This window comes from Sciurus carolinensis, chromosome 3, assembly GCF_902686445.1.
Source record: "Sciurus carolinensis chromosome 3, mSciCar1.2, whole genome shotgun sequence".
NCBI lineage: Eukaryota > Metazoa > Chordata > Mammalia > Rodentia > Sciuridae > Sciurus > Sciurus carolinensis.
Genome location: NC_062215.1, coordinates 13,349,765 through 13,806,719, shown reverse-complemented (window position 1 = coordinate 13,806,719; position 456,955 = coordinate 13,349,765). Strand labels below are relative to the sequence as shown.

Here is a 456,955-nt window from a genome sequence, read left to right as displayed (position 1 = left end):
CAGCCTCAAAAATTAGACTAACAATCACAGATCATGCCAGCCCATTTCTCCGAGAAGATGCCCTACAACCACTCTGATACCAATTTGTCAGTAACAACCAAGGTTGTTAGCAACAGAAACCAGCACTGCCTGCTTCCATTCACAGAATCACTGAGAGTACCCAAGAACTAGGCTCTGAGGCTTTGCAGCCAGGAAGGGTTCAAAATCAGGCTACAGAATTGAACCCGGAAAACAGCAAGGCTGCTGCCACCTGGCACCAGGCCCAGCTTGCCCTGGTAACAGTGCCAAGGCTGCATGCTGGCCACTGATTCTTAGCAGCGCTCACTTCCAGTTAAAAGGTTGAGGTTGAGGCTGGGAGAGTAGCTCAGTGGTAGAGCATGTGCTTAGCGTGTATGAGGCCTTGGTTCAATGCCCAGCACCACAAAAATAAAAAGCATAAAAATAAAGGGCTGTGGCCTGTGTGCCTGAGTCCAGGGTCTAGCCGTGGGCAGTCCAGACCCAGCATCTCTGCTCCCTTAACTGGCTGCAGGCTTCACCTCCTAATGGGAGGAATGCCTTAAACCTGGGGGAAGGATCAGATTGGATGGAAAATTAGGAGGTGATTAGTACTGTAACCTTAAGTCATTGAATGCTGAGCCCTGGGATCCTCACAAATCAGGAAGCTGGATTAGAATGGTAGTTTCCAACACTTTTCACATTAAAGCACCCAATGAAAATTAGAGAAGCATATGGAATGTGGTTTTAAAAATACTTTATAGAATGTAATTATAATAAAAATTAAAATATAGCATGAGAAGATTTATATATATATATATATATATATATATATATATATATATATATATATATTTTAGTGGTAGATGGACACAATACCTTCATTTTATTTTATTTATTTTTATGTGGTGCTAAGGATAGAACCCAGGGCCTCACATGTGCTAGGCAAGCCTAGAGAAGATATTAAATGCTAAAAAGGTAGCACTTTGGGGTAGGGAGGGGACGGGGGAAGGAAAGATAATAGAATGAGACAAACGTCATTACCCTATGTACATGTACGATTACACGAATGGTGTGACTCTACTTTGTGTACAACCAGAGAAATGCAAGGTTGTACCCATTTGTATACAGTGAATCAAAAAATAAAAAATAAAAACAAAGCTCAATGCAAATGAGACCACGAGAAAGATTAGTTGCTAATGGCATTGTAAGTTGATAGACTTGTATTGTATAAAATTTAACAGTGTACATCAAAGGTGATAGGAATGGAAAATCTCTTCCCCTATTCCACAAATTCCTTAGGTTGAATTTTGGGGAAAATAATTTGATAGTAAAAGAACATGAGTTCATTAGAGGTGTTTTTATAATAAAATTTAACCAGACCCAAAAAAAAAAAAAAAAGTAACACTTTGCAAAAAGCTCTCCCTGCCACCACCCCCCAGTGGGGATTAACACCAGAGCTATGTCCCCAGCCCTTCTTATGTTTTTGTTTTATTTTGAGACAGGGTCTTGCTAAGTTGCCTCTGACTTGTGGTTATCTTGTTTCAGCCTCCTAATAACTGGGTTCCCGGGTGTGTGCCAGCATGCCTGGCCTGATCAAGATTTTTTTTTTTTTTTTTTTTTTTTTTTTTGTGGTGCTGGGGATTGAACCCAGGGCCTTGTGCTTGCAAGGCGAGCACTCTACCAACTGAGCTATCTCCCCAGCCCAAGATTCTTTTAACAGTGATTTCATTAAATAACAATTAACTATTTGCAACAGTAGATGATCAAGGAAAGAAAAAAAAAATCAAACTGACTTTTATAATTATTCACACATTTACAGCAGTAGGAATTATATTTAAGTTATGCTTAGACTGGGGAAGTGGTTCAGTGGTAGGGCACTTGCCTGGCATGCAGGATACTATGAGTTTGATTCTCAGAACAGAGAGAGAGAGAGAGAGAGGGATAAAGAGAGAGAAAGAAAGAAGAGAGAGAAAATAAAAGAAGGAAGGAAGGGAAGGAAAGGAGGAGGGAGAGAGAAAAACAGCTAGATTACTTGGTGCAATGGCACATGCCTATAATCCCAGTGACTTGGGAGGTTGAGACAAGAAGATCACAAATTTGAGGCCAGTCTCAGCAATTTAGTGAGACCCTATCTCAAAATAAAAATAAAATTAAAAAACTGAGCCAGGCAGGGTGGCACACACTTTTATTCCTAGTGACTCTGGAGGCTGAGACAGGAGGATCACAAATTCAAAGCCAGCCTCAGCAACTCAGCAAAGTCCTAGGCAATTTAGTGAGACCCTGTCTCAAAATAAAATATAAAAAGGGCTGGGGATGTGGTTCAGTGGTTAAGCACCCTTGGGTTCCATCCCTGGTACCATAAATAAATAAATAAATAACTCGGATGTAACTCAGTGGTAAAGTACCCTTGGGTTTTAATTCCCATTGCCCCCCACAAAATTATATTTAATCCTCCTTCATTGACAAACACACTTAGAAAATTTCTTGAGGATTTTAGATCCAATCACATTTTTTCCTAGCTAATATTTCAATATAATGATGAAACTCTCACTTATAGAACACAAATGCATTATCAGAAGTCACCTGCCTGCACTATTAGTGAGTGCTTCATAACCACAAACAAATTATCCAATATAAAAGTGTGCAAATAGAGTTTTTGAGTTGCCTGCCCCAGAACCCCCATCACACACGCCACTCACACCCACGCACACTTGTACCTTCCTGCACATTGCCTTGTGCCTCATATCCATTGGGCACCTGAGTCACAAACTCTTCCAGCATCTCCATGAGCCCCTTGTCCATGCAGGCAATGATGTGCTGTGCACCTGACTGCTGATGGCTGCCTCCTGCTTACCCAGTGACCCTACTCTGTGATTCTTCAGAGAATGAGGCTGTAATCAATAGAAGTGACTGATCTACATGGTCCAGGTGCTCTAAGGTCTCCACCTGTCCATTTCCCATCCACTGGGCACTGTGGGTGCTACACCTCCCTGGTCGGCAAGGTCTGGGTGAGATCGTCTCCAAGCTTCCTTCCAATGATTGCGATCCTGTGTGGCTCCTACTGAGATATACTGAATTTGGCTTATTGATAGGAGGTAAGGAGGAGGAAATGTCCTGAAGATGGTTTGAAATGTGGACTGGAGCTCTAGAAGGATTGAGACTGGAATGCAATTTGGGAATCAACCTCACTGAGATGAAAATGGCGGCCAGGCGGGATGTGGTGGTGCACTCCCATAATCCCAGCGATTTGCTAGGCTAAAACAGAAGGATTTTAAATTCAAGGCCAGCCTCTGCAATTGAGCAAGATTCTGGCTCAAAATAAAAAAAATGAAAGAGAGGTTGGGGATGTCGCTCAACTGTGAAGCACCCCTGGGTTAAATCCCCCGGACCAAAAAAGAAAATGGGGGCCAGGTGCATTAATGGAAGTATTAGAGAAGACAGTGCAGAGAGAGAAAGAGCATCTCATGTAAACCCTGTGGAATCACCTGCATTTGGGAGCTAGAAGAAGAGGAAGCGCGGTCTATTTGATGAGAGAGGGAATGATCATTCAGTATCAATACTGGCTTTGGGATAAGTCACTGCCAAATTGAAAATCAAGGACAGATTGTATAAACTGTGCCCCCAGACTTGCAAACCTCAAATCCTGGTTTTCCTCTGTCTTATGTCTTTGGCCACTCCCTCAGTTTTGTTTGTTTGTTTGTTTGTGGTGGGGTAGTGGACTTGTTTGCATCTACCTGTTGGTTCATTTAGGCTTCCCTCCCCCTTATAGTTCCCCTGGACCCTCTAGTCCCCTCTGATAGCTGCTGTAGTTGCCAATCAGTGCACTCATGGGTCCCAAACCAGCATCTCTTGTCTGGGCCTGTGCTCAGATCATTTGTTTCTCAAGCTATTTTTTCATGAGTTTTCTCACTTCTGTGGTACCAGGGATAAAAGTCCCACTATTCTGCTCGCTCCCATGTTCTGGGTAGTCCATCACTATCTGTTTGGGGAGGAATACAGCTTGACTCCAGCTGAGAAAACAAACCCGATGTACCTAAAGATGAGGCCACTCTGGAAGTACCCTGCACAGGGAAACAGTGACTTGTGACCAACTGAACCCACATTGCCAAGGACATCCCCAGTTTTAGCACTAAAATTCTTGCATCCCAGACAAACTGGGTGGTTGGGCACCCCACCTGAAGGTATCCTTTGTGAGGTATGGAAAGAGAAAAGGTTTGGCAAAAGGGTGACTGTGCCCATCAAGCACAGACATTTTAGGAATGCTTGGGAGGTCCCCAGGGACTTTGCAGAGATCTATGAGAGCAGGTGGGAGCAATGAGGCAGAGAAATTTGGGTAAAGGTTAAGTTGACTTCACTGAAACCCACAGACTGGAGAGGCCCAGGGTCTTTTTTGGATATATTTACATAACCAAGACCACACCAGAGACCACCAGACACACAATTTTCTCTAGTGTGTTTTGTATCTGTCACTTTTTCAAACTTTTTTTTTTTTTTTTTTTGTACCCAGGATTGAACCCATAGGAGCTTAACCACTGAGCCACACCCCCAGCCCTTTTTTGTATTTTATTTAGAGACGGGGTCTCCCTGAGTTGCTTAGGCCCTCGCTAAGTTGCTCAGGCTGGCTTTGAACTTGAGATCTTGCTGCCTCAGCCCCTGAACCACTGGAATTACAGGCATGTATGCACCTGGCACTATCACACATTCTTACAGCTTATCAGCTGCATAATATTCCTTCAAGATCCTTAATATGTTTCAGAAATTTTCCCATTATAAATACATCTTTGTGCTGTTATAAAATTACCAAAAAAAATTTACAGCAATTTAAAGATTTTAATTGACTTTAGGTATTTATTTAGTATACTGGGGATTTAATCCAGGGGCACTCTACCACTGAGCTACATCACCAGCCTTTTTAAGGTTTTGTAGAGATAGGACCTTGCTAAGTTGCTGAGGCTGGCCTTGAACTTGTGAACTTTCTGTCTCGCCCTCCAGAGTTGCAGGGATTACAGGAGTGCCCCACTGTGCCTGGCTTGAAATCAGCATCACTGTACACCTTTTAAAAGACATTGATGGTTAATTTGTATTAGTTCATGATCGCATCTTTTGCCTGACTTGCTCTACTGAGTGTCCTCTCAGAGAAGTATCTATGTATGTCTTTATTTTTGGTTACATGTGCTGCTCCGGTGACCATCCGTGTCTCTCATCTGTACCTCTCTTACTATGTTGGATTTGCTTGTTTACACATCCAGTCCACCTGAAAGTAAAGGTTGAACTTTATCTGGTCCATGTCCTTCCAGGCAGCTGTGTTCATGGTCAAGGTGCAAGAGAAGCTTGTTGAATGTACAAAAGGAGAACACAGCTCAGTGAGAGTGAAAGGAAGGATTATTTCAGGATCGAGCAGATTAGGACCACCTGACGGGTAAGGACAGACAGCCTTGAAGGTACTCAAAGAAGGTAGTATCCTCAGGAGTTGGGGAGGACTTGAGCCAGGAAAGCATGCCATTCTGGACTTCGCAAATAAAGGACTCATGAGATCCTTTTTCACTCACTCAAGCAATATTTTTGAATGCCTACTGGGTGCTGATAGGCATACAGTGCTGCTTTGGATAAGGTAGAGAGAGAGGATTTGTATGAGGTGACATTTGAGTCACAACCTAAACATTCAAGCGGTGGTCCATGTGAAGAGCTGGGGAAGAACATTCTAGACAGAATGGACCCAACATGCTTGGGAAACAATAAAAACATGAAATTAGTTGGGGGCAACTATGTGATCCTGGGCAGTTTTCTTAACCTCAGTCTTTTCATCCATAAAATAGGAATGACTCTCATACCTACCTTATAGGGTTGTTACAAAGAGTCAAAGAAATAATGCGTATAAAGAGCCTACTCTGGGGCGGAGGGTGTAGTTCAGTGATAGAGCACTTGCTTAGCAGCAGGGAAAAAAAAAAAAAAAAAAAAAAAAAAAAAAGCCTGTCATGGCGCCTGAAACCTAGTGAACACTAAATAAAGGTTGGTCATAATAGTAATTATCATGAGTTTATTGGTATTTACTATTTTATTAATAAAACACTGAGAATTCATGGACTGCAACATGATATCGTCCAATGTAATTACTCTGGCCCTCAGGTTTGGATTCATTCCCAGGACTATCAAATAATAGCATAGTTCTTTACTTCTCTAAGCATTAGTTTTTTTAGTTGTGAAATAAAGATAAAAATAGAACTTATTGCATAGGATTATTTTAAGGATCGAATGAAATAATACACATGGAATATTTAACAGAGGGCCTTGGTAATATGGGAAATTCACCATTCTGATCTTTGGGCTGGGGATTTAGCTCAGTACCAAAGTGCTTACCAAACACTAATTGTCTTTTAAGCTTGTGGAGGTTATTTATTTATTTGTTTGTTTGTTTGTTTGTTTACTGTGGGGTGGGGGAGGACTAGAGATTGAACCCAGAAGCTTGGACAAGCTTGGACGTTCTAGGCAAGCAGGGGATTACAGATGTGCACCACCATGACCAGCTTTGTGAAGGTTTTAAATCTGTACCATTCCTTCTTTCTCCTGAGAATACCATCAGTTAAGCCAGGCACGGTGGCACACCCCTATAATCCCAGCAATTTGGGAGATTGAGGCAGGAGGCTTCTAAGTCTGAGGACAGCTTCAGCAACTGAGCCAAACCGTCAGCAATTAGACCCTGAAGCAAAAAATTTAAAAGGCTGGGAATGTAGCTCAGTGGTAAAGTGCCCCTGGGTTCTAAAAAAGAAAAGAATACCATCAATCTTGCTAGCCTGAGCCCATCTCCCATTTACCCTTTAATGCTCTGTTAGCTATGTGAATAATTCTCCTATTTGCATTCATATGAACTTAGATGAGTTTTGGGCCTCACACACAAGCATGTTTTAGTAACACATTTCCTTTAAAGTTTATTAATTACATAAGAAAAGAATCACTGTATTCTTCTGATTTTAAAAATCAAAATGTTAAGATTACAATCTAAATCACAATAAGATGCCATTTCACATCCACTGTTAATTATTTTTTAAATGAAAAGAACAAGTATTGGAGTTAGGGCTGTGCTCAGTAGTAGAACACTTGGCCTGGCATGCCTGAGATACGGTTCTGTCTCCAGAGCTGCAAAAAAAGAAAAGAAAAAGAAAAAAGAAAGAAAGAAGAAGAAAATAAGAGTTGTTCGCAATGATCTGGGGAAACAGGCACCTTATATATTGTTGTTGAGAATGGAGAAAGTTACCAGCCACACTGTGAAAAACGTTTTGGCAGATCCTCAAAATATTAAACCTAAACCAGGTGCCATGTTGTGCACCTGTCCTCCCGGTTACTGTGAAGGCTGAGGCAGAACAATGGCAAATTTGAGGCCAGCCTCAGCAAGATAGGAAGATCCTGTTTCAAAATAAAAAAAATAAAAAGGCCTGGGGATGTAGTTCAGTGGTAGATCACCCCAGTTCAATCCTCAGTACTGAAAAAAAAAAAAAATTTAAGACAGTAAGTTTTATGTTCTATGTATAATACACACACACACACACACATACACATACACACATATACACACATATACATCTATATATATCTTTCTGCGATATTTTTTTAAAGTGTGCTTAAGTGAAAGAAGCCAGATATAAAAGGCTTCTTTTGTGGAATCACATACTGTATGATTCAGTTTATATGAAATGTCCAGAATAGGCAAATCCGTGGAGACAGGAAGTAGATAAATGGTTGCCATGGGCTGGAGAAGGGAAAATGGGGAGTGACCGTTACTGATTCCAGGGCTGCTTTTTGCAGTAATGAAAATGTTCTGGAATCAGATAGCAGTGATGTTTGCACAGCCTTGTGAATATACTAACCCACTGAACTGGGTACTTTTTGAAAAGGGTGAATTTTATGGTATATGAAATATATTTAAGTAGAAATTGATAAAAATAAATAAGTTTTATGAGAAATGAGGGGAGGTTACAGATTTGCCTTGTTTTCTTTAATTAGTATCCCTTAAATGGGGCGTGGTGGTACACTGCCTGAAATCCCCAAGACTCCAGAAACTGAGGCAGGAGGATTGTACCAGCCTTAGCTACTTATTGAGATCCTGTCTCAAAGTAAAATTTTAAAAGGGGGCAGGGATGTAGCTCAGTGGTAGAATGCCCCTCAGTTCAATTCCCAGTACCAAAAAAAAAAAAAAAAAATCAGTACTCCTTGCCTTGTGGCCACGAAGTTTCTGGTCTTTTTTGTAACATATATATTTATTTATTTTGGTGCTGGAGAATCGAACCCAGGGCCTTAGTGCTTGCCTTGCGAGCACTCTACCGACTGAGCTATCTCCCCAGCCCTTTTGTAACATATATAGACATAGATATCTTGATATTTCTGTATCTATATTTACATATCTCCAGAGAAAATATGCAAGATGTTTTGGCGATTTGTTTTTCTTTTTGATTTTTACACTTAAATTTTTTTTTTTTTTTTTTCATTGACTGAGTCTATGATTCCACAATCCTCCCTTCCCCCATGGACTTTATACCTCATTTGGACTCTGCTTAGATTGACCTAGTTTTCTCTTTAATCAAATCTTCAGGAACCATTTATTACCATTAAAAATGATCCAACAGGCTTTATTTTTATCACCGTCCAAAATCCCCTTTTCTGGATGATGCAGTTGCAAAATAAAGAATGTTATCATTTACCTAATCAGCAAAAGACCACATTTACGAATAAAATTTGAAAAGCGCACGCCAACAGGCTTACCTGATGCTAAAAATGACTGCAGCTGGAAGCTGCCAGTCCACCAGACAATGGTCTTAGATTTTCTGTGTGCCCCGAAAGCCTTGACAAATGTACCGCCCCGCCTCTTGATAAGGAAATCAATTACCACATTCTGAGTGAAGAGAATGGAATGATTAAGAATCAAAATGGAGAGTGAACCAAACTGGGAAGAGACATTCATCTCAAGCCAGTGTTGCTTTGCCTGAAATTAAAGTCTTTCTGTCTTCAGATAGTACTGACTCTTGTGCTGTCTTTCTTGAGCCCTCCGAAGCTCCTGGGAACACCCACTTAGAAGCAGCTGCCAGGCTGCGGCCACACCCGCTGTCGTTTTTCTCAGCTTGTCAGGACGGTTACTATACTACAGAGAGAGATGCCTCTGATCCTCCTTGCCACAGACATCCCATTCAAGAATCTGCAGCCCTGTTGGCCTGACGGTGGAAAACAAATTTCGTTTCCAGGGGGAAGTTACACACTATCTTTTTTTTTCTGAGCTGGATTTCCATCACCCTTGAGCTGCTTCTTTTGGCCCTCCCTGCTTTCTGAACAGGCCTGGCTGAGAGACAGGGAGGCAAGTACCGATTTTTCAAAGCCCCATTTAGTCTTCTTAATGGGTCATTCACACGGAGCAATGGAGGGACAGAATATTTTTATTTCCCGATCAACTAAAGCTGCCTGGAGTAATTTCAGCCATTTCGTTATCCTCTCACCCTCCCAAATGCTGCTTTCTCAGCCAGGAAGCTATAAAGTCAACATCTTAGGAGATTCAGAATTTTATTAAACATTTATTTGCATTACACAAAAGTGAATGTATGTTAGCTTGATCATCAAATGAATGACCTTTTTTTAGAAGAAGGAAAGTGATAAATTAAACACACTGAACATTTGCCAGCCAATGCTGAAGGCATAGAGGATTTTCTTTCTTCTCTCTATATATTTATTTTTTTTCCAGTACAGGGAATCCAGGGGCACTTAACCACTGACCTACATCCCCAGTCTTTTTTTATTTTTTATTTTGAGACAGGATCTTGCTAAATTGCTGAGGCTGGCCTTGAATTTATGATCCTCCTGCCTCAGCCTCCTGAGTTGCTGGGATTACAGGTGTGCGCCATTGCACCCTGGCAGGATTTTCTTTTCTCCTAAAATAAGTAAGAGGTTGGGGGAAAGTTCCCCACACCTTGGCTGCTGGGATAGTGTACCCATAAATTGAGACTGGAAGGAATGGGTTTGCTTTGCACTGCCCAGGGAATACACACACACACACACACACACACACACACACACACACACGTCCTCCAGACCAAGCATGACCAGGCTGACCTAATGTAAAGCAGTTTCCTCCCAGGACTGTGCCTCATTCTCCAGCTTCTCTTTTATTCAGAAAACTAGACCCGAATGCTAGAGGTAAAGACTGGCTGGTGGTCTTCCAGACATGCCTCAGCCTGTTTGCATCATCAAATCCTTGGTCAGAATAGTGGCTCAGAAATGAACAAATGGAATCCCTCAGATCACCTGTAGCTCTGCCACCTACCTGACCACTCTGTTAGGGAAGGCTCTCCATAACTGAGAAGGGGCCAGTCAGCCTGCAGGACACAGGGTGATGAAAGTCTTACCAACTCCTTGATCCAACCCTGCTTGCAATTATTTTATTAAAGGTGTCATACGCATCTTTGTCCTAGAAACACTCAGAGCGCATTGTGATCAGAAGAGCTTTTAGGCTGTGTCATGGAAGGATTCTGTGGTAAGGCTGGATTTGGAGTGCTTTATGAGAAAATTGGAGTGTAATATTTAAAACCCAGGTCCCTCTGAATCTGAGGACATGGGAGTTAAAAAGAAATTTAAGGACATGGGAGTGCTGTTAGGCCAGGCAAAGCCCCTGCTCTCCTCCAGGTCTGATGAGAGGGTCCAGCCCAACCTTCTGAGTTGTGGCATCCTCTTCTACTGGGTGACATCCTCATTCATGTGCAGAAGGACCTGAGCCTTGGTCCAGCATTTCCAGATTAACTGCAGGGGCGCCACCTCTAGGTCAGTCCTCCAAAGTGCAGTTTTGTGAACCAGAGTTGTTCCTGGCAGTGCATCCTCAAGATGAGGGATGAAGGATCTATGCTACTGAATTGAAGACACCCCCCAAAAAACCCACAACATTCTAGAATGGGTTCTTAGAGGTCAAGACTTTAAGTGGTCTATCCCCTGATTCTCCACCTTGTTTGCCCCAAGTGACCTCAGAAAAGAGATGTGATTCCTTTGGTAATGTCCTTAAGGGTTTTATTTCAGGAATGAACAATCTTTTTGTGGGGGTGGATACCGGGGATTGAACGCAGGGGCACTCGACTACTGAGCCACATCCCCAGCCCTATTTTGTATTTTATTTAGAGACAGGGTTTCACTGAATTGCTCAGTGCCTAGCTTTTGCTGAGGCTGGCTTTGAACTTGTGATCCTCTTGCCTCGGCCTCCTGAGTCACTGGGATTACAGGTGTGTGCCACTGCCCCTTTTTTAAAAAAGATTTAAGTCAAGGTTCAGTATGTTGCCCAGGTTGCAAATGATCCTTCCACCTTGATATCCCAAGTGCTGAGACTTCAGATGCATACCATTACACCAGCCTATCCTTAATCCTCAAGGCCAATCCTTCCAAATGATAACATTCGATTTCTTTTGATTACACTCTCACCCTTTCTATTTTCTAGAACTTCTGTATATTCTTTTCTTATCCCATTAACAGCCACATTCTACATCCCTCTGCATCCTCTTTGTCCTACATTAGAAACTGCAGACCTTATTGCAAACCTGTTTGTTTTACCGAAGATAATATTTGAACTCATTTTGTTTACTATGACAATTTTGTTATTGTCTCCATAGGGGCTATTTGGTCTAGGATTGCATAGTGTCTGATTTGGGCACTGCTAATATTGATCTCCCCTTAAAGAAAGGGTTTTGGAAACCTATTGGGCCACTATAAGCCTATAGGGGGAAATTTGCAATACCCCAGATCTGCACTGCTAGAGGGGAAGATACATGAACAACATGAAAAAACAAGGGAAGAAAATGATCCAAACAAATCTAGATTCTATATTAATAGAATCCAATGACAGTATGTTAGAAGAAATGTCAGAAAAGGACTTCAGATTATACATGATTAAGATAATTCACGAAGATATAAGAGAGCAAATGCAGGCAATGAATGATAATACCAATAAGCTGAAAGAGCACCTGCAGGAAGCAAAAGATCATTTCAACAAAGAGATAGAGATTCTAAAAAAAAAAAAAAAGGAAATCCTTGAAATGAAGGAGACAATAAACCAAATAAAAAACTCAATGGAAAGCATCACCAAAAGACTAGACCACTTGGAAGACAGAACCTCAGACAATGAAGACAAAATATTTAATCTTGAAAATAAAGTTGCCCAAACAGAGAAGATGGTAAGAAATCATGAACAGAATCTCCAAGAACTATGGGACATCGTGAAAAGACCAAATTTAAGAATTATTGGGATTGAGGAAGGCACAGAGATACAAACCAAAGGAATGAACAACCTATTCAATGAAATAATATCAGAAAATTTCCCAAACCTGAAGAATGAAATGGAAAATCAAATACAAGAGGCTTACAGAACACCAAATGCACAGAATCACAACAGATCTACACCAAGGCACATTATAATGAAAATACCTAACATTCAAAATAAAGATAGGATTTTGAAAGCTGTGAGAGAAAAGCATCAGATTACATATAGGGGGAGACCAATACAGATAGCAGCCGACTTCTCAACCCAGACTCTAAAAGCTAGAAGGGCCTGGATCAACATATTTCAATCTCTGAAAGAGCATGGTTGTCAACCAAGAATCCTATACCCAGCAAAACTAACCTTCAGATTTGAAGATGAAATAAAATCCTTCCATGATAAAAAAAAGTTAAAAGAATTTACAAATAGAAAGCCTGCACTATAGAATGTTCTCAACAAAATATTCCATGAGGAGGAAATGAAAAACAACAATGTAGGTCAGCAAAGGGAGGAACTACCGTAGAGAAAAACCACTCAAAGGAGAAACCAAGCCAACTTAAAAACCAAAAATAAGCCAAATGACTGGGAATACAAATCATATCTCAATAATAACCCTGAATGTTAATGGCCTAAACTCATCAATCAAAAGACATAGACTGGCAGAATGGATTAAAAAGAAAGACCCAACAATATGCTGCCTGCAAGAGACTCATCTCATAGAAAAAGACATCCACAGACTAAAGGTGAAAGGATGGGAAAAAACCTACCACGCACATGGACTCAGTAAAAAAGCGGGGGTTTCCATCCTTATGTCAGATAAAGTGGACTTCAAGCCAAAGTTAGTCAGAAGGGATAAAGAAGGACATTTCACACTGCTTAAGGGAACCATAAATCAGGAAAACATAATGATAGTAAATATTTATGCCCCAAACATTGGTGCATCCCTGTACATCAAACAAATCCTTCTCAATTTCAGGAATCACATAGACCACAACACAATAATTCTGGGCGACTTTAATGCACCACTGTCACCACTAGATAGATCTTCCAAACAAAATCCAACCAAAGAAACCAAAGAACTCAATAACACAATCAATAACCTAGACTTAATAGACATATATAGAATATTCCATCCATCAACGAGCGGATTCACTTTCTTCTCAGCAGCACATGGAACCTTCTTGAAAATAGACCATATGTTATGCCACAAAGCAGCCCTTAGGAAATGCAAAAAAATAGAGATACTGCCTTGTGTTCTATCAGATCATAATGGACTGAGAGTAGAAATCAATGACAAAATAAAAAAGAGAAATTACTCCAACAATTGGAAACTAAATAATATGCTATTGAATGAAACATGGATAACAAAAAACATCAGGGAGGAGATTAAAAAATTCTTAGAGGTCAATCAGAATGACGATACAACATATCAAAATCTCTGGGACACTATGAAAGCGGTATTAAGAGGAAAATTCATTGCATGGAGCGCATTCCAGAAAAGAATGAAAAGTCAACAACTAAATGACCTAACATTACAGCTCAAAGCCCTAGAAAAAGAAGAACAGAATAACAGCAAAAGTAGTAGAAGATAGGAAATAATTAAAATCAGAGCTGAAATCAATGAAATTGAAACAAAAGAAACTATTAAAAAAATTGACAAAACAAAAAGTTGGTTCTTTGAGAAAGTAAACAAAATAGACAAACCCTTAGCCACACTAACAAAGAGAAGGAGAGAGAAGACTCAAATTACTAAAATACATGATGCAAAAGGAAATATCACGACAGACACCACTGAGATACAGAACATAATGAGAAGCTACTTTGAAAATCTGTATTTCAACAAAATAGAAACTACCGAAGACATTGACAAATTTCTAGAGACATATGCTCCTCCCAAACTGAACCAGGAGGACATACACAATTTAAACAGATCAATATCAAGCAATGAATAGAAGAAGGCTTTAAAAATCTACCATCCAAGAAAAGCTCAGGACCAGACGGATTCTCAGCTGAGTTCTACAAGACCTTCAAAGAAGAACTCATTCCAATACTTCTCAAAGTATTCCAGGAAATAGAAAAGGAGGGTACCCTACCAAACTCATTCTATGAAGCTAATATCACCCTCATACCCAAACCAGGAAAAGACACATCAAGGAAAGAAAATTTTAGACCAATATCCTGGATGAATATAGATGCAAAGATCCTTAACAAAATATTGGCAAACTGTATCCAAAAACATATTAAGAAAATTGTGCACCATGATCAAGTGGGGTTCATCCCTGGAATGCAAGGATGGTTCAACATTCGTAAATCAATAAACATAATCCATCATGTCAATAGACTTAAGGATAAGAATCATATGGTTATTTCAATTGATGCAGAAAAAGCGTTTGACAAAATACAACACCCCTTCATGCTCAAAACACTAGAAAAAATAGGGATAGTAGGAACATACCTGAACATTGTAAAGGCTATTTATGCTAAGCCCATGGCCAACATCATTCTTTTTTTTTTTTTTTTTTTGTTTAGTTGTCAATGGACCTTTATTTTATTTACATGTGGTGCTGAGGATCGAACCCAGTGCCTCACACATGCTAGGCAAGTGCTCTACCACTGAGCCACAACCTCAGCCCCCCAACATCATTCTTAATGGAGAAAAACTGAAACCATTCCCTTTAAAAATGGGAACAAGACAGGGATGTCCTCTTTCACCACTTCTATTCAACATTGCCCTCGAAACTCTAGCCAGAGCAATTAGGCAGACCAAAGAAATTAAAGGGATACGAATAGGAAAAGAGGAACTTAAGCTGTCACTATTTGCAGATGACATGATTCTATATTTAGAGGATCCAAAAACCTCTTCCAGAAAACTTCTAGACCTCATCAATGAATTCAGCAAAATAGCAGGCTATAAAATGAACACGCATAAATCTAAAGCATTTTTATACGCAAGCGACGAAACAGCTGAAAGGGAAATGAGGAAAAAAACCCCATTTGCAATAGCCTCAAAAAAAATAAAATACTTGGGAATCAATCTAACCAAAGAGGTAAAAGATCTCTACAATGAAAACTACAAAACATTGAAGAAAGAAATTGAGGAAGACCTTAGAACATGGAAAGATCTCCCATGTTCTTGGATAGGCAGAATTAATATTGTCAAAATGGTCATACTACCAAAAGTGCTATACAGATTCAATGCAATTCCAATTAAAATCCCAATGATGTACCTTACAGAAATAGAGCAAGCAATCATGAAATTCATCTGGAAGAATAAGAAACCCAGAATAGCTAAAGCAATCCTTAGCAGGAAGAATGAAACAGGGGGTATCGCAATATCAGAACTTCAACTATACTACAAAGCAATAGTAACAAAAACGGCATGGTATTGGCACCAAAATAGACAGGTAGATCAATGGTACAGAATAGAGGACACAGACACAAACCCAAATAAATACAACTTTTCTCATACTAGACAAAGGTGCCAAAAATATGCAATGGAGAAAAGATAGCCTCTTCAACAAATGGTGCTGGGAAAAATGGAAATCCATATGCAACAGAATGAAACTAAACCCCTATCTCTCACCCTGCACAAAAATCAACTCACAATGGATCAAGGACCTTGAAATCAGACCAGAGACCCTGCATCTTATAGAAGAAAAAGTAAGTCCAAATCTTCACCTTGTTGACTTAGGATCAGACTTCCTTAACAGGACTCCCATAGCACAAGAAATAAAAGCAAGAATCAACAACTGGGATAGATTCAAACTAAATAGCTTTCTCTCAGCAAAGGAAACTATCAGCAATGTGAAGAGAGAGCCTACAGAGTGGGAGAATATCTTTGCCACTCATACTTCAGATAGAGCACTAATTTCCAGAATATATAAAGAACTCAAAAAACTCTACACGAAGAATACAGATAACCCAATCAACAAATGGGCTAAGGATATGAACAGACACTTCACAGATGAAGATCTACAAGCAATCAAGAAACATGAAAAAATGTTCACCATCTTTAGTAATAAGAGAAATGCAAATCAAAACTACACTAAGATTCCGTCTCACCCCAATTAGAATGACGATTATCAAGAATAGAAGCAACAATAGGTGTTGGAGAGGATGTGGGGAAAAAGGTACACTCATACATTGCTGGTGGGACTGCAAATTAGTGCAGCCACTCTGGAAAGCAGTGTGGAGATTCCTTAGAAAAACTTGGAATGGACCTACCATTTCACCCAGTTATCCCACTCCTTGGCCTATACCCAAAGGACTTAAAATCAGCATACTACAGTGATACAGCCACATCAATGTTCATAGCTGCTCAATTCACAATAGCCGGACTGTGGAACCAACCTAGATGCCCTTCAATTGATGAATGGATAAAGAAACTGTGGTATATATATACAATGGAATATTACTCAGCTATAAAGAATAATAAAATTATGGCATTTGCAGGCAAATGGATGAAATTGGAGAATATCATGTTAAGTGAGATAAGCCAATCTCAAAAATCCAAAAGACGAATGATCTCACTGATAAGCGGATGATGACACATAATGGGGGGTGGGAGGGGGGCAAGAATGGAGGAAGGAGGGACTGTATAGAGGGAAAAGAGAGTTGGGAGGGGTGGGGGGGAAGGAAAAAAATAACAGAATGAATTAAACCTCATTACCCTATGTAAATGTATGAATATGCAAATGGTATGCTGTTACTCCATGTACAAACAGAAACAACATGTATCCCTTTGTTTACAATAAAAATAAATTAAAAAAAAAAAAAAAAAACACATATGGAAACAGAAAAGTCCCTGAATAGCCAAAGTAATACTGAACAAAAAGAATGAAGGAGACATCAGAATACTTCATTCAAGACATATTACAGAGTATAGTAACAAAAGTATTGGCATAAGAAGACCTGTAAAGCTGGATGTGCTGGCTCATGCATGCCTGTGATCCCAGTGACTCAGGGGGCTGAGGCAGAAGGATCATAAGTTCAAAGTCAGCTTCAGCAAAAGCAAAGTGGTAAGCAACTCAGTAAGACCCCATTCTTTAAAAAATACAAAATATGACTGAAGATATGACTCAGTGGTCAAAAACCTCTGAATTCAATCCCCAGTACCCTGCTGAAAAAGAATTATTTCCAGTGTTTCTTCTTTGAAAAATTACTTTTTGCTCTATAATAACTAATAAGCATTTATGAGTATATATTTTATGAAAGTTAAAGCCTAATTTTATTTTACTGTGTTAATTCTTAAATTGGCAAAATTATATGTATTTATCATATCCTAAAAAAAAAAAAAAAAAAAAGTTAATTCAAGATGGATCTCAGACCTACGTATAAAAGGAAAATCTGTCACTTCAACTGGGGAGATAGCTCAGCTGGTAGAGTGCTTGCCTTGCAAGCCCAAGGCCCTGAGTTCGATCCCCAGTACCGCAAGAAAAAATAAAAAATAAATAAATAAATAAAAGGAAAATCTGTAAGACTTTGGAAGGAAACTGGATGACTTGGTTATGGACAAAGATTTCTTAGGATACCAATAGTAATAACCATAAAAATAAATTGATAAGTTAGGCATCAGAATTTGAAACATTGGCTCATCCAGAGATACATTACTTCTGCTGAGTAGCAATCCCAGCACGGACAGTTTCCTATTTCCAGGACGCGGATGGCTGTTCTAGTGCAGGAGGATCCTGTGCAGTTCTTTAATTGTGGATGGGCTGGGATCTTAACCACACCTAAAACATTATTTTCTTTGCTTAATAAAATAAATTGAGGGCTGGGGAGATAGCTCAGCTGGTAGAGCGCTTGCCTTGCAAGCACAAGGCCCTGAGTTCGATCCCCAGTACCGCAAAAAAAATAAATAAATAAATAAATAAATAAAATAAATAAATTGATATGCCAACAACTAAGTGAAAGTATTCTTGACATATTTATCTGACAAAAGAGGAGTATCTGAACTACATAAAGAACTCAACTCAAAAAGAAGATAAAGGAGGAGGAGGAGGAAGAGAAAAGAAAGAAGAAAAACTTTTAATTATAAAAACCATCCACTTTTAAAAACAGGCAAAGGACTTCAGAAGATAATTCAATAAATGGCCAATTAAGCACATCAAAAACTCTCACATCATTTAGTCATCAGGGGAAAATGCCTACTAAAACCACAAGGAAATACTTCTCCGCTCTCACTAGAAAGACTGGAAACACCCCATTGACAAGGATGTAAAATAAGCAGAACTCTCAAACATTTTTGGTGGGAGTTTTAAATGATACAACTACTGTGGGAAAATATCTGAGAGTTTCTGGTTAGATTAAACACACACCTTTCCTTAAGACCCAGCAAATCTACTCTTAAGAATTTATCCAGGGGCTGGGGAGATAGCTCAGTCGGTAGAGTGCTTGCCTTGCATGCACAAGGCCCTGGGTTCGATCCCCAGCACCACAAAAAAAAAAAAAAAAAAAGAATTTATCCAAAGAAGTGAAAACATGTGAACACACACACACACACACACACAATTGTACAACAATGTTTTTGAGCCGGGTGTGGAGATGCATCCCTGTAATTCCAACTTCTTGGAAGACTGAGGCAGAAGGATCACAAATTTAAGGGCAGCCTTGACAATTTAGCGAGACCCTGTCTCAAAATAAAAGGGCTAGGGGTGTGGCTCAGTGGTAGAGCACTTACTTAGTATGTCTACGGCCTTTGGATGCAATCTCCATTATTGCAAGAATGAAAATTTATGGAAGTTTTATTTGTAATAGCTCAAGACTTGAAATAGCCCTCTGTTCATCAACAGAAAAATGGTTAAATGAGCTGGTATTTCACACCATGGAATGTTACTCAGCAACACCAAGGGACAACAAATAGGAACAAATCCCAGAAACTATGCTGAGTGAAGGAAGCCAGATACAAAGGGATACATACTATATGACTCCATTTATGTAAAGTTCTAGAACAGGCAAATCTATGGTGGGTAAATTACCAGGACAGTGATTGCCTCTGGGGAGAAGGTGGAAAGATTGACTGGGAAAGAACACGGGATGATGTCCCATATTTCATGAGCACAGCATTTGTAGAACTCACCAAATAGCATGTCTAATATCTGTACATATCATTTTACATAATTTTTTTTTTTTTTTTTTGGCAGTGCTGGGGATCGAACCCAAGGCCTTGTGCATGCAAGGCAAGCACTCTACCGACTGAGCTATCTCCCCAGCCCTCATTTTACATGAATTTGATGCCTCAAAAAAATCAAAACCCGGGACTGGGGTTGTGGCTCAGTGGTAGAGCACTTGCCTAACACGTGTGAGGCACTGGGTTCGATCCTTAGCACCACATAAAAATAAAATAAAGATATTAAAAAAAAAAAAAAAAAATCAAAATCCATCAACAAACACTGGAAAAGTTAGTGATAAGAATGATAAAGTATATTGATGTTTGAAACTTACTTTTGAAATGCATAAAAAAATTAAATGAGCCAGGTTTGGTGACACACACCTATAATTGCAGCGATATAAAGGATGTTTGAAAGAATAAAAAGGAGCATGCAGATGAAGAAGGAGAGAGGGCCAGGTCCTGAAGGGTTCCAGAGCTCGGGAGTCTCATGGAGTTGAGAAGAACCACCCTCCCAGAACATGGATGCAATGCATTCACCAACCCAGAAATTCCCCAAACCCCTCAGACCGCAGTCACCAGCTTTTATGGAAGTCTCATCTCTTGGGAATGACTGATAATTACATCTCAATCTCTAGCTCCTCTCCTTCCAGTGGTGGGGCAGTGGGCTGTAAGTTCCAGGCTTCTTCTTTTTTTTTTTTTTTTTTTCCTTTCGGTGCTGGGGAATCGAACCCAGGGCCTTGTACTTGCAAGGCAAGCACTCAACCAACTGAGCCATCTCCCCAGCCCAAGTTCCAGGCTTCTAATCAAGGTATGGATATTTCTTCTTGGGTGTGTAGAATTCGGGATTGAACCCAGGGGCACTCTACCACTGAACTACACCCTCAGCCTTTTTTATTTTGAGAAATGGTCTTACTAAGTTATTGAGATTGGCCTCGAACTTGCCATCCTTCTGACTCCACCTCTAGAGTCACTAGGATCATAGGCATGGGCCACTGTGTCTGACTCAGGCATGGTATTTAAGAAAGGCTCAGCCCCACCCTAACCCTATCTTGAAGCCTTAGTCAAGTCATTAGGATAAACTCAGGTGCCATCAAAAAGGGGGTCCTTGGGCTGGGGAGATAGCTCAGTTGGTAGAGTGCTTGCCTTGCAAGCACAAGGCCCTGGGTTCGATCCCCAGCACTGCAAAAAAAAAAAGGGGGGGGGGCGGCTCCTTATTAATAACAGAGAACACTCCTGTCAGGAAGTTCCAATAGTTTCAGAAACTCTGTGTCAGGGACAGGGATGAAGATGAAACATATTTCATATCGTATGGTAAACCTTAATGCCATTTGCAACCTTGATCCTCCCTTGCTGCACAATGATACCTACGCAGGTTGTGGATGTCTTTGGGGAACCATTTTTCTTCTTCCTATGGGGTTCTTCTCTGCCATCACTGGTTCCCCAAGTAAGGAGAGGTACTGTGAATCCCTCCTGATATACATATATCACCTGACTTTGGGTTTTTTTTTTTTTTTTTTTCCCTCCTGTTCTGAGAATGGAATTCACTGCTTGGCACAAGCTAGGTAAGCCCTTTACTACTGAACTACATTCCAGCCCTTTTTATTTTGAGTCAGGGTCTTACTTAAGTTGCTAAGGCTGGCTTGGAACTTGGGATCCTTCTGTCTCAGCCTCCAAGTGACTGGGATAAGAGGCATGTGCCTCTGCACCTGGCTCATCACCCAGTCGTGATAAAAACGGACATTCTGCTTCTTGCAGGGCTGTGCTAAGGCCTTCCATTTATATGCACCTACACTCGTGTGACGTGGGGTGCAGGAGGTACTAAGCTCCCCTGAACTAGCCCCAGCATTGGCACTATTGAAATGGAATGGGCTGCTGGGTGGTGGCACTCACCTGTAATCCTAGCAACTTGGGAGGCTGAGGCAGGAGGATCACAAGTCCAAAACCAGCCTCAGCAACTTATCAAGGCCCTAAGCAACTTAGTGAGACCATGTCTCAAAATTTAAAAAATATATATACATGAAGGGCTGGGGATGTAGGTCAGTGGTTAAGGGCCCTGGGTTCAATCCCTGGTATTAAAGAAAAAAAGAAAGGAATCGGCTAATGAGTGGATTATTGGCTTCCATCTCCCCTTGTAGAAGCTGAAGAGTGAAGACCTTCCACCAGGTGAATGAAGGGATGCACCGCCCGCCCTGCCCAGGAGGACTTAGAAGGGCTTGGTGCCTGCCCCAGTTCTGGCTCTGTCTTGCCCAGACAAGTCACCCTCAAAACGCAGTCCTAAGTATCATTTGACAGCCCAAGCACCCTCTGACGCCCTCAGAGCACTTGGCCTCCTTTCCTCCCAGTTTGATCCCCACCTACCTGAACTCACAATCCTCCTGCCTCAGTCTCCCCAGCCGTGGAAATACAGGCATGAGCCACAATTCCCAGCTTTTCATTCTTACATCCCCAGCCCTGGAAGAGTGTTTTCTAGTGATACATTGTATTTACAGTTTTCTTCCTTCTGGCCTTTCTCAAGCAAGGGCAGTAATATCCTTCTAGGGGCCAATGGAAATGTCAGGGGGTGGTTTCTTTTTTCTCCAGTTGTCTCAGAAATTAGGGGCACAATTGGCACTTTGTGGGTGGAAGCCAGGGTGCTAAATATTTTGCCACAGTGAAGAAGAGTCTTCAAGAATGAAGAAGTTCCCTGTCCAAAGTGCTGATAGAGACCTTTTTTTTTTGGGGGGGGGGGCAGAGATTGAACTCAGGGGCACTGAACCATTGAGCCACATCCTCAGCCTTATTTTGTATTTTACTTAGAGACAGAGTCTTACTGAGTTGTTTAGGGCCTTGCTAAATTGCTGAGGCTGCCTTTGAACTCCCAATCCGCCTGCCTCAGCCTCCGGAACTGTTGGGATTACAGGAATGTGCCACCACGCCCAGCTGAAACCTTTTGAAAGCCCTGGAGTTTCCTGGCAGTTCCTAAATCCAATGAGGGTTGAGGGAAGGATGGGCTCAACCAGTTGAAGGCAGCAGAGAACACTGGGCTTGAACTGGGGCATATGGAAGAAAGGATCTTGGAATGCATGCAAATGCACAGGCAGTTTGAAAGGGCCACAATTTGTGGTGGTGCTTGGTCAGAGAACAGGGCCAAGACAAGTACACATTGAACTTACAGGGAAAATATTTATGGGCCTAGTAAACAAGACATTAGAAGTCCAAAATCAGGGCTGGATCTGTAGCTCAGTGGCAGACTGCCTATGGGTTTGAGCCTTAGCACTGCATAAAAATAAATAAATAAATAAATAAATATGATTACTTTTAAAAGTCCAAAATCAGGATCTGGGTAGTGGTGCATGCCAGTAGTCCCAGCAACTCAGGAGGCTGAGACAGGAAGATCGCAAGTTTGAGGCCAGCCTCAGCAACAGTGAGACCCTGTTTCAAAATTAAAAATTAAAAAATTTTTAAAAAGGGTCGGAGTGTAGTTTGATGGTAAAGCCCATGGGTTCAATTGCCAGTACTTCCTCCTCACCAAAAAAGAATATCTGCAGATAGGGTAAGCCTACAGGTTCCCAGGGGAGGTAGGCAGAAGCCAGAACTCCACGGTTGAATCCAGGTTAACCAATGCACTCTGGGTTCATATGGCAACAGCAGGAATGGATGTTGCATGGGCTGGGACAGGACCCCAGCAGTTTTTGACTATGCCGTCTTTCCTGAAGTTCCCGTAGGGCTGTCTATCAGGTGGATTCAGGTAAGATGAGTACAAAAACACGACAAGGCAGGCAGTGATGAGGAGGGTCAGAGATTGCAGGAACCACTACAACTGAAGAGCCACCACCATCACTGCTGCTCCATCACGTGGCTCTAACTGGGCAGGGCATAGTGACTAGATGGAATCCAGGGGAGCTACTGGCCCAGCTACTGGTGGGAAGTTGGAGAAGTCACAGAAAAGGCTTGGGTTTATACATGCAGTTCACCCTCCTCATCCACAGGTTCCACATCTCAGGACTCAACCATGGGATAAATTTTTTTTTTTTTTTTTTTTTGGTACTGGGGATTGAACCCAGGGGGCCTACCTAGAGATCCACATCCTCAATCCTTTTTATTTTTTATTTTTGAGACAGGGTTTCACTAAGTTGCTTAGGGCCTTGCTAAGTTGCTGAGGCTGGCTTTGAATTTGTAATCCTCCTGCCTCAGCCTCCGAGCTGCTGGATTACAGGTATGTGACACCAGGCCTGGCTTTCATGTCACAAAAAAAGGACATGAGAATCCATTGATTTGGGTATCCACAGGAGTCCTGGGACCAATCCCATGCAATACTGAGGAAGGACTACAATGAATACAGGGTGCCATTTATCACAAGGTGCATCCCAATTTCGGAGATGTTATGTGGAGGGAAAAAAAAAAAAGGAATGTCAGGGCTGGGCAGTAGCTCAGTGGTAGAGCGTTTGCCCAGAGGCATGAGTTCAAGCCCCAGTGCCAGAAAAAAAAAGAAGTTTGTAGACAAAACAAAACAGGAGTGTCTGAATCAATGAAATACTCAAATCTCTATACTCCATTCTCTCAATAGCCCTAGGAAATATAGGTAATATCACCTTCAAATTACCAACAAGGAAAATGGAGGCACAGAGAGAGTGGCTAACTTTTCCCAAACATAAGCCTTAAGTTCAGTAGATACATTTTTCTCTCTGCTCCTCTCCTGGAGCCAGTGATAGCCCTTAATTTCTAGGGGGGATTTGGGAGACACAGTGGGTTGGGAAGAGCTGAGAGCCAGCTTGTCTTTAAAACTCTCTGGGAAAGATTAGAATGTACTTGGGGTGACTTTGGGGGAACCAATGGAGATTACGGAGGGGTTCAAGTCCCCAGGTTCCTTCTTTGGTGCTGTCTCTGCTCAGAGCCATGAACAGCATTGCTGAGTCTTATCTGCCAGATGTGATTAGTAATGGTTGGGGACCCAATCCTTGTCTTTCCCTCCTATGATCCATGTTCTGCTCTGCCCCAAACCCCTAGATGACCCCAGCCTGTCTGATGCCATTGGTTCCTTCAGCTTTCCTGGAAGCAGGTTCCCAGATCCCTCAGTGCTGCCTCTGAAATGCTGAGGTTCTGTGAGGACTCTACAAAGGCCAGGTACCCCATCATTGCCTGGGGCCACTGAGACATTTCTCTACAAGACCACTGCAAGCACTCTGTCACTGAGTCCCACTTCCAGTTCCTAAAATGGATTTCAAAAACACTAAATAGTGGGACAGGTGTGGTAGCAAAAGTTTGTAATCCCAGTGGCTCTGTAGTCTGAGGCAGGAGGATTGCCTCAGCAACTTAGTGAGGCCCTAAGCAACTTAGGGAGACCCTGTCTCTAAATAAAATGTAAAAAGGGCTGGGGAGGCTCAGTGGCAGAGCATTTGCCTAGCACAAGTGTGGTACTGGGTTTGATCCTTAGTACCTCAGAAAAATGAACAAAGAAAGGCATTATGTCCACATACAACTATAATTTTTTTTTTTTTAAAAAGGGCTGGGGGTATGGCTCAGTGGTTAACTGCCCCTGGGTTCAAACCCTGGCACAAAAAATAAATAAATAGGGCTGGGGTTGCGGCTCAGTGGTAGAGCACTTCCCTAACACGCGTGAGGCCCTGGGTTTGATTCTCAGCACCACATAAAAATACAATAAAGGTATTGTGTCCACTGACAACTACAAAATATACCAAAAAAAAGCAGTCAAACTGTAAAAATAAATAAATAAATAAATAAATATATCACTAGCTCCTTTTTTTTCTCTTTTGGTACTTAGTGAATCCCGAAACAATTTAGTGAGACCCTATCTCAAAATAAAAAAATAAAAATGGCTAGAGATGTAGCTCATTGTAAATCCCCCCAAGTTCAATTCCCAGTATCAGAAAGGGAGGGAAAAAAAAAAAAAAAAAAGCTAGGGTATAACTCAGTGCATGGCACTTGCCCAGAGGCCCTGAAATCCATCGTTGCACCTGTGCACACACACGAAGAGAGCTAGAATTGCATTGTAATATTGAGGCGCCCTGATGTGACTGTTAAGAGATATTTTTATTTCATTAGCCATTTTTTTTCTTTTTCTTTCTTTCTTTCTTTTTTTTTTGGTACCAGGGATTGAACCCAGAGGCACTTAACCACTGAGCCATATCCCCTTTACATACACACACACGTGTGTGTGTAAGTGTATATATATATATATACACATACACATATATATACACATATATATATGTATATTTTATTAGAGACAGGGTCTGAATGAGTTGCTTAGGGCCTTGCTAAATTGCTGAGGCTGGGTTTGAACTCATGATCCTCCTGCCTCAGCCTCCTGTGTCACTGGGATTATAGATGTGTGCCACTGTGCCTGGTTTATAAGTCAATGTTTTAAGTGGCCTAAAATCTGCAGAATTACTTGTCTTCGTGATGATTTCTAAAAGGAAAAGTAAAATCACTGTTCTTTCCACGGGGAAGGGCAGGGTCTATGGCTTCTGCAAAGGGAAATATCCAGGGCACAGGGCAGAGAGTGTTCTGTATGGATAAGAATGTGAAAGTGTGGTTAAGATTAACTGCTCTGGGGCTGGGGCTGTGGCTCAGTGGTAAAGCACTCACCTAGAATGTGTGAGGCCTTGGGCTTGAACCTCAGCACCACAACAATAACATATAAAAATAAAAAAAATTAGCTGCTCCCTATTAAGAGGCTGGCTACTTTCAGGCACATGAAAGTTTAAAGACATCTGGTTACTATGGTTATGTAGGAAAAATAGATAATAGATATCCTCCATCCTTGTTTGTCAACAATGTAAAGAAGGACTTGGGGAAAAGCCAGGCTCAGTGTGCATGGATGTAATCCAAGTGACTGGGGAGGCTGAGGTAGGAGGATCACAAGTTCAAGGCCCCCCTCAGCAACTCAGCAAGGCTTTGTCTCAAAAATAATATAAATGAGACTGGGGAATATACCTCAGAGGTAGAGTGTCCCTGATTTCTATGGCTAGTACCCTCCCTGCTAAAAAAAGGAGTTAGGGGCAGCTTCATCTCCAAAACTGTTTTAATTTCCCTCGATCCATTACAGTGTTGGGTGAGCAGAGCCTTGGTCTTGGGGCAGGGCTGTCCAGGTGGTAGCAGAGATTGAACTCAGGGGCACTTAACCACTGAGCCACATCCCCAGCCCTTTTATTTTTTATTTAGAAACAGGGTCTAGCGGAGTTGCTTAGGGTTTCGCCAAGTTGTTGAGGCTGGCTTTGAACTCACAATCCTTCTGCCTCAGCCTCCTTCCTTCCTCCCTTTTCTGAGCCTTTTTACCCCTGTTCTTTGAGTCTTGTCAGTGTACACTATGTCCCAAGAAAGGGTGATTCAGTGAGAGTAGCAGTGTGGCTGGGTGGTCAGAGCGTGCCTGGGTGTGGACTCAGGTCAGGAAGACACTGGGAACGCCTGGCCCTGGGAATGTTGCCAGGCTAGATTATTTTTCTGTCTATGGTGAACCTCAATGTACATTCCTTTCCCCTATCCGAGCTGGAAATTCCACTATACAAGTATCTGTTTGTGGTTTTTCTGGTCCTGAGTTCCCAGCCCTCAACTCTTGGACCTTTTGGAAACTTGGATGCTGAGCAGAGGGAAGGGATCACCATTCCCCCTTGGTCTATCGTGGGCCACCTTGACAGGGCATAAATGGCACAATCACAACAATAGCACATCTAGATTGAGGGCATATGACTAGGGCCTGTCTCTTTCTATGCATCAGTTCATGTAATTCACACTGCAATCCCCCAGGCAGGTGGGAAAGGATGGGAGGGAAGAAAAGAACAGGAGGCTTAATGAAGCCAGGCAACTTGCTCAAAGTTAAGTAGGCTATCAACACAGATGGCCTAACCTTGGGCAAATCATTTGTCCTCCTTGAACCTGTTTCCCATCTGCAAAATGGAAATGTGAAGTAGCTAGTCAGTCATGAACAAGTGGATGGAGGAGGGTCAATGAAGGGTGGTAATTTACAAGGACATCAGACATATCCAGCAAAGAGAGGCCACAGTCCAGGACAGGGTATCACAGACAAACATCTGGAAAATGGAACAGATATACCAAACCTTCCCCAGCCATAGTTAAGTAGAACTCCTCAAGAGAACTGTTTTTTCAAAATCAGTTCACACCCACCCCTGCAGCCAGGTCCTCACAACACTCCCTTTGTGACTGGATCATTACAGACAGACTCTAACAAAGGAAATTTGCTGAGGGCTATACAAAGGGTAACAAACCACTTAAAAGGGGGATGAGCCTTAGCTTTTCCTCACTGTGACCAAAACACCTGGAAAAAACAACTTAGAGGAGGAAAAGTTTATTTTGCCTCACAGTTTCAGAGGTTCAGTCCATGGCTGGTTGACTCCATTGCTCTAGGCCGAAGGTAAGATAGAACATCATGGCGGAAAGCTTGGCAGAGGAGCACTGCTCACCTCGTGGCATCCAGGAAGCAGAGAGATGGGGGAAGGGACCACAGGGGAGATGTACCCTTGCAGGGTACACCCCCAGGACCCACCTTCTTCCACCACACCACACCTGCCCACAGTTACCACCTAGGTAATTCATTCTAATTAGGATGTACTGATTACGTTATGGCTCTCGTAATCCAATCATTAAACCTCCAGAAGTAACACAGGAGCTTTTGGGGGACACTCCATATCCAAAGCATAACAATGGCAAGAACGAATAAACTACAACACTTAAAAATCCAGACTCTGTATGAGCCACACCTCCTCTCTGGAGGAGTGGTCCACATGGCACCTACATTGTTCCTTATCCTCACTTCTCAGCTAATAAACGCCACTTGTTAATCTGTGAAACTCATTTGAAATTCTTCCTGCAGGATCACAAGAGCCTGTGACTGTGGACATACTGCATTCGCTTGGCTCCACCGGCAGCCTCTTTTGCAGAAGTAATAGTAATGCTTACTTGGAGAGGTTAATTAAAAAATTAGGAAAAAAAAAAAAAAAAAAGATGAACAAATTCATGGAAGATCACTTGATGAACTAAAGCCCTATCAAAAACAAGAAAGTTATTTGCTCAGGATAGATGTAAATGCCTTATTAGTAACAGTTTCTTTTTTTCTTTTTTTGGTGGTGGTACTGGGATTGAACCCATTGAGCTACATCCTCAGCCCTTTTTATCAGTTTAAATTTTGAGGCAGGATCAGCTTGCTGAATTGCCAAGTCTGGCCTGGAACTTGAGATCCTCCTGCCTTAACCTCCCATCTAGCCCATCTAGCTGGGATTATAAGTGTGTGCCTGGTAACAATTTCTTGGATGAATTTTTTTTGTGGTGCTGGGGATTAAACCTGGGACCTTGTGCATACTAGACAAGTGCCCTACCACTGAGCCACATCCCCAGTCCTGATGAAATTCTTTTATTCAATAAACTAGGTCATCTTATTGTAAGAATACCTGTCTTGTTGAGTTGGCAATGTAACTCAGTGGTGAAGCACTGGCCTAGCTCTTGTGACACTCTGGGTTTTTTTTTTTTTTTTTTTTTTTTTTTTGGGGTGCTGGGGATCGAACCCAGGGCCTTGTGCTTACAAGGCAAGCACTCTACCGACTGAGCCATCTCCCCAGCCCCACACTCTGGGTTTGATTCCCAGCACTGATGAAAAAGGAGAAGGAGGAAAAGGAGGAGGAGGAGAAGGAGGAGGAGAAGGAGGAGAAGGAGGAGGAGAAGGAGAAGAATAAGAAACACCCAGGCCACAGTGTACACATCTGTAATTTCAGCAACTTGGTAGGCTAAAGCAAGAGGGCTGCAAGCTGGAGGCTAGCCTTGGCGATTTAGGAAGACCCTGTCTCAAAATAAAAAACAAAAAAAGGGTTAGGTTTTGGCTCAGTGGTACAGCAACCCTGGTTCAATCATGAGTACTGAAAAAAAAAAAAAAATCAAGAATTAAAAAAAGAACAATAGGGCTGGGTTTGCGGCTCAGTGGGAGAGCGCTTGTTTGGCATGACACACTGGGTTCCATTCTCAGCACCGCATATAAATAAGTAAAATAAAGATTCATTGACAACTAAAAAATATTTTTTTAAAAAAGAACAACAATAAAAATATCTGTCTTTTCTTTCTTTGGAGGAACTGAGGATTGAACCTAAGGCCTCACATGCTAGGCAAGTGCTGTACCACTGAGCTACACCCCAGTTCCTATCTCCTTTCACAGGACAAAAATAAAGCTCATTTAATCTGACTAAGGGGGTAAAAATTAAATTTGCAAACATTTGTATTTTTCCTGAATTAACTCTTTTATTTTATTTATTGGTACTGGGGATTAAACCCAGAGGTGCTTTACCATTGAGTTACATCCCCAGCCCTTTTTAGTTTTTATTTTGACACAGGGTCTTGCTAAATTACTTAGGACCTTGCTAAATTGCGGACACTGGCCTTGAACTTGTGATCCTCCTGCCTCAGTCTCCCATGCTGCTGAGATTATAGGTGTAGGCCACTGGGCTTAGCTCTGAATTAACTCTTGTGCTAAAAGAGGTCTGCTTGCTATCAGAGAGACTGTCCATTCCTCAGAGGAAGGCCAGATTTGACAATGTGTGTCACCAGCAGCTCTGGGTCAAGTGCTGAGCATGAGTTAATGTTTGGCCCACCATCTGTTGACACACATTTTTTCCATCTCCTGGCCAAATACAGAAAATGGCCAATAGATTTAAGATGCCTTAATAAAAAAAAAAAAAAAAAAAAAAAAAAAAAGATGCCTTACATAGGAAGTGTATATATTTGTATATATTTTTCTCCAATTGAAAGTGCAAAGAAACTATTTAAGTCTGAGATGGGAAAATCACTCAAGAGAGGCCAGGGGTTGGGGCTGTAGCTCAGTGGCAGAGTATTTGCCTAGCATGTGTGAGGCACTGGGTTCAATCCTTAGCACTGCATAAAAATAAACAAGGGGCTGGGGAGATAGCTCAGTTGGTAAAGTGCTTGCCTTGCAAGCACAAGGCCCTGGGTTCGATCCCCACCACCACAAAAAAAAAAAAAAAAAAAAAAAAAAAAAAATAGGGCTGGGGATATAACTCGGTTGGTAGAGTGCTTGTCTTGCAAGCACAAGGCCAAAAAGGCATACTGTCCATATACAACTACAAAAAAGAATTTAAAAGAGAGAGAGAGGCCAAGAATTTGAGAACAGCAGCCTGGGCAACATGGTAAGCCTCCTTGTAAAACAATAAATAAATTAAAAAATAAATAAAATATGATTTTTTTTTTTTTTTTTTTTAAAGAAAATGTACTGCATTCTTAACTTTCCAAGTTTCATTCAACTATTCTACACAGAAATCTGTAAACTGTATATGTGGCATGGTCTGGATTCTAAGAATACAGAGCAGACTTGATCCCATCCTCACTTAGTCCACAGTCTAGCAGGAAGTGAGTGAGTAAGCAAGTACCATGATCACTGCTGGGAAGGAAGCAAAGAACTGAGGCAGAGAGGGGATGTTCAGGAGAAGCCTTTCCTAAATGGAAACCAAAATGCTAAGGAGGAGCCAGCCCTGTGGGGGGCTAGAGAGAGAACTTCCTGCAGAGGGAACAGCTTGAACAAAGCAGTGAAGGTGCCTTGGGACAGATAGTGCTGGGAAGAACTAGACGGGGTCAGATCAAGCATGCTTTGCCGGCTATAGGAAGGAATCTGGCTCCTATTTTAAAACGGGAAGTGAGAAGCCATTAAAGCTCACTTTTATTTTTTAAAATACAGTCATTTTCAGTCTGACTCTACATCATGTACAACCAGAGAAATGAAAAGTTGTACCCCATTTGTGTACAATGAATCAAAAAATAAAAAATAAAATAAAATAAACCAATCATTTTAATATTTCAAGCCCACTTTGAGAAATGTTTGGTAACATTCATGAAACATAAAATTCATCATTTTAAGATATACTATTCAGTGATATTTAGTACAATTACAGTGCCGGGCAACCATCCTCATTACCCAGTTCCAGAACATTTTCATCACCCCAAAAGGAAACACATGCCCTTGATCCAGTGTCACTTCACATTCTTCCTCTGCCTTCACCCTTAACTCTGTCCCCTGGCAACCACTAATCTACTTTCTGTCTCAGGATTTCCCCCTTCTGGACGTTTTAGATAAATGGTATTTTGTGACTGGCTTCTTTCATTAGTATCATGTTTTCCAAATCCATTTATTGTAGCATGCATTGATACAACCAAATTGTGTGTGTGTGTGTGTGTGTGTGTGTGTGTGTGTGTGTGTACAGGAGATTTAACCCAGGGGCACTTTGCCACTAAGCCACATTCCCAGCACTTCAGCACTTTTTATATCTTATTTTGAAACAGGGTCTCCCTAAATTGCTTAGGTCTTGCTAAATTGCTGAGGCTGGCCTCGAATTTGGCAATCTTCCTCCCTCAGCGTTCCAGGTGGCTGGGATTACAGGTGTGTGCCACCACAACCGGTGCATGAAAACTTTTTAAAGCCAGGCGTCATGGTGTGCGCCTGCAATCCCAGTGACTCTCGGGAGTCTGAAGTAGACAGATCATGAGTTCGAGGCCAGCCTGGCAATTTAGCAAGACCCTGTCTCAAAATAAAATATAAAGGTGTGGAAGTGAAGCTCAGTGGTAGAAAGCGCCCCTGGGTTCAATCCCCAGTACTGCAAAACAAACAAACAAACTGTTTAAAGGGCTAACATGAACTGATCACTCACCGCCATAAAGAGGATACCTGGTAGGAGAGAAGCCAGAGTGAAAGTGGGTAGATCAGTTGAGGACGGTTGAGTGGAGAGGGTTAGAGATGCCAGTGGAGATGGCTGCAGTGGAAATGGAGAGAGGGACATGTGGGAAATATGTGCCAACCAGGGGGGACAGGACCTGCTGATGGAGGAGCGGGAGAGGGAAACATGGACACAAGAACCTGGGGAGTCTGGGGCCCAGCAGGGAGCTGAAGGTGTAGGGGAATCAAGAACTCATTTTGGGCACCTAAGCTTGAGATATTTAATTGAAAATGTTATTTAGGAAGAGGAAATTTGATTCTAGGAATATAAAGATGGAGATACGAAGGTAAGGATCACCAGGCAGATTAAAAAAATTTAGAAATCTAAATCCAGAACAAGTATTGAATTATGTGCATTACAATAAAGGGACTTCCACCCTCAAGGGTGACCAGGAAGAAGAGGTCTGTGAACCTAGTAGCATACTTTTCTCAGGGCCAGGCAAAGTGCATCTGAATGAGTACTCAGCATTTACAAAGCCTGGAACCAGCTCCCCCAGGACTGTATTCAGAATTCCCAGGCGCTCGGCCCTCCTCTTTGTATCTCTGTTGCAATTAATGTCAGCCCACCCAGCAACAGGTAGTGCCCAGGGAGGGTGCAAGTCACAGCATTTGCCTTTCAATAAGGAAACTACCAGGGGCTGGGGTTGTAGGACGGTGGGAGAGCGCTTGCCTAGCACGTGTGAGGCACTGGATTCGATCCTCAGCACCACATTAAAAAAAAATAATAATAAAATATTGTGTCCATCTACAACTAAAAAAAAAAAAAAAAAAGTAAAGCTGACAAGGTGGGGTTAGGGACTTTTCTCTGGTTAAAAATGAATCCATTAAAATCAAAATTAATTAAAAATGAATGCTATGTTCCTGGAACTAACTTACATTAAAGAAATTAAGCTTTTTTTTTTTTTTTTTTGAGTACAGGGAATTGAACACTCAAGACACTTGACCCTGAGCCACATCCCCAGTTTTATTTTATTTTTTTTAATTTAGAGACAGGTTCTCACTGAGTTGCTTAGCGCCTCGCTGTTGCTGAGGCTGGCTTTGAACTCCCTATCCTCCTACCTCAACCTCCCAAGCTACAGGGATTATAGGCCTGTGCCACTGCACCCGGCTAACCTTTTTTTTTTTTTTTTTTTAGTTGCAGGTGGACATAATACCTTTATTTTACTTATTTTTATGTGGTGCTGAGAATCGAACCCAGGGCCTCACATATGCTCTTTGAGCACTCTGCCACTGAGTCACAATCCCAGCCTACCTTTTTTTTTTTTTTTTGGTACTGGGGATTGAACCCAGGGCCTTGTACTTGTGAGGCAAGCACTCTACCAACTGAGCTATATCCCCAGCCCTACCTTTTGTTTTAATAGAAGAAAAACATATAGTTGGGTGCAGTTAGAAATTATTATTTAAAGAACATTTTTAGATGTTAGTAGACCTTTAGTTTATTCATTTATTTGTATGTGGTGCTGAGAATTGAATGTAGGGCCTCACACATGCTAGGCAAGTGCTCTACCACTGAGCCCCAGCCCAGAAATTACTTTTTTGGTGTATGTGATATATGTATGTACACACACACTGTGTGAAGGGTTATGGAAAATAATATTCCTGTAAAGTAGCCCCCGAAGAAAAATGGAGAGAGGTGTGGCTCAGGAGGAGGGAGGGGAAACTAGCCAAGGAACAATGGGCCCTGGGGGAAAGGGGCGGATACTGAATGTTGGGCCCTAAACCATGACTTTCCCCCATGGCTAATTAGTCCTAAATGGAGGCACAGCAAATACCCCTGGGCAAGATTTGAGTACTCATCCCTGACATCTGGACTCTTATCTCCCCAGACAACAATGAGTTTCAACCTTTTTACAACTACCCTCCTAATTAAAGTTTTAACCTTTTCAACTAGCCCCTGACCTTCAAAGCTGCAGGAACACAGCTTCCAATGGTTATATCATTGTACCCTATGAAACCCAAATCCCTTCTGTAACTGACGGTCTTTTTCCCATTTGGAAAATGGATTTGAATGGTGTCTGAATCTGTGAAGGAATAAAGGCTTCTCTGAATCTGTGGAGGTCTGCTTCTGGCCGTTTATGCTGACACTATGGAATGGTTAAAACGAACTAACATATGAATCCCCTCAGATAATTACCCATTTCATTTATTTATTTATTTGGTACTAGGGATTGAACCCAGAGGCGCTTTACCACTGAGCCACATCTCCAGCCTTTTTTATTTATTTTTATTTTGAGACAGGGTCTTGCTAAGTTGCTTAGGGCTTCATTAAGTTGTTGAGGCTGGTCTTGAACTTTTGATCTTCTGTGTTGCTGGGATGACAGGTGTGTGCCACTGTGCTGGGCCTATATTTTTTTTTTTTTTTTTTTTTGCGGTGCTGGGGATTGAACCCAGGGCCTTGTGCTTGCAAGGCAAGCACTCTACCGACTGAGCTATCTCCCCAGCCCTACTTTTTTATTTGTGTGTGTGAAAGGGGAGAAATGAAGGAACTTAAAATAGTAAATTATGCCTATTTCACAACGTTATGCATATTTCACAACAATTTTTTAAAAGCAATGTTTAATCCATTATAAGATAAAGTGGCTCAGAAATCACTTAAAATTCATTTGGAGTGGGGATGGACTGTAAAAATTCCTAAGAAACAAAAGGGTAAATGAAAAGTTATACTATCAACTCATGCCTGTTTTCATGCCTGTTCTCCAAAGGCAATTACTGTGTCCTCCCATCAATCAACAAGTGTAAACATGTCCCACAGCTATTGAGTCACAACACATCCAGTATTTTGTACCTTGCTTATTTTCACTGATTTTATATATGTATACACACACACACACACACACACACACACACACACATATATTTTTTTGTGAGGTGCTGGGGCACTTGACCACTGAGCTACATCCCCAGTCCTCCTGAGTGGCTGGGTTACAGGAATGCACCATCGCATCGGTTTTAGCTGTTATATTCTTGAGATTGTTTCATATCAATACATGCTGAGCTGCTCTTTTTTCCGCACTCCAGTACTGGGGATCAAACCCAGGACTTCACATATGCTAGGCAACTGATCTACCACTGAGTTACATCCCCAGTGTTGTTTTAACTTTTATTTATTATTATTATTTTTTTTCAATTATTGTCTTTTTTTTTTTTTTTCCTTGGTGATGCTGGGGATTGAACCCAGGGCCTTGTGCATGCGAGGCATGCACTTTACCAACTGAGTTATATCCCCAGCCCTGTTTTTATTTTTTGAGACAGGGTCTCACTAAGTTGCTTAGACTGGTCTGAAACTTGCAATTCTTATCTCAGTCTCCTGAGTCCATGGAATACCAGCAAGTGTCACTGTGCCTGGCTCTCTTTTCTTTTTAATTCTGCTATATTAAACCATTCCATGAATAGGTCCTATTTATTTACACCAGTATTCTTTTGGGCATTTATTTTCAAATGTTTTCTATTGCAAAAAGACATAAATGAAGTCAGGTATGGTGGTGCATGCCTGTAAACCCAGTAACTCAGGAGGCTGAGGTGAGGATTGTGAGTTTGAGGCCAGCCTCAATAATTTAGTGAGGTCCTAAGCAACTTAGCAAGACCCTGTCTCAAAATAAAAAACAAAAAGGGCTGGGGATGTAACTCAGGGGTAAAACACCCCTGGGTTCGATGCCTGGAACCAAAAAGAAAAAAATAAAAAGATAGAAATGAATATACAAATATATACCTCTGTGGGCATATTTCTGCAGATAAATTTGTAGTAATACACCTGAATTGGACTGGGAGTGTAGTTCAGTGACTTAAACACTTATCTAACATTTGTCAGACCCTAGGCTTAATCTCTAGCACCACCAAGAGGAGAAAAAAGATATTTTAAGGGGCTAAGCATGTGTCTGCCACCTCAGATTTTCTAAATTTTCTGACAGTTGCTTTACCATGAACTGGGATTGTGTTGTGTGCTTAGTCTGGTAATGCTGATGCCTATATTGTGTTCTTTCAGCGATGTATGATGTTACCTCAGAACAAATACAGTGCATTTGCACCTAATTCAAGAACAAAACAAGTTCATATTCCACTATGCCTTAAAGGTGTGACAGTGGGGGCTGGGGAGATAGCTCAGTCGATAGAGTGCTTGCCTTGCAAGCACAAGGCCCTGAGTTCGATCCCCAGTACCACACACACACACCAAAAAAAAAAAAAAAAAAAAAAAAGAAAAAGGTGTGACAGTGGAATTTTAGAAGTTTTGAGAGAGGGATAGGCATGGCCCTGGAGCTCCTGTTGAATCCAAGTCTTTGTCCTGAGTAAAGCAACTCTGGAGCAGCAGCCCCATGGGTTGGAGCACAGGCAGTGAGCGCATGTTGCGGCCCCACAGAGTCCACCATGCCAGTGGGTTTCTGAGGCATGCCAGTGGGTTTCTGAGGCATGGTGAGCCAGGGCTGAGGCAAGCCAGGGCACCTGGGCCAGATGAGTGGCAGGAAAACAAGCGGGGGCATATCCGAAAGTTCGGACGCAAGGGTTAACCAATAGCATCAACACCTTCCAAGAACTGATTAGCAAAAATTTAGACCAGTAGGATTGGTACTTTTTCAAAACCTGATTAGCATAAATTTGGACCAGTAGCATTCCCCCAAGAGCTATATAAATCCCTAGCTCACTCAAGTAGCAACCAACAATTGGGTCCCCTCTTACCCTGTAAATTTCTCGTTTCGTTCCACTTGAATTAAAACTACTTCTTACACTATTGCCTTTCACTGGCCATGAATTTCATTGTTCAGATTTTCAAGGCAAGAACCTGGCAAGAAGTTGACAGTTGAACTGCTAGGGTTTGCTGTGACATTGGAGGGCACAGCCCACTATTGGGATGCAACATGCTACTTGACAGTAGTGGAGAGAATCCATCTTTGCTGGCTGAGACCCTCGGATCTGACGCTGGCAGGCATCCCCTGCCTTGGTCAGCTGCTAACACTGAAACAAGCTTCCAAGGTTGCAGAGGCTCTATCCTCCTGCAGGAGTGAAGAAACTCCAGTTTCACTGTCAAGTAAAATCTGCATCACTGCAACGTGTACTGTTGCATGTGGAGTGTGAAAAATGTGTCCTTGCACTTTCTCACACAGTGCTGAGTTCAAGGGTTCCTGCCACTTATCTCACCTTTGAAAATAATTGCAATTTGGGGGCCCTCAAGAACTCCTACAGGTTTCATAATTTACTAGGACTCAGAACTCTCGTGTTATGGCTTAGATATTAGGTATCCCCCAAAAGCTCAGGTGTCAAACAATGCAAGATTTAGAGGTGAAATGAATGGGTTATGAGAGCCTTAACCCAATCAGTGCATTAGTCCCCTGATAGGGATTAATGTGGTGGTAGTACATGGCTGAGGGAGGTGGGTCCCTGGGGTGTATATTTTGTCCTTGTTGAGTGGAGCTCTCTCTACTTCTTGATTGTTATGTCCTAAGCCACTTTCTTCCACCACACTTTTCAGCCATGATGTTCTGCCTCAGCGGGAGCTCCAAGGAATGGAGCCAGCTATCTGTAGACTGAGATCCTTGAAAAACACAAAGGAAGCTGGGCCATACCAGTAACATGAGAGGCCCCAAATAAACTTTTCCTCCCCAAATTTTTCATCAGTTCTTTTGGTCACGGCAGCTAAAAAGCTGAATAAAACATGGAAAGTTTTGATACTCAAGGTTACAGTTTATTATAGTACAAGGAAACAGGTTAAAATTAGCCTATGGATGAGTTCCATGGGACAGTCCAGAAAGTTCCAAGTTTGCAGAGGCCAGTGGTCTTGTCCTAGTAGTCATGAACAGCAACAACTTTTTCCGCTAGTGATAAAAGACAATACATGTGGAACACTGCCCATCAGATCAGGGAAACTCAACGGGGCTTTGGTGTCCAGTTTTTACTGGGGTTCACTCCTGTAGGCAGTGAGCAACCATGTGGTTATTATTCTTCACCCTCCCCAGAGGGTGACTCAAAGCCCTCACCTAAATCAGTTACTATCTGATGTGGTGCAAAGTTCCAGGTAAGCAAAGACACGAGTGAGGGCACTGCTGGGGCTTAAAGATCATCTCCTAGGAGCCAAGGGCAAAGGCCAGACCTGTCCTTGGGCGAGGTTAGCCTAATTTTTTGCTACACTCCCCATCCCAAACACTCAATTCTGCCACTGTAGTGTGAAGGTAGCCAAGGACAAAATTGAAACTTTTTTCAATCAGTGAAACTTTTTTTTTTCAGTTGTATATGGGCACAATGCCTTTACTTTATTTACCCCTATGTGGTGCTGAGAATTGAACCCAGTGCCTCACACATGCTAGGCAAGTGCTCTACCACTGAGCCACAACTCCAGCCCCTTCAGTGAAACTTTATTCATGGAGAATGAATGTGAACTTTTTTTATTTTGGTATCGGGGATTGAACTGAGGGACGCTTTGCCACTGAGCTACATCCCCAGTCCCTTTTATATTTTTTGAGACATAGTCTTGCTAAATTACGTAGGGCCTCACTAAGTTTCCAAGGCTGGCCTCAGCCTTCCAAGTCACTGGGATTACAGGCATGAGCCACCGTGCCTGGCTTCATACATAATTTTCATGTTTCATGAAATGCTCCTTCTGGATTTTTTCCCTTTTTGTGTGCGAGTGCTGGGGATTGAACCCAGGGCTTTGAGTTCTGCTAGTCATGTTCCTGCTCTACCATGAGCAACAACCAACAGTCCTTTCTCTAACCTTTTAAAATATAAATACCATTCTTAGCTTATGAGCCATATAAAAACTGTAGTCAGCTGGGTTTAGCCCACCATGGTGTGCTAAGCTCTGACGTCAGTGAAAATGTTGTCATGGCCTCCTATCTACGTGTGAAGTACATAATCAAAGAGTAAAATAGGACCTGAGTCATTGCATGCTTTTCAGTAATGTAGGTCGAACTAAACTCAAAGAAACCTGGGCCATACCAGTAACGTAAAATCTGATCCATCGTTTCAAATTACTGTTGCTGATTTCAATTTTACTTTGTAGTTTTGAATTTTTTTTTGTTTGTGGTACTAGGGATTGAACCTAGGGCTTTGTGTGTACCAGCCGAGCACTCTGCCACTGAGCTATGTCCCCAGTCCTTTATATTTTGAGACAGGTTCTTGCTAAGTTGGCTTTGAACTTGTGATCCTCCTGCCTCTAACTCCCAAGTAGCTGTTAGTATAGGCATGTGCCACCTGGCCTCACTATATTGAATATTTTTAATACTTACCTTTCTATCCATATAAATCTTCCCCATTCAAAGCCTAGCCCCCAATTCTTCTTGTTCTCTAACAATACTCTTAGACCTAGGCTCCAAATAGAAATAAAACGATTGTGACATAGAGTATCAGGACAGGTTTAAAGTTGAACTATGAAAAAGTAGGGGAGTTCTTTTTTTGGTGCTGGGGTTTGAATCCAGAGTCTCACCTGTGCTAGGTAAACATTCTATCACCGAGCTCATCCTGGTCCCAAGAGTTCTTCAAGGTTAATGAGCAAAAATAAAACCTTGCCAATCTCATGTCAGATCCCCATGTTTTGGAAATTTTGCTGGTTCATGAAGTCAGGTCTGGGAGGCACTCTTACAGACCTCTCCTTTACAGAGTTCCAGAAGCACAGACTGTCACTGATCTTTATTTGGTATACAAGGATAAATGTGTACTATGATTTGATTTTGCTATATGGTCTCTTCTAGATAATAATCACAAGGCAAGAATTTTTCTCCTACTTTTTTGTATAACCCTTAGCAGGCCTTCAATATATTCTTTTTTTTTTTTTTTTCATTGTAGATGGACATAATGCCTTTATTTTATTTATTCATTTTTATGTGGTGCTGAGGATTGAAACCCAGTGCTGCAGGCATGGCAGACAAACACTGTACCATTGAGCCACAACAATATAGTTTATATAGTTAATATAGTCTTAGGAGGAATAAGGAGAACCACTTTCCAACTTTCTTTCTTTCCTTTTTAAAAAATCTGCTTTTTATGTTCCCTAAAAAATTTCTATGGATTTGCAACACAGCCTGCTTGCTGATATGGAGAAAGTAGTTGGGTTGAACCACTGACTTTCCCAAGGGCAGGGTAGAGTGAAGAAGACTCTTTTCTTGTAAGTTCTCTCTTTTCAGATGTTGATCTTCTGCTTCTGGGACTGACCAACTCCTTGATTCTTCACTTATTCTTTGTGGAAACTCTTCCTCCATCTCATGTTTGTAATTGTTACTAGAGAGCACAGATCCCACCCAGGGAGGAAGAGGTTAGGCCATCATGTTCACTGCTCAAGAAATATTTGGAGTCAAACTGGGAGGAAAACAGGTTCTACTGAAATCCAGTTTTGAAGGAAGATGGAAGGAATTTCATTGTTTCAAAAGTTCCATCTCTGAAATACTTGAAGGTGAGCAGAACTTTTAAAGAAAAGGCTGGGAAATGAAATAAAAGACAGGTGATAGACATATGTGGAGTTAGTTGGTCAGGCTGAGCGCAGGCCCTTCTCCAGAGGTAGAGGCTTTCTTGCTCTCAGTTTCTTTGGCAGCTTGTCAGGGTGGGTATTAGCAGCCCTTTACCTTCCCTCCATTCTATTTCACAGATTTTGACTCCTTCTGAGTCTGGGAGACTTCCTTATCACATCGAAAGGAGTCAGGACATCCTGGGGCCAGATCTGCATCTTCCTACTTTCCAGTCTGTTTCACTTCCAATCTAAGCTATTTTCTCTAATCACTTGAAGATTGTTCAATGAGCACATCTTCTGTGCCATCTTCATGTTTTATCTCCTAAGAGCTCTCTGCCTCATCTCCTTGATCTCTTGCCTCTTCCTGAACCATACACCCTGATACAGGGGCTCAGCAAGGAGATCCTAAGCCCCTTGGTCAAACACCGTCCTGACTGACATTTTCTCTGGGTCACAGTATACTTGTTTCCTAAAAAAAGAAGCATTTGAATTCAAGAACAAACACCACTTGCAATAAGTAGCAAGGAAGAATGTGCAAATTTTCAGCTTCTCTCTACAGACAGTATGGGCTGAATTCAACAACGAGGCACTTCTAGCACTGTACTCAAACTGACAAACCTTATAATTCCAGCAACTCCAAAGGCGGAGGCAGAAGGATCACAAGGTCAAGGCCAGCCTCAGCAAGTAGTGAGACCCTGCCTCAAAATATAATTTTTAAAAAAGGGTAGGGTATGTAGTTCAGTGGTAGAGTGTCCCTGGGTTCAAACCCCAGTACCTCCAAAAACCAGTTAAATGAACACACAAATGGATGCTACATAAACATTTCCAGGCTTACTATGACTAGAAAGACGACTTTTATAAATACTAATTAAAACATCTCTTCTGATTGTAGTGCATGTATAGTGGTACACCTGTAATCCCAGCAATTTGAGACTGAGGCAGGAGCTTCACAAATTTGAGGTCAGTCTCAGCAACTTAGTGAGACCCTGTTTCAAAATAAAAAAGAAAAAGGGCTAGGAATATAGCTCAATGGTAAAGCATCCCTGAGTTTGATCCCCAGTACAAAATGAATAGAACAGAATATGGTGCATATTTCATTTTGCAGAGCTTACACTATTGCCCCATATTATATACAATTACACAATCTAGTAACAAAACAGGGATGATACGTGTTGTATGTGCAAATCCAAGAGTGTTTTTCTTCAAATACATTAAAGTCCAAGTTCATTTTAAAGCAAAATAAAACATTTAAACACTAACCATATCTTATCAAATGTTAAACAAACCAGAAGAAATAGATCTTATCAGTCCAGTGGTCTGAGCATATTATTATTAATTTTCTTTTTGTGGTACTAGCAATTGAACCCAGGGCACTCTACTGCTGAGTTATATCCCCAGCCCTTATCATATATTTTGAGACAAGGTCTCCCTAAGTTGTCCAGGCTGGCCTTGAACCTATGATCTTTCAGTTAGAAATCTCCAGAGTAGCTGGGGTTACAGGTGTGCACCACCAGGCCCATCAACCTAAGCATATTATAACAATGCATGACATATTTGACACTAGTAGTCTAAAAGATACAAATTCATTCGGACACAAAAAACAACCAAGGACAGAAGGATCACTTAAGTCCATGAGTTTGAGACCAGCATGAGCAACATACTGAGACACCATCTACAAAACAAATAAACAAAAAAGGAAGGCAAGGATAATTAGACTTAGATGAAATTAAATTTTAGATAAGAGTTTCATTTTGTTAATTTCTAAGAATTATACCAGTTTAGGAAACTGCAATCACCACTCACACAGGCCCTTCCTTTCCTGGTATTTGCATTTCTGGCAAAATAAATCAGTGTCAGTTGTTTGGCAAGAGAGGAACAATAATCCCCTCTCCAAAAAGAGAATTTCATTATGGCAACAATGTGCACCTGTCATAAAGACACCCTACTCTCTAAAGGGGCATGTTTTATGGTTTCTCACTTAATTGTCCATTATTTCTAACCTGTTCAACATAAATACTAGTAAAAATTTTTTTTTCTTTCCAGTGCAAATACTTTTGTCCTTAGACAAATTTCTATCAATTCCAGACTTTGGACCACTGTATTTTTTAGATGAAATATCCTAATCTTAATTCTATGCCTTGCACAATCACCAGATACCATACAATTTCAAGGAATCTTCTGTTTAATTAGACTGTTTGATATGTTATGGGATAATAATACTTCCTGCTAATTTGCATATTCATTCCATAGATATTAAGATCTATTAGATAATCTCTTTATTTTTTTGGTTCTGGGGATTAAACCCAGGGGTGCTCTATTGCTGAGTTAGAACCCTAGCCCTCTTTACTTTTTACTTTGAGACAGATTCTCACAAAGTTGCTGAGGCTGGCCTTGAACTTGCAATCCCCCTGCCTCAGCCTTCAGAGTCACTGGGATTATAGGCATCTGCCACTGTGCTCAACCAGTTTTCTATTTTAAAGTGAAATTTATGCCAAAAACAGTTTAATTATCTGTAGCCACAATCACCAAAATAATCAACTGATTCTGGTAAGAATTCAACAGATCAGGGTTGTGTCTCCTTTGGGAGATGGTCCATACTCTCCTTGAAATTATGCTCCTTTCTTTATCTCAAAATACTTTCACTCTCAAAATAGCCCACATTCTCTCTTGAATATGCCTTGCTTTCCTAAATAAACCTTTGTCTATGCCTCTGAATAGTATTGCTGAAATTCTTTTCTATCACATATGCCAAAAACCCTGAGTACTGAGTTAAGCTGCTGGCTCTTTGGAATACCTTAGATATCTCTTCTCCTGTGACATTTCTTTGTCGCTCACATAGGGGTCTCTGATGGCATAATTTCATGTTAAGGGGATAGAAAAGGAATAATTCCAACCCACCTCCACAACTGAGACCAGTGTCTATCTCCTTTAGATCAGTCCAGGATGAGACTTTTTATCTCAAATTAAAGCAGGATCATTGCCCCTTGCCAGTCTAAAGTTATAAAAGACAGATCTTCACCCCTAACCAACCCTTAAGATTAAGGGATCAGGTTTGGGGTTGTGGCTCAGTGCTAGAGCACTTGACTAGCACGTGTGAGGCACTGGGTTCAATCTTCAGCACCACATAAAAAAAATAAACAAATAAAATAAAATTATTGTGTCCATCTTCAACTAAAATTAAAAAAAAAAAAAAAGATTAAGGAATCAAAGTATCAGGGGAAGGGGAATGAGACAGGGTATACAAAAAAGAGAGATAGTGAGTCTCAAAATAAGTACCCATGACCCACTGAAAAGCAGAAAACACCCATGAATATTTGGCCTGCACCCAAGATCCATGCCCTTGCCTGCAAAAAAATAACATGAGGGTAATGTATAAGTACTGGGAAAACTGGTATGGAGTTTCATAATCCTGTCCCGAACACTACCTCTAATCCAACCCAACACCACACACAAACCGGTTGCTGTTTCTTCCTCTGTAAATATAGATTGAACCCAGGAATATTTCCCCCCTGAGCCACATTCACAGCTCTTTTTATTTCAAAGCAGGGTCACACTTAGTTGCTTAGTGCCTCCCTGATTTGTTAAGGTTGGCCTCAAACTTGTGATCCTCTTGCCTCAACCTTCTGAGTTGCTGAGACTATAGATGTGTGTCATTGTGCCCAGCTCTATAACATCATCAAAGAAGTTTAATGTGAATCTAATCAAGTGGTGACAACTAGACAAATCCAAATGAAGGAATAATCTGCAAAGTAACTGGCCTAAATTCTTCAGCAATGCAATAACTGGGAAATTATTCCAGTTTAAAAACAATCAACAAGAACAAGAATATTAAAAGCAGGGACTGGGGAAATAGTTGAATGCTCAGTGCTTGCTTGGCATGCAGGAGGTGCTGTATTCAATCTCTAGCACTGCAAAACACAACAACAACAAAACTAAAAGCAATGCATGATCCTTGAATGGATCTGAGAGGGGCAAAAAAGTCCAGCTGTAAATGGCATTATTGGGACTATTGTGGAAATATGAGTAAAGATAGTAATCATACTAGATAATAGCACTGCATAAATACTAGTATTCTGAATTTGTTCACTGCTTTGTAGTACTGTAGAAAAATGCTGGGGGCTGGGGAGATAGCTCAGCTGGTAGAGTGCTTACCTCGTAAGCACAAGGCCCTGAGGTCGATCCCCAGTACCGCAAAAAAAAAAAAAAAAAAAAAAGAAAAATGCTTCAACAAATGGTGCTGGGAGAATTGGAAATCCATATGCAACAGAATGAAACTAAACCCATATCTCTCACCATGCACGAAACTAAACACAAAATGGATTAAGGACCTCGGAATCAGACCAGAGACCTTGCATCTTATAGAAGAAAAAGTAGGTCCAGATCTTCAACATGTCGGCTTAGGACCAGACTTCCTCAACACGACTCCCATAGCACAAGAAATAAAAGCAAGAATCAATAACTGGGATAGATTCAAACTAAAAAGCTTTCTCTCAGCAAAGGAAACTATCAGCAATGCGAAGAAAGAGCCTACAGAGTGGGAGAAAATCTTTGCCAATCATACTTCAGATAGAGCACTAATCTCCAGAATCTATAAAGAACTCAAAAAACTCTACACCAAGACTGCAAATAATCCAATCGACAAATGGGCTAAGGAAATGAATAAACACTTCACAGAAGAAGATCTACAAGCAATCAACAAACATATGGAAAAATGTCCAACATCTCTAGCAATAAGAGAAATGCTTAATAAGAGAAATCAAAACCACCCTAAGATTCCATCTTACCCCAATTAGAATGGCGATTATCAAGAATACAAGGAACAACAGGTGTTGGAGAGGATGTGGGGAGAAAGGTACACTCATACATTGCTGGTGGGGCTGCAAATTAGTGCAGCCACTCTGGAAAGCAGTGTGGAGATTCCTTAGAAAACTTGGAATGGAACCACCATTTGACCCAGCTATCCCACTCCTTGGCCTATACCCAAAGGACTTAAAATCAGCATACTACAGAGATACAGCCACATCAATGTTCATAGCTGCTCAATTCACAATAGCCAGACTGTGGAACCAACCCAGATGTCCTTCAATTGATGAATGGATAAAGAAACTGTGGTATATATATACAATGGAATATTACTCAGCCACAAAGAATGATAAAATTATGGCATTTGCAGGCAAATGGATGAAATTGGAGAATATCATGCTAAGTGAGATAAGCCAATCTCAAAAAACCAAAGGACGAATGATAAGTGGATGATGACACATAAGGGGGGGTGGGAGGGGTTAGTGTTAGGGTTAGAGTTAGGGTTAGGGAGGGGGGCAAGAATGGAGGAAGGAAGGACTGTATAGAGGGAAAAGAGGGGTGAGAGGGGTTGGGGGGAAGAGACAAAATAACAGAATGAATCAAACAACATTACCCTATGTAAATTTATGATTACACAAATGGTATGCCTTTACGCCATGTACAAACAGAGAAACAACATGTATCCCATTTGTTCACAATAAAAAAAAAAAAGAAAAATGCTGGTGTTTTAGAGTATTAAGGTTAAGAATGTATGGGATTAAGCTGAAGTATCTGGATGTCTGCAAACAACTCTCAAATAGTTCAGGAACACAATTTAAAAAAAAAAAAAAGAAAGAAAAGAAAAGAAAAAAATGTATAGCATAGTACAGCAAACATGAAAACATGCAACCAGAAAGCAAATCTGAGCTGGGTGAGGTGGCGCATGCTTATAATTCCAGCGGCTTGGGAGGCTGAGGCAGGAGGATCAAAGCCAGCCTCAGCAACTTAGCGAAGCCCTAAGCAGCTCAGCAAGATTCAGTCTTCAATAAAATACAAAAAGGAGCTGGGAATGTTGCTCAGTGGTTAAGTGTCCCCAGGTTCAATTCCCGCTACAAAAACCAATCAATCAACCAAACAAAAAAAAATACAACAACAAATCTGGGTGAAGGATACTTGGGTGTTCCCCTTTTCTTTTTCTTTTCTTTTTTTTTTTTTTGAGATACTAGGGATTGAGCCCAGGAGTGGTTTACCACTGTTTTACATCCCCAGCCCTTTTTATTTCCAGAGGATTTTTTTTTTTTGTACCAAGGATTGAACCCAGGAATGCTTTACTAGTGAGCCACATCCCCAGTCCTTTTATTTCTTATCTTGAGACAGGTCTCTTGCTGAGCTGCTTAAGGCCCTGCTAAATTGCTAAGGCTGGCTTTGGACTTGTAATCTTCCTGCCTCAATCCCCTGAGCCTCTGGGATTAAAGGTGTGTGCCACTGAGTCTGACACAGTTGCCAAGGCTGGCCTTTAACATCAAATCGTCCTGCCTCAGCCTCCTGCGTCACTTGGATTATATGTATGCATCACTATACCTGGACCACTGTTTTTGCTTTTTTTTTTTTCCCCTTCCAACATTTTTAGAATTAAGCTGTTCAAAAAAAGAGGTGGAAAAAAATCTATCTTCACTTTGCAGTTCTACACATGACTCATAATGGACCTTACTATTGCTTGAGTCAGCAAACATTTACAAAAAGAAGGCTAAGGAAGCAAAAAGCAAACAAAATTACCTAAACTTAAAAAGCAATTAATGCTGTTAGCCCACATTTCCTTTAGAAAACAAATAAGGTTCACAGCAGGAAACTGTTTCCTAGAAGGAGAAGAACTTCAGTTTAAAGTACGACTATTTTATTATTATACAGATAACTATGTTAAGTCAGCTTTTATTGCTGTGACCAAAATACCTGGTAAGAACAACTTCATAGAGGAAAGAATTACATTGGTTCATGGTTTCAGAGGTTTAAGTCCATGGTGGGTTAACTCCAAAGCAGAAACATCATGGTGAAAGGGTGTGGTGGTTAAATCGTGTGGTGGAGGAAGGCTGTCAGTTCATGGTGGCTGGAAAGGAGGGAGAGGAAGATAGGAGGAAGGGACCAGCAACAAAATGCAGTTCCCAAGAGCATGCCAGTATTGTCCTACTTTCTTCAATCATGCCCTACCTGCTTAGTTTCCATATCCTCCCAGCAGTGCATTCAAATTATTAATCTGTCAAAAGGATTAATCTACTGATTAGATCAGATCCTTCATTCTCCAGTGATTTCCCAAAGCCAAACCTCTGGACACTGCTGTGTTGGGGACCAAGTCTTCAACATATGAGCTTTTTGGGGGGGATATTCCAAAACCAAGCAGAAACAAATCTTTGATACAATTTAGGGTTATTAGAAAAAAAAAAAAAAAAAAAAAAAAAAAAGTCCAGATCCAGGTGCAATGGTGCATGCTTGTACTCCCAGGGTCTTGGAAGGCTGAGGAAAGAGAATTGCAAGCTCGAGGGCAGCCTCAGCAACTTAGTGAGACTCTCTCAAAATAAAAATAAAAAGGACTGAGAATGTAGCTCAGTGTTAAAGCATTCCTGGGATTTTCGTAGTACCAAAAAACAAAACAAAATAAAGCAACAAAAACACAAAAAGAAGACATTGCCGTATGCACATGCAAATGATTTACTTTCCAGAACATGAAACTACTGAAAACCCTCAGAATTATTAGTCTTTAGTTAGAGATGATCTATTATTATTATTATTATTTTGAAATTTTTTAGTTGTAGATGGACACAATATCTTTATTTTATTTATTTTTATGTGGTGCTGAAGACTGAACCCTGGGCCTTATGTGTGCTAAGTGAGCATTCTGTCACTGAACCACAACCCCAGCCTGAGATGATTATTGAATAAACATTTACTACATACCTGTTGTACACCTATGGTTTTGTGTTAAGTGTGCAGAAAAGGGTAAAACCACAGTCCTTCCTGCCTGGAAGAATTCTACCTATCAATCACAGTCTCTGTATGTCATTATAAAATCTTAATTTCTAAGTTTAGTATTTTACATCACAGGCAACCTAGAAATAATTTGTAAACAGTATTTAAAGGTGATTAAAATTTTCTACTAATTTAGGGCTGGGTTGTGGCTCAGTGGTAGAGCACTTGCCTAGCATGTGTGAGGCACTGGGTTTGATTCTCAACACTACATATAAATAAATGAATAAAATAGAGGTAAATCAACAATAAAAAAAAAGCAAATACTATAAAAAAGTTTCTACTAAATTAAAATGGTAGTCATTCTGTGAGTTCTGTTTTTGGAGGGACAGAGTGGGGACTGAACTTGAGGGTGCTTTATCACTGAATTTTTTATCCCAGTCCTTTTTATTTATTTTCATTTTGAGATGGGTCTTGCTAAATTGCCAAGGCTGCCTCAAACTCCCTTAGCTGTCAAGTCACTGGGATGATAGGTGTGCGCCACCATGCCTGGCACTGACCTCTTATGCCAAAAGCACAGATGCGCTGGGGCAGCTTGGGACTTTCATCATAAAGCTAACCTTCCTAGAATCACTGCTTCAATGGTGATTTTTTATTCAAAGAAAAACTATTCAAAACACAAAATAAGAAAATAGACTTTTATCAATACACAAATAAGTTTACTTAAAATCAGGTAAGCCACATATTTAAAAAACTTTCAGACCTTCTCCCAGCACTGTCCACAATCTAGAGTAGGCTCATGTGAAACCTGTAGTCCTGCCAAGGAGCAATATGTGATCGTCCAGATACTCACTGACACCTTTCTCTTGACACTGAGAGATGGTCACAAACAAAACCTTTCTTGCCTGGATGAACAGGAAGAGTTCACATAAAACAGCTTCATAAAATGCCTATGAAGGAAAACTGCTAATATCAGAAGAGTTCCAACACTTCAATTGAATATAATCCTCTATTATTCTTCTCTTGATTTAATTTCTGTAGCTCTCGAAAACTTACTTCGATCTTGTTGAGTTCGGAATAAACACATATCTAAAAAAAGAATAATTCAAGAGTAATTTTTATAATAATTTCTAGATAAATAAGCAAGTTTTCCATGATTACTTATGAATTCTCCATGAGTAAAAAAGTTTGTGTTGGGGGGGTGCTGGGGATTGAATCCAGGACCTTGAACATGTTATCCACACTCTAAGCTACTCCATGAACACATTTTAAGAATAAATTGTAATATAAGTACAAACAGAATTAGTACATATTAAAAAGTCACAAACCTGGGATTTCACAAACTTATAAAGATTTATCAGGAGCCTTTTTGCTTCTGGTATCATTACCACAACAGTAAAATTAGCATCCAGAAGTAGACATATCCAATCCATGATCTGAAGATAAATAGAAAAAGGAAATTTAAGATTATAAATTAAATTTTTTTTTTTTTTGCGGTGCTGGGGATTGAACCCAGGGCCTTGTGCTTGCAATGCACGAACTCTACCAACTGAGCTATATCCCCAGTCCTACAAATTTAATTTTAATTCATGTATCAAATTCATAATTGTATCAGTTACAATAAAAATAAGTTCTTATAAAAGTCTGACCATTTTGATTTGCAGATGAAAGAATTTGTGAGAAACATAAAAGGGCTTTAATTTATGCATTTAAACTTGCTACTATGTTGCAAGCGTAACTGGATCTTTTTCACAGGACTGCTGAGATAGGGTCTCACTAAGTTGCTGAGGTTGGCCTTGAAACTGATTTTCCTGCCTCAGACTCCCGAGTTTCTGGGATTACAGGCCCACACCACCACACCCAGTTAAGAATATAATTTTTTTTTTTTTTCTTTTGCAGGGTAAGAGAGAAAATGAGAGGAAAAGAGAAAGGAAAGAGAAAGGGTGCACGCTAGAGAGAGTGGAAAGCGAGGAGGAGGAAAAGCAAGTGTGTAGGAGAGAGAAGCAAGGAATATAAATTTTTGATAGGAAAGTTAGATTGATATTTTTTCCAAGGGGGAGTTAACACTAATCTTTTTTTTTAACTTTTTTTTTTTTAGTTGTTGATGGACTTTTATTTTATTCATTATTTATACGTGGTGCCGAGAATTGAACCCAATGCCTCGCACATGCTAGGCAAGTACTCTGCCACTGAGCCACAATCCCAGCCCCTGATCTTTTTTATTAAAACAAATTTAAGTTCACTTTTTTTTTTTTTTTTTTTTTTGGCAGTACTGGGGATTAGACCCAGGGTCCTGTACATGCTACACAAGTAGACTACACTGGGCTACATTTCCAGGCTTTAAGTTTACTTTAAGTAATTATCTGTAGTTACAAAAAAAAAAGGACCCATTTATCTTCATTTCTTACTTGTTTGTATTTTGTGGTACTAGGGATCAAACCAAGGACTTTCACAAGATAGGCAAGCACTCTACCACTGAGTTGTAGCCCAAACCCCTCAATTTCTATTTTGAAAGACACATTATGCCCCAAGGATAGGGTATTGTATATCACAGGTGAGTTACAATGAACTAAAATAAAGTTATTAATATACAGTTATAAAAATATTCTGTGGGGCTGGGGAGATAGCTCAGTTGGTACAGTGCTTACCTTGCATGCACAAGGCCCTGGGTTCTATCCCCAGCACCGCAAAAAAAAAAAAAAAAAAAAAAAAATTCTGTGTAGTTCTACATCCTCAAATGGTATAGTTAACACACAGAAATCACTCTCATAAAAAAGCATTAAGGAAACTGGTTATTCACTTGTGGAGGGGAAGCTGATCCCTACAAAACTCTTTACGATAAAATAAATACTATGTCAGGCGCAGTGGTGCAATACCTACAATTCCAGCAACTTAGGAGACTAAGGCAGGAGGACTGCAAGTTCAAAGCCAGCCTCAGCGATTTAGCAAGGCCCTAAGGATATAGCTTATGAAAGAGTGCTTGCCTCCCAGGACCACAAAAAAAAAAAAAAAAAAAAAAAAAAAAAGGGCTGGGGATGTAGTTCAGTGGTTGAGCACCCCTCGGTTCAATGCCTACTACCAAATACAAACAAACAAAGAAATAAATTAATTAATTAACTAAAACCATGAATGTATTAAGGATGACTATAATCTTACTGTGGGAAGGGCCTTAAACATCACATGAGCCTTAAAGAAGCTATTAAAGGAGCAGGGGTTGTGGCTCAGTGGTAACACACTTGCCTAGCACCTGTGAGGCACTGGGTTCAATCCTTAGCACTACATTAAAAAAAAAAAAATAAAGGCATTATGTCCATCTATAACAAATATGTATATATATATTTTTGATTCCTTGTACACAAATGTGGTACAATTTTTCACTTCTCTGTACACGATGTAATCACACCATTTATGTAATCATACATGTAAAGGGTAATGATGTTTGTCTCATTCCATTTTCTCCCCCCCCCCGCCTCCTCCCCACCCATTTCCCTTTACACAATCCAACATTCCTCCATTTTTCCCTTACCCTCTCCCTGCTTAAATTTATTTTTTTTAAAAAAAGAAGCTATTAAAGGAAAATCTTAGAACTTTTTAAAAAAATTTTCATTAGTTGTTGATGAAACTTTATTTATTTATTTGTATGTGGTGCTGAGAATTGGACCCAGTGCCTTGCACATGCTAGGCAAGCGCTCTACCACTGAGTCACAATCCCAGCACAGCAGAGTACTTTTTTAACAACATAAAAATAAAATAAAAATAAAAATAAATAAAAAATAAAAACTTTTCTATGTCAAAAACTCTGCTGAAAAGAATAAAAAGATAAATGACAGAGAAAAGAGGCTTATAATGTATCTGACAGGAAAAGGCTAATTACTTTAATATACAAAGAAAAAAAAGATTGGAAATGCAATAGAAAAATGAACAAAAAAGCTGACTTAGCAGGTTGTTAAAAAAGATTTATATTTCATAAAAAGGAATATAAATGGATAATAGAAATAATAGTGTACCTCTTCCATTATCAAAGAAATGAAAATTAAAATAAGGTAACATTTTATTAACTTTATGATGGGCAAAGAATAAAAAGTTTGACATATTAGGTATCAGTAAGAATGTGGAAACCAAAGCCTGGAACCTTGATGGCAGGAGTAGCAATATCACACTCTGCAAAGATAACTGGGCACTGACAAAATGAGAGAAAGATGTCTGTGTCTATTCCAAACATAAGAGAAAGTTCTTGGGCCAGGTTGAAGTTCAGTGGTAAGGTACCTGCCCAGCAAGCACAAGGACCTAAGTTTAATCCCTAGCACTGCAAAAATACATAAACAAATAATCAGAAGTATTTTAAAAATTATTTCTAGACATGAAGGAAACTATATATTGGCAGGATTGAACTCAGTGAATGTATCCCCAGTCCTTTTTATTTTTTATTTTGAGATAGGGTTTCAATAAGGTGTTAAGACTATCTCAAACTTGTGATCTTGCTGACTCAGCCTCCTGAGTTGTTTGGATTACAGGTGTATACTACCATGACCAGCACTAAGAAAATTATTGGCAAGTCTCATAAGTAAGAATCAGGAACTTAAGATGAATTTAGGGCTGGGGATACAGCTCAGATGGTCAGGGTAGAATGCTTGCCTTGCATGCACTAGGCCCTGAGTTCAATCCCCAGCACCACTGGAAAAGTAAAAATAAATAAATAAATGAATGAATGAATGAATGAATGAATGAATGAATGAATGAAGTTGTGTAATATAGAATTGTGACCTAATCTATTTACTAAATTAAGAGTTCCTATTCCAACTCCAGTGATCTGTATATACGACGAGGGAGGAGATTCACATGATCTCCCCAATTTCGGAGGAGACAAGGAAAAATCAGTTACTGATTTCCAGATGCTAAGACTGCATAAAATACAACCTGTCTGAAAAAGTAAAAAGTTTTCTGACCTGGCTTAAGGTTGGTGGGTGTATTCCAGGAAGAGTCATAGTAGCATTTTCACTACACTTCAAATAAAGGAAATACAAATATTGTAGAAATAGCTGGGTGGAAAGAAAAAAAGGCAAGTTATCATCTTGATAAAACAAATTTTCTATAGACATACTGGAAGAAATTCTCAGAGGCTGTCCAATCAAATCATATATCACACAAATAAGCTAGCTATCTGGGGACAAAGAAATGAATAAAATGTCACTGCCATCACTGAGGAACTCACGTGGTTTAGGACCAGTGGGTGATAAATTTATTCTGTTTATAAATAACAGGCAGAGAAAAGAGAATTCTTCTTTAAGCAATTCTTAGTGTCTACTGATTTATAACTTGGATGGCTTAATGTGGGCTTTGAGCGTGGCACAAATAAAATGCCAAGGTCTATCACCCAAAAATCACTCTATTCCCTAGGCACAATTCCTTCACCATGAAAGAACTTGACAATCTTTAGAATGTCTTAATAGCTGGTCAATAGCTGGTCAAAGTTAAGCAGAACAACTTAAGTCACAATTATTTGTTTATATTCTATGGGACTTGTATGAATACTTACAGTGGTATGCTGTGCAGGGATGTCCTTCAAGTGAGGCAGAAGAAATATTTCACTATATGCTGAATGAAGAATTGCATTTCTACTCAGGACTAAAGGAAAAAAATCTTACTTCAACAAATAAAGTTTACTCTAATGAGAATATAAGCAATTCCCTTCCTAAATTTATATGAAAATGTTACCTATCTAGAAAGAATTCATCACCAAATATTATCCTAGTCGAGAGATCATCTGGAATACTTAATTAATATAAATACTAGTTTTTAGAACGGATAGCTTCTAACTCAGTATGGTTTCTCATTCTTTCTCCCCCTCACTCCTCTCTTTTTTGCATACTGAGGATTGAACCTCAGGAAGCTCTATCCCCAGTCCTTTGTAAAATTTTTTACTTTGAGGGAGAGTCTCACTAAGTTGCTTAGGTTAGCCTCAAAATTGTGATCCTCTTGCCTCAGCCTCCCGAGTATCTGGGATTATAGGCATGACCATCTTGCTAGGCACAGCATATCTTTTAAATTAAGAAAACAGATTTAAGTTATTCAAATATAGCATTTAATATAATCCATTTTCAAGGGCAGACTCAAAAAATAAGTTATCTTAAGTTATGTAATTACTCCTTAGTTACTGCTTAGCATACGACTGTATCCCTAGAAAGAGATCATGCAAGGGAAAATTGTTTCAAAGGATACAACAGAGCTGCTCTTTTTGGTGTCACAGGGCATGAGGCACTCTCCTCCATTGCATTCTGAGGCTTTTCATTTACCTCTTGATTACAGTTACCGCAGTTACCATTTTCAGGATTGAAGCCATTTTGAAGAATTTCAGTTTGCTCTTCCATTTTCTCATCTTGTTTGGTATCACTATAATCAAAAACTGACTCCATATTGATATTAATTTCTTGAAGACTGTCATCACCAATGCTATGATGTTAATTGAAAGCAAGAGGTTAATTCTTATCATTACTTGAACATTTGGATGCAAATTCATTTTTTTTTTTTTTTTTTGGTACTGGGGGTTGAACCCACAAGTGCATTGTGACTGAACTACATCCTCAGTCCTTTTTATTTTTAAATTTGAGTTACGGTCTTACTAAGTTGTTTAGGGCTTCAATAAGTTGTTGAGGGTGGCCTTAAACTTGTGATCCTCCTGCCTCAGTCTCCCAAATCACTGAGATTACAGGTGTATGTCACCACAATGAGTTTTATTTTTTATTTTGAAACAAGGTCTCTCTAAGCAGCTTATGGCCTCACTAACTTGCTGAGACTGGCCTTGAACTCATGATCTTCCTATCTCAGCCTGACAAGTTGCTGGGATTACAGACATGTGTCATGGCACCTGGCTAGCAAATTCATTTTCTAAGTATTCCAACACTTAGAAATCAAATAATTTAAGAGATCAAAAATGTAGTGAAGGAAAAGACCACTAGATTCTAACTTACCTCAAGAAAATTTTTAAGCAAGCGCAGGTGACTAACTCAGGAATATCAGGAAACTGTTGCAGACAAAGCTGTAACATCTGTACATCTGTTTTTTCTAAGGCAATTTCCATTAAGCCAGGGCATAAGCTAAGAAAAAAAAATTGAAATAATTTTTATGTATTAAGAAAAATATCAACTATAAAAAACAAGGTCAAAAGAGTTATGCACATAAAGTTAGGTGTATATAAACACCTACCTGTAGGAAAGTGTGTGTGTTTGGATAAGCTGCATGAGACAGTTCCTGGGATAAAATGATGGTTCTGCTTTACATCTTCCCAGAAGTCCTGTTACAATGTCCCCAACTAGTGTATGAAAGTCAGGTGTCCATTTGACAGCCAAAAATTTACGTAGTTCTACTTCAATGTGTTTTTCTGAATCTTTCTGAAAGGGCAGAATTAAAAAGTTTGGTCTGGCACATTAATAAATGTCACTCTGAACTTAAAATTTCCTAGCACAACATTTTTCCAAGTCACTAACAGTATTCATGCATTCCTGTGAAAAGAATTGACACTACAATTTACTACAAAAAGCTGTACAGTAAAAAAATTCAAGAGTTTAGAAAGCTAAATCTTTACAAGCAAGGCTAAATAATAAATGATCAATAAAAGTTCAATGAGATAATTATGAGGCCAATACCAGAACACTGACCTAAAAAGATGATAGTAAAGAAGCTGTCAACCTTAATACAAAATGTAGCTATAGCTATAAAAAATGTTCATTAAAAAAAGGTAGAATGAATGGGTATGGCTGAGGCAGAAGAACTGCCAAGTTCAAAGCCAGTCTTAGCAACTTAGAGAGACTCTGTCTCAAAATAAAAAAAAAAAGGGGGTGGGAATGTGGCTCAGTGTTTATCCCTAGGTTCAATACCAGGTACCAAGAACAAAAACAAAAACACTCAAACATATTAGTACAGGCACCAACTTCCATAACAAGACACCTAAAACTCAAGAAATAAAAACATGAATCAGTAAGTGAGACAGCATCAAGTTAAGAACCTTCTTTACAGCAAAGGAAATAAGAATGTAAAGACAGACCTACAGAATGGGAGAAAATCTTAGCAAGCTACTCCTTCAACAGGGGATTAGTATCCAGAATATATAAAGAACTCAAAAACTTACCCTAAACAAACAAAACAACAACAACAATAACCCATCAATAAGTTAGCAAAAAAACTACACAGACATTTCTCAAAAGAAATATAAATGGCTGGCGAGTGTTGCACACGTGTAATCCTAGTGACTTGGGAGGCCAAGGGGCAGGAGAATCACAATACCACACAAGCATAAACAAACAAACAAACAAACAAACAAATAAATAAATGGTAGAATAAAGAGTAGATGCAATTTATTTTTATCCATCTGGGTTGATTTTTCCTATTTCCAGTATTTTTTCTTTCTTTTTTTTTTTTGGGTGCTGGGGATCGAACCCAGGGCCTTGTGCTTACAAGGCAAGCACTCTACCAACTGAGCTATCTCCCCAGCCCCCAGTATTTTTTCTTTACCTTTATGACTGATAGAAGTTGTTCAGATGCTGGAACTTCTGGCTGTAAACTCACTTCAACTTTTTTTCTCCTTAACTGGAATTAAGTAAACTGATTAGGATCTCAATCACACAGTGTCAAAAGTAAACTGTTACAGGGAAAGATGGTTTTATTTCAGCTTTGAAATAAAGTATGTGAAGGTTTTTAAGGTTTTTGTCCATTTTCACAGCTGGGCCTTAGCACCACAGACACGACAATAAAAACTGGTAGTCCCCCCACGTCATTTTTGGATGAAGGCTATGAGGATACTGGGTTCAAGCATCAAAGTGCACTCTCAGATCAAAGCTGTAAGGGTTGTATAGTTGTGAATCATTAAAATAATTTAGCCTTTATCTGTTTCCCAACATTTGCTTAACATTTCTTTTTTAACGACTAAACTTACAATTCTCCTTGATGGCTCTGAGTTCTGTGATCCAAGTCCATATCCCTGAGATGTTTCCCAGTTAACAAAATGGGGTATGGTGTGAGTGCCTAAGAAAACATAAAATATAATATTTCTATAATATTTTGACCTACAATTATTTACCCAACCAAAGAACAATAAACAATAACCATTCATGCAATTTAAGAGAGGTTTTTAGTCAGGCACAGTCGCCTATAATCCCAGTGACTCAGGAGGCTGAGGTGAGAGGATCGGAAGTTCAAAGTTGGCCTCTGCAACTCTGCAAGGCTTTAAGCAACTCAGTGAGACCTTGTCTCAAAATAAAAAATAAAGAGCTGGGGAGATAGTTCAGTTGGTAGAGTGCTTGCCTTATAAGCACAAGGTCCTGAGTTCAACCCCCAGCACTGCAAGCAAGCAATAAATAAATAAATAAATAAATAAATAAATAAATAAATGACTGGGGGTGTGGTTCAGTGGTTAACAGTCACTGAATTGAATCCCTGGTGCCCCCCTCAAAAAAAAAAAAAAAAAAAAAAGAGGGCTGGGGAGATAGCTCAGCTGGTAGAGTGCTTGCCTTGCAAGCACAAGGCCCTGAGTTCAATCCCCAGTACCGCAAAAAAAATAAATAAATAAAAATAAAAAAAAAAAAAAAGAAAGAAAGAAAGAAAGAGGTTTTAAAGTCCATGTAATTCTACTAACAACCTCAAATCAGTGAATTATAGTATACTTAAAGGACAGATGCCCATACTCGCAACATTAAACTATCAGTTGAGGCTGACAGTAAACAAGGGAGTAATGGTAGTACTAATTTTGCTGTGAGGAATCTTTCAACTTCCCATAGCCTGTGAAAGTCAGAAAAACACTGGCATTAAAAAGTGTATCAGGATCATGAGTTCAAAGCCAGACTCAGAATTTAGCAAGGCCCTAGGCAACTTAGGGAGACGCCGTCTCTGAATAAAATATTAAAAAAAAAAAAAAAAAAAAAGGGTTGGGGATGTAGCTCAGTGGTTTAAGTGCTCCTGGGTTCATTCCCCAGTGCTGAAAGAATGTATCTCCAGTCTGTAGCAGCACTTGCAATGTGGACTATTCCCACAGTAGTTGCCTTGGTCAAGGAAGTTTCAAATTTCAACATTAAGAATAGGCAGGGGTCTGGGGATATAGCTCAGTTGGTAGAATGCTTATCTTCCAAACACAAGGCCCTGGGTTCAAACCCCAGCACTGAGAAACAGGAATAAAAAAAAAAAAGAACAGGCTATGTGGGCTGGGAATGGAGCTCAGTGGTGGAGCACTGGTCTAGTATGTTTGAGACCATGGGTTCAATAACCAGGTACCATCTACACATATAAAAAGAATAAACTAAGTCAATAAGAGGTTATGGGCATCTATATATGAAACTGAGAGTTTTAAAATACCTTTATTAATAAAATGTGTACACACACACACACACACACACACACACACACACACACATGTAAGTTTCTACCTGGATCTTGACTATGCTTGAGTTTTCCAAGAGCACCAGCTAATGATGACACTTCACACTTGTATGGAATCACAGTTAGAACTTTTCCATGCAGCATGAACAAATTTTCACCATAATACCACAGCTGCAAAAACAATAATCAAAACTATGTGCAAATTTCTCTCTAATATCTAACTCAATAAAGTCTTACATCTTATTACACTATCTTACTATATAAGCTATCTCAATATAACAATAAACAAGGCAAACTCAAGAAACTTTCAAAAAGAATATCCTATGTATACCTTATTAGTTGGAGTAAGGTCAAGGGTAAATAAAGCATAACTAAATGGCATTTTTAAATCAGAAAAATCTGACCAATATATACATTTAAAATAACTGGGCTGGGTATGAGGCTCTGTCTCTAAAATTCTAGCAACTTGGGAAGCTGAGGTAGCACTGCAAGTTGGAGACCACCCTCAGCAACTTAGTAAAACCATTTCAAAATAATAAGGGTTGGGGATATAGCTCGGAAGTAGAGTGCCCCAGGTTCAATCCCCTGTACTGGAAAATAAATAAATAATGGATTGTTCAAAATTAAGTCACTATTACATATTTACTAATATGATAATTTCCAAGGTTATTGTAACACAAAGTGTAATAATGTCATAAATGAAACATGCAGAATTGAACACTCTTTATATCTTATGACTTCAATTTTAAGATCATAAAAATAAGACAGGTACACGAACAAAAAGCTTATAGACAGAAATCAAACAAGTTTGTTAAGAGTGGTGAAATTGTGAGTAGTTAATTTTGTTGAAATCATTTGTTTACATACAAATTAATGCTGAGAAACCTAATTTCTTTTTTTAAATTTTTTTTTTAGTTGTCAATGGATCTTTTATTTTATTTATTTATATATATGTGGTGCTGAGGATTGAACCCAGGGCCTCACACATCCCAGGCAAGCACTCTACCACTGAGCCACAACTCCAGTCCCATAAGAAACCTAATTTCTTTGTCCTATAAAATTATCAATAACATCTTATTGCTCTGACATTTTGTTTGCATGTATAAACAATATTCATCAGTGTTGGTAGGTACAAAAAGCACAACCAAGTACAAAATAGACAAGGACTTTGTTTTAGGAAGTTTGGTCAACTGTAATTATTTAATTAGTTCCATGGTAATATTTACCATATAACCTAAAAGATGAATTTCTTAGGAAAATAATACCTTTGGGGTGTAGTTCAAAATAAACTAAAAAGACCAATTAAAGAGCAGCTAAAAACAGCAGTTATTTTATTAACTAGCTAATTCTTCTCCCTTGATTTAGTAGTAGCTACAATTGAGTCTTTTTTAAAAATGATGACACAGGGGCTGGGGATATAGCTCAGCTAGTAGAGTGCTTGCCTCACATGCACAAGGATGTGGGTTCAATCCCCAGCACCCAAAAAAAAAAAAAAAAAAAGAAAAAGATGAAACATACAGAAACTATTAAAACAATAGCCAAATAAAATGTACTCTTTCGGGTAAAAAAGAATTTAATTATATTTAGCTCTAAAGAGATTTCTTCCCTTCCAGAATATTTATCAGTTACAAAAATAAGTAAATTTGAAAAAGTCCTTGTGAAAAACTTACTTGACCACTGCTCCCTTGTGGTAACTCTTTTGAAGTCTGCAGTGTTTGAAATTTTATGTTCCATATGGAGAGGCAGTCTATAAAATAAGACACACAAGCTCAGATGTAGTCATAGTATAAATAGAGGATATACTGGGGTGGGGAAAGGAGTCATAGGTAAATATACAAGTTTGTTTTATTAAGTACAAAAATGGGTAATAAAGAAATGAGACGCATGGCAAGAAGTGGACCAGAAAGATGAGCTCTGAAGAAGGGAGGTCTTAATGGTTGGTTATAAATCTGTAATTAAAAAAAAAAAAAAAAAAAAAAACAGCCCGGAGTGGTAGTGTATGCCTGTAAACCCAGCAGCTTGGGAGGCTGAGGCAAGAGGCTTATGAGTTCAAAGCCAATCTCAGCAACTCAACAAAGCCCTAAACAAAAAAATAAAGGGTTGGGGATGTGGCTCAGTGGTTAAGTGCCCCTGGGTTCAATCTCTAGTACCAAAGAAACAAAATAAGCAAAAAATACACCCAACAAAGAGAAGACCAGGACCAGATGGCTTCACTGATGAATTTTATCAAACATATAAAGAATTACCACCAAACTCTCAAAATATAAAAGAGAAGGGAACACTTCCTCACTCATCACATGAAGCTTATATTACCCTGAAACCAAAGTGAGAAAAAGACACCACACACACAAAAAAATCTATAGATCAATATCCCTTATGAGTTCGGATACAAAAAATTTTCAACAAAATACCAACAATATGAATTTGAAAACATGTTAAAATTCATGACCAAGTGAGCTTTATTCTAGGGATGCAAGGTTTGTTCAACAAGAAAATCAACCAGGGTAGCATACCACATTAATAGAACAAAGAAAAAAAGTCATTCGATCATCTCAGCTGGCACAAAAAAAGCATTCGACAATTCAATACTCTTTCATGATAAAAACACTCAGAAAACTAGAAATATAAAGGGAGTTGCTCAATGAGAAAAAGGGTATCTGTGAAATATCTATGGCTATCATCATACTCAATGGTCAAAGACTGAAAACTTTTTTATTTATTTATTTATTTATTTTAAGACTTTCTAAGATATGGAACGAGACAAGGATTCCCATTTGCCTACGCTACTCAATACTGTACTGGAAGTTCCATGGATTAATCAGGCAAGGAAAGAAAAAAAATGTATCCAAATTTAAAATGAAGTAAACTTATTATTATTTATATTTACAGCTGATGTGACTCTGTATAGAGAAAATGCCAAAGACTATGCCCAGGTATATACAAAGACTATCATTAATAAATGCAGTTAGAAAATTTTAGGGTAGAAGATCAACACACAAAATTCAGTTGTGTTTCTACAGAAGAGAAGTAAAAAAATCTAAAAATGAAATTAACAAAAAAATTTCAAGGGGCTGGGAATGTAAAACACATGCTTAATTAGCTTAAAGTTTGAGTCATAGGGAAACCAAAAAAATAGAAAAGGATGAAAAACATTTCCATTGACATTAGCATCCAAAATAATAAATTTAGCTAAGGAGGTAAAAGCTAAGGAAAACACAGATGGACAGACATCCTGTGCTCATGAATTGGAAGACTTAATATTGCTAAGATAAGACTGCATGAAGCAATCACAGATTCAGTGCAATACCTATCAAAATTATAATTGTTTCTTTTTGCAGATATGGAAAAGCCAAGTCAGGTGTAATCCATAGTCCCAACGACTTGAGAAGTTGAGGAAGAATCACAAACTTGAGGCCAGCCTGGGCAACTTAGTGAGACAATTTCTCAAAATGAAAACAAAAAAGTCTGGGGATGTAGCTCAGCAGTACAGCATTAGCCTAGTGAGCATGAAATCATAGGTTCAATCCCAAGTATGGCAAAAGAGAAAGAAAGAAATGGGAAAGCCAATCCTCAAACTCATAAGGAACTGCAAGCCAAACAATCCTGAAAGGAAAAAGAAAAAGAAAAAGAAAAAAAAAAAAAAAAAAAGCCAAAATAATCCTAAAAAAGAATAAAGTTGGAGGACTCATATTTCCTGATCTTAAAATTTACTATAAAGTTGCATTGCATAATCTAAACAGTATGAAATAGAATAGTCACCTACGGCCAAATGATTTTTCAACAAGGATTTCAAGACCATTCAAAATGATGCTGGGACAACTGATTAACCTCATGCAAAGGAATGAGATTGGACTCTCAGTTCATACTGTACACAAAAATTAACTGAAAATGGATTAATAACCATAAGAGCTAAAATCATAAAACTCAGAAGAAAACATGGGATAAATCTTCATGACTCTGGATTTGGTAATGTAGAAATAACACCAAAATCCCATGGAACAAAAGAAAAATATAGATAAGTTGGACTTCAACAAAATTAAAAATCTTATCTTCAGAATGGGAAAAAAAGTATCTGGAAATCACATGTCTTGATAAGGGCCATAATATATAAAGAACTCTTACAAATGAACAAAAAGACAAATTACCTGATTAAGAAACAGAAAAAGGACTTAAATAGGCATTTCTCCAAAAAAGATATAAATGGCCAACAAGCATATGTGAAAAAAAATGGGAAATGCAGATCAAAACCATAAGGAAGTAGTACTGTATAACCACTATGATGATAACAGAAAATATGAAAAATAGCAAACACTGCTGAACATGTGGAGAAATTGGAAAGAACCCTTGTACAATATTAGTGGGAATGTAAAATAATTCAACCATTATGGAATTCAGTGGTTCTTCAAAAAGTTAAACACTGAATTACCATATGATCCAGCAATTCCATTGTTAGGTATATATCCCAAAGAATTAAAAATTGGTACTCAAACAAATATACATGTACATACATGTTCATTCTATTATCACAATAATCCAAAGGTGGAAATAGCTAAAATATCCATCAATGGATGAGTAAACAATGGTATACACATGCAACATAACATTGTTTTGCCAAAAAATGAAAGGAAGAAACGTCAAAAGAAAAAAAAAAAAAAAAAAAAAAGAGAGAGAGAGAAAAAAAAGAAATACTGATACATACAACAATGTAGATGACACTGGAAAACATAATGCTAAGTGAAAGATGTCAGACACAAAAGGTACTGAATGATCCTAGAATGGGGAGCAACTGCTTAATGGGTATATGTGTGTATGTGTGTTTTTTTGTTTTTTTGATTTTTTTTTTTTTTTTTTTTTTTTTTTTGCATGTACTAGGAATTAAATCCAGTGACACCAAGTTACATCTACAGCCCTTTTTACTTTTGGGAAAGGGTCTCTCTAATTGCCCAGGTTGGCTTCAAATTTGTGATCCTCCTGCCTCAATTTCCTGAGCAGCTCAGACTGCAGGCATGTAGCAATGTGCCTGCCAGTCAGGTTTCTTTTTAGGGTGATAAAAATTTCTTAAAACTAACAGAGATGGTAGTTGTACAACACGAGAAGAACCATAAAAGCAAAATCAGTCTACTAAATAACATTGAATTGTTCACTGCAAAATGGTTATTTTATATTATGTGACTTTTACCTCAACTACCATAAAAAAGGGTGAATGATTAATATGCAGCTAGAAGAATAAATGCACTGCAGAATATCCATTCAATTAAATATTATACAGCTGTTTAAGGAGGAGAAAAAAAGCAAGGAAGCTAAAATAAGTGGAGACATGGGGACCTACCTAGTAGGCGAATAAAGTATACGACAGTATATATGGCATGTTACCATTTGTCCAAAAAAGGAAAATAGTAGTATTAGCTTGTACATATACAAGAAAGAAAAGCAGCAGCAACAACAACAACAAAAAATCCCTCCAAACCTCTAGAAAGCGACACAGAAAACTAGTATTAATGACTGCTTTTTAGTATGGAGATTCCTCAGAAAGCTTGGAATGGAACCACCATTTGACCCAGCTATCTCACTCCTTGGCCTATACCCAAAGGACTTAAAATCAGCATACTACAGAGATACAGCCACATCAATGTTCATTGCTGCTCAATTCACCATAGCCAGATTGTGGAACCAACCTAGATGCCCTTCAGTTGATGAATGGATAAAGAAACTGGCATATATATACAATGGAATATTACTCCGCAATGAAGAATGATAAAATTATGGCATTTGCAGGCAAATGGATGAAATTGGAAAATATCATGCTAAATGAGATAAGCCAAACTCAAAAAACTAAAGGACGAATGATCTCGCTGATAAGCGGATGAGGACATATAATGGGGGGTGGGAGGAGTTAGCGTTAGGGTTAGGGTTAGGTTTAGGGTTAGGGATAAGGAGGGTGGTAAGAATGGAGGAAAGAAGGACTGTATAGAGGGAAAAGAGGGGTGGGAGGGGTGGGGGAGAAGGGAAAAAAATAATGAATCAAACATCATTGCCCTATGTAAATTTATGATTACACAAATGGTATGCCTTGACTCCATGTACAAATAGAGAAACAACATGTATCCCATTTGTATACAATAAAAAAAAAAATGCTTTTTGGAGGAGGAGGGTGGGGGAGGTGGGTAGAGCAAGATTAAGAAAGAAGAGGGAGAGCACAGAAAGAAACACAGATAAGCTGGTTAATATTCAGGACTTGAGTGGTAGGGAACATGGCATAACAGAATTAACTTGCTTGAGTTAAATCCTAGTTCTAGTACTTAGTTACTAAACACCTCAATTTCCTTATCTGTAACATTGATAACTACTTTCTCTCACAGGGTTTTTGGAGAAATAAATGATAAAAATAATGAGAGAGTACATACAAAATTTTCAGCAGATGATAGTTTTGCTATAACAAGTAGCTCCTATTAAATCAGTTTTATTTTTCATTCTTTTTTTGTTTTTGCAGTGCTGGGGATTGAACTCGAACAGGCTAGGCTCAACCACTAAGCTACACACCCAGTCCTGTAGCTCCCGTCTTAATAATAAAGGAAACACAAGAACAAAGTACACAGGTGAGGATGGCCTGAATATAGAAGAGTATTCTTGTCCAGAAATTACAAGACAAGGCAGGAAAAAGTACATAGGGTATACATTATGGAGAGACCCAAATTCTGAGTTTTAGAGTACAGGCTGGGAGTCCCCCAGGCTTGTACAGACAAGAAGCAACTGTGTTATTCATGATAGAGGGATAGAAGACTGGAGGGCGAAGAGGTGACAGCCCTGCTTAGAAGTCCCAGAGGTCAAAAGCATACCAGTAAACCCCAGATGTACACTGCCTAAGTCCAGTGGATTTCCATGCTGTGAAGTGTCACTAAGAATTCAATCTGCTAATGCAAAGCTTTCCAGGATTTCTAATGCTATAGGCTGATGGATCGTCATTTTACTTCTTTAAGACATCATAGACATAAGCAAGGGAGTAATACAAACAAGTGTTTTAGAAAGATTAATCAATGATGAATGAAATCAAAGGCTTATTCAAGAATTAGAAAGTTACACAAATAACTTGAGTGAGTATGGTGATAAAGAGAATGAATTAGGGTGGTAATAAAGAAATTTAAAAAGAACAGGAAGACTAAAAGCTATAATAAATTTGAAGGAAAAAGGTAAAGGACTTCTTAACTGATTGAAGTTTAGTTACCCTTAGAAGTTGGCATTGGAGGTCCCAGGACTGCTATGTGATCTTGATCCAGGACAGTGAGTGCGACACCAGTCCGAGAACTACCAGACACAACAGCTTTAAGCAACTGTGATCTAACTACCCTCTGATTTTTTTCTGTGTCACTTGGATATACTGGTATCAAGCTTTCATATATACATCCATCAGAGCCTGTTGGAAAAAAGTATTAGTGGTTCATTAGTGGGTAAAGGATGTTTCTTCATCTATTATAGTTAAATGTAGTGGGTTGTTTCTAACATTTTAACAATCTGATAAATAATCCAATCGGAAAAAGAAACAACAATCACATCACTCTGTGCTTTCCCTTAAAGAATATACTACAACTTCCAAATGGGGAGAGGGTTATAGTAATAAAAATCACAGTAAAAATGAAGAAATAAAAACTGAAAATATATGTAATAATTTAAACACATGTTATAATAATTGGGAGAGGTCTACCAGCACTAAAGGCAATCTACTCAATAGAGATATCCCTGATTAGAAAAAAAATTTTTTTTTGTTTTGTCCTAGGAAATAAACCCAGTGCTTCACCATCAAGAGATTAATTACACCAGGCACGGTGGCACATGCGTATAATCCCAGTGGCTCCGGAGGCTGAGGCAAGAGGATCACAAGTTCAAAGACAGCCTCAGCAAGTTACTGAGGCCCTAAGCTATTCAGTGAGACTTTGCCTCAAACCAAAAAGTAAAAAAGGCTGGGAATACGGCTCAATGGTGAAGCATTCCTGGTTTCAATCCCAGACACACACACACACACACACACACACACACACACACACATACACACACACACACACACATATTAATTTTAATATGGATGTTTCTGAAATATTGCTCTCCCCAGCACCATTACCTTTTCAAAACAACTTGAAAAGAAGCCATAAAGGACTTGAGGAGAGAATACCACAAAAGGTTTTTCTGTTTTTACCCTAGAGGCATAAAACTATGGTTATACGTCAAACCATTACATAGAGGTAAATTCCGAGGTATTAAAAAATCTTTAAAAAAGAAAAAAAAAAAAAAAAAATCGACAAAAAGCAAGAGACATAGGCCAAAGTTTCTCTGTTAAGTCTCCTTTTGATCCACCTGTCTCAGCCATTGTTCAAAGAAAGGCACACTGAATTTAATGGCTGGAAAAGAGTAATAGACCATTCAATGCCACACAGATTATATGGTCCCCTAATTTCTCTATCAAAGAACCTGGGCCTTATTGTAAGAATAAAAGGAGGCTTTCCTTTTATTATAGATATTATACCATTATACATTGCTTATGGTAAATTTTAAGGCATAAAAGTTACAGAAAAAATGTTTGAAAACTGCTCTACCTGAAGTATTTCAATACCCCCTCAGAACACAGCACCAACTGATCTAATGCATGGGCAAATTCAGCCACGTACAAAACAAAAAGACATAATGCTTTGAAGCATGAAAAGGAAAGTGCTATAAAAGAAAATTGCAAAATTGAAAACTATACACTAACCTATTCTGTCCTTCTATTTACAATTGTTGCAAGTTTAAGGAAAACTCACTTATTGACATCAAAGAGATGAATTTCCGATCCACGTATGCAGTAAAATTCGGTGTAATACATTTTTCTTCTTTTCCAAGTGAAAGTGTGTATTTGCTTAAGTTTTGTGAGTTGAACATTTGTACATAAGCAAAATAACTTCCATGCTGCAATGAAAGGGTAATTTTAATTTATAAATATTCCTATTTCAACCAACTATATTTAAATGTTAAAACTAGGATTTGTGGGCTGGGCTGTAGCTCAGTGGTAGAAGCGCTTGCTTTGTACATGTGAGGCACTTTTGGGTTAGATCCTCAGCACCACATTAAAAAAATAAAGATATTTTGTCCATCTACAACTAAAAAAAAATATACATATATATTAAAAAAAATAGAAGTTATTGCTCCATTTTTTGGGGTGGGGTACTGGAGATTGAACCCAGGGATGGTTCATCACTGAGTTGCATCCCCCCAGTCCTTTTTGGTTTTGAGACAGGGTCTCAATAAGTTGCTGAAGTTGGCTTTGAACTTTCAATAATCTTGCTTCAGCCTCCTGAGTTGCTGGAATTATAGGTGCTCACCACGATGTCTGGCTGTTGCTCCATTCTAATGACTTTAATGAGTACTTAAAAACTTCCTGTCCTGTTAAATTAATTATAGTAAGATAGTATAGTAAATAAGTATAGAAATAATTGTAACTAGTATACTTTTTTTTGGTACTGGAGATATAACCAAGCAGAGTTCTACCACTGAGCTCTATCCCCAGTACACTTTTTAGTGTTTTCACTGTAGTATGCTGATTTTAAGTCCTTTGGGTATAAATCGAGGAGTGGGATAGCTGGGTCAAATGGTGGGTCCATTCCAAGTTTTCTGAGGAATCTACATACTGGTTTCCAGAGTGGCTGCACCAATTTGCAACTCCACCAGCAATGTATGAGATAGAGGAACCAACCTAGATGCCCTTCGATTGACAAATAGATAAAGAAACTGTGGTATATATGCACAATGGAATATTACTCATCCATAAAGAAGAATAAAATTATGACATTTGCTGATAAATGGATGAAGTTGGAGAATATCATGCTAAGTGAAATTGGCCAAGCCCCAAAAACCAAAGGCCGAATGTTTTCTCTGATAAGTACATGACAATATATAGTGAGGGGGGTTGGGGGGGGAAGAGAACAATGAAGGAAATTTGGATGGTGAAGAGGAAATGGGGTGGGAGGGCGTGGGGGACAGAAAGATAATAGAATGAAATAGTATTATCCTATGTATATGTTTGATTACATAAATCGTGTGAATCTACATTGTGTACAACCATAGAAATGAAAAGTTGTACCCCATTTGTGTACAATGAATTGAAATGCAGTCTGTAAAAATAAAAAAGTTTTAATAAAAAAATAAATAAAATATTTAAGTCTTCTTAGAAAATCACTAACATATCATTTTAGTTTCAAAATACAGATGACTTTAAAAATTTCACACAATGGACAAGAAACTAAAGAGGTCACTTACTTTTTCAGTAATAAAAATTAAAGCAGGATGCCTAAATACCATGAAAAACTTTGTCCACCTAAAAAAAATTACAAAATGAAATAATCAGTTGAAACATATTATGCATAAAATTTAAGAAAATATCTATTATTAATTATCTTTGGAGCCAAAAAGGCACCAAAGAACACTTAATGCAATGTTTCAAAATATCACAGGCCATGAATAGGCATTTCTGTCAATTGCATCTCTGGTTTAAATGCAGGTTGAACTTCTCAGATGACAATCTTTTTTTTTGTACTGGGGATTATACCCAGGGCCACTCTGAGCTACATCCCCAGCCTCTTTAAAAAAATTTTTTTATGTTAAGACAGGGTCTCATCAAGTTGCTTAGGGACTCTTAAGTAGCTGAGGCTGGAACTTCAGATCCTCCTACTTCAGCCTCCTCAGTTGCTGGGTGATAGGTGTGATGCTACACCTAGCCCTCAGGTGACAATGTGAATTGTAAAGTTTCAAAAGAGAGATGACAGTATGCAGGGCTTCCCAAACCTAAATCAACTTCCCCCATCCCCTTTTCTTCAGAATTACTTTTGGGACTAGTGTTCTGAGGAAAACATTTGGATGTCATCTGCCTTCTTCAAGTAACAGAGGGAACTAAGTTGCAGGGAGGCTAAATATGGCTCATAACTAAAGCAGGCTAGGTAGTTTTTTGGCACCCAAAGATTTTCCCCAAATACAGATGCTCACACCTCAGAGGCATGCAGTCTAAAATCAAGCTAGTCATTGTCCACTTACTAAGAAAAAGTCTTTGCTTTGAGTAGAAATTTAGTTTCCACCAGGTGGACCTGGAAAGGCAGCAAGTCAACTGAACAGGAAATGTGATGAAATAATGAGGATCAGAGAGATGTGAAATCAAGAAATGTCCTTCTATCACTTGGGCGAGTCATATTTCCAGTTTTATTCCAGAATCTGGGAAAGCAGAGGTCTTAAAGCACTATCATGTGTGCATGTATGAATATGTAGCAACAAATTCCATCATTACATATAACAATAATGCACCAATAAAAAAATGAAAACTAAAAGATTCAAAAGAGAATAAATAAATGAATAAATAAAATTAAATTAAAAAAAAAAAAAAACAAAACAAAGAATACTATCATGACTTCACTTAACAAGCTGTACCTTCCTCCAGAGGAAAAGGTGGTTACCTGGCAGTCAGGGAATATGAAACAAAAAGATTTTGGTCTTTGGGATTATTCATTTCAAGTTCAAATAACTGACTATCCAAGTTCTCTGTCATTAGAACTGGAAGCATATGACTATGGTTTCCTCAATCATCTATATTACCCTAGAGGATTTTGGGGATTTTAGTTTAGTCAGTGTCTTACAAATGGTTTTTAATTAGGTTTTTGTTTTTTGGGTTTTTTTTTTGTGGTGCTAGGGACCAAACCCAGGGCTTAGTGCATACTAGGTAAATGCTCTACCAATGAGCTCTAACCACAGCCTTAGTTTACTTTTATTATGTATATAACCAAATATACTTTTTGAACATGGCAAAGAGTTAATAAAAAAATGCTTGGGCTGGGGCTGGGGCTCAGCGGTAGAGCACCTGCCTAGCATGTGTGAGGCGCTAGGTTCAACCCTCGCACCACATAAAAATAAACAAATAAAATAAAGTTAGTGTGTCCATTACAACTAAAAATATTTTTAAAAAATGCTTAGTACATTTTCGCTTTGGTAAAAAATTCACTTATAAATATTGTAACTTACTTAATCACTTCTTCATCAGAGATTACAGTTTCAATTTTCTGTTGGGGCTCTGCAAGCAAGGCCTCTAAACCACGAACGGCACCTTCTTTGAACTGCACTACTGGTTCTGTCCCTTGTATTGAGTGTATCCTATATACCTCAGCTGACAACTAGAAAAACATTAAGAATATTTCAATTTTTATTCTTAGACAATTTACACCTGATATACTAGGATAAAACATTATTTTTAAGCTACTGGTTTTCATTTTGATTTAATTTTGTTATATGAGTATGTATAATTCTAATATCAAGTCTACTCAAACATATAATCAGAACTTCTGTTCTTAATCTTTCTACCCTGTCCCCTTCTCTACTCCATATGTAACCATTTTTATTTGTTTTTGGCTTAACCACTGTGAATATGGGAGGTTGGGCTAAAATCTGAGCTCCTAAAACCACAGGTGAAAGGAGATACAAATAACACCACTAATACAGTTCTGGTGTTAAAGACTGATGCTCCAATTATGACTACAGCCTGAAACCCCAAGAAAAGAACTTAATACCCATATGTGGGGTTAAAAAAACCCACTGAGCAAAATTCAGGATTATTTTACTGCAAAGTAAACAGAAAAATTAGAGTCAAGTCAGAGGATAGCACAACTAGCAGGACAGAAGTTTTAAGGGTCTAGGCAACAAAAGCATTACATCTTAATTAGCCCTATTGAAAGTCACTCTAAAAATGTGTCAATCATATTTAGATTAAACATTTAGAACTGGAAGGAAGTTTTGAGATCAACCTCATTTGAGAGCCTCCTCATTTTATCAGTAAGAAATCTTAATTTAACATACTTTAAGTCATTGGTAGGTAAGATATATCTAGTCATGGTTTTTTTACATGTCACTCTTAAAGGTCTATTCTATATATTCTAAGAAAGGGCAAAGCAAGTATTTGTTCTCATGAAAGACATACCCAAATATCCAGACTCATGGATAATCATTCATGAATTAAATTTTCAATCTCATGGGATAATAAGGTTTATATTTTCTAGCCTATTAACATAAGAATTGGAGTATGTTATCAAGACATATTTTATAAGATAACTAAAATGAAAACTGATTATAACCTTAGGCTCACTTTCCCAGAGGCATTAATATAAATAACATATACTATATTATGAAGATTCAGTGTCACCAATAAGCTAAGTAAATATTTAGGAAAATCCAAAGACTTACTGTAGCTTTAAACACTTTATCCAGGTTTACATCTTCATTATTCCAAATTCTCAAAACCTTAAATAAAAGCATACAATTAAAAAGTATCCTATTCTCTTTTTACACATAATATAATAACCACAAATATTAATGTATCAATATTTGGCTTGTGTTGTATATATAATATGCAAGTTTTTAAACTCACCTTGTTATCATGTACAACAATATACTCTCCAGTTTGAAAGTTGCACACAGCAGGACATGTTATAATTTGACCTTGTTTCACTGACCAGCTCCCCAAGGGTTTCTGATCTGAAACCTAATGAAAGTAAGATAAAACACTATTCAAGAAGTTAATTTCCAGACATTAAAAGCAATTAGACTTACAATAAAAGAAGTCTTTTTTTTTTTTTGGGTGCTGGGGATCAAACCCAAGGCCTTGTGCTTGCAAGGCAAGCACTCTACCGACTGAGCTATCTCCCCAACCCCTAAAAGAAGTCATTGTAATGACAACATTTAACAAATTTCTTAAGATAAAAAAAATAAGAAGTCACAGACAAATACTGTAGGATTTCACTCATCTGAAGTATCTAATGTAGCCCAAATTGATAAAGACAGAGGAATGAAGGTTGCCAGGGGCTGGTGCAGTGGGGAGAGGAATAAAACTACTATTTATTATTTAATGGGTGCAGAGTTTCAGTTTTGTCTTTGTGGACTGAACCCAGGGACACTTTTTCCACTGAGCTACATCCCCAGTCCTTTTTATTTTTTATTTTGAGACAGGGTCTCACTTTGCTTAGGGCCTCACTCAATTGCTCAGGTTGACCCTGAACTTTCAATCCTCCTGTCTCAGCTTCCCAAATGGGGGAAAATTACAAGCCTGTGTCATTCTGCCCAGACAGATGATAAATTCTATATATATATATATATATATTTTTTTAAATAGTTGTTAATGGACCTGTATTTTATTTATTCATATGTGGTGCTGAGACTTGAACCCAGTGCCTCACACATGCTAGGCAAGTGCTCTGCCACTGAGCCACAACCCCAACCCCAATTTTAAGTCTTTTACCACAATTAAAAATTAAATGAAAACATAAAAACAACTACTTTACTAAAGTGAAAAATCAAGTACATTAACACTGTTAATTAACACTAGTACCTTTAAAAAATTGATTTCATTCTGGGTCTGAACAGGGACGTTAAATTTAGCAGGGATAACTAGAATCGAGTCCATTCAATTCCAACCAGTCAGTATTATTCCCATTACAAATCCACTGGACAGCCGAGGTAAAGACCAATAGAGTCACCAGATGAGTCTCAACCAACAGTACAGAGAATTGTTGGCACCTCGTCTCCCAAACTTTGTTTTTTTTTTTTTGTTTTTTTTTTTTTTTTTTTTTGGCGGTGCTGGGGATCGAACCCAGGGCCTTGTGCTTGAAGGCAAGCACTCTACCGACTGAGCTATCTCCCCAGCCCCCTCGTCTCCCAAACTTTGAAGTAGGTGGCTAAGTTTTAAATGACAGGGAAAACTATGTTCAGCAGCCTACATAAAAATAACTACTTTCGGGCTGGGGAGATAGCTCAGTTGGTAGAGTGCTTGCCTGACAAGCACAAGGCCCAGGGTTCAATCCCCAGCACCGCAAAAAAAAAAAAAAAAAAAAAAAAAGAAACACAAAAACTACTTTCTACGGACCACCAAAACCAAGGTTAAGAGTGCTGAGAATCAGGGGGAAAAAAGGTGGCGGGACGTGCGATTTCCTGGGACTCATCTCTAGGATTAGTAGCGTGAACCAGTTGCCCCCATACAAATGACGCGAAATCAAGTTTCTGACCAGGCTACCAAAAAACCTCGGCCTCTCCAATGGCCAAAAGAACCCCTCCTTCCCAACGAATGGGGGCTGAAGTGGACAGAGGACTAATCCATGTTCCCAGCCTGCCAATGTCCTGCTTTGAAGCCCAATCTCCACTGGACCCCTCTGCGGGCAGCAGGGTGACAGACTCCCCGGGAGAGACTCTTAGCAGGGACATCTCCGGGAGACTCCAAGGGAAAACAGGTTCCTTTTCCTTTCGCAGTGTCTCCCACGTGCATTGAGACGCTCTGCCACTCACAACTCGGAAATATGCCTTTCTCTACAAAAAAATAAACAATCCAGCCCGATTCTGACCTCGTTCAGCGTCCCAGACAGAGACCAAGACAGGCCTGGTCTCTGCTAAGGCGCCTCCCAATCTTTTTCTGAAGCTGAGAAACCCGAGTTTAAGGCTCCTTGCTCAGAAAGGGGAGAGACAGCAGCCGGGGCGCTCCTTCCGCCCTTACCTTATAGAGGATGACGGTCCTGCTGCTGTCCGTCACCAGAAACTGGTCTGTTTTGTCGCTCGGCTCCACACCTAGGACTCCGTCAGGCCCGGCGCCCAGGGCTACCGCAGACAACGTGAATTCTTCTTCCAGGGCTGCCATTTTGGCCAGACCTAAGAACAGCGGCGCATCTCTCCCGGCAGGCCTCGCGCTTTCTCTCGCGACAACGAAAGTGGCTAAAGGGGCGGGCGCTCGTCACGGCTCCCGCAGCCTGCGACCCCTAGCGGGCCAAACCCGCGCTCGGAGCCGAAGGACGCCGGTGGGCGGGGCCTGGGCTTCGTGCCAGGGCCACGCCCCCAGGGGCACGCCTCTTCGAGTCCCGGATGTGCTCTAGGCTCTCGTGGAGACCGGAAGTTTAGAAAGTGGCTGAATGTGAATAAACTAGATTAGGAAAGAAAACACCGAAGTGAACTCTCAATAACGTGCTGTTCCTGATTGCCTCAAGATTGTCCAGTCTTTGCGAGTTTATAGGCCTCTAGGTTGGCTGTGTCTCACCTTGTTTCCTTGACTGGGCGAGTTTACGAGCTTTAAAACTAATTTGAGGAAAAAAGTGAGATCGAAAGGCCCCTGGGCAAATTTTGTTGTTTGTTGGTATTTTTTTCGTTTTTATTGATGCATTATAATCTCCCATAATTCTGGAATTTGATTACATATTCATACATGCACACACTATATAATTTGATTCATTTCATTACCCAGTACCTACCTTTTCCCTCCCTCCCTCACCCTGGCCCCCTTCCTCTACTGGTCTTCCTTCTATTTTCGGGAGATCCCAGTTCCCCACCCACCTCGCCTTTCCTGCGAGAGAAAACCTATAACCCTTGACTCGCTGAGTTTGGCTTATTTTACTTAGCATGATGTTCTCCAGTTCCATCTGTTTACCAACAAATGACTTAATTTCATTCTTCTTTGTGGCTGAATTAAACACTATTGTGTATATATACCACATTTTCTTTTATCCATGCATCTGTTGGTGGACACCTAGGCTGATTCAATAATTTGGTTATGTGAACTCTGCCAATATAAACATAGGTCTGCATGTATTACTATAATATGCTGATGTTAATTCTTTAGAATAAATATAGCTCTGTCATATAGTGATTCCATTCCTAGTCTTTTGGGAAATCTTCATACCGATTTGCATAGTGGTCATACTAATTTTTAACCCCACCAACTGTCTTAAGTGTTCTGGTTTCCCTACATCCTCTCCAGCATTTACTTGTATACTTAATGGCTTCCATTCTAACTGGAGAAAGATGAAATCTTGGTGTAGATATTTTTAAAAAATATTTTTTAGTTATCAATGGATTTTTATTTATATATTTTTATTTATTTATATGTGGTGCTGAGAATCGAACCCAGTTCCTCACACCACTGAGCTACTACCCGAGCTCTCTTGGTGTAGTTTTGACTTGCATTTCCCTAATTGTTAAAGATTTGAACATTTTAATATAATGTTTTTGACTGTTTATTTCTTTTTTTGAGAAGTGTCTGTTTACTTCTTTTGCCTGTTTATTGATTGTTATTTGTTTTTTGTGGTGGTAAGTTTTTCAAGTGTTTTATGTATTCTGACTATTACTCCTCTGTAAGAAGAGTAGCTAGCAAATATTTTCTCTCATTCTGTAGGTTCTGTCTTCACACTCTTTGCTATGCTATGCAGTAGCTTTTTAATTTGATGCTCTGGGCAGTTTTTGGCCAGGAGAAATTTGTGTTTTTAAGATAAACTTCGATGTGTCCCAAAATAAAGAATCTTGCTAAGGTAAGCATGGGTAATTCAATCAATTATGTAAAAAATAAAAATAGAAAAAATAAATTGTGGCAGGGTATGGTGGTACACATCTATAATCCCAGCAACTCCAGATTATTTTGAGACAGAGTCTTATAAATTGCCCAGACTGGCCTCAAACTTGCACTTGCGATTCTCTTGCCTCAGCTTCCAGAGTTGCTGACATTTTAGAAGTGTTCCACTGAGCCCAGCTAAGTCATTTATTTTTTTAAAGAGACAAAGGAATTTGATGTTGAAATTTGTGGTCCCTTTGTTAGTGGGAAAAGCAATTCTATCTGCACTGAGGTTCAGCACAGACATCTCAATCTCTGTGAAATTTTCCTTTTCCTCCCAGCACAATCAGCCCCTCTATTGAACCTATTTGGTACATACTTCCCTTATTTGGGGGTTCAGTCTAGTAGCCTTCTCCTTTAGGAGTCTTCCTTGACTCTCTGAGACAATTTAATATCTGACTTTGGGAACCAGTGCTAATGTAACATGCATCATCTGGTACTGGTGCTAATGATAGTAAAAGCTTAGCCTTAAGGATTTGTGCTTTCCTTCTCCAGCTGGAAGACACTGAAAGAGGGGTTCTCAGATTTAGTGGTTCAGAACTTTTTTACAGTCTTTTTTTTCTTTTACTGAAGATTGAACCCAGAGGTACTTTACCACTGCACTACATCCCTAGTTCTTTTAATTTTTTATTTTGAGACAAGGTCTCATGAAGTTTCTGAGAGTCTCACTAAATTGCTGAGGCTGGCCTTGAACTTGAGATCCTCCTGCCTCAGTCTCTTGAGTTGCTGGAATTACAGGGTTGTGCCACCAAGCCCAGTTCTTAGAAATTATTGACTATTGCAAAGAGCTTTTGTTTTTATGATTTGTATCTCTAGATATTTACTGTATTACAAATCAAAGCTAAAACAAGTGTGTGTATTTAAAATAATAAACTCACTATATGTTAACATAAACACCATTTATTAATGAAAAAATACTTTAAAAAACAATGTAGGGTTAAAGGTGGCATTATTTTATGTTTTAAAAACTCTCTTCAATGTCTGACTTAAAAAAGATAACCAGATTCTCTCATCTGCTTGGGTGGTCAGTCCATTTTGCTATCATGTTGGTAGCTTCTGGACAGCTTCATGGCACATAAAGGTGAATTACATCTTTAAAAAAATATTTTTTAGTTGTAGATGGACTCAATATCTTTTTTTATTTTTATGTGGTGCTGAGGATCAAACCCAGCACCCTACACGTGTGAGGTAAGTGCTCTACCACTCAGCCCCAGTCCCAGCCCCAGACGACACCTTAATGTTATCATGAAAACAGTTTGTCTTCGTGGACCCTCCGAAAGCACCTCTGGACTCCCAGGGGTTCCTGTACAAGTGGAGAAGTGCTATGCAATTACGTGCTCTGAAGAGTAGTACAGGGATCAAAGTGCCTACCAGGAAAGGGAGGGTTCAAAGCTCCCTGGTTTGCAAAAGAGGCAAACAGCAACCTTTCTTGAGTCTCTGAACTGAGTCAGGTGCCAGGTCCCTGAAGGAGTCTAGTGGAAAGAAGTGGGAAGGCTCCTGCTCCAGAAGTGAAGGCTGAACCGGGACCTCTGATGCTTAGGAGATCTTAGGACAAGGAGCAGAAGAGCTGTGTGAAGCCCGCAACAGAACATCTTATGGTTGCTGAGAATTCTTGCAACTCTCGGTTAGTCTCTAGCCCTAGAAAAGGTTACAGGAGGTAAATCTAAACATTTTCCTTCTTTCTTTTCCTCATTCATATTCATATTCTCTCTCTCTTTCCCCCATTCATATTCATTCTCTCTCTCTCTCTCTCTCTCTCTCTCTCTCTCTCTCTCTCCCTCCCTCTTTCTCTCTCTCTTTGTCTCTCTCTCTCTTTTTCCCTCTTTCTCAATAGGTGTTATGAGCTGAATTGTCTCCCTCTCCTGAAAATTCTTATGTTGAGGTTCTAACCCCCAATAAAGTCAGGGCCATTAAAGAATGATTAAGGCAAATGAGGTCATTAGGTGAGCCCTAATGCAGTATGGCTGGTTTTGTTATAATGAGAGCTTTAGGATGCAGACACTCACAGAAAGGAGACCACGTGAAGATAGGAAGAAGGCACCCATGTACAAGCCAAGGAGAGAAACCTCAGAAGAAACCAATCCCGATGATGTCTCCATCTCAGACTTTTAGCCTTCAGAATTCGAGAAAATACATTTTTGTGTTCTAAGCCACCCAGTCTGTGGCACTTTGTTTTGGCACCTGGGCACACGAATACAATAGGTTACACATTCACAACATTCCCGACATGAAAAAGAGTGCACAACACCCTCCTACCCTACCTCTAGCCACCCTGTTCTCCCCGGAGAGGATCATTTTAAGTAGATTTTTCCACACGCACAAGTCATACACGTGTGTGTTTTCCCGGCACTCCCTTTAGGTAAATGGCAGCATAGCATATCCATTGTTCTACTCTCTGCTCTTTTTTCACTTTATGGACTAAAAGAGATATGAATGATATAGATCATCCCATCCAAACATGAAGAATTTTCTCATTCTTTTTTACTCGTGAATAATAGGAAATTGATTTTTGGTAGTTTTGGGATTTCATGAAATATTCAGATTAGATACTGATTAGGTGGTGGGTTCGGGAAGATGTGGGTTGTTATGCTTCATAACATAAGGAGGAAAAAAAATAAAGCTCAAAATGGAAAATAAAGTATGTATGTGTGAACAGGCAGTGTGTGTATATGCAAAATTGAATTAGGATGGCCAAGGTATCTTTTTTGTTCATACATGGTACTGGGGGTTGAACTCAGGGCTTGACACATGCTAGGCAAGCACTCCACCACTGAGCTACATCCCGAACCTGTTTGTTGAAAATCTGAGACAGGGGCTTGCTAAGTTGCTGAGGCTGGCCTTGAACTTGCAGACCTTCTGTCTCAGTCTCCTGAGTAGCTGAGATTACAGGTGTGCACCACCAGGCCCAGATGAGAGAATGTCTTTTGAGTAATGACATGAAGGAGGTGAGGGAGTTTATCATGTGGTTAGCTGGATCAAGAGCATCCTTAGCAACCAGCACAAATGCCTTGGGGTGCAAATAGATTTATTAGAAGGTTATTGAAGTTATTCAGGTAAAAGGTGATGAGGACACCATCCTTCTACCTTGTCTAAGTGAGTCTTGTCCATCATTCTTTTAACTTAGTCTACTTGTTTCTTTCACCATAGTTTGTTCACTCACATATCTAATCTCCCACTCTATGTCATAAGCTTCTTTTTGGGTAGGGGACCCCTGTCTGCCTTACATATCTGCACATCTCCATTACCTAGCCTTTACTACATACCCAGCAAAAATATATTCTGTGGATATGTGTGTGTGTTTCTGAGGATGGAACCTACGGCCTTGTACTTGCTAGATAAGTGCTCTATCACGGAGTTACATCTTCAGCTCCCCAAAAGTACTTTTCGATCTCAGGAATGACCTTACATTTTTGTATTCACGGCACCAGATTTTTTTGCCTGACCCAAACAAGGAATTGAATGTGTTTGTTGGATAAATCACCCTTCCCTTGCAAGCCGTGGTAATGGATCTGTTAGGGTACAGAGGACTTTCTGGTTGAGAAAGCTGGAACGGCATCTGCATATTCTTCTGTGAATTTGAGTCTAAGTTTGGTAAACTATTAAAGGAGATCATAATCTTTTCTGGAAAGGACACCAGCTGTAATAAGGGAACGGGGAGTTTTCTGAAAGCTAAATTAGGAACAGGTCAAAGTGTTCCATTTCCAGTGTGTGTCCATCAGGTTCAAAGAGCAAGAACAAGGCCTGACTATTCATCACTGGTGAAAGACAATTAAGGGCTAGTCTTCAAAGGCAGCTGGGACCCTGGACATTTAACTCCGTGCTGTGGATGTTCTGTCTCAATTATTTGTCATGTTTATGCTACGTGGCTGCCTAGCTGTGAAGACTGTGGGAAGGTACTCCCTTTCACATTCATTTCCTAGAATAGAATCAGGTGATAAATATACAATGAACAGACTAATTATATAATGGGTAGGAAGGGATCTGCCCATATTCAAGAGGGAGGATGTTGCCCGTTACAGATTTGTCGTGGAAGGTGGAGTGATGTTTACCATTGTGCGTGTGGGGTACAATAAGTGTTTTGTCAAAGGAGTATTTATAGAGGACCATTCTGCAAAGAAAGTGGAGGGTAGCTACGTGTATCTCATCAAGTCTTCCTATTATGTGAAAGTTGTCATGATTCTTAAAATAAGGTCTAAGATGCTCTGAGATATGGTTTTTAGTTTTAGAATCTCAAAACGGAATGTTCAGTCCACAGCAAGGAATGGAGCAAAATTATCAAAATTTAGGCAGACACCTCTGAGGGTGGTTTCTCTCTTACCAAAAGCTCAGTCCTTCTTCCCAGGGCCAATCCAAATAATGAGGGCAGGGTTTTTGAGAAGAAGGAAAAAGAAGTTTAATTGATTGACTAGCAAGTAAGGAGAATAGCAGAGGAGGGTCTCAAGAGCTACTGTTCCCCTTCGAAGGGGAACCAGGGGCTTTTATAGGGGAAATGTAGGACTGGGCTCTGGGTGTGCCTTTCAGAAGACTAGGTGCATGTTCAGATGGTGTGCTTGCGATGCCTGTTTCCTCAGACCTGCTGACCACAGCAAGGTCTGCTTTGCCTTGGGGACACAGATTCCTTCACTCTTGTGGTCAGTGAGTGAAGGGACATGATAACCTGGCATGGAATGGGGAGAAAATTAATCTTGTTTCCCCTGTGGTTGGGGAGGTGGGGAAGGAGATGAGGAAGAAAAAGAAGCGGTGGGGAGCACGGGTCAGTTTAAAAATAAACCGCCAGCAGAGGAGCAGTTGGGCTCACACTCAAAACATGAAGGGCCAGGCCGGGATGTAGCTCAGTTGGTAGAGTGCTGGCCTCACAGACACAAGGCCCTGGGTTCAATCCCAGCACCGCAAAAAAAAAAAAAAAAAAAAAAAAGAAGAAGAGAAAAAAAATAAAGGGAACCTTGTTAAATCTACACAGCAAAAATTAGAACCTAAGATCTTTTCTCATACTTTGGGGCACACATTTCAACCTAATGCTAGTGCCCTTCCAATCATGACAACCCCCAATAGCTGTATCTAGATTTTTTTTCCTTTCTGTATTGGGGATTGAACCCAGGACCTTGTGCATGCTAAGTTGCATCCCAGACCCTTTTAAAAAATTCTATTTTGACTCAGGGGTCTGGTGCACACCTGCAATTCCAGTGACTCAGGAGACTGAGGCAGGAGGATGACAAGTTCAAGGTCAGCTTAGGTAACTTAGTAAGAGACTGTCTCAAAATCAAAAGTAAAATTAAAAAATGACTGGGATGTGGCTCACTGGCAGAGTGCTCCTGTGTTAAGTCCCCAGTACCACAATAAAAGAAGAAAAATTTATTTTGAGACAAGCTCTTGCTAAGTTGCCCAGACTGGCCAACTTGTGATCCTCCTGCCTCAGCCTCTGGAGCAGCTGGGGTTACAGGTGTGCACCACTGATGCAGCTCATTTTAACGATTTTTACACATACATTAACTATATTTACATATTTGTACAATCATCACCACCATCCATCTCTAGAACTTTTTTTTTTTTTTTTTTGGTGGTGCTGGGGATTGAACCCAGGGCCTTGTGCATGTGAGGTAAGCACTTTACCGACGAGCTATATACCCAGTCCCAGAACTTTTCTTTTTAGAAAAACTTTTTTTCGTAGTTGTAGATGGACAGAATGCCTTTATTTTATTTGTTTATTTCTATGCGGTGCTGAGGATTAAACCCAGCGCCTCACACATGCTAGGCAAGCGCTCCGCCACTGAACCACAGGCCCAACCCCAGATTTCTTATTCCCAAACTGAACTCGTGAAATGATTACCTCTATTTCCTCCCCACCAGCCCCTGGCAAACCACCGTTCTATTTTGCTCTATAAACCTGACTCCTCTGTATACTCATGTAAGTAGACTCATAGGATGTTCATCCCTTGGTGAATGTCTTACTTCACTTACCAGGTCTTCAGGGTTCGTCTGTGTTGTGGTGTGTGTGAGAATTCATCCCTCTACACATGGTAGTGTCCACCTTTTGCCTCTTGTGTATGATGCTACAGGAAGCATGGACACACAGATATCTCCTTGAGACCATGCCTTCAAGTCCTCAGTTACCAAAGTGGAATAGCTGGATCAGACGGTAAGTCTGTGTTTCTTTTTCTTTTTTCTTTTTTTTTATTACCGGAAAATGAACCTAGGGCCACTTAACCACTGAGCCACATCCCCAACCCTTTTTATTTTGAATCTGGGTCTCACTAAGTTGCTCAGGGCCTCGCTAAATGGCTGAGGGTGGCTTTGAATTCCTGATCCTCCTGCCTCAGCCTCCTGAGCTGCTGGGATTACAGGCGTGTGCCTCCTCACCTGGCTGTGTTTCAGTTTCTGAGGAAATGCTGTACTGTTTTGCACAACAGTTGCACTATTTTATGTTCCTCTTGGTAGTGCACAAGGGTTCTGATATCTTCACATCCTTGCCAGCATTTGATATTTTCTGGTTAATTTTGTTTTGTATTTGCTTGATAACAGCCAACCTAATGGGTGTGGATTTGGAATTTGAAGTCAGGCAGATGTTTTGTTTTCACTGGAGGAAATCAAACCTGGGGCTTCGTGCATGCTAGCCAAGCACTTGACTTCTGAGCGGTGTCCCCAGCCCTCAAGATTTAATTGTAACAGGAGAGGTATGAGGGAGAAGACCCCTTGGCTGAAGAGTTGGGGGGGGAGGTGGGCAGAGTATTGTGCCTGTAAGAGCCCTGAGATCTTCAGGAACAATTTGGGCAACCTGTCATCTTGGGGGTGTCCAACCTGGATTTTGAAGGTCCCTGAGCAGTGATCAGAGCTCTGGAAAGGTGAGTGCTGGCAGGAGAAAGAGCAGCTTGCTCCAGAGAGCACTGGCTATGGGAAGTGTTCCCAGCCACGGGCTGAGGACCAGGGTGAAGTCAGCAGAAGGAGAAACCACTGGTACGTCCTCGCCTTAACTCCCAGGCCCCCACTGTACCAAAGCCCTCATTTCTTTCACAAATAATGATGAGTACTTCTGAGCCATGATCTCTGCAGAGGACACAGCCAGGTTCCTATTCCCAGAACGCTCTCAGTGGGGTGGGGGAGGTAGTGTGAGACCCAAGAATGAGACCTTTCCCCTGAGATTTGATGGACAAGGAGGAGGTAGGTAGAGGGCGGGGGAGAATGGAAGGTTACGTGCTGAGATGGGGAGGGACCTTGATCTTCCAGGAATCTCTACAAGACAGGGTGAGGAGTAGGCATTTTATTCTAAATGCAGTAAAAAGTCAATTGAAGGGTTTTTTGTTTTGTTTTGTTTTATTAAAATCTTTTTTATTTTTACAGACTGCATTTTGATTCATTGTACACAAATGGGGTACAACTTTTCATTTCTATGGTTGTACACAATGTAGATTCACACCGTTCATGTAATCATACATATATATAGATAATACTGTCTGTCTCATTCTACTATCTTTCCATCCCCGCCCCCTCCCACCCCATTTTCCTCTACACCTCCAAAGTTCCTTCATTCTTCTCTTCCCCCTGCCATACCCACTCATTATATATTGTCATGCACTTATCAGAGAAAACATTCGGCCTTTGGTTTTTTGTGCTTGGCCTATTTCTCTTAGCATGATATTCTCCAACTCTATCCATTTACCTGCAAATGCCATTATTTTATTCTTAAGGCTGAGTAATATTCCATTGTGTTTATATACCACAGTTTCTTTATCCATTCATCTACTGAAAGGCATCTAGGTTGGTTCCACAATCTAGCTCTTGTGAATTGAGCTGCTATGAGCATTGATGTGGCTGTATCTCTGTAGTATGCTGATTTAAAATCCTTTGGGTATAAACTGAGGAGTGGGATAGCTGGGTCAAATGGTGGGTCCATTCCAAGCTTTCTGAGGAATCTCCATACTGGTTTTCAGAGTGGCTGCACCAATTTGCAACTCCATCAGCAATGTGTGAGTGTGCCTTTTCCCCCACATTCACACCAACACTTATTGTTGCTTGTGTTCTTGATAATAGCCATTCTAATTGGGATGAGATGAAATCTTAGGGTGGTTTTAATTTGCATTTCTCTAATTACTAGGGAAGATGAGCACTTTTTCATATATTTGTTCATCACCTGTATATCTTCTTCTGTGAAGTATCTGCCCATTCTTTAGCCCATTTATTGATTGGGTTCTTTGTATTTTGGGTGTAAAGATTTTTGAGTTCTTTATAAACTTTGGAGATGAGTGCTCTGTCCAAAGTGTATGTGGAAAAGATTTTCTCCCACTCTATAGGCTCTCCTTAATTGAAGGGTTTTAACTACAGCTTTGAAAAGATGACCCTGGCTCCTGAGTGAAGGATGGTTCACAGAGGTGAACCAGGAAGGATGGTTCCTGGCAGATGACAATAGTGGGGGCGGGAAAAGGTGGACTGATTCAGGAAGTGATCTGGAAGTGATGTTAACAGGGTGGTGGATGGATCCAGTGTAGTGGTGAGAGTGGAATCAAGGACCAGTTCTGTGCTTTTGCCTTGAGTGAGCAGGTGGATCTGAGTGTTTAGTTTTTTTTTTTCTTTTTTTCTTTTTTTACTGAAATGAGAAGTCAGGGCAGGTGAGGAACGTTTGCAAAGAATGGTTTGGAGAGGTCAGCATCAGATTTCTGTTTTGGTTGTGTTAAGTTTGAAATATCAAAGCAATTGGTAGCCTATATGACTCTAGAATTTTATATATCCAGGCAGATGACATAGATCTGGGCATCACAGGCTAGCGGAAGGCATTTAAAATAGGAAAGCAGGATACTCTGTCTTCTAGGCCTAGTGCAGCCTATCTGCCTTTCTCCTTGGCTGGTATTCCAAGCCATTTCTCTTACTTAGACCATGGTAGGTGCTTCCTGATATCCCTGAACTGGTCTCCCTTCCTTGTCATCTGTGGCCTTTGTGATCCAGTGGAAGTTCTAATGAGATTAGGCCACTTCCTGCTTACAACCCTTTAATGCCTTGTTCTCAGGATGAGCAAAGTCAAATCCTTACCTTGATCCACAATAGGGTTGCCAGACAAATTACAGGCTGCCCAGTTAAATCTGAGTTTCAGATAACAAATAATTTTTTTTTTTTTTTTTTTTTTTACTTTCTAAGTAGGTTCCATGCAATTATACACTGTTTATCTGAAATTAAAGTGGAACTGGCATCCTGTATTTTTATTTGCTAAGTCACAAGACCTTGGGAAGATCCAGCCCCTATCACTCTTTTCTGGCTCATCTCTCAACATATCCCTTGTCTTCTGACTCAAGCTGTATTCTTCAGAGTGTGGAATAGGTTATGCCTCCTCTAGCCCCAGGGCCTTTGCACATGCCATGTCCTTTGCTAGGGATGCTTTTATTTCCTCCTGATTTGTCTAATTGTCACTTACCTTTCAGATCTGCTAAACAGTTCTCTTCTGGGCTGGGGATATAGCTCAGTTGGTAGAGTGCTTGCCTTGCAAGGCCAAGGTCCTGGGTTCAATCCCCAGCACTGCAAAAAACAAAACAAAAAAAAAACCAGTCCTCTTCTTTGTGTTACATGCTCTCCTAACATGATATAACTTTCTTTCGTTGACCCTGCCTCAAATTGTAATTACACATTTGTGTGACTGTATAAATACTATATATATTTTTTTTTTTCTGTCAGACTATAGGGTCAGATATCAGATTTATTTTTGCTTACTTTTGTACTGTTTTTCTTCTCCTAGTGTCTGGTATACATTAGGTACTTGGAAGGAAGGAGCAAAGGCAGGAAGAACAGGAGGAAGAAAAGAAAAAAGAGGAAAGAAATTTCTAGATTTTAGAATAAGTTTTATCAGGAGCAGAATGAGGAATGAGGGCTAAAGCAGAAATTGACCCTGTGAACCAATTCACAGGGAGGGCAGGGAGGAAATGCAGGTGAAGGCAAAGCACCAGGTCAGCTGAGAAGAGGGGCAGCTCATTTGTCTCAATATGTTGGGGCAGGGCTGAGGAAGAGGTCTGAGGCTGCTATTAGGTATGACAAGGGGTGTTGACAAGGGGCATTACCATAATGGTATTGCCTCTTGGTGGCATTGCTGCCTCCGGGAAACACCCAGTGTTGAGCGAGGCTCCCTGTTCACCTATGTGGAAATGGTTCTTATCTATTCTCAGATTCTCACTCTGTAAGTACAGCATGAGTAAGTATGAGGGTATGTGTGGATGAAGGACAAAATGCCCCCAAATCCCTCTTCCTCAACCAGCTTTGCAAATAAATCAGTCCTATTCTTAACTTGAACTTTGAGTTGACTATTTTTTTGTATAATTACAGATTTATAAATTGGTTAAATTTTGTCTTGGTGATTGAATAGGAAAGAAACAAGACATTAGGTGCCATTGATACAAATATTTTCATTTTTCTGTTAAAAATTTTTTTGAAGACAGTGCTGTCTTTATGGCAAATGTTGGCTACATCTAGATTTTTTAAATCCAAATGCTAATATTCAGAAATAAAGAGAAATGGCAAGTTTTGTTTTTTAGTGCTTTGCAATTTACATAGTGTTTTCATATCAAGAAATTATTTTTTCTGAAATTAGATTTGATTATGATAAAATTAAGTTTATTATTTTCCCTGAAACATATGGATGACTTCTTGCTTCAGGTACATCTAATTAGTAGCTATCAAGCAGACATTCAAGCCTGTACCCAAGTTTCAAAAGAGCTACGTTCCAGAAGGTTGTTTAAGAGTTGATTGTTTTGACCTCAGACCCTATTTCCTTAGGGTAACAGTGTTGTGCACAGAAGCCAGATTTGCACCTGTGTGACGAACCTGCCCTGTGCAGTGAGGTTGATCAATGTGGACTTTATGTTAGCATTTGAAACCCCAGTGGCCATGGCTCATCCAGAAGACATTTTTAGAGCCTCACCTTGAGATATTGGTGGAAAATCTTCCCTTGCTGGAAACTGGAAGAGAAGTGGGAGCTGCCGCTGTCTAGGGGAGGTGAGGATGCCTACCCAGGAGGGACGGTGGGAGCGGGGCTTCTGGGGTGTGGAGATGCGGGTTTGGGCGCAGGCACGGAGCCACAGAGGCGTCTGGGCCGGGGGAAGGAGCCGGTTTGCATACAGGTCATTAATAACTCCGATGTGTGCGTTGGAGACCACTTATCAGTGGAAAGCCAAAACACAAAGGCCAGAAATTGGGAGAAGAGAGAATTCCATGTGGAATCTCAGAAGTATAAACCAAGATATCATAAATGGGGTTAAATAAAACAAAAGCAAAGGCCATAGTACTTGAGTATAGAACCCATTTGCCAATCGGGAGACACAGGTACAGTAAGAAGTCAAGGGAAAGGATGGAGTTTTAAAGGGGAAAAAAGAGACGGGCGGGTGAGGGTGGTAAGGTGGTCATGACCAATTTTCAGCTGGCCTTGGTAGGTACACACGTTGGACCTGGACGTGTCCGTTCATGGGTGAAGCTGTATGTCGCTGTCACTAGGGAGCTATTCCAGAGGGCTGTCAGGAAAGCAAGTCAGCAGAAGTCCCTGAGGTAGGAAACTGTTAAAACTTGTCATCTTATTTGCAGGCAAATGGGTGAAATTGGAGAACATCATGCTAAGTGAGATAAGCCAATCTCAAAAAACCAAAGGACAAATGATCTTGCTGATAAGCGGATGATGACACATAATGGGAGGTAGGAGGGGGGCAAGAATGGAGGAAGGAGGGACTGTATAGAGGGAAAAGAGGGGTGGGAGGGGTGGGGGGGAAGGAAAAAATAACAGAATGAATCAAACCTCATTACTCTATGTGAATGTATGATTACACAAATGGTATGCTGTTACTCCATGTACAAACAGAAACAACATGTATCCCATTTGTTTACATAAAAAATAAATTAAAACAACAACAACAACAACAACAACAACAAAACCTGTCGTCTTGCAAGTCCACGCTTTCGGGACAGCCACCTTCCTCCGGAAGTTTAACACAGACTGTGTGTAATGGGATCTCAGGCTCATGGGAAACCCCCTGGGACGAAAGGTTCCCTGGTTGTCCCCTCTACATTTTAAACCATCTTTCCTTGGTTTTCATCTGAAGTACCCAGAAAGGTACAGTGGGGACGGGAAGGACAGAATCTCCCCCAAAACACTTAAAATAATTGATTTGTGTTTGGTTCCAAATTTGAAAAGGCTGGTTTTGAAGTCATGCATACCTCTCTGCGTACCTCTGGCTTAATTTTATGTAAAAAGGGATCCATGAAGAGTTTCAGCTGAGGCAAAGGTATTGCTCAGCAAATCCAATTAACAAAATGTTGGCCTTTCTAGTTTAACTTCTGCGTACTAATCAGATCTGTCTCAAAAGTCATTCCTCAAGCGTGGAGGGGTGTCTTATCACACTAAAAAGCTTTTTCATTTAGATGTAAATGAGACCCACTATATCAGAAAAAAAGCTTTTGACATTTTTATATTCTGACAATGGCGGGTCATGTTGCTCAGTGGGAGCTGAATGTAACACCCAGTTGACCCACCAGGGAGTTACGATGCACTAGGCTGGACCCAGGCCTCACACCGGCTGGGCAGGACCTCTACCACTGAGCCACATCCCTGGCCCTTTTTTTTTTTTCCTTTTGAGACAGTCTTCCTGCCTCAGCCTCGAGTAGTCGAGAGGACAGGTGTGCCCCATCGTGCCTGACCACTTTTTTCATTTTTAAATGATCTAAGCACCCTCATTGAATTTACAGGAGTAAAGCATAATTGTTTTGATAACTGGCACGCATGAAAATGAAGCGGGTTTCGCAGGTCTGACTTCCTCTCTGTAGCTACTTTCAAGTAGACACACACTGTACTTTATTCTTAAAGTATCTTTCTTTTCTTACTACTTGGGATTAAGGTTTTTTGAAATCCCAAAAAGTGCTCAAAAATTGTATTTCCTATGTTTTCTCTGCAGATGTGTTTCTAGAAAGGACATTTTAGTGTAATTCCTGACTACTATTGTTCAGATCTGGAATGCCTCCCAAGGCCCAAGTGTTACAGGCTTGGTCTTCCACCCAAGCTGCTATTGGGAGTTGTGGAATCTTTAAGAGGTGGGGCCTACTTGAAGGAAGTTAGGTCATGGGGTGAGGGGCATGCCTTTAAAGGAGACTTTGGGGCTGTGACCCCTTCCTCTATGTTTTCTGGCCACCATGAGGTGAGCAAGCTTCCTCCTCCCTGTACTCCCACCATGGTACACCTTGTCATCACAGGCCCAAAGCAACAGTGACCTTGGATTAAAATCTGTGAAAATAAACCTTTTTACCTTATGCATTGACTACCTCAGGTATTCTGTCACAGTAGCAGAAAGATGACTAATACATTATTTTTAGTTAGCTCCTGTGGTTGAAAGGGACAGAGATTTATTCAAAATAAGCCCCAAATAAAAGAAGTTTCATGTATTGGTGGTGTTTCAGGTAATGTCTTCCTCTCTGTCTTGTGAGTTACCTGCTGTGTACATGGACCTTCTGTTTTAATTGCTTGTGTGGGGGCTGGGGAGATAGCTCAGTTGGTAGAGTGCTTGCCTTGTGCTTACAAGGCTCTGGGTTCAATCCCCAGCACCCCCCCTCCCCCCAAAAAATTGCTTGTGTGCTCTGTCTCTGTTTTCCTCATAATTCTTCAGTAGCAGCTTCCACCATCAGCTGGCAATCTTATTTTTACATACTTACCATTCAGAATTTTTTATATGCTCTTTTTTATTTTTATTTTTTAGTTGTTGATGGACCTTTATTTATTTATTTATATGTGGTGCTGAGAATCAAACCCAGTGCCTCACATGTGCTGGCAAGTGCTCTACCACTGAGCCCCAACCCCAGCCCCCACCATTCAGATTTAATACATGCCACTTTTTATTATTGGCAGCATTGCTACACTTGAAGAAGGATCAGAAAGGTGAAATGACTTGTCCAATATCACATGACCTTATAAAATGTCTCTTTTCTAATAATTAGACAATGTCTGCTTGTTAATGCAGCACAGAGTAGATGTTTGTTGGCACATCAGATTTTCCCTTGTAAAATAAGTCTTTAAAATGTTGGATATCTGCTGTAGCGTGGGCGACCCTTAAAAACATTATGCTAAATGAAATAAGCCAGACACAGAAGGACTGATGTGTATGATTCCATGTATAGGACCTAAAATAGGCAAATTCTGCAGAAAGTAGAATGGCTGCTGTCAGGGCTGGCGGGGCGGGTGGAGCGAGTGTTTGTTCTGGGATTGTTTTTCACTGGTAACTTTCTGCCTGGGATCATGAAAAGGTTTTGGAAATGGATGGTGGCTCCAGTTGTCCAACACTGGGAATGTATTTAATGCTACTGACTTGTGCACTGAAATGGCTAATATGGTGAATTTTGTATTATGCACATTTCACTGCAATGAAAAATAGCCAAAAAGTTTTGAGAGAAGTCATGAGTATGTTGGAGCAGAAAAAACAATTGAGATAACTATTTGTCTCAGTGAATATTTTCTTTGATTTTTTTTGGGGGAGTGTGTACTGGGGATTGACTCGAGGGCACTTAGCCACAGAGTCACATCCCCAGCCTTTTTTTATATTTTATTTAGAGACTGGGTCTTACTAAATTGCTTAGGGCCTCACTAAGTAGCTGAGGCTGACTTTGAACTTGCGATCCTCCTGCCTCAGCCTCTCGAGATGCTGGGATTACAGGCCTACACCACCATGCTTGACTTCCTTTGATTTTGAAGGTGAAAGTTTTGGGGAGTTGGAATGTTTGGAAACATTCAGATTCCAAACTAACATGGGTAGATTTTATACCTCGAGCCTGTCATGCATGAGAAATGACCATAGCGCTTCCCTGTGGTGGGTTCTCTATTTCCAGGGGTGGCACTTGCATGGCTCTGGAGAGCAGGATATGCAGCCCGTTCTCTTCCATCTGGGGGCACATATACAATCTAGCTTTACATTCTTTCCAAGAAGTTAAATGGGAGCAGAACCCTGGCTGGGGCGTAGCTCAGTGGTAGAGCTCTGTCCTAGGATGCTGAGGCCCGGGGTGCAGTCCTCAGACTCAGGAAGAACTGTGCCTGGTCCTTACCAAGGTTCTGCTCCAATGAGGGGATCACATGGCCTACAATAACCGTGAGCTCCAGTTTGTACTCTGATTCTCTCTTGGTAGGGAGGACAATAAACCCCCTAGTTGGTGGTACTCAATATGGCGGGTTCCAGGAAATCCTCAAGTAAGGATGCATTCGATGCTTCTTTGCACTGAAAACGTGAAAGACAGATGACTTAGAATGAAAAGAAAATAACTTATTCAATGAAACGTAGTTCCTTATGCTCCAGTGAGGCTTTTGTGTCTGTCGTAGCTAGTCAGTTTCTACAGCTTAGGTAGCCGGAGAAGTCACTTACTGGTTGAAGGAACCAGAGCATTTCATTTTGCCTGGGCTCTGCGTAACATGAATACCAAAATACCCAATCAGGGTATTTGACCTATTGATACATTAAACCAGCAAAGGACTTACATGGGAATGGGAGGCTGGCAATTTGCTCAACAGGTGAAGGATGGGAACTTGTAAAAGTACATTTACTTGCTATATTATATGTTTTTTTGCTGTGCTGGGGATTCAACCCGGGTCCTGTCTCACAAATGCTAATTAAAAGAGGCACATGTTCTGGCTCATATGCTGTCGGTGGAATTGTAAATTAATTCAATTTTCTTTGGAGGAGATGTTGGTGTTAAGTACCCAAAGTCACAAAAGTATCCTTCGATCCAGTAACTTGATTTCTGGGAATATATCCAAAACAAATAACTAGAAAAAAGTCATAAACTATGTTAAAAGAGGTTCCTAGTAGCACTCCACATAATGATAAAATCCAGAAAACAACCTACATACTAAATAGTAAAGGAATGTTTAAGTAAATCATGGAGTTTTCAACGTTGTGGAATATTACGGAGCTACAAAAATGACTGTCATGTCATGTGCCAAATTCAAACAATTTAAAATCCTCAAAGCACTTTGTTGAAAGTTAAGTATCCATGAGTTATGCTCCCACAAAGAAAGAGCTAATTATTTTGAGGGGAGGTGTAGGAATTTTGAACCCAGGGCCTTGAGCATGCTAGGCAAGACTTCTCCCACTGAGCTCCATATCCAGTCTCAAAAGAGCAAATTCTAAAATTTTTAAGGATGATGAAACGTCACATCCTTGGGTTTGTATCACAGATTTTCACAAAACACAAGGAAACAGAACAAATCCAAGATGATGGTGGGAATATTCAAACTTATATAAGCCGTTCTATGTTTCCGAGTGGTGTTTTGAGAAGAGACAAAATATACTTTTAGCACAGAGGGGTGACCTCAAGCACATTCTGCACACAGGGAGCAGCCAGCTGTCTCTGGAACGCTCTGAGGAGAGCGGCTTGCGCTGAAAGGCATAAAAGGATTCTAAGGGTTGCCAAGGAGCAGTAGACTGCCTGCATCTTCCTTGCGATAACCCTTGGGAACAGGAAAATTATTTTGGAACAAGATTTAAAAATCATAAAAGTGCAAATTTGGCTGCCCTCAAACCCCCTCCACTGACAATGGTCAAAATGTCCTCTAAGTCAAAGGAGGCCCAGCATCTTAGTAAGGCTGTAGTGGTCAGTGTTGCCCTCTGAGCTTGGCCATGCCACCCAAGGACAACCAAAGACAGACAGACTCTGGAAAATTGGCCAAGAAAGACAAAAAGACTCAATGAACAAATTTTTGGGACAGACCAAAAAGGAATGTTCCAGAGGCAAAGTTTGGGGCAAGTTTAATAACTGAGTCTTGTTTGACAAAGCTACTTGTGACAAATGATCAGTTTCTTGAGAGAATGAAGATCTAAGGTTCCCTGGGATTGTCCTTAGTAAAGGATTTATCACACTGGTTTCCATGCACAGAGTTCAAGCTATTTACACCATGAATACCGAGGGGCAGATGCATAAAACAGGTCCAACTGACTTTACATTTGGAAAAATGAAACTTTATTAAGTTAAAGGAGGGGAAGGGATGATCCTGTCTTTTGTGTTTGCCTTAGAGCAGGTAGTGGGTACTAACAGTTTAAAGTGAATTATCCCTTGAATTCCAGGTGCTTAATGCAGCTGATTAATGTTGCTGCGCTGAATGGCTGGATGCAGGAGGTCCTCAGACCACATCTGGTTTCTCTGGCTACACATTAGCTCAATTCTTCCATGCTGGAAACAGACCAAGAGCATTAAGGCATAAGACCATCCTGTCCTCAACTTTCTCAGGAGCAGGGGAGTAGCTGTATACTTAGATTCGAATGGGGTATCATATTAGGTTCACACCATGGATGAGGGAGAGATTATGGGAGCGTAGAATGTCAGAGGGCCAGAGCGTTAAGCAGAGAGTCAATCTGCAAACCTGAGAACAGGATCTGCTTGGACCACCACACCGAGTCACACCCCTTACCTCAATGCACACCCGGGTTATTGTTGTTTCAAACGCATAAAAACTTTAGGTTCGACAGTGACATTTTCACATTCAGATACTTCAGAACAGGGTTTGGAAAAGAAACACAAAATGTAGTCTGAACTTGAGGCTAAGGTGTAGTTGGAGGTTGGAGGCAAGAAATGTGATGAAAGAAACAAGGAAATTTTAGAAAAGAATGTGGCCATTCAGAAATCTAAGCGCCATGCTCTGAGGAGGGAAAGCCTCGAGGAAAGCTTACCAGGAAAAGGGGGGTGTTGCAAACATCTACACATTTAACGTTAGGCATCCCAACGTTTAACAACCCCGGGTGGTTTGGCCACAGGAACAAACACCCTGCTGGATTGTACCAAGGATATCAGGCTGAAAGTCAGCCAGCAACTGTGTGGGAATTGGTGTGTTTTGAACAGAGAATTGGAAGGCAGGCTGGGGGTGTGATGGTGAAGTTGGAGCTACAGAAGCAAGACTGTTTTTGTTAATTGGGTCAATATCATAGGATTTGGGGAAATACTTCCATGGAGAAGGCTGACTGATCACACGGTTACAGGAGGCCGTGTGCCTGACCCCAGGCACGTGCGATACGGACTTGCTTTCAGCAGCGAGTCAGAGCCCGGTGTGAGGGTGGGCTGCTGCTGAGGCGCCACAGAGCCTACCAGGAGGGGCAGTAAAGCAAAACTGTTCTCCTACCACTGGGCTGGGAGGACACTTTTGTAAACAGGAGCTATTTGAGATGGAGAAACAGCATATGCCATATGATGCCCTCCGGGTGGCCTTCCCATAGATGCCCTTGGGGTATGTGGCTACGCATTGGCTGAGGGGGAATCAGGTGCTCCATAGATGGACGTGTGCGTTCCACTGGCCCCAGACTCACCTCAAGTACTTTTTGGCTGGACAATGCGGGCAGATACCCAGGCTTTTCCCACCCAGAGTCCATGCCCATCAGCAGGCAAAGCTCACACGAGGCTCTAAGGCTAGGCACAAGCAGCAGCCACAGGCTTGTCCCCTCTTCCTCCATATCTTCTTGCCCATCATTCAGCAAGTGAAGGGCCAACAATCCCTTGACATCAGCTGAGAAAGAAAGAGGGGAAGCTACACTTGGAAAGAAGATTGCTTTTTACTTTATTTACAAGAGAATGTAAGAAAAAGTAAGTTATTAACAATAATAAATAACTGGGGGCGGGGATGACACCATACAGCCATAAAACGATACAGGATGGCACATGTGAGTGTCAACTTCCGATTGCCTTGCTTGTCACCTGTAACACTTGGTCCTTCGGCAGTGGCAGTGGTATTTTGACTAATGTAACCAATCAGGATCCCAGCTCAAAATGTAAGCACTAAATATTACACTTGAAGTTACACAAGTGGCACAGGAGAACATAAACCCAGAGGGCCTCTTCTCAGAGATACAAAGAAACTGAAGGGAGTGTCCAGTGCAACAGACACAATTGAACCAAAACAGGCAGAGGCATTGAGGTTATCCCAAAGCATTAGTTAACTCACAACATTACAATTAACAATGGCATCTGAAAAACTCTCAACACACATTCTGTTACTGCACTAACCCCTACAAAGCTTAAACACGTTTCAAATGCAAACAGATGGTTTTGAAGGTAGAAGCCAGTATGTTCCGCCTCAGCATTGCCAACGCTGTGCGATTGTGTGATACTTGAGTTTCAGCAAGAACAGTTTGAAAGTTTAGTGATGATCAGGTTATAGTCACTGGACAGCAAATTTTCTTTTCTGTTTTTTTTTTTTTTTTTTTTTTTTTAAATTTCAAGAACTACGGCTCAGATGGCAGATTGTCACCTAGCCTGAGTCAGATGATCAGAAAAGTTCTAAAACCATTCAGACAATTCCTCTCTATTGAATTATCTGATTACACATTTTATTCAGAGTTAGTTATATTCTGGCTACTCTCAAGCATCAAATTCCTATTGTCCTAAGCCAATTCCTATTGACCTATTATTTTGTTGTCTCTAAGCCAGGGGGAGACACTAAAGAATTTTCTTATTTATTTATTTTTATGTAGTGCTGGGGATTGAACCTAGGGCCTTGCACTTGTTAGGCAAGTGCTCTCCCATTGAGCAGCATCCCCAGCCCAGCAAGAAAGTAGAATTAAAAATATTCAAAAATACAATCATTCTGAAACTTTCACTGAAAATGATTTATCAAGAGGTGTCAGCATCTATTTTCTTAGTTCACTGTTTTGCCTTGAAAGAAAATCACATAATTACTTTTAGGAGTACTGCTGGGTTGTTTAAGTGTCTTCATTATATATCCACGACTGTGGTACTTATTTTCACAACCAAAAACATGGCTAATACATACCTCCAAACTAATCAAAACCATTTCCCTCACACATAGATGCAAAACCTTAACAGAAGCATTCATAAATTGGTTCACCAATGAGCTCCTATTGTTTCAGGGATAATGGGCGCAAATAAAAATGTCACAGCCTCCTCATCGTTATCCATTTTCTTTGCTTTGTCTTTCTACAGTTCAAAATGAAATGATCTTCAGAGGTGATTTCTGACAGAGTTTATACAATAAAAACATGGAGACCTCTTTCTCCCAGGAAAGCACAGTCAATGCAAGAATGGTGTGCTACAGTCAACAAAAAGTACAGAGACGCTTCGTACTCAAACCTACTCAACGTAATGGAACTTATGGCCATTTTCATGGTCTGCACTAACTCAGAGATGAAGAGGAGTGAACATGTGTTATCCTATGGATTATTTGTTTTCATTTGGCTACCAGAGACTTAAAATTGGTGGTATGGAACTCACTACCCTATATTTATATATATACAGGTATAATACAATTTTGGTGAATAAAGTTGAAGGTTTCCACATTGCAGACAGAGGCACTGAGTTAAGATTCTAGTTTTCCTCAAACATGCTTAGCAAATTCAAGTTTCTGCTTTTTTTTCTTGTAAATTTCCATCATGCAGCCATTTAATTTCCATCTTTGTAAGAATTATTAATGTTCTATGTACACATTCATCGCAGGCTTGTATCCCACAATAACAAATCCGCATATGTATGGAGAAGGTGAAATGACACTTGGAAACCAAGAATGTAAAATACTGAAGTCATTTGTGCCATGTGGCAACTGGAATAAATATTCAAAGCGGCTAAAGGAATACCTGCACCCCCCATTTTGTACTGCACACAAATCATATGTAGACAGAAAAACTGAACATATTTTAAGAGCATACCCACTTTGTTACTTAAGAACCACACTATCATGGGTAGCTTTGCAATTGATGTCTGTGGTATCATACTGACTATAAAAGAAGGAAAATTCACAAAAGGAAATCAGAAATTAGCTTTCTAAAGTATATCGAATTATTGACTTTGACAGCAGAAGCTATTTTATAAAAAGGGAAAACAGCAATGGGATTAATGGACAAACTAGGTGCCAGATGTGTTAACAACCTGCACAGAATAAATTTGTTTTATGTGAAAATAATGATCCCACCCCTACTCTTATTTCAGCTCGAAAATGATAAGCAAATACATACACTATTTCCTTGTCTTCTGAAAGTAGACTTTTGCTTTCTAAAGCCAAACATTCTCATTAAGTACTACCGCATGGAGAGGGAGCCCCTGAAAAGTCCAAGGGGTCTGATAAAAGATTAAGTTTTCCCACAAGCAAAATTCATGCTTCCATACCATGCAAAGAGTTTTTCTTACTACGATACTATCATTCTTAAGGGAAAGATGCGCTGTTGATCTAAGCTATTTGCGACTGGTTTCCTTTGAGTACTGGGTCTACTTTTCCTTTAAGCTAAATGTCAGACTACAGATAAAGAAACAATGGTGCTGGGCTCATGGGTCCAGCGCCTGCACCTTGGGGGAAGAGTGTCAACCTGCAAGAGACTACCAGGAGTGCTGAGCACTGACAGAGGGAAGCAGGCACTGTCCCTGAGAGGCTGAGGGAAGGAGAATCTGCTCCTTGGTCTATGTTGTTCCTTTGGAATCTGTGTTTTAGGAAGGCCCCTTTGAGGTTGGAGGTTATGGTCAGGAAGGCTTGCTAGGGCGTGGGCTCTGGAGTTGCCTAGTTACCTTTTCTTCCTCCCTTGGAGGACAAATATCAATGCTGAGATTCTGCTTGCCCTCCCTTCTGTGTTTAAAGGCAGTGAGGTGCAACAGTGACAGATTTCTCTTTGGACCAAAGGAGAATTCTTTCTGCCACTTTGATGAATGATCTTGCCTCCTGTCAATCTCAGTTTGAATCGTGCATTCCCACTACTTGCAGAAATGGAAGTGAGACAAATGAACATTCATTATCATTCATTCTTTTTACAAATAGGAGCCAGCAATTCTGCTCATGCTCTCCTCTCCCTTGGCAGTATTTACTTGATTTCTGCAACATTCCTAATAACTGGATCTTTCTTTCTTTCTTTCTGCAGTGCTGGGGATCAAACCCAGGGCCCCCACATGCTAGGCAAGTGCTCTACCACTAAGCTACACCCCCAGGCTCCAAAATTTGGATTTCAAGGAAGGAGCAAGAGAATGATCTTTTCTAAGGGCTGGTGATGGGCGATCCATTCCAGGGATGCCTGGATGACTAAGAGTAAAACCAGGAGAGGAATGGGAGGCAATTTTCTTTTTCATGGTCTGCACACCAGACACTCTGTGTTAACGCCCAGATAGCTTACTCTACCCTTGGATGTCTTCAAATGGGCAAATAGTCAATGAATTCTATTCAGGTAATTGCAAATTCTGAGAATCTTAATGGATGATGGTAGCTGACAGGTCAAGGTTTGTTGGTACCTGTACAGAAAAAAAGATGCTTGTTTCACCTGGGTCTCTTGGTTCTTAAACTAAACCATTCCAAAATAAATTGATTACAGTCACATTTATTCATGCAATTCTGAAAGATTTCGGAGGCCACAAGGGCACAAAGGGGAGAGTTATTAAAAGACAGAAACAAGTGGAATCTTTATTATTAAATTCTGTGAAAGGTATAAATATGTTATCATCAATTGCACTTGGAGCCTCTATAAGTTGATAATGAAAATTTTCAAAAATTTAAGGAGTTAACTAGGCCCCAAATCCTGAGTCAGACTAATCAAAATCTCAGTAACTATTGGTATTCAAGTATTGGTGGTCAGCAGTTCAAAATTTAACAATTAGGTTTGTGATGCCTGAGAGTATTTTTTGAGAATTTCAGGTTTGATGGGAGGAAATCGACTTCACTATTTTACCACACTTGGCAACAAAGTGGTGTGAAGTTTTCATATATTTACCCTTGAAGTCCATGGCAGCCTCACCAAATGCCCAATACTAAAGTTTCCTCCCTGGCTTACAGCTGTGTCTATAGAAGATTCTGGTTTTTTAGAAAGTCTTACATTTTAAATCTACTATGATGCTGTGTGGCATACTTAGGATTCATATTATTTGTGAAATTACTTAACCCCATGCACACTCAGAGATAAAAGGAACATGTTTGAGTGACAAAGCAGTCTTTTCCTATATCAGAAGATTCTTAAAAACAACAACAACAACAACAACAAAATGAAAATATAAAACCCCATGAGATATTCATATGAAGTTACTCTGACTTGGGCCGACATGGCTTATCTGAAGAGTGCATGCCAGGTAAATTCAGGGTGGCTTTTTTCTCAGGGTCTGGAAGCGTGAGAGTTTCTGGAGCTGACTTTTTCCGGGGCCGATCTTTGGGGACTGACAGAAATTCTGGTGCGTCTGTGGAGAGAGGGGTGGATGGAGCGCTGGACGGGGCGCTGCGCACTGACGAAGGCAGCAGGGGAATGCTCGAGATAGAAATGGCAGGTGGGAAAGCGCCAATTTTCTTGTTGGTGGCTTCCTGAGTGGCTCGTTCAAATTCTCGGACTTCATCCATTGTCATGTCTTCAAAGGGAAAAAGAAAGAAAACTGAGTTGTCACTTAGAAGAGATGCAAACAGATTCATCATCACACCTGTCTTCAGAGGAACTGTGGAAACCCTACCGTTAAGAGGGCTCTTACTGATCACAAACCCAAATTGTCCTCGAAATACTAAATCCTCAGTTATTTTCCATTATACCAAGACATATCCCTGAAAACAATATTCCTTTATGAATACCCATCTAGGATTTCCAGAGCACTATTCAGCCAGTATTTTAAGTATTCTGGATAAAGACTTAACAGGAGAGCATACAACCAGACTGAGGAGGTGTGTGTGTGTGTGTGTTGTGGTTATGGTGTAGATATATGGAGCCATTATTAGATCTGGTCATCTCTTTCATAAAGAAATAGAAATTAAAACAATCAATGGCCCTGAAATGATACATATTATTGTAAATTTAAGATCACAAAACAAAAACAAAACCCTGATATATCTTTATAGGGTAAATTTAGGTAAATCATCAGAATTTCTCAACATGCTGTCTTCTTATTTAATAAATACTTATTTTTTTCTTGTTCTTTATTTTTCTTTGGGTATTCTGAAGGGGCACAGAAGTGCTGTTGTTCCTGGTTTTCTGGGTGTGTATCTACTCTGAGACTGTTTAGACACTATATTTTAATTCAGCTTAAAAAAACAAATAAGAAGACAACAATAAACCCTGAAAATTACCCCAAAGCCAAGAAAATAAAACCATTTCTCAAAGCAACTTGGAAGAAAAATAATAGAGAATGAAAAGAGAGGATCATTTAGTGAGCAAGGATTGTTTTTAAGAGGAAAAAAGCATTATTTGTAATTCAACAGTAAATCAGTAATGCTTCATTTAACAGGCATTGTCAGATGATATAGATTTTCCAAATACCTAAAATGTTCTTAAGTGAGAAACTAAAAGCAACATTTTAAAAGATAAATCTTTCCCTGATGTATTTAGTGTATACACACACACACACACACACACACACACACACACACATACTTACTACCTTTGAGACATAATATATCCCTGTACAACTTTCCAGGGATGATTTCCTTCTCTGGATCTGTTTGCTTTTTATAGCTTACTATCTCTTTTCTCATTTTCAGAAACTATTATCAGTGTTATTATTTATTTATTGCAGGGCTGGGGATAGAACCCAGGGCCTTGCACATGCCGAGCAAGCACTCTACCACTGGGCCACACACCCCCAGTCCTCTCAGTGTTGCTGTTAACTACTGCTAGTCTGGTATCCTTTGACATTTTATTTACCAGGAAGAGGGCAACAGGTAACTGGGCTTATTAGAACAGGCACCAAATGAAGGTCTAAGGGCTTGTCTCTGAGTAAAATGTGAAATCTGCTGCCCATGGATTTTCATCTATTTTGACTTTCCAGAGACCCATTTTTCATTCTCTCTTGTCCTCTGTCATGAACTTAGTAATTGAAACTTCTTTAGGTAATACTGAATGACTAAACTACTGTGAAACCACATAGCCACTCTAGAAATATTAAGTATGGAATGAACATTCATGATATACTATTAATCATTAGGTTTTATAACATCTGAGCAAACCAGAAACATTTTCCATAAAATGAAATCCTTAAGAGGGCTTCCCTCTGAGTAATTATTAAAATTTCCTGAAAGGGAAAAGTTTTTACAAAAATAAAAAATAACAACTGTGTTGATGTAATATAAATTTCACGATATAGCCTATTAACTTACCACTTTTTTTTTTTTTGGAGGTACTAGGGACTGAACCCAAGGGTGCTCTATGACTGAGCTACATCCCCAACCCTTTTTATTTCTTATTGAGACAGGATATCACTAAATTACTGAGGCTGGTCTCTAACTTGTGATCCTCCAGCCTCGGCCTCTGGAGTTGCTGGGATCGCAGGCATGCGCCACTATGCTTGGCAACTTACCACTGCTGAAAAATCCTAAGGCAATTAGCTAAGAAATGAGATTAGGGTTAAAAAAAGGAGTTATTTAATTTTAAGTCGAGACTCTCAGAAAAATTTTTAGTGAATTGGACTATGGTGTGTTTTTGCAAGAATAAATAAATAACATCTTTGAAAAATAAGATTTTCTAACCAGTGGCTGTGTACGATGCTCTACTTCATGCATCCACCAGGGGGCAGAAATCGTCCAAAGCACAAAATTTTAATTTTCCATTCTCAGTCTCTTTAAAGTTCCCTTCCCTGAAGGCTTTGAAAACCCTCAATTGAAAATGAGTCTGTTATTTCCTTATGCTGGCTTCATCGATGTTAATTTTGCATACTTTTAAACTAATTTATCCTTGCTCAGGTGGATGATTTAAATTTCATTTAGCACCCATGCAGGTTTTATTTGTAATGCACGGCAGCCTCTTGATTTTAACTTCTAAAAAAAAAAATTTTTTATTATCATAGTGAAGAGAGACTGTGGGAAAAATAAATGATCCCCAATTTCATGGAATTCTAAAAAATAAAGGAAAAGTCACAAGCTTTCAAAATAATCAACTTATCAAGGGGTAGGGCATCTCTCATGCTGAAGTCACAACTGATTTGCAGCCAGAGAATGTGTGGGACTTCTGGCTTACCACCTTCTACATAGTAAACTGACTTTAAAATACTCAGAGTAAAACTGAAAGAAAACCAAGCAAAGAGCCTTAAGCTGTAAACTTCAAGAACTGAGAAGGTGAAAAGCACTGGTTTGGTGCCCTTGAGACATCCCCAGTGACCCCCTTCCCTGTGGCTTCCTTTGTCAGGTCATATTTATAGTGATTGGCTTTCAGATCTGTTGAGAGGGAACTGGTATCTAACATTCCAAAAGGAAAAGGCAGTTGAAAGTGATGAAAATTCAAGAATAGTTTCCTTAAAGACATTTCTATCTTTAGAACAGGGAAAGAGGAGTGGGGAGTCTTATCAGAATGGGTCCATTTGTGGAGGGGAAACACTTCAGGTGAGAGTCTTGCCCCATCCGTTTTCTGCAAATCCAATCACTGCATGCAAAGCAGGGCAGGAAGAGTTGGGGGACCTTGCAGACTCAAGGGCAGTTACATGCAGCCAATGGCAGCCTGTAAGCTTTTCAGGGCTCATTCCAAAGACATGCTCTAAATCTTAACTAAAGTGCACAGAAGGTCTGTTTAACGATTCTAAAACATCCAGTTACAATGATGGCCTCCTTTGTTTTCTCTACTTTCTTAATTTTTTTTTTTTAAATCTAATATGTATTATTCCAGGCCCTGGGCTAACAGACAACTCAAGCTGGACCCCCAAAGAGATTCCAGCTCTTTGTATGGCTGAAGACCTATACAAATGGTTTGGTGATTACTTTTTTCTTTGTTAACTTTTTTTCCTTTCACTAGTATAAAGGATTGAGAGATGACTATATTTAAGATGCTTATATATACCATACACTCTCAATTTCCCATGTGCGACCTAAACATCAGGCTCTGAGGCTTTTGCTAAGCCCCAGGCTGGATCGTCTATGCAGCTCAGCACATTTCCCATCATCAGCCCTTCATTGCTCAGCCTGCGTATGCAGACTGCAGTTCCGTCTTGAGATTACCCTAAGTAAAAAAGAACTGATTGGGTAAAACAGCTATAAAGAGCCTTAGAAAGTATTTCAAAGCACATGTAAAGAAACCTAAAATAGCAGATGAGCCAGAAGCCTTCCTCTGAATGAACAAGTGTTAACTGTTTTGAAAAGTTACTGACATATCGTTCTAGTTTACATATGACACCCATTTTTACTCCTGTGCTCTTTTTATGTTTGGTGCAGGCCATTTCACTAGTACCATAATACGTTTCCACTTCCATGTTCTTGGCTTTATGACCAACACAACCCCCAAGTCAAGCAACTTTAAAGAATGGAAATGTCTGGAAGAGAGAGGTGACACTGCCACTTTAGACCCAGCTCAGCATCTTCACCAACAGCCTCTTGGGCAATGACATGATTTTGTGGAAGGTTGGGAAAAGAGCATTTGCAGTATTTCAAAGATCAATTTACGTGTTTGTTTCATACAGGGTGGGCAACATGTTTTAAAAATTCTACATACACTTGTTTGGGCATGGCTCTCTATGTCATCCACAGTGGAGGAATGCTGATTGCAAACTTTTATGTTGGTTTGTTCATGCATGTTTTTCTCGTATTCCCGAACATCATCCATTGTCATATCTGAAAGAGGTCAAGATGTTGGCAACTTCCGTTATTAAATGCAAACTTTCCATGGGGAGACTTTAGGGAAAGATGGTAGCTTAGCAGTAGCCAGATAGGTTTTAAAAAGCAGGGAACTGACTAACTTTATGAGGAATAAATCATAAAGTTAGCTAAACTAGCCAAAGGGGGAGTAAAGGGCAAGGAAGTTAAGTCAACATAGAACAGAGAAGAGTGGAAATTATTTAGGGGTGATTCTTGTGAAGTGAGCTTGGTGGTAGAAGTATTAGCATGTGGCCAGTGCATAGCCTGAGATCTCCTAAAGCTCTGTTAGAAGATCCCTTTTGGGACAGAGGGTCAGGATTATTTGGTTTAATACTTACCTTCCATATGCCTTTCCAAGTACACTGGGAGTCTTTCAATCAATGCATTCAACCACAGAAAGGCACTTTCACTGCTATCATAGGAGACGTAGAAGGCAGAGCAGTGACACTCCCAGGTACAAGAGAGGTTTGGTGCCATTCTCACACGGATGCATATTTATTTGCACAGATACATGGTGTCAGAGAGCGCAGGTCTACACTGAGCTTTGAGTCTAGCCTAACAGCTTGAAGATGGCTGGCACTACTTCCACCCACACTGATCTATAAATAAAATGGCACATGACATGATTTTTGGCCTGAGTCTGCAGTGTTTCAGGATAATGATCTCTTAATCTAGTAATTCTCAACAGGGGACAATTCTGTGACATTTTTTGGTTGTCATAACTGTGGAAGGGGTTCTACTGGCATCTATAAGAGAGGGTAGAGGCCAGGGATGTGGGGGAACATTTCACAATGCACAGGACCCCCCAGCCTCCAACAAAGAATGATCTGATCCAAAATGTCCACAGTGCTGAGGTTGAGAAATCCTGTCTTAATTCAACTGATAAAAAAACTTAGAGAAGGAACCCTTCCATCTTCAATACATGAAATGCACAAAATTGATAATTAGTCTCACTTTAAACATTTCCTTGATTTTATTCCCCACCTTCACCTCACTCCTCATTTTGTTTACATTTTATCAGCAGTTTCTCCAGTTAGGTATTCTGCTGTTGCTGCCTTAGCAGAATTTAATTTCGTACCTCTTAAACAATGAAGGTATGCCCGAGGATTGCTTCATCTACCACACCCCAATCACTAACTGGCTTGGTGGGAGATTTGTAGTGGATATTCACAGTTGGAATTTTTCCTTAAGTATTTCCTGTGTCATGTGGTTTAGTGTCTTTTTACATCAATCCAAGTGTCATGTGAAATTTCTCTTCATTTCCAAAGGGCAGACATGCAGAACTTATGATTTAATTCCTGTGGTCTAGGGCCAAGATGGAGCATGGCTCTAAATCCAGACCTGGGCTATTTTATTTAGCTGATAATCCCCCTCCTGCCCTGAAATCATTAATCAAAAATGCTGTCATTATGCAATGTAAGTATCAAGAATGCTAAGAAGCAGTCTGACCAGGCAAAGAGCATGCTTTTTTTTTTTTTTTTTTTTTTAGAAAATAGAGGTAACTGAGATGCAATAAGGAGAGGCGCTTCATGATTAGAACAAATGCACTTAGTTAACAACAACACATACTTCGATACAATCACAGTAATTTCAATAACTGATTTTTCAAAATATGTAATGAATATTAAGCTGTTGGTTTTACCTGAAAATTTAAAATTTAAATAAGTTTCTCTATACAAATGTCATTAGACACCTTTTTGGAAAACGAAAGCAAGTAAGTTTTAGTTTTATTTGCTCTAGGGAATCCCAAAAGAAATTGTTCTTTATCTCTAATTAGCTCAATGTTAAAAGAAGGGCCTAATGGTGTGACTATGCGCTTTCAAAGATATAACAGCTTTGCGAATGTGAAAAAGAATTTAACAACAAAGATGTTCATTACTGTATTTTTTTTTTTTTGTACTGAGGATTGAACCCAGGGACTATATCACTGAACTACATCCCCAGTTCTTTTTATTTTTTATTTTGAGAGTCTCACTAAGTTTTTTAGGATCTGGCTAAGTTGCTAAGGCTGGCCTTGAACTTGTGATCCTTCTGTCTCAGCTTCCTGAATTGCTGGAATTACAGGCATGCACTATAGTGGCCAGCTTTGCCTTGTTCTTTTTTTTTTTTTTTTTTCTTTTTGCAGTGCTGGGGATTGAACCCAGGGCCTTGTGCTTGCGAGGCAAGGAGGCAAGCACTCTACCAACTGAGCTATATCCCAGCCCTTACCTTTTTCTTAATAGTAAAAAACCAAAAACTATTACAGGGACTGATTGTACTACGCAATCATTAAAAATGAGGTAGAAGAATATTTAACACTAATATGTATAGATGGTCTTTTTTGTTTTGTTTTGTTTTTGGTACCAGGGATTGAACTCAGGGGCACTTAAACACTGGGTCATATCCCTAGCTCTTTTTTGAACTTTATTTAGAGACAGGGTCTCGTTGAATTGCTTAGGACCTCGCTAAGTTGCTGGGGCTGGCTTTGAACTTGTGAGCCTCCTGCTGTTGCTTCCCAAGTTGCTGGGATTACAGGTGTGTGCCACTCTGTCTGGTTTGTGGAAATACTCGAGTTATTGTTAAATAAAAAATACGAGGGAAAAACTGAATACATTATATAATTTTAGTATGAAAAGTGTCATCTACATTTTAAAACAATGAAAGCATACATTTCATAATGTTAACAGTGATTGAGTTGGAATTCCAGATAATTTTCATAGGCTTTCTTTTTTGTATCTATGTTTTCTAAATTGTCTACATTAACTATGCTTTAAATTATGCATTACATAAGAAAGAGCGTAACATTATTTAAAAATTGATTCTTTGGAAATCACTAGAAGATGAATTTCATCAATTTGGAACTGGTAAGAAGAACAAAATCCCTTGATTTTTTTAAAAAACAAAGAGTTAAGAAACACAATTTCAGTGTGTGACAGTAGAGGGCTTGCCTAACAGGTTTGAGGCTGTAGGTTCAATCCTAGCACTGTGAAAACAAGCAAATGAACAAACACCAACTACCAAAATTTCAGAAAATTCCATGTAAAAGAAAAAAAGAGTCAATTGCATTATGTAAGGACGAACACTTATAATAGTGTATTTCTCTAAAGGATGATGATAACTTGGTCCCTGCTACTGCCGAAGGAAAATACCTTTATCTAAGTCCTTAAATATCTCCACATACAATACATGTATATGTAAATATTTTCAGCATACCTTGGTAATTTATGGAAATCCTAATCAAGTGAAAATGTTCCAGGTTATTTGGCAAAGTGCATTTTTTTTTTTTTTGCTTTTGCAACATATATTACCTCAAGATCTATATCTGAATCAATTCTTTAGAAAATTCAATTACATATGCCTAAAGACAGATTATACTTTCAGAGATGATTCATCTTCATTATTGATTGATTTTCAATGATCAGAACAGCTTCTCACAATTTAGTTCCAGCATTTGCAGCAAACAAATGCTTATGTGCATCAGACAACCTCTTAATGAAAGGAACCCTATGTCAGTTATGCTGCAAATAAATTGGTAAATAACCACCCCTTATCTTAGATTTTGAAAGGTTATAATTTGCTTTTCCTAAGTAAGGTTTCTTAAACCAAGGCTTCTGAAACAAGTAACACTGGAGTTAATTGTCTGATTCAAAAGCATTGGAACCAGTACAGTATTTCTTCTGATAAGGCAAATGCATCTAGTATCTTCAGAGCTTTGCTACCAGAGTTTCACTGAAATGATCAGCACTAGGAAGTATTCCAGAGGTGTAAATTCTTTCACTGTACCTTAAGGGGACAAAATTTATTTTCCTTGCCCTCTGAAAAAGCCATTTCTTTCCTTATCAGCTCCTTCTTGTCCTGTGTTAGGTGAGGAGAGAGCAACCTGGGTTGCACTTCCCAGGATGTGAAGGCCACACAGCACGGGGCCCCAGTGGAATCCTCTCCTTTGACAGGTGACCCAGCTGAGGTCCTGGCAAAGAGTGCTCGGGTCCTGGGGATTTGTGAATTGAGGAATCTTCTTGTTTCCTAAACTGTCAACTAAAAGCTCACATTAAGCAGCAAAATAGACCTCAACTATGTGAGCCTTCCATGCTTCAACCATTTTTTTAAAATAAAATGTTTTAAGTTATTATGTATTTATTTGCTCACTCAAGAAACACATGAATTTTGTTCCTAAAGAAGATTTCAAAGAGTACTGGATTAAACAGAGAAAAGTATTTAATTCCTATTAATCTCTTCCAATCTTATTGCTTCTCCTCGAGAGACTGCTTCTCCTTAAGAGACTGAGGAATGTGTTGGAGGATATTTATTCTATGAAGTTACCTCTCTCTCTCTCTCTCTCATACACACACACACACACACACACACACACACACTTATTTACTTTTACGTATATGGAATCATACTGTAGTTACTATGTTTTTTTATATCATCAAGTAGTAGTTTTGATTTCCTCTTTCTACTTAATGGGAAATGTACATACTTCCATATTGGTACAACAGAACACTCTATTTTTCTTCTTTTTCTTTGTGCTGCTGAGAACCCCGGGTTCTGAACACCACAGGCAGCTGCTTCGTGACTCAACCATATCCTAGCCCTGACCTTATTCTTTTTAATGGTTTTGTGCAATATTCATAGTATGGGCAGGCCAGAATTCCTTTGCCCATAGTTCTGTTGATGGACTTTACATTGAGACTAATTTTTAACTATGATAAACATTATCACACAGAATGGCTTTGTACATATATTCAGGAACACAGGTATATTTCTTTTCTGTGTGTGTGTGTGTGTGTGTGTGTGTGTGTGTGTGTTTTGTGCTCTATCACTGAACTACACCCCAGCCTGCACATGTATATTTATTTATTTTCTAGGGTACTGGGTATTGGAACTCAGGGACACTTGACCACTGAACCACATCCCCCGCCCTATTTAGTGACAGGGGCTTATTGTGTTGTTTAGCACCTCATTTTTGCTGAGGCTGGCATTGAACTTGTGATCCTCCTGTCTCAGCCTTCCAAGCCACTGCAATTATAGGCATGTGCCACTGCACCCAGCTTGCACGTGTATATTTCTTTTTTTTTTTTTTTTTTTTGGTGCTGGGGATTGAACCCACGGCCTTGTACTTGCAAGGCAAGCACTTTACTGACTGAGCTATATACCCAGCCATATATTTCTTAAGAATAAAGTTCTCAGGCTAGGTGTGGTGCCACACACCTGTAATCCCAGTGGCTCAGGAGGCTGAGGCAGGAGGATTGCAAGTTCAAGGCCAGCCTCAACAACTTATCAAGGTCGTAAGCAGATTAGTGGGACCCTGTCTCTAATTAAAATACAAAAAAGGACTGGCACTGGCTCAGTGGTTGAGTGCCCCTGCATTCAATCCCCAGTGCCAAAAAAAGAAATTTCTTAAAGTGAAATGATTGGATCATAGGTTATTTATACTTACTATTTTTATAGTACATATTGTAATTTATCACTTTATATCCCGAACTGGATATTATCACTCTCTTAAACTTTTGCTACCAGATAGGCCAATGTAATATCTTCTTCTTGTTTTCTTACATTCCTTGTGATTGGTAGTGAGTTTTTTGGCCACTTGCATTTCTTCTGTGATTTACCTATTCATATTCTTTACTTTTTTTCTATTGAGGCATTATATTTCCAATTTATAGAACTTCTTTGTATACTATAGATATTAATCCTCTTTGGCTACATATGTTGCAAACATTTTCTCCTAGTCTTACAAATTTGTTTATGGTGGCAATTTTCTTTCAATTATTTTAATTATTTTTTGAGTGGAGCTGGGGTTTGGACCCATGAATGTGCGCATGCTAAGCACATGTTTTCTCACTGAGCTACAACCTTGGCACAATCATTAATTTTTTTTCCTATTCGGTACAGGGGATCGAACCCAGGGACATTCTACCTCTGGCCTACATCAACAATCCTTTGAATTTTATTTTTGAGACAGGGTATCACTAAGTGTCTTAGGCTGGCCTTGATCTTTTGATCCTCCTACTTCAGTCTCCTAAGTGGCTGGGATTACAGATGTGCGCCACTGTGCTGGCCACTCATATTTATTTATTTATTTATTTATTTATTTATTTATTTTTGGTGCTGGGGATCGAACCCAGGGCCTTGTGCTTACAAGGCAAGCACTCTACTGACTGAGCTATCTCTCCAGTCCCTCATTTTATTTTTAAAGAAGGGAGGTTGATTTGATAGGAAGAGGAGGTGAGATCATATATTTGAAAGGCCTTTAGGACACAAGTCTTTGAACATACAGAGATACTACAGATGCCCTGGAACAAAGTATCTGCAAGCATGAATTCTTCTCCATTGTACTAAATAGTTGCAGCAGGTAAAATTGAAAAAAGGAAAGTCTCGTACTTGAATTCAATGACCTGTTCAATGGCACATTATACTTCACTTTTTTCTACAAACATTATCTCTCCACTTCCAGGCTCCTCAGCTAAAATAGAGGTCTTTTGTCCCTCATGCTAGGTCAAAACTGAAGTCTTGAACAGGTAGTTGGGTTGGGGATGATCCAACAATCATGAATTAGATGGGATACTCCTTTGGCTCCAGTAAAATGATGGTCATGCTCTGGGAAGTGCCATTGTTTAATCCTTTAAAATGATTATAGAGTCAGTACATGCTTATTACAAAAAGTTTAGGGTGCCTCCACTTGCTTGTACTGAAAGGCCTGGTGCATAACCTTCCCAAATAATTCACACCACTAAGAACTGGAAGTATAAAGTTGTGATTTCCCCTGTAGCGTGTAACTAGGGGTGGAGAAGGGTTCAGTGATTTCCTCTAAAAAATCTGTTGGAAAGCTATGAGTTGTCTTATTAGCAAAATGAGTCTGAGCACACGCACCTGAATGTTGCATAAGAGCCATGGTGCTCAAGTTCATATTTCAGGGAACTTGGGGACATTGGAAAATGTTGGCTTAGGGAACTCAACCAGCTGATGCTAGCCTCTCTTAGGCTTCTGTCTCTGCCTTGAGTCTGCTGCACTCAGGAGGAGGCCTGCTCCAGGGACTCCAGGACTCACTTCCATGAGGGCTGTTTTATCTGTATCAGTCTAAACTTCTCACATATCCCTCCTACTTTTTGGGAAGAGTTTGGTTTTCAAAGACATTTGTTAGGTTTCAATCAGTCACAGGCTCCCTCTGGCAATCTTTAGTGTTCCTCTCTCAAAATACTGTCAGATTTGTGAAGCAAAAACATGCTCTTGTGAAGCTGGGCTGTCTATTTTTATCCACCTCTCCTCTCACCCCATCTCCTGAAATGCGTTGTTGTTGCTTCTCTGATTAGTGTTCTAGTCATGCAGAGAGACCCAAGGCTCATGGGTAAAGACCAATCAGGGCTCTGAAAGATGAACTCAACTCCTCCGACATGGAAACCGATACATCTCACAATGAACACGAGCAGAATAAAATCTGTTTAGGGAAATAGTTTCGTGACAGCCAAATGCTGGAATTCAGAAAAGATGCAAAATTAATCCTTGGGTGCGAAAAGATCACCATCCTCTACAATGTCTCTTTTCTTCGTTCTTAATTAAGCATTGGAGGTGGTGAGTCTAATTAGAGAGAGATAGCCAGGACTTCCGCTACGTAAGGGTGAATGGTGTGTGCACTATACCAACACACAGCTGAAGAGGTGAATGGGGCTGGTATTCAGTCTCAAACCCATGGAACCCACTGGGTCTGCCCAGAAGGGGCATCTTTTTCTAATTTATCTGTTTAAAAGGGGTGTTTTTTCCTAATTCTCACAAGGCACCAGAGTCTAGAAGTTGGCCCTGAAGACAGCTATGATTCTCCAGTTTAACCTATTTGGAACTGAACTAATTAAACTGTGTTTGCAATCCAATCTGGAGTACAGCCCATGCTATAGGTCAATAGTTTAGAATTATCTGGAGGGCCTGTTAAAACAGATTGCTGGGTTAGATCCCACCAAAGTTTCTGAATTGGCAGATTTGGCTGGGGGCAGGGGTCCTGAGAATATGTGTTTCTAACAAATATCCAGGGGATGATGATATTGCAGGCCCACGGACCTCACTTTGAGAACCAGTGCTACGAATTATACCTGTAGGTAAGGGATTCATTACTTTAGGCTTTTTGCATATTTATTAATGAGAGCCTCTGGACCAAAGGAAAAAAAAAAGCAACTTCTGGTACCCCAAACTGCAGGGTTAACCTGGCATGCACTTAGCCTTGGTAACAGACAAACACATTTACCTGAAATCCCAGAGTTTTCAGCATTTCTCGAATAAGCAACTGAGAAGACTGTGGGCACGGGCTGCTTCCATTCATTTGATTTCCCAAGTGTCTGCATCGGGTAATGAAGGAGTCACTGTACCTGTGGCTGGCAGCTCAGCTGGCTGCTGGTGCCTGTGGTAGTTGATGTGAAAATGATGGTGTGGTTCTTGGACCCCTTACTGAGTGAACAGGCTGCTTGTTTATGGTTGGGGCTGTGCATGTGGATATGGGGGGTAGAGACCTACTCTGGGGAGAAGAAGGGTCCCTGATCATCTATATCCACTGGTCTGTACTCCTTTTATTTTTTGCACTCAGGTACAGAAAGGACTTTTTGACTAATAAGGTTCCTTAAGCTGTTAACTGCCCTCACCTAACTCACCCTAAGTAGGCGGGCAGGTATTCTATTCCTGAAGGTCTCCAGGCTGGAGACCTCCCATTTCCCTTGATGTGCTGTTCTAGATTTGGGTTTCTGTAATAATCTGAGAATTTTCTGTTTCCCTTTCACTCTTCCCCCCCACACCTTCCCAATTTTGCAGTGCTGGGGATTCAAATTAGGTCCTTACGCATTCTAGGCAAGCCTCTCTCTCTTTCAACTAAATGCCTTTAAGTCTCTTCCATGCCCTAGGCACAGCTGAGAAAGGAAAGAATCAGCCTATTCTCTGTACTCAGCCATTTACTTACTATCCACCCATGATTTTTTTTTCCTGCTTATATCCTGTCTCTAATCAAACCCTTTTCCCTGTTTTAACAGCTTTGCTGTGTTTATTCGTTTTTTTTTTTTTTTTTTTTTTTTTTTTTCAGTGGTGAGGATTGAACCCAAGGCTTTAAGCATGCTAGACAAGCTATCACAGAGCTACACCCCTAGCCCTGTTTTGTCCTCTTGATCAGAGACGGGCTACTCTTTGTTGTGTGTGTGTTGCTGGGGATTGAACCCAGGGCCTTGTGCATGAAAGGCAAACACTCTACCAACTGAACTACATCCCCAGCCCAGCTACTCTTCTTAATGTTGCCTTTTCTGGAAAGTCCTCAGTGGCATTCTGGTGCCCTGTCTCTTGGTCTTCACAGTGGCAGATTTGGGGCCTTCAGGTTCTGTCCTCTTGCCAATCAGTTCAAGCCTATTATTCTTTGAATATTCTTTTTTTTTTTTTTTTTTTTTTGCAGTGCTGGGGATTGAACCCAGGGCCTTGTGCTTGCAAGGCAGGCACTCTACCAACTGAGCTATCTCCCCAGCCCTGAATATTCTTTTGATATTCCCTTGGAGCTTGTAACAAGGAAACCATGAGCTAGCTCCCAGGAGCACAAGTCAGGAGAGGCCAGAAGTTCCTAATCTTTGTTGATGTCTGTGCTCTGTCTGAGAATCTAAGAAAAGGTTCCCAGGAAAAAGAACACCCAGAAAGAGCTGTTTAAGGATCAGAGGAGACTCTCTGTCCACCTGCCTCAAAAAAGACAACAAACAGGTCTTCGGAAGAATCAGGACAACTTGCTGCAAAAAGTAGCATCCTAGAGATGTGTCAGGTGAGAGAGTAAATGATGATCTGCATTTGGACAAACCCAGGTAGATGCATTTCCTCTTCAACTGGTGTAGATCCAAGAAGATTAAAACAAAACAAAAGCCCACAGCTGCCAGAACCATGCCTTTTCAAATGTGGCTCAGAAACAGCTACCAACATTAATAACCGTCACTGTCTGCCCATTCTATCCTGCGATATATCCTCTTACTTTAAATCTGCTGCCTTGTGCTAAGAAAATGGAGGGAATTGGTGGAATAATGATGGAAAAGGACCAAAACACAATCTAGGTTACACTCAGAGCAAATGCAATGTGACTTAGGAAAAGGCCAAGGAGGAGGGCATTTCATTGGACGATCAATCTGAGAGTCAGATCTAACCTAAGTCATTGGGCATGTGCCTTTCTATTTATAGCCAGGGACAGAAGCCATCTGATGACTGATTCTGGGATGCAGAGGATTCTCGTGGACAAAAGGAGAGGGCTGAGGATTTGGGGAGGGTGGTCCATCCGTCTTGGAATGAAGCAAGTCTTCTTTTGATTTACTGGAAACGTGCAGCACTTGTTTAACCTTCCCACGTCATGAAAAAAAGCCAGAATGATTAGGATTAACAGGTACCTATGCCTTTGTCTGCCCTTGAATTCTTACAGAACCTGTATGTATCTGGTGAGGGATTGTTTCAAGTGTTCTCTGAATCAAAGGACTGCTTTTACTTGACATGATGCTTCAGAAAGCTTTGATCTTAAAGTCTGGGATAAATCAGGATGGGTCTGAAATCCGTCCAACAGAATAATAGAGCCCTGCATATCAACTATGTAAGCATCAAACATACCAAGGTCCTACTTAGTCAATATCTCTGTGGTTATTTTAGACCAAGCTTCTATAATTACATCTTTATTATGCTTGGTGGATGGTGTTTCAAGACAGGAAGCTGGAGCCTGCCTTTGTTGTCCTTTTAGGTAAGAGCTGAAGCCAGAGGGATTGAAAGTTCAAGTCAACATGTCATGAAATTGTTCTACAAATTATTTTGGGGAAAATGACTTACCGTACCACTCATCAACCCATGCAAAAGCCTGTCTATGTCCAATCAGCAGGATGTCTCGGACCACCTGGAAAGGAAAAGAAGGAGGTTGAAATAATACCAGGTTGGATCAAAACTGTCAGGAAAATAGGTTGCTCCCCAATTCTGGGAGTCTTGGCAATTATGGATTCTGCAATTCCTCTGTCCACAGGTGATGACAACTGCAGGCTGCCACGCAGGTGTGGTGCCCGCCTGTCCCAGCCCTTCCCAGGGCATGCATATACTTGCTGTGAATCAATTGCTTTGTGGCATTTGAGAATTGAGCCGGTGTTTGCACAAACTGACAACACATGGCAGTTGCACAGCAGTGACTCGAATGCATCTCTGGGAGCTGCGGCCTGAGGTTTTCCTTTTCATTTCTCTCTAACCAGAACAGTGTCTACTTTCCTACTTTTGTCTGTCTCTGGTGCCAGGAAGTTAAAGTTGGAAATCAAGAGCCCTTTTCTAGGTGGCAAGTGACCTGCCAGCAAGGCGTTCTTAACCTTCCCTCTTCTCTGATGAAACATGTTAAATAATGAGTCAATTTTTAGAAGTAAATCAAGGTGTGGCATACAAGGTAGGTAAATATCCTTCTAGGCTTGACTCTCATGTAATAGAAGGAAAAAACTCAGCTTAGTCAACTATTATTGAAAGAGATGAAATAAGAGCCTGAATTAGAAGATAACAGGAATGATAAGCGCCACTGGTGATAAAGGAATGGACCTGATTCTTGCGGGGACGCGTGTGGAATAGAAGGCTGAGGAAAATAATGTACACCCTTTCCGTATGTGTGCAACACTGTTCACATGCTTTTATTTCATGACACTCTTTTGCTTCCTGTATAAATATGCTTTTTTACATTTCTTGGATACCCACAGTCTCCTTCCAACATTCCTTTCTTCCAGTCAAACAAATCTGGTGATTGTCAAAAACCTCTCAAGGAAGGTTTAGGCATGTTTTAATAAATAAAGGATTTTAATTTGGTGAATTTGTAGAAACAAGGGAAGCATTTATAACGAAGTGTTTACTCCCCCAGGCCTCTGGAGATGTAGTTGGGCTTTTATGACTGGGAAATAGGAAACACGTAAGAACATAAGAAACAACACCCAGCCACGCACACACTGAGTGCTGAGTGGGTAGAATTCATGGAACTCAAAAGAACAGCATGGAGGCACCAGTAAATATACCCTATTACATTTAGCACAACACAGCTGTTGGATGGAAACAAGAATTCAATAATGTGCTAATGGTTCACTTTGAACATCCCCCCACCCTTAACTGTGAATAGAGTCTTGGAAAAAACAAAAACAAAAACAAAGGTGTTCAGAGAAAAGCATCCCTGGTGCTTTAAGCCCATGCAAATGCTACCCTCAGATTCTCATTAGCAACTCATGTGCCAGAGCAGGTGTGTTTTGGAGGTGTCCTAGACACTGCATTTTATTTGAAATGGGTAACGGAATGCCTGTGAATAAAGCAGCACTCTTATAGTTTTTTTTTTTCTTAAAAATAGTTTTAGTTGTAGATGGACACAATACCTTTATTTATTTATATGTGGTACTGAGGCTCAAACCCAGCGCCTCACACATGCTGGGCATATGCCCTGCCCCGAGCTACAGCCTCAGCCCCTCCTTATAGGTTTTTTTTTTTTTTTTTCTTATAGGTTTTTAATTTTTAAATTTTATTTGTTTGTTTTTGTGGGTACTAGGGATGGAACCCAGGGCCTCACACATGTGAGGGAAGTGCTCCCCACCTCCTCTTAGAGGATTTAAAAAATCTGATTCTCAAAACTGGCCACTCATCTCTGAGAAAAAAAAAATGCATGAGCCCTGCTACAATCTAAACACACACTGTGAAAAGAAATAAAATGCACTATGAAAACAGCTCTTTAGTAAGAGGAGATCATTTGGGGTTAAAAAAACTACCAGAGGCCAGGTGCAGTGTCACATGAGGGTAATCCCAGCAGCTTGGGAGGCTGAGGCAGGAGGATCACAAGTTTGAGGCCAGCCTCAGCAACTTAGTAATGTCTTGTCTCAAAAAAAACAAACAAAAAAAAAGGAGCTGGGGATGTAGTTCAGTGGCACAGTGCCACTGGATTCAATCCCCAGTACCACAAAACCAAAACCAAACTTCTCCCATCAATTGGCCCCTTACTCAGTAGAAAAATCCATCTAAGTAACAAGCTTGGTGCTTTTAGGAGAAATCCCGGTACCCGCAACAATTCTGTAAAGCTAGTGTTTATCAGTTTTCAAGTGGAAAAATAAATAGCCACCTATCTGGAATATAGAGACAACTTGGGGAGTATTTATTTTTATGAAAATGAGAGCAGCTACAAAGGGCAACGCTCAACACTACATTTTCCATTATTTTTTCCCAGACGGAAAAAACATCGTTAAAAACCAAGAGAAAACTGAAATCTCCAAGAGGGTTTCTGCTACAAAATTAATATGGTAAGCAAAAGTGAGCATAGAACTGAAATCCATGTTTTGAGGTTGCTAATAATTCTTCAGTAAGAGAATTATCAGGTCAGCAGCAGGCTGCGATGTGTCCTCCAACGGGACCACTGGGATGGCCCGATCTGCCTCTCGGGCTCTGTCTGCCTCAGGCACCTACAAGTGCAAGATCTTCTGAGGAGAACTATCCTCAGGCCTGCGCACACAGATAAGCCCTGCAGCCCCTTCCCAAGGGCCTCTTCTTGTAGGCTAGCCCAATGCCAAAGTGACAAGTACGTTCTGAAAGCCCCATTTCCCAAATAAACTCATCCAATGGATGTGGAAGACACGGACTGAGAGACAAAGTGTAGAATAGCTACGTCTGGTGATGGAGCAAAATCAAATCCATATATAAAACGCTGCGAAGGTGCTTGCCCTGCCTAGTCCTTGGCTGGGGTTGTGCGGTGCGCAACCCTGCCCACAGCCCAGGGACTGCTTGGGATCACTTACCTTGTGCACAAATTGTTCCACTCTGGTCTGAAGTCCCCAGACCTCGAACTTCACGGTCACCAGCTTGTAGGAGCACATGATGGGCTGATGACTATCTCTCCAGCCTTCCCTTAACTGTCCCCGACCTGTCTTTTCTGACTTGAAGTGTTTAGGATCCTAGAAAAAAAAAAAAAGTCAAAGAAATTGATATATTAAAAATTTAACCATCTATATGAAATGTCCAGAACGGGCAAATCCAGAGACAGAAAGTAGATTAGGGGTTGCCAGGGGAGAGGAAGGGATGTGGGGTGACTACTAAAGGAACTGGCATTTCCTATAGGGAAGATGAAAATGTGCTGAATTTGACAGAGGTGGCATTACACACCTGTGTGGACACACTAAAACACCAATGAATGGCACACTTACTTCAAAGGGTGAGGCTGAGGGGTAGCTCAGTGGTAGAGCATGTATGAGGCCCTAGGTTCCATCCCCAGTACTGGAGGGAAAAAGAGAGAGAGAGAGAGAGAGAGAGAGAGAGAGAGAGAGAGAGAGAGAGAAAGAGAAAAGAAAAGGAGGGAGGAAGGAAGAAAGGTGGATTACATGTTTTTTGTTTTTTTTTTTTTTGAGGTGCTGGGTGGGGATCGAACCCAGGGCCTTGTGTTTGCAAGGCAAGCACTCTACCGACTGAGCTATCTCCCCAGTCCTACATGGTTTTTTGATTAGAAAAAAGGGAGGGATTATAATATAATTAATTGGCAAAAATGTAGCTCAACTATTTAAATGTAAAAAAAAAAAAAAAAAAAAAAAATAAGTGTTATAAAGTTAGATTTGTGAGGCAGAAGAACCAGAAGTTCTAGCCCTGGGCAGCTTCATGAAGCACTCTCTCAAAAAAAAAAAAAAAAAAAAAAAAAAAAAAAAGGTTGGGGAAATAGCTCAGCGATAAGGCACCCCAGTACAGGTAGAAAAATAAAGTTAGATTTGAGGCATTGTATCATATATTTTCCTTGATTTTAGTGTCAATAAATTTTACCTTAAAAAAAAAAAAAAAAAGAGTCCAGGGCATTGATGGGAGTGAAAAATGGGTCCACAACGTTGGGTAATTGCTCAGTAACATTTACAAAGCCAAGCACATGCATATTTATGACCCAGTAATTTCATTTCTGAGAGTAATGAGTACAGATGGCCACCAAAGGACTATACTAGAATATTCATACCAGTTTAATATATAACAGGTAAAAATTGGAAACAGCCCAAGTGTTCACAACAGGAAACCAGGTGAATAAACCGTGGTATCTTCATACAACAAAATACTATACAGCAATGAAAAAGAACAAATGTTGGCAGATACCTGCAAGAACATCTATGACTCTCACAGATATGCTGAGCAAAAGTAGCCAGAGGCAACAGCATATCTACACTGTGTGATTCAAACTGAAGTCCACAAGAAAGCACAACTTATCTGTGGTGATGAAAGGTAGAAGAGAGGCAACCCCTTGATGCAGGGTTGGGATGATTATATGTTGATCTGGATGTAAAATGTAAAAACCCACTGAGTTGTACACAAAAGATTTGTGTTAAATTTCAGTTATAAGAATGAAACAAGAAAGGCAAAAAAGGTATTTGAAAAAATGTCTAACCACTTAATATTTGCTCAATGATTGCCATGTGGAAATTGGCTACTGATTATGTACTTAGAGGATTATATTTTCTGAGGTATTTCAAAAGGAACGTGTAAACTAATAAAGTACAAAAAATGCCAGTAATGATGTTTAAAATGTTTTTATAAGATTATTTTCATTATTGTAAAAAAGACTGGCAGCTGCGGTGGGGCTGCTGTACAGTCTTGGGCCTGGGCCCTACCACAACCCAACCCTGTCTACGTGACGTAGGCCCCAGGAGGCAAAGGGCCTCAAGCAGAGGCCACAGGGTGAAGCAGAAAATGACGGCTTCCCTTCCCAGGAGAGTAGAAAGGTAGACGGGCTGTGACGGCCCGGCCCTTGTAACTCAGGCCAGACCCTGCATCTGCGGGGGGTGAAGAGGCAAAAGCAGGCCTCTCGCAAAGACTTAGGTTCTCACTCAGGTCTGGCTGAGGCTCTGGGGCCACCTGGTACTAGCCTCTGAAGAGGGCTTTCTAGCTGCCCTTGACTCCCGCTGCGGTTAGCCTCGTCTGTGAGGACTTTGCACTGGTGACACAGGATAACCCCAGGAGTAATTCCCACAGTAGGCCAATGCCAGGCCTTCATCGAAGCTGAGGCAGAGCCTTATCCTCCCGCCCGTCTCAATCCCTCTATTCACCATTCCCCACTCCGCGGCCAAGCTGATCCCCCAGGAAAAACCGACGGTTTCACTCCCCGCTCAGAACCAATCTATGGCACCATGAGCTGAGGATAAAGTTAAAACACCTGGCATGAAGTGCTAGGCCCCTTATGTTATTGCTTACCTTTCCAACATCTTTTCTGGACCACCATCCCAATGCCACGCTGTCCCTCCAGCCTCTGGAAGCTCCCAGCAGCCCCATTCTCCAAATTCCCAGAACTCTTGAACGCCTAAGCAGGTGCTGGTCTCTCTTCCTGAACTTCCTTCTCCCAGTCAACCCTCCACTCTGCCTACCTGTCCTTTTCTTTCTTCTGGACTGAACTCAAGTGTCATCACCCCAAGAACCTTTCCTGTGTAGCTCCTCCCTTATAGTCCAAAGCCTCCCGTCCTAGTCCAGCAGGTGGATGATCTGTAATGGCATTTGCTCATCAACCTCCCCTGGAGCCAGGCTGACCCCCCAAGAAAAATCGACTGCATCGCTCCCTGCCTACTGTATTTCCCTATCTGCCTACTGATTTTTCCACAGTCCTGGCACACCACAGATGTTGAGTAAATGCCTGAGTTCTCTTTGAACCCATCATCCAGATGTGGGTGGTGCACTGGAATCTCAGTCAAAATTGAGTAGATATTTAAGTGAAAGACTAAGTAAAATACTATCTGCACAACAATAAGTGCTGGCAAAGATGGGCAGAGATTAGAACTCTCAAACATTGCCAATGGGATGTAAAGTAGTGTGACGACCTCGGAAAACATTTCAGGAGTTCTGCAATATGTCAAACATGGATCCATCAGTTCTACTCCCAGGTATCTACTGGAAAGAACCAAAGGCATATATCTCCAAAAAAACTTGTTCATGGACGTTCAAATTTGTAATAGACAAAACAAAACCTTAAAGCTCTATCAACTTACGACTGGATACCCAAAACATGGCATAGCCATTCAATGGAATATTATTTAGCTATAACAAAAAATGAAGTATGATACATGTTTCTTTCCCTATCTGCCTACTGATTTTTCCATGGCAGAGGCAAATAATCAGTATTATTAACTGTACATGGGTAGCCATCGTGAGGCCTAGAAGACATGGCTTCCCCTCTGGTTGGCCAGAATACAGATAGGCAAACCCTCTGGAACCTGAGTGGAGGTTGTTCTATGGAGGAAGTAAAGGATAGTCATTGAGTCAGCCAGCAGAGGAAAGCCGAAGGCCAAAACTCCCAGCAACCCAGAGTTGCAGGAGACAAAGGACCCAGTGAACTGAGCAAGATGGGCAGGTACCAGGGGCAGGGAAATGAAATTAAACCAGGTCCATGGCCTGAGGGGCCTTCCAATTCCTTGGATCCTGTCCCATGGTTGGGCAAGAGGCCTGCAACTGGCAGCACCTGGACCAGCTAACACTGCTCCACCCTTCCCGCCCTGTCGCAGGGACTGCCCTCGGCTGGTGTCTTCAGTCCACAACCTCTGAGTCTGCAATGGTACCAAATCCAGAATCTTCATGGTACATCCAAGGTCCACACCTTTCAAGAATAAAACAAGACTGCAACATGGAACCCAGATGGACTGCAGCTGAAACTGCAAGGCCTCACAGCAAACTTCAGTTCAGAAAAGATGGGACAAGTATTGTTGGCACAGTCCAAACTATGGAGATGCTTAAAGCAATGTGTGGTTCCTGACTGCATCACAAATTATAAAATTATATTAGACTAATTGCAGAATAAAGTTGTGGGAAAAGGCCAGGAGGAAATAAGAAGTACATTGTATTTTCAAGATTCAGAATAGCATTTAAAAAACTTTTTTTTTAAAAGTTGTAGATGGACACAATACCTTTATTTTATTAATTTATTTTTATGTGGTGCTGAGGACTAAACCCAGTGCTTTACAGGTGCTAGGCAAGCGCTCTTCCACTGAACTACAACCACAGGCCCAGAATAGAATTTTTAACCTGAAAGTGATAATTTGGTTTCACGTCCTCAATTTTGTGGACAGGGACACTAAGACCTGAGAGAAATAAAATATTTTGCACCCAAAAAGGCAAATAGGTGATAGGCAGCCTTCCCTAATTCTAGCCCCGTACTCGTTCCACGACTTACTTTTAGTATTGAACAGCAAAAGGGTGTTTTTGTCATAGCCAGATGCCAAAGAAGCAATTAACAATTGGGTTTTTTATGGCAACAGTGAGTCGATTTTTTGCAAGACTGGTGTCATATCTACAGCTGCTGATTTCATCTAGGAAATCTCAAACGGGGCCTATAATTAGAGATTCACTTTCAAAGAGCTAGAGGGAGGTGAGGGAGAAGGGTTTACCAAAGGACGCCTTTAATCAAAACTCTAGATCAGAAATGAACATCCCGCTGAAGGCGTCTGAATGGAAATGAGTTAAAAAAAAAAAAAAAAAAAAAAAAAGGCAGGGGCAGGGGGATGGAGCACGAGGCCTCATCTGAATCAAGTTGGTCACTGCAAACTTCTCTTTCCTCACTCTCCCGCGCCCTCTAGTCCCCTCCCTGCCACCTCCAAATGCCCATTCCTTTGTTCCTCTTGGAATCTTTCCCTCTTTTTTTCTCACTTGGTTTTGAAATTGCTCCATTTATCTTTCTTTCTTTTCTGTACTGGGGGTTTAATGCAGGGGCACTTTACCACTGAGCTACACCCCCAGCCCTTTTTTATTTTGAGATAGAATCTTGCTAAGTCGCTAAGGCTGGCCTAGAATTTGTGATCTTCCTGCCTTGGCCTCCCAAGTCGCTGGGATTACAGGCGTGCACCATTGTGCCCAGCTCTGTTCAACTTTCTTACAACTTTTTAGTTTGCTTTTTAAATATATTTCTGAGTTGTGTTTCTACAGCTTCTGGAGTATTCTGGTCCTGATTCAAACTCAATTATATCACTTGTATCAGTCTTTATAAAAGAACAGGACTATTTTACATTTTAAACGATCATTTCGGAGTTTCCTTATTTTAATAACAAGGTTTATAAATCTCAACCTTCACCTCTGATATCTGGGCCTTTCCATGTGTCAGGGTTTAGCCTATTATAAAAGGACACAAGCTTGCTTTCAGTGTAACCAAAATATTTTGTGTCTCAAAACTCCTGGTGGAGCCCAACTCAGAACAATACAGTGAAAGTTCTCTGCAGTGGGGTGAATGGTGATCCCCAAAAGCTATGCTCAGGTCATCATCTCTGGAACCTATGAATACTTGGGAACAAATATCTTTGTAGCTATAATTAAGGATCTCAATATGAGTTCTTCCTGGATTAAATGGATGGGCCTTAAATCCAATGACAAGTGTCTTTATGAGAGGAGACGACACAAAGAGAAGGTCACTTGAGGGCAGAGGAAGAGATTGGAATAACTCAGTCACAAACTAAGCAACTCCTGGAGCCACAGAAGATGGAAGAGGAAAGGAAGAATGGATTTCTGGAGCCTCACCTTGATCCTGAACTTTCAGCTTACAGAACTGTGAGAGGAACCTCTGCGGAGAAGGCATAAACAGCAAGGTCAAAGTCCCAGGGCTTGAATCCCATTGGACTTGGGTAGCGTCTGGAAACCTAGGTTTCCAAAAGCTTCCCTGATGATCTGTATGTACAGCCAAGATGTAACCACTGCTATTAGGTATGAATGTTATCTGTGTGCTAGGTGAGGAACCTGAAGTTCAGAAATGACTCATGACTTAGTCACAGTCCTCCCAGACCTGCACTCCTAGCCTGCTATGGTTTGAATATTTGTGCATGCCCAGTACCCAGATTCTATGTTCAGATTTAATCACAAATGTGACGGCATTAGGAGGTGGCCTACGGGAAGTGACTAGAGGCTGTGGAGAGCCCCTTATCCCTTCTGCCTTGTGAACACACAACGGGAAGGCGCATCTGAACCAGGAACCAGACACTGAATCTGCCAGAACCTCAATTTTGGATTTCCCAGCCTCTGGGACTGTGAGATAAATGTTTGTTGTTTATAATACTACCCAGTCAGTGGTATTTGGTTACAGAATTCTGAATTGACAGAGACATCCTTATAACATGAGGACAGGATGTGATCATCTGAAATTCTGGAACAATCCACCAGAGGAGAGAGCCTCAATGAGCCTCAATTTCCTCAACCTAAAATGGTGTTAATTAATCAGGAGCAGTGGCACATGCCTGTAATCCTAGTGACTGGGGAGGCTGAGGCAGGAGGACCATGAGTTGGACGACAGCCTCAATAACTTCAAGGCAAGACCCTTGACAACTTAATGAGACTAAATAAAAAGGGCTGGGGATGGCAACGTCCCCAGCCCAGCACGAATGCACAAGGTGCATAATGCACAGAAAACATACCAGATTGATACACACAGGAAACAAAAAAACGCTTAGAGAAGTTGTAATGTTCCCTCAACTCTCATTAATTTCTTCAGAAGAAAGTCACTAGGTACATCCCAGACGTTGTAGGATTATTCTGCATTATAATTGTTATTCCTGTGGTTGAATTGATGAGAAAATGCTGATAAGTTCTAATATGAATACGACCACCTGTCATCATGCAGGTGAAAGGCTGGGTAGGCATTTCCATTTTCTGGAAGCTCTGACCTGTCAGCGTCCATCAGTGCAGTGGACAAAAGAATTGCATGAGAAGAGTTCTTGCTAGTGGGACACGTCTTGGGCCAAGGACATGAGACAGTGTCTTCAGCACTCGGAAGCAATTTATTTCCCTTTCTCTTTGGTTTCATGGCAGGAACATCCTGTTCAAAGTTAACAAAAGTAGAAATCAAGGTAGACTGCATCTACTGTGGGCTATCCCTCTCCTGAAGTAGGGGACTTCACCTGGGTCTCAGGAACCACTCAGGCACAGAGCTTCCCTGGCATGGGGAACCCACTGGGCAGCCTCTTCCCAGAGCAGACGTGCTTTGAGCTTATTAAAGGTGACTTAGAAACTCTCTTTTGAAGTTGAGAGCCACTCCCAGACATGTGTTGGTCTTTCCTTTGGGCAACTGACCAGGCTGGAGGTGGTTCACCTACTTTCCCTAATGGCGAACTTGGAGATATTCAGCTTTGGTTGTCCCTTTTCTGGCTTCTGGAGGTTTGCTGGGCATCATTGGTGCTCTCTGACTTAGAGAAGTGTAACTCTGGAGGGATCACATGGCATTCTTCTTGTGTGTCTTCACATCGTCTTCCCTCTGTGCCAGTTGTGTCCAATTTTCCCCCCTTTAAAAGGACACCTGTCACATGAGATTAGGGTTCACCCTAATGACCTCACTTAATCTCGATTACCTGTGTAAAGACCTTTCTCATAAGTAGGAACTTCAACATATCATTTTGGATGGGCACGATTATACTGAGGACATGGGTTGGAGAGGTTTTCTCACAGAAAGTCTTCCTGGTACTTCCTCCACGGCTCGCTAGCTCAATATGGAGCACAATGCACGCCATGGTAGTACAGCTGGATCCACTGAATGACCCAGAAGTTCCCTGAGAGCAATGTTTTTGCCCTGAGGGGCCTGCACAGCTACTCTGGCCAGGGAGCAGGCTGGCTGGGAACATGGGGGGCTGTGTTCTGGCTGGGGGCTTCTCAATTCATCTGCAATGAGGTTTCTTGCTCTGGATGCTGCTGGTACTCCCTGAGCGTGGCTAATGCAATAGGACCCTTGTAGTTAAAACCCATTTGTTCGGAGGGGGCTAACCCCAGGTCAGAGAGGCAGCTAGCGAGCTCTCTCCTTTGGCACATCCTCTTTAGAGGACTTGCCCTCCACAGGGTCAGCTGTGCCTGTGGGCTTCCCCATCTTACACTAGGACAAGGTAGACCTGGGGTGATCTGAGGGCTGCTTCTTTAGTGCAGCCCACGTGAACCATGTCCCCATGTGGGTTACAATCAATCTCACACCTGGAAGGTGTGAAGAGAAGCCCACAGGAGCTCTTGGACCAGCTGGAGCAGAGTTTGCATCTCAGAGGCAATAGTATTAGCTGATGTTCACTGAGATATAGTTTCCAAGATTAATTACACTTTCAATTTGAACCACAAAGGACAATAACCAACAGGGGCTTGCCCTGTTAATTGAAATTAGAAATTTTTGATAAATGTTAAATGAAAAAGGGCTAAGCAAAAACCCCAGCCAGGAACTGCAACATTATGTAACCAAAGTGCTCAGCCCTAATATAGGGAGGAGCTGATAAGGCATACCACACATTAGATTTTTTTTCCTGCTTTCTGGAACTTTTCCTAAAGACTCCAAGATGTTGCAGATATTATTCTCACTTTGCTACAAAGAATGAACATTTAGTCCTGAGTTTAGTGTAGGATTTCTTTTCTTATCGGTACCAGGGACTGAATCTATAGGCACTCAACCACTGAGCCCCAGTCCCGGCCCCTTTTATTTTTTATTTTGAGACAGGGTCTTGCTAAGTTGCTTAGGCCCTCACTAAATCACTGAGGCTTGCTTTGAACTTGCAATCTTCCTGTCTCAGCCACCAGAGCTGCTGGGATTAAAGGTGTGCATCACTGCACCTGGCTAGTGTAGGATTTTTTGAAATTGAATTCTAAGAGGGATATACATAAAAACCAAGGGGCTTTCACAGAAGTCAGTTTCCAAAGACCACATATTAATAAGAGATCCTATATGTATGAAATATCCAGAACAGGGAAATCTACAGAGAGAAAGTAGACTAGCGCTCTTCTAGGGTTGGGGTAGAGGTGAGAGTAATGACAGGCAGGTGACAGCACAGCGTGTGGGGCTTTCTTTCTGGGGTGATGAAAATATTTAAAAGTTGATTTCAGGGATGACTGCATATACCTGTAAATATAACTGTACACTCAAGATGGGTGGTTTGAATGGTATGTGACCAATAGCTCAATTAAGTTGTTAAAAAACAAAAGCACAAACTCAGGAGCTTGCAGCATGTACCTGAGGACTGACCTAAAACTTTCTGTAAAAAGTCCATTATGATGCATCAGTATAAACAGGAAAAAAAAAAAAAAACACCTTAAATGCAAATCTTGGCCAGATGAGTCAATTCTTGCTTTGTTAGCAGTTAATACAGTTAATACACAAAGTGCTATTTTTAAAGCCTTTGCCCTTGGCACTAGAATGTCCTGCAAACAGTGATTTGTACTATTCCTCTGCAAAGTGACTATTAAAGGACTCTGGCTCCTAAGGTGCATGTGACACAGGAAGGCAGAGAAAAGGGTGGTCACGGCAGGGGTGTGATTCAGTGTGTGCACCATGCCCATCTTGGCTATAATTTAGGTACAGAAATACTATGAGAAGAGGAAGTATGAAAATGGGAAATTTGAGCACATGCTTTGGTTTCTAGCCCCAGAGGACCACTGAGGATGCCTTGTAGGGGCCAGGGCTGAAGGCACAGGGAATCCCAAAAGAGGTGTCAGAAGAAAGCCAAGGATGGGAGGCGGGAAAGCAACCCTATGAACGAATGCTTACTAAAGGTTTGCTCTCTACAGAGCTGGTGTCAGGCACTTTAGATCTACTTGCTTTTTTAGTCCTGTGGTGCAAAGAGAAGTATATTTGGTCTTTGTCCCTGGTTCTTGGAACAGAGCTCCTAAAGTTCTTGGATTTTCCTGAGACTAGAGTGACTTTGCTACTCACAAGGAGCCCCTTCCATCACACCTGAGCTATGCTCATGAGATGACTTGGGTGGAGCCCTTAAGATAGCCTCGGATGGGGCTTGTCATCAGAACAAGGAAATGATTAGAAGGTGGGAACTCTCAATCCAACCCACTGACCTCTGTGGAAAAGAGGGGAATATTGGTGATCGAGCTCCACAAAAACTTAGGAATAATAAGTTTAGTGATTTGGAGAGCTTCTGAGTTGACGAACACATTGACTTCCTGGGAGGGCAGGTATATCTTCAGCTTTCTGTTACTGTCATAAAATACCTGAGATAAACAATGTACAAGGAGGAAAGATTTATTTTGGCTTATGCTTTCAGTTTGTGGTGGCTTGGTCCTGTTACTTTGGGCCTGTGGCAGTAGGGGGAGCATGTGGCAGAAGAAGCCTGCTCACTTATTTTTTTTTTGTTTTTGGGGGATGGGTACCGGGGACTGAATGCAGGGGCACAGCCCTATTTTGTATTTTATTTTGAGATAGGGTCTCACTGAGTTTAGTGCCTCACTTTTGCTGAGGTTGGCTTTGAACTTGTGATCCTCCTGCTTCAGCTTCCTGAGCTGCTGAGATTACAGGCGTGTGCCACCACACCTGGATAAGCCTGCTCAATTTATGGTGCCCAGAAAGCAAAAAAAGAGAGAGGAAAGGGTCAGGGTCCCAACCTCCCCATCAAGGGCATGACCCTAATAACTCAATTTCCTCCCACTAGGCCTCTCCTCTTTAGGTTTCCACTGCCTCCCAACAGCGCCAAGTTGAGGATCAAGCCTTTCATATGTGGCTCTCTGGGTGACAATCCAGAGCTACAGATAGTAGTGGGGTACCCATAGAGGGCATGGAAGCCCCATAAGCTCCCCATCCCTCCAGGACCTCGCCCTACACATCACTTCCATCTTCCATTTGCCTATTCCTATACTGTATTCTCTAAAATTAACCAGTAAATATAAGTAAAATGTTCACCTGAGTTCTCTGAGCCTGTCTGGCAAATTATCGAACCCGAAGGACAAGTTGTGGGAAGCCTAATAATAGCTGGTCAGTTAGAAGTATAGGCAATCTTGTGTTGGGGAGGTCTGAGCTCTTTAACTTCTGGGATCCAATGTTAATTCCAGGTAGAAAATGTCAGAACTGAAGTGAATTATTAGACACGTAGCAGGTATTAAGGAACTGGAGAACTGGCTGGTATCAGAGGAACATCCCAGATTTCTTCTCATGACTGTTATCTTCACTGGGTATAATGCCCAAGGGGATGCCTACTCCAGGCTCACTGTCCCATATTTCCATCTCAGTCCGGTCATGGTCTCTTCCCATAGGCTTCCTCCTTTGGAAATCTCCAGATGGCCAGCAGGCTCTGTTTTAGTCTTCTTTTGCATTGCTGTTCCCAAAACACTTGATAAGAACAACTAAGAGGATGAAAAATTTATTTGGGGCTCACAATTTCAGAGGTCTCAGTGACAGATGGCTGACTCCATTGTGTGGGCCTAAGGGAGGCAGCACATCATGGAGGAAGGGCCCAGGAGAGGAAAGCTGCTCAGCTCATGGCAGGGTCAGGAAGCAGGGGTGGTGGGTGGAGGACAGGAAGAGGCCACAGGGAAGACGCAACCTTCCAGGGAATACCCCCAGAAACCCACCTCCTGCAATCATACCCTGCCTGCCCACAGTTACCAACCAGTCAGTGCATTCAAACTAGGATGGACCAATTAGGTTATAGATCTCATAATCTAGTCATTTCACTCTGCATATTCCTGTATTAACATGGAAGCTTTTGGGGTGTACCTCACATCCAAACCATAACACCAATCTCTGTGTTCTCCTATAAACTCCTGGAGACATTTGCCAGTCTACTCAGTCTTGTAAGATGGTGGCATCAAGGGAGGTCCTACATGTTCCTGTTCCACAAACAGTATTTGTGCAGATCCCCACCCATTTCTGTCTTTTTTTTTTTTTTTGTTTTTTTTTGTTTTTTTGGGTGCTGGGGATCGAACCCAGGGCCTTGTGCTTACAAGGCAAGCACTCTACCAACTGAGCTATCTCCCCAGCCCCTCCCATTTCTGTATTAGACAGTCTTAGAAGACTCTTACTGCATGGTTTTAGGGTTAGGCAATAAGTGTACAGGCAATGACTCTGGGAACTCACCTCCTTCATCTCCATATATAGCCTATGAAGGGGGAAGGGACCAATGGCCCAAGTGGAGATGAGAGGTCATCTCACAGACTCCAGGAAATACCTGGTCCCAGTGATTAGCAGCAGCCTAAAGAACATAGGGTCATAACTCCTCTTTGTTCCCAGCTTTGGGCCTGGTTCCCAATTCCAGTGTAATAGAAGGCGTCTCCCAAACTTCCTGTTACACAATGCTAACTGGTTCTTTTGGCACTAACAGATATCAAGATCACCTCTAATTGGAGTCAATAAGGTGAGTCAAGGGCACACTGGAAAGCAATCTGCCTTAATATAAGTGACAGTGAGAGGCCATGAAGCAGCACTCCTAAAGCCATTGAACCTAGCTCCTCCCATGAAAGAGCTTGGTGGGAGATGGCTCACTGTGTAGCCTGAGCTGGGAGCGACTCACCCACTCTGATTTTAGCAGTGTTCTTTGGACACAGGTTATAAAGTAGCCTTGATCCATACCAAGAATGGATGATTTGGCCCATAGATAGCTTAAGTTTATGAAATCAAAAGCTGATAATAGACTCACAAATATTCTTCATGAGTTGCAATAGGGCAACAGAGATCTGTACTGTATTAACTGTGCCTAGATCCAGCCAGATCTTCATGTACCGTATTATTCTGGGAAACTTGGACCTCCAACCTGTTGAACAGAAACTAAGATAGAAATGTTCAATAAACCAATCAATCTTTGTAATTTGAAGACAATAAAGAGTTTCCATTTTTACAACTGGATGAGATTGCAAACTTATTTTAGCTTTAGAGCTCATTTTGTTTGTCATATTGCTTAGAATCTCAAAATATAAGGCAGGTGAAGCAATGAGTGAATTCCAACCTTTCCTTTACAATCAAATTCATTTTTGACCATGCCTAGGAGCACCTCTGTGGGGTTCTAAGTTTTGGGAGCAGAATTGAAGAGGGAATGGAAAAAGCTTTGGAATGAGACACGCTGGGTTTGAATTTCTTTCTTTCTTTTTTCCTCCCTCTCCTTTTTCTGCGGAGGTAGGAACTGAAGATTGGTATTCTACCACTGAGTTACATTCCAGCTCTTTTTATTTATTTTGACACAGGGTCTTGAGGTTGGCCTAGAACTTATTGTCCTCCTACCTCGGCCTCCTAAGTCACTGGGATTATAAGTGTGTGCCACCATGCCTGGTTCTGGGTTTGAATTTCTGTTTTAGCAACAATTGTGTGAACCAAGGTAAGTTATTTAGCTCCAAAACTACTGTGGGGATGATAAAATGAGAGGAGTATTTCCCCAATGGGTCTGTGGATGTATTCTCTCGCTACTGTATCTATTTTTTTCTTTTTGGAATGAGTTCCTGTATTACTCAGTTGTTGGATGGCCAGTTTCTGTTTTTATCCAGACCCAAGTATGCTTTGCCCAATCTAATGCTTTCTGGAATGTTCATAGAGACCAAAAAATTTCCCCAGAGATAGGGAGTGGAGTTCCATCAGATCAGGTCATCAAGAGACAGCAAGGGCCTGTATTATCTGTCTTTCCCCAAGACCATACATTCCTATGGTCATGAGACTTGAGTTTAGCTAGAACGTTTAAAGAAGAAATGATCTTTTGGAGTGACTTTTCAAGGACAACAGTTGTTTGTTTCTCCAGTTTTACCTGAAAGAGCCAGCTAGGTATAGGGGAAATGGTTTTTGGGGTCAAATTGAGGTTTGAATCCAGGCTATCTGAAACTTCCAGTAAGCATACTTAGATTCTCTGAGCCTCAAAAAAGATTCTCTGAGCCTCAGATTCCCTATTATAAAATGGAGACAGTATTATTTTTTCATATACAACTGAAAAAAAATGACAACATTGACATTTATTTTTCTCAAAAGTTAGTTCCTGACCCTCTAAAGCTAGGTTTAGCAAGTTTGTGAGGAATTGTTGAAAAAACCTAAGACCCAAGTTAGTGAGCTAGTAATTGTACGTCTTTCTCTGGGCCCCTTAAAAATAAAAGTCTAAGACAAGTACCTTAATAGCATCTCTTCTTTCTTGGATATTTTTGGAATTAAGACTGGACAGTTGTACTTGGGAGTCTGAAGATACAATCACTGGTCAGGTCTTATAACTCAAAGGGAAAAATACCATTTCCAGTGTCACAGAGTCCTAGTTGTAGATTGGAGGAAATAAACTTAGATGACAGTCAATCTGAAACTACCCCAAATTCCAAAGAAACAGGAGAAAAAGTGCACAAATGTGTATCATGATTAATACTGGTAACTGGCAAGGAAGGTATTGGTTCTTACTCCATGAGGGTATCATATTCCCAACAGATGGAATGAAATTCAAAGTCACTGACCCCCGCCTTAGTGGAGGAATGGGCAGTCTTTGTCTTAAAAGCTACTGCCCTCTCCCAAACAAAGTATCAATAAAACCATTCAAAAACTTCAACACAGTAAATGGAATTCCCTTAGGCAAAGCTCCCTTCCCTGGAATGGATAACAGATAGGACAAGGCACTGTGCCCTTGGCCCTCAGGCAACCAGACTAAGCCTCTGAATCCCATGAGCTCCTCCCCAATGTCAATTAATACTGATCATTTTCTACATGGCATGAAAAATGTTGGGGACCTCTGGTCTGAGGCCATTTCCCAAACCTGATGCGTTTACACAGATTCTTGTGTCCCATCCTAGCGAGTTTGGTATGGCTGGCCTAAAGTGAAGCCTAGGTATCTCCATTTTTCAAAAAAGCTCCCTAGGTGATTCTGACCTGATTTGGAAACTCCTTGAAGGGCCTCGGAGTTCTGGTGCTTTAATTTAATAAGACTAAAAACAGCAGGGACCAATGCAGCTGGCCCAAGTCTGGAGTAACTTGTGAATTCACTGCTTGTTTTCTGGAAAGCACAGATGGAGGTTCTCTACTGGATAGACTTGAGGAAAAGCTTGGTGGCAAGTGTTCATTACCCTGAGAGTCTGTGGCCCTTTGGCTCCTGCTTCTTTTAAAGTTTTTAAAATGTTATTTTTTTCCCCTAAAATGTATCAGGCAAGAAGGTGCATAGCAGACTGATAGAAAACTGAATCTGTCTTGGGTGTTGCTGTGGTTCAAATGTCACTTCAAACACTGCCACTGTATGAGATGGAACCATTCAGAGGTAATTAATGTCATTATTGCAGGAGTAGGTTAGTGATGACAAGTGGGTCTGTTACAAATTCAGCCTCCTCTTGCCCCTTTTGTTTTACAATGGCTCTCTTGCCCTTCCATCATGTTATCCCACGGCATGGAGCCTGCACCAGGGGCCAGTGCCATGTTCCTGGATGTCCCAGCCTGCAGCACCATATAAATTTCTACAAATTATCCAGGCTGTGATATTGTGTTATAGCAGCAGACAAAGGACAGGTACTGTCCTGGGACTCCATTGGCACAGACTGCTCAAACTTGGCACAAGAGTGAATGTAACTTCTAAGGTTTCGTAGAGGTGAAGTATCAGACACAAGCCATTTGGAAATTTAGGTTAAACAACAACAGAAGTTTTAGCACATTTTTTTTGGTAAGTCTTAGCAACACAAACGGCTTTAGTTTCAGAAAGATCTTGCTGAGCCTGCAGAGGATTTTGAGAAGCTGAGGACGGGAGCTGTTAGCATCATACCTCTGCTGCTCCTCTGCACTCATGCTGTCAGGTGAAAAATAACATGCAAACCAGCTCCCAGAGTGCTTCTCATGGCAGCCAAAGGCACATGGCTACCACTGAGCCACTGTCCCTGCCACCCATTTGCATATCTCAATGGCATTCAAATCACAAATGCTTACTGTATACCAGGGACTGTGCATTTTATTGCCTTGGCTTGCCTTCAATGTCATCTCATCTTTTCTTCACCCAACCATTCTTTTGAAGGGAAGAAAGGATTCAAGATACTGAATTGATGACAATAAAATGCAATAACTATGATCACCTGGGAGCCCTCCCTGAGCCAGGGTTCCTCATGTTAGAGTGAGTCACCCAGACATGGAGCATGGGCTGGGAACCCTGATGCATAGGTTCTACAAGTTATCTTTGCAGAGACAACAAGTCCAATGGTCTCTCCGTCTCATAGATGTTTTGTTCCAATAATTCCTTCCCTCTCTGGTCTGTTCCTTCTGGGAGTCTGCTGGGGGTCAAACCCAGGGCTTTGTGCACACACTCTACCACTGAGTCAGACTCTATCCCCAAAGGTTCTTTCTAGTGATTCAATGACCCAATGCTATAGTCAGCAATTCCATTCCTGACTTAAGAGTCTCTGGTTTTCATTTGGCCTTTAGCAATTCATTTCCCTTTATTTTGTTTGACTTACTTGGTCTGGTATTTCACTACCAAATTCAACTGGTAAGATTTGCAACTGTTGTTCTGGGTACTGAGTTTGGGGGGAACTCATTCATGCAAATTACTATAGCAATTTAAACTATTTTGCTTTTCCTTTGAAAAATTATGAAGCAAAAACACTCCTCTAGGATAAAATTGGGCACTACCAATCCCCTGGCTCTGCTCAAAACATTGCTGTAGTTTTACATTATTAGTTCTATTTCTTCCCAAACAGGAGAAGTGGTTTTAAAACCCAGCACTAGGCAACTTCACCAAGTCTTGGGACCCAGCTTCCTCTCTTTTGGAAGGAATGAGGTCTGAAAAAGAACACCTATTTATTCTTTGAGGAAGTGAGCTGCTAATTATTCATCTAAACTACCAATTTAAAGCCCCTTTATTTCTAAATTGTTCTACTCATTAACAAAATATTATTGCTGTCAGGATGAGAGGGCAATTTGTTCATGGAAGAGAAAAGCAAGAGGGGGGACTAGGTTGATGGATTTGGAGGGTCCTAAGCTTTTGGTGGCCAGGAGCCTGCCTTCATGATCTGCAGGAGAGCCATCTCTCTGGAGAGGTCACAAATGCAATCATTTATATGGTTGCTGGTGACTCCTGCTTTGAAAGCCCTCTGCTACCTGCAGAATAAAGTCTAATCTCCTTGGCTTGGCATTCCAGGTTTTCTCCTTCTACTTCAGGCAAGTAAGTTTCCTCACTGACCCTTGAGTATATGCTGAGATTTCCTATCCTTGTCTCCATTTTGCTACACTGCCTATCAATCTCATTCATACAAGTGTGGGTCAGAGGGCAATCTGGCTCTTTATCTAGGAGGAATTAAACCTACTTACCCATTGACTCAACAATTTCACTATTAGAATGTCCTCTATGGATGCATTATGAATATCCAAAAGATATGTTTCTTGTAGTACCATAAGAGCAAAAGGATGGAAACACACCAAGTGTCCATCAAATGGGGAACGATACACATGGCATATTATATAACCACTTACCTGCTAGAGAGGTGTGTGCTGTCATAGAAAGATGGCATGCTTACGTAGTCAGTGTGTTAATGTGTGTTGTAGAGTGCATACCATGTGCTTACTTTAAGAAAATAATGCTACCTATGCATTACGTTTAGGTATAAATTCTACACCAACTCTAATGATAGCTCTCTCCATGATGAGAGCTAAGCATGGGTTCTATCACTGAGCTACACTCTTGCCCCTTATTTGTTCTTTTGATGTTTTCCAACATCTCTCTCTTTTTTTTTTATTGTAAACAAATGGGATACATGTTGTTTCTCTGTTTGTACATGGCATAAAGGCATACCATTTGTGTAATCATAAATTTACATAGGGTAATGTTGTTTGATTCATTCTGTTATTTTTTTCCCTTCCCCCTCCAACATCTCTTGATTTTTTTAAAATTAAGGATCATGATCCATTTATGAGCAAATAATAAAGACAAATCTTTATTTCCCAAAGGCCCACTCAGATTCCACCTCCCCAGTAGAGCCTGCCCTGCCAGCTTTCCCATTTCCAGAACTGCTTCCTCCCTAGAGTCTTATGTTGGTTGAGAGGTTTCAGGAGAGCAGAGCTCACCTGGCAGTGGGTATATATCTCTCTGCTGCCTTATGCCAAACTGTCATCTAGTCCTTTATCTTTCAACCAGATTATGAGCTGTCTTAAGGTGAGCCGTGTCTTTCCTGTCATTTTACCCCTGCGTTCTCCCAGCCAATGTCCTGCCCTGAGTCCTCAAGAAGGACCTGTTCTGGAAGATGAGAGAAATGGCAGTTTTCTTCCAACTTTCCTGGCCAGGCTGCTCAGATCCTGGCTTGCAAACACAGGCAGCCATTCAAACACACCCTAGTAGCTCTGAGACCCACTGCCTCTTAATGTTGTGGCCCTGGGTAGATGTACCAGAAGTCATCCAACTTGTAAAGGGGCAGAGGAGAGCAGAAAAAAAAAAAAACAAAGCCAGTTTCTTGAGAGATTACCCAGGCTCTCCCCACACACAGGGATGATGCTGTAGGTACCATGCTGTGCTGCCTTGGGCCACCAGAGAGTAGGCCCCTGGGGAGATGACATCTGCACTAGTGCTCCAGCTCCTGAGGATGCAAAACTTGAATGGAAATTGTTCCCCATGGTTGTCCCTAGGATTTTCTGCTCCTGGTCACTTCCAGAGGCACCAACCAAGGGTTTCCCCATTGACTTGTAAGAGCACCAGCATCTCCAGACCCTGCGAAAGGGAGGGTTCGGGGGCCACTTTGGATAGAGACTTCTCTCTTCTCCATGCCGAGGCTGTAGTGAGTCCTCTTGTTATCCAGGAGGCACCCAGACCCCAGTAAGTAGGAACCCATCACAAAACAGCTGTGTTCCTCTCAGAAAGAAACAGATGGACTGGGGGGGTGAGGGGAATGACAATAACGGCACAACAAATTGAACTTAACTATGTACCCCAGCATGCGGCAGCTGTGTCAAATCTGGCCATTTGGAGATAATTGAAAATCCTTACCACCCTAAACTGCCAAGATGCAGATCAAAATGAAAATATTTTTAATTTGAGGGTGATGAATTGTTTGGAGGAAGCACTTTTGTGCTGAAGGGTAGAGCTAAGGACGACAATATTTACTCATTTGGCTTCTCTGTTCCCTTTCTGGGGACCCACCGTCCTTAGCAAACAGCATTTAATCTCTCACCCTTGACAGTTATTGGAAAAGTTAGATGTATCTCTTTTTGTTTTGCTCTCTTTCCCTCAAGAGAGAATTCAATAGACATTTAGTGGAGTGACCAGTGAACTGGCTGCCAAGGATTTCTTGGCCCAGGAAGACGATAATCCAGGGACCTAGAGGCTCGCTCAGTTTCAAGAGATACTTCAGTCACCCAAGCCAAGGAGAAAGCTCTAAATCAAATTCTGTCCCCAAATCCCCTCTGCACTGTCAGACATTCAATTATGGGTCCTTTTCAATTTCGAGGACAGCCTCCTGTTAGTCTTTTTTTCTCAATTACTGCCCAAGTTCAAAATACTGTACAATTTCCCCAATGAAATTACTGTGCTCTGTTTACCACCTGTAAGACGAAGACCCCTTTACATCTGAGGGAGAGAAGTTTCCTTCATCTATAACGATTAGATCACATTCAAAAGGCAGCAGAGAATAATCTTTTCCAGGGCTGATACCATCTTGTTTTTGTACTCTCAGGGCCTGGCACAGAGCCTGGCACACAGTAAGTGCTTACTAAGTGCTAACTATAGAAATTCATTCGAGTTTTGCCACTGATAGGTCTTACTGAGTGTACTTTCCTTGGGTAGGTTAAAATCAGGGTTTCTTCTGATCTTGACAATTGGGGCTGGGTGACTGTGTTGTGGGTCTGTTCTGGGCCTTGTATGATGTGTGGTGGCATTCCTGACCTCAACCCACTAGCTGCATAGCCCCAGTTGTGACAATCAAAAATGCCTTCAGATACTGCCAGGTGTCCTTGGGGGTGCTGAACTATCCCCAGAGGAGAATCTCTGGCCTAGAGACTGCTTTACATTTATACAATCAATGAAGATTAAAAAACAAACAACAACAACAAAAAAAAAAAAAAAAAAAAAAAAAACCCAGCACATACCCACAAAATCCTCTACTTCTAAACTTTCTCCATTAGGGAATTACATTTCTTTTTTCTTTCCCCACCTTTGCCTAGAGGCAGGTCTGAAAATACAGAAGCTGTAAATTCCTACCAAGTGCTGTGTCTCTGGGAAAGAGCTGCAGGGGGTGCACCTCAGAGGCTAATGAAGACCCTGTTTTCTCTGGTCACACCCCATCCTATCATGGAAGGCAAAGCTCACACAGAACCATAGTAAACCAGGGGGCACCAGTCAATGGCCTCTAAGGAGATAACTCCGAGCTTGACTTTTGCAGGTTGTCTGGGGTGGACAAGTCCTGCAGGCTGGATGTGGAGATTTGTTCTTGCACCCCCCCAAACTGCCAACTCAGCTTTAGAGAAACAGTCTCTGCCTGTGCCCTCTGCAGGCGTGCTGTGACTTACTGTGCCAAGTTCCTGGTTCCTCCACTGGGATCTTCACCTTGAAATCTTGGCAAAGCATCAAAGAGTCGGATGGGAATCTTGGCAGAAGCAAGAAGCTACTTATCAACTGCATAACAAGTACAACCTGCTTGGCGTTCAGCTTCACTCTCTCTGTTGCTTTGGAGGTGCCGATGAGAACTGTCCCTGTGACTAGGTGCAAACATCCTTCTGACTTTCAGCGGGGGGACACAGGTCTTGGTGCCTAATGGAGGTGTTCTCCCTGCCTGAGAAATCACACTCTTTTTTTTTTTTTTTTTTAAACATTAGAACATGCCCTGCAGGGTTGTCTGCTGGATATGAGAATAAAACTTGAGGCTAAGAGGCTCCTGGGAGCTGAAACATAGCTCTTGATTTGGACAAAAAACAGCAGCACTGCAAAAATGAGAATATGGAGAGCTCTGGACTGGGCTATCAGCTGATCCGGAGTCCCCAGAGTGTCCTCTGAATCCCTGGTTAGTAGTGGCATGAGGACTGTGAGGCAGAGGGCAGCCGGTGGAAAATTCCCTGCTCTGGTCACCTTAATGAGACAGGCATTCTTGACTGTGTGGCTCAGGTTTCCAGGGAGAAATGGGAAGAAAAAAGAAAGGGCTTTGATCCCCTCCTTTGGCCTGGGTGGCAGTGTGTGTGGCTGTAGCTGGGTAGAGAGAAGTGCCCAGCTAACCTCGGTCTGGATTCATCAGCATCAAAATATCTTGGAACGGACTGTGCCCACCAGCTCGCTGGCTTTCCGCACAGAAAGTGTGTTGCTCTTTACCATGCCGACATAGTCAACTCACAAGAATGAATTGGAAGAAAAAGCCCATAAGGCAGTAAGCCTCAGATTAAACAAAAAGGAACTCTGATTCACAACTGCTAGCTTAATGGCAGCAAATTCATTTTCTTTGATAGCACTTGCTCTGAAATTGTCACTGCTGGAAGAAAAAAACAAAGCCCCTGGCCTTCATTCGTGCTCATTCACCAACTGTTGAGGAGCAGCATCTGCTAAGAGCTGGTGCTTCAGTAGTTGCTGAATACGGGAGGGAGGAGGACGCGGCTCTTGTCTTGGTGTTGCTCATGCTGTGGCTGAGCTAGCATGAGGTGGAATGATCTAGAAGCCACAGACCAGGGAAGGGCTAGGGGAGCAAGCTCAGGAAAGCTCCCTAAGGGGAAGTCGTGCTTGAGCAGAACTCTAAAGGTGGCCCAGTGAGGGGTTTTAAGCAGAGTGACAAGGTCAGATTTCCTATTAGAAGAAAACTTTTAGGGCGGGGAGGAGGGTGTTAATGATTTACAATGTGCTAAATAGAAATAAATTTGGAAATGTTTTGCCTACTGAACTGGTTGCTTCTCTTATTCTCTGTCCCTGTCACATTCACAGTATACACAACAACCAAAACAGTCTATAAAACACACTGTTGGTGAGTTCAGACTGTAGCCAGGGATTCTGAGAATCAGATGATGGTGGGATTGGGGTCACTGGGAGCCCCACACATTCTCTTCCTTAGAATTTATTGCAGGCTCTGGATTATGCCTGTAGCCCTTTGTGGTCTGACTGCCAACAGAGGAGGAATTTTCCCTGTGACGAAGGCAGCAGATCCTCTGGAAGCAAAACTGGGGAGTACACAGGACTGAGCCCCAGGAGGCCCATTTCTTCCACATTCATTAAGCCACCCTAAGACTCCTTTTTTTAAAAAAATATTGTAGTTGTAGGTGGACACAATATCTTTATTTTATTTTTTTTAACGTGATGCTGAGCATCGAACCCAGTGCCTCTCAGGTGCTAGGCAAACACTGCCTCTGAGCCACAACCCCAGCCCCAGCCTAAGACTCTTGGCAGGCAGCGCTGGTTCTGAGTGAGCGGGCTTGACCCAGAGTTCGTTCACCTGCAGTGACCTCTGCTCTAGAGCACACTGCCCTAGCCTTGGCACTACTGACATTTAGGGTCAGATAACTACTGTAAAGGGTGGTCCTTTGCTTTACAGGATAATTAGCAGCATCCCCAGCCTTGACTTACTAGATGCCAGCAGTGCTCCTCAAGTTGTGACAACCAAAAGGGTGGGGCAAGCACCCATGCAGGGCAGAATTTGTCCCCAGTTTGGAACTGTTCTGGGGAACAGTTTTCCACTCTTCTTTATTTCCGTTCTGTTTCTTGACACCCTCCCTGTGTTCTTCCTTATTTTCTGGTCAGTTCTTTGTAGATTCCAGGTGCCTCCTCATCCTCTTCCTGGTCTTCTTAAAGGCTCCATCCTGAACCTACTCCCATTATACTTTATGCCTTCCCTCTCTCATCCATTCCCAGGAGTCTAAATACTTTCTACTCACCAGACACTCTGATTGGTCTCCAGGCCAGATCTCTTACCTAAAGCTCCAGACTGATTTCTCTTCATTCTAGATGTCTCACTGGCATCAAAATCCACCCGGTTTTCTCAAAACTCATTCCTCGTCTCATCTTCCTATCTCAGTAAATGGAACCCCATCTATCTGCTGCCCACGCCAGCATCCTTTGGGCCATTTTGACTCCTCTTTCTCTCTCACCCCTGTATCCCATTCATGACTGATTCCTGTCAATTCTATCTTCAAAATTTATCTCAAAACCTCTGTCCTTATGCCTGCTGTTGGTCCTCCAGTTCAAGTCAGCATTTAACCTAAGTAATTAATAATGCAAACAACTCTACTGACCTCAGGGGTCTCTTGATCTCCATTCTGCCCTTTTCACTGTATTTTCCATCCAGAGCTATCTTTGGAAAGCATAAATCAGACCCTATGTGCTCTAGCTTCCATATCTTCAAAGGGATTAATTGCACTTGAATAAAATCTCAGTGTGTTAAATGGTCCCTTCCTCCATCATCCCATTCTTCCTCTTGTTTCTGCCATGGCCACCATGTTTGCCTTCTAAACACATCACCACCGGATCCTGTACATGCTCCGCCTTCCACTTGGAAGCAAATCTTTCATCATTGCTGTTATTTCTTCCAGAACATCTCTCCTGAGAATACTCTCTACTTACGTGTTTATGCAACTTTCCTTTACTGTTTGGCTCCTCTGCTACATTAGAAGTGTCATGAGGGAGGGCCACTGAGTCTCTTTTGCTCACTGTCTTAACTCAATAGTTATTAGATAAGTGACCCTCTCTCATTTCCTTGGTCAAACTACATCCAGGAAAGAATGCTTTATGGTCCATGAATGTGTCCGTGAGTGACTCCGTGAAGCATGACAACAGTAGTCCACCAGTGTGAATGGAAAGCAGCTTTCCGGTGGTGGTTCTTAGGAGCACAAAGCACAGGGAAGTGAGTCAGGCACCCGATGACCTTAAACAAGACCTGCTGATTTCTTCATTAATATTCCCTATTTGTCCCAAGACTTTCCACTAAATCACAAAAGTGCTCCCTGAGGAATAGGCAGGACCACACCAAAGTACTCTAGGAGGAAGGGCTGAAATTAGTTCAGTTTTCTGGCAACACTGCCTTCCTGGAAGGTCCAGAGCTGCCAGAGAGGACAAGCTGTCTAGAGGACAGTAGACCCTATACGAAGGAGCCACAGAAGTGATGAGGCAATGGCTTCTCCCAATGCTTTGTGTAACGTCATCAAAGCCCCATTATGAACCTTGGACTTGGTATGGAACCACAGAAGTATCTTTATAGAGGGAGACAATGGAAGGCTGATGGAGTTTTGCTTCATCCTTCTTCTCAGTAGGTCCATAGTTAAGCAGAGAATATTTAACTTACTTTTCTTAAAATGCACAGGTGTGGTTGGCTGTAGAGAGTAATACAAGCTGATGACATGAACATGCCCAGCCTTTGTGCTGATGTGTATGACAAGAATGATTCACATCAGCCCTTTAAGGGACAGCAGCTGGAGAGCCATGAGCCTACAATTAAGCAGCTACACATCTTCCAGGATCAGGTAAGACTTTTCTATCCAAATATATCCCAAAATGTGGAGGCAAACAAATCGGAACCACACCAGAGCCCAGTTTGTGTGTGACCTGGTGGAATTCTCTTTTAACAGGATTATTTATTACATCTTCTATGAGCCTTAATGAATCTGAGGGAAGAGTTTCAAGGTCCGTGTGTTACAGCTCAAGGACAAGCCTGGGGCCCTGATTCCAAACATATTGTGATTGGCTGCATGTTGCTAAACAACAAAAATAGCCCTGCATCTGTTGTCATTGCAGGGCCGGGACGTTATTTACAGGCGGGTCACTCAAGTTCCGTCAGCAGCCATTAATAAAATACTAAGAGGATATAAATGGTGACTTGCACCAACAGTAAAATAAAGAGGGAGAACTGGGCAAAGGAAGGATTCTGGCAGGGTGGAAACCAGAGGGAAAGTCTCTTAAATGTATTTTTGGTCAAGAAGAAAAGAGAAGGCCTTCTGAAGGTGCTTGCTATTTTGAGAGAAAGGTTCTGGGTCATCATGAGTGGTCAAAGTTTTGAGGATTGTTTGAGGATTTTTAAAAAATGTTAAAACTCAAAGCTACAAATACAATATAGTTCCTGCTCTGGCAGAGTATGTAGCTGGGGATTCAAGCTGTTGTTCTTCAGAGAGGCCATTGTGTTAGATGGCTCAGCCCTGTGAACATCAGTGTGGCACAAACTGATGGCAGAGCTGGGCAGAGAGGAAAGCTAATGGATTGGCAGGTAGGCCAGTGATGGGCCCTGAGGAGCAGGGACTTAATTGAGACCCACGTTAAAGAACCCAGCAAGATGGGAGAACAAACTGAAGCAACACAAAGAGGTATGGAAGGATCCCAGGAGAGGAGGCACTTGAATCCCTGTTGAATGAATGAACAAATGAGTGAATCTATCACTTACTTCGGATTCTTTGTAGTAGCGTTCTGGAATTTCATCACAGGCAATATCAATAAAGCAAACTTCTCTCTCTAGGTCTTTGGCTTCATTGTCAAAAATCTGAAAGGACAGAGCAAACATATCAAAGGTTAGCAATGCCAGTTGAAATCCCCCAAGGTGCCTGTGGGTCAGTTCAGCCATGCCTGAGGCAGAATAACACCCCACAAAGCATCTTCACATGGCTCAGTGTCCCTGGCTAGTGCTTTCGCCTGCCACAGAATGTGCAAGAATCATAAAAGGCTTTTATTCATCACTTAGGTTTTGTCACATCAGAGGCAGGTGTGGCATCCATCACTGCTTGGTGAGGGGTAAAAGAAAAAGTGGTCTGTTTTTAGAAGTTCAAGAGTGAGGAAATAAATCTCTTCCAAAAACCTCTTCCAAAACTGCAGTCTGCTGATTTTTTTGGCAGTTAATCTGAACAGGGAGAGTGAAGAGGCTGGGAAGGGGCTGGTTAGATTTGAGACAAAGAGCAGTGATATATCCAAATTTTTAGAGAAGAAAAATGTGCATATGTTTTCATTAAAATTTTTACATATAGCTAATTTTACAAATAATACATGCTTGTTTGCAGAAAATACAGATGAGCAAAAAGATAAAACACAATCCCACTGCCCAAGGATAAGTAAGTGTATTTTTCTTGATCATTAAGAGCATGATTTCCTTGGTACATGTAGGGGTGACATGGTGTAGCTTGGTAAGATACTAAGATGGCTCCCTGCCAGTCTAATTGGGTTCCAATTAATATCCATTAATTGGAGGAGGAGGAGGAGGGGGAGAAGAAGGGGGAGGAGGAGGAGGAGGAGAAGAAAAAAGACAATATACAGATAGAAATTTTGGCAGAAAGATTAAGTTCCTCCAGTTTTCCCCCTTGCTACTTTTCTAGTCTAAAGGGATGAGCATGCTTCTGAAGGACAGTAAACAGATTATGCATGGAAAACCACTTCATCCTTAGAGGAAGTTGTAACTGCACCCCCATCTCAATGCTGAGCTATCTCCTGCAGGGAACCATCGGTTAACACTAATTATATCAGACTCTTCAGAGGAGAATGGAATATTTGGGAAGAACAGGATGGTCGATGCCTAAGTGTACTATCTTGAAATTTGGTGCCTGTTAATCACATGATCTCCCACAAGACAGCACCTGAAGCTCCCTTCACTGCGATATTCTTCTTGGTTTGCTTAAGATAAAAGTATTGGTCCTTTCAGAAAGTTTTCTGAATAATATTTGTGTTGATAATTATTCCCCAACTCTGCTGTTTGCTCTCTCGCTTCTTTTATTCTAAAATGTTTGGAGGCTACTTGGACAAATCTCTTCAGACAACCCAGTCTGACCTGATATGAACACTGCCTTTTCTTTAAAGGCAGAGAAAGCTCATGTCTTACCAGCCCTGATTCCTTCCACTGCCACTTCAAGTCAAGTGTTTTGGGACACTCCTAAAGTGTTTGGGAGGGACAAGTGGATTGCTCGAAATGAAACAGGAAGCAAACAAGTTCAAGGTTGAGTACAGAAATAAGTTGTCCTAGATGTTTTTCTTTTTCCTCTCTCATTCTCTTTCATCTTTTCAAGGGTGATCCAAGAGAAGGAAGGCATGTGCCTCATTAAGAACAAAAAAACAGAACACCCCGAAGGGAATGAGTTCCTAGAGAGTAAATCACAAAAGAAGTTAAACAGGTTTGATATTTATGGGTAAAATGTATGGGATTCTGCTAGGTGTGGTAATGCACGCCTGTCATCCCAGCTACTCAGGAGGCTGAGGCAGGAGGATGGCAAGCTCGAGGCCAGTCTCAGCAACTTGGCGAGACCCTGTCTCAAAATAAAAAATAAAAAGGGATAGGGTGTGGCTCAGTGGTAGAGTAACCCTGAGTTCAGTCCTCAGTACTAGAAAAAAATAAAAACAAAAACTATGGGATTCAAAGAAAGGGAATAAGCAGATGTTAAGGGTGTTGATAGATTTTTACCTAATTTAATTCAAACTTTTGATCACACATTGTAATGGTGATCACATTACTGCCTCTCAGGGTCTAAACCCACCTTCAGTCTCTGCTCTGCCATAACCAGTTGGAATCTAATAATGCTCTCTCCCCTCTAGAGTGCACATTACCATAAGCCTTGTCAGTAGAGGGTGCTGGAGGGACACTGGAGGAAGAAAGGGACTCTTCAGGTTTGGATCCTGGAGGCCACGGAGTCTGTATGTAGGGATAATCAGTGATGCTCTGCCTCAGCTGTGTGCCTAGAGGGCAGAGTTAACCAGGGACCCTGCAGCCTGGCGTGGGTCTGAGAGCCACTTGACCATGGCCCTCCTGTCCAGGCCTCGCACTGGCTGTGTGTCCCAACTTCTTCTATACCCCTGTCCACCCATCTTAGCTTGCCTATGCCCGGGAAGGCTTTTTGCTGCCCGGTGAGTACGAACCAGTTCTGGTTCAGGTGACCTGGTGAACTTCCCCACCATCCTGTGGGCTACAACTACAACTTCTTCAGTGAAGCCCAAACCATGGAAAGGGGCCCCTTTCACCTCTGTCGTTCCTTGGGTATTCTCTCTTAGTTATAGGGTACTGGTTAGAGTTCTCTTGACATTTCCATAGCTGCTCCTATCAAAGGTTAATAATTACTTATATTCCTCCTGTTGAAATTATTGTGTGGCCTCTGTCTCCTGGTTGGGCCCAGATTGATATACTCATTGCATACAAGTGCCACCCTAGGCTTTAAGGACTAGAAAGACAGTGAGGGCTGAGTTCCTCTCCTTAAAAAGTTACCACCGTATGGGAGAGAAAGTCTAGGAGGCTATCACCAAAAATATAAGGCAGCCTGGATGCAGTGGCACATGCCTGTAATCCCAGTGACTAGGGAGGCTGGGCAGGAGCGTCACAAGTTCAAAACCAGCCTCAGCAACTTAGCGAGGTCCTAAGCAACTTAGAAAGGCCCTGTCTCAATTAAAATATAACAAGGGTTGGGGATGTGGCTCAGTGGTTAAGCATCCCTGGGTTCAATCCCTGGTTAAACAAAACAAAACAAAACAAAACAAAAGCAGAATAAAGTACATTCTGCAAAAGAAAAAGAATAAGCTGAAAAGCTAGGGAGATGAGCCAGTAGAGAAGCTCAGAATGGAGGGAAGTCTCCAGGCTCCAGGCTTCAGAACAAGGCTCCTCCCATAATAAAAGGCTGTATCTCGTATCCAACTGAAGAGACAATTATCGGTTCACTGTGCTTTTCCTGCTTCCTTCTAGAAAGATGAAATCTGAATCTGGTTTTCCTCCTGCTACTTATAAAATATATATTCTGGGCAGCTATTGCTTAGCATGGCCCTAAGACTTGGGGTTCTTCTGCTTTTGTTTCCTTCTTGAACAACTAAGGTTGCAGCTGACTCAACTTAGGCACTACATCTGCACAACCTGGTCTCCTTTGTTAATATGATCTTAAACTTGTGCCAAAGTCCATGAAACACCAGGCAAAGGAAAGTTGCATGAGTTAAACTCTGCAGAGCCCACTTTAGGATAGAGTTCCCACCACCTGAACAAAGCCCCCCCCACCACAATCACTTTGAGGACCTCAACATCCTCTTCAGGTGAGAGATTACAAAGGATCTAAATTTCCAATAAATTATGAATCTCCTAGTTAGCTATAGATTTTAGGAGATGCTCCTAGGTGCTTAATAAATAGTTGCTGAAGGGTGGTGGAAAGAATTTTTCTTCAGCTTCCCAAAGCAGGAATATTGCTTACAGATTGATCTTGGTTTCCTCTTATAAGTTTAAGCTCCATTTCCTTAGTTGTAAGCATTATAATTTTCCATAATTCCCAATACAGGGCTTAACACAGAGTGGAGCCCTGACAGTATTGGCTTATGGGTCATACATTGGGAATTGGGAGAGTAGAGTTTGAATTCAGTTTTCTTTTCTGTGTAATCTTGGCTAAGTCCCTGCATCATCTTTGAATTTTTATGTCCATGTCTGTCAAATAAAAAGCTTAGTCTATAGGCTGGGGACAGAGCACTTGACTGGCATGTGTGAGGTCCTGGGTTCAATCCCTAACTCCAGGAGTGGTGGGAGAAGCTAAGTTTAGCTGGATGGTTTTGAGGTGTATCTCTCTCTAGAGGATTCAACCACTTTCTTCTGATTCTCAAACAATCTGTGGCCCTAATGAAGTTGAAATCAAGTGACCCAGATGACTACTAAAATTTCTTCCAGTTAAGTCTATGATATTGAGTGACACCTGGGTCCTATGTCTTGCTCCAAGGCTTGTTCCCTTCCTGCTCCCTCAACTCACAAGCAGCCAACTTGGGTGATGGACAGAGGGGCTGCAGGGAGGAAATGGGAAGTGGGGGTGGTCATGGCGTGGTGTGACTGGAAGGCACAGCTGGGTGATACAGTCTAATCTTCATGCCCAGTTGAGGACAGGATCCAGAATGAAGCCAATACTGTCACAGAGGCTTAACCAGGCTTCAAAGGAAAACACTTAGCCAAAGTATTCATTTGAACTTCCCCAATGGTGAGAGCAGCAGCTGTCAGAGTTCTGGTCCACTACTAGCTCTTTGAGATGGAGTAAAAGATCTGCTGAGTTAGTTTTAGGACAAGAAGCACCTTGTTGGTTCATCAAACCAAAACTCTGGGTTGCACCTGAATGGGAGAGTTGTGCACCTCTATAGCCTTGTTGGCTTTGTGGGAAGAATTTGTCTTCCGAGATGGGACTTGATTTGATAGTTAATTGATGTACCTTTTCTATATCAATTGTAGTAACATTCCCATCTTTTGTGTATTTGTCACAGATATTCTTTTAGTATTTTTTTCATTGCTATAACGAAATATCTGATGCAGGTTAACTTTAAAAAGAAAAGTGGTTCCTTTAGCCACAGTTCTAGAGATTCAAGGTCATGGCTCTGGTGAGGACTTCATGGTAGATGTTAGGAATAGGTGTGAGAAGGAGAGATTACATTGTCAAACTAAATCAGAGGGAGAGACTGAAGTCTTTCAGGACATGGCCCCAGTTGACTTAAGGACCTCTTTTATAGGTTCCACCCTTTATCAACACTGCCACCCGGGGGTTAAGCTTCCAACAAGGGACACATTGAAGCCATCACTAAAGTATTTATTCCTCTTCCCTTCTTCTTTCTTCCCACACATCATCTGTAGTGGATTTTGATGCCCATCTGGTTGACTGCCCTGACCTCTATGCCCACCAGGGAGTGAATGCTCAAGAAGACAAACCCCTTTTAATGTGAACTGAGAAATACTACAATGAGAAAGCAAATCTGAGGAAATATTATCTTATAGACTTTTTAAAAAAGGGAGCAATTTTCCTTTTTTTGTAAAGCATTATGAACAGTAACTATCAAATACCTTTAAAAAATCTTCATATATTTTGGTCTAATAAGTTTGAGGATTTATTATAAGGAAAGAAACTTGAATAAAGGAAAGCCTTCATGCACAAAGATTTTCATTGTGATATTATTATAATGGCAAAGGGGAGGGGCAAGGGAAGGGAGGGAGAGAGAGAAAAGCTTAAACATCCCACTATGGGAAAATGGCCATGGAAATCAGGATAAATCCATCTGATGAACTATTATGTGCTATGTGATCATTAGGAGAAAAACACTGATAAATATGGAATGTGCTTTTAGATTTCTACTTGAACAGGGGTATCTTTGTAGATTTTGAAATCTCTTGTTTTATTTCTAGGTTGTTTTCTAGATTTTGTGATTTCTCTCATTACAGTCCGTCTATCTGGGATGGCTCTTGTAAGTCCACAATGCACAATTCTGACAATCACAGATTCTGCAGTCCCTTTCTCTACAACAGTTAACTTTCATGGTTTAAGATCCAATCTTAGATGAGAATTCTCTGTATGTTCACACAATTTCGCTCTGAACATAAAAGTGCTCTAAAAAATGCCATATGCCCAAGCAGATGAAGATGCAGGGTGGAGGTGACTGATTAGCAGGGATTTTGGGAAATACCTACCACTTTGTTTTATGCTTCAGATATGATAAAAGGACAAAGAAGCCTAGCTAAGCGGCTGTTCTCCTCTATGATAACTTTATTTTCAGTACTCAAGAAGCAATTAACTAAGACATACCAAGAAAGGACAGGGTCAGTAAGAAGACACACTGGCAGCAGAGTTGTTACTTTCGACACTGCTTTTGTTCTAATGCTCTGGACTTGCAAAGTGACCATTGGTTTGGTAGAGCAAAGGGGATGCTCGTACCTGGCTAATGTTTTAAACCTATAGGGCTAGAACTGGTTCATGGTTTATGGATTCTTCTCTAACAGTCACATATCCAGTTGGAAAGAGCCTGAAAAATACTTCAGCTATGGGAAAAAAAAAAAAAAAAAAAAAAAAAAAAAGAAAAGAAGAAAGAAAGAAAGAAAGAAAAAAGTCCAGGTTATCATTAACAAAAACCACTATCTCATGACCCTGTTACTACTGGCATTTTCATGGCTAAGCAATTCAATGGTTACTGTTCCCTAAGTATGCACACTCTAGGATCCAACCCGAGAACATTTCAACCTGCCTTCCATGTGGCCATTAAGCCAGGATGAAAAGGACAGTCATCCTTGACCTCTTCCAAAACATTTTCTGCTTTCTAGAACATTGAGTAATTGCTACTTGTTCTGAAGATCGAATTACTCAAGGACAGTGCTCTGAAGAAAGGAAGAAGCTGGGTGCCCTGCAATCAATAAGTTTGCAATTATGTATTAAGTACCTACTAAGGGTTCAACGCTGTGTGCCTCTTAAATGTGTAAGATAAAGTCTGCTCTCACAAGGGTTTAAGATTTTGTAAAGACTAGATTTAATATGAGATGTAACAACCAGGTGTGGGTCCAGCTACTCAGGAGGCAGGAGAATCAAGTTCAAGGCCAGCCTGAGCAACTAAGTCAAAAAAAAAAAAAAAAAAAAAAAAAAGGGAAAGAAAAGGAAAAGATATAAGTAACAACGCTATATAAAATAAAATATAATCTATGTTATTAAAGTAGCCCAGATAGCCCATGGGTTGGTTCCAGGACCCCCTTTGGCGCTTAAGTCCCTCATATAATATTTTTTAATACCTACTACAATGTAAATGCCACACAAATAGTTTTTATATTATATTGTTAGAGAATAATGACAAGAAAAAAAATCTGTACATGTTCAGGGCAGATGTAATTTTTTTCCAAATGTTTTCAACCTACAGTTGGTTTCTTGGCAGATAGAGAGCTCACAGACACAGAGGGTCGATGCACTAGCACTAAAAGGTGTGCTTCAGACAGAAGCGCTCTAGTGCAAATTCAGAGAGGCGGGAAAATCAACACAGGTCCACAGTGGCCTGGTCCCAGGATACTTCTGATTATTGGTGCTGGGAGTTTTGGGAGTACCTGGTAAGAAATGGCCCCAGACCCATTCTGGAATTGACCTTGGTTTTGGAGCAGAATGAGAGCCCCATCTGGCAATCCAGTGGGAGGTGAACTGCTTTTATTTAATCCTCATCAAATGTTCCACTCGCCAAAGGCTTTAGGGGTATTAAGGCTGAGTAAGGAAACTCATCCCCAGGGCTCTGCCGGATTGACTTGGAGGCTGGGTAAATGTTGGTGCCTCTCTGGAGAGTGCCCAGGTGGGCATCATCATTAGGCCTTTGGTACAGAAGGGAAAACTGGTTTCTAGATGCCAGCAGGGAGTGTCAAAGCAGACTGAGTCCTGAGAGTGTCAGAGAAAACCCTGCCTGAGGTGGTGGTGAGGAGCTGCAGGCCCAGCAGGGTGGGTGGCTACTGGGATCTGTGTTTTGCTTGTGCTGCCCCTGTCCTTCAAGGACAGCTCAATTACCTTCCAGTGGATTAGGTTTAAGGGACATTTTTATTTCCAATTTTTTATTTTACCTTTTTTTTTTTTTTTTTTTGGGTGGTGCTGTAGATCAAACCCAGGGCCTCCTGCATGCTAGGTAAGTGTTCTACCACTGGGCCACACCTGCAGTCCCGATTTTTAAAAATACATATTTTTAATTGACAGATAATGACTGTACTTGGTTATGGGGCACGGTGTGACATTTCAATACATGTATACATGTATACAGTGTGTAATGATCATATCAGGGTAACTGGCACATCCATCCTCTTTATCATTTCTTTGTGTTGGGGACATTCAAAACCTTCTATACTAGCTATTTTGAATTATTCGATTAATTGTTTTCAACCATAGCTACCCTACTGTGTACTACAGAACATGAGAAGTCATTCCTCCTATTCAACTTGGGGCTTGCATTTTAACAAGCTCTAAACAGACTGTGGGAGGAAGGGGCTTCGCAAGAGTCCTCTCTCCAGAGAGCTATCTTTAGGCCGAGGTTACCTTCTAGGCTGTTCCAGTAATGGGATTAGGGAAGGAGGCAGAGGCTGTGAGGGTAGGGTACAGTTCTTGGGGTATAAGCTGGTCAAATGAACACCCCTGAGGAGTCATAGAACCAGGCTGAACCAGGAAGTGGAATAATGGCCCAACAATCCCACCATACATGAGATCCCACTAGGGAGGATTGAGTTAGGGGAGTGGGAGGGGAGGGGAGTTAGAACTCTCCAGGGAAGGCTGGAGCCCCTGGCGGAGGGACAGGGTGGAAATCTGAGATGAGCATGGAGTAAGTGGCTACCCTTGGTGAGGCTGCGGGCATTCTAGGTGTCCTCTTCAGCTCTCTGACGTAATCAAGGCAGGCTCACACAGTCGGGATGGCCAGGGTTGCCCAGAGGGATGCTGAGTCCCAGGCGAGCAACTCACTGGCAGTGAAGTGAGGATATGGGGGTGGGGTGTCCTCGGGAGACCAAGAAGTAAGTGTAGAAAAGAACTCCCACATTTGAGTCACCAGGAGGAAGCAGATTTTAAAACTGGGGTAGTCACGGGCAGGAAAGGAGGCTTGCCTGACTGTTTTAACAGTCACTACTGCCGCCACTCTCTATCCATTTAAACTAATTTAACACCCGAATAGAACTCTGTGCCAGGAAGGCTTGGGGCACTCAGAAACCAGTACTAGGCCCCAAATCGCTCAGTCTGGCCACCTCTGGGTGAAACCGCACAGAAAGGACCTCCTAAAGTTCTTTCCCCTGCTTCCCTTTTTGAAAAAAAGTTTCTTGGGAACTAGATGTTTTTAACTTCAAAAAATACAGTCAAGTACAGGAAAGAAATTAGCAACCACCCATAATAGTTACATATATCATAACCCATTACTCCTTTGAGTGTGGGACAGATAAAATTATTAAAAAATGAACTGAATACAAAATCAAGTGCCATTCTGTCATTCACCAAATACAAATGACAACTCAACACCTTTAGTAAGATACGGTGATCTGTTCCTGCCCCAGAAACATTACTTTTTTAATTGATTTTTTTTGGATGTGTATGGATTCATGAATTTTAATGCATGTATGAATCCTGTAACCACTACTACAATGAGGATACAGAACTGTTCCATCACCCAAGAAACTCATTTGTAGTTATACCCTCCTCCCACCCCAGTCCCTGGCAACCACAGATCTGTTTTCCTAACCCAATGGTTTTGTCTTTTTTTTTTTTAACTTATTTTTATTGTAAACAAATGGGATACATGTTGTTTCTGTTTGTACATGGAGTAACAGTATATACCATTTGTGTAATCATACATTTACATAGGGTAATGATGTTTGAGTCATTCTGTTATTTTTTCCTCCCCCCCACCCCTCCCACCCCTCTTTCCCCTCTATACAGTCCCTCTGGTTTTGTCTTTTTAAGAATCTCAGGGGCTCGGGAGATAGCTCAGTTGGTAAAGCGCTTGCCTTGCAAGCACAAGGCCATGGGTTTGATTCCCAGCACCAAAAAAAAAAAAAAAAAAAAAAAAAAAAAAAAGAAGAAGAAAAAAAGAAAAAAAAAGAAAAAAACTTGAGCCAAATGCAATCATCCAGAATGTAGCTTTTGAAACAGGCTCTTCTCACCCAGTATAATGCCTTTAAGATCCATCCTGGGTGCTGGACAATGAGAAGGCATCAAAAAGTTCATTCCTTTTTAGTGCTAAGTGGTAGTCTATTGTGCAAGGTTAACCACTGAGTCATATCCCCAGCCCTTAAACATTTTTTTTTTTTAAATTTTGAGACAGGGTCTTGCTAACTTGCTTAGGGTCTCACTAAGTTGCAGAGGCTGATTTTGAATTCGCAATCCTGTCTCAGCCTCCTGAGCTGCTGGGATGTGTGGGTCACTGTGCCTGGTGATGCTTGGCAGTTTGTCTATCCATTACTAACAATTTATTTCTGGAAGCATTTATGGACAGGTTTTTCTGTGAACACCGGTTTCATTTCTCTAGGGTCAAAAATCAGGAGTATGATTTCTCGGTTGGATGGTGTGTGTTGATTCTTCCTTCAATACAGAGGTGTCAATCTTCCTCGAGTAGGTTGAATAGTGTCCCCTCCCCAACTCATGTCTTCCAGGAACCTCAAAAGTGACCTTTAGTAACAGGGTCATTGCAGATGTAGTAAGTTAAGGATCTTGGGCTGAAATCCTGGATAGGAGGTGGCCCCTTAAATCCAATAACAGGAGTCCTTACAAGAAGAGGAAACAGGGCTGGGGATATAGCTCAGTTGGTAGAGTGTTTGCCTTGCAAACACAAGGCCCTGGACCCAGCACCCAGCACCCAAAAAAAAAAAAAAAAAAAAGAGGAGACAAATGCAGACACAATGATGAAGAGACAAGGCATTTGGCACAGGGAGAAAAGGGTTGTGTAAAGACAGAGGCAGAGGTTGGAGTGATGCAGCCACAATCTGGGAAGTTCCTAGGGCCATCAAAAGGTGGGAGAGGAAAGGAAACTGCCACCCCACCCTGCTGATACCTCGAGTTCCACTTCTAGCCTCTAGCTATCGTTTTAGCCTCCTGGCTGGTGTCATTTGTCATGGTAGCTTAGGAAATGATGAGGACCCTTTCTTCATTCCCTGGGTCAAGATGGATCTCTCCAGGTTCTGAAGCCAGGGATGCTGCTTTACCCAGAAGAGGCCTCACCATCCTGGACATTCACCAGTAAAGAAAACTAGGTTTTTTGCTGTATAATTAAAGGTGTGCAGGCAGAAGACAGGGTTAGAGAACTCGAGAAGAACACATGAAATGTGGTGTTCAGAGGAACCAATGGTAGGTGTGTCCTTTCCCTTTCTCCACTCCCTCCTCTGCAAGGTCTCAAAAATTCAAAACAGACAAAAATCTGACAACAACAATATATCTGAGAGGACAGGAATAACTTAGGCCATGGCTCATGGGTGAAGTTAAAAAAAAAAAAAAAAAAAACTCCAATAGCGGTACCTGGGGGAGCATGGGGACAATAAGATAAAAGAGGAAAGAATGTCTGGGAAAGTGCCGAGGCAGAGACCCAAGGGTAAGAGAGGAGAACAGTGGGTCTGAAACCACAGCGTGGTTCCTTTGAGGGAAGGAACACTTCTGTTCCAGCGTCTGTGTCTAAAACGAGTTCCAGCAAACCAGGGGGAGGACTGAGAACTATTTCATGCCATGACCTGAAGCCCCACGCAGGGCACGGTGGTGATCTGGAGATCACTGAGCTGAGATGAAAAGGGGAGAAAGAAGGTTCCAGACAGTAATCAAAGTGACATAGTGACCGATGGGAAAAAGATTCTGTTTGGAAAAACAATGCTCTAATCAGGTGCTTTAGGTCATGGCAACTAATTATGAGGACAGAGAAGTACATTAAAGCAATATAGCAGGGTCACAAATGGTACGATTCCATTCATTTACTAAATAGGCTTTTAAAGGCGCAAAAAACACTTTTAAGTTTCGGTTCCCAGGGCAGCTGTGACAAGGCTCCTTTCAGAAGCTTGGTCTAATTTTGGTGCAGAGTTATCTCAATCCAAATTCCTCCTCTGGGCTGCAGCCTCCTTTGGACATGGACTCTCTCAGGAGATCCAGTCAACACCTCCCACATGTGGATGCAGATATTGGCACCAAAGCGGGTGCACAGTTTCCCCGCAGTAGGATCAATAATTCCTCCAAAAATAAGTCTCAGAAGCTGTGCTTAAAATAGTTCCAATTTCTCCCCGTTCTTTCTTATTTTGATTCACAAGGTGGTCTTTGGGAACCAGAACTACTGGTTTCCTCTACAGTTGACAGATCGATATTGAATCTGGAAGTGCTCTCAGGCCCATGTGGGGCCAGCCTTTAATGGTTCCATGTTTGGTGTCTGCCTCATCCAGGTGACTTTGATCCCCTCCTTCCAAAAACTTTATTTTGGAGCCTAAACAAGGAATCCTTTGCTCAAAGAGGTAGAATTCCTGACAGAAAAATTACATGATTTTCCCTACCTCAATTTGAGGGAGAAGGAGGAGAATAACATGGGGCAGATGGCTTGCTGAGGTCCGTGGGTAATGCAGCCACAGAGCTGAAGGGCAATGAGGTCAGTGGCCGGCTTGCTAGAAGCCAAAGGACTTCCTTCTCTTGTTTGCCAAACAACCATCCTGAGGTCTTTTGGGGCCCGAGTCTCCTTCCAGCTCATTCCTGGCGAACCTTTCCGGACAAAACAATGCAACAGGTGCTGGCCCAAAACCACTTAAGAACTACAAAAGATTGCATCTACTGTCAGAAAAAACAAATCAAGAAACAAATGATTACGCTTTCCTGGTAGGTTGTGTTTTGTTTGTTTTTTCCCTTCCATGTGCATGGGTTGTAAATACCTCTGGAGTCAAACTTGCGAACTATGAAAGACCTCTTGGCAGAGTTACACAATCCGCCCCCATCCTGGGTAACTGCGGAAGGTTCCAGAAGGAGCTTCCCAGCATGCGGAAGATAGACTTGGGTCAGCAGGTGGGAAGGTGGTTGAGCTCTTCCCAGGGTTGTGATATGGTGAGGCCCCAGGCTCCTGCCCTGGCCTGTCAATTTTGCCCCCCGACAAACCCTGTGTGTAGGACCCTGCCACAACTTCAGTGGGCCAGCTCTCAAATCTGCTTTTGTGAATCTACTTTGGGCTGTTTCCTATGTCATTCTTAAAGATTAGTTTTTCTTCTCTCTTTTTTCCTTATGAAAATCAAACCTCTATTATGGAAAAATAAAGTAAGAAAACTGTATAGAGCAAATAACAGTGTGGCAGTCACAAGTCTACAGACCTGGGTTTGAGAACAGCTCTGCCGTGTGGTTGGGTGACCTGGACACCCTACAGAGGTTACTTATTCTGACCTGTACAGTGAGAGCACGACTGGCTCCACCCTACATGGGCAGTAGTGCGGATTCAGTGACATAAAACAGGGAAAGTCCACTTCATTTTGGCCTGGACTCAGTAAGTGCCGGACAATGTTAGTGTCATAATGGGGAAAATCATCTACAAGTTCAGGACTCAATTTTGGGGTGGGGTGTGTGTACCAGGGATTGAACTCAGGGGTACTTAACCAGTGAGACACATCCCCAGCACTTTTTTGTATTTTTTATTTAGAGACAGAGTCTGAGTTGCTTAGGGCCTTGCTAAATTGCTGAGCCTGGCTTTGAACTTGCGATCCTCCTGCCTCAGCCTCCCAAGCTGCTAGGATTATAGGCATGTGCCACTGCACCTGGCCCCAGGACTCACTTTAAAGGTCTGAATTCCTTTTCACTATATTGTTCTAACAAAAATGAACCAATTTTCCCACTGTTTAAGATCTTTCTTTCTTTCCTGTTATGTTATTAATAATAGTACAGTGAACACCTGTAATAAAATGTTACTCTTTGGTTGCTAATGACCTACTAAAGCTCTTGAATATCTAGGACACTTTCCCTGAAGTCCAGGCCTGTTGATGTCAAATGACTACACCAATCTCTGGGTTTGACTCAAAATTAACACATTCAAAACTACATTTATCATCCCCATCTCAACCCTTTGACTATAAGATTTTAGGCTTTGCCTCCTTGTGGTCCTTTAATCCTACAAGGCAGAAACCTGGGCATCATCTTGTGCTCTTATTTCTTCCTCATTCTCCTATCTGGTCAAGCACTAAGTTCTATTTATTCCACTGCTTCTACATCTCACCAATCCATCTTCCTGACAGTCCTTTAATCTTCATCTCACCCGGACAACTGCAGACTTCTAACTTTCTTTCCCTTGAGACTTTCTCCATCCATCCATCTATTATCTACCTATCCATGCAATCCACACACCTGCTCATGAATTTTCTTTCCAATAAACTAGCCTAGTTTCTTCAATGCTCCTGGAACACATCAGTTTATGGCGGAAATCCTGGCTCCATGACCTAGGAGTTGTGTGACCCTAGAAACAACCTCTGGCTTCCATTTCATCATCTGAAAGTGGGCACTCTGTGTGTCCCATCTCCTCACTGAGCAGTCAGGACCTGATGAGATAATGGTGTGCAGGTGTTCTGCAAAGTCCCAGATACGACACAAATGCCTGGACTGAGTGTACCTGCCTCCATGCATCAACTCATCTAAAAGTTCTCCTTTCTCACTTCCTTGTTCTGGGTAGGCTTCCCTTCCCCTTCAGAGCCCCAAGCTGGATCACCATGCCCTGCTCACTGTTTCAACAGGCCCTGTGCCCTGGCTCTTGTTCCTCCTTTGCCCTATGCCTCTTCCCACCCCATCTGCCTGGAACACACCACCTCATCTGTCAAGATCACAATGACTTTCTGGATCACCTTTTATTAAAGCAATGATGTATACCACGAATTCACTTTGGTGGCAACATGTGGTTATAGTTTAATTCTTGGGTTCCCAAAGGACCCAATTCATATCTCCCTGATGGTAACACCAGGAGAAGGCAACTTCTGTTAGGAGGTTTGTCTCAACAGGTGCTACTCTTGTTAAATTAAGGGGTCATATATTATTAACATTCCAGGAAAGGTTGAACAATTAATCTGTCAACTACAAGTTTTTTATTGTTGTAGGATTTTTTGTGCTGGGGATTGAACCCAGGGCCTAATACCTAATAAGAATGGGCTGTACCCCTGGGCTACATATCCGGAGCTCCAATGCCAAGTTTTTAAATAAGGTCAAAGGTAGCAAGTAGTAACAGGTCCATTGTGAATTTTGTTTTAAAAAACACTCATCCTTCAACCTTGGGATCCCAAATAAATGTCATGGTTATATTGGTTTAGATAGGTGTCTGAACATGGGCGATGAAATAAATTTAATGGGTGTCAGCTAAAGTCTTTGATTTTGCTGAATTCTGCAAGTCTAGACAGCTAGCATCCCAGATTCCAGTAAGATGACAGTCACTGCCAAAGTGACATTAAGTGTCCACAAGCACACGTAACCTTGGGGTCCTAGGGAACATACTACACACCAGGTGTATCACTCATTTAGTATCTCACATGTAAATAAAAGCTTAACACTTACTTTTTGTTTATTATTTTTTGCTGATGTTGAACTGAACTGTTAAATACCATGAGCTTCAAATCTTAACACTGGCATTTGTTGGCTGGTATTTAATTCATTGTTATCTGCCAGCAGACGACATCTTGTGAGCCAACAAGTAGCAGCAGTCATCAAAGTTCAGAAAAAAAAATTGTGAAGGAAAAAAGTGAAGTTCAGATAAAGCTAATCCATTATATCTCAAAGTAAGGAAAAAAACAAAACAAAAAACTAGGAGTGGAACCACCATATAATCCAACTATCCCACTCCTCAGTATATATCCAAAAGATCTAAAACCAGCATTCTGTAGGGATGCAGCCACACTGATGTTTATAGAAGCACAATTCACAATAGCCAAGTTATGAAGCCAACCTAGGCATGCTTCAAGAGATGAATGGATAAAGAAAATGTGGTATATACACACAGGGGAGTATTACTCAGTCAAAAAGAAGAATGAAATTATGGCATTTGTTGATAAATGGATGGAACTGGAGACCATCATACTAAGTGAAATAAGCCAGACTCAGAAAACCAAAGGTCAAGTGTTTTCTCTGATTTGGTGAAGACAGTCCAAAATAAGGGGGGTGGGGATATAAAAAGAAAGTGAGAAAGGGAAAAGGGAGGGGATGCCATCAAAATAGAAGAAAGATTGGTGGACTAGATGAAGGGAACTGAGCAGGAGGAAGAAGGGATGGGATAAGGAAAGAATTGCAGAATGAATCTGACCTGATTCTCCTAAGTACCTATGTAAATATACCACAGTGAATCTCACCACCATGTATGTCTGCAAGACAATAACAATTAAAAAAAAAAAAAAAAAACTATAGTAGCAGAAAAATCAGTAGAGTAGAGGGAAAGGAACAGAGGGAGGGAGGAGGGAAGGGAAAGGCAAAACAATTGGGACTGAAACAGAGCAAATTATATTCCATGCTTTTATAATTATATCAAAATGAATCCTAATGTTATATATAACTAAAAAGAATCAATTAAAAACTCAAAAAACACTTCCAAATTGAATTTCAGTGGCTGAATCTATTGAATCAGAAGAGTTTGAGAATCACATCCTAACACCAAAGATCACAGAGTCCGAGGGGCAACTTAAGTTCCTCACAGAGGACAAGTCCTTCCAGCATGTTCTAAATAGTATGCCCCTGTTTATGTGCACACAAATTGCCTGGGGAATCTTGGCTCGCTTAAGTGCAGGTTCTAATTCAGTGGGTCTGAGGTAGAGTTCCCAAGTAATGCTGATGCTGAAGATTCTGGAAACATCCAATATTTCAGGAATATAGTTTGAGGCTAGGAAATGGAATAGTGGAAGGACAGAGGAAAGTGGTGCCAGATGACAAGGGTCTTTGCGACCAGGTTCTAGAATTTTATCCTGGCAATGGCAGCTACTGTGAAAGGGGTTGTTTTGTGGTCTAAATGGATGGCACAGCTCCTGGTAGCTGTGCAGGAGATGGGTTTACTGAGACTGTCCTAGAAAAGAGATGAGGGCCTTACACAGGGCCTCAGGGGGCTGGGGATGTGGCTCAGTGGTAGAGTGCTCGCCTAGCATGCTGGGTTTGATTCTCAGCACCACATATAAATAAGTGAATAAAGTTCATCAACCACAAATAAGAAAATATTTTTTAAAATAGGGTCTCAGTAGTTGAATGGAGAAGTAGGAATGATACACTATTTAAGAGGTCAAACCATCTGAAAGGAATGTCCAAACTTGGCTACATAAGGTAAACTTGGGGGGCTACAGTTATAGCTCAGTAGTAGAGCCTTGCCTATCATGTCTGAGGCACTGGGTTTGATCCTCAGTACCACGTAAAAATAAAGGTATAAAAAAACCCCACAAAAGTATTATTTAAAAAAGAGGTAAACTTGGAGCCAAGGAATATGGCCTGTTTTTACTAATCCAGTCAAATCCACATCTGTTCTGAATAACCCAGGAAGGCTTCATCAGGCACTCTGCAGGAGTTAACAGTGAACCCAGTTAGGAGTCCAGAGAGGCCCTGCTTCAGGATTCTTCCTGCTCTTCCTTTCCTTCTCCAGGGCTCTGAGGAACATGGCAGCCTGAGCCCCAGTTGACACTGATCCCTCCACCACTCCTCAATACCAGGTCCAGGATGAACACAGTGTGGAAAACTAAAGGAGGCCAAAGTCTTCTCAAAGTCCTGAAGATAAAATGAAGGGAAGCTACCATGTTGGAGAAAGGGCATTGGGGAAGTCCACAAAGACCCAATATTACTACTACAGAACTCCCACTGAGGATGCGCAGCCTGAATTTAATAATGAGAACACAATGAGGAAGACCTGAGAATGAAGGGCAGCCACAAAACAGAGTGCTTTTCACAATGTCAGGGTCAGGAAAGACAAAGAAAGGCTGAGAAACTGCTCCAGACTAAAGGACACTCAAGAAAGCGACAACCTAAATGCAATGAGCAAGCATGATTTGGAACATGAAAGGATCAGAAGGGTTTTACTGTTGGTTGCTCTAAAAAGACATTCCTGGGACAATTGGTGAAATGTCAACATGCCTCTGTATCAGGCAGCAATACTGTGTCAATGTTAAACTTGCAGAATTTCATCACTGCCCTATGATTACATAAGGAAAGTCCTTATTCCTAGGACATATGCACACTGCCATGTTCAAGGGCAGAGGGTCTTGATGTCTGTAACTTACAAAGATTCTGGGGAAAAGTAATGTGTAAATATTTATGGAGAGAAACAGACAAAGGAAATGAACAAAAACATTAATTACTGATGAATCTTGAATCTTGGTACTATTTGTGCAAACTTCTCAGAAGGTTTGACATTTTTCCAAAGAAAAAAGTTTAAAAGAAGGTCAGAACACATCTTGTGCTGGTTTGGAGACAGCAGGATCACCAGACACATCATCTAGTCCCTGAGACTTGCTTCCAACAGAGGAGTCCTTCCCAGGTTTGATAGTCAGGCTGTGGGCAGCTGGGCTGCATGCCCTGATGGAGGGGTCACGGGGATGGTCCCGGCGCTCTCTTGGAAAATGCCATCTTGGCTCTTTTGCATGATACAACTCTCAGGGCTGACTCCTCTCCAGGTTACACCCAGAAGGGAGCAGACTTTTAGAAAAGGATTGTTTTAAACATGTCTTGCTGTGTGCTAGAATGATGCAGTGCCAGTAAGGAGCAGGTGCCACAAGCGGGCAACCATTGCAGTTCTTCCTTGGAGCAGCATGGCACAAGAAGGGAGCAACCCAAACTTTTGCTCATATGAGGGCTCCTCCAACTGCAAGTGGAAAACGGGCCTTGCTAGTTGCAATTTCCCCGGTGCTGAAGGTAACACACTCCCTGTGCATTTGGGCCACCCAACGGCAGCAGAGTGGGGCAACTCAGAATGGTCTGTTATTGCAGAGACCATTTTAAGGTCAGGCAGCTGCCAACTTTTCAGACTGGCAGTGGTCCTTTTCCATGCTTGTCTGTATGTCCAAGGAGAATAGTCTGAGGGCTGCTAAACAAAAATTCTTTTGCACCTTTCCTTCTTTCTTTCTACCATTTTATTATTAATTTTTAATGAAAAGGGAAAAAAAATTCTTCTGGCCCTGAGCCTAAAATCTTGTGATGCTAATCTCTCCTCACTGGCTCTGTGCCATTGCTTTGGCTCTGTGCCAGTTTAATATCACGGTTGCTGATAGCAGGTTGCGGCAGGGTTTCCATTATGAAGCTCAGTTTTAAAAATGTTCCTGAGATGGAGACAAAGGCTTCCCAGGCAAAGGGGGCCTTGCCCAGGGCCTGGTCATCCAGGCGTGGGTCAGCAGTCTCCAGCCTGCATGTGCAGACCTCCTCTTAGTTGAATTTAATCATGGTTCTTAAAAGTTCTTTGGAAAAGCCAGTTGTCAGTGTGATGCTTCATGTTCTCAATCTCATGCTATCTCTCTGAAGGCACCTGAATCTGGTTGGGGCAAAATGGGTCACTTGATGGCTCAGGGTCTAGCTCAGTGGTAGAGTGCTTGATTAGCATGTGCCAGGTGCTGTGTTTGATCCCCAGCATACCACAAAATAAAAAAGGGTCAAGGAACAAGAACAACAAAGGTAAATGCTACAGTAGGTATTTGAGGAAGGGGTGGTTTTCTTTAAGGTTTAGTAAAGAAAATATCCTTTTTTTTTTTTAACCATCGGTTTTCATTTCTCTCAATCCCATCTTTTATGTGTGTGTGTGTATGAGAGAGAGAGAGAGAGAAAGAGCTAGAAAGATAGACAGATAGATAAACAGACAGAAGCAGGGATGTGTGTGAGATATGAACCCAGGGTTTCATGCATGCTAGGCAAGTCCTCTACCACTGAGCTACATCCCCAACCCCTGAAGATCTTTTAAACCAAACTACTGAATAACAGTCTCATTTATCACCCACTGCTCAGTGTTCCATCAACTCAGTCACCCAGAAAGCTTCCATTCCTGAGGATTCACCAAGGTCCACTCTGGCCACAGCATCTGCTTCTGGGCAGGTGAGGTTAAATGTGGAAAGGACACACAGTCAAAAAACTGAGAACCTTGGTTTTGTCAGTTATTAATTTTGTAGCCCTCAGCAATTTATTGAAAATTTTCTCAACAGCAGTGCCTTCATCTGCAAGCTCAACATTTCCCTTACGTGTTGTTATGAATGTTAACTGAGATATTACACAGTCCTATGAGTATTACATATTATCCTTTGGTGCTGTACCTACTGTGGGCTCTGTGAGTGCCCCTTGAATTCACTGGATTTCCTGACAACCATGCAGGAAGATTTTCTCTGTCTGGTACCACAGGAGTTTTCCAACCTGGTTTGAAAAGTGGTCTTCCTGTTCACTAGTTATTATTTTGTTGTTCATTATGATTCCCAGGAACAGTCCACAACAAATACAAGGACTTACAGTCCTGCCTTCCCTTACAACTAACATAATTTAGAAGACTGGCAGAAGTACATGAGTGGCTAATGCAATTTCCCCTACCTAAAATCTTCATTAAGAAAAGGTCGAGAGGTTTTCAGGATGAAGATGCAAAACCGAGGAATTCACAATGCAGCCGGTAAGCACTCAGGAGTTAGGGACAAGATCTGTTCCCAGGCGGGGCAGAAGCTGCCATTTGGTAGGCTGTATGTGTCCAAGGTCTTGCCCGGACTATGGAAAATCCATAAGTGGTTCAGGACAAAAGCCTTTTGCAGTGCTGTCCTTCTCCACATGGGGAGATATGCTGAGTAGAGTTGGCTGTGGGTATTTTGAGATGTCCTTTGGCACTTGATCTCAGCTGAGGGAGGCACATGGGGACTAAGAGGCAGGAAAAATAAATTGTTCAGACATCAGGCTCTAGGAATAGAGTTCTCTGTTCAGCTTTGCTCCTGCCAAGGAGCCCTTGGGTTTATCATTAGCTTTGTGTTATTTTTAACTTGTTTCCTTTGCCTTTGGGTCTCTGGGGCAGTCTTTCTCCTATCATGGTGTTCCCACCCAGATCCTCCTTCAATCTGCTCCTTTTCATGAGAAACATCCCCTTTCAAGTATAGGCAGCATCCTGCTACTAGCACACTGGCATAACCTTCTGTCTTAGTTTTGTAACTGTAATAAAATACCTGAAATCGGGTAAAGCTTAGAAAGAAAGGATTTTTACTTTGGTTCACTGTTCTGGGAAAACAAGGCTGAGGACCCACATTGGGTGATAGCCTTGCTGGCAGTCCCAAGATGGTGCAAGGCATCATATGGCAAGAGACAGGAGTGCATATATACATGTGTGTGGTGTCTCCTGGTCTTTCTCCTTATAAAGCCCTAGGATTTAATCATTGGGCCTCACCCTGGTGACCTTATCTAATCCTAGTCACCTCTGAGAGGCCCCACCTATAAACTCCATGGTTGGATTATTTCCATCCTCTTAATACCTCACAGTGAGGATAAAATCACAAAACACAAGCCCTTTGGGGGGACATAGTGAAACCCTAACCACATCACAGCACCTTCTAATCCTGGGGAATCCGACCTGAGTCAAGTTTCAGGTGACCTACCTCTGTCCTCCTTCCATGTTTGAAGATGTGCAAAAACCAAAGACATGGTTGGAAAGTCATTTTCCTGAATATTCCAGTTGATAAACACCCTTAATAAGGGTAGAGCATCTCTGAGAAAATTCTTAACAAAGAGTTACTGAAAACACATGATGATAAGGATATTATTACCAGCACAATTCTTTTCTGGAGTATTTGCTGTCCTCTAAGACTTGGGAGGAGAAAAAAATTTTTTTTTCTTTTGACGTATTTTTTTTTAAGATGGAAGGGAATTATTTCCCTTTCCTCACTATAAGCACTTAAACCTTCAACCAGGCTTTAAAAACTCAGGCAGCAGATCCCACATATGGTCTTATAATTTCATTTTTTGGAGCCAAATATAGCACATTCGTTACCTAAGAGCTGGTGCTCTGAGGCCACACTGACCCAGAATGGAGTCCAGTCTGCAAGCTGCTTGCTCTGATCTTATACAGACCACCGGTTCTCACTCGGCCCTGGTGTTAGCTGCAATGTGAGAATATTAATAGTTGTAAGGGTCTAATGAGACTAACTATAGACTGGTTAGCAGGCTGCTGGGTTCATGCTTGGTAAACATTATTGCCAATATCCATGTCACTGTCATCGTTATTACTGGGCCACATCTGTGGGGCCGCCATTGTGGTTACTTCTCCCTTGAAGAAGTTACTTCCTTGCTTGAGCTGCTGGTTTACCTTCTGTCCTCTGCATCTTCACACCACTGAGAAAGGGATGGTGGTGAGCCTGGCGGCTCCATCTGCACTTTGCAAAAGGGCCATTAGGTGGGGCCCTGTCATCATTGCCCAAGTTAGTAAGTGGCTCTGGCTTCGGACTTTGAAACCTGGGGAAAAGGTGTGAGAGGACTATTGAATTTTGTGATTACTGCTCCTGATCAAAGGAACCCACTAGCTGTGGTGTAAGAGGCAGCCCAGAGTCTGCAGTGGCACCTACCTGGTAATTCAGCAACACCACAGCCCTGGAGGGTGGACACTGTGGGCAGCAAGCAGGCCTCACAGAGGGAGTGGAGGACCATATGTCCTCCTTGGAACACTGAGCTCACTATTGAAAAGGCAGCGTGTTTGGAACTACAAATCCATTTCTAGAAAGTGATTTCAAAGACTCCTTGGGAGAAAACTTAAAAACACATTAAAATTCCTAGAGATTAGCAGCCAGTGGTAGAATAAGTGGCTGTTCTTCCTAAGGTCTCCTCCTCCTCCTAGGCTCAGGCATTCTAGCCACATGGCTCATTGATAAACCTTGTTGTTCACTGACCACCTCACCTGGCTCCACTAACCGCTACAGATCACACTCAGATTTGACTTTACCCATCCTGTGATTTCAGTGTCTATCGGGTAGTGCACCATGCTACAGGTCCAGCCTCTTGATTCCTTTTCCAGGTTTCCTCCAGGACTCTGATTTCCATTCCACTTCAGCTAACCACTCCCCAGCAAGCTCCGCTGTGGTCTTGAGTCTCCTGGAATTACTCCTCTTTTGAAATCTGAAAATGAATTACTTTTTCTCCAACCCCTTGGTCCCTCTCTTCCTTTTGGTCCCAGGCCACCTTCCCCCTCTCACCTCACTGAACTCTCCAATCCCCAAGAGCTTCTGCTGGACTCCAAGGCTCATTTTGACCTTTATTTGCTCAATTTTTCCATACCCTATAAAACCCACCCTGAAAATAAATCCTGAATCAACTCAATGACTTCCTGTGCTGCTGCATGCAGGCTGCAAAGCACAGCTGGGAAAGAGATGCTGCTATGTGGGCTGGTGGCACTACTTGATCAGAATTTCCCAAATTGCCAGGCTGCCAAGACTGCCAAGCAATCAGCTAGCTCTTCTCACCTATTTCTCACAAAGGTTTCTTTGACCTTCATTTACCCTCTTTCCTGTCTCTTTCCATCCCACTGGATGGCCTTTCTTCCCCGGTTACAGGAAGCTAGAGGCCAGTAGGTTCCTGCTCCACCCTCTGCTTCTTTCTCCTGCCTGGAGGCTCAGCAGGACCATTTCTCTCTGGTTCAGTCTAGAGTTAATATTACTTGATGGACCCCCACTTGCTCCTTAGGTCCCATGCTCTCCCTGGGTTTACTTTTAAAATCTATCCCTCCACTGACTTCTTCCAGCCATTGATACTAATGTAATAAGACCCAACCATGTCATGGCTTAAATGTTCCCACCCAAACTCATGCTGAAATTTAATCCCTTGTTGCAAGGCATTAAAAGAGTGAAAACTTAATCCAACTATGGTATTTGGAGATGGGACCTTTGGGAGATAATTAAGTTTAAATAAGGACTTAGAGGTGGGGCTCTAATCCAAAGGCTGATGGCTTCATAAGTGAAGGGGAAATCCAAGCTAGGTCAGTCTGTGTCAATAAGTGATGTCCTGCACTTCTCTGGGACCTGGCAGAATGTCCCCACCATCAAAAGGACTGCCCAGATGTGCCTCCCAATCTTGACATTTCCAGCCTTAGGAACAGCAAGCTTATAAACCTCTATTCTTTATAGATTACTCAGTTTATAGTATTCAGTTATAGCTACAGAAAATGGAGTTAGACATACCATTAGGTCTATTGCTTTGTACATGATTTCTTGAGAGTTAAAAAAAAAAAAAAAACTTTGATAATCTGCAGCTTTCATTACAATGTGTCCAGTCATGGATTTATTTTTTGCTTATCCCTTTAGCATTTAGAGCGAGATTAAAGGGTAGGCGGGTTGCTCGGGGTTAAATCCTACCACCCAGTTGGTTGACCTTGGGTAAGTTACACACATTCTCTCTCTTTTCGAGTTTACTGATGTGTAAAATGCACAGATCCCAGGGTTATAAGAGCATTAATGAGTTAATTCACAGGAAGAATACAGAATGGAATCTAGAAAATAAGTGCTCAATAAGTGTTATTATTATTATTGCTCTAAGTATACTTCGATCTAAGGATCTGTGTTCCTGATTCTAGAAAATTTTTAGTTTTTATTATTCCAAATATTGGTAGCTTTTCTGCCACTTTCTCCATTATATTTTTCTGCTCCTATAAGACAACTATGTAGCAACTCTATCTTCCCACCTAATTTAACTCCTTCTTTCCCTTCATTAGTGTGCTGAGGGGGACTGAACTCAGGACTCAGACATGCTAGGCAAGTGCTCTACCACTGAGCTACAGCCCCAGCTCTTAACTATTTATATATAAAAATAATTATTAGGGCTGTTAGTACAGCTCAGTGGTAGAGTACATGCTTGCTATGTGTGAGGCCCTGCATTCAATCCTCAGCAAACAAACAAGCCCAAACCCATACAAAAATCTTTCTATTTTTGTGCAGTGAAAGGGGTTTGTATTCCTCAATACTATCTTCCAGTTCACTAATTATCTCTTCAGTTGTATCTAGCCTCAGGTTTATCGTATCTACCGAGTCTCTCATTTCAATCACTCAATCTCCCAATTTCTAACTGATTCTTTTTCAAATCCTTCTTGTTTCTTTTTTTCTTCTTTATTTTGCATTCTTTAAAAATGGACATTTCTTATTTTTCCTTCAAGCCACCCAACATACTATTTCAACCAGATTCATCTACAAATTTTTTTTCTTTTCTAGCAAATTCATGTTCCAACCATTGGTCATCTTGGCTATATTTATTAATACTAGGCTTGCAGGGTCTTTTGTTTTTGTTGCTTCTGTCTGTATTTTCCATCTTCAGTCTTCTCACTCCTTATGCCGGTCTGCAGGTTTCACTGTTGCCCTCCATGAGCAAAATCCCAACTTTAAGCTATAGCTCAGGCTGTAACCCTAGGGGCTTATCACCTCCTTCCACCAGTGGGGAGCCCATCCCTGCCTCCTCATACAGCGAGCCTGGCTCTGCTCTCCCATTTTGCACAGTCACTTTTAATCCCATTACTTATAAGACTCACATCAATGCCTGCCACTGCCCATCCCCAGAGTCCTGTCACTCTACATCCACCTCTGCCCTCCTAGGCTTCTGACCTATGTAGCTCTATCAATCTGGCTTCCTCTTTTGATATTTTATTTGTAACTGCTGTTTGGAACACTGGAGATGCATTAGAACATAAGCCTGTTTCCAATTGAGACAGGATGTCCTGCAAAGGCTTCTCCCTTCCCTGAGTCCCTTTCTGATCCAATTCTTTTCCTTCCGTTCACAGCCAAACATCTGGGAATTCCTCTCTGGTACAGTGCAAGCTGGCTTCTGTCCCTACCATTTCACTTGTCATAAAGGTCACCAATGACCTTCTTATTGCTCAATCCCTCAGGACCTTTAAATTTTGTGTTCACTGGACTTGGTTGATGTTATCATTTGCTGACAATGTCTTCCTTGGTGTTCTCACTCTCCTGGGTCTTGGTGACCCTCAAGCATCCCAACTCTCCTGCTATCTCTCAGAGCACTCTTCTTACTCATCCTCATGCTCTTTTATTTCTCTCTTTAAATATTGGTCTTCCCACAGTTTCCATTCCATTCATGTGTTCTTGGGGAAATATCCTCCATTTCTATGATTTCAAAATTATCTTTATTTTTAACCCAAATTATATCTCTAGGTCTTGGCTTTACATTTCCTACTGGTTATTTTCACTAAAATTTCCATGAGTATTTCAAGTTCAACTGGACAAAAACTGAACTGCTCAAACTCTCTTGTCTTGGTCTTCTCTTGCTATAATAAAATACCCTAGACTGGTGGCTTATGAACAACAGAAATTTATTTCTTACAGTTCTAGAGGCTGGGAAGTCCAAAATCAAGGCGGTTTTGGTGTTTGGCAAAGGCATACTCTGTGGCTCATGGATGGTACTTTCTTGCTGAGTCCTTACATGGTAGAATGAGTAAGGATCTCTATAGCCTTTTTTATAAGGGCACTGATTGTTTTCATGAGGGCTCCACCCTTAAGGCTATCACCTCCCAAAGGCCCTGCCTCCTAATACCATCACTGTGTGTGTGTGTGTGTGGGGGGGGGCAGGATTTCAATAGGAAATTGGTGGGGGAAGGGGGAACACTAGCATTCAGACCACTGTATCTCCTAAGCCACTTGAAAATATTCCTTATTATAGTTGGTGACACCAATACCAATCCATGACAAAAACTTGAATTAAAACTAGCTGGGCATGATGGTGCATGCCTGTAATCCCAGCAGCTTGGGAGGCTGAGGCAGGAGGATCGCAAGTTCAAAGACAGCCTCAGCAATTTAGCAAGGCCCTAAGCAACTCAGCGAGACCCTGTCTCTAAATAAAATACAAAAAAGTGCTGGGGATGTGGCTCAGTGGTTAAGTGTCCCTGGGTTCAATCCCTAGTGCAAACAAACAAAATACCCAAAAAACTAAACAGTTGACTCTGGAGTCAGCTACTGTATCCCATTTTCTAATTAATCCTCTCCATTTCTACAGTCAATGTTTTAAATCTTGGGACAACCTCCCCCTCATCTGAGAAGCTGTCAAAGTCTCCTGTGTTCTCATTAACCTCTCCCTGTACCATAACCCTCCCTGTCCTTCCAATCTCAAACTCCTTCCTATGGACCAAATTAGGCTGCAACGAATAACATTTGCCTCCCTATCAGACTGACAACTCCTGGTGTCAAATAGAGGCTCCACAATGAATTAATGCACCATTGAAACAATTCTCTACTTTCAGTATAAAACAAAGGACAACTCAGATTCTCACCCTGAAATGAGGACAAGGTATGGAATATAATGGTTATTTAGTAAATATCTATGATCTGTCAGAAAGGACAAATGGCTTATATCCATTATTTGATTCAGAACATTCTTTGCCATTTAAAAAACTAACCCAAGGGAATAAGGAAAATTAAGGGGGAAGAGTCTTTAAGCCACAAGAATTTACTAGATCTCTACAGAATAAAGAACACCCAAGGGAACACTCTTCAAACCAGAACACTTTACAGTCTTGTCATTTCAGAACACTGAGTGGGAAAACCATGAGCCTATCTAGGTCTGTTGCAAACAGGTCTGGCTCCATCTCTCTAGCCAGTGTTGCCAGTCCTTGAGACACTGTAGGCCTCCTCAAGTACTTCAGCTGACCTCACAGCAGGAGAAACTGTTCAAGCACAGGAACGTTTTTGTCCAATAAAACCACTTCTAGGCTTCATTCAATGTAACTAAACATTCATTACCCGTAGGGACACTGGTGTGGTATAAGATAAAACAGGAAGAGTTGGAAAGTCCTTTACTCTGGGTATTCCTAGTTGCGCAAGGGTGTAATACGATTTCTACCTATTGTACATTCTGTTCCTTAACATCCCATAGTACAAATGTATAAAAGTGGGTTCCACAAGCTACAATCTTTAGGGAAGTTAGGGAATACATCTGGCAAAAAACATAGCTCTCAAAAATCTGTACTCAGAAGGAGTCATGTGTGCGGCTAGTATCCATTCCAAGACACCCAGATGGCTCTAAGCAAATTTAGTTGGGTGCTAAAAAGAAGGTTTCCCCCATAGATCAAAATTAAGTTACTAGAAAAAGTAAATCTTTCCAGTGTCCTTCATTTCCAAGGACCTTTCTCATTGTTTCATATTTCATTTCAATATTTCACTCTAGTTTTAACATGCTAACCAAGGTGAAGGTGAGTCCGTAACAAACTCATGAGAGGTTTCTGAACCTAGATATGATAATAAACCATTTCAGCACTGAGTGATCAATTATGTGGTTTCACCCAGGAGTATCTATTCTGTGATGGCATTTAGCTGTGCTTTTCAACATCTATTTGCTACTAATCTGATGGGCATAACTTGAGATAATTAAAATTACTCCAGATAATGGTTTTCCTATTCCAAAGGCATTTATGACCATCTCTTTAAAGGGCTGGGAACAACATAAAATATTTTCTGATGCAGTTCCATAAAGTTTATATTTAATAAGTTTATGTACCAAATCTCCATAAAATCTGATGGAATATAAATAGTCCTTCAATAGGTGTTAGTGGGGAAATATGATTTAAATACGATCTAATAGCTTAATATTGTTCAGATAGCACTGTTATCAGTCTCAGAAGATCAGGTACAGGATTTGGTGAGTAACAGCTGCCACGCTGGTTGGTTACCAAGCAGAGCCTGTGTGAAAGCAAAGGAGCAGATAGAAGTAGCACTTTCAGTGAATCAAAAATAAAAACTTGCTTTGAAAATGCATTCATTGGAAATCATTAACTTCTTTTCCCTAAATTCAGCTTTCACAATCCTCTGACCCCACATTTTTTAAGAGACTAAAATACTAGCCAAGACTTTGTCCTTGAAGGTGTGTTTATCAGATAGATGCCACCCAGGGATTTTGGAGAGCAATCTATCTTACAAAGATGATGGCTCTGAACCTACAAAGGAAAGACGATTCAAGGAAAGACATTCAACTAACTGTTCCCCTTTCAGACCTCTGTCAAGTCATTTGCATTACTAGGAAGCCTGGCAATGTCTTGGAAGAAGTTAACAAACAACCTTTCAGGACTGAACGATGGAACAGCTTATTCTTCAGTGATTTTTCTGTGGTAGAATCCAGATCAGTGTGCACATTTTGTACGCAAACACCCTGCAGTGCTTAAGTTCACTTATGACGGACATCTCAACATCCTGGGCAGGAGGCGGTATCATGCTGAATTAATTCATTATGTCACTGAATCTAAGATGCCACCAGTTATACCACCACCACCATAAAAAAAATAAAAAAGTGCCATCACGTATGCATGGTAAGATGCCATCAACTCTAATGTGCTCCACTTTCAGGGTTGCTAAAACATGAAAATGAAGGGCGGCATTAGAATTTGTGAAATATGGAAACACCAGTCATGGCAAATGTTGAACACCTGCTATGGGTACCAAATAGGGTTCTGTGTACTTTTCATGATTCACATAGCTAATCCTTGTAAGTATCTTATGAGTAGGAATCGACATGATACCTGTCACACAGAGATGAAGGAATATGTCTGAACCAGCTGCTAAGTGGCTGATCTGGGAATGAAATTCCACTGGTCAGCCTCCTTTATCCATCATGCCTTTATCCTATTGATTACTAACTTGACTGACAGGACAGGGTGCTCTCACCTCTTGAGGTAGAGCTGTGCCATGCAGGATCCCCTCCAGGAGACTTAGACTCAAGGAAGGACGGTCTCTGAAACCCAAACTCCCAATCTCCAGGTAAGAGGCCACTAAGCAAAGAGTCTGGTGCTTGGTCTAGTAGCCACTCCCCTTCTCCACCTTGGAAAAGAACAAGAGCCTTCAGGGACATGTGACTTATCAACTCAAGTCTCATGATGCCTATGGATGGTGGAAAAATAAGTAGGAATTGTGGACTTCAGCCAAGGATCATATTAAAAGCAGCCACTCACCTCAACTCAAGTACATATGCAAACATTTGGTCATTTTCATTCCAATTCTGCCCCCTTTCTAAAAAAAGAAAGTTTCACACCTGACAGTTGAAAGCCCTTCTTTCACTCCAGACTGACATTTATTGTGAATTAGTGAATTTGGTTTACATTTTTTGGAAACTTTATATTTATAAATATGTAAATATACCCATCAACAATATAGACTTAAATTATTTAAATGGTTTCCATACTTAGGTTTGTAAACTCCTTTTAAAGTTTATCCTTGAATATAGGGTGATATAGGTAGGGATCTATTATTTTATTTTTCCATATGAAATGTCAATTAAAACAATGTTACTTTAGAAATCCACTGATTTGAGACACCTTATTTATTATTATCAAACTCCCATTATTGGCTGAGGTTTACTTCTGTCTTTGTGCTTATAGCACTCTCTTTTATGATTTTGTTATCTACTAAGATGAATCTCCCTTCTTTGTTCAAAATTTATCCTGGTTATTTTATTCATCTACTTGATTTTATAATCGATTTATGACAATCCTGCAGAGATTCTGCTTGGAATTGTGTTTCATTTGGAGATTAATTTAGGAAATAATTTATTTTTAACTTATTTTTCAATAATATTAGTCTTCCTATCCATGAGAATGAGGTATTTACATTTACTCAGTTCTTTGTTATTCCCTCTAATAAGAATTTTGTTTAGAGTCATCTTCTTTTCACATTGCCACCATAGTTACCTTTTTTTTTCTGGTTATGGGGATTGAACCAGAGGTACTTAACCACTGAGCCACATCCCCAGCCCTTTTTATATTTTGTTTTGAGACAGGGTCTCACTAAGTTGCTTGGGCCTCACCAAGTTGCTGAGGCTGGCTCTGAACTCAAAATCCTCCTGCCTCAGCCTCCAGAGCTGCTTGGATTACAGGCATGCACCACCATGCCTGGCAAGAATTAATATTTTGTAATTAATTATTACTCGCATCTGGAATAACAGTGATATTTATAAGTATCTGTTATCTAGCACCCTGCTGAACTCATTTTAAATTATTTAATATTTTAACAAATAAAGAGAATTTGTAAATTCTCTTAGGTTTTCAATTTAGACACACCATCTACAAATGAGAAAAATTTTAATCTTTAGTTATATTCTTTATGTCATTTGTTTCAATTTTAATAATTCATTGTAATTTTAAATTTTAATATAATTTCAAATTTAGCGAAAAATTTTGAGGATTGTAAAAAGCAAAAGAAAACCCTGAACACTCTTTACTCTGATTCTTGAATTGTTAATATTTGTCTTCTTCACACTGGAGAGTATGTTGCAGATATCATGTCCCTTTACTCCTAAATATTTCAGGATAAACTTCCTAACAAAAGGTAATTTTCTTACGTTACTACAGTACAATAATCAAAATGAGGGAGTTTAGAACTGGTGAGATAGCTCAGTCAGTAGAGTGCTTGCCTTGTAAGCACAAGGCCCTGAGTTTGAACCCCAGCACCGCTGAAAAAAAAAAAAAAAGGGAGTTTAACACTGACATAATACTAATACTATCATCTTTTTTTTTTTTTTTTGGTGCTGGGGATCGAACCCACGGCCTTGTGCATGCAAGGCAAGCACTCTGTCGACTGAGCTATCTCCCCAGCCCCTAATACTATCATCTAAGCCACAGTCCACATTCAAATTTTGCCAATGGCCCAGTAACCTCCAGTTCAGGGACCAGTCCAAGATCAGATGTTGCATTTAGCTGCCTGGTCTTTCTAGTCTTCTTACCTAAAATGATTCATCAGCCTTTGTCTTTAAGATGTGGACTGGTGAAGCATTGGCCAGTTATTTCATAAAATCCTATCAGTTTGTCTGTGTGAAATTTTCTTATGATTTGATTTCAGTTATGCATTTTGAAGCAAAAACACCACAGAAGTAATAGTGTGTGTTTTTTATTACATCATTCCTGATACTGACTGATAATGTTATGGACACTTGGTTGAAATTTAACTTCCTATTTTTAATTTTAAGTTTTACTTCTTGTGGTGGTGGTGCTGGGGATAGAACCCAGGGGTACTCAACCATTGAGCTACATTTGTGGCACATTTTTTTGTTTGTTTCGTTTTGTTTTAATTTTGAAAACAGGTTTTGCTATGTATCTAAGGCTGGCCTTGAACTCGGGGGATTCTCCTGCCTTTACCTCTCAAGTAGCTGGTATTATAGGCATTATACCAGGCTTCTCTTTTGTAAAATTACTTATATTTCTCATCCCATAAATAATTTGCAGAGAAATACTTTAAGATTACATAAAAAAACTTGTTTCTTATCAAAATTTTGTGCAAGTTTCAGCATCCAATGATGTTTACTGCATAAATCAATTACAATGTTTGCAAATGGTGATTTTCTTCTCTATTTTTCATTTTTCTTCTACATTTGTTTATTTCCTCAAATTTACATTACACAGAAAATAGCTTCAGTATTGTTAGCCCATACTATGGTAAGAAACAAACTTATGATTAGGAATTCAATATTTATTTACAATTCTTATTGTACTTAGAGTGAGGATACAGAGTCAACATTCTGTGTAATTAAGGACTACTTAGAGTAGATATTTCCCCCTCCCCTTCATTGCGGTTATTTTATTAATTTAAAATATATTTAGATTCACGTATTTCTGTTTATATTCTATTTTAGAGTGTCTCTCCACCCCCTTTCCCATCCTTGTTGATTTGATTTTATTATTTTCAGTGTGGGAGACATTAACATGACTTCAAAAGTTGACCTATTCAAAAAGGCACATGCCCCCAGACTAGTGCTTCCCTCTCTCTCCTCCGTTCCCACCCACCCACTGCAAGTGGCCAATCTCATTAGTTTTCATTTCCTTTTCTAAAACCAGTGGATAATGTGCACTTTTTCTTTTCTTCCAAAAAGGAAAACCATGAAGTTTCCACAAATTTGTATGCCATTATCATGCAGGGACTTTATTTTCTCTGCATCATACCAGTTTTAGAACATGTACCATCAAAGCAGATATTCTTTTTCTTTTCATATTGTTTATCTAGTTTCTTTCTAAAATGTTGAATAGTAGGGGTAATAGCAAGCATCCTTGTCTTGTTCCTGACTTGGTTTAATGACTTATGTTCCAATACGAACTTATTTGAGCATCCACCACATACCAGGTATTCTGGATAAAACCGGGCACAAGAAAGATGTGGTGTCTGCCCTCACAGAACTATAACTTAGTTGGAAAGAGAGTTAAATAAGCAACTCAATACAGCCTAAGTACTGTGGTTGGGGAGGTACTAATTTGTTGTTGTAGAAATACAGAGGTGAGGTACCTACCCATACTCTAGCCCTTAGTACAGTTATATACTTAAAAGTCTAGTCTAAAACATCCCAGATGGCTGCAAAACTCTAGGGCACAGCTGGGAGTGCAAAATTAGTAAAAACCTAGGGTTCTTAAATTCAAAAAACCCTCCTCTTCATAAATACATTTTGGGTAAATAGAAAACAGTGATGATCAGGCTTTTTTTTCTGTTTCATTAATGAAATATGGACATATCAAATGACAGGCTTTATTATGACAACGTGTCCCATTATTAGTGATGCTAAATTTGCTTCCTGAGGTATCCACTAGATTTCTCCATGTTTATTATTAGTATACAATGTCTGTAATGGTACTTTGAAACAGTATGAATGTCCTATTCTCTAATACTTGTTTCATTCAGTGGTTTAGGGTCCATTAATGACTCAATTATTACTATGGTAGTTGGAAAATGGTCATCCAGACCTGGACACTTGGTCTTTCTTTTCTAGCTCTGATCTCTAGTTTCCCAACCATAATTCTGCCCCATCTCTTTGATTATGCTGCCTCTGACCAGCCAGGTTAAGTGTCTTCTTAACCTTTGGTACTAACATGTTAACATATGTGGGGCTTTCTGAATTTATCACAGCCTGGGTGAAGCAGGCCCAGAAAGAAAGCAAATACCTCTTTAAGCTGTATCTGTTCATAATAATGGGTACTAGCAACAATTCTAGGTCCTCTGAATGTCCAGGTAAGCTGCATTGTGATGATGTCTCTGAGCATCAGAAAGTCAATCAGCATGCTGGACAGAAATTCCTTTTGCTTATGTTTTTTTTAGCGTCCAGCTCTCAGATCACAAATTGTACCACAAATAGCAATGGCCAGATCTTAAGGAATCAAACATGATCTGTTTTCTATTGTCCTCAAAATGATACCATTAGACACAGATTGAGTAACGACATTGACTTTCCACTTCACAGGCCAAAGTGGATAATAATCCTTCCAAACTCAAATGGGGGTGGTTTTGTGCAGCCTTCTTTTTGCCGTGCACTGACATTAGAGAAAATTGCAGATTTTGTAGGTGGCTGGTTATAATAATCTAAGGTTAAAAACAGAACCATAAAAGTTGAAGACATCAGAGATCAGAGATGTCTAAAAATAAAGTAAATGCTTTCTTCTTTCTATAATTCTCAATTAGAAGCCATTTAAGGAAAAGATAATCAACTCCAGAGACTTGTAAATATGATTCTACAGTTCTCTCTGGCATGACTGCTTCACAAATTAATTTTAGTACATTTGGAGATGTGTTAATAAATTATTTTACCCTACTTCTATCCATGTTGCCCTCTGGATGTCACAAATGCTAATAATGAAGCAAACTTCATGATGACTAGTGGAGTAGTAAATCCTTGATCAATACGGCTCTCCTAAAATGATGGTGACATTCCCTTTTTGTCAGCTAGTAACTTCCAGGGGAAGATATTGGAGTCAGTGGGAGAACATTTCTGGTCAGTTCTCCAAGGCAATGCAAATTGAGACCTGTCAACTCATTCAGATGTTTACGCAGTTCATTTAAAAGAATCTCTATTTTTTTCTGGTAAACTTCTGTAGTCACTAAATGAAAGAGTCTCACTTCCTAAAACCAAGAACAATTCCATGATTGAAAATGAGTCTTAACCAAGCTAATAATCAGAAACTGGATTTGAAAGCCATGGGAAGATCATTCTCAGGACCAGAGAGCTTGCCAAAGTGGAACATCTGGAATCTTCTATTTTTTTGTCACTTACTCCATGGATAATCTAGTCCATTTCTATCCACAAATCATGACTTATGTGTTCTCTGAATTCCAGGTTCAAGTATCCAACCGCCTACCTGCCATTTCTCTTGAAAGTCTCACTGGAAACTCAAACATTAGGTCTAAGATGGTGCTCCTGGTTTTCCTCTCACATCTGCTTCTTCTGCACTGTTCCCAGGAGGGCAAGGGTACCACCACCCAGTCAACAGACTAAGTTAAAAATCCTGAGGCCTTCCTAATTTTGTCCACCTCTCATGGCCTCCAACAATTACACCAGAAAGTCAGTCTGCTTCCAAAATCTATCCAACCCTTCCTTTTACATCCGCTGCCATCTCTCCAGCCCAATCTATCATTTAGGTCTGGATTATTGCAGCAGCCTGTCAGCTAGACTCCTGCAAGCTTCCATTCTTACTCACTGTCTATAGAACGGTAAGGAAAACCACCACCCCCACAAATGTAAAAGCACATATCACCCAATATAACATAGGATCCTAATCTGGATTCTGGAATGGAAGAAAGAGGATGTTGGGCATCAGTGGGAAAACTGGTAAAATCCCAATAGTCTTTTGCTTTGATAAGGCCATCATGGTTAGGGAAAATGTTGACATTGGGGGAAGCCGGGGAGAGGGTATGCAGGAACTTGATGCATGCATCATTTTCACAACCTTAGTGTAAATTAAAGATTATTCCAAAATAAAAAGTTTATTTAGAAACTTCATACACAATATCATGTCACTCTTCTGTTTAAAATCCTTTAATTACTCCCACTGCATCAAAATCCAAACTTTTTGCCATGGTCCCAGAGGTCTCTGACCATCTAGCTTCCACTATGTTTTCAACATCATCTGCTTTCTCTCACTCTAAATGTTCTGGTCAGTGGTTTTCTATCAATTTCTGGAAATGTTAGGCCGTGTCAGAGGTCAGGACCTCTGGCCTTCCAGTCTCTGTGTTTGTTTGTAGGTTTGGCTGCCCTAACCTACCCAACAGAATTTAATGGTTTCACAGCTCTGGAGGCTGGCCGAGGTTAAGGTGTTAGCTGGATTGGTTTCTACTGAGGACATTCTCCTAGGCTTGAAGATGGACAGTTCCTTGTTGTGTCCTCACATGTTCTTTCCTGTGTGTGTGTGTGCACCCTTAGTGCCAATTTTTTTGGGTTACCAGGATTGAACCCAGGAATATTTAGCCAACTGAGTCACATCCCCACCCCTTTTTTAAAATATTTTATTTAGAGACAGAGTTTTGGTAAGTTGCTTAGAGCCTCATTAAATTGCTGAGGCTGGCTTTGAACATGCAATCCTCCTGTCTCAGCCTCCAGAGTTGCTGGGATTACAGGTGTGCACCACCCATCCAGCTACCCTAGTGCCTCTTTGTGTGTCCAAATTTTTCTCTCTTTATAATGACATCAGTTAAGTTGGTTTAGGGCCCACCCTAATGGCCTTATTTTAACTTAATCTAAGTCTATCTCCAAACATAATCACATTGAGAGGTAACATGACTTTGGTGTGTGCATGTGTGGAGTTGTGTCTCAAACCATAACTGTCCTCTTGGCCTGGAAAGTCCTTCAAATGGCTGGCTCTGTCCTGCACTCAGGTCCCACATGAACTCCTCATCTTTTCTGAGAGGACTTCCTGATCACATGGCTTTAAGCTGATTTCTCCCTATTCTTTTTATTGCCTTATTAGTATTTAACTACCACTGTAACTTTTTTTTCTTTAACTTATGATCTGCTTCCTCGACTCCATAAGCAATGGAAGAGTGGTCTCTTATTGCTGTATCCTCGATACCTCTCCTAGTGCCCAGCAGAGTTGGTGTTCAGAACTTGTCAAACAAAAAATGGCTTATTGATAATTCAGACAAAATCTGAGCCTCATTAGGAAAAGATAATTACACAGTTAACCCAAGGTACTGCCATCACAGTAGCAATATCTAATATCTGTATAGTTCCTTACAGCTTGTATATAAATCAACCTCTAGGAATCTGCCACACTCTGATGCAAGCATTATTTATTCTGTTTTCTTGATAAAGAAATAAAGACTGATTGGTTAAGGGAATTGCTTAAGGTCATATAGCTGGAACTTCAATACTGATCTTTTATATAGATGAACTAGAAACTAAATAGTAATTCTGAATCTTTCTTTCAGGCAACCTCCAGGGAGAGCTCTGTGAAAGACAGAACTTAGTTTCCAGGAACTGGAAAAGAACTAGACATTCTTTCCATCTCATCAGAGGAGTTTCCTAGCTGTGGAATAATGTCCTTGACAATATGTGGCTAACCAGAATATATGTGTTACCCTAGGGCTATGGGGTGAGGTGATGGTTACAGAGTTTTTCTAAACTGTTTTCAGGTGTATGAAGACATTTGCAGAACCTGGTTTCCTAATTGTTTATTCCTTATATCTGTTTCTCAGTCTTCTTGTCCCTTAGATTCACCTGGGGGTGCTTTAAAAAAAATCCCATTGCCTGGATCCTTCCCCAGATGAATGAACAGAACCATGGGGGTAGGACGGTGTGGCATCCATGACTGCCACGGGTTCCAGATGATTTTAATATGCAGTCATGATGGAGAACCACTTGTCCAGCTCCCCACAGTGGGTGAACAGAGTTGCCATGTCCTGTATCCTGCCAAGGGAACATAATCAGGCTCCACCAGAGGGTAGACTAAAACCACACTCACTCCCATTTAGAGAATTCAGCTTTCTGGAAGGGAGTGTTACATCCTTCATGTGTGTTGGCTGGTTTTCTACAGTCTGCACCCGGGACCTAGTAAATCAAAATCCCAGTAGGATAGGACCCAGACACTAGCCATTAAAACTTCTCAGGTGAGTCCAGCCTGCAGACAAGGCTCAGATCCACTGCTTTAAATGGTGCCTATTTTGTTTGGAAGCAGAAGCAAAGGCCAGACTGCCCCCATTAACCTCATGGAATACCAGTAACCTGGCAGCAGGTGTCCCAGGAGCGGCCTCTCCTCCAGCTGAACCAGGCTGTGCTAAGCACTGACTCTCAGATCAAGATTTATGGCCTTGGATAAACAACAGAACCGTAGCTTGGCACGGTGCCATCCTCCCCAACACTAATTAAGGCTTAAATAATTCTCATCAGTATGTGCATAAAATAAGTGGGCCTCAATTTAAGACAACTTCCCCATTGTGTCCTGGCTAATGTAATCACAGTTTGCAGCTTTTCACAATCATAAATTTACTAATAATATTTTTAACAAGGATGAGAAGATATTTCCATCTAGTCATCCTGCCCCCTCCCACCTTTTTTTTAAACTAGAGTTTAGGTCATGTTAAAAAAATTACTTATATGATAATTGATAATAGGATAACAACATGAACTCTATTCAACCACTAATCAATATGATTATCACTAGCATCTTTCAATTATTGCTTCTTATCATCATCCATTTCATTACATTTTTGGCAGGTAAGGGAGGAAACAGGGTGCAGATAGTAGCATGAAAGATGGGAGCTGAATGATAAGACCAGACATTCAGAAAATGCCAAGAGATGAACTGAGTTTATTAAATAACTTGGCAACGAAGTGAGACAAGACCAATACCCACTATAGCACTGCTTTCTGAACTGATCCCACCCAAACCTCCACAATCAACCCTTAGCAGAAAAACTTGCAAGCACATGCCATTGGATTAGGGCTCGGTTTTGAAATCCTGGGCTGAACAAAGCTGTCTTTTCATAATTAAAGTGTTATTAGATAAATATTTATATTTCTTGTGTTCTGATTTGAAGCATCAGCAAGTATGAATGTAAACCTATGGAGTCCCCCTTTTCTGCCTCCCTGGGACCAACCTTGAACCAGCTGAATGATCAACTGCTGCTGCTGAATATGGAAATCAGAGGACAGTGACTTGGCAAAGAAGGCTAGTCCAGCAGGGGTGGGGTTGTCTGGTCTGATGGCCTGGGCACCAAGACCTGGAAATGGAGGATGCAGAACCAGGCAGAGGCCGGGACTCAGACACATGGGGGCCTCTTCAATGAAACAAGGCAGCAGGACATGGACTTGGAAAAGGTGAGCACCACGACAGAGAGTTAAGGAGCAGGCCCACAGGCAGGCTCAGGGTCAGGGTGTTGGGGAGAAGGTGGCAGCGAAGATAACAATAGCTGGCATTTTTCCCAGAGTCAGCCACTTAAGTCCTCAGGGTCTGCATACGAGTGCCCCGGGGGTTAGTGCTTCTCTTGCAGGCCAGTATGAGGCTCAAAGAGGTCCAGTCCTTGGCATGGGCAGGGGATGCTGACTCTAAGGTGGACAATTTGATATTTTAAAAATATTTAAAAGTCCTGGGGTGTCTTATGTCTATCATCCCAGTGACTTGGGAGGCTGAAGAAAAGAATTCTAAATTTGAGGCCAGCCTCAGCAACCAAGTGAGGCCCTATGCAATTTAGCAAAAACCTGTGTCAAAAGAAAAAATACAATGGAGGAAGGAGGGACTGTATAGAGGGAAAAGAGGGATTGAGGGGGGGAGGAAAAAATAACAGAATGAATCAAACACCATTACCCTATGTAAATGTATAATTACACAAATGGTATGCCTCTACTTCATGTACAGAGAAACAAGATGTATCCCATTTGTTTACTATAAAAATAAATTTTAAAAAAAGGGGGCTGGGGATGTGGACAGTGGTTAAGCAAGCTGGGTTCAATCTCTAGAACCCCCCAAATATTTAGAAGTTTTAATTGATACATAATTGTACATATTAATGGGGTGTGGTATGATATTTCGGTATGTGTATATAATGTGTTATGATCAGATCAGGTTAACTGGCACATCCATCACCTGAAATGTTTATCATTTCCTTGTGTTGGAAACATCTGAAAGGGTAACCTGCTATTTTAAAGTCCTAGAAAGGGAAAGTAAAACAGCTAAGTTCTAAGGGAGTAGGAAGAAGAACTTAGCACTTGCCAAAAGGGGATACAAGAAAATAAATGATAATTACGTGAGTTTTTTGGACTGCTTGAAATGAAGAGAGGATAAAGCAGAAGATTATAGGGGTCCTATCAACCTACAAAAGTCACCACGTCCTCCTCTCCACACCTCTACACCTAGAGAGATGATCTGGAGAGGTATAGAGAAAGAGAGAGAAAGCAGAGGAATTTGTTTAGAAAGACTAAAGATAATCTAAAGCAAAATTTCCCCTCATATTTTCTGATTGTGCCAGGAAAAGCAACTCAGGTGCCTGACCTGATTTTATCAACCTTTTCCTGATAGTGCACATTTATATCAGAATGGTTAGGACTACTTTGCTATCCAATGAGCAGAGTTCAGAGGCAGTGCAATCATTAAATATCATATGGGGAAGGGCACATCATGCCTTGTTAAAAACAGCATATTGTATGATTTGATTTTGGAGGAATTGATTAAAGAATAAATTCTCTAATAACCAGCAATGCAAACCAAAATGTTAACAGCAGTCATCTCTGAATTGTGGGATTACTACTCATTTTTCCTTCAAGTTTTTGCATTTTTTAAGTTTTAGTAACTGTATATTAATTTTCCAGACATTATTTTACAAAGGTTCAAGTTTAAACACTTAGTGATGCTGTTGTGGTTTTGAGGAGGTTGGCAAGGAAATTGCCTTTAATTTCAGGCTGCTGCTGAGTGGTCCTAAAAGTTTCTGTTTGGGTCACCATCTTGAGGAAATGCCAAATACAGGGTTCACAAATTTAGTGGGAGGGGAGTGCTCAAATCATCAATGTTCTTTCATCTGGAAAGTTCCCAAAATTCTAGATAAGGCATATGGCTGCAACAGCTGGCAGGGAGATGGATTAAGTGGTCCAGTTTTGAGATCTGGTGGATGCTTTTCTGATGTGAGTTTTTCTGAACCAGGAGTTGGTGATTTTTTTTTCTGGAAAGCACCAGGTAGGAAACATTTTAGGCTTTGCAGCCATATGATCTCTCTTGCAACTACTCAACCCTGCTGCTGAGAAGCAGCTGGGACAATATTACAGTGGATGAGCCTGGCTGTGTTCCAATAAAGCTTTATTTACAAAGAAAGCAGTATGTCAAACCCTGAAAAACTCAGTTTCCCCAGCACAGTTCAAGAAGTAAAGTGACCTGGTACAAGCTAGGTTGGTCCCTGTTAATAGGTGAGTCATTACAGAAGAACCCCTCCTCAAGGGCCTCCCATTCTAGAGGTTGACTAGAGATGACTTCACACAAAAGTAAGTTCATTATTGTACTTATGGTCTTGGTCATTTAATATGTTGGTCTTTGTCCCCTACATAAACTATGAGTATCAAAGTTTGGAAAATGAGTCTGCAGGTTTCCTAGTTTCTCAGTGACTGATTTGAAGTTGATGGAATGTGAGAACTTAGCTCTTGTTTGATGGTTCTTTGGTACCTCCACAACTCCTACCTCCTGTTTTGCCTCACCTCAGACAATGCACCAAAGAGGTCACCTTGTCAAGAAACTCTTTTCTTGCCCATTTTGACAGAGCTCCAATCTTTATCACTTCTACAAATGCAAAACATGTCAATGAGGTAGGAATGAATGGGTGAATTCCTGCAGCCTCTCGATCCAGACTCTTTCCCTGACAGGTCTTCGTGGAATCCACATCCCATCTCAGGAGAGCCTCCTGGCTACGTCAAAATGTTCACGCTCAAGAAGGGAATTTAGAATCATTTCACCCCAATCAAAAGAATAAAAACCAGGTTAGATGATGGATTTTTGCAATACTAATAAACAAAGTACTTCTAATTCAGAGTGTGACTACCTCCTGAGGTAAACATTTTGCAGAGGTTCACCCTAGTTTTCATGTGGGATATGTGTGTGAATGCACATACATGAGAACATAAGCACAGACCAGCCAACAGACACAGCACACACATATGTGCACATTTTTCTAAGTAAAAATTAATAGACATTGAGAAGATGTGTGCTAAATCTAATGGTTAGGAATCAGATCCTGGAGTTCTGAGTTCCCCATTGTCCTTTCCAGGTCACAAAGATTTATGCAGAAGCCCATGGAAGGAACATACAGATGGAAAGAAAGAAAAGCTAGGCCACAAAGTAGTTCTGGAAGAAATCCAAGGGAAATAACCCTCAGAGGTCTAAGGCCAGAATACTTCTGGGGTTCCAGTTCCAGATCCCGCTGCAGGCCCTGGCCGTATGAGGGACTCGCAGAGACCAAGAGGCAAGCATAGCACAGAATGAGGTGGCTACTCACGCTGTCATTGCTTCCTTTGTTGTCCTCGTACTTGGTTTCTATATGAATGGAGAATTTCGGCAGAAAGGAACACTATGGAGAAAAAGCAAATATATATTAAAGCAAGCTCTCTCTTCTGCACATGCTCAGTACAGCCTCTACTTTCTTCTCACCATTTGGTTGGGAGCATGGTTCTAGAGCAGAAGTGTTGAACTGCTATGACAATATCCATATTCACTTAGGAAAAGCCACCTTTGGGAGCATGAACACAATTTCTTCCAAAGTCAGGCCAAAGAGAGAACGCAACAGAAATACATTCTGTGGGTCCTGCCACCAGCTTTGGAAAAGAAAACTCTGGTCTGGAGAATTTACCTTGGGGAGTGACTGCCACTGCTGGATAAATGGGGACCTGCCTTACCTTGAATATAAATATTCACATAAAGTTAGGGAGGTAGTGCAGAACTTTAAAAGCAGAGATAACTGAAGTTAGACAGACCTGGTTTTTAACATGACTTTGGATAAGTCATTCAACTTCTCTGAATCCTAGCAGTATTAAAACAGGAATAATAATTATTACCTTAAGAGAGGCATTGTGAAGGTTAAATAAAATGATGTGCATAAATATAGAGTGCTAAGGGTCAGTGGAAGAGTGTGTGCTTAGCATGTGTAAAGCCCTGGGTTTAATTTTTGAAACAAAACAACAAAAATATCATACATATGTAAAAAATGCTGAGCACTGAGGAAGCAGCCAACAAACTTAGTGATCCCTATAAGGCTGCAGCTAAGCTTGAACAGAAAAGGTAGCCCCTCTTGCTGGCTGCATGAAGGACATCACAAACCCGGAATACAACTTGGTCCTAGTGTTCCAGACTTCTCATTCTGTATATCTGGTAGATCTTAAGAGTTAAGGCAGCTTGAGGAGAGGGTTTTGACAGATGATGGTGTAAACCACACTCCTACTGGCACTGAGGTAGCATTACTTTCTGGGCCTCCAGATAGGATTAAAAGCTAATGGGTAAAATGACCCAGGGACTCCACCGGGAGCTGCAGGTGTTGGGAAAGGAGACTTGGCTTGATCTGATCACAGTCCCAAGAGGCTAGGTCCTTTTAGTGTTTATCCACCACTCAGGAAATGTGCTTTCTGCATCAGCTTAGTCTGAATACTTTCAAGTTCTCTCTCACGTATTCTCTATTCTCTGCATCAACCCCAAGGGGTGGGTACTATTATCATCATCATTCCTGCTTTCAAGATGAGGAATGGAGGCACAGAAAAGTTAAGTAAAAGGCCCACAATCACAGTTAGTGCATCACAGAGTCAGGTCTGAAAGCAAGGTGGTTAGTCCCAGTGTCCATGCTCTTGACTACTACCTCAATGCTTCTCAAAGTGGGTAACTAGTCTAGCAACAGCAGCATCACTCTCGAACTAGTTAAAAATGCAAATTCTCGGGCCTCACCCCAGACCAATTTAATCAAAAACCCTAGAGTAGGGTCCAGCAATTTATATTTCATTTGTTCAAGTTGGAAAATCAGCTCACCCTCCTATGTATGGGAAGGAAACAGAGCATATTGTCTAAAATCCAAAAGTCCACAAATACCCTACTCTCACCTCTTGGGCTTCATCCCCACAATGATTATGCTCCCCTTTTCGCCCAGCTTAGAGCCCCAGGGGGCATCTGTACAAGAAGGCAGAGGCCTTGAACATGCCAGGGATAATTCTCCTGGCATCACATGCCTGTGTACATCCTGCATCCATCTGTCTGAATCTGAGTGAAATAAGCATTCTGAACTGTGACCAAGGAAACATGGAAACAATCAATTCCAGTGATTGCCTTTATGGAGAATAAGGCGCTGTGATTATTCATTAACACTTTCTCTGCTGTCTTTTCTTCAACCTCTCACCTGGGTAAGTGCTGCCCTCACGCTCTGTTCCACAGGGTTCCAGGAGGGGCTGCTTATTGAGACCCTGGCGGACTAAAGCCCCCTGCAGAGCTTTGAGAGACTCATGAACATGGGGAGATGCCCTGGCCTAGAGACCCTCTTAAAATAACAAGCTTTCAAGTGAATCAATTCTGTACTTGTAAACTCATAATTCATCTGAGACCAATCCAATGAGTGTAGGACAAGAGGGCCATGCAGGGTATGAGTAGCCTGGGGATGCCACGTAGAAAAACCACAAGAAGTTTGTATCAGTTGAACCTCTAAAACCACTTAACTAGGTCAAACAAATGAATTTTAGCATTTGGGGTATTAAACCCAGATATGAAATGCAAAACTCCTATGCAAATTAGCAGGTGCTGTTATTTTGGAGTCAAAGACTCAGGTTATTTTCATGTCAGAATAGCAACCCTGCCCTGAGGCTGGGAGCGCACCTGCCTGTGGCAGCAGGAGGATGGGGACTGGATGGGCCAACTCCATGATGGTCAGTGCTTTCTTTGTAGGCAGATAGACTGGGACTGCTAATCCCTTTGGGATACCTGACAGCTGGTTCTCAGAGTCATGGAGTGTGCAAATGTCTAAAGTTAAAATCAGAAGTCTGTGGCTCTAGGCATTTTCAGAATTGTCATTAACCTCTTTCCGGAAAGATATCCATCTTAAGATAAACTTCCTCCTGCCCCATGCAGGCTAGTGGCTGTAAAAATTCCAGTGCACAAATCCTAGCAATCTGTAAGTGTTAGGCAAGGTCTGTTATTTTTTCCTGTTGGTACCTCAACCACGAACTTACCCTAAACTCCTTCCCCTCTCCATCCCTAGCACTTGGCTTTGCCCTTCCTATCTCACAGATGATCATTTTGATTCAGGCTTTGATGAGAACATAGATGCTGTGACAGAAACACCTACAACTTCCCTTTCATCTACTGCAAATCTTCTGCTTATTATGTTATGCTCCTTGTTCTTGGTGAATCAGAGAAAGGTGTCACTGTCTTTTTCCCAATGCAAAATAATATAATGAAAGTCCTGACACATTTGAACCAATTGACTTGGGCTCAAATCCAAGACATACTGCCTTGGGCAAATTCTTTTAACAGCTCCAGCCTCAGTTTCTCCATTTATAGAATGAGGATGATCCTTCTGTTCTCTGTTGAGAAGATCAATAAGATCATGCAGGTAAGGCCCAGCATAGTACTTGGCACGTCACAGGTGCACAATAAACATTCCCAAGGCTTTTCTCTGGAACCTCTCTGATAATTCACATCTTTTCCCTGCCTAGTCTCCACAACCTAAAAATATATTCTTAAAAACAAATGGTCACAAAGTTTTTTGTTTCTTCCTCTAACTATAATTAACTCCGATTCTATCTTTACAATCAAATATTAAGAGTAGTCAGTGCTGGCCAGTTCTACTCTTTCAATCACTTACCTCTTCTCAGCCAATACAATATGGTATGGAGATGACTGATTCTCAAAGCATTTCTAAACCAGCACCTTTTTTTCAACTGCATCCTGGAGACCTCCACAGAAGTCAAAATGACCCAGCAACTCCTGTCCCTAAAGTAGTTCCTGCTCAACCCTCTTCAGCCTTCAATGGAAGTGATCCCTCCATCCTCTTCTTACTCCAAACCTTTGCCCCTAGTCATCTCATCTGCTTCTGATTTTCCCATGACCATTCCATTCCTTGTAGGTACTCTAATGGACATCTCTAATTCCAACCTCTTTTTACATTTCAGCTGCCCCAAGGCTATCCCCAAATGTCTCACAGTTATATCTGACCTGAAATGTCTATACTGAACTCAAATGTTCTCGCTCCCTGTATTAATTTCCTGGGGGGGGGGGGCAGGCAAATTACCACAAATTCAGTGCTTAAAACCAAAGACATGTGTTCTCTCATAGTTCTGGGGGTTAGAAATGGAAATCAAGATATCTGAAATGTTAGCTCCCTCTGAAGATTCTAGGGTCTAAAACATTTCCTTTTCTAGCTCCCAGCACGCTGTTTGCGGCTATACAGCTCTAGTCATTATCTTCAGCTTCCCATCACCAACCAGATGAGGAGCTCCAATCCTGTCACTATCTGACAGGAGGGTCCTCACCACATCCCATCACCATAGGAATGACTTATGTCAGTTCCCCCAGTTTTCAGCCCTCCAAGCATTCTTTGAATTAAAGTTTGCTCAAATAATACTTTTGCTACAACCAGGAATATACCATCTACCCTAGACATTCTCAAATATGCAGGGGGAGAAGGGAGACCCTCGACTTCCAATCCTGAACTTCCTCAAAATATATGCAATCCCCTAAAGATTCTGACATTTCCTTGAGTGAAAGGGATTCCATGCCACTGAGGGACCTGTCAGGAGTGTGGGAGTGGAAAAGGAAGTCGGGAACTCTGATATAACCACATTTGAAACTTCTCCAAGAGGGATAACAGGAGTGTCAGCCATTATCTAAAACTGGAAGATGGCAAAAGAATTTGGAATATTCTCATGTTCTGTGTCTCAGTCATCTGAAAACACAGGATGCTGTAAGTTCCATGAGCCCCACAGAATGCAATAGAGAGTTCTAAGATGACCCCAGAACCCTACCCCATGGTGCACACAAGCTATGAGGGGACACTGCACCCTGGATTGGTCCCTCAAGTCTTCAAAGGGAGTGCAGACTTTGCTACCAAGGAGATGAGATGTTCACTCCTGAGCGTCTGTCATAGTATCTATGACCTCTTTTTTAAAAAGCAGAGATTTCTTTTGTTGGCTTTTAAACTGTGAGGGAGCCAGGTGGCTAGGACCTGAGGAAGGCCTATGGGAGCCAAGGGGACAGCCAGCTGGAAAAGGAGACCTCTGTGCTACGGCCAGAAGGAAGTGCATCCTACCAGCAACCAGTGGGCTTGCTTGGAAGAGGACCCCAGGAGAGACTAGAGCCTTGGCTGAGACCTCAGTATCCACCTAGCCCAGGATTCAGTTAAACTGGGCCTAAACCCCTAACCTATGGAGACTTTGAGATAATAAATTTGTGTCATTTTAAGTTGCTAAGTTTGTGAGAAATTTGTTACATGGCAATAGAAAACCAAACACACTCAACTTGCCTACTGTTTCCCTTCTGAATCACCCCTCTGGCCTTCATCTGATTAAGCATCACTTACTGTGAGCTCTGAACAGTCCAGGGCATTGGGAATTCATACTCTTTCTAACTTAGTCATTTCACCTATGATATTATCTGCTCTGTCATTAGCCATTGCTTATTGCCCAGGGAGATATTTATGAGTAACTGATGCCAGTAAGCTCATCATTAGCTGGTATCCACATATAGCAGTGTGCCCCTGACCCACGGAGAGGAAGTGTGGTGGATCAGGAGCAAAAAACAGGTTTTGCAGTGAAACATACTTTATTTCAAATCCCAGCTTCATTTCTCACAAACTCTGTGATTTGGGGCAAATTCCCCAACCCTCCTGAGCTTTGATCTCCTAATCTATAAAACGGAGACAAAGCCAAACTCACAGCTGGGAATGAGGGATTAATGAGACGATGAATGTTCAAAGTTAGACAGTATCTGGCAGAAGAGGGACTGGAGAAAGGCTGGCCCACTCCATGGCACCCCTCTCCTGAAACTCCCACAGTGATGGAAGAGCGAACAGAGTTGGGTTGTGGGCTTGCTGGAGTGGTGCCCACAGATAGGTCACCTGACTGGTTTTCCCATGGTGTGGGTGGTGGCTGAGCCATGGAGAAGATCTAGGCTCCTCTTGCCTCACTCTGACCCTTTAGTCTGCTCTGCTGCCCAGGGCATGTGGCACGTCGTCCCATCTTCCAGGATCTGTCCTCGGTGGCTCCTTCTGGGCAGAAGCTCTTTCCCTTCCCCCCTTCTCTTAGTTGCTTTCGACCTCCTACCAGCTTCATGCTGAGAAAGAAGAACCCTACTAGGACTTTAGTTCACTCAGCTAAATTACAAAGACTGAGACTCAAGAAATTAAGAAATAGCATAAAAAAAGCAGAAGTCAGGAGCTCTAGGGTTCACAATGAGTGATGGCTTACAGAAACAAGAAAGGGCAGTGACTCTTAAGCTCCTGTCCCAGAGCCTGGGAGCCATCAGGGAAGCATGTCTGCTCCTCCCAACGTGTCCTTCTTCCCCAGGCTCACTCCAGATCTGGAATCCTCTTTCTCATGAAGCGTGTTTCTTCTCTCTTCTGGACTAGAGGTATAGCTTGGAAGAGAGAATAAAGAAGAGAAACACAGAAAATGTTCCCTAGTCAGGTGCAGTGGTGCACACCTGTACCTGCAGCTCAGGAAGTTGAGGCAGGAGGACCACAATTTCAAAGCCAGCCTCAGCAATTTAGTGAGGGACTAAGTAACTATCTCAAAAGAAAAAAGAAAAAGTTCCCGTAATTATGGCCAGCGTTTGTTTTGCTTCCAACCCCCTTAAAACAGCAGTAGAGTCATGAAGAGATCAGTGCAGCAGGGCAGAAGCTCTACTGTCACCTCCATCTTTGATTTTCTAGCTTGGATTCTCCCAGGTCAGAAAAATCTACTAATGTCACTGTCCTCTGCTTGCTGCCCTCACCGGCTTCCTGTATATCTGGTATCTGCATCTTTCATTGGCCTTCCAAACCCAGTAGAATCCATCAAGATGAAGCTCTCATTGAGAAAGGATCCTCAGGTACCCACAGAATCTCCAGCACCTAAAACTGAATGTGCAGAGAGGGGATGTTGAATATTTAAATGTGTCTATTTGGTGCTTTTAGACCTGAAGGGGGCATCTGTGGGCAGGAAGAAGAATGCCAGGAAAGATTCAAGCTGTCTGGGCCTCCCCAAGAATAATTTCCAGACAGTTCTCCCAGGTTCAGTGTCGGGAAATGAAAGTGGCGTATTCAAAACACAAGGCAAAGCTGCATCCCCAATCCACTACAGATCGGGGAAAAATGATAGAGCTATTTTTGGTCCTGTGATTGATTAGGGTTGCTATGGCAGTAAGAAACAGTTATGAGAACAAAACTAACTGTAAGCAAACCAAAGTCTTAAAGAGAAAGGGTCAGATGCGTGGGGAGTTTCAGTCAGTTTCTGGGTGGCACTGGAAACCCTAGCTGTTTCCACACTTGCTCAGGGAGAGGGGATTGGTGGCTGCTGAGAAAGAGGGCCATGGGGTATGAGTCTGAGGCTTGCCAGGGCCCAGGCCCGCAGAAGCAGAGTGTCGAAACTAGGAGAATCTGCGCCATTCATTTTGAAGATTGTCGTCCAAGGATACTGTGCTCCCACAGGAAAAACTATAAGTGTGCAGGGCATGGTGGTGCACCCCTGTAAACCCATCAGCTTGGGAGGCTGAGGCAGGAGGATCACAAGTTTAAAGCCAGCCTCAGCAACAGTGAGGACATAAGGAAGACCTTGTCTCAAAATAAAAAATAAAAAGAACTGGGAATGTTGTGGATCAGTGGAAAAGTACCCTTGGGTTCAATCCCTAGTACAAAAACAAACAAAACAAAACAAAAACAAAAAAGAAAAAACTGTAAGTGACATCAGTTGGCAATATAAAACAAAAACAATATTCTCTTCAACAGTTCACTTCCAAGACCTACTTCATAATGGCTCATCTGTTGGGCTTGTTAAAATCAGGTATCAGGCCTCTGCAGATTCTTATGGTGAAGTCCCAGACTGCACCCCCAAATGCAGGAGTTGATTCCCCCTACCCTTCTTTAAAAATTGCTTTACTTAGAGGCTAGGGCTGTAGCTCAGTGGTAAAGCAAGTGCTCAGCATGTGAAAGGCCCTGGGTTCGATCCCCAGAACCAAAATAAATAAATACTTTTATTCACACAATTCGCCCATTTCAAGCATACAAGTTAATGGTTCTTAGTGTACTGACAGAGTTGTGTGCCCACTGCCATGGTCTAATTTTAGGACATTTCCATCACCCCCACTGGCTATCACGTCCCTGTTCCTGCCTCCCCTCAACACCACACTGTAAGCAACCACTACTCTCTGTCTCTATGACTTGTTTATTATAGACGTCTCACATGAATGAAATCATATACAAGTGGCCTTTTGTTTCTGGCTTCATTCATATAGCATGATGTTTTTAAGGTTTATCAATGTGATTACATGTTCTGGTACTTTGTTCCTTTTTTCTGAAAGAATAATACTGCATTGCATGGATGCATCACTTTTTATTCATCAGTTGATGGATATTTGTTTCTGCATTTTGGTTATTAGGAATTATGTTGTCATGGGCATTCTTGCACAAGTTTTGGTAGAGGCAATTCATTTCTTTTGGGTATATACATAGAGTAGAACTGCTGGATCCTGCAGTAACTAACCTTTTCAGGAACTGCCAGATGGCTATGGTATTCCAAAGCAGCTGCCACATTTTATGTGCCCACAAGCAGCATATGAGGGTTCCAATTTCTCTATATCCTTGATAACACTTGTTATTGCCCACGTTTCTTTATCCTTAGGAGTTCTAGAATTTCTCTGGCTCAAAACGATGATCCAAAGTAAAATTTTGTTCAACACGCCACATGCCCAGATGTGACCCAACACTGAGGCAACAATGACATTTTATTTCTACAGGACTACTATCATTAGGCATTTTTCAAGTGTTTGCTACATATGAATCCACCCATTAACTCATCAACCCTCATACAACTACACGAAGATCTACTATCAGTACGCCCATGTTACAGAGGAAGAAACCACGGCACCAAGAAGTCTAGCAGCTCGCCCAGAGTCACACGACAAATACACAAGGCTGTCTGGCTCTGGAGTTCAGACACCCTTTTAAGAATCAGGAAAGCATGCAAGGGTTTCCAGGAGAGCAGAGCTTGAAGCTCAGTGGAGCCGCAGGCTTTGCTTCTCAATATAGCCAGTGGCTACTAACAGCAGAAAAATTACGTGTGTGTAACTCTCACATGATAGACGTAGCCTGCTTCACACAAACTCAAAGGAGGAAAAACAAGAGTTATCGGTTTTCTCCAATATTCCTGACAGATATATTGGAGAAATAATTACTCATTTATTCCAAAATATCCTAGCACCTTTAAAATTTAATAAGTTCTAAAACTGAACTTAAGTATGATAGTTTAGGTTAATTTACATTGTGGAAGTGCTTTTAAAACCATGTCCAGAACTCCAGGGAGGGCACAATTATCAGATGAAAGAAAAAAGCTCATTAACTGCATTATTAGTCCTATAAAAAAATGTGAAGCCAGGCATGCGGGTACACCCCTGTAATTCAGCTACACAGGAGGCTGAGGCAGGAGGATCACAGGTTCAAGGCTAACCTCAGCACCGAATGGGACTCTGACTCAAAATAAAAAATAAAAAGGGGAATGTAAGTCAGTGGTAGGGCAACCCTGGGTTCAATCCCCATTAGTGCACAAAACAAAACACAGAATACACACCTGTAATTCCAGTGACTAGAAAAACTGCAGGCCAATTTAATGAGACCCTGGCTCAAAATGAAATTAAAAAGGGCTGAGGATGTAGCTCAGTGGTAAAGCACTTGACAGCATGCATCAGGTCCTATGTTCAATCCCTAGTACCATGATAAACTTTTTGATAATGGTTGGATTTTATAATAAACACCATCCTTTTCAATAAGCAGAAAATATTCAAATCCCATAAAAAGTAAACAAGCACACCAACAATATCCCCAATAACTACACTATTACTAAAGAAAGTCGCAAAATTACCCAAAAGTTCTTAAAGTTTTAGTTCACTATCTTGAAAAGTACGTTATAAAGAACACCATTAAGTAGATGAAGAAGAAGTAAATCCGCAAGTCTAGAAACTGCTATTTCTGGGGGTTCCTGCCTCACATACATCACACCTATTCATGAACTTTTAGAACAGGGCAGGATCAAGCAGTGCTACACTCAATAGTTTTCAAGCCACTTTTATATTTTATTTCTTAATTTACTGTGTGGTGCTGGGGATCACACCCAGGGTCTCGGGTGTGCATGGCAGTGCTCTAGCACTGAACTACAGCTCCAGCCCCAAACCACTCTCTAAGTGGCTTCAGAGTCCTTTCTGTAAATAAAATATTATGCAGGGACAAGGCAGCTACTGAGGCACATGCACGGACTGTTTCAGGTTAAGAGAAGGACAATTTGAAAACTACTCATTAAGAAGAACCCTCAGCCCAAATACTCAGTGCCTTATTCACCAACTCAAATTCTCTCATGTCTGAGATCAGCACTTTACAAGGGGATCTGGAGTCCAGAAAGTTAAATGGAATATTTGAGAAGCTGGTTTGGGGTTGATGAAGTACTTATAAACTTTTAAAAGATGATTTACTTTTAGCTTTCCTTCCTTCTGCTGTCTCTCTATGTTGTCAAGGCTGGTCTCAAATTAGTGAGCTCCAGTGATCCTCCTGCCTCAGCTCTTAAGTAGCTGGGACTAGAGGTATGTGTCACCACACCCAGATGCTCCTTCTAACTTTTACCTGGAAATGCACACATTCTTCTCTTGCCACCTTGTTCTGTCAGCACAAAGCACATGTTGCTGTCAGCGAACATGAAACTCCACACAAGGGCTGGGGATATGGCTCAGTTGGTAGAGTGCTTGCCTTGCAAGCACAAGGCCCTGGGTTTGGTCCCCAGTACCGCAAAAAAAAAAAAAAAAAAAGAAACTCCACACGGATTCTACCTTCTTTCCGGTGGAGTTCTCCTGAAGATGACTTGGCTCTCTGGCACTATAGTCCACATTATCATGTTAAATATCCTCCAAGACCCTATGGGGAACTTCAACTTGAGATGGAATCATTACTAAAATTGGATTTGAAAATGTTCCTACCTTTCACCAACAGGGGACTCACACCAAAATGTTCCACAAAGCTAGTGAGATCAGGTGGAAAGAGTTTAGGGTTTCTTGGATGCTGGGGCTGGAGTTACTACTAGAAAGTAAGTGAGAAAGGTCACTCTTCCTTGTAAAATAGGAGACTGGTGATGAATGAGTGTGACAGGATAATTTGTACCTAGATCTATTTTGGTTTTGTTTCTTTGGTATCTCAGTCTTTTGGGATGGGGAGTAGAGGGACAGAAGAACCTGGAGATTGAACTCAGATGCTCTATTAATGAACTACATCCCCAACCCTTTTTATTTTGAGACAGGGTCTCACTAAGTTGCTGAGGGTCTTGCTAAGTTGCCCAGACTGGCTTTGAACTTGTGATCCTCCTGCCTCAGACTCCTGAATAGTTGGGATTACAAGTATGTGCCATTGTGCCAGGCTGTTATTTAGATCTGAAAGTAACTTTCCACTTTCTTCATCTTAATCAGGAAATTTTTATCCTGCATCCACAGAAATGTTGCCCATACTTAGAAGGCAAAATTTAAACTCCTGTTGTGTGTATGGAACATCTTTAATATACACATCGATTTCAAGAAGGTGTGTCTGCCTGTTGCCCATTTGCTAATAATCTCAGTCATTATTCAGGCAAAGATGAAAAGGAAATAAGGGGGGGAAATTTTTTTGGGTCCTTATGCTGGTCTGGTTTTGTGTGATTTTATCCACAGATAGGATGAGTGGCAGTGTAGTTTGGGAAAAAAAATGCAAAGAAGGCAGTTCCAGAAATTGAGGAGAGGAAGTAAGTGGAGAAAAAAGTTAAGAATTTTAAAGCAAAGAGGAGAGGGAGGCAAGGAATTGCATGTAAATAAGGGAGATGAGGATGAATCAGAGTAACTCCCCAAATATATGCTATATAGGAAGAAGACTGTGGCCAAGAAGAATAGTGGGATCCAAAGGAGAAGTGGAGGAGGGTGAGAGGAAGGGAGTGTGTGGCAGGCAGAGCACTGAAACAGCCGGAAAACAGCTGCTGCCTCTCAGCCCACAGCAAGGAGAGGCAGCTCGGCCTCTCCATGTTTCCCAACAGCCCGAGCCCCACGTGGAGACTTCTGTGCATTCATTAGTTCAGCCATTGATGGAGCCTCGTCCTGTCCTCTGACATGCTGAGTCAACAACAACTCACTGGAGAAGCAAGGCCGGGAGAGAGACAGGGCGGAATACATGAATGAAAGCATATTTTCTGAATGGACGATGGTCTGCTACTGGCACTTCTAGGAAAACTGAGCAGGCACACAAAATACAGTCTCCTACAATCTAGGGCTGGACTTGTTGAGGCAGAAATAAACAGAGGATGTTCATGAATACTGATGGCTAAGCTCAATAAAGGCAAGGCACAGATGTAGAGAGACAGGCTGACCATATCAAATGTGAGTGAACTGCACATAAATAACAGGATGGGAATGAGTACGTGTGACTCCCCAGATATAGACAGTATATGGCCAGGTAGGAAACTTTCAAATGACAAGGTTTCTCAGCTAAAACCTGCAAGCATTACCTCCCCTTTTTGTAACTTTATTTAATTCATTTTTTTTAATGTAGTACTAAGGATCAAAGCCAGTGTCTGACACATGCTAGGCAAGCGCTCTGCCACTGAGCCACAACCCCAGGCCAAGAATCACTCCTTTTAATCAGCTGCGCAAATCTGTTGTTGTTACAATTGGAAGTGAAAACATAGTTACATTGTTTCAGCAACACTTATCCGGATAGCAAAGTTATATACTATCATGAAATTCAGAGTATCTTAGTGATTACAAAGGCCAACAGATACGGGGGCAATTTTACATTTGCTTTATTTAATCACTGAAATGCTCTATTTTAGTTTAACAACAGTCATTTGTATTTTATTTTATTGGTACCAGGGATTGAACCCAGATGCTTAACCACTTCCCCAGCCCTTTTTAATTTTTATTCTGAGACAGGGTCTTGCTAAGTTGCTTAGAGACTCACTAAGTTGCTAAGGCCGACTTTGAACTTGTGATCCTCCTGCCTCAGTCTCCCAAGCTGCTGGGATTACAGGCATGTTGCCACTGCACTGGGCTTGTATATATATATTTTTTTAACAGAAAGAAATCTTCCCTGCAAAATCTTTCCAATTGTGTCATTATGATCTCACCAACTTGAATTGAACACAACTCCATAGGTATTAGTAAATTTTGGGAAAGAAATCAAATTTTCTAGTAGAGTAAGTAGAAAATAAACAACAAAGAAAAGGAGAATTTCCTAGTACAACCTTCTATTGAACATCCCTACAAAAATTTTCTTTTCTATGCAATGTCATCCTGAATGGCAATTTTGCAATGTTATGTTAAAGAAGCACATCTTCTATTCTCTCCCCTCAAAATGGCTGGATTAGTTTTCTCTGAAGAACAAAGAAGTGCTTGGGAGCAGCCAGCACAATGGAAGTGGGGTAAACTGAACACACAAACTGGCTGTCCCAAGCTCCTGCTGCACCATGTGTTAATTTGCTGGGTTGCTAAGATGTGGAGACAAGCTCAAGGTCCACACACGGGCCCTAGAACATCTGTGAATAAGCTGTTTTGCAGGTCCACATGTTAAAACGATTGGTCCCCAAGGTGGGTCTATTGGGAGGTACTAGGACTTTTGGGGAGGCCTAGTGAGAGGACCCTAGCTCATTGGAGGGTGGAGTGCCCCCCAAGGAGAGAGTGGGCTCCAGGTTTCTTCCTCCCTCTTTCATATCCTGGCCATCGGGTTAGCAGGTTCCCTCAGCCCCCATGTACTCCAGCCACGATGTGCTGTCTCACCATGGGTCTAGTGACAGGACCAATCATCATGGACTGAAACCTCCAAAACTGTGAGCCAAAATAAACCTCCTCTCTTAAAAGTTAATCACCCCAGGTAATCTGTTACAGTGACAGAACACTGACTGACACAGGAACGTCACTGAATGCATCAAATCCCCACATCCCAGCATACTGCTGCCTTTGCTGTGTGGCTTAACAGAATTGACTAGGAATGAAAAGGAACTTACAGGTTCTGTGTCACCTGATTCTAAAACAAAAAACATTTTCATTACTATTGGGCATTCTTCAAAAAGCTTTGGTATTTGAACAATTACAACCTTCAGGCAACATATAACTAAAATTTAAAAAAGAATAGTATTTACTGAAAGAGAAGTTTATGGAACTTCCCCACTATTTTACTATTTGTTTTAGTAGTGCTGGGGATCAAACGTAGGGCCTTGTGCATGTGAGGCAAGCACTCTACCAACTAAGCTATACCCCTGGCCCTCTCCTACATTTTAAAAGACTGATTTTGCAAAGTCTATGCATATTTACTCAAAATCCATGGATAAATAAGTGTGGGAGGTATTGCACACCACAGCTCCCTTTGGAGATCCAGAATGTACATTAGACTAGTAAAGGCTTGAAGAAGCCCTGGAATAATAAAATCTGTTGATTCTCTATGTTCCTTCCCTTACTTAATTGGCTGTGTACCATCTTAAATGGTAGTTATAAATGGTTCTAGATTACTTCCATTCAAATTCTCTAGAACCCTGAGGATTTCTGAACTGGGTCATTTGACTTACTAATCAGGACACCCGTCTATGACTTATGTCTCCACCATCTTTTCCACGAGGGTCCTCTTCAGGTCTGTGTCTATTGCTTCCTTGCTCATCAGCGCCCTCAACTGGAGGACGGTTCCCTAACATGTCCCTGCTTACATGGCTCTGTTCCTTAGGAACGGAAACTTTCCCTTGTCTAAAAAATTATGTACAACATTGGATATGAAGGCTAGTTGTGATGGAGATGAAAGTTATCTCCTAATCAGCTACCTTGTGTCTACATGCCCCACAGAAGGGACGCTTGGAGATGGTCAAATGGTTCTCTAATTAGTCTGGGATGATAAATGTATTCTTCTCTGGACATGTCCCTGATTTCCTAGTTAATGTAGTTTAGTAGCTACTATTCCTCTTTGGGTGGAAGGTTGGGAGAGGAGGCTTAAGAAGAGTGAGAGGGCCGAAAAAGAACGGAGGTCATCAGTCTATATCAGGGTACCCATCTGCTACTGGATTACTGCGGAAGCTGATAAGGTCCAGATTGTGAGTGAAATTTCCACCCAAGACAGTTAGTTACTTCCTGAAAAATAACCCAATCTCCCTATTGCCACTCCTGGGAAGATAACCTGAGTTTATGTTGGGTGACTGATGACAGATTCTCAACTGTGAACAGCTTCTGCTGTCTTCCCCGAGCTTGTCTAAACCAGCCCTCAACACTGCATCTCTCACGGTGGCTCAATACTGTTTGAGGCTCTCATTAAAGTCATTTCACCCCCGCACTCGGGTCTCTTCCAACTTTTTTTCCTACCTCTTCAATCTAAATAATAAAAATGGTAGGTAACAGTGGACTGTCCCTCATGGCCTTTTCTCCCTGTGGAATAGTCACTGTTTTAACTAATAGAAAGGTGCATTCCATTTGTCCTCGCCTCTTCTATGGATTCTTTATTTTATTTTATTTTTTTTTTTTGGTACCAGGGATTGAATCCTCAGGGGTGCTTACCACTGAGTCACATTCCTAGCCCCCCTTTAAAAAATATTTTCTTTAGAGACAGGGTCTCCCTGAGTTGCTTAGGGCCTCATTAATTTGGTGAGACTAGCTTTGAATTCACAATCCTCTTGCCTCAGCCTACCAAACTGCTGGGATTACAGGCGTGCACCACAACACCTTCCATGGATTCTTTTTAAAAAACAAAGAAACAAACAAACAAAAAACAGGAATTGAACTCAGGGGCACTTGGCCACCGGACCACATCCCTAGCCCTATTTTTTTTTTTTTTTTTTTTTAATTTAGAGACAGGGTCTCCCTGAGTTGCTTAGTGCCTTGCTTTTGCTGAGGCTGGCTTTGAACTCTCAATCCTCCTGCCTCAGCCTCCTGATCTGCTGGGTTCTATGGATTCTTAATAAAGAATATAGTGATGGAGAGGTGTGTGGTCATGGCAGTAATGTATTTATACACATATATATATACTGTTATCAACTCACTATAACTGAGGTCTTCAAATTCCTACAAAAGAGAAAAAAAAATCCTTTCTCCTTTATTACTATTAAGGCCAAATTGATGCCACTGAGTTATGTTCATCTTCAAGGGAAGATTTTTAATATTATTATTATTATTATTTTAGCTCTAGTAAAAAACAAAGTCAATTATTTTGGAAGGTAGTCAATCTCCTTAGGCATCTTGCTTTGTGCCTTTTGAAACTTCAGAAGAGCCTGCACATTTTGACAAACTGGTTAAACATCAGCCTTCTGGAAAACTTGTCGTTGTGTTGTTCTTTGTTTACTGTATAATTAAGATTTTTCCCATAATCAGGTTAAAGATATTTTTTCCACTTCCTGGCCAAATGGCATTTCCACAGAATTCTAAACACACACAACCATTCACAGTAATGAAAAAGTTTTTCTGCATTGATGATGAGGATAATGTCAAGGTCCTAGATGACCCTAAGTACAAAGTTCTCTTGCCTGGGTTTTGTCACAAATGGGGTTAGTACCAGGTCTAAGTAACAGGCGGGATGGTCATACAGACCTAGTTATCCCAGGTACTGTTCTGGAAGAGACACTGATCAAGAGTTTCAGAGCCCTGGGGCTGCCTGTCTGAGAAAGGGAGGGCACAGTGACCCTACTTGGGAATCTGGCATTGGAGAAGTTTTCTTTTGGGTGGAGAGCAGGAAATAAGGAGATTGAGAAAGACATCAAAAAGAGGAACTTAGGATTAAAGGATTGAGGGATAAAGAGCTCAATTAAAATGCACTCAAAACAGGAAGGAAGATGAAGGCCATTGAAAGGATCTGTCATAAATCCTGGGCATAGACCTGCACTCAGAGCACAGGGTAGGCTCTTTAGCCCAAGCTCTTGTGGGCAGAGAGTGTGAGAACATGGCTGAGTCTGAGTCAGGGGGTGGCAGCTTCAAAATGTGCACTGTAAGCCTAAAGGAGTAAACCTGGGGCAGAGAGAAAAATCCAGATCCCTAGTCACTGGGGAGTTGGAAAGAAAAGCTGTCCTATATTTGGGCTGGAAAATAAAAGCAAACTAGTCAGCAACAAAGTGGAGTCCCTAAGGAGAACTGAATCCAGACCTTGACCTGACAATCCAAGCACAACGATCTGTCCTCCAGGTGGCCAGGATCCAGCACCTGTCCCCTAGGCTGGAGTGGGCATGCTATGGACTGAACTGTCATTATATGATGAGGCCCTAACCCCCAGTGTGACAGTGTCCAGAGAGGGAGCCTGGGGGAGCTAGTGAGGTTCAGATGAGGTCATGAGGGTGGAGTCCTCCTAAGGGGATTAGTACCCTTAAAAGAAGAAACCAAAAGCTTGCTTTCTCTCCTCACCATGTGAGAACAGAGATTCCTTGCCAGGAACGAATCAACCTGCACCTTGATTTGGGACTTCCAGCCTCCACAACTGTGGGAAATAAATGTCTCCTGTTTAAGTCTTCAGTCTACAGTACTTTGCTCAGCCCAAGGTGACAAAGGACAGCAGGAGTTTGCAGGGGGGCTTCACTGTCCCTCAGGTCAGCTGAAATGCCTCCTACTCCTAGGAACCTTACCATATTTCACTGGATGGCACTTCTCTCCTTTTTATATCTCTCTGTGCTTCAACCATAACACTGACATGTGGCACTGGTCTTCCTTGAAACACTGATAGTTCATCTGATCCTATTTAACTTCCCCAACTCTGCCCCACTAAGTCCATTTCCTGAACCAATGGTAATGTAGGTAGGAGGTCCCTCCTAATTGTTCCCACAGGGCATTTGACTTACTGTGCATGCCAACTGCAGGACTGTTTCCTGGCCTATATAATTCCTGTCCCTCCTCTTCCCTTGGCCCACTGGAATCCCCTGTTCTCATAACATGATTGCCATAGTTGGGTCTCTAAGACCAGTTCTGCCACACGGCTGCCTCTTACCCATAGGGTTGCCAGATACAATATAAGACAATAGTCTTTTAGTGTAACCATGTCCTATGCAATATTTGGGACATACTTACGCTGAAAAATGTTCATCTGAAAATTTAAATTTAACTAAATGTTTTCTACTTTTAAAATTTTTATTTGTTCTTTTTGTTATACATAATAGTAGCAGCCATTTTGATATATTTATACAAGCTTGGACTATACTTTATTCTAATTAGAATCCCAGTCTTGTGATATAAGACTCACTGTGGTGTATTCATATATGTACATAGGATATATGTCAGATTCATTACAGTGTCTTTTCTTTTCCTATCCTCCTTTCTTCCCTCTATTCCCCATTGTCTAACCCACTGAACTTCTATTCTTCCCCTACCCCTTATTTTGGATTAACTTTCAGAGAGAGAGCATTCAACTTTTGGCTTTTGGGCACTGGTTTATTTCACTTAGCATTATATTCTCCAGGTCCATTAATCTACTGGTCAATGTCATAAAGTCATTCTTCTTTATGGCTGAGTAATATTCCACTGTGTATATATACCACACTTTATCCATTCATCTGTTGAAGGGCACCTAGGTTGATCCATAGCTTAGCTATTGTGAATTGAGCTACTAATATGGTGTGTCACTGCAGTACTTTGATTTTAACTACTTTGGTATAAACTGAGGAGTGGGATAACCGGGTCAAATGGTTCCATTTGTAGTTTTTTTGAGGAATCACCATACTACTTTCCAGAGTGGTTATATTAATTTGCAGTTCCACCGACATTTTGTATTTCTGCTTACTAACTCTCCAAGCACCACTTGATTAGATAACAAGCCTAATACTGCTGCGTTCTGCCCTTGCCTGGCTCTGGCCCTGGGGACCAGAGCCCTGTGCCTGAAACCCAAAGTCCCAGTCCAGAGCCCAGGGCCTTGCTTTCACATTGCCCCTGCTTGTCTGGTAGGATTCCCCAGAACTACTCTTCTGCCCTCCAGTCAGGACCTCTGCTGGCAGCTCAGTCTGGAGTTTGTCCAGCCCAGTGGACAGGTCTTCTGCCAGCCTGCTCCCAGCTGAGTCCCCCTCTTGGCTCCCATAAACCCCAGGACTTGCTGATGATGCCCAGGCTTTGACTGGAATGTCCAGATTATGACCCCAAAGGGCAGGAAGACTTTCCTCAATGATGCCATGATGTTCTACATATCATGGGTACTTAATAAATGATGGCTAACCTCAGACTTAAATACACAGAGCATTGAACTGGGAAAGAGTTTGTAAAAATAGGGGCAGAATAATGAGAAAGCAGATAAAAGAGGCCAGGTAATATTTTGAGTCAATAGAAAAGAGAGTATGAGATAGTACAACTGGAACTAACTTCCTCTTTGTATGTTTTGATCCCAAATTTTCTCCAAAGGAATAAAAAATTTTATGTATCTTTAAAGTCTAATTATCTGGACCCCATGGCACATGCCTGTACTTCCAGCTACTGGAAAGGCTGAAGCAGGAGGATCACAAGTTTGAGGTCAGGCTCAGCAACTTAGTGAAATACCATCTCAAAATAAAGTAAGTAGGGCTGAGGATGTAGCTCAGTGGTAAAACACTTGCTAGCATGTGTGAGGCCCTGGGTTCAATCCCGAGTACTGCAAAATAATAATAAAGAAATGGAAGTCTTACTGGAGGTACAGGAATACCCTGGGGCAGAAGTTAGACAGAAGTAAAGGCCACAAGTCCCTGGGAAGTCCTCAAACGTGACCAAGGTTTATAGTAATGGAGCTGGCCCAGAGTACTGCCTTGGGACTGGGTGGCCCTGTAGGGATGGCACTATTCAGTGACATGTATTCAATCTGTTTCCAGAACCTCAGACCTTTATATAATATATTCTTACAAGGTATTTTGGTCACAGTGACAAAAAACTAACACCATGTACACTCCCGTAGAGCTTCCATTTTTAAGGATGGCGTGTGTTGAATATTTACCATGCATCAAGCACTAGGCTAGGTTTTCAAAGAATTATGTAATGTAACTTTACATCCCCTTTAGTTATTACATTTTCTCATGTACAAGTGAGGAAATGGAGGCTTAAAGGAAGGTGATCTACACAGCCCCTAATGGGCACTGGAGGCAGGATTCAACCCATTCCAAAGTCTGTCTCTTGACGACTGTGCAATGGCAACAAGCAGCAGATCTGGGGATGCTGGTGTAGGGAAGCATCAAGCTGCCTGTGGCCACAGAGAGTGCACTGACAGCCTTCCCTGCCTTAGATCTGGGGCTGGCCAACTTGCCTGAGGACCAAAGTTGGCCCAATGCCTGGGTGAGTTTACACGCAGACCATGCCAAGTGGTTTACACGCTGTCAATGGCTGCTTCTGCTGTGATAGGAACTGTAAGGCCCACAAAGCAGAAATTATTTACAATATGACCCTCGACAAAAAATATTTTCCAACCCTTAGGTCAGGTCACTGAAGCCTCTGTTAATCGCTCTAGAAAGGAAGGATTTTCCCAATTTTAGAAAAAACAGGAACAGAGAACAGTGGTCCCCTAATTTCTAAAATTGAAAATTTGTATTTTACTAAAAAATTGCTACTTTTTTTGAAGTTAGGGACATTGGGCAAAAAATGCTATATATATTACTATCATTTCATAAAAGAGAAGATTTTAATACTTAAGTATAAGGGGATATAATTACCAATAGTACTTTGGATGAAATAAATTTAAATGTGTGAAAAACTTTGATAGTATTTGTATATTTGTTTTTTAACTCCGCAGAGGATAGGAGAGAATGTAGCAATGGTCGGCATGAGTTCAACTCACTAGGGGCCACTTGCTGAGGACGTCCAGACAGTAAGTGGCAGAGCCAGAGGACACCCAGGCCTAGTTGACTCCAAAGTACCTGATAGTCCTCTGTACCTGTGCATCTATCATTCATTCACGCATTCACTCTGTCAGTCCATAATGATTTATTGAGCACCTACTATGTGCCAGGCACTATGCTCACACCAAAGGCATGATGAATCACTTCCCTCCATTTCTTTTACCTTCTCTCTTTCCTTGGGTTGTTTTGATTGAAATTAAAAAAAAAATCTTTTATCACAATTCAATTAACCATTTTCTTGTTATGCTAGCTTGATCATGCAGCACTAGAGAAAATGATCCAAATGAACATACCACAACACAATAATATGGGGTCTCTCTCTTTCTCTTTTAGTGTAAGTAATGACTCGAGAGCCTTAGGGCAGGAAGATATTTATCAAGCCACAGAGACTGTCCACTTCAGATCTTTGAGGATAATTGTTCGCACATGTATCTTTCCAGTTTCAAAGTTCTCCAACATAAAAGCTACACCTTCCAACAATTCCCCAAATCCCTTTATATCACATTGCTAGAAACTGTTCTTCTATGATAGTGAATGTATCACCAATAAAGCAGTTATTTGAAAATTATAAGCAAAGTTAATTATATAAAGTGACTATCCAGGTACTTCAAATTAACACTTACATTCTTGAACAAATGAGAACATTCAAATTGTTGCATTACATATAACTATGTAATAGTTTAAATATTCCTGATTTTGAATTATTCCTTTTTTAAAAAACTCATATTGATAAGACAAATATAAGGAATGTTCCAATTACTCCACTGATCATAGGATATTTTAAAAAATTTAATGATACTTACTGTGTATTCTGATTCAAGATGTTCATTTGGAGAAAAAGGAAAAAAAAAAAGAGATAAGGATGATTTAGACCATACTTATATGTAATATACACCCACAGAATTAACAAATATTGAGTTATAATTATAATTGTTAAAAAATGAGCTATAATTATTAAAAATGTAGTAAAGAAACCTTTCAAAAATTAGATTTTCATAAATACTAATGTCTCCATATTTGCTCTGAAATTCTTTTAATAGCTCTGTGGCTGGGCAGATAAGGACAAGAAAACGAGATTCAATTAGCCTATAGGTTTGTGGCTAATTAAAAACCCAAGAGTTGGCATTCTACAAGCAGAATTAAAGACTAATAATTCCAGTAAAGCATTTCATTAACCACAAAGCAAATCTTTTAAGTGGAAAAGTAGCTTTTATAACCAATATAAAGAGCTTGCTATGAGCATGTGCAAGCAGGATCCTGGATTTTAGTGTGTTCAAGTGCAGGAACCAAACCTAAATTTTGTGACCACAGTTTCTGATATAGTATTCAGTGCAGAAAATTTATGAGCATTGCTTTAGAGGGAAGGTGATCTTAAAGATTTTCATATTTTCCAATAACAAAAGGAAGGCATCTGGAGCAGAGAGACTCAACAGAAATCTTTACACAAATTATAATCAACTGGGGTGGGGCTGTAATTCAAACAAGCCGAAATAAACCACTTCACAGATGAATCATAGGGAGAAATAAAGGTAATAAAACCTCTAGAGATGTCACTAAGTCTTCACCTCCCTTTTCCATAGTTGTTCATTACAGTCACTCCTGGGAGGAAGATGAAATGGCTTAGATGAACCCCATCCTCTGCCAGTCCTGTATGGATTATCATTTCTAACTCAGTGAAATTCCACTACTACTGTGTCCTGGCATTTGCTATGTGTGGCACACTGGTTGTGCTAAGGCCTTACCTGTAATTGTGTAGGGATAGTAGTTCCAAGCCTTCTCTGTCACATAAAATATTTTGGGGACAACAGCTCTAGCCCAACTTGGCAGTTTGCTGAGAAAAGAAAAAAAAAAAAAAGATAAAAATTAGACATGTTACCGCATCTTTCTGGATAAATTGCTAGAGAAATACAGGGATCCTGAGGTATCTCTTCTCTTTATGTCGATCACTTCCCCATCCCTGCAGTCTTTCCTACAGTTGAGCATTTTCAGTGCATATTCACATCCTCTCAAAATGCATAAAGGCAGGAGGCTCTAGCCTCATTTGGGGGAGGAAGGCTCTGAGGGCTGTAAGCCTGGCCTCTTTAACTGGAGAATTTAGAGTCTGGGAGGTGACATGTTTGGAGAAACCAGTCAACCGGCCTTGGTCTCTTAGGGATAGTGTGGATGAAGTGGTATAAGGGGATGTTTAAGCCCAAGATGGGGGAAACAGGCAAATCTTAGCGACCACCTTCAACCTAGCAACCTGTATGTGTGACCTTTCAAAAATGGATGAAAGTAGTAGAGAGAAGAAACTTGGAGACATGAAGAGAAACAAAACGTGGTCCCTTGATGGCTACAGTGGGTTGAATGGTGTCCCTCAAAATGTCAAGTAAACTCATACTGTGACCATGATCTCATACGAAAGTGGGGTCTTTGCAGAGGCAATTAAGGATCTCAAGATGAAGTAATTTTGCATTTGGGTTGAGCTCTAACTCCCATGAGAAGCATCCATACAGGAAAGGAAGAGGGAAATTTGAGACTCAGTCACCAGAGGGGAAGGCCATGTGAAGATGGCAGCAGAAAGCAGAGAGGTGCAGCTATGGCCCAAGGAATGTCGAGGACTGCTGCAGACACCAGAAGCCAGCAGAAGGCATGGGACAGATGCCCTGCAGAGTGCCTGAAGGATCCGAAACTTCCATCACCTTGATTTCAGACTTCTGGTCCCCAGAACTCTGAGAGGATAAATTTATATTGTTGTAAGCCACTTGGTTTGTGGCAATTTGTTGTGTCAGCACTAGGAAATTTATCCAGCAACAGAGCCATTCCTCTGGAGTAAGGGCCTGGACCGTCATTTGCAAAAACACATTCTCAAAAGGCACAGGTCCTAAGGTCTTTTGTAAACCCAACACTAATTAACTTCTGTTGTGTTTTCCCTCAGAGGCAAGCCCTACAGCATAGCACAGGCCCAAAGAATTCCTTGAATATCCCTTATAATATTTCAGGAATACGTAAGGCAATCAAATCTTTAAAGTACACCTACATGATTCTACCCCCCTTCCCCCACAGCAATATACCAGGATTTTTCTGTCTTCCCAGAGGCCACTGTTCTGCTTCTTTCCTGTTCTGGCGCCTACAGCTATGTCTGGGATGCTAACATCTCTCAGTGGACCAAACCTAGGGAGATGACGTAGACACTCAGCCCTGAGGGCTGCATGTTGGCAGTAAAGAACATCAAGAAGCAGTTCTGAATTCCAAGCTGATAAAACCAGGAAAGGGAAGACATCAAACCAGTAGACCCCAAATCCCAAACCCCTCTCAGATGTGAAACCTAAATGACAACCAGGGACTGTCAAATACTGTGTACCTTGTGTGTCTTCTCAAATTGTTTCTCTTATTTCTGACAGTAGCCAGGCCCAGCTTTTGAAAAGACAAATATGTATTTTCAATGGTTGGCCGGACCTATCTCAAAGCTCTGGGCTGTTTATCAAGGGTTGAAACAGATGGGTGAGTGTCAGTCGACGGCCCTGGCTCTCGGGTGGGCTGCAAGAGATAGCTGAAGCTGCTTTAAAATTCACCTGATACTTCTTGCTGCTGTAATGCAGAATTTCTCACTCCTATAAAATCATCTCCACAGTAACTGCTCATTTATCTCACACTCACGCTTCTCAAAGGATTGGCTGCTCCCTGGCAGGGGTTTTTATAGCTTTTGCTGATGACTGATTCCATCAGTGACTTTGGAGGGCAACTGAGGTTGACATCGAGTGGGAAAATCCCACAGGCTTGCTTGCAGGAAATGGTCTTGAACAAAACTTCCCCTGGGGTCCTTCCTGTTTGTACCCACACCCCAGAGCGATGCGTCAATGAATAATGTAGGAAGACATGGATTTGAGTCTTGGGTGCATATGCTCTTACGCTTTTAATGGAGTGAAACGGGGTTGGAAATTCTTCTCAAAGTAAGCAAGGCATTGTTTAGCTTAGACAACATACATACATCTCTTTCAAGCCCAAATCCCACCTCCCAAAATCCTCTTGTGTGGAGAGGTTCCATCTCTGCTGCACACCTCCTCAAATGCAGCACTCCTATGCAGCACTCTGGAGCCCAGGTACCCTCTATCTCCACAATTCATTCCCTCTAGTATTTAAAAAGCCTCCAAGCAGAACCATATTCCTAAGTAAAAATCATTTTCTGGAAGGAAGATGAAACCATTGGCAGTTTTCCATTTGTAAACAGTTATAACTCCGGAATCTAGAAACTTCATTTTAGCTGTGCAACCACAACTCATGCAGGATAGGCAGCACTACTGTCAACCACCTTTTCCAATGAGATGCCCTAAAAAAAAACTAGCATCTAGCCAAGATGGCTGCTACAATTTTGTATATTTGGTATAAGACATTTACTGGGTCAAGTGCAGCAGGTTGGGCCTACTTCTTTGCAACAAGTTCTGTGATGTGCTTGCTATAGTCTGGATGTTATGTGACAGAGGAGCTATGTGTTAAAGGCTTGGTCCCCAGAGTGGTGCTACTGGGATGTGGTGGGACCTTTAGAATGTGGGGTCCTTAGATCATTAGGGACAGGCATTTTAAAAGGGACTGGGGGACCCCAGCCCTCTCCTCTTCCTCTTTTGCTTCCTGGCCATGAGGTGAGCAGTTCAGTCTGCCATGTGCTCCCCTTTCCCCCATTGTTACATGAAACCTCCAACAAAGGCCTAAAAGCAATTGATCTGCCCAGTCATGAACTGGGACTTTTAACAGTGTGAGCCAAAATAAACCTGATCTCTTTATAAGTACATTTTCTCAGGTATTTTGTTATACTGACAGAAAGCTGACTAACACAATGCTATTTCAGTATTTCTAAACCCACTAACAGACCTCCTTTCAGTTTCCCTTTCCCCAGAACACATCATTATTTGAATCATTTATGTCTGAGAAAGTAAAACTTATTTTTCCCTGTAGCAGTGATTTATCAGGACCTGCAAGGGAAAATGGAATTAAATTAGTCCCCACTGTTGCTGTCACTTTCATGATGTACATTGTCACACAGCCTACAATTCTAAGAAAAAGCCTGTCATTCAAACTCACTACAAGGTGTCAAACAAAAGCTTCTCTTCTAGAAAGACAGTGAGTTTGAATCAAGTCCTTAGTCCATGCTCAGGCCAGGATCAAATTTCCCAATGGGACATCTCTCCAACACTCAGGATTTAGAGACATTTAAATTCTAAAGCTTTTCTAAAATCTGAAAACATGCTACTGTGACATGATATTCAACTGTTTCATATTCCCCCAAAGATGTCTTTGTCAATGCCTCTCAGACTTCAAAATGTTGGTTTTCTTACTTTCTTTAGTATGAAAGAAACATAATCCAGCCAGGTGGCCAACTCATCCTGGTTTACCTGGGACTTTCCTGGTTTTAGCACTGAAATTCCCATATGCCAGAAAATCACTCAGCCCCAGGCAAATCGGGACACTTAGTTACCCTAGAGGACTGGTTCTCAATAGTGGGTATTTTTGTCTCCCTCCATAACAAATGGCTATCTGGTCCCCAAATTCAACAGACAGAAGGTTGAGGAACTTGGTACATCATCTCTCAACTCATGTAGTCCCAAGATTTCCTGTATCACAACTGACCAGATAAAAAGGCCTGGGCAAGGTGGGTTCTGAACTGGCCTAAAGTTCAAAGTGTTCAGCTGCTTCACAGAGCTTCTGGAAATGAAGCATAATAGTCCATTAGAAGCTTCTGTTGCTTTACGATCCAGATCGTCTCAGTTTCCTCTGGTATCTAATCTCACATTGCAGTATACGCTCATTTGGGACCTGATCCAGGAGGTAGTGAACATCATTAGGCTAAATGTGGTCTAAATGGAATCTAATTTCATTTTCTCAACAGGGGTCAGAACTGTGACAGTCTTAACTGGAAATCTGGAACTTAAACATTCCCAGCAGAAAAGATGGGCCTGAGATTTTCTCCTAAACTGACACCTAAATCCTGTATCTTTCTGCACTGAGATTATGCCCAAATGACAGGAGCTCATTTTAAATAGGACCCCACTACCCTGTCCCTCTGATCCAGGAGGAATATTCTGACCTATCATTTCCTCTTTGTGCTGAAATTGGTATTTGACAATGATTTGATAATAATCAATGGCCCCTATCCAGTTGTACGAACAGTGATTTCTGAGGTCTTTCTTCTTCAGTTATTCTAATTCATTCACTTACTCTTCTAAATGGTTGTTCTGGCTGGTCTTTCACTTGTACTCTTAATATAATTGTTTATATAGCAATTAGGAGATGTGCAGAGTTCCCGGACCAGAGCTATCACCTGCAGGAGGCGGAGTTGCTGCTGCTGCACCCACAGGAACTGTCCAGAAACCTTGGACACAGACCCCACCAACTTACACTCTGGGTTGGGTTTGGGGAAACGGGGCCTGTGTCGTGCAGGTTCTTTGAAGGCTCTGCTTGAATGGCACTAGGGTAACATGGTCAGCAGGCTGGGAGCTCCCAGGAAACAGTTGCTCATGTCAACATCATCTTTCAGGGGTGCAGCAGAGCCAAGGTGGAAAAACGCTCAGCTGGATGCCCTCTAAGACCCCAATTAGGCCAAAACTTTCTATCTCTATAACTTCCTGTGAGAATAGTTGAGGGAGCAGAAGGAAGAAGAGGGCCTGGTACTAGAAGAACTTCTGGAATGTTCTTAAGTATTGAGATGGTAACAGTACAGAATAGCTTAGGCAGAAAGGTATGTAAGGAGGAAACCCTTCACATGCTCTAGAACTTTTTCATAGCACTCTCACATTCACATGTATATCCTTACATGTTAATGATATGTAATAGAAATTTTGTAAAACCTAGAATGTTCTTCTCTGTTATGGCTGTAATGAACTCTTGGTCATTCCCACCGACAAGTACAAGTCCCACCAGGGCAAGGACCTGTGTTCTGTTTATTGTAGCATCCCCAGCATCTAGAATGATGCTCCATGAATATTTTTTGAAAGAATGAAGATGGTCTCTATATATCAAGAAGTCGGAAAGGACCATGAAGATTCTTTGAAAACAGCATGGAAACAAGCTATTAAGCCAGAATCTATGACTAGGACACTATCTCCACCACCTGGGTAGCAGGCTCTTCCAAAGCCACATGAGCTCTAAGCCTTAAGCTGACTCTGGGGACAATCTGGGAAATGGCAATGATTTTCTCAGCAGATCTGGTAGAATGTGCTGGTAGAATAGGAGGAGGAAATGGTACTGCTAGCACAGAGCCATGGCAGCAAAGCTCCACAACTATACTGTTAGGTAAAAGGACCAGCTGGTGACTTTGCATGCCCTGCCAAAAAAGGATCCATGACTTCCAGAAGCTTCATCTTCTCCTACTAATCCACCAGAGACCAAGAGAGTGCAATGGAAGGTGAGGTCACAGAGCGGGGAGAATGCTATTCTCTCTGTGCAAATCAATAAAGGCATTAGTTAGGATCACCATTAGAAGTTGGAGAGGCTCCCTGACTGGCAGTTGCCAGCACAGCCTAATAATCCAGGAGCCATGGTGGTAAGAGATATGATACTCATGAGTAAAAAACAAGTCTAAAAATAGGCTCCATCTTTTCTCCAATTCCCCCCTCTCCTTCCTCCCATGGGCCTCAGTGGGAAGGGACTAGAAAAGTGCAATGGATGGAGTGAAAATAAAAGGTGACAAAAGAAAAGTCCACCATCATGTGTTTCTTGGAGACAGTTTTATTTATAATTACTATTCCACATCTGATTAATGTCTTGCCTATTTTTTCTGAATGTCAATTGAAACCAAAAGTTTTAAAGACAAGGTAAGAAATACCACTTATTTGGTCAACTAAACTGGATCAAAGGACCAAGGACAACCATCAAATGTACTATAGTATTCGTGTCCATGTAAATGAACAATGTGTTAGTGCTAATATACTAAACATATTAGGCAACCACCAAAGCATATGGTGAACCCAATCGTGGATCAGATGCTGTGAGAAGTGCTGGAGGGCGCAGCAACTCCAGAGTCCCTGGGAAATGTGCAAGATGCATGGTGTTCTAAAGGGACATTTGATCCACTTAAAAATGGGCAAAGGATTTGAATGGACACCTCAAATGAAGACATGTAAATGGTCAATAAATAACACCAAGAGATGCTCAGCATTATTCATGATTAGAGAAATACAAATTAAAACAACCACCAGATACCACTTCACACCCAATGGGATGGCTATGATCAAAGAGACACACAATAGCCAGCTTCAACTACTATGTGGGAAGAGTGGATCCTTCAAGCATTGCTAGCAGAAATATAAATTGTCCAGCACCTTTGTAAAACAGTCTGGAAGTTCCTTTCCCTGCTCATTGGTATTCAGGGCTAGGTCTGGAAACCCACAGGATGCTTATATTTAAGATTTTGAAACAAGGAATAGGAAGAACAAGGGGGCAATTGGTGGTCCATCCACAGAACCCTGGTAGTGATGGCTGGAGGTGGCAGAGGTGGCAGAAGGAAGCAGTCTGGTTCTATTTGGAGATGATGGTCATCATTGTGCTCTTGGCCCTTTGGAGCCAGCTGATTCCTGCCCATTTTTTTCACCTTCAGATCATTCTGTGGGTTCCTACTATTATTCTGTGAAATACCCTTTCTGCTTATATGACAGACTCCATTTCTGCCTTTTCAGCTTGTCTCCCACTAATTGCCATAAGTAACTTATGCTCCAGCCAGAGAGAACCACTCACTGAAACACAGATGTTTGGGCTTTACTTGGTGATAATAATTATTGTTGAATCTAACTCCCCTTTGTGCAATTTTCTTCTTTCCACATTAACTGGAGAGTAGGTCGTGATTACACAGCCTTTGAATATTTCCAGTGCCTCTAATAGTTACCTTGGGTAACACAGCAGTTTCTGAATGTGATTTGACTTCTCACATAGATTGATGTAAGGAAGAGATTCCATTCACTTCACCAGCTCATGAATTCAGGTCCAGAGAAGATTATATTTAATAATGTGAATTATTAAGTGGGTACTGGGAACATCTTAGCTACTGCCAGAACATTCTTTAGGACCTGCTCCCCTGTGGACATTCACAAGATGGACAGGTAGACTCATGAATGTGGAAACCAAGCAGCCTTGGACCCTACCTCAATCAGAAGATAAGGAGCATGCCTAAATCATTAAGGGCTCCCCTCTAAAACCTGCATGATTTGTTGTACATTGTAAGTTTTAATAAAACTTTAGTGAATTATGATTACAGTGTTGTTTTGCCAACATGGCAGTCAAATGACTTCGCATGTAGGACAGGAGCTAGTTTGAGGAGGCACTAGATTGTGACTTCCAAGTAATAAGTTTGGTTTTCTTTTATGACTATGAAAATTCATCTTATTAATTCTTGGTTCTGCCACATATTAATTTTTCTTTCCCTATTGCTACACCACAATCTCCCTGGTTCTAAAACATATGCCTATTCTCTTCCAAATGAGTCAAAAGTCTTTCTGATTATAAAATGATGGACCCAACCAAAGGAAGAATGATCTCGCTGATAAGTGGATGATGATACGTAATGGGGCGTGGGAGGGGTTAGTTTTAGGGTTAGAGTTAGGGTTAGGGAGTGGGGGCAAGAATGGGGGAAGGAAAGACTGTATAGAGGGAAAAGAGGGTGGGAGGGGTGGGGGGAAGGGCAAAAATAACAGAATGAATCAACCAACATTACCCTATGTAAATTTATGATTACACAAATGGTATGCCTTTACTCTATGTACAGAGAAACAACATGTATCCCATTTGTTTACAATAAAAAAATAAATAAATAAAAATAAATAAATAAATAAAATGATGGACCCAGTTTAGACTTGTGTAAAGGAAACTAAAAATACTTTTTTCTTCTGCCTCTTTGGTTACTCATTATGCTGAGAGGCAGGATAATGTCTAATAAATACTTTGAATGTAGAAAAGGAGAGTTCTGAAGGATCTTCCAGATTGTCCACTGAACCAGCCACCTACTGTGTTTAAACACCTCTTTTGGTGTTTGAATCTGTGAGGGCACCCTATGAATGTCCTAATCATGCCTGGGTAACCCCACAACAGCATAATTGACTATAAGGCACCAATCACATCCTCAGATGACTTGTGTGTTTGAAAATGTCTTCTATAAATGGAGCCTAAATCTCTCTGCTGGCATTCCCACCCGCTGGTCTTGGTTCTATTAATCTTACAGTATAATAGATTCAATTCTCAAAGTACCATGATACATTCCACATCTGTCCTTTCCAGGTTAAGCCTCCTTGGTTTCATCAGTCAATGTTCATATGCCCTGAGTTCTTTCAACTCACCACTGTGTCTATATTCATGTTCAATGTGCCACCCAGGAACAGACAAATCTCCAGGTATGTCCTGACTAGTGTAAAATTAGGCAAGGTTATCAAACATATGGCTTTAGAAATCCTTCTGTTTGCTGGATGCAGCTGAATAATAATGTTGGTAGCTGTATGTTTATTACATACACATGTGTACATGTATATATACATACAAAAATTACTATGTATGTGTTTATACACATAAAATAGAATAATATTAAATTGTCAACTAAAAGAAGTATACTTCTTTCACACATGCCATTACAAGATTATAAATCCTTCATCCCGTACCTGTACAATTGGTATTTTGGGATCCAAAGAAAAGACCATATACTTGTCCCTACTTAATCTCATCTTCATAAAAAATGGTCCACGATTTCAAACTACATCCTTTTCAACCCCTAGTATTTTTAGAATTCATTTTTGCCAATCTGGTATGTTGTGAAAGGGGATGCTACTGCAGTTCCAATTTGCGTTTTCCTACCTTCTTATTTAGATGGGCACTTTTCATATATACATTGGCCATTTGTGTTTGCTCTTCTCTGAATTGTGTGTTCAATCTCTTTCCATTTTTTGACTGGGTTACTGGGTGTGTGTGTGTGTGTATGTGTGTTAATTATTTTTTTAAAAAATTGATTGATATATTTTTGTTTTTGTAGGGGGAGGGTTGTTTCTTTGTATTTTTAAATTTTAAATATCAGTACCTTGTCTATAGATAGTTATTTAAATTTTGGTGTTTTTTGCTATGCAAAATGTTTAAAATTTTTTTTTTAAGTATTGGTTTTTATTTTTTTCCTATACGGAAGTTCTTAATTTTAATGGAGTAAATGAGTCCATTTCTTTGTCTTAATTAATCAGTCCTACCTTGTTTTTCAAAAAATGTAAATATTAACCTATGCTTTTTTCCTATCTTTTTTGTTCACATTTAGGTCTCTAATCAATCTATAATTTATTTTTCTGTATGGTGTGATACTGAAAATATAACTGCTTTTCTATTAATTTCTATTAAATACCAGATACTAATAAAGGCTTGGATCTACTTGGGGGCTGTTTTGTTTAACTCTGCTGTAGTACCCGCTGCCTCCATTACTATAACTTTAACAAAAGTCAGAATACCTGATAGAGCAAGTCCCTTCTTTCTACTTACTCAACTTTTCAAAATTGTTCTTAAAAAATTTGAAATTATTTTTTTCTACTTCTATTTATTAAAAACCCTATTGAAATTTTAATCAGATTTATATTAAATTAATAGACTGATTTGGAAATTAATGCTATTTTTATAATAAAGCAATTATAATCCATAAACATGGTATACCTCACCACGTTTTGAAAATATTCTCTACAAATGTTTTGTATTTTTTTCTCCAAAAAGGTTTTGTTTAGCGTATAGATTACTGAGTACTTTTAAGTTTCTTTTTCTTTAGAAATGAAATGTGTAAAAATTATATTTGTGCAATTACTCTTTCTGCTATATAATAATGCTGGTGATTTTTGTATATGGATTTATCTTGCTAAATTCCTATATTGATGCTACCAGCTGTCTGGGATGTCTGAAATTTCCATTACTCAATAGTATCTGCAATTGGAAATTTGTTTCTTCCACTCCTCTTTATCTTTGTATTGCTTTGTTTGTGGGAGGGTGCTAGGAAATCAAACCCAGGGTCTTATACATGCTGAGCACCCCCTGAGCCACATCCCTAGCTCTTCCTTTCTGTTTTATTGCACTGGACAGGAACTTCACATTAGAAAGAAGTCGTGATAACATGGATCCTTATTTTGTTCCTGACTACTGTGGACAAATACATGAAAAGATTTATTAAATGTAAATTTATTAATTTTTTATTTTCATTTTTGGTACCTGGGATTAAACCTTAGGGCACTCAACCACTGCCCTTTTTTCATTCCAGCCCTTTTTTATTTTTTATTTTGAGACAGGATCTTGCTAAGTTGCTTAGGGCCTTGCTAAGTTATTGAGGTTGGCCTGGAACTTGTAATCCTCATGCTTCAGACTCCCAAGACACTTGGATTACAGGCATGCTCCACCACACCTGGCTAAATGTTAAATCAATTTCAGGGATAAATCTAAGTGGGTCATGATTTATTATTATTATTATTATTATTCTGACTTGCTAATATTTTACACAGGAATTTCATGTTTATGGTCTTAGCTGAGATTCATCTACAGATCTCCTTTTTGTCCTATTATTTTTCGGTTTTGTTATCAAGGTTCATATGGTAGGTACTATCAATTATTTTCCCAGAAGTCACCCTCCATTCCCTCTCCCTCTTCTTCATTTTCCTTCCTGAAGGCTGTATTATTATAAAATAATAAACAAAAGACTAACATGAAATCATTTAACCAACTAATCCTCTGTGTTAAAAGGAATTTATTTGGCCTTGGCATCAACTGGAAACAGCACTGCAAGAATTCAGAGGATCCTGCTCCCTTTCTCAAAATGTACATTTTCTGTTTAGCATACTTTTTTCTTTCTATTTTATGATGATGGAGATTGAACCCAGGGGCACATGCCTATAAGCCTAATGTTCTAACACTGGGCTACATCCACAGCTGGTTTCTCTTTTTCATTCCCCTACATTCTAAGGATTCATTGTGCTTTCTTTCAGAAGTTATTTATTGCTTCACTAGTCCCTCAGAGTTACCTTTACATTCTGAAAGTGTATACTTGCCTTAACAAAACCAGAATAAACATTTCTCTGCCATTCCTAAACATTATTAGCACCTTAGAGGGTTCTTGTTACTATAATTACTACCTTTTATCTTCTGTTATTACTGTCTATAGCTTAGATTTTACAAGTACACCCCCAATTTGTCACTGTTAGTATTTTAAAGACATTCTCTACTCATTCAGATTTGCTCAGATGTTTACCAGTTTATTTGCTTATTCTTACTTCTAGATAACCCTTTGCGTCCCGGATTCAGTTTCCTCTTATTTAAGTACATCCTTTAGTAGTTCTTTCAATGTGGATCTCTAGGTAGTAACCCCTCTCAGTTCTTGACTGTCAGAAACCATTTTTATGCTCAATCCTCAGTTCTAACTCCCCATTTGTGTGGTCCTGAGGTCACATTTCCTGCCCCCTTATGAGATGACACCCCTGGCCCCAGACATCATGACCTACACTGGATTCTGATGTCCCATGGCTTTCTAATCACTCACTGGTATGCCTCCCACTGTAGTTCAAGTCTCCCCTATTCTCTATTACCTGAGGATTTCCCCTTCTTTGTTTTGAGCTCAGCTTTATTGTTATATTTCATCCTGTGTTTGTCATAGGAAGTGGGGGAGGGTCTACATTAATCTGTTTAGTTACTATTACTGGAAGTCCCGCATATTCTATTTATAACAAATTTCCCTCTTACTGATGTTTATGACTCTCCTTTAAAATAAATACCATATATTTTGATAGAGAAAACAGACAATGACAGAGACAGCTGGATACTTCTTATTCTGTTTCAGCAAAAGTTACAAAGTTTCCAAAATTTTTCTTGATTTTGGTGCACAGAGAACATTCCCCAGGCAATAACTTAAGAGAATGTAATCGCCTGCCAAGAAATGGAATTTTCCATAGTTTCTATTTTCCTGCATCTCCCTCACTTCTTCTTGCTCTATAGAGGTGATCCCGAAGGGGAAAACTGTTCAATATTTGCTTCACGCCCTCCACACTGAGAATGCCAAAGCTCATATTAAGAAATATGTCTCTGTAAGAAAGTGTTCTTCGGACCAGACCCAGAGCTCAGAGACTCCTTGTAAATCAACAGCTGGCTGGAGGCTGAACTGGTTCCAAATCCTGGGAATTCACAGCTTCTAATAAATGAATGGGATTGATCTCATTTGCATTTCATTATGACTCAGGAATTCCCTGCTACTGCATCCCTGGGCAGATTAAAAGGCACTGGTTATATCAGCCCAAGAACTTCCTGGCCTGGAACTTCCACCCACCCTGGTGACAGGACCCAGATTCTCCCATCAAGGCAGAATGGCCTATGTAAGTCTGCCAGAGAGTAAAGCCAATGATGGAATGGTGAAATCCAAATATGGCTCCTCTGAGAATCACATGTACACATACAAGGCACCAAGAATGAATGAATGAATATTCGCAGGGTCAGTGAGTAAAGTGGGGGTACTGTTCAGTCAGTTAGTTGGAAATGCTTCTGAATAATCACAAATAGGTCAACTGGAGAGGCCGTGGTGGGCATAAAGACAGTCATGGAAAAGCTAATAACAGACTGGTTTACTGGGGCTGACAGGTAACTTCAATACAACGTATTTCACATGACCTAGAAAAGAAGTGAAGGATGTCTGGATGCGGGTATTGGGTGGGGAAAAAAACTCAAGAGAGGCCCTAATCATCAATCGTGCCACCAGTGATAAGACAACAGTAAAAGAGTAAAGAATACATTTTGCAAAACAAATGATATTTTTGCATTAGAAAAGGCTCATTTCTGATTCTTGAAGTTTTACCCTTCCAAATGCAGAGTGACAGCTTCCATTTGGGGAGGTTGGGTTCTCATGAGAAGTGGAAGAAGCCACCTTTGCCATTACTATCCCTCTGGTCACAGGTGCCTGTTCATTTTGTCATTTCTCTTTGTGGACACCTGATTAGCTCCTTGACAGTAAATAGAAATCTTCCTAAATCAAGACCACTGCCGCCCTCAGCTCTTCCCTACAATTTATAGGCATCTCTTTTCCTACAGTTGATGACAAACAATGATACAAGACTAAGTTGTTTGATTCTTTTTTTTTGTTTTGTTTTGGTTTTTTTTGCGGTGCTGGGGATCGAACCAAGGGCTTTGTGCTTGCAAGGCAAGCACTCTAACGACTGAGCTATCTCCCCAGCCCAGTTGTTTGATTCTTAAGGTCAGATTTCATCTTGTGTCATCCAAAGGGAGGGAAAGGGAAGATGTAAGTTCTAATGAAAATGCAGCTGAGGTCCATATCACAGAATGCAAAGGGGGTGGAGTCTTTTTTGGAAGCAATGAGACTGCTGGCTGCAATGAGAGTGGCTGGCTCTCTAAGTGACCTTTTCTCTCCCAGACATCCACACCCTTTACCTCGATGGTGCTGTGGGCTCAGGTGCAAGGGGCTCCTGTGTGTATCACCCACTGCCATGACTTACCTGTTGAGATACACCCGTTTCTCAGTGAACTGCCCGTTGCCATGGTGAGGGTCCTCGAAGGGCTCATTCTGGACGACCTCCACTCCTTCTCCTCGGTCGCTCTGTTCGTGGCTGTGCTTGCTGATCATGTACAGCTGTCCAATTTTGTACTACAAAGCACACAGAGACAGAGACAAAGAGGTCAGCCCCCCAGTTTGCCTCTGACGAATCCCCCTCCCGCCATGGCGCCAGAGCAACTAATGACATCAGCACCTTCTGCTGAGAAAAGAAAGCAGCCACTTGTGCCTAATGGGACTTTTCTCTGGGAGTTAGGAAGAGAACCAGTTGTGAGCAGAATGCAGAAACGGCCTGTTCCTGCGAATGTTCCACATCACCTTGGCAAATGCTCCCTGGGGTGGCTGGCAGTCTTTAAGGTTCAGTGCTGACCCACCCTTCCACAGCAGCAGGGAAAGGGAGTGCTGGAGTCTCACTTTCCATTCTGGCTCTAAGGGTTACATGGAGCTAATGTCTTTTTTAGCTTGGTCAAATGTTTCCTAGGGTGTGTTGTTTCTGTCCCTGCTTTCTGCCTAATTAGCAGGATTGCTGGATGTGGACAATTACGTGTCACCTGCCTCTACTAACCCTGGAGGTGCTCACCTCTACTGGAGGTCCTAGAATAGCAGATCTCACAGGCAGCTGGACATCACCCAGAAACTTTTTTTCCCAGTTCAGAATTAACCCCAGGGAAGCTTAACCACTGAGCCACATCCCAGCTCCTTTTTTATTTTTAGACAGGTTCTCTCTAAGTTGCTTTGGGCCTCACTAAATTACTAAAGCTGGCCTCAAATCTGTGATTCTTCTGCCTCAGCCTCCAGAGTTGTTGGGATTACAAATGTGTGCCACCATGTGTGGCTTCCTGGAAGTTTTTTTTTTTTTTTAGGTACTGTGTATTTAACCCAGGGGTGCTTAACCACTGAGCTACATCCCCAGCCCTTTTCACTTTGAGACAGGGTCTCGCTAACTTGCTGAGGCTGGCTTTCAACTTGTGATCCTCCTGCCTCAGCCTCCCCAGCCTCTGGGATCCTGGAAGTTTTTAAAAGCTCCAAATATCCAGGCCAACCATGGTTGAAACCAAGCTCCAGAAGAGGACATCACACCAAGAACCATACTCAGTATCTTTAACTCCTTTTCACTCAACTTCACTGTGGGTGTGGCCTCTCAGTTCCAGTCCCAGAAGTCACATGTCCTACCCTAAAAATGACAAAATGGAGCAACATACAATAGGAACATTTTCTGTTCTTCAGGATGTTTCACTCTCCTTTCTGCTTATCTGAAAATGCTGGGCAGCTGGCATTTCTTTCCCCAGTGCACTTTCAAAGTGACAAAATTAATTTGATGGGGAGAAGAGACTGGAAGCAGGAAAACAATGTTCGCATGAGAAACTAGTCTGCTTAGGGTCTAAGGCAGAATGATGTGACCCTGCTCAGTCCCTCCTGCAGATCACATGTGAGCCAACACAGAGAGAAGTCATTGCCACCAGGACTCTGGGACTGGGGAGAGTGACCTGAGTCTGCAGCAAGTTAATGACAATCCTAGTTTGTTCTTGAAAAGGCTCTGGCCAGCTGGGATGCAGGTCCCTGGTCTATGTGCGTAAGAGAGAGAAATGAACAAGACAGCAGTGCACACGGGTGGAAGGTCCCTCTCATGCTGAGGCAGGTGCAGGGAGGGGAGTGCGAAGAAGCTCCAAGCTGAGGGACCAGGCCCAGTAACCATGACAACAGCAGTGGGCTGGCGCTGGCTGGGTCTTTTCTAAGGATTATGCTTCTCATCTGGGCCACACCCCTCTTCAGAAAGGCCTGTATTTAAAAAAGCTTTCAGTGTGAGTGCATTTGAGCAGTTGCAGGGAGAAGAGAGCGCTGAGGATAAGAGCAGGAAGAGGAAGAAGAAACTGGAAGAGCAAATCCATTTTAAAGATGAATTAGGAAGCTGAAGCGGTGGCTCCTCTTGGAGGGCACTCACCTGGCATACGCAAAGATGAATTAGGATCAGGATCAGAAGCTTGGCCTGGTTTCCCAGAGGCCCAGTTCTGCTTTTACTTTTACTTCCAAAGACTATCATGCTCAGGGCTGGGGTGGTGGCTCAGTGGTAGAGTGCCTGCCTAGGTGGGTGAGGCACTGAGTTCAATTCCCTGCCTAGGTGGGTGAGGCACTGAGTTCAATTCCCAGCACCACATATAAATAAATAAAAATAAAGATCCCAAAATAAAAATAATAATAAGAAAAGACTATAATGCTATTTCAAAGTGGGGCAATAAGAACAAGTGGGGCAATAAGAACAAGTTCACAGATTGGAGATTAGGAAGCTATACCTTGAGATCAATGCTCCACCTTACGCTGACAGGGACAGGATCCTGGTACAGGGTGCAAGGCGTTCAGCTGCTCAGGGGTGTAGCTTTCACTGGCAGGTGCTTTGGACTTGATGTTGAAAAAAATGTTATGTTTGTTCGATGGAAAATTATTCAGCCATAAAAAAGAATGATGTACTGATATTGAAATTGCTTAGTGGGCATTGTGAATTGAAGCATGTCACCCAAAGTTCACATGGTTAAAAGTCTTAACCTCAAAAAAAAAAAAAAAAAAAAAAAAAAGTCTTAACCTCAGAATATGACCTTATTTGGAGATAGGGTCTATACAAAGGTAATTCAGTTAAAATGTTATAAGGACAGACCCTAATCCAATGTGACTGGTATCCTTATAAAAAGAGGAATTTGGACAGAGACAGAGGCCAGAGGAAGGTGATGTGAAGAAATGAAGGCCATGTACAAGGAACGTACTCTCCCTCACAACCTCCAGAAAGCAGCCCGACTAACACCTTGACTTTGGACTTCTGTCCTCCAGGATTGTGAGATAATACATGTCTTTGGTTGTTAGTCACTGAGCATGTGGTGCTTGTCATGCAGACTTAGAAAACTAGTACAATGGGTACAAGGGTTCTTTTTGGGGTGATAAGTGTTCTAGATGGTGATGGAGGTTGTATAACATTATGAAAGTTCTGGATGCTGCTGTTACATTATGTGACTTTCATCTTGACTTTTTACAAAGTGTAGACCTGATTCAGAAATAGACACCTAAAAACCCAAAGTCCTGTCTTCAGTGGGGTGGGGTCTGCAGAAGAGCTGGGCCAACACAAGACTATCTTCAAAAGCTCCAACCCCCTCAGATATAAAAAAATGTATAGGACCAAGGTCAATGCATGACACAAAAAAGCCATTAGCCAGAAGCGAGTCAGCCCTGGCTGGGCTCAGTTCAAGTGCTTCCTGCTCTGTGGGGACAAAAACAGAACAGGAAGGCAGCGCAGGCTGATTCACGGGTGGTCAGTGGAGGGCCCAGCCTCACTGATCATTCCAGCTTCTCCAACGCAGGGCAGCCGCCAGCCTTAGCTCACTGTGACAACATCAGTCTGGGGGTGACCCCACAGTTGCTGGGGATGGCAGGACACTCAAGTCCAGACACCCAGATGAGCAAGGCTGTTCTCTCCGTCCCTCCCAAGAAAATCAGGCTGGCTCTGTTGTTTGTGGTCACTGGAGCTGGGCCATCCAGAAGCAGTTTATGATGTTGTTTTGATTTTAAAGCACAAATTGATTTGCAGATACAAGCAGCAAACAATTTGGCCCTGAAACCACTTGTTTTCCACATCACTGAGGATCCTCCTAAAAATGCCAAATTCCAGGGCATTCCAGAACTACATTCAGCATTGGGTGTGTGTTTGAGCAAGAGGGGAATTCAGAGCTGACTCTCGAGGCGGAGTGTGGTGAGGGCATTCATTAGCACTTGCTCAGGACTAAGGGGTGCCAGGCTGGAGTGTCCCATCTTAAGGATAGCCTATTTTTTTTCTTTCCTTTTCTCCCTGTCCTCAAACCACTGGTACTGAGAAACAAACCCAGAGGAGCTTTACCACTGAGCCACAACCTCAGCTCTTTTTATTTATTTTTTTATTTTGAGACAGGGTGTCATGAAGTTGCTTAGGACCTTGCTAAGTTGCTGAGGCTCGCCTCAAAGTTGCCATTCTCCAGCCTCAACCTCTGAGTTGCTGGGATTTGGTCAGGAGGTCTTTTTTTTTTTTTGCCTCTTTCATACTAATGTCTTGCAAAGTTCCACCCCTAACTGAGCAAAAATACCACCTCTCTGATCACTACTGCAAACAAACTAGTATGCTGAATGAAGGCTACAAAATCCAAAGACCAGAGGGTTCTGAAGACCTCAGACTTGGTAACAGAATTGATGATGATGATGATGATGATGATAGTGATGATGGCATTGCATAACTTTACTGACTGCCCATTAGCAAGAAGTACTGATTGTTTTGTATTCATTTCAAATACAATGATTAAGCCAGGTAGATCTTGACAACTGAGGAAACTGAGTCTCAGAGAAGTCAAAGACTTTCTGTAGTTTCTAGACAACAGAGTTGGGATCTGAGCACACAGATACCACAGATTGGTATTCTTTCTACTCCACTATATTTTAGTCCTTATATCTTTAACAGGTGAACTGATTTAACAAATCTGGTTTAAATCACTATGATCTAAAAGGATGGGGTGGGGGAGGTGGCAGAAAGTCACACCTCTGAACTTTGCTATTTTGTAAGTTGAGTAACAGAAGTCTTACTGAAAGATCAAAGTTGCTTAATCTGTGATCACATATGGAATGCAGGAGCAATTAGGTTCTAACTTTGTAAAATCTATTGTTATAATTCCAGAGCTTGGGTAATAATCATTACAGGCAATCATGATTAGAGACAGCTCTGTGCTGCAGGCTGAGCTTCCATGTGAGCTATCCTCAGAATAGCTACCCCAAATAATTATCTCCATAGTCAAAAAACATCATGGGGATTCAGATCTTTCCCACTTGTGCACAGAGCTGTGTGCTTCAAAGTGCTGCAGAATTTGCACCAGGTAGAGTTACAGAATGTATCTGGAGAAGGAGAGCTGGTTCATCAGTTTTGTTCATCAGTTTGTGCTTTTGCAAACTATAGTGCTGAGCACCATCGAGTCACTTCACAATTCAGCCATAAACTTTGATTTAAAAAGGTGACTCCAAGCCCCAATTCTGAATATGGTAAGGGATTATGAACTGAGCACCAAAAATACCTTCAATCTCATCCTTGCCTGAAGAAGTACAGGACCCAAAGTCCTAGGTTCAACAGAATTCCAAGCTACAAATGAAGTTAATGCTTTTCCAACTGCTGGCCTTTGAAGTTCTGGCATGGCCCATCTCTCTTCTCCCCCACCCTAGAAAACCAATGGGTGTTATCTTCCTCCCAACCAACCCTTGTGTCCTCCCATCCTGTCTCCTTTCGCTTCCTCCATTAATCCCACATTCATTTCCAAACATTAGGATGTGACAAGTGTGAGCCACTGCTTTCTAGTAAACATGACCTTTTCGAGGAGGACTTACTCCCTGAGGATATAATTTGGGACAATGAGGCCCCAAGTCAGAAATCAGAATTTATATTCACTTAGACCTTTATAATCAATATGAATGAATGTCACATAACCTAACGGCAAAGAAACACCTGTGCCTCTGACTTAACATGAAATTATGTTATTTTTCCATCTGTGAAATGTGTCTGATTCTTGCCACTCTGTCTGGCTATGTGTCTAAAGGAAAAAGCAGAGGGTGATATAATTTGGCATTCTGGCAAGGTTCTCATATTACCCATATAATCCCTGTTGCATTTGTTGAAAACTTTCTTCTAGTTCTCTCCATCTCAATACATGAACCTCAAAGCACAGTGAAGCAATTGCTTCATGGTGTGCAAGGAATGCAACGAAGAGAACATTTGAAAGGTAGAATACACAGGGTTCAGATTCAGTGCCAACTTCACGCCAGGTGGTGTCAAAACTGTAATTACACACAGGGAAGAAGATGCAAAGGGCCCATGTTTTAATAACCTCATCTCGAAAAGCTAGAGGCTAGAGCAGTTTTCTGTAATCCCACAGCACAGCTAAAGTACCAGGACAAATGTTCTGCTTTAGTGGCTGGCAAACTACGTGCACTGGTGCCTGCTTTTAAATAAAGTTTTATTGGAACACAGTCATGCTCATTCAGTCTGTGGCTGCTTTCACACTCAGCAGCAGAGTAGAGAAGTTTTCACAGAGGATGTATGTATGGCTCACAAAGCTGTAACAATTTACTATCTGGCCCTTTACAGAAAAAGTTTGCTAAACCCTGTTCTATTCCATGGGTACTAGGTCCAGTCTGGACCAGACTCAGCTGTTCACCTGGTAGCTAACTGAAGTATAGTAGCTACTTGCTATATGTCACTAGTGAGCATCTGAAATGTGACCTGTGTAATGGAGGGACTTCATGTTAACTTTTCTTCAATTTTAATTTAAAGACAGATGCTTGACTCATTTATTTAAAAATCTTTATGTCTGAAACATCTTGGGTATGTGACTGTACTCTTTCAACAGGAAATTTTTTGAAATCTAAAGACGGTATCTCCATTGAAAATTTAGCATGTGACATGAGACTGCTATAAATGTGAAAAGCACTCTAGATTTTGAAGATTAAATACCAAAGGAAGAGTAGAAGAGACAAAATTAGCTTATTAATAATTTTACAGTGATTACATATTAAAATGGTAGCATTTTGGATATACCAGGCTAACTAGAATATATTCTTTTTGGGGGGGGGTGTTCTGGGGGTTGAAACCAGGAGCACTTTACCACCAAGTTACATTCCCAGTACTTTCTATTTATTATTTTGAGATATAGGGTCTCATTAAGTTGCTGAAGGTCTTGCTAAGTTGCCCAGACTGGCCTCAGCCTCCCAAGTCGATTACAGGTGTGCACCACCACGCCCAGTTACAGCATGTCCTTGACATTAACTTTACCTGTGTTTTTTTTGAAATGTTTTTAAAAGTGTGACTATTAAAAAGTTTAAAACTCCATACATAGCTGTTTATTTGCAACTCAAATTCCTACTGGGGGCTGAAGTTGTAGCTTAGTGGTGGAGTGCTTACCTTGCACATGTGAGACACTGGATTTGGTCCTCAGCACCACATAAAAATAAACAGAATAAAGATATTTTTAAAATATTTTTTAAAAATTTCTATTGGATGGTGCTGGCCTAGACCTTAATCTAGACCAGCTAGGATTTAATATGCCTCATCAAGACTCCACTCCGGAAGCTGGCTAGTCAGGAGTTAGAGCCAGGCCACAAGTTTCCAGCTTTTTCAAGCCAGCGAGGCGGTGATTAGGGATGTGCCTAGAGAAGCCCTCCCTTCCCTGCTATTTACTTGGGCCTCCAGAGAGGTGATAATTGTTCACAGTGTGCTACAGCAGAGAGCACTGGGGTTTTAGAAATGAAAACATGGAGCCAGTGTCCTGCCCCTGCCCTTGGCTTGGCTTTGTAACCTTAGAAAATTTACTTATCCAAACCACATTGTGTTAACATTAAAAATGGGACTAATAAAATACCCACAGGACATGGTGAGAATAAAGTGAGAAAATTCACAAATGCAACTGCTTCCTAAATTATCAAACTGTCTATAAACTGCCATCGCTATCATTCTTCCTATTTGGCACCGTATCTGGACTTGAAGATCTGTTCCATACACATCTCTCTTATGCTGTAGTTCCAAGAAGTGAAAGAAAGGGAGGCAACCGCCATCCGCCATGACTTATAATGCAGGAACCAAAGAAAACCTGAACTGAGCACTGTGGTGCATGTTTGTAGAACTAATTACTTGGGAGGCTGAGCTGGGAGATTTGCCTGAGCCCAGGAGTTTGGGACCAGCAAGGGCAACACAGTGAAACTCCATCCGAAAAAGAAATCAAAGGAAAACTATGACCATCTGCCCAAGACCATCTTTTCTTTCTGCAGAAGTTTTATTTGATGGTAGTGACATCAAACACTTTCAGAAACATTCTCAAGGGTGTTAGAACTTCACAGATATGAGACGCCTGGAGTTGTCAAATTCATAGAGATAGAAAGTTGAATGGTGTATAGTCAGGACCGGAAAAGCAGTGGACTAGGCAGTCCATATTTAATGGGTACAGAGTTTTGGTCTGTGCTGACTGATGTGTGGCAGCCAACGATCCTAGCAGAAGGGGGAAACACATTCTGATTCTTCTGACTTTAATGCCTGTCTACAAGGACATTTTCCTCATTGACCTTGACCTCCCCTTAGGTTGCTTCTCAGTCTTGGATTCACTCTGAGACTGCTACAGCAAGGGCAACTCCAATTCCTTTGGGGAAAGGGTGTGCTTTTTTACCTCCAGGAACTGATTTGGGCTCTGCCCAAGGTAAGGACATGATTAGCTAACCCCTCAGCTTCCAAGCTCTGTGATTAAACGTGCAGATTTCTCCGTGCAGACAGGGAAGTGGGGGGGAGGTGTAAAGTTCTTGGGTATTTCGTCAGATGTCACTCTGCCAGGTCAATAAACCACAAAAACCAATATCCGATCCCACAAAGAAATACAAACCTGCAGCTCATATTTCAGGATATCAGCACATCATCACATATTTCTTTTCTCCTGGATTTTTATAAGCAGCCCTCTGAGGTGTCTTGTTTACGTAATACCTGGGTCATTATGCCAGGGTGTAGGAATGAAAAAGCTGATAAAAGAATCTAAATAGGAGTTGGGTTATTGATATTGAATTTTTTTAAAAAATTCCCCCTTTGTGACAAACTAATAAAAACAACACTGTACAGTGATGCTTGACCTGTCCAAGGTTTCACTGAACTGAATAGAAATCAAGCAACTCACTTTAAGGGAAGGGCTCCAATATGCCTCATACAGGTACAAACACACCATTACCCCTTGATGGCTGCAAGACTGCAGATTATATGCTCAGTCCCCTAGGAGAAGCATCTACTCAAAAGCAGAGGAGAGTTACCTTGCGCTTTATAGCATGTTACAAATAAAAGCACACATTTATTCACATCTTCCAAAGCTGACTGCATTAGGGGGTGGTGGTCTTGCCTCAAGAATTCATTTGACTCAAACTGAAAAAACCAAAATGGTATCATGCAGCACTTACAGGGATTTTATAACATAAAATAGGCAGTAGGTGTGTGTCATGCTTTGTATTTATAAATGAGAAGCTGAACGAATTGGCCATTAGTGGGCAGCCTGAAGAATCATTAGGAGAACAAAGACAGGAACTTGTAGAACTCAACTCAAAGTCACTAGGGGAGTTGGCTCTAGGGGCAGGACATGGGATTTCTCCATACATTGGTCCTGAGACTGTCTTAAGGCTTGTGCATTCTGGATCATTGTTTCAACAAGCATGTCTTATACGCCAGGCCCCACAGACACTGGAAGAAGAGCTGTGAACAACAGACCTGGTGTCTGGCCAAGAAGAGGGTTTCGCCTGGAAGACAGAAGGCCGCCAGCTGCAGGAATCAGAGCTCTCTAACAATTTTGCCAGGAAAAGTGAAACTGAATGCAATTCAAGTAAATGGAGAGGTCTGGTGACCGGTCTGACCTCTGCAAGCAATCCAGACTCTGGCATTTACTGTGGAACATAAGTCCATAGCCAATACCAGACCCAAAAGCGGGAGAATGAAGACAAAAAACTTTGCTGGGACGCAGAACCTGCACCATCTACTTCCGACTTCTTTGTCAGTACCTTGGCCTCATGACAAGGTGTTCCCAGGACAGAGGTTCATCTATCAGAGTAGCAGGGTCTTTCCAGAATGAGAGAACTCCCTGTTTGGGTGCTGTTGACTTCATGTCAACCCTTCATGAAATCAATTATGAAAATGACCCAAAGTATCATGGGGAGCGAAAGTACAGGTTCAAAGGAGAAATCCACTGAGGAATGATAGTAGTCAGCTGCAGTGTCTTTGAGACCCTCCTGAGAGCAGAATGCAAAGCAGAGCACTTGCTGCTTTGAGTACAAGTGAGCAGTGGCCATCCTCAATGTTTTCAGAGTCATTCAAGTCACTTCAAGCCTAGCAAAACAAGATCTCAGGAGAATTTCAAACGGAAGGTCAACAAACTGCTTTGCTTGCTTTAGTGCTAGCTGGTACAGCAAGACATTTGGGGATAACTATCTAACAATGCTGGGAGAGAGGCAGAACCAAGTCATATCTATGGATGTAAGCTTGGAAGGTTCCAGCAGATTTCCTCACCCCACTTTGGGGGATGTGCAGGGGGTTCCACAGGTCTCTGCTTATAGCCAGAGAGTGTGTGGCTGGCTGTAGGGAAGCACTGTTCTTTTAAGGAAAGGCAGCCTAAGAGTCTCTTCCTTGTTAGAAAACAAACAGAAAAGCAGAATGAAGAGCAAACGATTGACAAGTCCTGCTCTCCAGAGACAGCTAACAAAGACAGGCAAAATAGAGTAAATTGGATATATTTCCAGGAATTGCTACATTTAAAAATCTGTCTTCTGAGCTTCTATTGGACTTTGGACTCATTCTAATGACCTGGAGAGATTCTATCAACGGTTAAGTTTGAGTGGTGGCCTGTCCTTCACTGCATCAACAGGGGGCAGTCACTCTGTCTCTGCATGTGCTCCTGAGGGAGGGTGTGAACAGGTCCCCTAGGCAACACCATGGTGAAATATATTTATCGTGGTTTCGAAGAGTTGGGAGGGAGAAAAAAAGCAGATGAACTGACCAACAGGAACTACTGTTTGTTTTTTTAATAGAACTCTTTTCTTCTTTCTTTGCAATGCAAATATGTATAACATGAAATTTACCTTTGGTTTTTTTTTTTTTTTTGGGGGGGGGAGGTGCTGGAGATTGAAACCAGGGGCTTGTACCACATGCTAAGCATGTACTCTACCTCTGAACTACATCCCCAGTCATTTTAACCTTTTTTTTTTTTTTTTTTAATGTACTAGGGATTGAGCCCAGGGGTGTTTAACCACTAAGTCATATCCCCAGCCCTTTTTATTTTTCATTTTGAGACAGGCTCTCACTAAGTTGCTTAGGGCCTCACGTGCTTGTTCTAAGTTGCTTGCTCCTGAGTCGCTGGGATTACAGCCATGTGCCACCACATTTAGCCATTTTAACCATTTTTGAGTATTCGATTTAGTGGCATTGGGTGCACTCACAAGGTTATAAAAGAATCTCACTGTCGATTCCTAGAACACTTAGATCAACTCGAACAGAAACCCTGTTAAACCATTAAACAACTCCCTATTTCTCCCACTCTCTAGTAGCCTGTTTCCTCTATCGGTTTGTCTATTTTAGAGACCTCATAAAGTAGAATCATACAATATGTGTTCTCTGGCATCTGGTGTATTTCACTGCGTAGCATGTTTTCAAATTTCAAGTTTCACAATGTTTATCTATGTTACATCATATGTCAGAATTTCACTCTTTTCTGAGGCTGAATGATATTCCATTGTATGGATAGACCACATGTGGTTATCCATTTATATGATTCTGCCTTTTGGCTTATGTGAATAATGATGCTAGGGGAATCAGCATACAAGAATCTGAGTTTCTGCTTCCAATTGTTTTGAACATAGACCTAGAAGTGGAATGGTTGGACCATTTGGTAATCCCACGTTTAATTTTTTTTCATGATACTGGGGATTGAACCCAGGGTCTCTCACTTACCAGGCAAATACTCTTACCACATAGTTACATCCCCAGTCCTTTAAAATGTTTACTTAACACAGGGTCCTGCTTAAGTTGCTGAGGGAACCTTGAACTTGCAATCCTCCTGCCTCAGCCTCCTGAGTGGTTAGGATTATAGGTGTGCACTATGGGCACTATATTTAGCTTTTTGAGGAACCACTAATCTGTTTCCCACAAGGGCACTGAGTTCTCTATAGCCTCACCAACACCCATTTCTCATTTTTTGGATAACGGCCATCCTAATGGATCAGTAGTGATCACAGGACATTTTAAGGTCAACTGTAGGTTTTCTCTGGGGTCTCCTATTCTTATAAAGCCCATTTGAGGCAAAGCTTGGGCATCAAATCTTCCAAATAAGTACCAAGACAGACCTGGGAGAGATTTCAACCCTAGTACTTATTTAAACCAGCAGGGCCAATCAGTAGACTCCTGATGAAACACCAATGAACTGAGATGGTTATTTTTCAAGGGGTTGGAGGGTGTTCCCTGGAAATGCTCTGGGTGCAAACTCAATGCATCAAATCCCTTTAAGGTCGAAAAGGCCCAAACACATTTGCAAACAGTTCAGACTCTCTTTGTAAGGGCACCACAAAGAGCAGTTGTGAATTATTACCATGAAGCCTGGGGGTGGTAGAGGTGGGCCTGACCTGAAAGGGCACTTCTATTTCTGTTACAGAAGCTGCTTTCAGTGTTATTTTGGTGGCCCAGCCAGTAGCACAGTAAATTAAAGAACTTCAATATAGAAAGCAGCAGAGTCCTACAGAACTCACTTATGAATCATGTGTATGTAACTTATACTCCAAGATTTGGGATAAAAAACCATACTTCTTTTTTTATCCCCTGCAGTGCTGGGGACAGAACCCAGGACCTGGCACAAACTATGGAAGCACTCTACCACCAAGCTACATCCCCAGCCCACAAAAATAATCTTGATAATTTGCATTTTTCATATGAATTAAGTCACTCTATTCTATTTTGGATAACAGCTACTCTTGAAAAAGACCTTAAACTTGCAGTAGACTATATGGATGTTGCTCAGACTTTCTCCCTCTCATTGGTTTTTAATACACACACAAAGCTATGCAACCATTTTCACTACCTAATTCCAGAACATTTTCATCAGACCAAATGAAGCCCTATACTCACGAAGGGTGACTCCCCTTTCTCCTTCCTCCCAGTCTCTGGCAACCACTAAGCTATTTCCTGTCTCTATGAATGTGCTTATAAGTGAAACATACAATAGATGGCCTTTTGTGACTGGTTTCTTTTCTTTTATTATTTATTTATTGGTTTGTTCATTTTTTTTGTAGTGCTGAGGATTGAACTAATGGTCTTATACATGCTACGTAAGCACTCTACCACTGAGCTACATCCCAGCCCTTATTTAAAATGTTTTCAAGGTTCGCCCATGTTGTCCAAAAATCAATGCTTCCTTTTTATCACCAAATAATATTCCCAAAATATGGATATGCCATATTTTGTTTATCCATTCACAGTTGATAGACATATGGGTTGTTAACACCTTTTGGTTATTATGGGTGAGCATTTGTGTATTGGTCTTTGTGGGGACATATGCTTTCATTTCTCTGGAAAGGAATGGCTGGATCGTAAGGTAACAATGTTTAACCTCTTGAAAAACTTAAACTTTTTTTTTTTTTTTTTTTTTTAAACAGAGTAGCTGTACCACTTTACCCACCTGCAATGTCTCATACCTACTTCAGGTTTTAAGTTACCTATATAAGTATAAAAGCCAAACAAGTGGCTTCAAAGGCCAACAGTAAGCTATGGGACAAGTCTGGCCTTGGTCACTCACATCATTATCTTAGGCTTGGGCAATCATCCATTGAACAAATAGCCCAGGCCATTCTCTGGCCTCAGGGCATCTTTACACTACTCTAGAGGAACCTCAAAGACATAAACTTCATGCTATGGACAAGCAGGCAATGTGCAGAGACAGCATAACAAAGTGTGCTAACCAGGCAGCAGACTGCAAGGAGATAGAGACAGAGTAGCACCAGCTACTGCTGTGGGGAAGGGGTATCACATAGATGGTGGGACTCGATCTCTGTACAGATAGGAAGTCATTCAACAAGAAGGAACTGGGAGATCACAGCCTGCAAGCGCATCCTGGAAATTTACTCACTAACAGCAAAAGTTTACTGCTTCACCTGGATCCCTGCAGATGCCTGACAGAAGTCATCATACAAGCTGCCACACAGAGCTGACTTCTCTAGGCTTAGCCTCGTTCTATAATTTTTTTTATTTTTTATTCTTGCTAGTTATACAGAACAGCAGAATGCATTTCAACTCATTCTACACAAATGGAGCACACCTTCTCATTTCTCTGGCTGTACTGATGCAATCACACCATTCATGCAATCATACATGTAATAATGACCATCTCATTCCACCGTCCTTTCCACCCTTAAAATTTTTACACTGTTCTTATTTAATCTTCACAATTATATAAGGTAGGTAGTGTTTTTATGCTTAGCTGGCAAATGAGGAAACTGATGCATAGAGAGGTTAGGTAACTTGCCCAAGGGTCACCAGCTAGTAAGTAGTAGTGCCGGGATGTGAACCCAAGCAGCCTGGCTCTAGGATCTGGTCAGGCATCAATTTCCCTGGCCACGTGCTTGACATCCAGAGAAAAGGTTTTTTATAATGCTGGGTGAGATTTTCCTGAGAAGTAAAGGGACCTTCTTCGCTCTGGCATGCTGCTGACAGTTTTAAGATGATGCCAGGAAGAGGGTATTTTTTTTTTTTTTTTTTAATGAGGTGGGAAAAGAGGGAAGAGGCCACAGGGGAAGTCGGTCACTAGAAGTAAGAGTCGAGGTCCTCGTTCCTGCTCCTGGAAAGTCATCCTCCCACATAAATTCCAACAGAGACATTAAAGGAAGCTTGCCCACCCATGGATGTCCTTGAGATTTGAAAATTAAAATTAAAATTAATGAGTCCACCTAATTTGGACTCACCAAATGTGTGGGTGGGACAGATTCCTGCAGCTGACAGCTGATGTGACAGTTATTGCATGAAAAAGAACAGCAGAACATCCTTGCCTTCGGGGGTTGAATGTTTCCAAATGTGATGCTAAACCCCAGCCTGAGACAATACACAGGACAAGAGCTGAATATAGATGCTCCGTGGGAGAAAAATCCCTTGGTTTATCCAGCCAACCTGATGTGCAGGAGAAAGAGGCAGAGGATCCCCATCATTTTATCCTTCTTCAAAGCCCACCCTATCAGGACAGCTGGCTCTGTTTCTGGCTCACACTTATCAGTTGGAAAATAGATTCCTAATGGCCTTTGGGGAGGCAGGAATCGCATGGTCAAAGTCTTCATTAAGCTATTTCAATTATCTGGATCTAAGTGTTTTGTGACCCACTGGAGAGATATATATACACATAAATACACATACATCGCCTTTTGCTCCCTCTACAAGAAGAAATGTGAAATCCAAGCTTGGCGTGTACACCCCTAATGATAGACCTTCAGGGCTGACCTTAAGGCAGCCCAAACTCCTCAGCGAGGAAAGCATGAATAGGTTCCAGAAATGAAGCATCACTTCGCCTCCCCTGGTTTGGGCTCTCTTCAGCAAGCCCTCTTCCCCATTCCCAGAGGAAGACATTTCCAGAATTGCTGACAGCCCCTGGAGGAGTAAGGCCTTTCCTGCTTTCTCCTCCTGGGCAGATGGTATTTGCATACTGACATATTGTAAATCTAGTCACCCAGGTAACAGGGCTCCGGTTAGCAACAGCGGAATGAAGGTCAGCCCAGTTCCTTCTAAAATTAGAAGTCAGACAAATCTGATTTTTAACTGTTCAAGGTAGGATGCCCAGTTAGATGGCAAATTCAATTCTGAAAATGAGTTTCCAGACAGGAGACTCAGCACTAGTTAATAAAAGCATGTTGGGGCATTTCGACATGATCGCTACATGGGTTTACATGACATGCTGAAGTTGTCAATCCATGGCTTTGCTGTTTCTGTAAATAATTCCACTATGGCTCCAGGCTCTGTTAGTAAAGTCATCCTTGGCCCCGGCACCTGCCTTGATTTTCACAGTCAATCAATTTCTAGGATCTGCTAATTCTACCTCAAGCATTTAAAGCATTCCACATGGCTTCCCCCAACTCAGCCCTGGTCCCTCCTCAAAAGATTTCTCCATCAGAGTCAAACTGATCAGCACCAACAGCCCCATCTCTTCCAGCTTTCTTTTGTCTTGGCCCATGTAGATCCCCCTCATGCCTGAAATTTCCTACCTTCTGTTCTTTCCCTGACCATGGAGGGGTGTCTTGGGTGGGCTTCAGGGGTACCTGAACTGTGCACCATCCTCCTCAACCACACATTTTCTAAAAGGTCCATGACCCCCCAAAAGGTAAAGAGCCTTCAACTATCTACTAATAAATGGTCTCTACCCAGAATGAGTGTAAGTGCAAGGAATGACAGTTCTATAGGAGGTTAAAGAGCTCCATCGTCAAGTAAGTGTGGAATGATTGAGCTCATCCCCCCTGCTAAATAACAAGCCCCTTCAGGATGTGAGCAACATTTCGAACTAACTTTCTTGTTAATTTTTTTTTGGTGGGGGTGGTATTTCTATAGCATCTAGAAAACAACTATTCTTACAGTAAAGGAGTTGGCAGGATTCTTAAAAATCAAATGCATTAGAAAATTGTTATTAAATACCAATTATGTCTCAGGCACCACAAATACGAGAACGATGGAGTACAGTCCTTTGAATCAAGAAGCTCAGATTCTAGTAACAGAAATAGACAAATAAAAAACAAATGATACTAAAATAATATAAAGACTCTAAAAGGAAGTGCAAAGTGCCTGAGAACACGGGATGGAGCACTGAACTCTGCTATGTTTAGAATCCAGGAAAGTCAGTGCCATCATGTTGAGATTTGATGGTGGGACCAGATACCAAGGCCTGAGCACCTCAACTGGCCACAAGGAACCATGCTGTTGGGGGGAAGTGGTCAAAAGACCACCCTAGTGAAGGCAGTGCTCACACTAGTGGAGCTTTGGCTGCAAACCCCAAGGTGGATGCAGAGCTCTGAAGAGGGGCTTCTGCTACCAAAACTGACAGGCCCAGTTGCCCAGGGAAAGCTGACTGAGGTCTCAGAGCCAGGCAAGAAGCATGCTTCCCTGTCTCCAAGTCCACGGTCAAAGTCTGATCCTCTAGGTTTTTGGATGGGGAGTCCAAGAAAAGAACACACCAGGGAGAATACTGGAAACATTTCTCTCCTAAGAATTACCAGCCCAGATGGTTTCATTCCTGGGTAGGTCAGCTCCAAGGCAGCAGAATTCCAGGACTCATCTCAATTTTTGTGTGAAAACCTGGAGATTCTAAGAAGCAACATGCCAATAATGATGCCCCTAGACACAAGTCCAATAAATATCCCTCTTCTTCACCCATTCAGAAAAGTTCTCTTGCTCTTTGGGGGTTGAATTTCTCAACCCAAGCTGCACAGAGGAGAGCTTTTTTTTTAAAAAAAAAAAACAAATAAACCCACCTAACACCCAAACATTACTTCATGCTAACTGAATCCTACCTCTGAGGTGAGGCCCAGGCAACAGTATATTCTAACCCATTATATCCCACCATTCTATAGGACATCTATGAAATTTGATACAACATCTATAAAATTGTTCAATTTAAATTTTTATTTGTGTCCTATGTGTATAAGATGGGTTCCTCCCCAGGCTAAGGTCCAGAACCCTTGGGATAAAGGAAGTAGAGAGGGCCCTGGAGGCAGAAGGGAGTGATTTATTCAAGGTGTCTCCGCTGGCTCCAGGGATTTGTCAGGTCAGGCCAATGAATGAAGTCAATGGCTAAAATTAACATACACACTTTCTTAGTCAATTAAATACATGGAGATATCTTTTACTTATCCAAATAAATATGGTCCTTTTACTTTATTTTTTGTCTTAGTTTCCCACTTTTAGTAGTGACATGGATACCAAGAAGTATAAGCCTAGCATAAACAATCAACAGGGCAAGTATGTCTCTGGGTTAAAAGTGGGGTCCAGATGAACATGACTGGGAGGAGAGTGGGGAGCAAGCAAGCCTGGAGAGCCCCTTTCAGAGCACGTAGCAGCAAACCAGTTCTATAGGACAACTGCCTATTTATTGTTTCTCCAGAAAAGCCAGACATCTAGATTTTTATGTTTAATGACTCAGTTTCTAAATATCAGCTCAAATAGAAAAAGGAGAAAGAGGAGGAGGAGGAGGAAGGGAAGGAGAAGAAGAATAAGAAACATACATAAAGTACCATGATACTCTGTAAACATGAGAAATCTGTGAGCTGCCCTTAGCCAGGCAGTTTGCAACCTACAATTACATATAAGTCAGTAATAATAGAGTGAACCAAAGTGTACTCTCAGAATAACACTGAAAAGTGATATATTCAAAGCCAGGTCACATCATTAATGCTCATGCACCATACGATCATGGGAACAGAGAAGATAAAAGAACACAGCTCCAGTTCCAGGTATTTGACTTGCCCCGTACCCTTGGCCATCTCAATACTGCTGTTACTCTGAAAGCAATATTGATACTGCTCAGAAAGTACCGTCTCAGGGTTGATAATGCACAGAAGGCAGAGGATGGAAAAGAACTTGTTATAGCTATAACAACAATAGCATTTCCTGAACATTTGTACCATGAGAGGCCTGACCCAAGTACTTCCTATAAAAATCATTCCATTTAATTCTGAAGACAACACTATGGGATAGGTAAAATTACCACCTCAGTGTTCAAGCAAGGAAACTGAGGACTAGAGAAATCAAAGGTCACAGTCTGTGGAGCAGCTAGGAGTAAACCTGGGTCCTTCCTAGCACAAATCCTGAGCTGGATGTCACTGCCCAGCCTTGAGGCAGGGTACAGTGATCTGCACAGAGTTCTGGAGACAGGAAATGGATTTTCCCTCCTGGCAGGCAAAAGCAATGAGGAATTCAAGTGCATCAGCAATAGCGGCCCAGTCAGGAACTTACATACATATACAAATGACCAATAAAAATTAGAAAGTCCAACCTCAAGTAATCAGTATCTCCCTGGAGCCATTCAAGAGAAGGACATATAAAAAACTGTTTTTCCTTTTAATTTAAACTACAAAATTTTTACCAGTTAGAGTCATTAAGATTAAGAAAGATAGCTAGTGTCAGAGTGACACAAAGAGAACCAACATACTGGTAGGATTGCAAAACTGTTAAAACATTTAGGGAAGATGACTTGGCAAGGTCTATGAAAATGTAAGATGTTTGTGGGCTGGATAAATAGCTCAGTGGTACAGCACTTGCCCAGCAAGCCTGAGACCCTGGGATCAATTCCCAGGACTGAAAATAAGATGCTCATACCATTTGCCCTAGCTTCTCTACCTAGGAATTTATCCTAAAGAAACCCTTTTGCAATTATGCAAAGATCTATCTGCTTAAGATTATTCATGGCTACATTATAGGCAATAGCCAAAAGTTGGAAAGAGTCCAGTAGTCCATCAAGGGGAACATTTAGATAAATCATGGTACATCCAAATAATGAAATACAATATAGCCATTAAATCATGAAATAGGGGGCTGGGGTTGTGGCTCAGTGGTAGAGCGCCTGCCTGGCACGTGTGAGGCACTGGGTTTGATCCTCAACACCACATAAAAATAAATAAAATAAAATAAAATAAAATAAAGGTACTGTGCTCACTTACAATGAAAAAAATATTTTTTAAAAAATCATAAAATAGGTGTCTAGTTGCCAAAATGCAAAGATGCCCCAGATGTATAGTTAAATTGGGGGGAAAAAAGGCAAGTTGCGAGACAGTAGGTAGAGCAGGAGTTTTGTTAAAATGCAACACTTGTACTCATATATGAGTAGAGAAAGAAAAATTTAAAAAAAAAAATAGAGTCCATCATTAATGGTGATCACCTAACAGAAGATTATGGGAAATGTGTTTCTATAAGGTTTGAAGTTTTTGATAGTTTTGTTTTTGTGGTTCTTGGGGGATGTTATTTTCCATATCCTTCAGTACTGGTAAATTGAACCCAAGGTCTCATGCATGCTAGGCAAGCACTCCACCACTGAGCTACACTCCCAGCCCATGTTTAAAGTTTTTATAAGGAGTTTATAATTTTTTATGCATAAGAAATAAGTCAGCAAGGAAAGTGAGCCCTTACTGAAATTTCAGGGAAGAGGACAGATAGAATGAGAAAAAAAACAGGAGTCTTCATTGACATGGGTGGTCCAAGGTTGTACATTGCACAAGGGCACCTTCTCAGGCTGTACAGGATTTGGGGCGTTAGACTGGCTCCTGCTTCAGAAGCCACACTGCCATTTCACTCACCTTATTCCCTGCACTTAGCCTGGAGTTTCAACATTCATAGATCTGGGATAGTGACAGAAAGTTAACCAAGAATCTGAGAGCAGAACTTCCCATCTTTCCCAAATAATTTACAATCCTCTGCAAAAAGAGAACAGATAGTATGTTTAGACTTGGCAAAGTTAATCAATCTCCAGTCTGGGGGAATGATATTCTAGAAGTTCCATTCCATGCTATAGTGTTTTAAAGTCCCAAGTCCACTCTCCCATAGAAACAACATCATGAGGTTGTTCCAGAGAAGACTAACTGACCAACCACTGTTTCCAATAATGCTTCCACAGGGCCCTCTGGGTCCTTCGAGTGAGTGCCTTTCACCTAGCAATGCTCAGTATTCTCAGTGTCCCTGGGTGTGCACCCCACTCCCGCCATGTTCAGTTTCCTCAAAGTCCTGTTTGTGAGGGGATGTTGGCTCATTCTTGTTCCTTCTGCACTGGGGCCTGCAGGTGAGCACCCCTTGCCCAGCAGTGCTCAGTCTCCTCTGGGTCCTGCGGGTGAGCGCCCCTGGTCCACCACTGCTCTGGATTCTCTGAGGCCTGTGGGTGAGCGTCCTTCACCCACCAGTCCTCAGTGTCTCTGGGTCTGGTGCTTGAGCTCCCCTCACCCTCCAGGGCTTAGTGTTCTCTGAGCCTGATGTCACCTGGCTCCTTTAATGACCTGAGTGGGTGAGTGCCTTTTCCTTCAAGGCAAGGACACCTTCTTGGGCCTTAGAAGACTGAGTTCCAGAAGGGGCAGAGCAGGTTTCCTCTTCCTTGCCCCAACACATGCAGGAATGCTCCCAAAGTGGGTCCCTTCGGTAGGATGTGAACATATCACACTTTCCAATCTTTTTTTTTTTTTTTTTTTTTTTTTTTGTATTTTGACCAGAGTTCCATGGTCAAACAAGTATGGGAGAAATTGGGAACTGGGGTCCAACCAAGGTGAACAGGTTTTCATTATAATGAAAATGATAATAATAAAAAATAATTTAGTATAATCATGAGGGAGTACGGGGATTAAACTCCAAGGCCTCCAAGGCACTTAACCCCAGGCACATCCCCAGTCCTTTTTATTCATTTTCAAATTTTGGGACAGGATCTTGCTTAGAACCTCATTAAGTTGTTGAGGCTGGCTTTGAACTTGTGATCCTACTGCCTCAGCCTTCATTCATTGAGCAACCATCACTAGAACTAAAATTCTATGCTTTGTAAATGTTCTTTCCCAGTTCCCCCTCTCCAAGCAGCCACATTTGCCTACTTTTAGGTACTTTGTATAAAGAGAACCACACAGTACTTGCATGTGTCTTTTGTGAGGACGTTCAAGTTTCTGGTTTGTGTAACTGATAGGGTGGGAAAATAAAGACTATCAAGGACAAGGTATAGAAAGAGAAACAGGTTTGGAAAGAAAGATAGAAATTTCTGTGAGGCTGAGAAGTCACAGGACAACTGGATGAAGGTGACCTGAACATCATTCACATACTTGAGTTTGAAACCCTGGAAGGAAGGAGATCTGGGCTGGAGCTCTGGACTGAAAACACAGCCTGCAGATGGTGGAGGAAGCTGTGGCCTGACCAGAATGGGAACAGGAGTCCCCTCTACGGAGGGGTGGAGGCACAAAGAAAAACCCAGAAGGCAACCGAGAAGGACCAACCAAAGAAAGAAGAAACCAGGAGTGGCGTCCCTCCTGTTTTTCTGTCTCTCATCTCCAGGATCCAACTTCTTCCTTATTACTCCTTCGAGAATCACCCATCTAAAACACAAATCTACCATTCCTAGGATTCTCTCACCTCAAATCTAAACCTTTCGTAACTTCCTCCAGTGTACGCGCAAAATCAGACTCCTCCCTGAATTCCCCACTCTTCCCCCAGCGCCCATGTACCACCTGCCCAGGCCCTGTATCTCAGTCCAGCCTCCCAGTCCATTTACTGGGTTCCTGCTCTGTTCTGCACATTTTCCCAGTGTGACTCTCCTTTCAGTGTGTCCGCCCTTCTTTTTGCCTGTTATCCCTTAACATTCCATTCTCCCTTTAAGGTCTGGCTTTGAGCCCACTTTTCCAAGAGGTTAAAATAGATCCATGAAATGGGGATTAATGTGCCCATTCCCTAATCCTAAAGAGCAGGGTTCTGTCCCTAAAAAACCACTATCGCCCTTATACTATCATCAGATCATAAAATCAACTTGTTTTCATTACAGAAAAATTAAAATATGGTAAAGTTTTTTTTAACTAATCCAGAAATAAACAATTTTAACATTTAGGAACATATTCTTTCTAGTTTTGAATTCTATTTTTGAATTTTTTAGATGAAATGGAAATTACACTGAATATATCACTTTGTAATGTGCTTTTTCTAACTGAATATATTATCAGCATTTTCCATATCCTTAAATATTCTTCAAAAATTTTCAATGATTTTGTAAAACATCTCTTAATGTGGATGTGATTTAATCAATTCCCAATTCTTGAATGAAAACTTAAAAATATTTTTTATCACCAGTATATTGCACATGATAAATATTCAGATGTTTGTTGAACTGAATTTTTGTCGGTATGAGAAAATAATGGTAGGTGTTGGTTCTGAATTTACCATTCACATAGTAAATAAATTATTTCAATGGGAAAAATAATTTATTTTCAGTTAGTGATATATATATATATATATATATATATATATATGCAGAATTTATAAATTTTGTCAATTAAATCTGAAGTACTAATGCTTCCCCTAGGCTATGAGAGCCACGTCTTCTAAAATTCATGACTGGGGCAATACTATGGTTTGAATATAGACTGTCCCCCAAAAGATCTTGTGTCTCAGTCATGTCCTAAGTTGGGGCTTTCAGGAAATGAGTGATTCCTGAGGGCTCTTACCTCATTGGTGGACTAATCCATTTGCTGGATTAATAAACTGCATGGATTACTAGGAGGTGGGGCCTCACTAGAGGAAGCAGGTGGGGGAGGGGGGAAGGCCAGAGGATTTATCTTGTCCTCCCTTCCTCTCCTTCCTGGTTGCCAGGAGCTGGGCAGCTTTCCTCCAACAGACTGTCCCACCATGATGTTCTGTTGCACCTCAGGCCCACAGCAAAGGAGGCAGTCCACTGTAAACTGCAACCTCTGAAACCAAATAAATCTTTTTTTCCTCTGCATCAGTTATTTTGGTCACAGGAAAAAAAAAATCAGACTAGAACAGGCAAACATTTGAACAAACAAACAAAAAAAAAAAAAAAGGAAAAAAGAAAAATCTAAACTAAAAACAATATCTTAAATTCACAGGGAGATTGTACACCAAAAAAAAAAAAAAAAAAAAATTAGTGTCACCTAATCTCAAAAGGTATATATAAAATCTTACTTCACTTTTTCTTGCTTGTCCTTTTCTTCCACATTTTCATTTCACATTAAATACACTAAAAACTTTTCAGATGGTATAAAACAGGCATAAACATGATTTATGTGCTTACCTAAAATAAACTGACCTTTCTGAATCACTAATTAATATCTACCTGGGACACGCTTTCATCTCTCAACCATGATGATTTGAGAGAAGAAGGACAGAAAAGGAAAGGGCCTGAAGAGGGCTAGATTTGCTGGTACTCCTGAAAACAAGAAAGGGACTTCAAGGCTGCAGAATGACAGAGTCAATAACGGGACAAAGACTACTTCTTACAAAGCATGCTGGCAAGCTCCAGGGCAATTTAGGTAAAGAGGAAGAAGTGAGTGTTGCCACCCATAACTCAAAAGAAATGTCATCTGAAGAATTCTGAGAAGAAAAGAGAGTTACTATGAAATTTTGCACATGGTCAAACTATTTTTTGCATGCAATGCAAGAACTGGAAAGCATGCCACTAGTCAGGTGTTCTCAAAAACAACTACAGACTGAAGATCTGCTCTAGATATCTGAGTATCAAAACAAAGAGCTTGAGATATGGAAAACCAAGGTAGGGAAGACTACAGTATGCATTGGCTCCAGCAAAAGAGCTCATGTCCAAATAATCATGGTAAATATGATGTAATACTGACTGAGCATCAAAATTTAAGCAAAATAAATGATGCAAAAGGAGTACTAATAGCATTCAGAGTTGCACACATTATCATAGAAGGTAAGGAGGCCAAAGAGCATAAAGGGGGAAAGGGAAGGTATCATTCCAAGTACTAATGACCTTGACCTTGATAATCAGAAAAGGCAAAGGCTGAGAATGCTTTCCCAGTACCTAAAGGTGACAGCAAGAATTTAAAATAGTATGTGAATTGTCACAGAACTAGAGAAGACACAGTGCACAAAGCAAACCACAGAAGTTGAAGGAAAAGTAAAGAAATTAAAAAATAAAGTAAAATGGCAGAAGTAAGATCATAGTCTAAGTTATAATAATGGAAAAAAATGAATTGTACTTTTCATATTTAAAGTACATATTTCATACTGGGTTGGAAAAAATTTAAATGTAGTGACATTTTGCTTGTGAAAGACACAACCATAACAAAATGACTTACAAATGGTCACAGTCAGAGGATGATCAAAGTCTTAGCAAACAAGAACAAACGAAAACTGCTGTCAGTTCACAATAACAAGCTATTCTTTCTTTATATGTGTTCTTGAAACATTAATAAAAATAGTCCATAATAAAAGCCTAACTAAATTCCATGAAGAAATTATAGAATTCATTGTCACCTCCTTACTGATAAAAAACTCATTAGGTGCATCAGAAGTCTAAATCCAAACCCCAACACTGGGAAATTTAAAAGAACTTTCTGTACAAACTTTTGGTCACAGTGGAAATAAAAACTACAGTCACAAACAATTTTTAAAAAGAAAGTAACAACAAAAGACAGGATACATATTAAGTCTTCCATGATATAAGCCAAACTGTAATCAGAAACAAAACTCTCACTGTTATATAATTCTTAGGCACAAAACAACTCCAAATGAATGCCACTTAAATATTATATCTCCATATAGACCCAAACACTTCAGGAGAAGGAAAGCATGTTCTCCAAAATATTAAAGAGTAGTTATCTTTGGGTTATAAAATTTCTATTTTCTTTTGAAGTTTCCAAATTGTCTCCATGAACATGTAGTACTTTTATAATCACAGTAGATTAAACAAAGCACAACAAAACATAATTTACAGTCATAAGAGGTTAGAAGGAAAAAAAAAACAAAACAAAATATCATCTTGCCAAAATGATAGAGGCAATTAAAATTCTCTCCTCTGCTTCGACTTGCAGACTCTAGTCTAGTGATGGTTATTACAAGCCTGTTGTCACTGAGTCTCCGCACTGTTCTGTCTTTCTGGCCTTATGCCAGAAGATCAGCCATGGTTTGCACTGGCTATCAACATATAAGCATCATTGTCTCCCTTTCTAGGGGGGAGGAAAAAAAAAAAAAAATCAAGCTTTGAAACAGGCGGGAAACCACAGATCACTACTATGGCACTGCTATAATGTTTTAATCTTAATGTTAACTTCATATAATAGTATTTATGTTACAGAACTAATGGGGAAAATCAAAAGGACTAAAGAGACTTTCCCTTTTTGCTGTTGTATGCTGTTTTGCTTTTTATTTAAAAAATAAACAAATAGGTAGGCAATAACATAAATGGCACTTCAAATATCACAAAGTAACCCTAGACACTAATTCCAATTCAAATGAAAACAAAAATAAAAACAAAATAGTGTCAATAACAGAATTAACTAGCTGGGACTATTTAGTTAACTAGCTTCATTCCTAAATGAAGCCCAGTTGTAATCTGCTTGCTTTGCATGAATAAGGCCTTGGGTACAATTCCCAGCACTGGGAAAAAAAAAAAAACAAAAAACATGCTGTAACAGAGGATATTTCCTTAATACAAAAGAAAACAGTAAAGGTAGAAGAGAGAGGAACAAAAAAAATAGGAGACATTAGAAAGCAAGAAGTAAAATGGCAGTTGTAAATCCAACCATAAAATAATAAAATTAAATTTAACAAAATGAAATCTAACTAATGAGTTGATTAAGCAATCCAATTAGAAAGCTGAGATTATTATTCAACTTTAAAAGCAAGATACAACTGGGCATGGTGGTGCATCCCTGTAATTCCAGTCACTCAGGAAGCTGAGGTAGGAGGATCACAAGTTTGAGACCAGCCTGGGCAACTTAGTGAGATCCCAAGCAACTTAGCAAGATCCTGTCTCAAAATAAAAAGGATTGGGTGTGTAATTCAGGGGTAAGGACCCCAAGTTCCCTCCCCAGTACAAAAATTAAAGCAAACAAAATAACAGGATCCAACAATATACTGTCTACAGGATACAATTTAGATTCTAAGTTATAAACAGGTTTGACATAAAAGGGTGGAAAAAATATCAGGCAAACAGTAAACATGGGAAAACTGGTTTAGCTATATTAATATCAGAGGAAGTAGATTTTAAAAGCAAAAAGTGTTGCAAGAGTTACAGAGGGCACTTCATAATGAAAGGGTCATTGTTTAGAAGAAACAATTATAAACATGTATGCATCCAACAGAGCCCTGAAATACATAAAGCAAAAACTGATAGAATTAATGGTAGAAATACACAATTAAATTATAAAAATAGTTGCAGATTTCCTTATCCCACTTTCAATAAAGGGATAGAACAACTAGGCAGAGGAGGCTGGAGTAACATTATAAACCACGTAGACCTAACACATTTATAGAACATGCCATTCAACACAGCAGAATCATAAACTCTTCTCAGTGTACTTGAAAGTTTTTAGAATACACTATATCCTAGACCACAAAACAAATCTCAATAAACTGAAAAGAACTGAATTCATATAAAACACATTACTCAACAACAATGGAATGAACTTAGAAATTTTAGAAAGTCAGATTATAGCCATACTACACTGAATGTGCCCAGTCTAGTCTGATCTCAGAAGCTAAGCAGGGTCAGGTTTGGTCTTTGAAGGGAAAAATTGGGGAAATTCATAAATACATTGAAATTAACACACTCAAACAGCCAATGAGTCAAAGAAAAAAAATCACAAGGAAAAGTGGAAAATACTTTGAGATGAATAAAAAGAAAGACACACATCCTAAAACATGGGGTGCAGGGAAAGCAGTGCCTTACTACAGAGACACGTACAGTGGTAAATACATGTATTAAAAAAAAGATCTCAAAACAACAACCTCATCTTCCACCAGAAGACACTAGAAAATGAAAAACTAAATCCAAAGCAAGCTGGAAAAAAGGAAATAATGTAGAGTGGAAATTAATGAACTAGAGAATAGAAAATCAATAAGACCAAAAGTTGGTTCTTTGAAATGATCAACAAAATGGACAAAACTTTAGCAAGACTGACCAAGCAAAGAGAAAACTCAAATTAGAAATATCATAAGAAAGGGGCTGGGGAGGTAGCTCAGTTGGTAGAGTGCTTGCCTTGTAAGCACAAGGCCCTGGGTTCCATCCCCAGCACCCAAAAAAAAAAAAAGAAAAAAGAAATATCATAAGAATTGCTATGTTAAACCGTTTCCCAGGACTTCCCTTTGCCTCAGGAAGGAATGGATTCCAGAAAGACTTTCACTATTTCCACATAGATTTTCAGCAGCAAGTGAAAAACTTCACTACGTTGCCCAGGTGACTGCCTGCTCCTGGAGGAGCAGAGCCTTGGTGGTCTCTGCACCTTTTCAGTTGCTTTAGATAAGAGCTGTTCCTACAGCTACCTGAGTGAACAGGATGATGAGAATAACAATATAGGTATTATACTGTTGTCAGGGTATTTTGTTTTGTTTTGTTTTTGTTTTTTACAGCACTTGGGAACTGAACCTGGGGCACTTTACCACATCCCCAGCACTTTTTGTTTTTTATTTTGAGACAGGGTCTCACTAAGTTGCTTAGGGCCTCACTAAGTTGCTGAAGCGGGCCTCAAACTTGCAATCCTCCTGCCTCAGCCTCCACAGTCACTGGAATTACAGGCATGTGCTGTCATGTTTTTTTACTTGCTCTAGATTCAAGGCAGAAACAAAACGAAAACATCTTATGTTCAATAGTGTGATAAAGTGGTTGCTTTGGGGGAAGGATGTTCCACAGGTTGCTGGAAGCTTGGAGAAAAAAGCTGGGGCTACAAAAAAGTTAACCAAAAGTGCGGTGCTGGGTGGACAACGCAGCCCACTTTTCCCTTCAGGACAGACCAGGCACCTGGACTCCACCACCAGTTCAGGGAGCCAGAGCAGGTCCCCTTTGCTACACTTGGGCAGACTTGTTTGTGAGACAAATGGTTCCAAGGTGTGTCCCAGTTCTTACCACTTTCCCCCAGCTCCACCCGAGGGAAGTCCGGGGCCATCCTCCTTGGGGCTTCCCTGTCCCCTGCACCCACCTGCGTGTCCCGTAGATTGTGTTCTCAGCAACTCACCTCCACTGGCTTGTCTCCATCCTACAGCTGCCCAGGTCTACGCCCACTTCCCTCTGGGCCCTGGAAGGCCTTCCAAGGCGGAGTGGCCAAATCCACTGGGTTCCCTTCTCCTCACTGTAAATCTGACTTTGGTGCTTCCAACACGAATCTCCTCAGCTGCTCTTGGAATAAAGCCCTCGTGCTCGGCATGGAGGCCCCCTGTGCTGGGGCACCAGCCTTCTCCTCCAGCTCTGGAACGTGGCCTCCTCTCCTTTAGGGATTTGTGCCTCAGACAGACCAACAGCCTTTAGCCTCAGAGCTCGGGCACTTCCGGTTCGCTCAACCTCCCCCTTCTCTTTACCCAAGCACTTCCGGTTCTCTCAGTGCCCCTACTTTGCCCAGGCACTTCCGGTCCTCTCAGTTCCCCCACATTGCCCAGGCACTTCCGGTTCTCTCAGTTCCCCCATTTTGCCCAGACACTTCTGGTTCTCCCCGGTTCTCTCAGCCCGCTTCTTTTGCCCAGGCACTTCCAGGTCTCAGCCCTCTTCTCTTTGCCAAGCACTTCTGCTCTCAGCCCCTTTTCCTTTGCTTAACTGCCCCATGGTACTCACCTTCCTCAAACTTCCCAGTCGGCCTGCCCGGAGTCCAACACTAGACCAAGAAGACTCGGAGCCAGGTCCTCTCACTAGCGCAGGGTTGTTTCCTTGATGAGAAGAGGCCAAGATGAGGCCAGGAAGCCGCGCTCCAACACCACAGCAGACACGGCTTTCTGACTGGCCCGGAGGCTGCTGTCCATCGATGAGACTGAGGCTTTCAGGCTTTTCTGCTTTTGTACTTGGGCCAGCCTCTTCCTCCAATCTTCACTATCCTGAATCCCCAACTTCTCTTTAAGCAGCTTGTATGGTTACTCTCCCAAATACTTCCACATATCTAAACTGAATTTGCATTATAATTTAAATCCCTTTCCTGGAAATGACTGCTCTACTTAAAATCTAGAGGGCTTAGAACAGCCTAGTGACCTTCTCTCCTAAAAAAGCACATAGTCACTGATTATGATTTATGAAAGCAGAAAAGAGTGCTAAGGAATTGTTCATAAACCTGCAGCACAACTCAGGTAAAAGGATTATTAACATCATCACACTGACTTTCGTCTTATTTACTGTTAATCCACGTGATGTTTTCAGAGTGTGGAACACTGTGGTCCATCTAATGTGCCTCAACTTGCAACATGGACGGTTGAAGTTTCCCATGTAAATTTAAGATGTACCAGAAGCTAAGAGTATGGCCCACCATAACTCACTTAATCCTCACTAATAACTCAGATGGGGAAACTGAGGCACCGATGGTACAGATGGCAAAGTGGAAAACGAAAATGAAGATCATTCTAGGCATGCTAAGATGCAGAAATCTTACTTCTGCCTTACTACATTCTTAATGCAGAATTTGCAAAACAGTTTACAAATTCAAAAGACTACAAAGAACAAAAATGAGGAAGGAAGAAAGAAAATGTTGAGTTAAGGCAGCAAAGGAGAGAGGACTGTGGCTGGAGGGTTGGAACAAGACGATGACAGACTGAGACAGGTGAAGTAGAAGGGGATAATGTCATCTAGGTGAAGAAAACGTGTTATGGTTTTGTTATGTTGCTGTTTTGTCCATATGGGAAAAAAGAAAGAAAGGAACAGCAGCTTTGGTTGATGGTACATAAGGAAAAAAGATTCATTTCAAAGTTGCTGCTTGAAATATTGGTCTTTGGAAGATCTGTGGACCTTGACATTGATTCTACAGAGAAGGCAAGAAGAACTGAGCACCTAGACCTGAGTGACATTGTTCAACTGGCAGGAATCACATCAGTGGGCCTTAACCAGTGTCCAACTTTTATAAACTGTCTAAAGATATTAGGATTAGAGAACAAAATGTTATTGTCAAGAATCTGTTTTAAAAATTGAGGTGTAATTTACAGTCCATAAAATTTGAAAGCACCTGGATACCACCCCAGACGCAGGAACTCACATAAGAGATTTTATTAAGTGGTCAGGCAGAGTGTCTCCCTGCAGGGTGAGAGAGAGAAAATGAGAGAAAGAGAGAGAGAGCGTGCGCAAGAGAGAGAGTGAAAGCCAGGAGGAGAGAGCATGAAAGAGGAGAAGAGAGAGAGAAAATGAAGGGGGAGCTATTCTTAAGCAGTGGAATTTCATGGGCTAATAACAACGGACCAATGGCTGGTGAAGAAGTTCTCGGGCTCACCATCTGGGTTGTAAAGTGGTGTGGGGGAGGGAGAATAATGGCAGCAGCAAAATAGCAAATCTGATGCCAACAAAATTCACCCTCACAAAGTGTAAGATTCAGTGGTTTTCAGGATAGTCTCAAGGTTACACAACCAATGCTATCTAATTTAAAAATGAGTTCATCGTCCCAAAAAGAAATCCAGTAGCCCCAAGCAGTTTGTCTCCATCCTCCCGCTTCTCCAGCAAGTCAGTGGGTTTAGCTCTCCTGCATGGTACACAGGAGCAAAACCGTGTGCCACCTGTCCTGTCTGGCTTCTCTCACTTGGCATGAAGTTTTCAAGGTTCATCCACGTCGGGGCTTGTATCAGCACTTCATAGTTTTTATTGCCAAATAACATCCCATTGTACAGACATGTCATGTTTGTTTATCCAGAACCTTGACGACATCAAAGTAAAAGTAAACAAGGAAGAACAATGGAAGGAAACAAAAGGCTTGGAATGGAAAGAGAATATTCCCTAAAATTGAAAGAAAAAAAAGATAGATAGAAAGAAAAAAACCAGAAATGTATTACTCAGAGTAACAAACGTCACCAAGAACTAAGATAATAATTTAAAATTATTAACTATTAGGAAGGGCTGGAGAATTGAGGAATAGCAAAAGAAAATTAAACCATCGGTAACTCTCTCACACATTAGTGGGGAGAAAATAGATAGGTCTAGATTGCTGAGTGGATAAACAGCATATAAGCATTTATTCAAAACTATGGAGGCCAGGGTTCAATCCCCAGCACTGAGGTTCCACACTGAACTATGCCCCCAGTCCAGCCATTTTAAAATATATACTATACTGCTGTTAACCATAGGTACAATGTTATACATCAGCTTTTTCATTCTGCTGACCACAATCATCAACCAAGGCCATCTCGCCATGTTTCCCTGTGTTCTCAGTCCCTGAAGGCCACCATTCTACTTTTGATTACTTCAGATACCTCACCTAAGTGAAATTATACTCTATTTGTCTTGTGGCGATTGACTTATTTATGTATGCCATTACTGAGCATAATGTTCTCAAGGTTCATCCATGCTATAGCATGTGCCAAGATTTCCCTCCTCTTCCCCCGACACCCCAGTGCTAGAAATTGAACCCACGGTCTCATGCAATGCAAAGCAAGCATTCTGCCATTGAGCTACATTCTTAGTCCCTGCATGAGGCCCTGGGTTCAGTCCAGGACTACAAAACAAACAAACAAAAAAACAATTGTTAAGAGGGTAAATTGATGTTGCTTTTTTTTTTTTAAATCACAATTTAAAAGAGTAAAGATGACATAAAAAGGCAGGAGGATGAAGTGGCCTTGGCTGCTAACTGTGGGAAATGAGCCTGGCAGGGATCAGGCCATGTGGGAGAGGGTTCACCTTTATGAGGAGAGCCTGGGATCTGGTTGGAAAACTCCGCAGGCAACAATAAGGTTTTCCCAGTAGACTTTCTCCATTCCAAAAAGTAAGTTCCTAGAGGGTAGGGTTCTTGTGTCTAAGATTAGGATTTAACAAATACATAGGGCACCCAGTTACATATGAATTCAGATCAACATTGAATAATGTTTTAGGACAACTAAGTCTCAAGTGGGACATCTTAAATTCAGATTTCACTGTGCATCCTGTATTTTATCTAGCAACTCTACTGACAACCAATGGCAGAAGAGAAGGAGATAAAAGGAAATGGAAAGAAACACACTCAGATTGGGAGATGAACCCACTCAACATTCCTTAGTAAGATCACAGTTCCCTTTACTGAACAACGCTGCTTCCTTGCTGGAAATATCTGCTATTAAACAGAATCAAGGGGAGCCATGGACAAGGCTCAGGTCAGCAGACACACAAAGCCAAGGTCCTGCTCCCCTACCCGCTGCCTCCATCATCGCCAGCCCAGCACCAACTACCCACCACCTGCCTCTGACCACAACACACAGGGTGGGCTGCTTAGGGACCGCTGGTATTCAGATTAGTGTGACAGTAAAACATCAGCAAAAAATATATTGTCCATTTGTTTGCTGAATGAATCTGGGCAAATCATCAGACTTTTCTGGAAAAGATCCCATCCACAGTAGCAACCAAAAGCACAAAATGCCTACAAATACATTTACAAAAAATGTGCCAGGCCTATATGAAGAGAGGAATAAAGTTTTACTGAAAGACATTAAAAAATAAAGGCCTGGGATAAATGGAAAAACTTGGGAATTATATCTTATTTAGAGTCAGAATCTAAAGTCACTATGTGAAAAAATAGAGGAAAATATCTTTATTGTCTTAGGATGTGGAAGGAATTTTGAAACAAAACATGAGCTGGACGTAGTGGCATATACCTGTGATCCCAGCAGCTGGGGGGGGGGGGGGCGGCAGGAGGATCACAAGTTCAAAACCAGCCTCAGGAACTTAGTGAGGCCCTAAGCAATTTAGCAAGACCCTGTCTCTAAATAAAGAAATAAGAGCTGGAGTAGAGTGCTCGCCTAGCATGTGTGAGGCACTGGGTTTCATTCTCAACACCACATATAAATAATAAAACAAAGGTTCATCAACAACTAAAAAAAAATTTTTTTTAATAAATAAAAAATAAAAAGGGGGTTGGGGATGTGACTCAGTGGTTAAGCATACCTGGGTTTCATCCCTGGCACCAAAACAAAAAAACATGAAATTCTGGAGACACAAAAATGAAAATTGACAGATTGACTATAAAACAACTTAAAATTCATCTACTATAAAAGACACTATAAAACACATGCACTTTCATACCACAACAGCAACAGTCCAGGATAAAATATTTATGATAAAATACCCAAGATTAATACTGTTACATGTAAAGAGTTCCTAAAATCAGTTAAAAAGATAAACAACCCCAAAGGAAACAGTGAGCAAGAGAAATTAGGAGACAATTTACACATGCCTAATGAACACAAGATACCTGACCTCAACTAGGAATCGGGGACATGCAAATTAAATCAACCCTGAGATTTTTCTAGTCGACAGGTTGGCAAAATTTAAAAAGACTAAAAGGTGGCATTGGAAAAGATGTGGAGAAACAGGTAACCACCCACTGTTGATAGAACTGTAAACTGATATACCTTAAGAAAGGTGAGCCAGCAATGTCTATCAAAATTAAGAACATGCCTAATTTTGACAAGCAATGCCACATAAGGAATCCAACCTGGGAAAAGATTCACACAAATGCACAAAAACATAAAGAAACAAAGATGAGTTTATGGAGGCAACGACTTACTTGCATGTCTATCATTAAGGGAATAAAGTTTTATTCATCTATTTAATGAGCTGCTGCTAAAAAGAATACAGTAGATGTAAGAATACCTGCACACAGAGACTTCTGTTCTAAATCAAGTGCATGATTTGGTCTGGTTTGGTTTAAAGTCAGGGTCATGCTTTTTTGCCCAGCTGGCCCATAACGCCTGGGTTCAAGCAATCCTACATCAACCTCCCTAGCAGCTGGGACCACAGACACATACTACCAAGTCCAGCTATAAATTAAGTTTTTAAAAAGGGAGTTTATAGTAAGGTGTTTTAATGTGACCATTTATATATTTTTAAAAAATACAAAAAAACTAGATAAGTCTTTCTGTCATGTTTGTAATTGCACAGAATAAGGTCTGAAAAAATAAACAGCACATTTTTTACTATGGTAAACTCGGCAGAGAGGGGCAAAACTAAAAAAGCTCAAAAAAGGACCTCTTACTCTAATATATTTGGAATAGTTGTGTATTACTTTAGAATTTAAAAATCTACTGTTCTGTGTTTAAAACCATCTCTTTGATTTTTTTGTGGTTCCGCGGATTGAACCCAGGGCCTAGAGCATGCTAGGCGAGCGCTCTGCCACTGAGCCACATCCCAGTCCACCCTCAACCTTCTTATCTCTATTCAAAACAGAAATAATGCTCTAACCTCCTGTGATCATAGTCTTTTGCATCACTACATTTGTGTCTGAGGTTGAAATCCTGAAGAGCTCTGACGCGCAAACCCATTCTTTCTAGAATGGTGGTGCTCAGGAGGCCTCCGCCAGCGTGAATCAGCGGGTGCCTCCACTTCCCAGTCAAGCGCAATCTGAACGGGAGCAGAATGTTGACTCAACTCTTCCATAGCAACCCTGGGAGACTGGGACTTGGGATCTGAGTGACACTCATCACAAATGGGCCCAACGCAATGTGGTTTTCACCAAGACGAGCAATAACCTTGAAATGACTCAACTCAAAGACAGCCACACAAGGGACTCAAAGGCCGCTTGGAACCAGTTTAAAAGCTGCATATTTGGTAATGAAGCTAGAGGACTAAAAATATTTTTCATATAATTTACAAGGGGGAATTATTGTACAAAAGAATTTGTACTTAAATAGTGGGAGGAAATAAGACGAAAAATAATGGGGAAAGGGAAGCTCTCCCTCACGCACACATTTGTTAGAGGGGTGATATTTTGAAAGTTGGCTCCTTTTTCCAGCAAGTTGTGCTCCCTGGCATTTTTTTCCTCTAAGGACAAGTACTACATGTGGCGCTCTTCCAGAAGTGCTCTCTATAATTCCAGCAACATTTGCTGCTCAGAATTCAATTCCCAGCAACACCAAAAACTCATTTATATTTTAACATTTCCAAAACTGTAAGCATAAGGAGTAGGAAATAATCAAATAAAAGACAGTCAAATACAGATAAACCATCCCACACTCAAGGACATTTCTATGTACCTCAAGTTCAAGGCCTGGACTTAATCTCTCTCCCTCCCCAAGCCAGAGACATGGGTGACTCCTTCATACCTTCTTCAATGAGTTTTTTTTTTTTTTGGTTTTGTTGTACTAAAAGCGGGCACTATGGTCTCTCACCCGATTTCCTTAGCTCTTCTGAACGTAGTTGGTTGTGTGAATAGTCACCTGGCTCAGTGTGTCTGTGGCGGAGAGATCACCTGGACAATCTTACTCAACCACCATCTTGCTCTGCCTCCCCTCTATAGTACCTTTTAAATGCCAATGATATGTGATGATATGTCTTGGGTTTAAACACACAAACAAAACCCCTCTCTATTAACACCAGTGTGATGACACAATAGAGCTAGCTAAATGTTTTCCACCCTTAAGATACTTTATATATTTCACAGGTAGCTCCATCAGACAGGACAGGCCACTTAATGCTCGGTAACCATGACCCCAAGGTTTCTGCTATGGGGTTTTGGTGTAGTTTGTCCTCTAAGGATCCAGGTGTTAAAGGGTTGGTCCCCAATGTGGCTATGTTGGGAGGTGGGGTTTTTAAGAGTTGAAGCCCAGTAGGAGATCCTGAGGTCACTGGGGCACTGACCTTGGAAGGGAGTATTAATAACTTGGAGTGAGTTCTACTGAGAGTGAGTTTCAAAAAAGCCTGAGCTTGACCCTGAGTTTTTGGTGGCCTCCTGTACCAAGATGCTATCACTTGGTCCCCCACAGGCTCTCACAATTACCATCCACCATGATGTGACACAGCTGGAAGGGCCCTACCCAGACTTCAGCTGATGAAGGCACCATACCCTTGAACCTCCAAATCTGTGAGCTAGAGAATTCTATTTTCTTTACAAAGTTAGCCACCTCAGTTATTTCATTACGACAACAACAACAACAACAAAAAAAAAAAAAAAAAAAAAAACTGTCTAGTACATCCTCCACAGTCAAAGCAGCCAAAGTGACTACTTGCAAATAAACAGGTATAATCTGATTCTCATAGGCACTCAGGAACCCAGGTTGACAGAGCAGTCACCATCTTGGACTTTGCTGGTCACCACCAACATGCAAAACCATTAGAGAAGCCGCGTGTGGTAGGTGGCACATGCCTGTAATCCCAGCAACTTGGCAGGCTGAGACAGGAGGATCACAAGTTCAAAGGCAGTCTCAGCAACTTAGGGAGACCCTCAGCAATTTAGTGAGACCCTGCCTCCAAAAAATAAAAGGGCCAGGGATATAGCTTAGTGGTAAAGCAACCCTGGGTCCCAAAAACAAAACAACACCCCACTAGGGATTTAGTTCTGACTTTGTTCACTGATAAATCTATAGAAGTTGTGTCAGACTATCAGTTGCAATGGAAAGAGGTGACGTGTTGTTTAGTGGAAGAAAGTAGTGGATAATAAGCATGTGCCATTAAGATCTCACTTTAGTACCATACTTATTGTATATGTAAGCTCCCCTTGGGAGGTCAGTACCAGGCAGGGGACAGTTGTGTCCCCTGTATTCATGCTATATCCCCAGGGAATGGCACATAATAGGCATCAAGGAATAGTTAACTGCAGACATAAAATGTTTGCACAGGAAGAAAGGTTGCATATGAATTGTATATGTGAATATATTCAATGATGTTAACTGAGGGTGTCAACTTGGTGGATATTTTCTGGGGGACCTGAGATTTTCCCAATCTGCAAAGAAGGTGCATTGCTTTTGTTTTTTAGGAAAACAAAGATTTATCTTTCACAATGAAGGCTAGATTGCTACCACCATCCACCCACCTCAGGTCTGTAGGGAAAACAATTCTTGCAGGTGAGATCACCACACCCATCTTCCTCCAACTCCATGAAGGTTTGGGGGCATCAGGCAAATCAGAAGCAGTTTCTCTTTAGACAGATGGGGACCCTGGATTTTAATCTAGTTCTCCATGCATCAGCACTATTTCCACACTCACCGAAGCAGGATATTTAGAAATGTTACAGATCATGTGGGTGCCTTCCAAGTTACAGAACATAAAACTTGAAAGCTGGAAAGGAGAATTAAAACTGGAGCTCCTAAAAGATGCAAATTTATTTCTGAGACTCGAGATGAAGGATACAACAGCTGTGCCATTCATCTTTCCAGTGATGGGTTAAGAATATTTAAAATTCACAATCAGCAGCCCAGACTATGATTCCCAGAGACTGGTGTGCTCTGCTTGCTCAGCCCTGTAATGGGCTTTTCCAAGACATGGAGTTCAGCAGCCCCCACCCTCATCTGTAGGGATTTGTTCCAAGAACCCAGGCAGATGCTTGAAATTGTGGTCAGTACTAAATCCTATATATGCTATGTTTTTTCTATATATACATTCATACTTATGATAAAAGTTTAATTTATAAATGAGGCATGGTAAGAGCATAACCATAATAGCTAATAATAAAAGAGAACAATTATAATAATAATACTCTAATGAAAGTTATTTAAAACTTACGAATTGTTTACTTCTGGAATTTTCCATGTCATATTTTCAGAAAACACTTGACTATGGGTAACTGAAACCACACATAAGGAGGGGTTACTGTATAGCGCAAGAAGATGATCAAACACACCTGAAGCCACAGATAAGGAGGAGCTATTGTATACAGCAAGAAGATGATCAAACACACCGTACTATAACACATCTCACTAAGTGCTGAGGGAGAGAAGTCCGACAGCCTGGGCGGGTACTGAATGCTTCCATCCAATCACACTCAAAGGGCATGAAACCTGGGCTGGGGCGGTAGCTCAGTTGGCCTGCCTCACAAGCACAAGGCCCTGGGTTCAATCCCCAGCACCGGGAGGAAAAAAAAAAAAAAAAAAAAGGCATAAAACCTGCCTGTGGGGTGGGAAGTCACCCCACTGGTTATCCTGGGCTGGTATAAATCAGGAATGGTTTTGAGGTGCGTCTCCCAGGTATTGGTTACATTCGGTATCTTGACCTGGGTGTATAAATTTCCATAGCAAATACCAATGGCCACAGTGGTGGGGAATTACACAACAGACATTTATCCTCTCACAGTTCTGAAAGTCTAAGTCAAGGTGTCAGCAGGATCACACTCCCTCCGAAGGCTCCAGGAGACAATCCGTTACTCTCCTCTTCCAGTTTCCGGTGGCTTCAGGAGTCAGTCCAGTCCCGCCTCGTCCTTCACACCGTCTTCTCCTCGGTGCGTCTATGTCTTCTCTTCTTCTGGCTCTTTTAAGGACATTTGGGATTAGATTTAGGGACTACTCCTGGCGATCTAGATAATCTCATCTTGAGGTTCTAAAGTGAATTAAGTCTGCAAACACCTTCTTCCAAATAAGATAATATTCACAACTTTGGGGGCCATCTCTTTTGAGGGAGAATCATTCAACCCACTACGGCTACCTGGGTGTGAAATTTACCCAGTAATGTATGCACACATTTTTCTGACTGTATGTTATGTGTTAATAAGGAGTTGACTTTTTAAATTTTTTTTTGGAGGGGCAGGTTCTGGGGCGGGAGGTGGGGTGGGGAATGAGAGGGAGACAGGGATTGAACACAGGGGCACTTATCCCAGTCCTTTTTATTTCTACTTTGAGACAGTGTCTCACTGAGTCGCTTAGGGTCTTGCTAAGTTGCCCAGGCTGGCCTTGATCTTGCCATCCTCCTGCCTCACCTTCCTGAGTAGCTGGGATTACAGGCGTTCACCACTGAGACCAACCCGGTAGGGAGTATTTTAAATGTCAGCTTACAACACTTGTTAGTCCCCATGAGGTATCTATACACATCTAACAAAGAGGACAATTCCTGGCATTTCACTGGCACAGTGCCAGAGAGGTTCTGCCTCCTCACAATTTCCCACCCCATTTCTGATCTCACTAGGTTGTATGGAAACCTCACAGCAACCTAACACATGTGTTTTTATTATCCGATTTCCCCCCGCTACCAAAAGAGGTGAAAGCCTTTAACAAATTACAAGCCAGAGACCATCAAGCGCCTGGGCTCTGCACCGTGTCAGCTCCGAGAACCAAACTCTAATTTTTGACAGATGTTAGTGAACCTGAGGATTCCTAGTGTGTGGAGGTGGTGCCTCCAAGCCCGGATGGCAAGGGAGGCAGACCATGCTTTGCGCCCAGATGACCCAGAAAACATTTCTTAATGAATCGCCGGGCATGACTCACGCTGGCTCCCACATCTGGCAGATCTGGGTTACATCACGGTCCTTAGTGTCCTGTGGGTTCCTGGGAACGGGCCGCCCAGAGTCAAGTGCAGCAGCTGCAGCAGCCGGCTACATTCACACGCTGCTCTGCGTCATCCTGACAGCTCCAAGCTACAGGGCTGGCTTGGGCTCCCAGATCCAGAGGCTGAGCTGAGAGGAGATCACCTCCCTCTCTCTTTCCCAGGGAAAAGAAATAAAATATGGAAATAAAATTTTGCACACAGGGCAAGTCTGTATTCTCTGGTTTTCTACACCAACATAGCTCCTGGCACAACAAATCGACCACATTAGCCTTGTTAATCTGGAGAGAAGAAACTCAAAAAACCAAAACAAAACCCTGAACCATTCACACACTCCTTGAAAAGGATCAGTGGAGGAAAGAAGTAAGTATAAAGTCTCAAAGAATCCTGGAAGAAATGTTGGTTTCAACAGTTCCTGGGGCACCATGAGGACAGTGGCCCAGTGGTGACAATATTCCTGGAAAAAAAGACCTGTGCCCTAGTGGAACCAAATTGTTGCTGTGTCCTCCCCATCACTTAAAGAAATCCCAACACTCTCCAACCGTCTCCCTGTTGTGACATTGACTACAGATCCTCCAAGATCTTTATTTCATATCTTTTTATTTACTGAAGAGAACAGCCCTACAGGCAGCTTCTGGGCATCAAAAACTTCCAGGTAGCACCCTTGGGGAGCCTCTTATCCAGGTGCTCAGTGGCACTAGAACATGATGACGTTCATACCATGGACTATCTTCAAGCCTCCCTCATTCCCCATCATCTCCACCTGTTCATTCACACAAGCATATTAGAGCTGGAGGGGACACTTTAAAAATGTCATTAATCTCATGGTCCTAACTGACTTTCTGATCTGTGTTGTAACATTAAAGCCACAGTTAAAAACAAAAACTGAGATCCTGTCAAGTAATTCATCATTTCTTGTTAGCTAATGACATACCCAAGAGCATGACTCAGGTTTCCTTGTTCTTGGTTTCAAATTATATCATGCAGCCTTGATAATTAGAACAAGAACCAAAAGAACAGGATTGAGGGTATATCTGAATGGTAGAGTGATTGCCTAGCATGCACGAGGCACTGGGTGCCATCCCAGTACTGCAAAAAAACAAAAACAGAAATTAAAACAACCAAAAGAGCTATTTCAAAGTCTTTAAAATTGAGCCTGAAAATTTTCAAATTTATAGATATGTTCTAAAGAAATAACCAAAAGAACAGAAAGAGAGGGAGAAAATCTTGTGGCTTGATCATTTACCTGAGTGTTATGGAACTCAGGTAAATACACATCAGGTAAATATAACCAGGGGGTCTTCAAAAATCCCCATGCCCAAGCCAGGCCACAAACCAATTAAATCAGAATGGCTAGAGGTGAGATTCAAACATCAGTGAACAACCAGGCGATTCCTGTATGCAGATCATGTGAAGCATCATTGATTTCAGAATTTAAACTACAGTAGCTGTGTAATCTAGACCCAGACTATGGTCTTCAAACGAGAAATAAGAAAAACAAAGAATAGAAAGAGCAGAGAGTTGCTTGCATGACATGATCTTCAGTTCACTCTGCCATCTTCTCTGTGCCTTCGTTGGAGTTGGGGGTGGGGGTGGGGTGTATGAGTGATAGAGGTTTACACCAGTGACTTCAACCTAAGAAGAGGTCACTCTTTCCCACCAAAACCTTGAGGGAGAAGGAAACAGAATAAGCAATCCGATCTTAGGGCAGTACCAGGCTCCTGCGATACTCTTCTTTCTTGGGGGGGTGTGGGTAGGAGCCCAATTACCATATGACCTAGCAATTCCAATAATGGACATATACCCCAAAGCATTGAAAGTGGGGGCTCAGACAACTATTTGCACATTCATGTTCACAGCAAGCATGACTGACAATAGCCAAAAGGAAGTAGCCCAAGTGTGTCCACTGAGGGATGAATGGATAAACAAAATGTGGCAGAGACATCCAACCGAATATTACTTAAAAAGGAACAAAATCCCCAAATCCCAAATAATTTTTGCCTCAATTTCAAAAATTAATTAAAAAGAAAGAGAGGGTTGTAGGGTTGTGGTTCAGTGGTAGAGCATTTGCCTAGCATGTGTGAGGCACTGGGTTCGATCCTCAGCTCCACAAATAAATAAATAAAGTTTTAAAAAGTTCATAGCCTTTAAGAAAAAGAAAAAGAAAAGAAATAGAGAGACGCTTAACTTCCCTCAGATTTGATGAAGATTACTGAGGACAAAGTCCCCCAAGGTATCTATAGATGTGTCATCAATAAAATTGTGAGGCCTGATTTCTGTGCCCAACATACCCCAGGCCAGTGGAATCTGTCTGGCAGGACTGGCTGACTTGAGAAAGACTTAAGAGAACCGCACAGCTCCGGGGGCACACTGAGGGTGGCTGGCAGGCCTCCGCCTCCCATTGCGTAACAACCGGGCTGCCAGTTTCCACAAGGTACATTCCAATGCAACCCATGCCTGGGACGTGCCAGCCTGTGCTTAGTTTCCAAAGAACCTGATTGTGGAGGCTTCTAATTCCCCGATGCAGTAAAGCCCCTTATTTGTGAGTTGAGAAATTTCTGTTTTTTTCTTGGACGGGCCCACTCAAACATATTTTTAAAGAGGGGCTTATCTTTCATCTTACCCTCCCTTTTTCCTCAGTATCCTCAGTGCAAAGAAAAACTTCAGCAAGGATGAAATCCTACCTGCAAAAGTTCTTGTGAGCTGTGGCTCAGTAATCCAAACCTTCTTTCTGAGCAAGCATTCTCCCTCCCTGATACCCCTGCGACAGATAGGGAAAAACCTGCAGCTTCGCTTTCCCCTGTCAGCAGTGTGTGAGGATCTGTAGTGGGATGAGAGGGGAAGAGGTTTCCTGGGGGTACCGCACAGGATACGGAGGCCCATGTGTCTGAGCTCTTGCCAGGCATCTAAATAAACTTGTCACGTTCCTCCACCCTAAGACGGTCAGCCCCAATCAGTGCTCACTCACACTTGGCCTAGAAAGTCTATCCTGATGATTCACCATAAAGTCCAAAGTTTGGCAGCTGGAAAAATTTAAACTTTCCCCTTTCTAGAGTTTGCAAATTAACAGTTCCATCAGAAGTAGATCTTTGGACAGGCGTTGAATAAAGCACCTCTCACTTAGGCATCCTGCTGAGCTCAGATGGACACAGAGAAATGTTTCATTCTTTCAGATTATTATGCGAAAGGAAAGAACTTTCTCAAAATCTGAACAATAACAAAAAATGGGAATGGTTCTTGTCTGTGGTGGTGGAGAGGGATCTAACTTAAATGGTGTGAGTTTTGTGTATGTGTGATAAAGGTCTAACCAGTACTCGTATCTTATGCCGTTGGTTTTCTTTCTCATATAGCGTTTTTGTTTTTTTTTTTTTTCTGGAGGGGTTGGAGGGGGTGCTGGGGATTGAACCCAAAGGCACTTTACCACTGAGCCACATCCCCAGCCCCTTTTATTTTTTTATTTTGAGACAGGGTCTTGCTAAGTTGCTGAAACTGGTTTTGAACTTGTGATCCTCGAGCCTCCTGCCTCAGCCTCCTGAGCCATTGAGGTTACAGGCATGCACTCTCGCATGGGCTCATATAACTTTTGACAATAATTTTTATAGTTGGGCATGGTGGTGCATGCATGGAATCCCAACTATTAAGGAAGCTGAGGCAGGAGGATCACAAGTTCAAGGCTATCCTAGGCAACTTAGCAAGACCATACTCAAAATAAAATAAAAGAGTTGGGGTTAGCTCAGTGATAGAGCACTTGCCTAGTATGTGCAAGGCCCTGGGTTCTATCCTCAGTACCCAAAAAAATATAATAATAATAATAATAAAACATACCACTTGTAGGACTCCAGAAGACTACCTGAGGAGCAAGAGGGAAGCAGGTTTCTGGAATGTTCCTAAATGCCTGCCCCCACCACGCTAAATGCTTAGACACTGTTCAGTCACCTATATTCCTCCTTGCCTCTCCCCACCCTCAAAGTTGTATCATCTGCTATCCTTATATAGAAGTGGTGCATGACTATAATCCCAGTGACTCAGTAGTATGGCAAGTTTGAGGCCAGCCTCAGCAACTTAGTGAGGACTAAGCAACTTAGAAAGACCCTGTCTCGAACAAACAAAAAAAAAGGCTGGTAATGTAGCTTAGTGGTTAAGTTGCCTTGGGTTCCATCCCTAGCACCAAAAAAAGAAGGGAAAGAGGGAAGGAGGGAAGGAGGGAAGGAAGGAAGGAAGGAAGGAAGGAAGGAGGGAAGGAAGGGGGGAAGGAGGGAGGGAGGGAGGGAAGGAGGGAAGGAAGGAAGGAGGGAGAGAGGGAAGGAAGGAAGGAGGGAGGGAGGAAAGGAGGAAGGAAAGAAGGGAGGGAGGGAGGGAGGGCTGGAGGGTATAGCTCAGTGGTAGAATACCTGCCTATGAAACATGAGGGCCTGAGTTTGATCCTCAGCACCAAAAGAAAAAAAGAAAGTAAGAACAAGACCTCTTTCTCATAATTACCTCCCACTTCATGATTTCACAGGCTCTCTGGAGTCCCTGGAATGTAAGGAGGCCCATAGAACAGGAGGCCGCAGAATCCCAGAGGAACATCTGCACCGTCTCAGATCAATGTCATTCTCTCGTTAGGACTTCGTGGACAGACACAAGCTTAGTAAAACTACAGACAGACTCTTCACGGGAGCAGAAGAAAAAAGTGTACTTTCCAACCATTATTCATGCAAGGCATGCTGGGCATCACATGTTGTACATCAGCCTGTTCTTTCCTTCACAAAAAGGGAGAAGACAGCTCATAAAACAAACCCCGCCATCAACATATACAGTGTTCATTATATAGATAGCCCAAGACTAAGGTAATATACTATATTCCAAAATCCTGCCAAGACTCTGAGAACATTTTTTGGCACATTTAAACAGCAACATGACCATAAATTACATAACAGGAGAATTTTCTTAGTACATTTCAGAAAAAAATACAATAAAAACTGCTACAAACAGAATTTAGTGCTTAATAACCTTCACATGGTGAAGTTTCCATTTAATCAATTGTGACTTTTGTTATTTTATTTGCTGCATCTACGAAGCATCACCAAAAGAATAATTTTAATATTGGGTCTAAATTCAATTAGAGTGGTTACATGTTTATGGCAGAGTAACATTTGCAGGGCTGTTCTTTACTACAAAGTTATTAAATCCCACAGTCCCTTAATCTACAATGCAGACTAATCTAATGCACTTAAACCGCCCTCAAGAAGCTAGCCTTCAGCTCACAGTACCATAGCATTTGCTATTGTATGTGTGTGTGTGATGTAAGAAGCCATTTATTTTTCTCTTGACATCTTAAGAGTCATCTTTAGTAATGTCTCTCTGTAGCTCCAATGTCCCTCACCTTCTGATGATCAAGACTGACTTGGCAGGTCACTCCTTCTCTCTTAGAAACGCCCACTACTACAGGGACCCGATGCCTCCCAGGCACACGATTCTAGCTCATGGCCTGGCAGAGACTGTAGGACTGAATCCACAAATCCAGATGAAACCGTAAGCATCTACAGTTTCCAGTGTGCTCCACACAGTTCCCACTGTGCTCATAAAAAATACTCCCAATGGTGTGGCCACTAGGAAATGACCACCTGCAAATGCATAATGGGCAGTCCAGTCAAGTGGTTGGGAGCCAGGACGCCAGGGCTGTACTACCTGGGCTCAAATACTGACCCTGCCACTCCCCTCCAGCCTCTCTGAGTTTTCTATTTCTCTATGTGTAAGATGGAAATACTAGATATAACCAGCTTTTTTGTCACAAGAGCCAAAAGAATGTCTAGCTGGGCCTGGTTGTACATGCCTGTAATCCAAGCAGCTCAGGAGGCTGGGGCAGGAGGATCTAGAGTTCAAAGCCAGCCTCAGCAACTTCACAAGGCCCTAGGCAACTCAGTGAGACCTGTCTCTAAATAAAATTTTTAAAAGGCCAGAGATGTTGCTCAGTGGTTCAGGCACCTGGGTTCAATCCCAGTACGTAAATAAATAAATAAATAAATAAATCTAGTATTTTAGGGAGGTATCTGAAGTTTACATAAAATCTATAGTCCTCCCCCACTTCCCTAGTTCTCCTATTTGTCTCCCCTATTTCTTAGGTTATTTGAACTAACATTTTCACAAGTCTAGGCTAATTGGTAAAGCCAGAGCCAGCATGTTCTAAATTAGGGCTCCACTGCCTCAAATATTTTTCAGTACAAGGTCAGATGTAAATTAACAATGATAAGCAGCCCCGGGAGAATTATGCCAGTTTATGTGGTGACTGAATGATTTGATGTCAAGACAGGATGGTCCCAATTTAGAACAATGAAAACATTTCAACAAAGGCTAATGTTTTTAATCTGGAGAAAAGTTGGCTATAAATGACCTCAAATTTTAACAGAAATCTAATTAGGCAAAGAGTGGGAATCATCCACAATTCTCAGAGCTGGGTATTATGCCCACCACACAGAAAGAGAATGGATGAGGACATGGCGACCACATGGCCACCAACAGGACTGGCTGCATCACAGACCTTCAACAGAGCTGACTGAAGTGACGGAGCTGTATTTTGAAAATTAAGATCTACGTGCCACAGTAGGAACCCCTGGGGACTTGACAGTCTGCCATCCTAGCTGTTGGTCCTTCTTCAGAGGAAACATCCCCTTCTGCACTCATGAGTAAGTGGATGATGGATAGACAGGCAGATGGATTTATAGTCTTTGGAAATCAATGAACCTGTAGGTCATGAAACATTAAAATAAAAATTTAAAAAACTGTTACAATTAAACCAGAGCCAAGCCCCCAAAGTGAATATTCATCTTAATGTTGATCAAAAAAGAGCAAGAAATTTTTTAAAAGATAGGATTGCTTTTCAGCCCTTTGACCACTTTATGAAAAGGAAATATTTTATTTTTGTTGTCATTGTGAGATACCAATTCTCAGCATTCTGAAGAACAGTTAGAAAAAAATTTTTTGGGCTACAAATCTTCCTTTACAAAATTGGCTGGAAGTCCAGAAATGGTGTTTTTTATTACTAATTTGAATCAAGAGATGTCCCTCATTATCTCTGCAGATGTTCTGCAAGCAAAGCATCCAGAAAGGAGCAGGGTCTCTCCCTCCAGGTTCTCCCTGGTCCAAAACCATCACACCTTCAGATGAGCAGCAGTGAGAGGAGATTCTACCTGAGGTTCCCTTCATTGGTAGAAAGGAGGCTATGTTATCACCAGAGCCATCACATAAAGAGAGGATCTCCAGGGTTGTGGGTGTGGGGACCAGAGAACTGAAGTCAGCACTATGGTCTTTAATTTTGCCACAAATGAACTCTGTGACCCCAAATGACTCGACCTCTTCATGTCTCAGGTCCTCATCTGCAAAATCAAGCAACTAGATCAATTTTTGAAGTTCTTCCCAGCTATAGAAATCTTTCTTCCTGGAATAAGCACAAGTTACAAATAGTAATTTTCAAATCTGGGCCTCATTTGCAATAATTCTTGACTTATAGAGCTCCCAAAACCTGATTTTCCAGAAAAGACTACCAAAGCACCACATGATTCTGCCTCCCTTCAAATATTTTGTTGCATGGCCTGGAATATCAGAGAAACAGCAATTTAGAGGGCATGTGTGTTCACTGTGTTTAAAGGGACCAGAATCAGGGTGAGTCCAGATTGTAATCTGCCATTTGACTTCGGGAGACTTTGTGCATAAAACCAGAGTATGTTCTAGTTTTATTAGTCTAAACTGCAGACTAAAAAATCTGATGGAAGGCTAAAGATATGCAAAGTTTGATCCTACTATGAAGAAGATAACATTTCATAGTATTCCTATAACTGTTTTTGGTTTGCCTTTGCAATAAATCTGGAAACATCTGACTTGAAATAACCTTATTAAAAACTTTTAAACCCATATTTATAAACTTACTTAAAAGATAGTTTTTACATAGAACAGTTTCCTTTAAAACATAACTTTTCTAAGATCTTTTATGTTAAAGATCATTTATGTTAAATTTTGTGTATTCAAACAAGAATTGCAATAGGGGCTAGGGATGTAGCTTACTGATTGAGAAAACACTTGCCCAGTCTGGGTGAAGCCCTGCGGTCCATCCCCAGTACTGGGGAAAAAAAAAAAAAAAAAAAAAAAAAAAAAAAAAAAAAAAAAAAAAAAAAAAAAAAAATTAAATGTGCAAAGTGTGTAAATAAGGATCCTTTAATATAAAAGTAGAGTTTGGTGCAGTAGTGCACGCCTGTAATCCCAGCCACTCAGGAGGCTGAAGCAGGAGGATTGCAAGTTCAAAGTCAACCTTAGCAACTTTGTGAGGCCTGAAGCAAGTTAGCAAGACCCTGTCTCAAAATAGAAAATAAAAAAAGGTCTGGGGATGTGATTCATTGGTTAAGAGCCTCTGGGTTCAATTCCCAGTGGTGGGGCAGGGAATATATATATTAATATAATATATATAATAAGAATTAGAATAAACAATAGTTATGAAGGACAATTAAGACCTTATTGCTAGGTCATTAGGCAAATACAACTCAGTTGCTCTATGGTGTAATAGGATGTCACACTACCCTAAAATGACACAAAACAGAGTTTTACTTCTTTCAAAGTCCACATAATCCTGGTAGATCAATGAAATAAAACTGCAAGCTTTTCAAATCTCAGCCTTATTTGGTGACCCTAGACCACTTTCTCCTCTGTACTCTGAACATTTTTCAGGCCCTTTGCATATGCCTCTTTTAATTTTTATTGGTCTGGTTTCTCAACCAGACTGCCACTCCCTGGAAAGATAGTGATCCAATTGCATACCTCTGTGTATAATTAATTCCTAAAGGAAATGCCCTCTGAAGTCATCTAATCCAAAACTCTATTTCCTTTAAATTTTCATATTAGTTCTTATTGCACAGGCAATACATTTAGCAGCAACTGAAAGCTGTCAGCAGAATTCATTTCCTCCTTCTTCCTTGACATAGTGTGCTGCAGATGGTCACACAGATGACCACGAGGGTTTTATTCCCAGCCTGCCTTGCAGCTGGTCATGGGGTACAGCCACAGGACTGTGTCCCTGCCAAAGGATGGCAGCAGGAGTGAAACAGATCACTTTGGGACCAGGACAAGAAGACAGCTTCTGCGTATCTCTTGCACCCATTCTTCCTCTTCATAACAGCCTTGGCCATTTAGGCCTTGGGGAATGGAAAAGTCACAGGTTGGAAGGAACCAAGGTCCATGTGTATCTGAATGGAACAGAGCCACCTGCCCCTGGAACTCTCCTACCTCATACTGTTAAAAGAGAGAAATTCCCTTCTGTAAATCACCATACTGGTAGATGTCTCCTTTCAGCAGCTTGACCTTTACAATGACTAATACATGCATATTTATAGCAGAGACAATGAGAAAATGTGAAGCAGAAGAAAAGTCACCCTGTCTCCTACTACTCGTAACTAACCACTATTAATATTTTGGGGTAATAGCCCCTTCTAGACTTTTCTCCATGCCTATGAAAAACCACATGCACATATTTTTCTACAGAAATGAAACCATATTGGTTTATAGCCTTTCTCACTTAATATCATCATCTACCTACTATGCTGATATTTTTCCAAATCAAAAATGAATATATATGCAGGGCATGGTGGCACATGCCTGTAATCCCAGTGGTTCGGGAGGCTGAGGCAGGAGGATCGTGAGTTCAAAGTCAGCCTCAGCAACATAGTGAGGTCCTAAGCAACTCAGTGAGACCCTGTCTCTAAATAAAATATTTAAATAATGGCTGGGGGTGTGGCTCAGTGGAAAAGCACCCCTGAATTCAATCCCTGGTACCCCCCCCAAAAAAAGAGTGCATGTATATATATATATATATATATATATATATATATATATATAGGCATTAAAGTTATATATGTGTGTGCACTTATATGTGTGTGTGTGTGTGCACACACATATATAACTTTAATGCCTATATAATATTCCATGGCTTAGATCTACCAGAATTTGTTTAACTAATGATTCATTGTTGGACTTTTTCTTTTTACAATGCTGTCATTAAACAACATTGCAGAGAACACTCTTACACATAAATTTGTAGACATCTGATAGATTGTTTCTCTATTCTAGGTCTCTAGCCTCTTCGCAGCAAGGATCAGGGGGAGTCCCTACTCTTAATATATACTTGCAAACAAAGATGCCTTCTCTTTCTGGGTACCTGTGTTAAGTCATTACGTCTGAGAGCTATCTGCAAGGCCACATTGGCTTTGTGTTTCTGGATGAGTTCCCTTTTTGTTTCATCATGCATAGGCAACCCGGAAGTCAAGCTCATCTGCATAAATGGCTCTCTGGGCAGGGGTACAACTCCCCTTCTCCAATGTAGTCCTGGCACAGAAGGGGAAGATGGAGGAGACCTCGCTGCCTGCTGACAAACCTTGATCTACATCTGTGTTGCCAATTACTTGTTCAACAAACCTGTTACTTTTTTGGAAATAATAAATAATTCAGGGAAAGTCATTTTGAATCCTCTGACATCTGTTGCTTGTATGACTCTGAATTATTCATCAGTGAGCATAAACAGTATTAATTAAAGAAAAGTACTGAGGCAAACCATTGAAATAAAAATGAACATTGCAGGAGAAAATGCCTTCGCTCAGCACACGCTTCACATGTCATTGACAAATATCTCAAAGGACATGCCGGTCCTTGGCATCTAAAGGAACTGTGCGTTTTGGAAATCAGGAGGCAGGATAGAATGGTGAGCATTATTTTTTGTTTCCAAATTTATGTTTTTCTTCTCCCCTTTTAAAAAAAAAGTTATCTTTGATTTGGTCTCTTTCTGTGTTCAGAGGAGTGTTATGGTATTCAAACAGAAAGTCTTCCAAATGAGGCTCTAAAGAATCACAAGAATGAGTTTCAGGAATCAGATCATGTGCTCATTTGCAGACTGAGATTCAGATATCTTAATGGAAGACTGAGCCAGTTCCACTCCCCCTGCTTAAAGATGGCTCAATTACTCTAGCTAATGATTTATCTCCATGACAACTTTGGCACTTCCTTTTTCTCTTATGGTAAAGGGCAAAAGAGAAAAACCTTACAGCCTGGCCGCCTAGTCCACACAGAGGACAGCCACGGGGGAATCATTCAGTCCTCCCTGTCGCCTGGCTGTCTCCATGGGAGCACTTCCCATGCAGTCACACCCTGCACCCTACTAAGAGGGGACCAGTGTGAACATAAGGGAATGTGTTAAAGAGTTTACAAAGCACTGTTGGTAAACAGACACCTCTAAAGGTGTGGCCAGGCAGAGTCTCAGCTTTGGCGGGGGCATGATGCCGAGCTACTGGCTATGCTAAAGGTGGTTTGATTCAGCAGACTTTCAGAAAAACCTGCTTCTTTGTGTGGCTCCAGTGAATAAAAACTCAGTAACCTTCCACTCTGAGGTAGCAGCTGCTGGGGTTGCTGTGGGCAACAGAAGAGAAGCGCCAGGGGTGGAGAGCAACAGAGAAGAGGAGATGGAAGAAATAAAAACATTTTTTCTTTTTTTAAAGAAGGTCACAAGTCCAGTTTGGGGCCCTTTCCAAACCTCTGAATTCAGAGGATTGACAGGCCCTGGCGAGGTCTAAGGATCTGTGGTGACTAATGAAGGGGGCTTCTGTGCACATAACTAGCACCCTGGGTCTCTCCAGGTCGGGTCCTCAGAGACCTCCCAAAGCTTCCAGAAGAAAAGGGGCCACAGAAACCATTTTTCAGTGACATCCTTTCAAGGGACTTCACCCATGGGGACAAGCCTGCCTTGTTCCTCCAAGTTTGGTTTGTTGTTTTCTTTGGGGGAGAAAGTTTGGAAGCAGTACAGGAGATCGGTGGAGGGAAGCCTGGAGAAAGGAAGAAACAGAAAAGGAAACTGCTCTGCCCCTCTCGGAAGGGTCTTCCATCAAAAGGGGCTTGTTGTCGAGAACAGCAGAGAAGGGGTAGAAAGGAAGCCAAGGCTCTGGGCTCCCCCAAAAGAGTTTGAACAGGGACCACTGTGTCTCTCTTAGGCACTACCCAAAAGGGAACCGCAGGTTTAGAAAAGATTTGACTGGCTCTCCTAGGGCACTGGATTTCAAGAAATGAACTTAAAAGATCTCTTTTAGAAGGACGGTGGTGGACTTTGCTGAGAAAGGGGGCTGTCCAGCAACAGGAGCCTGCAAATGGCACCAAGGCCAACTGGGACAGAGCTTGGGTACAATGCTCAATGTATCCCAGGTACCCACACAGATTGAAATTCACTCAAATCTTCAAAAACAAACATTTACTGAGGACCTTCTATTTAAAAAAGAAAAAAAAAAAAAAAAAACTACCTCCAATATCAGCAGAATCTGAGCTGGAGTGTCTTGGGAGCTGAATAAAATTTGAGCCCCTGGTGGTGGGTTAATCCAGCACTGGTGCACCATCTTTCACACCAGGAGGAACCTGGAGGCAGCCCACAGCCCTGGCTCAGTGACTACGCTGTGACGCACCCAGAAATGAGGGGACTGTGAAGCACTCGACTGCTAGTGATAACCAAGACCAAGGAGGAGGGGAGTCCCCAGGCTCTCTCGTGGCTTCAATCAGAGACACATGGAACTCAAAGGGCAGTGGGAAGCCCCAGGCCTTCGATGGGAGTCATCCAAAGCACACCTTGAATGACACATGGTAAAAATAAAACAATCGAAGACGACTTCAAAGAAGATGGGCAGCTCTGTAAGAGCACAAGAATCACCTGAGAACCTCACCACAGCGCGATTCCGCTGGTCCGCAGACCCCTTCTTCAGTGGCGATACTTAGACCCAGGCAGCTTAGAACCACCAAAGGTCCAAAAAGAGAACCCGGACCAGGGCCTGCTCAGCCCAATTAACTCAGTGCATCTGGCAGAGAGGTCAAGCACTGGGACTTTCGGAGTTTCCCAGGGGATTCTAATGTGCAGCCAATCTTGAGGACCCCCCGGATGGACTAATTCTGGTTCTCATCATCAACTAGATATATTGGACCTACAAAACTTAGTCTCTAGGAATCTCAGTGTTGTCATCAGAAACATGGGGATACACTGGCCTAAATGGATTTCCACAGAAACAAACACCCAGCATTTGCATTTTGAGAGAAGATAGAATGTAAGCTCTTTTGCAAGTGATTTTCTTAGTTTCATGGATGAGAGTGAGTTAGTTGCATCCCTCAATAATCGAATTTGACAAATAATGACTTCATGTGAACTCTGCAGATGACACCATGGTTTTTTTAGCTTAGAGAGATCTTTCTTGCTCTGTTAACTCCCCAAAGCACAATTCCTTAACTGACAATTGGCTCCTAAATGGATTTCAGGTCCCAAAGGCATCTCAGTCAGTACCTTGAAAAATCCTCCTAAAATTATTTCAGCTTTGGATTTCTGGCACCATCTGATTCCTGATACAGACCTGCAAAGCAAACCCGCATTCCCTCCCCTTCCACTCTCCCTAATCCTGCCAATCCTATGCCCCCAGGTGGAAAGAAGGTTCTCGGCTGCCAACTTTCAACTTTCTGTGCAATCAACAAAGCTCCATCACAGCAAAGGGCATCAGTTCTGCCAGCCGCCAACAGATGGCACCGGCAGCTGTGCAGGACACTCAGGCCTGAACCTTGGCCTTGTTCCTCAACCTCTATCACCTTTGCTAGGTTGGAAATAGTCAAAGTCTTGTTAAAAACTTATCAAAGGTTTAAAAAAAAAAAAGTCAGGGGGCTGGGGTTGAGCGCTTTCCTGGCAGGGGTGAGGCCCTAGGTTCGAGTCTCGGCACCACATATAAATAAACTAAATAAAGGTCTAATGACAACTAAAAAACAAAACAAAAAAAAATTTAAATGTTAGGCTAAAATGCAAGCATCTCTGGATAATAAGAGGTGTAAAGGGAGTCCCCAAAGTCCCCCAGCTGCCTTAGGAAAGAACTGGACTAGGAACCAATGCGCACCCAGCTCAGTAGGTATCTTGCTGGGTCCCGAACAAATGGGCTTTCAGGAACTAACCTGTGAGAAGAGCTTGTGTGTGTCCCCCCAACTGTCATAACAACCAAGCTGCTTCTCACGGCCCACACAGAAACCACAGGGAGAGCAAAACAACCCTCTACCACAAGGTGAGGCAGGGCTATGAACACCACAACCTTGCAGAACCATTTCAGAGGCTCTGCCAACCAGAACTCCATTTCCTCCTGCTTCAGGAGCTTGTGTACTAAGGACCATCAGCCATCCCCGAGAAGAGACGTGCCCTTCCCCACTGCTGCTGGCCAGGGTAGAGCTCGTCTGCAGGAAATAACAGGCAAAGACCATGGCCCTAGCCTTCAAAGGCGATGGTCGGGGATCTTGTGGATCACCAGGATTGTGGACATTATTTTGGATCAGTGGTTCTCAGCATGGGGTGACTTTGCTCCCCAGGGTAAACAGGACACTGGACGCTGCCTGGAGACGTTCTGGGGGGCACTGCTGGGCAAGCAGGAGAGGACATTCTCTGCATCTAGGAGGTAAAGGCCAGGGATGCTGTTGACTGTCCTCTGCTCTCACCACAGTCGATCTATCCCAGTGTCGACAGTGCTGATGGGAGAAAGGCTGCTCCAGGGACCAGGAGGGTTGGCCAGTGAAATTAAGATTCCAAAAGTCAGTTCCCCATCTCTTCACAGAAGACATCTTGACTGAGAAGACAAAAGCTAATTAACGTGCGCTCCTTCGGGTTCTCCCTCCTGACGTGGAAATCGGCCCTCCCAAGCTTCCTTTGTGTCTGCTTTGGAGGACCTCGTTTCTGCCACGGCCCCCCTTCTACAATTCAATCTTGCTGACCATTCTCTTCACCATGGACTCTCCCCTGAATCCATGTCTTCCTCACTCCCCATGATCCTCCCTGTGATTCAGAGAAGCTGGTTTTTTTTTTTTTTTTTTCTATTTTATAAACATCTCTCACCCAGAGAACAAAATAAATATTTCTGAGTCCATACTGATATAAATAAATGATGGGATAGAGAAATAAACAGAGAAGGGGAAAATTCCATGTAATAAACACAGAAGGATTGAGAGAAATAGAAAATCCTGAGTAGAACATTATTAATGATAGAGGAAGGCAGGATCCACTGATGAAAGTTAAAATTAGTGGGAAAACTTTAGGGCGTAAACAGGACACTGGCATAGGCCTGAAGCATCTCTCTAAAAATATGTATGCATGACTGGGGTGGTTTTAGCTACATCTACAAATTCTTCAATAGTCCTCCCTCTAGGAGGTAAAGCTTAATTACTCTCGCCTTAATGTTAGCTGGGTCGAGTGACTCACTTCTAATGAACAGAGTGTGGAAAGGGAAATTAGTGACTTTACAGTGGAAAACTGTGACAGACAGTGTGTAACCAAGCGATCAAGGTTAGCTTCAACAGCATCATGAAATTATGATCACCTACAGCCTGATATTATAGGTTGAGGACCGTGGGGGTATTCTTTCCCAAAACCCAGTCTCCAGTCCGATGATCAGAAAACATCAAATACAATTTGAGGGACAGTCTGCAAACATGCAACCAGTATGCTTCAACAATGTCAAGGTTATGAAAAAGAAGGAAAGACAAAGAAATTGTCAAAGTTTGGAGACACTACAGAGATGTGATGATAAAGTGCAATTTGATATAGTAATAAGACCCTGGAATAGAGAAAGGACACCATGGAAAAACTGATGGAATCTGAATAAAATTTGGAATTGATAATATTGTACTAATGTTAAGTTTCTTGGTTCTCATGCTTTTATCATAATTAGTCATGATATTAACATTAAAGGAAGCTAGATAAAGGGGTTTATAGGAGTACTCTATATAATCTTTGCAACTCCTCTATAAATCTAAAATTATTTTAAAATAAAAACTTAAAAGAAAAAATCTCGCATTTATGTCAACTGTTCTTATCATTACAAACTGGAAATAGTCCAAATGTCCATCCAGTGATAAATGAGTACACAGATTGTGGTATATCCATTCAGAGAAATACTATTGAGCAAAAAAAAAGGAACAAAGTACTCAGACATTCAGTAGCTGCTTAGATTAGTGACTGCTTAGAGCTAGGGGTAGGAGAGGGACCTGATGACACAAGGTCAAGGGGAAACTTTTTTTTTTTTAAGATTTTTAGTTGTAGACAGGCAAAATGCCTTTATTTATTTATTTATTTTTATGTGCTGCTGAGAATTGAACCCAGTGCCTCACACATGCTAGGCAAACACTCTGCCACTGAGCTACAATCCCAGTCCCATGGGGAAACTTTTTACAGTGATAAAATGTTCTAGATCTTGATGGCAGGGGTGGTCACATGACTATACTTTGTTGTACATTTCAAATTGGAAAATTCACTCAAAATCAGTGTAAATCGTATGGCAATGAGAACTGATTTAAAAAAAAAAAAAAAAAAAAAAAAACTCAGTCCTGCTGTTGCTTTGTCCTATCCTCCTTTTTCTTGATGGCCTTTTTCTACTTTATTTTTCTGAGGTTTCTTCTAAGTCCCTAAACATGGGTACAGATAGTGAGCCAGAGAAGAAAGGGGCAATGTGTTAATTCCATGGAGGAACCCCGGGTCCAGCCCTGAGCAGAATCTCTGACCAAGGTACCCAGAGAAGCGAGGTACCCAGCAGGCCCCAGCTGTCTGCCATGGTGCCCACCTTGACTTCAACTCCCACGGGTGGGAACGTCGCCAGAAGAATCTGGGGAGTCTGCCTGGGTGTGCCAGGGCCCCAGCCAGCCTTAGGATGCTGAGGAGGTAGTTGGTAATCAGATCAGTGCTTCTCACCCTTCCTTAGGCAGGGGAGCCCTGGATAGCTTGTTAAATGCAGAGCCTGATAACTTCAGGTTGGCAGGGTGGAGTCTGTGCTTCTGACAGGCCCTGGGTGGTGCGATGTGATGGCCAGAGGCCCACACTGCGAGTCCAGGATGGAGAGCACAGGTATGTGCAGTGTGTGCTGAAGCAGGAGGCTGCACACGTCATGCCAGCAGCTACATGTTACAGTGTTGATGAGGTGTCCCCTAGAGCTCACGTGAGACGATCAAGAAAGTACATTCGATGATGAGCGCCATCCAATCATTAATTAATCCCTGGAGAGCAATTAAATGGATGAAGGTAAATAAAGTGTGGTAGGTGAGGTGTGGCTGGAGGAGGTAGGTCACTGAGGGTGTGCTTTGGGGTTTATATTTTTGTCCCTGGTGAGTGCAGTGCTCCCTGTGCTTCCTGTGGTCACATCCTGAGCTGCTTTCCTCGGCCACACCCTTCTGCCATGATGTTCTGCCTCACCTCAGGCCCAGAGCAACGGAGTTGGCTGTCTATGGACTGAGACCTCTGAAACTGTGAGCACCGAATAAACTTTGCCTCCTCTAACGTTGTTCTTGTTAGATTTTTTTGGTCACAGAGACTAAAACACTTTCCTTGGGAAGGGAATTCTCAGAGACTGCAGACGGTTCCAGAGTCATCCTGGGGCACCTGCAGGGACCGGTGCAGTGGCAGTGCTGGAGGAACAAACTACTAACAGTGGTCTCCTCAGTTATTACAGCCTTATGGCCTGCAAGTGACAGGCCTGAAGGGAGGCTGGGCCCAGGCAGTCTCCCAGAGCCCAGCCTCTTGCCTCCTCTTGGTCCTCTCCAAAGGCTCTTAAGGAAGCCACCTCATCATTCCTGTGGCTTCACCATCACCTGCCCGAGCAGCTCCCAAAGCTGGCCTGATGCTGTGCCTCTGACCTCAGCATTTCTAACGGCTGGTAGGTAAATCCAGCATGACTACCAAACCTGCAAATGACCGTGACCAAAGCAAATCTGGTTTCTACAGTCTCTTCCCCAGCTGGAGGTTGTACCGGGACCATTTCTACAACTCTAAACCACCCTTCCCTAAGCATTACCTGACAACCTAGACCAAGTGACACGCCCCTCTCGCTGCCTTCTGTAGTTTCTCTTTTAATGGTTATTCCAAGTACAGTGAAATGTAGGTCGATGGGATTAGTTATCAATGTACATTTTCCTCACAGGATAACATATGGACAGAAGCCTCTCTGCCTAGTAGTGTTTGCCCCAGCACCGAGCCCACGCAGCATGACGTGCAATGTGTGCAATGACACAATAGGAATCAAGCTCATTTCTGACCCACTAGGAGTCTCTAAACATTACTAGTTAAGGACCATCTCAGCTGGGCATGGTGGTGCACATCCGTAATCCCAGACACTCCAGAGGTTGAGGCAGGAGGATGGCAAGTTCAAGGGCAGCCTCAGAAACTCAGTGAGACCCTGTCTCAAAATAAAAATGTTTGTTAAAAGGCCTGGGGGTGTAGCTCAGTGGTAGAGCACTTGACTAGCATGTGCGAGGCCTTGGGTTCAATCCCCAGAACTGGGGGAAGGGGGAGCAATCCCAGAGGTCTAAAATGCCCTTGTTTACTGATTTTTAATCACTGGCCTAGGGACAACTTTCTAGAAGATCAGGTTGACCCTTTGGAGGTTTTATTCTTAGCTCATGGAGATATTTTGACACAATATCCAAAGGTAGCATGTACCTGGTCGAGGCTGGCAGGTGACTTTGCTTTTCAGATATAGAGTGTGGTGTTTACCCTGAGTAAAGATAACCCGTAGAGCAAATCTTGCTGGGGGAACAAGCAAAGCAAAACACATTCGGTTCCTGAAGGGACAAGTTAGCAGAGCAAGAGAGTGACACCTGGGCCCCAAATTCAGAATTTCATAACAGCCACTCAGTCACCAAGCAGGCCCCTTTCAAAAGCCTGTGACAACTTCCATTAAGTTAATAATCAATCATCTAGGTCAGAATAAAGATGAAAAAGGTACAAATGAAATCTCTCACCAGTCACACCAACCCCCTCCAAACCTTGTAACTGGAAAGAATTTGAGTTCAGAAAAATATGTCCTAGGTCGCTCAGAGCCCTTTTCAGCTAACATGGAACAAAAGCAGGCTCAGGAAGGAATCAAGGCACAAGAAGGGCTGGTTATTATTTTGCAAAAAGCAAGGTCACAGCCTTGTTAATAGGAGGAACATACTTTTATAAAACCAAATTGGCTGCTGGATTGTTTGGGAGTGGTGAAGTTAATACTCGCTGCTGAGGCTTATTAGCCTCCAGTTGGCTCTGGAAGAAAGTGGTTAGAAGACAGACAGGGATTAAAGTGTTCGTCATCTCTCTCCTGCCAGCACCAGGGCCCACAGAGCCTCCAGTTACCCCGGGTGGGTGCACTAAAGCCACACACGCAGAAGACACAGGCGCCTGACTCTCCATTCCTGTGACCAGGGATAGAGCTTTTCAAGGGAGAGGGCTGACAACATTGAATGAGGAGGTAAGAGGGGCACTTTGAAGAGGGACCCCTGCAGGACAGGTGAGCTGTGTAAAATAGGATGTGCTGTGAAAAGATCAAGGCCTGGCCCTATTCTCTTTGTTGTCATGGGTGGTGCCAAAGGGCCTTGCCTGGATCCCTTTACGAGGCACAAGGCACAGGTTGCTCTGAGTGTCGGCTGCTGATGGGTGCCATCTGCCAATGGGAGCCACTCTGTGGCCCAAAACCAATTACTGGCTGATATGGGAGCAGGGCACTAAAGACTGCCCTTGTCCAGGTGCCCGGACACCAGTTCTGCATGCCAGTCATGCTTCCAAGTTCCCCAAGAACAACAGAGGTTTAGCTTTCCCCGCTCCTGCCACCCTTCCAACTCCACCTTCAACCCCATACACGTCAGCTCCAGGAGAACCCCTTAACTTCCAGGGGACCTGACCCAAGACACTGGGAGTTAAGCTTCCGTGAAGTTTTGGAGCATTTGGTAGATCCTGGGAAGAGAACTTCTAGTTTGAAGACCCCAGCTCTCCCTTGAGGACAAGGAGGAAGAGAGGAGAGGCCCCAACACCAGAGATGAGGCTCCTTTCCCTGTTCTGCCTCATACAGAGGTGGGGAAGGACAGCTCAAGGAGGGGTTCTGCCTTGCTGGGTGACAGACTGTCTTCTAAACAGATCCTGTTATAAATGGTTGATTTTGCTAGTTTCTGAACACCCAGGTCCCAAGTTGGGAGCATGTCAGCATCGGCAAGTCAAATCTTCCAGGCCACCGACAAGGTAGGAAGATTTATGTCAAACACCAAGTCTCTCTCAACCAGGGGCTAATAGGGCTTCACACTGGCACTCACGCCATCACTGGACACAGCCTTCCTTAGAACTTTTCAAGACCATCCTTCACAGCTGGAGGTGTAGCTCAGTGGTGGAGTACTTGCCTAGCAAGCACCAGGCCCTGAGTTCCATCCTTAGCACTGCCAAAAAATTTGTATATATAATTAATTAATTAATAATAATATAATATACATAATACATAAGATAGTCTCACAGTTAATAGTCCATTATGCAAAGCACACCTCTGTGACCTAACTAGCAGCAACTTGTTACTCAGAGTACTTGATTCTTGGGCAAAGTAACTTCCTTACCAACCAGAGAGTTGTAAAATAATGGTCAAAAACAGCACAAGAATTTTATTAAACTCATAACACCATGCTTCTTTTGTGCAGTTTTAAATTAGCTTTTTAAATGAGCTTTCATAAATCTTCACCAGGTCCATTGTGTTTCAGATGTTGAATTTAGGACAGCGTTCAAAGATTTTTATGGGGCCAGTTCTACGATTCCAATTCCAATTTACCATTTCTCCTTTTCTAACTTCCTTTTGGAGTTCACCAGCCTATGAGTCCTTAAGGACCAAAAAAAAAAAACCAATGAATTAATCAAAGGAAAAATGTTCTGTTTCCCCCATTTAGAAATTCGTTGAAATATAGATGAAGTCCATCATGAACAGCAGGACGTTCTGAGAAAGCCATCAGCCTAAATGCCTTCATGAATAACTATTATGTTAGAAGCTCAAAAGATCTTACATCTCAGCTAGATGAATGATCAAACAACCAAGGAACCCTGGGAAGCAAATGAATATAACACAGGTTTATATGTTTTTCTCTGTTTATGTGAACATATAGAATATTTTTTCATTTTTACCAGTACAGTCACACTCAAGCAGTCTCTCCTGATGTAGGTGATGATTCTTAACTCTAAGTTAAGAACTTTCTGGAAACTGAATTTGCTTCTTCAGAGCGCCAGCGTGCTATGTGACATACAAAATGATCATACCATAAAGTCAAAACCCTGCTTGACTTGTGAGAACCACTGGTTTCGGCTCAGAGAAAACTAAATCAATGTTGTCACAAATGCACATTATGGAAATATATTCCATGAATTCAACTAAGGGATCAATCAGTATTACAAATAAGAAGTTAAGGGCTGGAGATATAGCTCAGTTGGTAGAGTGCTTGCCTCACATGCACTAAGGCCCTGGGTTCAATCCCCAGCAACACCAAAAAAAAAAAAAAAAGTTAAAAAAGAAATTTAACGTTGGTCAAAACCAAGCTTTCAATCCCCGCACCTGCCAATCAGAGGTGCAAAGAAAGAAATAATATCCATATCTATCTCTCTTTAGCAACTATATTTTGATACTTGCTAAGCACCACTATTTCTATTTGAATTACTATAGGATGCTTACACTTTTACAGAATACAAATGCTAAATAGCATCAGTATAGTATATGTGCACAGATTATAAATACACACAATCTTTGTATTTGTCTATGATTATTTAGCAATCAAACTAAAAAGACTTCTTAAAAAATTTACCAATTATGAAATATCATTACTTCATGTAAATAATTTCTCCAGCTTCATCTCATTTACATGAAGGCAGTCTTTTTTCCTAGCACAAAATGTACTTGGAAAATGCCTAAAATGAGATGTTCTTGGGTAGATTATTATACTTGAAACACACAACAGAGAAAAGAAAAAAAAAAAAAAAATCATAGCTAAGTCTACTCCTCCTCAAATAAACAGAACTCCCTTCCTGACCAAAGGACCACGCAATGAAATACAAACCAAGAGAGTCACCAGCAGCGCGGTTTTCTTTAAATTCGAGGGGTAGGTTGTGAAAGAACATGGAACATTTGTTACCCAGGAGAGAAATGAAACAGAAGCCCTTCTGGACACAGTGCTGGGCAGGAACTGGAGAGACCCAGGTTGCCATGCGGCCTGTGGGACTGACTGGTTCTGTGACCCTGAGTCAGGGAATACCCTCAGCCTTCAGATTCCTCCAGTGTAAAGTCAGAACACTGGATTAAAAGATCTAAGTTCTCGCCAGTTCAAAATGCTAAGGCTTTGGTACCAGGAATTGAACCCACAGGTGCTTAACCCTGGTCCATTGTTTAATTTTTCATTTTGACCCAGGGTCTCCCTAAATTGCTTAGGGTCTTGAAAAAATGTTGAGGATGGCTTTAAACTGGTGATCCTCCCAAGCTTCTGGGATTGTAGGTGTGTGCCACAGCACCCAGCTAAAGACGATCTTTTCACTATCTGGATGTTGAAGAAGCTCAAAGGCCATGTGATATTTGCTGGAAAATTTTTGCTTCATCATTTTACAACACAATGGGATGAGTTGAGAGGAAAAAAAAAAAAAAAAAAACAGGAAAGACACATCCTGTGTGATAAGTGTGTGGTCCCCTGAAGTGACAGGAGACTCTCTCTTTCATAAGTTCCCACAGCATGCTCAGTATCTTTTATCTAACAGACCGGACCTACTCAGGTCCTATCCCCAGAGCTGCACTATTATTATCCTGTGCTATTCTCTTGGGACCCACTATCAATTTGAATCAAGTAAGAAGATTCTAGAGGCATTTTTCCAAACTTATAGAATACATCTTATTTCTCATTTGAGGCATTTGAAGTATCAGTGGAAAGTTCTGTTTTCATACACACAGCAGAAGACAAAAGGCAGGAGGAATTCTGGGCACTGGATTATGAATGGAGGTCTGAGAGTCTAGCAGGGAGAACACTCTGCCACCTTTCACTGCTTAGCACCTCCAACGAACAATGGCAACCCAGAATCTGGCAGGGAAGGTATGGAAAATCAATAAGCACTCACTTTGACAGACAATCCTGGGTGCAGAATACCTGCCACCAGTAATAAATCACTTCATTTAGGTTTATCTTTTTAGCAGAGCACGGTGGATTATACCCATACATCACTTCAACCTCTCTTTTCTGCCTTATTGACAAAGGACAAATTGAGAAGAATGGTGGGAAAGCTGAGGAAAAGAAGAGGGTGGGATGGGAAAAAAGAGGAGTTCTGCTACCAGGCCTGTGTGGTAGAAGAAACAATAATGATGAAGCAATTATTATTTTTGCTTTCTAGCTGTTATTTGAAAAATCTTACAGAACCATCTGAATTTACCAACCAAGTTACCATGGACTGGAAAATAAATGTGGCTTTCTTTTCAAACCCCTCAGAACATACATGCATCTATATATATGTATCTCCCACACTCTGCTCTTCCACTGATGGGTGAGCTTAATGGATTTCACTAATGACACAGCTTAGAAACTAGCCCTCTAAGAACCCTGAAGCCCAGAAGTCAATGTGGCAAGCATAACTTCTGGTTCTGGAATATGGCAGCAAACTAAGATGATGTGGAGGCAGTGAGGAGACCAAAATCCTCCCATCATTACAAACACCTAGGAATCCAAATCAAGTGTAACCTGAAGAAGAAAGGAGAAAATAGTGAAAGTGTGAATTGTGAAGGGGTCTGAGACTTTTTTTTTTTTTTTTTTTTTTGCGGTGCTGGGGATCGAACCCAGGGCCTTGTGCTTGCAAGGCAAGCACTCTACTGACTGAGCTATCTCCCCAGCCTTGAGACCTTTTTTTTTTTTTTTTTTTTTTAAACCAGAGATTGAACCCTGGGGCGCTTAACCACTGAACAACGTCCCCAGCCCTCTTTATTTTTGTATTTTGAGACAGTCTCACTAAGTTGCTCAGGACCTTGTTAAATTGCTGAGGCTGGCTTTAAACCTGTGATCCTCTTGACTCAGCCTTCAGAGCCACAGGGATTACAGGTGTGCGTCTCTGCGACCAATGTTCTGAGGCTGTCTGGTAACTTCCAGGCTTGCATTTTTAAATACAAGCAGACAAAGGAAGCAAAATGCTGAACCGCCCTGAGGTAGGGAGTTGGAACTAAAAACCTGAAGACACTTGTCCCTCTAAGAGTTGCTTCCTCCATGGAAAGAAAGACTAAAGGGGAAAGCTTATCTCCCAGAACAGAGGACAATTTTGTGTCCCTGGGCTCTATCTGGAAAAAACCCTCCCCTGGGAAATGGATCTGAGCCATAAGCAGGATCATTTAGGAAGATCCAAATTAAGACATTAGCAGAAACATTGGCTCCAAGCTAGTGGCACTCCTAGAATCTCTAGATGAAGCAATACAAATTGTCCTGGAAGAGTCCCACCATCAAACCTCATGAGATTCCCACAGAAAAAAATATCCCCACTAGCAATCAGTTCAGAAAATTTAAAATTAGAATGTACCATCAGCAGAAAACAGCAAACACAACAAACAAGATTCTTAAAGCAGAGAACTTGAGATAATAAAATAATTATTTGAAAAAGAACACAAAATATGTTCAAAACTATTAAAGACAAGGCTGGACACAGTGGCACATGCCTACAATCCCAGTGACTTGGGAGGCTGAGGCAGGAGGATCGCGAATTCAAAATCAGCCTCAGCAAGTTGGCGAGGCTCTAAGCAACTTAGGGAGATCATTTCAAAATAAAATATAAAAAGGACTGGGGATGTGGCTCAGTGGTAAAGTGCCCCTAGGTTCAATACCCAGTGACAAAAAACAAAAGACAGAAAAGGAGGAACTAAAATACTGCAAAAAAAAAAAAAAAGACAATAATAAATAACTGATATAAAAAATACATTATATATAATGAAAAATATAATATGTGAAAATAAGCCAAATAATACTCCTAGAAATAAATATTCATCACTGGAATTGCAAAGTTAATAGATAGGTTAAATACCAGATTAGACACAAATGAAGAGAAAATTGAGTAAAATGGAAGACAAATCTGAAGAAGTTACTCAAAGGGCATCAGACAGAAAAAAAGAAGTGAAATAGATAAATAATAGGGCTGGGGCTATAGCTCAGTGGCAGAGCATTTACCTAACGTGTGAGGCACTGGGTTTGATTCTCGGCACCACATAAGAATAAATAAAATAAAGGTACTGTGTCCATCTACAAAAAGAAATATTTTTAAAAAATAGATAAATGGTAGAAATAAAATAGATAAAAGAGAAATAAATTAAGGAATTAAAGAATAGTTAAGGGCATAGAGAGTATAATGAGAAGATCCATATACACAGTCCCAGAATCAAATGATATAAATGGGGATATTGTGTGAATTTGGGTTCTCCAAGAAGCAGATCCCAAGAGAAGATGTTGGGGAAACAGCTATGAAGGGAAAGGAGGAGGAAGCAGGGGAGACAGGGAGAGCCTTCAGATCACGTCGCAGGTAAGACAGAGAGAGGAAAGAAATAGCAAGTTGGAAGAGACTCGGTGAAATGTAATTGTAAGAGAAAGTTTTGGGGGCTGGGAGCATAGCTCAGCGGTGGAGCCCCTGCCTAGTATATCCAAGGCACTGGGTTCAATCCCCAGCATGGCAAAAGAAAAAAAGAAAGAATAAGTAAAAGCTTTGGCCATACTGATGGGGAATCCTTGCGTCAAAGTCAATTGTTAAAACAGTCCTGCATCCTGCACCCATGGACAAGCTCGGGCACCCGCGTCTGTTCAGACATCGGCACAGGGAAATTGTGCCTTTGGAGTGATCCCTGAAAGGTGGCATCTGGGGCCGTCAGTCAACTCTGCTTCCCAGAACAGGAGAGGTGAGCTGCACTGTTTAATGACTGTCACAAAGAAACAGCGGCAACATTTTAAAAGATAATAGTCGAGAAAGCCATGGGGACCCTCCATGGAAAGAATACTGAGTTCTGAGCGGAATTAATAAAAATAAATTCATACACACAGAGTGAGACTGCAGAATATTCAAGACAAAGAGTAACCCTTAAAGAACTGTCAGAGGGACATGAAAGATCACCCACAAAGGAAAGACAGACAGACTTCTCGGGAATAAAAGAGCACTCAGAAGACAAATGGAATACTGTGTTTTCAGAGAGTCAAGGGAAGACTCTCCCTACAGAGTCATTGAAAGATGGGGGCAGAGGAAGGTGCTTTCAAACAAGAGCTCAGAGTGACTACCATTCACAGGCACTTGCTGAAAAAGGCACTGAAAGATATATTTCTAGAAAATAAATTCTGTGCATATTAATTAGACTAATTAGAAGTGATGAGCAGAGACAGAGGGGAACAAGTAAAATACAAAGATACAATAAATACCCACAAAGGAAAGAAATTAGTACATTAAATTTAAAAAAAAACTGAGGTGAGTGTGATTGGAGTTCATTCTGGACTATCATTTAAGTACACACATTAAACATTTAAGGACAAAAAAAGCCAGTAGAAGAAAAGGAAAGGGGGTGGGGCAATTAATAAACCATAGTCTAAAGAAGAGAGAGAAGGAGAAAAAGAAAATGAAGGAAAAAAATAGGAAATAGCATGAAATAAGACAAATGATTTTAAAACACCAACAATTACTATAAACACGAACACTGAAAAAACGCTGGTTAAAAAAAAAAACAGACTTGGACCAGGTGCAGGGGTCCACACCTGTAATTCCAGCAGATTGGGAAGCTGAGGCAGGAGGGTCCCAAATTCCAGGCCAGCCTCAGTAACTGAGCCAGGTCCTAAGCAACTCAGTGAGACCCTGTCTCTAAATAAAATACAAAAAGAGCTGGGGACGTGGCTCAGTGTTTGAGTGCCTTTGAGTTCAATCCCGGGTACCAAAAACACCTCTTGGACTTGGGATTTTGTTTTCATTAAGCCATATGCTTCTTGCAAAAGGCACATCTAAAATACAACATAAAAAACTTAAAAGTAATGGCATTAGAAAATGAATAGCAGGCAAATGCTCACCAGAGGGGAAAAGACTCGAATGGCCATATTAATATCACCAAAATGATCAAAAGCATCCTTAGGATTGCCTACTTATCTGTTCTTACTAATTAAACAGGTAACGTAACCATTCCGAGTCAGTTTCCTCGTCTATAAAATGGGATGACAATAATAGACTTGTTTTTTAATTTATAACATGTTTTTCTTAAAACAACAGAAGGAAATAAGGCAAAATGTACACACCTGTTTAATCTTTCTCGTGGGCACATAATGCAAGTTCCATTTTTGTTGGTACATCTTAAAATACATGAGTTGTCAAAACAAGACTGTTTTGATTTTTTTTTTTTAAATTCATAAAATCAGTAATGAAGCAAAAATAAGACCAGGGTCAAGAACAGTGTTCATACACAGCAAATAGGAAGAGGATAAACTATTTGACTTCCCTGGAGGAAAAATCATAAGATCCACCAAACCATTAAAAAAATGTAGGTATTCTTTTTTGGTTCTCTCTCTCTCTCTTTTTTTTTTTTTTGGTACCATAGAGGGATTGAACCCAGGAACACTTAACCACTAAGTTGTATTCCCAGCCCTTTTTTAAATTTCATTTAGAGACAGGGTCTCAACGAGTTGCTTAGGGCCTCACTAAGTTACTGAGGCTGGCTTTGAACTCTCAACGCTCCTCCCTCAGCCTCCTAAGCCACTGAGATTACAGGTGTGCACCACCACGCCCAGCAAAAAACAAAAAATGTAGGTATTCTTTAACCCACTGATACAGTTTTATAATTTATCTCAAGGAATCAATCAGAGATGTGCACAAACATGTATGTACTAATTTATAGTTAAGTCTAATGGTGAAAAAAGCAAAACAATTTTAATTGGAAATTGCTTTAGTACATCTGAGTAACAGAATAGGATGCAGTCACTAAAATTTAGGGTATAGAAAAATATTAGCAACACTATGATTTATTAATAAGTGAAAAGAATACCAGGCAACATGCAGAACCTGGAGCTGGCAGGTTTATTTCAAAACAAATGTGTATTACAGATGATAAGCTGGAAGGATTCAGAGCAACATGCAAACGGGGAAGCATCTTGGGGAGGTAGAGATTCTGAATAACTTTTGTTTTATTGTGCTTTTCTGTGTTTTCCAAGTTTCCTGAGGTGAGCATATGGTGCTTTGCAATTAGGGAATAAAAGCAATTGTTGTTCCAAATGTAAGTGGCAATAATTCCAGTGTACACTCCAATGCAGGGATCCAAGACTATCTGCAGGGCAAATTCAGACTGCCACCCATTCTTAGGCTGCCTGTGAATTAAAAAAGGCTTTACACTTGTAAAAGGCTGAAAAAAATTAGAAGAATAAAACTCACCACATAACATTGTAAGTCTTTGTGTTCGATCTTTACAGGATCCTGTGAAATAGGTACTATTACTCTTTCATTTTGGAAGAAGGGTGATGGGAATTGAACCCAGGGGCGTTCTACCACTGAGCTCCATCCCCAGCCCTTTTAATTTTTGTATTTTGAGACTGGATCTTGGTAAGTTGCTTACGTCCTTACTCAGTTGCTGAGGCCGGCCTTGAAACTATGACCCTCCTGCCCCTCTTGAGTCGCTGGGATTGCAGGTGTGCATCACCTCACCCAGCGGTTATTCATTTTATAGATGAGGGAACAGAAGCTTCTAGATAGCTGGTGGAAATAATCAGAGCCAGGGACAGCGGCACACGCCTATGATCCCAGCAACTTGGGAGGCTGAGGCAAGAGAATGGTAATCTGGAGGTGAGCTGGAATTCAAACCCAAGGAGGGCCCCACAGCCTATACTCCTGACCTGCTTCCTCCTGTGAAAAGTTCTCCAACATTATAAAGGAAAATCCAGACAACACATGCTGGTGAATTCTCAGGAAGGCAGGTCCTCTGTTCCAGCGAGGCTCTGAAGGAGAATGGGCCTACATTTCTACCAAGATGATAGGAGACACTAACTTTGAACTTCCAATTACAAGAAATGTTATCTTCCCCAAAAGAATCCCACTCTTCTCATTAGTAGACCTGTATTACTGAAAACTGTACTCAATTATTATGATTATGTCTTGAATTTCAATAAAAGCATGGATGCTTGTTTTGTCTCTCATTACATAAACACCTACACGGTATCATTCATATTGTCTCTTGGCCCACAGAGTCTGAAATATTTACTCTCTGGCCCTTTACAGGAAATGTTAGTGGACCCCCTTCTGTCATGGATAGAGATGGGGGCTGGGACTAGAGAGGCAGCAGGAAGTCACAATGTGGGTGGAATCCCCCACACCTGGAACCACAGGGTAACCCAAAACCCACATGGCTCTATCCCGAGCTATTCCACAAGCACTTAGTCAGTGAGAGAGAGGTTCTTTCCACCTCCTGTTCTGTCTCTATTGTATTCATTTGCCTCTCACCATGTGCGAACAAAGCAAAGGGTGGGGGGGAAAGTAAAATTTAATTCTGTCAAGTTTATAACTTTGTGTGTGTGCGTGTGTGGTGCCAGGAATTGAACACAGGACCTCATGCACGTGGCAAGCACTCTACCACTGAGTTATATTCCCAGCCAAGTTTACAACTTCTGAGAAACTTTGGCAAAGAGTTTGTTCAGGAGAAATGATTAGACTTTTATATCATCTCTGGAATCACTTTATCAGTGTTTTCTGTTACCGAAAATATGTAAGGATTGGTCGCTCATTATTGTTTCAGTTTGCTTATTCTTTCAACAAACCCTAAATCCTTACCATATCCCCTACCCAATGGCACAGTGCTCCATCAGCTGCTTAGACCAACTCCCAGATTATCAGAAGATAAATAGATATCTCCACAGATTAAAAAAAAAAAAAAAAAAAGTACAATACATCTATAATTGAAAGCAGCCAGTCAGTCTTAAAGAGTACAGGAAATGAGGAACTTAAAACCACAGTGAGATGCAACCACACACTGTTAGAACAATCATCAGACAGAAAATACCAAGTACTGGCAAGGATGCGGAAAAGCCAAAGCTCTCATACAATGCTGGTCAGAATCTACAAATGCAACAGCTACTTTGGAAAATAGTTGTGGAAGTTTCTCTAAAAGTTAAATGTACATTTAACACAAGACCCAGCAATTCTAACCAAGAAAAGAAAAATATCCATCCACGCCAAGACTTGCAAAAGATCATAGAATCTCCATTCACAAGAGCCCCAAGCTGGAAACAACCCAAATAGCCATCAACAGATGATTGGGCAAACAAACTGTGGTATATCCATACAACAGAATACTACTTAGCTATAAAAAAGAACCCATTACTGATACATTTAGCAATGTGGGTGAATATAAAAACATTGTGTGGACTAAAGGAAGTCAGACTCAAATGACTGCTTATTAAATGATTTTTAAAAAAAGTTTTGTAGACCTTTATTTACTTATTTTTATGTGGTGCTGAAGATTGAACCCAGTGCCTCACATGTGCTAGGCTAGCACTCTACCACTGAGCCACAACCCCAGTCCAATTATATGATTTTTTAAAAAATAAAATTACTGAAAAAATAAAACTATAGATATAAAGAAGACCACTGGAGGCTTGGGGTTGGGGTGAGAACAGGAACTAGCTACAATGAGGGCTAATGAGATGTCCTAAAACTGGATTGTGATGATGGTTGCACATATATATGGATTTGTATGGATTTAATGAAACTCATCAGTACAGCTAAAATGGGTGAGTTCATGATATGCAAATTATCTTTCAATAAAGTTGTTTAAAACTACAGGGGGCTGGAGTTATGGCTTAGTGGTAGAGCGCTTGCCTAGCATGTGTGAAACCCTGGGTTCAATGCTCAGTACCACATAAAAATAAATGAATAAAATAAAGGTCTATCAACATCTAAAAGTATTTAAAAAAATTAAAAAAAATAAAAAAAAACTACAGGAGCCAAGGTCAGCCTGAGGTGGAGGAAAGGAAAGGGAAGGCTTCAGTAGAAAGAAAAATGGTGAGTCGAGGTGATAATATCTGGGACCTTTAGAGGAATCAATCAGAGATTTGACAGTGTAAGGGCAAGAAGGCATGAATATCCCTCCGTCCAGTGTATCCATGCTGTATATACCATCCACCTATTGGTCACTTGGCAACCTAAGACAGATCAGTCGTCCCGGTATTGCAATGCTTGTTTAGTAAACTTTATTTTACTTAATGGCTCCAAAGAACAAGAGAAGTGACACTGGCAATGTTATTACAGCAGAAGGTTATACCTGTTCTCTATTATTATTACATGTTGTTGTTTATCCCTTACTGTGCCTAATTTATAAATTAAACTTAATGATAGGTATGTGTGTACAGGAAAATATGTAGGATACATGGAATTCTGCACTACCTGTGGTTTCAGGCATGCACTGGGGATCTTGAAGAATACCACCTATGGATAAGGAGGGACAGTTGTACTTAGTTTCTAATTGGTGGTGGGAAAGGATAGGGTCAGAGCTTCTATTTTCTTCTGGTCTTAGCGACTCAGAAGACAGTGATGTCCTGAAGGGAGATAAGGGTCAAGCAGCAGGAGCAGGTTTGGGAGAGGAGGTTGCAATAAATTGTGGTTTTGGAGGACTTTAAGGTGCTGTAGGATATTCAAGTACAATTATCCTGAATACTGTTGAAGACTGGAAGGAGTCTAAGGCTGGAGCTATGATATGAGGGTATGATTTGCAAAAAGACAGTCATTGAAATGACTAAAGGGAATTCAGATTCTTTCAGACCCAGCTGGATGTGGGGGTGCACACCTGCCATCCCAGCAATTTGGTAGTCCGAGGCAGGAGGATTACAGATTCCAGGCCAGCTTCAGTCACTTAGTGAGAACCTGTCTCAAAACAAACAGCTAGGAACTTAGCTCAGTGGTAAGACTCCACTGTGTTCAATCCCCATTGGGAGTGGGTGGGAGGGGGATAGTAGATTCTTTTGGACTCAGATTCAAATAGAGTAAGAAATTAGGGCTCAAGATTGAAAAGGTAAAGAAGAGTCCGCCTCCATGGACATCAAAGGACATGTCTGCAAAGGCCGGGAGCAAATGCCTTTTCCTCTGTTGCTGCTCTTCTGTCGGTTTCTTCAAAGCAGACGATCACCAGATGTTACGAAGAGCTGGAGATTACCAAAACAAACATGCCACCGATGATGATCTAACTAGGGACAAATACACAGACTGGAGAGCAGAACGTAACAGAGGCAATTTAGGCTACAGAGACGGAGTATCTAGAAAGCAAGACGCATCCTTTAGCTGTCTTTGAAACTCTCGAGTGGCCAATATGGGCATTCGTCTGTTCTTTCAAGTTAAGGGGGAGCCAGATGCCTCATACTGTCTTCGGTGTGTCTACGACCCTCCAAATGCACATAGATTCTACCATTCTAGTCAATAATAAACCACACAAATCAGTCCCCTGTCCTGAGGACCTTCCCAGTGTCCCGTGGTGTCCAACACATGGAAAATTGCCAAGCAATTTTGTACAATATCATATACAGAGCAACAAGAAACACAGACAGAAGAGCAGCTGGCTAAATGTCAGGCGTTCAGATCCCACACTCTTCTTCCACCACAAGTTAATTATATTCTACCATTTCCCTGTATGTACAAATGGGAATATAACAGATTTTGAGAATTTAAGTACTATACTGTGGATGAGAATACTGCTTAAAAGTTGGCCCACATCACACACACGCGCCTGTGTGTTTATAGACGAATGAGTTAGGAAACTTGTGCTATGTGGTTTTGGGTGGAGAAGTCTTCTACAGTAAGCCCTGAGAAGAACTGACAGGAGGCGGTGTGGAGAGACGGCAGCACAGCTCCAGAGTCTTTCGGGTACACAGCCTTTTAAATTGAGTCACACTTGGACAGGCACTGTGTGTGTGTACTCCCGGCTACCTGGAAGGCTGAGGTGGGCCAGGAGTTGAAGGCCAGCTTGGATAACATAGCGAGACCCTCACTATCTTGAAAAAAAAAAAAAAAAAAAAAAATCCTGCACACACCTATTTCTAGCCTTTGAGGTAAGAGAACTTAGTACATGAGCAACTGCCTCCTTTCTCAGACTCCCCTGCCCACCTGCAGAGACGGGTCCTCCTGGGCCTTCTGCTTGGGTGACCACCCACCAAGCCAAGGTTGGTTGCCAATTTTCTTGTCTGTCGGCCCCACCAGAAGAGAAGTTCCCTGAAAGCTAGGTGAACTCATCCATCGCTGCATTCTTTTTTTTTTTTTTTTGCGATGCTGGGGATTGAACCCAGGGCCTTGTGCTTGCGAGGCAGGTGCTCTACCAACTGAGCTGGCACCACACAAGGGCTTCAGACTGGCTTCAGAACCAAAGAATAGCAGGAAATTAGAAAACAGACTTTTCGATGGCCAATTTTTTTTTCCCCTTTCAGTACTGGGGACTGGGATATACTAGGGCCTAGTATATCCTAAGGAAGAGCTCTATACCCCCCAGTCCCCTTAAAAATAAAATTTTTAAAGTCGCCTCTGCTCCAGGTGCAGTGCTACACACTTGTAATCCCAGCTACTCAGGAGGCTGAGGCAGGAGGATCAGATCGAAAGTTCAAGGCCAGCCTGGGCAGCTTGGTGAGGCCCTGTCTCAATAATTTTTTTTCTAAAAGGGTGGGAGGGAGAGGGGCATAGCTCAATGGCAAAGGGCTTCTGTAGCACGTGGGACCCTGGGTTCAACCCCCAGCACTGAAAAAATAGAAAACAGGTGTCTCCTGAGCATCTATCAGCAGATGAATGGATAAACGAAATGCAGTATATACATAAAAAGGAACATGATTCAAGCTTAAAAAGAAAATCCTGAACACACTCCCACATGGAGGAAAGTGGAAAGCACTGTGCTAAGTGGAGGAAGGTCAGCCAGTGGGGCACCTGGGTGATTCCACTAATGAGCTCCTGGGACCTGGGACCTGGGACCCGGAGAACTCCTGGGGAGAGGGGAGCAGAGGGGAGGGGCCCTGGGCCTGATCCTGGAGTGGGCACAGCTCTGTGCGGGACGAGGAGAAAGTGCTGAAAATGGATCAGGATGCCGGCGTGCAACATGGTGAAAGCCTTTAATGCCAGTAAATGGCGGACTTAAAAATGGCCTTCATGGTTCATGTTCATGTCGCGTGTGTTTTACCACAACTTTTTAGGAAGTCTCCAGACTGTAGAGCAGCCCATGGTAGAGCACTGGCCTAGCACCCGCGGAGCCCTGGGTTCCATCCCTAGCACCACCACAAATTTTTTTAAAAGTCTCCTTTGCAGCCTTTGGCCTGAGGAAGACAGGCATGGCGTGGCCTCCACCACCTCTCAGCTGGCTACTTCCTTCTTAAACACCTAATGGGCAGCAAAGGCAAGAAAACACATGCTCCTATTCAAACAGCTAAAGTAGCCAATTTAAAAAATATATATATACCACACAAATGAGGAAACAGATTCTAAATTTACTTCTCAGTCATGAAAGCAAATATGAGGTGTGATTTCCCCCTTTGCACCCCACTGCTGGGGATTGAACCAGGGATGCTTTACCACTGAGCCACATCCCTGGTCTCACTAAATTGCCAAGGCTGGCCTCAAACTTGTGATCCTTCTGCCTCAGCCTCCGGGGTAGCTGGGATTACAGGTGTGGGACAATGCACCCTGTTTGAAGTGCGACTTTAGTTGGGTGTGCTGGAGATGTGAGTGCCACTGTGTGTGACTTAATTTGTTTAGCTCTTAGCGATCCCCAACTACCACACTAATCTCATCTCTAGAAAGAGAAACAGGTAAGCAAAACCTGGGCCAACAGAGAATACAGTAGCTTATTGGTTGTTTTGTGACACAGATCCTTGTTTTTACGAAACAAGTGTTCTACCACTGCACTACACACACAGCCCAAAAGTTTGTTTTCTAACATCATTTTAGCACCAATTGTGAAAGACCTACCAAAGGATTAACCTTTCTTTTTATTTGGGATGGGGGGGGGGACCAGGGATTTTATTCAGGGGCACATGACCACTGAGCCATATCCCCAGCCCTATTTTGTATTTTATTTAGAGACAGTCTCACTGAGTTGCTTAACACTTCACTTTTGTTGAGGCTGGCTTTGAACTCCCTATCCTCCTGCCTCAGCCTCCCAAGCCACTGGGATTACAGGTGTGTGCCACCACCCCAGCAAAGGATTATTCTTTTAAAAAGAGATGCATTAGCTTTCCTATTTGATTATTTTAGCAACTAGTTGTACATAATTATTTTATTGTTCCTACTCCCCATCCCCAGAGAAAATTGTTGAGTTTTAATTCTCCCTGATGTCTAGATTATAGGATTGATGTTCTTGTACAACCAAATATCCACAACAAGGCTAGATGTCAAAGTAAAGACAGAAGGGTTTTTTTTGTTGTTTTTTTGCTATCTGCCAATAAAACATAGGGGAATGTGCATATTACATTTACATTTTTTTCCCCTTTAAAAGAAAGTGTTACACATTTTTTTTTTTTTTGGGCAGTACTGGGGATCGAACTCAGGGCCTTGCAAGGCAAGCATTCTACCAGCTGAGCTATCTCCGCAGCCCGTCTTATGCTCATTTTAATGGCAGTTTAACAAATAACCTCAACAAGGCTCCAAAATGAGTGATGAGAACATGACAAGCTGACAAATTCCAGGTTACATGGACAACGCCTGAGCTGAGGTTTTAAAGGGATGTGTGTATCAGCATCACCAAAAGCCCTTCCCTGGGTCACTTTTAACTTTTTCCAAAAGCAGAGACTTTCCAAAGTGGAGGAGAAAACACAAGACAAGGGACTTTGCTCTCTCACCCCTTGGAAAGCCCATGCAAATTAAATAAGTGCAACTGAATGGTCTTAATTGCTTGGGTGACAATGCACAGGTGACAGGGAGGAAGAGCAAAGAGACAAAATGTCAGGCACTGAATAGGGAACAGAGCAATAAGTGCTTTGAAGATTGACGCACCTGCCTGGGCAGCTTAGGCAACGTCTCTGGCTAGGTAGCTGCTTCTCCTACCTCCTGCCATTTGTAAGCAACCAAACAGCTCTAGCAGGCAGGAAGTTTTGTTCAATGGCCAAGGAATAGAGAAGGACGGCTCATGCGCTAAAGGCACCTTCTACCAGGCAGGCCTGGGGCCTGGGTTTTAGGACTGGGTGATAAGGCTGCATGGTAACAAGCTGTCATCAGAGTTCTTCAGAGAAAAGGGAGGTAGTCTCCAGGAATCAGGGTGCCATCTTTTCTTCCCTAATTTGGGCAGGGTCAGATCTGTCATGGCGTCAGTGGGTGTGTTTGTTATCATTATAATGACGCCGAGGTAATCCAGAGTGTCAGCAAGGCCTTGGAACCAGGGGGAGCCAGTCTGGAGTTCCCTTGGCGGGAAATAACAGGGTCGTCCACAACTGGAAGCTTGCGGTTATGGCACGTGAAGCAACCAGAGCTGATAGGACAACAGGCTTATCAATAATTTGGGGATTCAGGCTGGTGACAAAATATGATAAACTGGATGGAGACAAAAGACTTTGTGCCAGAAAATAGCTCTCAGGATGGACTAGAAGCACAGGGCCATGAAAAAGAGAGAATGGAATGGCCCAGTGGTTCTAGAAAGACCCAATGAGGGTAGAAATGCAGCTGAGATGAATGAGGGTGGAGAGCAGAGTAATGCATGCAGCACCACGAGGGCAGGTTCCCGAACCAGGCCCTCCGTGGGCTTCCCACACCCCAGGGCAGAGGTCACTACCCTCTCCTGCAAGTCAGGAAAGCTGCCCAGTTCTTTTTGTTTTCTTTTCTTTGGGTGCTGGGGATTGAACCCCAGGCCTTGTGCATGCTAGACTAGTGCTCTACCACGGAGCTGACCCACGGTCCTTTTTAAAAAAAAAAAAAAAAACTTCTTGGAAGCTGTTGCATTCTGAGAGCCAATTCCTTATGATAAAATCACCTTTCTCTGGGTAGAAGATCCACAGACATCCACATGCCCAGTGACACATGTAGACGAAGGGGACAAAAGCAAACGTAAAACCTGGATTAAGCTGCCAAATTCATTTTAAGTATGCCTTGACAGAAAAGCAATGTGCTAGCTAGGATCCCAGTTAAAAACCTCAGGAAAACAAAAACCTTTGCTGCAGGCTACAGATTGTGTGTGTCTGTATGTGTGTGTGTTTCAGTACTGGGGATATAACTCAGGGGTGTTATACAACCAAGCCACCTCCCCAGCCCCTTTCACTTTTTATTCTGAGACAGGATCTCACTAAGTTGCTGAGGCTGGCCTCTAACTTGTGATCCTTCTGCCTCAGCCTCCCAAGCTGCTGGGATTACAAGCATGCACCACCACACCCAGTTAGATCAAATATTTTTTAAAAATATAAATAAATTTTAATCAGAAACAAAGTTATTTCTTTACCATATCCCTAAGAACTCTATTTCTGTCGGTTATCCTGGCTGAGCTTGCATATATTTTCATTTTCCATTTCATTTCTTTAGGTACAAAGGAATTTCTTCCCTCTCCAAGCAGAAAAGTCTCCAGTTAAAGGGTTGGTTATGTCCTAGTTTTGGGAAGTGCTGAAGAGGCAGAAACTAAAACAATTTGGAGGGGGAAAAGGGAAGGAAAAAAAAACCAAAATCAGCCAAAGATACCTGGAGTCTGATTGGAACTTCGGAGCAACTTAAGCCTTATGCTCCAAATGCCCGAACAAAGGCCCTTATTTATGCACAGTTCAAAAGACCTTGTTGCATCAGAAGGCACCTTCTGAATAAGATTGCAGCTAATTCTCCCAGCAGCAGAAATCCACTCCCTGCCTAACAAAGCTCCTCTCTGTTATTCATAATAAGGATTAAGCCCAGTGGGAAGAAATGCCAGGTCACCCTGGTATAGCGCTGTGCATGGACAACTTGAGTTCTCATTTCTCCCCCACTAGAGCCTGGTAGCTGGAGCAGGGACCAGTTTCTTTAAATGTGCCTGTCACAATTTCTCCGGCTGTTCAAGGAGAAATTAGTTAACAAGGAAAGTGCTTGGAAAGCCAGAGCTGAAGGGCGTTACGTAAGTAGTACTACTGTCCTCAGCCCACATCACAATTGTGAATGCAACTCTTCAAAACACACGTTGTTACATAAAACTAAAAGGTTACCAGAGTCTCTCTTCACCCAAAAAGCCGCCCTACTGTTCCAGGCCCCGGTTTCCCTTCCCATTCGCTCTCCCTGCCCCACCCCCTTTCCCACTAAAACAATCTGCTGATAATCTGCTGACACACATGACTGCAGCTTCCCAGTTACAAACTTCTGCTGCCAAAATCCACATCTGTCTTCTGTGATTTGCTTCAAAGGGCTTCCCCATGATCTGAGTTCATGGTGACCTCTTCTTTGCACACGTATCGTGTTGAGTTTGCGATCAATTAAAATCGTCATGTTCTTATTGAACTAATAATAGATGAAGTGGTACCCGGTGCCTAGGATTTGCTTCAAAATAATCCAGGGGGCAAAAAGGGGGCAGGTTGTTTTTTTTGTTTGTTTGTTTTGGTTTGGTTTTTTGCTACTGGAGATTGAACCCTAGTGTACTTTACCACAGAGCTATAACCCCAGATCTTTTTACTTTTTGAGAAAGGGTCTCTCTAAATTGCTGAGGCTGGCCTCTAATTTGCCATCCTCCTGCCTCAACCCTCCAGAGTCTCTGGGATGACAGGTGTGCCCCCACACTTCTGGTAAGGGGAACAGTTTTACCAGAAACAAGATTGACCGGTGAGTTGACTGGTCTCTTTTGCTTTCATTTGAAGTTTCCACAGCAAAAAAAAATCTAAAAATAATGACATCGTCGCAAAGTCGGATCCTGACTGGACTAAAACTCGAACCGAGGATCTCCTGGCTGTAAGACCAGAGTCCTCTCGGCCATGCTTTTGTTTTTTAATGGGTTATTTTGTAGCTGCTGCTTTTTTTCACTATAGCAAACTGTATTCATTTGCCACGAAAAGCCCTGTTGCTCTCCTCCAGGAGCGGGCAGTGGAACTGAGGACAAAGGTAAACAGATAAATCACATTCAGCGAGCCAGCGAGCAAGCGAGCGCATTGACTGACAGGAGAAGTGAGTGGAAACAGTGTCCTCTGGGGAAACAGAGCAATTAAGGGTGACTGGGGGGAGCCCTGCCAGGAGCGGGTATCTGAATGGAACAAGAGCTTAGCAGGGCCACTTTGGTGAAGAGATTTGGGGACAGGCTACAATCCGGGCAGCAGTTACAGTGTGAGCCAGGTTGCACTTTTTTTTTTTTTTTTTTTTTTTTTTAGCTGTTGATGAACCTTTATTTTATTTATTTCTATGTGGTGCTAAGAATCGAACCCAGTGCCTCACACATGCTAGGCAAGCGCTCTACCACTGAGCCACAACCCAACCCCAACCCCAACCCCAGCCAGGGTTACACTCTTGAAGAGGCTGGGTGAGAAAGGAAAGGAAGGAACAGGACCAGACTGGGCAGATGCCCTCGTGAGTTGTTTAGGGACCAGTGGTGAAGAGACTGGAACACCAAGCCACAGGGCTGGGTTTTAGTTCTTGGGCAATCAGAAGCCACCCAGGAGACAGGATCATTAGTAATCTATTAGAAAGGCGACCTGCGATGGCCTTTTGTAATAGACAAGAGACAGGATTAGGGAGAAAGATGGAAATACTCACCTCGGGTGCAAAATTTAAGGAGACACCAAAAATCTCAGACCTTTAGACAAATATCATTTTAGTGCAATATTTTTATTTATTTATTTTGGTGCTGGGGATGGAAGCCAGAGACTTGCACATGCTAGGCAAAAGCTCTACCACTGAGCTACACCCCAGTCCTAATGCAATAAATTTTTAAAAATCAAATGAATGGGGGGGGGGGGATCCACAATAGGGAAAAATAAATTGTAAACAAAGACAAGCTGCTGCTGTTTGTTCTGGGGGCCCATCTTTATCTTTTGCTACCGTCCGTGGAATGCCCACTCAATACTCTACCCGCCACATGAGGTGGTTCATGAAGATTAGCAATGACACGGATCGGACTGGGCCACATATGGCTTTACACGTAGTCATTGTTTTTTATTTTATTATTTATTTATTTATTTTTGGTACTGGGGATTGAACCCAGGGGCGCTTCACCACTGAGCCACAACCCCAGCCCTTTTTAATATTTTTCCTTAGAGACAGGGTCTCACTGAGTTGCTCAGGGTCTCACTAATTTGCTGAGGCTGGCTTTGAACTCCAGATCCTCCAGCCGCTCCCTCCCAAGCAGCTGGGATTACAGGTGTGCGCCCTGCACCTGCTGGGCCTCAGAGGTTCTTAACCCAGGAGAAGCCAGCCATATTGCTGGGACAGAAATAGGAGAACACGGAAAAACAGCAGAAGCGGGAAACTAAGGCTCCTCTCGGGATCCCCGCAATTCTACCCAACTAAACCATCAACGCTTCGGAGACAAAAATCCCATTCTCCTGTTCTTCAGTACCATTTCGCACCCAGTTCAATAAGTTCCTGTGGACTGATTAAGTGGCCAAGCAGAGCTTAACTCCAAAGAGCGCTCATGGATGCAGCCAGATGTGCCAAGCCCCCCGCAGCTCACAACCCCCCTCTCTGAGCAGCGGGTTCCTGATGAATATTCAGACACTAACGAAGATCGATGATGACTAAGACTCCCAAAGTCTAATAAGTTATCTTAGCGACGGTCTTCTGTCATTTCCCCCATCTCATTTCACATTCACAGAACCAGGGAGAAGAAGAATTGAAGCGAGGGCTCAGCTTTCTGGTCTCCATAGCTCTGATCCGATTAGAAGAAAAGCAGCCTAAACTACTGCTTCCATCTGCCTGGGACAGCTTTAGAGAACAAATGAGATGCTTTCCAGTTTTCTGTATCCAAGACTAGCTGGGTACCCATGTCCCCCTCCTGTGATTTCCACTCTGCCTGTCTTAGCTTCAGTCTTTCGTGATAGGAGCATGAACCCATCTCCACGGAGCATGGGAGGCTGCAGACAGTGTCAATGACGATGAGGTGACATGCCGTCCATCTGAAGCAGTGCCTTAAAGAAACTCAGAATGACTGGGGCAACTTGCTGCCAGCCCAGAGCGAGGCGGAGGCAAGGAGCTATGACTAAACAGGAAGTGGGTTACTTAGCTGTTGAGCGGATGTACGAGTGTTCAAAGCCCAGGCAGAAGAGCTGTACTCTGATACAACCTGTGAACTTGCAACGAAGCCCTGTTAACTCTGACCGATGCGTGATGCACTTAGGTTGGACCTGGTTATATCTCCTGAGGATCTTAATTTGCTGTGAATAATCATGAACTATTTAAACCTGTTGTTTATTGGGTGTCGCTAAGCACCCAGTGCCTCACAAGGCATCATTTTCAAATCACCCAAAAGCTCTGAAAGCAAAAGCATTTTCTGTTTTACAAAAGGAAGTTCAGAGAGGTGAAGCTGTTTGCCTGAGGTCACAGAGAAGGTTATAATGGAGTTTGAATTCAAGCCCAAAGCAAATCCAGGTTTAGAGGAACTAGCAATTTTTCCTTTTGAGATCCTCACGAACTTACTCTTGGTTACTCAAGGTCATGACTGAGGATTAGAGGGAAGCAAGTGAGGTTGAGATGGCCAGTGCAGGGTCAGGTCCTATCTTCAATATCTCGATATTTGTTCATTAGGAGGATTTTGTATTAATCTGATATTTTAAAATATTATGTGAGTTTTGGTGTGTCCTCTTGAATTTTTCACACCGGGGGCACGTCTCACCAATCTCACCCTCCTTCCGGCTGAGAAGGTCTCATCTCAGCAGACTTTTTTCTCTTCCTGCCTGCCTCATACGTTTTATATACAAAATTACTTCCTACGGGGAAAGATTGTTTGGTATTGCTAACTTGTTCATTTGTGTCTTTTTTGTGCTGTTTCGTTGTTTTTTATTTTTTCTTCTCTTTTCTTTTTCCCCTTTATCATCTTTCTTTCTTTCTTTTTTTAATATTGCAAGTCCTCACGGTGGGGTATTGGGAAAAGTTTTCAATTAGCAATAATCACGCCTCAGATAAACCTCATTGGCTACGATACTGCCACTGCACAAAACTTTTTATCATCTTTCTTTATTCATCACCAGCTAGATTCTGTACAAGCAAGGAGTGTGGCAAAAGATGCTAAATCAGAAAACAGGGTGTCTAAATTCCCCGCAATCCATGAATGCACCCAAGCATGTTTAAGAAAATATGTCTGTCTCATCTAAGATGGATATGATAATTAGCTTCATTTACTTGTTCTCCCAGGTGGGCTGGAGGTGTGGGTTAGGCGCTTTCATGAGGACTTTGGTTTGATCCCCAGCACCACAAAGAACAAAACAGTTAATTAATTTTGTTTTAAATCATGCCATAATATGTATGTATAAAAATACCCAGTAGAACCGTACGTGGTGGTGCATACCTATAAGTGGGTCAGGAGGCTGAGACATGGGGATGGTGAGTTCAAAGCCAGCCTTAGCAAAAGTGAGGTGCTAAGCAACTTAGTGAGACTCTGTCCCTAATTAAAAATACAAAATAGGACTGGGGATGTGGCTCAATGGTCCAGTGCCCCTGAGTTCAATCCCCAGTACCACCCAAAAACACCATGTAGTACATCATAAATATATATGATGTTTCATTTGTCAATAGATGAATCAATGAAATGTCCAAGAGTAATGTTATATACCCCTGCCCAAGCTGGAGAATATATTTATTTCTATGAGAAATAAGCTTCCATAATTATCAAACCTTCAAACATCTGCTTTACAGAATAGGTTCTCACCAGTAGCTGGAGGGAAAAAAGTCATCCTATTATTTCTAAACTTTTGTTCCTGTGAATGTGGTGCTATAATGGTCATGCCAACAGCAAATACAGCTGCTTTGACTCTTATTCTGTACTTCCTTTATTAACAATATAAAGTGCTCGATTAAAAAAAAAAAATCAACATTAGGCGGCAGATCAATTACGAGAAAAAATATGACATAGAAATTGATACCTTTTATGTATCAGTTTAAAAAATAAATTTAAACTTAAATCAATGACAATAGCTAACAGGAAATATCAGATCAAAGAGGGTTGAGTCAAGAAACAATGATTTGGGCTGGGGATGTAGCTCAGTGGTATAGTACTTGCCTAGCATGACCAGGACCCTAGGTCTGATGCCCAACACAAAGAAAGAAAAAGAAAAGAAAGAAACAATGGGTTAGGAGAGTCGAATGGTTGCACTGGTGAAGCGCAAGGTTTGAAATACTTTGGTGTAATATTAAGCTGGTGATTGGATAGAGGGGATCAGTGGATCACTTAAGGATAAATGCTCATATAGCTCAAAAAAGTAGAAAAACACAAATCTGGGTAATTATGTAGGAATGATACCCAGAGAGAGAATTCTCATTTTGGAGCAAATCAGAATTAGACCAGGAATCAAGAAATACAGAAAGAGAGGTAAGAAATCCATACCCTTGAGTACTTGGACATTGGCCTAACCACTCACTGTCTACCCATGGATGACCTTTCTAAGGCGTTTCAAAGTGGTTAAGCTGCTTCCCAGATTACTCCTTTATTATGCAGCAGATCTAAAATTCAAACTCCCTTCTGTTTGGCTCCAAGTAGAATATTCTTTCCCCTACACAGTGACTAAAAAGGGTGAGAGTGGAGGTGGGGTGGGGAGAATAGGAAGACAGTATGTGGAGCAGGGTTTGGGTAGCATTAGAAAGCAAAGAACATTTAGATATAAGTGGAGACTCTGGATATAAGCAGAGACTCTTTTTAGGAAGAAAAAGCAGGATGATATGGAAATACTGCAAGCTTCCAGCAATAAAATGGCAAGAAAAAATAAAATTAAAAAAAGAAGAAGAAAGAAAGAAACTGATACCATCCAGGTAATAAACACCTGATCAATTTCCTAGGAAAATCAGATTCTTTTTGAACCTACGGTCAAACAAACTAGAGATGCTCTTGGGCTGACAAGGGGGTTACATCCTGATAACCCCATCAAAGCCAAAAACATTGTAAGTGGGATGTTCTCATCATCTGGTGGTCCTGTGGCTGGTTGGAAGCTGCCTGCCGCTGCCCAGCATCTTAAGACAATACCTGACTATATATTGCTGGCCCAGGAAAAATCAAAATTCAAAGTCCCACACCATTGTAAAGTAGAAAAATCATAAGTCAAAAAACATGCTCGGTCTTGGACAATGTGTATTGCCATTTTGATCCTGATTGCAGTTACAGAAACATTCAGCTCCTACTGTGTGTCCAAACCCAACCAGGTGCTATGTCACCAAGACAAAGGGCTGGGTTTCCTGGGAGAGACCCAGGCTCCACAGAGCCCTGCCATTTGGACCTGGGTTTTATGGAGAGTGCAGTTCATTAATCTAATTGGAAAAAAGTGCTCCATCACTGTCCCTGTGCTCTCTGCACAGGACGGGCCAGAAGAAATTTATAGGAACACAGTGGGTGGGCCTCTGGCAGCATTATGATACAATTAAATATCAGTGGCCTCTTGTTTCCTCTCCCGTCTCAGCACTTTCAACTATGAACAAAAGAGAACAGTGCCCACAGGCCTGTTCTCTGCTGCTGGGGCCCAGAGTGAGGCTCCTGGGCTGTAGCTCCGGTTCTTCTAACTGGACAGATGAACATCTGAAAGGAGGAAGGAACCATCACTTCTGAGCCTAGAAAAAAAAAAAAAAATCAACGGTACAAAGTCCTTATTCTAAAACCTGCACCTTCTATGCATCAGGTCCCTTGCTCAGGAAACTTGTCCTCCTTACAGAAATCGTAACAAAGATCTTAATCTGGTTTCTCAGTCCAGAGGGTCTTAGAAGGCACACAGCAGAGGGGTGGTGACCCTGTCCACGCTCAGCACGTGGCCAATCACAGTTATGGCTGAGGTTCCAGAGTGACCCAGAGGCCAGGTTCAGCCCAGGCTCAGGAGCATCTGTTCATTCAGCAGGCATTCAGTAGGGGCCTCCTCTGGACTCCCGGTGCTTCTGCGAGTTCCTGGTATGATCAGCTTCCAGGGCCAAAGGGAGGTCTACAGAGTGGCCATTGATCCTGCTCAGACCACCTCCTGTGTTCCCCCAACCCAGTGCAAATTTTCTGTTTCCTGAGGGCACAGTAACAAAAGCACCACAAACTGGATACTTAAAGCAACATAAATGTATCCCCATAGTTCTGGGGTAGGGCTAAGGAAAAAGCAAGGTGTCCGTCCGCAGGGTCGAACTCCTTCCAGAGGTTGTAGGGAAGGGACCTTTCTTGCCACTTCCAGCTTCTGGTGTCCCCAGATGCTTCTTGGCTTACGGCTGCATCATTCCCGCCTCCACTCTATCTCCATGTGGCCTCTCCGTGTCTCTGTGCCTTCCCCTTATGAGGACGTCAGTCACTAGGTGTGGGACCCACCCTAAATCCAGGATGATCTCATCTTGAGGTGCTTATTACATCTACAGAGACCTTATTTCCAAATAAGATCTGATTGTGAGGTTCTAGATGGACATGAATTGGGGGGACACTATTCAACCCGTGACAGAAGGCCATCATTAAAACTGAAAACTGATTACCACCTTCCCAGCAAAGGCCATCAGGATGCATCTGTCTCCTGGTCTTTTACCCCTGCTTCCAAATCTTGCAAAGTTCACCACACTGCAAAGACTCATACATCGGAATATATCCCTCCTGGGCTGATAACTCTCTACGGCTCCCATTGCAAGAGGGACAGATTCCAAACTCCCAGCCAGGCCCCACGGCTCTGCTCAGCCTGCCCAGTGCATTCCCGGTCCTCTCCTGCCCAGTGCATTCCCGGATGGTCCTCCTTCCCCTCCCTTGCCTCCCGCCTTCTGCTCTCCTCCTGGCTCCCTCAGCTTACCTTACTCCATCGAACACACCAAGGTCACTCCAGCACTTGCTGCTTTCTCGCTGGAGTACTCTCCCCCAGACTGCCACTTGAGTCTGACCATTATTCATACGTGAAACCCTTGCCAAAGCCTTCTCTGTCTGAGGATCTTCCACACATACACACACATCTTAGGTCAGTGGATCACGTTACCCCAACTCATTTTTTCTTTATAGCTCTTATCGCTATCTGAAATTGAATTATTTATATCTGTGTTCACTAGCTTACAGTCTGTCTCCACGGCAGAATGTCAGCCCCCAAAAGGGCAGCAACTTGGCTGTGTCCGTGTCCTTAGCGGCTGCAACCCCTGCAGGGCCTGGAAGTAGGCATTACTAAGTGTTTGTTGAATGAATATATGAATCCATGTGTCAACCCTGGGACTACAAAACTGTGGACTGCTTGGAGAACTGGCAGTTCAGTGAGGGAAACCAACATATTAAAACCGCAACGTCAGACGCAGGCCTGTGATCCCAGCTGCTTGGGAGCCTGAGGTAGGAGGATTGCGAGTTCAAAGTCAGCCTTGGCAACTTAGCAAGGCACTAAGCAACTCAGTGAGACCCTGTCTTTAATAAAATACAAAAAAAGGCTGGGGATGTGGCTCAGTGGTAGGTGCCTCTGAGTTCAATTCCTGCTACAAAAAAAAAAAAAAAAACCAGCAATGCTTCTGGGGCCAGAGACTTTTATCTTCACAAGAATCCTAGGCGATAGGGTACTACAATAAATTACATTTTACAGATGAGTTACCGAGGATGCTTAACTTGCCCAAAGAGATTCAGGGTCAAACTAGACAGTCTGACTCTAGATCCTGAGCTCAGGCTTCTAACCCTTGGCCAGCCTCCCTAACAAACTCCAGCACTGAGCACGAGGCTCAATGATGATAGCATGGAACAGGACCCTGGGAGCCGGCAGAGGAAACTGCCTGCTGGGGAGTGAAGACATTTCTCTTGGCAGCTGGGTTCCCAGGCAGAAGAACCACATGCAAACGGTCAGACTTTACCAGGCGGAAAGACAGAGGCACGCTTCATTCACTGTACTGCAGAGTGGCTTCTGAAAATGCTCTATGGGCATAGGACAGGTAGCCACAGAGCCCTGCGGCTCCCTGGCTAAGGCATCAGCATCAAGTCCCAAGCTAGACTCTCCCTCCCAGTAGGCTCTTGCCTCCTTAATCATTCGTCAGCAAGGCTCTCTCTTAAGCCACCGCCTCTGATTCTGAGCCCCAGCCTGGCTCTGCTCCATCTCCCTGGAGAGCAGGTCCTTTTCTAAACTCCAGGAGCAGCATCCTCTGTGGTCTCAGCCCCTTGATCCTGCCTGATCACCCTCCGATCCAGCCTGGACCTCTGCTTATGCCAATACCAGCAACTCTTGGCTATACCCCCTGCAAAGGGCAGGATGCTCCCATCGCGCAGGTGACTGGCCCCAGTGCACCTGCCCATAAACACGCAGGCACGAGACTCCTGATGCAGGTCTCCCCGCGTCCACACTTGCTCCCACAGCCTGCAGCTAAGACCTCTGCTATCTCTACTCCCCATCTGTAGCTCCACCTCCCTTCCAGCTCTGACTTCCCTGGATCTGGCTCAGCGAAGTCCCTATCTGAGGTTGACAGCAAGGAGGAGACAGGGAAACTACTTTTTAAAAACCAGAGAGGGGAGAACCATTTAGAGCAGGAGCAAAAGACTTTTTTGCCAAATGCTACAAACACTGCTGCTGCCGTGCAGTCAGGTCTCAGCTTGAATGGTGGTGCATCAAAGACCTTGCCCACCACTTGCCCATCTTTACTCTCAGGTCCTTCTTCCTGCCTTAACTCTGACATTATTGGTTTTCTGTATTCATATGTCATCGTCAGAGTTCTCCTACAACCCCCAGAATATAAGCACCATGAGCACATGGAGATTTTTAGAGTCATTGCTATGTGTCTGTGTCCAGACAACTGTCTGGCACATAATAATCACTCAATAAATAGGGGTAAGATGAATGAGTACAACAGCTTTCAGTACAACCTGAAATCCATACAAAAAAGCCTCTGGCAGTTACAAAGATCTCAGAAGAAGCCAAACTAGGGAAGGTGTTTTGTTTCTTACGGTTTTTTTTTTTTTTTTTTTTTTTTAAGAATTAAATGAAATCATGTTCTTCAAGCTTGTAACAAAATTTCTAGAACATGGCAAGCCCACAAAAATGTTAGCTATTATTATAGAAAACATCTTACAGCTTAAAGATCGTCCTCTTCGGGAACACCCAGCTCAGTTTTCCGAAAGCTGAAGAGGGCTGGGTTCTCCTGGGGGCGAATCTACTGGGGAAATAGGAGGTGGGGTGGGTGAGGTCAGGGAAGAGCAGAAGCTGATGGGGTCTGAGGGTGCTCAGGAGACTTTAAACGTCCTGCAGAAATGCACTTACGGCTGTCAGGAAAGCCATGGCTTAAGACAAAGAAAGGGAAGTTTTTCAGAGTGATTCATCTTGCAGAATGACAAATCTTCCTCGGAGATAGCAAATGTGTGGAGATGTGGGAATCCGGCCTTTCTACACGTTTATGATTCTAACATAAGTTGTAGTCAGGGAGAAGTGGATGTTAGCATTCAAGGCGACAGAAAATTCTTTTAGGGGCTGGGGATGTGGCTCAGTGGTGGAGTGCCCAGCTAGCACGTGTGAGGCCCTGGGCTCCCCACCCGGTTTTACAGATTACCATGTAACCCCATAGAAGTACACAAGATCTATTTTAAGCATATCCTTTTCTTATTCTTAGTATTCTGCTCAGTGTCCAAGTCTTTATTAATAACTCTAGCCAAAACCACAACTCAGAAACAGCAAGCTCACCCCTGCAAACTCATTGTACTACTATCAAGGAATATTTTCAGTTTAACTGTACCCTAAAGCCAAAGTGCCAGGCGAGCTAGGCCCCTGTCCTGAAGAGGGCAGCACAGAGGCCAAAGGGACATTATAAGATGGGGGTGAATTGAAGCTTGAGGTAAGACCAGGGATGTGTTCATGTGAGAATACCCCCGAATCACAAAATTCATAGAAACAAATTGGTAACATGACAAATGAATAAAAGAACAATGATGAGAGAAATGACTACTTTGGAAGTCTTAAAATATCCTGACTTTACCATATAAATAGTGGATAGTCTTATATCAAGTCCCAGTTTTGTTTTGTTTTTTTTAAATTTCATTGACTCATGAAATATAAGACTAGCAATCAATGCACTAAAATCAGTCTTTTTTGTCCAGGCTGGTTGGCACACACCTGTAATCCCTGTTACTCAGGAGGCTGGGGCAAGAGTCACAAGTTCAAGTCCCATCTTGGCAACTTAGTGAGACCATGTCCAAAAATAAAATAAAAAGGGCTGGGGATATAGCTCAGTGGTAGAGCATTTGCCTAGCATGTGTGAGGCCCTGGGTTCAATCCCCAGTATGGTTAAAAAAAAAAAAATGTTTTCAACAGTTCATGAAATCATTTCAGTTGACTAATACCTGAATTCTGAATTCTGTCCTTCCTTTTTTCCCTCCTTCCTTTCTTTCTCTTCAATAAAATAGGATTTAAAAAGTAAGAAACATCAAGGATAAGTACAAAAAGGTTAACTAATATTTCATGAAACTCTTGTCTTAATTTTATAAATACATAAAGGCATGTGTGTTCTGGGTCAGGATTTAACATATACTTAGGTTACTGTCAAAAAACTTTGAAAGCTTTTGCATTGTTTCTTTTTTTAATTTTTTAAATTTTCTTATGTTTTGAAAACTTTAAAAAAAAATTTTCAGTTGTAGATGGACACAATACCTTTATTTTATTTATTTTTATGTAGTGCTGAGGATTGAACCTAGTGCCTCACACCTGCTAGGCAAGTGCTCTACCACTGAGCTACAACCTCAGCCCCCTGTTTTCTTAAAGTACTATATATTCATTATTGAACTTACGTACATGTTTGTTTGTTTATTTATTTATGTATTTATTTCCAGTGCTGGGGACCTAACTCAGGACCTCTAGGGTACATGCTAGGCAAGTGCTGTACCACTATAATCCCATCTCTCAGGGGTAACTATCACTAATATCTGCATATCCTAGGCAGTATGTTTTCATACTACACAGAAGCTAGCTGCAAACACTAAATATTCCTAAATCCTTAAAGGACCTTCACAGTTTAAGTAGAAGACGGATCCTCAATGACAGTGTGCCACAAATGGGGGGAAATGCCCATGCCAAGATGAACTACTGTCATTTCAGATGCATACACATCTACCGACCTCTCTGATTACAGTCCTTTTTGGGTGGAACTGATTTCTACCCATCCACCTTATCACAGGAAGGAAGGAATCAATCTTTCATCTTCAAGGTAAGGATTTGATTTCACCATTAACATTTTCGACAAAGACTCAATCAAATCAGATTATATATTTGCCTGGAATTTTGCTTCCAAGTGTTAAATATGGTTTATTTTTAGCTGTGGGAGTGATGGAATTTGCGTTAACAGGCCCTGGTGAGAATCATCAGTTCACAGCCAAGTTCGAGGTGCAGCCAATATTCGTGTGTAATGAAGGATGACTTTGAAAAGAGACAAATCCAGATCCCACTTTCGTGAGGAGGAGGTTTTAGTAATGAGAAAGTGCCCGATGTATCAAAGGTATAAAGTAGTCAGAGTCTGGCAATGCCCAGAGCCCTGAGATTAGCCTGGGCTCATCCCAAGCAACCAGACTTCTCCCAGGTGAATCATGGACTGTCCATCATGATTAGGAGAGGGCACTTCTGAGCCATTAAGGACTCATAGGGACCTCAGAGCTTCCTGTTGCTACAAAGAGATGGGTGTGCACAACTGGCGCTGGGAACTCACCACATATAAAAAGAAACTTCAAAGTGAATACAAATTCAGTTACCAATCAATGAATTTGTTTTATCTTAAACACAGGTACCCTTACTAAGCCTTTAGGAAGAACCCACTTTTCAGGAAATAAATGTGCGACATTTATATACGAATAAAATATATTTTAGATTTTAGGAAAATGTTGTCATATGTAAATATGGAATCTTGTTTTTTTCTGAAATATACATCATTTCTATTCAAATGAACTTCTTACTCCAAATGATGGTTTTCATACTCAAAAAGGTCTAGGAAGCTTATGATGGTCCATGAAGGGGTGAGCAAACCAGGGACGGTAGGCTGTTGGCCTATTTGTTAGGTTTTTAATCAACGCGGTCACACGCGTTCCTCCACCACCTAGTCTCTGAAGTCACTTTTGAACAACTATTCACTGGCATTCAGCAGGGTCAAGTGATCACAATATAAATGGCAAAGTTAAAAGCATTTACTGTCTGACACTTTGAGAAAACGTTTGCATGCCCAAGGTCCTGGGGCCCATCCCTAACACCTGCAGAAGGAAAGACGGAGGGCAGGAAGGGAGGAGAAGGAAAAGTTTGCCACCTGCAACCTCCAGCAAGGATTTGAGGGTGGGGAGAAAACAATGGGCCCCCTGAACCAGTGGCATACCTTGAATATACTGTGACCCTTTCTGAGGGTCTCATGGTCCCATACCATCAACCAGTCATTCTCTTCTCTAGAAAGTTTACTTTTCGAGGGGCACATGAAGACCTGTAAAATGTAACAGGAACGCCAAAAGGCTTAGGATTGGTGTTAAACCAATTTTAGGGAAGTGTGGCTTTCATGGCTGCAAGAAATCCACTCAACGTCTCTTCTGTGAAATGGTTCCAGATGCTTCTGCACTGAATCAAATTGAGGATGAAGAGGCTGCAGAAGGAGCACCATTACTGCCCGCACGAGGGATGTGGGCAACATTTTCCTGACTGAAGGACAGAAATCTGGAACTCACCGGGTGCAGTGGTACACACCTGTAATCCCAGGAGCTTGGGAGGCTGAGGCAGGAGGATTGCGAGTTTAAAGTCAGCCTCAGCAACTTAGCAAGGTCCTAAGCAACTCAGTGAGACCCTGTCTCTAAATAAAATACAAAAAAAGGGCTGGGGAGGTGGCTCAGTGGTTGAGTGCCCCTGGGTTCAATTCCTGGTACAAAAAAAAAAAAAAAAAAAAAAAAAATTGGAATTCACTTTGCAAGAAGCCACAGAAATACTATTCTTTTTTTGTTGTTGTTTGGAATTGGGGGTTGAACCCAGGGTTTTGCCACGGAGCTACATCCCAGTCCATGAAATACTATTCTTAGGCACCCTTCTCCTGTGTGTCTCCCCATGAACCTTTGCACAGAAACCCACAGACCCACCTGGCTACCTACCCTCACTCAAACACCGACAGACCTTGTAAGTTGGAAATACTGGTAACAGATTTTGTGAAACCCAAGTCCTCATCTTTGGAAAAGAAAGCTCTACATGCAAGGTGAGGTCACAAGATGCTCAGAGCAAATATCACAACCCCAGGGGCCAGGACTCACTACCACAGGCCGGCTAGCTGCAGATTGTATCTGCAGATTCAACCAATCACGAATAGAAAATACTCTTAGATTAAATGATTTAAAAATCAAACCCAACTCTTCAATGCCATCCTGACAATATTTCTATTAAATGAAATCCTCTATTTTGTCGGGAGCTTTTAAAATCAATCTGGCACAAAAAGCTCTGAGCAAGTTAATAACGCAGACGGGCTGACTTGGCTCAGTAACACACGTTCCTCCGCAAAGATCAATGGACTTCATTCAACACGGCAAAACAGTGAGCAGCTCGGCAATAATATAATTAAAACACAGCTCTTCCTCACCTGATTCTGTCTCATATTAAAAAAAAAAAAATAAAGCTAGGTCAGGTGCAGTGGCACACGCCTGTGATCCCAGCAGCTCAGGAGGTTGAGGCAAGAGGATCGCCAGCCTCAGCAACTTAGTGAGGCCCTAAGCAACTTAGTGAGATCCTGTCTCAAAATACAACATAGAAAGGGCTGGGGATGTGGCTCAGTGGTTAAGTGCCCTGGGTTCGATCCCCAGTATAAAAAAATTTTTAAAATACAAAACAAAAAACAAAGCGAGCACACTGAAGTCTCAGGAGTAAGAGAATCAAGACATGCTGGGTTCAGATCTCAGCTAGGTCCAGATCTCAGCTGGGTCCCTACCAGCAGAGCTAACATTTCCTGAGTGCTTAGAGTGGCATATGCACACATCCACCCTGCAAAGTAGGTAGTGTTTTTGATTTTCCTCCAGTACTGGGGATTGAACCCAGGGGTGCTTTACCACTGAGCCACATCTGCAGTCTTTTTTTTTTTTTTTTTTTCTGGTTTGCTTTAGTATATTGAACATCTTTCTAATATAAACTTTGTCTTGAGATAGGGTCTAGCTAGGTTGCTGAGGTTGGCCTCGAACTCAAGATCCTCCTTCCTCAGACGCCTGAGTGGCTGGGATTACAGGCATGCTCGGCTCGGAGGAGACAGTTTGAGCAAGCTGAAGCTGAGAGAGGTGAAGTGACTTGTCTAAGTTAAATGCCTAATAAATGGCAAAACTGGAATTCAAACTCAGTTTCTCTCCAAATCCCTGCTCCGCCCCACTTCCACCTGCCTCTTCCAGGGCTCTGCATGGGCATCAGGCCTCCCCTCTCCCTGGGACAGGCGCCGGATGTGCTGCTGTGTTTTCCTCGCTGCCTCTCCTTTTTTCTTTGGCAGCCTGTGCTGGCACACCTTTCTTCAGATAATGTGGTTTACGCCTTCTCGGTGACAGTCACCACTGAGTCATACTTCCTGAGAGTTCCACCAGCTCACCTTGCCTGGTTCTAAGTGTTCACAGGTTCTTGGCTTCATCTGTCACACTGTGAATCTTAACTTCAACTTGAGGTCATTTCCTGTTGGCCTCATGTATCACCGACATGTGGAATTAGCTTCTCAATATTATTTCTAGAAGGTCTCTAATTGCCTTGGCCCTGTTAGACTGTGAGCCCCAGTCAGGGAAGGATCCGCTGGCTCATTCAACACTGTCTTCCCAGAAGTCGATAAATAATTACTAGACGAGTGGACACTGTGTCTTTGCCACAGTTCAAGGAGGCAAAGAAACTAAGGCATGGGAAAATGAAGGTAACTTCCCTGACACCGATGAAGAGCGGAACTCCGTACAAAGCAACTTAACAGCCATGATCTGAGCAGAGGTGCCCAGCTGGTATAGCAACCTGACTTTTCCTAGCATCACAGAGTAAAAAGAGATTTGGAACAACAAAGAAGGTTTCCAAAAGTTACTGTTCTTCATTCCCAAGTCTTTGGCATGGAGGGAAAAGCTGTATGAGTAGAGGAATCCAAACGGGTGAAAAACGAACAGAGCTTGCCTCTCCTGCCAAGTTCTCACTAGCACCAGACGGAAGAACGCCTTCTCCAAGCCTACCTGCTATGAGGGGTGTGCACAGGTCTCCTGAAGTGTTACCTTCCCTTCTGCACATAGAAAGACTCTCCAGAGCCCCAAAAGGGACTGGAGCCCAGTATCTTCTAGTTAACAACATGGATAATGCATTATTCATGGCTGATGCAATTCTTAGTGGCTTCTTAATCAATTAGGCACCCACATTAGGCATTTCTGATTTCCCTTCCATCACATAGCGACCATATAAGTAGAGAGTTATTGATTTGACCAGAGGAAATACTGGAAAATAACTCTGAGTGCCAAGACACTAAGTGCTTCTAGGAGGAGAAGACATTAAAAGTAAGGAAATAAAAAAACACAAGTAGAAAATCAAAGTGACTAATTTCTATGCATCCCCAAGAATTTAGCCACATGTTGAGACTCACTTCTGGTCTGATGTGTGACTTAGTAATTCCTGAGAATGTTCTGCTGAAGGTTTTCAAATCATATTTAATACAAAGCAGGTCATAAAAAAGATTTCCTAATCATTGATCAATAAAATATATTCCCTTCCATGGAATGCCTTTTTTTAGTTCTGATCTGAAAAGCGTTGCTATTTCTGCCACCTCTAGGGGATCAAAGATGGACTCTTGTCAGGCCCAGAGAGCTCAAGCAAAATGAGGACATGATTTGTCTCCTGATAACTCTGTGCCTTATGGATCGCCAGATGTGGGTGGTTCTGGAGCAAAAGGTTGTTTGTTTTAATGAGTCGATGTACCATCTCCTTCAGGGAAAGGAGGGTCTTCCCTTTCTCAGAAATTTCCTGACTACCACATTGAAGGTCAGAACTAGAAACTGTACAAAAGATTGGCTGGATCTAAAGCACAACACTGAGGCCAAGACAGAGAAGGATCCAGGCGCCTGGCACAGCCATCCGAGATGATAGTTGCTGGCTATAAATCTGTCTTCGTACGAGATGCACCACGTCTGTGCTCCATCCCAGAAATAGGAAATGTCTAGATTCTGTGCTGGTGAGCCGGAACAGAGGGAACCATCTAGAGCTTCCACTCTTCCACTCTGGGCTCCTTTCTCCTGTCCTTTCCAATCTCCTACTGTCTTCTTTTCTGCCTTTCTTCTTCTCCCCCTAAGCATGCTTTTTCTTACAGAACCACAGTCTTTCTGAGTATCACTGAACGACCAATCTAATGGTAACCTGCACCAAGAGGCTGCTGTCCTCTGTCCCTTACCTGGTAAGCTTGCATAAAATTACCTAAACTAATATACTAACCCAGTGCCACACAAATTGCTCACAGGATTGGGAGATCCCTGGACACGACTCATGGCATCCCCAGCCCCTGATGTCTCTGGTCAAGGGCACTGGTTTTCATCATGGCTCTGTTAGGAAAAAGTCCTCCGTTGACACCTTCCCCAGTTGCTGATTTCTTCCTTTTTTGCTTCCTTCCCTCCAGCAAGTTTCCAGAAACATGAAGAAATCTGCCTACCTGCTCAAAGAATTGGGAAAAAAAAAAAATGCAATTCTCTTGTGATAGGAACTTTTTGCATGAAATTCCATTTTCCTGCAGTGTAATTTTTTAGGTCACTACTTAGTAAGCAAAGTTAGAATGTGCTGCTTAAATTAAATGTCTTCTCCCATGGCAGGCGAGCAATGCGGTCATAAACAGACCAACTGAACAAGTTAGAAATTCTGCCTTCAGTACAAAGTGTGTTGGATCCAGGCACAGCAGTGCACACCTGTAATCCCAGCTACCCCAACCTGAGGCAGAAGAAGGAAAATGCAGGCCCAGGCTGGGCAACTTAGCAAGACCCCACTTGGTGGTACAGTGCTTGTGCAAAGGTCCTGCATTTGATCCCTAGTAGCAAAGAGAGAGGAGAGAGAGAGAGAGAGAGAGAGACTAAATGATTTAGAATTTAGATCTTTAAATACTTAGGTTTGTAGGACAATAAGCTTTAGGAGATCCGAGGCTGGCAAATAAGAAATTATGTGTAGATCAAATCAGTTCTGTCTCTGCTTTCCTTACTGACATCACACTGGGCTCAAGAACCAGGAGTGTACTGAATGCCGTGACAATTTCCTTTTAAGGACATAGATCACTGATGTAAGTTGTTCTTGAATGGTGATGTAGGTGTCAAGCTGAAAAGAGGAGGACGGTATAGCAAAAATTAAACTTCTCAGACATGACGGGATTAAACAAAGTGCATCTGCATCCTGGAAACCAGGACAAGAGGAAGAAGCAGAGGAGCCTCAGCAGAAACACACCTCATGGGCCCTAGCCCCGCATGACCACCTTGCTCTTCTTAGGTTTATGTATACTTAGCTAAATAGACAGGATCACCATCTAATCTCACAGAGGCAATATTCTGCAAAAATAACTGTAAATAAAATAATGGTACATGCTGTCTGTTTTCTGTTGCTGTAACAAAGTACCCAAGGCTGAGAACTTTATAAAGAATAGAAGCTGATTTGGCTGATGATTCTGGAGGCTGGGAAGCCCAAGAGCATGGTGCTGCATCTGCGGAGGGCCTTTGTGCTACATCATAATATGGTGGAGGGCACCACATGTGGACAGAGCAAGTGTGCCAGTTCCAGTCCCTCTTCCTCTTCTTATAAAGCCACTAATGCCATCAAGAGGGCCTCACTTCAATTCTGCAATTATTTTCCAACAGATGAGCAATAAAGAATGGCAGTATATTTTTAGGCATATAATAAATACAAAGGATATTCAAATTTGACTTTAAAAAAATCATGCTTGCCTGAATAACCATGTTTCCATCCTGAAAGACATGACTCTTGCATATCTGAGGTGTCTACACTGGGACTTTATCACTCTTGACCAAAATTTTCTGCAAATCATCCTGAAGAAAGAAGAGTACAACATGATCTTCGAAAAACGTTATAAAACATGAGACAGAACAATGTTGGAATGAATTTCTGGGTTCAACAGATGTAACACTGTAGATCTCATTTATTAAGGGCATCATGGAGCCGTTATATAACCATGTCCGTGTAATTGTAATAGCCAACATTTCATTAGCACTGATTTTTGAGAGAGCTAAGGCAATAAAATGAAGAGATATTAAAAGTTAACTACATAGTACATTTGGGGAACTGTAATTAGTTTGATTTGGCCAAAGCAGAAGATACAGCAAAAAGCAGAGTATACTGATGGGCAAAGTCAGCCCAGGGGGACTTCATTTAATTTTTTAATTTTTTTTTTTGCAGTCCTGGAAACTGAACCCAGAGCCTCGCACATGCTAGGCAACGGGGGGGACTTTAAATGTCACACAAGAGGGCTTAGATTCATGTTGTAAATGAGGCTGTGCTGACCCCAGGAATTTGGATCTTATTATTAGGAAACTCCTAATCTAATGGGAGTAACCGTAGAAGAAGTGCTGGAATAAAGTGTGGTCAGGGAGGTGAGAAACCACTTAGTGACTAACGGGCAGGTAGCACATACAGCATGGTCACACAGCAAAGGAACGATTCACACCCCAAGAGGGATGGAATGGGACCGCGTGAGACTTCATTGCACTACTCAGAACAGCCTGCAGTTTAAAACTTATGAATTGTGCATTTCCGGATATTTCTATTTAATATTTTCAGACCACAGTTGATTGCAGCTAACTGCAACCTCAGAAAGCAAAACAGTGAAAAAGGGGAGACTTCCATTTTACTATCTGTAAAAACCTCCATGACCTCAACTAGTCAAAGATCTATTTAAGCCATACACTCATGTTTATATTGTTTATTGAAGTCAGGGGTGCTTTACCGCTGAGCTACATCCCCAGAATTTTCGATTGATTAATTGAGACAGGGTCTTGCTAAGTTGCTTCAGGCCTCACAAGTTGCTGAGGCTGGTCTCAAACTTGAGATCCTCCCACCTCAGTCTCCCAAGTCGCTGGGATTATAGGCATGCAGTACCACGCCAGGCTCACACACTACTATTTTAAAATTTAAAGAGATATTAATTAGATACTAGGTTCTTTAGCTATTGGCCTTTTGCTTGTTTAACATAATTCTTACTAATAAGCTATCAGAAGCCTAACAGGCAAATTATTTGCAAATACCACTTCTTTCTTCTTAGTAATGACTTTTTTCACAGAGACACAAAACAAACAGAATGCTTAAAACTTAAGTTTTCCCAAATGTAATTTAACACATTGCCGATAGCAGCATAAATATTGCAATCACTTCGGAAAGCGTGTGCATACTCTGTGCTCTTCAGCATACCCTAGAGAGCATCTCACACACAAGTAGTAAAAGACACATTCAAGTAGGCTCACAGCAACAGGGTTCACGAGAGCAACCCATGGGAACAACCCAATGTACACGAACAAAGAACAGATAAGTACATCATGGTACTTTCAAATATAGGATGAAACATAATCATAAAAAAAGGAATGGGCTGGGGAGATAGCTCAGCTGGGAGAGTGCTTGTCTCACAAGCACAAGGCCCTGAGTTCGATCTCCAGTACCGCAAAAAAAAACAAAAACAAAAAAGGAATGATTTGTGGTTTATGTATCACTCTTAGATCAAAATGCTGAGTGAAATGAAGAAGCTTTTCACTTGGAGGGAAATAGTCTTTTTAGCAAATGGTGCTTGGAGAGCTGGGGATGTAGCTCAGTGGTACAGGGCTTGCCTTGCATGCGGAAGGCCCTGAGTTCAAGAGGTGCTTAGACAAATGGCCACAACCCCATACTGCACACAAAAATTAACTCAGAAGAGGTCAAAGACCAATGTGGAACGGCTAAAGCTATAAAACCCTTAGAAGAAAACAGGTATAAATTTTTGTGACCTTGGACTACAGAATGGTTTCTTAGCTGTCAAACCCAAAACCCAAGGAAGCAAAGTGAAAATATATACAACGGACTTCATCAAAATTTAAAACTTGTGCTTCTAAGATCACTAAGGAGAAAATGAGAAGACAACACACAGAATAGGAGGAAATATTTGGAAATCACATGTCTGACAAGGGCCTAGTGTCCAGAATACACAAAAACTCTTGTAACCATAAAAAAACATGTAACTGGACAAGGGATTTGAGTAGAAATTTCTTCAAAGAAGATATATAAATTGACAATAGGCATGTGGAAAATGTGCTCAACATTACTAGTCCATAGGGAAATATAAATCAAAACCACTTCACACCCTCTAGGACAGCTAGGATGAAAAAGGCAGAAAGTAACAAGAGTTGGCAAACAGGAATCCTCAGACACAATGGGTGGGGACATAAAATAGCACAATCAGTATGGAAGAGTCTGGCACTTCCTCAAAAAGTTAGACCTAGAATTTTTTACTGACCCAGCAATTTCACCCCTTGGTATATATCCAAAAGAATAGAAAACAAGTTTAAACAAAAGCTCATAAACGGGAGCTGGGGCTATAGCTCATTGGCAGAGCACTTGCCTAGTAGCCTGCATGAGGCACTAGGTTTGATCCTTAGCACTGCATAAAAATAAACAAATAAAATAAAAGGCATGCTGACCATCTACAACTGCAAAATTTTTCTTTTAATTTAGAAAAAGTTCATAAATGAATGTTATAGCACCATTGTTCACAGTATCCAAAAAATGGAAACCACCCAAAGGTCCATCAAACAAAAAATAAACAAAATATTATACATCAATACGATGAAACACTATGCAGCCATGAAAAGGAATGAACATAGCTTTATCCTTCATGCTCCAACATAGAGCTTGGAATTATTATGCTGAGCAAAAGAAGCCTAACACGAAAGGTCACATACTGCATGATTCCACTTATATGAAATGTTCAAAACAGGCAAATCCATAGAGATAGAAAGTACATTAGCAGCTGATAGCGTTGGGGAAAGAAGGAAATGGAAAGTGACTACTAGTGGGTACTGCATTCCTTTTAAAGGTGATGAAAATGTTCCGTAATTAGATAACGGTAATGGTTGCACAACCTCGGGAATATGCAAAAAACACAGCCTATCTACTTAAAAGTGCAAACGTTGTGGTATGGGGATTATATATCTCAATGAGGATAAATAAAACCTAGCCATCTATTGAAGACTGCATTTCCTATGCTCCATATGTATACAGGGTTTGGAATCAGGGAGGGGCATATAGAGAATGTTAAATGAACTTTGTCTTCCTACTTATTAAGCAGGGCAATGGGGTTTACGGATGTGTCACTTCATATTTATTTATTATGCAATTTTAAGAAACCAAAATTTTTAAAAGAGCAACACATTTTTCCCATTTTTCAAGCCACAATCGATACAAAATTAAGTCTGAGTTTTAATGGCCATACACTCTTAGTCAACCTGAACCAAGCAACCAGTAAGGGTAATGCTCTGTGAGTCACTGTGAGAAGATCAAAGAGGCGACAAGGGACGGGGGATGTGGCTCAGTGGTGGAGCACTTGCCCGGCAGGCACAGGGTCAGGTTCAAGCCCCAGCACTGCCCACCCCACATTAGAGGAACGGTCGACCGCCATCCTTCAAGGATCCCCAAATCTAAACCATGAGTAGCCACCCACCTGCTCCAGGAGGCCACAAACCAGCTTCCCCCTAGAATAATCTCAGCAAGGGTTCCACCATTCCCAGCACCAATTTGTTCACTGGATCCATTTCTTATACTTAAACAATTATTAACTACATTTTACCTTGAGCTTCAGTTGCCAATCTATTTCATGTCCCTTGGATCCATCTGCTGTGAGGCCTTGGGATACAGGTGGGGTGACAGGGCGCTTGACGAAGTGCAGAGAACCTGTTGAAGTCCTGTATTGGTGACGCTCTGGTTTCAATGCCATCCTCAGGTTACCACCCATTCCCACCTAGGCTCCATCACATCTGAGTTGGTGGCTACTTAGCATGGCATCTTGAACCACCTTTTTGCAAGATACGGTTTAGACAGTTTAGATGCTTTCTAAAAACAACCAAGGTTTCCTCTCAAGATTTAAAACAGCCTTACGGTAATCTGAAATTGTACCTGTTTTACCCGAGCATGGCAAGTTCAGAGTTTTGACTTGGATGGTTCCATCCCATTGAGGTCAATAGGCTTAATTTACATAATTTCCTCAGATGTATGACCCAGAAACCTATCATTCCAGCAAATGCTTCAGGAACATATATCTATTTTAGGATATTTAGTGTATGAATCCCATTTTTTGGTAGTGCTGGGAATCAAACCCAGAATCTCACGCATGCTAGGCAACAGCCCCAAGGCTAAGCTACATCCCCAGCCAATTCTTTTCCCTTGATAACCAACTAATGTCCACTTCCCTTTGACTATGGAAATCAATGGTGGTTTGGAGAAAGCAAATGGATTTATAACCAAAGACCCCTAGGTTTGAACCCAGCTCTACCACTGACTATCTGGGTGACTTTTGGCAAAAACCTCTACACATCCATATCCACCTCCATAAAAAGAAGACTGCAGGATCCATCTTGCAGACTGACTTCCAAGGAGAAAAGAGATGATCAACACTAGAATGTTCCTCAGACGTGGGCCCTCTGAGTTTTCCCTTCCCCTGAAAGCCAAGTCTTGCTAAGTTAATGTCCACAAAGATAAATATATCACTTTAATTAAATGTTTATACACTTAAAAATAAATTGGCTTCTTCTCTTTCTAAATTTTCTCCTCTGCATGTTAAATTATAATCTGAGTTAAACTGTTCCACAAAATATCTAATAAGAACCTCATTTTTAAAATTAAAACTAATGAGGAAGTAGGGAATAATCCAGTCTTAAGCTTATTAATATAATTGACGGTTTAATTTTCTACACCCAAATGCCTACTGGTTTCTATAACAAAGGTAAACAGTAATGACCTGCATCTTGTGATTTAGATGTTTCTGAATAGTCAGTGGCATACATACCTCATCTGCCACCGAGCAGCTAATACAACAGGTAACAGAAGCAAGAATCAAAACCAGTCAGTAAATTGGACACAATGGGGCATGCTTATAATCCCAGTCACTCGGGAGGCTGAGGCAGAAGGATGGCAAGTTCAAGGCCAGCCTCAGCAATTTAGGGAGGCCCTAAGCAACTTAGCAGGAAACTGTCTCAAAGAATAAAAAGGCCTGGGGATACTGGCCAAATCATATTGTTACATTGTGTGCTTATGTGGATATGTAACGACAAACTCCAACATTGTGTACGATTATAATGCACTAATTTTAAAAAATACAGGAGAGGGCTGGGGAGATAGCTCAGTTGGTAGAGTGCTTGCCTTGCAAGCACAGGGCCCTGGGTTCGATCCCCAGCACAGCAAAAAAAGACAAAAAAAAAAAAAAAAAAAAAAAAAAAAAAAAAAATACAGGAGAAAAACAAAGGGACTGGAGATGGAGCTCAGATGTCCTAGGACTCAATCCCCTAGTACTACAAAAAAAATTAAGTCCAAAAAAAGGGTCACAGTTGAAACCAATGGATGCCACTCACCAGGTTTAGATATCAAAGACCTGTGTTACGGCTGCTGGCAACGTGCTTGGTTGTGCTAACTCTCATACACACAGGACGGAGATACTGAGCTTCACTGGGAGATCCACGAAGTCCAAGTGCAGCTGCCTGCCCTGTCAAGAACGGTCAGCAATTTGAGGCAGCTTTGGACTATGACCACGCTCACACTGAAGCATCAACATAGAATAAATTGCTGAAGGTTAACGGCTCCAAAGAACTCAGCACCGTCCTCCAGCACCTCCTCTGGAGCAGGGGTCAGCCAACTCTGGCCCAGAGGCCAAACCGAGTCCACTACCTGTTTCTCTACAGCCCTTGAACCACAAATGGGTTTTGCATTTTTAAATAATTGAAAAAAAAAAATCAAAGACGAATACTATTGTGTGGCACATGAAAATTCCAGTGTCAGTAACTAAAATGTTTTTAGAACGCAGCCGTGCTTGTTTTTCTGAATTGCCTGTGCCTGCTCCTTATTACAAACCCAGAGCGGGGTAGTTACAACAGGGACATCACAGCCTGCAAGTCTAAGGGTTTTCTAGCCCTTTACAGAAAAAGTGGGCTGACCGCTACTCAAGAGCATTGTGGTCAGTATTTTTGAAAGGGCAGTAACAAAGAAGGGCCAAAAACAGTGAGGGAGACTCAAAGCCATTTCATAAAAAGAATCACTAAAGGAATGGTGGGTAGGAAGCCCGTGCAAGAGAGGATTGAAGGACGACATGATAGATTTCTTTAAATATTTAAAGAGCCAGGATGTGGAAGAGGCTTGTGTTTGTGTTAGCAGCAAAGTGGGGCAAAGGACCATGAGAGTTCTGGGGAGTCAGATGTCAACTCAACAGAGGGAAGTATCCGCGAACAAATCAGAGTGGACGATCTCATAGAAAAGGTTCTACCACACAAGAGCCAGCACCCACCACGTCCCCCATGTAAGCCAAAAGGCAACATGATCACCAAGAGCGTTAAAGACACAAGTCTTACAGTAGGAAGACTTAGGAAGTTGAATTGGCTTAACGCTCAGGTTCTCTTAAGGCCATTCGTTTGGCACTGGGGATTGAACCCAGGGACACTTAATCTCTGAACTACATCCTCAGCCCTTTTTATTTTTTATTTTATTTTATTTTATTTTTTGATACCAGGGATTGAATTCTGAGGCGCTTAACCACTGAGCCACATTCCCCAGTCCTTTTAATTTATTCATTTATCTAGAGACAGGGTCTCGCTAAGTTGCTTAGGGCCTCCCTAAGTTGCTGAGGCTGGCCTCCAACTTGCCATCCTCCTGCCTTGGCCTCCTGAGTTGCTGAGATTACAGGTATGCACACCATGCCCTGCTGTCACGTATATTTTATGGGTGTATTTTATCTATTGTATGTTTATGTAGAAAACAAATACATATCAATTAAAAGAGGCATGCTAAGAGGAGGTCTTCCGCTTTAAATAAAGAATACATCAGCTATAATGAGAATCACCTTAGGAAAAGAAGGGCTATTTTTAGAAGGAGGGCTCCAATTACGCAAAGTCAGGAAAGGAGATCTGCCGCTGAATGGAGGGAGCAGAAATCTTCTGGTGTTACTACAGAAAATTGGCATGGCACCGCTCGAAGGAGAAAAGAGTCTATAAATAAAACGGAAAGGCGGGAGGAATGTGTTAAAGGAAAAGAAAAAAAAAGAAAAAAGAAAAGGAAAACCCACGCTAAACTATAAAATGCAGTGAAGGCCACAGTTTGTGATTCCTTTGCCCTGGACTTCTTTACCAAATAGTTTTACAAACAAGTTCACAGGGCCCGGACACCTGTTAAGCCGTTATTTTGGCCTATCTATTTTCAATGGCCATCTTGACACCAAGCAACAGATACACTACCATGGCAACGTAAACATCAGGGCGCTGGAGTGCAAAGTTAAATTAGCAATGTATGGTCCTGCAGGCTGCGACGCGGAAGCTGAGGCATGATGACTGTGCCACACAGCAAACTCTGATCCTAGGGACACCTCCGTCTTCCCACAGGGCCACTTGGAAAACAGAGCCTACAAAATGGGGATTGACGAGGGCGCATGCCTGTAATCCAGCTACTCAGGAGGCTGAGACAATGAGTGTGAGGCCAACCTGGGCAATTTGGTAAGGCTGATTTGAAATCCCAACTTAGGGCCATTTATGGTTACTTTGGCTCAGGCAGACAAAACTCAAAGGTGATTAATTAAATAAAAGAATAGAGAAAAGTGGAAGAAACATCACATTTGAAAGTGATGCTCTCTCTTTCCAGAGATGCTACTTCCTGTGGGAAGCAGGGGCCATTGGCAGGACTTACAGTGTTAACCTCCTGAGGTGTGGCCAATTTGCAATCCAAAGAGATCCAATGAAAACAGAGAGATCTGTCCTGCTTGCAGACAGCCACACCCACAGGTGTGTCTTGGGGTGACTGGAGAAGCCCTCCAATCTGCATCAGGGTGGACAGATCTCCTCAGCCTGGGACTCTTGAGAGGTGCCCAGGGCGACAGATCCTGAGCCCTATGGCCTTCAGCACGGGTCTGGGCTCCAGCCCCCAAACCACAAACCATGAATCCTGGCTTACTTCCCTCATACATCTTCTTACTTTGTTCTTAACTCTTCTCCAAAAATAAAAAGAAGCCTGGAACGTGGGGGCAGTTCCTTCTCCAGGACTCCAGCAAAAGATGCAGGCCAGGCCGACCCTGAGGAAGGCCTTAGCATGAGTCTATGAGAAAACTACCCTCGGTCAGGTGATGTGGCTGCTTTGGATCTCAGAACCAGACCTGAACCCCCTCCTTTAAAAATAAGATGGTTCCTGACAGATAGAGCCAACGACATTTTAAAAAGAGAAAGAACACCTCGAAGAACGTAGGCAAGGGGCTGAGCACGTTGGTGAATAATGGCTAATTTTAAACACACTTGACCCTGCAGAAGTGCTTTCCTTGAAAAGGCTTAAGGGGATTATTCCATTTGGACAACTAATAGCCTAATTATTATTTTTAAAGAAAACAACACCCAAGCTCCTTTTCAGCCAGATCTTGGCAAGAGAGTGTGTCTAAATGCATCCCTATCTGCAGCACCGTAGTCATCCCGCCCCAAAACCATAATTACTCTCAGCCATGTCCAAGTTTCCGACAAGTACGATCCAGAAGAGGTGAGCAATTCAATCTTGAATCTAAAGATTTTTCATTTGGACACGTTGCTTCTTTCTGAGGGGCAAAAGCATCCCATCAAAAAATAAGCATTCATCACGGCCTTCAAGAGGCCAGGGTTGGAGTCTCCGGCCTGCCAGGTACAATGTGTACCCCAAAGACCAAATGCAATTCTAGCTACCACATTCTTTGCCCTTGGGGGTGGGAGGATTAAGTAACCCCTTTCATATCTTTAAACCTGTCTCATTAAATGAAAGAACCATCTATTTTCACAGCAATTTTTAAGGACTGAAAACCACTCTGGGTCACCGCAGAGTTTTTGTGGAGGATAAAATCATCCAGAATGGTGACGCATGTATGATGTCAAGGTCACATGAGGCTCTTCATCAGCATCAGATCAGGACAAACTCAGCGACATGCTCCTGATGGAGGGTTATGTCCCCAGAGCACTAACTATAGTGAATTTCGGATTTCTGAAGACATACCAGAAATGAGCTCAAGCACAAAATTCTTTACTGAGGACTCCTGTCTTCAAGAAAATCACCTGTCCAAGATGTAGCCTCAGCTACTCGGGAGTCTGAGGCAGGGGGATTGCCTGGTCCGGGAGTTCGAGACCAGGGAGGGGAAACAGCGAGACTAACTCAAAAAAAAAAAAAAAAGAAAGAAAGAAAGAAAAAAAAAAAATCTAATGAAATCTAGGCCATTAGCTAGTGAGTTTAGTGAACTGAAAGCTCTATTTGTAGACATCGCTAGGAGAATTGACAAGAACGAAAATGTTACAAAGTTAATTTATTAATAAGCCATCAGGCTGACTTAAATTCTTTTTTTCTCCTAGGTTAAACATTTATAAAATTCTAAGAAAATAAGCTAACATTTTAACTGTACTTCCTTCCTCAGAGAAAGAGTCCAATTAATGTCTTCTTCTACCTTGTACAGGAATAAAGCATTATCTTTCATCAAATATTCTGTCTTCTACTTCAGTAGAACATTTGTCTATGCCAACCATGCTCATATGAAATGCTTCTAAAAGGCATCAGTACTTTTTCCTGCTTTAGTAAATATTCTGAACAAAATGCGTTTGCTCTGTTAAATCACAGGATAGTAGTTCTTCTGAATTAAAATTGTCAATCACTTCAGCTATTGCAGCAGAGGTGTGGGTCACTCATTGATTCATTAATGCCACCCAAAACACATATATGGGCCCATCTTGTCATTTTCCTTCTTTTAAAGAAGGCAAAATTCGGGGGGGGGGAGGATCTAGTTAAATTCTTTCATTTAGGTTTTTTTAGTTTGTTTGGAGATGTATAAGTTTAACGATAAAATTATGGAGCCAATGCTTAAAAAAAAAACAGTGACCACCTACGTAGGAGTCTAACTCTTAACGACAGAAAGTGGATTAGTGGTTGCCAGAGGCATAGGAGACGGGAAATGAGGAGTCAATGTTTAATGCACAAGGAGTTTTAGTTTTGCAAGTAGAAAAATGTTCTGAAGGTGGGTGGTCCCGATGTTTCCCCCAAAGGCCCATATATATAAAGACTTAGTCACCAAACTAAGACACCATTGGGAGATGGTGGAACCTTTAAGAGGTGGGGCCTGTTGGGAGGAAGTTAGGTCCCTGGGAGAGTGCCCTGGAGGGATCTTGGGACCTGTGCCCTTCCTCTCTTTGCTTCCTAGCTGCCTCGAGGTAAACAGCTTCCTTGCCACATGCTCCCACCATGAAGTACTGCCCCCCGACAGGCCCAAAGCAACAAGTCAACTGACCAGGGATTGAAAAACCTCCCAATCTGTGAGACAAAATAAACCTTTCATCTTTTTAAGTTGGTTATCTCAGATACTTGGTTACAGTGACACAAAACAGACTAACACAATGGTGGCAATGGTTGCCCAACAATGTGAGTGCACTTAAGGACACTAAAATGTACACTTGTGGAGGATGCTAAAAACAACAGAAGAAACCCTTCCTCAGATTCCTCGGGGGAGAGTCACAGGTGTTACCAGCAATGGAAATAAACATATTGTAACCTAAACTATTGGAAGGGGACCACACTTAACTGTACATGTACATCCTTGCCACTTTCTGCTTGATTTTTTTTTTTTTAATTTATGAAAACTGTGGTCAAGGGCCGGACCTGGTGGCACACATCTGTAATCCCAGGAGCTTGGGAAGCTGAGGCAAGAGGATTTCGAGTTCAAAGCCAGCCTCGGCAACTTATCAAGGTCTTAAGCAACTCATCGAGACCCTGTCTCAAAATAAAAATAAAAAAGGACTGGAGATGTGGATCAGTGGTTAAGTGCCCCTGGATTTCAATCCCTAGTACCAAAAAAAAAAAAAAAAAAAAAAGAAAGAAAGAAAAGAAAATCGCAGTCAAATATATATGACATAAAATTTGCCAGCCTAACCATTATTAACATTCTCCATCATGGTAAATGTCTTTCCCGAGATTTCTCAAATTTTGAAAAAAGTCTTTTAGAGCTCCATTTTCAAAATATACATACATATATATTTTTAACTTTTAAAAATTTTCATTTTCATTTATTTATTTGTGGTGCTGGGGATTGAAGCCAGGGCCTTGAGCAAGCTGAGCAATGCCCTACCACTGAGCTACAGCTCCTCAAAATAACAGTCTTATCAAGAGAACGTTTATTTTTGTCCACACACAGTGTGACTGTGAGAGAATGATATTAACTTGTAAACTGGCTCAGGATGCCATGCTAGTAAATAAAGGTGAGCCGGAAACTTCCAAGGAGCATCATCTCAGCTGGAATGGTTAGCTACATGGCTGTGAGTGGTACATCTTGATCATTTTAATACCTCCCAATTTGCTTGCCTCCCCGTCAAGTTTTAAGTTTTCCACTAAACACACTGAAGCACGGTGCGCTTTTCTGCTCCCAGACACTAATTTGAAGTAACTCACAAGAGCTCATGAGCTAACGTCTCTGTGGATGAGGCCAAGGGTTTTTACTGCCATTAAAAGGAGTAATTTAAGAGTGTAGAGGTGGTTCTCTTTTTGAAGCATGAACTATCAAAGTTATTTTCAAAGAGGAATATGATTCATTAATTGAAATTGAACAGAGGAATGTCGCTTGGTTTAATACTTAGGTTAAACGCAATTTTTTTTTTCTATTTTTCCCCCCTTCTGGTGCTGGGGATCAAACAAACCCAGGTCCTCTCTGCCACAGCTGCATCCCAAATTGATCTTTTAATATGAGATTAAACTTATGAACCACTCTTTTCCTCTTGCTGTAACATAATTATTCCTTTGGTAATCCTGAACAAGTTACTTATTTATTCTCTATGAAATTGAGTTTTTTGATTGTGAAAGGATTAGATGATCTCAAAAGGTCCTTTGTACCTTTAGGAATCTCAGAAAGACATAACTACATAGAGCAGAGACCTGGGACATTTTTAGCTAAGGAGTTGGATGAGCTCAGTTATGTCAATCAAGGTCTACCATTGACTAGCCATGATCCCCATCCGTAAAATGGGTATGATAATATCTAACTCATAAGACTCTTCCGAGGTCCAAGGGAAACAGGAAGTCTCTCAACAAATGCAATTTCTTACTTTCCTCCCTTTGCATATGAAAAGTGACTCCTAACAGTCCAAGCACACAAAATGGAAACCAAATTTTTTTTCTTTCCTCTTTTTTTTTTTTTTTTTTTTTGTGCTGCTGGGAATTGAATTCAAGGTCCCGTGCATGCTTAGAAAACAAATTTAAGCCAGGCACATTGGCACATGCCCATAAACCCAGAGGCTCTGGAGACTGAGGCAGGAGGATCACAAATTAGCCTTGGCAACTTAGCAAGGTCCTGAGCAGCTTGGTCACATCCTGTCTCAAAATTAAAAATAAAAAGGGCTGGGGATGTGGTTCAGTGGTTAAGCACCCCTGGGTTTAATCCTGGTGCCAAAGGAAAAAAAAAAAAACACAAGTTTTAACACCCACAGTTTCCAAACACAACCTTTATAAGATGCACTGCCAAGGCATACAGAGTTATTTCATTACAAACACAAGAGCAAAACTGCTGCCAGGCCACACTTGACGAAGACTTGTGACACAGGACAACTGTCTAGCTTCTCACCATTGCAATCGAGAGCAAGGCAAGTGACTTTCACAATGTACATTACATAAGACACGGAGGCAAAGATGGCTCAGACGTGCAGGATGAGGTGTGCACCCCTCAGTTCTCCAGACACTCGAGTACTGCACAAGACTTTTCAGGAAATCCAGCACAAGACTCATGAGCAGGTCATATCACTACTGTCTCTGTAAACTGTCCATGCAGGTTGTAAGCATTTTTCTCTAGAGACAAGAGATAAATGAAACTTTAAGTTTAAATTTTAAGAATAAATAAATAGAGCTGGGGATGTAGCTCAGTGGTGGAACACTTGCCTAGCATGCACAAAGCCCTGCATTCAAAGGCCAGCACCTTAAAAGAAAGGAAAAGAATAAGTAAATAAGCTCTGTTACAACAGTTAAAACTAGAACATATGGGAGAGATGTTGAGAAATATGAAGAATCCAGCCTGGCACGCCCAGCAGCAGGGGTGAGGTGAGGCAAGAGGATCCAAGTTCAAAACCAGCCTCAGCAACTTAGCGAGGTTCTAAGCAACTTAATAAGAACCTGCCTCTCCCCCCTGCCAAAAAAAAATTCAGTAACGAGACATACTGTATTTGAAAGTTTAAACAACTTAATTATAGTAGCACCCAAGTTAATAGGGATTTCTCATTCCTCAGTTAATAATTTTTCTTTTAAATAAGCATTCAGAGTAGTGCTCAGAAACACTGGGATCTTAATAAGCAAATATAATCAGACCTGTGTGGGGTGGGTGTGTCTGTGTGTGTACGTGCATGTACATGTATGAATGACATGGGGTAGGGGAGCAATCTTGGGAGATTAGCTGCTAGATTAGGTACTTAAACAACATTATTATAGGTTGTCATCAAATTACATCAGTTTGGCCTCTCCTCTCTAGATGATTTGGTCTGGTAGAGAAACAATATCCTATAGATGGTTTGATAGCACACTAAAGGAATAAAAGATGACGATGAATTTTAGAAGGTCATGCTTCACCCAAACTTAAAAGGAACAAGTAAAAAAGAGAGAAAAGATCCAAAGTCATTAGATAAATGTGAGCAAGAACTTAGGTGGCTTCATGTGTAGATATATGAGTCAACTTCCATTCACGTCCAAATCGGGGTTTAAGAGCGGGCTCTTTAGATCAAAGTGCTGGGAAATGAAAGAATGAGTCACTTTAATACTTGATGTCAAAATCTTGGTGAGCTCCAATTTCAGTGTTTCTAAGTCAATAAACAGCCTTAGATGACGTTGCTCAGGCAGACAGCCAGGAAGTGGTGGGTGACCCCAGAATCCTTCCTCTGTCATCAATTTAAGACCAGTACCTATAACAGTGTGTCCCCTGCCATCCTGGAAGATCAGCCCAGCCTAACCTGGGTACTGAGAGACAATTTAAGTAGCCAATTGGCCACCTTTGGAATAAGTTCCACAATTGGAAGTCTGAAGGTCCTCCACCAGACATGAGTACAGCAGAAGACTCTCCTCCCCTGGAGAGGCATCTCTTCACTATGTATTCCAGGATTCATTCCGCCATCCCATCCAATGCACATGTGGAGCAGAGATGCCGCTGGAGTCATCCCAGGATGGTCCTGAGGTTCCAAGGGGTTGTTCCTCTTACTCAGGATGGACAGCAGCCTCTGTCCCCTTCTGACCGCTAGGGTGGGGGAGGGGTGCCCTGTCAAGGAAGGCCCCCTGGTGCCCCACAGTCCTGAAGTTGGCCATAAGGGCAGCTTTCAAGCTGTGATTATTTTTTTCCCCTAAGTATTATGTTCTGACCTAAATTGCGGTCATTCTGGTCCAAATCTGGCAGATATTTTTTCCCACACTGCTGTGGAAGAGGGCAAGCTCCTTTCAGAAGGCCCTTTAAATTCAGGACAACCAGAGCCATCTCCTTGAGGACAGGGATCATAACTTTTCAATTCACTCATATTCCAGCTCAGCACTTTCAGTCAATGACTTTGTGATCATAGGTGTCTATGCTGCTAAAACAAATTTATAAACATCTCTATTAAAAAAAAAAAGCTTTATTGAGATGTATTTTAAATACCAATTCAAAGTTTTTGATATAGATACCAAGTTGTGCAACTATCTCCAAAATCTATTTTTAAATAGCAACAATCTTCTCCAATGTCCTTTGGCTTGTGAGCTCCAGAAGGCCATCAGGTCCGCCTTCTTGCTATGCCATCCCTAGCGTAGCAGGCACCCAGCAGGAGTCTCAAGAAGGTATCTGTGGAATGAATACTTTCAGGATGCCAGAAGGGCCAACCTAGAACTTCCATATTCCTAAGTTTTCTAGGTTGAAGAAATAACTGCACTAGGGATATAGCTCAGTTGGTAGAGTGCTTGCCTCGCATGCACAAGGACCTGGGTTCAATCCCCAGCACCACCAAAAAAAAAAAAAAAAAAAAAGAAAAAACTACTTCTGTCCTTCAAGGAAAAAAAACGTTCCATTTCACTAATCTCCCTGTGGTGAATATCAGTTGTCCCCAGGATTCCTACTGCCTGGTGAGCACATCCTGCATATGCACAATCTCCCTCCCTTGAATATGGTGAGCCTAGCCTAACCAGGAGAGTTCTTGCAGAAAAAGAGACAAGAGATACAAAATTGCAGAAGCTCAACTATTGGCCTTGAAAGAAAAAACACCATGCGTGGAGGAGGCCACATAGCAGGAAATGGCAGGTGGCCTCTAGAAGCCAGTCTCTGATGGCCAGCACCTTAGTTCTACAACCACAAGGAACTGAATTCTGCCAACAACCACACAGGCTTGGAAGATGCTCCAAGCTCCAGAAAGAGAGGCAGCCGGAGAGGCACCTTGATTTGGCCTTGGGACCCTGAGCAGAGAACCCGGTCATGCCATACCCAGACAGAAACTGGGTGATGACAAACTGTGTGTTCTTTTAAACCACTGATCTGTTACATAGTAATAATAAAACAAACAAACAAACAAAAACTAACATATTCCTCTGGGAGTTAGAAGGAAAGAAGCCAGATTCCCTAACTCTTTGGAAAGACGGACTTCAAGTCTCTCACTGTCACTAAGGAATTGTTAAAGGAGGATGTTTTTAATATAAAAGAATCTCTAGTTGGTAAAATTTTAGGTGGTTGAAACTTTTTAAACAGAAAAATTTTAGACAGTATAAAGAAAGATATTTAAAGTCAGATTTCCTAAAGGGTTTCTGGCTTTCCCAGTTTCCTCCCATCCATCCATCCAGCAGTATTTACCATGGGCAGGACCCTCCACACGAAGCAGAACTGTGTTGTTCATTCTGACAACCACAGGACCACACGTGGAACCTGGGCCCTGCAAGTGACTAGTTCCGACTGAGATGTGCTGTGAGTGGAAAATGCACAGCAGGTTTCAAAGACTTAAGTACGGAAGAAAAATGAGTTAAAAGACTGTATCGGTATTCTTGCATGTGGATGACACGTTGAAAAGATAACAATGGAGACGAGTAACAAACAAAACAAGAAGGAGTTGTGGTCAATGCCAAGAAGGAAATAGCACATGTGGGAACAGAGATAGGAAATAACAGGGGACACTGTTTTACTTTATTCATTGATTTCAGAGTTGGGAATGGAACCCATATTTGCACGTGGTAAGCAAGTGCTCTATCCTGAGCTACATCCCCAGCCCAGGAGAGAATGATCTAGAAAGATGATTCTGAGATGACATTCCCCTTACAGTCTCACAAGCTTGCTTAGAGTGTCAAGCTGAAGTATATGACAGTGGCAGGGATTGGGCCAGTGGTGAGGCAGACAAGGACAGCTGGTCCATTACCAGGTTCCGTTCCTACTGGGTTCCACGCAAAGGGTGCCCCTGGAGGTGCACCCCTGTAACCCTGTTTGTATGACTCGTACCCTTGTGTAAACTGGAGTTTGTGTGGTACAAAAGTAATATTTCCAAGATCCTTTCTTCCAACAACTTTACATTCAAGACTGATTTTTGTCGTTGTAATATTTATCACATACTTGGTCTTCACTGGCTCCTAACCTAGGAAAACATCTCCACTTGGGAATCCCACAACATTCCTGATTTCCAGGACGAGATGGGGCGGGGCGGTTGGCAAGTCTGCACTCTGAAATCTGCCTTTTCCTCTCCAGGGATGGAATTTGCCAAAGATGCACACAACTTTCTCGACTTCTCTATAAATTGGCTGTTTTTCAGAACTCAGTCTTTTTCCCCTAACAGGGGCAGAAGTGTCGCCTAGTTTTCATAATAGTTTTCAGAGATGCCTGAGCCACGCAGACCTCTAAGCAACAGAAATCAGGCCAGAACCCCGCAGGCCTGCCAGGGCACCTGTGCCCTCACTCAGGTGACTACAGCAAAAAACCCGGACATGTTTTTTCCAGTAATTTCTGCTCCTGAAAAACACATCAACTGCCCCATCGCTGTGCACATACTTTCATATTTTTGAAAAACAAAAACAAGCACGGGAGACTGAGGCGGGAAGATCACAGGTTCAAAACCAACCTCTGCAACCTAAGCAACTGAGGGTCAAAACAAGAAACTAAAACACAAGAAATGAGGATGTAGCTCAGTGGAAAAGCGACCTTGGATTCAATCTCCAGTACCAAAACAAAACACTTTGTGATCCCTGCCCCATGCATACAGTTCCTGGGCACTCTAGGGTGCCAGGGAGAGACCCTAGGTGTATTGATTTTTTTTGCAGCTGTCTAGAGGAGCTGGGAGTGTAGCTCAGAGTTAGAGTTCAAGCCCTTGCTTAGCACACACAAGGCCCTGGGTTAGAGTCCCAGCACCAAAGTGGGGGAAAAAAAAAAAAAAGACTGCCTGCAAAAAAGTATTCTTCGGGCTGGGGAGATAGCTCAGCTGGTAGAGTGCTTGCCTCGCAAGCACAAAGCCCTGAGTTCAATCCCCGGTACCGCAAAAAAAAAAAAAAGTATTCTTCATTCAGTTGAAATAACAGCCTTCCTGAAATGAAAACTACTTGCTTTTCTCTGAGTATCAATAATATTCATTCAATCAGATGCAGGGTTTCTAATTTGACTTTTAAAAACCTTAGGGACTTGCTCACTGTCTTTGTAATCAAAAGCAAAAGTTAATTACTACCACTTTTAACTGGGGTTTCATTAAGGACAGTGTGGGTTTTTTTTTTTTTTCTCAAGGCCCAGAATCTGTTTCATGTGACAGTCATGCACACCCAAAGCGCAGGGAAAACACGGCGTCCTTCATGCACAAAGTCAACTTGGCCGACCCGCCGGCAGGACAGCATCTGTCCCTCGCTGTTCCATTAGTGGCGAAAGGTTTACACTCATCCATTAACCTGCCCTCCTTTCCCTCCCTGCCACTCACCACTAAGAACTGAGCCTTGCAATATAGCTGGGTGGCATGAGGAGTATTGTCCCCTGGCTGTGGAATAGGCCAAAAAGCTACCTGGGTCACCCAGAAATCAAAGGCATGATGCTGACATCAGTCCCTTTCAACTAAGCTAACAGGAAAAGAAAAAAAAAAAAAAAAAAAAAGGAAAAAGTCCAGTACTGCAAAAAAAAAAAAAAAAGGGGGGGAGGAGGTTCATGGCTGGGAATGTGGCTCATGCCTCACACGCGTGAGGCCCTGGGTTTGATCCCCAGCACCACAAAATAAATAAATAAATAAATAAAGTCAAAACAGTGCTCAGGCTTAAAAAAGCATTTTCCAAAATACGTTGATGAGGAGCCCTGAGCAAAGTCTGAAGACTTCATATTCCAGGGTACCTCTTTGTACAAGAAGCAAAGTCAGCGTCACTCTTGAACTTTAAAAAACCTCGTTCCTTCAAGAATTTCTGCTCCGATGACGTTTCCAGGTGCATTGCATAATAAATTGTTTAAACTGAGAAGAAGGAGCACTGTGAGCCTTCTGGCACCTCCATTCATGTCTCTCTGGAGGTGGCACCACCCCAAGCCCAAATCTGTTCTCAGAAACGTACGTAAGAAAACTCCCCAGGGGCCTGAAGGAGCCTGGGTAAAGTGCGCTGGCTCCCTGCCAGGGCAAAGAACAAAATAATATTCTGTATGAAAAAGTTGTTTTTCTTTTCTTCTTTCTCTTTCCTCTTGTCTTGAAGGGGAGAGGAAAGTTTCTGTTTTCCTTCATTGTGCATCAAATCCCTAAAGACCACAAATCCCTCAAAGTACACACATTAATTCTAATGCAATCACAATAGGAACTGTTAAAACAGTAAAGATAGAGAAGGAAAAGAAAGTATTAAAAATTGAAGGATTCCTGTCTTGGGTAGTTTTAAGGTGTGTTTAGCTCTTGGGAGGCACTTAACTTTTTTTTTTTTTTTTTTTTTTTTGGTACTGGGTATTGAACCCAGGGATGTTTAACCACTGACCCACACCCCCAGCCCTTTGTTATTTTGAGACAGGGTCTCACTAAGTTGCTTAGGGCCTCACTAAATTGCTGAGGCTGGCCTTGAACTGTGATCCTCCTGCCTCAGCCTCCCTAGCTGCTGGGATTACAGGTGTGCTCCACTCCATCAGTTGTGCCTGGTGGGAGGTACTTATCTTGCTAATAAGTACCCTTCTCAGGAAGGGGTGATCATCCATGGTGCTCCAGAGAGTCCTGAGGATGCTAAGTGGGATGCTGGGACCAGTGGCAACCCAAAGGAATGGCTGGGGCGGGGGGGTTGTGAAGAGGTCCCAAACTCCACTGTTACCTCTCCTCAAGCTACACATCCAAATGCTACCCCCAAAAAACATACCATCTAAGGACAACCAGTGGGCTTGTTATACAAAAGCAGTTCCAGATACAGCCCCTAGCCACCCTTCCAGTTCCAAGTACTGCTTGCTATATGTCCCTTAGGTAGACACAAGGTCCGAGTCCTCAAAGCACCTTCATCTAGGGACTGCCCAGCGTAGCTGCTGTACCCATCGGACTTAGGGATTAACACTGTCTTCCAACAAGGACTCCCGGGAGGAGAGAAGACTGCAGACACGGTGACCTAACACTTAAACAGCCTCCCATCAGAAATTGGAAGGCCCAGGTTCCAACCTGAGTTCTGTCCTTAGCCTTGAGATGGACAAGTGACGGTGCCTTCTATTGGCCTAGAATTCTCGGTGAAATGAAGTGGCTCAACTACAAACCACCTCTGCTAAACAGCTCTTCCCAGTCTAAAATTCTAGAATCTATGTCACCAAATGCTTCAAATGTAGACAATGACAACTTTCTCTTTATAGCAACCATTGGCCCCTAGGGATCTTCCTGTTCATAACTTTCCAAAAGGTTTATATTTAGTTCAGAGAAGACTACATTTAACATAAATGAGACTACCCCAATGAATTTTTTTATTAAAATTAATTGATGGAATGTTACATCTTGTAATTTTTTTTTTCTTTTCTTTTTTTTTGGGGGGGGGGGTTTACTGGGGATTGAACCCAGGGGCACTTAACCACTGAGCCACATACTCAGCCCCTTTTATTTTTTATTTTGAGATAAAGAGTCTTGCTAAGTTGCTTAGGATCTTGCTAAGTTGCTTGGGGCCTTGCTAAGTTGCTGAAGCTAGCCTTGAACTTGTGATCCTACTGCCTCAGTTTCCCAAGTCCCTGGGAATACAGGCATGTGCCACCATGCCCAGCTGTAATTCTTTATTCTAAAATTTATATATATATAAACAAATATGTATATTTGTTGTTGTTGTTGTGCTGGGGAGTGTACCCAGGGCCTTGTGCATGCTAAGCAAATGTTCTACTACTGAGCTACATCCCCAGCTCTGAAATTAATGTTTACACTCACATACACACCAACGCCTAATCAAGGCTGTGTTTCAGCTTTATTTTCTTTTATCTCTCATAGCTATTCTTTTTTCTTAGAACTGGAGGACATTTTTATGTGGTAAAATAAGGCTAGAGAAATAGTAGAAGTCAGTATGATCTATAACAATTCAAAGCCCTCTGATTTTTTATTTAGCTGAGCACACTGAAACTGTTTCCACGGAATGGTTTTTCCCTTTCCTGGATTCAATGCTACTGACAGGCAAAGAGCAGAGTAAGGAAAAATAAATAATGTGCTTTACCAGGGCTCTCCTGACTTGGCTGTTAACTAGTTATGTGGCTTGGAGCATATCACTTAGACTTTCTGAACCTCTATAAACTCATCTGCAAAATGTGAATAATCATACAGAAGCCCCCTAACTCCCAAGCACCAGCAGGGGGTTAAGTGAGCAAATGATAAAGCCAGAGACAAAGAACAGGCACTGACTGGACACTGCTACTAATTAACTGTGTTAGTTAAACAGAAGCAAGATCCAGAAGTTCCAGGTAGGCTGAATCAGGTCCAAGGCCAATCAGAATTGGAAGCACAGGTTAGGCCTCCCAAAGTCTACCTAAGCTGATGATGAAGGTCTTTAAAGGCACCTAAACTGCCTCCCAGTATCCAGGGGTAAGATCAGTGGGACATGGAGCCAGGAATGGTGGTGGAGACTGGGGGATCTGCTACCAGCTCAGGCTCTAGGGACCTGACCTGTAGCAAGCTAGGCCTACTTTCCTCATCCATGATCTGATTTGGTTAATCCGAATTCTTTCCCTCCTGTATAAATTGCCCCTTGCTTCTCTGACAAAGTAGAAAATGACATCAGAATGACCTCACAGAAACTGAATCATGCTTGTTTTAATCCAAATGAATTATACATTAAATAATTTATAATTATACATTATAGTTCAGGTGGAGTCTGATTTTGTGGGCCAATTAAGAAAGGGCCTCCACCTATATCACTCAAACGTGATTACTTCACTAGGTACTTGTGGAAGCACTCTGCCTGAAGGTTTTTAAGAAAGCCTGAGGAAAAACACCAGGCTAGCCGGGCGTGGTGGGCACGCCTGCAATCCCAGCCACTCAGAAGGCTGAGGCAGGAGAATGGCAACTTGGAAACCTGCCTCAGCAATGTGGCAAGACCCCATCTCAAAATAAAAAATTAAAAGGGTTGGAATGTAACTCAGTTGCAGAGTGCCCCTGGGTTTAATCCCTAGTACCACAAAAAAATAAATAAATAAATAAATAAATATGTAAATAAACCAGGATAAAGAGATTTTGTTGCTAAAAGAGAAGATTCTAGAACTGGTTCTTTTCTTGACTATCACCTGCAATTTTTGTGCAATTCATGCAGTCCCAACATTGTTCTAGATTCCAAACTCCTATCCATCCTCCGGAGACTGAGTACACATACACACCTCCACTCTAAAGGGTTCCCTGGAGGTGCGAAGAGCCCCACCTTTTCAGACACTTCCCCGGTCTTCTGTTCATTCATTTGCCTTCCTCATTCCCCACAAAGCTGTGCTGATTCCATTTACAAGATCAGATTCACGCCCCCCACCCCAAATAAAACCTCTGCCTACACACATGGCTTCCACCCTTCATGACCCTCCTCAAATGCCAGCCAACTCCAAAGCTTGGTTGGTCATGCTGGTGGGAGCTGGGCTCTCCCTCCTAGGCAGCCAGTGTCCCTGTGAGACGTTTTGTAAACTCCGGGCTACTTTGATCATGCCTTGGATTGTATTAGGACCTTGCATTAATATTTGTTCTAGATGACTAACGAAGAGAGTCCCTTCACAAAATGCACCTCTCCTTTCACAAAGTAGTGACTCAATGACATATTTGATCGCTTAAATGCATTGTATTTAAATACGAATACAGTTTGGGTCGCTAATTTCATTTGTGTTGCCACACCAAACCACACTTTTGAGTTTCAAATTGCTTCAAGCTCCCTTGCTGTCCCTGGACAGACGCTAAGCAGTTGTGAAATCACCAAAAAGGTGGGGAGGGAGAGGGGAATGAAAGGGAAGACCGGGCCAGAATAACCCTCACTTGAGTCACCATTTCCTGGATGATGGAGCTCACTGCTTTGGGGGATCTGAAGAATGGAACCCAAGCAGCGCTTGGAGGCCGAGTCCCCGCCCGGCAGCTGCAGGACCAGGAGCTGGGACCCTGGCCGGGCACCGCGTGCTCGAGCGCCCTCCTGTGGTAGCGCCGCAGCCCCCGCGGCTCCGGGTTCGCCCACAGACCACGCTCCCCGCGGCGGAAGAAACAAGAGACGCAGAAAGTTTCCTAGCCAGGCGGTTTGCAAAAGGACAAGCCAGATCCCCGAGGCTTGATGCGTGGTTATGGCGGGAGAGGCGCCCAGGCCAGAGTGACCACCAGAAGCCCAGACGGCCCCCAGAGCTCTGAGATGCCCCCTCAAGGGGTTGGGAGGCTGTAGATCCCGAGGGCACCACGCGCGCCGACCTTACAGCGGAAGGCGGGCAGGAGTGGCTGGGCCCACCTCCAGAGCAGGGGGCTCCCGACACCCCAGCTACGGAACGCGCTTGGGTTCTTGGGTTTGCTGTATTCGTTTTCTTAATTGGAGGGAGGGGGCGCACCATCTCCTTTTGGCGCATTGTGATCCCCAGCAATCTGGTTTCTGGGTGCCTCCAAAGAGCCCACCTGGAGTCCACCGCCCCACCCAACGCCGCCCTCCCCCGCTGGGGTGACAAGTGGAAACGGCAAATCCTCTGTCTCCTCCCCCTCCAGCCTTCTGGTTTGGGAGGTAGAGTTCCACCCGGGTTTCCCTGCCGCCCGCTGTGGACCTCCGGCCGAGAGGCGACAGCGGGAGACCCGCGCCCCGGGGCTGGGGGGTAGGGGGGCGGGAACGGGCGAGGCCCGGCGCGGCGCCTACCTCGTCCACGGTGAGCGGCATGCAGATCCGGTACTCCTTCAGCAGCATGGTCCTGCCGGCCGCGGACCTCCGGGGCGGGAAGCGGGGACGTCCCCCCAGACCAACAAGGCTGCTGCCCAGGCGCAAGGCAGGGCGCTCAGAACCCGCGGCTAAGCAACCTCCGCGGTGCGCTCAGCTCCTGGCTTCCTCCTGTCCTCTCGAGAGCATGTCAAGGTTTCAGTCCGGTGTTCGTGTCTCCCCCGCCTCCTTCCTCGCCGAGGTCGGTCCTCCCGGAACGCGGTGTTGCAAAGTCAGGAGTGAGGGAGGGAGACCCGCTGGAGGCGCTACGATCGGCAGCCTGGGGCGGTAGGAGCGGCCGCCGGATCAGGACATGCCCGGCAGCGAGCGAGGGAGGGAAAGAAAGAGATTTCCACAAATTAAAACAAATGCACCAAAGTCACTCACTCGATCCGCCTTCGAGAGCAGAGCAGACCCTGGCTACCTCCTCTTCCGACCGGTCTGCCCAGTGCTAATGTCACCAGGAACACATCGCAGCCGGATCCGGAGATGCAGACTTTCCAGACAAAGGCTCGAACGGCTCCTCTCCCCGGGCGGTAAACAAGATTTCCTGCTCTTTTTAGGGCCAGTCCCTGAGTCGCTCCAGGGCTCGGCTGGAGAAAAGGGAAGCAACCGCCGCCGCCGCCGCTCTGCTCTGCGGTGCTGGGGCCCGGGGTGCCTCCAACCTCGACTGGCTGCTGCTTGGGGCGGGCGAGAGGAAGCTGGCGCCTTCCGCGCGCGTCCCCTCCCTCTTGGCTCCCCGAGCGCGGTGCGTGCCCGCGAGTTTGCAGCCACCTCGCCGGGGCCGGAGAGTCCGCGCAGAGCTGCAGTGTGCCTGGGGCCGGGGAGGTGGGTGCGGGAGGAGCGAACGCGACGAGGCTGACATCAGCAGCGGCCGCGGCGGGGAGGGTAGCCCCATCCGGCCAATGGGGAAATGGCAAAGAATGTGGAGGATTTAAACAAAACAGCATGTCTCTCCCGGGCTGCTGCCAGACTGCAGGGCTGCCCCGGATCCGAGCCTGGCGGGCTCCGGGGAGCATCGGAAAAAGGGACTTTGAGTCTGTTTTCAAATGTACCCTGGGTGCCACAGTACCCTACCCAGCCACTTTGGGAAGCTTCTGGACCCACGGTACACAAGTGTCCCTTGACCTTAGGAAAGTCTTTACAAATACCCACCATTAACGTTTTCACGTTGATCCGGTAGGCAAGGCCAATGCTAGAGCAACGATGAGTTCCGGGAGCTCTTCCTGATGTCCTAACTGGTTCCAGAGACGGAATCCCAAGAAATTGGGAGTGCGGTGGTGTGAATGAAAATTAAGTACAAATAGAAAAAATAGGCATGAACCCGATGTCGCCTGGTCCTCTTCTGTCCTGGCTTTGCAATCTGACTGCAGGCTTTGGCGAGCAGAAAGAATAGGTTTTCGTGTCAGCACTCTTAAGTTCAGAAAGTCACAGTGAAATGTCAATGAAAATGCCTGGGGTGTTGGTATTTCATCCATATTAAGCAGATCCTTCATTTTAACCACAAGAAGCACATTCTTCCGTTACTCAGGAAGCAGCAAGTTGCTGCTGAAGTCTGTTTTTCATTTGTCTGGTATTCTGGAGCTTGTTTTTCTGAAAAGTTGCTAGATGAAAAATGCATCCGTTGCCTGTATGAGAATTACCGTAAGCATCATCTTTTCTCCAAAAAATATTCACGCTGTAAAAGTTCTGCAGCTACTCAAAGAAGTTGGATAGCATTACAGATGGCCTCAATAGTGTAATATTATAAATTATGATTAATAAGCCATTCACCAGTATAACCATGATGGGCTTGTGGCTAAGGTCATGAAATGACTACAGTGAATTTAGAACTTTGAACATCATACAAAGCCTGCTCGGAAAATGACACCCTGTATCCAGCTTATATTTAAGTGAAAACTATTTTCTAGATAAATGCTTCCCAGAGTTGGCTCAGAAATATTCACAGCAACTAATTAAAGCTAAACCAAATTCCTCGAGGTGGAAAAATCTAAATCTGACACTGTAGTGTTGAATAATAACACATTGAAAGTCTGTGATACGAAGCAGCTCAAGCTGTTTTTCTTTTTTCTACTTCTTACTTGAAAACAAATGTAGTGGCTTTTGCTCTGGGCACCTAATCATCTTTACAGACACAGTGAGGCAATGTGTTGGCTAGCCCCCATCCAGGTGCACACAGGACATCACAGCCAGGTGTGTGGGCTCTATTCCTGTCTTCCTAGGTGTTTGCTGACATTGATTCTGGAATGAAGTGTTCTGATGGAATGAAGGAACTACTTCTCTGAATTTCCCAAATTGTAAATGGTCACGTACACTTGTCCTTCTGTATCCATAGGAGGACTGGTTCCAGGACCCTCTTGGTTACCAAAATCCAAGAATGTTCAACTCCCTTTATAAAATAGCATATTTGCACACAGTCTACAAACATCCTCTTATATATTTTAAATTATCTCTAAATTATTTATAATACCTAATACAATCTACTATATAAATAGGTATTATACTATTGGGAAGAATGACAAGGGAAAACATCTATATGTGTTCACATTTTTTCCCAGTATTTAATTTATTTGTTTTTTTGGTGCTGGGATTGAACCCAGGGGCTCTTTACCACTAAGCTACAGCTACAGCCCTTTTTTATTTTTTATTTTGAGACAGGCTCCATATGCTGCCCATGCTGGCCTCAAACTTGTGATCCTCCTGCCTGGGTCTCCCCATTCACTGAGATTACAGGTGTGCACCACTGCACCAGCTTTTTTGCAAATATTTTCCATCTGCAATAGGTTGAATCTGCAGATAGGAAACCCACAAAGACTGCCGGCAGTATGATTCTTCTCCCAATCCTTCTGTTGTAAGGTGACTTCTTCTTTGGATTCTCTCCTCCTTTACCCATCCGCATGCCTGGTCACATTAATCTTGTGCAAGCACAGCTCTAACCCCACCACCTTCATAATCTTTTAGCGATTCTCTGTGGTCTACTTGGCAGAAGGCTGAAGGCACAGAATCCCTTTCCCACAATTAGCTCATTACCCTTCCTTATCCCTACTCCAGCCAAATAAGACAAATCTGGTGGCTGGAGAAAGCCTTACAGCCTCGGCTTTACCCTTCTGCTTCATCTCATTGCCTTCACAGAGAATCCCTCTCCCCAGCCCATCCCCCAACTGTGGACTATCTATATTTTTGAAAAAACGATTCTGATGGCAATGTGCTGGATTGGGTTAGGACAGGTAGCAGAGGCAGGAGGTCATTATGTTATTATAATACTACAGGAGACGTGGGGAGAACTAAACAAAGACTGAAGAGGATGAATTCAAAAGATCTGGACAGGAATTGGGACAGATTAGTATTCACTACAACCATGCCTGCAGGTGGAGGGCGTAGGGAGAGTATTCATTCACAACTCATTCACATTAAGGGAGAGAGCGCCACCTACTGGCCAATAGCGATCGTTTAAAAATGTGTAAATCGTCAACTGTGGCAGTAGAGTTGCATCTTTGTTTCTTTTCAACCGATGCTATCATACTTACCAAGGGCCTTGAAGGTGTTGCTGTCATCATATGGTTAGTAAGAAAGCTCTATTTCTATTAACAATGTGCAATTTGCGGTTAGTGATCATCACGTATAAAAACAATAAGGATGGGGCACAAAGAGCAAAAAAGAGGAACTAAGAGTAGTTACCAGAGAGGGATGCTATGACCAAAAGGAAAAGAATGGTATGCTGGGGGTGTTTGTGACAGCACCTAGTCTCAGATAAATGACAACCTCTGGAGGCAGGTGTACTCAGAAAACAGGGTGGGGGGAAGGTGCACATCAAAATCAAAGTCAGGAGGAGTTTTCCAACCTATTGTCTTCGAGTGCATTCTGATGAAGCCCTCCTTGTTGAAACCTCTTAGTTTGTGTGCAAAATAAACACTTTGAAGGGTTTAACTCACCTCTGCATAGTTCCTGAAAAAGAGTGTAGCTTTTGGAACACTACTCACGTTGTGTTTTATTCCTAGAATATCACTGGTACTTCCAAACAAAATGTTATGGCTCTTCTTCCCACCTTCCCTTTTTCCTACCCATAATGTCTACGGGTTAGTCAAGGCCCATGGCAAGTCCTATCTCTAAAGGACTCCAAAACATTTTGCGGGACTAGTCGTTTGATTCTTGTTTATATGCAAGTGCGGTCATCATATATACTGTTGTAACCTACTCTCTGGTGTTTGATCTGTTCTCCAACACCCAACATGGTGGTGGGCCTCTGAGGAGACAGATTTGCCTCCATCATCTGGAAAATGAAGCATGCTGCGAGGGACATTGTGGGCACTCAGGAAACATCTACTACATGTATGCACGTAATACTGCAGGGTTCTTAACATCAGTACTGTGGACATGCTGGGACAGGTAATTCTTTTGTTGTGGAGGTCACTGTAGGATGTTTGGCAGTATTCCTGCATTTCCCACTAAAGGTAACACCCCCAAAAGCGCGCGCTCGCGCACACACACACACACACACACACACACACATTGGGCCTGTTGGGGTGGGGGTGATGGGTGATTAGTGTAACATTTGTTAATCCTCTCTAATGTTTAGCTACACCAAGAGGAAGCTTTTGAGACCGCCTTTCAGATAGTCAAAATAAGGGCTAAGGAAAGAAGAAATAAAAATTGTTATGCCACAGTGATATAAAGATGTCTCTTTGTTCTTATTCGCATTTTCAGCTTTACATGACTAAAGTATCTAAGGGTCTGGATAAAGACCCTTTTGTTTTTGTTGTAACCTTATCTTTGATCACTTGGTTAAGGTAATATCTGCCAGGTTTTTCCACAGTAAAGTTACTATTTCCTTTTCATGCTCGATTCTGAGTCATTAAGTCCCACCCACACTAAGGGAGTGCAGTATGGTCCCACCTCCTTAAAGGGGAGAGTGTCTATACAGTTATAATGAGGAATTCTGCAAGATTCGTTTCTATTTATTTATTTATTCATTCACTTAATTGTGTGTGTGTGTGTGTGTGTGTGTGTGTGTGTGTAGGGCTGGGGATGGAACCAGGGGCCTTGCACATGCTAGGTAAATGCTCCACCACTGAGCTACACCCCAGCAATTATTTATTTAATTGGTATGGACCTATGCACATTTATTTCATATTTTGAGTTACAATCAATACAATACAATCAGTTATTAATTTTGTTGCTCAGATTGTATGACTTGGCCACTGGTAACTCTTTCAGGATGGCTACTAGGTCCTTTTGGCCTGCACCCCATTTTTATTGGGCAGGTCTAGAAAATCAAATGTTTTTCTTTGCAATTAATTTTTGTTTTATTCAATATTAATTGCTTAATTCCAACAAAGTATAACTGTGTGTGTTTAAATCCCTCTATTATCTATTCTTGTTTGGTTGATAAGCATATGTTAAAATACTTTCTTATTAACTATACAAAACAAGTCCCAAGGCAATTCTTACATGTAGACCCATTTATCAGGCCTCTATTAAATACAGAGAATGTCTTTGATGTGGAATTGCTTGTAGCTGTGTAGTAAATGCTCATAAAATAAAAATGAGGGGCTGGAGTTGTGGCTCAGTGGTAGAGCACTTGCCTAGCATGTGTGAGGCACTGGGTTCGATTCTCAGCACCACATAGGGGTAAATAAAGTAAAGGCATTGTGCCCATTTACAAAAAAAAAAAAAAATGAATTGACAATGATGTGGTAAAAATTGTTTCCCATAGAAAAAACCTGGAGATTCTACATTCAAAGGTGTAGGTGTTCTTTTTCTTCTTTTTAATAAATAAGTTGGTGAGAAATTCTTCAAAATTTGACTTTTTATTGAATTATCTGTTTTTTTCCCAGATACTGGCAAAACATTGGAATATTCTGATGAATAAAAACCTAAATTTCCTTTGTAAGTCTTTACCTACAGAACCACCTAGGAAAAATTCAGTGTTCAGACCATTGTACTTTTTTGTTATTAGTTCCTCATTTCACACATATGAAGAAAATCTAGCATTGTGACATTCTTTGGAGAGGAAAACCCAATCCAGGGGCTGGGGGTATAGCTGGAAGTTAGAATGTATATTAGCATGCTTGAGGCCCTGGGTTCAATCTTCAGCATCCTCTCCCATCAAAAAAAAAAAAAAAAAAAAAAAAAAAAAAAAAGAAAGAAAGAAAGAGAAAGAAAAAAAATCCAAAATATCCAATCCAGTATTCTGTTCACACCTATGAGGCAGTACATAACCTTAACCTACTGGAGAGAATTTTTTTTTTTTTCGTAGTTTTTTGTTGCTGAGGATTGAACCCAGAGCCTTATGCATGCAAGGCAAGCATTCTACCAACTGAGCTACATCCCCAGCCCTGGAGAAATTTTAATGATGAAAGAAGATATGATTTTGGTCTTGATTGTTCTTTAATAGAGGGGACTGTGCAATCATAACTTTTTTTTTTTTTTTTTTTTTTTTGGGTACTGGGGATCGAACTCAGGGCCTTGCGCTTGCGAGACAAGCGCTCTACCAGCTGAGCTATCTCCCCAGCCCCAACTTTTTTTTAATTTCAAAGTTTTTTGGGTTTTTTTCCAATCCTGGGGATTGAACCGAGGGCCTGACACAGGGTAGGCAAGCACTGTACCACTAAGCTACATTCTCCAACCCTTTTTAATATTTTTTTAAATTTTGAGACAGGGTCTCGCTAAGTTGCTGAGTCTGGCATTGAACGTGGGATCCTCCCACCTCGCTGCATTAAAGGTATGCACCATGCCTGGCTTAATGTCAAAGTGTATTTAACATGGTACCATTAATTGATGTCAGTACAGATCCAGAAATAATATTTTTTAACTACAGAGTGCCATAGAAACATCATGTAATTTCACTTTATGTGGAACATTTTAGATGCTGCCAGAGAAAAAAAGAGGGAATTATTTGCTATCAAGAGTATATAAGGGAGGTGAGGGTTGTGGCTCAGTGGTACAGCACTCGCCTCGCCTGTGTGAGGCACTGGGTTCAGATTCTCAGCACCACATAAAAAAAATAAATAAATAAATAAAGATATTGTGTCCATCTTTTTTGTATAAAAACATATACAAAAAAGAAAAGAGTATATAAGGGACTATAGTATAGCTCAGTGGTAAAGATCATCCCAACATGTGTGACACCCTGCATTCGATCCCCAGTACCAAAAAAAAAAAGTATATTATAATTTAAATCAATGTTCCAACTTAAAAATTGTTTAGGTAGCTGTAGTAAGCCAAAGAACAGATTCTTATCCCTGGAACCTAGGAATGTTGCTTTATATGGATAAAGGGACTTTGCAGATGTGAGGCAATTATGAAATTTGAGATGAGGTGATTATTCTGAGTTATCTGTGTGGGCTCTAAAAATAATGACAAGTGTCTCTGAAAGAGAGGGCTGGAGGGAGATCTGACACTCACAGGAAGAGGCAATGTGCTCATGAAGGCGAGATGCAGCTACAAACCAAGGGAGGCTGGCAGCCACCAGCAGCCAGGTAAGGAAAGGAATGGGTCGCCCCCTAGGGCTTCTGGAGGGCATGGTCGCGCCACACCTCAATCTTGCTCACTGATACTGATGTTGGACTTCTGGACTCCAGGTCACGAGAGAATAAATTTCTGTTGTTTTAAGGCACTGATTTGTTACAGCAACAATAGGAAACAAATATAGTAACTTTGACTTGTTATACAGATGCGCCTTGATTTCTGATGGGGTTATGTCCCAATCAACCCATAATCAGTTGAAAATATCTTAAGTTGAAAATGCATTTACACACCTAACTTCCCAAACATCATACGGTAGCAATACAGCCCACTCTAGACTATGGGTCTTCAGCCTTGTGATCTCAGGCCTGACTAGGAGCTGGGTTTCCCAGAATCACAAGAAAAGATAAAGGAAAAGATAGACTCAAAATTCGAAGTATGATTCGAATGCCTATTGCTTTCACATCACTGCAAAGTGAAGAAAAAAAAAATCAAGTTGAACCATCGTCAGTCTGGGACTCTAACTGCATCTGGCAGGAACTAATCCCAACATAGGACCAAGAGATTTACTCCAAAGATAAAATACACTGTAATTTTTCATAAAAATGATTCACAACAGTCTAGAAAACAGCAATTCCCCTAACTACCTTTAAAATAGGCAATTTATAAAAACATTTTATACACAACATCTCAGGAACATTTCTGTAATGTTAGCTTCATAGCTTTAGATACCATCCATACAGCAATGACTGCCAACTTCAAATCTCTAGTCCCTTAACTTGAAACTGAAATATAACTGCTTGCCTTTTTTGTTCTGTTCTGTTTTCAGTACTATGCCTTGAATTCCCTACCAGTGAATTACATCTCCAGCCCTTTCTTTTTTATTTTAGATCTCACTAAATTGCCCAGGCTGGCCCTGAACTTGCAATCCTCCTGGGTAAGTGGTATAACAGGCATGCACCACCTCACCTGGCTCTACGTGCTTTCTTAAAACAGTTACTTAAGGACACCTCAAACATATCCCAAACCGAGCTTTTTGTTTTTTCCTTCCAGCCTTGCTTCTCCCTCATCTGGTGCGTCATGGTAACTTCCAGATGCTAGGCCAAAATCTTGCAGACATGTTTAACCCTTCTCCTCTCATGTCTATCAGAAAATCCCATCCTGGCTCTATCTTCAGCTATATCCAGGATCCAGCCACTTCTTACCCTCCACTGCCTCCGCCCTAGTCCATACCACCGTCATTTCCCTTCTGGATTATTGTAATAACCTGGAGACTAGACTCCCAAGTTCTGGGCCAATCTAATCACCACACAGCAGCCAGATTGAGTCTTTGAATATGTTAAGTCAGCTCGGGTCTCTCCTTTGCCCCAAGACCCCACAGGCTTCTCTTCTCACTCAGACTGAAAACCAATTCCTTCTAATGGCGAAACCTCCTTGTGCAAGCGAGGCAAGCACTCCACCAACTGAGCTATATCCCCAGCTCTCTCAGGGTTCTTGCACCTGCTTGCTGTAGCCACTCTTGGCATCGTCATCTTCCAGATGTCTGCGAGACACGCCCCCTTACTTCCGGTCTTGGCTCACTGGCAAGGCTTTCCTCGACCACCTCCCAAATGCTTACCAAGTCCCCACGCAGCACATATTTACAGGTGTATTTTCTATCTTCCCATGGGAATGTGCACTTCCCAAAGGCAGGAACCTTGGGTCAGCCAATAAGCTGAATGTGCCTGAAATGTCAAGTACGAAAAAATACACCAAACATAGTCATTAATATATGGGCACATTATTTTTTTTAAAATGGACACAATATCTTTTTATTTTATTTTTATGTGGTGCTAAGAATCAAACCCAGTGCCTCATAAGCGGGAGGCATCATTTCATTGTTTTTTCCTGAATAAACTGCTTGTTTCAATCAGCACTTCCCCCTTGTCTTTTAGATACCTTATTCCTCCATTACCAATTTTTCTCTTCTGAAACCAACTCCTTCCTCACAAAGCCACAAATTTAATCAGACTCATTCAAATAAAGAATTCAATTCACAAAGCATCTATCATACAGTACTCTCAATTCTCTGACCATTGCTCAGATTTCTACTGAGCTCCCTCTTTATCTACTTAACTATTTCAACTTCTTGTTTTCTTAGATTTCAACTTGCTTTTATTTTCTGTTACCTCTAAGCTTAGGAAGGAAGAACTTTGGTTTGGGAGTCAACTAGTTTTCTCAATATCCTATTTGCCTCTTAGTCCTCCCACCCACTCTTATTTTTTGAGTTCTGGAAACCATAAATCTGCCAACTTCATCTCATCTTTGTTATTTTTTGACTTCTCAAAACTTTCACACAAAAATCATACTACTAGATCCTTTTGTCTACTTTAGTTCAAACCAATTTCACCCAGTAGTGGTGTTGTACACCTATGATCCCAGCTGTTCTGGAGATTGAGACAGGGGGTGGGAAGTTCAAGAACAGCCTGGGCAATTTAACAAGACCCAGTCTCAAAAATTATTTTTTTTTTTATTTTTAAAAAAGGGATGAGGTTAGGGAGGGGGGCAAGAATGGAGGAAGGACTGTATAGAGGGAAAAGAGGGGTGGGAGGGGTGGGGGGGAAGGGAAAAAATAACAGAATGAATCGAACAACATTACCCTATGTAAATTTATGATTACACAAATGGTATGCCTTTACGCCATGTACAAACAGAGAAACAACATGTATCCCATTTGTTTACAATTAAAAAAAAAAAAAAGGGATGAGGATGTAGCTCAGTGGTAGAGCACTTGCCCAGCATGTGCAAGGCTATGGGATTTGTTCTCAATACAGAAAAAAAGGAAAGAAAATCAACACAGAAAATCTAGGTAGCATCTTAGCCTCTCGTATGTCTCAACAACACAGGCCCCCAGAATGTGTTGTAGGGGAACGTGGAGGTGTCACAATCATTAGGAAGAAAAGGGAGATAGCATGTAACTGAGATGCTAGGCAGCCTGCAGTGCAACAAACCTACATAATAACATATTCTCCTTAGAGAGGCTCAGTGTTACATGCCTGTGATCCCAGCTACTTGGGAGGCTGAGGCAGGAGGATCGCAAGCTCAAGACCAGCTTGGGCAACTTAGCAAGAATCTGTCTCAAATTTTTAAAAAGGTCTGGGGAAGTACGCCCCTAGGTTCAATCCCCAGAACTACACACACACACACACACACACACACACACACACACTTAAAAAATATTGCCCTACACACTTAATAAAAATATTGTCCTACATTCCATCAGACTTTTAAATGTCTGGCCAGGCACTTAATGTCTAATTTGTTTTTTTTTTTTGTTGTTTTTTTGTTTGTTTTTTGGGTGCTGGGGTTCGAACCCAGGGCCTTGTGCTTACAAGGCAAGCACTCTACCGACTGAGCTATCTCCCCAGCCCCTCTAATTTGATGTTACACATGCTATGATATTTATTAATATGAACTAAGATTTCTTCTATGTGAAAAACAATGGAAGATTACCCTTTTTTATTCGATATAGTCAGAGTTTATGAAGAAGTTATTCAGCATTTTGGAAGAATCATATTTCCAACTGCAAGCCTTTATGATGCTTGAGGCACATATAAGCAACTTCTAAATGTATTGTTCTTGGGTAGAGGTCCAAGTAGATGACTACTTCTTTGAATTTTCTTTTCCTTTGTCTTTTTTGTTGTTCTGAGGACTGAACCCAGGGCCTTCTATATGCCAGGTAAGTACTCTACCAATGAGTTATATCCTCAGTTAGGGAGAAGCAAAGCCAGAGGGAAAGAAAAGCAGTTTTGGATGTATGTTTGAGGTGTCTCTTGGATATCCAAGTAACCACTTTAAGAAGGCAAGTTGAGACAGGTAAGGTGGCGCATGCCTGTAATCCCACTTACCAGCATTATTGTTTTGTTTTATTCTGCAGTGCTGGAGGTGGAACCCAGAGCCTTGGACATATTTTGGTACTTTAAAATTTGTTTCTCTTTATATCACTGCTACAGTATTATGTTGTTTTGTTTATAGGTGGGTCATATTATTCATGATTGTGATTGCAAGAGAGTAAATTGAGTTCTATTCAGAATATATAAAGGGATATTGGCACTAATTCAACTGAGAATCAGTTGTGTAAGAAAATATGGGCCAGGGTTGTGGCTCAGTGGTAGTAGGGTGCTTGCCTAGAATGCATGAAGCACTGGGTTCGATTCCCAGCCCTCCATATAAATAAATAAATAAATACCTATCAACAACTAAAAACACATTTTAAAAGATACTTTAAAAAAAATACCCCCAAATTTCTCGTTTGTTTCCCAGGCTACTGTTGACCATATGACCATAGCCTATACAACCTCATTAAAATTTTTTAGGATCCTAAGCTATTTTATATGGACCCTGGGAATGCAGCCGATAACAAAAAAAACTTGTACGGCCCTTAAGAACTGAAATGGACTAACGTTATCTGGTTTGATGTTCATAAGAGGGATAATAAATAAAACGGCTAATGATTCTTCTTACGTAGTGTGTTAAGAGTGAAAACGAAAACAAAAAGCACGTTGTAATATTACTGAGCCGCTGCCATATCCTCCCCTATGAGCAATCAGAAATCCCACAGATTAAGTCGCCAAGATTCTCAACCAGATACAACCTTAGCACTTTTTTTCCTCAGTGTTCATCTCAGGTTCCTCACGAAAAATGACAAAACCGAGATCAAAGAAAAGTTAAATGTCTTGCCCGCGCTTCTAAGAAATTTATAATTCGAAGCAGGGGTGTAAGAAAACCTGGGATGTGCCACTCTGCTACACTCGCTTTTCTAACCACGAATTTTAGATAAAAAGTTTGACATTACCAAGCACAAAATCAGACGTGGGCGATGGGGGCGAGCGGTGAGCCCCGCCCCCGCCCTACGCCCCGCCCCACGCCCCGCCCCACGCCCTAGGGCTGTCCGCGGTAGCGCCTGATTGGCGGTCGGCTCAAGGGGCCTCGCGGGGTCCTTCGCGAGGGCTTCCAGCGCACTGCCTGAGTGGGTGCGCGGGCGGCTTCCGGTGTGGGTGACGAGTGGTGGCCGAAGCAGGGGGACAGCAGGGGACGCTTAGGCTGGAACCATGGCGGACGGCGGCTCGGAGCGGGCTGATGGGCGCATCGTCAAGATGGAAGTGGACTACAGCGCTACGGTGGATCAGCGCCTGCCCGAGTGCGAGAAGCTGGCCAAGGTGAGGGGAGGCCGGCTGACTGTTGGCGGGCGCCAGGGGCTGAGTCACGGCGCGGAGCTTGCTTAGGCCTCAGGGGGCCTGCGGGCTGGAGTGCACATCCCCCATTGCCTGCCCAGCCCGGGTGAGGCCTGTATGGGTGGGAGACCCCAGGTCGACTTGGTAGCCGGAGGACGCTGATGCTTGCAGCTTCCCAGACTCTCCCCGACAGGTGGTCACTTCTTCCCTGTAGAAGTTGGGGCCGCGTTGTACTCTCTGCCTTTTCTTGGATGTTCTTTTTAAGTGACGTTTAGTTTAGAATTTTCCAGAGATGAAGGCCGCTTCAGCATTCAGACTGGATCCGAGAGTTTGGTTCTATTGCTGTTACCTAATGAATTTGTGTCGTTCAATCGTTTATGAATCCTGGTAGCGTGCCCGGTGTTTGACCGGAAGAAGGAAAGTGATAGTGCAAAAATAATTAACCCAAGACCCTGTTCTTTAGGCGATTTTATATGTAACTAATTAGTCAAGTCATGCATGGTGGTGAACTCTACAAATGTAAAGTGTCATTGGAACGCACAGAAGGAAGCTGTTCATTCTTACTAGGGAGAAACAGACATTTGTATGGAGCCTTAGTTAATAGTAAGATCGGGATAAGGAGGAGTCATTCTTAGGAAAGTATAGGAAGAAAAGTAGGGACTAAAGGGCTGGGGATGTAGCTCAGTGGTGGAGTACCCATTAGGGGAGGTAATGAACAATAGCTCACCTGCTTATCTACCACGGAATTACATGTTGGTTTTTGTGTGTTTTGCTGTACTGGGGATTGAACCCAGGGCCTTGCATATGCTAGGTCTCTGATCTGCACCTTGAGCCCCTCTACCATGGAATAGAAACTAAGTTGGCCCAAACATTTCGAGGTCCTGTGCAGCGTCATACAATTTTGTGTATCATTTTTCACATAAAGAAAGGAAGACTCAAAAGTTAGATGTCCAAGGTTAGTAATAGGCAGAATCTAGGATTCAGAACTAGGTGTGCCTCATTAGGGATTGGCTGCTGCAGAATCAACTCCATCAGGGGCTGTTGCTAAGACTTACACCCAGGCCTCATTAAATTCCATGATCAATTTAGCTGCAAACATGTATTATTATTCATCTGGGATGTGTTCACTAAGAATTGTTTTTGTTCCTTAAGGAACTTATTGTATAAGTATGTTATAGTGTAGTGAATTCATAGGCAAGAGGAGTGTCAAGAAATGCATTACGTTTAGTTCTTAGAGAAGACTTTTTTACTGGTTTTCTTAAAAAAAGGATTTTAATGGGACTTTTAAAAAGCAAGTGTGGAGAAAGATAATGAAGTTGATACACCTGTATTTCTTAGGTTTGGTGTGCTTGCTGATGGGTAGCCATAAATTCATCCCTAAGCTTTCCATCAGGTAAAGAAACATCAATTACGTAAGGGTGGAGAAATTCAGTGTCTACATTTTCAGGCAGATAGAAGTAGCCAGCAATAAGCAATTATTAGGTCCTTTCTGTAGTGCTGGTCACTACATGAACCCATTTGATCCTCACTTCAGTCCTATTTGATAGGTATTACTATTATTCTTATTTTACAGACAAGGAAACTGAGGCTAGGGAAAGTTGAGTCACATGCCCCAAGATCATACAGCTAGTAAAGTAGTGGGCCAGGATACAAACCCACAGACCAATTCTAAAGCTGTGCTCTTGCCTAGCTTTTTTCACCTATTGAGCCAAGTGTAACGGGAACCTAAACTAATGAGCACCTCCCAGGGAAGCAACTTTCCATCTCCAGTTAATGTTTGCCATTTGAGGATGAAGATGGAGCTTTACCAATGCTGGTAATTTGATGGAGAAACCAGGAATATGTGAAATATCTTAATATTTAAAACTGGATAGCTGAGTGGTGGCACATGCCTTTAATCCCAGCTACTCAGGAGACTGAGGCAAGAGGATTGAAAAGTTCCTGGCAAGTTAGTGAGACATTGTCTCAAATCAGCTCTTGCATCTCTGCTTGGAATTCATAGAATTATAGTGTCCATAAATAAGAAACAAATTATTTGCTTTAGGAGAAGTACAAGTATTCTTATAATTGAGACCTGGGAAGGGAAAAAATTCTCTTTAACAATTTCTTCTGGTAACAGCCTGCTCTATGCAATACCTAGCAGTATTAGACACTCTGGGAAGAATAAAGATTATTAGAGCTCTTGTCAGAGAGCTTTTAGACTGGTAAGAAAGAAAAAGCCTTCACTGTCACAGTTGTTCTAGTGATCATAGATGTAGCCTTCATTTAGGACATTGTTAGGTTCAAGACAGTGGAAAAGACTTGCACACTCAAATGCCAGATGCCTTTGGGGTGTTAGATGAGTAATGGAATCTTTTTTTAACGAAGGATGTTTGGCCCTATTACACTAGATACAATTAAAGGCATAAATTAAGTTTTACATGTTATCCATTTTATATTAATTTTTAATGATTCTGCCAAACTTTTAAAATTTTTATTTTATTTTTTTTTAACCAGGTGTGGGCATGCATTGTCTGTATTCTCAGCTACTGGGGAGGCTAAGGCAGGAGTATTGCAAATTCGAGGCCAGGGTCTCTAAAATAAAATAAAAAGAACTGGGAATGTAGCTCAGTGGTAGAGCACTTGCCTAACATGCATAGGGTCCTGGGTTCAGTCCCCGGTACTGCCAAAGTAAAGAAAGAAGGAAGGAAGGAAAGAAAGAAAAGTAATATTGCTTTTTACTCTGGAATGTGTGGAGCATTTTAACATACATTCTTTTTGTTTTTATTTAGAATCCATCAATAAAACTCTGAAGGAATTTTTTTTTTTTTTCCCACTTGTAAGAAAACAAGAGTTCAGTTTATGAGAGCTCAGGTCTCCTAGCAACAGGAATAGTGTTCTTTTTGCTACATTTCACACCTCTTTAAGGGATTATCAATTTGCACTTAATTTCCTTCAGACAGTTTTTCTTTTAATTGCGGAAGACATTTGAAGATAAAAATTGTTGGTTTAGCTTAATAAGAATATATAAGGTGAGAAAACTTTATATAGTGGAAGCCTTAAAAAAGCAAACTAAAGTTTAGACCTGAGTAGTAAAATTGCCAAATGTAGGCCATTTGATTCTAGTACAATTTTGTATCTATATACTGACCACCCACCTAGCAAATAACAATAACTGGTATTTATTGCTGTATAAGTTCTCTAAAAATGTTAGCTATGATATTGGTGTATATACTATGTTCCAGGCATATTTATAACTATTGATTTAATCCTTATACAGTCCTTTGGGGGGATAGTCTCATTTCTCTGAAGAGAAAAATTAAGGGTCAGGAGTTACAAATACAATGTAGTATTAGATAAGTGATTTAGACCAAAGCATTATTTTTAACAATTTCATTCTAGTGATTCTATGATTGGCATGTGAGGAACACTGTGTCAGGTTGATAAGATAATAAAAGTGATAGTAGGATCTGGGGTTGTGGCTCAGTGGTGGAGTACTTTCCTCCCATGGGTAAGGCACTGGGTTTGATCCTCACACCACATAAAATAAATAAATAAATAAAATAAAGGTACTGTATCTAACTACACTAAAAAAAAAAAAAAGTGATACTAGTTCTTGATGGTTCTCCCTTCACCTTATATTGAGGAGTTTAAAATTAAAGAGGGCCTTTTCTGTACTATAAAGTTTTGGCAGCTCTTTCTACACAAAGGGTTTTCTATTCTCTTTTTGATTATGGTATATTTCACATGGTTATCTGGGGACTACTTACATTCTTAAGTTGAATACTATATCCTTTGATTCTCCTTCCTCTTAATGCCTTATCATTTCTTTTGGTTACAGCTTCTCAAGGTTAATATTAACAATAAAGAGAAGGTGAAATATTAAACAGTTTACTAATTGTAGAAATAGGACATTTAGAAGCATTGGATTAACTTAAGTTTCAAGTATTTGTGGGAACTTGCTATTAGCCCTTTTATTGTTTAGGTTGTTTAACAAATCATTAACAGATTGGATTCATTTAGGAGTTAAGGAGGCAAACATACAACACTTACAGATACCCAACATGCATTGATGTTCAACAGACTATTAGTCATTTACCTAATTTACAAGGACTATTTTAGTGAGAAGAATGAGTCACAGAAGCAGCGTGTTCTAACAAGTTGGTGTTGGATGGTCTAACCTTTTTGTTCCCTGTGAGTTGAAAGGCAGCATCAAGGAAGTAGAATTTCAGGATCTTTGTGAATAGACAGGGAGGAGGAAGATGTTTAACCACAGGATTGAATAATGAAAATTGGAAGAAAAAAGTAGGATGATTTGAGAATTGGAAGTTGCATTTAAAGATATTGTTGGTGGTATCCCTCAAATATCACTAAATTAACAGCCACATAATTTGTTATATCCCCCTTTTTTTGATAGTAAAAATAAAAAGTTGTAAGCCATAAAGATCAACTGAATAGGGACTGGGGATATAGCTCAGCTGGTAGAGAGGTCCTGGGTTCAATCCCCAGCACTGCCAAGAAAAAAAAAAAAAAGAAAAGAAAAGAAAAAAGATCAACTGAATAGTTCAGGTCAGTGTCCATCATCCATCCAGTCAACCAACACATACTATATGCAAGTTGATGAGAGGGAAGCAATAATTTTTTTTTTTTTTTTAAAGAACATTTTTTAGATGTTGATGGACCTTTATTATATTCATTTATTTATACGTGGTGCTGAGAATCGAACCCAATGCCTCAAATATGCTAGGCAAGCACTCCACCACTGAGCCACAACCCCAGCCCCAGGAAGCAACAATTTAAGCAAGGATCCAGGCCTAATGAAACTTATAAACCACTAAGTTGGTAAGATATGTACATTAATAATTCTGCTAAGAGGTATAAAAGGTTGACCAGTGACTCGGGAGGCTGAGGCAGGAGGATCACAAATTTCAGGCCTGCCTTAGCAACTTAGTGAGACCTTGTCCCAAAATAAAATAAAAAATTAAAAAGGTCTGGGGATGTAGTTCAGTGGTTAGAGTATCCGTAAGTTCAGTCCCTTGTACTACCTGCCCCACCAAAAGTATAAAAGGATATACCACAGTATCTGCCGAAGCAACATTATGTGCTTGGTGTGTGATGCAGCAGCACTCTGAGTTGCAACAACAGTGTCTTGGTCACTGCTCTTAGAATTTACGTTCTAGTGAGAGTACTAAGATAGTAAACATTAAAATAGAGTATAATTTGGGGGTAATTGCAAAGCAGGATAGGGTTCGGTGTTAAAGGAGGTGCTAAATGACTGCTGATTTTACAGTCTTAGCCAGGAACACCTTTCTTTTTTTTTTTTTTTTTTTTTTTTTTTTTATTTATTTTTTTTACGTTTACATAGGGTAATGATGTTTATTATATTTTTCCCCTCCACCCCTCCCACCCCTCCCACCCCTCCCACCCCTCTTAGAACACCTTTCTGAATGATGACATTTAATTCCCTGTTGATGCTGCAGTCCATGCCTCTAAAGCAGTCTGACTCCCTCCCATGTAGGGTGCAGTTCTTTAATATGCATGCTTTTGTGTGTGTTTGAGGTACTGGGAATTGAACCCAAGACCTTGTGCATGCTAGGCAAGGGCTCTAGTGCTTAGTTACATCCCTGCTCCTTTTTATTTTTTAAATTTTGAGACAGGGTATCATTAAGTTGCTGAGGCCAGCCTCAGACTTGCAGTCCTCCTGTGCCTCCCAGGTAGCTGGGGTTACAGGCCTGTGCCAGGGGACCTGGCAGTACCCATGCTTCTGAATTAGAATACCATATAATAAAGTATACTCTTTATGTCATAGTCAAATAATCACAGCAGTTGTAAATATGACAGATGACTATCGCAGTAAACAAGCAGTCTTTTGCATTTGAACTTTTTACACTTTGTTTTCCAGATATCAACCATTTCCCTGTGGAGATTACTTTAATCAAAACAAAGAGCATGATTTCAACTAGTGTGTTAGGGGAGCACTGCAATGTAGTAGAGGGAACGTTGGACTGGGAGGGAAGAGCCTGGCAATCTGGTTCTGCTAATACACTTGTGGCTGAACCGACTCACTTAAACTGTTTGGTTCTCAGTCTTTTTAATTTCTGAAGTGAAGTGATGACATTAAGTAATCTCTAGCAGTCCTTCTAGTCCTTTCTTCTGATGAACAATTTGGCCAGTGTTTATTGTGTACATGAATCTTTAGGGCTTCCAGAATCTTTGCATAGGAAATATTGTTAAAATATGTTAATATGCATGTTTTGGATTTAATTAAAGTAAGTTCATACAGTGGCTGTGCTGTACATACTCTTTGCTGCATGGAAAATACAGTTTAGCCTGGCAGTGTGGCTCAGCAGGGCAGTGGAGTGTGCTTAGTGTGTACAAGGCCCGTGTTCCATTCCCCGCACCACTAAAAACAAGAAGAGAAAATACATAGTTTAAAACTTGTCAACAGTATTTTGGAAACATCATTTAGGCCCTTAATTCAAAAACTATTATTAGTTTCTTTCATCATTAAAGAAAGGATAGTACTCAGGTCCTTTATGAATGTCATTAAAAGTTTTTGGGGCTGGGAATATAGCTCAGTTGGTAGTGCTTGCCTCACAAGCCCAAATCCCTGGGTTCAATCTCCAGCCCCACAAAGTAGAAAAAAAAAAAAAAAAGTTTTTCATTTATCGTTTGAAAAAAAAAAAATTTTTAAGTCAAGAATTCTAAAAAACTTTTAACAGCTCTCCTCATTGTTTCCAGTTCATTGGCAGAGTTGTGTACATGATTGTTATTGATCTTAATCAATGCAGTTTTTGTGCTGTAGGTTTGTTTGTTTGTTTTAATCAAAATGTATGGTTCCTAATAGGATGATCTCTTTTAGTCGTGGCGTATATTATTTGAACTTTTAATTGCTGTCTCTTAAAGTAAGTCCCAGGGAAAATGTTCTGTTTTTGTATGGGGGGAGGTACGGAGAGGTTATTATCAGTTGACATAAAGAGGTGTATTCAGTTGTGTCAATATCTACTTGAGAGCATGACTTTCACTATAGCATGTATGGGTATTCTCAGGTGGTCTTTTTTTTTTTTTTTTTTTTCCTGTAAGCATGATTACTCATTTATTTTAAAAATCATTGAAGCCAGGCATGGTAGTGCATGCCTATAATTCCAGTGACTCGGAAGGCTGAGGCAGGAGGATCGTGAATTCCAGACCAGCCTGGCCAATTTTGTAAGACCTTGCCTCAAAATGAAAAGTAGAAAGGGCTGGGGATGTAGCTCAGTGGTAGAGTACCCCTTGGTTCAATCCCCAGTACTGCCAGTACTGGAGGGAAAATTCTTGAAAAATTAAGCCAGAGCTTCCTCTCTTTGTGGCACCAGTATAATTTTTTATTCTCATGGCTCCTATTGTAAACCATCTGTATGGTAAATTTGTAAAGAAAACAATTATTTTCCCATTTTTATTCTTCACAGTTGTTTGCAACTACCAGCTAAAGTCTCAATGCAAAATAAGATAAACAGGTGTTACCACTCTTGAGTTTGATAAATTAGAATCCAAAACAAAGACTTGGCATTTTTCTCAGGTGAGGCATCATTGTTGTTATATGTTCAGTTTTTTTAGGCTTCTCTACATATTAAGGAAAACTTTTGGGCCTCAAGTGGGGAACCACTGCCTTAAGGAATTCACTGGAGAAGCAAACATTATCTTGAAGTTGGGAAAAACACGAGTAATTATAGATTTCTTTTTCCCCCTCTAGAATAGGCCTTTGGGGGGTTTTTTTGGTTTTTTTTTTTTTTTTTTTTTTTCGTTTCTATTTCAGAAACATCTCTGTTTAGGTCAGATATTTGGTTTGTGTTGGTTGTGTCATCATTTTTCATTGTTATCTTCATGTTTTTCATTTTTATCTTTTGTTTTAGGAAGGAAGACTTCAAGAAGTCATTGAAACCCTTCTCTCTTTAGAAAAACAAACACGTACTGTGAGTAGATTATATTGAAAATCTCAGTTACCATTAGTGTCACTTATATTGTTCTGTTTACTTTTAATACATTTTCATTCTTACAGGCTTCTGATATGGTGTCTACATCCCGAATCTTAGTTGCAGTGGTGAAGATGTGCTATGAGGCTAAAGAATGGGATTTACTTAATGAAAATATTATGCTTCTGTCAAAAAGGCGGAGTCAGTTAAAACAAGTGAGTTCTTGATTGCTCAAAAAGCAAATATATTTGCATTTTAATAAGGACTTTTAGAAAACTATTCTGTGACTCTGTTGAAAATCTGTTAAGTCAACATTACAACATTCTAGAGAGTATTTTAAAATTCTAGCCATATTCTCATGACTTCTGTTTTTTCTTGTCTTTAGTTGAATATTTTTATGCAGTTTTACTTAAAGATGCAGCTTTGTTTTATTGGTTGCTTTTTATTTAATGTTGCTGTAATCTATCATTGATGTTCTAATTTATTATGTGTTTAACTGCTTGAATCTTTTGTTTGTTTTGCGGTACTGGGGATTGAACTCTTGAACACTTTGTTGCTGAGTTGCATCTCCATCCCTTTTTATTTGTTGACACAGGGTTTCACTAAGTTGTTGAGGCTGTCCTTGAACTTGTGATTCTCCTGCTTCAGCCTCCCGAGAAGCTGGGATTACAGGCGTGAGCCACTGTATCCTTACAGTGCTGTTGCCTTGAATAGCTTCTGGGTGTTTTGTTTTGTTTTGTTTTGTTTTGTTTTATTTTGTTTTTAAGAAATACGAAACTATTGACCTCCACCAGGATTTAAAGTAAAGAATATACAGTTGGATAATATTCTGATTACTACACAGTTATTTTCCTGGCTTGAGTTGAACCAATAATCCAGATACTGAAAAGATTGAGCCTACGTGTAAGGAATGAGTTGGGGTAAAGAAGAAACATGCAGGTCAATAATTGAGATTATAAAAATTTGCATGGCCATTTATGTCAATAGGTTGTAAATTGCCAATATTTTTAGCCATCTGATTAGGTTTCCATGAGCCAAATCTTAGGCATACCATGAATAATGACCTTTCAGTAAACAGATTTCAACTTCTTAAGAAAGGAATGGCTCACTAGAGGAACCCTTAAATGTCTACTTAACAAGTCTTGCTTAACAAATTACAACAAACTAGGATTTGTCTAGTTTCTCTGCATGTGGAAGTTTTTGGTAGTGGTAGCATTTTTCTTTTCAGGAATTTTGCAAATAAAACTCTTTCCTTGGGGCTGGGGAGATAGCTCAGTTGGTAGAGTGCTTGCCTTGTAAGCACAAGGTCCTGGGTTCGATCCCCAGCACCCAAAAAAAAAAAAAAAAAAACTGTTTCCTTTATGTAAAACTATAGATTTTATGTAGGTATAGATTTTAATGTGGCTATTTTTAATTATCCAGATTAAACAATGAGCAGAGTTTTAGTTTGAGAGGGTCCAGTGTATATGAATGTTAAATTCATTGAAATATACCTTTTGGTGCTCAGTTCTTTTGTTTAAGAGATAACCATTTTCCAGTTTTCTAGAAGACTTGACTTTCTGTGGGACAGTTTTGAAAGAGCTACTTAATTAGAAGAGTTAGAGCAACCAGGCTTAAAAGAAACAAAAACATATATTTATGTAGTTTTTGAGCAGTTCAAAACCTACATCCTAGCTGGGTGCAATGGTTCATGCCTATATTCGCAGCTACTGGGGAGGTTGAGGAGAAGTTTGCAAGTTGGAAACCAGCCTGGGCAACTGAGCAAGACCCTGTCTTCAAGATAAAAATAAAAAGAACTGGGGAGCTATATCCCTCGGTATTTATCCTAAAGAACTAAAGTAATTATACTACATGATACAGGCATACCCATGTTTATAGAACAATTCACAACAACCAAACTATGGAACCGCCTAGGTGTCCATCAGTGGATGAATGGATAAAGAAAATGTGGTATACATACACAATATAGTTTTATTCAGTCATAAATAAAAATGAAATTGTTATTTGCAGGAAAATGGATGGAACTAGAGACCATTATATTAAGCAAAATAGACAAACTCAGAAGGTCAAGGGGTGTGTTTTTTTATGTCATGTGGAAGCTAGAGAGGAAAAGGAAAAAGAAAGGTGGGATAGATCTCAAGGAAGTCAAAGGAAGACAGTAAAGTAAAGGAGCCAAGGGCTGAGAGGTGGGGAGTTAGGGGGGAAGTGTTGAGGGTGATACTATCCAAATCATATTGTTTATATGTGTACATGTTTGAATATGGAACAATAAATCCCATCATTATGTGCAACCATAAGGCACCGATAAAAAAATGTGGGGAGCGGGAGCTTTCCTCATCCCAGAACTCTTTGGAGATGGAACTTTGGAAACAATAGTTTGATCCGTCTTCCTTCAGAACTAGCTTTGAATGAAACCTATTTTCCTACCCAAAAAAAAGGGCCGTGCATGTACCTCACTGATTGATCATTTATCCACCATGCCAGAGACCCTGGGCTCAGTACACAGTACATACACAAAAGCTGTCCTAAAATACAGATTTAGTTTTATAGTGTCATATAATCTGAACTAATGGAGGTATTATTTACTTAACTTTTTGCTTTTTGGATGGAGAAATTAAGCTTTATGTTTAAGGCTCTTGGAATGTGATAACATGAAGAAACATGCAAGCTATTTGCTCTTGATCTCAAGTAGCCTGTAGTTTAGTGAGGACTCTAAGTCACAAGTATCAGTGTATACCTTTAGTATGTATCCTTAAGATTGATAAAACATTACACACATACGTGGGGCAGTATTTAATAAGTGACACAAATATATAATAAATGACCCAAGAGTAGTGGGCGGTATAACAGGCAAGGAGGGAGAGAAAATGTGTGGTTAGGTGTGTTAGGGAGGGCTTCCTGGAGAAAGGAATGGAGTCACTCTTACAGCTAGCTAATGACACCAGAACTGGAACTGGGCTGCTCTTTTCCCTGTGATGTGTTTGTATCTTCATAGATAGGGCAAGTGCTTAGGGACTCATCCTATAATTATTTTTTACCTAAAATTTTTCTTTTTTGCATAAGCAGTCTCAGAAAGTAACCTTTTCTACATTGCTCCTTTAAGGGTATCTTACTTGTAATCACCTGAACTCAGGGGTCACTCCAACCATAACTTCCCTAAAGACTTACTGACATAACTACATTTTTTCAGAAAGCTGCAGAATATTCACTTCAAATTAGAATATTGATAATAGTTTTATCTTTAACCCAATTGATTTTTTGTTGTCACTTTTTTCTTTTGTTTTTGCATTGTTGTTCAATGCAAATAAAACCTTAACTTTAGCTGGGCAAGTACTAGGTATGCTCCTATAGTCCCATCTAGTCAGGAGGCTAAGGCAGGAGGATCACCAGTCTAGGAATTCAAGGCCATGCTAGGCAACATAGTGAAACTCTTTTAAAACAAAAACAAAAACAAAACAACCTTAGCTTTCTGGAACCCCTGGTCTAATTTTTCAGATAGATAAAAGTATAACCTCAGCTACTTGAACATTGATTATTTTTCATGGAATTTTTTCCAAGATATACTGTTTATTTTTCTGCTGTCTTGCATGACACTTAATGTAATTTAACATTTTCTTGATGGCTTTAGTGTTCTAGTTACTAGCAGTGATTATGATGTGATATTTAAACTGTAGATTAGGGATTGACAGGCAATGAACCACAGACCAGATGCTTCCTGCCTCCTGTTTTTTTAAATAAACTTATTGGAACACAGCCACATCCATTTGTTGATATATTGTCTGTCAGCTTTGAGTTAAAAAGGCAGAGTTGAATATTTGCCACAGAGACTATATGGTCCACAAACAATTACTTGGTAAATATTCACATAAATTTACAGAAAATATTTACTAACCTTCGACCTAGGTCTTGGGGTATTAGAACTAGAGGGAATGTAGTCCAGTCCTCTCATACTACCTTTGAGGAAACCAGGGGCAGGAGATTCTGACCTTGAGTGCCATATTTTACTGAGGCGAGTATGGGTGACTGGCTCCTCTCCACCCAGAGGATGGAACTGTTTACCTTCTGCTCCTGCACTGACACTTGCCCTCCATCACAGCGTCTGCTGCTCATGGCTTCCAGCCACTGTGGAACTCTTCTTTTCTCATCCCTTTCCCCCCTTCAGTATGCTACCATGTTTTTCGTGCTTTCTGCCAGGCTGATCTTTGCATCTAAGGTTTTCTAAACTTTATGATTTGTTACTAGACATTCAGTTCTTCTTAGGTATAAGATTTTGATGTGATTTAATATTTTTTTATGGACATTTCAGTGTCTAGAGTTACCCCTTGGGAAGATGAAATTTGACCAAAGTTAGACATTTAGCCTTTCCATCATTAGAATACATTTATCTTCCTTGTATGAGGAATGAATTTCACTTATGAATAAATGTTAATATTTTAGGCTGTTGCAAAAATGGTTCAGCAGTGCTGTACTTATGTTGAAGAAATCACAGACCTCCCAGTCAAACTTCGATTAATTGATACTCTACGAATGGTTACAGAAGGAAAGGTGAGTTTTAAGTATCTATGTATGTGTGTATGTTTATTTTTATAAGAAATTGATTATGCTATCAGCTTGATACAGCTCTTATTATTTTTATACATTCCTTTCTAGTATCTTCCCATATGCGAATGAATGTATTTAAATAATATCAGTCTTGGTATGACCAGATTTTTCTAGGAATTAGTGAACTTATTCCAGATTTTATGTAGCTTTTTAAAATGAATAGAAATTCTGTAGGACCAGGGTGTGGGGAGAAGGGTATTTTATACATGGGGGAAATTATATACAAAGATACCTAAGTAAAGGCACATGGTATATTTCAGAAACTTTAAGTACTTCAGTGTTATTGAAAATTAAGATTTTTGGGGAGTAGGGTGTGGAAGGGATTGCTACAGAGTGTCAAAATTCATTCAGTTGACTCTTTAGGTGATAACTATTTTTAATGTTTATTTTCTTAAAAATTATAAGTGTACTAACATTAGTTATTTACAAAAAATGCTCACAACTTTAATACTTAGCAAGGTCAGATATTTTTAAAGTAGTCTTATATATAAAGATGAATTGGGCTGGAGGTGTAGCTCACATGGTGGTAGAGCACATGCTTAACTCGCATGATGTCCTGAGTTCAGTCCTCAGCACCAAAAAAAAAAAAAAAAGAAAAGAAAAAATAAATAGATAAATCAGACTTAGAGCATTGGTGACATTGTAGATATTGATCTTCATTTCTTCTTTATGAAGTATGTTATTTTTCAAATAACCAATTCTTTAAAGCCATTTTCCATTTTTTATGCCATTTTTATAGCTTGTCCTGTTATTTGTTAAAACATAGTGATTTCATATTTGGGTTCTGAAAGCAAAGCTGAAAAACAGTTTCATAGAGACATTTTCTTAAAATTGCATTTATGAAATGTAAAATCTCTCATTGCTTTATACCTGGCAGATAGAGTGCACAATAGCAGCAAGATAAGTACTCTTATACCTAGTTTAATAATGGTTCAATTCAACCTTTTATATTTTAACACATTTTGGCTGTGGGTATCTCTTTGTGGTAGAGCATTTACTTGGCACGTATGAGACCCTTGGTTCCATTCCCAGTGCTGCAAAAAATAAAAAGCAAAACTCGATAAATTTTAACATTTTTCTACAAAAATTTTGGTAATGTAAATTTCTTTTATTTGTAGATTTATGTTGAAATTGAACGTGCTCGACTGACTAAAACATTAGCAACTATAAAAGAGCAAAATGGTGACGTGAAAGAGGCAGCCTCCATTTTACAAGAATTACAGGTAAGATGCTGCATTTTGGAGTTTGTAAAGCGACTTGTTGAGTTGGTAGTGTCTTGTGCAAGTAGCTGACTTGGATGCCACATCACTTTTTGTTGACCCATCAAGAGTAAGAATGAATTGAACAGTGTGAGGTTATTCCGATCCCTTGAAACTATGTAATAACAGGCCAACTAAGTTTAACTTCTAAAACAGTTTTGAAGAAAAGTTAGGACTAACAGATTTACCTTGATTTTTGTGCCATTTTTTGAACATCTGAATTCTCTTTGGAATTTAAATAAAATAGATAATTTGCTGACATCCTGTCTAAAAATAAAAAGGTAAATTAAAAGGGATAGGGATGTGGCTTAGTGGTAAAGTGCCTCTGGGTTAAATTTCTAAGACAGAAAAAAATAGTTAATTCATGTACTGTTTACTTATGCCTTAGGAATATGGTATTAATTATTTTCTTTTTTGTTGTTGTTTTTTGTTTTTGGTATCAGGGCATAACCACTGAACCATGTCCCCAGTCCTTTTTACTTTTTGACAGGCTTACTAAGTTGTGTAGGGCCTCAATAAATTGCTGAGGTTGGTCTCAAACTTGGAATCTTCCTGCCTCAGCCTCCTGTGTCACTGGGATTGCAGGTGTGCACCACCACACCTGACTCATTATCTTCATCCTTAATGAGTGTTTGATATCTGATAAATTTCTAGACCAAATTGGTTTTGAGGTGTGTGTGTGTGTCCCCCTATGTCTGTACCAACCAAGGATGCTTTACCACTGAGTTACTATGTCCCTGGTCCTTTGTATTTTTTATTTTGAGATAGGGTCTCACCACTGGCAGGATCCTCTTGCCTCAGTCTCCCGAGTAGCTGGAATTATAGGCATGTGCCATGAACCAAATTAGTTTTAACAAAAAAAGAAAAATTACCAGGACTTGTGGGTATGACTCAGTAGTAGAGCACTTGCTACTCTGCAGAAAGCCCAGGGATCAGTCCTTAGCACACAAAAAAAGGAAATGAAAATCACTTTATAATTTGCCACATTTCAGAACAGTATTTTAAGAGAGGCCTTAAAAATGAGACAACAAAGAGCAAAAAAGTAATGAGAAAAGCTGTGGACTCTCTTAGTTGAAAAATGTATGTATACTGTGACCACATTTTTTTAAGTCATTTTAATGAATTCAGACTCTGTCTCCAGTATAATCTAGGACTCCCCAGATAAGAAACTTGTCTAGGGATGGGGTTGTGGCTCAATGGTAGAGCACTTGTGTTGCACAGGTGAGGCACTGGGTTCAATCCTATAAATAAATAAAATAAAGGCATTGTGTTCACCTACAACTAAAAAAAAAAAAAAAAAAATGTTTTTTTTTTAAAGAAAGAAAGAAAAGAAACTTGTCTAAAGTCATTGCCAAGAAGTGATAGAGCTTGGATTCATACTGGACCTGTTTGACTTCAAACTGTAGTTAGATTTTTATTAGTAGACTTTTAGAGTTTTAGGTTCACAGCAAAATTGAACAGAAAGTACAGACAGTTTCTGTGTATCTGCTGCCCCCCACCGGGTATTCAACCTCCTCCACTATTGTGCTCCCCCACCAGAGTGATACATTGGTTACAGTCAGTCAGCCTCCGTTGACTCATCATTATTACTCAAAGTCCATACGTTTGTTACGTTAGGGTTCACACTTGGTGTTGCATGTTCTGTGGGTTTTCAGAAATGTATGCCACATATCACCTGTGGTCGTATCATTCAGCATAGGTTCTTTGTCCTAAAAATCTGTGCTCTTCCTATTCATCCCTTCCTCCCCAAGACCTTGTGGGTATGACTCAGTAGTAGAGCACTTGCAAACAAATGAGTTCTGTTTTGTTTTTTAACATAGATGGACACAATGCATTTATTTTTATGTGGTGCTGAGGATCGAACCCAGTGCCTCATACGTGGTAGGCCAGTGCTCTACCACTGAGCCACAACCCCAGCCCAATGAGTTTTTTTTTTAACTGTCTCCTTTTGCCTTCCAGGTTCTATTTTTCAACTAGGAGGGTCATGTGACAACATGATGCAACATCCTCTCTGATGTTTTGTCTTGCCCACAAAAATCTCAAGCCTCCCCTAAAAGCTTCTAGGTTTAACTATCAGTTTACAGAATGAATATGGTAGGGACAGAGGAGCTTGTTAAATGATACCACAGGGATGCAGTCAACAATATCTAGACTCTAGAAAAGTATAAGATGATTGACCTGATTTCTTCATCAAGTAAATGACAAAGAAAAAAGGAGGAGTATAGCTACCAATTACAAATGTGAATCTGTCTGGATTCTAATCCACCCTTTAAAACATGAGACTCGGGACTGGGGTTGTGGCTCAGTGGTAGAGCACTTGCCTTCACGTGTGAGGCACTGGGTTTGATCCCCAACACCATGTTAAAAAAACAAACAAACAAACAAAAAAAAACTAAAAGGTATTGTGTCCATCTACAACTAAAAAATATTTAAAAATACATATATATGTATATGATACTTGGAGAATGACTAGATACTCGGTGATATAATGAATCTTTCTATATGGTCTTTATTTTCCCCAAAATTTATCTTCTAGAGATAAATACTGAAATGTTTGCATGTAATATGTTGAATGAGATGTGCTTCAAAGTAATTGACAAGTGGTGAGTGAGTAAAGATGTGTAAATGAAACATCAGTGGCAGGCTGGGGTTGTGGCTCAGCAGTAGAGCGCTTGCCTCGCACGTATGAGGCACTGGGTTTGATCCTCAGCACCATATAAATATAAATAAATAAAATAAAGGCATGCGTCCATCTAAAATCAATTTTTAAAAAAATCAGTGGTTCATTTTGTGTGTTTGTAATTTTCCTAAATAAAAAATTACAGGGCTGGGGATATAGCTCAGTTGGTAGAGCACTTGCCTTGCATGCACAAGGCCCTGAGTTAAATCCCCAGCACCACAAAAAAAAAAAAAAAAGCAAAGATGCTGAAAACATTTCAGACCAAAATAATAATAATAATAGCCTTCATTCTACGTTGTCAATGTGTCATCCTGTACTTTATAAATGCATATACCAATATTATATCCCAAACACTTTTCATAGTGTTTAGTGTTTTATTCTCTACATTGTATGGTGTAAATCATTTTTTCCCAGTACTGATGATTGATCCCAAGGGTGCTCTACCATTGAGCTATATCCCCAGCCCTTTTTATTTATTATTTTGAAAACAGGGCCTCTCTAACTTGCTGAGGCTGACCTCAAACTGGCCATCCTCCTGCCTCAACCTCCCAAATAGCTGACTTTACAGGCATGCACCTGGTTGTATATGTTTATATCTTATGTAAGTCTACATTTTACATCCATTTGCTGCATAAAGATTGATTAAATTGTAATTTCCCGAAGGTAATTAGCTTTTTATGAAATTGTCATTATTGTATGTTATTATTTGACAGACTATTTACTTTTGCAATTCATAAAAATTCCTAAATATAAACTTATTTGGGGAATTACTCTGCTAGGTGGAAACCTATGGGTCAATGGAAAAAAAAGAGCGAGTGGAATTTATTCTAGAGCAAATGAGGCTCTGCCTTGCCGTGAAGGATTATATTCGGACACAAATTATCAGCAAGAAAATTAACACCAAATTTTTCCAGGAGGAAAACACAGAGGTGAGCATATCTGTGACTATGTGTTTATTTTAGGAGAATTTGAATAAGACCCATGAGCACCAATTTATTTTGTCAAATTTTTTTCAGAAATTAAAGTTGAAATATTATAATTTAATGATTCAGCTGGATCAGCATGAGGGATCTTATTTGTCTATTTGTAAACACTACAGAGCAATATATGATACTCCCTGTATACAGGCAGAAAGTGAAAAGTGGCAGCAGGTAAGATATTCTAATAATTGACATTGACAATTAATTGTCATTAGTTAATTGACATTAGTTAGAAGATCTTGGATTTTTTTTTATTATTTTCAAGACATTGTAACTGTAGCTTATGTGCAGTTCTTTGGTGCTTCTTTCTATTCATTGTGTGATATTCAGTATATCTTTATTAGACTAAGTGGGCAATAATTTAAATCACATATCACTTTTGAAGAACTGTAGGCTTAATGTTTCTTTTTTTTGTTTTGTTTTGTTTTTGGAAGCACTGGGAATTGAACCCAGGGCCTCTGCCACTGAGGTGTATCCCCAGTCCTTATTTTTCATTTTAAGAGAGGCTCTCCTTACTTAGGCTTGCCCTTGGTACCCCAGCCTCCTGAGTTGCTGAGATTATAGGTGTGCACCATGGTATCCAGTTTAAAGTTTCTTATGTACAGCTGAACACTTACTAACAAAGGTCACAAATAACTTTCAGTATTACTTTGGAAATTTCTTTTACAAAGGCTGTTTTAAATAGCTTGTGTGTATATTCCATGTTTATGCTGCCAGTTTACTTTAAGAATTTTTCCTGTATACATTTGTCAAAAGTGAATGTTAAAAAAAATGTTAGTTGGGTTGGGGATATAGCTCAATTTGGTAGAGTGCTTGCCTTGCATGTACAAGGCCCTGGGTTCAATCCCCAGCACCACAAAAAAATAAAATAAAATAAAAAATAAAAAATGTTAGTTGAGGTAGTAATTTAAGTTAGCAAATATTTATTATAATGGATTTATAAAAATTAAATGTTACCGAAAGAAATGAAAAATGCAGCCTGGTAAGAATTTTTTCCTCTAGTACTTTTTGTGTTTGTGTGTATGTGAGGATTGAATTCCTTAGTTTTTAGCCACTGAGCCACATCAGCAGCCCTTTTTATTTTTTGAGACAACATTTGGCTAAGTCCTAGGCCTTGCTACGTTACTAAAGCTAACCTTGAATTTGAGATCCTCCTGCCTCAGCCTCCTGAGTCACTGAGATTATAGGCATGTGCTACCGGGCCCGGCTCCCCTTAGTACTTTTGGAGTGCAAAATTAAAAATTTATGTATAGTGATTCCATAATTTTTCAGTTCTTGCCAAAATTTCCATTACATTTTTAGTCTTGCGTATAACCTGTTGTGTTCAACATTTTTAGGCTCTGAAAAGTGTTGTTCTCTATGTTATCCTGGCTCCCTTTGACAATGAACAGTCAGATTTGGTTCACCGAATAAGTGGTGACAAGAAGTTAGAAGAAATTCCCAAGTACAAGTAAGTGCTTTTGTAATTAGCATAGTGTGTCTCATTAGAAACATCATTTTGAAAGAAAATTGTCTCACCTGAGTGTATATGTCTTAATTGGTTGCTGACAGATTGTACTAGAGCATTATGTTAAGCAAAGTAAGCCAAACTCACAAAGTTAATGGTTCTGTTTTCTCTCATGTGTGGAAGCTAGAGATAATTAAGTGATGGGATGTTTTTAGTATTGCATTAGAAATTAACATAATGAGATTATAACAGTTTATTCTGAACTACTTATTTAGAAGTTTTGTATCAAGCTGACTTGATCAGCTTTTGATTAAGTAAACTCCCCCCTTTTTTTTTTACACAATACCTTTTGTTTGCTTATGTGTATGTGGTGCTGAGGATTGAACCCAGTGACTCACACGTGCTAGGCAAGTGCTCTACCACTGAGCAACAACCCCAGCCCCTAATTAGCCCTTTTTATAAAGTTGTTATTAATAGTTCAGGACTTGTGTTTTTTGGAAGTACACATTTCTGATAATCTGTCAAATATAAAATAGGCTTCACAAGAAGCATGATGGGGGCTGGGGATATAGCTCAGTTGGTAGAGTGCTTGCCTTGCAAACATAAGGCCCTGGGTTCAATCCCCAGCACCGCAAAAAAAAAAAAAAAAAAAAAGCAGCAGCAGCATATGATGGCCTTTTACAGTTTAAAAGGTTTTTATATCTGTTTCATTGTTTTTGTTTACATTTTCTTCAGAGATTGATAGGCAAGAGCAGAATGTTAAGTAGGGGAATGCTCTGTTATCTGAAATGCTTCAGATCAGAAATGTTTCCAAGTTCAGCCTGTCACATACCTGTAATCCCAGAGACTCAGGAGGTTGAGGCAGTATTGTGAGTTCAAAGCCAGACTCTGCAACTTATTGAAAACTGCCTTAGAATAAAAAATAAAAAGGCCTGGGGGTGTAACTCAGTGAAAAAGTGTCCCTGGGTTCAGTCTCCAGGACCACAAAAAAACAAACAAACAAACAAAAAGTTTCTGATTTCAGAGTTTATTGCTTTTGAAATATCTGCCTATACATAATGTGATATCTTGGGGGATGGGACCTAAGTCTAAATACAAAATTTGCTTGTTTCATGTATGCCTCATAAATGTAGCCTGAAGGTAATTTCAGCAGTGCTTTTCCCCCTTATTTTCTATTATTTTTCTGTAATTATACATAATGGTGTCATTATTACATATTCATACGTGCACCTGTTATAACAGTATAATTTGGTCAGTGTCATTCCCTAGTATTTCCTTTCCCTCCCCTTCACCCTTTCTCTGGTCCCTTTACTCTGCTGTTTTCCCTTCCATTTTCATGAGTCCATACCACTGCCTTTTTTTTCCTTTTTCCTCTCTGTCTTCCACATATGAGAGAAAACAGAACCCTTGACTTTATTTGGCTTATTTTGCTTAACGTAATGCTTTTAAGCTCCATCCACTTTCCTCTAAATAACATAATTTTATTCTTTATGACTGAATGACATTCCATTATGTATATATCCACATTTTCTTTTTCCATTCCTCTGTTGATGGGCACCTCGGCTCCTAGGCTGGTTCCATAGTTTGGCTATTATGAATTGTGCTGCTATAAACATGGTATGCATGTGTCATTGTAGTATAATGACTTTCTTTAGGATAGATATTGAGGAGTGGTGTATCTGGGTCATATGGTGATTCCATTCCTAGTCTTTTGGGTTTGGTTTTGTTTTGGTGCTGAGATTGAACCCAGGGACACTTAACCACTGAGCCAAATTGCCAGCCCTCTTTTATATTTTATTTAGAGACAGGATCTCACTGAGTTGCTTAGCACTTCACTTTTGCTGAGGATGGCTTTGAACTCGTGATTCTCTTGCCTCAGCCTCCTAAGCCTCTGGGATTACAGGTGTGCAACATCATGCCTGGCTTTTATTTATTTATTTATTTTTAATACTGAGGATTGAACCTAGGGGCATTCTACTACTGAGCTACATCCCCAGCTTATTTTTTATTTTGAGACAGGATCTCACTGAGCTGCTGAGCCTGACCTTGAACTTGGCAGTCTCTTGTCTCAGCCTCACAAGCAGGTTAGGATTATAGGTGTGCATGTACCACACCTGGCTTCCGTTCCTGGTCTATTGAGGAAACCCCATACTGATTTCCATAGTGGTTGTACTATTTTACAGTCTCACCAACAGTGTAAGTGTTCCTTTTTTTCCCACATCCTCTCCAGTGTTTATTATTGTTCATATTCTTCCCCTCCCCCCTTTGGTACTAGAAATTGAACCTGGGGGTCCTCTATCACTGAGCTACGTCTCCAGGCCTTCTTAAATTTTAAGACAGGGTCTCATTAAATTGCCAAGACTGGCCTTGCGCTTGTGATACTCCTCTCCACCCTTCTGAGTAGCTGGGATTTATTGGCCTGTGCCACCACAGTGGGTTTATTGTTTGTATACTTGATGGCTGCCTTTCTAACTGGAGTGAGATGAAATCACAGTACAGTTTTGATTTGCATTTCCATGATTGCTAAAGATGTTGAGCATATTTTCATGTGTTTTTTGTCCATTTGTATTTCTTCCTTAGAGACGTGTCTGTTCAATTCATTTGCCCATTTACAAATTAGGTTATTTGGGTTTTTTGTTGAAAGTTTGAGTTCTTTATATATTCTGGATATTAATCCTGTTTTAGAAGAGTAGCTAACAAAGATTTTCTCCCATTCTGTAGGTTCTCATTTTACATTCTTGTTTCTTTTGCTGTGCTAAGCTTTTTAATTTGATGCCATACCATTTATTAATTCTTGATATTATTTTTGGAACTTTAGGGGTTCTATGAAGAAATCCTTGCCTGCACCTATATGTTGGAATGTTGACCCTCTGTTTTCTTTTCTTTTTTTTTTTGGTACTGGGGATTGAACAGGGCCTTGTGCTTGTGAGGCAAACACTCTACCAACTGAGCTATTTCCCCAGCCCAACCCTCTGTTTTCTTGAAGGAGTTGGAAAGATTCTGACTTAATTCCTAAATCTTCGATCCATTTTGAGTTAATTCTTTGTGCAAGATGTGAGAGAGGGATCAAGTCTCATTCTTTTCCATATGGATAACCAGTTTTCCCAGCACCATTTGTTAAACAGGCTTTTTTGCCAACATATATTTTTGGCACCTTTGTCAAGGATCACTGTATCTATGCATGTTTGTCTCTGTGTCTGTTTTATGCCAGTAAAGTTTACTACACCTCTGTAGTTTAATTTGAAATAAGGTGTAATGTGATGCCTCCAATATTGTTTTGCTTAGAGTTGCTTCGGCTATTCTGGGTCTTTTATTCTTCAATGAATTTTAGGACTTTTTTTTTTTTTTTTTTTCCTAGTTCTGTAAAGAATGTCATTGATACATTGTTGGATATTGCATTGAATCTGTATTTTTGGTATTATGGCTATTTTAATAATCTTTAATAATCTTATATGCCTGTCCATAAACATGGGAGTTCTTTCCATCTTCTATTGTGTTCTTCAATTTCTTCAGTGTTCTAAAGTTTTTATTATAGATGTCTTTCATCTCCTTGGTTAAATTTATTCCTAGGTTATTGTTGCTTTTTTTGTTTTGTTTTGAGGCTATTGTGAACGGTGTTTTCCTGATTTCATTCTCAACAGATTCATGATTGGTGTATAGGATAGCTATTGATTTTTGTGTGTGGATTTTTGTATCCTGCTATTTTGTTGAATTTATTATTTAACTCTAGCAGTCTTCTGGTAGAGCTTTTTGGATCTTCTCAGTATAAGATCCCCTGTATCATCTATGATAATTTGACTTCTTCCTTTCTTGTTTTTATCCTTTTTATTTTCTTCTCTTGTCTAATTGCTTTGGCTAGAATTTTTTTTTTTTTTTTTTTTTTTTTTGGATACTGAATCTCACTAAGTTACTAAGGCTTATGATCCTCCTGCCTCAACTTCCTGGTCACTGGGATTACAGGTGTGCACTGACTCTGGCTAGAATTTCTAGTATTATATTGAATAGGAGTGGTAACAGTGAACGTCCTGTCTTCTTGCAGTTTTAGAGGAAATACTTTCAGTTTTCCCCATTCACTGTGATGTTGGCTTTCAGTTTGTCATATGATATTGAGGTAGAGTCCTTCTCTCCCTAGTTTTTATCATGAGTAGGTGGTGAATTTTGTTGAAGTCTTTCTTTGTATCTATTCAAATGATTATGTCATTTTTCTTAATTTTTCTAAATGATGAATTACATTTATTGATTTGAATATGTTAAACTCATAATTTTTAAGGGAGTTACTGGAGATTGAAATGAGGGACACTTTACCACTGAGCTAAATCCCTAGCTCTTTTTCTTTCTTTCTTATTTTTTTTTTTTTTTTTTTTTTTTTTTTGCAGTACTGGGGATCAAACTCAGGGCCTTGTGCTTGCAAGGCAAGCACTCTACCAGCTGAGCTATCTCCCCAGCCCTGTTTTTTTTCTTTTGAGACAGGGTTTAGCTAAGTTGCTAAGGCTGGCCTTGAACTTGTGACCTTCCTGACCCAGCCTCCTGAGTCACGGACATTACAGGTGTATGCCACCATGCCCGGCTCATATAATATTTTTAATAATTTTGTACATGAGACAAAGTTTATGTATATTGAACCATCAGAAAGCAAAAGTAGGGCTGGGATTGTAGTTCAGTGGTAGAGCACTTGGCTAGCGTATTTGATGCACAGGGTTTGATTCGTAGCACAGCATATAAATAAAATAAAGGTCCACTGACAACTAAAAAAAATAAATAAATAAAAAAAGCAAAAGTGTCACTATTACATCATTATTCCTGTGACTTTCTGTGCTACCAAAAATCAAGTCATTTTCTTACACTTATTTACACCTAAGTTCAGCATTTTAAAATTAATCACAGTCTACCTTCAAATTTATGAAATCCAATGTAGAATTTCTAATTGGCATCACGTCAGCTCTCAGAAGATTTCAGACTTTGGAGCATTTTGGATTTTGGATTTTTGGATTAGGGATGATAAACCTGTGTTAGATGATACTTCATTTTGATAGATTTGGAATATTAAATTATATGTAATTTACAGGGATCTTTTAAAGCTTTTTACTACAATGGAGTTGATGCGATGGTCCACACTTGTTGAAGACTATGGGATGGAATTAAGGAAAGGTTCCCTTGAGAGTCCGGCAACTGATGTTTTTGGTTCTACAGAAGAAGGTGAAAAAAGGTGGAAAGACTTGAAGAACAGAGTTGTCGAACATGTAAGAATCTGCATGATAGAGATGCCAGTTTTTATTTTAACCTTTAACTAATGAATTTACGTTTCTGTATCATCTTAGAATTAAATGTTGGTAAATTCAAGCTTTTTTTTTTTTTGATACCAGAGTGTGCCAGGGATAAAACTCAAGGACACTCGACCACTGAGCCACATCCCCAGCCCTATTTTGTATTTTATTTAGAGATAGGGTCTCACTGAGTTGCTTAGTGCCTCACTTTTGCTGAGGCTGGCTTTGAACTCGAGATCCTCCTGCCTCAGCCTCCCAAGCTGTTGAGATAACAGGTGTGCATCATCACACCCAGCTAAACTATTGTTTTTTAAACTTGGTAATCAAATGATTCTTTAGGATGTTATTTTTTTATTCTAATTAGTAGGATAGTATATTTTTAATTCTTCACCTTAAGATTTGCTTCCCCTTTATACCGTAGGTAGTAGTAATGTAAAGTCTTGTTGAAATGTGTGCTCTGTATTTCCCATAGTGTTCAGAGCTTAACTCATCTATCTTGTCTTTTTTTTCCTCTTAATTTTGACTTTTCAGAAAAGATAACTATATTTTAGAATATTTTATTTGGGGAAGACCTCTCAAGAATACAAAATATTGTAGTGTATAAACTACAAAGAGAGCTGGGTGTGATGGACCACACCTATAATCCTAGTTACTCAGGATACTGGAGCAGGAGGGTCAAAGGTTCGAGCCCAGCCCAGGCAGCATAGCAAGACCCTGTCTCAAAAATCAAACACCAGAAGGCTTTTCCTAAGAAGGGAAGAAGATATGTTTTCACTCTAATACTTACTTGCTCATCTTGAAAATGGGTAATATGTCTTAAACTTGAACTTTGATCTTCACAGTATTACTACACTGAATTGTGTCAATATTGATTCATTCACATAAGAAATATTTCTTGTGAACTGTCTGTGTAGCAGATGCTATATAAAGTGTTGGGGCACATAGGAGAATAAGAGACCATCCCCTACATCAAGAAGCTTGAAAGTCAACTGGACATGGTAGTTCATGACTGTAACCCCAGCATCTCAGGAGGCTGAGGCAGGAGAATCTCAGGTTTGAGGCCAGTCTCCACAACTTAGCAAGTTTCTCTCACAAAATAAAATTTAAAAAAGTTTAAATGTGAGGCTCAGTGGTAGAGATACCTAGTACTGGGAGGTGGGATGGGAAGAAGCTTCTTAAAAATCTTAAGTAAACCATTTGTGTACAGTGTGTCAAAATGTATTCTACTGTCATGTATAACTAGAACAAATTTTGAAAAAAATCTTAAGATGTGTTTATAAGTAAAAATATGATATTATGGTACAAGTATGTAGGAAGTAGATTGGGGCATAAGGAGAGAATTGACTGGTTCTACCTGGAGGAAAGGTCACACTAGATAAAGTGCAAATTGATGACTGTGATAAGATTCGCAAAAGGAAGTAGTGGTCATAAAACAAGGGAGAGCAGCCATTTAAGCAGATGCAGTAGTCTGAGCAAAAGTATGGGGGCATCAGGGCATTTAGAAGGAAGGAAGGAGGCATGGGAAGGGTCTGGATCATGCACATTTTGTGCATCTACTAGTGAAAACTTTTGACTAAGAATATAATGTCCAGGCTTATATTTTACAGGTCCCTCTGTGCATATGGAGAGTAGATTTAAAGATACAAAACTAGAAATTGGGCACCATGACACAAACCTGTAATCCCAGCTACTCAGGAGGCTAAGTCAGGAGTATTGAAAAGTTTGAGGCCAGTCTGGGCAACCTAGTGAGACATTATCTCAAAGTATAAAATAAAAAAGGTTGGGGATGTGGCTCAGTGGTAGAGCACCCCCAGTACAATCCTACAATCCCCAGTTCCAAAATAAAGATAGAATACAGAAGATGAGAAGATTAGTTAAATCAAGGGCTATATGGATGTGAATAAAGGAGGTAGCCAAGTGATTCCAAGGGGACGTGTGCAGTGGAATTGTTTGAAGGAAGAGAATGAATAGAATGTGGCCACTGGTGCAATTTAAAGGGTGATGAGAAAGATGGAGCCTAGAGTGCATCTTGGCTCCCAGGGAGGTTGGTGTTGCTGTCAGCCCTGGTGCCAACACAGGTGTACCTGCTTCAGAGATGAGTTCATTCTGCTCTCCACTCTGCCCCGTTTTTCCTTCAAGTGTTGGTGTTTGTTAAGAACACTAAATATTAATAACAGGGAGTCTCTGTGTCTTAATTCCAGTGTCATTTCCATGGAAATTAGAAAACTTAAGTTACCTTTAAGTAGTCAAACTGATGGTAAAGTGATGGATATTCTAAGTTGCTCCCCCCCCTTTTTTTTTTTTTTTAGTTTTAACCATTAAAATATTTGTGTCATAATTAGTAAAACTTAATTTTAGATTCTTGGGTTTAGCAAAAATATTTTAGTACAGTTATAATTTGTAATCACTAATTAAAGCAAGCATAGATTTTTAACTGTATGTTTATGGAGTTGTATAATGTACTAAATAATTCACAAATAACTACAGAAATCAAAGGATCTCCACATTTATTTTTGTTTTTAAAGTTTAGAACCAGCCTCCTTCTGACAGCAGGCTATCAAAAAAAAAGTTTTGAGTCTGACATTGTAAGTAAACTTACTTGGATATGAAAATAAATAGACTTTCAACCTTACTAACAGCTACTATGTGTCCCCCCTGCCCTCTGTCCTGTATCCAGAATATTAGAATAATGGCCAAATATTATACTCGGATAACAATGAAAAGGATGGCACAACTCCTTGATCTGTCCGTGGATGTAAGTAGGAAACATCTTCCTCTGGGTTATCTAACCATTTTGATTATCAGTCACCTTGTAAACATTAAATGAGAAAAATAATTTTTTTTATTAATTTTAAGTTTTGGTTAAAGAAAGTTTCTCAACCTTGAGCACCAAAAAATAGACCAAGTAATAATTTTATACTGATATTATTTATGCTAATTAAAATATTCACTTAAGAGATGAGGGCTATGGCCCAGTGGTCTGGGTTCAATCCCCAAAATACTCCTCAGCCCACCCACTAAAAATCCTTCACTTAAAAAATACTAGTTTTACATTGATTAATTTGAAGTCCAACATGTATAGATAATAAATATGTTTTGGTTTCCACAAAATTGAACTTCACAAATAGAATATGTGAGTAGGGGCTGGGGCTGGGGCTGCAGCTCAGTGATGGAACGCTTTCCGAGTGTGCACAGTCCCTGGGTTCAGTCCTCATCATCTCAAAAACGGGGGGAAATCTGAGGAAGACTTGACTACCTTCCACCTGAAAAGGACTTTTTAGAGGAGTACTGCATTCAGGTTTGCATTTTATGCTGACAGAATGTACACTAGCACCCATAGACATGGCAGTGTGTGGAAATCCCTGGGAAGCCCTTTCTGTAGGAGGATCGGGGAACACAAGGCTTGGTTATCTGGTTGGTTTTCACGGATGAGGATGCTAAGTCTTAGAAGCAAGATGTCTTATCCATGACTGGGTGCCAGGTGGTAGAGCAAGTATTCTAAACTGGCAACAAACTATGCTGACGTGCCTCTCAAGGGCAAATACAGAGACGGGAATAAACTGACTTGCTGGTGGCCCTGGCTCTGTTCCCCTGCACCAGTGGTCCTGCGTCTGGAGGGATGCACTGCACTCAGCCTGGACCCTGGACTCAGGTTCCCTTCATTCCTCTGACTGTCATACCATAAGTACATTAGTTATGATAAGTACGTTATCTTTTTATAGTCGGCAGCTCCTGTTAGTAATGGATTTTAACTTTGCATATTCTTGGATGAAGAATTTAGAAAATGCTTTCCTTGAGTTTTGTTTATCATGTGTGATTATTCTGTCTTAATCCAATTTGTCTTTCTCTTGCAGGAGTCAGAGGCTTTTCTCTCAAATCTAGTAGTTAACAAGACCATCTTTGCTAAAGTAGATAGGTTGGCAGGAATCATCAACTTCCAGAGACCCAAGGATCCCAATAATTTATTAAATGACTGGTCTCAGAAACTGAACTCATTGATGTCTCTGGTTAACAAAACTACACACCTTATAGCCAAAGAGGAGATGATACATAATCTACAATAAGGGTCCCATTGCTTTTAGAAAAAGAGATGAAATAGGAAGTCATTAAAAAAAAAGAAAGACTGTTAATGGTGTATATGTTGGTTTCTTTTTTTTCCCCCTATTCTCTGCTTCTTTATCTAAAATTTTAAAATAGTGAATGTGTTTGAGGCTCTTTTGACCTTTTGTTTCCCTAGTTTCATTAACTCTGCATTTGCGATTGGTGCAAAAATACACGTTTCTGTTGTCTGAATACACAAAAAATTGTGCCATAACTTACCCAAGTATGTTTTTCTATCATTGGAAAACTTTTTAGCTATTTGTTTTCATTCAACTAACAACTATATAATAATAAAAGCAGTATATGTGTGTTTACTTTCTATGGTTACCTCTGCTTCTAAATGTTTTGTGGGGTAGTGATTTCACAAGTGTTTTTTGTTGTTTTGGTGCTGGGCATGGAACCCAGGGCCTTGGGCATGCTAGCCAAGTGCTCTGCCACTGAGCTACGTCCTCAGCCCCTTTGACGAGCAGTTTTTATTTTGGGTCCTTTATTTTATTTTTTTATTTTTTGCAGTACAGAGAATTAAACCTAGGAACCTTACACATGCTAGGCAAGTGCTCTCCCACTAAGCTATAAGCTGTGTCCCCAGCCACCAGCCACTTTTTAAATTTGAGACAGGATCTTTCAGATTGCCCAAGCTGTCTTCAAACTTGGCCTTCCTCCTGCCTCAGCCTCCCAAGTAGCTGGAATTACAGGTGTGTGTAATCATACCCGTATGACAAGTATTTCTTAAGTAAATTGTTGTGAAGCTAAAAGTGACTTAGGAAATTGAAAAGGTTCCATAGAGTACACAAGAACATTTGGGAACATTTGGGATAGAGTTTTGATTTTTATTGGTATTATTTGGTATCATGACAGGAAGTCACTAGATGGAGTATATATGAAGTGATCTAGTGGACTGTAGACATTTTTCTCTTTAATCAAGCTGTTTTCAATCACAGTAGTTAGCTTATTTTTCTCTCTCTTCCCATGACCAGTTATTTAACAAAATCAATTGATATCATGTTAACATAGGCTGTTGGGTTTATCCTATGTAAAAGTAGTGACTTTTTTTTTTTTTTTTTTTTTGTTCTATTCCTTTGTCACCACCTTCTTTGTATGGACTTAAAGTAACAAAGTTATTTTTATAAGACTTCTGTATGGTTTTTATTTATAGGTCTAATTATGTCATTAAAATTACAAATTCACTATCTCTTTAGGAACTTCAGTTCCATTGTATGATGCTGGATAATCTAATTTTTTCATGCTTAAATGAGAAAAATACTTTCAGGCCACCCTCATAGAAAATGGTATGGTCATTTTTTTTCCCACAGAATTAAAAATTTTACTGTCAAAAGAAACATCTGAAATCAATTAGCATCAGCAAAATTTGGATTTTTTTAAAAATCTGATTTATTTCAGAGAAAATAGGAAAATAAAACACTGTCAAAAAGTTACTGAAAATGATGTTTAAGTGAAGAAAGTGTGAGGTCTACTTTTTTTAAAAAAATCCAAATGAAAGGAAAACTAAGCATTCTAGAAATGACATTTCTCATAATTTCCCATTTAATGATCACTAAATTATCCTATTTCATGATCCCCAAGGCTTGGGACAGTTGTCGGACCTCTGAAATATTTATGTTCTGAGTCATTGTGAATAATGACATATAGAGTAATTTTTATTCTTGTGAAATTTAATGCATTAGTCACATTAATAGCATCAACATCTGCTCTCACTTATCTTTAAAAAGCTAACCAAAATTATGGCAAGTTTAGAAACAGAAGTTCACACCAGCAATAAGAATATGGTTCTAATTTTCTTTTGAATGAAAAGGGTAGAAAAAATCATTTTGCATTGTTGATTTATAAGTGAACTTGGAGCTAATGTGAATCTACATCTTGGGACTCATTACCTCTGGGCCTGCCAAACCTAGACTGGCTAAATGGTACTGTAGAGATCCCAAATACTCCTCTTTGGTTTTCATTAAACATGCATACTCTCAAACTGGGCTCTTCCTGGGTTATGATTTGGTGCCATTTGTAACTGCCCTGGTGACCAAATCTCACTTGTATTAATAAGCTGCTCATCCATTTATTGCCCTTTTCAAAAATTCAAAAATTAATCAAGAAGATTTATTATTTACCAGTTTCTTAGTCTTAAAAAAAAATTCCATTATAAGGTAGTCAGAATTTGAGATATTCAAAACCTACATGAATCTTGTTTACATTTCAGACCTAAAGTTCATGACAGCTACTTTGTTTTAGATGTGAGGAAGATTATACTTGATTCATTATAATTTTCATTAATTTACTAATCAGCAGTCAGGTGATGAGGCTTTTTTTTTTTTTTTTTTTTAATGAATCACCTTAGATTTCCAAATAATGTTTTTATTTTAAAATCCAGTAGCTGTTTCTGTAATTACCTTCATTTTCCATATGTTTATTGTTGAGTCATTGAGAAACATATTTAAAATTTATATAGTTCCATTCTATGTAAGTTAAATGTATTATAAAAGTACATGTTTTTAATTGTTTTTAGCTTCTGGATATAGCAGCAATAAAAATACAAATTTGTGAGTATTAAAACCTAGAGAATAAACTCATACTTTAAAAGGTCAGTTCTCTTTTCAATTCTCTTACTGTTTAAAACAAACAAAAAACCATAGATAATTTTCATGTTTTTATTTTCCTAAAATCATCTCTCTTCAACCCTTTGTTTTGGTTTTTATTAAGAGTTTGTTTTTTAGGTCAGTTTTAGGTTTATGTGGAACCGAGTGGAAGGTGCCCCGTGTCCCAAGTAGCCCTTCCACATGTGCGCAGCCTCCATCTTCAACGTCCCAACAGAGGATGCATTAGTTACAGTCCACGAACCTGCACTGACACATCATCACCCAAGGTCCACAGTTACTGGAAGTCATTCTTGGTGTATATTCTGTGGTTTCAGAGACATGTACAGTGGCACGCATCCACCATTACCGTATCAGCATTATTTTCAATGCCACCAAAAGTCTCTGTTCACACCTCCCCCAGTCCTTGGCAACCACTGATTTTTTTTTTTTTTTTTTTTTTTTTTTTTTTTTTTTTTTTTTTTTTTTTGGTACTGGGGATTGAACCCAGGGGTGTTCAACCACTGAGCCACATCCCTGACCCTCCCACCCCCTGCCTTTTTTTTTTTTTTTTTAAGTGACAGGGTCTCACGAGGTTGCTGAGGCTGACTTTGAACTCACTATCCTCCTGCCTCAGCCTCCGGAGCTGCTGGGATTACAGGTGTAGGCCACTGAACCCAGCCCACTGATGTATTTACTGTTTCCATACCTGTCTTCACAATGCCACATAACTGGAGTCATAGTATATGGGCTTTTTCATATTGGCTTCTTAATGTGCATTTAAGTTTTTTCTTTTTTCCCCTCAAGTACTGGGGAATTAGCACAGTGGCGCTCTACTTCAGAGCTGTAGTCCCAGCCCTTGTATTTTGAGAGCCAGTGTCGCTAAGTTGCCAGGGCGTCTTCAAACCTGTGATCTTCCTACTTCAGCTTCCCCAAGTGCCACCACACCTGGTTCCTCCATGTCTTACGGCTTCATAGCTTTTTTTGCACTGAACAATATTACGTTGTTGATGGTACTCGGTTTATCCACTCACCTACAGATGGACATCTTGATTTATTGCAAACTTTGATGATTATAAATAAAGTGCTATAAACATTTGTGTGCAGGTTTTTCTGGGTATATACATCTTCAGTTCCTTTGGATAATCTAACCCTATTTCAAGCAGTGGGAAAACATTACATGTTTGTTTCAAAAGTCAACTAATTTACTTTCTTCCTAAATTCTCACAGGGTTGATGACTTAGATCGCTCCTTATTATGCCCTTTTTTTTTTGGGGGGGGGGGTGCTGGGGATCGAACCCAGGGCCTTGTGCTTACAAGGCAAGCACTCTACCGACTGAGCTGCATCCCCAGCCCCCTTATTATGCCCTTGACCAGTGGTTCTCCAAATTAACACATCAGAGCACCCACAGGACTTGTTAAAACACAGATTCCGGGCTTCAAACTGGCTTTGACTGCAGGTCTAGGATGAGGTCTTGGAGTTTTCCACCAAGTTCTCAGATGATACTTAAGCAGTCTGGTCCATGGACCACTCTTTGAGAACCATTCCTCCTAAGAACACTAAATGTAAAGTGCCACCAAAAAAAAAAATTGTTTTTAAATTTATTTTGTCAGGGTGTGGTGGCACACAGCTGTAATCCCAGCTACTGGGAGGCTGAGGCAGGAGGATCAGAAACGAGCTCAGCCTCAATAATTTGGCAAGACCCTATCTCAAAAAGAGGGATAGAGATTGGGCTTAAAAAAAAAAGTTCCCGGTTCAATCCCTGCCCGGAGCCGGCGGCCGCGGACCCTGCCTGGCCGCATGTTCAGCTAAGATGGCGCCTGCCGGCCGCTGGCGGGCGCGCCTCCTGCACCAGCGACTGTCGACAGCACTGTGTGTCGGGCTAGACCGCGGGGTGCCTTATGACTGGCCAAGCTGCTTCCCTGCTCGTGCCCTCGGCGTGGACCGCACTAGTCACCACAGGGAGCGCCGGCGCGGCGAGCCCCGCCTGCGCGCCTCCCCTGATTGGCTTTTGGACTTGGTGTCGGCGGGACTTACCGCCCCAATAAACGAGGCTGGAGCAGACCGCCGTCTTGCCTCCGTTCCTCGGGTCTCCTGTCTCCCCATCCCCGCTCCCCCTCCACGTTCCCGCTGTAGTCCTGCGGGTGGGGACAGTCGGCGCCCAACGTGGGGCTCGGACGGGCAATTCGCCAGGGAAGAGGCGTTTAATCCATCGGCCCAACAAAGCGAAAGTCAGTTCAAGAAGGATCGCCGGGAGCTGCCGCGCCCCTCACAAAGGTACAGAAACGCCTAATTATGGGGCAAGAATTAAGTGGGCATGAAATTTTTGTTAAGCAATTAAAAGAAGCCTTAAAGACACGAGGAGTAAAGGTTAAGAGTAATGATCTTTTTAAGTTTTTTGACCTTATTAAGGACACCTGTCCGTGCTTCCCACAAGAAGGAAACATTGATATAACAAGATGGAATAGGGTAGGAGATGCCTCGGGGGACTTTCATAAAACATTTGGCCCAGATAAGATTCCTATTACAACTTTTGCTTACTGGATCTCATAAAGGATCTTTTAGAACATACAACAGATAATTCTGACATAGCGGCAGCTGTCTCTCAGACAGAAGGCATTTCAAAAACAGCATCAAAGGAGGATCTTGGGAAGAGCCCTCCGAGGATAAGGGGGTGGTAGATCTTATTTCCCTTGAGAGTGAAGATGAGGAAGTTACAAGTCCCTTTCCAGATGCAGGCAGCACAGATGTTAAAAAGAAAACTCGACATCAGGACGAAGCTTCACCTAACATTTATCCTTTACTGGCTCGTTTTAAAGACCCTTCAAACGAGAATAAGATAGACAATGAGGAAGTTGATTGGGACCTCATAAATGAGGAAGCCTCAAAATATCATAATCCCGACCGGCTGCCTAAACAAGGACAGTCCGTTTTCTCACCTCCACCTCCCTATCGCATGCCCTCTGCTCCTATGGCAATGGCGGTCATAGATCCAAAGGAAGACCTTAAAGAAAAAATTAAACATTTAGATGAACAAATAAAACTAGAGGAACAATATCAAGTTCTGATTACCAGGTTACAAAAATTAAAGACGGGCAATGAGTCAGCGCCCAGTCCTGATGGATTTGAAAGGGATATTCGCCCTCAAATTCTACCTGGACAACAATGTCCAAGAGGAGGAGTTCCCTTAATCAACAGATTTCAAACCCCCTCCTCTAAGTGCTTCCCCTGTTACTGAGACCAGGGATAATCAGGGACAACCCTGGAGGCACCACACTGGCTTTGATTTTACTGTCATAAAAGAATTAAAAACTGCTGTTTCTCAGTACGGGGCTACAGCGCCATACACCCTTGCTGTTTTAGACTCCATAGCAGAAAATTGGTTAACACCACAGGATTGGAATACTTTAGTCAGAGCCACCCTGACTGGAGGTGACTTCTTGCTTTGGAAGTCTGAATATTTTGAAAATTGCAAAGAGAAAGCTAAAAGAAATCAACAGGTGGAAATGGGTGGACTTTTGATATGCTCACTGGAGTAGGTGATTATGAAACCACGGACAATCAGATGCAGTATGATCCTGGAGCATATGCTCAGATACAGGCGGCAGCCACTAAGGCCTGGAGAAAATTGCCTGTTAAGGGAGACATCAGCATGTCCCTTACAGGAGTCAACAAGGCCCCGATGAGCCCTTTGCTGCCTTTGTTCATAGACTTATAACAACGACTGGTCGTATTTTTGGCAGTTCTGATGCAGGTCTTGACTATGTCAAGTGACTTGCTTATGAAAATGCCAATCTCGCATGCCAAGCCGCTATAAGATCATACAGGAAGAAGACAGATTTAACCGGATATATTCGTCTGTGCTCAGATATAGGACCTTCTTATCAACAGGGCTTAGCAATGGCGTCTGCCTTTAGTGGACAGACAGTGAGAGGCTTTCTTAATAATAAAGACAAAAACAAAAGGGCCTGCTTTAAATGTGGCAAGGGCGGACACTTTGCCAAAGACTGCAGATCAGACTTACAAAAAACTCTTTGAGGCCAAGACACCTGGTCTCTGCCCTAGGTGCAAGAGAGGAAAACATTGGGCTAATGAATGCAAGTCCAAAAGAGACAATCAGGGAAATCCTCTTCCGCCACATCAGGGAAACGGGAGGAGGGGCCAGCCTCAGGCCCTGAAACAAGCATATGGGGCAATCAGTTTCTTTCCAGCCAGCAGCAACAACAATCCATTTCAGACCTCAGCAGAGCAACCCCAGGGAGCGCAGGATTGGACCTCAGTTCCACCTCCCATGTTGTATTAACTCCTGACATGGGCCCTCAAGCCTTGAGTACTGGAATTCTTGACCCATTGCCCCCAGGTTATTTTGGCTTAATTTTAGGAAGAAGTAGCTCCACCATGAAAGGTTTACAAGTACTCCCAGGAGTTGTAGATCAAGATTTCTTGGGAGAAATTAAGATCATGGCTAAAACAGAGGACAACATTGTTACTGTTACTCAGCAAGAAAGAATAGCACAGCTAATACTGTTACCATTGGTTCCAACCAAACACCCAGTTCAAGATCCTAGGAGAGGAAATAAAGGCTTTGGATCCTCTAATGTATATTGGGTACAACACATAACTGATCAAAAACCTTCTTTGACTTTATGGCTAGATGGCAAAACCTTTACAGGTCTAATAGATACAGGAGCAGATGTGACCAAAATTAAACAAGAGGATTGGCCTTCTTCTTGGCCTACCACAGAAACTATGAGCAATCTTCGGGGTATTGGTTAAAGTACAAATCCCAAGCAGAGTTCTAAATACCTCACTTGGAGAGACAAAGAAAACAACACAGGCCTCATTAAGCCTTATATCATACCTCATTTGCCTGTTAATTTGTGGGGAAGAGACCTACTCTCTCAGATGAAAGTAATCATGTGCAGCCCCAATGAAACGGTTGCTGCTCAAATGCTATCTCAGGGATATACACCAGGCAAAGGGCTAGGAAAGGTCGAAAATGGTATTTTACATCCCATTCCCAATGTGGGACAGAGAGACGGACAAGGCTTGGGAAATTTTTGATTTCAGCCATTGACATGCCTGCACCCCAACTGTGTGCAGATCCAATAACTTGGAAATCAAATGAACCAGTTTGGCTTGATCAATGGCCGCTAACTTCTGAAAAACTTGAAGCTGCTCGAATGTTAGTGCAGGAACAGCTAACAGCCGGACATATCATAGACAGTAATTCTCCTTGGAATACTCCTATATTTGTAATTAAGAAAAAATCTGGTAAATGGAGATTACTACAGGACTTAAGGGCTGTCAATGTCACAATGGTGCTCATGGGAGCCCTACAACCAGGGCTGCCATCTCCAGAAGCCATCCCTCAAGGGTATTTTAAGGTAGTTGTTATTGACCTCAAAGGTTATTTTTTCACTATCCCTCTACATGTAGATGATCAAAAAAGATTTGCTTTTAGTCTGCCATCAATAAATTTTAGAGAACCTATGAAAAGTTATCAGTGGAAAGTATTGCCACAAGGGATGGCCAATAGTCCAACCTTGTGCCAAAAATTTGTCGCTTATGCCTTACAACCTATTAGAGATTCTTGGAAACAAATGTATATTATTCATTATATGGATGATATACTCATAGCAGGACAATCAGGAGAACAGGTATTACTATGTCTCACACAGCTTAAACAGCAGCTGACTGCAGTATGGTTACAAATTGCTCCAGAAAAGGTTCAGCTACAAGACCCTTATATTTACCTAGGTTTCCTGCTCAATGGTCCTAGGATTATTAATCAAAAGGCAACCATCAGGAGAGATCATTTAAATACCCTTAATGACTTTCAGAAGCTTCTAGGTGATATAAATTGACTTCGACCATACCTTAAATTAACCACAGGGGAGTTAAAATCATTGTTCGAGATATTAAAAGGAGACCCTGATCCACAATCATCCAGGGCTATATCCCCTGATGCATTAGCTGCTCTTAAAAGGGTGGAGGACGCTATTGCAGGTCAATTTGTTACCAATATTGATTATTCTCACCCCTTGACACTCATTATATTTAACACTTCCATCACTCCAATGGGCCTTTTCTGGCAAGATAATCCCATTATGTGGATTCATCTTCCTTCCTCACCCAAAAAGGTGCTATTGCCTTATTATGATGCAGTAGCTGACCTGATTATCAAGGGGAGAGAAGATTCTAGAAAATATTTTGGAACAGAACCATATAAAATTATTCAATCCTACACCCGATCTCAGATCAATTGGCTGTTACAAAACACTGACACGTGGCCTATAGCTTGTGCCTCATTCACAGGTGATATAGATAATCATTATCCACCAAATAAATTGGTTCAATTTTGCAAACTACATCCTTTTGTGTTCCCTCGTATTATTAGAAGGGAGCCCTTACATGACGCTCTTGTTGTCTTTACTGATGGGTCATCCATAGGAACAGCTGCTTACACCTTCCTTGATAGAACTGTCACTTTCCGGACAAAATGCACATCTGCCCAACTTGTTGAATTACAGGCTCTTATTGCAGCTTTATCTGCCTTTCCCAATCGACCCTTTAATATCTACACAGACAGTGCCTACTTAGCGCACTCGGTGCCACTCCTTGAAACTGTCTCTCAGATCAGACATGTTTCTAAAACAGCATCACTGTTCCTTCAATGTCAGACACTCATCCATAACAGAAGGGAGCCTTTGTTTATTGGACACATCAGAGCTCACTCTGGCCTTCCGGGGTCATTGGTCAAGGGCAATAAAATTGCTGACACAGCCACCAAAGTGGTTGCGGTAGCCTTTTCAGATAATATTAGGCAAGCTCAAGACACTCATAACCTACATCATTTAAATGCCCGCTCTCTTAGGTTACTCTACAAGATCACTAGGGAACAAGCAGGACAAATAGTAAAAGACTGTACCACATGTGCTACTCATCTACCGGTTCCACATCTAGAAGTTAATCCTAAAGGCCTTGTTCCTAACATGGTGTGGCAAATGGATGTTACCCATTTCTTAGAGTTTGGTAATCTAAAGTATATTCATTTCTGCATAGATACATTTAGTGGGTTTATATTGGCTACCCTTCAGGCTGGAGAAGCAACGAAACATGTAATCGCTCATCTATTACATTGCTTCTCAGTCTTGGGCATACCTAAACAATTAAAACAGATAATGGACCTGGATATACAGCCAAAACCCTCCCAAAATTTTGTGAAAAGTTACTAATTCAACATGTCACCGGAATTCCTTATAATCCTCAAGGCCAAGGAATGGTCGAGAGAGCACATCTTTCCCTTAAAACTACTATTGATAAAATAAAAAAGGGGGAATGGTACCCAACCAAGTGTTCTCCCCGTAATATACTCAATCATGCTTTACTCATTCTCAATTTTTAAAAAATGGATGATCATGGGAAATCTGCCACTGATCGTTTCTGGCACCCGGAATCTCAAAAGCATTTTGCCATGGTAAAATGGAAAGAGCCATTGGATGGTTCATGGCACGGTGCAGACCCAGTCTTGATCTGGGGTCGAGGCTCAGACTGCATCTTCTCTCAAAAAGTTGATGCAGCCAGATGGCTGCCAGAGCGCCTTGTATGCCAAGTTAATGAAGTTACCCCCTCCAGGGACAAAAATCATCCCTGAGAGTCTTTTCTTCTCCTTCCACAGGTATGGACAAAACATTGATTCTCTGGATAATGGCTGCCTGTTCACTGCTCTCCTACAGCCATGCAGGGTTTGAGGACCCTGCTAAGGCTCATGAGTATTACTGGAGCTCAAAAACAAACCATGTAAGTGTGAGGGAGGATTTATATTGAGTACTGATGAGGCAAGTTACAAGCCATCATACATCAGTAATCTCCCGAAACAACGCCAAGAGATAGATTGCGGCAGTCACATTGCATTTTGGGAGACATACTCAGTGGTACTGTATTGGAAAACCACAAATTATTCCCCCAGTTAATGGCAAACCTGCACCCTGTTCTTGCACGACCTTTCACACTTCCTTTCATAGCTCTCGTTATTCCTCAGCTCACACCTGTTCTTCAGGGAATAAAACCTATTTTACTACTACCTTAATAAAGTCCCATCCAGGATCAACTGGAGGGGATTGGTCTAATAACCTTGGAGGATTAAGTGTTGCCTCATGTCCTACAGGCTTAGTGGGGAAAACAGTTTGCTGGTCTACTATGGCCCCTCTACATGTGTCTGACAGAGGAGGTCCCCAAGATTCTAATAGAGCCAAACAAGTCTATGATAAAATTCAACGGATGCACGAGGAACTGCATCCCAGTCTCTTATATCATCCACTATCATTACCTAAACACAGACCTTCTGAGATAGAATCTGCCACTTATGATATTCTTGAGGCCACTCACGCCTTGCTTAACTGGTCCAACTCTCCCTTGACTGTAGATTGTTGGCTTTGCCTGCAGCAAGGATATCCTGTTCCACTGGCTATCCCAATTGATTATAGAAATAACTCTGCTACCAACCTCACAATGATAAGCTGTAAGACTATGACCAATCTTGATGCATCATGGTCCAGTTTCACCAGTGGAAATTGTTTACCGACTCCACCATTTTTGGTACAACCATTCATGTACTCCAATACTACTTGCTTTTTCTCACCTGCTATAATAATACCTGGGATTTGGATATAGGGACTATAACATTTAGTGATTGCTCCAAGACATTCAATTTTTCACAGCCATTGTCCCCGCCTAATGGCACTCTATTTGTCTGTGGAGGTAATAAGGCTTTTATTCAACTGCCAATCAACTGGACTGAACTATGTGTCCTAGCTGCCTTGCTCCTAGACGTAGACATTATTCCAGGAGATGAGCCTGTTCCTATACCAACAATTGATCACATTGCAGGGTGACCTAAACATGCTGTCACTTTCATCCCTTTACTTGCAGGACTTGGAATAACTACAGCAGTGGCCTAGGTACTGCTGGTCTGGGGGTCTCTCTTACTCAATAAGCTAAATTATCCAAACAATTGATCTCTGATGTACAAATACTCTCGAGCACCATACAAGATCTTCAAGATCAGGTAGATTCCTTAGTAGAAGTGGTCCTACAAAACAGGAGAGGTTTAGACCTTCTAACTGCCAAACAGGGAGGCATTTGTTTGGCTTTACAGGAGAAATGCTGTTTCTATGCTAACAAATCAGGAATTGTAAAGAACAAGATCAAACAGCTGCAAGAAGACCTAGAAAAACATCGACGAGCATTGGCTGATAATCCACTATGGACTGGATTCAGTGAACTCCTTCCCTATCTCCTTCCCTTCTTAGGTCCCCTCCTTTGCTTGCTGCTCGTAGTATCTATAGGTCCTGTGATAGTCAATAAGATTATGGCTTTTATCAGAGCTCAAATTGAGGCTATACAGGCAAAACCTATTCAGGTTCATTACCATCGACTGGAGATGATGGATCGTGATGGTGTAACACCTGATCAATATATAGATCTTAATAGACCATCCCCCCTGTGAGCTGAACTGGACAACCGATGATGGGTAAGAGAACGCTATCTATAGATTCTAACAAGATAGTCCTAAAACAGGAAAGTCGCCTGTGCTGCGGTCTTCTCCAACCACGGGCCATGTGACTAGGATAGTGCGTTCCAACCTAAGCAGGTGCAGTTCCCCAGGGATTGTCACTCCAGCTCTATAAAATAAAAAAGGGGGACCTGTCCGGAGCCCTCCGACCGAGGACCCTGCCTGGCCACATGTTGGGCTAAGATGGCGCCTGCCGGCCGCTGGCGGGCGTGCCTCCTGCACCAGCGACTGTCAGACAACACTGTGTTGGGCTAGACCGCGGGGTGCCTTATGACTGGCCAAGCTGCTTCCCTGCTCGGGCGCTCGGTGTGGACCGCACTAGTCACCACAGGGAGTCCAGCACACCGAAGAGTTCTGCCTGCGCGCCCTTCCCCTGATTGCCTTTTGTACTTGATGTCAACTGGACTTACCTCCCTAATAAATGAGACTTGATCAGACTGCTGTCTTGTCTCCATTTCTCGTGTCTCTTGTCTCTCCCAATCCCCGCTCCCCGCTCCAGGTTCCCGTTGTAGTCCTGCGGGTCGGGATAAATCCCCAGTACCACCAAAAACTAATGATCCTGAGTAAAGTAAATGTGACAGTGAAGCCACAGAGTGAGTCTTGAAGAGCAATTTTTGTGTGTGTGTGTGTGTGTGTGTGTGCTCACTGGCGGGATTGGGTGTACCAGGGATTGAACTCCGGCACTGAGTTCATCCCCAGCCCTATGTTGTATTTTTATTTAGAGACAGGGTCTCACTGGTTGCTTAGTGTCTTGCTCTTGCTGAGGCTGGCTTTGAACTAATGGTCCTCCTGCCTCAGCCTCCTGAGCCCTTGGTGCCACCACTCCCAGCTTTCAGCACCAATTTTTTTTTCATCTTTAAAATTTATCCTAATTAGTTTGACATGACAGTAGAATGCATTTTGACACATTGTACACAAGTGGAGCATTACTTTTTCCTCTGGTGTGTTGAGTCACACCAGTAGTGTGATCATACATGTATACAAGGAAACAGTGTCTGTCTCAGTCCATCCCCACCGCCTGGCCCCTCCCCTCGGTACCAATTTTTGAGTGTAGTGATTTGAAAGTCTGGATTTATGCTGCCTCCTAAGATGTAGAAAAATGTTCTTAATTTTTTGAGTGACTATAAAACAATGTTAATGTGGAACTTGATTTTTTTTAAAGATTGTAAAATATTTCTATTTCCTTTTGTTCATAAAGTTGGGAATGTGTTTATCTTTGTATCTGTCACATAGTGGATACTCAAATGCCTATTGAGTTCAATTATTATGCAACCTATTAACTGTTTTGAACCTTTATCCTTCCTTGCTGGAATTTTGTTTAATCCTCAACTTCCAATTTTACATTACCCAGGAATTTTTCCCTCATAAGAGTAAGTAACATAAGATTTAAGCAAAGTTGCTAGAACAAACCCGGTGTGGCTGCACACACCTATAGTCCCAGCTAGCCAGGAGGTTGAGGCCAGAGGATCACTTGAGCCCAGAAGTTTGAGGCCAGCCCCGGCAACATAGCAAGATCACTGTCTCAAAAAATTATAAAAATAATGAAGTTCTAAGCCGGGCGTGGTGGCACATGCGTGTAATCCCTGTGGCTTGGGAGGCTGAGGCAGCAGGGTGGAGAGTTCAAAGCCAGCCTCAGCAATGGCAAGGCGCTGAGCAACTAGCTCAGTGAGACCCTGTCTCTAAATAAAATACAAAATAGGGCTGGCGATGTGGCTCAGCGGTCGAGTGCCCCTGAGTTCAATCCCTGGTACCCCTCCAAAATAATAATAATAATAATAATAATGAAGTTAAGTTCTTAAATACTTTCCAAGTTGTAGCTGCCCAGATTCCATTAGTTTCTTCAAATACGAAGAATTTCAACACCAGTTTGAATTGCCCCATTTGTAAGAAACAGATCAGGGATTCAGCTCCCCTTTGTAATTCACTTCCACCCTTCTGGCCCTTCACTTTCCCTTAGTTTGTAATTCTTTTTTTACCAGAAATTGAACCCGGGTCCTGAGCATGCTATACAAGTGCTGTATCACTGAACCACATGCCCAGATCTTTTTTAAAAATATTGCTTTAAAATAGAAGACACAGAGACAAATCCACATAAATACAGTTATCTCATACTAGACAAAGTTGCCATAAACAAATTATAGAAAAGATGTCCCCTTCAACAAATGGTGCTGGGAAAACTGGAAATCCATATGTAATGAAATGAAATTAGACCCTTATCTCTCACCTGCACAAAACTCAAAGTGGATCAAGAACCTAGAAATTAGACCAGAGACCCTGCCCCTACTAGAAGAAAAAGTAGACCCAGGGCTGGGGAGATAGCTCAGTTGGTAGAGTGATTGATTGCCTCGCAAGCATAAGGTCCTGGATTCGATCCCCAGCACCGCAAAAAAAAAAAAAAAAAAAAAAAAAAAAAGGAGACCCAAATCTCCATCATGTCGGTTTACAAATTCCTCAACAAGACTCCTAAAGCACAAGAAGTAAAATCAAGAATCAATAAATGGGATTTTATCAAACTAAAGAGTTTCTTCGCCTCAAAGTAAACAATCAAGAACATGAAGAGAGAACCTACAGATTGGGAGAAAATGTTTGCCACCTGCACCTCAGAGCATTAATCTCCAGGATATATAAAGAACTCAAAAAACTTTCCAAAAAATCAAATAACCCAATCAATAAATAAGCAAAGGAACTGAACAGATAGGTCACAGAAGAAATAGGAATGGTCAACAAATACATGAAAACATGTTCAACATCACCAGCAATTAGAGAAATGCAAATTAAAACTACACTGAGATTTCATCTCACTCCAATCAGAATGGCAGTTATCAAGAATACAAGTAACAAGTAACAATAGATGTTGCCAAGGATGAGGGGGAAAAGGTCCACTCATACATTGCTGGTGGGACTACAGATTGGTGCAGCCACTCTGGAAAGCAGTATGGAGATTCCTCAGAAAACTTGGAATGGAACCATCATTTGACCCAGCTATCCCACTCCTTGGCCTATACCCAGAGGACTTAAAATCAGCATACTACAGTGATGCAGCCACATCAATGTTCATAGTAGCTCAATTCACAATAGCTAAACTGTGGAGCCAACCTAGGTGCCCTTCAACAGATGAATGGATAAAGAAAATGTGGTACATACACACAATGGAATATTACTCAGCCATAAAGAAAAATGAAATTATGCCATTTGCCAGTAATTGGATGGAACTAGAGACTATCATGCTAAGTGAAATTAGTCCCCAAAAAACAAAGGCTAAATATGTTCTCTCTGATATGCAGATGCTGACTCACGATGGGGCATGAGGAAGTGGTAGGTGAAGGTTCACCAGACTGGACAGGGGGGAAAAGGGGAAGGGAGGGGAGATGGCAATGGGAAAGACAGTAGAACAAATCAAAGACATCACATTCCTACGTCATATATGCATACATGACCAGTGAAACTCCACATCATGTGCAACCACAAGAATGGGAAGTTACACTCTATGTATGTATGATATGCCAAAGTACATTCTACTGCCATGTAGAGCTAAAAAGAACAAATTTTTAAAATAATTTAGATTTTTCTTTGAGTCTTGCTAAGTTGCCCAAACTGACCTTGAACTTGAAATCCTCCTGCCTCAACCTCCTAAGCAGCTGGGATACAGGCATGCACCATGGCACTGGGCTCCCTGGCTTTTTGTTGTTCTGTTTGTTGGCTCTATTTAGTGGACACTGGGACATTGCCCAGCTTGTCACCGTCGTCAGGACCGAACTGCTTATTCCTGGAGGGTTGGTGCCACAGCTGTCGACCTTGCCTGCTCCCTGGGGTCACCTTCAGCTCTAAGAGCTGCCTATTAGCCAATGACTAGGTGATGTAAGGATAGAAGTCCTGGTCCTCTTGCTGCAATCTGGGACAAGCCTGAAGGATCATTGCAGCTCTGGAGAAACACCCCGAAGCATCCATGGGGCCTCTGTCACACAACCTCCATGTGGTTCCACTTCTCCCTCTTCCCAAGCCCCCTCCTTGGCTTGCTCACATGTGCTGACCTCCAGGCGAGCCTTAGTAAGCTCCCTTGGTGCAAATATCTATCTCAGAGTCTGCTTTGTGGGAAACTGGACCTACTTCATTTGATGCTGAAAGTGACCCAAGAATGCTGACTCTACAATGGGCTTTTGTAACCAGATGGCCCTGTGGCTAGCTGGCAGTGAGAACCATGGCTGGTAGTGGATGGAGCACCGATGGCCCCTGGTGAACTGCAGGGATGCAGTGGTTCAGACCAACTGGTGGCGAACTAGGATGACCGTTGCAGGGGAACACCCGGGCCCTCAAGAAAAGCTGTGGAGATAGAAGAAATGAAAGTGAGCGGCTGTTTCTGGGGGCAGTCAGTACTGGAGAGAAACAGAGACTCGGAGTACTTACTTAGCCATTGGGGGTTAAGTGTGAAATCCAGAGGACACCCCTCGGCAGCCTATGGAGACTCATCTACAGTACGCAAACGGTTTTGAAAATCAGGCCTCAGAATTATCAAGAGTGAAGTTTCAGGGGCTGGGGAGATAGCTCAGTTGGTAGAGTGCTTGCCTTGTAAGCACAAGGTCCTGGGTTCGATCCCCAGCACCCCAAAAAAAAAAAAAAAAAGAGTGAAGTTTCAGAGAAAGTTGGATAGTCAACTTCAGCTAGTTCGTTATGCTACTGTCAACTCCCTGATGGATCGAAGACGTGGGAGACTGAGGGAACAGTGGGGACTTCTGGATTCATGTTCTCAAGAGTCTTGTGACCCTGGATTCCCTTGAACTCTTTGATCTTACAGAAATGGCCTACTTTTGGCGGGAGGGGGGGATTACCAGGGATTGAACCCAGGGGTGCTTAAATACCGAGCCATGTCCCCAGTCCATTTTTGTATTTTATTTAGTGACAGAGTCTCACTGAGTTACTCAGGGCCTCGCTAAATTGCTGAGGCTGGATTTGAACTCACGATCCTCCTGCCTTAGCCTCCCAAGCCACTGGGATTAGAGGCGTGTGCCACCATGCCCAGCAGCTCATTCCTTCTTAAAGAATACACTTAGAGATGATGCAGAGGATCAGGGGAATGCAAATCAAAACCACACTAAGCATTTATCCCACTCCAGTCAGATTGGCAATTATCAAGAACACAAATAACAGTAAATGCTAGTGAGGATGTGGCAAAAGATACGCTTATGTTTTTGGTGGGATTAATACAACCACTCTGGAAAGCATTATGGGAATTCCTCAAAAAAGCAGGACTTGAACCATCACATGACCCAGCTACACACTTCTTGGTATTTATCCAAAAGAATTAAAAGCAGCATACCCTAGTGGTACAGCTTCTTCAATGTTTTTGCAGCACACTTCACAATAGCCAAATTAGGGAAAGTGTCTAGAAGCCCATCAATAGATGAGTGGATCAAGAAAATGCAGTATATACACACAATGGAGTTTTACTGAGCTGTAAATAAGAATGAAATTGTGCATTTGCCAGTAAACGATGGACACAGAGAACATCATGCTAAATGAAATAAACCAGACAGAAAATCAAGGGTCAAATGTTTCTCCCATATGTGGAAGTTAGAGCATAAGGAAAGAAGGAAGGCATGGGGTAGGAGGTGAGGGATAGGATATCAGAACCCTATAGGGAAGATCAATGGAATAGAAGATTGGGAGGGTGGGAGGGAGGGAGGGAGGGAGGGAGGAAGGGAAGAGCAATGGAAAAGGGGTGGAAATCCAGATTCAATTTAATGAGATCTATAAATGTGCCACAGAGAATTTCACCTTTATGTGTATGTAGAAAGCACCAATCAAAAATAAATGAGTGAGGGGCTGGGGAGATAGCGTAGTTGGTAGAGTGCTTGCCTTTGCAAGCACAAGACCCTGGGTTCATTCCCCAGCACCCCAAAAATAAAAAAAATAAAAATAAAAAATAAATGAGTGACAGGAAGATCAGTAGAGTAGAAGGAGAATGGGGAAGGGAAGAGAGGAGGGAAAGGGGAGACGGAAATGGAGTAAATTAAATTCCATGCACATATGATTTTGTCCAAATCAGCCCAACTTCTATGTATAACTATAATGCTCTAATAAAAAAATCTAAAGATGTTGCAGAGGTTTCTGCATTTTAAGATGTGTGAGCTTTTTGTCACTCTGACCAAAATACCTAACAAGAATGAGATAGAGGAGAAAAGTTAATTTGGGGCTTAAAGGGTTTTTTAGAGGTCTCAGCTCATGAAAGAGAGAGAGAGAGAGAGAGAGAGAGAGAGAAGGACAAAGAGAGATGATCCAGGGACAGAATATAGTCCAAGGGCAAACCCCCAGTGACCTACTTCTTCCAACCATACCCCATCTGCCTAGATACCACCCAGTAATCCATTTTCATTATTAACCCATAAAGTGGATTAATCCACTTATAGGGTTACAGTTCTCATAATCTTATCATTTCACCTCTGAACATTCCTGCATTAACATGTGAGTTTTTCAGAGGACATTAAAAATCCAAACCATAACATACAACAACAATGACTCCCCCTTGGGATCTTCCTCCTCTTCTTCTCCTAACCACAAGACCAACAACTAGGGTTAAGTTACAAAATAACCTAGCTAGGGAAGCCTACTTCTGAAAGAGACAAGAGTCTAAAGGAACTGCAGGACCCAGCCAGCAAGAGCCAGGAGAATACATATGGGCATGGATCTGGAGGGTGCTGGAATAGGGCTGGAAACATAAAATTAGAGAAGGAAGAGCTTATCATTATGGAAGCACTCTCCTGAGATACAGGACTTAATACTACTGTGGTTTGGATATGGCTTGAGTGTGTCCCTTAAGGGTTCATGTGTTGGAAATGTATTCCTCAGTGTGATAAGATTGGGAGTTGGTGGAACCTTTAAGAGGTGGTCTTAGAGGGAAGTAGTTATGTCACTGGGGGTGCTGCCCTTAGAATGGATTATCAAAGTTCTTATGGGACCACTATCACTTCTTGAGAAAGAGGTTCACAAAAAAGAACAAGAGTTGTTCCCACCATTATGCCATCTGCCATGTTGTGATATGACCATGAAGCCCTCACCAGAGGCCAAACAAATGATGCTCCCCAATCTTGGACTTTCATCTTCCAAAACTATGAGCGAGGTCAGGCATGGTGGCATACACCTGTAATCCCAGGTACTTGGGGGCTGAGGCAGGAGAATCACTTGAACCCAGAAGTTTGAGGTCAGCCTGACACAAAGTGAGACTGTGCCTCAAAACAAACAAACAAACAAACAAAAAACTGTGAGCTAAACAGCCTCTTTTCTTTATACATTACCCAGCCTCAGGTATTTTGTTACAGCAATGAAAAACTAACACAAACATCCTGACAGCCACACTAACAAAGAGAAGGAGAGAGAAAACTCAAATTACTAAAATTAGTGATGAAAAAGGAAATATCATGACAGGCACCACTGAAATACATAACATAATGAGAAGCTATTTTGAAAATCTATACTCCAACAAAATAGAAAATATTAAAGAGATCGACAAATTTCTAGAGACATATGCTCCTCCCAAACTGAACCAGGAGGACATACACGATTTAAATAGATCAATATCAAGCAATGAAATAGAAGAAGCCATTAAAAATCTACCATCCAAAAAAAGCCCAGGACCAGACGGATTCTCAGCCGAGTTCTACAAGACCTTCAAAGAAGAACTCATTCCAATACTTCTCAAAGTATTCCAGGAAATAGAAAAGGAGGGTACCCTACCGAACTCATTCTATGAAGCTAATATCACCCTCATACCCAAACCAGGAAAAGACACATCAAGGAAAGAAAATTTTAGACCAATATCCTTGATGAATATAGATGCAAAGATCCTTAACAAAATATTGGCAAACCATATCAAAAAACATATTAAGAAAATTGTGCACCACAATCAAGTGGGGTTCATCCCTGGAATGCAAGGATGGTTCAACATTCGTAAATCAATAAACGTAATCCATCATGTCAATAGACTTAAGGATAAGAATCATATGGTTATTTCAATTGATGCAGAAAAAGCGTTTGACAAAATACAACACCCCTTCATGCTCAAAACACTAGAAAAAATAGGGATAGTAGGAACATACCTGAACATTGTAAAGGCTATTTATGCTAAGCCCATGGCCAACATCATTCTTAATGGAGAAAAACTGAAACCATTCCCTTTAAAAACAGGAACAAGACAGGGATGTCCTCTTTCACCACTTCTATTCAACATTGTCCTCGAAACTCCAGCCAGAGCAATTAGGCAGACTAAAGAAATTAAAGGGATACGAATAGGAAAAGAGGAACTTAAGCTGTCACTATTTGCGGATGACATGATTCTATATTTAGAGGATCCAAAAAACTCCTCCAGAAAACTTCTAGACCTCATCAATGAATTCAGCAAAACAGCAGGCTATAAAATCAACACGCATAAATCTACAGCATTTTTATACACAAGCGATGAAACAGCTGAAAGGGAAATGAGGAAAACAACTCCATTTGCAATAGCCTCAAAAAAAATAAAATACTTGGGCATCAATCTAACCAAAGAGGTAAAAGATCTCTACAATGAAAACTACAAAACATTGAAAAAGAAATTAAGGAAGACCTTAGAAGATGGAAAGATCTTCCATGTTCTTGGATAGGCAGAATTAATATGGTCAAAATGGCCATACTACCAAAAGTGCTATACAGATTCAATGCAATTCTAATTAAAATCCCAATAACGTATCTCACAGAAATAGAGCAAGCAATCATGAAATTCATCTGGAAGAATAAGAAACCCAGAATAGTGAAAGCAATCCTTAGCAGGAAGAATGAAACAGGGGGTATCGCAATACCAGAACTTCAACTATACTACAAAGCACTAGTACCAAAAACAGCATGGTACTGGCACCAAAAGAGACAGGTAGATCAATGGTACAGAATAGAGGACAGGGACACAAACCCAAATAAATACAATTTTCTAATACTAGACAAAGGTGCCAAAAATATGCAATGGAGAAAAGATAGCCTCTTCAACAAATGGTGCTGGGAAAACTGGAAATCCATATGCAACAGAATGAAACTAAACCCCTATCTCTCACCCTGCACAAAACTCAACTCACAATGGATCAAGGACCTTGAAATCAGACCAGAGACCCTGCATCTTTTTTTTTTTTTTTTTTTTTTTTTGGGTACTGGGGATCGAACCCAGGGCCTTGTGCTTACAAGGCAAGCACTCCACCGACTGAGCTATCTCCCCAGCCCCGAGACCCTGCATCTTATAGAAGAAAAAGTAGGTCCAAATCTTCACCTTGTTGGCTTAGGATCAGACTTCCTTAACAGGACTCCCATAGCACAAGAAATAAAAGCAAGAATCAACAACTGGGATAGATTGAAACTAAATAGCTTTCTCTCAGCAAGGGAAACTATCAGCAATGCGAAGAGAGAGCCTACAGAGTGGGAGAATATCTTTGCCACTCATACTTCAGATAGAGTACTAATTTCCAGAATATATAAAGAACTCAAGAAACTCTACACCAATAATACAAATAACCCAATCAACAAATGGGTTAAGGATATGAACAGACACTTCACAGAAGAAGTTCTACAAGCAATCAAGAAACATATGAAAAAATGTTCACCATCTTTAGTAATAAGAGAAATGCAAATCAAAACTACACTAAGATTCCATCTCACCCCAATTAGAATGGCGATTATCAAGAATACAAGCAACAACAGGTGTTGGAGAGGATGTGGGGAAAAAGGTACACTCATACATTGCTGGTGGGGCTGCAAATTAGTGCAGCCACTCTGGAAAGTGGTGTGGAGATTCCTTAGAAAACTTGGAATGGACCTACCATTTGACCCAGTTATCCCACTCCTTGGCCTATACCCAAAGGACTTAAAATCAGCATACTACAGAGATACAGCCACATCAATGTTCATAGTTGCTCAATTCACAATAGCCAGACTATGGAACCAACCTAGATGCCCTTCAATTGATGAATGGATAAAGAAACTGTGGTATATATATACAATGGAATATTACTCAGCCATAAAGAATAATAAAATTATGGCATTTGCAGGCAAATGGATGAAATTGGAGAATATCATGCTAAGTGAAATAAGCCAATCTCAAAAATCCAAAAGGTGAATGATCTCACTGATAAGCGGATGATGACACATAATGGGGGGTGGAAGGGGGGCAAGAATGGAGGAAGGAGGGACTGTATAGAGGGAAAAGAGAGGTGGGAGGGGTGGGGGGAAAGGAAAAAAATAACAGAATGAATCAAACATCATTACTCTATGTAAATGTATGAATATGCAAATGGTATGCCATTACTCCATGTACAAACAGAAACAACATGTATCCCATTTGTTTACATAAAAAATAAATTTAAAAATAAAATGGCCTTTAGACGTTTAGAGGAACCAACAACTCATACTAAGTGAAGTAGAAATACTAGAGCTACTGAAGCAAAGGGTGGAAGAAAGACTCAGGGTGGACTGAGGGTATAGCTCAGTGGCATTGCTACAATGGGATTTTGTAACTAGATCACCCACTGGCTAGCTGGCAGTGAAAAAACCTCATCGCTAGTAAGAAGAGGTGGAGCAGACAGGGTTCAAGTCCCAGCAAAAAAGAAAAGACTCATACAAGTGGCTGTGCTAGAATGGATAGACCGTATAGAATCAGAAAAATCCATCAGGTGGCTGTTCCACAGGAGGGCCCAAAGGACACTCCATTTGTCAAAGCAATAGGAAATGTAACTGTGTTGTGTCAATGTAACAAGTGAAATGTAACTGTGTTTTTCAAAAGCTCCCCGGTGGCTGAACTCCGCAGGCCAGGACTTGCAGGAGCAGATCTACCTGCAGAGCTTGGCTCTGCGGTAGCAGTGGAGATGATAGGATCCAGAACAAGATGGGCACAAAAACTACAATGAGAAGCAAGTTCAGAGTGGTAGGAAAGGGAGCCTGATGCCAGAGAAGTCCAGAGATGGTCAAGGAAGCATGGCTTCCCTACGGGTAAGATAAACGGCCATCGTGGAGGTGCTAATCCACACAACAGGAAGAAAGCGTGAATACTTTCTTGACACTAAATAGTCATGACTCCTTGACCAGTTTCTGGACCTGAGTCAGTTTTCATTCCCTGATTGGAGGAGAATCTGGGTCTCAGGAGAAAGGAACATGTGTCACACAGTAACAGCAAGTGCACACAGTAAAACATTGCGGTCCCCATAACGTAGGTCTCCAAAGGGGTCCGTGGCCATGTATATGCACTTGGGTGAGTCTGAGTGTGTCCCCTAAGTTCACGTGTTCGAAACTTAATTCTCAAATTCATATGTTGATGGCATTTGGTGGCGGGCCTATGGGAGATCATCAGGATTAGATCAGGTCATCAGCCTAAGGCTTCCATCATGAGGCTGGTGGCTGTACAAGAAGAAGAAAAGGACTGGGGATGTAGCTCAGAGGCAGAGCACTTGCCCAGCAATCAAGAGGTTCTGGGTTCCATCCCTAGCACCAAAAAGAAAAAAGAAATGAAAGAAAGGAAGGAAGGAAGGAAGGAAGGAAGGAAGGAAGGAAGGAAGGAAGGAAGGAAGGAAGAAGCAATCTGAGTTGATATGTGGCCTTCTGCCTTACTATGTGCTGCCCTCCGCCATATTTTGATGAAGCAAGAAGGCCCTCACTGGATACTGGCTCTTGCACTTTCCAACCTTCAGAACTTTGAGTAAATAAACTTCTATTCTTTATAAATTGTCTGGTCTCAGGTATTTTGTTATAGTAACAAAGAACAGACTAAAATGTTCCCAAGGCTTCCAAGGACTGTTGGTTATAGTGTCTGAGTTGACATTGACATCCTAGGACCCAAACTGTCCTCATCACAACTTCCTCTTCATTAAAGGTTAGCGTATGGTGGCAGGTAATACCTGACCAGCTTGCAATGTGTCTGTGGGTCTGTGGCCATTTCCAAAGCCTCAAATATAGCATTTATTTATTTATTCATTTATTTATTTATTTTGCGGTGCTGGGGATCGAACCCAGGGCCTCGTGCTTACAAGGCAAGCACTCTACCCACTGAGCTATCTCCCCAGCCCTTCAAATATAGCATTTAAGTGAACCTTCCTGGAGCTGGCAAGACTTCACAGTCATTCCTTGCCCTGTGACATAACTGTCATAGTGTGGAAGGTTAACTGGAGACCTCTGACTCTCTTCTTGCCCCTTACTGGCCAAAGTAGAAAATTAAAGGCAACATTACATCCTAGTGATGGGTAGAGATAGGTGGCACACTGAAGAACACCATGGGGTGGCAGTGCACAGTCTTAATTTTCCAATCTGTTCTCCATGAAAACCAGGCAGGGGCTGGAGAGAGACCATGGATTACCAAAAACACCAAGCTGCAGCCGAGATCCCACTTGTGTCATTACTCTCGAGGTGACAACAGGATGGAACACTAATTGTATGCGATCGCAGTCTTGCCCCAAGGCTACATTAATTCTCACCCGCTGTCAGAATATAGCCCACAGCTAAGTGGACCAGCTGGACATCCTGCGGAGCGTCCCATTGGGTCGTAATAGTGATGATAGCACACTTGTCAGACAAATTGAGCAAGAGTGACAGGTGTTTTGGAGGTCTTATTAAGATAAGGGGGCTGGGGAGATAGCTCAGTTGGTAGAGGGCTCACCTCGCATGCACAAGGCCCTGGGTTCAAGCCCCAGCACCACAAAGAAAAAAAAAAAAAAAAAGATAAGGGGGTGTGCCTCAGAAATGAGCACTTGCCCACCATAGGGTGACCCTGGGTTCCATCCCCAGCAAAAAAAAAAAAAAAAAAAAAGGAAAAAATAGTTAAAATTAAAGAACTTGGAAATCTGAGCTATACTAAAGTGCTTCCTTCCCTCCCACCCGTTCAATGGTTTGAGATAGAAGTTGAAGGGTTATGGAAAATAATATTCCTACAAGACAGCTCCCCAAGAAAAACGGAGAGACAGTGTGGCTCAGGAAGAGGGAGGGGAACTTGGCCAAACATTAAACCTCTCCCAGGGCACCCTTTCCCAATAACAATGGACCCTGAAGGAAAGGGGTGGATGCTGAATGACGGGCCCTAAACTTTGACCTTCCCCCATCGCAGATTAGTCCTAAGTGGAGGCACAGCAAATATCACCACTCTGGGAAACAATGGATCCCAGAGAAAGAAAAGCAAAGGGTAAGATTCGAGTTGTCACACCGCACCCCAATCTGGACTCCTGTCCCCCCAGGTAACAATGAGTTTCAGCCTTTTTGCAGCTGCCTTCCAGAGGTAAATTTTCAACCTGCACGACTAGCCCCTGACCGTCTCCAGGGAAACTAAAACCCAGACTCCTTGTGAAACCCGGGGCCAGCTCCATACCCAGAAAATGGGCCCTCCCGCGCCTGATCCGTGGGCCTCGCTGCAGAGTCAAGGAAGGCCGGCTGATCGAGGTTTGCTTGGCTCCCTTATTCATGGGCCATGAGCTTACAGAAGTGGTCTTGATATTATGAAAAAAAAAATCATTTTAGCCAGGTTAGCATTAATATAGTAAAAGGAGGACTAAAAAAATCTACGCAGACAACTTTCAGTTGAATCGTGTACGCAGAAACCTGGATATAAATGGTTTCTCTGCCGAAGGCAGCATTCCGTGTGAACCAGCAACCGAGTGGACAGAAGTGTTCGAAACTCACCGCACAGGAGGCCCATCTGTTGGAAATAAAACACGGGAATCCTTTGAAATGGAATCCCTTCATTCTTCACTTAAATGTAATTATTCATGACCAGATCAGCCTGAATTGGGGCTAACATGAGAGAAATACTCCATGAGTGATGGGTTTTCTGTCCTTGTGCCCGAGTCAGTATGTGATATTAAGAAAGGCTGAACTTCAAACTTGGGAGTGGAGGGTACAATTGCATATTCTTCAGACTCCTAAAGGGACATGGTTCGGAGGGCGGTACCATGGATGAACCGTGAAGATGTTCTGTGCTGAGGAACCCAGTCACAGCCGAACCTGCGACAGGATCCCTCCCACTCACTCCAGGCCCCTAGAGCGGTCGAATTCCCAAAGACAGAAAAGTAGACTGGTGGTGGCCAGGGGATGGGGAGGGAAGGAAGGAGTTAATGTTTACGGGGACAGTTTCTGTGTGGGGCAATGAAAAGTTTTGAACATAGATAGCAGTGACGGCTGCACAATATTGCAAATGTAATTAATGCCATCAAGCTGTATACTTAAAAAAGATTAAAATGTCCAGGGGTTGGGGTTAGTGCAGAGGTAGACTGTGTGCATAGCACATCCAAGGAGCTGGGTTCAATCCCTGGCACCAAAAATACAAAGAAAAAGGCTATCTATCTATCTATCTATCTATCTGTCTATCTATCTATCTATACACACACACACACACACACACACACACACACACACACCCTGTGGTACTGGGGATTGAACTCAGGGGTGCTCTACCACTGAGCTACAGCCCCAGCACCCACCCCCACCATTTTTTTGGAAGGGGGACAGTCTCACTGAATTACTGAGGCTGGCCTCAAACTTTTAAACCTCCTGCCTCAACCTCTGTAGTAGCTGGGATTACAGCTGTATACCACCACGCCCAGCTACCACAGTTTTAAAAAAGGCCAAAATGCAGGGCTGGGTTTGTAGCTTAGAGTTAGAGCACTTACCTGGTATGTGCAAGGTCCAGGGTTTAATCCCTAGCACCACAAACAAATAAATAAATAAAAGCCAATATATAGATACTATTGATGACAATGTAAGAAAAAAAGAGGGGCTGGGGCTGTAGCTCAGTGGTAGAGTGTTTGCCTAGCATGTGGGAGGCACTGGGTTCCATCCTCAGCACCACATGAAAATAAGTGAATAAAATAAAGGCATTATGTTCATCTACAACTAAAAATATTAAAAAAAAAAAAAAGAAAGAAAAGAAGATAGATGGTAGTAAACATCTGTTGATCTGTTGATCATCATTGGGTTGTGTTCAAATTTTTGGCTACCATGACTATTGCCTCTCTGAACATGACTGCCCAAGTGTCTATCTGGGGTCCTATTTTCAATTATTTTGGGCTTATCTACATATTGGCTTCCTGTTAATTTTGGAAATAAGTACGGAGTTGGAGGAAATTGCAAAGATAGTGCAGAGAGCTTCTGTGTGCCATCCGTTTCCATTTTGACTTTGAAAACCAAAAGGATGGGTTTATACAAAGGAGTGATGTGGTGGCCCACAGAGGGATCAACCCATGGCAAAGCTTTCACTATTTTAATTTTTATTCCACCAACCACAGACAATTCCACGAGAACTTCTGTCCTCTTGTGCCTGCCATTGAGGGAGCTGAGAGCCAGTGACCTAGGAATGACTCTGGATGACCCTCACCAGGTAATTTCAGCCAGGCTGGGTGTGTTTGGTGCGCTAAGCCACTGGGGAGCCACTACCATTAAATAAGGCAATCCTTGTCTTCACAATAGGTGGTCTTGTGTCTGAAATCCATTAAGGACTTTTTAGGGCTTTAGAATCATAAAAAAAAAAAAAAAATCTAAAGCATACCTGGCATTTCTGAAGACAAATACAAAGACGATTATTCAGTATGAATAATAAAAATAGCTCAATAAACACAGATTATTTATACAGTTGCAGAAACACATCTGGGCCAAGTTTTCTGGAACTTTATTTGGAGCACAGAAATAATGTTGTCAACTGGGAGCTTTATCTCCCAGGAGGAGCTGAGTTGTCACAGTAGCACCTTCTCTTAGTTTTCCTGTATTGCCATTTTTATGGCTTTATCGCTATTTAACATGTAATGAAATCCATTAGGGATTCTGAGTCTACAGTAAAATCATCTTTGCCTTAAGTAATCTAATATTTCTAAATTCAGGACTTGATTCAGTTTCATACCTTAATTTGAACTTTGGACATTTTTTCTTTGAACTGTAAAAGAAAACTTTCTGGTTTCATAATGATTTTTTTTTTTTTTTTTTTAATGCTTCACTGTCATTTTCAGCGCAGAAACTAAAAAGGTTAAAGCAGTATGATGAGGTTTACTTGATCAAGGCTTTAGCATAGTACTCATTTAGAATTTGTAAGAGTTTGAAGAATTAAATACCTCTAACCAAGCAAACTCAGCTGAAAGAGAGAGCAATGACAATGCTGGGAAGAAATGAGATGCTTCCTAAAACACAGATCCAAGCTGGACGTAGTGGCGCACACCTGTAATCCTAGCAATTTGGGAGGCTGAGCCAGGAGGATCACAAGTTCGAGGCCAACCTCAGCAGTTTAGCAAGGTCCTAAGTCATTTAATAATACCCTGTATTGGAATAAAAAAGGAAAGGGCTAGGGATATAGCGCAGCAGTAGAGCATCCCTGGGTTCAATCTCTGGTACCAAAAACAAATAACAACAAAAATTCCACATCCTATCTGCTACTGAATGCTAAGAAGCTGATTTTCTGATATTTCTCCATTGATTTCCATTATATGTAGATGGCGTAGATCTTTCATGCCAAGTGTTTCTACTTCATGGAAAGACCACTTTTCCTTTACATTTTAGAATGAAAATCTCGAAACAGAATTATTATAATGTGGTTTTCTTCTGCTCTCAGTATTTAGGGATTGCAGTCAGTTTGGAAATATGTTCTTCCACTGACAATTAAATTATGGCAGCAACATATTCCGTCTGTACCAGAGTGGATAGGCAGACAGGTAGATCTGGCTGGCAGATCTGACTGCAAGAAGGTGAGCTGCCTATGCCAACTTTCACAAGGAGTTGGCAACTGGAGTCCCAACATCTAGAATAGTCCTTGTTACATGTCACGAAACACACAGACTTTGAAGAAGAACCAACTAACTTTAACTTGACTAGTTTTAAAATTATATGTTATATAGCTGGGTGCAGTGGTGCACTCCTGGAGGCTGAGGCAGGGGGCTCACAAGTTCAAAGCCAACCTCAGCAATTTAGCGAGACCCTAAGTAACTCAGTGAGAGCCTGCCTCTAAATAAAAATACAGAAAAGGGCCGGGGGTGTGGCTCACTGGATGAGTGCCCCTGGATTCATTCCCCAATACAAAAAAAAAGAAGAAAAAAAAAAAAAAAAAAAAAAACAGCCTTAGCAACTTAGCAAGACCATCTCAAAATAAAATATAATGAAAGGTCTGGGGATGTGGCTCAGTGGTTAAGCACCCCTGGGTTCAATCCCCAGTATATAAAAAAGGATATGTTATGTAACTACAGTACTATGAAGAAAGAATGTGACAATCAGGCAGTTAACCATGAAAGCTGAAAAAAAATAAGAGCCCCAGAAGCACACGTTGATGAGCAGAGGAGTGTGTGGGAGGGACCCTCAGCTATGTGACTTACCTGAATGGATCCGGAGATGAGGCTGTCCTAAGTATGGAAATGGATAAGGAATTACTGCCCCAAACTCACGATCCCCTTATAGGAATCACTTCTATTATGAGATCAAGACAGTATGCAAAAATAGCTTCAAATCACACAGTGAGTTCACTCTGATCTACCTCCATGTCAATAGCAAGCTTTTTTTTTTTTTTTTTTTTTTTTTTTGTGGTGCTGGGGATTGAACCCAGTGCCTTGTGCTTGCAAGACAAGCACTCTACCAACTGAGCTATCTCCCCAGCCCAAAACCAAGCTTTTTATTTAAACTATCATTGAGGCACTAAGACCAGCATACAAGTCTGTAATCCCAGTGACTTGGGAGGCTGAGGCAGGAGGATCACGAACTCTAGGCTAGCCTGAGCAATTTGGCCAGACCCTCTCTCAGAAAATAAAAAGGGTTAGAGATATAGCTCAGTGGTACAGAGGCCCTGGGTTCAATCTCTAGTTCCCACCCCTTCAGACATACTACTAAGTTAATGATAACACGCTGGATATTATTTGGTAATTTACCAAGTATTATTTTCTTTTTTTAAAATATATTTTAGTTGGCAATGGACTTTTACTTTATTTATTTATTTATTTATTTATTTATTTATTTATTTATTTATGTGTGGTGCTGAGAATCAAACCCAGTGCCTGGCACATGCTAGGCAAGTGCTCTGCCACTGAGCCCCAGCCCCAGCCCCCATGTATTATTTTCAAAAATGCCAAATTAAATGTCAACTGATTTAGCCATGGTGGAGAATAGTTTGATGGATTCTTGAATAGTTAAACACAGAACTACCATATGACCTAGCAATTGCACTCTGAGATACATACCCAAAGGAATTGCAGGTGATATTCAAGGATTGGGGTGTAGCTCAGTGGTAGAGTGCTTGCCTACCATGCCTGAGACCCTGGGTTCAATCCCCAGCACTGGGGTGGGGGGGTATTCAAGTCAATGCTTGGATACAAATGTTCACAGCAACATAATTCATAATTGCCAAGAGGTAGAAACAAGCCAAATGTCCATCAAAGGATGAATGAATAAATAAGTTGTGGATACATATCCATATCCTAGAACATCACTCAGACATAAAAAGGAAACTCAGAAATGCTGATATGTCGTCATATGTTATAATGAGGATGAAATTTGCAACATGATTCTAAGTGAAAGAAGGCAGACAGGAAAGAGCACATAGGGTCTAATTCCATTTATACGAAATATGCAGAACAGGTAGATCCAGAGAGACCGAAAGCAGACTGGCAGTTCTCAGGGGCTGGGGGGGAGGAAAGAATGGAATAAAAGTAGCTGCTGAAGGAACAGGCACTTCATTTTGAGGAGATGAAATATTTCAGAACTAGACAGAAGTGGTGGTTGTAGTAGATTCCACTTAATTGATCACTTTAAAGTGGTCAATTTTATTAAGTTTTTCTATACTGGGGATTGAACCCAGGGTTTGTGTACGATAGGCAAGTGATCTGCCGTTGAGCTACATGGAGCCACATCCCTAGCCCTCTTTATTTTTTATTTTGAGACAGGATCTCCCTAAGTTGCTTAGGGCCATGCAAAGTTGCTGAGACTGGTCTCAGACTTGAGATCCTCCTGCCTCAGCTACCTAAGTAGCTCGAATTACAGGTGCGTGCCACTGGGCCCCCCAATTTTTTTTTTACAAAGGTAAAACCATGACTCTTATAAATGTACACATACTAATATAAAATGACTACAAATCACATATCTTCATCTTATTAGTTAATAAGGAAATCAGTAAGATGTTAAAACCAATTCAGAGGGTATTTGAGAATGTAGGATATTTACATGAGTATAACTGCTACTTAGGCAGAAAATGAATTAATATTCCACAAGGCCACACACTGTAATGTCATAGGGTTATCTGTTTTACCACATAGAAATTCCCTGAATCTCCAATGGACAAAAATCTACAGATGAATCCATGCTCCAATAGTATTTTAACATAGTTAACAATGGAAAGTCAAGCCTTTTGCTACACTGAAAGAAAACTCACTAATTTTTTTACTTATTTCCAAGTTCTCTATACTTTTTGTGATATCATTTATGTCTGCCTGCCTACCAGGCCAGTAGGGTTTATCATGTGGTTTCCTGGGTGACAGCTAAATTTCTCTTTACTTATCAGTAAACAGTCATTCTGATTTTGTAGTCCAGTACTGCAATGGATAAACAATCTGTGTCCATCCCTGAAAAATGGATCTGCTCTTAATGAGCTGGGTTCCTGTAAGGCCAGAGGTCAGATGGTCTGCAGAAAATTCACCAAGGGAACAATTTGATCTGGTGAAGTCTTTCTTGATAGCTTTTTGGTCTCTCCCCAAAGACCCTCACTCAGAGAAAAGAGAGCACTTTTCTTATTTTGGGCTTAACTTCATTTTGGGCCTACACCATTTTTTTTTTTCCTGAACTTGACCTTATATATTTAATCATTTAGGTGCTCTCTGACTTTTGAGATGAATTGTATTGTCAGAGGAAGTTTGCTAAATCCCACTTACGACTGAATGCCTTGAGATGTAGTCAGGTCAGTTATTCAGACCAACTGAACAGTTTGTCTCTCAGATGTATTCAATGGAAGAATCTGTCCCTGGATATTAGTACTGAAACCAAAAATCAAAACATCACATTCGGTAACAAGAAATTGTTCTGATAGAGAAGGTAAAAGGGAATGGAAAGTATGGTTTCCCAATCAATCATGCCACTTTAAACGCCACCAAACATGAGTGCAGCATATTGCAACGAACCCCTCTCTTGGTCTTGCGTCTTGCTCTCCGTGTGTTCCAATGGGACTCAGCATATGCACACCAAGAGATGACCCAAGATGGAGGCTGGGATCATTGTCACCTTGAGCATGTTGAAAACCAGAGACTGGCCAAAAATTATCATCCACAGCTCAAGAATTGGAGCAAATGGTAGAAACTGGCTCTACTACACATTGCAAAATAGGATGCAAGACCTGGACAGAGCAGTTGCCCCAAATTTCCAAATAACCAACAGCTGATTGGTAGGTAGAATCTATGATACCAAAAATCCATATTTCCCTCTTCAGGAATTTGACCCACACAAGGGACAAACTGTTCAACTGAAGAATCAGTTGAAGGATTTGATCTGAAGGGACAAATTGTTCAACTGATGCAATTACTACTTAAAATCATTCTAAGTAAACTGAATCGCTAGGCCCAAGTTGGATGGGATATAAGTGACTATAGAACACTCGTGTCTTGGTAAGGAAGCTGTGTTCTTTCCCATGAGATAACTATCACTCACTTCCTTCCTGGTTTTTAAATTCTCCTGCTATTTGTGAATGTTTATGGCAAGGATGTTATGTTGAGGAAAACATTGGCTGGTATTTCGTTCAAGGCTCCTTCTGTGAAAGGCATTTTCAATCTGGATTAAAAATCTTCATTATTTGACATAGTTAGACCACCACTTGATAGAGATGTATTAGATGCTACGCATTTTAAGATGGTATCACGCTGAACTGTGTATGTTTATGAATCACCTGTTTTATCTATAAGCAATGAGATGTCAAATCTGTTTCCTTGGAATCCTGGGGTTTGGAACAGGATCAGCCAGCTCTGCTACTCAAAGTGAATTTAAATGAAGAGAACTACTAAGAGCTGTTTTCATCTGCTTCTTTCAGATGCACCTGGAAGCTCCCAGTGACCCTGTTGTTTTCAAAAAACTTGCATCCTGGAATATTCCAGGCATGTTGAGCAAGAAAACATTTGGGGCCCTATTCAGACAAACTGAACCCCGATGACATCATTGTGCATCTATCCATCCAGAAAAGATCTGGCTCAGGGAACCAGGACTCGAGGACTTGCTCTTTCATTTACTAATTGGAACATGATTTATTGAGCTGATTTTTCAGTGTTCCTGCTACTGTGGGAGATTTAAAAACAGACTGGACATGGATTTTTCCCTCTGTGGTTCCAAGAAGCCTTGGTGTTTGTGTGTCCCACCTCTCTCAAAGGGCTACGCAGTGAGGGCAGGAAAGTCATGGATGCTCTCTCCTCTACCCCTGGATTTGAGGCATGAGTAGTTGATTAAAGGAGTCTGGAACTGGACTGGGGATATAGCTCAGCAGGTAGAGTGCTTGCTGTGCATGCACAAGGCCCTGGGTTCAATCCCCAGCACCAACCCCCCCCCAAAAAAAAAGGAGTTGGGAACTACTTGGGGCTGAGGAGAAAGAGGCTGATCTCAGCTGGAAAGAAAGCAGGGAACTGCTGACTCCCCCAAGCCTGGGGAAGGGCTCAGGTTGGCACCTTCGAGGTATCACAGGACATCTGTGCTGTTTACCCATGTGGCAGGTGTGAGGAGGGAGGGGCTGTGGAGCTTCTGATGGGGTGAGGGGAGCACGTGGACCTCAGAAGAAGCAGGCCAGGCTCACAGGCACAGAGCCCCAGGGCTGACTGTGTCCACACAGCCTGCAGGCTGGGTCCCTTCCTGGTTTTTGAACTGAGCAAGTCCAAGTTCTGATATGAATCAGACAACGGGGGAAGAAGTCCCCAGAATTGACCAGTGTGGGAATTCCTCACTTACTCTGTGGAGTGCAGAGGCCTAATTGAATGTCATTTGACTTAGAAAACTGATCAAGTAAAAAAAAAAGAAGATGAGTTCGACCTGAGCGAGAGACTGAACCTGTCCTCACCGTGTTAGGCAAGGCTATGCCTGGCCAGCTCTGCTTCCCAGCTCCAAGATCCAGAATTCTCTGAACAGTTTACCAAATCATTGGTGATTCTCAAGGTTCTTTCTAAATACATTTTCTGGGTCATCAAAGGGAATACCTCTTCCAGACTTAAAAACCCGCTGCCCCCCTCATTCACATTCAGACTTCTGACCTGGCCTTGGAGTACCAGTGAACTAGTGCTACCAATGTGTTCCTGTGGCCAGGAAAACAGGCCTGCGCGCTGCTTACACAGTCCTCCTGGGGCTCTTTCCTAGGGCTGCCATAAACAGATTATCACAAACTTGGTGACCTAACAAAACACAGATTTATTCTGTCACGGTTCTGGAGCACAGAAGTCCAAAATCAAGGTGTTGGCAGAACCACACTCCCTCTGAAGACCTGAGGGGGGGGGGGGGTCCTTCCTTTCTTCTTGAACTTCCTAGTGGCCCCAGGAGTTCCGTGGCTTCTGCCTCCACCTTCCATGGCCACCCTCCTGGTGTCTCCTCGAGGCTCTGAGCCTGTGTGCGCTCTCCTGGTCTTTTAAGGACACCAGGCGTTGATCCAGTCAGGCCTCATCTTAACTGGATTACATCTTCTAGCCTCCCCCTCCAACCCCAGAAGAGCTGGGTGGAACCCAGGGCCTCCCACATGCTAGGCAAGCACTCTGCCACTGAGCTGTGTCCCCAGCCCTGCATATCTTTTTAGTCTTTACTTTTTCATCTTACTATTTCTTTTGATTTTTCATAAGTCATACTTGCCTCCTATTATCCTTTCAGTGTCTGCCAGTCTCTCTCTGGGCTGCCAGTATGAAGTCTTATTTTCCCCATCGGATCATTCACTTCTGGAGGACCAGGATGGTCATATGCCTCCTTTGTTTCATGACGACATATATCAGGCAGGCACAGTGGTACACACCTGTGATCCCTGCAGCTCCGGAGGCTGAGGCAGGAGGACAGCAAGCTCAAAGCCAGCCTCAGTCACTTAGCGAGGCCCGGAGCAACTCAGTGAGACCCTGTCTCTAAATAAAAAAATAAAAAGGGCTGGGGATGGGGCTCACTGGTTGAGTGCCCCTGGGTTCAATCCCTAGTACCAAAACAAAAAGCAAAAACAAAAACCATATATCACATACATGTATGACCATATTTCTTCCCCACTCGCCCCTGAACTGGGGATTGAACGCAGAGGTTTCCACGACTGAGCTACATCGTCAACCCTTTTTATTTTGAGACAGGGTCTCACTAAGTTACCCAGATGGCCTTGAATTTGAGACCCTCCTGCCTCAGCTTCTGGGATTACAAGTGTGCACCGCTGCCTTTTCTCCTTCCCTGTGTTCTCGGCGGGAAGTCAAAGGGAGTGACGGGTTTGGATCTGATTAACTCCAATGGGCTTTTCGTCTCCACTCCCCATGTTGCTCATACAGGAAGCCATCAACGTGGGGCCACAAAGAAGACATTCTGCCTCTGGCCTGGAATATTGTTAACTCCTAGCTGTTGATCTCTGGGACACTGGATGTAGCGTTTAGAATTTTTTTAGTGTTTTGGAAATTTTTTTTCCTTTCAGTGTTCATTATGTAAATTTGCTTTAAACTGCTCATTATACCACGTGCTTGGTTATGACACAAATTCAATTATGCTGTCTGAACAAAGGATTTGTTCAACAATAAAATAGCGCATAATTTAAAAAAAAAATGTCTTCCAAAACTTTCTCCTTTGTTCAAGAAACATTTCTTTTTTTTTTTTTTTTGGGGGGTGGGGGTGGGGGTGCTGGGGATCGAACCCAGGGCCTTGTGCTTACAAGGCAAGCACTCTACTGACTGAGCTATCTCCCCAGCCCCCAAGAAACATTTCTTTAAGTGGATCAGAGGAGTAGTAGCAATCATAGTAATGATGACCCCCAACCCCACGGAATCAGATCTAGGGCATCTGCACCTCGGGGTAGGCCACGCCCACATCATCTCTGGCCTTGGTCACGTGTTTTTTAGCCAATGGGACAACAGAAAGCGCACCCCGAGCAGCGTGGGCGGGGCCTGCGTGGGGCTGGCCCTCTTGGAACACGGCCAGGCTGTCCTGCTGGAAGGGCAGCTCCATACAGTCCCACCGACCCGGCTGGAGCTGACCTACAGCTGAATGTAGCCTAGTGGGTGAACCCAGGCCAGACCAGGGGAGGAGAAATGATTACTGCTGCTGAAACAAGAAGTTGGTCATGTCGTTTATTATGTGGCAGAAACTAACTGAAATATTAAACTTATTGAATAAACTCAAGGGCATAACTCGGATATTAATTTCGGAAAAATTGCACACCTATCTTTGCCTCTGAACCTTTTCTTTAATCGCATTTATGAGACCTCTTTTTTGGGGGGGGGCGGGGGTGGGTGGCAGTGGTACTAGGGACCGAACTCAGGGGCACTTGACCACTGAGCCACATCCCCAGCCCTATTTTGTATTTTATTTAGAGACAGGGTCTCACTGAGTTGCGTAGAGCCTCGCTTTTGCTGAGGCTGGCTTTGAACTGGCGATCCTCCCGCCTCAGCCTCCAGAGCCGCTGGAATTACAGGTGTGCACCACCACATCTGGCTCATGAGGCTTCTTTCTGTAGGATTTTCTCTCTCTTTTTTTTCAAGGAAAAAGACATGAATGATTGAAAACTAAACCGGCCTGGAGTGCTGGGGTGTGGCTCAGAGGTGGAGCCCTGGCTTTGGTCCCCCAAACATAAATGAATAAAAATAAAATGGCCTCTAAGCCCCAGACATTTAACACTTGGAATTGAAAACAACAATAAACCCTAACCATTGTAAAATAAATGAGGTGATATATAAGTATATAAAACTAAAACTTTCCCATCCCTTGCCCTTGCCCCAAAGCCCTCTCCCCAAAAGAAATTCCTTAGCATGTTCTTGAAAAAAATTTCTCCACCCCTCCCCCTTTCTCTTCCTCCTCCTCCTCCCCCTTCTCCTTCTTTTCTTGTTTTGGAACTGGGGATTGAACCTAGAGGCACTTAACTACTGAGCCAGATCTTCAGCCCTTTTTTATTTTAAATTTTGAGACAGGGTCTCACTAGTTGCTTTGTCTTGCTAAATTGCTGAGGCTGGCTTCAAACTTGCAATCCTCCTGCCTCAGCCTCCCAAGTCACTGGAATTACAGGCATGCCCCGCCATGCTTGGCCTGTATCTTCTTTTTTTTAAGAGACAAGTTCTTGGGCTGCCCAGGCTGGCCCAGAACTCCTACGCTCAAGGGATCCTGCTGCCTCAGCCTCCTGAGTAGCAGGGACTATAGATGCATGTCACCATATACAGATTTTTTTTTTTCTTTAAGTACTGGGGATCAACCCACAGTGTCACATGCTAGGCAAGCACTCCACTACTGAGCTACACTCCCAGCCCTTGAGCGTCTTCATAGAAAAAAATTAGCTACATACCAATAGTAGATTTTGTTGTTTGCCTGCCTAACATCCTTTCTCCTTTCGCAAGAAATGCGATCCTGTTGGGACATGCCTGTAATCCCAGTTACTCAGGAGGCTGAGGAAGGAGGATTGCAAGTTCAAGGTCAGCCTCACCAAATCAGCGAGATCCTGTCTCAAAATTTAAAAATTGAAAAAGGGGGGGCGGGGCTGGGAATGAGCCCAGTGGTAAATTCCCCCTGGGGTTCAAGTCCCTATCTCACAAAATAAATAAATAAATGGCAAGACCAACTCAACATGGCCAAGATACAGAACTGGACTTCTCCATCCGCCCGCCCCTTCGTGGTCCTCCACCTTTCAGGAAATGACACTGCCGTTGCCACAGTGGCTCACGCTGACATCCTCAGCTGCTCTGCCTCTCTTCATTCCGTCCATCAGTCCTGTGGGGGCCACTGTCACATCTTACCCAGACCACAAGGACCTCCTACCTGGCCTCTCTAACTTCTCCTCTGTAAAATTTAAGTCATCATAACTCATCACTGCTAATAAATCTGATAGCATCCCTTGCAAAAAGAATAATATCCAAGCCCCTGTCCTCCCTGCTGACCTGCCTGCCCTTCCAGCTGTTCCCCTTCTCTTCCTCTTTCTGACCCTTGAACACATCAGCTTGTTCCTGGGGCAGCATCTGTGTGCTCCATGCTAATCTCTCTCTTCCTGAAATACTCCTTTCCCAGAACTCAACATGGCTCTTCTTAACACCTGATTCTCAGCTCCAATGACACTTCTTTAAGTGGGCTTTCTAGGGCCAGGAACATAGCTCAGTGGCAGGGTGCTAACCTAGCATGTGCAAGGGCCTGGGTTTGATCCCCAGCACTGGGAAAAGAAAAAGAGAGAGAAAGAATGGACTTCCTGACCTCTCCGGTTCAGGTGAAGCCTGCCCGAGATCCTCTCTCATAATGTCCAGCTTTACTTGAACCATGTTGCTTATCACTGTCTAAAGTGATCCCATTACTTATTTTCCTATTCTTGTGTGTAGATCTGACTTTCTCCTTCTCCTGGGCCACCTAAGCTCAGATCATTGTCCTACTTCCTGCAGTAAACAGTGCCAGGACCACAGCGGGAACCCACGCTTGTTGAATGTGAAATCCCTGGTGGCTGAATTGAATGGTGGGGTAGAATTCTGCGCTCATCCTTTCCCTTGATGAGGGGCAGAATGATTTGGAGCAAAAGACACCTGCCTAGGGGTTTTTATAAGGATTAAATCAATGTATCTATCTCAGTAAAATATTTGGTACAGTTACCAGGCTGGGCTCCTAGCTCGTTGGCTACAGGGGCCTGGCTTAAGGTGGCAATGAGCAGATGACCTTGGGGTTCTTTTAGGGGAATATTTAACTTTGCTTAATTTTTTTGGGGCAGGATTAGCCCTCCTGCTTCCCTCCCCCCTTGCTTCTTTCTTCTCTCTTGACTTCTTCCTCTCTTCCTCAGAACTCTAGAGGGAGAGAGGAGAAGAGACAGTAATAAGCACTTCTTCCAACAGTTCATATCTTTAAACAATTCATTTGGTTTTGTTTTTTAATTAATTGGTTCTGCTGGACAAGGTGGCTTACATCTGTTATCCCAGTGACTTAGGAGGCTGAGGCAGGAGGATCACAACTTCAAAGCCAGCCTCAGCAACTTAGCGAGACCCTGTTTCAAAATAAAAAATAAAAAGGGTTGGGGAGGTGACTTGGTGCTAAAGCACCCCTGGGTTCAATCTCTAGTATTGATTAAATAGAAACTGGTTCTAATACCTAGTCCTCAGATAGGCCTGCATGGCTCCTCACAGCCACCAGGGGGCGACTGTTTGCGGTCTCCGCAGCGCTCCCGCTCAGGCTACTCTCCTCAAGGGAAGATCGGCCTGTGCTGGGCAGACTCTCTAAGGTCTCAGAGGGCAGCAGGAAACAGCTGCTGTCTCACTGCGGCAATGGCCGGTGGACCAGGTGACCGGCGTGCTGCCAGCCGCCCGGGGCCCTGGTGCAGATCCCATGAATTCTCTCCTGCTAAGGATCATTAGTTTGCTGGGGCTGCCATCGCAAACTACTACTGGCTGGGTGCCTTAAAGATAGAAATGTGTGTCTCACTGTTCTGGAGGCTGGAAGTTCAAGGTCAAGGTGGTGGCCGTGCTGGTTCTTCTGAGGCCTCTCTTCTTGGCTTTTGTAGGGCAGCCCTCTTCCTGCCTGGTGTCTCTTCCTCTTCTTATAAAGGCACCTGTCATCCTGTTTCCCATACCCTGGGAATTAGGGACGCACCCCAGTGGCCTCACTTTGACTTAATCACCTCTTTAAAGACCCGAAGGAACTTGCTTTCAAATACTTTACATCCTGAGATCCAGGGCTTAGGGCATCAACACAGGGATGGCGGGGCCAATTTAGATGGTGACGCACTGGATTCAGTTCCCTTCACTGACAAGGACAGCTAAACACACCATCAGAGCTCACGCAGCCCCCACTGGATGACAGAGGCCAGGAGAGGGACCAGAGAAGGGGAGGGAATCCCAGTGAGGAAGGGGATGTCATTTCCGGGGGGCTGGTGGAAAGGCTGAGGATAATCCCGAAGAGCCAGCGGTGTGAGGAGGGTTGGTGTGGATCTGACTGGGCATCACGTGGTCTGTGACCTGCTGTTGTTGGACAGAGCTGGGTCATCCCTCTGCTCTTCCGGGAGAGGACTGGGCATGGGAGGACACCACCTGCACTGACCATCTGGTCACTCGAGTGAGGACCACAGTGCTAAGCTTAGTCACCTCCAGGATGAAGCTGCTCTGTGCCTGGGGAGATGAAAAGAGCAAAGCTAATTCAGGGTCCAGGTCAGGCCCACGGGGCTCATCAGAACAGGGCCGGGCGTTGTACTGCTCAGGAAGATCATTAAAGGGTCGGCGGTGGGGAACTGGGGACCCTCTTAAGTCTAATCCCCTCTCTGATCCTCCCTCCTTTGCTCTAGTCTCTGGAGACTTTGCTCCTCCTCAAGAGACTGAAGCAGCAGGGCAGCCTCCACCGCGAGGGTCAGAAGGTGCCCCCTCCTCCCATCGCCATGCCCCACCTGTCCCACCTGGGTGAAGTAATAGCTGCCGCCTGCAGATCTTCTGACTCCTCTCAGTTGCTACTTCCCTCAAGCAGGACACGTCCCCGCGTGTCCTCCCCGTGTTCTCAAACATCAGTCCATCTTCCGAAGCAACTGGAAGATGCCCCTGGCTCCACCCCGAGGCTCCACGCAGCCTTCTTAGATTCTTAGAAAGCAACTTGAAACCGAGCGAGGATGGGGCGTGATTTTGCTCTTCTGAGGTGCCTGGGATACGGCTTCTCTGTAGTGCTTATCTGAAGAAAGCTCATTCTTTGGGAAACCAGGGGCTACAAAAATCTAGTCGGAGTTAAAAAAAAAAAAAAAAAGCCAAGAAATAGATTCTTGCGGAATCCAGGGAAGACTGTACTGCCTCTCTCTTCTGTTTCTTGGGATGAGCTCAGTTTTTCCTTCCAAGAAACATGCCAAGTGTTTCCAAAGGACAAACTCTGTCTATGTCATTATCCAGGGCAGCAGCTGGTGCTAGCAACGTGGTCCCAACATGGCTGAGGAGGCAGTCGGGTGGTTTAAATGGAAGCAGAGACCTGGAGCCAGCAAACAGCCAGGGCCCCAGGAACTTGGGCCCTGCTCTCTGAAGTGTCAAAGGAGATCTACATGACTGAGAGACACTTGTGGACAGGAAAACCAGAGTCTCTCTGAATATCAGGTGAGGGACGTGGGGACAGGGAGCAGAGGGGAGTTTGGACTACATTTTCTTGGGAAAAAGAACATCTGCTACTGTGTTTCTTGCTGAACAGACCAAAAATCAGGGAACTGGAGTAACTTGGAGGAAACTCTGAGGCAAATAGGCAGAGGGTGGACCCTTGCTCTGGCCTTCCAGACGTGTCCCCCGCCTCCCCGCCCCCCGCAGCCAACATTTTGCAACTGCCAAGTATTTCTGAAGCACATTCCCCACCCATTTTTCCATAGCCCACACCTTCCCTTCCCCCAGGCTGAGGGGCCGCTGGGTTGGTGGAGTTTGGGGTGATGTGCTTCATTATAAAATGTGTTTATGGTGATCAAATAACACATCCTAGCTGTCTGAAATTTTTAAAACACAGAGAGACACAAAGAAGACATGAAAAATGTCCTGTTATCCAAACACCCAGAGAACATCACTGATAATATTGTAATGCATTTCCTTCTGGTCTTGTTTTTCAATGCTTGCTTTGGGAAAAAAAAAAAAAATTCCGGGGCTGGGGCTGGGGGTGGGGTGTAGCTCGGTGGTAGAGTGCATGTTTAGCATATGCAAGGCCCTAGGCTTAATCCCCAGCACCAAAGGGGGGATGTGGGGGGATTAAAAAAAACCCTAACGGGTCAAATTAGAAAGAAAGCAAAATAGGAAAGAAAAAAGAAAAGAATTAACATAGGAAATCTATCTGTCTATCTTGACTTTTCCATTTGACATGATATCATGAGCATTTTTTCCTTGGGTGGTGTTCCTTTGAGAAAATTCCTCAGACACCAGGGAAACCTACCAGGCAGGCGGGCTCTCAGAAAGCAAAGGGTGTAAACAGTCGGGGGCTGACCAGAGGGCTGGATCTTGCCCCCGCCTGGTGTTCCCTTCCCGGCTCCGTCAGAGCTGTGTGCCCGCTCACGCCACGCTTCCTCGCCTGGGCCCTTCTGAAGCTTTCCACAGCTTCGACATCAACGGGACTTTTGTCTGCTCCACTTGGGGGAGAGGGCCGGATAGTCTGGTTTTTGTGTCCTTGATGGATCCAACCCAAGGGCGATGGACCCATGTACTTGCTCAGTTTCCCTAGATGGCCCCACTCCAAGAACAGCTCAGAAGCCAAGGAAACCAAAATCCCTGCCTCTGCAGCCAAAATGGACAGGCTGTTTCCTGATACTGCGTGAGTGTGTGTGTGTGTGTGTGTGTGTGTGTGTATGTATGAGAGAGAGAGAGAGAGAAGTGAGACTTGACCTGAGATTTCATTTGATAGTAAGAAAAGTTCAGTGCCTACAGTAGCAGCTTTCCTCCTACTTGCATGTGATTCATTTTTTTTTTTTTTTTAGTTGTCAATGGACATTATTTATGTGTGGTGCTGTGGATGGTACCCAGTGCCTCACACATGCTAGGCAAGCACACTACCAATGAGCCACGACCCCAGCCCCTCACATGATTCATTTTTGCTAACGAATCTGTTCATCAGCTGGACCATAATTTTTTTTTTCTTTTTTTTTTTTTTGGTACCAGAGATTGAATCCAGGGGCACTTAACCACTGAGTCAGATCTCTAGCCCTTTTTTATATTTCATCAGAGACAGGGGCTTGCTGAGTTGCTTAGGGCCTTTGCTAAGTTGCAGAGGCTGGGTTTGAACTCTTGATCCTCCTGCCTCAGCCTCCTGAGCCTCTGGGATTACAGGTGTGCGCCACCATGCCCGGCTGGACCAGAACTTTGTTGATGATGAAAGTAATTGCATTTTTTTTTGCTTGCTGGCTTTTCGGCACTTGGGATTGAACCGAGGCTTCCATCTTCAGCCCTTTTTATGTTTTATTTTGAGACAGAGTCTTACTGAGTGGTAGTCTTGAATTTGCAATCCTCCTGCCTTTTCCTGAGTTGCTGGGATTACAGGTGTGCGCCACCGCGCCCAGCTGATAGTGTCTTAGTAGATGTGTAGCCTCCTCAGCTATCAACATCACAGGTGACCTGTTGTGAGGTGCTACATTTTGGGGATGTTTTGAGTGTACTCAGAGGGTCCATTGTAATGGAAGGCCTGGTCCACAGGGTGGCACTATGGGGAGGTGGTACCCTTGGGAGGTGGATCACTTGGACCGTCCTTAGGTTTTTGTGGATGGGTGTGCCCCAGTCTCTTTCTGGCTTCCTGATTGACATGTGACCACTGGCTTCAACTTCCCTAACTACTGAATATATATATATATATATATATATTTCTTTGCAGTGGTGGGGATTTTTTTTTTTTTTTTTTTTTTTTTTTTTTTGCGGTACTGGGGAATCGAACCCAGGGCCCTGTGCTTGCAAGGCAAGCACTTTACCAACTGAGCTATCTCCCCAGCCCAGTGCTGGGGATTGAACCCAGGGCAAGCACTCTACAAGCTGAGCTATATCCCCAGTCGCCCTAACTTAACTTTTGTGCCAATTAAATAAGTTACCATTACCCCTATCTTACAACCCCCGTCAACCGCCGTTCTAACAACTGACTTAACTTTTAATAAATTAGAGCATGCTCTAGGTTTTCCTTATGTCATCACTCATATTAATTAATTCAACACAAAATTATTGAACAGGGCACAGTAGCACATGCCTATGATCCCATCTACTCAGGAGGTGGAGGCAGGAGGATCCCAAGTTCAACGCCAGGCCCCGTAACTTAGTGAGCCCCTCAACAACTTAGCAAGACCCTGTCTCAAAATACAAAAAAATAGGGGCTGGGGAGATAGCTCAGTTGGTAGAGTGCTTGCCCTGTAAGCACAAAGGTCCTGGGTTTGATCCCCAGCACCCCCCCCCCAAAAAAAAAAAAAAAAAAAGAACTGGGGATGTGGCTCAGTGGTAAATACCCTTAAGTTCAATCCCCAGTACAAAAATAAATAACAAAAATAAATAATTTCTTTGAGTGCCCTCACCCATGAACAAGCAAAACACCTTCCCATATGAAGCTTAAGTTCTTAAAAATTAAGTGGTTAAGGGGACTGGGGATATAGCTCAGTTGGTAGAGTGCTTGCCTCGCATGCATTAAGGTCCTTGGTTCAATCCCCAGCACCACCCCCAGGGGGGGAAATTTAACGAGGTTTAAAAAAAGATGGCAATAAGACTAGTAAAGTGAGAGGGGGTTTATGCAAAAATTTGAGGCAGGGGCATTACCAGAGCAGGAAACAGGCACACCAACCCTGAGGTGTCATGTCAGGAGGACTTTTGTTCCAGGTAGTGGAATACCTGATCAAGAAGGGCTTGAGGCTGGCTCAGTGGTGCAGGCCTGCACTCCCAGTGACTCAGGAGGATCACGAGTTCAAAGCCAGCCTCAGCAACTCAGTGAGACGCTGTCACTGAAATACAGGGGCTGGGATATAGCTCAGTTGGTAGAGTGCTATCTGTGTAAGCACAAGTCCCTGGGTTCTGATCCCCAGCACCACAAAAACAAAAAACAAAGTAGGGCTGGGGATGTGGCTCAGTGGCTCAGTGGTTGAGTGCCCCTGAGTTCAATCCCCGGTTCCCATCCCTGACCATCCTCAAAAAAAGGCTGGGCTGGGGAGATAGCTCAGCTGGTAGAGTGCTTGCCTCGCAAGCCCAAGGCCCTGGGTTTAATCCCCAGCACCAGGAAAAAAAAAAAAAAAAAAAAAAAAAGGCTGAGACCAACATTCTCAAAGTGTGACCTGGGGAACCCTTGGAATCCCCAGGACCTTTTCAAGGCATTCGGAGGCTTCAAGTATTTTCACAGGAACCCCCAAGACCACCCTCATCACCCTCATTCTTTCGTGATTATAAACTAGGATCATTCAGGCAGTGAAATACGACAGATCAAATGCTAAAGCAAACAGGAAAATCCTGCTGCCTCCTGTGAATTCAGATGTCCAAGAGGTCTGCAGAAAAGTAAAATAACTGTTCTTCTTACTAATTTTCTTATTTTGGAAAATATAACAATCTTTCACAAAAATGTGTTGTTTATATTAACTTGTGAACAGCACGAAAGAACCAAATCTCTTTGGGATCCTTAATAATCTTTCAGGGCATATAGGGCTCCTGAGAGCTGCTGGCCTCACCCATGGGGCTGTGCGTCACTTCACCTGACCTCAAGTTCAGAGGCACAGCAGCGAGTTCCTGGAGAGATGCAGCGGCACAGCTGTGATGCTGGAGGCCCGGGTACGCCATCTTTCCATGTGGCTCTGCCATCTTTTCATGCCATCTTTTCATGCGGCTCGATGGCAAAGGGCTCCAGATTCAATCCCCAACACAAAAGGAAAAGGGCCCATAACCCTGTTTACACAATTTTTTTTCTTTTTTTTTTTTTTGTGGTGCTGGGAATTGAACCACTCTACCAACTGAGCTATATCCCCAGCTCCTGTTTACACCATTTTACAAGAAACCCTAAAATTGGTGGCTGCCAACGCCCATGACTGTTCTTAGATTTCTGTTCATCTTCCATAGAGAAGGGGCACCATTGTCTGAGTCCAGCCTTCCCAGCCCTGCTGTGTTGGCTCTGGCCTTCAAGAAGTTCTCTGACCCACCTTGTCTGACAGTCACAGACCATCCTCGTTCCAGAGGGGTCCTGCCACACACCTGGGAGATGGAAATACTCCAACCCAATGCTAAGACGAGTGTCCCTGGGCCTTGCTGGGTTTTCCCTCATGATCTACCACCACGAGGTCATACCCAGCTGTCCAGAGAACCTGGACATAGAAACAGTTTCCTCTGCCCGAGCCTTTGGGCCTTCATTCAGAAGCCTTCTGTGTCACGTGAAGCTTTGATGGAGTAAATGTTATGATCCTCTCCTGCAAACCTGTCTTTTGTCATAGGAGTGATCCTTAGGGTGGCGGTGGGGGTGGGGCAGAGGGAAACACGTCACCCACCTTCTCTGCCTGCATTGTTATCGCTGTTGTTCTGTAACCAGAGTTCTAGTTAATAGAGATTTACTATTTATGCCATATGCTGCTAAGTTTTTTGTTTTTGTTTTTTTTTTTTTGGTGCTGGGGATGGAACCCAGGGCCTTGTGCTTACAAGGCAAGCACTCTACCGACTGAGCTACCTCCCCAGCCCCCTAAGTTTTTAAAAATTAGCAAACACTGCTCCTGAGGCTCTCCCCTCCTAGGGTGGGGCACCAAGGCATGAATAAAGAGGCTGGGTACCCCCTCCGAGGGTACCTGTCCCGGACTGAGGGTGCAGCTCAGAGGTAGAGTGTTTGCCCAGCATGTGCAAGGCCCTGGGTTCCACCCTCAGCACTGCCAATAAATATATCAGTAAATAAATAAAAAGAAAAGGAAAAAAAGAGAGAAAGAAAAGGAAAAAGAGAGAGAAAGAAAAGATGACCAAAGGAAAAAAAAAAAATGCCTGGGGAGAAGCTGCCTAACAATTTGGGCCTTCCGTCATTGTCATTTGAGGTAGGTTGCTTTGTCAAGGCAGGAGAAATGTGCCTGTTCGCCAAGGGGCTTCATAGATTAGTTTGCCAGGTGCTCATGTCCATAATCCCACCTACTTGGGAGGCTGAGGCAGGAGGATGGCAAGTTCAAGGCCAGCCTGGACAAATGAGTGAGACCCTGTCTCCCAAAATTAAAACAGCTAGGGATGTAGCTCAGAGGTAGAGTGTTCCTGGGTTCAATCCCCAGTGCCGCCAACAAACAAACGAGCTGAGTTATTAAAAGGAATACAAATCCCCATGTCATCCAGACGGGAGAGGGATTGGGGGGAAGAAAATGAAGGCAAGGCAGGCTCGATTTTAAATACACTCGGGCAAGCACCACATGGAACCTCCCCCTGCCCAGAGACGGCTCTCAGTCTTTGAAACCGGAGATGGTTCTTCTCAAGTCCCTGGGGGAGCCAGGAAGTGTGCAGTAAGCCGCCAGAGAAAAGCCATCGACACCCTTTGACATCAGAGGCTTGTGAAATTTGCAAGACACACACAGAGAATGCGGGGGACTGTGACTTGGCCCTTGCTGCAGGGACTGGAGATGCCTGGAGAAGAAAGGGGAAGGGCCTGGGAGGGGAGGGGCCGAAGGGCGCGGCTGCCCCGGGAAGGGAGGCATTTGCAAGAAGAGAATTTTCTTTCTAGTAGGACACAGAACATTCCAGATACTTTCCAAATTACTGACAGAAGCAAAATTGAATCCTATTCAGAATTCTAGTGGATTTAGGTTTTACCAGGTACCCAGAGCCGGGTGTCGGTCTGGATGTGGAGGTGCAGGGAAGGAGAGATCATCTGAGCCTGTCTGGTATAACCTGGGACGCTCTGGAAACCACGGGCTACTTGGTACGAACCTGAGAAGGGCCCTGAGAGGACACTGTGAAGCACAAGCCCGGAAGCCCAGGAAACCTGGGAACGTCAAGTCCAAAGCCGGGATTCGGAGGGGTGGTTGGCAGTCCTGGATTGACAAGACCAGGCTGAGGTCAGAAAGGTCCCTGGCGGAAGTACTTGGCAAGCGAGTGTTTTTATGGCATGGAGGGGAGAGTCCCCATCGCCAAGAGGACTGTGGAAACTAGGACCCGCGGTGGCCTTCTTGGCGAGGGGACTCTGCTAAGATGCTTCTCAGGGAAAAGGGGGAAGCCACACATTCTGCCCCTCCCCCTCGGGCAGGCCTGTCCCCCTCAGCTCCATAGTGTCTGGCTGTCCCTGGTGGAGGATTTTTTTTTTTAATTTATTTTTATCGTAAACAAATGGGATACATGTTGTTTCTGTTTGTACATGGAGTAACAGCATACCATTTGCGTGATCATAAATTTACATAGGGTAATGATGTTTGATTCATTGTTATTTTTTCCTTCCCCCCCACCCCTTCCACCTCTCTTTTCCCTCTATACAGTCCCTTCTTCCTCCATTCTTGCCCCCTTCCCACCCACCATTATGTGTCATCATCCGCTGATCAGTGAGATCATTCGCCTTTTGGATTTTTGAGATTGGCTTATTTCACTTAGCATGATATTCTCCAATTTCATCCATTTGCCTGCAAATGCCATAATTTTATCATTCTTTATGGCTGAGTAATATTCCATTGTATATATATACCACAGTTTCTTTATCCATTCATCAATTGAAGGACATCTAGGTCGGTTCCACAATCTGGCTATTGTGAACTGAGCAGCTATGAACATTGATGTGGCTGTATCTCTGTAGTATGCTGATTTTAAGTCCTTTGGGTATAGGCCGAGGAGTGGGATAGCTGGGTCAAATGGTGGGTCCATTCCAAGTTTTCTAAGGAATCTCCACACTGCTTTCCAGAGTGGCTGCACTAATTTGCAGCCCCATCTGGTGGAGGATTTTGCCTGGGTGGGTGCCCCTGCAGCCAGTGGCCCACAAAGAGGGAGCTGCTAATGCCTGAAGAAGATCTTGGAAAAAAGAGTGACCCTCTTCCTGCCCTGGATTAAAATTTTTTTTTTAAATATGCTTTTAGATGTAGATGGACCTTTATTTTACTCACTTATTTACATGTGGTACTGAGAATCGAACCCAGTGCTTCCCACATGCGAGGCAAATGCTCTACCGCTGAGCCGCAACTCCAGCTGGATAAAATTTGTTTGCTAGCCTTTTTTCTAAAACCAAATACATAGAGGGTGCTAATTAGGGTGTAAACAGCTCTTTTCTACAGAGCTTAAGAGTTGATCCAAAGCCATAGCGAGTGAGAAGGGGGGGTGTCCTCTGCCTCAGCCATCCTCAACGGGATCATACTCATTAAACCTTCTTTCAAACAAATATTTGTAATACCTGCTATGTTTTCCTGAAGTAAAACCCATCTATTAAACAAGCTCCCTACATCATAATTTAAAAAAAAAAAAAAAGGTGGGCGTGGCATCACATACCTGGAATTCCTGCAACAAGGGAGACTGAGGCAGGAGGATCACAAGTTGGAGGCCAGTCTTCGCAACCTGGCAAGACTCTGTCTCAAAATAAGAAAGAAAAAGGGCTGGGGTGTGTCTCAGTGGTAGAGCGTTTGCCTAGTATTTGTGAGGCCCTGTTTAACCCCAATTACTATCAACAAGAATAGAAACAATGGAATAGATGGAAAGCGATTTACAATAAAATAATATAAATAAAAACATTCAGTCTGTAAATGCTGGGGCATGACTACAGTAGAGGACCTAAGGAAGTAACCAGGTGCTTGTGCCAAGATACGGGAACAATTGCCAGGATTGGGACACTCAAGGCAGGCTGGTGCAGGTGGATGATGTCACTGACTTAAATACCACAGATGGTGTGGCCAGTAGTGAAGGCCTTTCCAGAAAAGTCAGTAACTTTGGGGATAGTCCTGCATAAAGCCAAGCTCAATCTTTACTGAATCAATGATTGTTGGATCCCGAAAGCTTCCATGATTAATTAAAATATGATAAAATACTCTGTGCTTATCTGTAAAGTGGAGTTAGGTTCAGGGCTGTGGATTAGAGTTCTCCAGAGAAACAGAAGCAATGGGAGATGTATATGTAAAGGGATTTATCATGGAGCTGGCTCACGTGATACGCCAACAGCAAGCTGCATGACTAGCGGTGTAGTTCAGCGCATGTGCCAAGGCCTGAGAACAGGCGGATCTGAAAAATCAACTCAAGGTGGACCGTCGACCCACATGTGAGAACTAAATTACAAAACTCTTATTACTAAACATAGGCGTAAGTCTTCATGATCTGGGCTTGGGCAATGATTTCTTAGCTATGACACCAAAATCACAAATACCAAAAGGAAGAATTCATCAACTGGAATCATTAACATTTGCAATGTTTGAAACTTTTGCACTTAGAAATTAAAAAAAAAAACAAAACAACTTTTGCATTTCAAATGACATCATCAAGAAAGTGAAAAGAAAACCATAGAATGGGAAAAAAAAATCCTAGCATAGCTTATATATGATGAGGGATTGGTATCCAAAATATATAAAGAACTCTTATGACTCAATAACAAAACAAATCACCGCACTGAAAGTGGGCAAAGGATTTGAACAGACATTTTCTGGAGGTACAAATGGCCAGTCAGCGCGTGAGAAGATGTTCAACCTCATTAGTCATTAGGGAAACGGAAATCGAAACACAGGCTGATACCACTTCGCAGCCCGTGGGACCACTGTGCTGAAAATGACAGATGAGAACGGTTGTTGGTCCCCATGTCGAGAAAGCAGGACCCTTGATCACTGTCGCTGGAATGGGAAGCGGTCCAGTCCCTGCGGGCAACAGCTGGGCGATTTCTCAAAACGTCAAACATGGAGTTCCCGTGCGATCCTGCAATTCCACTCCTAGAGAGGTAAAATTACGTGTTCAGAGATGCCCATAGAATGTTCGAAGGGCTTGAATCAGATCACAACAACCCCAGAGTTATCACCACCCCACTGCCATCAGTTGGCAAGTATAGAAACAAAACGTGGTTTATCCGCACAGTTTATTCATTCGTAAAAATGACTGGAGAGTTGAAGGGTGGCTGCAGCAGGTGTGGTCCTCAAGAACATCTGGGTAGGGGTTGGGGAGATAGCTCAGTTGGTAGAGTGCTTGCCTTACAAGCACAAGGTCCTGGGTTCAAATCCCCAACACTGCAATAAAAAGAATATCCGGGTGGACAGCGCTCAGCATGCCTGAAGCCCTGGGTTTGTTCCCTGTGTCACAAGCAAACCAACAAAAACCACATTAGGCCCAGCAAGGGGCTGGGGAGGTAGCTCAGTCGGTAGAGTGCTTGCCTTGCAAGCACAAGGCCCTGGGTTTGATCCCCAGCAGCGCAGAAAGAAAAAAAAAAAAAGTCAGCCACAAAAGACAGCATATTGTACAATTCCATCTATCTATCTTTGGTACTGGGGTGCTTAACCACTGAGTCACTTCCCCAGCCCTTTTTATTTATTTATTTTTTCCGGTGCTGGATTGAACTCAGGGCCCTGTGTTTGCAAGGCAAGCACTCTGCCTACTGTGCTATATCCCCAGCCCTTTACTTTTTATTTTGAGACAGGGTCTTATTAAGTTGCTTAGGCCCAAGGCCTGAAGCCTTGGCTTCTCTTGGAGGGCGCTCGCCTAGTAATCAGGAAGTTGCTTAGGCCCGGGCTGGGGATGTAGCTCAGTTGGTAGAGTGCCTGCCTCGCAAGCTCAAGGCCCTGGGTTCAATCCCCAGCACGGCAAAAAAAAAAAAAAAAAAAAAAAAAAAAAGTTGCTTAGGCCCTTGCTAGTTTGCTGAGGCTGGCCTCGAACTTATGATCCTCCTGCCTCAGCCTCCTGGGCTGCTAGGATTACAGGTATGCACCACTGCACCCCGCTACAGGTTCCATTTATCTATATGGACAGATGGAAACACCTGGGGTGCCTCAGTGGTGGAATGTTTGTCTAGTATGCCCAAGAATCTGAGTTCCTTCCCCAGAACTACTAAAAGCAAACGAACATAAAATAGATTAGTGATTAGGGGCTGGAGGAAGGATGGGAGTGACTTTCAATGGGCACAATGTTTTTTTTCAAGTGATGAAATGTTCTAAAATTAGTGGTGATGGTTGCACAATTCTTTTTTTGTTTTTTTTTAAGTTTTCAAAACTTTTTGGTACTGAGGATTGAGCCCAGGGGACGCAGGAGTGCTTTACCACTGAGCTGCATCTCTAGCCCTTATTTATTTATTTATTTATTTATTTATTTATTTATTTATTTATTTATTTTGCAGTGCTGGGGATTGAACCCAGGGCCTTGTGCTTGGGAGGCAAGCACTCTACCAACTGAGCTATATCCCCAGCCCTATTTATTTATTTATTTATTTATTTACTTTTGGTACTGGGGATTGAACCCAAGGGCACTTAGCCACTGAGTCACATCCTCAGCCCTTTTAAAATATTTCATTTAGAGACAGAGTCTCACCAAATTGCTTAGGGCCTCACTACGTTGCTGAGGCTGGTCTCAAAGTTGTAATCCTCCTGCTTCAGCCTCCTCAGTCACTGGGATTAGAGGCACCCAACCAGTTCTTAATTCTTTAAATATACTAGACATCATTGAATTGTGTACTTTAAATGGGTAACTTTTATGGTATATAACTATATCTCAACGAAGAGGGTTTTTTTTTTTTTTTTTTTTTTTTTTAAAGAAGTTTGATTAGCTAAGAGGCATTTTTATTTGAGAAAAGTAAATGAGAATTCTTGCAACTTAAAAAAAATTCCCTGGGCACATCAGGCACTGTTGCTGGGGCCTATGAGCTTTGTAAGAATCTACAAAAAGTTTTAGGTTTGAGGTCTAAAAAGTGCATTTGGTTTAAACTATAAAACACTACAAAATCAAAATTAAATGCTACCTGGGTGTGTGGTAGCACTCACCTGTAATTCCAGCAACTCCAAAGTCTGGGATCTCAGAGGATTGCAAGTTCCAGGCCAGCCTGGGCAATTTAGAGAGAGACTCTGTCTCAAAAAAAAAAGGCTGGGGATGTGACTCAGTGGTAGTGAGCGCCCCTGGGTTCCATCTCCCGTGCTGCAAAGTAATAACAGTCCAATGCCAACGAATTATAATGTCAACTCACTGATTAAAACCAACTCACATTGAACTAACAGAAATCCAGGGGCTGGGGTGTCACTCAGTGCTGGCGTGCTTGCCTAGCGTGTGCAGGGCCCTGGGTTCAATCTTAAGGTCACCCTCTTCCCTTTCATACCACCCCATGAAAACAAAAACAAAAACAAAAACAAAACAAAAACCCAAGTTGCATTTTATCTTTTGGGAAGCTATCAACTGAGACCCCCACAGGCCCCTGTGTCCAAGGCCAGTGTGACTGCCCCACCCGGGCCATTCTTCCTTAGAGTAAGATCTTTCTCCAGGCTTCTGTGTTTCTTGCCCCTGTCTGGCACCCAAATTCCTTAGACATATGATAAATAGAGTTCAAGTTTGCAGTCCCCAGAGAGCGTTATCCTTCAAAGGAATCAGTGTAGGGAAATGGTCTTATGGCGGAGGAAGGAATGTCATCTCACAGTTCTGGGCAGAGGAACCAGAGCAGCCCCTTCTTACAAGGCACTCAGTCCTTAACAGCCCAGGAGTAACCCCTACTGTGCTGGAGAGCATTTGTTCACATGTAGCCACCTATTCACTGAGTGCACTCCCTGATGATCAGATAGATTGCTTTGCTTTTGAATCCTAGGACCTGGCATGATTCCCGGCCCATGCTCTGTATTCAAAACTAGAATTTCTTTTTTCTTTTTCTTTTTTTGGTACAGGGATTGAACCCAAGGGCATTCTACCACTGGGCTGCATCCCCCGTCTTTTTAATTTTTTTTTTTTTTTAATTTTGAGACTGTTTCACCAAGTTGCTGAGGGTCTCACCAAGTTGAGACTGACCTTGAACTTGTGATCCTCCTGCCTCAGCTTCCCGAGTCACTGGGATTACAGGTGTGTGTCATGGTGCCTGGTCAAAACGCGATTTCCTTTTCCATTTTTCCTTTTTTTTTCTTTTTTTTTTCTTTTTTGGTACCAGGGGTTTAACCCAGGGGCACTTTTATCGCTGAGCCACATCCACAGCATTTTTTTTTTTTTTTTTTTTAATTTTCTAGACAGGGTTTTGCTAAATTGTTTAGGGCCTCGGCTAAATTCCCAGTGCTGGCCTTAAACCTGTGATCCTCCTGCCTCAGCCCCCCAAGTCGCTGGGATTACAGGCACGTGCCACCATGCCTGGCTAAAATGGGATTTCTTAATAGGTAAATTATTTTTATTTACAGTGTCCATGGAGACAAGTACCTGGGCCTGGGTTTTTGCTAAAATTCAATCCTCCTTGGAAAAAGAAAATGTTGTAATATTATGATTAACCACCAATCATCACAGTAAATAATTAATTCAGATGAGACTCATCAATCTCAGAGTAGTCCCCCACAGGGTACTTACTAATTTTACAGAGAGAAAACAGTAACTTTACAATGGAGAAAGCTGGTGGACACCATCTTAGCCAATAATCCAAGTGAACATCACCAGCTACAGGACAAATTGACATTGGTGCCTCCCTCTCTGGAGAGGAGTATTGCATTTACATCCGGGACATTCCTGCCCCGAAGGCGCACATGGAATCTAACCATGAGAAAAGGATCCGATGTTCCCAGGCTGAGAGACATTCTACAAAATAACAAACTCCTCAAAAATGTCAAGGCTGTGAAAAGCAGGAAAAGAAAGTTTGCCAGATTTAAGAAGAAAAAAAATAAATAAATAAAAAAAGACAGGGGCTGGGGGTGCAGTTTGTTGACAGAGCGCTTGCCCCGCATGCACGGGCTCTGGGTTCCATCCCCAGCATGTCAGAAAAGCCAAGCAAAAGCGGACATCAGAGTGCAGAATATGATTTGGGGTTTTCTTGTATCCTAAAGGGCATTACTGGAGCACTTGGCAAAATCTGGAAAATGTCTCTAGGGAAGCCACATGTATTATATGAGGGTTTTCTGATCTGGAGAATCTTACTGCGGTTGTGTTTCCACAAAAGTTCTTGTTTGCAGGAAATACACACTTGAAATGTTTGGGGATAAAAGGGAATGTGTCTGTGCCTTACTCTCAAATGTTTCAAAAAACAGAGAGATAGAGGGCGACTGATAAAGCCCACGCGGCGGGTGAAATGTTAAAATCTGGGGAATGTGGGTGAAGGCCATATGGGAACTTCCTTACTGTTCTCCCAACTTCTGGGTAATTAGTGATTATGCAAAATAATAGAAATGAAAGTTACAAAACATATCTCCTGCCTTGGAACACTAAGGCTATTATGCGATGTGGCGCAGAGGGGGTCAACAGGACTGGGTGATGTTGGGATGGATCCCGGGGCCTCCTGTACACCAAGTGCGTGTTCTACATCTGAGCTGCACCCCAACCCCAAAAGTCTGAGTCATTAGAATTTCCCAATATCTGTTCTCTTTGTTCCTTATATCTGTTCCCTCTGAAAGACCAGCTTGGGTCTAATAACCTTTGTTTGCAAGAGTTAGGTAAAGTTTACTTATATGCAATGTGACTTTACAAATTTCACGTTAGGATACATGTTTCGCTACCCATATTTCAAAATAATAGTGGCTTATTATGTGATAGAATTTACTTTTGGGGCTGGAGGGATAGCTCAGTTGGTAGAGTGCTTGCCTTGTAAGCACAAGGCCCTGGGTTCGATCCCCAGCACCCAAACAAACAAAAAAAAAGAAGTTTACTTTCTCAAATAACAGAATTTGGATGGTCACTACAGTGCTGGTAGGGAGGCCCTCTAATCACCGGAGACCCCAGACAGCTTCCAGTCTGGCTGCTCTGATGTGCTTACCACGGAGCCTCGTGATCCAAGCTGATTGCTCAAGCTCCAGACGGCACATCCGTATTCCAAGCCAAGAGAAGTAGGAAGGAGCCGCCCCCCTCCCCTACATACACTTACAGATGTTTTCTGACAATGTGCACAACAGTTTTTGTTACAGTTCTTTGTTCCCGGGCAACTTCTTGCTGCAAGTGAGGCTGGGAACTGCCGTCTGGGCGTCAAATGCCATCTGAAAACTAGGGATGAAGAGAATGGATTTCGAGGTTTGCAACAAATGCGTATTCCAATGCAAGATCAAAGGGCTCACTTGGGGAAAACCTTGCAATTGTGACTGCCTTGACAGTATTGCATCACCTGGAGGCTTCAGGATATTAGATTCGGGGTAGGAGGTCTAGGACATGTCAGTGGAGACAGGAGGCGTTTCCATAGAGGTGAAGAAAGTGGGAACAACTGTAAGGACGCTCTAGAAAGTAGGGATGAAATACAGGTACGAGCTCCGGGTAGGAGCTGTGGTTGGGCAAGTATTCAAGACTAGCTGAACAGGGGGGAAGGGAAGGGAAGGAAAAGCAGCCATAGAAGGAAGAAAGGGAGGGAGGGGCCAAGTCGGGGGTGAGGGTAGAGCAGAAATGGCCGGAGGGTCCAGGTCAGCGCTGCCACGCGGGCCTGCTGGATGTTGGCTCTTGGTTTGCCCAAGCTGTGGCCTCTTCCTCGTCTTCAAGGAGAGTTCTGGTAAGGACAGCTTTATTTGGTGTCAGAAACCATCGTCCACTTCCAATTGTCATTTGCAGAGTTGGAAACTCTCCTGCCTTCAAATAAAACCTTTAAATAACTCAATCAGGCAGGCAGGCAAGCGTGGTTCAAGGACCAGGAAAAAAAAAATTAGGCTGCATTAAAAGAAATCCAACTGTGTGCTAGGAGGAATTTTAATACCTCCTGATCAACCAACCCATGGTGCTGGGCTGTCTTCTGGAACAGCAGACTGACTATTATGGGAAGGCCTGCTGAGGCTCAGAGGAGGTCTTCTGACCACTGCGAAAGCCGCTCACAGGCCTTTTGAGTCAATAGATTATTTTTTTTTAATTTTTAATTTTTGAGACTTCTTAAAAAAAAAAAAACTGGCTTACATCCAATAAACACTTAACTTCTTTCTTTTGTGGGGATGCATAAATGATATTTACCTTTTGGTCAAGCACATGAGGCAAAAAGATGTGTTTGGGTGAACTATGTACTTGAAGATGATTCTGAAGTTGGTTCATGAAGCATTTCATTAATGATCAAAAAGCAAACAAATAAAAAATAAGACTTTCCATGAACCGGAGAGGACCCCTTCCCTGGGTAGAAACATTTCTGTGGGAGGCTAGAGAGGTCAGAGCTTGCTTTGTTTGTAGAAATCTGTTCCACCCCACTCAGGAGAACTTCAGGATCGTAGGCACTTGCCTGTGCCAATAACTTCAAAATCTAAAAGTCGTGGGTTTTTGTAAGTTTTGCAAAACATGATACAAATCTGAATCTGAATTCCTTTGAACAGAGCGAGACAGGGGTGCTTAGTAGAGGGCCTGTAGTCACCCCCAGGAAATGATACCTCTGAGCCCCCAAACTGTCCTGTAGCGTGAGGATGGCTGCAAAGAAAGCAAGATATTAACTGAAGAAGAGAAAGCGTGAGGAGAATGCTCCGGAGTCTCTGCATCTAGACCAGAGCACAGTGAATCAACACGCTGCTCGACCTATTAAAATCACACTGAGGCAACACATTTTTGTTTTGCAACATGTGAGGGGCAGCTTGCCAAGAGCTGGGTTATGAATGTGGAATCCATAAAAAAAAAAAAAAAAAAAAGAGAGAGAAAAGAAAATCCTGCACTTTGTCACTCTCTTCAGATTGATTTAACCCTACAGTGTCAGACAGGACCCCAAAGGAGGACTCAAGTCACTTGAACTGGGAATGCTCTTTCTCTGCTCTTTCTTCTCAGTGACTTTATCTAAGAATGACAGATCTGCTTTCAGGGTGTCCTCTTCTGGATGTAACTGGCCCGTAGGGAGAAAGTGTGAGAAGCTTTATGGAGGCTTTCTGCCGAAGAGTTACCTGTTAGAGACAAAAATTAAAGTTAAAACTAAATAGAACAGAAAATGCCTATGGGTTATTTTCTTCCCTCAAAGTGAAATTTGACTTATAATTAAAACACACTTGTTTTTTTTTAAGAAGGACCTTAGGGGGCCTGTTTTTTTTTTTTAATTTTTCCCTAGCTGATTCTTAGCCAAAATGCTCACATCTCTCTCCCTCTCCCTCTCTCTTTTTCTGATATTAAAATGGTATCCTTACTCATTGAGTTGCAGGAAATCTTTGTGTGTGTGTGTGTGTGTGTGCATGCTTGGGGATTGAACCCAGGGCCTTGTGCATGCAAGGCAAGCACTCTACCAACTGAGCTATACCCCCAGCCCTGAGTTGTAGGAAATTTAAAAGACTATTTAGTCCAACACTCCAATTTGATGGATAAGGACCAGGGTCTCGGGATGGACCAATGTCTAAGTCAACCATCTCTTCCCATCACATCTAGGCTTCCACAGGAGGCTCACCACGGGACTCTGCTTCTTGGTGCCTTTACTGATTGAAAAGCTCTACTCTAACCAGATGTGTTGGTGCATGCCTATATTTCCAGCTACTAGGGAGGTTGAGGCAGGAGGATCGAAATTTCCAGGCTGGCCTTGGCGATCTAGAGAGACCTTGTCTCAATGTAAAATTTTAGAAGGAGCTGGGGATATGGCTCACTGGTGGATCACCTGCAGGAGACCCTAAGTTTGATCCCCAGCACCACAAAATAAATACATAAAACTCTACTCTGAACCTTCCATTACCTAGAAATATGGGAACTGGTCTTTGTGGATCACGCATTCGTCCATATTTTCTACTGTAATGAAATACCTGAGGCTGGGTAACTTTATAGAAAAGAGGCTCATTTAGCTCACAGTTCTAGAGGTTCAAGGGTCTGCATCTGGTGATGTCTTTCTTGTTGACAGAGTCCCAAGGCATTGGAGGGCATCATGTGGCAAGAGACAGGGACATTCTGTCTTCTGGTCACTCTCTTCTTATGAAGGCACTAGGATTCAGTCTTGGGGCTTGGTCTTGATGGCTTTAATCCTAATCACCCCTCAAAGACCCCGCCTCTACACTCCACAGATTGTTTCCACACTAATACCTCACCAGGGGATTCAATCTCTACAGGTGAACCCTTGGGGACAGACTCAAGTCATATCTACTGGCCCTAAGTGCCATTTCCAGTTGCAAATAGGATCTAGGATGGAGATTTCCTCAAACACGTTATCCCATTTCAATGCTGATTTCCTATAAAGGAAATCTTGGTTCTCTTCACACTTACCAAATATTGGCTACCAGGATATTTCTGATTCATTTTCTTTGTTTGCTTTTTTGGATATTAGTTATTAGTTGGCCCGTGGAAGGTGAAAGACAGGAAGAAAATAAATGGCATTTTAAAATTCCTTTTGTGTTGTTATTGAGACAGGGTCTTACCCTTGCCCAGGCTAGTGGCCAATTCTTGGGCTTAAGTGATCCCCCTCCTCAGCCTCCTGAGTGTCGGGATGATAGTCACATGCCACCTTGCCCAGCCTGATTCCTTTTTTTAAGATCTGAACACTTTGAAGTAATGAGGACTTCGAGGATTCCCTCTATCCAAGCCATGGTGAAAGACATCTGCAATTCATCACAACGGAGAGAAGGCTATTTTGCCATTCCCATTTCCCAGGTGAGGAAACTGAAGCACAGTGTGGCCAAGGGCCCAGAATCTCTTAGGTCAGAGGAAACAGCAGGATGCGGAGCTTATGCTTCTGTTCATAGGATATGGAAATCCTTTTTAGACCAGTCCTGAGAGGTATGGATTCTGCCTTTAAGTTGGTTTCTTCCTCTTCGTCAGTTCTGTGGCCTTTATTTCCTTCCTGCCCTGCTGATTCAAGACCCCAGGAAGCCTGGCTTCCTGTCCAGGACAGTTTGAGGACAGCCTGCAGAAATGCAGAGTCAGCATTCTCTGCAGAGCCTGCAGAGGGCCAGAGAGCCTGCAGAGGGCCAGAGGGTCAGAGGGCCAGAGGCAGAGATGCAGGCTCACTCCGGTGGCCCAGCACACACACTGAACACGCTCACGCACACTCACACCCACACACACACACACACAGTACACTCTGATCTGGCACGCATTCACACACTCACACACTGACTGGGAGAATGTTGAACGGTGGATACAAGCAAGAACCGAAAAGAAAGGAACAGCAAGAGGATAAGTTTGGAGATACCAGAAATTCTTTAAAATTCTATTTCCTTTAAGAAGGTTCCTGCCTTCTTTAGCAAGAAGAAAATACAGAAATTCTTTGGCCTGTGTCTTGTTCCGTCTTCCTTACCGCTCTGTGGCATTCCATTGACTGGATAGGGAAGTCTACCTAATCTACTGCTGGGGTATATGTGGGTTTCTTCCAACTTTTGGCTGTTACAAATAATGCTGTTGCGAGCACCCTGGTACGTGTCTTTGTTGTTGCTGCTGTTTTGCAGTGCTGGGGATTGAATCCAGAGCCTCTTACGTAGAAGGTAAGCCCCAAGGAGCTGAAGGCAGGAGGCTGTGCCCTTCCTACAGCTAGGTGACTGTCCTTCCCCTGAAGGAAGATCAGAGTGGATCTGGCTACTCCGGGGTCTATACACTCCAGCCCTGTTCCACCTGGATTCACTTGCTCTCTGCCTTCCCAGAACAGCTCTCAGATTCCAGGGGGACCATCCCTTCTTCCAGAGGGGAAATTTAGAAGAGGGAGGTTAGTGGGGTGGATTAGGGCTTCTTCATTGCAGTTAGTCTTGGGCTGTAATTCTCTTCTGATTGTAGATTACTTCTCAGGTATTACCTTTGCTGGTGTCAGTGGCTGTTTTAGTAGAATGACTCAGATCCCCATCAGGGGGGCCTGGCTTCCTGGTCATCACGTCCTTCTCAAACTTGGTTGTCGCTTTTGTCCACTTATAGTCACAATTGGGCAAGGAAGTACCCAAAAGTGCCACAGAGATCCCCCTCTGGGTTCTATAATGTTCTTCTACCTCTTCATAATAATCAGGGTCAAGTACCACCACAAAAATGGTGACTCTTCTTTCCTGCTGACCCTGGACACAAGGAACTTAAAAGTGTCCAAACAATAGCCATAGTTTTAATTCAGTAGGACTCTCACTGTGTCCTCTAGCATAAGTGTATCCCTTTTGGGGAACAGGACCACAGTTCTATATGGTATCTTTTTCCACCACTGATACCTCCAACAATATAGGTACAAGATATTTTCTTTTGGGGGGATGTCCTTGTACGCCCTTGACCATTAGACCCCTTAAATATTTTATAAATGCAGCCCTGAGTCTTCTCAAGGCCCCTAAGTCTTCTCGACCTTCATCACCAACCCCATATTGTGTGGGTGTCTCATCAGCTTTCCAGCCACCTCTTGTTCATCCAGACCATTCAACATGATATCATCAACATAATGGAGTCACAGAATGTTCTACAGAATGTCAGGATGATCTAGATCTCTTTGGACTATGACAGAGGATGGAATGTTAGGAGGGCCTGGGCGGCTCTGTAAATGTTTATTTTCTCTCCATTTCACATGAATGTGAGTGGTTTCTGATCTTTACTGGACAGAAAAGATCACATTTGGCAAAACAGGGACCCCACACTATATTCATAAATCTGTATTAACCAGTTTTGGCAAAGATGCTGTATCTGACATGGTGGTTGCAACTAGGGCTACTGCCTGGCTCTAGTGAATTTGTGAGTGTACATCTACCGTCAAGGATCCCTTTGGTTTCTATAGGAGTAACAGCAGAGACCATCACACTTGCATTCTTCAGATCTTTAAGAGTGACATAAACTTGTCCCGTCTACTTTGGGAGATCAAACTGCTTTTGATGTGGAAGCTTGGTCGGGGGAAGGTTAATTTCAGAGACTTGCACTTGGTCTTCCCTTTTGTGATAGTTCTTACCCCTAGGGTAAGGACCAAGCATGAGGGATGTACCAGTTGCAGAGTATGACAATCGAGTTACACATTCAGGGACAAGGGAAGTCATCACTGAGTGGGCCTGTGGACATAGTGGCCTACTATAAGCTGACCTTCTCTAGGATTCCATTCATGACTGGATCCATAGATATCCCACTTCCGTTGGAGGACCATGAAGATGCCCCAGATACTGGGGTATCAGTGTCAATGCAGACCCTGTGTCTACCAGTCCTCTAAATGTCTGGGTACTTTTCTTTCCTAAGGATAGAGTTACCCAAGCAAATGGTCATAGGTATATAGACCCCTTGGGGAGGGCTGGAAGAATTCTTACCATGTACACTTGCTTGATGTTGCAAGATCCTTGCTAGGGATCGGGACACCTCTGACCTCTAGTTAGTGGCTTAGGTCCAGAAATAAGACAAGAGCTTACCACTTTTTATTGTGATGATAATTTTCTGCCTCCTAGCCAATTTTCCTTAATTTTTTCTGCTGGTGGGCTGCTCATCTATTTTGTCATTCAGGATGCCTGGTTTGAGTAACCACCTCCCTAATTCTCTAGGGCTTAAGTGTCCTTGGTTGCCTTTGACCTTGCCTGTAATTATAATACTCAGGACCCTCCTGGCTTCTGGTGGTTAAGACTACCAACAGGCCTGTATTGTCTCAGGATACCAACACCCATTGCAATCAATAAGCCAAGTTCTGAAACCGCCTACCCTTTGTCCACATTGGCCTACGTAGAACCCCCACTAAACTTAGTGGACTTGGTGTCCCTCTCCCCAGCATAGTCCTTAAGGCTATGGGGTGTCTTGCTTTCTGTGGGATGTATTATCTGGTGGATCTTCTGTTCAGTATTCTTACTACCATAAACTTTTTAATTCCTCTACCTTCTATCATGGCAAATCTGGAATTCCAACTTTGCTTCCTGGGCCATTCCATTTCCATGTTCCTAGCAATAAGTTTGCACCGGGGTCCTCGCCAGGATGTTAAATGCTCTGACTCAGGAGAGCACTCCTAAGTCAATAGATTCCTCCTTACCTGATCTTATAGTTTAGCCTTCTTGATCAAGCACCCTCAGAATCCAGTCCCTGGTTCTTGGCAGTGTCCTCTGGTTAAGTCTTGCAGCTTCTTCATGGGCAATAGTCCCTCTCTTCTCTTGTTATGCCTAGCATGTCCCTCGCTGGCTATGCTGTGATTTAAGCTGGTTATAGGCACAGTAGCAGAGAAAGGGGAATTCGGAGAGGAACCGGTATTCTTGCAGAAGCTTCTGCATTGTGTTCCCGTAAATGGGAATGCTAGTTCTTCCTAGGGGGTACTGGGATCTTGGGCCACTTCTGCAGGTTCCGAAGGTTCATAAAAGTGTTGGAAGTCACTTCTTTGGAGCCATATGTTTCTATTCCATATGTTAGGGATCTGACCTTGACATATCAGATCTGCCTTCACTGGGTATTTAAACTTCATTGAAATCCAGCTACTATTAGGTGTGGACTTGGTCCTTTTTTTTTTTTTTTTTTTTACCTTACACTACGGGACATGAGAGTTTCATTGTATGCAATGAGTGAAACCTCTGATTTCACACCTGGCTTCCTTCCTTCCTCCTTTCTTCGTTTTTTTCTTTTTCCAGTGCTGAGGATCGAACCCAGAGACTTGCGCATGGTAAGAAAGTGCTCCACCACTGATCTACATCCCCAGCCCTACGTCTGGTTTCCAATTACTTATTACCTTTAGCAGTTAATCATCTTTCCGTAGAACATTAATGATGCTTATCACTAATCACCTAAATCTATTATCTCTGTATCTCCTAGTCACAGGCATGGTATCCAACATCTGCTAGAGCATTCACTTCCACCTGGACACCTTATTTATTTGCCAATAGCTAAAAAGTTGAAACGACTGAAGCACCACCTTGTGCCTGGGCCCAGATCCCCCTACTGACCATCGGTGATGGCAACCCCAGCACCAGCCAGTTCCAAATCCCATCTCATCACCTGCTTTCTTAGACCACTCCTGGTATTGACTGGCAGGCTTAGAATCTCTTGAGGCAGATACAAAGTTTGAGGAGCAAGATGTTCATTAGGGATCAACACTGGTGAAAGGAAGGAGAGGAAGCATAAACAGAAGAGGAAGGAATCAGAAAGTGATGCTGATGAAACTGCAACAAGGCAAGAAGTTGCCTTCAGTCTGCAGAATGTCTTGTATTAGTGGGGATGGCAGGCTTTTGTGTCCTGGTCTCACTCAGTCACTGGATGTTTGCTGCCCTGGGCCCGTGTAACCTCAAGCAAGGCAGCTATCTGTAGCTGCAGCAGATCCTGAAGGAGCTGGCGGCTTGGGGACTGTCGGCTGACCACATCTGCACAGCTGAGCAGGAAGTTTTTTCCTGAAGAGCATTTAGGTGACACATTTCCATGTCTACCATGCATGGTGCACTTCCCATTTGTTTAGATTTTCCTTTTGTAATGTTGAGTTTTGCATGGAGGTCTGGCACAAGTTTCCTTAGATTGATCCCTGTCTATTCAATATTTTGGAAGTTAACTTTTAAATCTTTTTGTATTCTTCTTGAAGAAAATAATTTTTTGGTACCAATTGAATCTGGGGGTGCTTTACCACTGAGTTACATCCCCAGCTGTTTTCATTATTATTATTTTTTGGTACGAGGATTAAACCCAGGGGTGCTTAAACACTGAGCCACATCCCCAACCCTTTTTATTTTTTATTTAGAGACGGGGACTTGCTGAGTTGCTTAGGGCCTCGCTAAGTTGCTGAGGTTGGATTTGAACTCACGGTCATCCTGCCTCAGCCTCCCAAATTGCTGGGATTAAAGGTGTGTGCCACCACACCCAACTGGGCCTTTTTATTTTGTTTTGAGACAGTCTCACCAAATTACCCAGGCTGGCCTCAAACTTGAGATCCTTCTGCCTCAGTCTTCTGAATAGCTGGGATTATAAGCATACACCTCCAGACCCAGTTTATATTTTGTTTATTCTTATTTCCATGTTTCATATTTTCTAACATATGCATTAAAAATATAGCTTTACATTTAAGCTATAGCTTTAGCTACATTCCAATTTTTAGATTACAATTTTAGAATGTAGTCTCTTCTTTTTTTTTTCTGGTGCTGGGTCCTGTGCATGCTAGGCAAGTGCTCTACCCCTGAGCTACATACACTCCCAGGGGATGCAATATTTTTTTAAATTAACTTTTAGTTTAAAATATTTTGTAATGTCTGCTGTGATTTTATTAAAACCATGAGTTATTTAAGAATATATATTATTTATAGTTATTTCTGAACATGTAGACATTTTCTTACCTACCATTTTTTTAATTCTTATTTTCTAGCTTTGTTGCATCATTGTCTGAGAATGTTCTCTGTATGATTTGGAGCATTTGAAATTTGTTGGGACTTGCTATATTGCCTAGCATTTTATAAACATTCCATGTACACTTGAAAAGAATTTGTGATCTGCAGTTGTGAGTGCACTATTCTATATATGTCCTTTGGTTCAAGTTTGCTTATCCAGTTGTTCAGATCTATTTCTTACTAATTTTGTATCTGCTTGTTCTAACAGTTACTGATACACATAACTTCCACCACAACTGCAGATTTGTATATATCTCTTGCAATACCATCCATTTTTTTTTTTTTTTTTTTTTTTGCTTTATATATTTTGAGGCTATGTGTATTGGACACATACAAATTTAGAATTGCTATATTTATTGGTGAATTGAGCACATTATCATGCTGTGTCTCTATTTCTAGTAATGCTTTCTGCTCTAAAGATTTTCTTTTGGTTAACTTTTGCATAGTTAGTCTTTTTTATTTTTTAAAATTATGTAAAATACATATAACATAAAATTCATCATCTCAACAATTTTTGTGTATACAGGACTTGCTTTTGCAATTGATTTCCAGAACTCTTTTAATCTTGCAAAATTGAAACATGGTACCCATTGAACGACTCCCCTTTCTCTTCTTCCACCAGCCCCTGGCAATGCCCTTTGTGTTCGTCAGCTTTTCGTCACTGTGACCAAAATACCTCACAAGAACAACTTAGAGGAGGAAAAGTTTATTTTGAGCTCACGGTTTCAGAGGTTCAGTTCATGGTTGGCTGACTCCATTGCTTTGGGCCTGAGTGAGACAGAACATCATGGCAGAAGGGGATGGTGGACGCTGGGTGCGGTGGCGCATGCCTGTAATACCAGCGGCTTGGGAGGCTGAGGTGGGAGGATCACGAGGTCAAAACCAGACTTAGCAAAAGCGAGGTGCTAAGCAACTCAGTGAGACCCTGTCTCTAAATAAAAAATACAAAACAGGACTGGAGATGTGGCTCAGTGGTTGAGTGCCCCTGAGTTCAATCCCTGATACCCACTCCCCCCAAAAAAAGGGGAAGGTGGAGGAAGGTTGCTCAGCTTTAGGTGGCCAGGAAGGGGAGAGATAGAGATAGAGATAGAGATAGAGAGAGAGAGAGAGAGAGAGAGAGAGAGAGAGAGAGAGAGAGAGAGAGAGAGACAGGTATGTCAGGGGCACAAGATTAAATCTCCAAGGGCATGCTCCTAGAAATCCATTTCTTCTAGTAATCTCCCACCAGCCTACAGTTACCACCCAGTACAGTATTTCTTCTAAATCCATCAAATGGACTAATCCATCAGTTAGGTTATAAATTCCATAATCTAATAATTTCACCTTTTAATGTTCTTGCATTGTCTATTGCCTGAGTTTTTTGGGGCACACTTCACATTCAACCTAACACCCTCCCAGTGTCTGTTTCAGTGAATTTGACTAACCTAGAAACCTCATGTAAGTGTAATCACACAGCTTTTGTCCTTTTGTGTCTGGCTTATTTCACTACCATACTGGCCTGAAGTTTTCTCCATCTTGTGTCCCTTTTAAGGTTGATAATATTCCATTCTATGGACATAACACATTTTGATTATCCACTTGTCTGTTGATGGACAATTGCAATACTGTTTTCCACAGTGACCATACATGCCATTTGGTATTCCCATTAGCAGTGCACAGGGGTACTGATTTCTCTGCATCCTTGCCAACACTTGTTATTTTCTGACTTCTTTTTTTTTTTGGCAGTCATCCTAATGGGTATGGAGTAGCCTATTGTGGTTTTGACTTGTATTTCTCTAATGATTGGTGATGCTCAACATCTTTCCGCGTGCTTGTCAATCGCTTGTATTATCTTCTTTGGAGAAATCTGTTCCAGTATTTTGCTCATTTTATTTATTTATTTATTTATTTTGCAGTACTGGGGATTGAACTCAGGGCCTTGTGCTTGCAAGTTTTGCTCACTTTAAAACAACAATTTCAAACAAAACAAAACAAAACAAAAACCAAAAGAAAAAAAAAATTTCTCCTCTGCCTCCTCCTCATTAGTGTTTTTAGTTGAAGTTCTGTATGTATTCTGGATATTGACTTTTTTTTTTTTTTTCTTTTTTGTGGTGCTGGGGCTTGAACCCAGGGCCTTGTGCTTGCCAGGCAAGCACTCTACCAACTGAGCTATATCCCCAACCCCTTTTCTTCCTTTCTTTAGGTTGCTTTTTACTTTGTTTGCATGGTTTGTCTTTGTCTATGCTAATTTTTTATTAATTTAAAAAATGTGTTCTAATTAGTTGTACATGACTGTAGAATGCATTTATACATTTTGATAAATCATACATAAATGGAGTGTAATTCACACTTTTCTGATTGTACATATTGTAGGATCATATTGGTCATGCAGTCATACATGTATATGAGGTAATAATGTCTGTTTCACTCTACTATCCTTCCTACCCCCAACCCCTTCCCCACCCTTCATTCCCTTGTCTATACTACTATTTTAAGCCATTTTTTATCCTTACATTTTAGGTTTTTTTTTGTTAACAGCATAAAATTAGCTTATAATTAGAACAATTAGTTTACTTAGTAATATATTTAAAGTAACTTATGACTTATGTGGTTTTAAATCCCACGTATGATTTTTTTTTTTTTTTTTTTTTTTTTTTTTTTTTTGGTACTGAGAGTTGAACCCAGGGGTGCTTTACCATTGAGCCACATCCCCAGACCTTTTTATTTTTTCTTTTGAGACAGGGTCTTGCTAAGTTGCTGAGGGCCTCGCTAAATTGCTAAGATTGTCCTTATATTTGCCCTCCTCCTGCCTTAGCCTTCTAGGATTAGGATGTGTGTCACTGCCTGGCTGGATTGAATATTTTTATTCAGTCTCCTGCTACCATTGGCTTGGACACCATTTGCTCTCTTATTCTTCTTCTAGTGATTATCCTACGTAGTACAACATTCATATTTTGCTTTGTTGATGCCTAATATTAATTGGTACTTGAACCTAATTTCCAGATAATTTAAGAAGCTTGGAATACTTTATCAATCCTTGCTCAAGTGCTCCTCCCACCTTAGCCTCCTATGTGGTTGAAACTGCAGGGTGTGCCATGGAGAAAGGTTATTATTTTTTCTTTATAGCCAATGGACATATATATTCCCCTATATTTACCTTATTTGTTTCTTTTCATTCTGTTTGAGATCATTTTCCTCATACTCAGAGAACATTCTTTCATGCTTCCTGTAGTACACTTTTGCTGGGGACAATTTTTCTTAGTTGTGTGTGTGTCTAAAAAAAATGTCTTTAGTTTTCATTCTTGGAGCGTATTTTTGCCGAATTGAGAATTTTAGGTTGGATGAATTTTTGGAAAGTTAAAACACATCTCAATTTTCCTATGTCCTTTATTTTTGTAGAAAAGTTGTCTTTCTAGTTGCTGTGATTTTGATTGTATTCTGGCCAGTTTGAAGGTTTCTCTCCTTCTACTGTTTTTTTTATTTTCAGTAGTTGAGTTGTGAGGCTGGGGTTGTGGCTCAGTAGTGGAGCGGTAACCTAGCATGCGTGAGGCCCTGGGTTCAATCCTCATTACCACATAAAAATAAAATAAACCTTTTGTGTCCACCTACAACTAAATATATACACACACACACACACACACACACACACACACACATATATATATATATATATATAAATAGTTGTGCTGTATCAGCATTAGCATAGATTGGATTTTTTTTATTTATTTATTTATTTATTTATTTATTTATTTATTTATTTTTCTTTTTATTGTAAACAAATGGGATACATGTTGTTTCTCTATTTGTACATGGCGTAAAGGCATACCATTTGTGTAATCATAAATCTACATAGGGTAATGTTGTTTGATTCATTCTGCCATTTTTTCCCTTCCCCCCCTCCCCTCCCACCCTTCCCCTCCATCTATACAGTCCTTCCTTCCTCCATTCCTGCCCCCCTCCCTAAACCCAACTCCAACCCCAACACTAACCCTTCCCACCCCCCATTATGTGTCATCATCCACTTATTAGCGATATCATTTGGATTTTTTTTAAATAGACCCTCACAGGGTTGTGGTTGTCTTTCATTAGTTTTTTTTTTTTTTTTTGGGGGGGGGGTACTGGGGATTGAACTCAGGGGCACTCGACCACTGAGCCAGGTCACTAGCTCTATTTTGTATTTTACTTAGAGACAGAGTCTCTAAAAAAAGAGAGTCTCTTTTTTTTTTTTTTTTGCGGCACTGAGGATCGGACTCAGGGCCTTGTGCTTGTGAGGCAAGTACTCTACCCGCTGAGCTATCTCCCCAGCCCGAGACAGAGTCTCAACTGAGTTGTTTAGCACAGGCTGGCTTTGAACTCCCAGTCCTCCTGCCTCAGCCTCTGGGATTGCAGCCACTGGGATTATGGGCGTGTGCCACCAGGCCTAGCTCTCATTAGTTTTTAAAAGTTCTTAAGCTACTATCTCTCTGAAGTTAGCTTTGGCCCTATTCTCTCCTCTCCCGTGACTCTAATTGCATTTAGACCTTTACAAGTATTCTTTATGCCACTTACTTTTCCTCTTGCATTTTCTGTCCTTTTACCTCTTTTGACTTTATTTTGGATGTTTGCTTTTGTTTTAACTTCCCATTCACTAATTTCCTCTTCAGCTGTGTCTAAGTTGCTGTTAAATCTAATCCTATCATTTCATTCTTTGTTTATTGTATTTTCAAATTTAACAATTTTCATTTGGAATTTAAATTTTTTTCATTTGGTTCTTGTGTGTGTGTGTTACTGGGATAGAACCCAGGGATACTTTACCACTGAGCTCTATCCCCGACCCTTATTTTATTTTTTTAAAATTTTGAGACACGATCTGGCTAAGTTGCTGAGGCTGAACTTGAACTTGAGATCCTTTTGTCTTATTCTCCTGAGTAACTGGGATTATGGGTGTGTATTATGTCTAGCCATTTGGTTCTTCCTCTTCCTCTCCTTTTCCTTCTTTTTTAACTACTGGGGATGGAACCCAGTGCCTCAACATTCCAGACAAGCACTCTATCACTAAGCCACATCCCCAGACCATTTTGTTCTTTTTAAAAGACATTTTGGTTCTTTGTTGAAATTTCCAATCATGTATTTTGCCTCTTTGGGCTTTTTAAGTATAGTTGTTTTGGTTTGTCTGATGATTCCAACATTTGATCCTCTCCTGGAGCCGTTTCTGCTGTCATTTGTTTTCTTCATGTTATCTTATTCCTTATTTGCCTGGTATTTTTAATTTGTGTTGGATCTTATATTGGCAAACTTCTTTGTGGAAACCACTTCCTCCACAGATGATTTATATTTGTTTCTCTTGGGCTCTAGGTAACATTAAAAGCAGTTATTTTAACCAAACTCATTTCACTGTTTTATTTTTATTGTTGCAGTGCGGGGGATAACACCCAGGACCTTGGACATGCTAGGCAAGAGCTCTTATCACTGCACTATACCCCTCAGTCCAATTCCATAAATTGAGAGAATTTTAAAACTCTTTGTGAGGGCCTAATACTTATGCTTTGTTCTTACTTCTAGGATCAGTGACTTACCCAGGCTAAGGGTAAAGTGGAAGGGGTTGCCCTGGATGGCGGCAGTAAGGGGAATATTTTCTGTAAAGAATGACAGTGATATAAGAAAGTAAAAGCTGGTCTTCTGTATGTCACCATATTCCAGTACTTCTTTCTCTGTTTTTGGTGATGAGGAGCAGAGTTTGGAGCATGCTACTACTGAGCCACACCGTTAGCCATTACTGTACTTCCAACCATCAATCATAAACCATTCCTCCCTGTTGGGCCTGACCTCTCCCATGATCACCTTAGCATATCACTGGATGCCAATAACTGTCCCAGGAGACCATGGGTTGGCAAAGGACAGCCTCTGGGACAAATTCTGCTATCAGCCTGTTTTTTCAGCTTTCCTCCACATTTTTTTTTTTTTACTGGTGCATTATATCATACATATCAATGGGATCTGTTGTTACATAGTACATACAAATAATATAACAATATAATTTGGCCAATATTCCTCCCTAGCACTTCTCAGCCCTTTTTGTGGGACACTAGTGTAAAAAAGAGTATATATAAATTTTTGGAAACCTTTTTTACTGTGGTCAAATATACATTAACAAAAATATTTTCCATTTTAGCCATTTTAAGTGTGTAAGGCAGTAGTAACAAATAGATTCACAAAGTTGTGAAATCATCGTCACTATTTCCACAGTTTTTACATTTTCAAAGGACTGCTAAAAACACCAGAAACCAACAAATAACATTCTGGCACAGAGACCTAAAATGTTTAGTATCTGGCCCTTTATATAAAATGTTTGCTGACATTTGCTAAAGACCCAGAGCGCTGCAAAAGCAAATGCCCACAGGGCCAAAAGACCCCGAATGTCAGAACTGCCTCCCTTTCCTGTCCATAGTTGATAGTCCTTTTTCCTCTCTTTTATTCAGATGTGTTCAAGTAGATGCTTCTAAAAACATACATTGTCTACTTTTTTTAAAGTTGTTCTCAGTGGGAGAGTTGGTCTGACCTGTGTGATCTCTCATTTGTTCTCTACATCTCAAGTAGAAATGAAGCAGGCTTAAAAGTAGTTTTGAAAAGTTCTCAGTTATTATCTTCAAATTTAGCTTTTGCCCTAAAAAGGAGAAGTATATAAGAGTCCAAGAAATTAGGGGTGGGAATGTAGTTCAGTGACAGCACATGCATAGCATGTTTGAGGCTCTGGGTTCAATTCCCACCACAAACACACATGTGCGCACATGCGCCTATACACACATGTCCAAGGATTTAACATTTCTTTATAGTTTTAAACCCATGTTGTCTCCTCCTGCTGTATTTTAAATGACTTAGAGAAGAACTTGGCTAAGCAATGAGTGTTTCAAATTAATAGACAATGAATACTTGTTAGATGACGTGGAAAGTAAAAGAAGACGATTCATAAGAGAATGGGGAAAGGGAAAAGGAGAGAAGACTGAAAGAATTTGGGTGGTGTATTAGTCCACTTTCTGTTGCTATAACAAGATACCCGAGCCTGGCTAATTTATGAAGAAAAGAGGTTTACTTAGTCATAGTTTTGGAGGCTGAAAGTCCAAGATTAGGTGGCTCTATCTGCAGTTTCAGGTGAGGACCCCTTGGCTGAATTACAACATGGTGAATAGAATCTTGGCAGGAGAAAGAGAAAGATGGGTATGTGTGTGTGGCGGGAAAGGGCAGGGGTCCATAATACAGTAAGAAAGGAAGACAGTGGGAGAGGCCACCCACACTCTTTTCTTTTTTTAAAATTGTTTTTGTATTTATTTATTTATTTATCTATGTATCTATTTATTTATTTATTTTTATGTGGTGCTGAGGATCAAACCCAGTGCCCACAAATGCTAGGCAAGAGCTCTGCCACTGAGCCCCAGTCCCAGCCTCCACTCTTTCTCCTTTTATAGCAACTCCCCTCTGGTAAGAACTCTGAGAGGCCAGCATCGATTCCCTCCCAGAGTGAGGCCCTGATGGCCTAATGGCTGAATTACCTCCCCACAAGGCCCTGCCTCTTAAAGTTCTCTAAACATGGTAACTTCACAGCAGCAGGATGAAGCTTACAGTACATGAACCTATGGCGGACAAATCACATCCAAACCACAGCAGGCGAGTAGAGAAGAGGTGGAGAAGTGGGAGGAAGAAAAGGAGGAGAAAGGTCAAACAGGGAAGAATAAAACTTAGTTTATTTTACCAAAGCCTATTAGTCAATCACCTCTACAAACCCAGTTTGTAGTATTTTTTTTTTTTTTTTTTTAAGTATTGAAGAATTGAACCCAGGGTCTAGTATATTAGGCAAGCACTGACCTACACCCTCAACCCTTTTAAAGTGTGTTTATTTTTATTTTTTTGTGGGACTGGGGTTTGAACTCAGGGCCTCCTGCATGGTAGGCAAGTGCTGTACACAGAGATAGTCCCGGTTCTTGTTTTACTTTTCATTTTGAGACAGGGTCTTGCTAAGTTACCCAGGCCGGCCTGGAACTTGTGATCTTACTGCCTCAGCCTCTCCAGCAGCTGGGATTACCAGCATGCACCAGTGGCCTGGCTTCAGTTTCTATTTTTTCAAATATACCCATTCCAATTAATCCTATTCCATTTTCCATTCCTTTCCAATCATTCACTTATTTTCCTTGATGGTGGTGAGAAAGGAATTTGTTCATGGATTCGTTTGTTCACTCACTTGACGAATATCTGTAAATATCTACAAAGTGCCAAGCAGTGTGGGGCCCTGAGGATAGACATATTAACAAAACATAAGCCCTTCCCTTCCTCCAGCTTCCATTCTAGTGAAAGAAAGTAATCAGGGTGTAGTGATAGATGATATAACAGAGATCTCAGTGGGTTAAGCTTAGAGTGTTTTTGGCCAGGTCAATTTCTGAGTGCTCATTTAGAGTTATACTTCTGCTCTGGCAACCGCTAGTCACATGGCCCTCGCTAAATGCAAGGGCATTTCTGGAAAACAGTTCCCAGCATGGAGAATGAGTCTTTGGTGATTAGCAAGCTGACTGTCACATGGGGAGAGAAAGACAGCAATTAGATAAACAATTTACTTAAGATGTTAGAAGGCAATAAGTACTTTGGAGTAAAATAAAGAAGGGAAAGAAATACAGAGTGTGTAGAAATAATTCTAATTTTAAATAGAATGGGACAGAGGGGCTCACTGGAGTGAGTGAGGAGTTGAAGGTCACAAAAGTGTGAGTTGTGTATCTTAAAAATGAGGTCACTGTGGCTGCAGCAGAGCACAGGGGATAGAGGTAGGAGATGTCAGAGAGAGGACAGGAGGCTGACTATGTAGGACTCTGGTTTCTCCTCTAAGCAGAAGTCAGAGGGTTGTGCAGAGGTGTGATATGATTCGATTTACATTTTTTTCAAGACAGTGTGGCAGCAACCTTGAGCATAGACTGGAGTGGGGCAGAAGGAAGCAGAATTTAGTGAACTGGACCATACTGGCAGTGAGGAAGGAGATGTGGCTCAGTGGTTAAGTGCCCTGGGTTTAATCCCTGGAACCAAAAAAAAAAAAAGAGAGAGAGAGAGAGACAGAGATGACTAGAGTGTAATTAAAAATGAGACACAAGAACTGAGCCTTTGGAACTTCAAGTAGTGGTCATGGGTAACAGGGGAGAGAGAAGGAGAGAAGAGAGATGTGATAGGAGAATTAGCTGGTGATGCATGTGTCCATCAGATTAGAAGCAGAATACATCTAAGTTAATGGCAGCTGAGCTGCTATTTTCCTATGTGCCCACTTCTAGTTGTACATGGTCAGAGTGGCCTGAAGAGATGAAGGTCAGTTAATTTCAGGTGTCAGCACCCCCTTCCCCCAACATCCACCTGCCCTGGTAGCAGCTTGGTCATTCACTCAACAAACACTTGCTAAGCATCTCTGGATGCCAGGTCCTGGTGTAGGCCCTGGGAGCAGCGTGTTAGAGGAGTCCAGTGCCTTCAGGGACCTTGTGCTCTAGTGGGCAGATAATATACAGCAAAGACATCAGCAAGATACCTTCTAACACGAGGTAGGACTGTAGAGAGTGACCTGCTTTACTTAAGGGATCACAAAGGTTCTCCTTGAGAAGGTAATATCTGAGCTGAACCTGAATGGTGAAAAGATGGTTGGCAGGAGATCTGGGGGAACAGGATTCTGGCTGGAAGGAAGTGTGGGGAAGTGCAGAGGAAGACAGAAGGTCAGCTGGCTCCATCCTGCAGAGAGATCTTGTAGGCCACTGGGGTTTATTCTAGGCATGATGGAAAGACTTTGATAGGTTTAAGGGGAAAGAGTCACAAGATCTGATTTACATTTCACTAATGTCACTGGGTTGGTCACAGGGTCAACAGGTAAGGGGTGGGGAGGCAGGGAAAGAGGCACAGGTAACAGGTAGGGTCTTAAGACAAGGATGAGCTGAAGGCAGTAAATGGGTCAGGGGGTCACATGAATGAGTATTTCTTTGGGTCAAGGCCTTTGCTAGCAAAGGAAGGTTACCAAACAAATAAGCATGCTTGAGAGGCACAGTCCTTGCTCTGATTTTGTTAATGTTTACTTATAAGGAAGCTCAGATCTTACACTTAAAGGTGACATGTAAACAGAAGACAGTCATTGAATCAGTGCATACTAGTGGCTAAATAAGTGCGAAATGGGGTACCAAGGAAAGAGCACTTTGGCACCTTCCTTAGACCGGAGAGGCAATACATCTGCCAGCAGGAGCAGAGGTCTGGGTAGAGGGGGCGCTGCCTCCCCCTTCCCTAGTGGCTACAGGAGCTTGAAACTCTAAAAATTTGGCTCCAGGCTTCAGTTTCTCAACTCATTCTGGAGCTTCTCAGCTCTGAGAAGCAGTGACTCAGGGGAGGTCCCTCCTCGGCAAGCCGGTTCTCAGAGGCTGGGAGTGACTCACCTGCTCCCTCCCTCACGAGTGACCCCGGGCCAATCCCTTAATGAGTCCACACCTCACTCTTCTCATCTGGCCGAGAAAATTGCCCGGTGGAGTTTTTGGCTCCCTGGGGGCAGGGCTCTTGTCTGCAACCATACAGGTTCCTAGAGAGGCTTCTGGTAGGATCCAGAGGAGTGCAGAACTCTGGGGTCAACCTGAGAGCCTCTCCAGGCACACAAATGGGAGTGGGGTGGGGGCGGGGTTAACGCTGGTACCCGCGATTTCTTCTAATTGCGGAGCCATTCAACAGCATTTTGTACCGAATACTTTGATGCCTTGAACGATTTCTTTGTATTCATTTATTTTCATTTATTTCTGGTTCTGGGGATAGAATCCAGCGCCTCGAGACAAACTAAATACGCGCTCTACCACTGAGCTGCACCCTCGGTCCAAGTCTTGGGAGAATATCTTTTGGACATCTTTTGGAACTTGCTTGGGAAAACGAAAGGGGGAAAAACAGAAACCAGAGCAGGTCCCCAAAGTTAGCAAAGCGGGCACCAGAGGCTCTGGGAAGACAGCGTGCTGCGATTGAACAACAAACCTCCCTTTCTGGGGAGCCTGGGCCGTTGGATGGATGCGACCCTAGCAGGCGAGAGTGGCGAGCGTCCGGGATCCTGCCGGATTGGGTCCCCTCCTAC

At 41.7% G+C, this 456,955-nt stretch overlaps 3 protein-coding genes, 1 non-coding gene and 1 pseudogene across 8 annotated transcripts; 1 reads left to right on the top strand and 4 right to left on the bottom strand.

The window, feature by feature from the left end:
* Nucleotides 1-48,952: 48,952 nt before the first annotated feature.
* On the bottom strand, nt 48,953-74,340 carry Nol11 (nucleolar protein 11). 3 transcript variants are annotated; one of them, XM_047547792.1, is made up of 18 exons: nt 74,169-74,340; nt 72,057-72,170; nt 71,873-71,929; nt 70,661-70,809; nt 68,915-68,972; nt 67,423-67,567; nt 65,856-66,044; nt 60,304-60,380; nt 58,681-58,804; nt 57,198-57,286; nt 56,777-56,851; nt 55,472-55,656; nt 55,237-55,362; nt 54,488-54,718; nt 53,805-53,883; nt 53,215-53,307; nt 49,597-49,704; nt 48,953-49,357 (listed from the first exon to the last, which is right to left on the bottom strand). In XM_047547792.1, exons 1-18 carry the CDS (start codon nt 74,307-74,309, stop codon nt 49,241-49,243), a joined length of 2,157 nt encoding a protein of 718 aa, XP_047403748.1. In that variant the 5' UTR covers nt 74,310-74,340; the 3' UTR covers nt 48,953-49,240. The 3 variants fall into 3 exon arrangements, with proteins under 3 accessions (XP_047403748.1, XP_047403749.1, XP_047403750.1); XM_047547793.1 differs by having other exon boundaries at nt 54,488-54,658; XM_047547794.1 differs by lacking the exons at nt 71,873-71,929; nt 72,057-72,170; nt 74,169-74,340 and adding an exon at nt 69,686-69,859 and having other exon boundaries at nt 70,661-70,800.
* Nucleotides 74,341-94,559: 20,219 nt separating this feature from the next.
* Nucleotides 94,560-340,916, bottom strand: Pitpnc1 (phosphatidylinositol transfer protein cytoplasmic 1). 3 transcript variants are annotated; one of them, XM_047544878.1, is made up of 10 exons: nt 339,983-340,910; nt 220,321-220,469; nt 206,608-206,696; nt 205,669-205,676; nt 184,357-184,428; nt 142,447-142,542; nt 117,273-117,428; nt 114,319-114,382; nt 103,388-103,506; nt 99,195-99,338 (listed from the first exon to the last, which is right to left on the bottom strand). In XM_047544878.1, exons 1-10 carry the CDS (start codon nt 340,028-340,030, stop codon nt 99,333-99,335), a joined length of 807 nt encoding a protein of 268 aa, XP_047400834.1. In that variant the 5' UTR covers nt 340,031-340,910; the 3' UTR covers nt 99,195-99,332. The 3 variants fall into 3 exon arrangements, with proteins under 3 accessions (XP_047400832.1, XP_047400833.1, XP_047400834.1); XM_047544876.1 differs by lacking the exon at nt 103,388-103,506 and having other exon boundaries at nt 94,560-99,338; nt 339,983-340,916; XM_047544877.1 differs by lacking the exons at nt 103,388-103,506; nt 339,983-340,910 and adding an exon at nt 248,607-248,839 and having other exon boundaries at nt 94,560-99,338.
* Nucleotides 301,512-301,625, bottom strand: LOC124981608 (uncharacterized; annotated as a pseudogene).
* Nucleotides 340,917-352,503: 11,587 nt separating the features above from the next.
* Nucleotides 352,504-381,299, top strand: Psmd12 (proteasome 26S subunit, non-ATPase 12). The gene is made up of 11 exons (XM_047546082.1): nt 352,504-352,701; nt 360,588-360,647; nt 360,734-360,862; nt 365,085-365,192; nt 366,368-366,472; nt 369,968-370,117; nt 370,205-370,339; nt 371,506-371,618; nt 376,681-376,855; nt 379,557-379,634; nt 380,734-381,299. Exons 1-11 carry the CDS (start codon nt 352,594-352,596, stop codon nt 380,941-380,943), a joined length of 1,371 nt encoding a protein of 456 aa, XP_047402038.1. The 5' UTR covers nt 352,504-352,593; the 3' UTR covers nt 380,944-381,299.
* A 66,673-nt stretch (nt 381,300-447,972) lies between these two features.
* Trnaa-ggc (transfer RNA alanine (anticodon GGC)) lies at nt 447,973-448,046 on the bottom strand. Its single transcript has one exon. It is a non-coding gene; the product is annotated as a tRNA-Ala (tRNA).
* Between the last annotated feature and the right edge of the window lie 8,909 nt (nt 448,047-456,955).

Coding starts and splice junctions, on each gene's coding strand:
- Nol11 (XM_047547792.1), bottom strand. CDS start 74,309: ATGGCAGCCCTGGAAGAAGAATTCACGTTGTCTGCGGTAGCCCTGGGC. Junction 58,805..60,303: donor CACAAGGGAGCAGTGGTCAA/GTAAGTTTTTCA, acceptor TTGTTTTTGCAG/CTGTGGTATTATGGTGAAAA. Junction 55,657..56,776: donor AACTTCTATCAGTCATAAAG/GTAAAGAAAAAA, acceptor CTGCCCTTTCAG/AAAGATTCAGAAAAACACAT.
- Pitpnc1 (XM_047544876.1), bottom strand. CDS start 340,030: ATGCTGCTGAAGGAGTACCGGATCTGCATGCCGCTCACCGTGGACGAG. Junction 206,697..220,320: donor AAACGGGTGTATCTCAACAG/GTAAGTCATGGC, acceptor TTCTTTTCTCAG/CAAACTGCCAAGTTGGGCTA. Junction 142,543..184,356: donor ACAAAGGAAGCAATGACAGC/GTGAGTAGCCAC, acceptor CTGTCCTTTCAG/ATTTTTGACAATGAAGCCAA.
- Psmd12 (XM_047546082.1), top strand. CDS start 352,594: ATGGCGGACGGCGGCTCGGAGCGGGCTGATGGGCGCATCGTCAAGATG. Junction 365,193..366,367: donor GAATGGTTACAGAAGGAAAG/GTGAGTTTTAAG, acceptor TTTTATTTGTAG/ATTTATGTTGAAATTGAACG. Junction 370,118..370,204: donor TCCAGGAGGAAAACACAGAG/GTGAGCATATCT, acceptor AATTTTTTTCAG/AAATTAAAGTTGAAATATTA.